Here is a 576,716-nt window from a genome sequence, read left to right on the forward strand (position 1 = left end):
TTCTCAGTGATCTTTTCCCTTGATTTGAATTCCTTTAGCATCAGGTTTACAGTCCGCAGGACACAGTGACGAAATGGATTCTCAAACATCTTGGAATGGTCCTCTTTTTCCCTTGACATCATTCTTGTAACAATAATAAGGGTTAACCTTTATTGAGTACTTACTCTGGCAGGCATTGTTTTGTCATTTATCATTGAAAAGTCTGCTTTTACAACCTCTCTACCATTTGCAAATCATCCTTTCCTCCCACTTTTATTGAGATATAACTGACGTACAACACTGTGAAAGTTGAAGGCACACAGCATGATGGTTTGACTCCGTGTATTTTGAAATGATTTCCTGGGGCGCCTGGGTGGCTCAGTCGGTTAAGCGTCTGACTTCAGCTCAGGTCACGATCTCGCAGTCCGTGGGTTGGAGCCCTGCATCGGGCTCTGTGCTGACGGCTCAGAGCCTGGAGCCTGCTTCCGATTCTGTGTCTCCCTCTCTCTCTGCCCCTCCCTGTTCATGCTCTCTCTCTGTCTCAAAAATAAATAAAAACGTTAAAAAAAAAAAAAAAGAAATGATTTCCACAATAGTGGAATAGTGGAATAATGGAATAGTTTGGTTAATATCCATCATCGCCTTAAAAAATGCCAAAAAAAAAAAAAAAGAAATAAAGAGAAAAATGTGGTTTTCCTTGTGATAGGAACTCTGGGGATCTACTCTCTTAACAACTTTCAAATACACCATACAGAAGTGTTAGCTATTGTCATATTAGACATTACGTTCCTAGTGCTTATTTATAACTATAAGTACCTTTTGACCACCCTCCTCCGATTCACCCTCCTCTAGCCCCCTTACCTCTGGTAACTATAAATCTGATCTCTTTTTCTATGAGATTAGTTTTTTTAGGTTGGTCGGATAACCATCCATTAGTTAAAAAACTAACCATTAGTTTTCTTGGTTGGTTGGTTGGTTTTTAGACTCCCCATTTAAGTGAGATCATACAGTATTTGTCTCTCTCTCTCTGTCTGACTTCATTCATTTAGCATAACGTCCTCAAGGCCCATCCATGTTGTCACAAATGGCAGGAATATCTTCCTTTTCACAGCTAAATGCATATGTATACCACAACGTCTTTATCCATTCATTCATCTATGGACACTCTGGTTGTTTCCATGTCTTGCTTATTGTAACTAATGCTGCTATGAACATGGGGGTGCAGATATCTCCCCCACATTGGGTTTTTGTTTCCTTCGGCTACATTCCCAGAAAAGGAGTTGCTGGATCCTGTGGTAATTCTATTTTCAATTTTTCGAGGAACCTCCATACTGTTTTCCATGGTGGCCGCACCAATTTACATTCCACCAACAGTGTGCGAGGGTTCTCTTTTCTCCACATCCTCGCGGACGCTTGTTATCTCTTGTCTTCTTGATAATAGCCATTGTAACAGGTGATAGCTCATTGTGGTTTTAGCTGATCACCTTTTTTGACAAAAAGAGAGCAAGGCTCAACTTTAGAGCCTTCAACACGCTAGTGAATCTAGCTAGAACTTAATAACATTGTTCGCGTTCATCTTTTTATTGGCCAGTGATATTGGTTATCTATTTATAGTACGGCTATAAAGTTTTCAAATAAATGTATTTAGTTTAAAAAACACTCAGTTGGGGGCGCCTGGGTGGCTCAGTCGGTTGAGCGTCTGACTTCGGCTCAGGTCACGATCTCGCGGTCCGTGGGTTCGAGCCCCGCGTCGGGCTCTGTGCTGACGGCTCAGAGCCTGGAGCCTGCTTCCGATTCTGTGTCTCCCTCTCTCTCTGCCCCTCCCCGTTCATGCTCTGTCTCTCTCTGTCTCAAAAATAAATAAATGTTAAAAAAAAAAAATTTTTTTTAATAAATAAAAAATAAAAAACACTCAGTTGATCTCACTGCATACACTATGTATATGGCTACTGCAAAATTTGTGAATGTGGCCAATTAATGAAAGATTGGGAAGCACAGCTACCAGCGTGTGAAGACAGACAGAAGTTAAGACAGGTTACCCAAGGAGCTATAGAGACTGGAGGAAGAGGTCATTACGAAAAACAGAGCACAAGCTTTGAGGGTCACCAAATGCCCTAGCCTCCCCGTAGTTGAAATTTGGGTTTCCGGATCTGAGCTCCTGGGACAAGCGATTGTGGGAGGGACAACCACAGAATGTGAGCATTGCCTGCAGCCCTTTGTGGAGACAAGCAGCCTTGGGTGCCCAGGGAGATAGCGAGGCAGTGGAGGAAAGAGGAAATATCTAGATAAGTATGAAGCCCTGAGGCTCAGTTTCCAATAAGCACTGTATGAAGGTCATAAACACATAGAGGAAAAGCCCTGGGGCACCATGGAGAGACCACTTAACTGGCAGCCAAGAGACCTCGTTTGAGTTTCAGCTATGCTGTCTAGATGTGTGGCCCAAGCCAAACACTTTCTTGCACCTCAGTATCCTCACCCGTGCAACCTTCCTCCCAGTGAACTCCATTCTTTGCCTCTACATCCTTTAACAAGTATATCACCAAAATTGCCAATTTGGTAACAGGGATGCAATTTACAAGAGACAATATATTCATTTCCAGCATGGTCTCTCGTCCTTAACCAACCTCGCCCCGATGCGCACACACAGTTGCATGTAGAGTTATAATCATTTGGCTGTTAATATAATCACTGGCAAATGTTGGTCATAAATACTCAGTGCTAACGGGGTCACATTCCCCGGTGGACACTGCGGAATGTGCCTGGTGGGTGGTGGAGGGGAACCACTTTTCCAGGGAAGTACCGGAGAATTAACTACCAATCTATGCCTCCGTGGCCCTTCAAACGGTACTAGCACTCTCCTCCCACCCAACCTGATAAGCCCCGCTTTCAACCCCAAGCAGAACTTGCCCGGCCTTTTGGCAAAAGTACTTCGACTCTTAATATCGGGAACTGCATATGGCACATAAAATCACAACTGTTCTCGCTTGGGAATTAAGAAAGCAGGAAGGCAAGCGTGGATTTTGTCTTGGTAAGTTGAGGTTCAGCAATTGCTGTCATGAGACTCACCCAGAGAAATTCTCCCTCCGTTTATTGCCCCCTAAAGGGCTATTGCACTGCCATAGGTGTTGAAATGGCAGACAGGAAAGAAAGCAGCACAAAAATACAATCCAACTGCCATTCGTATTTGCTGAGCGCCCACTGTCAGTTGCGCTCAGGAGGAGAGAATATGGTGGCCGGTCTCGAGATGCTTGTGATCAGGATACAGAGTAAAGGCTAAGACCCGCAGACAGTGAAAGAAAGCAAACCTCTGAATGCCGAGCACAAAATCAGGTGACCTCCATTTCAGCCAGCCTTCGCTTTCACTGCCTCAGCCCCCAACAGTCAGTTCCCCAACACTCAGGCAGAGATAGCTTTTATTTTTTTTTATTTATTTATTTATTTTTTTTCATTTTTTATAAGCAGCATTTCAAGTATACCTTTCTTTTTTTTTTTATTTTTTTATTTTTTAATATATGAAATTTACTGTCAAATTGGTTTCCATACAACACCCAGTGCTCATCCCAAAAGGTTCCCTCTTCAATACCCATCACCCACCCTGCCCTCCCTCCCACCCCCCATCAACCCTCAGTTTGTTCTCAGTTTTTAACAGTCCAGAGATAGCTTTTAAAGCACAAATCCAGTCGTGTCCCTTCCTTGTTTAAAGCGTTTCACGGCCCCGCCTCCGCATTCCTCACTTGGTTTTAAAAGCCATTCAGGATTGAGTCTCTGCTTACCTCTGGGCCTTGTTCCTCACCGCTCTCCTCCCTCCCTGGCCTCCACGTGTGGCCCGGAAGTTTGCCCTGTTCCCCAAATCCTTTCCCAGCATGCTGCTCTGCTCATGCTGCTCCAGGAGCGTTTCCGCACACCCAGTCACCTGGCTACTTGCCCATCCTTCAAGCCTCAGCTTAAACATCATTACCCATCGGGGCTGCTTTCCTTGGTCCATGGCCTCCCATGTCACAGGATTTCGCATACCAGATTGTACCTAATTTTCTAACTGGCTGTTGCCTCCATTCTCCTCCAAGATCCGACAGGCCAGGGAACCATGACTGTGTTAATCAACACAGTATTCCCTCCCTGTAACACAAAATGCACTTTTGAAATGCTCGCTCAATACGTTTGAGCGAATGCGTGTGTGCTGTAGATAGAGAAAATGAAGATTAATAAGGGCGGGAATGTAAAGAAAGGAGGCTTGCGTGGAGGAGGTGCTCTTTGACCTGGACCTTTAGGGTGAGCAGCGTTGCAAAAGGGGAGAGAGGAGATTAAACTATGGTCACTAGCATAGGGAAAATACTTTGAAGTATATCCAACACATGGAGGGTGTTCAACGATGTGTAAACCAATGAATAAACAGGTTAACGGATAAAAAATTAATAAGCGAACGGCTTTCTCGATGAAAGGAGTAACAACATGAATTAACATGAATTAAAGGTATTTTTCTAAAAACCTAACTAGCACCTTTTATCCACGATAGAGTACGTAAGTGGGGGCGGGGGGGTTATCGAAAGGTCACAAATAACCAGCATTTTCCATGTCTCGTGTCATTTCCGACACCCTCCAATCCTACCTTCCCCTGGATGTTTCGTTATTATTTTTAAGAGTCCGGGAATCTAGAAAAACGTCTCCCGGTTGCTTTTGTACTTGAATGAGTTTTTTTCCCCACAGTTCTCACCTTAAAACGAAAAGAAACGCAGCCTTTCTACTGCAAGTATATCCAGAACAGAGTAGACTGACAGTTATTTCAAAGCCAACCTCAAAAACATTTTTCAGACATGATAGGGTTCTGAGATTTCCCCTCTTCTCAAAGGCTGTGGATTATCCCAGAATTTTCTATCTGGTTTGCTATTCTCCCGACTAGAAGTCCTGATTAATAGGGGACACGGAGCCCTGCTTAGAAAAATTCAATACATTATTCTCTAGTCTAATATATCCTAAGCAACTCTTTTGTAAACCCACGTTGTAGCGCTCACGTTTACTTTGTCCTCTGGGGGTTTGAGAGGCCAGGAAAGGGAGAAGTGAAGAGAAAGAAACCAGCTTCTTGGCAGCTTCTCAACAATAGCCCCAGTTCCCCAGACCCTCCAAAAAAAAAAAAAAAATCTTTTACATAGTTGCTCTAACCAAGAAAATATGCATCGCTTCCTGACAGATTGGATAATGTGGAGATTTGAGAAAATTGTGGAATTCCCCTTATTTTCATTTCACCCCCAAATGCTTTGGGTGCAAACGTAACTTCCACCCACACATCCTAGTGGTTTCCTTTTCCTAAACTGAGGGATGGAAACGGGGAGCAGTAGGTGAGCAGAGGCGCTTGTTTAGGCCGGAGCCATCAAAATGGCGCCCAATCCCATTTGGGGCTGCCCCTTTGGGTCAGTGCTGGGCGGCAGTCCAATCCCTTTCAGCAGCAGGACCAGCTGACCCGGCTTCATTGAGATTAGATACTCACGGACAACACAAGGAAATCTTCCAACTTGTACGTTGGAGAATCTGAAGGAACCTGAATCCCAGCTTACAGTTGCCAAGAAACTCTATATGATGCAGGTGCAAATCATTTTTTCCCTCTTTTAAATTCAGACTCATTAAAATATGTATTTTGCAAGGGGATTAAATTCAAACATCTGGGAAAGGGGGAAGAAATATCCACAACTCTGAAATATTTTTTACCTCGGTTTCAGATTTTGATTGTTTCATTTCTTTTAGGCTGGGGGTAAGGGGCTGCTTGCTGCTGGGAGGACAGAAAGGGGCAAGGAGAGAGTTAGAAAATTGCTTCGAAGGGCCCCAGACTTCATCAGCAGCCATAATTGTGGGAAAGTAACGTGAAGATGCCAAACAACAGGAAATTACCAGAAGAATCTGTCAGCACAATCAGCTGCTATTTTCATTGTTCTTTGGCAAATTTATACACAGTCGGGAACACCTGGGCTGGCCTGAAGCCCAGGTTTGACTAATTGCCAGGGGAGAGGAGTCGTCATTTGTCTTCGAAGGGATTTCCTCCATTCGCTCCTCAAAACATGTGGTTTCACTTTTCCCCTCTCTCCGCAGGAAATGGCAGGACAGTGAGACGCAAAATAAATGAGTTCACTTCCAAGAGGTTGCCTCCTAAGAGGCCACTCCAAAAATAACTGTCTTGTGAGAGGTTGTTAATAACCAAGATTCTATATACTGTCCTCAGAAAACAACATTTCAAAGGCACAATGATTTCCACCGCCAGCCCCTTTCCAGGGTCCCTCCTCTCACTCCTGCGCAAAGCCCCTCTCCTTGGAGTATAACCTTACCTGAATCCCCTTCCCTGACAAGTGAAAGGTGAAACTCCAACAGTAAGAGATGTCAGAGCCTGGTCTCCCTTGCTCCTCCTTGCTGCCCATCACTGACCTCCCCCTGAAACCCAGCATTTCGACGTCCCCGTGGGGACCAAGGGCGATTCCTCGAAGGCATATAGACTGAGCCCTGATCATCTGCATCAGCCTGCGCCCAGCGTAGAGTTGGTGCCAGATCGGTATTGGTTATGTAAAGAACGCCCAGGGGTTTGCACGAATCACCTGCTTTGCGGCATGCTGCCCAGGAGTGGGTGTAGATATGTTTAAATTGCTTGAACTTCAAGAGATCACCTTTTTACGAGAACCACCTGCCAAAGTGACAGCCTTCTCCCCTAACCTCTCTCCATATTTTTAGAGGTTAACATACCACTACACGCGCGCACACACACCCTTCTACCTCATACCCCTCATTATTTAAACATAGCTCTGGCCAAGATATCCTACTTGGGTAGCAAAGTCATGTTTTATATTCCTTCTTGAAGCCAATAGAGCTTTCTAACTTAATTGCCTAGTATTTTAAATGTGCTGATTGGGAAATGTCACAGTGACAGTATGTTTCATATTGAAATGTACATCCGCCTTTGGTATATTTTCACCTGCGTTGTGTTCAACCTCTCCAGTGATTTAGGGGTTCTGGCATCACATCAGCAAAGAATCAACTGCTTTTCCTTTCTTTCCTTCTTTCTTTTTTAAAGCATTTAGAGCATGCGGCAGATCATTACTACCCTAGGTAAAGCCAGCAACATTTGGGTTTGATTTGGTTTCGGTCACAGACCCCTTTCTCAAAGTTGAACTGCACTGTAATTCTAAACTGACCCACTTTCCCCCTAGCAAAGGTGAAAAAATGTTATGGAGCGTTTTACAACCCACAGCCCATCATTTATGCCGAAACACCGGGAGAGTTCAGACTTGGCTTATTTTCGCTAACTCAGAGATGTTTTGACATGTTTATTTGTTTAATTTGTTTATTTTGACTAGCTCTGATTATAATTGGCAGGAGCGTGTAGAATTAACATTAGACAGTGTCTTAGACTTGTCTGTTACAATAATGCAAAAAGAATGTGAAGAGAAATCTACCCACTACATAACAATAGCAAGCAGGCAGGAAAACTACAAGAGATTTGTTTCACAGAAAAGAAATGCAACCCCAGTTTTAACTTTTATTTAAAAGTCTACACAACACGTGTACAAATTAGGATTGAGCACTCGTATTTCTTTTATTTCGCAAATCTGCCCCTCTACTAGTACACTCATACAAGAGTTACCAAAAGTGAAATTTAAAAAAAAAAAATCTAACCTCTGGCGTTTGTTTTTTGAGACTTCTTTCTTATTCTATCTATGAGCTCTTGAAACATAAATGCACAATAGCAATTGTTTGACACTGCAGTAATGTTGGAATGATCATACAGTATCTAATGCAGTGTATGGGTGAAAAAGTACTTTCTGAGTTCTTTGTCTAAAAATCCCCGAACAATGAGACTGACATCTCAAACATAGAAGTTAATCTGAATTAGGCAGCTTCGCCTGGATTTTTTCCATATTTGCCAAGACAATGGTCATATCATGCTAACTTTCTTCTTGGTGCTTGCAAGAGTCTACATAAAGCCTGTTTCACAGAGTTGATCTACACTCCATATAGAAAAAAAACCATACAATCCGGTTTTAGAGGGAAAACATTGTTCAGCCAGACCACACATAGAATTCCCTGTGTCCTGTACAAGCATTAGTCCTAAGCCAGCTGACAGTGGCCGCTTCCCCTGGCCTCATCCCTTGCCCTGGAGCTGAAGACTATTTTGCTCTTAGGCATGTCTGAGAGGGCATCTGGCCACAGCTCCGTAAAAGGGAAAAGAAGAAATCAGTTCATCTACATATTCTTCTGCCAATTATGCACAGAGCACAAACATGCTTTGCTCACATTTATTATCCCATAAATATTTTCCCCATGCACAGTATGGTATATTGCTGTGTGTGATCTTGACTTGGAACACCATATGCGCTCTGAGACGGGGGCCAAGTTCAGGTTGCCATATCTGCGCCAAGCAGCCCAGAGGTCTCTGCTGTGGAATATTTGCTCTAAGAAGCCTGGAGTCTCCAGACAACTGATCTCTCAGCTTCCATTTCCCTTCAGCTTAAATCAGACTACTTTGGGGCAAGAAAACTCACCCTGAGAATACAAGAGTGGTCACTTGCTTCCCGCAAGGAATTACCTGTCGGGCCGTGTTTGAGGCACCAGCTCACATTTTTTAAGGGAACTGGGGAGATAGATTTCTCTTAGGGGGCACTGGAGTGTTCCTTATAAGGGACTGATGATGTATTACTTCCCTCCCCCACCCCAAAATTCCATGATAAATATAGAAATTGTGCAGCTCCAGGGCACAGGGTATAAGATCAAGCATCCAAGGCAGTTTAAAAAATACAACATGGATATAAACATCAAACTTGCTTTGAGACTAGATCTTAACTATTCCCACTACAAAAAAGAAAGGATAATTGTGTGATGTGATAGAGGTATTAATTAATGCTACAATGGCATTATATTGCAATATACAAATGTATCAGATCAACACCGTTCTATGCCATAAACTTACACAATGTTGTATGTCAAATGTATTTCAATTGAAAGACATACAATACAGAGAAAGAATGAGCAATACAAAGTTCTACCTTTCCCAAAATGCATTCCGAGTTTTCCCAAGAAAGGTGCGAAGGGGAAACATACAAAGGTTGGGAAGCCCAGATCGGCAACTTGCAGTGCTCCTGGTACCCACGGACAGTCCCTACAACCTACGTACCTTTTCATGTCAAATTCATGTGAATTTAGGAGTCATTCAGCCAAGCCTCTGGAAGAACTGGACCAAGGGAAGAGAGAAGAGGGGTCGAGGGACAAGTAAATGTCAAACACACAGCGGTTCTCCAGGGTACGTCCAGAGATCAGAACATGGCCATTTCCCACTTCTCACATTTGATGTATCAGCAGTTCCGACAATGAAGAGCCACGGCCCAGATGGGGAGAACTCTGAGAGCCTGAATCATTGAAGACAGAGCCTCCAGATTTTAGAGGGACATATAACAAGCATTGAAACGAGAAGGGTTTACCAGGTAACATTCATTTAACTACTTGATTCAAAGAACTAAAATGCTCACTCCAAAGTCCTGGGTTAATTGGGACCTCACCATGCATAATGTTCTGTACTGTCTCTGCAAACACCTTAGCAGAACTAACCAGGACATAAAGATAAAGAAGTCAACCTCCCATCCAGAAGCAAAGGCAGGATTTAGAGACTTTTCCCTTTAGTCAAGAAAAAAATTAAGCTGCACAGATTTGTAACAAGGAACCACAACAGGATGTCAACTTCCACTTTTTAAAAAGTTCGCTGTCATCATACTTGTAACCAGGGTTAATGGAAGGGTGACAGGAGAGTCAGAAGTCCTGTCGACGATTTACACTCTGCCCCCATTTTGCTGGGTTACTTTAAACCAAGCACTCTCCTTATCTGTTCTTTATTTCCTCCAGCAGTTCAGCTGTTCAAATTACTTTGAGCTTCTTGAAAGAGAAACGTGTCATACAGACAAAGTGTTATGATTATTACCTATCTCCAAAGGGAGAGCTTAAATTTGTTAATATGAAATGGGTTGGCTTTCTTTTTTGGTTCAACTAAGTAATGAAGCATGGGCCATAAGTGTTTTTAAGCTCCTTAGATATAGAGGTTATATAAATACAAAGCAATATTATTGAAATGAAACTTCTTTAGGGCGTTTGCCAAGGGACCCGGTGTTAGGAATATCTTACAAGAGAAGATTAAATGAGGGTTAGTCTAATGAAGTCTTGCTGCTAGAGGTTCCATTAGGGCCAGTTTTAAATCCCACTGGATATCTGGGTGATTTAGAACAAGGAGAGCAACCAAAAAGTGGCTAGCTGGAGGAAGAGTTTTGAAACCATTTTGCTGCCTGTCAGTGTAGTTCAATGGCTTCAGAGATTTCCCAAACTCATTACATTGAAAATTATCAAGGCATACTCAAAGAATTCTTCAGGAGAATGACACCTGATACGGGTTCACCTTTAAAAAGTATTCCCCCTTCTAATCAGCGGGTAAAAGCCTCTGACTTCGAGCCATCGGATTCTTTTGCTTAAGCAGAAATTCTTTTCACTGACTGTCTCGTCCGTCATTCTGAGATGCACAAAAGCCGTGTCGAAGAAAAACGAAACAATTGTCACAGCAGGAGGAGAGCGGTAAATACCCGGCCAGGATTGCGCATATTAGGAGGCTTGCTCTGGACTGCGCATATTAGGAGGCTTGCTCTAGCACCGAGAAGAAGGAATCCGTCTACGGTTTTCCCATGGCCCGCCTCATGACAATTTTTCTGATGTCACATTTTCTGGGGTTACTTTATAGAATACAGAAAGTTAAGAATAACTCCGAAGCTAAAAAGTAGAATCAATGGGCGATGCCTAATAAAGCATCTTATAAACATAAAGCATTTATTTTTTTTATAAAATGTCAAGCTAAAAAGTAAGACGCTAGATTGGGAGACAGAAGACCTGACCTCTTCCCTACTCTTTCGGCATCTTGCAGGAGACCGGGGATAAGTTACTCAATTGTTTCTGGGCCCAAATAGCTGCACTTGGTGAATTAGGACCACCAGGAATGCCCTCCCTACCTCAGAACTCCTATATGGAGCAAAGCGGGTAGTGGGTATGACCAGGCTTCCCAACGTGTTAAGTCTTGCACAAATATGTAGTATTATTCTTCCTGAGGGTTGAAGCGAACAAAAATAATTCAGCGATCAAGTCAGGAATATCAAATGGTCTGAGGAACACATATTATGTCATCCCCTGACCTCAATACTACTAGTCATGCAATGAAGAAACGTTGGCCACCAAAACATTCAGAAAATCCAAAATGCTTCAAACATGATAAGTGGGTATCATTGGCGTGGAGACACAAAAATGATTTCTTATTTGGTCCAAAAGCAAGACCAAATTCTGTCATCTCTTACGAGCTCCCTCTCTTGTCTTTCAGTGTGTTCTTAGCCAAGAACACGCTTTCGTTTTGTTATATAAGGTTATATAAATACAAAGTAGTGTTATTTGATCCAACATGAGATTATATTCGGTTTGATTCAACAAATGTCCCCAGAGAAGTCCCTGCCTTGAAGAATCTGGGCTTCTCCACCCAAGAGCCTCCCGAATGTTCGCACCCCAGCATTCTCCTTTCTCCTGGTCTCTTGCTCATGTATGCCTCCTCAGCCAGGGGCCCTCCTGCCTGGCCCCCACCCTTCCCTTGGAGCTCCAGGCTAAAGGGACTGTCAGTGGCTGACACTACATGAGGTGGTTTCAGAATCCAGGGGAACATTCAGATTGGTTCCCAGCTAAGCAGACGCTTCTTTGGGGACATTTTCTGAGCTCGTACTCTGAGCCCCAGACCAGGGGATTCTGAGCTGTGCAGCCATCAGCCATTTGGATTCCCCCAGCCAGATCATGGCCACCTTGACTTCCCAGGGGTCAGAATCTGGCTCTTGGTGTGCCCTACCCAGAACCCGGGCAGAGGGCCAGGTGAGTGACCACTGATCCCACAGCTGAAGGCTATGCGGGTTCCAGCTAGGGTTGTCTTGAAAGCATCAGTGGGCAAGCAGCACTATGAGAACCTTCTATCACTCTTCCACTCAAAACTTTCTTCCTCTTTGTTTTGTCTTCTCTTTCTCCTTTAATTATCTTTTCCCTTCTCTCCCTTCCTAAATGATAGGCAAGCTAGTGGCACCAACACTTACCCCTCGTACACGGAACCAAAGGGCTTTCCACTTCAAATTGGCAACGTGGCTACAGGAAGCCCCAGTTTTTTCCTCTTTCCTCATCATGCTCCAGCTCCCTCTCAGCAATTTTTCTGTTTTTGGAACTACATCGTGAATTATATCCCAGGACGGCATCAACATCCACAGGGCTTGGTGTACCCTTTATACCTCAGGCTTTGTCTCCCTTGAGCTGGAAGGCACTTGAGCCTTCCAGCTCTTCTCCCACACTTCCCACAAAACCCCGAGTTGCCCTCTCAGGCATCAGACTAAGCCAGGGGGGAACAACGTTCCCAGGAGCCCCCTGGCCTAGAGTCTGATGGGAGCCAGGTCAAATTGTTGTCTGCGGGGAGTCGACAGACGATTTCATACCCAGCGAGGCTGGCTACTTGGTTCTTCTCAATTGAAAACGAACCACAAAAAAAGATTTTCAAAGAAGCACGAGGCCTCCTGTACAAAAGAGAAAGAGGAAAATGCTGCTTGGCAGTTTCTCCCGGAGGCTAAAACGTGAGTGCCAATACATACCCAGTATACGTTCCTAGTAATGAAAAATACAAATATGGCTACCGTCGCACGTGAAGATGTGGGACGAGGGCAAAGGGCGGGCAGTAGGGTCTAAACAGCCAAGAAGCAGACATTTCTTAAGCAAACTTCTTGGTATTATTCCATTCAATCAACAGAGGGGATTTTAAACTTCAGCAAGGTAAGAGGTGAAGTTATTCCAGAACGGGGACAAAGGCGTCCGTGGCTCTCTGTTGCCATCCAGTGGAGAAGGACTGTGTGATAGGGAGATTTCTTCACCGGAAGGATCCAGTCCGTCAGATTCAGTCGGCATGAAATCATGTTGTCTCCTCCAAAGAATTACTAAAGCTTCCAGAATGTCCTCTCTCCTTCCACCACCGCCCCCCCATTAGCTGCTTTTGTTTGTCTTTGAGATAACGGGGTCTTGGCTGGCCTCTCCTTGCTGACTGAAAAACTCAATACTCAGAATAGAACAACTTTTGTGGCACTTGAACAAAATCTGCCGTTTCCTTAATTGGCTTAAAAGACAGGCAAGAGGGCTGTGGAGGGAGAATAAACAAGAACGAGGGAGAGAGCGGGCGACTCTGGCTTCGTCTGAGTGCCAAATGGTAAATAAGCCCTTTTTATGGGCTCCTTTGGTCTCAGCGCTACAAAGGCTTCTCTAATTGAGGGAGGAAGCAGACAAAAAGACAGTTTTAAGTGACATTCGATTCTTCCTGAGGAATGCTAAGGTTTGTGGTTGATCTGGAGAGCAGATAATAGGGATTCTCCAGTCACTCTTCCAACCCAGTATGGAGTGTTTAGGAATTTTTTCTTGCAGCACACGCCTGGTGTTTCCCTCAGTGGGTTTTCCGTTCTGTAGGCAGCTGGTAGAAGCCCAGGAGCCAGGGTCTGAAACCGCATCTAGCTGCTCCTCATGCCTACACCAGACAGGTCCCCCCAGGTCAGCTGGGAATGGCCCCGGAGGTGTGAGAGCTTTACGATACATTGCAGGTTAGTTTCAAACCACGTACCCCTGAACCCTGAGTTGCGCTGGGGTCCCACAAATGTTGGATTCAAGGACCTTTAAAAACTATTTTTACCTTTAAAACAAGGGAAACACATGCTCAAATGTCTCCTATGTCAAATTTTAACAGATCAGAACGGCAACAAGTTAACTCGTGTGTCTGGACTTTTTAAACACCTCGGCCTGGGGCACCTGGGTGGCTCAGTCAATTGAGTGACCAACTTTTGGACTCAGCTCAGGTCATGATCTCATGGTTCATGAGATCGAGCCCCACGTCCGGCTCTGTGCTGACAGCACGGAGCCCGATTGAGATTCTCTCTCTCCTTCTCTCTCTGCCCTTCCCCTGCCCCTTCTCTCTCTCTCTCTCTCTCTCTCTATCTCTCTCTCTCTCTCTCTCTCTCGCTCAAAATAGATAAATATTTAAAAACCTACACCTATGAGTGTCTCCTCGACAAAACTCGTGATAACCTCACATTACAAATAGTTTTAGCGTTTTTTTAATGCATTCTGGATGCTTTTTATTTTAGTTCTCTCTCTGTGATAAATGATATTAACAGATGTTAAATATTGGTAGTAATTCAATTTAATTTTTGTTTTAAATCCAACTATTCCTCTTTTGGGCTTTGCATCAATTTATTTGAAGAGTATCTAGAGATTGCAATATGAGCTAATTTAAAAATGGTTACCATTTGCAAATACTTATCTGGATGAATTAGAATTTTCCCTATACTGTTTTAACCGAACAAAACAAATGCTATACTAATAAAGCCAGGGTAATGTTTATCAGCAGATTTCATTAACAAATACAATAGATTTCTATTGTCGGAAAAAGTATATACAAAACAGCGTAAGCTTTGGCGTCTCTTATGGGCTGAACTGTACCCCTCTCCCCCCCACCATTCATATGTTGAAGTTCTAACACGAGTAGCTTAGGATATAGCCATATTTGGAGATAAAGTTTTTAAAGAGGTCATTAAGTTCAAATCAGGCCGTAGGGGTGGGGTCCTAATCCAATCTGACTTTCATCCTTATAAGACGAGGGGATGTGGACACGCAAAGAGATACCAGAAATGTGTGCCCACAGAGGAGGGGCTGTGTATAAAGACACAAGGAGAAGCCAGCCATCTGCAAGCCAGGAGAAAGGCCACAGGAGAAACCAAACATACCAATACCTTGGTCTCAGACGGCTAACCTGCAGAACTGAGAATATAAATGTCTGTTGTCAAAGCCACTCACTCGGTGGCATTTTAGTCAGGCAGCCTGAGCTGACTAATACAGAGCTAAAAACAACGAAGTCTGAAATTTCCATTCCACTACATGGTCTTTTTTTTTTTTTTTTAATAGCTTATTGAGATATAATTTACAAACATAGATTGTATCTGTTTTAAGTTGTATAATCCAATGGTTTTTAGTGTATTTACAGAGTTGTGCAGCCCTCATCACTCTACCTTTGCAATCCTGAGGAAGACACTCAACTTCTCCAGGCCTTCATTTCTTCCTCTGTAAAATGGGGCTAATACTGCCTACATGGGTTTACTTGATAATTTAATGACATAACATGAAGCATGTGACACGTGTTCCTTCTTCCCTCGTTGTTGGTGAATTTCTACCCTAACCCAATCAAGTCTCAAATCCTTGATACTTAACGGCTCCAACTTTCCTATCAAAGCTCCTTGCACAACTTGGCATTGTAATGCTTTTCACTCCTGCTTACAACCTCCTATCCCAAGGGTGTAATAGTTAGCCATGGGTCCCCAAATACAGTCTTCTGTTGTGTGGTAGGCAGCCACTAAGGTGGCCACCAAAGTTTCTGCCTCCCGGTATGCATGTCCCTGCGTAATTCCCTTTCCTTGAGTTTTAGATGGACCTAGTGACTCACTCTTAATGAACAGAACACAGCAGAAATAATGGGATGTCCCTTCTGAGATTAGGTGACCAAAAGCCTGGGGCTTCCTTCTTGGGTATCCTCTCTGGCTCTCTCACTTACCCACTTACCCACAGCTACCATGTTTTGAGCTGCCCTGTGGAGAGCCCACGTGGCAAAAAAAACTTCTGTCTCTAACTAGCTGCCCATAGGGACCTACGCCCTGCCAACAGCCAGGTGCATGAGCTTGGATGATCCTTCCCCAGTCATGTCTTGAGATGATCACAGCCATGATCTATGCCTTCATTGGAGCCTGAGGAGAGACCCTGAGCCAGAAATCCCCAGCTAAGCTGCACCAGGATTCTTGACTCACAGAACCTGAGACAATAAATGTTTGCTTTTTTCAGTTACTTAAAGGAGTAAATTACGGGGTAACTTTTTACACAACAGTTCAGAACCAATACACCCACCTTCAGTGCTGTAGAAGGAAAAGGGTCCAAACCAGACTGACCCCTTTGGAAAAGATCCTACTCTGCTCAATGCCCAGCACACTGTCCGTGGTCAAATAACTACCAAGTAACATCAGCCCACACTTGGTCTTTACGGATTTGCTAACAGGGTATCTGGGTGGCTGGGCTGGTGAAGTGTCTGACTCTTGATCTCAGCTCAGGTCTTGGCCTCAGGGCCATGAGTTCAATCCCCATGTTAGGCTCCACGCTGGCTATGAAGCCTACTTAAAAGAGAGAGAGAGGGAGAGAATTTGCTGAAAATTTCAGTTGTTTATGGATGCTACCTCTTCATGTGTCCTCATGTCTCCCGGGGTTCATGTTCAGTTGGGTTGCTCTATGACCTCAGCTCTCTAATAAGCTCAAAAAAAGGCCATGATTTTATCAATTATCCAGCTTTTTCTCATTGTCAGGCCAGAAGCAATGTTCTCTGGGGCCATCTACATCTTAGGTAGAAGTGGGGCCCCAGACTGGGTTTGAGTTTTGATTTCTCCCTTCCTTTCCTTCTGCCCAGATACTGTGACCCAAAAAAGCCCACTTGACCAATAAGACAAGGAGGCCTGGATTCACTTTGAGTCTGAGGTCCATGACTGACTGGCCCCACATATTCCATTTACCTCTAAAAGCAGATGTGCCTACAGATCTGGAGGCAAGAAAAGGGAGTTGCCCTAGCCATGGGATTTAAAGACCATCAAGGCTGACCTTCAACTACTCTTAAATTCCCACCGTTGAGTCTGAGAACCAGTCTGTGGAAGGCAGGCCAACACAGGAAAAAATAACAAACCTGGATGTAGGAGCTTTGGGTTTTTGTCCAGTTATGCACTAATTGGGCAATGTGTCTGGGGCAATTCACTTCAATTATCGGTGAATTACTTTTCTTATCCATTAAAGAAGGACCTAAATGATAGTCCTTATGACAATATAACAATTAAATTCTGGGGTGCCTGGGTGGCTTAGTCAGTTGAGCACCTGATTCTTGATTTTTGGCTCAGATCATGATCCCAGGGTCGTGGGATCGAGTCCCACATCAGGCTCTATGCTGAGTGTAAAGCCTGCTTGAGATTCTCTCTCTTTCTGCCCCTCTCCCCGACTCTCTCTCTTATTAAAAAAAAATTATTCCAAATTTAGCAAAAAGGCTAAAGAGGCTTCTTTTCTCCTCTGATTTGCATTTGTATTACTCTGGGCTTCTTCGGAAGATTTTATTGTTTTCTTGGACAACAAGGTCAAGAACTGCAATAACTATTTTTGTTAGATATGCACAATTCCCATGTTTTTCCATTTTTTTAAAAAATAATTTCCCTGTTCCCCCCATCCCGCAGCACATACACACAATCCAAAGGAATGGACACGTGGCCTGGACCCAGCCAATCCTAGTACTTCAATCCCTCAGCAAACAATGTTTGGTCTAAGAAATGGGCATAGGGAGCCCTTCTCTTGGATTACCATAAAGATTCTGGAGAAGGTTTTTTTTTTTTTATTTGTTTGTTTATTCATTTTTGAAAGAGAGAGACAGAGCACAAGCAGGGGTGGGGCAGACAGAGGGGGGGGGGACACAGAATCTGAAGCAGGCTCCAGGCTCTGAGATGTCAGCACAGAGCCCAACGCAGGGCTCCAACTCACAACTGTGAGATCACGGCCTGAGCCGAAGGCGGATGCTTAACCAACTGAGCCACCCAGGCGCCCCTGGAGAAGGTGGTTTAAGGGCTGTGTTTGCTAACCCAGGAGAATGCGCATTTGGGGATGCTGGCTATCGCACAGAGGAAACCTTTCTCAGAAAGAAGCCAAGGTGAGAAAAGGAGAAAGAAAGAAAGTGAAAGTCTCTGGTAGGGTTGTATTGCAGTTCCGATTTCTAAGACTCCGATCTCTGCAGCTCTTCTTTAGATTCTGTGATAAACCTGGTATCTTTCCCAGGTATGTGAGTTGGTAAATAAAGATGGTTTGAGTTGAGTTTCAGTCACGCGCAAGTCAAACAATCCTGATAAATACAGAGATCGAGAAGGTGTGGGGGTAATTAAAGCCCCGGCTGGAAGGCTTCAGACCAAAGGGAGGGAACTCTGCAAGGCAGAGGATCCTGGGGCCCCAGGCAAAGCATCCAACTTGATTCCTTTCCAAATGTACATGGCTACAGATTGCCAACGACTTCTTGGAAGGTGGAGAAAGAACATAGGCTTATTTTATGCAAGATCCCAAACTCTCAGGTGGCAGGGTGACCTGGGTAGGGTTTCTTTCAAGCTGCATTTGTCTGTGAAAACCGATTGGTAAAGCAACCTGTAACCATTGAAGCGACTAGCTAACAGAGTAACCTGCGATGTCTCTAATTTGGGCAGCTCCTGCTTTTCAAGTGCAATGTGGCTCCGGAGACAATATCATTGATTAGATTGTCATGTTCCAAAATCCCAAGTGCGAGTGCGCTCAGCGGTGGCATTGTGTTAGAGGGGAAAACGTGGGGGTTGGAAAAGCATTAAAAACGGAGTCAGACATCATACTCTCTCACCCAATCCCCACTATGTGCAAGGGTGAAGGGTGTCACCTCAGTGTTCGAGCCATGAGACTCTAACAGCTCCTATGGGGATAGAGCCAATAGCCTTGGCCTTGGTCTCATTAGTACCAAGCTCTAGCCAGCTGAATTAATCATAGAAATGAACACTTGTCCATGTAAGACACGTTTTCCCAGGGCACTTAAGCTCTGGGTTTAAAGGGAAGTTACATGAATAGTTGCAATCCATATTTTGCTGAGTTTTTCTACTCTGCTTGCTCTAATGGAATATCCAACTTCCTAACAAGCTCCCCAGAATTATGTCTGGGGCCTCTTGAGGGGATTTTCCCATGCACAGAAATAAGCCCTGATGGCTCTAGTGTGGAGTTCACCTCCAAACTCTTTTTTCCATCCTCCTTCTCCATCACCAAAAGGATTGCCATTGTGTGCTTTGGACACCGGCAATGCCCCCAACACCATACTCCACAGACATAAAGAAAAATCTTCCTCTAATTCCTAACACCCCACTACAGGAACCACTAGTGCACCGTGTAAGCACATGCACACAACTTTGACCTTGTCAAAGTGATCCCACAGAAGTGCTGTGCTACACCCCAAATCTTAAAGGGACCCTTTATACAGAGTGCCATTTTCCGTTCCCATATAGAGTTCTTTTATTTCCCAAGGACCCAGGGGAATCCATGGGGTTCCACGGGGAACCAGGCTCCAAAACAGCTCCCACCCTCTCCTCCAGCCCCCTGCCTCCCCGCCTGAGCGTGCCCTTCACCTGCGAACACACCTCTCCCTGCGGTCATCCAAAGCATACTCCAGGGGGGTCCGTGATCAATCCGTAGTTAACCAGCTTTGGGCTTCACTTTGATGTTTTGGAGGCATGTGCGTAATTTCTACTTTTGCATAGCAGGACAGACAATACAGCAAATGCTCTTGAGCTCAGGAATGTTTGTGGAGGAAGACTCATTGCCTCAGCTCACCTTAAAGAAGGGGTCACAGTCCAGCATGCCTCACAGTAGAGTGGAGAAGACGAATATGATAGAGATCAACTTAGATGACAGGCTGGAATTTATTTATTTTTCTCTGTTCCTTGCCTGACATCTTACGGAGCTCTGTAGGAACCACTGACATAGAAAGGCTACCTGCAAAGCCGAAGAAACCAAATGGGTTGGGACTACATACAAGCCACTGTCTAGGGAGGTCAGTCTTTAACAGAGAGTGCTACAAGTTCTTGGACTACGTGGTAACTTTTCAGATTCAAATTCAAATCCAACTCTTCAGTACCGGGGCCCCCTTATTTTTCTAATCCTGTGTTAGGAACTTGCTTCTACATTGTCCCATTTAATCTCCATGATTAAACTGTGCTATAGCCATGATACTTGAAACAAACTATATTGCTTTGTCATTTGTCCTGTAAGTAATGCATGTTCACTCTAAAGCAAAAAAAACCAACCATCAAAAAGACAAAAGGAGACATTTTAAAATAATTTATCATTCCTGGGGCACCTGGCTGGCTCAGTCGGTTAAGTATCCGACTTTGGCTCAGGTCATGATCTCATGGTCCATGGGTTTGAACCCTGCATCAGGCTCTGTGCTGACAGCTCAGAGCCTGAAACCTGCTTCAGATTCTACGTGTCTCGCTCTCTCTGTCCCTCCCCAGCTCGCGTTCTGTCTCTCTCTCTCTCTCAAAAATAAATAAACATTACAAAAACTTTTAAATAAAAATAAAAATATCTATCATTCCTACGCCTAGAGAAAAGTGTTTTTAATACTTTGATATATATGATATATATTATTCTACCCCATCTTCCTATGCATATATAACATGTAACTTTATGATATAATTTTAAGCTACTTTTTTTGCAGAACAAGATAATAGTGAATATTTTTCCTTGACATTAAATATAATGTTTTTCTACCACATGCTAAAGTTACACGAAGTTCCATCATACACCCATACCATGATACATTTAACTGATTCCCCATTGTTGGAAACTTAAGCTGTGCCCAATTTTTAGTTATTATAAAGGTGCTTTGATCAACATTCTAAACGCAAAATCTTTGCACATAGGCTTGATTATTCCTTTCAGACTGATTCCTACAAGTAGAATTTATGGGTCACAGCACAGTGCAATTTCAAGGCTTTTCTTCTGCATTTCCAAATACCCCTCTGGAAAAGTTACAGCAATTTACATGGCCACAAGTGGTATTAAAAAAAAAAAAAAAAAAAAAAAAAAACTTATTTCCCTGCAACACTGCCAGCATTTTTATTTTTATCTTCGCCAATTTTTTGGAAGAAAAATTAACTTTCAGTTGTTTAAATGTGCAACTCTTGACATTTACCAGGGAGGTTAGATATGTTTTTCATGGGTTCACTGGCCATTTATTTACATTTCTTCTTATGTAAAGTGATGTTCATTTCTTCTATCTGTTTTCTATTAACTTGTTCCTCTTTTTCTTGTTGATTTCTAAATGCTTTATGAAATCTTCCATATGCATCATAAATATCTTGTGATTAACTCTTTCATAGGTACCAAAACTATGGCCTTCCCGTTTGCTTTTGAATATTATTTAGTATTTGGTATACATAAGTGATCATGATAAACTTTTACGGAATCAAATTATTCCGTATTTTTCTTTAGGGTTTTTGCACTTCCCAGCACACTTAGAAAGGCCTCCCAAGATCATTTTAAACATGACCTCACCATTTTTTAAAACTGTGATTTTTTTTTTTTTCACATTTTAAGCTTTACTTTGGGTGTGGTCTGAAGCAGAAACCTACCTTTATTAAATGGCTAGTCATGATCACAGAATCCATTCTCTTCCCACTGACCTGGAAGGTCAGTGTGATCCCATAAAAAAAATCCGGTTATACTGGGAGGCTCTTTCTATGCCATTTTGTTGATTTCACACTGAGTGTCTCTCATCATTCTCGAGAGTCCTGCCTTTTCCATTTATCCTGCGCGACCACTGGGAGCTGGACTCCTTTTCTACACAAAATGAAGACAAGTCACCTGCTTTGAGATCTCCTTGAAAAGCAAAGAGCGAACATAATGATTAACCGCGGGTATTTTTAAATCTAAGGGTGTCATTTCAAAGGAAACCATTCCTAAAGAAATGGACTTTAATCCCAGTGTTTTTGTTACTATTAGCCATTAGCAACTGAAAGGGGGTGGGGTGAAGTCCTGCTAAAACACTTGTCTCTCTCTCCGTTAACCCTTGAGTTACACGGAAATGCAGTTAAAGGAAGGTGGGAGTTGGCCAGAATAGCAATGCTGTACAAGTCACATATACGAAGCAGAGAGCAGTGACCTATCCATATGGCCATTTTCATCTGTTGCCGCTCCTTTCAAATGGCAGAGAAAGAAGCCACTTATGATATTGGGTAGTGTAAATAGGCCTTTGACCCTGCACCAAAGACCTCTATCACTCACTGTTTTGAATCTGTTTCTGGTCAACTCAGTTGGCCCAAATGCAGCTCTAATGAGCCTGAGGTCACGGGTTCAATACCAGTGTGGTCTAATTACCAATAAGTCAACTGTTTCAGGGTCTCCGTTTGTATTTCTAAACCAAGCCAGCCATTTTGCATATGCCCAGCTTTGGTCACTCAGGGGACAAGGTGAGAGAGCACAGATAAATCAGAACACATCTCCCACCGTACTGGGACGTGCTCTCGATGCCCTGCTGTTGGCAGTTCGGTAGCAGGATTTTGGATATGAGCGAGGAGAGCACATTTTTATACTGGAACGACAGCCATCAGTAATTGGAATATTCTCCGCCCCACCCTGCCGAGGATAACCCCCGTCTCAGAGGACTTATTATTCTTATTTAGAGGACAGAGATTGGGGGGTGGGGGGGGGGGGGTGGAATCCGGTGCTTTAACAGGAATGTTTCAGTAGCCACCGATACCTACGGGGAAAATCAAAAAATTAAATGGAGAGGCCACCCTCCTCTTTAATTTCATTATGAAGTAAATAAAACATGTTAAAGAGAACTTGGAAAACAAGCAAAGGAAGACAACATCCAATCTCAGCCACACAACACGTGCACGATGAGACATTCTAGACGTTACTTTTCGTGATCCTTTCAACGCCTTGCACAAATAGCACTTTCCAGGAGGAATAAACATTTTTCGAGAGAATGGGACTCACCTACCATCTCTAACAAAGCTATTATTTTCACTTTTCCCTGAAAGGCTTCCAGGCCTCACCCACAGAAGCACTGTGTTCTGAGTGACCCCTTCTAAATGCACAGGCCCTCAAGGGTGTCGACCCATCAACCCCGCAAAAGGCCCATAATCAAAATCTCCCAGGAAATAGAAGACGCCCCAGTATTCCCAAGGACGCTTACACTTCACACACTAAAGAAGTTTCTAATCACAAGTATTCAGCACGCTATCATTTGGAAGACATCAAGGGGGCGGGGGGGGGGGGGGAGGTTGTGGGGGAGGGGTAAGAAATAAGTCCTCCTGCCTCATGCGACTGCGCAGAATTGGCGTCTCCCCTTTAGAACGTACTGTAATTTCTCATGGAAACACTTTGTGGAAAGCCAGTCATATATCGTAGCCCCTAAGTATGAAACCACGGGTCCCTCCAACCACACGAAACAGCTGTGCCCTCAGAGGAAAGGTCATCTGCTGCAGTCGTGTTTCTTTTTACTTTTAAAGAAATGTCAGGCCATGTTTTATGCGGTCCTTATGACAGGGTGCTGTTTATTGTATCACTAAGCTGCCATAACTTCAGGACGAGGAAACTGCCTTTATTTGGAGAGTATATATCTTTCTGACTTGCAGGAAAGATGAAAATTAAGAACGGCCCTTTTTCGGAGTGGGTCTAAGTATTCTTTGACAGTCTCCTACAATATTTCAAACATCTTCGTCAGACCCATAAAACCTGATGCTGGCCTCACTCAGCCCAGCTGAAGCTAGGTCGGAGTTAGGACATTTATCGCAAGTGTGGTGTGAATGCTGCCACTGGGCAGATGTTTTTGGCCAAGGATTTTAAACCAGCTTGCTTGGTGACCCCAAGGACAATGAAGCGTACATAAAGAGATCAGCCGGCGTTAGGCGGTAATAATGATACCTAATGTTTAGCATGTGCCCAGCGCTGTGCCAAGCATTCCACGTGCGTGATCTCAATTTGTCCTCGCATCTGCGAGGACACCATTAATAGTCCTGTGATACGGATAAGAAAGCGAAGATAGAGAGAAACCAAGGGGTTCCTGGGTGGCTCAGTCCGTTGGGCGTCCGACTCTTTGTTTTCGGCTCAAGTCATGATCTCACGGGTCACGGGGACTGAGCCCCACGTTGGGCTGTGTCCTGACCGCGTGGAATCTGCTTGGGATACTCTCTCTCTCCCTCTCTCTCTCTCTGCCCCTCCCCCATTTGTGCCCACTCCCTCTTTCTCTCTTTCTCTGTCTCAGAATAAATAAATAAAACATTTTTTTAGAAAAAAGAAAGAAGAAAGAAAGAAAGAAAGAAAGAAAGAAAGAAAGAAAGAAAAGGAGGGAGAAAAAAAGAAAGAAAGAAAGAAAGAAAGAAAAGGAGGGAGAAAGAAAGAAAGAAAGAAAGAAAGAAAGAAAGAAAGAAAGAAATCAAGCAACTTGCCCAAGTTTACTGCTGGGTCAAGCAAGGGTGCCAGGACTCAAACTCAGGCCTCATCACTCTGAGCCACACATGTAATTAACGTATGTTGGTCACATGATGTTCCCCAGGCACTGTGGTCCCACATAACAATGACTGTCTCCAGGGTCCTGGCACCTTACTCTTATTATCGAAACTGTATCAGAGAACATAGGTCCCTTCCACATGGTAACTCAACCGTGTGACAGCTTGCATTTGGAATCAGTTGTGTGCGACCTCCAACTCCCTACTCTGATGTCAACGTTCTTGACGTGGAGAGCTTTCTAGAGGTGAGAAGGAAAGGGAAGTGGAAACGTTTTCAAGAACCCCCTTCAGAACTTGACTGTCTAAGGATCAGTTGGGGAGGGAACGTGACAAAGCCACTCGAGAGTTCTGTTTGAAATCCTTGCCAAATTCCGTTTCAGTGGGTTTTTAGTCTAGAGCAGGTGATTTTTCAGGAACGCCAAGCTGCTTCAGAAATCAGCTTGGGTCTGGACCAAGCTTATGATGGACAAGTGGTTGCTTAACTAGACGCAACCCGGTCGTGTAAGTTAGTCAGGCAGTACTTTGCCCGGGATCACTCAGCTGGGTGTGGTCTCCTGCCATTCAGGCAAGTCTCCTGCCACTCACAAGTCTCTTGGGGGATGGGGACCCCATGAGGTTCAGATCAAGTAGGTGAGGAGCCTGTGAAATCTTTTTCTGCTTAGATTAAAGCCACAAGGGAGGCCAACAGCTGACATACACATTTTACTTTCTCTCCCTCCCCTCAGGTTACCCCCCACCCCACATTCACCTACCTTGCTCCCTCTCTTCTCCCTCCTTCTTCAGCCACCCTGAGATGGTGGGAAATCACTGGATAGGTGGGCCGGCTTCCAGCCCTTGCTCTGATACTCACTAGCTTTGTAACTCTAGACACGCTGCTTAACCTATGTCTTTCGACCTCATTGCTTCATTTTTTTTTTTTCCAGCGGATTTGTATTAAATGCCAAATGAAATGCTCATATTTCATCAGCAACATGGGGAGTTACGCCCAGTGGACTCTTCAGTCCTTTCTAGGTTTAAAATGCTGTGACTCTCCCTCTGCTATGATGCTCCTTTCCTTTCCTTTATCATCTTCTTCCTTCCTTCTGTATACTTCCTTCCTCTGTAACCTTGTTCCAGTCCATCTCTGAGGCTCTCTCTGACACCGAAGCAAAGAGACAAAGATAGAGGAGAGAAATTCATAGATGGAGGGACTTTCCTTCCTTCTATCCTTCCTTCCTTCCTTCCTTCCTTCCTTCCTTCTTAAGGAAGGACCCCATGGCACTTTTCTTTGGCTTTGGGGGGCCTAAAGAAACCTCCCTTAATTCATTTGTTCATTCAGGCAAACTTTCTGAGAGTCTATAAGTACCAGCATTTTGTTAGGCATGGTAATGATAATAACCACCAATGGCATCTGGAAAATATTTGCTCACTCTGATATGCAAACCATGGTTCCTCGGGGGAATCCAAGGAGCCGATACTCATTATAATCACTTGCCAATACAGGGATGCCCAAACCAAGCACATGGACGGCCTTAAAAGTGACAGCCTCAGAAGCCCATTGGAATAAAGACTTCCCGAGGATGTGATTCCAATGGCCTGCCAGACCATCGGCAAGTGCCAGCTCTGTGTGTCTAATGCACCTAGCTTTCCTGCTTGAAAATTCCACAGGGTTTGAGGACTAGTTACACCAGTGCTGTCCAACAGAACTCGAGGATCACGGGAATGTTCTACATCTCTGCTGTCCGATAGCCACACGTAGCTAATGGCTACCACATGGGGCAGCACAGATACAGAACATTACAAGCTCATAAGAAAGGACGTAGGACACCCCCCCCCCCCGGACCTGATAAAGCAAATATGTGCAATGTATGTCAGATGATATTGTATCAGATGATGGGGAGTTACGAGTCATCAAACCCTGAATTGTGGGATTTTTAAGAAGAAAAGTGCCAAAACAAGAAGGGAGAAATTTTAGTCTTCAGCAGTTTCCGGTGACCCTGGCACATAGTAGGTCTCAGAAACTCCACTGGATGGATGAATGGTTGCTACTCATTCTGATTGGGCTGTTGTGGTTTTTAGAAAGCACAGACACCCATGCACATTAGCTTAAGCAAATGATGGCAGTAGTTGTAGAAAAGCTCTACTTGTTTTGCACAGGGGGTAGGAACTTTCAGACGTCCAAAATCAGCTAAAGAGAGCTAGGTCTCACAGCGATTGGGTGGCTCTGGAATATGCCTTCACAACTTTTTTTTTCTTTTTTTTTTTTTTTTAATTTTTTTTTTTTTAACGTTTATTTATTTTTGAGACAGAGAGAGAGACAGAGCATGAACGGGGGAGGGTCAGAGAGAGAGGGAGACACAGAATCGGAAGCAGGCTCCAGGCTCTGGGCCATCATCAGCCCAGAGCCCGACGTGGGGCTTGAACTCACGGACCGTGAGATCGTGACCTGAGCTGAAGTCGGACACTTAACCGACTGAGCCACCCAGGCACCCCCACAACTTTTTTTTTAAAGACCACGGGGGAGGTGCAGGGGGGAAAAAAGTTACAGAAAGGGACGGAGGCAAACCATAAGAGACTCTTAAATACTGAGAACAAACTGAGGGTTGATGCGAGTGGGGGAGGGGGGAAAGTGGGTGATGGGTATTGAGGAGGGTACCTGGTGGGATGGGCACTGGGTGTTGTATGGAAACCAATTTGACAATTAATTATATTTTTTAAAAAAGTACCAAGGAAGAATGATATAAAAGATAGCCCTGAGTTAAATGTTACATAATCAAGTCAATACAAAAACCATGCTATTGTTAAAAAAAAAAAAAAAAATTAATAACCTGATGTCAGACACCTATAAAAACTGTATAAGCACTTTTCTGGGTTTTAGCACTGATAAATGTCAATGATAAAATGATAAAAATGGCATTTAAAGGGTATATCAAAGGCAAGAAGAATAAGGAAATCTTCATACTTGGGGCAAAGGTTGATGCTAGTTGATCATGGATCCTGTTCATTTTTTTCCTCCTATTTTATCTCAAGGAGATTGATATTCATATAAGAGAATGCAAACATTTTAAGAGATAAGCCAAAGTTATTATAATCCACCTCATTGCCCTCAGCGAGTTCAAATGTCCAGGTCGACACAAGATTCTGCCACCAGAATCTTGTAGAAATAATGAAAGTTGAAATGTTATAGGTATTTTCTGAAAAACTGTGGAGAATGAGAGAGGTCTCAGTAGGCTGGAAAGGATTAAACATTTTCCCAGTTTTCAAGAAAGGGTAGAAAAAAGGCTCCATCAGCTGAAGACCAATAGGCTTGGTGACGATCTCTAGAGCAATTTCCAAGCGGGTTTAAATGGAAATGGTTTGTGGACACACTTCGAAAGGAAAGCAGTGATCACCAAGAGTCACAATGGGTTCACTAAGAATAAATCATGCCCGTCCACCCTCCATTCTGCCTTTGGCACAGAGAATTGCAAAAACACATACTAAATTGCACTTCAGCAAGGCACTTGACGGGGTCTCTCATTAGATCCTTTGGACAAGATTTGGAAATTTGAGCTAAATGCTGGTACCATTGGATAGATTAGTAAGCACTTGGATGGCTATCCTCAAAGAGTTGTGATTAATAGATGGCTGTCAACCTGAAGGGAGGCTTTTATATCATGCCATAGAACTATTTGTCCTTGGCCTGCTCTACTAAACATTTGCATGACTTAGATCATGACAGTGATGGTATGTTTATTAAATCAGCAGATGACAGGAAACTAGGAGGGATAGATAACGAATTTCAGGCCCAAAATTTTCTCAGTCTGAGCAAATGGGCCAACTTCAATAAATTTGCAGTGCAAGGGTCTGCCCTAGTCCGTGTTGACAGACACCCCCTTTGAAAGACCAGATGGGATTAAGCCAGGAAAACCTTGCTTGAGTGATTGAAAACCCAGATTCCGCCATTTTCCATGATCAGACCACCAAAAGCAATTTGGTTTCAATCTCTTGACTCTTTTGTTTTGTGGTGAGAATAACATCACAGTATTTTAACTTCATCCTCTGGCTCTTCATAGGACTGACCTCTGGAATGACTCCTCAGTCTCTTGTCTTCATGCCCTGCTCGCCAATAAGAAGTTTCCAGGTTTCCATCTACATTTAGAGCCCCTAGTACTTCATTCCCCTTTCTGGGGAGGAACTCATAAGGCCAATTCTTGCCATTTGCCTTGTGGGGAGGTTGAAGAGGGCTTCTCTCCTTGGTGAGCATCTTGGGTTTACTGTGTGAAGTTGCACTTATCCTCTGTCCAGCAGGCTCTGTTTGGTCACGGATGTCATCTAAAAGCCAACCCTTCTTTGCCCCTTAACACTTTGGGACTATGGCCCCTGTGAAATATGATAGGTTATTATAGTTGGTTGCATTCTAAAGCCAGTAAGGCAAGCCCTGGAGCAGCAGTAGCTTGTGTCCAGTTGACTGTGAACCGAAAAGCCAACGTGATCCTAAGATCTGCTATCAGAAATAATGAGTCTATCATAAAGAAAGTGATCCCCTTGTTCCCCTTTGTGCCGATGAGACCATGCTGGGTACCACACGGAGAAACACTATCAAATTGAAACTTCCTTGGAGAACAGCTAGCAGAGTTCAGATGCTTGAAACTAGAGCGCCTGGGTGGCTCAGTCGGTTGAGTGTCCGGCTCCTGATTTTGGGTCAGGTCATGATCCCATGGTCATGGGATCAAGCCCCATATCAGGCTCTGCACTGAGCCTGAAGCCTACTTGAGATTCTCTCTCTCTCTCTCTCTCTCTCTCTCTGTCCCTCTCTCTCTCTCTCTCTCTTTCTCTCTAACCTTCTGCCTCTCTCCCCTACTTGCGTGTGTGCGCTCTCTCTCTCTCTCTCAAATCAAAAAAAAAAAAAAAAGGCTTGAAACCAACAGAATAAAACGAACATTGAAAACTTTGGGTGTTTAGTTCTGAAAATAACTTAATAATTGCCCACAGAGTTTACGTCTGACATATAATGGGTTGGAGTTATTCTACCAGACAAAGGAAGCATCAGTAAGTGGAAACTACAGAAAATCAGATTTCTTGCAACAATCTCTAACAATTAGAGCTATCCGAGACTGGCCCAAGCTACGTTAGGATGTTCTGAATTCCCTGTTGCTAGAAGTGCTCAAAAAGAGACAATCTATTATCTATAATGTCGCAGTTGAAATGCATGAGCTGGCATGTAGTTAACTAGAAAATCTTTAGGGCCCTTTCCACTCTGGGTCTATGATTTTATAACTATATAACTGATTTAACTTGGGCTATTTTTTTCCTAATTCTTCTTGTCTCCTATTCCAAAAATATGTTCTAGAGAAGATATATGGCCTCTTTTTTTTAAGTTTGTAAGGCCAGGCAGAGGAAAATTGGGGAGACCAAGGTTAATCCTTTTTTGAAGATACAGCTGGTAAATATCTGCTAGGGTCTACAAAATTCTCTTCATCATTTGTAACAATCCTTGTCCCCATCCTAGCTCCCTTGGGTCCTCTGAAATATGGCTTCAGTTCTGTTGAATTCTGTTATCAGACTCTGAACAACAGGTCAGTTTTCCTCCCAAGCTTTCCTCTTCACAGATAGGAAGCAATCCAGGACAGTGTGGCCAAGCGTGGTGGAGGGGGCCTCGCTCACTCAGTCACTGTAACCCACACAACCACCTGATTGGCTCCTTCATATTCCAGACGAGAAGGGGAACAGAGAAAGGAGGGAGTCATAACATACAAGAGGCTGACGAGGCTCATCCCTCTTCCTGCATCAGTCCATGGCCATTCTGCTGTTGGGCTTCCTTCCATCCCTGGGCCTGTCTCTCCACTAAATAGCCTCAAGGTGACTCCCATCTCTCTCCCACGACTCTCGGCCATCCTTCCCAAGAAAACATTCTGTCTGCATCACTAGCAATTTCTGCCCAAAACCACACATCTTTCACCTTTCACACATCTTTCAAACAAGTGTCTCCAGCCAGGGAAGATATGATTATTTTCATTGTTATTGTTACCATCCCTACATCCTGAAAACTTACGATGTCAATGCTTTAAGTCACTTCCTTTAACAGATGAGGAAACAAGCCACGATAAAGAATACTGAATAATCGACGAGTGTCAGAGCATGCTCCAGAAAGAACTTAAAATATGTGGATGGAAGGTGAAACCAGGTAACAATAGAAGATCGTTTCAAATCTAAGGAAACAGAAAAAGAGAGAAAGAAAGAAGGAAAGGAAGAGAGAGAGAGAGGGAGGGAGGGAGGGGGAAGGAAGGAGGAAGGAAGGAGGGAAGGAAGGAGGAAGGAAGGAAGGAAGGAAGGAATGAAGGAAGGAAGGAAGGAAAAGGACGGAAGGAGGAAGGAAAGAAAAAGGGAGAGAAGGAGAGAGGGAGGGAGGGAGGAAGGAAAGAAGAAGAGAAGGAAGGAGGGAGAGGGAAGGGAAGGAAGGAGGGAAGGAAGGATGGAGGAAGGAAGGAAGGAAGAAGGGAGGGAGGGAAGGAGGGAGGGATGGGAGGGAAAGGAAGGAGGAGAGAAGGAAAGAAGGAGGGGGAAAGAAAAGTAGAATGGTGGTTGCCAGGGACCGGGGGAAGGAGCCCCTGGGAAGTCATTGCGTAAGGGTGCAGAGTTTCAGATTTAGCCGATGAAATGAGTTCTGCAGATGGATGGTGACGACGGGGGCGGAGCAATGTAAATGAAGTTTATACCACTAAACTGTATACTTACAAATGGTTAAGAGAGTAAATGTGATGTTAGGTGCAATTTTAGCACAATACAAAAAAATGGAAAAAGAAAAGATCTTTCCAAACCTAAATTTGGACTCTATGATTTTCAATTAGCACTTCGAAGAATCGGCACACAGTTAACATGCATGTCACGGGAATCTAAGACGTGATGTGAAAGTAGGTGCGGAAGCAAGGAAGCCATGCATCTCGGCAGGCAAGTCATAATCCTCGTGGACAAGAGAATCTCCTCACTCGGTGGTTACCCACACTCAACAGCCACCTTTCCCAGCCTTGGATTTCTGGAATCTCAGCCAACAATAGATTCAGAACAGCACCTCCTAAGAGAGTTGGATGCGGCAGGGAAAAGACGTTCGGGTAAGACACGGAGTCTAGAAAAGATATTGGATAATGATTAAAAGCATATCCCAAACTCATAAAAGTCAGCAGGCTGAGGCCATTTGTTGCTGGAGCAAAGGACTCCTCACAGCCCAGTAGGCCCTGTGGGCCTGGGACCATGACTGATGCACATAACCAAGTCATCAAAGCATCATTTAAAAAGTTAAATGATGTCCAAGGTCTTAGTTGATGAAAGGCGAGAGTATCAGATACCTTTTAGAACTATTCTCATAAGATGCTTCGAGTTTTTCTCTGGGTTTGCATGTCAAATGGAGTGTGTTCAGTTGTCTGGAAGGCTCACTGATACAGAAACTCTCGTTTTCGGGGCGCCTGGGTGGCTCAGTCAGTTAAGCGTTCGACTTCAGCTCAGGTCACGATCTCGCGGTCCGTGAGTTCGAGCCCCATGTAGGGCTCTGGGCTGATGGCTCAGAGCCTGGAGCCTGCTTCCGATTCTGTGTCTCCCTCTCTCTCTGCCCCTCCCCCATTCATGCTCTGTCTCTCTCTGTCTCAAAAATAAATAAAGGTTAAAAAATTAAAAAAAAAAAAAAAAAAAGAAAGAAAGAAACTCTCGTTTTCCAATGATGCCTGATAAATAAGTGGACCAGAGAGTTCCAGAAAGTTCAGTTCTTGTACTGCTTCCTTTCAAGGCGATGGAAGTAAGCTCCAAGGGGGCTTCTCCCACTACTTATGTTGCCTCACTCTTGTATGTGTGCTTTTAGTCAAGTTCACCCACATGGGCTGTTCAGAACCAGATATCAACGCGAACAACAGGCAGCACATCCTCTAGGCTTGATGAAGGGCAACCACCTCTGAGAAGCTGGTGGGTAAACAGTGCTCAGTGGGCGTCCTCTCAACTCAATGGAAACAGCCTGAGCCAACCACATCCTCCCTTTTGGAAAGAATAAATGCTATGAAATAAAGAGACGGTGAGCTGATTGAGCTCAGTGCCCTGTTCCAAAGCTGCTATATATCTGGATATGTCACTTAGAATGCTTACCAAGACCACCAGCAATTTTTAAGGAGACTTCAGTATCCACAGTCCTCAAGTGACATCATACGTTTCTTGAGCAAGGGATAGCCTGAGCTGCACCAGAAATGGGCACCTGACCCAAGGTCGGCCAATCCAGAGACTGATCCCAACCGGTGAGGTGACCTGGCATTAAATAGTCAACCCACGAGGTGATGAGCCACCTTACTGTCCCATCAGAATTTGAAAGGGAAATCATGGAGAGATTCAGCCAGTGTGCCGGGATACCTACCGAGTAAGAAATCCTTCCTCTCGGTCCTCATGGAGCTCCCAGAGGAGTGGCGTTGCAGGCAAGTAAACGCCGTTACCGTAATTGCCACGGAATTGTGTGATGCGTGCAAACTGGTGCCGCCACCATAGAAAACAGGGTGGAGGTTACTCAAGAGAATTAAAAACGGAAATACCACGTGATCCCAGAAATCTACTTCTTCATCTGAAGAAAACCACCACACTGAGTCGAAAAGACCTGGTGACATGTTTATGGCAACCTTATTCCCAACAGGCAAGAACACGGAGGCAGCCCGAGTGTCCATCAGTGGAGGTGTAGATAAAGAGAATGTGTATAAATGCAACGGGATATCACTCAGCCAGAAAAAAAGAAGGCAGCCTTGCCATTTGCAAGGACATGGATGGACCCTGGGGGTATTATGCTGAGTAAAATAAGTCATCCCAGAGAAAGACAAAATACCGTAGGATCTCACTCATATGGAGAATCTAAGCAAACAAACAAAAGCAAAAATGCACAAAAAAACGGAACTCGTAGATACAGAGAACAGATAGGAGGCTGCCAGAGGCAGGGGGTGGGGAGGAGGTGTGGACGAAACGAGTGGAGGAGGTCAAAAGGTGCAAACCTCTGGTTAGAAGATAAATAAGTCGTGGGATGTACACGTATAGCAGGATGACTATGTTTAACAACACCGCTTTACATATTTGAAAGTTACTAAGAAAGTACATTTTTTTTAATGTTTATTGATTTTTGAGAGAATGTAAGCGCGAGGATCAAAAGCAGGCTCTGCTCCAAGAGGGGGTTCTCGAACTCACTGAACCAGGAAATCATGACCTGAGCTGAAGTCAGAAGTCGGATACTTAACTGACTGAGTCACCCAGGCACCCCTAAGAAAATATATCTTAAAAGTCTTCATCACAAGAAAAAGAAATTGTAGGGGCGCCTGGGTGGCTCAGTCATTGGGCGTCCAGCTTCGGCTCAGGTCATGATCTCGCGGGCCGTGAGTTCGAGCCCCGCCTGGAACTCGGAGCCTGGAGCCTGTTTCGGATTCTGTGCCTCCCTCTCTCTCTGACCCTCCCCCGTTCATGCTCTGTCTCTCTCTGTCTCAAAAATCAATAAACGTTAAAAAAGAAATTTTTTTTTTTAAAGAAAAAGAAATTGTAGCTATGTGTGGTGATGGATGTCTCCTTGACTTACTGTGGTGAACACTTCACAATACGTACATATCTTAGATCATTATGTTGTACACCTGAAACTAACATAATATTAAATGTCAAACTATATCGCAATGAAAAAAAAAATTACACCACTCTCCTGCTCAAAACTTTTCTATGACTCCCTAAGGCAACTAGAAAAAAACACCCACACTTCTTCCTCTGGTCTACAAGGGCCCAGAAGACCCGGGCACACGTATTTCCCCACACTTCTACATGGCATTCAGATCTCAGCTCCAGTGCTGTCCAGAACCATCCAGGAGTCTGAGGCTAGACTCCTCTCTCTACATTTTCATGTATTTTTTGAGTGGTCAATGTTTTTCCAGCACATTAAAGTAGTTGGAAAAATGTCGAAAACTTAAAAAGTACATTAAGACTCACATTATTTTAAGTTTAAATATTGTATTTATACCAAGCTAGAATGTACTGGCTTCAACAGAAGCAAACTCACCAGGAATATGTTTAGATCTTGCTTCTCAGCTGATCTCATTTTCAAATGAGAGAACTGCCATGTTTGACATCTCTTGAGGGAGGATCTTAGATAATTTTGCAGTTTTTAATGTTTTGCCATCTCCTCAAGGAGACCTTCCCTGACCCTCTATCCAAGTAGGCTCCCAACCCTGCACCTGCCCAGTTACCTTGGCTACTGTTATTCTGAGTTCGTTTTAAACATAATTCTATTATTCCAGATCACCTTACTTAGCTTTTAAATTTTTTTAAGTTTTGCCTCCCCCCGCCCCCGACCCCAACCCAGGTAGAAAACCCATGCACTGTGTCCAGCTTAGTCTCTGCTCTACCCACGGCACCTATGACACCAGCTGACACGTGTCTGATGAAATAATATATGTGGGAATAATTTGATTTATAGACGGTCCTCGAAGCTGTGTGCTTCAAAGAATATGTGACATGAAAAGATAAGCTAGCCTAGGACAAAACTCTGGGAGACAACAATATTTGGAGGTGGGGGCGGGAGGGGTAGAGGAATCTAAAAGGTAATTGAAATATCAAATTTTGGTATGGATGTAGAACAGCAGGAACTCTCATTCACTGCTGGTGGGAGTGCAAAATGGAATAGCCACTTTGGAAGACTGTTTGGCGGGTTTTTTTTTTACAAAATTAAACATACTCTTATCAGCATATCCTTGCTACGAGCCAGCAGTCATGCTCCTTAGTACGTATCCAAAGCCATTGAAAATTTATGTCCATAGAAGAACTTGTACACAGATAAGTATAGCAGCTTTATTCGTGATTACCAACACTTGGAAGCGACCGAGATGCCCTTCAGAAGGTAAATGGATAAATAAATGGCGGTGCATCCAGACAATGGAAGAGTATTCAGTGGTTAAAAAAAAAAAAAAAGAGCCATCCAGTCATGAAAAAACATGGAGGAAACTTAAGACTGAAGAGGAAGCCAATCTGAAAGGGCTACATACATACATACTGTATGATTGCAACTCTACAGCAAAAAATTATGAAGCCAGAAAAAGATCAGCGGTTGCCAGGAGTGAGGGGAGGGAGGGATGAATAGGCAGAGCACAGAGGACTTTTAGGGCGATGAAACTCTTCTGGATGATACTGTGATGGTGGATACAAGCCATTATCCATTTGTCCAAACCCATAGAAGGCACAATACCAGGAGTAATCCCTCATATAAATTATATGGACTTTGGGTGATAATGTGTCAATGTAGTTTCATCGGTTGTCACACATATGCCCACGCTGGTGAGGACTATTGATAATGGGGGAGTGGGGGGCTAGGTATGTGCGGGAGCAGGGGGTAAATAGGAACTCTCTGTAGCTTCTGCTTGATTTTGCTGTGAGCCTACAAATGTTCCAAAAAATAAAGTCTATCGAAAAGGAGGGGGGGAAAAAAGGTATCTGAGAAAGTACGGAGAAGCAGAGAGAATCAGAAGAGCAGTTCTTGCAAAAAGGAACGGATGACAAGGAAAGGTGTGGCAGTCATTGCCTAATGCTCCCAAGAGTTCAATGAAGATAAGGACTACGGGGTGTCTCATGAATTTAGAAAGAGATCATCCTCTACTTTGGCAGGAGCAGATTCACTGGAGGCTTGTGAGTGAAAGCCAGACGGCAAAGGGTTGAGGAATGAATGGGTGGTACGAAAGGAGTAGAGACAACAATAATCACAATTCTAAATGTTTGGCAGTGAAGGGGAAGTGAATAGAGGAAGAGGACAAGGGTGAAGAGACTACTGATGTTTTTAGACAGGAAGAGACATGAACACGTGTAAATATTGATAGGGAAAAGCCAAGAAAAAGAGAGAGGTAAAGAAGGGCAATGTAGGAAGGAGCGTAATTTATATTCCATCTTCCTCAATAGGTGGCAGTAGGTAGAAACCAAAATGCTGGTGGAGGGATTTGCCTTCAACAGGAGGGGAAATTCCGATGCTCTGGTAAAAGGCAGGAAGGCAGGAAAACCATGAATAGGCGTGATGAAAGAAAAATAGATGGTGCCTTCTCTGATGCTTTCTAATTTTCCCTATGAAATTGGAAGCGAGATCTACTGAGGAAGTGACTGGGTAGGAGGTTTTATTTCCTCACTTAAATATTTATGGGGCACCTCCTCTGCCCAGGCACTGTCTTGGGTACTTGCAATACATTAATGACAAAAACAAAGATGTCAGGCATTGTGGAGTTCATACTCCAGCATGTGAAGACAGATAAAAAACAATGAACACAATAAATAAGCTATACAGTATGTTCGAAGCACTGTTCTAAGCACTGTAAGGAAAGAGAGAAGAGAAGGAGGTGAAGAGTGCTAACCAGGGCAGGTAGAGAGCAGCTTACAAATAAAAAGAGAGAGAAAGAGCAGCTTACAACATCAAATAGAAAGGTATAGGTAGGTTTCACCGAGAACAGGAAGTGTGAGAAAATATTTGAGTATGATGAAGGAATTACATGGATATTCTGGAGGAAGAGTATTTGATGAGGAAGAAAAAGTGCAGAAGTTCTAAGGTGGAAACATGTTGGACACTGTATAAGTTTCCCGTGGCTGCTGTAACAAATCATCATAAACTTTATGCCTTAAAACAACACAGAATTTGGGGTCACTTGGGTGGCTCAATCCGTTAAGCGTCCGTCCGACTCTTGGTTCCAGCTCAGGTCATGATCTCATGGTTCATGAGATAGAGCCCCACATCTTGCTCTGGCTGCCAGCTCAGAGCCTTCTTGGGAGTCTCTCTCCCTCTCTCTCCGCCCCTCCCCAGCTCACGCTCTCTCTCTCAAAATAAATAAATAAATAAACATTTTTAAAAAACACAGGGAATTTATTCTCTCACAATTCTGGAAACAGAAGTCTAAGATCAGTTTCACAGGGTTAAAGTCAAGGAGTCAGCAGGGCCAGTTCCTTCTGGAAGCTTTGGGAGAAATCTGCTTCCTTGCCTCTTCTAGCTTCTGCAGGCTGCCTGAGTTTCTTCTCACATGATCCCCTTCTTGCCTCACTCCAACCTCTTGCTTCCATCCTCACATCTACTTTCTCTTCTGTAGTCACATCTCCTTCTTCCTCCTCTTATAACAACACCTGTGATTACATTTAGTGGCCACCAAGATAATCCAGGATAATCTCCCTATCTCCAGATCCTCAACACATCTGCAAAGTCCCTTTGCCCTGTAAGGTACTACTCACAGGTTTGAGGGATTAGGATATATTTGGGGGCCATTCTCCCACCCAAATACTAACCAGGCCCGACCCTGCTTAGCTTCCGAGATCAGACGAGATCGGGCGCATGCAAGGTGGTGTGGCCGTAGACTATTTGGGCGCCAATCTTCAGCCTACCACAATCCATGTTCTAGCTCCCAAAGATTCACATCCATCCAGTATGCAAAATACATATACCCCCATTGTAACATACCTAAAAGTCTCAATCCATTAGAGCGTCAATTCAAAGCCTAAAATTTTATCTAGATATCATCAGCTCAAAGATCTCAAACATTGTCTAAGTCAGGTACAAATAGAACTCTAGATATGATTGATCATGATGCAAATGTTCTATCTGTGGACTTGTAAAACTAGAAAACAAGTTATCTGTTCCTAAATAAACTTCAATGGTGGGATAGTCATGGCCTGCCAGATACAGACACTCCCACTCAAAAAGGGAGAAAATGGATAGAAAAAAGGCATCACTGGTCCTGGACAATTCTGAAACCCAGCAGGGTAAACTCCATTTGTTTTCAAGGCCTGTAAACAAGATCCTGTGGCCTGAGACTCTGTGCTTTGGACCCAAGCTTCTGCTTTCCAAGCCATCCTTCCTTTTTCATGAAGGGTAGTGTGTGTTTGTAGCCAAATAGTTTGATCAGCCCGCTTCCTTTCTATAGAGTTTTGGGAGTTCTATAACCCTCTTTCATTTTGTCCTCTCAGTTCAAGCTGGTGGTGTTTCTGCTGGAGTGACATTCTCAGAAACTTTACGGGTCTCCTGTGTATGTCATGGGGATCCATTAGAAATCCATTAGACCACAGACCCCTCCACAGGCTTTTCCTGCTAATCTCTGCTATTCCTGGCTTCTGTGGACGTGGCTGAGTCATACACCTAATCTCTTCAAAGAGCCCTCTGTGTGACCCAATACTCTAAATTATGACCCCAGGCACAAACTAAATCCAGTCACACCCTTGGCTTTCTCTCTGGATCACAGCTTTCTTGACAGTAAATCTCCTAATTTTAGCATCTTTTGCCATCTAGTTAGTCTGAGAATTTCCCAAATCAACAAATCCTGCTCACTTTTCTTAACAGTTCTTGCTTAGCAAAAGGCTGTGCCTTCCACATCTCGCTTGGGAATCTTCTCAGCGAATATCTGCAATCATTGTTGAACATTTCTGCTTTGCACATCACTGTATGGCACAACTCTGTTAAGATTTCTGCCGCTTCATACCAAAGATCCTTTTATCTCCAGTTTCCAAAGACATGTTGCTCATTTCTTTCAGAGTCCACACTGGTAGCACCTTTAATGTCCATATTTCAGCCAACAATTTGTTTACGGTAATTTGTGTATTCTCCAAGACAACATGAACTTTCTTCACCAGTGAAGCATCCTCACTTCCTTCTGAACCTTCACAGGCATAGTTTTAACAGCCGTGTTTCTACTAACAATCTATTGAAGGCAATCTAGGCTTTTTCTCACATGACCTTCAAAACTCTTCCAGCTTCTGCCTACTGCCCAATTCCAAAACCACTTCCACATTTTTAGATATTAGGTATTAGTAGAGTGCTGGTCTACTTTCAGGGCAAGAAAATCCACACCAGGGTTCAACCAAAAAAACAGAACCAACAGAATCAGATATATGGTAAGAGATTTATACCAGGGAATTGGCTTATGTGACCGTGGAAGTTGGCTAGGCAAGTCCTAAATCTGTAGGGCAGGCTGTCAGAAAGGGAGGCCGGAACTTTCAGGTCTGAGCTAAAGCTGCAGCCAGAAAAGTTCTGCTCTTACAGCCTTCTGCTGTGAGATTTCGCTGAATCGAGTCCGACCAGAGTATCTAAGACAATTTCCCTTAGCTCAAGTCAGCTGATTATGAGTTTTAATCACATCTACGAAATACCATCACAGCAACACTTGGATTGGCGTTTGAGTGGATAACTGGGAATGATAGCTGAGTCAAGTTGACACATAAACCGACCAGCACGGACATGTTCAAGATTCAGCGAGGAATCATGTGGCTGGACAGGTCTAGGCAAGAGAGCAGTAGGAGGTGACAGCTTGAAACGTGGGGTGCTGTAGGTCACTGAGAAGGATGAAAAAGTTTTTTGTTTTTTTTTTAATTTTTTTTTTTAACGTTTATTTATTTTTGAGACAGAGAGAGACAGAGCATGAACAGGGGAGGGGCAGAGAGAGAGGGAGACACAGAATCTGAAGCAGGCTCCAGGCTCTGAGCCGTCAGCCCAGAGCCCGATGCGGGGCTCGAACTCACGGACCGTGAGATCGTGACCTGAGCTGAAGTCGGACACTTAACGGACTGAGCCACCCAGGCGCCCCAGGATGAAAAAGTTTTGAAATCATCAGTTCAATGAATCACAGGGCTGAAAAGCCTAGGTATAGAGTGTGCCAGCCTCTGTGATAATGCTATTTTCTTTAGCAATGTAGCAGTTCTGGTCTACGCAAGCTGAAGTCAGACACTTGAGTGATCCAGGGTTTTTTAGAGTGGGCATAACAGAAAAAAGAAAAGGGGGCAAGGAAGCTAACTGGCAAGAGAAATATGGAAAGAGTGAACCATTTAGTCTAAGCTGGGTGGGAAATGGAGTGACCAGTGGGTAGGGGAAGAGCTGGGCTTCAAGAGACTCAAGGAAGGACAATAACAGCAAGACCATATGATCAAGGAATGTGTGGAATAGGAGTAACTGCATGAGCTCGGTGTGAAATTAAGAGGCCTGGTCGACAGTGGAACGTCTACACTTATTCTTTCTGGGATGGAACAGTTGTGGGTTGCAACAGGGTACATGGTGTGCTTATGGAAAGGGTGGCTGATGAGAGATAGAGTAAAGGTCTCAGAGATGAGCCAGCCCTAGAGTGGAAATTAGGAAGATGAGTCTCACACCAGTGTTTTCACTGAACGAAGGTTTTTGTCCAGAGGACAGCTAGTGATATAACCAGAGGGGAGAGCCTTATGGCAAAGGCTGGAAGAAAGCAGGGCTTTTCTTTCCCCTAGGGGCATGTGTGGAGTCAGAAAATGAGAATTATCCATTTGAGACAGCTACCAAGAGAAGCAGTGTCCTTTGGGGAGAGCCTGGTCTCAGTTAAGGAATGGAAATAAAGGGAATCTTAAAGGTTGCAGATGCAGAGAACTTGCTTCCTATGGGACCATGGAAGGATTGGAAAGCAGAGCAGTGGGAAGGTGGGTTGGGAGTTGGAGCAGACAGCTATAAAGATGAGAGGAAGTTAAAGGATCTTGGATGGTAACCAAGAATAACAGAGAGGAGTGGCATGATGGATTTATTGGTCGTGAGTTTCTTACCAGACCAAGTCACAGAAGTCTCCTGGTGGATGAGGAGAGGGACACTCAGGCCTTGAGTCATCCAGGGCCTGGAGGGATTCCACTTGCAAGGGAGGCCTAATCTGCTGGATGAATGGATACTGGCTTCCCTGGAAGAAGACAGCAATAGTCAAGACTGACGACATGGGTTCTCTGTAGGCACCGTTAAACTGTCCTGTGGTGGAATTTAAGGAGATGTTGGACCCTATGTATACAAATGACTACTTCAAAATGATATTGTGAGTCCTTCGGGGGTGAAGGTCAATGGAAAGAAAAGTCCAGCAGAGAGTTAAGCCATGGGACAAAGAGTCACAGTTCTAGATACATACATTCAATTTTCTATTTACTTTTGAGTGCTATCAGTATTAGCATATAAATGAAAGTTGAAACTATGCATATAGAGAAGGAAAAGTGCCATCTAAAGATATCATTAGGAATAACAATAATAAATGACAGCAAAACTTATTGAGCACTTCCTCCATAGAGTAGCTGGCAAGCCACTACTCTAGCATATGATATGTATCAACTCAATTAATCATCTAAACCACCTTATGGGTAGCGTCGGTATTAATTTTCCCACTCTACAGATGATATCATAAAACATAATGATGGTACTAGGTTTAAAACCCAGAGCCTACGCTCTGAATCCCAATCTCAGTCTACCAAAAAAGCAGTAAAGACATAATCCTGGAGAACATGATTATGACAAAATAGACTGCAGAGAAAATATAGAAAGTATACATTGCTGAGATACAGGTAATGAATCCTAAGTATGGCCTTGAAAGTTGAATTTAAGGTAAGTTGCTGACATGCCTTTGACTCTTTTTTCTTGAAAGTGGAATGTGGGATAAAAATGAGTTTCAATTAATGAAAGTTTTGTGGTATCTGCTTAGTGGTTTAATAAAAGCAACTTTAGCACTGGGAAAATTTCCTCTAGTCTTCCCGCATTCCCAAAAGAAATTTTTATTTAAAAAATAATAATCACCATAATAGTAATCATAATTTTTCTTGTTTTCTAAAGTGGACTCCTTGGACCTCACTGGCTAGAGCAGTTACTGGGGAAGGATCAGGGGTTAATTTTAGTTCCCCTGGGTTGTGAACACTGACATGGGACTAGAGGAAAACCTTCATCCAATTTTTTTCCAAATTAAATCAAGAGCATTGATAATTAGTTTCTATCAAAGACATCTAGTGGGAAATGAAAGAATTGAAAAAGCCATAAGCTGCCTTTACTTCTTCATTAATATTTGCTCCCAAATGCAGGTCAAATAAACTACACTCACAGTTTTAAATGAGTTGCTTTAAAGTTGATGAATTATTTTTCTCCTTGGGTTTATACCACCCGTTGTGGCTAATTATTCCCACTACATTCCCCTCTCTTACTTGAGGTTTTAGTCAAACAAAGAAAACAAAGCTAGGCTCCATAGAAATTGAACTCCGTTTCGCTCTAAAAATTTCTTTCGCCGCATATGCAATCCCACTTTGAATACTGAGAGGTTTGTTCTCACAATCCAAGCTTCTGGATCTAACTGATAGTGGGTGAGGTCAGCTGATTTTATGGCTTTCAGAATCTCCAGAACAGAAACACAGTTTAGGAGACGAGCCGGTAGGAGCTGTGAGTGCGACTCCATCGCGACCACATACGAATTTCGCTGGTTCAAGCTTCTTTCGCTCCACCGGGAGTCAGCTTGTTCATCTGCAAGATAAGGATAAGAAACTGTGGTAGCAACAGCTAGCTGGCCACCCAAATTCGTGCCTCTCCCTCCTAGTGCAGAGTTGTTGCTGGGAAGCAATCTTTCAGCCGGAAACCAGATTTCCCCGCCCCTGTTGTATCCAAGTGGAGCCATAGGACTGGTTTTCACCAACAGAAACTTGATGGAGTTGTGTGGGCTTCGGCTTTTAGACAGTGGGTGTGCACTCGTGCTATTGGCTGAGATAGAGTAGCAGGGACTAGATTTACCCTCATGTCCGAAGCAACTAAAACACCAGACGATACAGATGAAGCAAAGGTTCACAAGACATAGGATGTAAGAAAACAAAGGGCCATGATATCTGAGTGGTGGGAAAGAAATGAGGTGAGCCAATCATTGCCCCAACTTCACTGCCCGGAGAAAGTTTCTGGCGGGCAGCACAGGGAGGGGGAATCCAAGGTGAGCCTGACAGTTTCCCTGATTTGAGAATATGGAGCTGGGAGCCTGGAGAAGTCGAAGCAGCTAGAGTCTGCAGGCCAGGGTACGGGAGGGTACTGCACAGAGAGAGAACTCTGGGGGTCTGTAGACAGTCTCCATTGAGTACTCAGTTGAGTATACAATGGAGTATAGGATACACACACACATATACACACACATGTATGAGTAAACTACCCAGGGCCAGGAAAAGAACCAGTCTAAAAGATTGGAGGGAACAATGCCTAGAGCACACACACGGCCAGGATCAGTACCTGTTCCAAATAGCCCAAGTGGGAAATCCCATAGCACATGAGGCATCAGAATACTAAAAAGAGTCTTGCCTCACAACTGAAGAAAGATTAATCCTAAATAAACCCTGTCTTGGTCTCACTTAAAAAGGCTTATCCAAAAGGATCAAATTATTTTTAAGCAACTTAACAGCATCCCAGAACAAAGCTCAAGGCTATCGGTTAGCATGCAAAAATATCCATCACCAAATAATTCATGATGGCTGGCATCCAGCAAAAATTGCCAAACAAAGATACTAAAGAAACATACAGCCCATAATGAGAAGGAAAAAAATCAATTGAAACTGACCCAGAAATGACTCAGAGGATAGCATCAGTAGAAAAGAACAATAAAAATTTTATAACTATATTCCACATATTCAAGATGCTAGAGGAAAGACAGAAAAGCTAAATAGAGACGTAGAAGATTTTTTATGAACCAAAGTAAGAAAGGTATTAGAACAAATACAAGAAAACTATTAGAACTAATAAGTGAATTTGGAAAGGTTTCAGGATGAAAAGCCGATATGCAAAAATCAATGATATATCCACATAGTAGCAAGGAACAATTAGAAAACGAAGTTTAAAACAATACCATTTATAATAACAACAACAAACATGAAATACACTTAACAAATGATATACACGACTTACACACTCAAAGCAACTCTCAGAACATACCCTATGGTGAACTCAGTCAACAGAAGGCACCTTGCCAGGACAAACTCAATGCCTCCATTGCCCCCTAATATAATTAGGTCTTTGCTCATCCCCACTCTCTACCTCTTGTCCACCAGCCTGAAATCTGTCCCTAGGTCCAACCTCCTTTGGAGTCCTCTCCACCACTGGAGATAGAGTGACTTCCAGCATCGCTCCTTTCCATGAAAACTCATGTCTTCAATGCTTCATCTCCTTTACACCACAATACCACCCCCATCTTCCTTCTCCACCCCTGGATCTGTCTCCTTGGTGGGTAACTGACCATAGGGATTTTCACCCTCAGGGAAAACTCAGCCCCCTGACCTCAAGATAGCTCACCCTCAATCCCTCCCATCTGGTGGAGCCCAGTAATCCGCTATCGGCATGCAGCTCAAGGCTGGATTATTTCGTTTGGAATCACATTCCCGTGGGCCTTTCGCATGGAAGGTTTTATGTACTCAGTCTGGTCTCCTCTCAGTCTCCCTCTATCAGCTCCTGATCTTCTGGCCGAGGAACGACTTTATCAGGAACCAATAATCACCTTCAGTGAGAGAGCTATCAAAATCCATATGGGGGGGGGGGACTTTTTCTTAAAAAAGAAAATAATCTGTGGAGATACGACTTACCCACAAAGACAACCTTCTACATTATTCTGCAGAACAGCTTATTCTTCTTAGAGACTCTAATTTGTTTGAAACTATCCTTTCCAAGAAAGAAAAGATCCTTGAGTTTGCAAAAGCGAGGTTCTACTAAGCTGGCTTTCCCGCAACCAAGAAATATTTGTCCTAAAATTCCTCAAGACCCCATCTTTTAAAAGTATATTTTCCCTAAAGTTTCCAAGATCCCAGGACTAATTCTTTGACAGGGCTCAAGTTCACAGTATCTGTTTTTGTCTTTCCCCTACAGACACCTTAGCAGCTCATGCAAAAAGGAAATATTTCTAAACCCGCAGCCTAAAATGGGAAGCTGGCCACCCACAGCAAACCCCAGGTATTCCAGCCAGTATCTGATGAGATACACACACACACACACACACACACACACACACACTATTATATCTACATATCTATATAGATATAAATTAATCTTATGTTACATATAACATATATCATATATGTCATTATATACACGTATTATAGATAATATATAACACGCTACATATGTCTGCTGACTTATAACAGCCCATGCCTATGCCTATGAATGGCTGCCCTTGCCTCCCCCTCGTACCCTCAAGACTTCCCTCCAGAGTCGCTGTTCCTAACAGTGGGACAAGGTCCCTCTACCTTACATTTATATTCACAGATAAAAGAAGAATTTAACAGCTATAGGGAAGAGTAAACCTATACCACTTGAATTAACGCATCTATAAACCTGTCAGCATTTTAATACTAGAGGAGTGGTAGTAATTATCTGCCTCCCACATTGCAAAATAGTTTCTGGAGGAAAATGCACTTTGTGTTCTAAACAAGTAACTTTGAACACAATCCTTTGTGACTTTATACATTCTTATAACGGACTATATCCTGCAGCAGCCTCCAAAAATAGGTTTTTTCTCTACATTTTCTTGTAGGTAAGTAGCAGGCAAAGTGGAAATGGATATGGAAAATTTGGAGGCAAGAGAGAAGATTAAAACAAATCAAAATCACCCGAGGTCCGGAGCAGATTTTCCTTCTGCTAGGCAGGGCTCCTTGCCCGCACAAATCAGTCTCCCCGATGCATAAGTGAAGAGCCAGAAAAAGAGAGAAAAAGAGAATGGACCTGGCCCAAAGGACAGCGCTCTCTCACCTGCAGTTCTAGGAGCTTAAATGTTTCAAAGTCTTCTGCTTTGGCCAATTGGAAACGCAGTTATTACGCTACCATAGAGGCATAAACAAAAAACCCAAAGGGATGTTTTGAGTGCGCTATGCTTCTATGGATCAACCCAGAACTTCCAAAGTGGAAACAAAGTATCCCAAACTCTAAATTTTCCATCCCGACTCCCAACCCTGCCAGCTCTAGTGAGAGGCCACCACGTTCTCTTGACTTGCTCCCTCAAGTGTTCTCTCCCTGGGCCACACCGAGCTGGAACCCCAGAAGAAACTGTTGGGTCCACTGCGTCCCATGTCATTCTTTCATGATCGTGCACCGCGGGCCAGTATTTACGTGGCTGTGCGGGCTATTTCCAAGCCCGGCTATTACCCGTGAGTGCGGTGACATTAATATGAGTAAATGCAGGAAAAGGGATGAAATAAAACATATCCTATTGAAGGAAATGAGAGCTCCTTAAGAAAGGAAAACACACATAGGAAAAGACGTGGGCATATCAGAATACAAATAGGGCACTTGGGAACAGTGGATTCCACAGGCATGATGTTATTGAAGTACTTGATACTGGAGTAAGCACCTGCAGATATGAATTACATCCTTGTTCAGCCCGCTAACATTAGAGTACTGACGTCTCAGGAAGCGCTTATGTTATATTTCAAATCCCCCTGCCCGCTGCACAAATATCCAATAAATCAATCGGTGATAAAGGACACCAACTAAAAGGCTTAAAATGCTGAACAAGCCACCTCTCCCTCCTCAGAGAGGTTGCCACCCTTAATTTATTGGGGATTCCCGAGTCACTCACACCTCAGCCTTGGGACACAGGGCGGGCGAGATGGGCTATTAACACCTTCAGTGCTGGATCAGGGGCGAAAGTAATAGGCCGGCTGTCTGGGGACATTTCCGAGGTAGGCATCAGCTTGGAGAAGGAGGATGGGATTCTGGGGTGTCTCTCAGGTATTCCTAACACCTCCCCCCACCCCACCTCTGCTCCCTTAATGTAGGTGTTGCTTCTCTCTCCTTAGGGTGAGACATGGGGTTGTGCATCACACTCATTTTATTTGGTTAGAGTTAACAGCGTCCTATATATTCAAAGCAGGTTTTCTTTTTTTAGATAATTTTTATAATTTTTTTTTTAATTTTTTTTTAACGTTTATTCATTTTTGAGACAGAGAGAGACAGAGCATGAATGGGGGAAGGTCAGAGAGAGAGGGAGACACAGAATCTGAAACAGGCTCCAGGCTCTGAGTTGTCAGCACAGTGCCCGACGCGGGGCTCGAACTCACGGACCGCGAGATCATGACCTGAGCCGAAGTCGGGCGCCCAACCGACTGAGCCACCCAGGTGCCCCTATAATGTTTTATTAAAATTTTTTTAATGTTTATTTATTTTTTAGAGAGAGTGTGGGAGGAGCAGAGAGAGAAGGAGAAAGAGAATCCTAAGCAGGCTCTCTGATGTCAGTGCAAAGCCCCATGTGGGGCTTGAACCCACAAACTGTGAAATCATGACCAGAGGTGACGTGGGACACTCAACCATCTGAGGCACCCAGGCACCCCTCAAAGCAGGTTTTCTCATAATAATTGTTGTATAAGTGAAAAAATCAGAGACATGGAAATTTTAGATACTTTCCTAAGTGAATAAGAAGAGACAATGTGAAATCTCTAGTCATATAGAACAAGTGATTAAAAAACTGATCTGTGGCACACTACAACAAAGAAAAAAGATTGAAAAGAAACATGTCAAAACTCTTAATAATGGTTATCTTTGGGTAGTGGGATTGGGGGAATTATTTTCCCCCTTCTTTCTTGCATTTCCCAAATAGTTTATTATACTGGTAAGATGGTTAATTTTACGTGTCATCTTGACTTGCTCAGCTATTGGTCAAACATCTGGGTATGTCTGTGAGGGTGTTTTTGGACGAGACTGATATCTGAATGGTAGACTAAGTAAAGCGGATTGCCCTCTCCAGTGTGGGTGGGCCGCATCCAATCAGTTGAAGACCTGAATAGAATAACAAGACTGGGTAAGAGGGAACCTGTCTGTCTGACTGTCTTTGAGCTGGGATATTGGCCTTCTCTACCTCCTGACACAGACAGACACTGAAACTACGTTATTGGTCTCCTGGGTCTCTAACTTGCCAACTGTAGATCTTGGGACTCTCAGTCTTCATAATTGCATGAGCCAATTTCTTATAATAAATCTCTTTATATATATATGTGTATATATATATACATATTTTCTGTTTCTCTGGAGAACTCTAAGCAATACAACTAGTTTTGCATTTATACTTTATTATCCACAAGATTATTTTTATCATTAGAAAATAACTTAAAATTTATCTATGCAAATTCAAAAACTACGTACTGTGCAAAGAGAGCATCACAGAATTAATCCCACTGAAAGCACTAGTATTTCATTTCAGGTTTAATTTTGATATTTATTCTTACCACATAAATCTTAAGGCACCTAGAGAATAATACAATATTATTTACCTAGCATTACTGAAGGCCTTCACTAGTTTTAAAAACATATTTTTTGCATTTAAAATTTTGCATTGGAAATGAAATGTTTTAATCACACACCAAGACTCTTCTTCAGTGATTCTAAACTCAGTAATAGCAAGTCTCAGCTTTGTTCCTAAAACACACGACATTCAACAGAAACCTGTTTAACTTGCACGGTGGTAGGTTCTGTGGGCAGTACAATGAACGAAAATGACCCTCTCTTTTAAGTTTACCAAGTGCTATATTAATTATTATCTTATTTAGTCTTCATAATAACCTTGTGTTTTAAAAGGATACACCGGGGGCACCTGGATGGCTCAGTTGGTTAACGATCTGACTCTTGATTTCCGGTCAGGTCATGATCACACAGTTTGTGAGTTCGAGCCCGGCGTGGGGCTCTGTGCTGCGAGCACGGAGCCTGCTTGGGATTCTCTCTCTCCCTCTCTCTCTCTCTCTCTCTCTGCCCTCCCCTGCTCGCATGTGCGCATTCTCTCAAAATAAATAAACATTAAAAAAATAAAAACTAAAAGGGCACAACAGCCCCATTTTATAGCAACGGAAAGTACAGATGGCGGGGGTGTAGCGACTCACCCACGGTCGCACAGGCTGGTAGGTTGCAAAGCTGGGCCTGGGACGCAGGGCCTCTACTTCTGAACCTTATGCTCTTTCCTGTGGACTGTGACACTGTCCCCCGGCTTGAAGAGCTGGCTGTCAAGATGAGATGGATACACAGGAAACGACATAAGAGTATACGATTAAGCATTAAATCTGAGTGGTATTTTCATCGACTTCCATCAATTACAGCAAGTCTCGCCTGACTTGTTCCATTTTAAAAACTGAAGTTCAAAGTTGGAAAATAATTCACCCACATAGTTAGTGGCAGCTCCAGAAAGAGAATCCTGGAATGATGGCTTATGTTCCAAATGAGGCATAAACAGAGACATAGCTACAGCCCAAGGAGCAGTGTTTTGAGGCCCCAGTGAAGGCAGCCCGCCCCTCTGCCCAGATGTTCAGGAACAACAGACTGTAATGATTCAGAGGGGAAAAAGCTTTTGTTTGATTGTTGACTTTTTATGAAGCCTTTACAAAATCGGTTCTCTTTAGGGTCCTCAAAATCACTGATTTCTTCTACATAGAATGCCAAGAACTTGATGTTCTTTAATAATTAACGTCTTCCTTCAGATCATCCAGAGTGGGGCTGGGGTAGGGGGAAGGAGAAAGGAGGGTGTGGGAAGGATAAAGGCGAGAACAGGGAAGGAGAAAGAAGGAGCGGAGAAAGGAAAAGAATATTAAAACTGGGGTTGGCCGCACTCAAGTTCATCGTTATTACCATTAGCCACCATTTCTGAGAATTTTCTAAGGGCCACTGTCTGTACGAGCTGTTTTGCTCACGTTAGCTCTCACAGGAACGCTGGAAAGAAAGACATCACCATCATGTTCGATGATGAATCTGAGATTAGCTTGCTCAGGGTCGCACGGCTAGGCAGTGGAACCAAATCTGAGCCCAGGTCAGTCTGACAATGGAGCCTGGGTTCTCAACCTCTAGAGAGCACTGCTTCCGCATTTCCAAGCTCTGAAGGCAGGGACCCCAAAGAGTCCCAGATTCTCTCTCTCATCTTGACCAAAACAATGCCTAACTGGTGGTTCCCAAACTCCTTGGAGTTCTCTATTAAACTGCATGGTCTGTGAATTACTATTCTTTCCCACCGCATTCGCAATGTCTAACGTGACCGGAAGCCAGGACCGCTGACTACAGCACAGAATTTTATTTGAAGTAAATTAACACTGTACCAAAAGGGTCCCGCCAGAACTCCTCAGTACTGAAAACCTCCAGAGGATGTGTCCCCCCGCCAGGGGATTGTGCTGTTACTGTTCTCCGCGTTGAGGCATGAGAGCACTGAGTCAGCCCAACCCACTACATGGAGCTGAGGACCAGAGCAAATCGACGGCCCTCGATTGTTCCTAGAGCCTAGCCAGAGCCAAAGGCATGCCAACAGATGACATCTCCGGTTTCTAACCACCAAAATGTTAACAATATCGTCAGCACTCCCTGAGAAAATAAACCTGACTAAAGGTATCTGAAGATGAAGTGTTGGTTTCCGGCCAGCAACAAAGCTGTGCAAAAGGATTACGATTACTTTGAAAGAGAGTTCTGGAGAGCTCATCAGCAGAATTTGTGAAAACAAAGCCCCTATAGCTCAGACCACAGAAGCACGTGACCGGTTGGCCAACATTAGCGAACACTGATCCAGGGGCCCCAGTAGAGTGGCTTCTTGTTTTTCTTCCCCCCGCCCCCATCCCATTTTTATAAGAGAATGTGGCCAGCAATCTAGAACAAGGAACACTTGAGTGTAGTTTTGGAAAGAACACAGGGCTTCGAGTCCTTAGAACTGGGTTCCAATCCCAGGTCTTCCACTTACTAAGTTCCTGCGGGTAATTTGCTAACGAATCTCTGTGGTTACCACGATCTGCACGATGCTGTTAATAACATCTGCTTCGTGGGCTGTTGCGATAATTTAGTGCACTATGTTCCGAAGCATCTGGCCTATGCTTGGCACGTAATACGTGTTCAGTAAAAGACGGCTGGATCCTGATCGGAATCTGAGTCAGAGAAATGCTGTGGAACCATGGAAGTTCCACATGAATTACGGCCCCTTCATATAATCATTGGGCCACGTTGTCTTGTGTTTTTAGGAGATATACCCTGAGGAACTTAGGGGTACAGAGGCATCATGCCTACAACCTTATTAAGCGGTTCAGAAAAATATATGTATTGATAGATAAATATGGATCTAGAGATAGATAAACAGATAGATACATAGATACATAGATACATAGATAGATATAGATATTATCGTCCCCACATCAGGGTATTTTGACTTTACAATAGTGCAAAGCTGATACGCATTCAACAGAGGCCACTTCAGATTTTCGATCTGGATCTTTTCCTGGACTGGTGCTAAATGGCATGATCCTGTCTCCTGATGTGGGGGCAGCCGCAGCTCCCAGTCAGCCACGCCACCATGAGGGTGAGCCATCGATATATACATCACCAACCCTGTACCCATACAACCAGTCTCTTCTCACTTTCAGGACGGTACTCAACAACTTTGTGTCCGATGATTTTGCCCAACTGTAGGCTAACGCAAGCGTTCTGAGCACGTCTCAGTTCGGCGAGGCCGAGCCGCGATGGTCAGTACGTCGGGTGCATTAAGGGCATCTTCCACTGGAGCGCCTGGGTGGCTCAGTCGGTTAAGCATCCGGCTTTCAGCTCAGGTCATGATCTCATGGTGAGTTCGAGCCCCATGTCGGGCTCTGTGCTGACAGCTTGGAGCCTGCTTCGGGTTCTGTGTCTCCCTCTCTGTCTGCCCCTCCCGTGCTTGCACTCTCCCTCTCTCTTTCAAGAATAGACATTAAAAAGAACAAAAACGAAATGCATCTTCCACTTAGGATATTTTCTGTTTAGGATGAGTTTATCGGGAGGTAACCCTGTCGTAAGTCAAAGATCTGCTTCTATACAGACATAGATCTATTTATCTATCTATATAAATATACCTATACATCTCTATCTAGAGAAAGCAGATATAGTAAAATACTAATGTTTGGGGAATGTTAGTGAAGGTTATTTGCGGTATTTCTGTCGACTGTTCTTTAAGTCTGAAATTTCTGTCTGAAATTACACTTTTAAAAAGGTAAAAATTAACGTTATCTTCTTCAATCCCTATCACATGCCACGCACTAAACACAGAACTTTACACATGATCACTACATAATTCAATCCTCAAATTACTGCAAGAGAAAATGTTATTACTAACCTCATTTTACAGATGCAGCAACCGAGAGGTTCCCAGGGGCTAAGTAATTAATTCAGCAAATAATACAGTAACTGGGCACGAGATTCAAACTCCGATCTCACTTTAAATCCCATGTACCTTTTTAAGTGTATTTATTTATTTTGAGAGAGAGAGAGCAAGTTGGGGAGGGGTAGAGAGAGAGAGAGAGAGAGAGAGAAAGAGAGAGAATCCCAAGCAGGCTCCACACTGTCAGCGTGGAGCCCGAGGCGGGGTTTGAACTCATGAAACCGTGGGATCATGACCTGAGCCGAAACCAAGAGTCGGACGCTTAATCGACTGAGCCACCCAGCCACCCCCAAATCCCATGCTCTTGACTCACAGAGGTCCCACTGGCAACCGGCATCAAAGGACTAAGCAAAGCTTACAAAACCATTAGGAAGCAGAGAGCTTAAAAAGCTTGAGATGAGTGTGTCTTGGGGTCCAAAGGCTGTTTGAAGCAGGTGGGTCAAAAGGGACACTGTCATCAGGTAAAATGCTGACCTTAAAATGGGACAAGATTGTTGTCACCTGCATTTTAAATAAGTTCCCTGACTTGTTTAAAGTGGACCACACTTTGAGAAACACTGGAATGATGGCAGGGGACTCCTTAGCCGGCCCCTCGCCTCTTACTCCCTCAACAAGCATCTATTATACATGTTCTGTGACCAGCAGTGAGCTTATTGCTGTGGTGAATATACAATAGACAGAAAGCCCAAGTGCCTGTCATTTCGAGAAGATTAGCAAATGGTTAGGTGAGGGCACCTGGGCAGCTCAGCCAGTTAAGCGTCCAACTTTATAGCTCAGGTCAGGATCTCACAGTCTGTGAGTTCAAGCCCGGCGTCGGGCTCTCTTCTGCTGCTTTTCGGAGCCAGCTTCGGATCCTCTGTTCCCAATGTCTGCCCCTTCCCAGCTTGCGCTCTCCCGCTCTCAAACATAAAATAAGCATTAAAAAACAAGAACGTTTTTAGGTGATAGGATATCCTACAACCCCCAAAAGAGAGGGAAAAGGCCTTATCCCAGCAAGTGGTAAGCAGGGGGCTCCAACTCCCTGACCATCGGTTTCCTCATAGATAGACGCAAAGTGAGAAGGTTGGAAAAATAGTCCCTATTTTGTTTTTCATCTCTCTCATTCTGTAATGTCCTATGTTTGTTTTATACAACTGTATATCTCAAGGCTTCCAAACAAGCATAAAATAATATATCTCGAAAAGTTTATAATTGACATTTTACGGTGTCAATTCCATGGCACACGTTACAGGTGAAATGGGGTCATCGTGAAATATAAAATTTAAAAAACATCCATTCCCAATGCCCTTTGCGGAAGCAGGGTAGCATCCCCCAGACGTGGATACTCCCATTCTTACCCTGAAATTTCTTGGAAACACTATCTGAACTGGAGAAATGAGTTGGAGGGACCCCGTAACTTTAGTCAGCCTCGCGGCTAAACTATATTTATGTTCTACTCACTGGTAATTAACGGCCGTTTAATGAACATTTCTTTTGGCACTTGCTACCCCAAGCCTTCCACATGGGACTTGTGCCCATTCCAAATCCTGGCCCTCTGGACAGAAATGGCAACAACCGCCCATAGCTCAGATAGGTTTCTTCCTGGGGATAAAGTGTGCCCAGCAGGATGGAAGAGTCTATGGAACTCAAACTATCCCCAGAACCTAATATAGGATGGACAAGACCCCCTTGATGGAAAGAAACTCTGTTCTTTGGCCAGACTCTGGGGGGAACCTCTAGAAGCTTCCTCCAGTTTTTGGCTAAAATGCACACCTGACCCCTTACTGTGAGGCCATAGGTGAATATGTTTTGGGTGATGAAAACATCCCTGTATCTGATTTCTATGGCTAAACACTAGGGAAAGGCTAAGAGTTTTGAATAAGGTGATATAAGACTTTAGCAACAGCCAGTGCATTCGGTACAGGATTACACAGCCCACAACCTTGCTGCTTACCGTGCCCGCCCTAACTCTCATTTGATACAGAAACATCTAAAGCAGGAGGGAGGAGTACAGGAGGGGGGTGCAGTGGTTGATCTCCTTTTGAGGACATGTCGGACGAGGCTATGGGCTGAGGACGTGAGAGCAAGACCGGAAGTGGGAAGATGCCCCCACATGGAGCAAACGGGGCCCTCGTGTCTGTGATCCTGAGGCAGAGGACAGCAGCTTTCCACCGGGGGCACTTCTGATAACATGAGCGAGTCTCGCACAGAGAAAATGCTCACCTGCAAATCATTGCTTATTTACAGCATTTTCATCGAAGGAGAATGGAATCGGCAGCACAACAAACTCCCAAGTCCAGCTCTGCCATTATAGCTGTGTGATCTTGAGCAAGTCGCAGGAGTCCCTTAAAGTCTCAGCTTCCTTAACCGTAATGTGGGCATAGTAATGAGACCACGTAAAACGAGGGCCCATGGGAAGACCCTACAGTGATAACACCGTGGATAAACACACGAGAAAGATGAGCTCCTGTAACAAGAAAAGTACAGAAGAATGACAAAAACAAAAACATCTGTATTAGTTGATTTTTGCAGCAGCCACATAAAGCAGGTACCACTGATATGCCCATTTTGCAGATGAGGTAACTAGTGGACACTTCTGTTACTATTCTAACCACTTTTTTTTTTTTTTTTAATTTTAAAGAGCGAGCATGAGCGAGGGAGAGGGGCAGAGAGAGAGAATCTTAAGCAGGCTCCACGCTCAGCGGGGAGGCGGAGGCGGGGCTCGATCCCCCGGTCCCAGGGTTCGTGACCTGAACCAAAATCAAGAACGGGAGGCTCAACCGATGGAGCCACCCAAGTGCCCCTGAGCACTTTACTTTCCTTAAACTTCTTACAGTTGACTCTTGAACAACACAGAGGTTAGGGGCCGTCAACAGCCCCCCTTCCAGTTACTTTTGACTGCCCCCAACCTCAACTACTAATAGCCTACTGTTGACTAGAAGCCTTACTGATCCCGTAAAGTCGATCGACACATATTTTGTATGCTATATGTATTATAGATTGTATTCTTATAATAAGGGAAGCTAGAGAAAAAAATGTTAAAATCATGACATACATTTATTGTACTGTATTTATTGTATAAGTACCGCGCGCTAACCGATGGCACGGCTGGAGCCCCAGTACCGTATTTACTGCAAAACCCGCACGTCAGTGCACTCACACAGTTGACGCCCATGTTGTTGTTCAAGGGTCAACTGTAATTATAGATTCACAGGAAGTTGCAAAAATACTAGAGGTCCGTGTACCCGTTGGCCAGTTTCCCCCCATGGTTGTGTCTGACTTAAATACAGAGGCTGCGACTTCCTCAGGTGCACGTCTGAGCAGTGGAACCGACCAAGCCCTCTGAGGCTGACAGTCGGGGGTGTGGTTGGGGCCACGGAGGGCCTTCACTGGGATAGAGGGATAAAGGAATAGATTTCAGTGCTTCGGGGAGCCCGCACTAATCCCCTGGTGGGAGACTTATGAGACAAGGCGGTAACTGAGGTTCGCTGACATGGTTAGAGCATTCCTGCTTCGGAAAAGGAACCTGGCCCTACCAACCCGGTCGTCAGCGCTCCCGCCGGGGGAGACCGCCAGCTCCCTACACGGTCCTCTAATCTGCTAACTAGGCTCTGGATGCTGACTGGCTCCCAGTCACCAGCTGGGCATGTGGTGATGAAAGGCGTGCTATTTTATCACCGGTCCCTCCGCTTCGTCTGCCCTCCATGCACTCTGCTTACCATTCCAAGTTAGCAGGATCCAAGGCCAGCAGACGTGCATGGCCAATTCTACCCCGCCTCTTCTCTCCTCCAAACTTGTGAACTTGGAAAAGAAAAGAGCTCCCGCATTTTTTACTGCACTATTTATTGGATGGGAGTTATTTCATCAATCATAAACATCCTTCTCGGAGAAGCGGTTCCCAGGAAAGGAGGAAACGCGATCCTTTTCTTCCACACAGATTGCTTGCAAGGCCACACTATCCACACGACCGAGGTGATGCCTCCTGAATTCTCGACGAGCGAGGCCCTCTTTCCTGTGGGCCATGATGCCCCAGAGGCCAAAAGCCCTTAAGGAAAATTAAGTAGATCTAATGGCTCCCTGCACCCCAGCTGGAGGCAAAGCCTGCTGGTTGAAGGGACCCCCTCTGGAGGCTGCTGTATCCCAGCCTGCCCCAGGGTCTGGTGCCATACCCTGTGGCTCCTGAAACTGAAGTCAGGTCTGGGTGATGGCAAAAACAAAGGATACTTGTATTCCTTAAAAAAATAGAGGAGGAATGTTCTCCCTGACCCCCGCTAAAACAAAAACCTTTACAGAAAAAAAGCACCCTGCTCAGCTGCGATAAGGTGAAAGGTTAAATGTGGACAGAGTAGTAATATATAAGCAGTTTCTTAGTTTTCTGGTGGGAATACTTAACAACCTAAGTATGTTTCCCCAGGAGGTAATCTATTATATTTTGTCCAATTTCTTCCTCCAAGAACTGAATCAATTCATGATGTAATGCCCAGGGGAGAACAATCTTCTGGAAACAGAGTATCTTTCTGGGGACAGGGTTGAGGAAAACATCTTAATATTGTTACAGCTTTCGCCCGGCCATAACAGCCCTTTGCTTGTGGACATGGCAGGGCACGAGCCAGGGAGGCAGTGAAATGTCAGAAGGACACATGCCTGGGAGGTGCTTGGGGTATGCCCAGGATTATTTTCCCCTCTTGGCTAAATACAGGATATAAATCCATGCAGACGTTTACAGGACAGCCGCAGGGCTCTGGGCAGATACTTCGGGGACTGGGTTGAGAGGGCTGCGTGTTCAAAGCGTTGGCATCTAAGTGCAGATGCAGTCCTGACCTCTGTCCGGCGTGAACACTGTTTCTTCTGGCTTCTTTCCTGCTCCCGAGCCCCTCTCTCCGCCCAAATATATTACAGAAGAAATGGGCAATCAACACTCATCATTCACTTAATTTGAGGAAGAGAGATGCAAGTTTTGGTTATCTGTGAGATTCCGGATGCCTTCAAAACCCCATGGCAGCTATTGCTTTCAAGGGCTCTTCTAACTAAATTTTTACAAGGACAGCCAACAAGTACCCGAATGGCCTGACCTCCTGAAGAGGCCAGGTGGAAGACGGGGGAGGCAGCTGAAGGCAAGTGAAATGGGCATCGGAAGGCCTCTGCTCTTTCCCAGGTCTGATTATTACTGGTCTCTGTCAGCGGAGAAAACCCCCTCACCTCTTGTTCATCTTATTTATAAGATGGCAACATCATAGGTCTTGCCATGTACTTCGAAATCTAGGAGGATACCTCAAGAGGCTGTTTTTTATGTTCTACTACAGTGTGGGTTTAAAACAAAAATGTCCCACAGGGTGTTAAAACCTCGATTAAGGGTTATGAGCGCAAGTCTGTGGGCCCAGATTACCTCTATCTAAAGGAACGCTGGGTTCTGAGAGGAAAGGGAGCCGCGGTACACATTAAGAGGTTCAGAGGTTCTGACTGAGAAATGTGTATTCTTGAAAACCTAAAAATAAGCTTATTTTTCTAAAATAAAATAAAATAAAAGAATCCTTCAGCCCTCATCAGATTGGGGGGGGGGGGGGAGTAGAACTTCGATAATCAGAGTGCCCAGTTACGCCTACACTACCCAATGAAAAGACTCTAGGCATCCACATTTAAGTTTGAATGCTTAAGTGGAAGAACTTAGAGCAACATTTAAAATAGAAAAGAGCCTTTTTTTTTTTTTTTTTTTTTTTACCAAGAAGCTTGCATTCCATCCCCCTGTCCCCTCCCCTCTTAAATCTTAACCTCACATTTGCTTCTCGACAGCCTGAGAGCCATGGACCTCGTGGTCCCACTTACCCAACACAGAGGTCTTCCCTTTTCCCACCATTTCAGACACACTGCAAAACACTGAACACCCACTCCTTAAAATGATTTATGTTCACAACATGCCAGTCAGGCTCGTTGATAGGAATATAGTTGGACGTTGCAGTGTTTGGGAAGTAGATATCTTTGCAGGAATGTGCAACGTTGGTAACTGGCATGCAAGAGGCAGGCAGCTTTTGTCTGTAGTGTTTACTATATGAAAAGTTAATGGCCAATGAAATTATCCAATGGCTTATTTCCATTCGCACAGATGTCTGATATTGTCCAACAGAACATTCGATGAAAGTTTGAATTTTATACAACAAAGGAAGAACCTAAAAGGTGGACTGAACGAAGTCTTTGCTACCATTTTTCGAGGCAGACTGCCTGGCTCAAAAATTTATGTTTCCAGTATTTCTTGGTTAAGGCACAAACCAAGAGCCTGTTGGTCATGGGTGACCATAAATTTAAAGTTATTATTCTAATAAAAAATATATTTTGCCAGGGTCATGAAGCACAATGGTGCATTACAAAATGAATTATCTTGACTGTGCGGAGTACTTTGTCCCCACAGATCCAAAGGGTGGGAATACTTAACAACCTAAGTGGGGGTTGAAGTCAGTAAACAGTGTTGGAGGCATCATCATAAAGGAGTCATTGATACTCACCAGAATGAATTCTTTGGGGGCCACAGAAGGCTACCATCAAGGGGGTTTTATTGCATAGTTGCTGGGTCTGATATTCCTAGAATTCTCAGATTCTTAGTGGTCTTTCTAAATGTTTAAATACTTAAATTCAAACATTTATCACTCTTCAGGGACCTCTACAGAATTTATTTACATTTGGAGTTACAATTATCGGAGAGAAGTTCATTTAAAAAATATCAGCAAGAAAAAGTAGTCTATTTAAAAGTATTACTACAAATGCAATTACTTAACACAAATACCAAACATTTAAGAAAATGCCACCTGCAAGCTGTAAATATGTGTATTAATTTTTCTCCACGATATTTGCTTTGGCTATGACCTATCCTAATATTCAGCTGAACAAGGGCTAAAAATTGTCAAACCAAATTCTTGTTTGAGAGCTGAGCTCTAACTATTGCCAGTTTGAGAGAAACACACATCCAGGTTTAGGGAATATGTTTTGTTTGTTTTGGCTATGACATAGGGCAGAACACTTTCCATCCCATTCGAATGCATTCAAGAGAGTTTGAAATATTGCACAATAAAAGTCATTCATTATATCTGTCTCCTTTCCCTTCCAAAAACAAAAATGGCTGCCCAGTTCCAAATCTACACAGGGGGCAGGAAGAAGGGAGTCACAGGGTCACTGGAAATCACCCAAGACTAACACCAGGTTTTTCAGGTTTGAGTTAGGGAATACTTCTGAAATCTTCATTCCCAACGTGTACTTAAAACAAGAAAAGACTGGTCGTTTTGGATGATTGGTTCTGTTCTGAACAATTAGAAAACAAACACATTGTCCGTTGTTCAAATGTTAGGCATAAAATCACACACTTTACATCCAAGTGCCTGGCATCTGAACTAAACTTACTTGATCCGAAAAATCCCTTTACTCTCTTTCTCTGTTAAAAGTTTCAACTGTTCGACTCTGATTTTACACTTAAAAAAAACAAAAACGATTTCACTGTTTGGGCCATGCATTTGGAAGAAACTATTTTTGCAAACACCTGATGCTACTTAGCAGTTGTGTGATATGCCTAAATAGAGAAAAAGTTGACATTTACTCCGTGTTTACCACATACCACAACACTGGAAAATGTAGTTTGCTTTTAACAGCAAAAATAAAAACGTCGTGAACAAATTACCACATTTAACTGCAAACAAGTGGAAGAATTTTTTTTTTAAAAAAGCAAATTTTAAGTGGGTAAATAAAGCCATGAGAATAAAAAAATTATTAGATGTAGTAAATCAATAGAACAGCTAGCTATCGGACATCTCAGAGCTTAAAAATTCACAAAAAAAAAAAAAATTCACAAATACACTTAGGAATTTGGAACTTAAAAAAAAAATATATATATATATATATATATATATATATATATATATTTGGAATTTTCTTAAATTATATCTAAAACCAAATGCCAGCTGTTTGCACCCCCACAGACCACTTTTATCACAGAGAATATAAATTAAACAAGTTATCAGACACTGTGTATGCTGTGGATAATTGAGAAAAGGAAGCCTTAAGAAAGGCTGCTTTACAACTGATTATTGGAAATTCTGGAAATCCCAACCTGCCCCTTAGAAAATGCAAACTTTTATTTTTCTTTAATGCACGTGCTCATTTATTTTCATGTAAGTGATATTTGTAATGCTCAAAATAGCAACACGTAGCAGTTCAGAAAACACTTGCTTCTCAACATCCTAAAATTTTCCCAAGTCCTAGTAAATCTTAACATTAAGGTCACCACCAGGCTAAGTATGACTTTGGTTGAAGATGTGGGACAAAAATACCTATCAGGAGAATGTCGGTAATTGCTCATCTTCTCAGCAAGGCTATTATGTTACTTGTAGTTTGTATCATGATTTAACAACAAAAAAGCGAAGCATCAAAGAATATACAAAAACGAACACACCAGTGCAACGGTAGGCAAACTGGAAATTGTTAGGCCACAGTCCACAGTCCATTCCAGGGCCAAGTTAAGGTTATGAAATTATCTCTAAATAAATTTAAGGCCAAAAACAAACAAACAAACAAAACACTTTTTTTTTTTTTTTTGGTATGTACAATTATTTATTATAACTTAATTTCACCTCAATTCTGTTCACTGGATCTAGGGCTCCAAGGCCAGAGTCAACCCTTTAGACACACTATAAATAAATCTGGTGATACAAAAGAAATGCATACGCATTTACGAGAAGTTTCTTTAAGACCGTTATGTACATTCACATTTTTTTTTTTTTAATTTTTTTAAATGTTTATTTATTTTTGACAGAGAGAGAGAGGGACAGGGCATGAGTGGGGGAGGGGCAGAGAGAGAGGGAGACACAGAATCTGAAACAGGCTCCAGGCTCTGAGCTGTCAGCACAGAGCCCGACGCTGGGCTCGAACTCACAGACTGCGAGATCACGACCTGAGCCGAAGTCGGACGCTCAACCGACTGAGCCACCCAGGTGCCCCATACATTCACAATTTCTACCCTAAGTGTCGAATCCACGCTTTGTCCAGATTTATTCATAGCTTAGAACATAACGGGAAGTTAAGAAAAATACTAAAACAAACACGTGTAGGAGATGAAGCCAACTTACATTGCCTCGTCTCAGCCAACAGTTACAAAAATCACAAAACAATGACAATAATTACATTTGAATACAATATGCCTTTTTGGATCCCCATTCCTCTAAAACTCCTGTTAGTGAATTTTGTTGAAGCATCTCTTCTTCCAGAAAGACAGCAAATGTACCTGATCTCAAGTTGGTGCCACTTCAGGGTTGAGAGGACCAGGACGTTCCTTCGTAATCAATCACCTTGGACCATACTTCAGCCCTAGAGAAAACTGAGCATCTTGAAGGCAGTGATCACACTAGAGATTAATGCCTGGCATACACATTACTGAATCCACAATCTGCCTACCTGGGGTGAGGTGCTGCAGGGAAATCTTCCCAAGTTACGAAATAATTCTCAAGTGTAAGGGTAGTGACAGTTTTTATACGAAAGCCAAACTTAGTAAAATCCTTATTTATGAGGAGAAATGAATCAGACGTATAATTTAGTAATTTTTAGCAAACGTTTTTGACCCTTATTTTAATTCCACTCTGTTTTCTGGCTGATTTTATACGGTGGTGTTCAAAAAGAATGCTTTCTCAATGACTAAGTCTCACAGTGGTTCAGGGTGGCCATCTTGAATCATGAACAGTAGCAAACTAGTTTGCAAGAACACTGGGATGAATGTATACGGACTCAAGGAAGTTGGTTTCATTTCTGATAGCTTATTATGGATTCTTTGCTCCAAATGGTATTGCAGGTCTGGGTATAATTGTAGGCTACAGGTAGAATTGGTAGGTCAATCTTTTGCTTCTACTGGCCTCCCTCACCAAAAGAACTTGAAACATAAACTATGACAAAAACAAAAACAAAACAAACCAAGAAACCCCACAAAAAAACATAGTTAAGAGACACAAACATAAAAAGCTTTCCACAGTAATCAAGATGTTGTGATGTTGGTTTTAGAACAGACGCACAGATCAATGGAACAGAGTAAGGTCCAGAAATAGATCTGCACATATAAGGTCAACCAATTTTAACAAAAGTGTCACTGAAGTACAACGAAGAATGCATAATCTTTTCAACAAATGGTTAATAATTTCCATTAAAAACAAAATGAAACAGGGGCGCCTGGGTGGCTCAGTCGGTTGGTTAAGCATCCGACTTCGGCTCAGGTCATGATCTTGTGGTTCATGAGTTCGAGCCCCGTGTCGGGCTCTGGGCTGACGGCTCAGAGCCTGGAGCCTGCTTTGGATTCTGTGTCTCCCTCTCTCTCTGCCCCTGCCCTGTTCATGCTCTGTCTCTCTCTCTCTCTCAAAAATAAATAAACATGAAAAAAAATTTAAAAAAAAAATGAAACAAAAAAACCCCTCACCTTACATGCTATACAAAAATTAAAGTGGATCTAATACCTGAGAGCTAAAACTGTAAAACTTCTAGAAAAAAATTAAAGAAAATCCCTGCGTTCTTAAATTAGGCGAAGATTTCTTACATAAAACGCAAAAAGCATGCGCCATTAAAGAAAAAAAAAAAAACAAAAAACTGCTAACTTAGATTACACCAAAGTTAAAAGGCACTGCTAAGAAAATAAAGACAAGCAAGACACGGAGAGGGGAAAAAAATATTTGCAAGACACATAGCCAATAAAGAATCTGTATCCAAATATACACAGAACTCTTTCACTCAATAGGAAAACATCAACAGCTACAAAAAAAAAAAAAGGTGGGCAAGAAATGTGAATGGATGCTTCACTAAAGAGGATATAAGGATGGCAAATAAGCCCAAAAAGGGATGTTCTACATGACTAGTCATTAGGGAAATATACATCAAGACCACAAGGAGCCACTACCGCGCAGATATCGGAAGGCCTTAAATGGAAACGGCAGGCGACATCAGGTGCTGGTGAAAATGCAGAGCACCGACCGTGCTACAGGTGAGAATACACAGAGGTGCAGCCGCTGTGGAAAAGCCTGGCGGTTTCTCAAAATGTTAAACATATCCCAACCATACATGCCAGGAATCCCCACTCCTAGGTATTTACCCAAGAGGAATGAAAACATGCCTATAAAAAAAAAAAAAAAAATCCACATGTGAATGTTTATAGCAGCTTTATTTGTAATAGTCTAAAACCAAACAATGCAAAAATACCCACTGACTGGTGAATGAGTAAAGAAACTCGGTACATCCATTAAACAATAGTACTTAGCAATAAACAGGAATCAAGTACTTGGGACATCAAACATGGATGAACATCTAAAGCATTCTGCTAAATTTCCAAAAGGACAGATCCAAAAGGAGAGAACTCTTCTATCCATTTATAGGACAGTGTGGAAAAAGAAAAACTAGACAAAGGACAGAAATCCGATAAGGGGTTGAGGGAGGAGGACTGACCACAAAGAGGTAAGAGGAAGTCTTTTTGGGTGATGGAAGCGTACCGTTACTTTGGTAGCGGTTATATGACAGCATGAATTTGCCAACATTCAAACTGTGCATTTAAAAAAGGTAAGCTTCACTGCAGGTTACTACAGTTACTTACACCTCAATAAACCTGGCTTCAAAAAAAATTCCTTCAGGGTGCCTGGGTAGCCCAGTTGGTTAAGCGTCTGACTTCGGCTCAGGTCATGATCTCACAGATCGTGGGTTGCAGCCCCGCGTCGGGCTCTGTGCTGATAGCTCAGAGCCTACAGCCTGCTTCAGATTCTGTGTCTCCTTCTCTCTCTCTCTCTTTCTCAAAAATAAAATAAACATCCAAAAAAAAAGTTCTTTCAATCTGAAGCATGAATGAGGCATTCCTCACGCTCAATGCCACAGCTTACGTGCCAGTGGGGGCAGCGAGAGAAAATGGAAGCAAAGTGGCAGGAGAAGAATCTAACAGAAGGTAAGGGTCGATGCCAAAATCCTTATAAAAGGACTTTATCAGGTATGAACTACAGGACGTAACTTGATGCCCATTTAGTTTTAATTTCAAGGAATTTACCTTACGGACGTTTTCACACAAGCCCACTGTGGCATTATTTTCAGTAACAATAAAGTGGAGACAACTAGCATCCTTTAGGAAGCAGACGGCTAACTAAATACTAGATATTCAGAAGATACAACTGAAGGAGAGCTAAGGATCTCCGTACTAACACCGAAGTGTACTGGGTATTTTGTTGAATACAAAATTCAGCTGCAGAATGGCACAGTACAGCGAGCCCATCGGAAAACAACAAAACCTATACTCGTGTTTACACAGGCAAAGATCTGGAAGACTTACGGGCCAGTTGTTAAGGGTGTTTACACAGAAAGCTGGGAAGAGGAAGGTGTGGCTGTAGGATGCTTGCACCAGGGGAATGAACAGTATTTAATTGTGTACAGTTCTCTACTTTCTTCACTAGACACATAGTACTCTCGTGATAAGAATGAGTGAAAATAACAGTTAAAGAGAAACACCCGCAACAACAATGAAGGGCTGCCTGGGCTTTAAAGGTAATGTATCCAGATGTCATGCTGCCATCTTCTGGAACAAACAAGGATCTACAGCAGCAGGGAAAGATTCACGGACTTTTTAAGCCAAAATGTCAAGGGTTACTGCAGTAAAAGATAAGGCAAGGACAAACTACTGAAGCCCTGTTTCTGATTTAGCCATTAATGAAAGAAATAGCTAAAAACAAGCAAGCAGGAACAAATACTTAATTTGAAATGATTAACTCCTCACAAAACGTAGGCTACAAATGAGACAGTGGATAAGATCATGTCCAAATTGCTTTGGTTTCTCAGACCTCTTCTTTTTTAGGAAAACTTCCTCTTTGTTATTTACAAATATCAACAAAACAGTTACGCTGAAACATTCTGAAACCAACAAAACTTGTAAAGTATGTACATTTTTAAATGGAGATGCTACAAAACGAGAATTTTACATTTGAAAACTCAAGCCAAAACCCGCCACAGATCATTAGCACATTTTGAGAAATAAAACAAAGCATGTGAAATTCTTCAAATTCAAATACAACAGAGATCATACCTACAGTAAAAAGGAGAAAATAACAATCAGTAGTTTTATAGCCTTCACATTCGACAAAGGAGAACAAGTTTTTAAAAACCCTTCACGTCGTATGGTTCTGAAAGTTTTTTTTTTTCTTTTTAAATTACCAAGACCGAAAAGCTTCATAAGTAGTAAGTAGATTTTTTGTTTTTGTTTTCGTATTTTTTGGTTTGTTTTCACTGGTAGAGATTTGCCAACCATACCGAACTGTAATGGGGGGGGGGGGGGGAGGGGGGAAAAGTCCATAAATAATTTATGTGTAAAGATAAAAGAATTTTTTAAACAATCCACCCTTTAGCAGAAGAAATTGGGGATCACTTTGAGTGTTAATGTAAAATACATTTAGTCTTTAGCAGCAGGAGTTCCAGACCTATTGGTGCCAAGAAGGTAACAAATAGTCTGTATCTAAGGCAGGGGAAATGGGCACTCAGCGGGAGCTTTCTTCCCTGTTGTGTTATTTATAGAGCGCTCTATTTGTTAACATGTTTCTGCTATCATGGAGAGGGAGAGTTTAATGATTTAGAGGATTTCAAAGACAATTGTTTAACGATACAATGATTTATGCGCACTCCCAAAGTCCAGATATATAGCAATTTAGATTTTCAAACTGCTGTCATCAAAACAGCGGAGGATACTGCTGAAATGTAACTGGAGAATCCGAGACCAGGGATGGTACTCGACATCGTGAAATGCAGAAAACTGCTGGCAAAACACCACGTTAAAAAAGAAATCGGCCACCTCCCACCATGCTTCATGTTAGTAAACAAATTTTGCAAGGCCCTTTCGTAGGAAATTTCTAGATTTAAAAAAAAAAAAAAAAAAAAAATTTTTTTTTAATGGAGAAGCATGAATTAAATACCAAATTACTAATTTGGGATTTCTTGGAATAAATCCTAAATGTGACTAATTGGAATGATCTGGAGGATGATTCAACTACACTGCTCTGTTTTCCCCAAAAACCAATCCTGCACCTCCCGCCCCACAGGGCATATAAGAATCTTGTTTGAAAGACAAAATATTTTCACCTTAGTTATTTATAGACTATATATACTCAGTTTATAATGTTTGACTTGTAATATTCTGGTTACTAAATGAATTTTCCAATTTTGATTTTAACCTATTAATATAAAAATATTCATTTGAGATAGATGAAGCAAGTCATTAAAGCTACTTAATTTTAAACCAACAAAAAAGTCTTATGATTTCCATCTTCCCTAATGGATAAAGATTTTTAACCAGCTTTTTCCGCAACATTTTAAAAACACATCTTTCTCATTTCCTGGCAGTTTTTAACCTTGTATCACCCTTCAATTTTCATAAAATTCCATTTATCCTATCAATCTGTTTTTTCAGGTCTTCTCATCTAGACACAATGAGTCAATTTCAAGAGACAAATTTTGTTTCCCAACAGACTCCAAAGCTTCAGTCAACACGTACTAGTGAGAAACCTTCAGCAAACATGTGCTATTTGGGGAGAGAAGAACAGATTTAAGAGAATGTTTTCTTTTTGAATGAAGAAATCCCACTTACTTCTACTTACAGAGAGGTTCAAGTCAAATGATTTTATTTGAAATTTTGAACAGGGGAGGAGAGGCGGGGTGAAAGAAATGTTCTGAGCATGGGGTGGCTGGGGGGGTTTACCTTCTCTGCGGCCCCGAACGTTCTTCAGGAAATGCCAGTTACCGCTTTAGTTCCCGACGTGCCCGACTCCTTGGATGTCCCTTAGAGAGCTCTCTCCGCTCTGGGGGAGAGAGCTTCTTCTCTTGCAGCATTTTGCCAGAATGGGACCTTTCACGTTCACGGGTGCGGACGTCCACAAGCTCTTCCTCCTCCTCCCAGGTAAACTGGCCGCACTGGCGGCCAAGCCCTCCCTGTCTTTACCCGACACGGGGGGTGCCGTGCTCGGGGTGTGTCCAGAAGACCTGGGGTCTTTACAGAGGGCCACGCTTTCAAGGCCTCTGCTGTCCACTGTGCATATTGTTCTCCTTTTCATTCTTTGGGAAGTGCAGGAAGCGGAAGGAAATGGAAGTGAGATCCAGACGAGCCCTTCCTCTTCCAGATCCTTCTGCAGCCTGGTGCTCCGTCTTACTTTTGTTTCCCTACTTGTTCTCTGAAAGGTCTGCTCTATGGAGTCGGATAAATCTTTATAGAGTTCAGAATTTTCTAAACCAATTTCTACAGGGCTGCTCACCAGGTAGGGAGGTTTGGAATTTCCGTTTTTTTCCGAATTGAAACTCTGGCCGCCAGAGTAACACATAGAGCGTCTTCTATGCTTCTTTCCTCCCCTGTTCGTACCAGTGCTTTCACTCTCTGCGCAGCTGCTTCCCGAACCCTCACTCGGATTTGTACTTTCTTTCATATTGTCAAGGAAGACGTCTTTTTGTAAGCCAGACATTACACGTGTGGTCGGCGGTTTCCCTTCTGGAGCTATAACAGAGTCATCCTGCTTTTCATACTTTATGTTCACATCTTCTGAAATTTTAAAGATCTGAAAAAGGTTTTCCACATTTTGGCCAGCGGCAGCCAATTCCCGGGACGGCAGGATAATACTGGATCCCGCATCATCGGATGCCGGGACCTTTGCGGTCACAGAATCACAGGAAACACGACTGCTCTCATTCTCAGAGCCAGCTTTCAGGTCATTTTCACTTTCTGACTTAATTTCCGCTCTTGGAAGAGTTTTATGTTTACTAGCTTCTACGGTATTTATATCTAAATCTTGCTCTAAAGTAGCGTTAATAAATGGCGAGGAACGTTTGGTGTGAGAGCTGCCGAGTGCAGACAGATCGTACTTATTAAAACCTTGACTCATCTGCAAATCCGGCTTCTGAGGCTTCCTTTGAGGAAGCTTTGCTTCTTGAAGTTCACCACTGGAGTCGAAATCATCTAGGGGCATGGAAATAAGTTTACATCTCAGGAAAAAGTAACAGTGGAAATAAATGTTGACAAATCAAACAGGTGCCATACCGTATTCTGTGTTTTAAGCTTTCAAAACTAGCAAGACCTACAAATGCGACACTGTACCTGCCCCCATCTGGCATCAAGCTCTCTCTCTTTCAGTTCTTCCCCAAGCCACAGGTTAAGAAAATATGTATTTAATACGTGAGTGAATAAAGTACATGACCTCAGACCATGAAAATGAGAAGTGTATCTCAAATCGCTTCCTCTATTCTAATGTGCTTTCCACACTACAAGGTCAATTAGCATGAGGCAGCCATGTTTCCCATTGCCCGAAAAATGAATTACTGAAAACGGGCACCGCCATGCTTCTGAAACTTTTCTAGTAATGTTTCCCTTGAAAGAGAGGGAAAAGAAAACTTGGAATTTGGGGAGCGTTGAGGACTTAGCTAGAAGGGTACTTTTAAAGACACTCAGGTCTTATGCCCTGTGTTAAAAAATTAATAAAAACTGCACCGTACTCTCAAATAGAGCTATGTTTGTTACAGTATTCTGCCTTCCACCTCAGTGCGACTAAAAGTCATCCTCCAGGAACATATCCCAAGTGGAGGGTGTCCTGCGTTTTTGGCGCATTGGGTTACACATCACACAGGTGGAAAAAACATCATCAAGGTTTTAAAGCTATGGAACACAACCGAAATAAATTCAGGCTTTCGGTGTTCTAAACTTCAGTACTATTGGATGCCATCTCTCTTGTTATCTCAGGGAGTAAGGGTTTTAATTGGCCAGCCAAATGAATGTTAAAAAATGTTTTAAACGAAACTCAAAACTGTTCGTATCTATAAAACGTCAGCCGAGCCAAAAAGCTAAAAGTATTTCAATTTGAAAAGGTATGTATCCAGGACATGGGTACTCAACATCAGGTCACAGAAGCTAGAGATTATCGTAGGGTCCACTCGGTAGCAACCAGATCATGTCAGTTGGGCTCTTTCTACAACTTTAAAAGTTGAGGTTGATGTATTTTTTCATGAAACTGACAGACTGGAGAAGAAAGGCGGGGGAGGGAGGAAGAGAGAGAAAGGGGCAGGGAAAAAGGGACAGGGAGGGAGGGAAGATTTGCTTTAAACCCTTTCAACACATGATACCACTGGTTATAGACAAAAAAAAAAAAAACATGCTTCAGGTATTTTTAAAAAGAAATGATCTGATAAGATTCTAGACAGAAAACCTATACTAACAGTCATTATTTAAACATCTTTGGGAAAACTCCTGTCAGGAACTGGAGATACAATGAAAATAAGACTTAGTTTTCCGTCTCAAGGAGACCGCAATTTGCAGGAGCGGGAGGCAGACAGAACATTATACGCTAGATGGTAAAGGTGTAATGCGAACAAAGAGCTTTCCTGGAAAAGCAGCCAGCACGGCTAAATCTTAAAGGATGAGCAGCATCAGGCCAGATTAAAAAGAGGTAGGGTTGCCAACCCCTGACCCAGGATGTACCACATCAAGGAGCTGGGGCTGGAGGTAGCTGTGTCCGTTTAACTTCTGTGCTTTCCTGAAGTTCTGAAGTAGGCAGAAGCCAACAGTCTTAGGGTGGCATATACCTTATTCATCCTTGAAGCTATTATAAATCCTACAGGTACGCTGCAAATGGAATGCAGGCTACACATATCTGATGACTGACAAAGACAGCGATTTTTAAAATCGCTGGGAAAGTTGCTATTTTTACTTGTATGCTCTTTACACAGTGAACGGGAAAAGGGGGACAAGGTGGTGGAGAGGATAAAACCTAAACAGGAAAAGAACAAGATACCTGAACGCATCGTTCCGGCGCCTGGGGCCGAAGGCGTCATCTCCGAGACCTCAGGCAGCTCGGGAATAGGACTTAGGAGCGGCTTCTTGGAAGCGATGTCTCTTTCCCCGTATAAAGACTTTTGAATACTTTTCTTTCCCTTTGCTTTCTTCTTTCTGCAACTTTTTAAAGCCTGTGAAGATGTATTAAGACGCAGTAATTGAGAAAGATGTCACGCCGTATACAATTTTGAGCCTTTAATTTGTACAGAAAAACTTGAGACCAGTTATTCCGTTGAAAATTTTAGAAATCTGAGTCAGGCATGGAGGGCTCGGTAGCTTACACAAAGTCAAATAAAATATAAAGAACTCAATTTACAAACTATATGATAACTAACGGTCTACGTTTCCATAAAACATTTGCCCAAGTAAATTCTGGATTAGATGCTCTAGAGTTGACAGACTTAAGACAGGACATAGGTGTAGCTAGGCTATCGTTAGGATGACTCAGGATTAGCCTAGAATGACTTATCTACTAGAACCTATGAGGGGCTGTTTTCTGCTCACACGTTTAGATGAAACAATAGTTATGTACATAAAGGTTACGTAAAAGTGAAAGATAACACAAAGCTGGCTGAGCTGCTTCAAACATTAATAATCAAGATTAAAATGAATAGGTCAAGGGGTGCCTGGGTGGCTCCATCGGTTTAAAGTCCTACTCTTGGTTTTGGCTCAGGTCACGAACTCACACTTCATGAGTTCGAGCCCCATGTTAGACTCTGCACTGACAGTGTGGAGCCTGCTTGGGATTCTGTCTCCTCCTCTCTCTGCCCCTCCCTGACTTCCTATCTCTCTCAAAATAAATAATAAAAAAAACATTAAAAAATGAATAGGTCAAAAATAAGATGGGTTTTAACAAGCATAAGTAGAAGAGGGACAAAGGAATGGTAATAACTGGTGGAAAACACGTGGGTTTCTATACAAATTAAAACTGTCCTAATAATATCCGGAATGTAGTACTGAATTCAATTTTGACTGCCATATTAGCAAGTGAGAATTAATGTTCTCTGTTAAAAAAAAAAAAAAGCTTCACATGGAGAAGACCTCAGGGAAACTCAAACACTGTGTTGAAATAATAGATTATTATGAGCAAACAGAAATACACTCAATGCGATCATATTGGAGAGAACCAGACTTTAGGTTAACATAAGGAATGTGTTTTTAGCCATTAAAGCTTCCAGAAAATGGAATCCATTGAAACATTTATTGAGAAACCACTCTGTGCAGGTAATGACTTGCTAGGTAGAAGATACAAAAACAGGATGTGGTCTTTAGGGGGCTCACCATCGAACAGCAAGTAACCATTATTGATACATATACACGATGTCAGACTCTATATGGACTGAGATGGGTCCCTGGCCTCCAGAAGGCTTAACACTGCTCCACAAAGCAGGCAAGGAGGCCCTTGTATGCAATGAGTAGGAGCCTGAAAACAATGAAGGCTAACTGCACAGTGACTCAGGGAGTGACAACATTCGATTTTACATTTAAAGAAAGATCATTTGGGTGAAAATATAGAAACTAATGATGTGATGGATGATATTCAAGAGTACAAAAATGGCACAGAACTGCATGTTCCTTGAGAGATCTATAGATATCCTGTAAAAACAAAACAAAACAAAACATTCCATGGAAAAATAATTTTAGAACTGTACAAGATAAATGTTCCTCTTGGTGATTTGCAATATATATTTACCATTAAATTCTCTGAGAAGTCCCTCAGTATAAATAATCTCTATACACATTAGGAAAATACCGGGTTAACTATTTTTCCACGAAAAATTTATTTCTATGGAACATCTGTTGACATTCCATGGGACAGTTGGGGAAATGAAAGCTTGGTCAGTGGATGTGGAAACCAGGAGAAAAATCTCGGGCTCCACAGAGGAACTGCAAAAGAGAGCAGATGGCCTTCGGTGCTGGATGCCTGACGTTGCCACCTACCTGCCCTATGATCTTAGGCAAGTCACCCCACCTCTCTGTACCTCATTCTCCTCTGCAAAACGGGAGCCACAGAAAGCTGTGGTGAGCGCTGAGTTAACATAAATGAAATGGTTAAAATAAGGCTTGATCCATACACAGAAAAGAGCTATGTGTCAGCCATTCTTGGTCTTTTAAATTCCTTTCTGATATGAAGAGAATTGACACGGGGGAAAATATTTTTAGTATCAAATTATGCTTGGTATTACAGTGTGACAGACACAGGCCCTACACAGTCAGTGAATACGCTGCAGTCAATGTCACCTGGTTATGACCTCTAGAACAGTTTCTGATTCATAGGTACAAAAAAATACCCTGTTGGCAGGATTTGGGCCATCTCTGTCTACATAAAACGTCTTCAGTCCCTGCAACGCTGCCTGACACGTAACGACTTCCCAACAAACAGGTATGAACAAATGGATGAATAAATGTAGAATGAAAAGGTATAGGTAAACTTCGTAAAATTTGCTACACGTGATGATAGCTTTCTCATGGTCACGGGCCAAGAGAGGTGCAGCGCCCAAAGATGGGACTAAAGGCTAAAGCACCTGTGCTCTGTCGGGGACACACGTCTAGCACTGCCTAGCTTACCTGCAGAGGCTGGAACCGTAACAAAATTCAATTTTACTCCAATACAAAAGCCTTGCTTATACGGTAACAGCGAAGTCACCTGTGGCTGGAATTTTAGGGAAGACATTAATGTGCAAACAGGATGGTTTATGACCTGAAGCAGAAAAAGGACAACTGAAGGTATGGACCCCCAAAGTGACTTCGTTTACTTTAGAATCACCAGTATTTCGTCTCAGATAGTAAAGGAGGTCTCGACACGGAAGCAGAAACTTACTATTTGCACAGGTACTTAAGTTGCTTCCTGTGAGTAGCTTTAAAATTATTTAAAAATAATTCATGGGCTACGACCCAGCAATAGCACTACTAGGAATTTATCCAAAGAATGCAAAAATGCTGATTCACAGGGGCAGACGCATCCCCACGTTTACAGCAGCGCTATCGACAACAGCCAAAGTATGGAAAGAGTCCAAATGTCCACTCACTGATGAACGGGTTAAGATGTGGTATATAGGGGCGTCTGGGTGGCTCAGTTCAGTTGAGCATCAGACTTTGGCCCAGGTCATGATCTAGCAGTTTGTGAGTTTGAGCCCCGCGTAGGGCTCTGTGCTGACAGCTTGGAGCCTGGAGCCTGCCTGAGATTCTGTCTCCCTCTCTCTCTGCCCCTCCCCCGCTCACGCTCTGTCTCCTTCAAAGCTAAACATTATTTGGAAAAAAAGATGTGGTATGTACATATATATAATGGAGTGCTACTTGGCAATGAAAAAAAAGGAAATCTTGCCATTTCCAACAACGTAGATGGAACTGGAGGGTATTATGCTAAGTGAAATAAGTCAGTCAGAGAAAGAAACACATGTTTCCAGTCATATGTGGAAATTGAGAAACTTAACAAAAGACCATGGGAGAAGAGAAAGAAAAAAATAGTTACAAACTGAGAGAGAGGCAAACCATAAGAGACTCTTAAATACAGAGAACAAATCGAGGGATAATGGGGTAGGGGGTTGGGGGGATGGGGAAAATGGGTGATGGGCATTGAGGAAGGCATGTGTTAGGAGGAACACTGGGTATTGTAGGTGATGAATCACAGGAAACTACTCCCAAAGCCAAGAGCACACTGTATACATTGTATGTTAGCTAACTTGACAATAAATGATATAAAAATGAATACATAAAAATTAAAAAATAATAACAATAATTCATGGGGCACCTGGGTGGCTCAGTCGGTTAAGCATCCAACTCTTGATTTCAGCTCAAGTCAGGATCCCATGGTTTGTGAGTTCGAGCCCCGCATTGGGCTCTGCACCAACAGCACACAGCCTGTTTTAGATATTCTCTCTCAAAAATAAACATTTAAAAAGTATATATAGGGTGCCCGAGTAGTAGCTCAGTCAGTTAAATGTCTGACTCTTGGTTTCCATTCAGGTCACGATCTCACAGTTTCGTGGGTTCGGGCTCCACACTGGGCTCTGCAATAACAGTGCTGTGAAGCCTGCTTGGGATTCTCTTCTCCCCCCCACCCTCTCTGCCCCTCCACCAGTTGCCTGTCTCTGTCTTTCTCTTCAAAACAAATAAGTAAACTTAAAACAATTTTTTTTAATCAAAAGTATACAGAATTCACGTACACGGCAACAAATCAAATTGTACAGGAAAGCTTATGATGAGAAGCACACACTTCCTTATCCCTGTTGTTTACTTATTGGTTCCATTTTTGGTTCTTACAGCTAGCTCCATCTTTCTAAATAAGAGGCTCCTGCTGTTTTTAACTTCCTATAATGGAAAATTTCAAACACACAACAGGTAGAGAGAACAGTATATTGAACCCCATGTACCCATCATCTAGCTTCAACAATTACTAACAGAAATCAGGATTCATTTATACTCCCCTTCCCTCAGATCCTTTTAAAGCAAATCCCACACATTACCTCATTTCATCTGAAAATCCTATAGTATCTGTAAGAGATAAGAGCTCCCTTTTTTTCCCCATAATAAAGTGAAGTCTTTGATTACCTAGCATTGTATTTTATTGTTGACATTTTCCTTTTACAATGCAATTTTACCACACCCCAACTTTTTAAGACATACCTGACACAAAACATGTAAGTTTAAGGTATACGATGTAATGACGATGTATGTATATATCGCAAAAGGATTACCTTTTTTTTAATAACAACTACCATTTGGCAATAAAGGGCTCATACACACAACAACCTGGACAAATCTCCAGAGAATTGTGCTGAGTGAAAAAACAAAGCCAGTCCCAAGAAGTTACATAGAGTGTGATTACATTTACATAACATTACCAAAGTGACAAACTAACAGACATGGAGAACAGATTAGCAATTGCCAGTCAAGATGGGGGAAGTAGACAGAACTACAAAATGGCAAGAAGAGATCCCTGTAGCGATGGAAATCCTCTGTATCTTGACTGGGTTGATATTTTCCTACGTGACACTGCACAAGTTATACATGTTGTCATTGGGGAAAACTGGGCATAAGGTACTTGGGAGATCTCTGTAATTCTCGTGACAACAGTATAAATATCTAAAATGATCTCAAAATAAACAGCTTAAACACAAAGAACAAAGACAACAATTTTCCCTAATATTTCATTTCCTCGGAGATCAAATTTCTCTAATTGGCCCATAAATGTCTTCTTACAACTGTTCAAATCAGGATCCCAAAAAGGTCTTCACACATTTGCTTTGTTGACAGAACTCTTTTACTCTATGGTTCTTTCTTTCTTCCCTTGCCATTTATTTGATGAATAAGCTGAGGCATCGGTCCGGTAGACTTGGCCAAACTCTGGATTTGGTTGACTGCAATCATGGTGTCTTGAGTTTCCTCTACCTCCTATACTTCCTAAAAAATTGGTCATTAGATAGATCTAGGCTTGATTAGATTCAGCTTTGTTTTTTTGTTGAAAAGAACATCTCATGGATACCTCTAGGCTTCCTCATTGCACTAGAAGGCCCATATTCTCTCCCCTGTGACACTGTGATTGACCAGTGGGCTCAGGTGTTCAGTCCAATGCACCCATTATGCCCCTCCATCAGCCTTCCATCTAATGATTAACAACTTTCACGAATGTGTTTTTATCTAATGGTAGAAATTCTCCTATAAATAACTTTACCTCATCAACTATTTGTTCACCTGAACTTATTTTCCAGTTTTCACAAAAAGGAGTGGGTGTCCTAGACAGCTTCCAAGGTGACTTTTGAGATTTTTTTAACTATTATGAAGCGTTTTTTTCAGATTTGAAGTCTGTGTTTCAATCCACCGCAATTTTTGTCTGATAGTCACATTGTCCCACTTTTGGTCAGTGGAGCCCCTTTGAGACAGTCTGATGTCCTTTCTCGTGGCCCCAGTGGTTTAAGCTTCCTTCGTTGGACACTGGTACAGACCCAGGCTCATTTCCTACAAGTGCTGTTTAGAAATCTGAAAGCAGCCATTTCACTGATCAATTTTAGCTGAAAATGGTATTAAGGAATGCCAATCTAGGGGGACACCTGGGTGGCTCAGTCGGTTAAGTGTCTGACTTCAGCTCAGGTCATGATCTCACGGTCCGTGAGTTCAAGCCCCGCGTCGGGCTCTGTGCTGACAGCTCAGAGCCTGGAACCTGCTTCAGATTCCGTGTCTCCCTCTCTCTCTGTCCTCCACCTCTCCCCCGCCCCCCACCAGCTCCCACCCTGTCTCTGTCTCTCACAAATGAATAAACATGAAGAAAAAAAAGGCAATCTAGGGGTGCCTGGGTGGCTCAGTGAGTTAAGCTTTCGACTGCTGATTTCAGCTCAGGTCATGATCTCAGGGTCATAGGATCAAGCCCTGAGTCCAGCTCTGGGCGGGGCATGGAGCCAGCTTAAAGATTCTCTCTCTCTCTGCCCCTTCCCCTGCTAAGAAGGAAGGAACTAAGGAAGGGAAAGAGAGAGAAAGGGAGGTTGAGACAGAGACAGAGACAGAGAAAGAGAGGAAGGAAGAGAAAAGAGATGAAAAGAAAGGGCAATCTAGGTGTCAGAGGTGCTCACTGCCAGGAAATCTTTTGAAAAGAAAAAAGACATGAGTCCAAACTGATACTTCCAATTCAAATTCTGCCTCACAAGGTTCTGAATTTGATTTTAACAGCCATAGTGCTTGCTACGGCCAGGCACTGTTCTAAGCATTTTACACGTATTAACTCATTAAACGCACACAAGAAGCTCACAAATGCTGTACCGTTCTTACCTTTATTTTAAAACCAACAGAGAAATCAAGAATCTTTCCCGCCATTCCACTGGTGGGAAGTGGTCAAGCCAGAATTTAGAACCCAGGTTGTCTGCTCCAGAACCTGCACGGTTAACCCCTCTACTGTAATGTTAATGCCCTCGTTTTCACCTTCTCTACCCACTTTCTCACCTTCTGCTAGTAGCTACATTTGGATCATCGTCTTGCATGACAATCAAGTTCTTAAAGCTTTGCCCTTAGTTGAAAACAAATAGCATTTACGTTATCACTGTGTAAACGTTTTTCATCGTTTTTCATCGCTCTGCCAAGGACAACGCTCGCATTCGTCTCCCGGGGCGCCTCCTGTAGAGGATTCCTAGCACTAGAAAACATACTTTTTTTTTTTTTAATATAATTTATTGTCAAATTGGCTCACAATAAATAAATAAATAAATAAACAAACTTGAACACAAAAATAAATAAATAAAAGGCCAACTGAGGGGCACTTGGCTCAGTGGGTTAAGCATCTGACTCCGGCTCAGGTTATACATGATCTCACGGTCTGTGAGTTTGAGCCCCGTGTCAGGCTGTGTGCTGACAGCTCGGAGCCTGGAGCCGGCTTCAGATCCTGTCTCTCTCTCTCTGCCCCTCCCCCATTCGTGCTCTGTTTCTCTCTCTCAAAAATAAATATTAAAAAAAAAAACACCATACTTTTCCTTAACACTACTTTATTGCTTGAAATCACACTAACGTTTGCTTTGTACTTACTCCAAAACGTTTATTTGAAATGGCACAGGGAAATAATTACCTTTCTTTTTGCTCCTGATACAACACACCTTCCACTTTCTCCATCATAGGTCTTTTTGCTTTTCTCTCCAGAGAACTTCTCCCTAGAGCACCCTTTCCTCTTGCTCCAACCTGGACTGGTCGCTCCTCTCTGCTGGCCGAACGACCGTGTTTAGAAACTTCTCTCGCACTGCTCTTCTGTACTATGAGAGCCATCATGTTCTGAACTCGACCTAAATAGTCCTTTTCTCCACTCTGCCAAACCCCCTTTCTTTTGACAATGTCTCCCCTTCTCTTCTCCTGTTCTGAGATACCTATGTAGTCTCCTAGATTCGGCTTTCATGTCTCTTCTTACTTGTTTCTCTTTCGCTCTACCTTCTTGGGAGACGTTCCTTAACTTCATTGTTTAGTCTTTAGCCAACAGCTAAATTTTACATATTTAAGGATACTTCTTCCTCTGCTCCTCTTTGACAGCATCCCCTTCTTAGTTTTATGCAGATACTTGATTAAATCTGAAGTGTATGGGAACATTTTTCTTTTTTGAGGAAGTTTCCTTCCATTCCCGGAATAACATCTCTTTCTGGGGTCAGGTTTTCAGCTTTTAAATATTAGGTCTTTTGTGCTCTTGTTTCTCCTCAGTTGTCTGATTTTACAGAAGAGACAGGATACATTGGCCTGAGTTTCTTCTGCTTTCCAGCTGTCTCTTTCCTGCATGGAAATTCTATTAGGAACCAGGGCGGGGCGGGGCGGGGTGGGGCGGGGCGGGGTGGGGCAGGGCAGAATGGGGAGTGTCAACCTTAGGCTTTGCTTTAGGGCAAAAGCAGGCTGTCAAGACTGTTGGACCTTATCTAAAGGCCAGAATGAGGGCTTTCACCTGCATGACTTCCGTACATTCTGAGATGGGAGAACAAGGAGGGAGAAGGCGGTGAGGTGCTAACTGGTGCAGACTGTCTCCATTACTGTTTCCCACTCTCGCCACCACTCTGTTTACGGGGCCCAGAGTCTTCTGGGATCCCTATGGGCAAGCTGGCTCCTAATGGCTCTCTGGCTCCCTCGGAGCACATTCTGGGCTGTAAATTTACCTCTTTCTTCTGTCAGTGTGCCATCATCCACTGTCTTCTAGAGATTCACTGAAGGCTGTCATCTGTTGGGTAATATCCCTCCTCACTTCCTTCCTCTTCTCACTGCTATTCTTAGTCTTTTGATTCTATCAATTATTTTGATTCTGTGGGGTCCCGAGAGGGGTTGAAACAAACTTTACTGCTCAACCCTCCTTGAACTTTCTGACTATTGATTTTATGTGAAGAAGTATGCGTACATTCTTTGTAACAGTGCTATGTAAAGAGTATGAAGAAAATCAATTTCTGATGCAATAATATAAGATGTACATGCATATTTATGAACTTAGGTTTATTTTTTTCAACCAGGGGATCTCTCAATGGAGTGTGACCTAAAAGAGGGACTGAGCCAGGAAAACTTCCAGTTTTTTCCTGGCTTTCCTAAATGGCAGATGTTTGGGCCATGTTTAAGCCAGTTTTTGTTGAATGGAACGGGATGGAAGTTTACTGACTGTTTTGCAGGGGGAGGGTGTTGGGGGAAAATTGGCAAGTTACTTTAGTTTTCAAAAAGTGGATACTGGAGGTGCTTACAGGATGGTTTAAGAAGAGAAGTCTAGTAGGCTGCTCAACATGTTTCTAGATCAGAAAGATTTGGGAGGCACCAACCATGCTGCCTAGGACATCACCCAGAAAATATACAATTTGGAAAGGCAAAGAGTAGAACTCTAGGGAATACAAACTAAGGGTGGGTGAAAGAAAATAAACCTTCAACAGGGACTGTAAAGGCCGCTCTCAATTATGTCAAACGCTGCTGAGGCGGCAGCTTGTACCGGATTTTACTTACTAAGCTACTCAATATCTTGGAAAAATACTTACAGGGAGGAGGTAGAAAATGATACACCAGACTTCAGGTAATACCTGGAACTATGACTCTACCTTAGGAGCACCTGTGTGAGTCTCTCCAGCAGCAGTGTTAGATGGGAGAGGGGATAATGGATTAATCCAGAGTTGAAATGGAATGAAAAGGGGCAGAGAACTGAGGTTACTGACAAGAGCTGGTGAAACAGCTCACGCGGTTTGGGGCGAACAGGAAACACAGGAGATGACGGGATGCCTGCCTGCTGGAGGGTACACAGAGGGGCCAGAAGACTGCTGGTACCGGACGAGGAACGTGAGTAAGGGAATGAGGAGGTGGGATGTGCCGGCAGCCGGGGGTCAGGGAACGGGACATAGAACATGTACTACTGGAAGTGGGACGGGTACCAGCAAGCTGCGGGCGGGGTGTGGCAGAGGAAGGTCCGGATCACCCAAGTCAAAGGGGTCTGGTGACTGGGTTAAGGTGCTGCACTCGCTATCCCTGACGAGACAGTGAAGTCACCTGAGCCAGCACAGGCCTTGAAGTGTTGAGAAAGACACAGAGTCAGTTTCTCAATTCTTCCTTAAACATGGGGAAGAGATTGAGCCAGCCACTGGCAGAAGCAAAGCCACACAAGCGGCAGGTGGTCCACTCACCTTTGTCTAAGAAATTGGAGGAATCCTCTCAAAGGCTGAGGTTGGATCAGATTCAAAGGGAAAAATCAACTTAACATTTGAGTGCCAACATTTTACTGGGCTAATATACGTAACACAACGACGAAGATACAAAAACGGTCCTCGGGTAATTATAACTGAGTACATAATTGCTTATGGTCCTTTCTATTCTGTGATGATTTTAATACTCTCGGTCCAATGTTAACTGGAAAAAAATTTCTTTCCATGCTTTCCTAACCATACAACAAAGAAACGTACCACTTCTATTCTTATTATGTTTTTCAACACACACTTACTTGGTTCTTTTTAGGACGCACTCTTTCTGTGTGTTTGCTTTCCTGAGATTTCCTCCTATTAATTTTCTTTTCTTTACAAGGCTGAGCTTCTGTATGAAGTAAGTTGCAAACCTCCTCTTCTGCAAAAGTGATCAATTGCTATAAAAAAATTTAAAGTAGGGATAACCATAAAGCAGTTACATTTTGATATGTTTTCCACATTTATTTTTCCTCCCACACTACTTCTACCGTTTTATATCCCAGTTCCTCTTAATTCACAAATTCCATCAGAAGTATTTTAACCAGCTTAAACTCGCATGGGGGAGAATAGGAATTACCAATTTCTGATCTTATTAAACACAGACCCAAAGAAGCATATGCATTCTGCCCATTAAGGAAGAAAAAAAAGTTTAAGATTAGTTGATTTACCTATTTACCAAATATGTATTAAGCATCTACAATTTAGCAGCTAACTGCTGTTGAGTTATGAGGGGAAAGATGCATTTAGATGATCTAAATTTGAATTCTGGCTTTATCACCCAACAGTATCAGCGAAAAGCCCTATAATGGTAATATTATATATTTACGAATTTAAATAAAAATCCAACTTTACCTAATTATATAATAAAATAGGAAAAGACACACATTCAATGGGAGTTATGCTCCTACTAGAAAGTGTTAAAACCCAGTGTTAAAAACCAAAATGAAATATTTTTGTAAAAAGGTATAATTATGCCATTTTCTGGCTCTGTTATTTACACGCTACTCTTCTCCACTGTGTACCTCAATAAAATTCATAAAACCACACAGATCCTAAAGAAACATTCCAAAAACATTACCTTCCACATAACACAAATTCTGATAGCATCTTGTTTTACCGTATTTTTCTTCTAATAAAATTAAAATCAAATCAGAAAAAGAGCATTACTGTGGTGATATGCTATGTAGGTATTAACTGTGAATGACTGCAATCAAATCAAGATTTTACCCATAGTAATTTGACCATAAAAACAAAAAATCTATAGTAAGATTTAAAAACAAATATACTTGCCAAATACAAACACTTACACTTCTTCGGTTAGAGGCCCGTGTGATTCTACCAACTTTATGGGAGGCTGTTTTCTCATGGTTATTTGAAGAACTAAAGGAATCAATGCCTGATGAGTAAGACACAAGCAAAATTAGGGTAGCTAAACAAAAAGTCGTAAGAGCCGTAATTTTCTGGATACACTGGGTACTCTTATGGATACCCACCTTTGCTTTTAGCATAACATAGTATCTAAGCATAAATAATTACCAAGAATAAATTTTGAGATTCAAAAACATGCTTTAAAATTTTAAGTTCCCTCAACACCCAGAAACCGTCACCACTTTCCACAGAGACAGCATATTACCCTAAGATAACAGATTAAATCATATTATAGGAAATACCATATTTTCACTGATGGCATCTATTTATCCCAAGCTACATTTTGTACAATAAAATTGCAATGAAGGGCATTAAGATGATCCTGAAAATAACTATTGTAGTTTACAAAATTCAAGTAATTTTTCATTTGACCACTTTTAATGGTGTAAATGAAAGGAAGTATAATGTGTGTTAAAGAGCACACAGTCTTTAGAATATGATAGACTACGCTTCCAAGCTTAGCTCTAAGTTCGCACTACAGGTCTTGGATTCTGCACCAATGAACCTGGTTCGTGTTGTCTAGCTAATGAGAAGCCACTAAAGGACTTTGATCAAGAGGGAGAGACACGAATAATGGTTCCCATCCTAAGTGCTTTTCCCATAACATTTGTCATCTAAGTCCCGGTTTGCCTTATCATGATCATAAAAAAGCCAGAGACCTTGAAAAGTGCATGTGTCCAAAAGGCCAAGTTAATGTTGGTGAACAGGTCTGGATACTGAAAAAAGACCCATACGATCCGGATCACTCAACAAAAGGAGCCTACTACTGATAATTAAGACTTGGGAGGGCAACTCCACTGCCTGCAGTGACTTGAAAAATGGCACTACCTATCTATGGAGGTTCAATGTGGGTGATTAAAAGGTATGAGACTTGGATGGGCAAGAGGCTTCTTATAAGCTTTTCTGTACTATTTATTTTTTTTATTTTTTTAATGTTTATTTATTTATTTTTTTGGAGAGACAGAGCACAAGCAGGGGAGGGGCAGAGAGAGAGGGAGACACAGAATCAGAAGCAGGCTCCAGGCCCTGAGCTGTCAGCACAGAGCCCAACATGGGGCTCGAACTCACAAACTGTGGGATCGTGACCTGAGCTGAAGTCAGATGCTTAACCGACTGAGCCACCCAGGTGCCCCAATACTATTTGGTTTTTTAAACCAAATATGCATTATTATAATAAAAATAAAAATTTTAAAAGGAATTAAGGAGATTTAGTTTCATATTGACACATACTGAAAATGACACTTGTATGATTCTAAGATTAAAAAAAAAGTTACTACCTGAAAGAGTCTCAGAGATTGAAGACTTATTAAGAGGACTCAGAACGGCAAATGACACCTGAAGAGGTTCTATGTTTTCCTGAACAAAGAAAAACAAGAGCAGAAATCAGACATCCTTAAATTCAGTGGACGTATGTGCCCAAAAGAAAATAAGGACTTATTTTTGTAGGTGGAATTGTAATAAGCATAAAGATGAGTAATCAATAAAAGAGAAAAAAAGTCAAAGCAAAGATATTGGATATAAACACATATTATATAATATTTATCAATCTTTAATGAAACTAAGTTTACTAACTACAATCCAACAAATAAAAATAAAACATTAAGTGAAAGTAGCCATAATGATCCACTAACAAGTTACTCTTTGGTTTATTTAAAATCACACATCCTAACTTTAAAATAAATAGGGCATTCCATTAATAAACACAACCTAACATTTCAATATTATTCAGGGGAAATTCAGAGAAAATGGCACTATAAATGCGGACCCACATTGCTAGTATGATGGTAGCTGTTGGTTTCTCATAGAAAAAAACTTGTGACTTTGAAGAAACTTGTCTTTAATCATCAGTTTGGCATAGAGGTTTTTTTTTGTTTTCCCCAGAAATGACCATATGGCTTTGCTTAGTTTAATATGGTGCATTACAGCTTGTTTTTCAAATATTAAACCAACTTTGCATCTCTGGGTTAAATCTCACTTGGTCATGATGTAGTATCTCTATGTATTATGTTCATGAGGATACTGGGTTATAGTGTTCTTAAAAATAAATGTCTGATTATGAAATAAATATTTAAAAGAAAAAAAAAGAATGGAATGTTTACATTTACTGAATACACATTTAATTCATGGAGTTGTGACTAGTGTTTTTAAATAGTTGTTCCTAAAAATTCTGAAAACTGAAAAAATCAAAAATAAAAAGATAATGTCTGACTACGGTGTCAGGTTAATGCTAACATTAATGAACTGGGAATTACTCCCACCTCCTCAATCTGTTTGAAAGAGTCTGCAAAATGAGGTCTTCCTTAAGTGTCTGGTAGAATTCAGTAGCAAAATCATCTGGACACGCAGTTTTCTACGTGGGAAGGTTCTGACTACAACTGCAATTTCTTCAGTTGATATAGGGAGGATGAGGTAAGGGATTTCTTCCCAAGTGAGACTGGGTAGTTTGTGTTTTTCAAGACATAGGTCTAGTTTATCTAAATTGTTGAATTTATTGGCAGTAAGTTTTTCATAATACTTCCTGATTATCCTTTTATCTGTATGAACCTTCTAATAATACCTGTTAGAATGTATAGTCACCGCTCATTCCTTATATTGGTAGTTGGAGTATCTTCCCTTTTCCCTGAACAGTCTGATTACAGGTTTACTCATTGTTTTAAGGCATAATCTTTTTATTTCAATGACTTTTCTCTATTGCTTTTCTTTTTTACTTCACTGAGTTCTGCATTTATCTTTATTAAGTCCTTCTGCTTACTTTGGCTTTAATTGCTTTTGTCAGTTTCTTAAAGTGGAAGTTGAGATCACCAATTTGTCTCTTTATGTTGAAATACAGGCTTTATTCCCCTCTAAGCCTGCTTTAGGTGCATCCCATACATTCTTGTTGTTGTTTTGTTTGTTGTTTAGGGTTTACAGCATTCATCTTTAACTTACACCACTTTGCGTACAGGTTAAAAACCCCTCCCAGCTTCCATACCATGTTACTTTTGTTGTATATTTCACTAACTAGGTTATAAACCAAACGATACACTAGTTATTCTTGCCTTAAACAATTTTTTATAGAGATTAAAGTGTGCTACATTCACCCACGTGTTTATAGCATTTTCAATGCTCTTCATTCCTTTGCTAGATTTCCATCTGGAACCGTTCTCTTCCTGATGAAGGGACTTCCCGTAACATTTCTTCTAATGCTACCCTGCTACAGTAATGAATTCTCTCGGCTTCCATATGTCTGAAAAAGCCTGTTCTTCACCTTTGTTTTCAAATATAGTTTCACTGGATATAGAATTCTAGGTGGACAAGTTTTTGTTGTTGCTGTTATTTGGTTTTTTGCTCCAAGTAATTAAGTACATCTTCAACAGATGCTGCTGTGTTGTCTTCTGGCTTGCACAGTTTCTAATGAGAGTTCTGCTGCCTCTCATATTGTTGTTTTTTATGTCATGTGTCTTTTTACTCTGGTTCCTTGCAGGCCATATATCACTGATTCTAAGCAATGATGTGTCTTTGCATACTATTCCATGTTTCCTGTGCTGGGAATTTGCTAGACTTCAGGATCTGTGAGTTTATCATTTTATCAAATTGGAAAATTTTCCATCATTATGTTTCAAACTTTTTTTTTTTCCCTGTTCTGTCTGATCTCTCTTCTCCTTTGGGACTCTAATTACATGTATATTATGCCACCTAAAATTGTCCCAGCTTACCAACTGCTCACTTTTGCTCATTTTTATTCTTTCATGCAAAATAATTTCTATTGTTGTATCTTTAAGTTTGGTAATCTTTTCTTTTGCAGTCTCTAATATGCTATTAATCTCATTCAACCTAATTTTCTTCCCAGAGATTATAATTTTCAGAGTTCAAGTTGGATCTTTTCTATATTTCATGTTCTTAACAAGTTCAATATTTCCTTCACCTCCTTGAACATAGGAAAGATAGATTAAAAAAACTTTCAAAGCCTCTGTCTATAAATTCTACCATATGTGTAATTTCTGGGTCTACTTTTATTGATTGATTTTCCTCTTTATTATGGGGGCACCTTTTCTTACACGTCTATTAGTTTTTAATTGAATGTCAGACATTTTGAATGTAACACTGTTTGACACTGGATAGTTTTGCTATTCTTGAGCTTTGTTAGACAATGCAGTCAAGTTACATGGAGAAAAGTGGTATCCTTTCAAAGCTTTTAAACTCTGCTAGGCTTTTAATCTAATTCTGTTCTACTAGTGAGGCAATGCTCTCCTGAGTGTCTGATGTGCTGTGAATTATAAGGTTTTTCTACCACTCAGGTTGGTGGGAACACTACTACTGCCCCTCTGTGAACCCTAGGGATTGTTCCCTCTGTTCCATCTGGGTAGTCATTTCCCTGGCCTCGGGCAGTTTACTTACAAGTTCATGGAGACCAGTGCTCAGCTACAGATTCAAGTGAGACCCTTTGCAGATCTCCAGGGCTCTCTGTGCAGCTCTCTCCTCTCTGGTACTCTGCCATAAGCTCTAGCCTCCTACACTTTCCCAGACCCTAACTCCCATCCCCTCAACTCACGGAGACCACCAGGCTCCGCCAAGGTAAGCCCTTCCTGTGCAGTGGCCTGGCAGTCCAGCCCAGGCAGTAAATTGGGGCTCTCGTACAGCTTGCCTCACTTGTTACCCACTCTCAGGGATTACTATCCTATGCTTCCTGATGTTCAATGTCTAAGAACCACTGTTTTGTGTGTTTTCTGGAGGGGGGGGGGTTCTTTTAGTTGTTTCTCATGAAAACATAAATTAGGTCCCTTTGACTCCATCTTGGCTGAGAGTGGAATATTCTTATTTCAAAGTGCAATAGGCCAGGGAGAGAACGAATGATGGTCCCAATATAAAAATAGGCAATTATCTAGAGAAGAAATTCAAATGGCTCACGAACGTATGAAAAATGTTCAAACCTCACTAGTAAAAACTAGAAGTTTTCAAGTCATCTTTTTCCATTAAGCTATTAAAAAAAAGTACAGTTAATACCCAGGGTTTACAAAGTATGGTAAAATAAAACCATTTATACTGCTATTGAGTCCAGACTGGTACACTTTCTGGATGTTCACCAATATGTATCAAAAAGGTGAAACACATTCCTCTTCTTTCATCCAGTAATTCTCCCTACAGAAATTCATCTTAAGGAAACAAGTGTATATTTACAGCATATCAGTTCTAAGACTGGTGCTCTTTCACACCTTTCCTCCTCTAAAATCTGAGCGCATTTTACAAATTCATGGGGTGTCAGAGCTTACGGTCTAGCCTTCTCTCCTGGTGATACATAAAGCAATGGTACATCCTACAGTCCACAGTATTTCAGCTCCACAAAACATTCTATGTACAAGGAACCCTGCAAGTAGGAGACAGCAGGGAATAACCCATGCACTTGTCGGGATGAGCACAGGATGGGGCGGGGCGGGGCAGGGCGGTGGGGGGGGGTGGGGGAACCTACCTATACAAGTGCATTAAATCATACCATGACACATCATCTAGTCCATTTCATGATTTCAAAGCATAATTACTGTTCACACAAAACAGGTGAGGTCTGATGAAAATATAAACAAGTTTGCTCCACGCTTTTCACACTTACAAGATTCTCCCCCTTGTCATCAAAATCTGGTTGTGATAACCGTGCAGGAACTGGCGATTGCTCGAGTGGCAGGGGACTGACATTACTCAAATCCTTTTTGCGAACAGGTGTTCCTCCTTTACGCAACGGAGTATTTGCTGGCAAAGACTCATCAAACACCTCAGGGCTTAGATCCTCTCCAAAAGTAACTCTCTTCCTCTTCCTGACATTTAGAAAGGCTGGCACTTTACAATTTTCTTGACCTTCTATAGATAATGAATGGGTAGATAAAAAATTAGGCTACATTTCTTATCTAAAGTACATATCCTAGAATCTTTTAGCAGCTGTTATTTGTATAACAGTAAATACTGTTTGTAGAGAAAAAAATTCAAAATGGAAAAGGTAAGCAGTATTTCTAATTACAATACAGTAATAGATTTTAAAGTAAATTTTGCATGAGTATCTTGGAAGTTAAAAAAATTGGAATATTAATTTCCTTTAAGTGTTACCATTAAGTACAAATGGGCAGATGAAACGAACAGACCAATTCTGAGATTCCAACCAACTGTTCATTCCCATGTAATTTGCAAAGCATCGAGGCATTTAGCAGATCATTGAAAATACCACATACTAGAACAGAGTTTTACAAGAAAATGGTATCCTCAGGCTTCCAAATAAGCGTGGATTTCTTACCTGTTGCCTGTTCTTTGCAATAGTTTGCAAGATTTGAGATTAAGCTCGGATGAGTCCCGTCATCACAGAGATTGTCACAGTGTTCCTAAACGAAACAAACATCAATGAATAATTTTACGCATATAAATGCACACTCACAGTCATTAGGAATGGTCACTTTGAACTTTCTTCTGCCGAAGGTAATACTATGTAGTGTCGCAGATTACATTTGCTTTCATAACTGTTCTGGCTTAGTGACATTAGCCACAAGAAAACCTGGACTCTCTCGATACTACTTTAGTAAATCGTATTTTAGGAGAAAATTAAAGAACAGAAATCCATAACACGGGCTGAATGCATTCCATCATTTTTAATCTAGCAAATGAAGTTAAGGAAAATATGAGTGGCTAGAGGTATGATGTACTGTGGATGGTGTCAGATCAGACTATCTATAGGCGTAAAAATTGCACAAAAACAAGAAAACAGGTAAATGGCATAATAGGGTGTTTTGTCTCTTAAGTATGGGAAACAGACTTTTTTTTAAGTGTGTAAATCTCCTGTCCCCATGACTATATTCCTGATTTAGGAGCAAGGAAAGAAGGTAGTATCTGTCCCTCTCTGCTTCCCCAAAAGATTATGGAGTTCGTGAGGAAGGGACAGCGCAAGTCCGGAATCGCCAAACAAGGCAAAGCTCAACACAGGGCCACTGGAGGGAAGCAGGGGAGCGCCAGGGCCGTGGGCTGCATGAGTCACCTCCAAACCATCATCTGCTTCCCAAACCCTGGACCAGTCCTTGTTCTCTAGAGCTGTTCATTTTCTCCAGTGCACCCATTCCAAAAGCCCCTCCTTCTCTAAGCAAATGCCCTGCCCCAAACAACCCTCCTTGAGCAACTGTCTCTCAAGTCCATTTCATTTTCCTGACCAGGAAAACGCCCATTATTTGTGAAATAAGTGAACTTAGAAAATAAAATTCTTGTGAGTTTTTACATTTGTTTATAATTAAAACAACCATGAAAATTAGCCAACAACTCAAAGTGTATACACCTACAAACTTTGGAGAGCTTAGTAAAAAGATCAATTATAAAAATCTTCATATAATTTCAGTGGTAGGACTGGATGTTTGCTACGTAACGTCGTTAATCAGTAAGAGTTATACGGATCATGAAGATGCTAAGCCTGTTTGAAAAGAAACCAAATACACAGGATACGAATAAGCAGCCCTGTGTAGAGACCCACATCAGCTCTTCAACCAGAAAAACTGTAAAACAGTTAAATAACCACTGACCATAACTACGTCTGTAAATAGAGGTACTACTTTACTTTGGCTTTAGAAATAGATGTGTAGGCAGGGCGCCTGGGGGGCTCAGTCGGTGAAGAGTCTGGCTCTTGATTTCGGCTCAGGTCACGATCTCACGGTTCTTGAGTTTGGGATTCTTGATCTCCTGTCTCCCTCTCTCTCTGCCCCTCCCCACTTGCGGGCACACACGCGCCCTCTCCCTCAAAAATAAATAAATAAACTTTAAAAGAGAAAACAGAAAAGAAAGAGATGTGTGGGCATGGCTATATATTTAAATGCGTACGGATTGGAAAAAAAAAATTACCTCTTGTTTGCCGGGCACTGGTGCTAACTTCCTATTATTATTCCACTTACTCTGCTCAAATTAGCCATCCTTGCAGAGATGAAGCCAAGGTACAAAAAGGTTACAGAATTTGCCCAGCTCTTAAACTTCAGAGTCAGAGTTTGAAACCGGGCACCTGGACTCCGGAGCCCAGCCATTCAAACTTCTCACAGCATTTACAGCTTGGATTTTTTTTTTTTTTTCAATGTTTTTTATTTATTTTTGGGACAGAGAGAGACAGAGCATGAACGGGGGAGGGGCAGAGAGAGAGGGAGACACAGAATCGGAAACAGGCTCCAGGCTCCGAGCCATCAGCCCAGAGCCTGACGCGGGGCACGAACTCACGGACCGCGAGATCGTGACCTGGCTGAAGTCGGACGCTTAACCGACTGCGCCACCCAGGCGCCCCCTTTTTTTTTTTAACATTTATTTATTTTTGAGAGACGGAGCGAGACAGAGCATGGGTGGGGGGAGGGGCAGAGAGAGGTGGGTACACAGAATCCCAAGCAGGCTCCAGGCTCTGAGCTGTCAGCACAGAGCCCGACGCGGGGATCAAACCCAAGAACCGTGAGATCATGACCTAAGCCGAAGTCGGACGCTCAGCCTGAGCCACCCAGGCGCCCGCAGCCTGGATTTTAACATCAGATTTCTCGTGCTGTTTTAAACCAAAATGAATTTTTATTCCATTCGCTTTAGGACAAGTAGCTCTCAACTTACCTGGAGGCTTTCTAGAAACAGGTTAACAGAGGGTTTCTTTAGCACCGAACGAAGTACGAAGGTCTCAGAGGATGCAACGTCCCTCTTGCAGAGTGGAGTGACCAGTGACCTGCCTTCAGGAGTGGTGTCTGTGCTCACTTCCATCAAGTTGTCAAGGGAAACAGCAACACTTGATCTTTCGCCATCTACACACTCAGCAACCTTGACTCCTTCCGAGTAAACACACAAACACGAGACGTAGAAGACATCTGAATCAGGTTGTTCCACACCAAAAACATTATGTATTTGCAAAGAGAATAACGTGCTACAAGTAATTCCACCCTAGGGGCACCTGGGTGGCTCAGTCGATTAAATGCCCGACTCCTGCTGTCAGCTCAGGTTGTGATCTAACGGTCAGGGGATCGACTGCGTGGGGCCGTTGGGCTCTGCAATGATGGCGTGGAGCCTGCTTGGGATTCTCTGTCTCCCCCTCTCTCTGCGCCTGCCCCGCACTCATTCTCTCTCAAAAATAAAGAAACTTAAAAAACAAAAACCAAAAAAAAGAAAGAAAGAGAGAAATTCGACCCTAATATATCCTGCTTGGGGAATGACATCTGGAATTTCATTTGGATATATAAAAAGAAGACAGAGAAGTGGCAATGGTCACAACTTGCTAACTACTGAGGTAAAGGTAAGCAAAGAGTTTTGGCTCCCACGAACCTAAGACGGTGCTCACAAACAGCGACTGACTGTTAGCCTGCCTCCACTCACAACACCCAAGACTTACACCATAAAACTAACCTGAGTTGAACAACGACTGAGGACCAATTTTACTGCTGGAGTCAGAGGTATCTCAGGATGCAAGGGTGGTGGGAGGGAGAAGATGGGATGAGAAGAGGAAAGATTATCAAATCAAAACATTTATATGTTGTGTGTGCCTGCAAACAAGGCAAAGCTTCCTCCTGCAAAGTTTTTTTCTCACGGGAGTATTTCTTTATGACCCACATTTAACAAACATGTTGGGCCCTTTTTTCTAGGTCCTAGACCTAGACATGACAGGCACTCCTTTCTAGGTGCTAGAGATACAACAATGAATAAAACACACAATGCCCCCGGGATACCTGGGTGGCTCAGTCGGTTAAACGTCCCAATTCTTGGTTTTGGCTCAGGTCATGACCGCACGGTTCATGGGTTCGAGCCCTGCCTCAGGCTCCATGCCTACAGTGTGGAGCCCGCTTGGGATTTTCTCTCTCTCTGCCCCGCCCCTGCTCACATGCACTCTCTCTCAAAATAAACCGAAAACGAAAACGAAAACGAAAACCAAAACCCACATAAAGCTCCCACACTTTGGGGAACAAATAGACAGTATAAAAGATCTGGGAGGGGTAGAAGGTGAGAGAAAGCTATGGCTATGAAAGGGGGAGCACAGCATGAGGGTTCCCTGTGCTGGAAAGGTTCTCTATCTTGACTGAAGGCAGTGTGGCCACATGAGTCTCCACGTGTTAAAATTACATGGAACTAAATATACACATAAATGAGTGCACGTCAGACTGGTGACATCTGAAGAAAAGTCAGTGGATTGTATCAGTGTTAATTTCCTGGTTGTGACACCATATTACTGCTACCCAAGATGTCACCACTGGGGGACACTGGGGAGGGTGGACACTGGATGTCTAAATTATTTCGTACAACTGCAAGCGACTCTACAGTCATCTCCAAATAAAGAGACAAGGTTAAAGAAATGTTTCGATAACGACAGGTAGTAATTTAGGCCTTTAAAGGAAATGATGTAGAAGTTAAGGGGATAAGGCAGGATATGGTGGGAGGGGGGAGCTGCTGTTTTGAGGTGTCTCAGGGATCCAGCAGGCATCTGGGTGAAGGGACGAAGTGAGCCACGCACACATCTACGGAAGAACATTACACGCATGAAGCCACGTGCGAAGATCCGAGATAAGAACGTACCTGACACACTAGAGGGACAACAAGGCTGGTGTGGCTGGAACAGCCTGAGCAAGGAGAAGAGAGGTAAGAAGCTCCAAGAGAAGGCTAAGGACTGACCAGGCCGGGTGTGGACTGGCTACTATTCTAGGTACAGCGGGAGGTCAATGAAAGATTTTGAGAAGGGGAATGATATAGTGTAACTGTCATTTTAAAAGGAGCACCCTGCCCACCGTGTAGAACATTCTGAAGAGGGAGGTGGACAGAGATGGAAGCAGGGAAATCACAGAGGAGACAAAACAATCCAGGCAAGAGAAGGCGGTAGCCTGGACCACAGTGATGATACTTAGGAGGTGGGAAATGGTTAGGCATTTGATATATTGTCAAGATAAAGCCAACAGCATTTGTTAACGGCACTCAAGTTTAACTTTTGAAAGGGAGGTGTCAAGGTAATGCCAAGGTTTTTGACACAAGCCAATTGGGTGAATGGTCAGTATTGTTTACAGAAATGGAAAAAAAAAACGAAACAAGCAAACAGATGAGCAGTCTTCGGAAAGAGAAACAGTTAAGACCCATTTGAGTATGTTAAGTCCGAGATGTTTATTAGACATCCATGTGGAGACCAGAAAAGGCAGCTGAGCACTTAGGTTTAGAGTTCAGGGAGGACACCAAGGACGGGTATTGAAATTTTGAAGTCAACAGCACAGAGACAGCATTCAAGGTTGTGGGAACGCCTACAATCACCTAGGGAAGTGAGTGTGGAGAGAAGTCGGGAGCACTGAACCCAGGGCATTCAAATGTTTAAAGGTCAGGATGGAAGAGAAGGAATAAAGGAAACAGACAAATAGGAAATGGCCAGGGAAATAGGGGGAAACAAGAGGGAATGAAGTCCCGATGCCCAGTGAAGAAATGGTTTCTCACAGGAGGACACTGTCCGCTCTGCCTGCCACGCTGAGACGCCAAGGAGAGGGTACATGGAGAGTGACTACTGGGATAGCAATGAAGAGGCTACTGGTTACCGAGGCCCACTTGGAGCTGCATCGAGACAGAATGGGAGGCGAGGGCACAGGCCCAGCCTGTTCTTTTAAGGGAGCTTTGGTACACTGGGGCGCCTGGGTGGCTCAGTTGGTTAAGCGCCGGCTTCGGCTCAGGTCATGATCTCGCAGTTTGTGAGTTCAAGCCCCCGCGTCGGGCTCTGTGCTGACAACGTGGAGCCTGGAGCCTGCTTCAGATTCTGTCTCTCTCTCTGCCTCTCCCCCACTCATGCTGTGTGTGTGTCTCTCAAAAATAAATAAACATTAAAATTTTTTTTTGTTTTAAAAAAGGGAGCTTTGCTGCAGAGGAAAACAAGGAAATGGGGTTCTGGCTGAAAGGAAACCCCGGGACAAAGGCCGGGTTAAGATGGGAGATACTACAGCGCGTTGCATGTGAATGGGAAAAATGAACAACTCAGAAAAGAGGGGACACTTCATGCAGAAGGTCCTCAAAGAGGGAAGGGACCATACTGAAGGGGTTGGCCTTAGATAAGAGCCCAGAGGATCTACCATAACAGGAGGAAAGGGGGGGGGGGGCATGCTCGTTCAGAGAGGCAGGAGGGTGGGGTGGTGAGTGGCCCAGGCCATTTGCTTCTGACATCTTTCCTTTTCCTGTCAATAGAAGCCACAGACGACGAAGGGGCACCAGGGAACTTTTATCTCAGTCATTTGTGAGTAGGGCTGCCAGATCTAGCAAATAAAACCGCAGGAGGCCCAGTTAAATTTCAAATGGTATCTAATTATTTACATGTACGTATGTTGATATAAAAGAAAAACAGCACAGAAAACACACTTATGCTGAAGAATTATTTTTTGTAAGAAATAAATTATAAATACCTTAAAAAAAAAAAAAGGAAGGGAAGGAGGGTTGGAAGCTTAAATGAAAAGAGAAGGTATGATTAAGGAACAGAAGGGACGGCCAGTGAGGCTATCAACGTCCATAAAATTCATCTCAGATATACGGAGGGCAGAACAGAGTAGGAAGGCAGATTCACGGGCTGCATCTCCGGCAAGGTGGGTAAAACAGGGTGGAGAAGGCAAGGAGATCATGGAGGTATCATGTGGGTTCTCCTCTGCGAGCTCTCCTCTAAGTATTTTCTATCCCCTTTTACAAAATCTAACACAGCTCTGTGCCTCATCCGTCATGTTATGATTCAAATTAAGTCAGAGAAGACATACATTACAAGAAATGCTGAAGGAAGTTCTTTTTCAGGTTGAAGGTAAATGATACCAGAGGGAAACTTAGATCCTCAGCAAGGAATGGAGAGCATCAGAAATGATAGCTATCAGGATAACCAGAGAAGATTCTGCTCCCAATATATAGGATTGGTGAAAGCAAAAATATTGTGGGATTTAAATACAGAGGGTATCTATAGTGTAGAGTACCATAAAAGACACAGGTGGGGAGATAGGAAATAGATCTATACAGTAGGTAAAGCTTCTATCTCCCCTAACACCAACTCTATTCGGGTTCCGGGACCCAATTCTAACATGGGGGGAAGGGAATCTCCCAGACAGACCACCAGCAAGCAATTCTCAGACACCAGTGGGCTGTCTAAGAATTCAACCCAATTCTGACACTATCCAGAGACAGCATCAGCTTCTGGAGGTGAAGGGCTCAGTTCTGCAAGCGCACCCCCCATCTCCCACTTAAGATGCCAGTCACAAGTCCTGGGCTGTCTCCTGTGCCTCTGACCCACCTGCTACAGACCAGAGGTTCCAACAACTTCCTCCTTAGACTTTGGATGCTAGTCACGAGTCCAGATTGTGACCTACACTTCTGACAGCGTGGCTATCAATCAAGAGGCTCTCGGGACCTACTCCTTATGTTCTCTGAATTTGCCAGAGCAGCTCAGAACTCAAGGAAACACTTATGTTTACCAGTTTATTGAAGGAAATGATGAAGGATACGAATCACCAGCCAGATGAAGAGAACATAGGGTGAGGTACCCACATCTCCACATGTTCACCAACCCGGAAGCTCTCTGAACCTTGTCTTTTTGAGTTTTTATGGAGGTTTCATTACATGGCCATGACTGATGAAGTCACTGGCTGATTCAACCTCCAGCCCTTATCCTCTCCTCAGAGATCAGGGGGCAGGGCTGAACCCTCCAATCACATGGCTGGTCTGCCCAGCAACCAGCTCCTGCCACTGGGTGGGGTCCAAAAGCCACCTTCATTAGTAATAAGACACCTATGTCACCTACATGGCTTTAAAGTGTTTTTAGGAACTGTGGATGAACACCAAATTTCAACATTTATTTATTTTTGAGACAGAGACAGAGCATGAACGGGGGAGGGTCAGAGAGAGGGAGACACAGAATCTGAAACAGGCTCCAGGCTCCGAGCTGTCAGCACAGAGCCCGACGTGGGGCTTGAACTCACGGACCGCAAGATCATGACCTGAGCTGAAGTCGGCCACTTAACCGACTGAGCCACCCAGGCGCCCCCCAAATTTATCTGAAGGATGTATATTTGGTCATCCAAATATTTACTCATTCAATGAATATTCATGTAGATAACCAATATGTATTTCTTCTTCATTTTTTTTTTTTTTGAGCAGCAGGCAAAAGTTTATTAGACCATAAGACTAGAAAGGAGGAATAGGAGGAAAGCTCTCCATTTGAAAGTGAATGTCCAAGGACTATAGGCCAGGGTCCTTTTCTTTTTTTTCTTTTTTAATACATATAATTTATTGTCAAATTGGCTAACATGCAGTGTGTAAAGTACTCTTGGTTTTGGGGGTAGATTCCCGTGGTTCATCGCTTACATACAACACCCAGCGCTCATCCCAACAATTGCCCTCAATGTCCATCGCCCATTTTCCCCTCCCCTGCCCCGCCATCAACCCTCAGTTTGTTCTCTGTATTTAAGAAGTCTCTTGGGGTTTGCCTCCCTCCCTCTGTTTGTAACTATTTTTCCCCCTCCCTTCCCCCACATTATTCTGTTAAGTTTCCCAAGATCCACATATGAATGAAAACATATGATATCTGTCTTTCTCTGGCTAATTTCACTCAGCATAATACCTCCTAGTTCTATCCACGTTGCTACAAATGGCATGATTTCATTCCTTCTCATTGCCAAGTAGTAATCCACTGTACCAATTTGTATTTCTTATAAATCATCATAATGTACTGTCTTTTACCTGAAGTTATCAGTATTAATTCTAAGTAGACTGTGAAAGGTTAAGGATGTATGTTACAATTGGAACTATGAACAAAAAAGATGCAACAAGGTGAGTTTAAAAGGTAATGGATAGGGGCGCCTGGCAGGCTCCGTAAAGCATACAACTCTTCATCTTGGGGTTGTGAGTTGAAGCCCCATGTTAGGACTAGAGATCACTTAATACATATATACGTATACATATATACACGTATACATATATACCTATATACGTGTATACATGTATACATGCATATACATATATAATAATATGTATGAAGTGTTTATATATAATACATATATATGCATATATGCATACTTGTATAATATGTATACATATAATATGTATATATGTATATGCAATATATACACTTATACGTATATTTTTTTTTAATTTTTTTAATATTGAAAACAGATAAAAGGTAATGAATAAATGGATTTCCAAAAAGGAGATTTCAAATATACTCAAGAAAGACAAAAGGGAAACAGAGGAACAAAAAGCAGAAGAGAATACGCGTGAAAAACTGGTATTTATTTACTTATTTAAACATTTTTTTTAAGTTTGAGAGAGAGACAGCATAAGTGGGGGAGGGCCAGAGAGAGAGACAGAATCCACACCGCCAGCACAGAGCCTAATGGGGGGCTCGAACCCAGGAAGCCGTGAGATCATGACCTGAGCCGGAACTGAGTTGGATGCTGAACTGACTGGGCCACCCAGGTGCCCCCCAAAAAAGGTAGATTTAAATCAAACCGTATCAATAATGACTTGAAAAGCTAATGGGCCAAACACTCCCATGGAAAAGAAGGGGTTTTTCAGAATAAATAAAAAAAGCAAGACCTAACTATATACGTACGAGTTTTACTTCAGGGGAGCCTGGGTGGCTTAGTCAGTTAAGCATCCAACTTCTGCTCAGGTCATGATCTCGTGGTTCATGAGTTCAAGCTCTGTGATGGGCTCTGTGCTGACAGCTCAGAGCCTGGAGCCTGCTTCAGATTTTGTGTCTCCCTCTCTCTCTGCCCCTCCCTTGCTCATGTTGTCCCTCTCCGTCTCTCAAAAATAAATAAATACTAAAAAAAAAAGATTTCAAGACACAGGTAGGCTGAAAGTAAACCTAATACCTTACAGTATTTGGGGGAAGGTATAGTGATTTGGGGGAAGTTTTGAATGCTGGTCCCTTTCCACAAACTTAAAAACCAAAAACAACATGTGCAGTGTTTTGTCTTACAAAATACATTAGTTACGTGTTCAGAGATTCTGTTTTTTATAATGGATTCTACCAGCTTGGAAATATTTCACTAATTCTTATTGGTGGCAGTTCAAAAAAAATAAAAGTCATCTCTCATATAACAAGAATTCTGAAACATTTGTACTAGACTGTGAGCTCCTCAAATGGAGGGCACCATTTCAGTTTTCCCAAATTTCAGCATATAGGTAAATGCTGAAACATAAATATCCACTGAACAATATGTTTCAATGGGTGAACTGGCATGTATTAAGGAAAGATTAAACACTTACCACTTGAAGCTTCTGTGAGATCTGAAAGTGAAACAGACTCTTCAACCAAATATCCAGACTGCGTTAAACCAGATTCAAAAGATTTCTTGGGAGGAAAAAAATTAAAGAAATATTAAATCTTACTACTTACAGGAGTACTGAGATCTTTGTAAAGATTTGAGTAAGCATTACAGATTATCTGGAAATCTGATGTTAAACCAATCAATCATTATCTACCTAATTGTTACAAAATACAGGAATGGAACTAAAAACATCTGCAGCCTAAACACCCTACCAAACAAATTTCAGCTCCCTAGTAAAAGTTTATGGGACACATTTTTGTTGCCTTATTGTTTGAAGTCTACAAAACCGTATTAACTGATTCTAAAGAGAAAATTCTCAAAATTAACGCAGGATGTTATATAATTATTAATCAAACAACAGGATATCAATAGCTAGGCTAGGAAAACCATCAATGGCTAGGACAGAAAACACACTCATATTAATGCGGAAACCATTTCTAAATCGTGGTGTATGTCCAAACAATCAAAGTTCTGATGAGAAACTACTGATTCTGTCAGACGATGATTTCATATCCGGGAGGAAAAAGCAGAGGGAGCAGAGATTGTAAGTGACTCCAAGATACAAATGAAACCTACTGGACCCTGAAGAATCTTTAATGACTATCAAACATTCATTATGCGGGTCCAGATAAGATCGATAGGAGATGCACTGAATCTATGTGACAGAGAAGGTGCCAGGAATGTTCCAGCTCTAATGGTGTCAGGTGTCTCCTCTCACTGAAGATATGGGAACCTGCTGTATCACAGCACAACTAAAGCAAGGAAAGCCAGTGATGAGCTAACTAGCTTCCTGTCTACGTGTGAGTGAAGGTCAAGGATCTTCAATAGTATTATTTCACACTGCTTACCATCTTTTGATAATCGACAGGTTTTTTTTTTTTTTTAATTTTTTTTTTTTTTTTTAACGTTTATTTATTTTTGAGACAGAGCATGAATGGGGGAGGGTCAGAGAGAGGGAGACACAGAATCTGAAACAGGCTCCAGGCTCTGAGCCGTCAGCACAGAGCCCGATGCGGGGCTCGAACCCACGGACAGTGAGATCGTGACCTGAGCCGAAGTCGGACGCTTAGCCGACTGAGCCACCCAGGTGCCCCGATCTTGACAGGTTTTAAGTAGTTATAAGCAACAAAAATCCCTCCAGCTACTTGGAAGAAGTAAGCAGAGCAAAGGGCAGCTCAACAGCAGCCTGCTTCCCAGCCGGTATTAAACCAGTTAGGTTTAATTGGAAATATTTCACTAATTCTTCACTAATTCTTATTGGTGGCAGTTCAACTTATTGGTGCCACTTATTGGTGGCAGTAAGACCCCCACACCTGAGCTGCACAGCCCATATATAATCCTCAACTCATTCACCAGTTACGTGTAAATAATATGCTCCTACGTCTGCCTCCTCCAGCAGTCGAAAAGCTGCTCAAGGGCAGGACTGTGATTTCTCACCGTGATACCACCAGTATCTAGAACAATTCCTCACAAGCAGAAGACCAGAAGGCTTAATACTTTCATAAAGTGTTTTTCTGTAACCAAAAGCAACATATTAATCAAAACTGTCTAATAACCATTAAGCCAACAACAACAAAAATTTAGCAAGTAGGAAATACACACACACACACACACACACACAGAGTGCAATTTAAAACTCAGCTGCGATATAGAAGTACAAGGTACCATAACTGAAAAAGGGTTCGGACAGTCTTAAAACCGCCTAGCCAGAAAACCAAAGCTTCATTTTCCTATGATTCTAGTAAGTGAATTACCTCAGAAAAATCTGCAAGAGAAGTTTCAACAGCACACATTGTGCCTGTATTAGGAGAAGTGGCTCTACGGGATATCTGGAGATCAACTGCGTCAGGGAGATTTTCATCAGAGTTGCTCTGAGAGGATATCCTTCGACGTTTGGAAGATAAATCTGCAGAGAACTCAAACTGTGGACACTGCCCAAGCCTTTCCTTTTTGGCTACGTATACAAAATAAAAACATTAACACAGGCATAAATATTTTTCTTTTCCAGTATTGTTTTAAAATTTCGTCGATAATGATTTTAGTAACATGTGACGCTTGAGCCTAAACACTTTGCCAGTGAGAAGGACATTTTTCTATTCAGGAGAGAAATCTAACTGTAAGGCAAGAGAACATCACTACTAAAAGGATAACAAACATTACTAGAGTTTTCTTCTAGACTTTAAAAAGGTACTAAAATACATTAATACACATTTCCATCTCTGTTATAGTATCTCACTCTATTTTAAAGTTTACGATGGACCCTTTCCTTTAGAGCATTTTAAAGGATGTGGTTATGTTCTGACCTGGTTCTGCTTTGACTACGTAAGATTTTATGAAAAGCCCAGACACAATGTGCCTCTGTTCTTCCTAGATACAAAAAGTGAACTGAATCGTCTGCAGAACTACAGCGATCATGGCCGTAAAATATTTGCAAATGCAGGTCATAAGAGAAAAATAGGTAAGTTACAAACTACAAATATAAACGAGTGCAGCAGAGTGGGTCAGGCAGATGAACTGGATGTGTCTTGCACATGAGGAGGTGCTGGAATGTACTCGAAGGTGGCTCGAGAAACCAAAACCAAATCATCTGGAACCTTAGAGTGCAAAGCACCGGAGGAATGGCTGTGATGATTACGCCAATGCCAAGATTTTGTCTAATTCTGATGTTTCAAATGCTCTGTGATTGGAAAATCAAAAGTGACAGGCAAAAATAACCAAATGAATTACAACCTAAAGTTATGGTAAAGAATGTGACAGGCTATTAAGATGTCAGATTAGATCTATCTGTTTATGATATCGGGGTTCGGTGCTTGGCATTCGCAGAAATGCTTGCCAAACTTAATAATAAGCCTCTAAAGATCACGGTTTGAACGCTCACATTTGCCACATGCCTTATTCTGAAGATGAAACGAGCTAACTGGCTCTGACATGTTAACACTTAAAACTTAATCGCGGCCATGTGGAGACGTAGGCTCAGGAATGCCTGATAGCAAGTTTTTTCCAAGACAAACCAGAAATCTAAATTTTTGTGTGAAATTTCCCAAATTTTAAGTGTTAGGCTCCATTTAAAAATACCGAGCTCTGCTCAGAAAAGACTGCCTTCACACTGTGGAACGCCATCTTTTTTATACCTCAGAGGCTCGTCTGAATCAATACGGAAGTCCAAACTGAATTCCTTCTACTCACTCAAGCCTGTTGTCGTGACTTCTCCTTCTGCCTCTGAGACTTCGGGAAAGTCAGTCATTTTTTCATTCTCCTTGATGCAGTGAAAAGCTGACTGGAAGGCGGACATTCGCTCTCTTAAAGAATTAACATTTCGATGCAGTACGGGACTGCCCTGTTAAAATAGAGATGCGGAGGGTATTACGGATGAAATCAAACAAGATTCTGTATTCTAGGCCTGTAACCAATGGATCCAGAACTCAATACATAAAGACTTTCTGAAGATCAGGAGGAATAAATTAGTGTGTGAGAGTCTCTTCTCCCCCTTGAATCACGTACTTTCAGTTTTGAGTATTTCGTGTGCAGCCATGATCCTAGCTCTTCCTCTGCTCCTTCCTTGGTTTTGAACCTGAGCAAAGAGGAACAGCTGTGTGGTATGTCTAGCCATGTTGTGACAGGCTGGTCAATACTGAGAGTTAGTCCATGCACATGACAAAAGTCCAGCGTAGGTGGGGAAGCGCTTTAAAAAGGCACCCGTGCAAAACACATGCCTTCTTATTTGAGGGCTAAACACCTATTTAGAAGGATTCTTTCTGGGGAGCTTAAGGCCTCTCTTTTATAATTTAGAGTCCATAACCTGAGACAGCCTCAGGAAACCAAATTGGAAAGAGAAAGAAGTTTAGGACAAAAATGTTGGAAAGGCGAGTGTAAGCAATTATATGGGGAATACAGGAAAACGCTGAGTCCTAGAGATGGGGCAAGGAAGAAGGGACAGAGGAACCTGCCAATTTGGAAACTTTACCAGACTTGCTAAAAAGAAAAAAAAAAACACCGAAAATCATCTGCAGGACACATGATGGTCTCAATGCACCTCGTTCAATCCGAGCTAGTCTGACTGCTCATTTCCATCTGCACACCTGCCCCCATGAAGGCCAGGACAAGACACAGATGAGCTGTCATAGCTCAGATACCCATCTTCACACTTATCCTCTCCCCAGCTAAATTCTCCTGATCTCTTGGGACCTTACTTCCTCAGAGCTGGAAGCCGGCCATTCACTAGAACTCCAAAGCCAAATGGTGTAAGCACGGGAGCTTTCTGGAAACTCTAACAGGGTTTCAGCCAAAGAGCCATCAAATGAAATTGACACTGGCAGCGACAGAAGTGCCAGATAAATCCAAGTAACGTATAATTTAGGAGTTCTGTTTACCTATAAATTATTAAGTTCTCTGTCCAGGTTTTTTTCCCCCCTTTACTATTTAGACTAACATATTTCCACCCATCCGGAGCTTGTAACAATTTAAAAATTACACCGACCGGCAAAAGTCAAGTAAAAAATTACCTCCCTTTAAGATATCATATGGAGAAGAATCAGTGAAAAGCTTGAAGCATGTTTGATGGTGAATCTGGTCACACACTTGATTCTATTCCCAGTTAAATACATTCACAAAGCCAACTGTTACACCGTAACGGAATATTTTACATCCCAATATGATTGATGATGTAAACCCTTTATGACATAAACAGCACATAACACTCATACAAAGCTGGTGACCAACCCTTATCTAGGAGATACGGAGAAAATAAAGGGGTTATCCCAAAGTCATACAGTTTGCCTCCAATGGGCTTTTTTTTTTTTTTTCTCACACTCATAAGTGAACACGGTAGGGGAAGGTTTAATGTCCTAGGAATTTAAAGCACTTTGAAATGCTGCCTAAACAAATGAAAGGTTCCCTAGTTGGAATCATTTTTCTCTATTTCCTGATGGAGAATGGGAATATACAAAGCAAACGAAACATTCAAAATGCACTGCTTCCTTTTTTCATGAATCTTGTCAGGAAACATTCCTCCTGTGTCCCAGATACTGTTCCCAGGGCTCAGGATACAGGGGAGAAATTATATTCTAGACTGAAATTCTGAAAACATATTAATGTAGTTTCAGGTACAAGAGGTGCTACGGAGAAGATAAAAAAGGAATGTGATGCAGGAAAAGTGCTGCTTTCGCTTGCATCAGAACGGCACTGTATCCCAAGCAGTATCTGAGCTGAAACCAAAACAATGAGAAAGTGCTGGTGGAGGGAAGATACTGGGGGAGAAAGGCATTCCGCAATAAGGAGGTAGCACAAGAACAAAGGCCTTGGGATGGAAGAAATAGGACGCAGCATAGAAAAACCCACCACGCCCGGGAAATGGAGGGAGATGGGGATCTGAGGCTAATGGTGGGCAAGGCTCAGATCAAGGAGGCTTCAAAGAAGGGGTCTGGGTTTAATTCAAGGCATAACAAAGCCATGGGAAGGTTTTAAGCAGCAGAATGAATGATCTGGTTTAATGTATCAGAACCACTCTGAGGGATGGTGGATGCATTAGGGGAAGGGGGAAGTAAGGAGACCAGTCAGGAAGTGGCACTTGGCAATCTAGGCAGGAATCACATTAGGGTTGTGGCAGGGGAGCTGTGGGACAGGTGGAATTACAGAAAGGTCTTTAATAGGCAACCAAAAGGTAGTGGTGGGCTGGATGTGGAAGAAAGGAACCAAGGCAGATTGACGGATAGTTGGCCTGAGCCACTGCATGACAGCTTATACTAGGACAGGGAAGTGGGCTGGAGAATCCGGTAGGGAGTGGAACCCTAGAATTTGGCTGTGGCCATGTAATACTTCAAATGCTTATTAAACAACTAAATGAGGATGCTGAATAGGCAAATGGACATCTAGGTCTGGAGTTCTGGGAAGCTCTGGGCCAAAGCTTGACATTTTGGAGCCAACAGCTGATGCTTGAAGCCATGGGAAGGGATTAGGTTATCTAAGGAAGGCAAAGAAAAGGGGGCAGGAGAAGGCCCTGGGGCACACAAGCATTTTTGAGAGGAAAATTGCAAGAAGGGGTGCAATCAGCACACGAAACACAGAGGGAATGACCAATGGCACAGGAAGAAAATTAGGTCTGTACAGAATCCCAGAAACCAAGCAAAGAAGTGTTTCGAGGAGGGAGCGGTCGAACACATCAAAAGCCGAGGAAAGGCTGAGGAAGACGCAAACTTAGATTTAATCTTTGTCTTGGCAAGGTGTGGGCCATTTGTGCTCAGTAGTGACGCAAGTCTTCTCGACTGAGTGGCAGAGACGAAAGTCCGACTGGAGCAGCCAGCAGTAGTGGAGAGGATGGGGCGGCAGGAAGGAGAGCAAGACAGGACAGACAACCTGGTCAAGGAGTTTTGCTGTGATGAAGAGGCACAGAAATGGGGTATTATGGAGGTCTAGGAAGAGTTCGAGAGAGAGATTAAGATTTGTTTGTACTAATGGCAAATGACCCAAAAGAAAAGGAGGGAAACGAAACCGGAGAAAAATAAGCTCAGAATGACCTATACGGTCATAGTAACGTAAACACTCCAATAGCTACATCACCCAACAATTAGGAAGTTGTAGAGGGCAGAAAGTACATATGTGCACGTATGATAAAAGGTGCAAGGAAGAAACAAGGCTGATTCTCCATCATCCACAGTGGGAAGTCAACAGTTAATGCCTTAGCACCGAAAGATTAAGTAGTAGCAATCAGGCAAGAAATTAAAGGCATCCGAATCGGAAACAGGGGTAAAACCGTCACCATGTGCAGACGGCATATTAAATACAGGAAACTAAAGACTCTACCAAAAAACGGTTAGACTAAATGATTTCAGTAAAGCTGCTTTAAGATACAAAACCAACATACAAAAATCTGTTGCGTGTCTATACGCTAATAATGAGCTAGCAGAAACCAAAATTAAGAAACAATTGCATCAGAAAGAATTAAACTAGGAGGAAGTTTAACCACAGGAGTGAAAGACCCATACAATGAAAACAGTAAGAAACTAATGAAAGAAACTGAAGACGCAAATGTGTGTAAAGATATTCTATGCTCATGGATTAGAAGAATTTATATCGTTAAAATGTCCATACTACTGGAAGCATGCAACAGATTCGATGCAATCCCTATCAACATTCCAATGGCATTTACCAAGACATACAACAAACAACCCTGAAATGTGTATGGAATCACAAAAGACCATAAACAGTCAAAGCAATCTTGAGAAGAACAGAGCTGGAAGCATCGTGGTCCAATTTCAAACCATATTACAAAGCAATTGTAATCAAAACAGACATGCAGATCAGTGGAACAGAACAGAGAGCCCAGAAATCTATGTATGTATGGTCAACTAAGAGAAGACAAAAGAGCCAAGAACATCCAATGGGGAAAGAACATCTCTTCAAAAAACAGTATGGGGAAAGCTGGACAGTCACAGGCAAAAACAATGAAACTGAACCGTTATCTTACACCAAACATAAAAATGGACAAAAGACTTAAAAGAGCTGAAACCACAAAAACCCTAGAAGAAAACAGGTGGTAAGCTCCTTGACAACAGTCTTGACAATGATTTTTTTGGATTTGACACAGAAAGCAAGACAACAAAGCAAAAATAAGTTAAGTGTTCCGCATCAATCTAAAAATGCTCTGCACAGCAAAGGAAACCCACCATGAAACAAAAAGGCAACCTACTGGAGAGAAAATATGTGCAAATCACATATCTGACAAAGGGCTAGCATAAAAAATTATATATAAAGAACTCACATAATTGAATAGCAAAAAACGTTTAAAAAAAGCAATTTTAAAAAGGGGCAGAAAATCTGAATAGACATTTTTCCCAAGAGAAGATACCGATGGTCCAGAGACACATGAAAAAATGCTCCCCATCACTAATCATCAGGGAAATGCAAATCAAAACCTAATGAACTATCACTTCGCACGTGTTACAATGGCTATTATCAAAAAGAAGTAAGAAGTGGTAGCAAGGATGTGAAGAAAAGGGATCGCTGTGCACTTTTGGTGGGAATGGAAATTGTCACAGCCACTATGGGTACAGTACGGAGGTTCCTTGAAAGATTAAAAGTGGAACTGCCATATGACCCACTAATGCCACTTTTGAGTACTTATCCAATGAAAATGAAAACACAAACTTGAGGTCACATATGCATCCCCGTGTTCATTGCAGCATGATGTACAATAGCCAAGATATGGACACAACCTAAGTATCCATCAACGAATGGATGAAGAAGACATGGTATGTACACGCAGGATTTTTCAGCCAGAAAAAAAAGAAAATCTTGTCACTTGTGACAACATAGATGGACCCTGAGACCATTATGCTAAGAGAAGTAAGTCAGAGAACGACAAATACTGTGTGGAATCTAAAAGTTTAAAAAGAAAGAAAAAAGGAGCTCATAGATACAGAGAAGAGATTGGTGTTACCAGAGGCTACTTGGGAGTAGGCAAAATGGGTGAAGGGAGTTAAAAAAGTACAAACTTCCAGGTATAAAATAAGTAAGTCATGGGGGGTGTAATGCAGAACATGGTGACTATAGTGAATAATACTCTATTATATACTCAAAGGTTGCTGAGAGTAGATTTTAAGTTCTCATCACGCACACATAAAAATTTGTAACTGTATGGTGATGGACATTAACCAGACTTATAATGGTGATCAATTTGGAACACAGTCGATTCTTGAACAACATGGTTTGTACTGCAAGGACTCTCTTGTATGTAGATTTTTTTTTTCAATACATACAATTCTGTAAGTGTATTTTCTCTTATTTTTTAATAACATTTTCTTTTCTCTAGTTCATAGTACACAGTGCATGTAACATACAAAATATGTGTTAATCCACTGTGTGATCAGTAAGGCTTCCCGTCAACAGTAGGCTATTAATAGTTACGATCTTCCACAGTTTTGGGATCAGTGCCTCCAACCTCCACATTGTTCAAGGGTCAGTTGTGCATAAAATTTAGAATCAGTACATTACACTTCAATTTAAAGGAATTGCAAGGGGGAAAATAAGCCTGTTATTAAGAAATATGAAGGAAAATACCGAGAGCAACAGCTACAAAAGTTGAAAATGAGAGCCTTGGGAACGGAAAAAACGGAAAAAGGCAACTGCATACTCTTTTTCTTATAAATAAATCCTAAAATCCTGAGTCTTTAAATAAACTATGTGCGTATGTAGTATTTTTACTTTTGTGAATTTTTAAAACTAAAAAAAAAAAAGTATCTGCAAGAAAACTTTCGAGTGTTAGGACACAGATCTAGATTGGGGAAGGATGAGCAGTAGACAGTACGGGTGTGATCAGATCAACAGTCTGGAGGCTTTAATAAGATGCGAGAAGTGTGAAGTAAACTGGAAAGATAAATGTGGGTCAGAGAGGGAGGTGGGCTGAAAGATCTTAAAGGTAATACACCAGCAAGGGACCACACGAGGGGATGGCTGACGTAGAGAAGATGGTCGCAGGAGCTATGGAAGTCAAGGATTGGAGACTGCCACGGTGTTGGATGATCATCCATGTGCTTGCTGAAATATTCAAGAATGAAAGCAAGAGTAGTGGAAGAAAGATGGAGCGCTATTTCCCCTCAGCTTGTAACTTTTCCTTTAAAGTGTTTTCTTTCTAAAACGGAAAGATGGAGAAAATAAGAGGTGAACTATCTAAGCACACAGGGCCTTACGCTTTACAAAAAGAAAAAAAGTCCTACTTGTACATTAAAAAGTCCTACTTGTACATTTGCAGGACATTTTGGTGAAGTAGAACAAGTAACTAATATTATTTAGGCAGTCGATAAATTTGGTGAACAAGGTGAGAACTCAAAGAGTAGAGTCACCAAAGTTATTTACTACAGAGGCAAACCTCAAAAGGTCAAAGGACAGCACTGATTGTCCATAAAACTGCTCTGGTGAAAAGCCCTTACTTTTAACAACACTAGATACTAAAACTATATATTCAAGGAAATCTCTTAAGACATACAATCAGATGATACGGGTATGAGGTGTTTTGCTAGATATGCATATGTATATGTGCATACCCATCAGGAAAAAAACAGAAATAAACAGCAGATATGGAATGTCAACAAACAATGTCCACTGACTTAGGCCAGAGAAAGCTGAAACTGACAGGGACTCTTTAGGTAGGGCATTTTGCAAACAGGAAAAAAGCAGACCTGCTTGGAGACCTCTAGAAAGGCTCAGGTATCTAAAAGCATCAGAGAATTTCTGAAACCAGGATCAAGGGCAGGACTCCAAACGGGAACACTGAAACTCTGTCAGTAGCGCTTGAACCCACAGATCTCCCCATAAATAACAAAGGACCCTTACATTTTGGAGGGAACACAGAAATTTAGGATTCCATGAGACTGAAGACTCCACAAACAGCTAAGGAGGGTTTGCACTGAAAACAGAGGCCATCCAAGTCTTCTCAGTGAACAGTTAGACTTCCAGTCATTTTCTGCACCTGACTTCCAGAGTTCTAGGGCTCAGGTTTATATCCCAAGGAATTCCTTCCAGAGAAAACAGATCTGCCAAAAGAGCCGGAGGATTCTGACGCTTGGGAGTTCCTCCAATGAAAAAGTGGCCATGTCTACACAGAAATTCACCAGCTAACAAATCCAGACCACGCACACTGAGCTCCCAGTCAGGTTTTAAAAGTGTGTCACTTTTATTTTATTTTTTTAATGTTTATTTATTTTTGAGAGAGAGTGAGAACGAGAGCACGCACGAGTGGTGGGTGAAGGGGCAGAGAAAGTGGGAGACACAGAATCCGAAGCAGGCTCCAGGCTCTGAGTTGTCAGCAGGGCCGGATGCGAGGCTTGAGCTCACGAGCTATGTGATCATGACCTGAGCCGAAGTCGGACTCTCAACCAACTGAGCCCCCCAGGTGCCCTAAAGTGTGTCACTTTTAAACATGAATGGAGTCTCAAGAATCATCAGACGTCTGAAAACCTGGGCATCAGACAGGAGACCGAACTAATCAGGGAGCAAAATGGAAGCTGGAGGAAAAGAGAGCCTGCAAGGGGAGGAAGAAAACATCAATAAAAACACCAAGTCCACAATGAAAGATATTCCATCTGAAAATTCTAATACCAAGAACAGATCTTCAAATGAAAAAGCAGGCCACACAAAAGACAGAAAATCACAATACGTGTGGAATGAGTAGATGAATAGGATTCTTCAACTCTGTAAGCTAACATACAGTGGAGCAATGCCTTCAAAATTTTCATGGAAGATACGGGTCACCTGGATTTCTCTACTAAGACAAAAACCATAATCCAAACACGCTGGTCGAATAAACTTAATTAGATATGCTGGGGCTCCAGAAAAATGAGACAGTAAACCAAGAAAGGAGAAAGATACAAGGTCAAGGAAAATCCCAACAGAAGAGGAAAAGGAAATCACTAAGGACGGTGAAAGCAAGTCACAAAGTGACAGCTGTCCAGCAGATCCAGATGGCAACCAAGCCCACAGGAGACAGAGGACACTGAGGAACACAGAAAAGAACCCATAGACTCTAAGGTTCACAGATTTGTCAAAGTTTGGGAATGAGATTATGTAATAACTTAAGAATAAACCAAAAAGTAACAAAAAGTACTTATTAACTAGGGGAAAAACAAAAATTGTGTAAGAAACAGAGCCATAACATGCTACATAGCAGTTTGTGAACTATGTCTACATGGCTAAATAATGCAAGTTAAAAGTCTAATTTCAACGTTTTGTTTTTTTTTTAATTTATTTTTGGGACAGAGAGAGACAGAGCATGAACGGGGGAGGGGCAGAGAGAGAGGGAGACACAGAATCGGAAACAGGCTCCAGGCTCCGAGCCATCAGCCCAGAGCCTGACGCGGGGCTCGAACTCACGGACCGCGAGATCGTGACCTGGCTGAAGTCGGACGCTTAACCGACTGCGCCACCCAGGCGCCCCAAAGTCTAATTTCAATAAAAATTACAGTTGTACTGGAAGGCTGGAGAAAGGGGACAGTGTTAGCTATGGCTAGGATGTGTAAGAGAGCAAAATCCTCATTTTTCACAGAACGAACTACAATGATAGTAAATCTAAAGCATGCCATGTTCCAGGCACAGTTCTAAGTACTTCATTATTAATTCACTCATCCTCATTAAAAACCTTACTATTATCACCCCCATTTTATGTGTGAGAAAACTGAGACAAAGTAAGTAACTTGGGGCACCTGGCTGGCTCAGTCAGGTAGAACATGTGGCTCTTGATCTCGGGTTGTGAGTTTGAGCCCCATATTGGGTGTAGAGATTACTTAAAAATAAAATCTTAAAGAAAAAAAAATTAGGTAACTTGCCAGTTACATAATTAATTATAATTAATAATAAAGCAAATAAAGCAAAATAATAAAGCAAATAAAGCAAATTAATAATAAAGCAAAGAATCAAACCTCAGCAAATAGCTCCATAGTCCATGTTGGTATCTACCCAAACAGTTCTCAGAACTCTCTTAAAAACTGAGAACACCGGGGCGCCTGGGTGGCTCAGTCGGTTAAGCGTCCGACTCCAGCTCAGGTCACGATCTCGCGGTCTGTGAGTTCGAGCCCCGTGTCAGGCTCTGGGCTGACGGCTCAGAGCCTGGAGCCTGCTTCTCATTCTGTGTCTCCCCCTCTCTCTGCCCCTCCCCTGTTCATGCTCCGTCTCTCTCTCTCTGTCTCAAAAATAAATATAAACGTTAAAAAAAAAAAAAAAATTAAAAAAACTGAGAACACCAAAGACTCTCAGTTCAAGTGCATATCAAAGATCGGGTATTTTAACAGCCTTTTCAGAATTGTGGCTATTCTTCCTTTAATGCAACACAAAACTCAACACAGATTTCCTAAAGGTTAGCTGCAATGTCAAATATGAAATCCTATCAATGAAATTTTCATAGTCTGGTTATGTTAAAATCTGTGAGTCTCTTGCAGTTTGAGGGTATATTCTGCATGCACTGGTCATGAGGAAAACACCGGTTCACTTAGTTATGCAGATCTTCCAAATGTTAACACCTTTTATTATTCAATATCAAAAAATCACATTCATTAATATCCCCACTGATCTTATCAGAAAAGTGTAGCTACTGGGAAGTTTTCAAGCTCCTGATGCTGAATGTAAGTTTTCCAAAATTCTCATTTTCTCCAGAAAACACTAGTTTTTCATCAGTAAGAAATATTTCAGCTTTTCCTTGAAGTGGCAGGTTTGCTGTTCATTTTTGAGAAAATGTTCACCTTCCGAAGTCTAACGAACCATGATGTCAGTCAGGCATTCTTTTCAAGCAAAGATCATAGACCATAAAAAAAGCAGTCTGAGTTCAGCTCCTAGCTCAAAACAGTTACATATACGAGCTTTTTCAAAACATCCACCAAACTTCTGTATGTCCTTTGGAAGTGCTTGATGCATTCTTCCCATTTCAGCACACAGAATACTCAAGGGTGGAGAATTAATGAAACTTGTAGTTTTTGGGGCACCTGGGTGGCTCAGTAGGGTAAGCATCCAACTTCGGCTCAGGTCATGATCTCACGATTTGTGGGTTTGAGCCCCTACGTCGGGCTATGTGCCAACAGCTCAGAGCCTGGAGCCTGCTTCACGTTCTGTCTCTGCTCTCTGCCCCTCCCCAGCTCACGCTCCCTTTCTCTCAAAAGTGATCATTAAAAAAATAAAAAATATGGCACAAAAATAGACACTCAGATCAATGGAACAGAATAGAGAACCCAGAAATGGACCCACAAACATATGGCCAACTAATCTCTGACAAAGCAGGAAAGAATATCCAATGGAATAAAGACTGTCTCTTCAGCAAGTGGTGCTGGGAAAACTGGATGGTGACATGCAGAAGAATGAACCTGGACCACTTTCTCACACCATACACAAAGATAAACTCAAAATGGATGAAAGACCTCAATGTAAGACAGGAAGTCATCAAAATCCTCGAGGAGAAAGCAGGCAAAAACCTCTCTGATCTTGGCCGCAGCAACTTCTTACTCAACATGTCGGCGGAAGCAAGGGAAATAAAAGCAAAAATGAACTATTGGGACCTCATCAAAATAAAAAGCTTCTGCACAGCCAAGGAAACAATCAGCAAAACTAAAAGGAAACCGACAGAATGGGAGAAGATATTTGCAAGCGACACATCAGATAAAGGGTTAGTATCCAAAATCTGTAGAGAACTTATCAAACTCAACACCCAAAAAACAAAGAATCCAGTGAAGAAATGGGCAAAAGACATGAATAGACACTTTTCCAAAGACATCCAGATGGCCGACACATGAAAAGATGCTCAACATCACCCATCATCAGGGAAATACAAATGAAAACCACCATGAGATACAACCTCACACCTGTCAGAATGACTAACATTAACAACTCAGGCAACAACAGATGTTGGCGAGGATGTGGAGAAAGGATCTCTTTTGCATTGTTGGTGGCAATGCCAACTGGTGCAGCCACTCTGGAAAACAGTATCGAGGGGCCTCAAAAAACTAAAAATAGAAGTACCCTACGACCCAGCAACTGCACTACTAGGTATTTATTCATGGGATACAGGTGTGCTGTTTCAAAGGGACACATGCACCACAATGTTTATAGCAGCACTATCAACAATAGCCAAAGTATGGAAAGAGCCCAAATGTCCATCAATGGATGAATGGATAAAAAAAGAAGTGGTCTATATATACAATGGAGTATTACTCGGCAATCAAAAAGAATGAAGTGTTGCCATTTGCAACTGCGTGGATGGAACTAGAGGATATTACGCTAAGCAAAATTAGTCAGAGAAAGACAAATATCATATGACTTCACTCATATGAGGACTTTAAGACACAGAACAGATGAAGATAAGGGAAGGGAAGCAAAAATAATATAAAAACAGGGAGGGGAACAAAACAGAAGAGACTCTTAAATCTGGAGAACAGAGGGTTGCTGGAGGGGTTGTGGGAGGGGGGATGGGCTAAATGGGTGAGGGGCGCTAAGGAATCTACTCCTGAAATCATTGTTGCACTATATGCTAATTCGGATGTAAATTAAAAAATAAACAAATAAAATAAAAAATAAACAAACATAACTTTCACTGCATCATCACGGACATTAAGCGAACCTGGCATTAACACCTCCTGTGAATGCTTAGCAGAATGGACTAAAATGACAGCTTGGTGCCATCAATTTGACCCACCGTTGCTCCTGCACTGTGAGCACAAACATCAACCTAGTGGAAAAAGGGCAAACACCTCACTGCTATCACAAAAATATGTTTTAACACCTTTGACCTCTTGAATAGGACTCAGGGATCCCCAGGGATCTGCAGATAATCTCTGAGAACCACCGGACTACATAGCCTCACGCATATATAGATAGTGTCCAAACACTGAAAAATGAACAAGTGGTAATGTAAGTACATTTTAAAAGCGGAAGGCCAGTACCAAAAGAGACAAGTAGTTGTCCTTCCAGAAGGGTAAACCTTAACAGTGTCTTTCACAGTACCTCTTGTATGTTATTTTACTTTTTAGAAATATACATTATTCTGCTAAAAATGTGCAGAAATATCTATATCCCTCCCCATCAGCAGACAAATAAATCTCTCCCTTTCACAAGGTTATCCCCAATATATTTTGTCCCGGGGGGGAACTCTTACCCCTACATGCCAATATGCAGTGATCAAAAAAAATTAGACACTTAGAAAGTATTAAATAAAAAAGCTTGAAAAATACTGCCTCACCTCATTACAGAGAAGAACATTAACTGGGGGGGGGGGGGGGGGATCTGCAAAATAAAACAGCTCACCTAGAAAACCATTTCTATCCGTTTCTAACCTAATTCTTGATGTGCCCATGTTCAACATCCCCATCAATGCTAACTGAATGATCTCTATAAGACACAGACAAAATATTATCTCCCCAACCCAAAAAAGATGAGATGCACAAGGTAGAAACACTGTGCAAAAGCTTTGTAACAGAGCAAAACATTCTCCCTGGAAGAATTCATGACAGAACTTGGAAGAATATCATACCAGAAAAGGGGAATTCTGTGTCAAAGATTTCTCCACGTTCTTTAAATTCCGCTGCTGAGCAATGAAACGAATAAGATGGTTTGTTTCAGGGGAGCCCCGAGCACCAATTGTAGAGCGTCGTCTCGATTTTTTCAGGGAGGATGGTGACCTTCCTATAAAGAAAACTCATTAAAATTGGAACAAAACAAGGCAATCGTCAGTAATCATGTACTGAATTCCCTGTGATATAGCAGCCTAAGATAGCAAGATAAACACATTACAAAAATCTAAATAGATAAGGATAGGCGAAATTCTTCACACTCGAGCAGTTGGATGGGGATCTTGTTTTGTCTACTGACTTATTCCACACTTCTCAAAGTGTCTGACACATAGAGAGCACTATTAGACAGCTCTGGAATGAATATGTGAACACATTTTAACAGTTGTCATTTTTGTTTCAGATTTCCTGCACACAGGGACGGGTGATGGCTTGCTCTGGACTAAGAACTTTTCATTTTCTGGAATTAGTCAGTCTTCTCCCCAAGAACTGAAAGGAAAGTTCTCCACTTAGGCCAACGTACTCTCACATTCCCAATTCTTCAAGAGGATTTATTTCTCGGAGACACCTATCTACCTTGTACACACTACTCTGAATTCTGGCCACATACTGAAGAGGACAAAATAAATCTAGTTTTGTTGTTGTTGTTTTTAAGGCCTATGAATAATGTTAAGAAAGGAATACAGAAAGGTATGTTACCGTGATCTTGTCTAAATCATGTATTACCTAGCTTAGTGCCCTGTGACTTTCCAGTCTTCTGCTACCTTCCATTTCTAAACGCTGTTTTCCAATCTAATCCCATTTCCGTATTTATTTCATTACGCAAAATTAGCCTCTACTGGTGAATTTCATTTCTACTCCTACAAGATTAGCCCGAGTCAATTTTCTGTCTGTGCTTTTGAAAGAGGCATTCCCCAATCTTTCTTAATTACTCTTCAACATTCTCTTATTTTTGCCATGCGTGAGCATGAAATTTATTACTATAGTCTATGTATTCCTATATCCCATGTGTCAGTCACATAGTGTTCACAGACATCTTTTCCAGTTTGAGCACAGAGCACACTTCTGAACATTATCAAGCTGGATGCCCTGGGACTCTGATATTCTAATATGCTAAATGCACTGTGCATATTCACAGAAATCTTCCTAATTGAACATTTGCAGAGTCAAAGTAATGACATAGAGAAGATGAACAAAACTAACTTATGTAAGTTATTTTTAAACTTTAAAAGCACTGCAGTAGAATGACAACTTCTCTTACCTGAAGGGTTCTTTACAAAGCTTTCAGGTGTAATTCCCAGTTGCTCTACTGTTACTGTGGAAAAGTCCAAGGGTGACTTAAAAGTATCTGGTGTGCAACCATTAGGAGTCCCTTCAGGCGCATGCTTGTGAGGAGTTACAAGCTTCCCATTTCCCAAAATTAAAGAGGTACTTTCTGAAACAGACAACATATTGTGAGGGCAAAATATGATGAAAACAAATACCTAAACCTTACGTTTCACAAGGAGGCAACAGATCACTACATACCAGCACCAGGAATAGCAGACTCGTTGATTTCAAGAGGCTCGCTGTCTTTTGAGTTGGTATCCATCTAAAAAAAAAAGAGAGAAGAGAAAAATAACCCCATCCCCAATATTAACGTAACTCAATCAAGATCCTCATTCAAGACTGAATTTTAATGCAACCTATACAGGCATGAAACTAGATGCCAAGAACGTATTTTGAGAGCTTTTAAAAAGAGCAAAGGAGGAAACTGCCGTTGGGGAGGAAACCAACAGATCCCACACTAGAAGCCATGGCTTTTCAACCTTGGCAAACATCTGCAACATCTGCGTACCCTGTTAAAAGACACAGCTTTGCAGATTCCCAGAAATTCTAATTAAGTAGGTCCGGCTGGGTTCCAGGAAATCTGAATTTTAGAAAGCACACGGGTGACCCGGCTCAGGTCACAGGAGTGGACACAGGACCACTATCTCCAGAGCAGAAGTACAACACGCTTCTGAAAAGCACGCCCCAAAAACAGCTCTGCTGCACCAGGCTCCTTGCCCTACCTCTCACTCCCGCAGCTCGGCTCTCCCAATGGGTTTATTTGAAACGCTCCACCGCAGGTGAGTGTCTTGCAGGTGTTGACGGTTCGCTCGAGACGGCAAGTACCGGCCACCAAGCGGGTCGCCGGGGGCCGACTTGTCCAGGGCGCCAGCACTCCGACGCCCAAGTGCGCACTCCCTACCCTCTCCACCGCCAGGCCGCACCCGCCGCCCGATTCAAACCGCTGGCCCCGCCTCCCGGCACTGGCGTTACTCCGCGAATCTCTACGCCGCCGCTGCCCGCACGTGTCCACGCGTACCTCGATCTGCCAGGCCTCTTCCTCGCCGTCCCAGGACCAAGAGTGGCTTCGTGAGCTGGAGAGAAGCCACCACTAGCCGTGGGTGACGCATCGACGAGAGACACCGGCGCCTAACCTGTATCCGCAGGGACTACATTGCGTGAGCGTCTCGCGGAGGAACCCCTCGGTTAGTGCTGGCTCCGCCCCCCATTTTCCAATTGGATACTGCAAACTTCGAAAAGAATCGTTGGACCAATCCTGGCAGAAGGACGGGCGGCCCTTACCCAATCACTCAGTCCCGACGCCAGCCGTTTCGCCCGTGGTTTGAGCGAGTTGAGGGGGGTGGTGCTACTTGTATGGGTCCCTGCTAGTGCTCCACCTCTTTCCTTCAAACCCCGCCTCCCTATGCAGATGAGCTCTACCTGGGGTTGGGTTTGCGCCTGCTCAGTAACGCTTTGAGCCGCCGTTCGGCTTCAGGTTCAGCTGATTGGCTGATAACCCTTCCCGTCTGCCAGACTGCAACCTCTCTTCCCTCCCTCCACCTGGGCTGGGTTAGTATGAGCCCACCCAATGAAGGGCGATGATTGGTTGAGTTCTGGCCGGCGCTGCCTCCTGATTGGTGGAGCTTAGAGTCAGTCTGGGAGAGGTGGGGGAAGGGTCCCAGGCTGACTGAGAAGCCCAGGGGCGGGGTGGGAAGGAGGACCGGCCAACCCTGGGGTGTGTGACCGAGAGTGCTTGCGAGTGTGTCTCCGTAAGAGAAGGAAGGTGGCGAAGGGAGGAGAGTCCGAGTGGGTGGAGGGAGGGGTAGGGCGGGAGAAGAAGAAGGTGGGAGGAGAGCCAGGTGGGAGGGTGGCGACTCACTCAGGACCCAGTGGGGGCAGCGCGATGAGGCGGGTGACCCTGTTCCTTAACGGCAGCCCCAAGAACGGAAAGGTAAGGGGGTCGGGAGGAGGCGGGCCGGCTGCGGGGGGCTAGGGCAGCGGAGCGCGGAGCGGGCTGGCAGGGCAGAGGGCTGAAGTTGGGGAGAGGGGCTGGGTGGTGGGCGTGCGCCGGGGGTGGGGGCGTCCAGGAGGTGAACGTAGGGTCCCCGCGGCCTCCTCCCAACCCGCGGGATTCCTAGCCCGAGCCTGCCCTTGGGCTTTCCGGCCGTCCTGGGGACCAGCGCAGGTCGGCTTGTGCTTTAGCGTTCCCACGTCCAGGTGTGGGTCCTGGAAAGAGGAGGACTCGGAGGGCGTGGGGAGGGCCGCTGTCACCTGAGCGCTGGGTGCTGATTGATGTTCCTCTTGCCGCCGCCTCCCCGAAGACCCCGCTGCCCCCCACCCCTGGCTATAGAAGGTGCTCGTGGCCACCTTCGTGCTGAGTAATGGTCTGCTCCAGAAAGTGGTGGTTAACAACTAAGGCGGGCACGGAAGCCTGATCAGGTAGAAAGAATAAAAAACAAAACAAAACAAAAACCAAAAAAACGGTTTATCGGTGGATAAATAAGATATTCTTCTAGGTCGGAGAGAAGATTGAAAATTAGGGACATTTTCTTGATGGTTCCTACCTTTCTCTTTTAGGCGCCCCCAAGCCCCGCCGCCGCCGAACTTACTCACTTTTTAATTTCGCCTTATTTTAGTTCCTTAGAGGACCGTCACAGTAGACCAAAATGGATTGATTTGACATCACAAGTTGCTGTGTTAGGCCTTTGTTGAGGGTGTGGTACTAAATATTTTTTTCCAAGGCTGGAGCAAGCCAAAATGAATCCTGTTCCTTCTCAAGCCTCTTGCCCCACCCATGAAAGTTGTTCGGCTTCTTTGGAAAATTTGACTGTTCAAGGCAGACATTTATGATGTGGCTAAGTGACATCTAGAAGTAACTATGCCTTAGAGTCTAAGACGAAGGTAAATTGGCCTCATTGTATTATTTGTCAGAATACAGTACTTTGTTTCCTGCATATTTTGGAAACAGTAAATTTTTAACTAGTGTATTTGTGCCCGGGTATGAAAAATGGCTTTCCAACTACTCCGAAATTTTAAAATAAATCTGCGCTAAAAATCTGAAGTACAGTCTAGTTTGTTGACTATAATTTTGCGTTATTCTGGCTTTAGAGATTTAACACATGAAAACAACTGGCATGTATTCAAGTTCTGGAGTTTTCATGAATGTTACTTGCAAATATATTTCACGAGAGTTCTGTTATTTCTGACCATTAACTTTTTATAAACCTGTTTCGTCTGCTGTTAGCTGCTAATAATCTAAAACTTGTTACTGGAAGACTTAGTATATCCAAACAATTGTAATATGTTCTCAAAAACAGACCTCTGATGGACCTTTTTTTCCAGCATCTCTGCTTTGTCCCTCCCTGAAAGACAAGATGTTTCAACTCAGCCATAAATATTTAACTATGCTGTAACTCTCCTCTGAAACCACTGAATTTTGTTTTTTCAAAGATCGTCTGTGTTAGTCTTGCCGTGTCTTTTGCAGCTATCTAGTTTTGACTAGGTTAGATTTTTGGATTTAAATTGTATTTATTTTTAAAATATTTTGATAGGGAATTTCAATAGGTTAGAAAAACCACATCTCGAGTAAATAAAGATAAATATGTTTATGTTGGGAAGATCAAACTAGAAAGTACTTGTATAAACTCAATATTAAAAACAAATCAAACCATAATCCTTACTACTTAATTGGAAAACATATCCTATGCCAAAGCTCTCCATGTTTCCTTCTCTCTCTCTCTAGCTAATTAAAAAAATACTATAAGTCCTCTTATTTGACAAAAGATAGCAGAATAACACGTAACAGCTGGCATGTTGATGTAAATCAAGCGACTATATTTAGCCAGGATTGGCGTGATCGTGACATGATGTTCGCGAAAAACATGCTGAAACAGAGCACCCCTGTTAGAGTTTGATTTCCCACCCAGCATTTGGAATATCTGTGTCACTTTCATTATCTCTGTACTTACCTAGCTTCTAGTTTTGCTTCCTGGCCATAGGACCAGTCTGTTTTTTCAAATAAGTTTCCCTTCTATAAAGCTTGTTCAGTGGTTGCCAGACTGGGCCGTAAAGCCCAGGGTTGGAGAGGCCAGGGAGTTACTGTGGGGAACCACGTCATATATGCTACTATGACTTTTCTGTATACTGAATCAACAGAAGTGTTAGCTGGTGAATGCTTTGATGTAGTTGTAGAGAGGACATTGCATTCTCTAAGTGCTTTCCAGAGTGAGATAGGACACCACAGAGGGTGTGCAAGAGGACCCGCCGGTATTTAAGAAGAAATGCTATGCTTTCTATTTGTACTTAAAAATATAAAGTCATATTAAAAGTTGGTTTTTCAATCTCTAAAGACACACGTGCTTTCAACCACCGAATATATCAGGTGGTCTCAAGTCTTCTGAGTGAGGAGAGTGGGTTCATACGTGAAAACTTCCTTCACTCGTTGGTTCGCTTAGGCATATTGTGATGTACTGAAGCACACATGTGCTGGGTTAAGATGTGTATTATCCAGGTTTCGACTAAATTAACCTTCACCAAAATGCCAAGTGGCTTTTTGTTTTTAAATGTTTACTTATTTGAGGGGCGCCTGGGTGGCTCTGTCGGTTAAGCGTCCGACTTCAGCTCAGGTCGTGATCTCACGGTTCGTGGGTTCGAGCCCCGCATCGGGCTCTGTGCTGACAGCTCAGAGCCTGGAGCCTGCTTTGGATTCTGTGTCTCGCTCTCTTTCTGCCCCTCTGCTGCTGGTACTCTGTCTCTCTCTGATTCCCAAAGTTAAATGAAAAAAAAAATGTTTTAATATAAAAAAAAAAAATGTTTATTTGAGAGAGAGTGAGAGTGTGTGAGCAGGGAAGAGGCAGAGAGAAGAGAGAGAGAATCCCAGCAGGCTATGCGCTGAAGGCACGGAGCCTCATGCAAGGCTCCATCTCAGGAACTATGAGATCAGGACCTGAGCCAAAAATCAAGAGTCAGTCGCTTAACCGGCTGAGCCACCCAGGCACCCCAAAATGCCAAGTGGCTTTAAAAGATTCCTTCAAAGAAGCAGCAGATTGAAGACTACTGGTTAATGTGGACACACGTAGCAATGAGAAAATGGTAGAGCAGATATCTCCCAATAGAAATTACGAGATTAAAAAAAAACAAAAACTGGATCTCTGGATCTGAGAAGTCAAAAAGTACCGAATTTTAAAGACTATTTTAAAGTCCCAAATGATAACTACTATTAACAATAAGCCACTCCCTAAGTGTGTATTGTTCGTGGAAACATTAGCCAATGATGAGGTCATCCCCATTAGCAAGATGTTTAAAAATACTTCCCAACGTACGAAGACAATTTCAGATGTTTTTCTTTTCCTTCTTCCTTCCTTGTTTGTTTTCATTGTTTAAAGTCAATTTTATATTTGCAGGGTTTCATTCAATTTAATGATAACTAGGGGATTTTTCCTGGCCGACTCCATACTCTATGTTGATTAAAAAATCCTCATTTGGGAAATCATATTTTTTCTGCGTGTGGCATAAGCTTTATAAAATAACTAAATAAACACATAAATGTTTGAGCACATGCCCAAAACTGTTTTACTGATGGGGTACATAGTCAAAAACATTTGAAGGCCATGATTCTAAAAAATTGGGATCTTTAAATTTTAGGGGTTTTTTTCAATTGCTCCAAAAGAATCAGTTGTGCTTGAACCCTTTCCTCCTTTCTCCATATGCCTCAGAATTTCCATTTTTCTCTTTTTAATATTCCCTGCAAATAGTTGGCATAAGGAATTCGAAATGAGGGCCCAAACACCTGAATGTAGTGAATGGCTTTGGAGCAACCTGGTGTCAGTTCAAAATTTCTGTACATTTTGAACATAAGTTGCTTATTTAAACTTCAGAATATTCAGTAATGGGCTGTGCAAGTTGTAAACCTTTTGTATACCTTATTCATTCATTCAGCCAACACTTCCTGAGTACCGTCTTCTATGAGAAACCATGTCAGTTCACTGCAGACATAGTGGGATATGAAATAGATCTTCTGTGCTGATGTTTACAGTCCTGGCCCAGGACGTAATCGTTTTCCTTCTGGCTTCGATATTAGGTCAGAAATGTGTTGTTGGTGTTGAGTATCCAAATTTGAATCCATTATATTAAGCGGAAGAAAGATGAAATCTAAACATTAGTAACAACTTTGCTCTTCAATTTTAAACATTTAAAAAATGTACTTGATACACATAAAGAATATCGATAATGCATAAAAAGTAAGAGGAAAATAATAAATAGGGTAAACCTCCCACACAACCCAGGAAAAAGCATATTACCAAAACTCAATTACTTGTCCACTGTTGTATCCCCTTGCTTCTCCAATTTCATGGGTGTGTATTTCTCTTTGCCGTATTTCTTAATTTTTTTTTTAATGTTTATTCATTTTTGAGACCCAGAGACAGAGTGCGAGTGGGGGAGGGGCAGAGAGAAGGAGACAAATGACGCCAGGCTCGAACTCACGAACTGCAAGATCGTGACCTGACTTAACGGACGGAGCCATTCAGGCGCCCCTGCTGTGTTTCTTTAATAGTTGAGCCATGTATGTCTGAGTAACTAAACTATATTTTGTTTTGTCATTTTGGCACATATCCTACAATGATATATGTAATCTTTTTGGATTTACGATATTTCTAAGATTATAACCTTAACATTCCACATAGTTACAGTTTAGTTATTTTCACTGCTTTGTAATAGTCCATTATATACAAATAACTATCACATTTTATTCATTCTCCTGTCACTGGGCCTTTGGGTTGTTTATTTCTTTACATTTTGCTATTAAATTGACAGTGCTACGATGAATGTTCCTGTATGTATATCCCGGTGAACACATGCAAGCATTTTCTAGGGCAGTGGTTTGCAAACTTTAGCATGCATTGGGATTAGCTGGATGAATTGAGAAACCACATTGCTGGGCCTCACTCCCAGACCTTCAGATTCAGTAGATCTGGGATGGGGCTGAAATTTGCATGTATAACATATTTCCAGTCTAGGGATGGCACTTTTGAGAACCACTGCTCTAGTGGATATATATATATAAGTTGTAATAACAGTTGACCCTTGAACTACATGGACTTGAACTGTACAAGTCCACTCATATGTATATATAAGTGCACTGTATATAGTACTGTGAATGTGGGGTGCCTGGGTTGTTCAGTCATTTGAGGGTCCAACTTCGGCTCAGATCATGATCTAATGGTTTGTGAGTTCGAATCCTGTGTCAGGCTCTGTGCTGACAGCTCAGAGCCTGGAGCCTGCCTTGGATTCTGTGTCTCCCTCTCTCTCTGCTCCTCCCCTGCTCACTCTCTGTCTCTCTCTCTCTTTCAAAAATAAATAAACATTAGGGGCGCTTGGGTGGCTCAGTCGGTTAAGTGTCCGACTTCAGCTCAGGTCATGATCTCGTGGTTCACTAGTTCAAGCCCCGCGTGGGGCTCTGTGCTGACAGCTCGGAGCCTGGAGCCTGCTTCGGATTCTGTGTCTCCCTCTCTCTCTGACCCTCCCCCCATTCATGCTCTGTCTCTCTCTGTCTCAAAAGTAAATAAACATTAAAAAATAAATAAATAAACATTAAAAATAATTTTAAAAATACAGTACTGTGAATGTATATTCCTTATGATTTTTTCTTTATTTTTTGAGAGAGAGAGAACACTTTGGGGGGTGGGAAGGATAGAGAGGGAGGGAAAAAGAGAGAGGAAGGAAGAGAAAGAGAATCTTAAAGTAGGCTCCACACCCAGTGTGAAGCCCAACTCGGGGCTCCATCTCACAACTGTAAAATCATGGTCTTGTGGTTCATGAGTTTGAGCCCCGCATCAGGCTCTGTACTGACAGCTCAGTGCCTGGAGCCTGCTTTGGATTCTGTGTCTCCCTCTCTCTCTGCTCCTCCCCCCTCCCTCAAAAATAAACAAATATTATGCCCTATATGCTATCTAATTTGGATGTAAGTTAAAAAAATGAAATTATGGGGCACCTGGGTGGCTCAGTCAGTTAAGCATCCGACTTCGACTTAGGTCATGATCTCGCAGTTTGTGAGCTTGAGCCCCGCATCAGGTTCTGTGCTAACAGCTCAGAGCCTGGAGCCTGTTTTGAATTCTGTGTCTCCTCCTCTCTCTGTCCCTCCCCTGCTCATGCTCTGTTTCTGTCTGTCTCTCAATAATAAACGTTAAAAGAATTTTTTTAATCAAATTAAAAAATAAAAAATAAAGTATTAAAAATAAATAAACATTTAAAAATATAAAAGTCAGACACTTAACTGACTGAGCCACCCAGGCGCTCCTTCCTTACGATCTTTTTAACATTTTCTTTTCTCTAGCACACTTCCTTATAACGGTAGAGTATATAACATAATGTATAAAATATGTATTAATCGACTTTATGTTCTTGGTAAGGCTTCCAGTCATCAGTGGGCTATGAGTAAAGTGGAGAGTCGAGAGCATTGTGTGGATTTTAGAGTACACGGGAGAGGGAGTTGGTGCCCCTAAACCCTGCATTGTTCAAAGGTCAACTGTATTTGGTGCTAGTGTATGTGAATGTTTAATTATTCCAAAGGCCAAATTGTTTTCCAGAAGTATTGCAGTATTTTAACATTTGCCTTCTTGACCTAGAGTTAGTTATGTCATCTTTTTTAGCAACGAAATAAGCGAAAAATCTGTGGAATTTAAGAAACAAAACAAATGAATAAAGGGGGGGGAGGCAAACCCAAAAACAGACCGTTAACTCTTAGAAAAGTGATGGTTACCAGAAGGGAGGTTGGGGGTGGTGGTGAGTTAAATAGATGATGGGGATTAAGGAGTGCACTTGGGATGAGCACCAGGTGTTGTATGAAAGTGCTGAATCGCTACATTGTACACCTGAAACTAATATTAAACTATGTTAACTGGAATTTAAATAAAAACTTAAAAGAAAATCAATTTTAAATGTATTCAACTAAAAGTGTAGGTAGAGTAAATTGGATTCCGTGTTTAATAATTGTGATCGGTAGTTTGGGTAAATGAGCCTGCGTAAATTCAATAAATATTTATTGATAGTGTATTAGGTAATAGTATGGGCATGTAAGAAAAAACACTTTAAGTACCTGTGCAGGTTTTAATTTTTACATTTGAGAAACATAGGTTGCAATTTGAAAATGGCGTTTAAAGGCAAATTAAAACTCCCCAAATTGATATGTCCTCCTAGGTACAGAATGACATTTACTTTCCCAGTGGGTTAGATGGCTTTCACTTGTCCTTTAGACAGGATTAAGTTCAGCAGTATAATATAGTGGTCATAAACTTGACTGCATGTGCTTCTCAATTTACTTCATAGAATGTTTCCATTCTTAGTGCCTAGTTTACTAAAGTGGATAATCACAGTGATGTGGACCCTCGGGGCCCACACTGGGGAGTACGCATAAAGTAAATAGCCATTCTTAGCACAATCGTTCTAGAACTGCTCGGCCCCTCTGAGGACAAAAGTAAGCTCAATATAAAACAATCAGAGTTCATATCCATGACATCTAAGATGTCCATTGCTGCTTTTTCCCAACCAAGTTGTTACATAAAGAAAGGTACGTGTGCCAGTCTATTAGAAACTTTCGTACCAACTTAAAATCTTTTCCAAATTTATCACATTTTTATGTTGGTAGAGATCTTTTAAATCTGATATTATGGTTGGTTTATAAGAAAGACAGATGTTGAATATTATGTTTGCAATATAATTCTAATCTTGTTTGTTAGTAAGCTCGAGGGAGTAAAGCTAAAGTGATCTAGTTAAAAACAAATGCCAAAAATGCCCTTCAAATGAAAAACGAGTATGGTGGCCCAACTTACTGGCAGTTTTCAAATTTACAGAACTGTAAGATTTTCCTCAATCATTTCACTACTATTTTCTCTAATTGATGGCCCTTTAGTTATTTCATGTAAAGGGTCAACTGCTAGAATAATTTTTATTTGTAAAATTAGAACGTAGAGCAATGGATATCTTCCAACTTTTTTCTACTTATTGCATAAATCATACAAATTCATTCTAACAAATCTGGGAAACAAAAACACATAAGAAAATAAGTCAACCATCATGTTATTACCCAAAGCTAGACACTTTCAGTAGTTTTACGACTGTCACTTTAGAATTGCATTTTAACTGTGTATTTTGTTTTTCAACTTAAGAATGTCATTGGAAAAAACTTAAATAAAAATAACTGACTCATACAAAAAAGATGTGTCCTAGTTCCACACTCTGAAAGCAATGAAAATTTCATCTAACATTCAAGACATACTTGTCACAGGCTTATTATAAACCCGTTAAAGTAACATTTAATTAACTAGAGCCTTCTTTTTAAACCAGCTGTGGTTGTTTTCTGGATGTCACGACTAAGGAAGTAGTCAGGGATGTACTCAAGTGCTGCTCATCAGAATTGCCAGGGGTTAACATTTTATCCATATTCACAGAATGAGTAACGATTTTTTACAGATTAAAACTTTCTCATTCAACCTGTACAGCCTAGATAGAAAGTTGGATTGGAAAATATTTGGTGAGATGTTAAATTGCATTTGATACTGTGTTATTAGGGCTGACTTAAGTGAAAATAAAATGAAGTTTAACTCAATTTTTACTTAGAATGTGTTCCTTAGTAGTTTTGCAACCTACAAAGAAACATCTGTTATGCTTTGATTGCCCTGAGAATTGCCAGGTTGTGTGTGTAGGGTTTTTGTTTGGTTTTGGTTTTGTTTTGTTTTTTGTTGTTGTTGGTTTTTGGTGTTGTTTTGTTTTGTTTTGTTTTTGTCTTATAAGTAAATTTGACATCCGTGGGGAAGAAAGAGAAGATGGCAACTACTCAACCCCCCATATAGATCTGCAAACAGGTTTTGAGTTAGACATTATCACTTTGTAACTGTGAGCTGCTGGGTCTTAGTCAAGACTAACAGTTAAAATAGATGTTTCTTTGTTTGTCATTTTGTTCTGCTCTTTGAAACAGGACTGTCCGGTAGAACTTTCCACGATGGTGGAAATATTTCACATCTGCAATGTTCAGTATGGGAACCGCTAGTAAGTGTGGCCACTGAGCCGGTGAAATACGGCTAGTGTAACAGATGAACTCAGTTTTAATCTTTTATTAATTTTAATACATTTAAAATCTAAATGGCTTCTTTTAGCTAGTGGCTTCCAAATTGGACAGCATGGCTTTAGAACATGGCGGGTGACCTTTATTTTTATTAGGAAACAAGTGACCTACGGAAAGAATCAAGTCAATCATATGGACATAGAAAATAATTTAATTTGATGTAGTTTTGAAAAATAAGTCATATAAATGTTATTTTCTAGGGACGCCTGGGTGGCTCAGTCGGTTAAGCCTCTGACTCTTGATTTCCACTCAGGTCATGGGATCGAGCCCCACATCAGGCTCTGTGCTAGGCTGGGCATGAAGCCTGCTTGCAATTCTCTCTCTCTTTGTCTGTCTCTCTCTCTCTCTCTCTCTCTCTCTCTCTCTCTCTCTCTCTCTCTGTCCCTCCCACCCCTTGCATGCACTCTCTCTCAAACTTTTAAAAAGATGTTATGTTCTAATATTTAAATGCAGGAGCGTAACACAGATACATTAAATTTTCATCCATTTTATGATATGGCCAGTTGAGTGAGAGAAATGAAAAATGCTGGGGAAGAAAGTTGATGTTCTGGCAAGGAGAGGACAACGTCAGGCCAACTAAAGCCATGTAAAAATATATAAGAAGCAAAGATCAGTTAGAAAATTATTAATATAATAGCAACTATGACAAGAATGCTGATGATGTTAGAAAGGATTTTCTTACCTTCCTCTGGCAGTTTCCAGACTGTAAAAGTTGATTTGCATTTGCTTTGGTCACTCTGTTGTGTTTTTACCTTTGTTGATTCTTTTGTTTCCTCTCCACACTCTCTCCCTTAGCAGGAGCAGGTATACTACATAATGCTTTATGTATTCTTTCTTTTCTCCCAGGAACATGTATCTGCACTAACAGAATTCCAGGCCCTTACAGAGGTGAAAAATGGTAGGAAATATAGGAGCCATATTTTATTCAGATTTCAATTATTTATGGCATGTCTGCAGTGTCAGAACACCGTGCCAAGTGCTTTGCATCATTTTTTTTTTCCATGGCAAGATATACATGACGAGATCGGGCGTGTTCAGGGTGGTATGGCCTTAGACATGGCAACATACACATGACAAAAGTTACCATTTTAGCCATTTTTTAAGCACACAATTCATTGGCATTGAGTACATTCACAGTGTAACCTCACCACTACTTCCAAAACCTTATCAAACCAAATAGAGACTACCCATTGGGGTGCTTGGGTAGCTCAGTCGGTTAAGCATCAGACTTTGGCTCAGGTCATAATCTCACGGTTTCTGAGTTCAAGCCCCACGTCAGGTCCTGCACTAACAGTGAGGAGCCTACTTGGGATTCTGTCTCTTTCCCTCTGTCTCTCCCCTTCAACCCGCCCCCCGCCCCTTTCTCTCTCAAAATAAACTTAAATTTTTTAAAAAAAGAAAGAAACTAGCCATTAAGCAGTAGCTTTCCAAACCAAGCCTCCACTCTGCTAATCTTTGTTGTACTGTCTGCCTCTATGAATTTGCCTATAAGTATGTCATAATTGGGATCACATAATATTTGCCCTTTTATGTGTCTGGCTTATTTTACTTAGCATGTGGTTTTAAGATCCATCTATGCTGTAGCATGTATGAGAATTTCATTCCTTCTAATAACACTGAGTAGTATTCCATTATATGTATATACCACATTTTGTTTATCCACCCATCCGTTTAAGGACACTTGGATTGTGTATATCTTTTAATCCACCCTCTTCCCTATAAATTATGCTTCCCTACAAATTATGCTTCCCTACAACCCTTCCCTAGAATTCCCCAGCTAACAATACTTCTCTGTCCTTTTATCCTTACGATCCAAGAGAAAACAGTTGGAATCTGTCATGAAAGATTGCACACTCTTATATTAGCCAACAATTCCCTCTATGCCCTGCTATTCATTTTATTTATTTAACTAAAAATTCAACATCTACTGAACTCCAGTCACTGGTAAACAAAGGATCAGCCTTGTTTCTTATTTCACATGGCACCTTTATCCAATATCCTGTGGGAAGTTGATTGGCTGTTCATTCTTCATGTTCAGCCCCTCATCTACATTTCATTCATAATTTTCAGAGATCCTGACTGATAATGGCACAACTGTACAACTCAGCCACTGGGAACCCATAGTTAAAATTATATTGCAGCAAAAACAAACAACTTACTACATGGAGGGATCTCAGCCCCCATCTAAGTATTTGCATTGCTTATACATATATCAGACTGTGCCTAATGTAAAGCTGGAGAGATCAGTTCACTGTAACCCAGCTGTTTGCTGTATTTAGAATGTTAGCTAAAATCTGGCTTTGATAACATTAGTAGTTATTGAAGAACGAAGTAAATGAAGTGGGAAGTTGTTACCTTGCGTATGGCGATTGGTGTAATAAATGTTATAAACAGTATATCATTCCTATTTTTAAAATAAACATTCCTATAACAAAGGAATAACATGAAAGCAACATTATAAAGACTTCATACGTCTCAGGCACTTTGCTAAGCAGGTACCATGCATTAACTCATTTCATTCTCGTGACCTGATTGTAGGTGAGACTTTTATTTAGTTCTGATTAAAGCAACAGAAGCATAAAGAGATTGATTTGTCTCAAGTTGACAGCTAGGAAATGTCAAAGCCTACATTCAGCTTTGGGTCTGTCTTCAGAACTGGAGCACTATGTAACGTACGTAAGATTGTAGATTTTTTCAGGCAGAGATGATTTCTTACATTCTAGTTTTGGATTTCAGCAATATTAGAAGTTAATAATCTCTCAAAATCTCCTTTTACTTGAAGTTTGATTTTTAGTCGTGTTTCTAGTGTGGTAGCTTCTAATTTGTAAGTAATGCAATTCATTACATTTAATCTGGTGTGTTCACAGGTGGTTGCTGTGTATGGAACTTTATCTGATTTGCTTTCTGTGGCCAGCAGTAAACTCGGCATAAAAGCTACCAGTGTGTATAATGGGAAAGGTGGACTGATTGATGATATTGCTTTGATCAGGTAACCTTCACTTTTTATAAGCTCTCTCCAGTGTTCCCTCAGTGCCTTGGTGCTCTGCTGGTTCCCTTAAGAAGACAGAATCTTGGCAAATGATTGCCTAAAATTTGCTCTTTGGAATTTAAATAATTTGGGCTTACAGCATAAGATACAAAGCCCTCTATTCCAATATTCTGACAGTCTTTCTGCAAAGTTCATATTGGCTATAAGGAATTTTTTCTTCATGTTATTAGAGATGGATCTAATAAGGCCTACAATAGGGGGGTCAGAATTTATTTTTGTTTTACAAAATTGACGTACATACATTAACTCATGATTTGATCGCCTCCGAACGTGTGTGTTTTTGTAAGATAAACTTAAAATATTGATTCTTCTCTACTTGTTATAAAACTAGTCCTCACAAAGAAGCAGGCCAGTTTGCAAAATGGCCAATTTACACAAAACCAGTTCACCAAAAATCATTTGGAAGATGACCGATCTGCCAAGTTTTTTCCAAGTGTTAATTTCACCACATCTTTTCTGCCTCTTTTCCCCACTGGCTTATCATTTGGGTTTGGCTAATCTCTTTTTGGCATGTTTCAGAATTCAGATGCCTAGAACTTCTGGAACTTCAGTCTCTGAAGACATGCATTTTTTAATGTTAGAAATCTGATCTCTTGAATTTTATATGCTACTGCTTGTTATTCAATTCGTTTCCTAGAATATTTTGAATTTTGTAAACCTTATCAAGAGCTACTTTGGGGGTACCTGGGTGGCTCAGTTGGTTAAGTGACAGACTCTTGATTTTGGCTCAGGTCATGATCTCACGGTTTCATGGGCTCAAGCCCTGAGTTGGTCTCTGAGCTGACAGCTCAAAGCCTGCTTGGGATTCTCTCTCTCCTTCTGTCTCAAAATAAAGACCTACTTTGGAAAAAACCTGCTAGATAAGAGAGAACTTTAAGTAGAGTGAACTCACCAGTGATCTGCCACAATAGTGGTTTTGTGTTTGTTGGGTTTTGTTCTTGTTTTTTAAATATCCTAGGCAGATTTATCTCTTTAGAACAAATGTTAGTTCACCTCATTCCATCCTCACCGGATCATAGAATTTTGAAGCAAGAAGAGGCATAAGAAGGAAGATAGGAATGGAACACGAAGTACTGACTCAATGCCACTTACGTTCTATTGACTCTTCTCAAGTTACTTCATTTAATTGGCGAAGAAAACACATGGGGTTTTTTAAAGTGATGGTACGAAGATAATGATGTGCTAAATTACAATAGTATACAAAGTTTAGTTTTCATTTAAACTCAGGTCAGTATGACATTTCAATATAATACACTGCCTTTGAAGGTAATCACCTCTAATCTCTTCATTCTATGAATGAGGAAACTAAACATCTGAGAACTTCCACGTCTTACCCAGGTCATACAGTTTAGTAGTTGATTTTTGTTAGAAGAAAACAAATTTTCATACTAGTCTTAAGAGTTAACTGGCATGGTGATGGAGCAGAAAAAAAGCACAGACTGAATTAGCTTTAAAATCCAAATCAGTGAGAATGTCTTAGTTTTTCAGCATCTGTCTCCCAGCTTCTTTCGGTTTCAGTGGATAATTGCGTCTCATTGTTGAATGATTTACATCAACCGAAGTTTCTCCTTAACACAGACTCTGCTTCTAGGAAACATTCAATATATTCTTATGATGTCTTATAGGAAATAAAAAATTTATACACATTGAGACCGGGACTGAAGCCTTGTAAAATATCTACCTGATTAAGAATTCGCGGCTCACAGTGCAATCTCTGATCATTTATTTACACTAATGCTGAGATATGTTGAGGCAGGGGAGGAGATACATACTGATAATCTAGAATTTTGGACTGTGTGCAGTTGTCTTACATTCAGGGGGCTGGTGGGTGAGTTTTTATAGCAGAGTTATACTTGCAATTATATTCTTCCTAAATGTTACGTGAAAATGTCTTTTCATTTTGAAAGCACAGAGCAGCTGATGATTTCGAAGAAAACTCCAATAATTTTTTTAGGGTTACAGAATTAAAGTAAAAAAAAGAAGAGTTGGCCTATGGCTTTAATCATACCAGATAAGAAAGCTGAATTCACAAAAGTTGCAAAGTGGCTTTTGGTCTTTTTGTGGGTTTTTTTGCATTTCATTTTATGTTATTTTTGAGAGCGCGTGCACACTCGTGCACAAGTGTGGGGGAGGGGCAGAGGGAGAGAGAAAGAGAATGTTAAGTAGGCTCCACACTCAGCTTGATCCCACAACCACGGTATCTTGACCTTAGCTGAAATCAAGAGTCGGATGCTCAGCCAACTGAGCTACCCAGGCACCCCAGTTTTTTCCATTTTAAAAGTTCTTCCATGTGTGGGATCTTATGTGAATTTAAATCCAAAGATAGTTCAAACGTTAAGCAAAGCACTGGAAACTTAACTCAACTTCTTCTTTGCAATATAGATTAATAGCAAAACCTGCCTTCTACATAATTCTAAGGTACAGTTCCTCTAATCAATTGATAATTAAGGTGATTTCTGGATTTTGATGGTGGTTTTTAAATTTTGCTTTCCCCAGGGATGATGATGTTTTGTTTGTGTGTGAAGGAGAACCATTTATTGGTAAGTGACTTCCTTAAAAGCCAATTTTGTCTGCCCAAATGAAAAAGACGAAATGGCAAACATTTTATATGCGCTTCCCAAGCCTAATATTAAAAAGGATCTTGTGGCAGTATTCAGATCGCCATACCTTTTCTGATCTAAATTGAGTGTCTGTGTTGAGCTAAATTTTTAATTTGAATTATGTTGTCATATTTTAGTGTGGATACCTCATCCTTTCCATGCCTTTAAAATGCTCTGAAAGTGCACAGACTCATCAAATATGACTCATCAAATAAGGTAGTTTCAGTTTTAGAAACTACAACTTTTGTTTTGAAATTGTCTCCTTGGCAATGTCGAAATTTCTGGGTTATGTTACAGATTTTTGAGTATGTATTGCTTGTATAAGTTAGTGTTTGGTAATCATTCGCCAGTGGTCAAATCAAATGGGTCAAAAATGACTTGGTATCAACCATACACACATGGACACATATTTCGAAGAAAGTCGTGCATCTCAAAAGAAAGAGCCTAAGGCTCAGATAGCTTAACTGTTCTTTGAGTGTTTGATATGTTCAGTTCCATACAGCCTGGTCCTGAATATTTAATAATTTGTTTAAGCCATCACGGTACTTGAATTTGGTGAATAGAGGTAGTTCTCAGGATCAGCACACCAGCAGCTGCCAACTTAGAAGTAAGTACATGCTTTTCTGTCTCTACCGTAAAACAGTGCGCACAGAGTTTTCCACACGTCTGATCCATTAGCTTAACAGAGTGGTTAGCAGGCAGTGGTCACTTAATTGGTTCATTGCACACATACAAACGAAACAAAAAGTAATCAATTTGTGTTTTTGTTTTATCGTTATGAACTCTTGGGTTTAAAAATATTTGATATGTTCTCATGCTCTGTGTTTATTGCTGCCTGGAGTATTTTACATGTGTCTGATGGAAGTCTCTTCAACCCCTTTTAATACAGCTCCGTTGGTCTTTAGAACTTCCTTCCTGTCTGGAATAACGGGGTGTACAGCTTAACCTTCCGTTGCAGACCCAGATCAATATTTTTTCCAAGAAGCCTTGGTTTCTTTTAGTAGGAAATGTCATTTCAAAACACAGTCTGGGTGCCAGACAGACTCACTTTTACTGGGTTTATCATTTTTACTAGGCTTTTTGATGGACAGAGTTAGAAATACATAGCTAGCTAGAGACGAAATGTATATGTAATATATATTATATGATCTAAAGTTTTATATGCTATATAAAAAGGAGAGAGTTCATGAGTTCATACTCATACTTTGGTTTGTAATCGGGATTTTAAGGTTTTTATTTAACTTTCTCTGTCTTACACCTGTGTCTCCTTTCTTTCGTTGGTTTTCAGGGACCTAGGGAATGATAGAATTATGTCACATAAGCACTCATTTACTTCATCCCACACGAAACACACATAAAAGTGTCAGTAACAGTTCCAATACTTTCAGTACCAATATGATTACTAAAGACAGTTAAACGTTTTTTGCATATGCTCATTCCTTTCTTCCCTTACTTAAAAAATTGCATAGCCATTGCATAGCCATTATATACTATACCCTCTCTCTTAAAACTGTCACTTAGCTTTACTCCTAAGTGTATTGGATGCTTCCCTTCAGTCCTTATGTTGATGCCTCCAGTGCTCATCTGAAACTTGTTCTCTAGTAGATTGTTTACAGAGAACTTCTGAGACGAACAGTATTCTCTGACATCTCACAAGTTAATAACAATTTGTGGCTTCTATACTTGAAAATCAGTTTGGCTGGTTATGTCAAAAATGATGTGTCAAAACTGAACAAATTGCAAACTTTAACGGTGTGTATTTTATTGTATATCAGTTATACCTCAAGGTGCCTAAAAAATCCTTGGTTCACATTTTCATTCTTTAAATATCTTAACTATGTTACTCTTACTCTGACATAAGATGTTGGTGTCCAAAACATCTGATCTTTCGTAATGATTATTTTTCCTAAGCCACTCCAAGGATTATTCTCTTTCTTTAAAAAGTAATTTTAGTAAACTCTTTAGTAAACTCTTTCTGGGTGTTCTGGGTTGATTTTGTGTGGTATGTGGTGATCCTGTCAATAGGTACTTTCAAATGTTCTTTTAATTTCAAGACAGTTTTCCTGAACTTTCAATTATGCGTTTATTTTGTCCCTGTGCTTTGATTTTCTTATTTCAGGACTCCTATTGTATGCATGTGGGATCTTCTGTGCTTGTCTTCTGTATTGGGAATCTTCTCTTAAATCCTTTTTATCTTTCTTCATTTCTTATTGATTTTTAAAGCTTTCCTCTTTTTCAGCTTTTATTTCCCTTAAGGTTTTGTCTCTTTATTCTCTCTTGGGTTTCTTCTCGTTTGATCTTCATCTCTGAATTGTTTTTTGTTCGTTTCCTTAGAGAGAGAGCACACACAAGCGGGGAAAGGGCAGAAGGAGAGGGAGAGAGAATCTTAAGCAGGCTCCACGCCCAGCGTGGAGCGTGACATGGGGCTCGATCTCATGACCGTGAGATCATGACCTGAACCAAAATCAAGACATGGACGCTTAACCACCTGAGCCACCAGGCACCCTGAATTGGTTTTTCATTATAGCTCTAATTCTCCCCTGAGTTCTTTCACCTCAATTCTGAGTTATATTGTTCTTTCATGTTTTGTATTACTTCTTCAGCATGTTTGGAATATTAGATTATAGTTTTTATCTATTTTGCGGGCATTTCTTTCTGGCACATTTTCATTGTCTAGAGATGTAATTCTTTTAAGATTTTTGTATGGGATTTTCTGTTGCTCACTTAACATAAAAGTTGTTTCCTTAACTTGAGAAAGGTGGGCTGCCTCAGGAAAGATTTTCTAATTTCATGGCTCTAGAGTTCCCTTTTCTATTGTTTTTGTGAAGTATTGAAATGTATGGCAGTCACCTTCTGATACATTCTGGTTCTGCTAGACCTTTCTGCCTTTTATCTGGACTCCTCTTTCTTGGGTCGCTGTTGTTTTTGTTCTGTTCAACTGCATTCTTTTTCCAACATCTTACCCTTGGTAGTGGGCTTTGTCCTAGAAGGGATTTTTGGTTGGTGGGTTTCGAGAGTTCATCTCCAGCCTGCTCAGTTCCCACTGCAAATGCCTGCATCCATTTCCACATCCAGATACGCCTTCCACTTTGAGTATGGTGTTCTCAGATCGACTTACTGAGCTTTGAAATGAGTATGGATTACTTGGGAATTCTTCGGTTCATCACATACCCTGTTGTTTCTCGCAGCTTCTTCCTTCAAAGATGCCAGTACCACATTGCTCTTCTACCTTTCAGTGTTGGTGGGAATACCTTATCACCTAGTGTTGTCTTAAATACTGTCTGTGGGTCTCTGGTAGCTCTGGTATGCTTTTATGTGTGTTTTTAGTGTAAAAAAAATTACGCTGTGGCCATCTTCCCCAGTTCCCCAATCTTAACTTTTTTATTGTAATTTCTAGATCCTCAGACAGATTCTAAACTACCTGAAGGGTTGTCGGGATCTCACACGGATTGGCTAACGTTAAACGTCGGAGGGCGTTACTTTACAACTACACGGTAGGCGCATGTGAATGTGTGCACATGTGTGTGTTGGACCGGGGCGGGGGGGCACTACGTAGTGTTTGTTCTTTCCTGCAATTTTGCTGATTTCCTTAGAAGACACTCCATTGCTGCTTAAAGTACTCTGTGATCTTAAACCATTTTTTAGAAAGTTTTTTCAAGAGTAGAAAAATGATTCCCAAGTCATTCCAAAGAAAGCATGAAAGGCATGAACATGCTTTTTAGATAGCAAATATTTCAGGCTTTTAGACCATGCTCTTTAGATGTCAGGTAATACGCATGCAACACAAGTAAAGATGAACAACATTGAAATCTGTAGCGACTACAGCTGCTTAGATTAAAGGGATAAGAAACGTGTTAAGTTTAGGTCAAGAATATTGTGATATGATAGCTTGCTAGAAGGATAGATGAGTGTTTTAAGTGAAAGGAAACCAAAACAATATTTGAGTCAAAGGAAGTGCCAGATTGGAAGGGATTTTGATAAATGGCAACTTACTGCACGTTTTTGTTCCCCAGCATCACTCCTACCAGGTTATAGCATGCATCTTTTTGAAAGAGCAGCTGGGATCGAGTATACTCTTGACTTAAAATATGTTTGTTTATAAAGACAAATGGAGAAATCAATTTTTTTCCCTGAATTCTTAGGAGCACTTTAGTGAATAAAGAACCTGACAGTATGCTGGCCCACATGTTTAAGGACAAAGGTGAGTGCAACACATGGTTTTCACATTTTGTGTGATCTGTTTGTAGCTATACTGACCTAACTCTTGTCCTTCTGTGCTTTTTTAATGGTATCAATACTTTTTACGGGGGTAAAAACTTACTAGTATGTAATATAATTTTTCTTCATAAATTTCTAACTTTGTTTCTTGTTTATGGGGGGTTTTCTTCGCTGAAATGGTGACACAGGTGTCTGGGGAAATAAGCAGGATCATAGAGGAGCTTTCTTAATTGACCGGAGTCCCGAGTACTTTGAACCCATTTTGAACTACTTGCGTCACGGACAGCTCATTGTAAATGATGGCATTAATTTATTGGGTGAGTTTTTAGTATGATTCCTCACATTTTTGTAACTTTAGGATATTTAATTTGTTTTCACTTGTTTAGTACTATAGTATATTTTCATAAAGTAGAAGTATATCTTTTCCACTTTTAAAACTAAATTATTTATACATATATGAGTGTATATAGATATAGAAACAGGCACAGATAGTCTTTGTGTCTATGGGTATATGTTTAGACAACCCATAAATTCTGATTTTAGATTCTAAATAGATTTAGATTTTATCACAAGGGACTCTAAAAGATTTTGTTGCTTTTAATTGAACTGGGACTGTGACTTGACTTCAAGTTATGGACCTTCCCATTATACTGAGATGTAGAGTCGTCAAAAGGGGAAATTCCGCTTCAGAATCATAAGAATGGATTAGAAACTCAGTACTACGACTTACAACTCAGTTCCCCAAGCTTAACTTGGGGAAAATCTGAGTGTGCTTTGAAAACTGAGTATTAAGAATCTACTTGTCTCTGACTACATCACAGGATATTCACACCGTGGAGATGATATAGACCAAAGCTCTTATAAAGCAGTAGATGCGTATTCAAAACTGATGGGCCTCGAAGTGGCTAAATTTGGTCTGACTTGGTGGAGAGCATGGTGATCTTGAGTGCGCATTCTCTCTCAGCTTCTACAGATTGTTGCCATGTGGGTGTGTGGACCTAGGGTGTCAGAGCCTTGATTTTTAAAGAAAAGCTGGAAATCTAAAACTTTATGTGGAATCTGATCTTGAAAATAGTACCATCAGAATCAGCCTGGGCGGAGCTAGCTTACAATCTCTGTAGAACAATAGATACAATAACTTTTATTATTGCTGTATTAAATTTTATACTGCCTTTGAGGCTTACCCATTGCAAAAAGTGACCTTATGTGACCCTTCATCTGGCTCCATACCTATTCATAACAAGTTCTTGTTGCTTTTTTATTTATTTTTTACCTTCTACCAACTGTTGCTTAAAACCATGTATAACCTATTTTTTTACCTTAGTCATTCTGCAGAAATTATCATTAGAACAATAAGCAATAGTACCCTCTCATACAGTCCTTCGCTTTTCAGCAGCTAGATCACTCTGCTGCTTATACTCTAGTGGCCACTTTTTTCTCCTGGGGACATTTAAATCTCACTGAGGATATCCTATGGGCTCTTTGATGCTTCCCAGTTTAATTTTTCTCTATGCTATCACTGATAGCATTTCATATCCTCCCCGCCTAGGAAATAACGTCAGAAATATACATCCATGCTATCTCAGACTTCAGCGATACAGGCTATTGACAAGCTATGCTTGGCTCCTTTTTCAAGTCTCTTGCTGGAAAGGCTCTTATTTATGCAGTTTTCAGCAGGCAGAGGTCTATACTGGATTCATTTTATAGAACATTACTTCTGATTAGTACAAAGTCCACCCAAACTCAGCTACAAGTTGCCCCCAAGTAGTTATATGCTTTATAATCATTGACACTGACTTATTTCTCTCCCCTCTGTTGACTTAAATGACCTTATCTTGCTCTTCCTAATTTGTGCTTTCATCAGTGAATATATTTGTTGCTTACTTTCATTATTTCTTTTGTTTTCTGCCTTGAATGACCTTCAGTTTTTCCAGTGAATCATGTCTTCCTTTTCTGTTTGCATTTGTCTTCAAAACCTTCTTTTTCTGATTTAAGTCATCGTTCCCTACCTCATTGCTAAATCTCACTTCAGGTATTCTCTAACTTGAGAACTTTTCTGGCATTTCAATATTTATTTCCCTGAAGTTGACATGAATTTTCTGAACTCCCGTTTGATATGATAAAAGGAGAATGGTCTTAAATGTCAGAAAACATACAATGTAATAATGATCATGGCGATCATTTATCAAGAACCTACAAGGTGCCAGGCATTATACCAGATAATATATATGCCTATCTCTTTTAATACATCTGTCAGCTTTGTGAGTAAAGTAATAATACCCCCATTTCACAAATGTGAATGGGAACTTTAAGAGAAAGGGTAAGGGGCGCCTGGGTGGCTCAGTCGGTTGAGCGTCCGACTTCAGCTCAGGTCACGATCTCACGGTCTGTGAGTCCGTGAGTTCGAGCCCCGCATCGGGCTCTGGGCTGATGGCTCAGAGCCTGGAGCCTGCTTCCGATTCTGTGTCTCCCTCTCTGCCCCTCCCCTGTTCATGCTCTATCTCTCTCTGTCTCAAAAATAAATAAACGTTAAAAAATTAAAAAAAAAAAAAAAAAAAAAAAAAGAGAAAGGGTAAGTAGCTTCTCTAAGACCAAAAAGGTAGTAAGTGGCAGAGCTGGGATTCAAATCTGATTCTTCCTGGTGCTGATAGAAAATGTGCTAAAGGGGCGCCTGGGTGGCTCAGTCGGTTAAGCGGCCGACTTCGGCTCAGGTCATGATCTCGCGGTCCGTGAGTTCGAGCCCCGCGTCGGGCTCTGTGCTGACAGCTCAGAGCCTGGAGCCTGTTTCAGATTCTGTGTCTCCCTCTCTCTGACCCTCCCCTGTTCATGCTCTGTCTCTCCCTGTCTCAAAAATAAATAAAACGTTAAAAAAAAAAAAATTTAAAAAAAAAAAAGAAAGAAAATGTGCTAAATATTCCTTCCTTTTCTCAACTGTCTCCCATAGATGCCTCTTGCATTTATAAGGCTTTTCCGGAAGTTTTTAAGGTTTGCTTCTGAACCTAGAAGTAGAAAAAAATCTTTACCGCATCCCTTGGCGGAAGTGGGAGGGGTAGGTTTCTGACTGACTCAGAAGATCTTGGCACACCGAGAGCGAGGCCCACGAGAACCCTTTCTGTGGTGGGTTTCTACCAGGGACAGTTAGGATATGTCGCTGCCCCTTCATGAGGGATCCAGAGAGGAAGCCCCTCTGGGGTGGACCAGAAAGTGTTGTGCCAGAGCCACAGCCTGAGTAGTGTGCTGTTCATCAGATGACCTTTGTTTTGCGACTGGAATATCAGAGGTGGAATTGGGCCTTTCCTGAGGAGATCGTAATCTTCCCAGATAACTGCTGTGGTTTTCCATATCTACATACAGTTAGCCTTATTAGCTTGCAACTATTTCAAGGGAGAGATTATGTCTCTTATTTTCTTTGTAATTTCTGAGTCCTTAGTAATTTTTTTAACAAGTAGACCCAGCTAACTGAATGACTGAGGTCATTTGAAGGAAAATGGATTCCAAATTTATTCCCAAATACTCTGATGGAGATGTTTAACAGATGTAAGAACATACAGATTACATAATAAGTCACCTAGAGAATGTGCAGATTTTTTTTTAACCAAGTTAAGGAAAGTGAATGATACAGTCTCTTCTGTCATTTAGAAATCTTTTTTTAAGGGGCTCCTGGGTGGCTCAGTCGGTTGAACGTCCGACTTCAGCTCAGGTCATGATCTCACGGCCCTCGTGGGTTCGAGCCCCGCGTCGGACTCTGTGCTGACAGCTCAGACCCTGGAGCCTGCTTCGGATTCTGTCTCCCTCTCTCTCTGCACCTCCCCCGCTCATGCTGTCTCTCTCTGTCTCTGAAAAACAAAACATTTAAAAAAAAATCTTTTTTTAAAAATTGATTCTCTTCTATGAGTGGTTTCTGAATCATTCTTTTGACTTTTATGTTGAAACTAATTTAGTTTTATTCATTTCTACATTTTTCTGATTAAGTAAAAAATATTTGTGACAAACTTATTCAGATCTGCTCCATTGATGAAGTCAGTGAAATGTTCGATTAGGTGAACTAATCACTTATTATTAGGTTCACAATCAAATCTGTAGCAATTATTTTAGGAACTTGAGATAGTAGGAGTTTTTGCTTGTAGCCTACTTAAAGTGATTTTTGGGGCACCTGGGTGGCTCAGTCAGTTGAGCGTCCATCTTCGGCTCAGGTCATGATCTCACGGCTCATAAGTTTGAGCCCCGTATCGGGCTCCGTGCTGACAGCTCAGAGCCTGGAGCCTGCTTCAGATTCTGTGTTTCCCTCTCTCTCTCTCTGCCCCTCTCCCACTCGTTCTCCCTCTCAAAAATAAATACAAACACTTAAGAAAAATTTTTTAAGTGATTTTCAGAAAATTTTGAAATCTGGAAGGCTTTCATTCTAATTCATTAGTTTTCTGTGTTTTTCTTTGGCTGAATGTAAACTATTTAGAAAAACTTTGTTTCACGAATATTTTTAAAATATCCTTTATGCATGTTCTTTTTTTAAATTTTTTAAATTTTTTTTTTTTAACATTTATTTATTTTTGAGACAGAGAGAGACAGAGCATGAACAGGGGAGGGGCAGAAAGAGCGGGAGACACAGAATCTCAAACAGGCTCCGGGCTCTGAGCTGTCAGCACAGAGCCCGATGCAGGGCTCGAACTCACGGACCATGAGATCATGACCTGAGCCGAAGTCGGCCGCTCAACCGACTGAGCCACCCAGGCGCCCCTCTTTATGCATGTTCTAAACATTAGTTACTTTTCTGATTGATAACCTACTTGTTGAATTTCACTTGTATGGTGAGGATTTAACAAATAATTCCATAAATACTAAAATGAATAGTTTTCTATTAAAAGTCAAATCGATTTTATTGTGATAGGTGTGTTGGAAGAAGCCAGATTTTTTGGTATTGACTCATTGATTGAACACCTGGAAGTGGCAATAAAGGTAAAGCTCTTTTTACATTAGCCAGTATTACATTTATTGTAGCTGTCTCCCAAAATACTCCACTGATTTCTTAATATCTTTTTCAAGAATTCTCAACCACCAGAGGATCATTCGCCAATATCAAGAAAGGAATTTGTTCGATTTCTTCTAGCCACTCCAACCAAATCAGAATTGCGTTGCCAGGTAATTAAAGCAGACTTTTACATGAGTTATTGGTGTCAGCAAAGCCGTAAGTAAAGTTTTACATTCTTCTAGGATTTTTTTTTTTTTTTGCCTTATGTTCCTATTTCACGCAAGATAGAATTTAATTATGGGTTATAACATTGATTTAATCCCAAAATGGTTAGCAAAAAAAGAGGTGTAATAGCATTTTTTATTATCTAATATGCCTCACGTAGCAGTTTTTGAGTAGGGCATAGAAATTGCAGCTATTAAAACACAGAGTCAATTTTTTGTACAGTTGTTATGTATGGCCAGGCAGTGGCAGATACTTCTTATGTATTATAGCATGAAAGGTTTTAAAAACCACAATACTTACATTTTAAGAATACTACTACCTTGGGGTTGCCTGGGTAGCTCAGGCAGTTGAGTGTCCAGCTTCGGCTCAGGTCACGATTGTGCAGATCATGAGTTCAAGTCCCGCGTTGGGGTCTGTGCTGACAGCTCGGAGTCTGGACTCTGCTTCGGATTCTGTGTCTCCCTCTCTCTCTCTCTCTCTCTCTCTCTGTCCCTCCCCCGCTCACGCTCTGTCTCTCTCAAAAATAAATCCAAAAAAAAAAATTAAAACTACCTTGAATTATTGAATACTTATAAGACCTATATAAATAATACCTACAACATGTACATGGCCAACAAATCACTCCTTAGAAATTTCTGCACATAAATGAGGTATACCTAGGCTGCATTCTATTATTACATTTAGAGTCTCTTTTACTAAGAACCCATTAAGGACACTCATGTTATATCCAAGTTCCATCTGATCATGTATTCTTGTAAACTCCAAATGACTGAACTGCCAATTGCTTCTAAAAAACTTGATGGTTAGCTATAGTAATTAAATGTGATATAGCAGATGGTTTAAATTTTGTGACAATTTGTGTTTTTTAATTTTAGGGTTTAAACTTCAGTGGTGCTGATCTTTCCCGTTTGGACCTTCGATACATTAACTTCAAAATGGCCAATTTAAGCCGCTGCAATCTTGCACATGCTAATCTCTGCTGTGCAAATCTTGAACGAGCTGATCTCTCCGGATCAGTGCTTGACGTAAGAATCCTCTTTAGTTACAAGAGAAAACTAAATGTTTAGTCTGTTGAACAGTCTTAAAGAGCAGAAATGATCTCTCTCTCTTACTAGAGATTTTACTTGAAAATGGATGATAAAACCCAAGACCCTGAAAGTGAAATGTGTCGGTTTTGCAACTTTGATATCCTTCAATAAGTGAGGATCTGAAAGAGTTAGCAACTAATAAGAAATTAAATCTGGAAATTAGATCTTGATCTCCTCAATATAGTATACTTTATCAGGACTTCTATTTTCAGTGAAATTAGTAGGGCAAAGCTGAAAAGGACTTTTGAAATCTTCTATTCAACTGCATTTGTGGAATGAGGAAAAAAAATTGCTCCAGAGGTATTTGGCAGAGATATTTTGAAATAAACATGAAGGGTGCCAGTCTGTGTAAGTTAGCATCTCCGTGGCTCTCCTCTCTTTATCTACATACGTGTGTGGTGTGTGTGTGTGTGTGTATGTGTGTGTGTTTACATATATGTATGTATATACACTTGACCTTTGCACCACGGGATTTAAGGGCACTGACCTCTGTGCAGTTGAAAATCCGCATATAATTTTACTCCCCCAAAATGTCACTACTAACTGCTGTTGACCAGAAGCCTTACTGATAACATAAACAGTCGATTAGCACATATTTTGTATGTTATATGTATTATATACTGTATTCTTACAATAAAGTAAGAGAAAAGAAAATGGGTAAGAAAATCATCAGGAAGAGAAGATACATTAACAGTCCTGTACTGTATTGATTTTTAAAAAGCTACATATGGGGCGCCTGTATGGCTCAGTGAGTTAAGCATCTGACTCTATTTCTGCTCGGGTCATGAGCTCACAGTTGGTGAGATCAAATGCTGCATCAGGCTCTGTGCTGAGAGCACGGAACCGCTTGGGATTCTCTCTCCCTCTCTCTGCCCCTCCCCTACTCACCCGCACACATGCACACGCTTTCTCTCAATAAATAAATAAACTTTAAAAACATAAAAATAAAGTATCCACATATAAGTGGACCCATGCAGTTCAAACCCATGTTGTTCAAGCGTCAAATGTGTATGTAGGTGTATAGGTGTATGTGTGTCTGTACATATGTATATGGATGTGTTTCTCTAAAAATTACCTATGTTAATTTGGGGTTAGAGGATACATGCAGAGCCAGCAGTGAAATGTACTCACTTCTAACAACTTCAGGTTCCTTAATACCAAGGCCCATGTCTATATGTCTTTTGAATTAACAACACCTAATATAGTACATTGCTTTAAGTAGTCATTGAATAGATGTTTATTGAATTTTATAATTTTAGTTGTATTCCTTACTTGCAACCTATTTTTCCATGAAGTTTATAATAGCAGATCTATAACAAAATCTGTCAATATACATTTCCATTGTTTTCACTCTACTTGTTCCATCTTATGAGGAAGGACCACATTGCTAGCAAAATGAGTGAAAAGACTAACAGCACAAAGAAAAAAGTTTGAAGGACCTAGTCCTTATTATTATTTTTTAATGTTTGCTTATTTTGAGAGAGAGAGAGAGAGAGAGAGAGCGTGTGTATGCACGCACGGGGGAGAGGCAGAGAGAGAATCTTAAGCAGGCTCCATGCCCAGCAGACACGGGGCTTGATCTCATGATCGTGAAATCACGCCCTGAGCCGAAATCAAGAGTAGAAAGCTTAACTGACTGAGTCACCCAGGCGCTCTGAAGGACCTAGTCTTTAAATAGTGAAATGATGAGAGATCACTTGTTTGGCTTTTGTTAAGGATAAAACAAACAAACAAAAATAAAAATACAGTCTGGGTCATTCAGTAGAGCTGGTTTTGAGTTCTGTTTAATTATAGTAATGCTAACTCTGAACCTGCACCATAATTTTCTTAACTGTAAATACTTGTTCTATCCATCCGGTACAGTTGATAAACTGAAGTGCTATAGAATTATAAATTTAATTACTAACGTTAGAAGTGGCTCCTGTTGAAGAGTCATTCATTGCCCAGGGTATATAGGCTGTGAAGTCAAAACTAATTGCTAATTGTCCTTGGCATTTGAAGATGAATGCTAATGAATAGCCATCATATCTACCAAACATGATGTGTGCTAAGCAGTCTGCTGATACACCTAATGGCTCCACTTTCTTTTTTTAAGTTTTTTTTTTTTTTAACATTTATTCATTTTTGAAAGACAGAGACAGAGCACAAGCAGGGGTGGGGCGGAGAGAGAGGGGGACACAGAATCTGAAGCAGCCTCCAGGCTCTGAGCTGTCAGCACAGAGACCAACGTGGGGCTCGAACTCACGAACCGTGAGATCATGACCTGAGCCAAAGATGGACACTCATGCGACTGGGCCACCCAGGTGCCCCTCCACTATTTTTTAAAAATGTTTGTTTATTTTTGAGAGAGCGAGAGAGACAGAGTGTGAGCGGGGGAAGGGCGGAGAAAGAGGGAGACACAGATTCCAAAGCAGATTCCAGGCTCCGAGCTGTCAGCACAGCGCCCAATGCGGGGCTTGGACCCACAAACCGCGAGATCATGACCTGAGCCAAAGTCGGACGCTTAACTGACTGAGCCACCCAGGTACCCCTCCACTACTCTTTCTTAATTTCTCACCCCATTTATCCTTCACGGGCTGTGAGACCTTTCCATAGGAACCATGTGATTCTGCTGTCAACCAGGGTGATCTCGGCTGCTATCTCTGTTGAGCAGAACATGTCTGTGCCACGTTATTCTGTCAGCCTGCTTTAAGAATGTTTCTTCTGCACACTCTTTTTGCCATCAGTGACTTCAGCATGCTGCATAGAAGCTGATGTAATAACTCAGCTATTACATATCTGTTGCATATTCAAGACTTAGAATGGTGAGAGCTGACGGGGACCTTGATGGTCATCACGTATGACCCTGTTGTTAGACTGAGAAACTGAAACCTAGAGACTTGCCTGGGCCCAAAGAGGCTAATGTGTTAGCACAGTTGGAGCTAGACAGACTCTACAACATGCGTTTTCTTTTCCTTATTTCTTTTTTTAATGACTTTTTCATGTGCAAAATGTCAAGCATATACAAAAATAGAATACTATAATGAATCCTCCTTGTTACATCTGTTAACTCAGCTGTAACTTCAGAAGGTATCATCGACATATAAACAATCTTGTCTATACCTCTTTATAGATTATTTTGAAGTAACTATTTCACCTGTAAATATTTTGTTTATCCCTTAAAGACCATTTAAAAAATATCTTAATACCATTATCATACATTAGAAATCATGGTAATAACTGCTTTCATCAAAGCCCTATGCCCCTTGATACAGTTAAGGTAGCAAAACTCTGAACAGCTGGTTTACTAAGCAGCTGAGTTCTGAACCCTCCATGTTGGTGACTATTGGTGACCTGCTTGTACCATTTGATGAGTTGGAGGGTGAATGACATGCTTTCTGTGGTTGAAGATGGAAAACTTCACTGAATTTCTTATAAATTTGTGGGTTTTTTTGTGAGATTCCATAAGGGTCAGGTTTGAGGACAGAGCCGTACCTTAGGACTTTTAATCTATGTGTGTCATTAGGTCTGAAATGAGTCTCTTGTAGGCGGCATATAGGTGGTTCTTGCTTTTTTATCATTCAGTCAGTCAATACCTTTTGATGGGAGCATTTAGTACATTTACATTCAAAGTCATTATTGATACGGATGTACTTCTTGCCGTTTTGTTAACTGGTTTTACAGTTATTTGGGTAGTTCTTTGTTACTTTCTTCTCTTCCTATCTTTCCTTGTGGTTTGATGGCTTCCTTTAGTGATTTTGCTTGGATTCCTTTCTCTTTGTTTTTTGCATATCCGTTACGGGTTTTTGATTTGTGGTTACCGTTAGGTTCATATATAACATCTCTGTATCTGTATAAAGTTGATGGTTGCTTAAGTTTTTTTTTTTTTTTTTTTGAGAACATGAGCAGAGGAGGAGCAGAGAGAGAGGGAGACAGATATGAAACAGGCTCCAGGTTCTGAGCTGTCAGCACAGAGTCCAACACGGCTCCAACCCACGAATGCGAGGTCATGACATGAGCTGAAGTCGGACGCTCAACCGAGGCACCCAAGTGCCCCTTAGTTGCTTAAGGTTGAACCCATTCTAGGTGGACTAAATTTTTACTCCCCTCCCAGCACATTTTATGTATATAGTGTCATCCTTTACATCCTTTTATTTTGTGAATCCCTTGACTTATTTTTATAGGTATAATTGACTTTATTGTTTTTGTGCTGTAACCTCCCTCCTGGTTTTATAAGTGATTCATTAATTACTTTTATTATATTTCCATTTACCTGTGAAATGTTCTCCATTCCTAATTTTCTTACTCCTGATTATGTCCTTTTCTTTCCACTCAAAAAATCGCCTTTAACATTTCTTGTAAGACTGGTTTAATGGCGATGAATTGCTTCATCTTTTGTTTTGGGAAATGCTTTACCTCTCTTTCTATTATGAATGGTAGCCTTGCTGGGTAGAGTATAACTGATCTCAGGTTTTTTCCTTTCGTGTCCTACACTCTCTTCATTCCTGCAGTTTCTGCTGAAAAATCAGCATATTGCCATATGGGATTTCCCTTGTATGTAACTGTTTTCTTTTCTCTTGCTGCTTTTAATTTCTCTCTTTATCACTGCTTTTTGCCATTTTAATTATTATGTCTCTTGGTGTGGACCTCCTTAAGTTGATTCCATTGAGGTCTCTTTTCCTCCTGGATCTGGATTTGTTTCCTTCCCCAGATTCGGTAAGTTTTCAGCTATTATTTCTGCCCCTTTTCTTTCTCTTATGTTTCTGAGATCCCTGTAATGCATATGTTACTATACTTGATGTCACTGAGTTTTTTCTTTTTGCTATTCATCTTGGGTGCTTTCCATTATTCTGTCCTCCAGCTCACTGATCCGTTCTTCTGCTTCCTCTAGTCTACTATCTATTCCCTCTAGTGTAGTTTTAATTTCACTTAAGTTCTTCATCTCTGATTGGTTCTTTTTTATATTTCCCATCTGTTAAGGGTCTCACTGAGATCCTCCACCCTTCTCAAATCCAGTATCTTTATGACCATTACTTTGAATTATCTATCAGGCATATAGCTTATCGCCATTTCATTTAGTTCTTTTGCTTTGATTTTATCCTCCTCTTTCATTTGGGATATATTCCTGTTTCCTCATTTTGTGTAACTCTCTGTGTCTGTTTCTGCGTATTAGGAAAGTCAGCTATGTCTCCTGCTCTTAAAAGTAATGGCCTTATGAAGAAGAGGTCCTGTAGTGCCCTGTAGTTCCATGTCCCTTACTTTCCCCAGAACCAGGCAGTTCAGGCATAGGTGTCTCCCATGTGCGTTGCGTGGGCCCTTCTATCGTCGCTGAGCTGCTTTAGCTTTCAGTCAGCTGCAATGGCCCCATTTGCCTGTTGTGGGCAGGGTTTGGTCCCTGTGCTGTCAAGGGCCGGTCTGGGGCCACCTTGGGCTTATAGTTGGGTCAGCCGAGCCACCTGCCCGCAGGCTGTTTGCCGGGGCTACAGTCACACCTACCTACTCGCAGGGTGCTTTCCCTGGGTTGTCGCCTTGGGAACTTAGATAATAGCTACAGTCTGTTTCACCTGGGTGCACGGCACGGAGAACCAGAGACATTTATTTTTATATTATCAGCTTCCTGTCTTATTAATGTTTCTGTGTATTTAGAACACTGTCATCTTTTAGTTATTTTGGTCCTTCTGCATCCTCATTTTCTTACCTCTCAGGCTGAGCTTCTGTATTGCCTGTGTGCCGTAGCACCTGTACTACCTCTGCAGAGGCAGACGTGGGAATGCGTGTGCGTTTGTCAGCTTTCTGTGATCTGAAATGATCTGCAGCTTATCTCCCTTTCAGCAGAATTGACGGTATGGTGAATGGAATTGCACTCATAAAACAGGATTTTTCCTATTAGGTGTGGCAATAAGGTAACGTGATCAGCCTTAGGATTTTTAGATTCTTCACTGTTGTAGTTATAATGACAACTACAATTATTTATATAGTGCCTTACGATTTTTAAGACACTTTTACATTCATCATCTACTTTGATGGTCACAGTGTGGGAAGTCCTAATGTTAACGTCAACTTTATGGCTTCCTGCCTTATCTGCTAGTTGTTGGAGTTCAGATCTGATGGCACTGAATCCTCAGAGGTAAATTAACATAATGTAAAATTCTAACATATATTTTCTAGTTTTTTACTCTTTGTATTTTGTGCTATAATTTGGGCGTTCAAGGTTGACAATGTTGTGTAGCAGTGATTGGTACATGAAGATCTGACAAACAATTTGTAGGGTTTTGTAGCTAGATGATACCTTTAACTGCTGGCCTTAGTATTCTGACCTATGAAATGAAGGTAGTAATAGCATGATTGAACATCAAGAATTTTATTGATTCCTGCAGTAAGAAAGAAGAGAAATCCCTACTCCTGATAAGATTATGTGTTCCTTACCCATACATCTTAGCTCTCATAGTGTCCTACCCAGGACTGTTTATAAACATAGAAATAGGGATGTTACAGTTCTAACCCCCCAACTTTTTAAATAATTTTTTTTAATGTTTATTTAGTTTTGAAAGAGAGAGACCGAGCGTAAACGGGGGAGGGACAGAGAGAGAGGGAGACAGAATGTGAAGCCATCTCCAGGCTCTGAGCTGTCAATACAGAGCCCAACGGTGGGGTTCAAACCCATGGGCCAGACCAGGAGATCATGAGCTGAGCCGAAGTCAGTCACTCAACCAGCTGAGCCACCCAGGTGCCCCTAACCCCCCAATTTTTTTTATCTAAACCATTATCTGTGTAAAATGGACATGCTGTTGTTAATTAGGTTGTTGTTTCTTTGAAAATGGTTCTTTCAAAAGAACTGTTTCTTCAAAGTGGTTCTCAGCTCTTGGTTGATTCGTTAGAAAAGTCTTCATTATAAACAGAAAATAATTGATTGTGAGTGTATGGAATTGAGCTTCCTCCCCTTCTCTATTTTTTTCTTTTATTGTTTGAGCCCATTTTTTTCTTTTCCACACAAAATTCTGAATGTTAAAACGTGGACTTTTCTCTTTTTCTTGCCAGTGTGCAAATCTCCAGGGAGTCAAGATGCTCTGTTCTAATGCAGAAGGGGCATCCCTGAAACTGTGTAATTTTGAAGATCCTTCTGGTCTTAAAGCCAATTTAGAAGGTGAGATTCTATCTATAATTACATTTTCTAAGGTGAGAACATATCACAAAGTAAAAAGCCCAACAAAATAATTGTTATGGAAAAATCATGACCACTACGGAGGGGTAGATTTCTTCTGCCATCATACTTGGTCTCAGTCATGTGCTAGGCAAGAAGTTAGGGGAAATCCAGCCTCTACTATTGAATAAGGCTTCAGTTGGAGAATTAAATGTCAACATCTCGAACTTTGAAATTAAACAGTATACGCTTACAGTGACTAAAATGAATTTCAGTTTGCACAAAGCTAGGCAGTTTCTGTCACTTTTAGATTAATGTTTTATTTACAAATTTCTTATTCCTCTGTTGTGTCAGTGAACTGGTCACTTCATTTATCTGTATGTTTAGAATACAGGGGACTTACCTTCCTTATCGTAAACTTACAGAAGCATATTATAAAAGTGCTAATTATCTTAAGACCGAATTGAATTCTTCCCTCAAAAATATAGACTAAAACATTCTTAATTCATAGAACAAGCAAACAGATTGTTAACAATGAACACTTTATATGTGTAAGTTGGTTGAGAGACTGAGATTTATGGTTCACGGAGTCCTTTCCAAAAGTTAAAGAGCCTGTCATTCACCTCCATTAAGTAAACTAAACCTGCGGTTTTTTGAAGGGAGAGGACTATAAATATTTTGAAGTTCAACTGCTATCAAAATATATTCACTGTAGGTGCTAATCTGAAAGGTGTGGATATGGAAGGAAGTCAAATGACAGGAATTAACCTGAGAGTTGCTACCTTAAAAAATGCGAAGTTGAAGAACTGTAACCTCCGAGGCGCAACTCTGGCAGGAACGGATTTAGAGGTGAGTCACCAATGTCTGAAGAGCGTTACAGTTACTGAGCCTGTCCTGCAAAATGTATCGAGGTCGCCAACAAAGTCATTGGCTGGTAAAAACTGCCAGGGAGCACGCCCGCACAGCTGGAGCGGTGTTCTCCTGTCGATTGCTTGTTTCAGCAGACGTGCCTCCCAGAGCAGGATTCAGTCACACGGGCCATGGGTCCCAGTTTCAGATTGAAAGATTCATCTGACAGTCAGTCGAAGCCGATTTCATTTGTCCTCTGTTCCTTGGGTCTCCTTCAAGTAGATGAGTTTGATGACTGCTTTACTAATGGAATTTATTGTGTTTTTCTTCAGTTTTAAGTCCAGACAGAATTAAATGGGGCCAGATTATCTTTTTAACTGTTCGAGAAATGTAAAAGATATCCAGGTTTGAAATCAGGTTAAGAGAGAGCCTATTCTAAATTGGAATCGTGTTCTTTTTGAATCACGATTTGAACTTTTAACTTTGCGGGTCTTTTTCATCAGAATTATATATGTTGTCTTGATTCGCAAATGTAGCTGGCAGGCTCAAAGGCTGTTGATAGGTCTCTTGGTGCTGTCCCCATAGCACTTTTTGCAATGCTGGATGCGTTCTAAATCTGTTCGGGACAGTAGCCACCAGGCGCTATGGCTGTTGAGCACTTGAAATATGGCCAGTGTAACTGAGAAACAGATTTTTAAATTTTACTTAATTTTAATTCATTTAAATGTAAGTAGCCACATGTGGCTGTTGCCATCATATTGAACAGCACAGCCTTATCCGGGAAAACCTGGCATAGATCGGATTGGAGAGAAGAGTGGGTCAAAATTTGGCTTGTCATTGATTTTTCCCTTTTAATGTTTCTGCTTTGTTCTCTTGACAGATCTTAGCAGTAGAGTGGCAGGCCCCATTAAACTTAAAGGCAAAAAGAACCTGCCCAAGGCCAAAAATAGAAGCCTATTATAAGCACAGTTCCTTAATTTTTTATTCTTTGGTACTGTCACCAAAAATGATGATTTTTTTTCCCCTTGGTTTTAGTTACCATGTAGGTAAACACCAGAAGTCTTCCTGATGGCAACTGAATGCAGACTAGTCAGGTTGACTGTTTGAAGGGCAGCTGGTGACATTCTGTCCTAAAAGGTTATGTGCAGTCACCCACCATCCCCAAGGACTTACCCACGATCTGTCTCATCTGCCACTCTGTGATCTCAAGAGAAATTTAAAAGCAGCTTCCAACTGTGGTGGTAGTTACACTGTTGTATATACATTTGTTAAAACTCATTGAATTGTGCACATAATTTGGGGTTTAAAAAAAAAAAAAAAGCAGTTCCCTGCTATAAAAATGTTCGAGTTGGGGAATGGAAAAATCTATTATAATGTAATTAGTAAGTAAGATCTCTTTCTCTCAGTTGTTCTCTTTTTAAATTTTTTAAACATCTATTTATTTTTGAGAGACAGAGACAGAGCAGGAGCAGGGGAGAGGCAGAGAGAGCGAGAGACACAGAATCTGAAGCAGGTTCCAGGCACTGAGCTGTCAGCATGGAGCCCAACACGGGGTTCAAACCCACGAACCGTGAGATCATGACCCAAGCTGAAGTCGGACGCTTAACTGACTGAGCCACCCAGGTGCCCCTCAGGTTTTTGGGTTTTTTTTTTTTTTAATAGTGCTTACCTGCCCTGCCTTTTGTTGTCCTCGGATTGTGGTAAATTTGCATAGATAATATTTATTACGTTGGAGTCCATTCTGGGTTTTAAATGACCAATTCTAAAATATGGGAACAGAAGAGACACACTTCCTCTTTAACCTCTGTTTGTCAGTATTTGTGACTGTCAGCCTGACCACTCACCTAGAGAAAACAACTCCACATATAGAAGAAAATCTGACTTTTTTCTAACACGGCAGTCTTCCAGAAATAACAGGGTTTCATGACGTTGGAACATTTTCCTCACGTGCCCCAGGAATCTTAGTTTCATGAATATTGTTTTTGTCTTGCAGAATTGCGACCTGTCTGGGTGCGATCTTCAAGAAGCCAACCTGAGAGGTTCCAACGTGAAGGGAGCTATATTTGAAGAGATGTTGACCCCACTACATATGTCACAGAGTGTCAGATGAGAATTTCAGGGCCGGAGGAAGATGCCCAAGATGAAAAATGTTGTCCTTCTCACTTTTTTTTTTTCTCCACCCATTCAGTTGTCTAGAAGAAGTAACACTGTAAGGGAATAAAAAACAAACAAAAACCCATTTAGAGGATTATGCTTGTTCTCAACGGTGCATAAAGGAAAAAAGTGACTTTTTTCCACATTCTGATTTTAACAGAGAAGCACTCATTTAATAGATGTAGAGAAGCTAGAGTAGCTCGCTGCCTTTTGAGCGGAGTCAGGGGGATTTGGCTGGTTTTATGACCAGAAATAGGATCTATTATATTTGCTTTTAAATAGGCATGATGTGGAAATACCATCTTGGTTTGAAATGTATTCGAGGATTTTAATTTATGAAAAGCACAACATATGCAATTATATTTATTGAATCTCTAGATACAGTATGGATATTTAAATTGTTAAACTTTACGAAAATTTCGAAAAGGTTCAGGTTTATTAATAGCTTTAGTGATGCCTCCCCTACTCTACATACCTGTCATGCCATAGGAATATGGTGAGATCAGATTCCCCAAGGCTCTCTTTTCAGGTTCTTGGAACGTTTATTTTTTAGAATGAAACAGTAGCTAAATTAAATCCTCGGCTCTTACTGATTGAGACTGAGTGAAAGAAAAGACCTCAATGTCAGCTCAAGGTGGAACTTTCCAGATGGACAAAGAATTTACCTATCGCTACAACTTTTAAATGAGCATCCTTAGAATTTCATTCTAAGCAAGTTCCACTCAACGCCAAACCAGGCAATTTTATCAATTTACACTACTCGCCTTGTTTTCTCCTGTACAGTCAAAAGAAGCATAGGAAGTATATGTCAGAACCAAAAAAGCAAGGTGCATTATCAATAGTAATTTAATTCAAATGCCAAATAGTTTCAACAGGGCCAGCTTAGAAATAGGCATTAAATCCCAGTCCACTGTCATCTTTTGGAAATCAACATAATGCCGTTAAAACCCTACAAGGGGAAGGGAAGCGATTTTAAATTGGCAATTTGATGACAGCCACCAAAAAACTTCAACAAAAATAAAGGCGTTGGATGGGTCCGAGATGTAATACCAGTCAGCACCTGTGGTTCTTCTTTCTGATTTAGTTCAAATTCTAGCCTGCTTTTCTTGAGTCCTTCTCTCTGCAATAGCAGAGACAGGACCTGTACTTCCTTACCAATAACCCGTTGTCCTTATGTCTACCCCAAGAGCAGGGATATAAGCTGTGTCCAAATAGGTTCTGAATTCTACAGACTCATCGGTTTGAAGCAATGAATCAATGAAAACGACTTTGTTTGTCTCCTTTGGGAGAATGACGCGTGTTCAATATTTACGTAGCTTATTCTTCTATATATACATATGCAAAGCTTTCCTTAACGGTAAAGGGTGCACATGCGTAGTGAGAGCTCGCACCTTTACAGGTGAGGGAAAGCAATTTCAGAAATGAATTATTTTCTTTGCTTTATTATTTTTACCAAGACAGAGAAGTATTGTATTGAGAGATATCTATTTTCATAATCAATATGTGCCTAAATTATATTTAAATCATTTCACTCTGTACTATATTTTCAATAATTATAGAATGTGTTTGTTCATCCACTTAAGGGTACCTCTGTAGACACAAACCTAAAAATGCAGAAGAATCTGAAAGGTCTAAACATTGGTATGCTTAGAAACTGCAGATTTTGGATCTAATGTATACTGCATTAATAAACGATGTGAAATGTTGAAAAGGAGTTTCTAGTCGTACTTTTGAAAATCGACTCTTGTCCATATTTCGCTTACGTTTCTTCAGCATTAAGTTGATGACCAGCCCCGAGGGTCTGGGTGGAGAAGGAAATCCAACACAACGCTTATAATGGATTAGTCTGAAAGGGCCATTAATGCAAATTTACCCCTTTAAGCATGGTTTTTTTATGACCCTGTTTTTAAAATCTGCCGTGCTAACAACACAGGTTCAATTACAAGACTTCCAATGGTTCATTTGTGTTACTCTTTTTAGCTGATGAACATTACAAGTTAGATTTATTAGGTCGGTTGAGTACATTGTCCCCAAAACATTCTCACCTGACTCGTAGGAGAGGGAATTTTGAGGCAGGAGTTTCAAAAGAGTACAACTTCTATTAAACCTAGTGATGGAACTTGTCTGTACACAGGTAAAAATACAATTGAGGGTGGGGGACTAGAAAATCTAAATCAGATTGTGCATACTGATAAAATTCAGTACTCCTGTAATTAGAGCCATATGTATTTATTATGCTGTAATATCTAATTCAACTACGGTTTCAAAGAAATTTTAGTAGGAAATAGTGTAAATTCACTTATGACAGTGATTTACTATCAAATCAAGGCATGGAATATTTTCTCCAGTTGCTCATTTTATGAACGGGTGGTTTATACTATAAATCTACCCCCATGTCAACTTCAAATCATGTTTAATGAAAAGCCCTAGAATTTTATTAAATTTCCAAGGAGGTATTATCTTTAAAATTAAAAAGGTCCACCTCTACAAAGAAAAGTGGTTATTTTCTGCATAAAGCACCTTATGCAAGGATTAATTCTCTGAAAGCCTTTCACAACCTTTAAATATGTCAGCAGGAGTTCACCACGGACCCTTCCTGCTGAGATATTACATTAGGGCAAAAAGAGGCTTGCGTCTGTCACTCATCAAGATTGCTAAGTCATTACTGTGGCATTTCAATAATTTTTAGGTGTTTCTTTTAAGGTTGAAAATGAAACCATTTTCCCTCTAAAGCCATATACTCTTTTTTTTAAACATTTATTTACTTTTGAGACAGAGACAGAGCATGAACAGGGGAAGGTCAGAGAGAGAGGGAGACACGATTTGAAACAGGCTCCAGGCTCTGAGCTGTCAGCACAGAGCCCGACGCAGGACTCGAACTCACGGACCACGAGATCATGACCTAAGCTGAAGTCGGACACTCAACCGACTGAGCCACCCAGGCGCCCCTAAAGCCATATCCTTTAAGATCTAGAAGTTTCTAAATTGAGAAAAAATTTCTGACAACTATGAAATCCAATACTTAAACCCAGTTTATTAAATTAAGCTTCATGATAAATGGATCTATCCTTGGAACTATGAAAAGATTCAAGGGACGCCTGGGTGGCTCAGTTGGTTAAGCCTCTGACTAGCTCAGGTCATGATCTCGCGGTATGTGAGTTCAAGCCCCACGTCGGGCTCTGTGCTGACAGCTCAGAGCCTGGAGCCTGCTTCAGATTCTGTGTCTCCCTCTCTCTCTGCCTCCTCACCCCCACCCCCCCACACTCTGTCTCTTTCTCCTTCAAAAATAAATTTAAAAAAAAAGAAAAGAAAAGATTCAAAGTGTGTCCCTAAACATCAAAATTCCATTAACTGCATACTCAATCTCTTCCTTGGTACTGCAGAAAATAAATTTGGCCTTTGCCCTTCAGATCTATGTGATCTAAGGAGATGCAGATTTGGCATCGCGCATATTTAGTAAAGTCATAGACCATGCCACTGTGTTCATCTAAAAATTTCAAAACCTGTTTCCAAAAATACCGACTGATAGAAATAACGTACAAGAAAGCCACTGATGCTTAACCAAAGCTAAGTGATTAACGTGACCCTAAAGGCCAGGAGTCTTCACTCCCGTTTCCTTGGTCCTGCCCCAAGACCACATCTGCTGGCGCAACACTGTGAGAAGGACACTTCTTTTAGCAAATTGTCAACTGGGCAATTTAAGTGCCGTTCAAACATAATGAGCTCTTGTTGAAAAAGAGCCTCTCATTACCTTTGCATTTTAGTGAGATGAGATTACGCTCTCATGTCAGAATGGCACTTAAGTTACTCAGTGTCTAATGAAATAATGAAAATAAGTTAAATCACATTATTATTATTTTTTTTTTTTGAGATTGTTCACTGTTTGCAATTGTACTTAAAAGCTTATTTCCTTCTCTAGCCTATCATGAGACTCTGACAACCTCCACAGAAATGGCTGGGTAAAGAGTTTCTCTGGGCAGGACAGCACTGCTCTTTATACTGACATCCTTGCAAATGTGATTCTTCTGGAAGAGTATCATGAATACATGATTGTCTTCCCCTGATTTACCCTTGGGCGATGACTGATTGGTTTCGCATCCTACCAGAGGAGAAAACTGCCAATCCCGGCTCTAAAATGAACAAATATCTAGTTATTCTTAACCATTTTACTGTTTAGCTAATGTAATAGGCCTTACAGACAATTGTATATGAAGGTTTAATTCTGTGTCAGATAAAACGTATCTTTGATGCAGAAAAAGAGGAAGCGTTAAGCCCAATCGTGTTTAAGGCCCTTACTTTAAAAAATAAATAAACAAATAAATAAATAAATAAATAAATAAAAAATAAAGGCCCTTACTTTTTAGTCATTCATTCAAATTTATCAAAGGCCGACTAATGCTAGGGATTTAACAGAAGTTTAGACGAGATGGGATCCTTGACCATTATGAGTTACAACCCAAGGGGTACATTAGGGGAAGACAATCATGTATTCAAATAAAAGTAATAAAGAGTAATGGTTCTCTCTTTGCTTTTGTAAATGCTTATACTGTGTAAATAAAACATCCCCAGGGTCCCCCCACCCCCACCCCCGGCTTGGAACACCTATCTGTAAAGTTTGGATAATGATATCCATCTGCTGGGACTGTTGTCATAGGGGAGGCTGGTCTTACGCATGTATGTTTACGCATGTACGTTTACGTATGTTTCTCACCTTTGTGTTCCCACTGCCTTTAGCACAGTGACTTGCCTATTTTAACTCAGTATCTACTAAAATGAGTCACACTGTGGACCCAAGTAGGTTCTAGGTGGTTTTAGGCTTAGTATATTCTAACGACAGTGTTTCTCAACTTTCTGATGCTATCAGCAGGCTTTCAAGATAAGTCAAGGAAGGAACCTGGTGGGTAGGAGACTGGGAAATTTTCAAACCCCCATTATCTTCTTCAGGATCGTATATGGGTATAGGTAGGGTGCCAATAATCCCTTCTTATTATTTATAAATCAGCTCCTCTTACAAATGAAGAACCAAAGAGCGGAGACCAGCTCCCAGGCATCCTGACTAAACTCCTTTCTAAAATGATTACATGGCTTCCTTTGTGAAAGCTTTTATGTGAGCCTTTAACATCACTTAAGGTACAGCAGCTGTTTTCCTGGAACTCTGGATAGGTCTGTTTCCTCAAGAGAATCCAACCTAGCTTGATTTTAATCTGTGAATTGTGGCCTCAGTATAAAAGTCCTGGCTGAGGTTTTAATGGCCAAGATTTAAGTAAATTTAACAGACACCCCAGTGGGTGTTCCAATTACATACACTATTAAAGGGCCTTCTGTGAGGATTAAAACAAAAATCACTATTAAAAAAAAACAACAACCCATAGTCCATGTGCGGTATAATTTGCCAGCAGGAAAGATTTCAGTCCTGGAAAAGTTTCATATAAAAAGGAAGCTAAGACAATGACAAATCACAGAACTCCACTAACTCGAAGAGAAGCTCGGGATTCTTTTGGCTCTTGGTCCTCAAACAGGTAAGACGCTTTGTATTTCTAGCATGTGTTTTAGACTGCACACTTTTGTCTCTCTATAGGGCATTTTGTACCCAACGGGCAAAGTCCAGGTGCATAGCATCCAAAGAAGCCTTGACCTTCATGGTCCTTGTCACCCCTGGCCACAGAGATGCAGCCTTTGGGGAATTAATAACAACTCATGGACCCGTATTCGATTTCGTCTTTAGCCTTTTTCCCATCAGATGAACATTAACGTGAAGGCTTTGTGAGAATTCGTCATGTCATTAGCTAATTCGAGCCCGCCTTGGCCACGGAGGCATCTGGTCTGGGACTCGGTGCTTTGAAAGGTGTTGAGCTCTCTCCCGCGCTCACAGATGGTCCAGCCCACACTTGAGTGTGGAGGATACTCAGCAAAATGTAATTAGTGCCACAGCGTAACCACTGAATGTCATACAACTTTATATTAGCCAGAGATTCCTAGCAGAAGCTACCTTTCCAAGCAGATGGCCCAGTTCTCTTTATCTCAGGAACTGGTAACAGTTAGCTGGAAACTAATCAGTTGAGCGGGGGCAGGGAATCTTAAAGCAAAAAGGTGAACTTGATAAGGGAAGGAATCGGGGGTTTGGATAACCAAATAAATACTAAAAATAAAAAGAGACTAGCTTTGTACTGAAAAGTGCGGAGCATGTAAGTTCAAAGTCCTGCCTTTATCGCAGGTGGCTAGGAAATCCTGAAGGCAAGCAAGGGGGGGTGGCGGGTGTGTTTGTCAGTGTCCTTGGGTGAAAACGACAGCTATTTCTATCTTCCGCGGGGTTAGCATACAAACATCAGACTGCTCACCAAAGAGGTCTTTACTTTTTGCTCAACCCAGTCTGGGGCTCCTCTGACTGTTCCATCGTGTTCCTCAGAATGGAGGCGATTCCAAAACTTGTCGCTGGATTTCTTCTGCTGACCTTATGCGTGGTTGGCTGCTCCAGCCAACACTGGTCCTACGGCCTGCGCCCTGGGGGGAAGAGAAGTACTGAGAATCTGATTGATGCTTTCCAAGAGGTAAGTCGCTTTCATCTTCAAAACTGAGACGTGTGCCCCCACAGGGCTAGCCTGGGCTCCACCTGCCCTAGGCGTCCCCGGGGGGATGAGGCACTGCAAACTGCCAGGCCCATTCCCGCTCGCAGTTCAGACAGGGACCAAGGAAACAGAGAGGGGAAACGACTCCAAGAGAACACGGCAACACCTATGAAGGAGCGTGCCGCGTTCAGAGCGTCCAGAATGGCCAAAGGAATTCAAAACAATGCGACGGGTCCATGGTCTCTAGAGCAAGAGGATTCCTTGGGATTTGGAAAGAAAATCTTAGAACCTCTGCTTTTTTTTAAATGTCATCTTGAAAAAAATAAATAAACAAAATGTCATCTTTTTAAAGTATCTATGATACGAGGTCAGTGGTACGTTTAAAAAAAATTTTTTTTTTTTTTTTTTTTTAGGGGCGCCTGGGCGGCTCAGTCGGTTAAGCGTCCGACTTCGGCTCAGGTCATGATCTCGCGGTCTGTGGGTTCGAGCCCCCGCGTCGGGCTCTGTGCTGACAGCTCAGAGCCTGGAGCCTGCTTCCGATTCTGTGTCTCCCTCTCTCTCTGCCCCTCCCCTGTTCATGCTCTGTCTCTCTCTGTCTCAAAAACAAATAAAACATTTAAAAAAAAAAATTTATAAAAAAAAAAATTTTCTAATGTTTATTTTTGAGACAGAGAGAGACAGAGCATGAATGGGGGAGGGTCAGAGAGAGAGGGAGACACAGAATCGGAAGCAGGCTCCAGGCTCTGAGCTGTCAGCACAGAGCCCGACGCGGGGGCTCGAACCCTCAGACCGTGAGATCATGACCTGAGCCGAAGTCGGACGCTAAAGCAACTGAGCCGCCCAGGCGCCCCAGTGGTACATCTTTGTAACGTGCAAATCAGTATCCTCACCAAGCGTGCGCGCCCTATCATTTCTTTTTACTGAAATGGGCACTTAAGCAAAGAACTTGGAGGCTGCTGGATAGAGGGGAGCGGTTAGCAAGCTCGGGGACACAAAATATATACTGGAGAATATGCTGGATTTGATTTCATGTAAATTAGATGTCAGTGTTAGTACCAGCACTAACATAGGGCACTTGGTTTTTTATCTATGAAATGAGACTTCCTGGGGTCATGGTCACATGAGAGAGGCCTTAGATGTTAGTTGACTAAGCCCCAAAATGAAAGTGGGCTAATAAAAGAAAGTCGCTATTATTTCTTTTATTTTTATTTCTTTTTTTAATGTGTAGAAGACACAGACATGTTATTTATTTATTTTCTTAATGTTGTATTTATTTTTGAGATAGAGAGACAGAGCACAAGTGGGGGAGGGGCAGAGAGAGAGGGAGACACAGAATCCGAAGCGGGCTCCAGGCTCCGAGCGGTCAGCACAGAGCCTGATGGGGGCTCAAAATCACAGGCCGTGAGATCAGGACCTGAGCCGAAGTCGGACGCTTAACCAACTGAGCCACACAGGTGCCCCTCTATTTTTGTCTTTTAAGTTTATGTATTTATTTTGAGGGGGGTGGGGAGAGAAAGAGAGAGTGGGGGAAGGGCAGAGAGAGAGAGAGAGAGAGAGAGAGAGAGAGAATCCCAAGCAGGCTCCACACTGTCAGCATGGAGCCCAAGGTGGGGCTCAGACTCAGAAGCCTCAGCATCATGACCGGAGCTGAAATCAAGAGCAAGATGCTTAACCAGTGCCAGTTAAACCACGCGGGTGCCCCAGATATTGTTTCTTAAATTAACGGGAAAACAGGCCTAAGGGATGAGCAATTCGGGGCTGGGACACTTACGACAGTGCAATCTGAAGTCTCCTCTCCACAGGTTGTATGTGAAGTAAATCTTATTTAACTGTGACATATTTAGTTAAAACTAGAAACTAAAAATCACCCTAGTCACATCTCGAAGCTCCTAGACTTTTTGTATACCATCCCCTCAGGAGGTTCGAAGTACTTCATTCTCATCATCTCTCAGGAGAAAATATTCTCTCCTCATTACCGCCATTACCTCCAGAACCACCCCCCTCGACCCCATCCATTCAAATTCCTGATGGAGGATCTATCTTCTTAGATAATCCCCTTGGCCTCACTTTCCACGCACGATCTTTGGTAGAAGTGGGAAGCACCATTCCATTTCTTTATCTCCATCAGCAAGAATCTCCTTCTTTTTCCTCAGATAGCCAAAGAGGTTGCTCAACCCGCAGAACGTCCGCGCTTCGAATGCACCATCCACCAGCCCCGTTCTCCCCTCGAGGACCTGCGAGGAGTTCTGGTGAGTTACAGTGGTGATGACATGGGGCCTTAGAGGTGAACGACTCCTTGGTACCGCCTCTCAGGCTGTCCACACAGGACAACCAGCTCTCAGCCTCCATGGGGCCTACCTTCCTGTGTGAATTCCTCCCGGGGTAGGGTCTCACCATTTTGTGACGCCATCTTTCAGTACCAATGGCTAGAACCTTTTTTTACCCCTTACACTGTAACCTTGATCTCATCTTGGTTCTGGCCTTTGGGATGACTGACAAATTTCTTCCCACTGTTATATGTCGGTTCTTCAAGTATTATTCATCAGTCCCCCTTCCCCAGACTATTCTAATCTAGGCCAATCCACACCTCTCCACCAGATTCCTTAATTCTTCACCAATGTTCTTGGTATGAGATAGTTTTGCTCTGGAAAAATGAGGAAATCAAAAATGGTGCTCTAGTTGATTTTTTTCCCTTTGGAATAAAAAAAATTCCAAACTAGTAAATTTATAATTCAGAACCACATATTTGATTTCCAATTGGTTTTGTGTGTGTGTATGTGTGTGTGTGTGTGTGTGTGTGTGTGTGTTTTACTTTCGAGAGCGAGCGAGAGCAAGCATGAGTCCAGGAGGGGGCAGAGGGAGAAAGAGAGTGAAAATCTTAAGCAGGCTCCACAGTGAGCCACAGAGCCTGACTCAGGGCTCGATCCCAGACCCTGGAATCATGACCCGAGCCGAAATCAAGAGTCGAACGCTCAACTGACTGAATCACCCCGGCACCCTTGCTTTCTAGTTTTCTGACTGGATTATAACAATGTCCACATTCCCACCAAAAATGGGAATCTACTAACTTAATGCAGGTTTTTCATAACCAAACACAAGTATACAGAGAACTGAATATAGAAATTGAACCTTGAACTCACTGTTGGTGATCTCTGAGCTCCGCAGTCCGTGTATCTGCAGCACTTAGGGGCATTCCAATTAGTTACCACTTATGCCCAGGAGCAGGGAAAGCCTGAATAAATCATATATGAAGAAAGCTATAGTTTTCTTTTTCTCCATTGACCTCAACTTCCACACCCACAGTTCAAAGAAAAAAAATGCAGACAGACATCTTTATTTGCTTTTTCTTTCTACTCCGACCTACCACACAAAATAGTAAGCAGTGATATTTCCCAAGCACGACGTTAGAAGGAATTGAGACAAAAGCTAGGTTAATAACAAACGGAGATCAGATCTTTCTTTCATCTCTTTCACATCCTATCCTTCAACTATTAATGTAGATTTTAGGTTTATTAAAAAACTTAAAAATACACGATCTGTTATCTCTCTAGTGCACAAAAATAAATGGGTCTCGGGGCGCCAGGGTGGCTCAGTCAGTTAAGCGTCCAACTTTGGCTCAGGTCATGATCTCACAGTTTGTGGGTTCAAGCCCCCCGTCGGGCTCCGTGCTGACAGCCCAGAGCCTGGAGCCTGCTTCGGATTCTGTGTCTCCCTCTCTCTCTGACCCTCCTCGGCTCACACTCTGTCTCCGTCTCTCTCTCTCTCTCTCTCTGAAAAATAAACAAACATTAAAAAAAATTTTTTTTAAATAAATAAACGGGTCTCTTCTTTGTATATCGGTATTTTAGAAATTAAAATGTCAAAAGCATAATGGAATTCAGCTAGTAAAATCAACCTCGGTATATTGGTTGCTCACATATTTTTCAGGAAAGTCTGACTGAAGAGGAAACTGGGCAGAAGAAGATTTAAACCCACTGAGTCAAAAGGATTGTCAACACAAGTATAATTCTGACATTGCAATTTGTGACCCATTTAACGTCTATCAATTGTGTGAATTTCAGATACGCTTATGCTAAATTTGCATGTTTCACCAGGAAGTGCTGTGTTATGAATAAAGTGGCATAAATGTTACGTCTAGTGCAGAACTCTGGTGGGGGAGGGACCCTGTAGGCCCATAAAGGGGAGAACTCTTGAGTCTGGGGCAGAGGAGACACGAGGTAACACCAAGTCGACATTACTGTCGACTAAAGAAAGCCCATGGCTCTCCTCCGCCACCACCCTGCCCCAAGAGCAGTCACCTATGGGCCCGGGCCCCCACATCCGACTCAGCAACAATCTTCTCTGGTATTGTAGCTTTATTTTTGACCATACTCTGTGGAAGTGAGGCCCCGACCAAGGCTTCCTCCCACGTGGAAAGCAGCTCCCTTCCCCGGCTGTCTCCAATCCCTTTGAAAGTCATGTGGAACGGGAGAGAGGCTTAGAGAGAAAGGAGGCCCTGCTGGGCTCCTGGTCCCGGGCTCCTTCTGGCTGCACGTGGCCTCCATGTGTCCACCACAGCGAGTGGTGCAGGCCCAGGCTTGGGACCCAGGCCTAAAAATAATCGTGTTCATCTGCCGTAATTGGACTTGAGAGCTAGCCCCTCTTTTGTTAATTGGTTATTTTGTTAATTGGAGCTGAAACAGGATCCTGGGGCTCATGTATCTACTTAGTTTACTGGGGACCAGTTTTCCAGGAGCCCCAGACACTGGTACCAGTTCTCAATTATCCTCGTAACTTCCAAGTGATTATGAGACCATTTGAAAACCTTCAATTTCCGATAAACCACCTGGTGGCCCAGCAGCAAACTGTGCCCACATTCACATGGCCACGATCAAGGTCCTTTCCTTCTTTCAATCAAGGTGCCTTTCCCCTCCTCTCCCTGCCTCCCCCCACCCCACCTCAAAAAAGGGCCTGTGTTAAGGAATTTGAACTGGAGTCAGAAACAGTCCATGAGGGAAAAAACCCACCCTTCTTTTAAAAAAAAATTTTTTTTTAAATGTTTTATTTACTTTAGAGAGAGACAGAGAGACAGAGCACGAGCAGGGGAGAGGCAGAGAGAGAGGGAGACACAGAATGTGGAGCACGCTCCAGGCTCTGAGCTGTCAGCACAGAGCCTGACATGGGGCTCGAACTCACTGCGAGATCACAACCTGAGCCGAAGTCAGAGGCTCAACCGACTGAGCCACCCAGGGGCCCCGAAAACCCTCCCTTCTTAATACAGATCTGCCCAATGCCAGGTTGCCCAAATATCTCCATGTGAGGAATCTCTAAATCTGGATCAGAGAACCTCCTTCCTCCCACTTTAATAAAATCAGGCAGAGATGTGGGTCCACAACCTACTTTACCGCACAAAAGTCAAAACTGCATCATTTGACTCATCGATACATACAAGGCAGGATGAGAAGCTTCCGTCTGCCAATCACTCAGTGACTGGCACACAGTCATTTTTTTTCATCGCCATTTTTGTTACATTATTATTTTTGTTAACAGTAAAATCATTATTTTTGTTAATAAAAGCAATACCATTTGCAATCTTTAGTTAACACGCTGGGAAAAAAAAAAACAAAAAACAGGGCAACGTGGTCACTTTGGGGGAGGGGGAGGGGCAGCCGGAAGGAGAAAGAGACTCTTAAGCAGGCTCTGCCCTGTCAGCTGGGAGCCTGGAAATCACGACCCGAGGCGAAATTAAGAGCCAGACACTTCACCGACTGTGCCACCCAGGCGCCCTGCCCCTTCGTTTTTTACGTCCTGTTTGGAGTCTCAGCTTTTCTTTGCCAAGGCTTGTCTTTGGGCAATTTCTTTGCGGGCAGCTGTGGGCTTCCCTGAATGGGTTACAGAGATGCTCATGAGCTCGGTGGCTTGTGACTCCCCTGAACACGTTGGGTATTTGGTTCTCAAATGGCCCAATGCCTAGGGACGAGGAGAGCAAAGATGACCTCTTTATGAACATTTTAAACATCTTCCTGGATCTGAACAACCCACGACCTCATCAATGCTGCTTCCAAAAGAAGCTTTCCCAAATGAAGAGTGGGGAACCATACCAAACACTCTCTTTAACAAGAGAAGTTCTCAAATAGATACGGCTTTAAGTGTTTACCAAAAGGAGCGGCTTGAAGATTAGCCATTTTCGCCAAGGGTTTAGTCTTCCGACAATAACTGGGGAAAAGCCAGCAATCACCGCATGAGACAAGGGCATTTATAATTTTTTAAAAGTGTTTATCTTCGAGAGAGAGAGCATGAGCAGGGAAGGGGCAGAGGGAGAGGGAGACACAGAATTCAAAGCAGGCTCCAGGCTCTGAGCTGTCAGCACAAAGCCCGACCTGGGGCTCGAACTCATAAACCGCAGTGGCCTCCATGAGCTCAAGTTGGATGCTCAACCACTGAGCCACCCAGGCACCCCTATAAATTTTGACAGTGGACAATGCTCTAAAGATTTTTTTGTTTGTTTTGAGAGAGAGAGCAAGCCTGGGAGCAGGGAGGGGCAGAGAGAGAGGGAGAGAGTGAGAGAGAGAGAATCCCAAACATTCTCCATGCTGTCAGCACAGAGTCCGCCGATGAAGGGGCTCGATCCCACAAACCACGCAATCATGACCTGTGCTGGAACGAAGAGTCGGACGTCTGACGGAGCCACCCAGGTGCCCCTAAAGTAGTATTTCTCTCTGGAGACCCTACACCCAAAAAGATTTCCCAGGCTTGGTGATTCAGTCTTGGGGGGCCCAAACCATTTGCATATTGAACATGCCATGGCTGCTTATGTACAGAGTGGAGCGTTATTGCTCTAAAACGCACTAGATGGCAAATGGTTAAAAGTACTGAGACATTTTCTTAAAAGAAAAAAAAACTTAGGCATAAGCCCAGGACTTAAAATAGGGTGGCTATTCTTTTTTTTTTTTTTTTTAACGTTTATTTATTATTTTTGAGACAGAGAGAGACAGAGCATGAACGGGGGAGGGGCAGAGAGAGAGGGAGACACAGAATCGGAAGCAGGCTCCAGGCTCTGAGCCGTCAGCACAGAGCCCGACGCGGGGCTCGAACTCACGGACCGTGAGATCGTGACCCGAGCCGAAGTCGGCCGCTTAACCGACTGAGCCACCCAGGCACCCCCAGGGTGGCTATTCTAACTGAAGTGTGGCTGCCCCCTCTCTCCAATGTGACCCACCACCAGCAGGGAGTCGAAGCAATGAACATCCATTTTTGGACACCGATTTTTTTTCAAGTTGTTGTTTTCTCTAAGGTAGTGGTGTTCAGCCTTGACCTAATGCTGGAATACCATGGGGGAGATTTTATTGATTTATTTTTTAAAGTTTAGTTATTTTGAGAGGGAGACAGAGCACAAGCAGGGGAGGAGGAAAGAGGGAGGCAGAGAATCGCAAGCAGGTGCTGTGCTCTCAGCACAGAGCCCAGTGAGGGCCTCGAACTCACAAACCAGGAGATCATGACCTGAGCTGAAATCAGGAGTCGGACGTTTAACCTACTGAGCTCCCCAGGCGCCCCAGCAGGGGGAGATTTTAAAAGAATATGGTGCCTGGGTCATACTCCCCTCTCTTGGAAATTGATTTAATTGCTCTGCGGTACAGCCTCTTCTTAGGTGATACTAACGTTCAATCCAGTTTCAGAATTGGGTCCTATCCTTCCCAAGTAAGATATTAGCTACTCCTTTTACTTCCCTTCAACTCTGCAAGCGAATGAATGAAGAAACAGAACCCATCTTATAAACGAATTGTTGTCAGAAGCCATCAGCTCCAATGGCAAAGGGATGGATGGAGGGGGGAGAACCAAATGGTCTGAAGGTTTTATTGCTTCCAGGCAAAGATGACTCCATGACCCCACAGCACGAGTCTAAACAGGACTCGTAACAAAAGGCGCCCACAGGGACTGGGTGTGATGTGTCGCGAAGGAGGTGTCAATAAAGAAAAGCCCAGGAATAATTTTGTTTCTTTAACATAAAGGCAATAACAAACACAATAAACTTCAAAATACATTTCCGTTTTTAATTTAAAAAATAAATAACAGCAAATCTGAACAAAATTTTGCTACTTCAATGCACATCTCCCTAACGGGCCATGTTTGAAAACCAACTAGTTTATAAAATCCTGGCAACAGAGCCTTTGACAAAGTTTGCATGAACAACTCACAAAACTGGACTAATAGAGGAGTTTAGGCAGCATGTGTGGGAGACCGGCTTTGGCTGGACTGTAAGAATCAGCCTGAAATCATCAACTTAAAAGGAAAACTATCTTTTTCCTTTTGTAGATTAAAACTGGTAGTTCCACTCTCAACCCACCCCAAGAGGAACTTACCTTTTCCAACCAATTTTCAAATCCCACTTGGTCAATGGTGCACGGACCTAAAAGCTGTTGTACAGAAACGTCGTTTCCTTTAGGTTCTCTCTCTTTCTCGTTCACTTAGAATCAAAGAAAGCTAGAGCCGAAAGGATTCTAAAAATCACGAAGCCTCAAATAAGTATCTTTGTTTTACATGAAGAAATTGGGGCCCAGGAACTGACTACAAATTGACTTGCCGAAAGATACATGGTCTTTTCTGTCCTGTTTTGTGTTGATGGGGGGCAGTTTCCCTGCTTTTTTCATTCTATCCGAGAAGCGAGAGGAAGGAAGGGACAAATGTCAAAGGCCTTCCAGATGCCTTTTGCAGGACAGCATGGACACGAGGGGACATTCTGGGGTGCTGGATGTGGTCTGGTGACACGGTATACACCTATGTAAAGTTTCATCCATCTGTACCCCTGAGATCTGTGCATGTGACCATACGTACGTTAAGTCATGTCTCAATTTTAAAGGAAGAAATCACCCCATAATCTGGGCGCCGGCGGAAGGGGAAGCTTCCCGAAGCTTGGAAAACGTTAACAAAGGTAGACTGCTACCTCGGATCCTGCTTTATCTCATTTGTCTTAGGGATGTGCGGGGTGGTGGCATTTTTCATGGGTCTCCCTGATGGGAAAAAATGACACCAATTCTGGAATCCAGGTGTGAAGGCAGAGGAGGGAGGGGCCCGTGACCCAGCAGCCTTATTTAAGGTTTCGCTTTCCTCTCATCCCACCGTCTTGCCAACCCCACGGTACGACACAGTCTGTATACCAGGCTGTCCCCATTGAACACAGCGAACTGCCACTGCCCGAGGGTTTCGTATGGCGTCAGGCATTCAGTGAAAGATTAATAAATGTTGAACAATAGTTTTCAATTCTTGAAAGAGAAAAACAAACTCAAAGGAAGACAAGTCACCGGAACCGAGAGAAAAGAAGGGATTGAAAAAACCCCCATAAACTAATACCCACAAAGGTTGTGACGGTTTGGGGAGGAGGGGGGCTACTTCCAATGTCGTTCAATACTGCAGAGTTCTTATCAAGGAAAATAAAGGCCAGCTCTTCCCCCTTTTATTCCCAGCCCCTCATCTCTCCTATATGTAAGGTAATCGTACGGCATTTCTTTTGTAGGACAGGTATTATTTATGATCTTTTGTCCGACGTGACTTTTTCTGACCCAATGGTTTCCCAAAGGAAATAAAACTTCCAATGTTCCCTGTAATCTGTGATTCACTTCATTACCTAGAATCCTTCCTATTCAGGCAGCAGAGACCCAGTATTTCCATTAATGTGGAAGGGGAATCGTATGGAAAGCCAGACTATTGAAAAAGGGCACTGGGTGTGTCGGATTTCCCCAGCCTCTCATCAAAAACCACACCGCAGAACTCACTTGCGCTACTCTGAAGGGACCTGCTTGAGGCTTGGTATTTTTTTGTGACTCACTTTACATCTTTCTCTTTTTAAAGGCAGCTTGAAAAATACGGTGAGTGAGGCCTACAGGTCCCCTTTAGCCAGTCTGCGAGGCAACGTCTCAGAAGCTGCTCTGGGCTCCACAGAAGCCCAGTATAACCTTTCCATTCCTTCTCTTTGTTCTCCTGCGTTCTTTCCACTAATATCCTTTCCGGTTATTACCGCTTCTTCTTTGGTCATAAATAATTACTCCAAAAGGTGCCATCTTTGCAAAAGGGGCCGTATGTGCACAGCTAATTTGCACTCACGTTCCCAATTATGTTGGGGGAAAAAAATATACGTGCTGTTCGCTGGTGGCGAATTCCAGATCTTACTCGGGGCCAGGAGAGACAAGAAAGGGCCATTTCGCACCTACTGCGTCACAGAGTCGACCTCTCGGGAACCTCACCTGTGTGGTATTATCCCTGTTTCGACAGGTAAAAGAAACGAAGGCTCAGAGGATTTCAGACACTTTGAGGGAGTCTCCAAGTTAATGGACGACATAGTTGGGATGGTCTGAAATGAGATGGTTTCCTTCCAAAGCCCAGGTTCTATTTGACCCCCGTATAGGCTCTCCTGAGTAGGGGTGAAGCACGACCTTTTCCTCACCTCTTTTAAATGCACTCTTACACTAGTTTGCCTGAGTGATGCTGGCCACGTCGCAGAAGGTTTATCCGTTCCTGACTCTGTGAAGAATTAGTATGTCTCTCCTCAAAGGGGTGGCGTGGGAAACAGGCCCACCAAGAGGCAGGCAAGCAAATCCCGGGGGTGAAATCTCTCTCTCCTCTCTCTACCGCGGCGGGGAAGGGGATTGGGCCTGGTTGTGGAAGGGGGTCTGGTGAGTTTCCCTATAGGCTGACCTCGGGGATCCACAAGTTTTCCACTTTGTCATCAACACCCAAGTAGGATAGAAATATCTGGGACATTTCCACTGTTGTTCCGACTAGGGATAGCTATCATCATGGAGTTTGTCAGGGCCGTCTTCTCGATCCAGGCGCTATCTGGGGAGAGAGCCTCAATCAGCAAGCTGGGTTATTAGTGAGCATGTGTAGTCAGACTTTCTGTGTTGAGCCTCAATTTCCTTTTCGACAACACGAGGGGGTTGTCTGTATGACCCTGAAGGCCCTTCTAGCTCAAAACGCCTTTAGCCTTGTGTGGTTGTTGATGTGTGTGTGTATGGAATATTTGACCATCGAAATCACCCCATTTTCTTCTTCGGAAAGGAGCACTGACATTAGTACCATAGGCATGTAATCGAATTAATTCCACAATCACGAGGAATAAATAATCAAAGGGAGATATTGCACTGTATTCTCCAGGGTAAAATCAGGTTGCAGAGAGGGGCTGCTGAGCCGTCCAAATGGGATCTGGAAGGGAAGCTGTTGAACCTGGGGCTTCTAAGGCCCTTCTGTCCCGTGATTTGAGCTCAAAGGAGATAACAGGACAAGAAACTGTGCAAAAGAAAGAGCTTCAAGTGAGTCTGTAGCGGGAAGGAGTTACTGCCTTGTGCCGAGGGCCGTTAGTCGGGAGCATGAGGGGCTCCTGGGAGGGGGTGGGGGCAGCTTTCCCGTGCCACACGTGGCGGGGACGGGGGGTTGGTGCTGCAGGAGCTCAGACCTCACGGTGGAGTCCATGTTTTTTCAACAATGATAACTATCCACACGTGAAGGTAGCCAATCTTCATGACAAAGACATTCTTTTCCTCAAAGGAGACACAGCAGACATCAGAAAGATAGGATTATTTCGGCTACTGAAGTACTTGAGGTGGGTCGCTTCCAATGTCACTCGGGACACGATGTGCCCACGTGAGAAAACGAAGTCTCAAGCATAGTTTCTCAGAAGCGACGCAAGAAATCCTTCCAAAGAGTAGGTTCCTGGGGTGCTCCGCCATCACCCCAGAAGAACTTATCCAGGCTTCTGTAGGCCTTAGTGGCTCTGCACTGGAGGCTGAGTTTAATAGTGGTGAGGGAGATCTCTCTTTTGAGAGACACACAGGACACGGCCAATTTTAGAATTCCACGTGGAATGGAGGAGAGGCGGCGTGGCCTTAGGCTTCTATCAAAGAGAAGCCTTTCGAAGACCAACCCGTTCGGAGCTGGTGAACCTGACCCCGGATCAGGAAAGGTGGTCGGCAAGGGGCCCCAGGGAGTGAGGACAGTTTCACCTCTCAGGCGTCAGGTGTTCAAGGTGTTCAGGAGTTCCAGAGAGAGAGAGGGGACAAGATCCTTATTGGGATCCAGGCTCAGAAGAAAGCAAGCCAGATTTCCGAGTTTTTGGAGGTGGTGGGGGTGGGACTTTGGCTTCTCTTCTGATGGGCAGTGGGGGAGCAATCTGAGGGAACAGACACAACAAGAACCAAATGAGTCTTCCCTTTTTTCCTAACCTGCCTTCTCCGCCACTTTTCTGACATTGTGCTTTAGCTTCTAACTGATCTGAGTTTGTCTACACAGGCAAGAAGGGAAAGAAGACTGATTTATCCTCCCTTGTCCTCTCTGAGTTATCAGATATTCACCAAAATGTTATGTCCCCAACACTAGGGCTCTTGGCACATCTACGGTAGGTACTCAATAAATATTTGTTGAATGAACAAAGGAAACTCATCAGAGGTCATTGCGTTCACTCAGAAGGAGTAAACTCTTCAAATGTGAGCCAGAACTCACGTCTTAGGTCACTCGCCTGTGCCCACGGTGACGTACAGAGAACACCTCTGCCTTCAGTCTGATGAAAAAGTCTACTTGGGTTTCATTACTTCCCACTGCAAACTCCCCTGTTTTTATGGTTTCAGGAATGAATCAAGAGTTGATGAGAGTGACACATCTCCGGGAAACCTGCCCAGTAAAAAGCTTGGAAAACCGACCCTCCATTCCCACGAGTGGTGTTCTCTGACCCCAGGGCCGGCCGGTGTTCCCTACCTCTGTGGAGTTCCTCTGGCCGCTCTCATAGGGCTTGCTTTTGGGGGGAGGGGGAGGCGGGACACCAGTAGTCATCAGCCCATCTGTCTGCAAAGATGGCGAGCCTAGAAATGTTACAAGTAGATGAAGGCAGAGAGAAGAATTCATCAAGGCATCTTATAGAACCTCTGCTTGCCATTTTACCACCTCAACCTGGTCAATCGAAAGGCTAAGATCATAGGCTATGGTTTCTGTGGCCAGAATGGAAAAGATCTCTTGCCCCATACATGACACACGTAGTGCCGTTTACTCACCAGAAGGCTTCACACGAAGTTCTGAAGTAAAAATCCCATTTTTTGTTCAGGGTTTTTACTATTATGCTGGAGATAAAGACATTTTCTAGAACTTATGGTGTTGCTCTATTCTCTGATATTTCCCAAGGGCTCAGGAAAAAATGTCACAAAGTAACTGGTCGGTAAGTATTGGTTAAATTGGACTGAACTGTCTTAGTTTTATCATTTGAACGGTGCCATATCCATTTCCTCCAGGAAACCTTAACCTAATTATCTCTAACTCTTGATTGACTATTATGTCCCATGTGGCACAATGATTTACTCCTCCATTCTTTTTACCAAGGATACCTTGTCATTCTTCTCAGGTACTGTGTTATTGCTGATTCCCCAGGCCTGACTGTAAATGGTATAGAGAACAGGTCTATTTCTTGTCCTTTTTGGGGATCCTTTCCTATACAAAGTACAGGGGTATCGACCCAATGGTTTGTAAGTTACTTGCTTCCTGTCTGGTCCCCATCTGACTCTATCTCATTTATACCTTCACAACTGGAAATGGAGTAGTGAGACCCTCTGGGTCACTATACAGAGAAGGTTAATGAGTCCCAACAACCCAAACACTTCTTCTCAAACTCTTGATTGTCCTATACCACCCACCACGGAATGAATCAACTTTATAATAATCTCATATACAGAACAGTGGCTGTTCTGGCTAAAAATTGCCCAGATCCATAAACATACTCTATTTCCTACTAAAACAGATATAAAGGATACAGCTACATCTCTCTATCTATCTCTATATGAAACTTACTTAGGGTCCTGGTAGCTTTAGGAGTGAGTGGAGGCGGGCTCAAGGGTGTTGACTGAGGAGGTGAAGAACCATGAAATGGCGTCAGCCGATTGTCCGACAACTGGAGACTCTTTGGCCTTTGTGCTTTTCTGGCTGGGCTCTAGTGGGGGTGGGGGAGGGGACACAGCAAAGCATTCTCATGGTGAAAAAGGCCGAGCTCATCAACGCTCTGAACAATCTTGCCTGTTAGAGGGAACAATTCCAGGAGCCATTCTTGAGCTTGCCGCCCTGCCATGTGGTGACCGTGGCAAAGACAAGCACAGGGAATCACTGAATCATGCTTTATTTTCTGGCCAGCCATGAGCCTGATTTTGACCACAGTTGGATTATGTTATTTAGGTTGGAAATGAGCCATCTTGATTCTCAGGGAAGGCTGGTCTTGCCTTCCTTGATGTGGCTCATGAAGAAAAAAAGCACCTTTTTTTTTTTTTTCTTTTTTTTTTAAAGTTAAGAGAAGAGAAAGGACTGTGTTTGGACCAACTCATGGAACATGGTGGTGAGAACCACAACTCCAAGCATCAACCCACATGTTTACATTGTGGGTACAAGGTCTTGCACCACTACTGATTTAGATGCCCAGATTCTCCATATGTGCTTTCCCTCACCCAGTCTAAGATCTGACATTGCCACAGGCTGCTGGGTCCTGAGGAGGCGCAGCCGGGCTGCCCCCTGGTGACTCCCAGCTGTGACGTGAATGGCGATGTGCCCGGCTACGGGGGAAAGCACTAGCAAACCTCTGTTGCTTGTTTGCTTGCCCCACCCCCTGTTTTTGTTCGTTCATTCATTTGTTTTTTTACCATCAGATCAGGTTCTGATGCTTTCTCTGCAATGACCTGGGACTTGCTCAGGCTCCAGTCTTTTCTCTTGAACTTGCTGATCCGGTTCTCCGTGTCCTCTTTGAGGGGGAGATCTTCAACTCTGGCACCTGACGAAGCTCTGCGCTCCAAGAGTGGCTCCAGGATTGACCTATCGGCCAAGCACAGGGGCAAAATCACAAAACACTGACCACCCGACAGTCAAAATGTGCTCCAGAAAGACCAGGGGTTATGCCTCCTCAATCTAACCTTGACCTGTGACTTCCTTCTCGGGCTCTAAATGTGCATTTCGAATTGCCAATTAAACATCCCAATACGTGTACAGAAATGAAACCGTCACAGTACAGGAGGAAAACATCTCTGAATATTCATCTTATCCCAGGAAGAGAAAGTCTTATTATATTTACAAGCAAAGACAGAATTCATGCAGTAAAAGATGAGTAAGTAGCCCTCTGCAGTGGATAATAGCACATGCCCCAGGGACAGCCAGCTGTGCTGAAATCCTACCTATACTTACTTCTTGAGTGATCTTGGGCAGATAATCTTTCCATGCCTCAGTTTCCTTATCTATTAAACGGGGACATTAACAGTACCTACCTCACGAGGCTACTGCAAAATGCTTAGAATAAGTGCCTAGTATATATGTGTCCTCCTGAAATGGTTTTATTACAGTGACAGATTTTTCAAGAACCATAGTGACAACTAATTCATTCAAGAATCCCGATTGAATGCTACGGAGAGAGAGCAAGAGTTTGACAAGAAACGGGACAGTCTCACAATATTTCCCCATACGTTACTTATTAACTACAAAGGGGAGAAAAATAGTAACCGTACACAGCAAAGAAAATGGTCAAAACCTTCATCACGTACACAGTCAATTAACATCAACTGTGCTTCTGGATATGATACCTAAAAAGGAAACGACATCATACAAAAATGTATAACCCGAACCCTAAGCACAAGGGAAAATAAGACAAACCCAGTCTCCCAAATGAAGGGAAATCCTATAAAATAACTGGCCCGTCCGTAATCTTTAAAAATGTCAACGGTGTGAAAGCCAAGATAAGGAGGGGCTAATCTGCTTCAGATTAAAGAAGAAAAAAATTCAACATGGGATCCTTATTGGATCCTGTACCAGATGTTGCTAAGTATAAAAGACATTGGTGGGACCACTGACAGAAGAGGAATATGGGTTAGAGCTTAAAGTATTGTATCGATGAGAGATTTCCTGAACGTATGGGCTGGACTTCTGGAAGACGATATGATTGTTCTTAAAACAGCACGTATGCAACCTACTCTCCCACAGTGGAGTTGGCGTTGGGGGGAGACAGGGACAGAGGGAATGACTATGGGATAATGTAAAAACAAGCAGGGTTAAAAAAGATATTTTACCTTTTATGATGGGTATTGCTTCTGGCTTCTGAATGGGTATTTAGTAAGCCTTGGTTTGATTAAAAATTGATAGATTTTGCTCCATAAAAATAGAAAGTTTGGAGGGATGAACAGGCAGAGCACAGAGGATTTTTAGAGCAGTGACATCATTCTGTCTGATATTACGATGGTGAACGCATGTTATTACACATGATACATCTGTCCAAACCCACAGAACTACAACACCAAGAGGGAACTCTAAGGTAAACTATGGACTTTGGATGATTATGATGTGTCAGTGTGCATTCCTCAGTGGTAACAAATATACCACTCTGGTGGGGGATGTTGATGATATTGGGGGCTGGGCCAGTGTGGGAGGACACTTTACTGGGAAATCTCTGCTTTCTTCTTAATCTTGCTGTGAATTTACAACGGCTCTAAGGGGCGCCTGGGTGGCTCAGTTGGTTGAGTCCCACTCTTGATTTCAGCTCAGGTCATGATCTCATGATCCTGGGATGGAGCCCTGCCTTAGGCTCTGTGCTAAGTGTGGAGCCTGCTTTAAGATTCTCTCTCTCTCTCTCCCCCTGATTTCCTCCCTCCCCCTCCCCCACTTATGTACTGTCTCTCACTCTAAAAAATAAAATAAATCATAAAAAAAAAAAAGCTCCAAAAAAATAAAGTCCATAAAACACACACACACAAAAGCTGTGGTATGAAATAAGACAACACAGAAACAGCTACGAGCTATTAGTATTAAAAAAAATAATAATGGGGATGCCTGAGTGGCTCAGTCGGTTAAGCGTCTGACTTCAGCTCAGGTCACGATCTCACAGTCTGTGAGTTCGAGCCCCGCGTCGGGCTCTGTGCTGACAGCTCAGAGCCTGGAGCCTGCTTCAGATTCTGTGTCTCCCTCTCTCTCTTACCCTCCCTTGTTCATGCTCTGTCTCTCTCTGTCTCAAAAAATAAATAAATAAATAAATAAATAAAATAAAATAAAATAAAATAAAATAAAATAAAATAAAATAAAATCATTAAAAAAAATAATAATAAAGGCTTTCATTTGGCAGAAAGCATCATCAGTCAACTAAAACTATTTGCTGGACATATTTTAGGTGCCAAATATCTTTAATATATAAGAAACTTCTATAAACCAAAAAGAAAAATATGAGTTCAATTTTTTAAACTTTTCATATTTTTTTTATTGTTTATTTTTATTGTTGAGAGAGAAAGACACAGAGTGTGAGTGGGGGAAGGGCAGAGAGAGAGGGAGATGCAGAATTCGAAGCAGGCTCCAGGCTCTGAGTTGTCAACACAGAGCCTGACGTGGGGCTCGAACTCACAAGCTGTGAGATCATGACCTGAGCCGAAGTCGGACACTCAACTGACCGAGCCACCCAGGCGCCCCAATTTTTAAAAATTTTCAAAGGATATAAATAGGTATTTCATGAAAACAGAAACCCAAATAATGTTAAAAAGTTAGTGTCACTAGCTATTAAATATATAAATATTAAGACAAGGTATTTGGAGGGGGCAAAGACTTGTTCACATTTTATTACAGAAAATTTCAAACTTATAAAAAAGAGAAGAGAATATATAATAAATTCCCATGTATATATCACTCAGTGTCAATAATGATAACTCATGGCCAATCTAGTTTCTTACGCCCACCTAAGTCACATTCTGAGCCCCTCACTGGATCATTTGGAAACGATTCTTAGATGGCGTATCATTCCATCTGTAAGTATTTTAGTATATACCTCAGTCAGGCAAGGACTTACTGCATAACATAAGTACACTCCCATCATCAGGGCTACAAAATGAAATAATTCCTTAATTTCATCAAGTATCCATTGTTTACATTTCTCATAAATTTTTGTTAGTGGTTTGCTTGAATCAAGATCCCCAACAGGATTCACGCTGTTTGGTTGATATGCTTCTTAAATCATTTAAAAATTTTTAATAAGAATTTTATTTATTTATTTTTTAGAGAGAGAGAGTGTGCAGAGGGCGGGCAGAGGGCAGAGGGAGAAAGCGCACGCGCGCATGCGAGAGAGAGAGAGAGAGAGAGAGAGAGAGGGAGAGAGACAGAGAGAGAATGAATCCCAAGTAGGTCAACATGGGGCTCAATCCCATGACCCTGGGATCATGACCTGAGTCGAAATCAAGAGTCGGAAGCTCAACTAAGTCACCCTGGTGCCCCTCATTTAAAAATTTTGATATATGTAGTCCACCTTTCTGCAAAGTATGTTTGCCTTGCTCTGTGAATGTAAAGGGTGAGAAAGTTCCAGGGAAGTCTGAGTAAGGAGTCACTGGGAAATGCCTGTTGACTGCAGTTTCTTTTTCTGATTTCAAATTATTCTCTCCTTTTCTATTATTATTATTTTTTTAAGACAGCATACATGGGTTTGTAATTTTTTGGTATTGTTTCAACTGCTCATATATTTAAGGGGAAGCCACTCATTATTACTTATCTTGAATCTGTACTAAATAAATATCATAGAACTAAATTCCAAAAAATACTCTTACTGTTCATTTTTCTTTTAAAGATTTTATTTTATTTTTTTAAAGTAATCTCTACCCCCATGGGGCTCAAACTCATGACACTGAGATCAAGAGTTGTACGCTCTTGGACTGAGCCAGCCAGGCACCCCAGGACTCTAATTATTCTTAAAACCGACTAAGCCAAATCAAACAAAGAAACAAAATCACCTCAAACAGTAATTGGTCAGGGAGAAAGAAAACAACCACCCCAGATTCTATGGAATCAATTATGACTTCACCTGAGAGACTGACACTGAAGGCTGAGGGTCACTAGACCAACAGTCAAAGATGTGAGTTTTCACTAGGGCCTCATTAGGAACCACACTAAACCATAAAATAACTACTGTGGGGTCCCCCAGGGTCTGTGTTATTTTTTTGCTTATAATGGTTACTTCAGTGATTTTTCTGAAATATCAAAGATTAAATTTTTTCTAAACAATTTTGTTCTGGGGCCCTGACTCGGCTGGTGCTCTAAGCAGGTAGCACGTAGTTGGCCTTCTGTGTAAATCTTCTGGCTTCCCCTTAACACGAGCTGGGTTCCCAAAAGTCATTCTCTTTCTGTGCCTAAGCCTCCCATATGCCAAACAGGATGGATACAGTCTACCTTCTTACCAACAAAGAACTGGCTCTTTATAGACATCACATCCAATAATCCCCATGAAAGTGTTAATGAATACTGTGACGTAACATTGGTAATGGGGAGAGTCGGGGTCATTAGCTGAGGATCAGTTGGAGGTGCTTTAAAGACACATCCTAAATAAGTGTCAGACAACAGTACAGTGACTTCTTACTCACTGGGGAAATCTGGGCAAGATCAATAATCCACCTTAAAACTGGGTCATGGCAAGAAAAGGACCCCGCTCACCTGTTCTCTGTTTACTGCCCTAGGGTATCAGCAACCTTGGGGTCTTTGACTTTCAACAGCTGTTTCAAACCTTTTCTTTTTTGAATGAGACAGTTTATTTAAGAAAAGAATCTTACTGAACAGAACTTCTATGCTTTCCACGAAGTAGTTACTGTCTCTTTACGGTGTGAAAAGAAAAAACCATAGAAGAGACAAAGTCAATGAATCAAGGATTATTTAATATTTAGTGATGCTAAGGATTAGCAATAGTGCAAATACCTAGTACTCTATTGTGTCTGACATTACATATTGGTACTTGTTTGACATCAGAATTGTAATGAATTGCATCCTCTGACTAGGTAATGTATACTTCTAGAAATGCATCCTACACATGATCTTAACCAAAAGGCCAAGAAGTGATAGGAGACTGTATCCTAAATAACCAGAAAGCTGTAAGTACACGTGTTTGGTACAATTCTTAATAATCGAAATGCACTTTATATTGATATAAGCTAAATGTTTTCATATTAAATTTATGATGAACTTTGATGATTACCTGTTTAGAAATAACGATACAGCTTAAATATTCTATAGTAGGGGGAGGATTAATTAGGGCACATTCATGGGATGCAATGGTTAATAGCCATCGAAGATGATAATAAAATAACACAGCAACATGGAAAATGCTTATAATAAAATAATAAAGGAGAAAAAGCAATTTACCAAACTATATCTGTGCTATAGCTGCAACTATGTAACAATATCTGTCAGTGGAAAAGGACTGATAGATAATTTAGGAAATATTAAACACGTGATTTCCAGGGAGGGGCCGTTCAGACAGGGTATTTTTGTGGTATAATTATTACAATACAGAATTACAAATTTAAGATGAAACGTTGAGTCAACTGGACTTACATTTAACTCTAAAATACATAATGTTGTTAAAGACTCATCATGTACATTAAATTAAGCAGCACGTCACATAATGGTATGCACAAGGCTTTTCCAATTGTATCAAATGTACATATGCTTTTTTAAATTTTATATAGGTAACCGTTAACGGTGGTTACTTCTGAGTGATGACATAATAAGCATTTTTCTCTTAAGTTCCTAGTACTTTGAAAAATTTCTACGTGTATATATACGAGTTATATAATTAGTAAAATATTTTTAAATAGTATTTTTAAACAGAAAGAATGCAATTATAAATTCATCCCTATAAAATATTTTAAATTTGAACGTATGGAAGGGCACTTCCATGATTTTGGCAAGAAAGGCTCAGTGTCAAAAGCCATCAATCCTCCCAAAGTTAGTCCAGAAATTTAACATGATCTCAGTAAAAATAGCCATGGGATTCTAGACAAGTTAATGCAAAAGCGAGCATGAGTAAAACTAGCTAGATAGATTCTGAAAAGGACTATTCAAAAGTAAAAGCCTTTTAAATCTACAGTAATTAAAGCTACCTAGTACTAGTTCATAAACATATAGGGAGATCAAAGAAATGGGGGGAAAAGTCTACAAGTAGACTAAAGAACATCTAGGAATTTCATTTTTTAATTAGGTTGACATTTCAAATCAGTAGAGGAAAAAATGTTATAGGGAGAAAAGGGTTGCGGTACAGCCAAAAAAAGAGTTAACTTCATACCTCACACTTTATACTAGAATAAATTTCAAAGAATCACAGATTTAGTGGTGAACAGTGAAACTTAAAAAAATTTTTTTGTAGCCTGAGAATGGGGAAGGCCTTTAATTATGATATACAACCCAGAAGTCATAAAATCAAACATTAATTTGGTTTTTTTATTAAAAATTTTTTTAATTGTTTGTTTTTATTAAAAAATGTCAGCACAACTAAATGAGAAATTAGAAACAAAGTCAAAAGAGAAAGGAGAAATTGGAAGATGTATTTCAACTCTCAGAACAAAGAAAACACAACAGAAAAGTGTACCCCAAATACTTGACTATAGTTCACAGAAAATAAAATATAGCTACTAAAAAATGAAAAAACTCAGCTTCGTACAAAACAAGAGAAATAAAACCAAACCAAAATCCTATACCAGGAAAACACTCTCCACTTATCAAACTGGCAAAAAATTAAAACGCCTGATAATACACAATCTGGAGGCCAGGTGGGGGTGACAGGGCGCCCTTATATGTTGCTGGGGGGGCCTGCAAATTGGTCTATGTCTACGGAAGTCAGTTCAGGAATAATTTTGAAAATTGCAACTATATATGTTCGACAAAGCGAGTTCACTTCTGGAATTTCTCTCACACGGATATACTTGTGTATTTGCGAAATAAATTATTTTTTAAAATTTTTTTTTTTTTCAACGTTTTTTATTTATTTTTGGGACAGAGAGAGACAGAGCATGAACGGGGGAGGGGCAGAGAGAGAGGGAGACACAGAATCGGAAACAGGCTCCAGGCTCCGAGCCATCAGCCCAGAGCCTGACGCGGGGCTCAAACTCACGGACCGCGAGATCGTGACCTGGCTGAAGTCGGACGCTTAACCGACTGCGCCACCCAGGTGCCCCACGAAATAAATTATTTTTAAGGTGAGTCATTGACCCACTGCTGCGACAGTAAAAGACTGGGGTCAACTAAGCATCCATCAATAGACACCCGTGGAATGTATCCTGATGCAGACATACCATGGGATGCCTGCAGCTCAGAGAAAAGACGAGGCTCTTTATGTTCTGAAACAGAAGGATTTTCAAGACACAGTAAGTGAAAAGAGCAAGGTAAAGAAAGAATTCTATGTTTCCATTGAATATAAGCAGAAAGTGCAGGGAAGAACATATATTTAGGTATTGCTCGTGTGTGTCCAAAGAGCTTGGAAAGGCACCAGGGTCCTGCAGGCCAACACCACTTGCCTCAGGAGAGCGGTACTGGTAGGACAGGAGTTAAGGACTGATGGGTGATGCCTCCCGACATATCCCTCTAGTGCCTTGGAGTTTCGTACCATGTCATTATATTGCCGATGTATAACATAAATGTAAATTTTAAGATGACTTTTGAAAACGGATTCAGGTGGAAAGACACTCAAACAATGACTATAAGTTAATATGAACAAAATATAAATCAGAATGTGATACGGTGGCTGATAGGATGTGATAGGATTATAGGTGATGATCATCCCTTTTTTTCTTAACTATTATTGTTATGTAAATAATATGGAAAGTATGTAAATAATGATCCTCCTCATGAGGAAGGCGACGAGAATGGTATACAGGATTCTAACCACATACTCCAGATTATTTCCCTCATAAGGATGACGCATCTACATTGACCAAGTCTCCCTTTGGTGACAAAAGGCAAAGGTTAGTAAGGAGATAATCCCCCCTCGCCTCCCCTGGCAATTAAAAATCAAACTCTTACCCATCAGATCCCGGTCTGGAAGAAGCATTATCGGATGAGTTAGAAGAGGTGGAAATCACAGAGGAAGTCACCGAGGTGATGGACAATCTCCGCAGCGTAGACGACATGATGTAGGGTAGTACAATGGATCCCGTGCGGCTTTGTTTCCGCTCAGTCAAGTTGGGTGGCTGAGGAACGCAGAACATCTCGTGGTTAGCAGACCTGGAATTCAGCCCATAGGAACTGGTGCAGCTCCCCATCTGTTTGTGACAAGTGCCATTTGTATCGGCTGGCACCCACTGCTGCCTCAGCTGTTAAATACTGCAAATACTTATATTCTTTTTGTTTTTTTTTAAGTTTATTTATTGAGAGAGAGAGAGATAGAGACAGGGGCTGGTGGGGGCGCGGGGGTACGGAATGAGCGCTGATCAGGGGAGGGGCAGAGAATGAGAGGGAGGGAGAGGATCCGAAGCAGGCTCCGTGCTGTCAGTGCAGAAGCAGGCACGGGGCTCGAACTCACAAAACACGAGATCATGACCTGTGCGGAAATCCAGAGTTGGATGCTTAACCGACGGAGCCACCGGGCACCCTGCAAATACTTATATTCTTAATTATGAGCACAATTAGGTTAAATCTACCCTGTTTCTAAGACTTAGAGGAGAATTCCCCATAATTTGTTGTCAGCCATGTGAGAAGAAAAACCGAGCTGTTCATTACCCCCCCCCAAGAATAGCAAAACCCTCTGTCTGCTTCTCCGGTTCCTCCAGTTTATCTTCTTTCAGCTGCTAAAAAGGTAAAATACTGGCCTAATAGAAACTTTCAGATGATACTGTAGACCTGACACTTATGACAGAATGAGGAAAAAAAATGGTGAATCTTTCTTAAGTAAAGGAGCATCAATTTACTATCATTAAGAGATGTCTTCAGTAGGACTGATCGCCCCAATTGGCCACCATATCAAATTTGCATGCCAATATTGGCCTGGATCTAATAAAAACAACTTAAATAGGTGTAAGTCACATCCTTCCCCTTGGAACTTACATAAAAGACAAATGTTCCGAGAAGAAAGCTCTTAAGTGGTGGTAGGCTAGGAAGTTAGGCACAACCGAACCCCTGGATGACTGAAAGCAACGATTACAAAGACGCTCAGGAGAAAAAAGGTAGCGGCGGTGGAGGTGTGGGAACGGCAGACAGGACTACACGGAAAGAAATGCAGAGCTTTGATTCAAGGAAAGAGAATTGGAAAATCGGAGTTCAAGAGTAAGACAGTTAAAGAGAGCAAGGTGAACGAACTCTCATTAAAAAGAGCAGAAAAAATGAAGCTGGATCCAGGCATGCAATCGATTGTTGCAGAGAAAAATTAGGTATTATTTATTTTTTATTAAGTAATCTTTATGCCCAGTGTGGGGCTTGAACTCATGATCCCAAGACCAAGAGTCGCACGCTCTCCCGACTGAATCAGCCACGTGCCCCAGGGAGAAAAGCTTATTGAGCGCGTGCATCAATCCACCCAACTTCTCGGGCACAAAAACACTGTGGGGAGAGATGTGTCAGAACTGTCGGAACAAATGACGAAATCACTATCTGCATTGCAAAATGAACTTCACGATTCTTTCTCCCCTTCAGGGGTGCGAACAATGTCAACTTTTCGTCAAAATAAAAAAGGAACAAAGGCTAGGAAAAACACTAAGAATTGGGCTAAACGGGACAGTAATAACCAGCATCTGGGACCAGCCATGCTCCCAAATGCTAGTAGAGTGCCCCGGGACACTATGTCCCAGACCAGCAGGATCAGCACCCACTGGGAGCACGTTAGAAATGCAAACCCTCGGGGTGCCTGGGTGGCTCAGTAGGTTAAGCGTCCGACTTCGGCGCAGGTCATGGTCTTGCGGTTTGTGAGTCTAGCACCCCACGTCTGGCTCTGGGCTGACAGCTCAGAGCCCGGAGCCTGCTGCGGATTCTGTCTCTCCTCCTCTCTCTGCCCCTCCCCTGCTCATGCTCTATCTCTGTCTCTCAATAACAAATAAACGTTAAAAAAAAAATTAAAAAAAAAAAAAAAAAAGAAAGAAAGAAAGAAATGCAAACCCTTGGGCACCCCACCCTAGACCTCTTGAATCAGAAGCCCTGGAGATGTGGCCCAGCAATTTGTGTTTTCGTAAGCCTTCCAGGTGGTTCGGACGGTCACTCAAGTCCGAGAACCCCTATCTAGTATGTCAACTGCGGAAGGTCACCAACAGCACATCACGTCTTCTCCAGACCCGTCCCCCGTGTTTTCCTGCCACACCTCTGCTATTTGGACTCATCTGGCAACTGAAAACCTGATCAACATCATAACCGGTAAAGAGGCTGAGAAAGTCAACGGGCTCCTTAGACAAAGCCTACCAGTGTTATAACGCCATAGAGCTTTTCCACTTTTTCCTTGAGCTCCCGGAAACAAGATGACAACCGGTCATGCAGTGGCTTTAGCTGCTCTGTCAGCTTCTCCCCGTGGATGCGGATCCCCTCCGTCAGCAGGGGCATCTGGGAAGAAGGGGCATGAAAGGAAGGAGACACGGTTTAGGAAAGGGGATTTTTTTCAGATTGGGAGGCTGGGGAGGGATGGGGGTGAAGGTGGACAGGTAAACTCGTAGACACAGCACGTATCGAATGAGAAAGCTACGTGTCAGTGTAGGGCTTGGGCACCGGCCACCCTGGGGTCAAGGGCTCAGAGAAATACACAAGGATACAGGCAGGCCTGCGACTGGGGAAGGGCTGACAGAAAAGGCAAACCCTCCCGAGCTGGGGAGCACGTCTGTGGATAAGCCACTGCTAGACTGGGTGGGATGGCTGCATTTTCTCTCACTGGTCACTAAAGTAGAGACAGAGACAGAGACAGAGAGAGCGAGCGAGCGAGCGCTGTCTGGCCATACATGTCGTTAGGAGCACACCTGTAATGCTATCAGTCGCTTCAGCAGCTCAATCTTCTCCTGGTCTTCTGGATGCTCCTGCAAGTACTTCTCCGTAAAAAAAGCCTAAAAACGGGGCACAGGAGAGTATTAAAAAATTTTTTTTTAAACATTTATTTATTTTTGAGACAGAGAGACAGAGCATAAATGGGGGAGGGGCAGAGAGAGAGGGAGACACAGAATCGGAAGCAGGCTCCAGGCTCTGAGCCATCAGCCCAGAGCCCGACGCGGGGCTCGAACTCACGGACCGCGAGATCGTGACCTGAGCCGAAGTCGGACGCTCAACCGACTGAGCCACCCAGGCGCCCATGGAGAGTATTAATTAGAACACGTTCCCATCTGTGTATTTGACCCTAGAGGGAGGGGAGGGGAGCCTGGAAGGGGGACAAATGTCTTGTTCTAGCTGACAAACCAGAAATGACTAAGGCAATCCTCCTTCCTTACCTGGGACAGCCCTTCTGCCACCGTGGACGGTTCTAAAGGTATGTGCTCTTTTGCGGTCTTTCTGAAATTGGGCAATGCCTAATCCAAGCACCTTCTCAACAATCACCAGACACACACAAGGGCACAAACTAAATAATCAGCAGCACAGCAGACTGGCATTCATTGAAAGAACTTGCCCCAAGGACCAATGCCAATGCCAATATCTGAAGGCTGTTCAGTAGATTAAGTGCACGGATATTATAAAGGAAAAAGCAAAAAACTAACAGGCTGGATATGCCTGATAGTTTTCCTGCTGCTATAAGCTGTATCACATTTTCCCCCCTATACTGAGGGAAGATAAATATCCACACCTTCTTAGTTCTCATCGATCCAGAAGGCTCTTTTGAGGACAATGTTTCGTAAATATTAAATGCACACAAAAATGTCTCGTAAATATTAAATGCAGTTTGCGTTGCGTCTTATTGTATGTCAAAACTATGTCACATGTAACACTGTCAATCAACATTCGTGGTCCCAAGGGCAAAGTCCCTCTAATAGTGAAACAAAACCCAAACTCAAACTATAATCGTAGATGTTACAGAACAGACCATTTTCAAAGACAAAATTGGGGTGCCTGGGTGGCTCGGTTGGTTAGGCGTCTGACTTGGGCTCAGGTCATGATCTTGCGGTTCATGGGTTCGAGCCCCACATCTGGCTCTGCGCTCACAGTGCAGAGTCTGCTTCGAAACTTCTGTCCCCCTCTCCCTGGGCCCGTCCCCTGCTCGCACTTTCTCTCTCTCTTTCAAATAAATAAAGGAAGAAAACACTAAGAAATAAAATAAAACAAGACAGAATGAGGAAAAAAAATTAAAAAGCCTGTGGTGAACATTTCTAACAAAGTCAAAACAGGAAAACTTTTTTTTTCCTTGTACCATAGCCATCATTTCTGAGAGTGCTTTCAAAGACCAACCCTCAAAGTTCCCCTCACTCTTCTGTTCCAATACTATGGAAGTCACCTCAACCTGTAGGTAGACTCAAGAGCTCCTGAAACTACAGGATACAGTTTAAAAAAAAAAAAAAACAGCAAAAAAAAGTGATCAGCGACCAGCCCATTTGGTATGGAACATAGAGCATGTTCAAATTCAACCTTGCGTGAAGATGTTACGGGTTGAACACTGGCTTCCTCCCCGCCCCAATTCCTATGTTGAAGTCCTAGCCCTGGTACCTCAGAATGTGACCTTAGTTAGAAACAGGATTATTGCAGATGTAGTTATGGTCACCATGGAGTGTCAGAGTGGAGTCACAGTGGAGTAGGACGAACCATCGATTCCACGTATCTGATGCCCTTATAGAAAGGGGAAGGTTGGGGGCGCCTGGGTGGCGCAGTCGGTTGGGCGTCCGACTTCAGCCAGGTCACGATCTCGCGGTCCGTGAGTTCGAGCCCCGCGTCAGGCTCTGGGCTGATGGCTCGGAGCCTGGAGCCTGTTTCCGATTCTGTGTCTCCCTCTCTCTCTGCCCCTCCCCCGTTCATGCTCTGTCTCTCTCTGTCCCAAAAATAAATAAATAAACGTTGAAAAAAAAAAAAATTAAAAAAAAAAAAAAAGAAAGGGGAAGGTTGGACACTGGGAGAACGCTGTGTGAAGAGGGATAAGGGGTGCCAAAGGTTGCCAGCAACCCCTCAGAAGCTAGGAGAGAGGCTGGGGCGCCTGGGTGGCTCAGTCGGTTGAGTGTCCATCTTCGGCTCAGGTCATGATCTCACGGTTCTTGAGTTCGAGCCCCGCGTTGGGCTCTGTGCTGACAGCTCAGAGCCTGGAGCCTGCTTCCGATTCTGTGTCTCCTTCTCTCTCTGCCCCTGCCCCACTTCTCGCTCTCTCTCAAAAATAATAAATAAAACATTTAAAATTTTTTTTAAAAAAAGAAGCTAGGAGAGAGGCAGGGAACAGATCTTTGCTCACAGCCCTCAGAAGGCACCAACCCTGCTGATGCCGGATTTCAGGTTACTGGGCTCTGGGACTGTGTTTTAAGTCACCCTGTTTGTGCCTTTGTCCCAGCGGCCCTAGCAAACTAACACCACAAGGGCTATAAATATATGCGGGCTGAGTATCACAAACAGGAAGCAGGACAGCACATCTGGAGAACACACGCTGTAGCCGGATTCATAGTTAGGGAGAAATGAATGAAAAAGTAGTATGGCTTTAATCTTCATCCACTTTCACCCTCCAAACAGAAGCAGTTTGAATCTTCAAAAGTTAAAGACGATTTTTTGATGTAAGATAAAAGGCACTGAGATTCCCAGAACATTGGTTGAGTCAAGGACCACTGGAGCAGAGTGCCCTGAAATTCAGTTTTTTTCGAAGAGTCCTGCCTTGCGAGAGAAAAGGGCCGATGAATTACGACAGTGACTAATGGGCTGCTTTAAGATAGGTCACCTGTATTGGTAGGCGATGATAGATTCCCCAATTAATTGCCGTGGGGGTCACGGCGATCAAGGAATTTACCTTTTTTCTTACGCTTCAAAATATACAAACGCATACCATATTAATTAAAAGTGCAATTTAGTATTTTTAAGAGTCTTGAAATCTATCTGTGTACGTAACCAACTTCCCCTTTAAAATTTTTTTTAAATTAGAAGTCTCTGACATTGGAAAAAACTTCATATGAAATTACGTACTATTCACAGATTACTGGCATATACGAATTTGAATTCGAACAGGGCCATTCTGTAAAAAAAACAACACTTGCAAAAGCACATCGAAATTAGTACTAGATAGTTTACAGGACACAAAAACCCACCACAATCCTTACAACGTTATAAAAAAAAAAGGATTATATTCTGGATCCTAGTTTTGTATTGAATTCCATGATAACACTGGAGGTTATTATCAACACTAAGCATGGGCAAACACGAACTGATCTCTGGTGTTGCGTCTTTCCCAGCTGCTAAGTGTAGTGATTCTGAAGGCTGAAAGGTTGAAGGGAAAGGAGAAAAAAGAAGATTGTTATAGCAACAGCCGCAGAGCACTGCCCGTTCAGATCACCTTTGCCTCCAAGCAGACAGGAGAGAGGAAGAAGTCAACACCGATCAAGCCTCAACTATAAGGCAAGTGTTCTGCGATGTTCCTTATATACAAGATAAGCGTCCAGCCGCTTCTGCGTGGTAGGCATTTTCCTCATTTTTTCAGGTACGAAGCTTGGGGCTCAAAGAGGTGACGTATCTCACCCGAGGGCACACGGTGGCCAATGGGAAGCCGGGATTGGGTCACAGGAGTGACTGATTCTAAAGCCCCTGGTCTTCTCAGGACTTTGTGTATAAATGGAAATAACAGAATCAGCCCACCTAATAACCACTCGCCCTTCTGGTTCATCTCCTTTTCTTTCCACTCACTCTCCCGGCTACTCCGCAGGAGTGTAGTAGCCAAATGTTTGTTTATATTCAGCAAGAGGACTCCAAAATTACTTAGCCACTGGAAACATAGTGAATAATTAAAAATCTTGCCTCCATTAATTGCATGTTTTTTTACGTGTTGGATACATTAACTCCGGTAAACAAAAATTTTTTTAATGTTTATTTTAGAGAGAGAGAGACAGAGACAGAGACAGAGTGTGGGTGGGGGAGAGGCAGAGAGGGAGACACAGAATCCAAAGCAGGCTCCAGGGTCTGAGCTGTCAGCACAGTTCCTGAGGCAGGGCTCCAACCCATGAGCTGCGAGATCATGACCTGAGCCGAAGTCGGACGCTTAACCGACTGAGCCACCCAGGTGCCCCTAGAAGCCAATTTTAGATAGAGCACAGTTCTGCCTTTCGCACGGGTGCTTCTTCAGTTCTAGAGCATCTTTACCTCTGGGGCCGCCTGTAAGCTTTCTACTTCTCGGTGGAGAAAGGGAGAGGGAACAACAGGTAAATCAACCAGAGATGGTGTATTAGACTGATCTGTCAGTGACTCTTTATCAGGCAGTGGCCCAACCCTGCCTGAGCTGCTGAGGATCTCTAGGAGGTGTGAGGTCAGGGATCAGCTTTTCATTAATTTCATTTGCTCATTCGTAAAAAGGGCACAGTGAAAAACTCTCTCAGCCAAGTCGTAAGAAACTAATGCACCAGCCGCACAGAGCCACAGGGCGAGAGGCACGGAATGACATGGGATTCAGTGGGGATTCCAGGGCCCAGCCCACCTTTTCATAGTTGGAGTATCCCCCCATGACAGCCGGGTCTACGATGCCACTGAGCAGCATGGAGAGAGGATGCACAGAGAGGGCCCGGTCCCAGGCATGTTGTTGAACACAGTTGCTGATCTTCTCATTGGTGAGTTCCATGGTTTCTATGGCATTCTCCAGGGGACTGATTTCCTCCTGCGATAGTGGACAAGGGAGTGAAAGGGCATTTTGTGAATTCACAGCAAGTTTTGAAAAAATCCTAAGTGTTCCTCTCATTTTATTTTTAAAAATATTTATTTATTTATTTTGAGAGGCTGGGGACAGAGAGAGGGAGAGAGAATCCCAAGCAGGCTCCGTGTGCTCAGTGCAGAGCCTGATGTGGGACTCGAACTCACGAACTGTGAGATCATGTCTTGAGCCGGAATGAAGAGTCAGACGCTTAACTCAGGCACCCCCTAAGTGTTCCTTTTAAAAGGTTTAAAATTCGGGGCGCCTGGGTGGCTCAGTCGGTTGAGCATCCGACTTCGGCTCAGGTCATGATCTCGCGGTCCGTGAGTTCGAGCCCCGCGTCGGGCTCTGTGCTGACAGCTCAGAGCCTGGAGCCTGCTTCAGATTCTGTGTCTCCCTCTCTCTCTGCCCCTCCCCTGTTCATGCTCTGTCTCTCTCTGTCTCAAAAACAAATAAAACATTTAAAAAAAAAAGTTCTAAAAAAAATAAAAAGTTTAAAATTCTCACCAGGCTATAAAACAGTAAAGTTGTGCTTGTCAAGGTTATGTCTATTTGGATCCCACACTTACTTGAAATGGTCTTGCTAAGTTGTGAAGTAAACTACTTAAAATGTCCTTAGAAAGTACAAGGATGACCTAAAAATTAGAGCTATAGTAGTGATAATTTCTCGGGGCAAAAGGTCTACCAGAAATCTGGGGGAAAAAAAAAGGCAGATGTAATAATGATGGCAAAGCTACTTTTAGGCAAAGCTTCCTCAGATATTTCTGAGAAGATAAGTGACAAGAGAGTAGCAGGATATCTGATCCAAGATACTTCTGCAACGTCCCAAAAGTTCACTGGCAAGGGGCTCGATGTTTCTGCCACAAGCAAAGGTAAGTTTTGGAAGCCATGCATTCAAACCATACCTAAGTCACCTTAGTATGGGTTCTGCGGTCAGAAGCAGCCAGAAATAACGGGATGTATTAGAATATCCAAGCTGGGGTCACCTGGGTGGCTCCGTTAAGCGTCTGATTCTTGATTTTGGCTCAGGTCACGATCTCATGGTTTGTGAGATCGAGCCCTGCCCCCGGGCTCCGTGCTAATCGTGCAAAGCCCATTTGGGGTTCTCTCTCTCTCTCCCTCTCTCTGCCCCTCCTGCTCACACGTGCTCTTTCTGTCTCAAAATAAACATTAAAATTAAAAAAGAGTATCCAAGCTGAATCTGGGACGAAAATGAAATAAGATTCAATATAGGTTCAAGCAATTCCTGTGGGCAAGTGTTCAAAGCCAGGTTTCAAGAAAACCCACGTTCTTCATTTTAGCCACTGCCAGACAAATGACCTCCTACCACAGCCTGATTCCAAAAGTCTCTGCCCAAAAATCATATTCACACTTGAGGGATAGCGATATTATTACTAGTGGCATGGAAGACATCGGATTTCCGTTCAGATTTGTTCAGGATATATTTCCTCAAAGTGTATTTCATGCCAAGTACCGGGCTATGCTCTACAGTCACAAAAGTGATTAAGACAGAATTCATGGCGGGGAGGAGCCTACGGTTTTAGTGGCATCTCAAGACATGTAAGCATGGTAGTAACTTGTTAGAAATAAACTCGGGTTGGGGCGCCTGGGTGGCTCAGTCGGTTAAGCGTCCGACTTTGGCTCAGGTCATGATCTCGTGGTTTGTGAGTTCGAGCCCCGCGTCGGGCTCTGTGCTGACAGCTCAGAGCCTGGACCCTGCTTCAGAGTCTGTGTCTTCCTCTCTCTCTGCCCCTCCCGTGCTCATGCTCTGTCTCTCAATAATAAATAAATGTTAAAAAAAAAAAATGTAAAGAAATAAACCCGGGTTGCAACGGGGCACAGAGAAAGGGCATCTAATCCCAATTGGGAGTTTCAGAGATGGCTTCCTGGCGAAGCAGGTACCTAACTGAATTTCAGTGGGAGTTAGTTAGGTTGAGAAGTAGCACTATGGGCAGGGAAAACGCTGCATCATCAAGGAGGGCTGAAATAGCATGGAATGAGCAGTTTAGTTCCAGAAGATTCCTGAAGAGATGAGGTGGCAGAACCGAGTCACAAAGATTCTGCACGTGTGTCCTAAGGAGCAGGGACTTTATGCTCTAGGCACTGGGGAGCCACGGCAAGGTTTTGAGCATGAGAATGATATGGTCAGCTTTCCACTGTGGAAACTCACACCCTGAGACAGTGTGGAAAACAAGCCTGTGAAGGCCCAAGCAGGAGGCCAATGAGGGGGCTTTTTCCACCAGAGATGAACGAGGGACTAAAACAGGGTACAGTAGTAGGAGAGCTGGAAAAAACAAACAAACAGATTTAATAAATATTAAGAAGGTAAAAGGGTCAGCTTTGGGAGTGCTGGAGAAGGGAGAGCGTGGGGGGACTGGTAGATGTGATCAGCCACGAATGAAAGAAGAGGAAATGTTTTGGGAGAGAAGAATCTGATTGGCAGGAAACTCCAAGGAGACGTTCTGAAAATGGTTTGGGGCGCTTGGTGGGATTATGAGGAGACAAGACTCATTTGGTCATAAAAGAGTCATTCACTGTGAGTGACCTTTAGGGTTGGTTTGTAACATCAGTTTTACAGAGGAGTTTTATTACACAAGCATGCCTTTTATTTCTCTTTTGGAAAACAAAGTTGGCCAGAGGAGGCTGGCCAGCCTAGTGAGAACCAGAGGGGCACTTAACAAAGGCCCTTATTATATTTGGAGACACAAAAGAATTTTCTGAATTCCGATTCCAAGTGACTCACCGTTGAAATCTGTTTGACTTCAAACCACTTGAGGATGCCAGGAAAGGTATACGCAGTCGTATACGTGGTCCTTTCGATCCACATGGTCTGGTGGAAGGGAAGACAATAGGAAGTGTCAGTTCCCAGGCCAAAATGGCCAGGGTTGAGGTCAGTGAGATTCTGTTCTCAAATGCTTCCTTAGTGAATGGGCATCAAAATGTTTAAAGCTGCAAAGGCTCATCTACTTGGGCCCTCTCACGTTCTAGAGGGGAAATGTGAGGTCCAAAGAGGCGTGGCTTGCTCAAATCATACTCAACGCAACATTGGAGCCCCACAGTAGAGCCCTTTTTTTTGGATGGGTGCCAGTCTAGAGCTTTCCACTGAGCTGGCCTGCTGTCTATGCAGTAAGCACGTAGAACCTCTACCCCTCGGGCTGCCATCGTTTCTGCTGTCTGTGTCGGTCAGGTGGAAAGCCTCCATTTGGATGGCAACTTGACCTTGTTTTAGAGGGCAAAGTGGGTGGACTCACAGCAAATTCATTATCTGGATCCTTTTCTCCTTTCCGGAATGGCCGGGAATATTGGAATTGTTGTACTTCATTGGCTCTGTAGTAGCTGGGGAGAGAGAGACATCGCCACAACGCTGGAGTTTCTCTTAGAACAAGCGCTCCTTGAGCAAACTTCAATAAGCCCTGGGCCGCGTCTTCCACAGACCGAGTCTTATCCCCTAAGCGATCTCAAAACAGACACAGTCTTCATAAGGAAGGCGGGAGGGGGTGCACATTTTATTGCACATCTTAATTTTCTTATTTACGAATCCATTCACAGCTCGCCATTTAAAAAGGCGTATCGGGGCGCCTGGGTGGCTCAGTCGGTTGAGCGCCGACTTCAGCTCAGGTCACGATCTCGCGGTCCGTGAGTTTGAGCCCCGCATCGGGCCCCTGTGCTGACAGCTCAGAGCCCGGAGCCTGTTTCAGATTCTGTGTCTCCCTCTCTCTGACCCTCCCCCGTTCATGCTCTGTCTCAAAAATAAATAAACGTTTAAAAAAAATAAAATAAAATAAAAAAATAAAAAAAATAAAAAGGCGTATGTACTTATATCCATATTTGTGATTGCATTTGTAATAGTTTTATCACAGTTCTAGCAATCCTTCTAATATCTTAGCTTCTGAGGAAAAAGACCGGGACCTGTGATCACTGGGGAACCCACCAGGCAAGGTGAGGTCAGCCACTCCTAAGTGAGTGCTTCCGGGTGGAATTGAGATCCAGGAGATCCAAAACCTAACAGTGAAATTCCTGATCTCCCTCTGCCTAAAAAAACCCCAACCCCCACCCCACCTGCCCCAAATCCCTTTGAGTTACCAAGCTCATAGTTTATACTGAAAATGAAGAGTTGCTGTGGTCTGAACACTTGGGTTCCCCCCAAGTGCATATGTTGAAATCCTAACACCCCCCCCCACCCCCCCACAATGTGATGGTATTAGGAAGTAGCCTCCGTGGTAAGTGCTTATGTTCTACCCTCTTGAATGGGATCAGTGCCCTTGTAAGAGACCCGAGAGATCCATCACCCTTGCTGCCACGTGAGGACACAGCAAGAAGTCGATGTCTGTGAACCAGGAAGCAGGTCCTCACCAGACACCAAAGCTGCTGGAGCCTTGACCTTGGACTTCCCAGCCTCCAGAACTGTGAGCAATGAATGTCTGTTGTTTATAAGCCACCCAGTCTGTGGTATATCCTGTTAGAGCAGCTCCAGAGGTTTAAGACAACAGAAGGTTTTCCAAACTGTAATGAGTTCAAGGCTTTGGTGTTGAGGTACTTCTAGATCAAGTGTGTCAGAGAAAAAAAATGCTTCTAAAAACAAACCAAAAGAGCCCCTCCTTACTTTAAGATCTGCTCTGGAACTGGTTTGTCCTTGTAGCTGGGAGGCAGGCTCATCACTGGCTTTACGGTGAAACACTGCATGTCTGATGAGCTCATTAAGGAAAAGGGGCTGGGCCATGAAGCTGTCACAGGCAGAAAGGACTGCTTGTTCCCCCCCCCCCCCCCCCCCCCCCCCGCCGGCTTTACAGATGGGACATCATGGTACCTGCATTAATTATTCTTTTTCACTGAATGCCAGGACTGCATGGAAAACAGGGTTTCCTTATGTATTACCAAAATGCCTTATTAAGCCATAATCCTAGGACATTTTTTGGTCAGACACCTGGCAAAACAACCTTGCCATAGGAAAATAGGCATCAATGAAATATCGGGGGGGGGGGGATTAGACACAGTTTTAAATAATTTCTTTTGGACAAGCATGCCTCTGAAATAGCCAGACTCTAGAGCCTGTGCAATAGGAATTTCTGGGATCTTTGGATGGCACTTGCTGGGGACTGATGTAGATTTTCTGTCTTTCCTTTTTTTTTTCCTTCCTTCCTTCCTTGTGAGGGAGGGGGAAAGGGGGAGAGGCAGAGAGAGAGGGACAGGAAGACAGAATCCCAAGCAGGCTCCGTGCTGTCAGTGCCGGGCCTGACGCAGGGCTCAGTCTCACAAACCATGAGATCATGACCTGAACTGAAATCAAGAGTAGGACTTAAGTGACTGAGCCGCCCAGGCGCCCCTGAAGTAGGCTTTCCATACGTTACCTCTAATAAAACACAACTAACAGGTGGATGTGATAAATCTTTTACAGATGAGGAATCTGAGGCTCCGAGCTGAGCCAGAGCACGTAACTGGTAAATGGTAAAGCCAGGCTTCAAAGCCAGCTTGGGGGTAAGACCTGAGTCTCTGACTTGATAGTCTGAATTAGTAATAACCTTTTATTTCTGGCCCTTGCCAGTGCAGATCTACCGTTTCAAAATCTGCAGCATTTAAACTGGAGTTTCAGGCCATGCGTCCGGACAGAACAGTGACTTCCAGGATTTCTGGGTGAAGTCTCTAGACCTGGCACCAGGACAGGTACTCAATACAGAATTAGAATTCACAGCTGCTGGGGCGCCTGGGTGGCTCAGTCGGTTAAGCGTCCGACTTCAGCTCAGGTCACCATCTCGCGGTCCGTGAGTTCGAGCCCCGCGTCGGGCTCTGGGCTGATGGCTCAGAGCCTGGAGCCTGCTTCCGATTCTGTGTCTCCCTCTCTCTCTGCCCCTCCCCCGTTCATGCTCTGTCTCTCTGTGTCTCAAAAATAAATAAACGTTAATTAAAAAAAAATAAAAAATAAGAATTCACAGCTGCTGAGGGGCGCCTGAGTGGCTCCGGGCGTTGAGTATCCAACTTTGACTCGGGTCATGATCTCATAGCTCGTGAGTTCAAGCCCTACATTGGGCTCACCACCATCAGTGCAGCAGAGCCTGGCTTCGGATTCACGGTCCCCCACTTACACACGCACGCTCTCTCTCTCAAAGATAAATAAGCAGTAAAAAAAAAAAAAAAAAGAAAAGAATAAAGAATTCACAACTGCTCAGTGAGAATCTCTCCGTGGCGATCCTCATGCATGAGAAAATCTGAGCACCACCGGGCTGGGCCTCATACCGGTCTAGCTGACAGAGCGTTTTAATGATCTCCTTTCTATCTGGATCCTCACAGAAGTGCTACTAGGTATTGAGGGAAAACAGACTCACACCTCGTATATGAGAAAGCAAGACCTGGAGGAACGAAGAAGTTTCGACAAGGTCTGGTGGATACGCAGGAAGGGCCGGGGGCCAAGCGACAGGAATTCAGTTCTTGGAAGACCTCTTTTCATTCCCACACCACAGAGGCAGCTCGGTGGTTTTCTGAACCCTCATAACCCAAACAAGGATTTATCCTCAAAGACTAGTCTTTTTCCAAGCACCTACTGTGCGTTAACGGGTCGTTGTTCTCTTAAAGGTCTATTGGTCTGTTATTATCGTGAATCTTTCTACACCGGTACCTATGATAATAGGCAATATCTATTGAATTTGTATTAATACCAGGCATTGTTACTAATCTTTGACATATATTTGCTCCATCTTTACAAAAATTCCATGAGAAAGAATGAACACCATCCCCATTTTATAGATGGGAAAACTAAGGAGCATAGACATTAAGGACCTTGCCCTTAAGAGACATAGTACATGATAGAGCTGAGACTCGAACCCAGGCACTGAGGCTCCAGAGACCGTTTTTTTATCTACCATGCCACACCGGCTCTGTCTTACCTACCTCTCTTTATTCCAAATACTGTTCAATTTTAGAACATCTTTATTTTAGTACAAAACACGTGAAAAGGCTTCAAAAATAATTTTGTCATGGAGCTCGCTTATTTACTTATTTATAAGAAAGCATGTAATAGGGGTGCCTGGGTGGCTCCTCGTGGTTCGTGGGTTCAAGTCCTGTGTCGGGCTCTGTGCTGACAGCTCAGAGCCTGGAGCCTGCTTCGGATTCTGTGTCTTCCTCTCTGTGCCCCTCCCCCAGTTACACTCTGTCTCTCTCTCTCTCTCAAAAATAAAAACATCTTAAAAAAAAAAAAAGAAAGCATGTAATTAATTTTTCAATAAGTCATTGCATGTTACAAAAGAAGAGCCAGACATCTTTACCCAGGATCCATGATTCTGAACAGGAACGCTCTGTCCTCAAGCTCTCCATTTGGCTCTAAAACATCCTTTCCTATTCAAGATCTGCTTACCGTCTCTCTCCTCTACTTCATAACCATGAGCTAAGGACATAGGGCCCCAAAGCTTTGACACAGAATGGGAGGCTGAGTCAGAATGGTTAAACGAGTGGTCGGGGGACCGAACCATTAGCTTCTGTGGCCGGGCCAGGCCGTGTCTCCCCAAGGCAAGGATACACTGTTTTGGGGACGACTTGATTTCCTCTCCCGGGGGCGTGGTGCTGGTCATCTTCTCGGCATTGGGGAACTGCGTCAGCAATCTCAGGCTGAAGTCTTCTCGCCTCTCGTACTCCTTCCCCCGATAGATAAAGATTTTGTTCTGCAGGTCAGAGACAGCAAGGCGGGTAGTTAAATATGAAGCCTGAAGGAGCCCTGGAGAGCCCGGTGCTGAGGAAGCCATGCCCTCCCAGCCAAAGCGCCATCAAGTTCTCACTGGATACTCACTGCGCATCCTGCACCAACCACCCTATCCGGCAAGAGCTCATGGGTGATTTGGGCATTAAGGTCAAGGGCATAAAGCTGCTTCTGCAGTGCTTCTCGTAGTGTGGCCCAACGACCACAGACCAGAGGAGTGCTCTGCACTCATCCACAAGGCAATGAGGGGCTTGTGCCCTGATATGGATCTGTGATGTCACCGGGCACAGTGTTGAATTTAGAGGATTTTTTTTTTTTCCCCCATAGCAAGACATTCTCAGCGGTTTCTTCCCAGGCAATCCCTCCTCCCATCAAGATCCAGTAACGGTCTGTGGACCAGCGCTTGGAGTGGCACTGACATACAGGACGGAATGCGTGAAGAGAGTCAACACAACAAACTTTCACTTGGGAAGAACAGGAATGCTTTAGAGCAGTCCCTAGATTATCCCGAAAACCACCGTGGAGGGCAATGTCAACGTCTCAAGGAAAATAACTGCACCAAATACTGTTCTCTCCATTCTAACCTACATTCTTCTTCTGTTTAACAAAATTAATAAAATTGGGCTTTTTTTTTTTTTTTTTTAAGAAAGAAGTTTCCTAAGTCTCAGGCTTAGGAGTAATCTGATTCACGGCTGATGTCGCCCAAGTTAAGTTCTAACGCAGCCACGGTTTGAAGGTTTCTGCTCACCAGCTCATCACAGATGAGTACTTAGCATTGGCAGCCCAGACATGAGCCATTTTTTTTTTTTTTAACATTTATTTATTTTTGAGACAAAGAGAGACAGAGCATGAACGGGGGAGGGTCAGAGAGAGAGGGAGACACAGAATCTGAAACAGGCTCCAGGCTCTGAGCAGTCAGCACAGAGCCCGACGCGGGGCTCGAACTCACATACCGCGAGATCGTGACCTGAGCCGAAGTCGGACGCTTAACCGACTGAGCCACCCAGGCGCCCCAGACATGAGCCATTTTTAACTAAAACTGGGGCCCATACTGTCCGGGAAAATCGCTTTTAGAATTTACTTGTCCGTTCACATAACCAACACGCATTGGACAAACACAGTGGACACGCTAAGACACGAGGGGTAGGATGATGCCCCCACTCTCACAAAACTCAGCTTCTGGCAGAAACAGAAAACAAGTAAATATGACAGTTGATACAAGTAACTTGAAGGCAACGTATCTCGTAGGATAAATGCTGATGGCAGTCGAAATTGCCAGATCTTTGGGAAGGGATGACCAAAGTTTTCCCAAGCCGGGAAAGATTTATGTGACTAATTCCTGCCTCGTGAAATGCCATCGTTCAGGCACAGCGGCGGCAGGCAAGGAACCTGAGCACAGGGTGGCACTACGTGTGGGACGTGGGCAACAAGGTGAACGGGAGCAGACAAGCACAAGGTCAGCACGGACCAGCCCGGATTGCAAGGGAGGGCTTCAGGGACGACGTTGAGATTGACCGGGCCCAGGTGGACAGATAGGGTAAGGAGAGGAAAAGAGAAGGGCTGGACCACCAAAACAGACACGGTAAGTGAACAGAAGGATAAGGCCACGGGGCAGACAGGATGGAACTGAGGTAGAAGAAATAAGCTTGGATGAGCCAGACCAGTGAAAGGCAGGGCACAAGTTCCGAAGGCCCAGGGAACGTACTGGAGGTTCTGCAAGGAGGGAGTGATAGGATGACAGAAGCAGTCCGGACAGGCTCATCTGAACAGTGGAGTGCACGTTCAGCTGCAGGAATCCTAGGCAGGACTGAGTGGGGGAAGGAGAAGCTACGAGATCTGGTGTTTGACTCTGGTGTTTGGTGAAGGGCCAGCAGATGGGGAGAATCAAGGGGGATTCGGGGATGCCTGGCCCGGGAGCAGGAAGAGCACGTGCCGCTGACAGAAACGGGGACGAAGGGGACCGGGCTGGGCTTGAGGGGAAGCGGACAACACAATGTCAGATAGTCTGAGTTTGGGGAAATAGTCCGTAAGACAGAAGGGCACGTAGGTCAGATCACTGAGGAGGCATTTATATTTTCCAGCACCTTTGATAACACAGAGCATCCACAAACCACTTGACGGCGTGTAAAGCACTCCTACGTGCTACTTATTTCCTTCTGAAAACGGCCCTGTGGAGTGGGCAGTATTTCTCCAATTTACACATCAGAAAAGGCGGAGGTCATAGGATTTGGCCGACGTCACAGAGTCACCCCGCCGATGATCTGGACCCCGATGTCTCAACTGGAAAGTCTAGTCTCTTGGCTGGCCCACCGACCCACGTCCGTTATGTCACGTGACACAGCAGTCACACACAAGTATGGCAGGCACCACTGCCTCACCAGGACTCGAGTGCCGAGACTGAGGGCCGATTTAAGACTAGAACCTACTGCAAGGCTCCTTCCTAGACCCTCTCCCCTTGGTGCCCCATTCTCTTTCCCTACGCTACCTCATCCAGGTGCAAATAACCCACCAACTTTATCTCCAGCCGGGAACTTTCCGTTGAGTTCTGGATCCATACATCAGATTGTTGACTTGCATCTTTCGGATGTTCCAAATGTACCTCACACGGAGTATGGCCGAAACCAGACTTTCACAAAGAACGTATAAAGATGGGACAGGCCCTCTGCCTCTGGTACCCAGAGCCATCTGCCCCCATTCTCTACTTGTCCTCTTGGCCATGCGCTTCCAGGCTCAAGGCTTCCGGACCTGCTGTCCTCACTGCCTGGTACCCCATCTCATCTCTTGACGGTTGCCTGCCTTATTCCCTCTCTTCTTTCAGGTTTTTGCTCAAGTGTCATTTCCTTACTGACACCTTTCCTATTCACTCCATTTAAAACTGTAGCTCCACCCCCATCACCTGCCTCTCTATTCACCTTCCCTGACGTCTTCTCCTTGGTACTTACGGAGCGTCTACACGGCGTGAGGCATTGTTCTAGGCCGTCTGACATACTAAATGTCTCACTTACATTTTGTGTGTGTGTCCAAGCTAGTATATAAGCTCCATTATTTCAAGGATTTGGGTTGCTTTGGACCGTGCCCCCATGCCTATAATATAACAAGGCACAAAGTAAGAGTTCAATAAATATTTATTCAATGAACGGATTGACTCTATCCTTTTCCTTTACTGCTCTTAGTGGATGGCTCCACAGCCCCCCTAGTACACAGGCCAGAGACCTACTCCCCTCCTTCCTCATGCACATGGCCCAACAATAATCACCAAGTACGAAATCCCTCCATTTTTCCTACAGCTACTTCCCTAGGCCATCCCGACATCCCTTCTCTCAAAATCTGCGATAGTTTCTAGTGGCTTATCTATACACATCCGACCACTGCCCATACCAGCCAGACGATGACCTTGCCAACACCTAGAATCCACAATGGCTCCCTCCTGCTCTTGGGATGCTGACAACACAGCTGGGGCAACCCCACGGCCCTGCCCGGTGTGATCTCCCCCACACTTTGTGCCTCAACTCCCTGCTCACCTCACTCTCTCTGTGACCACCGTGCTGGTCTTTCATTCCCAGGCACAGCCATGCCCTCGCCTGCCACTTCCTCTGCCTGGAATGTTTCTTCCTATCACCCTGATCTCCATAACACCAAGCTCACATTGCAGTCAGAACAGCAATTTCCCAGGAAGTCTTTCTCGACTCTTACAGAACGCAGGCGTGATTCGCATAGAGTAAAATCGACCCTGTTTGCTGTAAAATTCTGCCAGTTTTGGCAAACATAACCATGACCACAATCAAGATACAGAACAGTTTCACTACCACTCAAAATTTCCTGATACTTGTGAAGCCCAACCCTCCCCAACAGCTACCAGATGACGGCTCATCTGTTTTCCATCTCTACGCTAAGCGTAACAGATGCCATATAAAGAAAATCAGAGACGGGCGCCTGGGTGGCTCAGTCCATTAAGCGTCCGACTCTTGGTTTTGGCTTAGGTCATGATCTCACGATTGGTGAGATTGAGCCCCGCATCAGGCTCTGCTGACAGTGTGGAACCTGCTCATATTCTCTCTCTCTCCCTGGCTCTCTGCCCGTCCTCCACTTGTGTGCTCTCTTTCTCTCTCAAAATAAAAAATAAACATTAAAGAAGAAGAAAGAAAATCAGAGAGTACGTAGACCTTATGCTCTAAGTTCTTTTACTTATTAGCACAATGCACCGGGATTCACCCACATGCTTGTATGTATCAGAACTTCATTCCTTTAAAAAAAATGTTTTTTAAGTTCATTTATTCATCTTGGGAGAGACAGAGGCAGCACAAGTCGGGGAGGGGCAGAGAGACAGGTGGGGAGAGAGAGAATCCCAAGCAGTCTCCATGCTGCCAATGCAGAGCCTGACTTGGGCTCGAACTCACGAAACCTTGAGATCATGACTTGAGCCAAAATCAAGAGTTGGATCCTTAAGCGACTGAGCCACCCAGACGCCCCAGTACTTTATTCCTTTTAATTACTGAGTAATATTCCATTGCATGGCTCTTTCACATTTTTTTTAATCCCCTCATCAGCTAAGGGACACCTGAGTTGTATCCAGTCTTCGGTGATTATAAATAATGGTGCTATAAACAATCATGTGAATTTTTTTTTCATGTGAACATTAAGTTTTTATTTTACTTGGGTTAATATTTCAGTAAATACTCCCTGGTTAACCAACGCTTACAGCACAGGATACCCATTTTGGTCAGTTTCAATTACCATTTGTTTGCATGATTATTCAATTAACATCATACCCATTAGGCTGTAAACGCCATGAGAGTAAGGGCCATATCTGATTATAATCTGCCTAGTATGTGCCTGGTACACAGCGGGCACTCAGCAGATGTTACAGAATGAATGAATGAGTTACCTCCTCCTTGGGAATGATGCAGCATGCAGAGTACTTCCTTTCTACATTTTCTTAAATTAGGGGAAGGAAAATGGATCATACATCCAAACACGGCTACCTCTAAAGAGGCTTCCATTTGTGCAGGAAAAAATATGATTTTGTTTGTTTTTTAGATTTTAGAATCAGTATCCCGTTATAGAAAATTTTGAGAAGGAAAAACACGGTCCTTTTCACTATTACAACGCCTGTTTTTACTTTTGTGAAACTTTCGCAGTCCCGGCCTTGGGATATTTGCTTTCAAACTGGCCCTGGCTGGAAACAAAATAAACAAGGAAACACATCAATCCACACTTTCCCCCAGCCTGATCTGTAGCAGCAGACCAGTGGAGGGGAGGGTTCTGTTTTTCCCCTTTTCATTCCACCTGGGAAAAGTCATTTTACAATCGAGCTGCCAGAATACCAGAGGCTGGGGGCGTGGGGTGAGGACGCCGGCCACGCAGGAAGTGGTTTCCCTCCCCGACCTCCCACAGTGAGAACATGGGCCTCCAGCTGCTAACACACTAGGCCCATCTGGAACAGAGATGAATACCTTCCCTCCTTCAGATGGCATGGCTTAATGGCTTAGAGGACCACCCTGAGGATTCTTACCCGTAGGAAAGAAGGAAAGCCCTGTCCGTAGTATCCAACGGCAAAGTACTCAGGCTGAGGCCTCATTGCCTTAATGATGTTCTCATAAAACGAGGCTCTTTTTTTCTGGAAAACAAAACAAGGCATTCCACAGGGAGGTTACAAGGGCACCACTGAGGGGCGGGGAAGATCAGAGTATTGTTCGCTTTGTTGTTTCTCATGGATCAACAGATAAATGAAAAGTCTTTGGAAAATATCTCGTGGGCCAAGACGTTATCCTTTTCTTGGATCGAAGGGTTGGGACGTGGGTCCGTGAATGAGCCTTGGAGGGTCTAGCAATCTCTGAAGCTGCATGCAGAAAGATGCACACGTGTGCATATGCCTCTATGGAGGGGGGCTGTGTTTAGTGATGGACAGTTTCCTGAAGAGGGTTCAGGACCCCTAAAAGGTTCGAAAGCTCTTTCTGAGATTCACGGAGGGTGGCTGCACTGAAACAGAGACCCGTGAGGAAAGATCAGGAATCTTCTGGTTCTCACAGGTGGTTTGGATTAAAGTCCTTGGTTCAGCCACAAGTGCCCAGAAGGTGGTGGTGATGTTCTGTTTTTCAAGATCTGGTACCAGCCCTAATTTCAATCCTTCCCACGGGAATAGGTTTCCCGGCCAGGGCTGAGAGTCAGACTTAAAGAAAGCAAAACAGGTCGCCAGACCTGGGGTCTTTGAGGCATGTCCCGGCCCCTCCCACAATGGTCCCATGACTGCATTACTACTCTATTGAGGTGAAGGTTTCTAACACAGCGTTTGCTTCGAAGGGTAACACGTTACATCACGAACAGCTCGGTTTAGTTCAGGAAATGAGTAAGTGATCTTTGTGTGTGACAGTAGAAACTGGCACAGCACGCGGGCAAGCTCTTTTCCAAGTGACCTTGACAACTATCCCCTCAAATAAAATACACTTGACCCTTGAACAGTATGCGTTTAAAATGTTTGAGTCCACTTACAGGCAGATTTTTTTTTTTTGATAAAGACAGTGTAGGACTGGAAATATTTTCTCTTCCTTTCAATCTTCTTAATGTCTTTCCCCAGCTTACTTTATTGTAAGAATATAGAATACACGTACAAAATACGTGTCGATCAACTGTTTATGTTATCAGGCAGGCTTCTGGTCAGCAATAGGCTATTAGTAGTTCAGTTTTGAGGGAATCAAAAGCTATGTGCGGTTTTTCAGCTGTGTGGGGGGTTGGCGCCCCTCACCTCCCCACCCCGCGTTGTTCAAGGGTCAACTGTATTATTACCTAACAATGGGTGGCCTGACCTCTTGTGATTCCTCTACTAACAATTATCAAATGGAACGCTGTGTTGGCCTACCACTGGACCTTTAGAGGGTTATTTTTGTTTTGCTATATTAAATAGCTGATCTGTGCCACCAGCAGGCCCCTGAGGATGTGGGCCACAGAACAAGTAATTTTGATGAACAGAAGATGTCAGGAAATATCTGAAATATGGGGCGTGTTCACGGAAGGCAGAGTTACTGCGAGGGGAGAGGGGAGATGGGTCAGGAATACGGAGGGTCCTTAGAGAGACAAAAGGCACAGACAGGGGCAAGAGGTCTGTAGGCAAGGATCTCGAGCTCTTTATCAGAGATAATCTGGAAGTTAACGCGAACGTTTTTTTGGACCTCATCTTTTTTTCATTTTTCTTTTGAGCACGGTTTACTTTTCCATGGTAAAGGAGGCTGTTTATCTCGACTTTCTCAAATGTTCTAAAACATGTGCATGAATGCTGATTTTCACACTCCTTCTGGAGGCCTGATATATTCTGACCGGGACTCACCAGCAGGTTGCCAAGGCCCTCGTAGTCGAATACTTTGCTCTCGTACGTCTCAGCCAACTCTTTGCTCAGTTTGATGGCCTTCTCCCACATCTTCAGAAAAAGAAAGGCAGGGTTACAAGCGGAGAACAAAGCAGTCGGTGATCCCTCTGTGAAAGTCACGGGAGAGTCGCTGACAGTGACTAAGGAGTCAGGTGGGTTGAGTTTCTGCAGACATTCTCACCACGCCTCACCTCCTGGATCAACCAAACCTTTGTCTTTTTCTGACATGATGACGCTACTATATCTTGGCTGCTTTCCAGGGCACACCTTCTATAACTCTATTTGCAAGAACATGAAGAATACCGTGCGTCCTAAACAACGCAATACGGCATTGAAAGGGCAAAGCACGAAAGACCACGGAGAGTTGAGAGGAACCAGTTCCCAAACCTGGGTTTTGAAAGCATGGAAGTCTTGTCAGAGGGGAAAGGAAGTTGGTGTGAGCTCTGGTTCTGATTCTGGGGTGCGTGTATGTGTGTGTGTGTGTGTGTGCGCTTTGAATAAGGATGTTTGGGAGGAAAAGAAAATGGAAGAAAGGCTAACCATACTGTTGCGTGCAATTTGGGAAGCTGTTTCTCTAATTTAGAGCACTGATTCCCTATTTTTTTTTTTTTATTTTTTAATGCTTTTTATTCATTTTTGAGAGAAAGAGACAGAGCGCCATCAGGGGAGGGGCGGAGAGAGAGGGAGACACAGAATCCGAGGCAGGCTCCAGGCTCTGAGCTGTTAGCACAGAACCCGACGCGGGGCTCGAACCCATGGACCGCGAGATCATGACTGGAGCCGAAGTCGGACGCTTAACCGACTGAGCCCCCCAGGTGCCCCTGATTCCCTATTCCTAACCAAACTATCTACTTAGCCAACGGGAGTTTTAAGAAAAATGCCTTTTTAAACCATTTATGACTGTCTCAGTTACAGCCTACTGCACATACGTGGTGCCCGAGGCTGACATCCCAGATTGAGCCCTCGGTTCATTTTGATAGCTCATGAAACGCCTCTTAGATGGACACTATAAATAACACAGCAGCTGGTAATTTCCTACTTGATCCTTATTAACCAGGTGCTGTGTTCCATTGTTTCTGGGTGCTGAAGGAATGTAGGGACAGTTCACATACGGTTATAACACCTTTTAAAATTAAGTCTTCTGAAAATCATTTGCCAAATTTGGCCCCTCTGAAACTTCAGTGCCTGGAACCCTGCAAAGGCTCTGCAATCTGCCATATGGAACCCATTCCAGATCAGGTGAATCTGGAGCTGGAAGCCAGTCAACAGTATCAGAGAAGTTCTCTCCAAATGCTAAGTTATGTAAGAGGCAGGGAGATGGCCGAGCACGGCGCTTCTCACAGTGTGGTCCCTGGTCTCCACGAGTCCCCAAGAACCTATCAGGGGAACCAGAAGGCAACGTTATCTCCTTAGTAACAATAATGCTATTTGCCTTTCCCAAGCCCCATCCTTTTATACAACGGGGTTTCCCACGGACGACAACAGGTGTAATACCGCGAGAGACTGAACACAGAAGCAGACAGGAGAATCCTGCTGTCTCCTGTTCAGCCAGATGCTGAAGAGATTTGCAAACGTGTCAAACGATGCTACTCAAATCACTATTTTTATGGAATGTATAGTTATTTTTTTTAACATTTTTAATTTATTTTTGAGAGACAGAGAGAGACAGAGCACCAGCGGGGGTAGGGGCAGAGAGAGAGGGAGACACGGGATCGGAAGCAGGCTCCAGGCTCCGAGCTGTCAGCACAGAGCCCAACGCGGGGCTCGAACTCACAGACCGTGAGATCGTGACCTGAGCCGAAGTCGGACGCTTAACCGACTGAGTCACCCAGGTGCCCCTGGAATATATACTTATTTTTAATACATATGATTTATATTAATAGTAAAAATGGCCTTAAGAGAACAAATAAGCAAATATTTTTGAAGATTTTCTGTTTCAATTTCTAAGAGTAGAAGTATCAATTAATATAATCCAGGGGGAAGAAAGCTCTTTGGGATCCTCAATGATGTTTAAGAGGGCAAAGGGGTGCAGAGAGCAAAGTGTTTGAGCAAATATACTTGCTCTCTGGGCCTCAAGTTTGTCACCTGTAAAAAAGATACAATATCGACCTAATAGGGTTTTAAGGAGAATTAAATTAGAAAGGGAAGTCTGGAAATCACCAAAAAGAGTAACCAGTACTAAATGGATGGTAGCTATTTTATTAAGGTGATTATCTGGCTTTTATAAATTAATTTGTTTGCTTATAGTTTTTATTTAAATTCCAGTTAGCTAACATATAGTGTAATATTTGTCTCAGGAATAGAATTTAGTGATTCATCACTCCCATACAACACCCAGTGCTCATCCCAACAAGTGCCCCCCTTAATACCCATCACCCATTTATCCCACCCCCCACCCACTTCCCCCCCCCCATCAATCCTCAATTTGTTCCCCATAGTTAAGGGTCTGTTTTATGGTTTGTCTATGTTTTCCCCCTATGTTCATCTATTTTGCTTCTTAAATTCCACACACGAGTGAAATAATATGGTATTTGTCTTTCTCTGACTGATTTATTTTGCTCAGCATAATACACTCTAGCTCCCTCCACAATGTTGCAAGATTTCACTCTTTTTTGATGGCTGAGTAATATTCCATTGTATATATATATGCTATGCCTTCTTTATCCATTCATCAGCCAATGGACATTTGTGCTCTTTCCATAATTTGGCTATTGTTGATAGTGCTGCTATAAACATCAGGGTGCATGTGTCCCTCGGAATCAGTATTTTTGTATCCACTGGGGAAATATCCAGTAGTGAAATTGCTGGGTCATGGGGTAGTTCTATTTTTAACTTTTTGAGGAACCTCCATACTGTTTTCCAAAGTGGCTTCACCAGTTTGCATTCCCACCAACAGGGTAAGGAGGGTTCCCCTTTCTCTGCATCTTCGCCAACCTCTGTTGTTTCTTGTGTTGATTTGAGCCATTTTGACAGATGTGAAGTGCTATCTCATCGTAGTTTTGATATAAATTTCCCTGATGATGAATGATGTTGAGCTTCTTTTCATGTGTCTGTTAGCCACCTGGATGTCTTCTTTGGAAAAGTCGTCTATTCATGTCTTGGGCCCATTTCTTAACCAGATTGTCTTTCAGGTGTTGAGTTTGGTAAGTTCTTTCTAGATTTTGGATACTAGCCCTTTAACCGATATGTCATTTGCAAACATCTTCTCCCATTCTGAAGGATGCGTTGGCTTGTTCATTTGTCTATTTTTAACCAACAAGTTGCACTGATCAATCAGGAACAGTGGCCAGAAGTGGCAGTCCGTAAGAAATACCCGGACCTCTGAAACGTGTCAACTCTAGGATGTTTTGTTTGGATAGCACACCGTTTTTTCCTTTTCCCCCCATTATCCCTTCTATACTATTTTCTCCATTGTAAAAGCCTTTCAGCTAGGGGTGCCTGGGTGGCTCAGTCGGTGAAGCGCCCGACTTCGGCTCAGGTCATGATCTCACGACTGGTGGGTTCGAGCCCTGCATCGGGCTCTGTGCTGACAGCTCGGAGCCTGGAGCCTGCTTCGGATTCTGTATCTCCCTGTCTCTCTGCCCCTCCCCTGCTCGCACTCTGTCTCTTAAAAATAAATAAACGTTGGGGCACCTGTGTGGCTCCGTCGGTTGAGCATCCAACTTCGGCTCAGGTCATGATCTCACGGTTCGTGGGTTCGAGCCCCGCATCGGGCTCTGTGCTGACAGCTCGGAGCCTGGAGCCTGCTTCGGATTCTGTGACTCCCTCTCTCCCTGCCCCTCCCCTGCTCACACTGTCTCTGTCTCTCTCAAAAATAAATAAAACGTTAAAAAAAAAATTTTTTTTTAAAGCCTTTCAGCTGAACATGCTTCCTCCCGTTCACCAGAGACTCCGCAATTTCCTGCCCAGTTCACATGTTTATTTTACCTTCCTGAGAGCCCCTGGAGCAATCAGGTTGCTTATTACCTGTGCAGTCTGGCAAGTAGCCACCCAGGCATGCCATGTGCCTACAATCTCTAGAGAATGCACTCAAAATGATGGTGCTAGCTCTTGGCACTCAGCAATGCCTAAGTGATGAAATTAGGGTCATGGAGAGCCGGGCCCTGGGCCGCCCGGTACGTTCTCCATGGCGTTACGCGTCTTCAAGATAACTGATGTCTACTGACTTCTTCAATTTATCTCTCCATTTCCTCTCCCATGAAAAATACCAGAATTCCAAGAGACACATGGGAATAAGAAAAGAGTGAGTCATGAGTCACTGTTCGAAAATAATTCGTGCAGTCTCTGTCCCGAGTTCCTAAGAGGGGACTTCTAAACTCTTGGAATGTCCCCAGTGATGAGAGTGTCTCTGTTGTTTCTGGCGGGACCCTCAGACCACACCTGAAGTTCTACTAATGAGGTGACACACACTGGGCCTGTGGTCTGTCTCAGAATGGGCACTGGCCTTGCCAGAACCACAGCCCATGGGATTAGAGGGCTGGGGCCTTGAACTACATGGTATCAGCTTGACCTCCAGGGAGGAGAGGGCTGCTGGGCACTGAGTTCGCTCGTGTGGCCACTGAGTCAGTTAATGAAGCCTTCAACCCCAGCAAAGACTCTATGCACGGGAGGAGCTCAGGCCAGATTCCGAATGGTGAACACATCGCGTTGCTAGGAGAGTGATGTGACCTGAATCCACAGGGAGAGGACACAGAAGCCCTGCATTGGGGACGCTCCTAGACCGTGTCCTGTGTGTTTCTTCATTTGGCTGGTTCTGATTTGGGCCCTTTGAGATAAAACTCGTAATCGTAAGCACGGCACTTTACCAAGTTGTGTTAGTTGTTCTGGCATATTATCAAATTTGAGGGACCCTCAAATTTGAGGGACCTATCAAATTCGATAGGACCCTCTCCACTCAAATTTATTGTCAGCTGGTCATACGTGTGGGTGGTCCAGAGTCCCCCAAACTGTGGCTGGTTGTCTAAAGAGAGGGCTGTTTTACTGGTGACTATCTCCTTCACCCGAGGGGTCTGTGCTAACCGTGGGTAGTTAGCATCAGAACGGCATTGCAATATTGCAGCCAATTTCTTCCCTCCCCTACTACAAAAAAAAAAACAAAAACAAAAACAAAAACCAAACTCACTTTGCCTTTGTCAAAGTATGAAATGATCTCTTGATACAGCTTTTCTTTGAGCTCTTGCTGGGTATAGACATAGTAACTGTCTCTCTGAAGCAAATGGGGTACACAGGGCTTGTCAGACCACTGAAAAACAAACAAAAGGAACAAAAGAAATTAACATAACGCGGTGATTAACTAAGTCAATTAATCAAAGGAGATCGATGTAACAAGTATTCAGCTAGTAAAAGTCAAATTTGTGTATATTTTCAACTTGGCCGTATTGCAGTGTTTAGATTATTTATTAAGCACATAAATTACCCCCCTCCCCCCAAAAGGCACATGCCAGCTTCAAAACAAGTGTCACGCTGAACGTGAAAAGTTAAAAAAAAGGCGAAGTTGCTGACCAGCAAAGCTGCCGTTCAGTGAAAGTGTCACTCAGACAATTGGATGAAAGAAAAAAATTAGAAGTATAACAGTGGGCAGGAGGGGGTACACCTATCACTGTGTATAGACCAAGACTCTATTCTTCATAATCCATCCCTTCATAAAGCATGTCACCTGAAAAACTACCCCCGACAGTGACAGAATTAAGTAGCGGCACAAAAATTAACAAACTCAGAAATAATTTAGAGACGAATTTCCTATAAATAGATGACCACTCTGAAAAATAGAAGACCCCAACAGAAAAAACGCAAAATGCGAAGATAATCCAGGCACCACAACGTGAATGTGCTTTTTTTTTTAATAAAAATGTTTAAATGTTTATTTTTGAGAGAGAGAGAGAGAGAGAGAGAGCAAGCACAAGCAGGGCAGGGGCAGAGAGAGAAGGAGCCACAGAATCTGAAGCAGGCTCCAGGCTCTGAGTTGTCAGCACGGATCCCAATGCAGGGCTCGAACTTACCAACCGTAAGATCATGATCTGAGCCGAAGTCGGAGGCTCAACTGACTGAGCCACCCAGGCACCCCCACAATGTGAATGTACATAAAGAAACTGAATGGTACACTTAAAAATGGTTTAAATAGGGATGCCTGGTGGCTCAGTCAGTTAAGCATCGACTTCGGCTCAGGTCATGATCTCATGGTTCGTGAGTTCGAGCCCCCATCACGGCTCACTGCTGTTAGCACAGAGCTTACTTCGGATCCTCTGTCCCCCTCACTCTCTGCCCCTCCCCTGCTCATGCTGTCTCTCTCAAAAATAAACAAACATTAAAAACAAAAAGTTTATAGAAAGGTTTAAAAATGGTTTAAACAATACATTTTATGTTATGTGCATTTTGCCGTAATTAAACTAAAGAGAAAAGGTATTTAGGAATCACCATAACAAGGAATATGCAAGACTTCCATCCGAAAACGTTTAACACATTCATAAAAGCAGACAAATGGAAACAAATGGAAAGTCCTATCATGCTTTTGGATGAGAAAACAGCTACTCCATAAGCATGGAAATTCTCCCTAGATCTCTGGTTAAATTTCATGATTCCAAAGTCCTTATGGAAAAACAAACCAAGAGGAATAGGGTGGAAAACTCGGAAAAAAGAACAGCCATGAAGAGTAACTACCAGGTAGTAAAACATACTATGGGGCAGTGTGGTGCTGGTGCATGGATGGAGTACTCATTCAGACCATGCAAAAGTTGAGCAAATCTACAAAAGCGACTTGCCCTGTATAGCCCTTTACTACGTGATAAAGATGGACTATCATCCCAGTGAGGAAAATTACGGACCGTACTTCGTAAACGGCACCCTAAATCCAGTAGCTACCTGGGCGGGGCGTAGCTGCATCCACCCCGCATACCTTATGCCAGGGTAGGGTGTTTAACTTTCTGAGCAGCACAAATGAAAAGACCTATGGTCACCGACACAAGGGAGTCTCTTTGTGATCATTCCACAGTCAACCAGCCCTCCCCCACCCCCCCCCCAAACAATAAGCTTTTTAGCGCCCTGAACTTGAATATGGATTGTGAATGGTTGCCCTGGGGACGTGGTGAGGCAGAGGAGTCCTGTGTTTAATCACAGAGCTAAGAACAACGTACCTGTGTTCTTTTAGTATAAAATAAAAATTAAGTTATACAAGAAAATTAATTGCTGGGGCAAGAACAGAGACAAAGAGGTACGATAGGAGGCTATCATGGTGCTCTAGGGGAGAGACAATGGACCAGGACAACAGCAATGGAGATTTAAAAAAAAAAAAAAGTGGATAGAAAAGGGGTGCCTGGGTGGCTCAGTCGGTGAAGTGTCCGACTTCGGCTCAGGTCATGATCTCGCGGTTTGTGGGTTCGAGCCCCGCGTCGGGCTCTGTGCTGACAGCTCGGAGCCTGGAGCCGGCTTCGGATTCTGTGTCTCCCTCTCGCTCTCCTCCTCCCCCACTCACGCTCTGTCTCTCTCTCTCAAAAATAAACATTAAAATAAATAAATAAATAAATAAAAGTGGATGGAAAGGACATGACATCAGGATCTCTAAAAGATCTCTAGGCTCCTGCGTTCACTGCACCATGATTCACAATAGCCAAGACAAGGAAACAACCTAAGCGTCTAGCAATGGATACACGGATAAAGAAGCTGCGGAAGATATTTGCAATCGGGTAGCATTCAGCCACGAGAAAGAAGGAAATCCTGCCTTTCCCGGCAACATGGATGGACCCTGAGGGCATTATGCTAAGTGAAACAAGCCAGACCGAGAAAGGCAAATACTATATGAATGCTATGTGGTATCTCTTATGTGCGGAACCTAACAAAGCCAAACACATGCAAACAGAAGGCACCAAGGCGTCAAGAAGATGTTCTTGAAGGGTACCAGTACAGCCAGAGAATAAATAAATCCTGGACATCTAACGCATAATGATTACAGACAACAATACTGTACTACAGACTTCAAATTTTCTAAGAGACTAAATCTTAACTGCTTCCCCCCACCGCCGCCCCCCACAACCCCCCCACAAAGTCTGTGCCCTGACAGAGGTGTTCACTAACTCTACAGGCCCATGATTCTTGCTCAGCCACGACAGGGGGGCGGTGAAAAAAAGATTACAACAGGTATTTGCCGGAGCCCCTGGGTAGACCGAGGTGCGCTTTGGTAAAATGGGCAGAAAGGAGAAGGTAGGAACGGATCATCCCCCACCCACAGTGGGAAATAACAGTTACTGCCGGGTGAAGCGTGAGCTGTCTATTGGTCACTCCGACACTGCGATGTTGAAAGAAGCGGTTCATACGAGAATCCAAAGTTAGAGGACTGGTCGGGACCGGGAATAATTACACACCATGATGTACAGATGTGCTTATATCCATGGCACGCTTTTACCCAGTAAGAGAGTATAAATAGGAAAGTACTGCTATGTTCATTTGCAACTTAGTTCTTGACATTTGCACAATTTTTTTTTTTACATCTATTAATATGCTGCGTATATTAATCAATGTGTTTGGTTTCTTCGGTTAGACTGTCCATTACTAGAGACCTGTGAGCTGTGCTCTGCTTCCAAAGGAGTTTTAAATAAATGATAACCGACATTTTCCCAACACTGGTCAGGAAATTCGCTGTGCTTGTTTCAGATGGTATTCGACTAACTCTTGGGTTACAGGGGTCTCCCTTGGACAAGGCTCTTTCCCGTCAGAATCAGGAAGCCTGCGGCATTTGGTCCCAAAGGGCTGGCCAGTTGGCTCCCGCCCAGTGGAAAAAAGCCTCCCCCACTGACTTACCTGCAGAAGCTCAGCATGTAGGAGAAGTGTGTAGGCGGCTTCTGTGTAGTTCTCTGAGTCTCGGTGCAAATCCCGCAGCTTGTACAAGTACCTGGTAAGAAGGGGACACAGGAGGTGCTCTGGGGCTCAGGGTCACCTCATTAGGCAACCAGACCATGGCCTCTTCCCCATTTTTTCTCCCCTCCTCCTTCTCACCAAGGAACCTATTACTTCCCGTCTTCGCATCCACTTAACCCACTGTGCCGCTTCCTGCCTGTGTATCTTTCCCATTCCATCTACTCTACTGTACTTTTTGTTTAACACAGGCATGCTTAATTTTTTTCTTTTTTTAGCGTCATGGGGCGCCTGGGTGGCTCGGTCGGTTAAGCGTCCGACTTCAGCTCAGGTCATGATGTCACGGTTCGTGGGTTGGAGTCCCGCATACGACTCTGTGCTGACAGCTCGGAGCCTGGAGCCTGCTTCGGATTCTGTGTCTCTCTCTCTCTCTCTGCCCCTCCCCTGCTTGCGTTCTCTCTGTCTCAAACATAAATAAACATTAAAAAAAAAGTTGTCACGGACCCCCCCCCCCCCCCGAGAAGCTAATAAGAACTATGGAATCTCTCCCTAAGAAAATACATACAGTTTAAATCCAAGTTCGTTTTGTGGTCAGGACTTCAGCGGTCCTGGACAGGAAGGCACATGGCCATGCCTCTGCTGACTGCTTCCCGACTGCTCTGGCCAGTCTTCTATCTTTTCCTGGAATCGCGACACCAGTCTCCCTATGTACTGTGCTTACATATCTGTCTAGAGAGTTTACCCTTTTGGGGGGGCCCGGGGCAGATGACACACTTTTTGGTGTCTCTCAAAGCAGCAAGCGTGGTGTTGGGACTTAGTATTTGTTAACTGAAGAAATAAATAATAAAGCCATGGCATAAATGGCAAAAGCAGAAATCTCCTTCAGCTTACCTTATGTATATGTCCTCTCTCTTCTTTTCTTTGTAAAAATTCTACGGAGAAAAGGGAGTCAAAAATACCCATGTGAACCAAAGGTTATCAAAAATGGCCAAACCACGACTTTTGCTTTTTAACAGAGTCACTTTTCCAGACTTAATTTTGCCTTTTAACAAATACCCCTACAAAGAAAGGAAGTGATCATTTATAAAGAAGACAAACTGAAGAACGTTTTTAGGACCGTTTGTCTAAAAAACATGAGGGAAATCCTCTAAGTGAACAAATAGCCAACTGATACTCAAGTCAACTGATGGTCTCTTCTTTCTCAGGCAGTCAGTGGTGTCAGGTTCTTCCTGTCTATTAAGCAGAGGAATTCATGGCAGCCTATGCGTCTGAGGTCGGTGGTCCCAGTTACATATATCTGGGAAAGGCAAGACCACAGAGCTCTGGCACCATGAGGATTCCATGACTTTCCCCTCATGGTACAGGGTTTCTGATGCATATTCACCTATGCCCAATATTTCCAAACAATAAAGCAACCAGATATAAATAAGACACAGAAACAGGTGAAAGGTGGCCTTCAAGTAAGAGCTGAGTTAAGAGCTAATGTGGCATTTTCTATCCCTGTGTCCACTTTTATTTCTCCAGGTCTGTGTGGCAGCTGATATCCGAGTCCAAAGCTGAGTCAGCTGCTCCCATTAGACTCAGCAGGACCCAGACTCTGTAAAGGTGGCCTCAGGGCACATCTGTGCCTGTGAGATCGACTCAGAGCTGAGCTGTGCTTGTGGGGCTGGCCCTGCAATGCCCTCTCGCCAACCCAGGGTCTCGGGACCTACCAGCACGTTAACGGTACAGCTCATGCGGTTCTCCTTGCTCTCGTCATGCATGATAATGGTTCTGTAGTCCAAGAGGTTCTCCAACAGGCTGCTGACCAGGAGCGCAAACACTTCTCCAGAGCTGGAGAGGTATTTATGTTTCCGGCAATGTTCTAGGAGCCTGGAAGGGTGGAAGTAGAGACAAATGCCCGCGTTCCGTACTCTGTCATTCCAGCACCGTTAATGAGCACTGTCCAAGGTCCTAGCAGCAGGGGGCCCCAGGCTAGGAGAAACACACCCTTGAAGCAATCCCAGCCTCTCTCTCGGGCGCCTTCTCTTACGCTGTACCTCCTGGTGGCTCAAGTTCTATGTTGTCTTCAGGGCCGTGGCTCAAATCCCACTGTCACTTAGAACCCCAGCCCACAATGCCCATCTTTCAGCTTCTATCTGTATTCTTTGTCTTTTGTCGACACCACAGAAATGGAAACCTTTGCCCCAAAGGTGTGTGTATGCTATCTGATCACTCTAACTGAAGTTGAAAGAGACCATCTTTTCTATGTCTTTATTCTCCGTAAGGCCTAGCACTTCGGGGTATCCTGTGGACATTTTGGAAAGCCTTGGATCAATGCCCAGTCTAGAGGAAACAAGGAATCTAGTGCACATCCAGACATGTGGCTCTTTGGACAAAAGTGCTATTTAACTGCCACCGCCACAAAACTACAAAATTGTAAATAAATAAACTGAGGCTTGGTATAAATCCTGTTTTGTTGGACTCAAACAGAGAAAAGCTTCTATAGGGGCTTCTTAGATTTGACAACTGGAAAAAACACTCAGAGAACAAGAGGAAAAAAGAGAAAGAAACGGATTCAAAGAATTAGCCCAGACTTTAGGATTATTCTTGAGCACTGGAGATTTGTATAGTCATATTGTTCTGAGACTCAGAAAGAATGAAACAAACAAACAAAACATCATATAGTGAAAAGTCAGCTTGGGATTTTAAAAAATGGGTAGTTTATCGTTTGTAAACTGTGTACGTGTATATGTATATAATTTCTCCATTTAATCCCCTTATGAGATCTGAATTACAAAAGTGATTATGTGGCAGGTAGGTAACTCAAACAGGTGGACTTAATGGAAATGGGATGAAAAGATCAACAAATGGGTCTTGTCATCCACTAAAAACCAAACAAGAAAGACTTTTGGTTCTTGAAAATATAGCTGAGGGGCACCTGAATGGCTCAGTCGGTTAGACGTCCGACTTTGGCTCAGGTCATGATCTCGTGGTTTCTGAGTTCGAGCCCTGTGTCGGGCTCTGTGCTGACAGCTTGAAGCCTGGAGCCTGCTTCAGATTCTGTGTCTCCCTCTGTCCCTCTGTCCCTCTCTCTGTCCCTCACCCACTCACGCTCTGTCTCTTGAAACATAAACATTAAAAAAAAAAAAAAGAAAAGAAAATACAGCTGAGTTATCAATTCAGCTCCATTCCTGAGCACCCAGTGTTCTGGCTTTTTAAATCTTAAAAAAAACAAAGAAGAAAACGACCTTGGGAGTACCCATCCTCAAGCACGGTCTAGTACGCGCCACACCCACAAAAGAGGTGGCCAACGAAGCGACCGGGGCACATACCCAATCAACAGGTGACACAGCTGGTCAAAATCACAAAGGCTCAGAGGACACAAGAAATGACTAGTCTAGGGTAGTGAGCGCCGTGGACGATGGAGGACTTGAGGATGACAGCAGTGATCGGCACAAACCCAGAGCAGTGACGCTCAGTCAGCATGGGCTCTGTAATAGACACTATTCTGATGCATCGCCTCATTTACACCTCAACCCTTACCAAAGTGTACATGCTGTTAGTGTAGATGAAAAAAAAGAGGGCCATCGGAGAGATTAGAACACTTGTCCAAAGGCACGTTTCTAGAATATGGAGAAAACGGGATTTGAAGGTTTCTTTAACTCCAAATTCCAAGTGTTTTGAACCACACTTTTACACTGTAATTCCATTTGAGCAAAGGAGAATTCAGAGAGCAGGAGGGGTGTGTGGGGTAGGTGTGGGGGGGTAGGGAGTAACCACAGAGAGAGAATAAAAATGTTGGATGTGGGGGAGGTGCGTAGGGCAGTGCAACGACCAGCCTGGCTGGAGATGTAACAGGTGTTCTTAGAGGCCCTCTATAGGGCATAAGGTATGTTTAAAGGTAAAGTGGACTTTGAAATGTTTTTTCCTTCCTCCTTTAAATGGTGCTTTGAAGCTATAATTAGAGGCGATAGCACTTTTGGTGAAGTTCAGCAATTCAAACACTGGGCAAAATGCCATCGCTCTGTATATCCCCCGCCCCCCTCCACCTTCCATCTGCTCTGCTCTCGAGGGGCCGGGCTGGCCAGGAAAACACGGACATTTGACTCACATCAGACAAACAAATGTCAACAGTGGATGGTGTAAACTCCATTAAACACCACCCCCCCCCCCCCCCCCCCCGCCCGGGACCATTTGTGGCGGTGACCCCAGAGCTTCCTGGGACTCCTCGACTAGGCTGTCTGTGCAGCAGAAGCCTGCTTCTCTCCCTCACTACATGACGCGTCAACTTTGAGGCTTTGTTTCTGTAATACTCACAGTTTTTCCAGAAGGACCTTGTATTGTTCATCTCCTCTGCCCCCTTCTACCTCTTGGTCCAGCTTTGTGATCAGCTCATTCTCAAACTGAAAGCAGAGTTAGAATTTCCCAGGAGAACGCCAGATACCCTTCGAAGAAGCCACGAAAGACGCCCTGCCAACCTTTCTAGATTTGACACAGCCCCTTTATTGAACTGTGAACACTTTCCAATATATTATAGGGAAGATCATAATTCATGTCATCCATTAATCAGGTACCAGAGCCCCATCAAAACTCTCTAGACGAGTCTCATGTTACTTTGTCCTTTGCTTTACATTTGGAAAAAAAAAAAAAATTCCCCCAATATTATTTTCCTGTTTTGACTAATCCTAATGATTCTAATTATCTATTTTATTTTTTTTCTTGGCTAAGTCTTGGCAATGGAATTTGCTTTTGCAGAACTTCACAGCTACAAGACCTCTTCAGTTCCAAAGCACTCTATAGATAAGGAAACTGAGGCATGGGAAAGACATGCAAATTGAGAGAGATCTCAAAACCAGAGAGGCCTCAGCATCTTTTCCCCAACCCACTGCATTATGTTCTCAGCTACACTGCAACCGGCAGGATTAAAACCCATGATGTCAAATTTGAATTACCCAGAGATAGTTAAACACATGCAGTGAAAAGGGTTTCTAGGCCACGTGGAGGAATATCTGATTCTCCCTCTAACTGCTTTACGGCGTGAAAAGTAAATAAAGTTTTTAAAGCAACTTCGATTTGTATAATTCAGGCTACGGCTTCTCGGTGGAGAAAGAAACTAAGCAAGAGTCAACTATCTGCACATTAGTAAGATTCAAGTTCTGCCACTCCTTACCATATGGAAATTGCCGTTTCCGCTGAAGTTGAACTCACACTGCATCATGTCAAAGAAAATGGGGATGGTGGCTTTCCGGAGCTCTACTTCGGGGGTCAGTGTGACCTCCAGAATGGGACCCACCATGGAGGGGATAAATTTGATTTTGTGGGGACCTGAAATGAAAGTAAGCGGGGATATTAAAAAGTGATTTCAGTGGCAGTAAAGTGTTCCCACCTTCCTCTACGGAAAAGGAAAAGGTCATGTGGGTAAATCCACTCAAATTCAGAAGTGAGTGACTAAACAACATCGTCTTCTGATAACATATGGATGTTATAATGAAAGACCGACAAGTCAACTTTCCCTTCTAGACACACAGACAAATAAATGTCAGGGTTACTGGGAGTTAAAATAGAAAAGAACCCATCGTGGGATGCTTATTACACGGGAGTTGTGCGGTTCAAGGTCATACACTCACCCAGGTTATACCACATGTCCCGGATTCTAAAGCCGATTTCCTTTCTCATGTCCCCATATCTAGGAAGAAGATCATAAACAAGAGAAAGATCTGAGGTGGAAATGAAAACGATGAGGCCTGTGAAAACAGCCTGTGCCTCTCTAGGGCCACCTTTAAGACAGGTTCCAGGCAAGGCCACAGTCAATACCGAAATGAGCCCCCAAAGAGAACAAGGCCACATGGAGAAGGGACTTAACTAGCAGGAGGGGGCCAAATGCAAATGCGGAAAAATAACTGAGAAACGAAACTGTCAAACTTACTGAAGAGAGAAGGGTGAGGGATATTCTGGCTGCTGTCAAGCAGAGAAACAAAAGAAAATGTAACAAGCACTAGTGCAAAGAGAGAGAAATGGGGTATGATTTATACGGTAATGTGACTGATGTCTAACAAATATGCTGACTTTATACATTTTTATTTGAAAAACTCACATCCATACCAGTATGTTCTACAAAGGACTCACGTTGAGAAGCTCTAGATGGTCCCCAGAGGGGTGAAAGTTGGTCCTTGGGGGCAAAGAAGGCTTACTATTCTTATGGACAGAGTACAAATATACATATAGTACCTAATCAGATATGCAGCGTATCTGTGGTATTAATGTTTCATGGGGGGGGGGGGGGGAGTGGGATTAGAAAAATAATTTCTGAGAAGTTTCCTTACAGGAATCAATAACGAAAAAGATAAAAGAAAGAGAGAAACCATGGATCTCTTCAGTGGTTCGTGGCTGGGGACGGATGAATCAAAATCCCCTGGGTATCTCTTACAGAAAACACAGGCCTGAGGCTACCCCACATCACACACCTTAGACGCTGGGGGCTTGGAAAAAACAGAAATAGGGTGGGCCAAGGGTAGATGTGGCCAACGTTCCCAGGGAACTCTAATATGGACCCATGGCCCATGCTGTGGCCACGATTCTCCATTTTATACCCATTGCACCAAACATTGTTTTCAAATTCCACCTTTGTAAATGCCTGCAGAAACCAGTATAAAAACCTTTAAAAACTTTTTGTTTAAAACAACAACAGCAACAAAACAAATTTCTCTTACGATTCCATTTTCACAAAAATACCTCATTTTATTATTTACATTGGGTAAGCGTATGTTAGTTAATGTCTGGCACATAATAAAGAATAAATGACAACTATTCCTATTGTTTGTCAATACTGCTATTGATGCTAATTCTACTGAAAACAAGAGAAATCCCGAGGAAAAAAACAATTCGTGTTGGTATAACATTAATAAAAATGTTTTCCCAAGGTACATCTTTGCCCATATGCATATATATTTTACATAGACTTCCCTTTGATCAAAACCCTTAGGCTATTAAGCCTAACTAGCCACTTTATTTATCAGACTTGGTGCCACCTAACTTCACTTTTGATTGTTTGACCAATATCAAATCCATCTTTGAAAGAAGTTATGTCATTTAAGATAATCTAAAGAATGAGACGCAGGTATTATCATCTTGAAACTCAATTCTTTTTCCATACCTGCTGCAGGGAAATCTACAAAACATGATTTAGTCTTATCTTTGAGATTGAAATCTCAGTCTCTTAGCCAACAATCTCAGTGTTTTCGGGAGAACCCAGAGGTAGATAATTTGCCTAGAATCCCAGACATCCCAGCAAGGGATCAGAACTCAAATTTCACAGCCTTTCAATGGTAAATTTCTCAAGTTGTATTAAACCACACAGCCTTGAGTTTCCAGGCTCCCTGTGAACTCTGAAACAGACTGGAAAGGAAAGCAATGAAAAGCTTCCTTAAATCTCTCATCACTCTTGCACATATGTCCCTGTTGAATCCCCAGCCAGGAATGTGGAGGACCTTTTTAGGTGATGTGTTAGTTTTGGCTCCTCTGCTGAAGTGACTGAGAGGTAAAACAGTGGGGCCAGAGGACCTTGCTTTGTGATGCCTGAGTGGGAGGGGCATTGTGCCTGCAATTTGGGTAAGCTGCCAGCAGGTGGGCAGCTGTTCCTGGAGACTGGAGTCCTGGCAAGCCTTGGTGCCTCTCCAAGTATGGATTCCAGTTAAAAAAAAAAAAAAAAAATGCAACGGTTGATGGGAAAATGAAGGGGGCCTTGAGAAAAGAGATGTGAATCAGAGGAAATTTAAAGCCTATAAAATAATTACATTAAGACCTATCTCACGGGGCACCTGGGTGGCTCAGTCAGTTAAGCGTCCCACTTCGGCTCAGGTCACGATCTTGGGGTTCACGAGTTTGAGGCCCACATCAGGCTCTGTGTCTCCCTCTCTCCCTGTCCTTCCCCTGTCACACTTGATCTCTCTCTCTCTCTCTCTCAAAAATAGATAAAAACATTTTTGAAATTAAAAAAAAAAATTAAAAAAAAAAAACCTATCTCGCTAACACCTTGCGGGGGTGGGGGGCCGGGGAGGGACTCTATCCAGTTAATTTCTGGGATACCAAAAGTCTTGCTCTGAATACAAATGGAAGAGTCATCCTCCCAACCTTAAGCAAGTTTTAAGGGGACACTTACTTTTTGACAATTTTGTTGCGCTTGGCTTGAGAGAAGGTTTCAAGTTGAAGGGACTCGTGGGTGAGAAACGCTACCGCCAAATGGAAGTAATTGTTCCAGAGCTGCTCAAATTTAATGGTGTGGGTGAAAAGAAATGGAAAGTAACATTAATAAGGGTCAGGGTAAGATCGCGCCACATGGTAGAAATTCACTCGCAGAAACTCATGAGAAAAACAAAATAAAATCCACAAGGCTCCTTTTTCTTTCTCGGGTTTCATTTATTCAACCCTGAAAAGTTTTAACACTTAATATTAATATTAAGTTTTTTAAAAAAAATCCAGACTATTATATTGGTCTTTACTCCTGAGATAAAGGAAAACTGCTGCCAGTAAATGCACCTATTTATAGTAAGCAGTTTGGCAACGTGTATCAAAAGCCTTAAAATTCTGCCAAACTTCTGAAATAGTAAATACTTTAGGACTTTATCCTGGCAAAATAATGACGGGTATTTAAAAATATTTAAAGCAAGGAAGGCCCTCACTGTTTTATTTAAATAGCAGAAGATGGAAGCAATCTAAATGTTCCTAAGAAGAATCTGGTTAAATAAATCATGGCCCGGCCATGCAACGGACTGTATTCAGCCATTAAAAATATGGTGGAAGTGTTTAATATCATTGAAAAGACGAGAGAAAAATAATTACATTAACAGGTTGCCAAAGAACTGCATAGCTTGATTCCGTTTTGGTGTGTATATATATATATATATATATATATACACACATATATATGTATATATATATATACACATATATATGTATATACACATATAACTTTCTCTTCTTATGAGTCTCCACTTTTAAAGTCTCGCAGTTATAAACGAAGCCCCATGACACAGCAAAAGCATATCACCAACAAAACGTTTGCTGGAATGAGAGCAGGGAACTTGTCTGGCTTCATCAGGGCCTAAAATGGCACCCTGTGCCGTCTAACATTTGTTGGACGAATGAATGAATGAATAAATGAATGAAGATGAAGCTCGCGGGCACCTGCTTTGCTATCATTTTGGATTTTCAAACAAGCACATATAGAAACCTCTCCTTAGAAACCAAATCACTCGTAGGCAGAGAAATATCTGTGTGCCTAGCTGAAAGCCTGAGTATGCATGTATTTGTGTTAACAACGGAAGGTAGGGCTATTTGTCTTTCAATGTTCTTCTTTTTGCTTTGCTATGTTTTCTGCCGTTACTTTTTTTTTTTTTTTCTTTTTTTAACCTGTATTACTTTTACGGAAAGAAGAAAAAAAACTCGACTTGACTGTCTGAAGGACGGAGTGACAGGAATGTGCACTTTAGGGAAAGGAGAGAAAAACAAGAAAACTGTTTGCATCTGGAAATGATAGGGGCGCCTGGGTGGCTCAGTCGGTTAAGTGTCCCACTTCAGCTCCGGGCATGATCTCACAGTTCAAGAGTTCGAGCCCCGTGTCGGGCTCTGTGCTGACAGCTCAGAGCCTGGAGCCTGCTTCAGATTCTGTGTCTCTCTCTCTCTCTGCCCCTCACTGACTTGTGTTCTGTCTCTCCCTCTTTCTCTCTCAGAAATAAATATTTTAAAAAGTAAAAAAATATATAAGATCTTTAAAAAAAAAAACAGTAATAAAATGATAAAATTTGAAGTGACGTTTTCCAAAATGCAACAGTTCTCTTGCTGTGGCTGAGAATTTGAGGAATAATGATGTGAGTAGCCATGCTTACCTGAAGTTCAAAGCTTGTTTGATCCATGAAGAACTTTGTGAGAACCTCAGTAAACTGATTTATAGCACGAAGGAAAACCCTGAGGGAGAAAACACCAGATAAAGAAAGCACCTTTCTGTCTTTAAAACATTTCCCATCTATGTTAAAAACCAAAGCAAACCAAACTTGGGCTCTGCAGCATAAGACATTTACATCTATTGAGGTCATCAGAAACCAACGACAGAGCAGTCTGGAGACGGCACTGTTCAGTTTCTAGAATGGTCTACGAGATCCACTGGGGGCTGCTCCACAATGTAGCCACTTAGGGGTAGAGCTGAGATGATTAACCAGATCTCCTGAGCCTCAGACAGGGCTCTTGCACTCTACTGTGACACCTGTCTTTCCAAGTCTGGTGATACTGATGCAATTTTTTTTTCTTTAATCTGTACATAGCTAGGAAGGGTTTTTCTAAGAGTTAACAGCTCTTAGAATGATTTACTTTATTTAGTTCTTTTAAAAAATTATGAAATCTTAACATTATATGTATAATATATAATTCTGAAATCTTATTATATATATATATATATAAATAAAATTCTGAAACTATGGAAAAAATATATATATATGCAGTTTTTTTGCTTCCATTCCATTGTGGTCCAACAACTGGAAAGCACTGGCTTAAGGTCTGCCTTGAAAGAGAGGGTTTCTTGTCTTAAGAAGTTTGCCACTTGGCGGGGGTCACCTGAGACCTGTGAACAGAACCATGACCCAACAAAGAACACGGAAAATTCTGTGGAGGGGGTGTCAAAGAGTTACGGGGAAATCAAAAGGAAGAGGACGCGACATCCAGGTTGGAAAGGTTTCCTTGGGAGATGGCATTTGAGAAGGACCTTGAGGAACGGGTGGCAGGTTGACAGCCAAAGGTTATGCGGAAGGCACTGGAGGTGGAAGCAGCCGCCCAACGGAAAGCACAGCACATGTTTGGGGACCAGAGAGAGGCCAGTTCGGTTGGAGCGCAGGTTGTGCTACCGAGGGAAATCGTGGACGACAAGGCTAGAAAAGCAGGAAGACATTCAGGCTGCAGAGGCCCTGAATGTCATGATGATGAGAGTGGTGCAGAGCCACCAAGGGGCACCGGGGGAGAGCCAAGGATGACAGGAGTTGGGCAATGAGGGGACCACACCTGAGCAGAGAGCCTCAGGTGAGAAGTGAGCAAAGAATCAGCAATCCAGAAACAGGAGAATTCTTGCTCTACAGAGCATGGATGGGCCGCAGAGATTTAATAGCACTCTATGGGAGGGCCCATACCTGGTCAAGAAAGCCAAGTAATTCAGAGTCAAATGACTCATGCCCTGCCCTGGGGCTGTCTTACCTGCTCTGTGTCATATTCATGACCATCCAGTCTTTGGCGTAGACATTCTTTCCAATCAGATCCTTGAACATGATAAAAGTTTCCATGAGGAAATCCTGCAGAGAACAAAGGAGCAGTTGTGGAAAAAGCGACCGGAGGGAGTTCCCCATCAGAACACAATGGCCCCAGCCCGAAATTACAGCCTACCTTTTTCATAAGGTTTTTAGGGATCTGACAAGGACAAAACAGTTGTCCACATTTTATAACTGATAAAACTGAGGCCTGTGAAAAAAGTGAAAGACTTAAGGCCGTAGAAACTAGGAAGTGGGAGAGCGGGGAAGACAGCTTGGGGTTTTGGGCCCCAACTTTAGATCCATAATGCCTTAGTCCTCTCCTGCCAAGCGTCGATGGAACAGATCTACCGCACTTAGAATGAATTTACCAACAAGGGTGAGACTGCTGATAACTCTTGAGTCCAATCCTCCTTCATTATTATTAGAACAGAACAAAACCGCTATAAATAAAAAGCAAAGTCAGGATTCTTCCTATTCCAGGAATGTTCCCATGGGTAGCTTGGGGGGAAGGGTCCTAAAGGGCCCTTAAAAAGAGATGGCAGCCGCGCCCTGCAATGATGGTAATAACTAATAACGAAAGAACACAGAGCACGATGTCTGAAAAAGAGCTCTTCTACTCAAAGGGCGGGGGGGTGGGGCTGGGAGCAAAATTCAGCTTAGGAATAGAACGACTCGAGCTAAAATTCAAAGCTAAAAAGTTTTGCAAGCTTTGTATTTATTAGTTGGTTAAATTTAGATATTTTCCACTCGGATTCCTGAGATGAGAATCCGGGCCAATTCCTCCGGCACCAACGGCACAGTTGTATCTTTTGAGTTAACATCACGCAGCAGGAGGCTCGCAGTGGTGGGGAAGCAGGCGGCCTGGGCTCCATTTGTAAGGATGTTCCTCCGGGACGGGGGGGGGGTGGGGGGGGGGTGGGCAGGGTGGCTAACTTCCGGCCACACAGCACAGGAGGGGGAACGGTTCTGGCTCTGAGGTCTGGGCTACCCTTGAACCTTCCTTTGGCTCAACGGAGAGTCAAACTTTTCTATCCTCGGTTCTCAAATCATAGACACATTTCCTGAGTTTTAAAATTCGTCATACATTTAAAAAAATTTTTTTTTAATGTTCATTTATTTTGAGAGACAAAGAGAGAGAGACAGAGTGTGAGTGGGCGAGGTGTGGAGAGAGACAGAGAGGGAGATACAGAATCCGAAGCAGGCTCCAGGCTCTGAGCGGTCAGCACAGAGCCCGACGTGGGGCTCGAACTCATGAACTGTGAGATCATGACACTCAACCGACTGAGCCGAAGTCGGACACTCAACCGACTGAGCCACCCAGGTGCCCCTCTTCATCATACATTTTAAGCGTGCCCACAACGCATTAACTAGTCTATTAACTCCTTCTCTCAAATCAGTATGAATTCATGGTGTGTGAAGAAAGGATTAAGTTTAAATGCCAGTCATCCACTTATAAATCAAAAATTTTTTAGGGGTACTTGGGTGGCTCAGTCGGTTGAGTATTCAACTTCGGCTCAGGTCACGATCTCATAGTTTGTGAGTTTGAGCCCCACACTGGGCTTGCCGCTGTCAGCGTAGCTTTGGATCTTCTCTCCCCCACCCCGCCCCCTGCCCCTGCCCACCTCTCTGTGCCTCTTCCCCACTTGTGCTCTTTCAAAAATAAATAAATCTTAAAAAAAATTTTTTTCATTTTAATTTTTCATTTCAGAGAGAGAGAGAGAGAGAGCACACAGGGGAGGTGGGGCAGAGGGAAGGAGGGCGAGAAGGAGGGGGAGGAAGGGAGGGAGAAGGAGAGAGAGAGAAAGAGAAACAGAGACAGAGAATTTTAAGGAGGCTCCACACTCAGCGTGGAGCTGGATGTGGGGCTCGATCTTGTGACTGAAAGATCATTGTATGCTCAACCAACTGAGCCACCCAAGATGTCCCCAGTTATCCACTTCCGATGCTGATTCCACATTCAACTCTTGGTAATCTAAATTAATTGTAAACAGTGACAGTATAATATAATAAAGACAACTCATAGATTATTCTAGATCTCACTTTATCTCCCATTTCCCAAAGTCTTCCAAGTGATTTCCTCAGAAGGTAGCAGGAGGAAGGGAAAGGAGAGTCCCTTGGACATCAAAAGGCGTAGCTGTCCCTTGCAGGCTTACCCCTGATGACTATAGTTCTCTCATGGGGATAAGAATCCTCCTTTAGTTAAACAACACAGAGGGAAGAGCTTACCATTGTTCTAGAAAACACAAGTCAAACCTGTTCTTTCGCCTACTTAATAGAACCAAATTGTCAAGAGCCTGAATTTACTAGAACTTCCCTTGTTCTACCTGCTTTCTGAGGGAAATTTTTAGCGTCACTAAACTATTTTTATGTCAACTTTATCTTACATGACAATAATAATAATAAAGTCACTATTATAGCGAGTCCTCATAGTCATTAACTACATGCCAAGCACAAAGCTAGGTAATTCCCAGGTGTGGACTCAATCAGTGCTCCTTTACATTAACCCTCGACATAGGTACTAGCTTTACAGATGAAGAAACCGAGCTTTAGTGACATTTAATAGCTGGCCCAAAATTTCATAGAAGGAAGTAAAATAGCCAGAATTCAAACCCAGATTTGGATGCTCTAAAGCCTGTGTTGTTTTTCGTTTTTGTTTTTTTTCATGTTTGTTTATTTTTGAGAGATGGAGAGACCGAGCGTGAGCGGGAGAGGGGCAGAGAGAGAGAGGGAGACACAGAATCCGGGGCAGGCTCCGGGCTCCGAGCTGTCGGCACAGAGCCCGACGTGGGGCTCGAACTCACGAACCGTGGGATCATGACCTGAGCCGAAGTTGGACATTTGACCGACTGAGTCACCCAGACGCCCCTAAAGCCTGTGTTCTTAAACCCACTACACCATCTGCCTCCATCATTCCCCTGCCTTCCTCTCGTCCTAACTCCCTCTGCAGCCACACCTGCCTAACGCTATGGGCCTCTGTATGCTATGGGCCGCCTGGCAGAGTACGGCCTAAGAGGAGGCTCATGGCAGCCTCCAGATGAAGTGACATAGTTTATCCCTGAATCTACTACTCCTGCCACTGCACCGCACTTTCTGTGCAGTTCCTTGTGTGGTTTTCCATCGTGCGGGCCTCACAGAAAGGAAGTCGATTGGCCGAGAAAGAGCTAGATATCGTTGGGTGCACGAACCACAGACTACGAGTATAACAGAGACAGAGAGTAGACAATGTAGAGCCTAGACTACAGCACTGATCGTGAGAGACTGTCCGCCGCAAGGACGTGGGCAACGGGACACTGGGTTACTGACCCCGCCGTGTCCAGCCCACCGCTTTACAAGATTAAGGCGACACGTTCAGGGATGTTTGAACGGCCACTGACAGTTGCCTCCAGGGAAGGATCCTGGGGAAGCAGCAACCTTCGGTGGCCTGCTAAACAGTAATCGCGAGAACAATTTTCTCTCTCGCTGAAAACAAAAGACAATGGAATGTTTTCAGCTTAGGATACCTTGTCGACGTTCTAAGGGGCAAGTATTCCCCTTCTTGTCTCCCTTTCCAGGAAGTACTGGAAATGATGGCAGCAGGCACATCACAGACACAGTGCTATGCACGTCTTTGCCTCCTAGAATCCTTCCCAGGGCGTGATCCCTGAAGATGAGGTACTCCTCTCTTCTGAGAGCAAAAAGGATCTTTTACATGTTTCTAGATAAGGGTTCTCTCCAAATCCAAGAGACTTGGGAGGCTGAGTGAGGGCTTCCTGGGACATGTTTTGTAGTCTCCAGAACCTATCACAGACAGAAAGTGAGAATCCACCCTTTCCTTTCTGTCATCGCCGTGGACAGACATGCAGCACTGGAGGTAGGTGGGAAGGGAATCAGTGTGGGTTATCGTCTGGGTGTGCGTGCGCCGAATATAAGAAGTCTTAAAGTTACCAGGCCCCGATGAAGACAACTTACAATGATGTCTTGTCTGGTTTTGAAAGTGCTGATATAGTGGCTGTAGTGGCTGTCGTCCATTTGCTGCAGAATCGCAATCATACAGGCCACAAAACCCCCCTGGAAGGAGAGAAGAAACACAAATCCAGAAGCCTTAGGCCACCGAGTTACCAAAACTTTGGTTTTCGCCACCCAGTTACCGGAAAACAGGGACCCTACCAAACTGGCAACATTCCGCGCCCCGACGGTCTACAAGGCACACGCTTTGCTGTTGCTGCTGAAAATGATCTCCTTCCAGGTTTCGGTTAAGGAATGTGGAGGGCTTCACTCATCCCTTTACTAGTATGGCTTGTAGAGAGACCTGTAGGTCGACGGACACTGACTCTAAGATCTCAGCTAGATGACTAGTTACAATACAAACAACCTGGGGACCCTGGGTTGCTTTTTGAGACAGAGAGAGTTGTAGTCCATTCAGAAATGTGTGAAATGGCACAAATCTGACTGTGGAGGGATGCAAGGAGGAAAAAGAGATCGTAAAACTGAGAGTGGATGAGCAGAGAGGGAAATGAATGCTCCCGGTCTTTCCAGCTCCAGAATCTTTCAGTTACTTCTGGCATGTTATGCACGTGTGATTATGGACGTGCTAGGGAGAAAGGGACTGAATAGCTTAATATTTTTGTCAATTTATATGTATATTTAAATTTTTTTTTAACATTTGTTTATTTTTGAAGGACAGAGACAGAGCACTAGTAGGGGAGGGGCAGAGAGAGAGAGGGAGACACAGACTCTGAAGCAGACTCCAGGCTTGAGCTGTCAGCACAGAGCCCGACGTGGGGCTCGAACTCACCAGCCGTGAGATCATGACTTGAGCCGAAGTCGGAGACTCAACCGACTGAGCCACCCAGGTGCCCCATACTATAATTTTTTAAAGTATACACTAATTTATGTTTTCTTCTAGCTGCTTTAGTGTTTACTTTTTTTTACGCTGACCTTTCATTCCATCTGATGTTGATTTTGGTTATAGCATGAAATAAAGTCAAATTTTTTTCCACGTTGTTCATAGATTTTCCAAGTAACATTTATTAAAAATCTCCACTTTCCTAGAAATGGGAACCCTCTTGCACTGTTGGTGGGAATGCAAATTGGTGCAGCCACTCTGGAAAACACTGTGGAGGTTCCTCAAAAAAATTAAAAATAGATCTACCCTATGACCCAGTAATAACACTGCTAAGAATTTACCCAAGGGATACAGGAGTGCTGATGCATAGGGGCACTTGTACCCCAATGTTTATAGCAGCACTCTCAACGATAGCCAAATTATGGAAAGAGCCTAAATGTCCATCAACCGATAAATGGATAAAGAAATTGTGGTTTATATACACAATGGAGTACTACGTGGCAATGAGAAAGAACGAAATATGGCCCTTTGCAGCAACGTGGATGGAACAGGAGAGTGTGATGCTAAGTGAAATAAGCCATACTGAGAAAGACAGATACCATATGGTTTCACTCTTATGTGGATCCTGAGAAACGTAACAGAAACCCATGGGGGAGGGGAAGGAAAAAAAAAAAAAAGAGGTTAGAGTGGGAGAGAGCCAAAGCATAAGAGACTCTTAAAAACTGAGAACAAACTGAGGGTTGATGGGGGGGGGGTGAGAGGGAGGGGAGGGTGGGTGATGGGTATTGAGGAGGGCACCTTTTGGGATGAGCCCTGGGTGTTGTATGGAAACCGATTTGACAATAAATTTCATATATTGAGAAAATAAATAAATAAATAATTTAAAAAATTTAAAAAAATAAATAAAAAATAAAAAACTTTGAATTCATGGTCAAAAAAAAAATCTCCCCTTTCCTTATTAAAATAATAGAATTGTCATATAATCTGAAGTCTCCTTTTAAATGCTCTCAGTTTTGTTCTGTTGATGTATGTACTCTATTCTATGAGTCCAACACTATTTTTATTGTAGCATTATGTTTTCAAATCTGACAGCACAGTCCCCTCCACTCTTACTTCTATGTGGCTCTTCATTTACGTGTGTCTTGTATTTATTTACTTCTTAAAAAGTTTTTACTTATTTGTTCATATAACGTGGGGCTCAAACTCATGGCCCCGAGATGCAGAGTTGTATACTCTTCTGACTGAGCCAGCCAGGCGCCCCGTCTGGTTTTATTTTCACTCTCATATTTTTGCGACTAAATTAAATGAGATTTTTTTCCTTTATAATCCCTCAATAGGTACCGTTGTTATAAGAAAGGCCGCTGAATATTATCTGTTTATTCTGAAACCGGTTAGTTTAAGAAGTTGTTTGTGACTTCTGTTAAAACTTTGTGAAGGTTCCCGGGTTTCCTAGGAATAGCAAGAGCAGAAGAGAACTATCTCACTGCTAAAGAAGGCTGAAGAGCTACATTTAAATTACGACATCTTAAGTATTACCTGAAAACCAATATATCATTTCCTGAACAACTGCCTTTCTTTATATGTTCTTCACATATGTGGCAGCAATGGCGTGGCAAGAACAATTAATTACCAATTAATACCTTAGTGCAAGCCCTGGATCCTTAATTAATTACCGATTAATACCTTAGTGCAAGACCTTAGTGCAAGACGTGGATCCTGTTTCGGATCGCCTTGAGTCTTAATCTTAGCAGGCACGTCTCTGTATCCCTATCTGGACCAGCTCTGTCGCCAAAGCTGAAGCTTACAAGGGACATCTTAAGGTTTCTGCCTTGGCCACTGCTTCTGCCTGAAAGGCCCCTCCCCACACCTTCACACTCCCCCCCCCGCCCCCAACCTTCTCCAAGTCTTTGTTCAAATTTTCCCTTCTCAGGAAAATCTTATACGTTTTTTAAGTTTATTGATTTTGAAAGAGACAGAGACAGGGCAAGCGGGGGAGGGGCAGAGAGTGAGGGGGAGAGAGACAGAATCCCAGCAGTGTCCGCACTGCCAGTGAAGAACCCGGGGCAGGGCTCAAACTCATGAAACCGAGAGATCATGACCTGAGCCTATATCCAGGGCTGGACATTCAACCGACTGAGCCACCCAGGAGCTCCTCAGGCAGGTTTCTTAAGCTCTCTCTGCAATGCTTCCTGATTTGAAAAATGGAGCTAATGACAGAACCACCCTGTAGGAGGTGTGTGAGGTTTCAGTGACATGTAAAGTGCTTAAAATAACTTCTGGCAGGTAAAAAAAAAAAAAAAAAACAAAAAACAAAACTATCTGAAGTGGCACCTGGGTGGCTCTGTCGGTGAAGCGTGTGACTTCAGCTCAGGTCGTGATCTCACTGGTCGTGGGTTCGAGCCCCGTGTTCGGCTCTGTGCTGACAGCTCGGAGCCTGGAGCCTGCTTCGGATTCTGTGCCTCCCCCTCTCTCTCTGCCCCTCCCCCACTCACTCGGTCTCTCAAAAATAAATAAATGTTAAAAACTTGAAAAAAAAAAAAACAGCTAATGACCACTTCTATTAATTATCACTACAGCGGGAAGTACTAAATAGTTTTACTATTATCACCCCAATAAGGGTCGATCCAGACGGCGCATGCACATCACATACTGAGACTTAGAACACAACTACTTGCAATAATAGAGGAAGCACTGAACGCAGCCACCAAAACCCTTCATCGTCTGCTCACCAAGGTTTAGGTTTTCCTTAAATGAAATATTAAACAAATATTCAAAGAGTATGAGCTCAAATGGGGGCTGAGTTTGCCTACCCAGGGTGCTCACTGATTCAGTATCTGCTGGAACGTATTGCAACAGGCTCTGTCTCATCGCTGATATGAGCATCGTTCCTCTAGAACGGACCTGCACTGTCGGGTTTACAGGGTTGCCAACAATGCTCCCCCATTGCCCTCCCTCCTCCCCCACTCCTGCTGGATCATCTTCCCTCAAGAGAAAAGTCAGTGTTGGAATCAAGATCCGCTGGCAGTTAGAACAAGGTCACCCTTGTGTGACCTTGTGAGGTTCTAGAGCCCCCCCAGTTTCCTCAGGGCACACGGCGTGCAGGCACAGCCTGTGACCCGTGAGAGGGATCTGTGGGAATCTGGCCCCAAGACACTGGTCCGGAAGACCCCCAAAGGGCAGGTGGGACACTGAGAAGCGGCAGCGGTGGCGGGTCCCCTGTAGCGGCACTCACGATCTGCGGAGACTGGCGGCTCATCCCGATCACGGTCCTGTTGATCCTTCTCAGCAGCCGTTCCATGATCAGCTGGACGTGCATCGCCGTGGGGCCCTGAGGGGGAAACACAGGAATCGACACCAACTTCTTCCGACTCAGCTTCACTTCTCCTGCAAAGAACCTTGGACAAGTGAGTTTTCTCTTTAAATCTCATTCCGGCTCTTCCCTGCAAAGTAATCTCTTGTTCAAAAAGGGAAAAAGAATCTCACAGAATGATAGACACTGCTACTCAGGAATCCGATGAAAATGATCGGGTGTAACATTTCAAAGATGAGCCTCGGGAGGCCAGGGAAGGACGCCCCCCCAACAGCCCAGATCGTCCACGCACTCTAAGATCAAGGGGGCCACCAACTCCACGTAGTTCTGGGAGGAAAACCCCTGGCATGAGATCTCAGTCCTGACACTGAGCACATCGGGTAGCCCAGGACAACGAGGCACATGCATGGGAAGTAAAAGGCAAAAATTCAAAGTTCTTGCCACCTTCTGTGTAGGAGGAAAAACACTAAGAAATTCAAGTCAAGGAGACTGCTATTGACTGAATGTTTGTGTTCAGAAGTCATACGCTAGGGTTGGGGCGCCTGGCTGGCTCAGCTGATTAAGTGTCTGACTCTCGATTTTAGCTCAGGTCGTGATCTACAGTTTGTGAGTTCAAGCCCTGCATCAGGCTCTGCGCTGACAGTGCGGAGGCTGCTTGGGATTCTCTCTCTTCCTCTCTCTGTCCTTTCTCTCCCCCCCAAATAAATAAATACTTTATTAAAACGAAACAAAACAAAAAAGCCATATGCTGGGGGTGCCTGGCGGGCTCAGTCAATAGAGCATGTGACTCTTGATCTCAGGGTCGTGAGTTCAAGCCTCATGTTGGGCACAGAGATTACTTAAAAAAAATTTTTGTTTGTTTGTTTTAATTAAAACAACCCACAAAAGTCATGTGCTGGTGCTCTAAACCCTCATGTGATGGTACATAGACATGGGCTTTGGGGAGGCAAGTATGACCGGAAGGCATGGCCCTGATCTTGTAAGGAGAGACACCAGACAGATTGTTTTTTCTCTCTCCACACACACACTGAGGAAAGGCCGTGTGAGGACAGAGAGCAAGGAGCTGTTTTCATGCCAGGAGTGGGGGGTCCTCCCCAGGAATCCTACCGCACCGGCCCCCTGACTTTGGACTTGCCATCTCCAGAACCATGAGAAATAAATGTCTGTTGGTCGAGCCCCCGTCTGTGGTGTTTTGGCAGAAGGAGTAGACCCACCCAGGGACTCAATACTTTGATTCTGTCACATGTGACTCTGGGCAATCATTTACCTTTACTGAACTTCCGTGTTCCCGCATGGAAGAAAAAAAAGAACAGATTCCCTACAGGCGTTAGGTGGGCTGGTGGGCACAGCAAACAGCACCTCACAGACACGTGTTCTTACTTTTCCTTTCTTCTTTTTTTGTGATTTGATGTTCTACTCATTCGGCTCTACCTTAGCAATATTCAGCTTGTCTTTACAGAGCCTTTATCCTCGTGATAGATATTCCGAAACCCCCGGCTATTGCTTCAAATAGCCAAATCACTGCAATATATAGTTTTATTAAAATACCAAGTATTCCTAGCGTCCCTTTCATACCTCCCTTCTCTCCTTCTTTGTTTGTATTATATATTCACTTGCTTCCCATTTCTTTGAATGAAAACGATCCGGAAAACCTCCCTCTCTCTTGAAACCGCTTTCTCCTCTATTTATGTAACGAGACCACACCGCAGACCGAGCTTGGTGCGTTGAATCCCGTGCCAGCCGCGGGTGGAGGTCGGAAAAGGAATCGGACGTTCTCTGATCAGGAGGGCTGGGGCTTAAAGATAAATGAGCAAAACGTACGGATCCTCGTAGAAGGTCCGCTCTGCTCAACTGCCGATCACATGGAAACCTTGTAAAATAACACAAATAAATAAACACGTAGGAGGTCAACTCCGCGAGGGCCGGCTACTCGCTTCTCTCGTTCACTGCTACACGCTTACTTACATCCATCACAGTGCCCGGAGCACGGGAGCTGTTTAAGACGTGCCTGTGACCTGAATCACAACTGCAGGGCTTTACACAAGATGTAAGGAGGGCATGAAGGGATGTAGCGGAGTGGGGGACTCTGGGCAGGGCTGCCCTGGGAAAACCGCATGGGGTGTTACTACAGCTGGACTTTGAAGCATATGGACAGTTTGCAGATCTAGCTTCGGGACAAGAGGAATCCTGGATGACTAAAAAAAAAAAGGCAGAGGAATACATGTCAGTAATTAGAGCCTGGAATTAACTGAGGAGATGAGAAGGTGTGGGAAGACAGATACAGTTAGTTTGTACACGTTTGTACATTTACGTACAAAGGTGTATAAACGATGGTGGGCGATAAAACCATATCATCGTCACCAAAAAAAAACAAAAGATTGAATTTACTACTTTAGCAGAGCTCTAAGATCAATAATTGTGAACACTTTTCCTCATTACAGGGAACCTTATCAGGAAGACCAAAAAAAAAAAAAACAAAATTTTTTTTCAAGTCAATTAAATCAGCACAAGATGTTAATATATTCAAGTCATTTCCAAAGAGTCCTTCTACATGATAAGAAGGTAGGTAAAGATACTGTATTAAAAAAACAAAACAAGGGGGACCTGGGTCGCTCACTTGGTTAAGCAACCGACTCTTGATTTCAGCTCAGTTCATGATCTGAAGGGGATTGAGCCCCGCACACAGAGTGTGGAGGCTGCTTGAGATTCTCTCTCTCCCTCTCCTTCTGCCCCTCTCCCGCTTGCTCTCTCTCTCTCTCTCTCTCTCAAAGTAAATAAATAAACTCTAAAAAACAAACAAACAAAAAAACCCCAAAAAACCCCAAAACAACAAAAACAAACAAACAAAAAAACTGGGTTAGAAGTGGAAGAGATCAAGAGGTCTAAGAGGTCATCTGGAACCATCCCGACATGTTATGGAACAGAAAACTGACGTGCCTGCAGATTTGCCTAAAGATAAAGAGTTACACGTGTGGGGCACCTGGGTGGTTCAGTTGGTTAAGTGTCAGCCAGACTTCAGCTCAGGTCATGATCTCACAGTTCATGAGTTCAAGCCCCGCATTGGGTTCTGTGCTGACAGCTCAGAACTTGGAGCCTGCTTCGGATTCTGTCTCCCCCTCTTTCTCTGCTCCTCCCCGGCTCATACTCTGTCTCTCTCTCTCTCACACACAAATAAACATTAAAAAAAAAAAAGAAAGGGGCGCCTGGGTGGCTTGGTCGGTTAAGCATCCAACTTCGGCTCAGGTCATGATCTCACGGTCCGTGAGTTCGAGCCCCGCGTCGGGCTCTGTGCTGACAGCTCAGAGCCTGGAGCCTGTTTCAGATTCTGTGTCTCCCTCTCTCTGACCCTCCCCTGTTCATGCTGTCTCTCTCTGTCTCAAAAATAAATAAAGGTTAAAAAAAAAAAAATTAAAAAAAGAAAGAAAGAAAGAAAGAAAGAAAGAAAGAAAGAAAGAAATAAAAGAACTACATGTGCTGACGCTGAAACCAGAAAAGAAGCCAGAAAAGAAGCAGCCTGATTCCCATGTTTCCAATCAACTCTGGATCATATAGATACACTTCTAGAACACCGGAGCTCTGCCTAAACCAAAGCCCCCAGTACACTCACTGTCGCCAACTACAGCTTTGAGCTTCATTTTAGTATTTTGATGACTGAGTCATAAAAGTTACTTTTTGAACATATTATTATCACGATACGGTTGGTCACATTATTTATGTGTTGTAAAATACCTGGTTAGGAATCCAATCACAAAATTCCTTGGGGAAACCTATTGTGTTTTATGTGGTTTCTAGAAACCCATTTAAGAACAAAGGAGCAGGGGCGTGACCTATAATTAGTATCAGATAAATAGTACAAACAGTGAGGTGGGTTGAGGGTGGGGTTAGGTAGAGAAGGCAAGGGCGTCGTCCGGGACCTCTGTGGCTGAGGCGTGAATTAGCAGAAATGCAGGCGTGCCCGTGGCCATCCTGGGGTTGACTTTGAAAGGCGAGCTAAGAATTCTGCTACGGGAAAAGGGACAGAGTGTTCTTCAATTCCTTTAGCAGAACCTAACCTAAAGATATTGGTAAGAGGACGGGCTTCGGCAAAGCCAAGAGCGTTTTCCCTGCTCTATAGGAACACTGGCGCCACGTAGCCATCGCGGGGGGTGGGGAGTAAGGTTTGTGCTCAACCGAACACACTCTGCTAACTTCTGCGGCCTCTTTAGAGGAGGCCATGGCTGGGCTAAGGGCTGTGCTATCTCTAGAACGTGGTAAATCCAGGCAGATGCAGCCCCAGGGTTTCGGGGAGTAGGGATGCCTAGGTCACAGAGGAGATGCGAGAGAAGAAAGTGCACTGTGGCCACTAGGCCCCAAAAAGGAAGGATCAGTGTGAGGACATTAAACTGAGAATGGCTCAGAAGCTCAGGAACGTCTACAATACGCCTGGCGGGCCGAGGTTTCTGCTGAAAACATCTAAACAGGGCTCTGGTTCTTCGAAGTCCCCTCAGGGATCTCCACCGGCGACAAGCCTGGAGAAGCAGTGGCAGCTGGCGCGAGCAGTAAGCGGACTCTCCTGGACCTCGATGTGCGGAGAAGGCTCTAGCGAGCAGCAGCCTCTCCGATCACCCCCAAACCAGCCGCAGCCTGCCCCAGTAGCCAGGCTTCTAAGCCCCCTGGGTGGGGCCCTCAGATAGGGAAGGCCGTGAAGTCCTTCTTGCCCTAGGCGAAGGGACCAGCCTGTGCTGTGGCGTGCATCGGGTGACAGCGACGATTCAACTCACCACATCCTTCCGGTCCAGCACTTCCAGGATGTTGCTCAGAAGCTGCGAGCTGGCCTCATGGTCGGGCTTGCTGGAGTTGTCATCTAACTGGCCGCTGAGCTGGTCGATCAGCAGTGGCAGCAGGACATCTCTGCACTCTGGGGGGGAAGATGCACGCGGCTCACGGGCTGCGGCGGCACCCCCTGAACTGCCCAGCTTCTTGCCTACAACTCCCTGACCCCGCCCCCTCCCCCCACTGCAGCCGCAGCTGACCTCTTGGCTCCGCCCAGTGGGGCTTGATTCCCTGCAGGCAGCAGCCTGAAACTTCAGTCCCGTAACTTGATTTTTATTTGTTGATGTTTTTATTTTTTATTTGCTCTGAGGAGGGGGAGGGGCAGGGAGAGAGGGAGAGAGAGAGAGAGAATCCCAGGCAGGCTCCGCGTTCGGCACAGAGCCTGGCGCAGGACTCCATCCCACAACCGTGAGATCATGACCTGGGCCGAAATCAAGAGCCGGGACGCCTAAGCGACTGAGCCACTTAGGCTCCGCAAGTCCCGTGACTTGATTTTAAAAGCCAAGAAAATTACACCTGTCACGGGTACCTGTGCGAAAACGTTTGAAGTATTCAACAATTTCTTTAGCTTTAATAAAAAAAACGCCAGCTTGTTCGTTGAATGCTGAGTCGTATGAAATGAAAAACTTAAGCAAGTTATACTTAATGTTTGAAAGCTTCCACCTAATGGAGAGAATCTGCTCTAAGATTCATATAAATACTGAGTGAGCTTGACTAGTACCTCTCAATGTGTTTTGAGGACATTCGGATCATGTTTTTGCAGGCGCATGCACTTCACAAAATAAGGGCTTATCTTTCTATGATGTCTTTCTTCTGGGATCTTCACTACTATAAAACATTTTTATGGTGAGGCCAGAGATCCTGGCCACAAACGGAAATAACTGTTAACAGTGAGATTACTTCCTCTAACTAGAACCACGCGGTGCATGCTTGCAAAACACCCCATCCTTCTCACATCTCATTTATCCGTTCTGCACGCTTAGCGGCACGGGCGGCGCGGCATGTTAAGATGTTTCACGACATCACATTTTCTACTTAAGAGCATTCACCAGCTTTGCGCACACTTCCAACGGTGTCCTTGCGACAGCTGGAACCTCTGAGCAGAAATCCACAGGGTTGGGAAGTGTCACAGCCGAAAGGGGCTGCTGATATGATATAGCATGGTATGCTATATGATATAGCTGATATATCATAGGTATATGATATAGCTGATATGATATAGCATCTTCCTTCCATGGAGATGGATGCTGACTCACAGGAGGCTCCTCGTGTGGCCGAAGTTACATAACTAGCCCCGGGGCGAGGTCAGGAGGCCTTCCACCGATAACCCACTCCCCTTTCCCTGTTTCTGAGGAGTTCTGCGGGTCCTCAGACCCTCCAGGCAACACATGCAACATGGGCTCACCCTCTGGGAGCCCCTGACCTGGGAGTAGTTCCCACAGCTGTCCCTGTTTTGCAAGTCTTGGGTTTTGGGAAAGACCAGCTACTGGACCTCTTCCTCCTCTCAGCTTTGGGACAGGAGCACAGTGATTTAAACTCGGTGGCTGCACTGCCTTCCCTCTACTCACCAAATGAAGAGTATTTCATCCATGTGAGAGTTTTCTCTCCTCCGTGCCCTCTGCCTTTCCAGTCGTATGCTGGTGATCTGGCTCCCCAACTAACAGCCCTCCCCACCGCACCCCACCCCACCCCCAAACCTGTAACTCACAGTGCTTGCCAATTTCTGTGGTATAAATACTTCTACCGTGGTCCATTTTCAGCTCCTCACGTGACATGACAGCACGGAGTTGAGAGAGACCACCTAATATGCTCTCCTGAGCTGGGACAGATGGCCCCAGCACACCCCTGCACTACCGACCCGTGGCTTTCCAGAATACACAGTAAGTACAGGTCGAAGAAGACATATTTGTTTAAAAAGACTGTCTTTCTACTTGCCTGCTACTTTCTGGGGGGTCCATTTTTAGGACAAAGCGCTCTAATTAACAAAATACTGGATTGTTCTCATTAAAAAATGCATGATTCTGGGGGGCGCCTGGGTGCCTCAGTGGGTGAAGCATTAGGTCACAGTCTCGTGGCTTGAGTTCGAGCCCTGCTTCGGGAGAGCTCCAGCCCCACCTTGGGGGAGATTGAACCCTGCTTCTCTCTCTCCCTCTGCCTCTCACTCACGTGCGTGCACCCTCTCTGTCTCAAAAAAAAAAAAAAATTAAATTAAATTAAAAATGCATGATTCTGTTCTTTAAGATACTCTTGGAAATACTGAACTGACTTCGTCTTCTTAAAACCGGTCTCTACAGAGGTCCCTAAGTCCTAAAATTCTACTGGCAAGGACATCATTGACATTGAAAAAAAAAAAAAAAAATTGGCTGAAGCAGCAGCAAGCCTGGAGTTTCGGTAAGCAGTAGTTGTTGGTGAAGACGTACCCGACTGCCGAAAAAGATTGCTCTCCACTATCTTGGTCATGCAGTTAAGTTTCTGGCGAACTAACTGGTTGTCAGGAATGCTCTGAATGAACTTGCAGAAGAGCATGCTGCAAAAGAAACCCCAGAGGTTGGTATTTGCCCTCCGTCACGCTCAAGGTATCATTACACGATTCCCCTCTACTCTGAGATTTGGGCATGGAGAGTTTGACCTGGAAATCTCTCCCAGACACCCTGAGAGTCTGTCCCTTGGAAGTAAAGGCGAGACTGCATTCCGTGAGTGCTACAGCGCTCAGCCTCGGGGCTGCCTCCGTGTGAACTGTCAGAGGGCGGTCACATCTATCCTGGCTTTGCGGACGTGCCTTAACACTCCTGCACAATCCTTTTCTGGCTGACTTCGCTCCGGTGTCGCTCACCATCTGACTTAGCCGGGATACTTAGGTATGGGGCTGGAAGCGTATCATTATGTGCTTTCTTCTGTAGTTAATTTCATGTCTGCGCGTCTTGATTCCCCCAGAGAAAGTGCAAATCTCTCTCAGGGGCAGGCTTTGTGTCTCCTTTTAGATCTTCCACAGCAACGGAGCGCAAAAAGGGGTCAGAAGAATACGAGAACGCGTAAGCAGCCCAGGCCCCAGCCAAGCGGGGAGCTGCTTCTCTGGTAAAGTCCACAAACAAATGTGTTTTGCTATTTACCTGAGCTCAACAGGATCGAACACAAGTTTGACGTCATTAATTATGCTGGGAAGGTACTTCAGAGCTGCTCCCTGTAAGAAAAAGATACAAAAAGGCAAATTCAGTTGCCAAGCAGAATGAATACAGGATGATGTACTAGTTAACCCCAGGAAGAAAAGGCTTGGCTCAACATAGGGAACTGGAAACGGATGATCTTGCACTGGAGAAGAGAGCTCAATGTTGCTAGATGTGATCTCCTAAAATCTTTTTCCTTAAAAGTCAGGTGGCATGGCTTTTTTTTTTTTTTTCCTTCTTCATTACCAACAGGCACTATTTGGAATTCATTTTTCTATCTAAGGAGGTAGTTAAAATCTTGACGTCTCCCTCACAAAGTGGCCATAGACAACAAAGAAGAAATAATAAAGCTCAGATCTGGCTCGAACCCATGAAACCATGAGATCATGACCTGAGCCGAAACTGAGAGTCGGACGCTTAACCGACTGAGCCACCCAGGAGCTCCTCAAAGGATGGTCTGTCTTTGGCAAACTGCCATTTGAGAATATATTTGAGAACACAAATGTACATAAAAGTTAACACACAGGCTTTTCCCTTAACAGCTTTCTTTAGTCATACTAAAATTCACCAGCTTTCCACGAATTATGATTCACTTTGTTTCTCTCCCACCATGGCCCAGTCTGTGTTGTCACCGAGCATCCTCAGCAACAGCACTGAAAGGGGCACCCGTGCTACACCACGCTGACCTTGATCTTGACAGCTTCCTCCAGAGGCCTGTCCATTAGCGTATTGAAAGCGAAAAACAACTGGCGGATTGAATTATTGAATTCGTCTCCATCTTCGCTTTGGCCATAAAATCTTAACAAGGGAAAGAGAAAAGCAGTCAGGTTTCCGTCTTTAAAAAGACATGTTCAAAAAGATCTGTTGCCTCAGCAACGCTGGCGGTCCATGCGTCTTCCCCCTTGATAATCCACTTTCCACCTAGGAGATGAGAGGATCCCTGGAAACGTAAGCCAGATTTTACTGCTTCTCCGACTGAAACCCTTCGACGGTTTCCCATTCCACTTGGGAGGAAATCCAAGCTCCTGACCACGGCTTACCTGGCCCTTCCTCGTTTGTCCTTAGCCTGCCACTCCCCGTTTTCATTCCCATTTTAGTTCCCCTTGCCCCAGCAACACTGGCCTCTCCTGACTTCTTACGCAGGCCCCACAGGACCCTGGCCTTAGCAGTTCCCGCTCCTGCACGCCTCTTCCTGCCCAGGCCGCCTCTCCCGGTTCAGTCTCAACCCAAACACCAACCCCTGGAGAGATCTCCCTCCCTCCCTCCCAGGTTATCATCTCACCAGCCCCTCCCCTGTCAGCCCTTACCTATCCGAATTTATCTTACGCTTTCTTCACTCTGCCTCCTTGGCTTCCGCACAACCCACAAGCACTGTCAGAGCGGGAGCCTTGTTTCATCCCCTGCTAGATCTCCAACACCCAGAGCAACATTTGGCACCCTATGTGCCAGCACTTAAAAAAAGGGGGGCTAATACAAGACCGAGGGATGAAGATGGAGTTCTCAGTGCCCTACGGTGGGCAATTTACCATTTTAATTCTACCCCCATGGAGGTAAACTTCAGCCCGGAAGTGAGCTCAGAAGAGGAACGTAAGCTCTGATGAGGGCAAACAGGGTGGGAGGTGGGGGTGTGGTGACATTTCTTTTGCAGCTCCTGGACAGGGCCAGTAAACTGATGTGTCTATCAGATCTAAGCAGCCAGAGAATGTAGATTTCTAGGCTCTCTTTCTCAGATCAAGTTCTTCCTTAATGAGAAAAAGTCAGGGGGGTGGAGGGGAACAACTATAAACAGGTGCTCAGGGACTAAGTTCAACACAGCAACTCCCTTAGTTAATTTCATGGGTTACTTAACCACACTAATCTTGGCTTTTCCACTGTTCTCTTCCTACATGATGTTGAAAAGGATGGTTTAGATGTGCTGCAACACTGTCAGTCAGGGGTGGCACCCTAGTGAATCATCAGTGGAAAAAATTTCTCAATTTCATAAATTACGGTTTTCTTTCTGTGGTTTTATGATGATTTTCGTTGCTGGACATCAGAGTTCACTGTACAAACTTTCCGATAAGGGAATGCTCCCTCAGTGGGACACTCCAGGCCCTAACTGAATTTGTGGAAATTTAACATAATTGCAAAACACAAGGAACTAGCTATAAAGGAAGCCTGTCTGATGAGAGAGAGAGAGACTAAAGAGATTGTGTATAATCCTGGGTTTGGGTAAACCCTGCTCTCTTCTGCTAGGGAAGGAGGAACTGTCTCTCACCCAGCTGAACTTTTAAGTCATTAAACGTTTTTAAAAAGTATAAGAATGTACAAAACCAATGTAGAAACTTTAAAAAGGCAGAGAGAATAAAAACAGCCTGCTTAAAACCCTCTTACCTACAATTTTATTCCTACTAAAATTTTAGTTTCCGAACCTATTATATTTTTGAAATGGGATCATATTGTACTTATGTCTTATGCCTTAGTTTTATTATTTAAGAACACCGTTATCTTTCCTCATTAACATTTTTTTAAAGGGCTGAATATACATATCTTATCATTCATCTTTGTTCACTAGCTGATGGATTTCTTTCCATCAGATAAATTCTTAGATGGGCTACTAGTAACCAACGTAGTATTTTCTTTTGCTTTTTGTGGTTTTTGTTTTGTTTTTGCTTTTCATTCATGGTGCCACATTTCTGCCCTTAATAAATTTACATTCCTATCAGCATTAAAATGCAGGACCGATTTTTGTCCAACTTCATCAAAGGATAAAGATTTTTAATCTTTATCAATTGTATAGATAAGAATAGTGTGTGTGTATAGACAGCATTTTGATATTGTGACTATTTTTTAAGAAATTTAATTTACCATTTGAATTTGCCTCTTGTAAATTATCTGCTTTTGTTTTCTATTATTCAAGGGCATTGATCATTCTTTTGTTGACTGGTAAGAGCCTTTCATTAGTAAAGCTAATTAAACGTTTTGATCTATACAGTATGTCACAAGCTTTTTAAATGGTAATTGTCTTTAGTTTCATGATTTTTTAAACATACCATGTTAAAAACAACAAAAATGCTCAAATCTAAACTTGAAACCCTCTCACCTACAGTGTTATTCCAAATAACATTTTAGCATGCTATCTGTCCAGTTTCCAAACCTGTCTTAACAATATATTTTAACAGTTTGGAAATCCCGCAATTACTGAAAGGCAGCAATGGCACGGAGCTGTGGGCATTCCCCGAGAAGTTACTTTCTCATTCTTCGTCTTGGCTATTTTTGACGGAGCTGTTATTCTAGAAATTCAAGGTGTGAGTTATCCTATCTCTGCGGCTTAGTTTCATCACCTAGCTAAGCATGACGTCAGTAAAGAAACACACACCTGAGGAAACATCTCCCCCAGACAACTGCCGTCGTTCACCATCCACCACCAACAAGAGCTCACGATCCTAGATTTGTACACCCGGTATCATCACGAAGTCCTTTACTGTGCTAAAGGTAGTCTTGCCACAGCAACCTTGTTTCCTAGAGCTGTCATCGCCAACCAAGGTTTTCACCAAGCCGCACACTGTAGTCACCCGCATCCCCAAGTCCTGTTGTCATTACTGCCCTAGAAATTCTGACTCGGAAGGACTTTGCGCAGGCCTTCTCTAGGGGTTTAAGGGTCTATACCTCCATCTTCAGCCTTGAAGTTCTGAAATGTGGCAATTCCATGAGCCAACCATGACTCGCAGAGCTGAACATGAGCGTGAGAATTAAGGACAAGTCCATGAAGAGACAATAGACAGCATAGACATCTTATTACAGCTACCATTACCTCAAGTAGAGTACTCTCGATTGGATGATGAACCTAAACAAGTACTTTAGGGCTTTCAGAGCAGCAAAAAGCAATTCTGTCTTGCTGGAGTCATCTGCATTAGCCACATAGAAGTTCAGTACCTTGGAGAGTTTCCTTAAAAAGGTGAGAAAGAAAAAAATGTCAATGGGGCCAAGTGGTACTCAGGTTTGGGGGATGCTATCTAGGAAGGGAACCTGGCATACTGAGGAAGCAGAGGTCACAGCTACTATTATCTCTTCTAGAAAAGGCCCTGAGCAGGGAAATAAAATTCACCTGTGGCTTTGTTTCCTCACTGCTGCTGGGTTTGGAGCTTCCCTTATGCATAGAAATAGGGGATGGTTTCTTTCGCTTTGTAGGATTTTTTAACAGGATCAAGAAATGAAAGTGAAGGCATTTGAAATCATGAAGGTATTTTAATCTCCAGGGTGTCCTACAGACATCTTCAGTCATTCCTGTAAGGAAAGGACTATCTGCCTAACGTAGTCACCCTGCAAGAAGTCTGATTCTCTCCAGTGTGCCTCAACTCTTTGGGATCCCCAAAATGGGGTGAGAGCGACATTCCAGTGACTGCGGGAGAAGCTCAATCGGACTCGGGCTCAGTTTGACGAGAATACCCATGGTTTCTGAGCATCCCAACAGACAGAAGCATGCCCAGATGTCAGACTGCTCTTTGTCCGAGGCGAGGCATTTTCTTACATCTTTTTCTATCTCCCACGTTTGAGGACACAGGTATTTTGGCCCCTCTGTAAATCTCTGGGTTTTTGTAGTACCAGGAAAAATCCACAGCACACATGTAGAGCTGACGAAGCCTTGTAAAAATCAAACCCAGATTTCTACATCCAGGAGTGCTGCATTTGGCTCTGGGTAATGAAGATCCAGCGGTAGGATTTCCTCCCTTGCAGGTACTACCCGCTTGGAAAGGGAGGCTACCGGATGGAAAGAAACCGATCACGAGCCCATCTGCGGCTTTTCCCCATCCAGTGGGCACGATGTCCGTTGTGTTGGTTGGTGAATCTGCCACATAACGCCTCTTTTCTGTCATTTATGTTTTATAACATTTCTGGACCTCCGTGCCAATAAAACCAAGAACCTTCTTGTTTAGCTCAGAAAGGACATAAGGGATCTATGATCTGACCTGGCAAATCAGGTCAGCAGTCAGACCGATAGATCGGCAACAGTAGTTGGCATGTCCTGGCATAAGCCACTGTCAAAGAGATCTCTGACGATCTTAGTGACATGCTTGTCACTCTTTACCACATCTCCTGGCACGATAACTGGAATGTGAGGGGGTGGGGGTGAAGGCCACATACAATGCCATGGTGAGCTGAATGGCAGTTGCTTTCCTTAGTCAAGAGGCCATAAACCAAAGACAGAAAGGAGGCAAACACCATTTTCCTTTGTATAAAAGAAAAATGCTATCTTCTCATATCCTGTAAGTAATGAATTCTACAAAGCACTTGTGATGCAGGGGTGAGGGCATCATCCTCAGTTCTCCCAGACTTAGTCTTGCTTAATCCACTGTTTGATCCCCTTGGGGTTTCATGCTAAACCCAATGCCACCCAAGTCTCCTAAGATCCTGAGTATGATCTCTGTTCTTGACTGTGTTCCCAGTGGCTTCAACTCCTCATCTACGTATGTTCTGGATTCTTCAAGAAACATAGCCTTATCTCTTCTGGAACTTGCCAGAAGGCAGGGACTGAATTTAATACCTTTACCAGGGTTGGAATACTTAGATGGTTTCCTCTTTCCACCTGCAAGTTTATTTATTTATTTATTTATTTATTTTTAACATTTATTTATTTTTGAGACAGAGAGAGACAGAGCATGAATGGGGGAGGGTCAGAGAGAGGGAGACACAGAATCTGAAACAGGCTCCGGGCTCTGAGCTGTCAGCACAGAGCCCGATGCGGGGCTCGAACTCACGGACTGCGAGATCGTGACCTGAGCCGAAGTCGGCGCTCAACCGACTGAGCCACCCAGGCGCCCCACCACCTGCAAGTTTAGAACAAGGTTCTGCACTTAGGGGCACATTTACTTAGCTTATATCCCTCTCATGTCTTAACAACCCAGCCCTAAGAGTGCAAACCCAATAATCCAGGTGGTTCCAACTGAATAGTCAGGTATTTCCCCTGAATACTTACACGTATGCCAAAGTGGCACTGAAGTGCTTGTAAATGTAGGTTTCAAGGACAGGATTAAAATGCTGGAACTTGATGTCTCCAATCAGTGAAATAATAAATACCTGCCAAAGGCAAAAAATATGAATAGCAGCATTGTACGGCCCCAGGCATTCTGTCAATAAGCTGGTTGTTAACAACCTGGTGCCTTCTTTTCTTTCTTGACCATTTTTGTAGCGTTCCCACTCTACTCTTCCAAAGCTGAAGTGAAGTCTTGGAGTTTCTTTTGATTTAACGTCAATAGAGGAACGATCACGTGTCAGGCACTGAGCTAAATGCTCTGAGGAACCTAATAAGAGCCAGCGTCCCTGGCCTCAGAGAGCTCACTGTCTTAAAGAAAGGCCAGTGCACAAGCAACATGAGTCGGGGAAAAAAAAATGGGAGAGTCAGAAGATGCAGAAAGGGGAATCCTGTGGAAAAAATAAACTCTAACCCAAGGATACAGCTACTGAAATATTCTATGACCTAGTTGTCCTGACTGCAGCACAAGTGCCCTCAATAACTGAACTTCATCAGAGGTGCCTCTCAATTTCCCCTTCTTCTGTCACCGTTATCGCTATCAGGCATGTAATCTACAAATAACCACATTGCACCTACCGAACACAGAAGAATGCAAACCACGGGGGATGCCTGCATATAACTGCTGCCAGCTGCTCTGTCCCAAGAGAACCTCAGACCTCGTCCCCTAGAACCCACAACCATTCTTTCCCATAAATCTGGCCAGGTATGAACTTCGCTGTAGCTTTTATTCTCTTTAACATCTTACATCTTTAACACCCTGATCATTTCTTGAATATATCAATTTCTCCAAGCTGGTGCAATACCTATTATTCCTTTGCTGCAACATCCAGGTAAATCTACATAGAATTTTCACCTCAACAATGAGAAAACAATGCTTGGTTTGGATGTGTCTGCTTCCTCCACTCCAGTACGATTTGCGCCCTTCCAAGATTTTAACATCAACTCTCATTGTCTAGATCTCAGGGTTTGGAATGCGCTGTATGTTTAAGTACTTGGTGTGGCCTATTTAATTGTCTGCTGTGCTATGTGTTGTGCATAATGAGACTGATATTCATTTCTGATGTAAGAATTCAGTCTCCCTTGTGCGAACACACAACACGGCCACGATCATCCTGGTATCTCCTGGCTTATAAATAGGTAATTAAAAAAAATTTTTTTTTAATGTTTATTCATTTCTTGAGAGACAGAGAGAGAGTGAGACGGAGGGAGGGAGGGGTAGAGAGAGGGAGACACAGAATCCGAAGCAGGCTCCAGGTTCTGAGCTGTCAGCACAGAGCGCGATGCAGGGCTCCAACCCATGAACCACAAGACTATGACCTGAGTCAAAAATCAGGGCTTAACTCACTGAGCCACCCAGGCGCCCCAAAGGTGCCTTTGGTTTTGAGAGAGAGATCGAGCAGGGGAAGAGAAGAGAGAGAGGGGATAGAGGATCTAAAGCAGGCTCCACACTGACAGCAGAGAGCCCAATACGGGGCTCAAACTCATGAACTGTGAGAACATGACCTGAGCTGGAGTCAGACAGTCAACCAACCGAGCCATCCTGGCACCCCTATAATTAGGCAATTAAAAAAAAAATTTTTTTTAACTTTACTCAGTTTTGAGAGACAGAGACAGACACAGCATGAGCAGGGAAGGGGCAGAGAGAGAGGGAGACACAGAATCTGAAGCAGGCTCTAGGCTCTGAGCTGTCAGCACAGAGCCCGACGCGGGGCTCGAACTCACGGACCGCGAGATCATGACCTGAGCCGAAGTCAGACGCTCAACCGACTGAGCCACCCAGGCGCCCTGGCAATTTTAAAGTAAGCTGTTTCTAATTTAAATTCTAGGAATTTAGGCTAAAGAAACAATCAGAGAGATGTATACAAGTATTTATGCAGGAGAATATTCGTTGCAGTCATTTATAATAGTGAGATACTGGAAACCACCCAGTTGCAAGAATAAAACTGCTTACCAGTGCATCAAACACAAGGAAGTCATAGGTTTCGTTGTCCGACATTTCCATCATTATGTTAAAAAGTGCATCTAGCGTATCTTGCAAAAACTGAAGATAAAAAAAAAAAAGGCTATGTCATACTTTACGTTCAGTTCTATACTGCAGAAATTCAGGGAAAATTGGGTTTCAATAGGAAAGGTTTAAAAATAGCATTTCTTTTTTTTTTTAATTTTTTTTACCGTTTTTTTAATTTTTTTTATTTTTGAGACAGAGAGAGACAGAGCATGAACGAGGGAGGGTCAGAGAGAGGGAGACACAGAATCTGAAACAGGCTCCAGGCTCTGAGCTGTCAGCACAGAGCCCGACGCGGGGCTCGAACTCACGGACCGCGAGATCATGACCTGAGCCGAAGTTGGATGCTTAACCGACCGAGCCACCCAGGCACCCCTAAAAATAGCATTTCTTAAAAATCAGCACTTCTACTTCCTGATGTAGATAACAAGTTTACATATACATATGATATGTATAAATATATATATCAGTACATAAAATACTATATTATTATATATAACAGTATTATTATATATTACCAACACATTAATAACAACGTTAATATTATATTATATTTATATATATTTTTTTTTCTTTTTTTTTTTTTTTTTTGTCTGGAGAGAGTGCCTGCATACATGTGAGAGAGAAGAGCAGAGGGAGGGAGAGAAAGAGAGAGAGAGAGTCCCAAGCAGGCTTAGAGCTGTCACCTCAGAGCCCGATGTAGAACTTGATCCCACAACCCTAGAATCATGACGTAAGACAAAATCAAGAGTCCCCCAGGTGCCCCACAAGTCGTATACTTCTAATCACTGATTTAATGTGAAATGTTGAACTAGGGATACAGTGACTGTGTTTCTAAGCATGAACATACCTTAACAATCTCACTGCCATCCACCTCCATTAACTTCTTCAAGTTGTGTTTAATGTTCTGGGAGTTCGAACGCCAATTTAACAAGCCCAACAGGTCAACTGGGAAGAACGAACACCAAACATAAAATCAGACACTGATTACAAGAAGCAACCCACGCCATTTCAGGATACAACTCCAGAACTCTCTAGAAAAGATAACTGCTCTTGACAGTGACTAATTCCTTACGTATTCTTCAAAAATTTTATTGTCTCCTATCTAGATCAGAAAAACCTTATAGTCTTTCGTTCATCAGAGAAAAAAATTAACCAATAATATGGAAAGAACATAAAACTGAATTCCTGAATGGCATTCACATTTCTGAAATAATGACATCATAGTCATACAGATGAAAAACTGAAAAACAATCTTAAGTAAACTCCCTACCTTTGATTTGGGAAATGCTATAAATGCAATTTAATTATAGATTTATCTGATTCCAAAAAACCATGACCTTGCTGCTCTACCATGCTGCCTTCCCAGAGTTCTTCAAAGGAACAGACAAGCAAATGAGATAGGTTGGCATTTCAAAGGAAGGCAGAACAGACTCACATGGTCCTTCGGGTAAGACTGGGACAGAAATCTTGAAGTGTATTTGGACTTAAAGTGCGGAATTATGGATCTTTAAGCCATTTATAGCTTGAATTAACGTTGAGTTAACAAAAGTGTGACAGAAATAGAACAGGCATCTGGGCTGTTACTATTTTATCATTTTGTTTAGTTTATCAAGTTACTTTTCTAATTTACAGAGCATTACCTAAGTAGCAATACATTCTGTTTAATCAATGGACTTGTATAATTATATAGAAGTTGTTGAAAACACATACTCTTCATTAGAATAGCCAATCTCCTTCATGAGTGTTTTTTTTTTCTTTTTTTCATTTTACTTATTACAGAGAGAGAGTGAGCGAGCTGGGGAGAGAGGCACAGGGAGAGAGAATCTCAAGCAGCCTCCCTGCTCAGCATGGAACCCGACTCAGGGCTCGATCCCATGACCATGAGATCAGGACCTGACGGGAAATCAAGAGTAGGATGCTCAACCGACTGAGCCACCCAGGTGCCTCCATGAGTGTTTGTTTTCTTAGCTTGTGTATTGTTTAGTCCCTGGGAAACCTCCAAAAGCCAGACTCCCCAATGCCAACAGAATAAAGTCCCAAAACCACTCACAGCAGGTGGTAAGGCCCCACCTGTGCCTTCCTGTCACTCCACCGCCCCCACCATTTAAGATCCACCTCAAACTTTATTCCCTCTGGGAAGACTTAGCCAATCATTCTGTGCTATTTGCGCTCCTTTCTGCATATGCGCGCGTGCGCGCGCGCGCACACACACACACACACACACACACACACTTATAACCAATAATAAAGACACACTTGGTACTTCTTTGGCTCTTCCCATAGATGTGAGCCACTTGAGGGCAGAAACCATAGTGCATTCATTGTCACACACCCTTATATCGCTAGGCGCCTAGTAGGTGTTCAACACATGTTGGAGGAAAGAATAAATGGGTGGATGGAAAGGGAACTGGTAGCCCTGAGGAAGCTGCTAGTGTGCTCAACACAATTCTTAAATGTATTCATTTGTTCAGTTAGCATTCAGTAATAGATGCTGTGCTGGGCTTATCCACTAGGCACGGTCTACTTCCATCGTCCCATCTCCTATTTCCACCAGAGGCCAGTCAATGGTACCGCTCCATTTGTTACTTCATCCCACCAGATGCCGCCTGAGGGCAAGAATTTTAGGTATTTCATTGGCGTGAAGAGTCACCCAGCAGCTTTAAGCATCTGCAGACAACCCTTTGATCAGCCCTCAGGTTTACACCCTAGAAATATTTCCGTGCCACATCACTGCCCATGTTAGGAATATAGTTGGCGTCTGGTGAATCATAAGGTCCTTGGGCTAGAAGACGGGCAGCAGTTTTAGAGTGAAACTCCCTAGACTTCCTGCACTCCTGAGATTCACGTGGGTCGAGGCATATGCCTGTAGTTAATTCATGTCAATTGCTGCACAGTATCTCTCCTATTGTGCAGACGTACCACAATGTGTTTGTCCATTCCACTGTTGATAAACATTGGAGCTGTCTGCAGTTTTGTGTTTTTTTTAACATGTTTTAAAGTTTTATTTTGGGAGAGGGAGAGGGGGAGGGGGAGGGGGAGGGGAGGGGGAGGGGGAGGGGGAGGGGAGGGGGGGAGGGGAGGGGGAGGGGGAGGGGGAGGGGGAGGGGGAGGGGAGGGGGAGGGGGAGAGAGGAATCCCAAGCAGGTTCTACGCTGTCAGCAAGGAGCCCAATGTGGGGCTCAAACTCACGAACTGCGAGATCATGACCTAAGCCGAAATCAAGAGTTGGATGCTAAACCGCCCGAGCCACCCAGGCGCCCCTGTTTGCAGTTTTTCTATTTATCACAAACAATTCTCTGCCGTGAACATTCTCATGCATCTTCTGGTATCCAGGTACAGCAGCTTCTCTGGGGAATAAAACTAGAATGGAATTTCAGGATCATCAGGAATGACCATCCAAATGTTATCCAAAGTCTTCTCAATCTATGTCCCTCCCCAAAGTATTTGAGAATTCAGGATACTCTGAATGACAATCCCCAAATTAAGGCTAGTGACCATTTTAGGGAAAGGATTAGAGGCCTTAACACTTAAAAAAGGAAAGAAAAATAAAGAAAAACCGTAAGTTTTGGAGTTACAAATATCTATTTTCAGACATGAACTTAGGCAAAATATTTTAGCACTTTTAATTCAATTTTCTGAGCAGTAAACAGGATAATAATAGCAACACTGATGTCTTCATGTGCTAGTGTGTTGGAGGGTAAAAGAAATAACCAGGAATCGCCCAGCCCAGGGCCCCACCTGCAGGGACTTGAACTCCCCTCTCCCTTTTTTGGAGACACAAATCTACTGTCACCCTCCATAAGGAGCCAGCAACAAATGATCCCATATAAATAGAGCCTGATCTGGTTTTGAAAAAAACTAATACATGAAGAGTTTACAAGCTCTGTTTGTAACAAAGGCCAGTGGCTTTTAACCTTTTGAGTCTGAACAGTCCTCATAAGGCTAAGGAGAAATGCCCTTGGTCATGGTCTCTGTTTGAAAGAACGCTACCCTCTTTATCAGTAAATGCCCTCTTAGAGTTGATGGTTTTGTACTGTTTTACAGCTTTTTCTTTCTCAGAATTCATTGAATTGGTTCCTTATGATTTCCATCAAATTAGAAGAAGGCAAATACATGAGCAGCCCACGATCCTTATTATTATTTGTCCCTTGGAATACCCTGTTTCCTCTGACGCTCAGGATGTCCTGCTGTCCCCTTAACTTCTCCCACATCTGTCCTCTCCCTCCATGGTCACGGTGACAGCACATCACTCCTCCCTGGTTCTGATGAATTTGCCTCTTTAAACCTTCTTTGGGATGGGATTTTATATAAGACTTTAGGTTTTGGGGTTTGTTTTTTTTTTTTTTCAGTATGTTAAGATGGGTTTTTTTTTTTGAGACCTAAACTCTAAGAATGGGGAAGACAACAAAACAGAGGGCAATTCCATTTGATGGAACTTTCTTGGTTGACGGAGAATCTGTGTATCTGCCGCCCCACACAAAAGCCCCCAGCAGCACGAATCCAACAGGACATCAGAAAGGGGACTGGCGGACACCGAGGTACTGAATTCATACCTTCCTCTGATACTAACAATTTCACAAGCTCCGCATGTCTTGCGGCCGCCACAGTGGGACAGCACGGGTTTAGAACATCTACAAGATAAGCAGCGTAGGTATCAGCAGATCAAGTGTTTGAGTACGGTTGTCAGTAAGCTTCTATATTTTTTGACTGGAGATAATGAGCAATTGAACAATCCGGTTATCTCTGATGGAAATTCCCTTTGCTATTTGTTCGAAGTTAATTTTACCTACATTTATCCCTTGCTTTATTTGAAGTCTAATCCCTGGAGGGCATTACCTACCAGGTAAATGCTATCTCTCTTGATTATCCCTGAATAGTCCTCAAAGTGCATTAATGCCTCGTGTCTGCTGCCATACTTTCAACAAGTAACATTTTAACATGTCATAGTTAAAAGTTTGGAAAGTAACAGAAAGAATACAGAAAATAAGAACCGTCCCAAGTGTCTAGTGGGTTAGACACTTATCTTGCTTTTACTGACTTTAATTTACTTCATTCTTTGAAATATATACTAGTCTCACTCCCATGTTTTTAAATATAATTTATTGTCAAATTGGCTAACAATGTGTAAAGTATGGTTTTGGGGGTAGATTCCTGTGGTTCATCGCTTACCCCATTTAAGTGTATTTATTTATTTGAGAGAGAGAGAGAGAGCGAGAGAGACAGAGAGAGTGAGCAGGAGGGGCAGAGAGGGAGACAGAGAATCTCCAGCAGGCTCTGTGCTGTCAGAGCAGACCCCGACACGGACCTTGGACCCATGAATTGTTAGATCATGACCTGAGCCGAGATCGAGAGTCAGGCGCTTGACCGACTGAGCCAACCCGGGCACCCCAGTCTTGCTCCCATTGTAAAGATGAGGAAACCAAGTCACAAAGAGATCACGTGACTTGCCTGAGATAAAACAGCTAGTGTCAGAGCTGGGACTTGCATCCAGGCAACTGGCCCCAAATAGTCAACGTGGATCTGAACAAAACTAGGATTATTCCCCTCATGCTGTTAAAATTTTCCCACGCCTTTGATTACATTTGGAAATACACTTGGCGGCTGCCCATATTTTATTTAATTACGTGATAATGCGCCCATTTACTAGACACGTGGATTGTTTCCACCATTCCCCTCTTAGGAATATCAGGAAGACATCTTCACTCGTGAATCTTTGTGCGTATCTTTCATTGTTTCTTTAGGCTTAACTTCTAGGGGTGAGACGGTTGGGTCAAAGGGTCTGAACACATTTCCGATCTTTGATCCACCTTCTAAATCATCTTCCCTAACTGCTGTACCATTTTAACCTTGTTCCAGCCATTGATTGCATTTACTTTTTTCCCTAAGAAGGATCGTGCCACTGATGTAATACTGTCCTATCGTCTCTGAAGCTAGGAATGTTTTCTGGCTTGCTTGCTGTTTCTTTTTCTCAATAAAAAGACTTTGCTTTCCCGAGCGGCTTTAGGGTCACTGAAAAATTAAGTACAAACTACAGACAGTTCCCCCATCCCCTTTCAGTGCTCCCCGACTTCCCCTACTAGCATCCTGTATTTTTTTTTTTAATTTTTTTTAACGTTTATTTATTTTTGAGACAGAGAGAGACAGAGCATGAACGGGGGAGGGTCAGAGAGAGAGAGGGAGACACAGAATCTGAAACAGGCTCCAGGCTCTGAGCTGTCAGCACAGAGCCCGACGCGGGGCTCGAACTCACACACCGCGAGATCATGACCTGAGCTGAAGTCGGACGCCCAACCGACTGAGCCACCCAGGCGCCCCTAGCATTCTGTATTATTGTGGTATGCTCGGTATAATTAATGACCCCATATGAATACAGTATATTAACTAAAGCCCACAGTTAACATTTAGGGTTTACTCTGTGTAGTACCTTCTGTGGGTTTTGACACGCATCTACGTAGCCATCACGGTATCATATAGCCTGGTTTCACCGCCCCCAAAACCCCCTGTGCTCTGCCTGTTCCTCCCTCCTTCTCTCCTCGGGGCCTTTGCCACCGTGAAGCTTTTCACTGTCTCTGCAGTTCTGCCTTTTTTTTCTGGCTTAATTCTTGGTGAGTGTGTTTTCACTTTCCCATATGTCCCGGCTCTGCACTTCACTCTGTTGAGTCTGGCCACTCGTCCAAGTTGAAATCCTATCTATATTCTCTAGCCAACCACGCTTCATCAAAACAAACACTACTGACCCTCTCTTTCTAAGGACCGGCCAACATCTGATCCCTGAGTGTACCTTATGTCTAAACTGTTTTGTCTACCCCTGAGCACTTCTGTAAGGCAGAGCCCTGGCCGTGTTCCTCTCCCAAATCTTCTAAGAGGCCAAAGGGACTAATCCTCTATACTTCACAGGGGCTATAGGATTTCTACGGCACGTTTCCGGAGTTCCTAATTCTCGCCTAACTCTGCTCAGCAGAACTCCTTACACATAACCTAAGTTAAGCGAATGAGAAATGCCATCATATACAGAGACGTTAAAACTGATACCAGAGGTTTCAAAAAGGAATAAAGTGAATTTGAACCATCCGGCCTACTTAATGATAAGTCCCTCACTGCTTGGGAAAAAAAGTGGGAAAGAGGAGGCTCTATGGGGGGAGGCGGGGTGGGGGGGGGGGCGGATGGAATTCTGACAGGAAACCCTCCCTGCCCTTGGCCATACCTGTTTGGGTAGGAGACTGGTTCTTCTTCTCTGCCAGTATCCTCCCCCCCTTATTACCAACATTTGTTGTTTCATCTATTATACAGAGTACCTTAGTAGAGTTCTTTGCTGCCCTGAAGGAAGGAAAAGTAAGACTTCTACAATTTTTCAGCCTCTGTCGATGAACACACTTAGGGGTTTTATGATATTAAAAACTACCAAGGGGCGCCTGGGGGGCTCGGTCGGTTGAGCGCCCGAATTCGGCTCAAGTCATGAATGATCTCACGGTTTGCGGGTTCGAGCGCCGCATCGGGCTCTGTGCTGACAGCTCAGAGCCTGGAGCCTGCTTCCGATCCTGTGTCGCCCTCGCTCTCTGCCCCTCCCCCACTCTCACTTTGTCTCACTCTGTCTCTCAAAAATAAATAAATGTAAAAAAAAAAAACAAAAAAACAAAAAAAACCCAACCCTACCAAGATACTTTTCATCCTATTTGAATGATAGGCAAGATAACCTCAGAAAGAGCATTAGCTATGTGACCAGTAGTACCCACAACACCAAGTGAAGAACAAAGAGAGGAATCCAAAGCACCTCCCACTCCACCTCAGAAGACGCAGCCCCATGTGGTTTAGCCCCCTGGGTCTAACAAAGAGCCCAGGCGGCCAAACAGACAACTCACTGTGGTGTCCCTATGGTAACCGCACCTACCGTTCTGGGTGAGCTTTGTGGAGCAAATGAGGGTGGCAATCTGAAAGCTGTCTTTCGTGCTATCCTTGGTTGGGGCCAAGTTGGCCAGGGTTTTGGATGCTTGGAGCTCTTTTTCTTCCATCTCTACCTTGGTTCCAGGCAGGGTCAGGTAGAGTTTAGCATCTTCCATTTTCTTGTTGTCACCCTGAAAAGGAAGCATGATAGGAACACCAAATGTTGGGCAAAATCTTGTAGATGCGAATAAAAATAGTTTCCACCATGAGCATGATGCATCTCCAGGGTGCGGAACAAGGCTTTATCGAATTATACGTACATTCCCTCCAACTCTAAGACAACTGTGATATTCTTCCAGGGTTTGAGCCCAGAAATAATTTCAACACTGAATAAAAATGGAGTGAGTCGTGAAATACAAACTGAGAACATCCTAGGTCTCTGCTATAAATAAATATTAAAGAATGAGGTTGGATTTCATTTTCTTGAACCTGTAACTGGTCACAATTCTACCTCACTGGGTTGATGGGTTGACTGGATTCACTGGGAAGAAATAGTTTGCCATGCCTTCCAAAACCATCTGTGAACTAAGGAGCTCTTTAAAAGAAAAAAACAAAACAAAACAAAACGAAACAAAACAAAACCAAAAACAAAACAACCAGGCAGGGGCGCCTGGGTGGCTTAGTCACATCCCACTCTTGATTTCTGCTCAGGTCATGATCTCACGGTTTGTGAGTTCAAGTCCCACTGGCAGTGCAGAGCCTGCTTGGGATTTTCTCCTCCTCCCTCTCTCTCTGCCCCTCCCCTACTCTCTCTCTCTCTCTCTCTTTCAAAAATAAATAAATAAACTTAAAAAAACAAACAACCCAGGCAGATGCATCTCAAAGAAGGTACCAACTCTGTGATATTGTTAGATAGATGAGACCTTCCCACATCTGCTTCCGAGTGTAAAATCTCAGTAGAAGGGATAATTCTGTAGCAGTTAAAGAATGAGGACCACGCTGCTGGGGAAGGAAGCAAGGTCCCCTCGCAGAGAAATGGTGCTTGGCTCTCGGTGATATGGAAACCACATCCTCCCATGCCCACCATACTCTAACCAAAGCCCAACAGTGCAACTGTTCCACACGGGACGATGCAGGGGAGAGGCGGGAGGCAGCCCTCAACTGTTCACGGCCACAGAACACCATCTGCAGGACAGGGAGAGGTGTCCTCTAGAGGACTTACAATAATACGATACACTCCTTCCAGAAAGGGGATGGGAGAGACCACGCAGCTGGAGTGACCAGAGTCACTGGTTTTTCTAGACTTGAAGGGACACACACTTCTCCCTCTAGAGAAGTTTCCGATGTTTATATGCATAATTCTGAACCAACTTCAGAGGGGGTGAATACTTCCTAAGTAGTTTTCTGAGCCTTGTTCTATTAGCCCCACCTTATAAACCACCAGATCGTGCCTCCCATCCTGCAGCGTGGTGCCATCCGGGTTCATCAGTTTCACGAAGGCCACCCCAAAGGCTCGCTCTGATTTATCTCTGGCTGAAAAGACAAAAATAAACATGTCTGAGCAGTCCAGCAAGATACCAGGAAGTGATGTCTATGATGGATGGTTTCACATTTTGCTCCAGGGGGGTGATATCCAATCATGCTATAATCGACACTGCTCAGCAAGCTACAATAAGTCACAGGTACTCTGCGTGGCACAGGCTCCTCAAAGGAAATATTCCCCAAAGTGAAAGCTTCTGGTACCTCCACGGAAGTTTTTTTTTTTTTCCTACATTTGCAAATGAATGAGATCAGCAACTAGCCAATCGTCTAAATCAGAAACGTGGATGTCGACATTGAGTCCACCCCAGTGTCAACTCCCAGTTCTGAATACCTCTGAAACCTGCACCTTTTCTCTCCATCCCTTCTGTTCCCACCCTGGTTCTGTTCAACTCTTCCCTAGATTTCTTTTTTTTTAAATGTTTATTTATTTTTGAGAGTGTGAGGGGGGGGGGGGGGAGAGAGAGAGAGCATGAGTTGGGGAGGGGCAGAGAAAGAGGGAGACACAGAATCTGAAGCAGGCTCCGGGCTCCGAGCCATCAGCACAGAGCCCGATGCGGGGCCCGAACCCACAAACCGTGAGATCATGACCTGAGCTGAAGTCAGACGCTCAACTGACTGAGCCACCCAGGCACTCCAACTCTTCCCTATATATTTCTAGAGGATCTTTCCAAGCAGTCCTTTTCCACTCAACACCTTATCTACCCTGCCGTCAGAGAGACTCCCTGCTCCAAAACACCTTCATGAGATATCTCACTTCTGTTGCTTTAAGACAGACTCAGTGAAGTATTAATCACACTCCAAGGTTTTATGATGCCACTTCTTACTTCTAAGATACTAATCCAGGTGCCAGGAGGGTCCAGTCTCCCCAAGAAAGCAGAGCACCTCCCTCCAGATCTTTAGGTGCTGGCCTCTGAGCTCACGGTGCCCCCTAGTTAGGTGCCCTGGGGCAACCTTTGGCCTGTTCTCATCAAGGGCACAACTCTGAGGTGTGCTGGGGCTATGTGCCCCTAGATTGAGTGAGCCGTAATCCACTATATGACTACATTTGCAAATTTGTTTATCCATTCTCCTGGTGGGAGCCATGAGGCAAATTTACAACATGCCCAATTTGGGGAGATTATGAATAAAGTTGTTATAAACATGTATCAAACCACAAAAACCTTTTAATGGCACCTCCGTAATATGGGTCAACATAACCTTCAACCCGCACGATGTGGCTCCAGCCGGCTTGAATTCGGGTTGCTGAGGTTGTCTGTTAAGCTGGGCTCTCTCACTTCCTAGCCCTGTGATCCTGGGCAAGTATCTAATTTCTCTGTACTCACCTTCTTTTCTGTATACATGTGGATAAAAGCAGTATGTATCTTATCAGTTTACTGGGGACACTAAACAGTATGCAAATAGATTCATTTAGTGTCTTGTAGAAACTAAGGGCTTGATAAATCCTAGCTCAGTATTATGTAGAGCTGTATGAAATTGCTGATACTTGACTATTTGACACTGACCTACAAAAAAACAGCAACTTCATGGGGTTCGACCCAATTTTATGACCGCTCCCCCTGTTCTGACTTCAGCCTGCTGCGTTCACTTTGTGGGTTTCAAACACATTTCTCTATCATCACTCTTGAGTGGGCTGACTTCGATTCCTACACCTTCAAGCCTCGGCGAGGAGGTAGAAATCTTACGCGCAAATCCCAGACGGCGTTGGATACTATGCGACGTGCTCCCTCACAACTCTTTGCTAGGGGAGCATTTACCACAATGTTCTGACCTTAATCGTCTGTTTGATTGTTCATCGTCCTACCCGGGCCAACAGAGACTTCAGAGCACTACCCATGACCTATCATGGATGCAGGGCCTGGCCTGCAGCCTGGTTTGTGGAGGGTGTTCAGGAATTTCAGTCTGGAATGAAGAATTGCATGTTTATGTGGTGCTGGATGAGAATAAGACATTTCCAGAAATTTTATGATCAGTCTGAAAATAATCAATTTTGTTCTCTGTTTACACTTTCGAGCAGTCATCTCATGAGCTATGATCTAAAGCTTGAAACAGTTTTTCCATGAAAAGAGTTTATCTGGGGGGACAACAGATCAACAGGTTTCCTTGCTGCGGGACTTCTCAGCAATATGGCAACATACACTGTGAACGTCTAAGGCAGAGATAGAATATACAGCATTTCCTGTTCCCATTTGACTGGGAAACCCTTTTTGCCATAGAGCATCTATTAGCATGATACAGAACCTCAGTATTCACAGAACACATTTCGGGGACCTTCTTATATAGAACGATAAACACACATCTTGGAAGCCCAGAAAAGTCCATTTTTCTGATTTCCTTAGCACAAGTGAATCCTGACTGAAGTAATGATGCTAAGTATCTAGTTTCCAAGGACTTCGCTCACCAGAACCACAAAAGTGTTGTCAAGCAATAGTAGATATACGTATACGTATACACATATATGTAAATATACGTATACGTATACGTATATCTACTATTGTAAATTGTATATTGTAAATAGTAGATATACGTATACGTATATATATGTAAATATACGTATGCGTATACGTATATCTACTATTGTAAATTGTATATTGTAAATAGTAAATATACGTGTACGTATACGTATATATATGTAAATATACGTATGCGTACACGTATATTTACTATTGTAAATTGTATATTGTAAATAGTAAATGTACGTATATGTATATATATGTAAATATACGTATACGTATACGTATATTTACTATTGTAAATTGTATATTGTAAATAGTAAATATACGTATACGTATACATATATATGTGTAAATATATATATACGTATACGTATATTTCAACAGAAATACATTTCTTACACACACACACACACACACACACACGTATACTATATGTATATTTCAACAGAAACACATTTTAGAGCTTCTGATACTTACATTCCTGAGATGATCTGTGTCGGAAGGTAAATCTTATATGGCAGCGAGTAACCTCTTCTATAGCAATGGATACCTGCATAATAATAAAAAAAACTACCAGTTTACATGTACATAATGTGTTGCACTCATGCCTCGTTTTTAAAAATCAGGCTCATTTTTAGTGTCTGATTGCAGCACTAATTCCTATAGAGTAAGATTTGGAGAAAGCCTCCGTTCAACGCAGATTTAGTTATATTCAAAACTTAGAAAAATTTCAAGAGAAACCATCTTCGCTGCCTATTGTGGGTTCTGAGAATGGGGATATTACAAGTTTCTTGAACTTTCTCAAGTATGAAAGAGGAAATACTTCAGAGGAAAAAGATCAGTACTTGGGGTCTATACAGGAACTTCCAGCCTGCAAGGTGTATACTGATATGGTAAAAATTAGGGCCTGTAACAGAAGGAAAAGGTAAAATGCTGGGGACAAGGAGTCTTTTGCTGTTTACATATATAGAGGGGACAGGGGGAAAGAGAAGTACACGGCCATAAAAAGAGCAGAGAATTTATGGCAAATAGTTAAATAAATTATGGCATGATTATATAATGGAACATTACGTAAGTATCTAGAAATCCATTTCTAAAGAACTTTCAATGCCTCGAGATAAGTAGTTTTTTTTTTTTTAAGTTTATTTATTTTGAGAGAGAGGGCAAGCACGCAAGTGGGGGAGGGGTGGAGAGAGGAGAGAATCTCAATCTCAGTGTGGAGCCCAAGGCAGGGCTCGAACCCACGAACCATGAGATCATGACCTGAGCCGAAACCAAGAGTCAGACGTTTAACCTACTCAGTCACCCGGGTGCCCCTTGAGATAAGTAGTTTTAAAAAGCACAGTATAGGAGCGCCTGGGTGGCTCAGTCAGTTGAGTGTCCGACTTCAGCTCAGGTCATGATCTCGCGGCTCGTGGGTTTGAGCCCCACGCCGGGCTCTGTGCTGACAGCTCAGAGCCTGGAGCCTGCTTCTGATTCTGTGTCTCCCTCTCTCTCTGCCCCTTCCCCATTCATGCTCTGTCCCTCCCTCCCTCTTAAATAAATAAACATTAAAAAAATTTTTTTAAATAAAAAGCACACTATAAACCTGTTATAAACACCACAACCCAAAACAAATGAATTATATAAAACTGTGGAAAATGGTTACTTCTGAATTGAGATGTTAGTGCAGTTTTTTTTCCTTTTGAGTTTTCTATGGAGACCTCATAAGACTTTGACAATCCGAAAGACCTGATGGAGCCTGGGATTCAAAAGAAGTGGGCTCCAATTTAGGTTTGGACACTAAGCAGTTACAGGATCTTGGAAAGTCACCTGGCATTTTTGAGTCTAATCAGAAAGGGTGTTGCAACACTGCTTGTTTCAGCCAGAGGGCTATTAGGCGACTCACAGGAGATGACTTATCTGAAAAGCACTTGGGAATTTGTAATACACATATTTAAATTGAGAAGAGGCCCAGAAAACTTGGTCAGAGGCCAAGAAGAAAAAAGATGTTAGGCAACGGCTTACAGAGAGTGAAAATTTCCATTTGGTGTTGGACCATCTTGGCAGCCTGTTACATCATTACAACTACAAGCTTCCCCAGTCAAATTCCTACCCATTTATCAGTAAGAATGTTATTTAAGAATCCAGGGTTACAGATACTCTCGTACAGAATCGCATCGATTCATTTCTCATAGGACACCGCAGGCAACCTATCTAAAACTTTAGGATACAGAAGACCTGATTTATGGGTAAAAAGAAGAAAGGGACCTAAAGAAGGTCTCATGTATGCTAGAGATTGCAAATGGCGCGTCTCACCTTGACGGTCTCATACCAAGAGGGCTGCTTGACTTGGTAATAGACCACTGATTTGTACTCTGAAATGCCTTCATATCCAGCACCAGGATGAATGGCTTTCTTTGGATGGAACGAAAAAAATGAAAAGGGGAGAATGTTTTCATTTTAATTCCGGCAGAGTTAACATGGTGTTCTATTAGTTTCAGGTGCACAGCACAGTGATTCAACACTTCTACACAATAATGCGCATGATACGTCTACTCTTAATCCCCATCACCTACGTCATCCATCCCCCACCCGTATCCCTGCCGGTTTGTTCTCTATGGTTAAGAAGGTGTTTCCTGGTTTGTCACTCTCCTTTTTTCCCCCTTGGCTCGTTTGTTTTGTTTCCTAAATTCCACACATGAGTGAAATCATATGGTATTTGTCTTTCTCTCACTGACTTATTTTGCTTCGCCTTATACTCTCTAGCTCCATCCATGTGCTTGCAAATGGCCAAGATCTCATTCTTTTTAACGGCTGAATGATACTCCGTCGTATATATATGCCGTATCTTCTTCACCCATTCGTCAGTCAGCGGACACTTGGGACGTTTCTTTAATTTGGCTATTGTAAATAATGCTGCCATGAACACAGGGGTGCATACATCCCTTTGGATCCATGTTTTTGTATTTTGGGGGGAAATACTAAAGGGGGATAATTTTATCTAGGAAACGAACCATGCGTGAGCCCTCTATCCTCCATGTGGCCAGCACACGCCTTATGTAGGCACATATCAGCCGATGACATCTGGGGGCTGAAGGCTAGGGCAAGAATGAGTTTCTACCACTTTCTTTGAGGGTCTAGGTATATAACTGTGGTCGTCACTAAGGGACCCAACACCACCCTAACACTGCTCTTTGCTGCAACGTTTATTGCCTTCTCCTCTGCAGCCATACCTTCTCCTTCCCTCCGCTCCCCTCCCAGAGAGCAGAGGCACAGCGAGAGTGACCAAGAGCTACGGCACGGGTGCAGACACGCCGGTGTGTGAGGTCCTGTCTACGCTCTGCTTTAAGGACCTGCTGTGCAGGTACAGCGTGTTCACTAAAACTCAGGGCTCTCTGTCTCCTAGTAATGAGCCACTCGGTTCAGTAGAGCCAGGCCTCAAAGGGGGCACTTTCTGAGCTGGTTAGCAAAGCTGTGAAGTGAGCAGTCAGGAGAAGCTGTGCACCTGAAGTCATGGGGCTCAAGGGCCCCATCAACAGCACACATAAGTCATCCCTGTACCAGGGCCCCACCGCACTGTTAGCCCCTCTAACACAGTACTCTCTACTCCATAGAGGAATGTGTCCTTCAGGGCCTTCTGGGCCTTCGCTCAAGCCCCACAGGAACCTACCGGGCTTGAAAGTGGCCGTATACCTTGGAAACGATATAGAACTTCTGGAGCAAAGGCATACACCTGAAACCATTAGCGGCTTGAGGCACTTCTTAGAACAGGAGAAACAACGAAAAGCAGAGTCTACGTGGGTTTATCAGTAAAGTCGGCCATTGCTAATCACAAATTTAACAGGTTTCCTATTTTTTCCTTATGAAAAGCCAAATGCACGTTCCTGTGGAGAACAAGCCACGTCAGGTCGAAGCCCGCCGTTGTTGTAAAGATGTGTGTGATGGGAGCAGGATTTCGGCGCAGTCCCCCATACCTCTAAGAGTTTGCCCTCCTCGTCGTACACAGACATGGTCACCTCCACGTTCTTCGGCGTCTTCTTTTTCCCTTTGTCAAACTCGCCGTGGATCAGGGTGACATAAATATCATTCCGTACATCGCCTGCAATGGCACAACCCATCCTATGAGCGGTGCTGACAGAAGTCACTTGTAACTTTCAGGATGTAAGGAGATATAAAATACAAATAAACTATGAAGCTTTCTGACTTTATAGAGAGCCATTCATATCGCAGAAGTTTTTACGTGTATTGCCCTATTCAGCTTCCCTCATCCCACCTTTCCATACCTACCAAAGTGGCTTTGAAATGCCGTGTTTGAAAATGAACTCTTTTTGGGGGGCTAAATGGGTGAGGGGCATTAAAGAGGGCACGGGTTGGGATGAGCACTGGGTGTTGTATGTAAGGGATGAATCACTAAATTCTACTCCTGAAACCATTATTACACTATGTTAACTGATTTGGATTTAAATTTTTTTTAATTAATTAATTAAAAATTCTTTTTTTTAAATTCATTTTCTTTTAATGAACTCTTTTTAATGGCCATCCTTTGTTCTCTTTCTTAACCACTGCTGTCTAATAATAAGCACACAATGTATTTTGAGGTTACAGCGGGGTACTTTTTTCAATAATGCCTTGAAATTTGTTATTTTAACACATCTGATCATCAGGAAGGCTAGTATTTATTGGCTGCTCACTATGTCCCTGGGCACTGTTCAGAGTGTCTTCTAGGCAATCATTTATTTAATCCATATAATACTCTTGATGAGATAGACACTATTCCTAAAAGCCTGTAGAATACACTTATTTAAATCATTAGTTAATAAGTGTCATTATTTTTAAGTGTCATTATTCAATAAGTGTCACTATTTTTACACTATCAGAAAAATTCCTGCTTGGCGTCTTCTTGGTTACCCAGCACAACATTTTTAAAAAATTAGTTAATTAGCAAGTGAAGAGCCCCCACAGCGAAAACAAATTAAATATTCTTGAGATGCTTGAACAAAACCTAGAATGAATGAAAGGTGTATCAAGTTTCTGACCGGGAAGACTAGGTGTTGCTCAATCAGTCTAAAATCTATACTAATATTAAACTGCCTTCCAGTATAAAAAAATGAAACCTTCCAGCCCTAGAAGAAAATGGGGGGGTGCACATTTGGAGCACTTTTCATTTTCATCTCTTATCTGCTTAGAAGAAAGGAAGGTATTGCCCACAGTTGGTTAAGGTGAAGGAATGGGGGCTAATTCATCCTTCACACTTTGAAATCTTCATGGTGCACACCGTGTCGGTAGAGAAACTGACAATTTGTGTTAAAAGCCTGAACTGACAAAGCAAGCTCACTGGTAATGTTTATCCCGAAGTATTGAGAATGTGAGCAAACAAATCTTAGAAATCTGTAAGGATCTTCACTGTGGTGTTGTTTCCAAAAGTGAAAACCTGGAAAACCCTCAATTTCCAACAATCGACAGCTGGCTGAATAAATTACGGTATCATCGGACGAGATGCTATTCATTTATTCATTTGAAAAACCGACCGGGCACCTGCTCCGTGGCAAGCGCTGTGCTAAGCGTTTGGGAGACGGTGGTGAGCCATGCGCCAGCCTCGCTCTCACACAGCCTCCAGTCTAGTGGGGGAGAGAAGCATGATCAGATAACCACATGATGAAATGCATCACTACAAAGGAAAGAAAAGGCCAGGCTCTATGAAGGTATAACACTAAGTCCCAACTGTGTCTGGAAGGTGTGGAAATCGTTCCTCTGAACGGATGTTGGAGGGAGGAGAGTAAAAGGGAAGAGCAAGTAACATGTGCAAAGGTCCGGAGGCAGTGGACATAGGATTGTTATCCAAACATATGGTGGCCCAGGGAACTGATGGCAGTAGCTACAACTAAGGAAGTGGCAATGGAGACAGGGAGAAGGGGGTGGATTTGAGAGGCCTTTCAAAGGTAAGACTGGAAAGTCTTGGCCACTAATTTTGCGTGAGGTATAAAGGAAAAGGGAGGTTCAAGAGAGTCTCAGGCTTCTCGTTGGCGCAACTGGGTGGATGAGGGTGCCATTCTCTTGGATAAAACACAACAGAAGAGCCAGTCTACATGCAAACGATTGCAAGGCCCAAGTGGGGACTGTGAGGAAGAACTAGCCAGTTAAAGAGCGGAGAGTGATCCAGCCGGGTAGGAGCAGTGTCTACGGAAGTCCTGAGGCAGGAAGTAGTTGGGTCTATGGGGCCGGAGTTCAAAGAAGCAGTCTTGAGGCCAGAGGTACGAATTCGGAGGCAACGAATCCACAGAGGCAAAACGAGTGGATGAGATCACATGGGAAGAAAATGGAGGTATGAGAAGGAAAAGATACCTGTCACGGACTGAACTGCTCCCCCCCAACTCATATGCCGAAGCCCTCGCCTCTAGCACCTCCGAATGTGACTGTATTTGGAGTCAGCCCCTTAAAGAGGTGATTAAGGTAAAAGGAGGTCACATGGTGGGCACTAATCCAACAGGACTTGTGTCCTTATGAGATCAGCACACAACACAGAGCCCCCAGGGGTGACCATGTGGGGACACAGTGAGAAGACGGTCATCTCCAAGCCAAGCAGGGAGGCCTCAGGGTTGAAACCCACCCTGCTGACCCCTTGATCTCGGACGTGCAGCCTCCAGAGCTGTGAGACAGTACACGTCTGAGGCTTTCGCCACCCAGCCTGTGGTACTTCATTATGGCGGCCCAAGCAAACTAATCCGGGACATAAGGACCAAATACTGAGGAGCTCTTGACATTGAAAGGCAAAACAGAACATGACAAGGCAGCAAAGGGGAATGGAGAAAAAGAGGAGAGTGCGGGTCTCTGACGAGAAGGGTGGAACATCTCAACAGGGAGCGGCGGACAATGTCACATGCTGCTAAGAACACCAGAGACAATCAGTAGGCTAAAAACATATCCACGGGGTTTAGTGACACTGCAATCTTTGGTGACTCTAATGACAGCCACTCTGGACAGGACGGGGGGTGCCGGGGAAGGGTGACCGGCAGACGCAGAACCAGAGACAGAGAGTACGTAACCGCTTCCAAGAACCTGGCTGGGAAGATGAGGGCAGAGAGGGGCGCCATAGCTGGAGGGGAGAGTCGGGTTGTCCAAAAGGAGATGAGGAGACGCAAGGTGGGGGACTTGGGTCTAGACCTCTGTTTCTCAACCCTGGCCGGTCACCAGGCTCACCTGGGGAGCCCGGGCCTTACAAACTGAATCAGAGTCTGGAAAATGCTGGGAACCTGTAGCAGGTGATCCTGACGAGCTTGATCCAAAGACCAGCGTCTGGTGGCCATTATCCTGGATGGTTTTTTGAAGTCTATTATAGCCCTGGCAGTCAGGAACCAATCCCACTGGTTAGAAAGAGGAGACAAGTGGGGCGCCTGGGTGGCTCAGTCGGTTGAGCGGCCGGCTTCGGCTCAGGTCACGATCTCACGGTCTGTGAGTTCGAGCCCCGCATCAGGCTCCATGCTGACAGTTCAGAGCCTGGATCCTGTTTCGGATTCTGTGTCTCCCTCTCCCTCTGACCCTCCCCCGTTCATGCTCTGTCTCTCTCTGTCTCAAAAATAAATAAACGTTAAAAAAAAAACTAAAAAAAAAAAAAGAAAGAGGAGACAAGAATCTTCCCAGCCAGATTTCAAAGACAAATTCATCTTGTCCCCCAAATAAACTCCATTGCATTGTTTCAGACTTTGCTCTTGCTGTAGGAGTAACAGGGCGTTCAGTGAGAGGAGTATTACCAAAACTGTTTTTTTTTTTTAAAACAAGAAGACAAAACACTTTTGCAGAATGGAGATGAGCATGCAGAGAATACCTATACGGATATATATATAAAGATCTTATATTAAGGTCCTTGCGCTGATTTCCCCTTATGACTGTAAAGATTCAGAAATAAATGGCTTCAGTCAGTGAATTCAAGAGAACACATATGTAGATCTCACCCATATGTGGTGTCAAAAAAGACGAAACTCAAGTAAGAAAACCGCAGAATGTTTACATTCTTGTCACCACAAGTACGGGGAGAGCCAAGCACACAGTTGGAGCTTAAGCAAATGGGGCAAAGGGCCTCGCGGAGTCGGGGCTGAGCAGGTACCTTGCTGCTGTTCCCTGGCAAGCAGCCCACAAGGCTGAACGTCATCCTGAGAAAGGTCCACGCGATGAAGCCGATCACGCTGGGGGCGCAGGACCTATGCTTTCATTAGCTCTCCTTAACGGGGAAGTCAGGGAGAATTTCAGAGGGGCTTATGTGGAACATAAAGGATGAGAGGGAACAGAAAATTCCGAGTTACGTTTCGAAGCATTATCTCGGGCTTGTGCACTGGGTAGGTTGGTACAAGGCACTGCAACCCTACATGTATTTCCCACCGTCTCGACGCCGTTGGATGCAGTAACGAAATGTCACGCGGGATCTTATGTTGCCTTCGCCGTCCTGTTAGAAGTAACAGAGGAGGCATCACAGGTGAATCAAGCCAAAGCTTTTTACCTGGAAGTATTATTTCGGGAAAGCCCATTTTTCGGGCGATTGCAGTTGATCTATCCACCAGATGTGAAAAATTCTTCTGAACCTGTGTGAGGTCACCTGGCAACAGCTTCAAAGATATCCAAAGCCCTTGAAAGAAATAAAGCATAAACTTTGGTGCCCTTTATGATCTGTACCATAAACCCACATAGAAAAGCTGAGAAAAATACACGTGTCGTAGGAATGTACAGATACTTTCTTAGAAAAATGTAAATTCTCCCCCAGTTAACTTATAATGTTAACGACACTCCCATCAAAATCACATGACTTCCTCGAGAATTGGACAGAGGTGTGAACAGATGTTTACTCTGGGGGAAGAAGCACGGGTAAAGATATCCCCAATCAGATACCAAAATACAGATAGAGCTGTAGTAAAGTGTGGTATTAATGGCAGAAAAGGTATTTAAGTCACTGGAAACAATTAGATAAAGTACTAAAATATACAGTATATAGTGTATATATATACATAGTAGATAGTAGTTGTATATATAGTAGATGCATATGTAGTAAAGATGCATAAAAATCCTGGGGCGCCTGGGTGGCTCAGTCGGTTAAGCGTCCGGCTTCAGCTCAGGTCACGATCTCACTGTCCGTGAGTTCGAGCCCCGCATCAGGCTCTGTGCTGACTGCTCAGAGCCTGGAGCCTGTTTCAGATTCTGTGTCTCCCTCTCTCTCTCTGACCCTCCCCCATTCATGCTCTGTCTCTCTCTGTCTCAAAAATAAACAAACGTTAAAAAAAAATTAAAAAAAAAAAAAGATGCATAAAAATCCTGAAAAAAAGAAGCAACGATTTTATAAATATGCTGGAATAATTCACTTCCACTTAAAAGAGAATCAAACAAATCTGTCACCTCCCATTTTCATTAAACTAAATTCCTAATATAATAAGGAAGTAAAATGAACCTCTTTTCTTTTCTTTTTTTTTTTTTTTGAACCTCTTTTCTAAGAATAGAGACAAATGAAGAAATCATACAGAACAAAACAATCTATATAGAAATGGAAAGTTTTGGTATTTATAAAGAAGCGAGGGGTGCCTGGGTGGCTCAGGCAGTTAAGCCCCCAACTCTTTTTTTTTTTTTTTAATTTTTTAAGGTTTATTTATTTATTTCAAGAGAGGGGGAAGTGAAGGGGCAGAGAGAGAGAGAGAGACAGACAGAGAAAATCCCAAGCTGACTCTGCATTGTCAGCGCAGAGCCTGATGCAGGGCCTGAACCCGTGAACCATGGGATCATGACCTAAACCAAAATCAAGAGTTGGATGCTTAACTGACTAAGCCACCCAGGTGCCCCAAGCGCCCACCTCTTGATTTCGGCCCAGGTCATGATCTCACGGTTTGTGGGTTCGAGCCCCGCGTCGGGGTCTGGGCTGACAGCTCAGAGCCTGGAGCCTGCTTGGGATTCTATGTCTCCCTCTCTCTCTGCCCCTCCCCTGCTCACACTCTGTCTCTCTCTCTGTCCCTCAAAAATAAATAAAATGTTAAAAAAAAATAAAAGAGAGACATTGTTATCTTCATAAAAACAAAGAAGGAAAACTCAAAAAAACGTAGAGAAGCCTATGTAATTCACTTTTAATTTTTTTTTTTTTTTTTTAATTTTAGAGAAAGAGAGTATGACTGGGAGAGAGGGGCAGAGGGAGAGAGAAAGTATCCCAGGCACGTTCTGTGCTGTTAGCGCAGAGTCCGACCCAGGGCTCGATCTCACAACTGCAAGATCATGACCTGAGTCGAAATCCAGAGTTGGATGCCTAACCAACTAAGCCGTCCAGGTGCCCCAAGTAATTTTTTGTTTAAATGCAAGGGAACTACGAAGTTTACTTTTCACCTTTCAAACAGGTACCGATTTTTAAATATCGGGTCACACAGCAGGCACTGTGCTAATTAACAGCCACTGATGAGTTCCAAAACAACAGAAATATATTTTATTACTTGTTTTCAGATTCCTTAATGATTCCTCACATGTCTTTCCCACCCAGAACAACTGTGAATACATGGAAAACTAAATATGCTGAAAATAATGATTAGTGTGTTTCCTGACTGCCTCCGTTTCGGAAGACAGTCACAGGGTGGTTAAAAAAAAAAAAAAAAAGGACCCCATCTTCAAAATTATCCCCAAATCGTCTCCATCTCGGTATTTGAAATTTGAAATTTTAACTAGTTTTTCTCATTATTTGAATTTAAAATGCAGTTTCCAGGAGAATTTCTTAGCTAAAACTGTGTCAACAAGAATGATAAATGGAAGCTCTAAAAACAATCAAATGTTTGGCTAGCTGGCCCGTTATTCCATATTATTATCTGTTCATTTGTATTACTTTGGTCTCTTCCCTCTTACTTTTTAGGTCACGTAACGGGGTGAACATTCACAGGGTGGAACATAACTTTCCCCAAACCTCCTTCACTTTGTGCATTTACCTTAGAGTCAGCACTGGGATTGTGGGGCAGACAAAACTGAGCAAAGACTCACGGGATAAAAATCTGTTTCACACAATTTACAAAATATAGCTGTGATCCGATTCGGCGCTGGATGCATCCTCTGTGCTCTTCAGCATTAAAAGCCTTTACCAGGAAGCTGAGGTGAGCGATCCCCACCCAGCAGGGGCTGTTTTGTATCAGAGAAAGATATCGCAAAAGGGCAGGAGTCCAAGGGCTCAACTCGAATGCCCACTCCCAGCTTAGTACGTAGGGCTGCTGTACCTTGTCCTTTGTGATTCACTTCCTTCGCTGCTATCACTTTATTCAAGACTGAAGTGAGTGGCTCATTCTCCCCAATCACATGGGATGTTATCAGGGGCGACATGATTAGCTGCCTCTGCCGGATATAGGTTTCCATCGCAATTCTGGGAAAGTCAGAAATGAGAGGGTAGGTAAAAAGCGGAAGTTTCTGTAGCAACAGCTTCAGATACGGTGGGTCCTATGGGAACAATCTGCAACTATAAACACTGGACATACCTAACTTGAAGACTCTTTCCTGTATTTTTCCTTTGGGTGCCCAGCCTGGTCATTTCCAAGATGACGTTGGTGCCTAAGACAGGCCCCCAGTGGAAAAAGGAAAAACAAATCCCCCAAGAACAACAAAAACAACAAAACCAAACTGATGGGCAAATGTTAACAAAATCAGAGGCAATGCCGAATGCTCTTTCTGAGCTGGGAGAGGCTGATGTAATGGAATGGAAGAAGAAACGGGGACAAGGCAGGAGACCTGGCCTCCAGGTCTGGTTCCATCTAACTGGGCCTCAGTCTCCTCATCTGTGAGGAGATGGGCCAAGATCATATGCCTCCCGAGGCCTCCCTCTGGTGCCAACACTTAACATACAGGAGCAGTATGCACGCAGCAGCTTTTGGAGAATGTTCTCAGATTCTCATGTGATGACAAACTATATTTGGAGTTACAGTGGCACAGCCAGCAGTAAACAAGTTTCAGTTTAATGATCCCATCGGGCTGCGGCTCGTACAGGGTGATCCAAGAGCCAAAACCAGCCCGTCCTGACACCCCGGGCACTCTCAGGAACTACAGGTCAGCCCGGTACAGTACAAGAGTCTCTCTCTCTCTGCTGTGGTTTTCTTCTCTTGCCCACACGCAGGCCAGCGTTCTCTGCGGGGCTCTGTTCTGGACCCTGATAGCTGCAGGGAAACATACAGCAGTATCTCACTGAAAAGCGAGGTGGCTATGATCTGCGTGGGTGCTTTCAAAGGGCTTTCTCTTTGATGAACTGGCAGGAGACATATAGGAGACTCCCCTAATATAACATGCTATAAAGCTTTTGAGATAAGTTATGAAAGCATTTGCCATAAATCTTAGGAGTTCAAGCACCGGAGACTGTGATTTGCATCACGGAATGCTTTACAGTGGCTGCTGACTGCACAATGAGTGGTAATCAAATTAGGTCTGGGTTCCTCAGAAACTCAAAGCGCATATTATTATACAGTGAAGGCCATTTCAGGGCTCGCTGTTTCAACGTGGCTCCCGGATGGGAGCTGGCTCAGAAATGAGGCAGGGAGGCACATAACCAGAGGAAGAAACCCACCTCAGAAGTGAAACAAACATACAGAATAACTTTCACGTGCATACATGCTGCCATTATGTAATGTATATACTCATATATAACACGCACATAAGACATAATGCAAATATAATAGTGATTCGCGGTAACCTTGGTAAATACGTCATATCTACATATGGGTGGATATAACAGGAACATCTGTGGACATGCGAGCTGTTTATATTTATCACACGTAAAATACATGTTTTAATATATTCAAATATATATTCATATTTTTTCTATATATCATTTAACATTTACTCATTAATGTTTAAGGTATATTCATATATTTGATTATACATACATATATACATACATATATACATATATATATACATACATATATATACATACATATATTAATACACTTAATGTATTAATAAAAATTATATTTGATATATTTATTACATTTAATGTATTATTTAATATACTCTAACACGTATGTATATAATTATCGTGGGATCAGCATTCATGAATTTGAAAGTTAGCTCATAATTCATATTAGCATGAAGCTACATAAAGTATTCACCTCACCACATTCTTGGAGCGTCAGTATATATGTGGTAAGGTACTAGATAAGTGCATGTTTTAAAAAGTATTAATAGCAGCCTCTGGATGAAGGAAGTGCTACTTAGCATGAGCTATTGGTACTGTTATATTTAGAAACTGGTCCAAAGTGGTGGGCCTTAAACTGAAAGATAAAGATTTTTATACTTTAAATAAAATTACATACAATACGTAATTTTTGTGGGAAAAAATAGAAGCACAGAGTTAAACACAAATGGGACAAAATCACCTTTGGTTAACTCAACAGAAATAACCACTGTTAATTATGGAGTATATTCTTTGAAATACCTAAATTTTGAGGCTTTGGCTTTTAATGCACTGTAACAATTTCTATTCTTTTTTTTTTTTTAATTTTTTTTAACGTTTATTTATTTTTGAGACAGGGAGAGACAGAGCATGAACGGGGGAGGGTCAGAGAGAGGGAGACACAGAATCTGAAGCAGGCTCCAGGCTCTGAGCTGTCAGCACAGAGCCCGACGCGGGGCTAGAACTCACGGACCGCGAGATCATGACCTGAGCCGAAGTCGGCTGCCTAACCGACTGAGCCACCCAGGCGCCCCTGTAACAATTTATATTCTTATAAGTACTGCATATCTCCTTACACCCAAACTCTGGATATTATATATATTGTTAAAACTCAATCAAACCCAGTACCAAACTTCCTTGTTTATTTTGCATTTCATTGATTCTCCAGGAATTTATAAGTCGTTTCTTTCTGTGTATCTATGTGTACATATTTGTGTGTCTATATATACACACTTACATTCTTTTCTGTTGATATCCTTATGAATTACTACTAATAATTCTTTATATATTAACAATACTCATTCTTTTTCATACACATTGCAAAGATTTTACTAAATGTTATTCTGTATATAAGTTATTTAAAATTTGGGGGTGGTTTAACCTATAAAAAAATTTTGGTCAAATCTCTGGAGTCTGATTCATAAAAGGCACTAGTACATAAAACTTCTATTTCTCTGTAGTATTTTGAGATTTGAGTTCTTACACTTATAAGTTTAATCATCCGGCACAAGATGTGAGACAAGGTTCTGACTTCAGCTTAATAAATGGTGAGCTAATTTTGTCAAACAATTCCTTTCTGCGTAGTTCATACTTCTCCACGGATCTGCACTGTTATTTTTTTTTTTTAAATCATATATTAACTCAAACGCCTTTGGGCCGGTTTCCAGAATTCTCAGTTGTTCCGCTGACCTGCTCTGGCAGCTGTAGGCTGGCTGAGACAGTCACCTTCCCTCACTGACACGACTGCCCTGTTAGGGGTCAGTGCCAGCATCGTCCGTGGCCTCATTCAGGCCACCACTGCCCGCACCTGGGGCAAGGCAGCCATGACTGCTAGAGCCAGGAATGGTGTCCGCACGTATACTTCTTCGGAGTCATGGATGGGGGTTGACCTTTGCTGACCAACAGCTCCCCAGTGGCCCACCCAGGGCTCCAGCTCCTGAAGCTCGCTCTGGAGGCCTCAGTGGAGCTCTCCAGGGAATCCTTCCATGTACTCCCAGGCTGGCTCTCCCTCGCCAGCAGGAGCCCAGGCGGTGGTCAGCCTTTCACCCTCCTGGTCTCCAGCCTGGTAGAAGCATCCGGAAGCTTGTCAGATGCAGCCTCCACACCTACCAGACCATGCTCTGCACTCTGACAAGACCTCAAGAGAAGCCCTGTGCTGTCCTACATGATGCCTTATATTCCATGACACTTGTCCCACACGACAAAGTACAAATATACTTCGGCCTTCCTGACGCTTAAATGGCACCATTCTCAGGTTTCTAGTGCAGATAGAGATTTGCCCCTTATATTCCAAAGGTCTTGTCTGTAGAATCGGGAAAGTTAGGTTTACCCTCTTACGTGTGACCCCAACATAAAGGACCTTGAATAAAGTCTTCTGTCAGCTTCTATCTCGCAACCTCCCAGCTTGAGACTTTTGCTTTTGTAACTGAGCAATGGTTCCTAGCACCTGCTTGTGTGTTAACAGATCATTCAAAGAACTATTCCAGGTCTCAAGTCACCCGGGATAAATGCCACAGTACTTACTGCTGAAAGGGGATAAAATGCTGCTTTTCTTCATCATCCACCTTCCCATGTATAATATCAGTAATATCCATCACTAGGAAAAAGATAAAACTTAATTAAAGAACTTAATTGCTTCAGGCTTCAGTACGTTACAATGGAAAATTACAGTATCTGCAAACATAGGCCACAAGAGAGAGAGAGAGAAAGAGAGAGAGAGAGAGAGAGAGAGATACAGAGCAGGGACACTTCTGTCTTTGCCAACGATCATTCCCAGCACCCACCCTGCAGAACAATTCATTCATCAGGAGCTCGTGCAGGCGTTTAGATTTGCTCCGCTCAATCCTGCAGATTACCCGCTTTTGAAATTTCTATGAGACCCAGCGCTCAGTTCTGGAGAAATTTAAACCGGTGGATTACTTGTTGGTAAGCCTGCATTCCCAGGCACGGGGAGCACAGATTGTCGTCGGGAGTGTCAACAGAATGAAGACCTGAGAAACTCATGACTTGAAGTGGTCACCTGTCTCTTGGCCTTGACGTGGTCGCACCTGGTTTCCATGTAAACAAAGGGAAGCCGAGGGCACCAGCAGCATAGAACAGAAGATCATATGGTGATTTGCTTCTTTGTGCACAAGAAGAGTAACTGATAAAGCACTGTTCTAAGCCTATTGTATATATTTTCTTATTTATGCAGATACTTTATGCCCCTCCTTTAAGAGATGAGGAAACCGAGCACAGGAAAGGTACGTAACTTGCCCTAGGTCGGAAGTCGTAAGTGGTAAAGCCAGGGTATGAACCCAACTGCGATTACTACCTGGCCAAATCACTTAAGCTAACAAAGCCTTGCTGCCCGGAGAACTGATGAGCGGACCACTCTACAGCTGCTCAAACCAGGCAGGACCCGCAGCCAAGAGGCGATCCCTTGGTTAATGGATTACAATCTGGCCATAAAGCACACGCTCACAATCCACTCCCCAGATAACCTGTTTGGAGATTAAAAGAAGTACTGAGACACGAGACCTTTCTCATTTGAAAAACGAGGGATAAGGAAGGAAACGCCTTCTCAAAGCAACCTGGATGACAATGTGTTAGGCTTGGGAAGTAACAGTATTGGTGAAAGGCTGCGGTAAAAGCGGGCCATGCCATCAACTTGCTGTCAGTCCTTAACAGACCCCTGCAAACACTGTACACAAAAACAAAATACTGAAAAATCTGTGTCTGGCACACCCCCTTCCAGAGGCAGTTCTTTGTCAAGGCCATCACATAGTTATCCCAAACCTCTTGGCATCGAGTCTCAGAGTAAATTACTACTGTTCTCGCCTTACATTTACGCGCATGCGTGCATACACACACACACACACGCACACGCACACGCACACGCACACGCACACACCCTGAAACAGAAAAGCAAGCACAAGCCTCAAGCTTGATTTTCAAATCTCTGTGGCCCATTTGGAACGACAATGACCTCGAACATGCCTTAAATCCTTAGTTCGGTAGATTGTCATCTAGATGGCTAAATAGTGCTAGGCCAGGGCTCCTTGCCTTTTCTCAGATTTCACTTTAACTCTCTATCAGGAGTAATGCTGTGCCCTCTTCACAGACCAGCAGACCCTGACAGCAGGTGCAGCACAAGGCTGGTCAAGAGATGACGACATCCAGTCTCATGGGATACAGAGGCTGCCTCGTTATCCATAAACCCACCAGGTCAATCCTGGTGGCATTTTCTGGACATCTGTTCCAGGAGAATTACGGCATTTCATCGACAGCTTTCAAAACGTCTCAGGGAGCAAAACGTCCGCGTATGACCAGGAATGTATTTCCTTCATTTAACAAACTACAGAAGAAAACGCAGGGCCTCTTGGAAGGTTGCAGGGTTTGATTTAAGCCAAGGACCCTCTTTGAAAGCAGTCAGCAACACAATGTTGCCTTTGATGAGTGAGTCTCCCACACAGGCAAACCACTTTCCAGGGAGAGTTTTACTGGACCAAAATCAATACGTAGCCCACAGGCAGGGCAACACCGGTGGTCACAATTGAGGCTTTCCTAAGGTCCTACTGTGTGCAAGGCATGGTGCTGGGCACTGAAGAAGAAACAAAGGAGGCGGGGTCTAGGTCTAGGTCTAGGTGACCACACAGGACCCAAGAAAAGATAATTGGTAGCCGAGGGAGTGAATGCTGTGTGTCCAATACTAACATTGACAACCAAATTCATCTTGCACGGTCCCTGGGGTTCCCCACCCTCCTATCTTTAACTGTGCGTGTGTGGTGGGGGTAAAATATGCATAACGTCATATCTGCTGTTTTAACTACCCTTCAAAGCCCAGTTTAGCGGCGGGAAGCACATTCACACTCGTGTGGTGCTGACAACGCCGTCCATCTCCAGAGTTTTTTCATGTTCCCCACCTGAAACTCGGTCCCCAGTACACACCAACTCCCCCCCAATCTCCCCTCCCTCCCCCACAGCCCCTGGCAACCCCCATTCTATTTTATGTTTCTACGATTCTGACCTACTTCACATGAGTAGGATCATACAGTATTTCTCTTTTTGTGTGATGGGCTTATTTCACTTTATACGACATCCCTATGGTTCATCCATGTTGTAGCCTGGGTCAGAATTTCCTTCCTTTGTAAGGCTGAGCACTATTCCACTCTATGTACGTACCACATTTTGTTTACCCATTTATCCATCCATGAGCGCTGGGGTTGCTTCCACCTTTTGGCTTATTGTGAATAATGTTGCTCTAAACCCACGTGTACAAATGTCTTGAGGCCCTCCGCTTCCAATTCCTTCGGGTAGACACCCAGAAGCGGGATTCCTGGATCATAAGTGCTATGCTTAATTGTTGGAGGCCCTGCCGTGCCGTTTTTTCACAGTGGCTGCACCCTTTACAGGTCTCTGGGACTTTCTGTACCTGCTACTCCAAAAGGTCTTCGGAGCCCACAGGTATGCTTTTTGCCCTCCTTCAGCTCCATGTGGCCCACCCGGACAATCTGGCACACGAGGCTGATGCGGGGCCGGATGAGGTCTGTGCTACTGAGGTCCTAAAGGGGCAGAGACCAAGCAAGAGGAGATCAGGCGGCATCACCCGTCGTCACCTTTGTTTCTCTTTTCACTCTACAACAGAACACCATTCAGAGCCTATTTCCTAATCCTGGAAAAGGAGAACGAGCCTTCCCTTCTCCATACCCACTCAAGAACTACCAGGGCATCGGAGCCCGTATTCCAAAAAGGAAGGGATGTTTTTTTTTTTTTTTTGATTTCTCAGTTCCTACTTCATATCGAGAAAAAAAAAGATCACATTCAGTCTAAAGTCTCTAGTTTATCAATTTAAGCAGGGTGCTTAAAAATCGGGACACCTGTCATTGCTACTTTATATTCTGCCAGGACAGAGCTGAGCACAGGCTGCACTTCAGTGTCAGATGAAATGAAAGCTTGCGTGACGCTGACATTTACTGGGTATCTACACGTGCCGGTGTTATTTCATTTCATCTTCCAAATAATCCTGCGAGGCGGCTATAACACAGAAATTTACATGTGCTGGTTTCTGTAATCATTCATCTGCTTTTTGAGAGGTATTCACGGAGAGCTTCTTGGTGTATGGTGATCAATGGAAGATGTGTGGATGTCTCTGTTTTTTTGCGGCTCGTGTTCTATACTTGTTTGTATTCTCAAGGATGGGTGAGTAAATCCGTGAATGAGCCCACATAGCTCATTCTCTTTAACATCAGAGATATTTTAATTGCAGCTCAAATTCTTTTCATGAAACAGCTGTCCAAGGCCTCTTTACTGAATCAAGAATTACTTTCTAAATAATCATTCCGAATCCATCCTCTGTAATTGAGTTAACTGAGGTCTCCAAAATAGGGATATATACCAATGATGGCATCAACCCTGAATTTCTATTCTAAGTTTTGTGAGGCTTCTGTTAATAGAAAGATAAAGACTCCAGGTGACTAGTTACATAAATTGGGGCACACTGCAATTATTTAATGATGTGCAATCCTTTGTAAAAGAAGTTTTGGAAGACTGTTTAATGATCAAGGACGTGGTCACCACATTTTATTTCACTGAAAAAGCTGGACATGAAATTTACATCCAAGAAGATCGTAATCGGGAGGGGTGTGGGAGAAACAGGATAAAATGCAGCTTTTCTAAAATGTCATTGATTAGAAGATGGACCAAAAGCTCAATAATTCCTTTTTTTTTCCTCGATGTTTTTTCAATGTACCCATTGACCGATAAACGCTTTTTGATTTTAGGCGAAAATCCACATATCTTAGAATTGAGGAAGGGAGGTTTCGGGAAGAGTTTAAGCTCTTCTTCCGTCTTTGATTACCAGATGGTAAAGATATAGGTGGGTCGGCTCACGAGCAGTCATCGCACCGTGCTCGTCGTGAAAATGAGATGTTAACAGAAGGAATAAATACTAATAAGAAGGAATGAATGAATGAATGACTAGACTGTACTGGGTCCACTGCTCCTTCCTATTGCTTCCTTTGGCACTTTACCTTAGACTCTATTTTCCCTGCCATAGAGTGGTAAGAGAACAGGGAGAAAAACATATATGTGCATGGGCTTAAGGAAAGAAGGCAGGAAAGGAGAGCGTATCCCCTTTAGGCCTAGTGGGAGCTGGAGAAGCCTGCCCACCAACACCTCTCAGAGCAGGTGGCAGCGGCTCCGGGGCATTTCAAGCACTGATGTCATAAAAAAGTGAGAGAACCCCAAGAAAGTTCTAACCCAGGAGAAAGAGTCACCATGTCTCAGCTCTATGACCCGATAAATTTTCTTGCTCTTGACCCAGAGAGAGCACTGCTCCTCCTACCTTGGAGAAGAGGAGAAATACAGGGGAAAGGCCATTGAAAGAGGAACAAACCAAAAAATAGAGATTGCGCCTTTGCTGGAGCTGTAACCCCGGTCTGCAAAGCTCTTCATCAGTATTGCTCACTCTCGTCGACTTCATGTTCTTGCTCAAATGGCCCCTTTTCAGGAAGGTCTGCCCTGGCCCGCCTATTTAAAAAGGATCACTTCCCCAGGCCCAAAGCTCCCAACAACCACCCCCCCCGAAAAATACTTATGACCCCTAACATTCTATACAATTTACTCATGTGTTTGATCACTGTTTCTTACTGTCTTCCCCTTTTGGACAAAAGCTCCTTGAGGCCAGAGATGCTTTTTCTTTTTTTTCTTTTTCTAAAGTGTATTTATTTTTGAGAGAGAGAGAGAGAGAGAGAGCAAGCAAGCGAACACAGGCAGGGAGGGACAGAGGGGAGAGGGAGAGAGACGGCGGGGGGGGGGGGGGGAGACAGAGAGAGAGAGAGAGAGAGAGAGAGAGAGAGAGAGAGAGAGAATATCTCAAGAAGGCTCTACTCCACGCAGAGCCTGACACAGAGTTGGATCTCACAACCGCAAGATCACAACCTGAGATGAAATCAAGAGTCGGAAGCTTAATTGACTGAGCCACCCAGGCGCCCCAGGGATGTTTTTTCTGATGTGTTTACTGCTATATGTCCAGTGGCCAGATCAGTGCCTGGCATCTAATAGGTGCTCGATAAATATCTCCGAAATAAATGAGCGGTTATTCCTGCTAGGGGGATCATGATGATTTTTCTTGCCTTCTTTTCATTTCTGATGTTTTCCATATACTTACCATGTGCATCTGCTAACATCGTAAGCACAGAAAATTATTAAACTTAAGGTCGCACTTACAGTAAAAACTGCTTGAAGGTTATTAAGCTTCTCTATTTCCTTGGGCATCCCATTACTGCCCCAACGAATTAGGTAATTCTCACTGGGGAAGGAAAAAAAAATATCCTTAACGAAGAGCTAACTGGGGATGGGGCTACCCTCGGTATAGACTTAACAGGGTGAAAGGAAGGCCCAAACAAGCTCTGTTGAATTTATCGGGCAAGTGTGAAAATAGCGCACAGGTGGCCACTCCCTGGTCCCCTGGCTTTGGACAAGGGCGGGTGCCACAGCCCAGCGCTCAGAGGCACACCCAGGGTGGACCCGAGACAGACGCTGCTCAGGACGGGCACAGACAGACAGCACGTTCTCCCAGACGCTGTCTGGGGTCTTTCTTCCAACTCAAATTCTTCGTATGACGGTTTCCGCTTTGCGGAATCAGGAATATAATTTCAAAATAATCATTCCCGATCCATCCCCTGGAACTCACGCCACCCCACTCAGATAAAATTTCTACTGCAGAAATGAACGATTTGTCAGTAACTACTTTTAACCATCTAGTCAAAAACTAAATCGGTTTTCTTAGCCGCTCAGCCAAGTAGCGGTGTGACTGTAGGGTCAAACAGAGCCTATTATTCTCTACAGTCTTTTTAAAAAGCGCTTTTTTTTTTTCTTTAAACAGACTTCATTTTTTAGAGGAGCTTTAGGTTGACAACGAAGTTGAGTGGAAGGCACAGAGTTCCCATATAGCCCTGCCCCCACCCATGCACAGCCTCGCCCACTATCAGCATCCCCCAGCACAGTGGCACATCGGTCACAATTGATGGACCGATACCGATAGGCCATTACCACGCAGAGTCCCTAGTTTACCTTAGGGTTCACTCTTGGTGCTGTGCGTTCTACGGATTTGGACACATGTATGATAACACGCATTCACCATTACAGTGTCATGTGAAATAGTTTCACTGCCCTAAAATCCTCTGTGCTCTGCCGATGCATTCCTCCCTTATCCTGTCCCTGTCTCCATGTTCTGATGAGTTTCCTGTGATTCTCAGGAACACACACACTCGGCACACACACTGTGCCAGCAGCCATACGGAAAGGCTCAGGAGCCCAAAGGATGTTACTTTCTATCACCTAGAGACCCTCCCTTCTTCTCTATCTCCCCCTCCCAAACCTAGCAAAGAGCTCCTTCCTTAGGTGGGTGGCACGTAAGAGTGGGTCTTTTTGCAAGGTCAACCGCAGATGACCTGGGACTCGGCTACCTGATGAAGGTGGACTGGTCCGGGTCATAGAGGGCCATGAACAACTCGGCGTCCTCCCCAATGTTGCAGACGAAGTTCTTGAAGTTCACGTAGAGGCCGTAGGTATGGACAGCACTGAAGACAGACTGGCCCCGCAAGTCTAGGTTCTGAAGAACCGACTGGACACGGAGGGAAAGAGAGAAAAGCATCTTGGTTTCAGCAAATGACAAACAATGGCAAAGACACGGGCTGACAAATGCGGGACGAATACAATTACCCCCCGGGGGAGAAGCACTGATGGAGAAGAAAGCGTGTGCACGTGGCTAAACGGTCGAGTGAGCAAAGCACCATCACTATTCTTTGAATGATCAAGACTGTCCTGTCGGGGGCCTTAAGCCCACCCCATTCATTAAGTGCCGTCTAAAGACGATTTGTGGCTTGGAAGCTTCAAGAACTTCTCATCTCTCAAATGGCGGCTGAACGAACCTCACAGGCACAAAAATCATGATTCATTATCCCTCTTTTTGGGAAGAGCTCTCATTGCAAACAAGAGATTCCTCTGGAAAGGCTTCACCCTCAGGCTTGGTGAGCCACTGGAGCCAGGAACACAATTAAATATTATGACAACTGTGCTAAGTCAGGAGACAAAACTACCAACCAAGTAAAGAGAAGCCTTCCCTCCACAGAACAGAAAGACTGGAAGAATATATATCAAAATATCAATATGGTTGGGTCTGTGCTGTCATACTATGAGGGATTTTTTTTTTTTCTTGTTCTCTTTCTCTGTACCTTTCCAATTTGTGTTTAAGGTCCAATTGTTACTTTCAAATGCTTTCTTTTTGAACATGATTTTATTTAGTTTGGGAATTGTATTATATACACCAAGTACGAAAGGTTACGTGGTACAAAGGCTCCCTCCCACCCAGTTCTCCTTCCTAGAGGCAACCATTAATTATCAACTTCTTGTCTATCGTTTCAGAGTCAGTCAATGCATGTGCAAACGCTGTGGTATGTGTATCCCTTTTTGAAACACAAAGATTAGTATATTATACACCTTGTTCTCCATCTTGCTCTTTGTCTGTTAATGTAGATCTTTGTGATCTTTCCATATCAGAAGGTATACCCCGGACTCATTCTTTTTGTCCTCTTTTGCTTTTCAAACGCGGCAATGGATGAGTTTCTAAACGTTTCTACCTCTTGTTGTCAATGACTCCCTTTCATCAAAAACAAAAGCAAAAATGAAACCTCATCTGCACGTTGGAGGAAGTGTACCTTTTCTTCTTGGATCTTTTCCTCGATCCTTTTTGAGGCCACTTCATGGGCCCTGAAGAGGGCAATGGTGCTGGTTTCATCTGGGTCCAAGATGTTCCCGTTGTCATCTCTCACCACCAGATCTAATCCCAGCATTCTAGAAAGAAAGGAGTGATCAGTGGGTTCTCCTCATTTAGAACAGACTCGTTCCTGAAGAGCCCAGGAAAGAACCCAGAGGATTGATAGTTAGAAAGTTTGGGTGGTACCAAGTCAAGAACTGCTCCCTTGGCTTTTCGCCCTTCAATTTCTGCCTCCTCTCCACATAACAAGAGATAGAACGCTTATGGTAATGTCGACCAAACTCATAGAATGATATGCAAAGTAATCTGTTCCACGGAACCTCAAAAGGAAAAGCAACAGTGGCACTGATTTTGACCAGATCCCTCTGACCAATGTCTCTTTCCCTAATCTCCTATTGTTTGGCACAGGAACAATGATGGACCGATGCACAAATATCTGGGGGCTTTGCCGGATTTCCCTAAAAGTTTAGTGTTGAGGGGCGCCTGGGGGGGCTCCGTCGGTTAAGCATCCGACTTCAGCTCAGGCCATGATCTCCCAGTTCGTGGGTTTGAGCCCTGCATAGGGCTTTGTGCTGGCTGTTCAGAGCCTGGAGTCTGCTTCCAATTGTGTCTCCTCCTCCCTCTCTGCCCCTCCCCCGCTCAAGCTCTGTCGCTCTCTCTCTTAAAAATAAAACATTAAAAAAAAAAAAAAGTTCAGTGTTGAGGACAATCCTTAATTCAAGACTTGTCTTGGGGTGCCTGGGTGGCTCAGTCGGGTTAAATGTCCGACTTTGGCTCAGGTCATCATCTCACAGTTCACGAGTTCAAGCCTCACTCACATCGGGCTCTGTGCTGACAGCTCAGAGCCTGGATCCTGCTTCACATTCTGTGTCTCCTTCTCTCTCTGTTCCTCCCCTGCTTGCGCTCTCTCTTTCTCTCTCTCTCCAAAATAAAGATTAAAAAAAAAAAAAAAAAAAAAAAAGACTGTCTTAAAGGAGATCAATGAAGTAGGTCTCGACTGCTGGAATTTCATAACCTATCTCTGAGCACGGGCTCCGACGTCACTTAGATCAGGATTGGAGTCTCAGCTTTAACAGATGACTCCAGGTAACTTACTTTTGTGAAGCCCTGCCTTCCTCATCTGTAAATACTGCCCACCCTTCAGTATCGTTGGGGAGAATTTAATGAGATAACATGGAAAGCACATTAACACGGTATGTCTAGTTACATACCAGATACACTTCTGGCAAACTCTGGTGCACTTCTGGCAAACAGCAACGCTTCTACAGCAATTGCCACAAAAACACGCCTGGCTATGTTAAGTTGTAGCTCTGCGTGTTATACAGGCAACGTTAAGAGCCGTGCGGTCTGCGCACGGCACAATCCCTACCAAGGCTCTTATGCCCGATGGGCACACAGGAGTAGGAAACATTTTGCTCAGCTCCAAGACGCTGGGGACTGTGGTGGAAACAAGATCCTGCTTTCCGAATGCCCGGCGAACATTCCAGGCACCAGCAATTTGGGAGAAGGGATGTTCAAAGAGCAAGAGAGCTGAGGGATCACCGTGAGATGTGCCAAGTGTTTGGGAAGAAAGCAAACATGTCTAATTACCCTCCTCCCTGTTTTACAGCATCTCCATCAACTGATTGAATCTGGCAGGTTCCTTTCCACGGCAGCCAGACCCACAGGCCACCCAGATGCATAAGCCATGGGTCTTGGTAGCTGCTCAGAGACTGAGCACTGAGGCACTGACGAAACGGCTTGATCTCTTGAACTGCTACTCAAGGCTGGAATGGGAAGGCAGGCGTGTTCAACTGTTTGTGGGACATTAACATTCTACGCTGATGATCAGAGTCCTCTAGGCCCAAGTCACACAAGACTCAAAAATACAGAGGCAGCAGAGGCGCAAGGAGGGACCCGACTTATCCCACCATAGCTGTTTTTGAAAAAATGCCCCCAGCACATGACTAGCAATACAACCCCTGTGGTTACAGTCCTGCGAATGGACAAGTGACGAGACAGCAGTGCGTTCTTAACCCTAAGAAGGGAGCTTTAGGGGCGCCTGGGTGGCTTGGTCGGTTAAGCATCCGACTTCGGCTCAGGTCATGATCTCACGGTCCGTGAGTTCGAGCCCCGCGTCGGGCTCTGTGCTGACAGCTCAGAGCCTGGAGCCTGTTTCGGATTCTGTGTCTCCCTCTCTCTCTCTGCCCCTCCCCTGTTCATGCTCTGTCTCTCTCTGTCTCAAAAATAAATAAACGTTAAAAAAAAAAAAAATTAAAAAAAAAAAAAAGAAGAAGGGAGCTTTAAACATGGAATTGTGGGGCGCCTGGGTGGCTCAGTCGGCTAAGTGTCCGACTTCAGCTCAGGTCATGATCTCGCCGTCCGTGAGTTCGAGCCCCGTGTCGGGCTCTGTGCTGACCGCTCAGAGCCTGGAGCCTGTTTCGGATTCTGTGTCTCCCTCTCTCTCTGACCCTCCCCCGTTCATGCTCTGTCTCTCTCTGTCTCAAAAATAAATAAACATTAAAAAAAATTTTTTAAAACATGGAATCGTGTGTTTGGGGCTCAAATTTAGCCTTTCCCACTTATGACCCATGTAACTTGGAAGTAAATCACTTAAGCTCACTTGGTCTATTTTTTTTTTTTTTTTAACCATAAAATGGGCTAGAATCAAGTAATACATGTGAAGGGTACACAGGAGATTTCAAATAATGATTGAACCTGAATCCTGTATGCTTTGTTGACCCCAGCTATTTCTGAATACAGTTGTCTGAGCCTATAACAGTTAAGTAAATAGGATAATGAGCTGTATTTTAACAGGTCTCAGAAGTAGATCCAAGAGTCCTGAGGTTGGAGAAGTAGGGTAATAGGGGAGGGGAGAAAAATCATGTATGCACAAACTGAAGAAATGTAGAAAATGAAAAGAGATCATCAACGAAACTAATGAAGGAACCACCCCTGTCTTGTAAAAGGAGCTGGTCAGGAGAACGAACCCCAGACCACATAAACTCATGAATTGGCGGCTTTCTCACTTTCTTAAGGTCAGTAATGTCTGGAAACTATGTATCTGCCTGAGCTAATCGGAAGATTAATGAAGTGATAAACTCTTTGGAGGTTACTGGAGACCTAATCAACAGGCTAAAAATATGGTTTACTCTTCTTGTAAATTTGGTTTTCATACACTGCAAACAACAGTCCCAGTTAGGGAGCATGGGGAGAAAGAAAATGAGTCTGATGCGGATTTAAAATCCACTGTTCGAATAAAAATTGATACGGTCCCAGGCCTCAGAAAATGTGACTTCCGATGTGCTGTCTCTTTCCGTCTGTTTGGCAGGGAAGTCTCCTCTTCCCTGATCATCTGTCATCTCCCTGACACACATCCAAGCGCAGGGTCTGGCCTAAGAAGGGACTGCCAAATTTTTCCAACAAAATTAAATGCCTTCCAACGCGAAAAAGAGGGCAGGAAGCATTATTCTTCGACAACTCCAAGATCAAAAGCTGATGGCAAGGTATGGCCTTAGCATGAATGCGCCCATCTCTTTCCAAGTCCTCAGCGAACTCATCCCTCGTTTACCTGTTCCCGTGATCAATTTTGGCTGTGACCTTCTTCTTGAGCTCTGCCAGTTCATCCTTGGGGAGCGTTCCAGACAGGATCTGGGACCGCCACTCAATCAGGCTATAGGTCATCTGCTGCAGCTGGCGGAAAAGTGTGACCTTGTTGTTCTAGGATGGGAAAGTGAGGTGGAGGAAAGAACAAAAATACGAAGGTGTGATGGAGGATGGAAATATCTCTTGACTCGGCTCTGACTTTATAAGGTGTTACTGAAGCCATTCGTTTTGCCATGAAGTTGTGAACTTCAAAGGGATCTTTTAAAAATAGGGATGGCTTTGCTCTAGGCCACGCCCACTCCCTACCCTATTTCAACTTTCGAATCAGAGAAGCCAGTGTAGAATGGATGACTATTCTTAACGCATAAGTATATCAAATCATCCATGTACCCTAAGTTCAGCCATGTCCCACCTCTGTTTTCAACCCTCCAGGGATTTCTTCTGTCTTCCAGACACAGCAATCACACTGTAAACTCCTTCCTATCTTGGGTCCTGCCCACATTCCCAGCTACATTTCGCACCAATCTCTACCTCAAAAATCTACACTCCTCCCATTAAAAGCTATGCCGATTTCTCTGGAGTGCTCCAGACCCTCTCAATATGGTACTTCCCCTACCTGGAACCCCTTTTCCCTCTTCCCCCTCAAACTTCCCCCCGCATTTCACACCTCCTCACAAGCTATGAGCTCCGTCAATTGCTAATTCTTACTTCTTTGGCCTCAACTTAGAAGTCTCTTGCTTGAAACCCTAACTGTGGGCTGGCTATCCCTACCATTGCTCCTGGGATTGACTCTCATCACGTCACTCAGAACCTGGACCATCCTGGCCCATTTGACTCTCTTCGTAAGACAGTCAGCTTCTACAGGACAAGGAGCTTGTTCATTTTTTATCCCTAGGAGCTGGTGTAGGGTGGGCGTTCTATAAAATGTGCCACATAAGTAAATTATGGATGGAGAAAGAACTGTTATATCAGAGATAAAGGATAATGGAAAGTAAAATGGAAAATATTATTTAAAGTTCCCATAAAACTGTTAGACCATCCCCAAAATTGTTAGACCTACAATAATTAAACCGTTATTCTGGGCTTTGGTAAGAACTTCTATACCCGAACCAAACGAACTTATGACTAACTAATTATATGTACCTCTATCATTTTAAGAGGCAAGTATCTGATGTCCAAGCCATTAAGACCTTGATTTTATCTAAATGATTAATATATGATTATATATGTAAATAATATATATCAATTATTTATACAATATTATTTACATGAATAATGAACATATAATATTTATATACACACGAGATAATTTTAAATTATGAAAAGTGCCAGAAGAAAAATGGTTGAAATATGATAGGGTGTACATGGGAGAAGGAAGACATTTGAGATACAGTCATCAAACAAAACCGTTCTGTGGATCGCTTTTCAAATGTTTATTTAAAATAAAAACTTGCACAATTCCAATCACCCCATAAATACTACAAAATCACTTCTTTTTTATTTACAGGTGAAAAGTCATAATATATTTATGTAACTATACATTTTTAAATTATAGGAACTATTTTTATCTGTTGTAAAGACAACGCAACTCCCCCCCCCCACACACACACACACATACACAAAGAAAATTGTCAATGGCTGTACGGCATGTTCTTTTGTGATGTTCTTCTACAACAATCCCTGGGGCAGATTCCTGGGCAAGTTAGCAAGTACAATCAAGATACTTAAAACACCCAAGGTACTCCCGAACAAAGAGCAAACGCAGAGCGAAGAGCCCTCGGTGCAGAAGTCGGGCCATGACAGGGGGAGACAGCAGTGAGATTAGCAGAGTGTGATAAAAGCCCTAAAAGAAGTTCAATGTCCTGTGAGAACACCAAGGAGAGACTCGAAGAACTGGCTTATATGCTCCATTAACACTATGGATCCAAAAAATACACAACACGAAACCTACTTAACATTTTGCAATTAGCTACATCTCATGCTTTTGGCATTTTCTGAATTGCCTTTCTCATCAGTCAGTCTTTTGAAAAGCATAAAGATGAGACTTTAAAAAGCTTCATTTTTAATAAGCAAAGGTAAAAACCCTGGTTTTATTCCCCACGTAATTCTATATAAAATATTGCCATCCCGTTGTCTTTCAACTTCACAAAAGGAGAAATTGAGGCTGTAAAATTTTGCCTTTCAAAGCTGCTGGGCAAGAAAGGGATCCTTTTTTTCTTTTTTTCTTTCTTGCAACCTATTTGTCTACTCTTACTTAGCTGTTTTGGTGGGTTTTTAAAAATTCTAATGAAGATATTATTTCTCGTATTATGATAAAAAATAAAGGGCTCAGACTCAGGGGATCCCTTCTGAGAGACAGTGCTTTATGGCACATGCTCACAAGTTCTTGGTCTCAATGATATCAGACACTATCCGGGGCGATTTAATTATTGCCTGTCCATATCAGCCTTCTTTGCCAAGTTCCACCCCCCCCAAAAAAAAAGAAGGATGAAGACAGCCATTCTTCTGTGATTCACTGTACCCAATTAATTCTGAATAGACAAGCTGGAACACACCAAAGGAAGCCACTTCCCCATTTACTTTACGGACGTGAATTTCCTCGCCACATTTCTGAAATTGTTCGAAGTTGGATGCTCTGGGCAACAGCTGGACCCTGACACTTTATGGGTTCCTGGGGAAGCCCATGAGGCCAAGTGAGGAGAAAACCGAACCCTCAGCACAGAGCCGGACGTGGGGCTCGAATTCGTGAGGCGTGAGATCATGACCTGAGCTGAAGTCGGACGATTAAGTGAGCCACCCAGGCACCCCAGCCTTTTTTTGCACTAGCCGCCGCTGTCACATAATTTAAGAGAGCAGGGAATTTATTTAACAATCTCTCTGATCCTCTCTGCAAAAATCAGCACAATCCTGGGACAGGGGTGACTCAAGAAGGAATTTTGACAGCTCAGATGTAAAATAACACTCTGATTCCAATTTCAGGTACAGCTGCGTGAAATAGAGAACTCGAAATAGTCTCCGACCAGACAATATAGGCATTCCTGCCCTTGCTTAGAAGTTCTCCCTCTTTTTCGCGTGGAGATCTCGAAGGTCTCACTTTTTACATTTCTATTATGAATGGTTTTCTCGCGCATGCTCTTTCTCTCTCTCTCTCTCTAAGAATTTCTAGAGATAAAAACAAAGTCGCAAGAAAAAACAGCTTTGCCTTCAATAATGGCAGGGATAGAGAAGCCCCCCATTGACTATTTTAGAAATCCTAGGGGCCACTGAGACAATGACACCACCTCCCTGGGTATCAGAAAACCTGGCTTCTAGTCACTTTCCCAAAGAATGCAGAAGACAAAGACTTTTCTCTGGTCCTCCACCTCTCCATCGGCAAAGGAATAGTTCCTCTGTCCACCAACCTTTCCCTCCTTCTGTGCCGATTTTGATTCCGAGGCCGAAGCACTGGACAGAAAGTATGGGGACTTGGTCACGACTTCTAATTCTGTCACTGGCTCGCGAAATGACTTTGGGCAAATCACTCCCTCTGAGATACACGCCCATCTGTAAAACAAAGGGACTGGGTCTGGGATCCATTCCCGGGGATGAGCGTCTGTGAGTCTGTGAGTCTACGCCGAGATGTTAAACTTAATTACTCTTCTAAGCAACTTCCTGATTGACGGTATCCGACTCTGACCATCTCACTCCTGATGGGCTCACAGGCTCTATCGAATTCCACCCGGGTAGATCTCTCTGCCGTGACTCTCCTGGCTTTGCCCAGTGTCTATAACTCCTGGGGTCTGGAGTGGCGTCTTGGCTCCTGGGCGTCCTCATGCTGCACGGACTCTGCTCTCTGGGCGAACGGGAACCCACAGGGCCCCGGATACTCTTTCTCTCCATGCTAGCGAGGCCTCTTCTCTTTCCCAGAAAAAGGCTCTGCCTGACTAGCAAAGGCTTCATTTTTCAAGACCAGGTTCCGGCAAGGCAATTTTGTGCCGCAGGACGTAGCGCGAGAAATCCTGAAAGGCAGGCGACCCAGACAGAGTAAAACAAACCCGGGAAAACACCCAAAGCTCACCCCCTGCCCGGCCCCAGTCACTGCCACATCCCATCTTGTCTCCCACGAGAGCCACGCCCCCGCAGGGCTTGCAGATGAAATGTCCTGAAAACGAGACACAGTTTTCTATGGGAATTTTCTGTCCTTGGTAATAAGCAATCAGACGCTGGCTTCCAACCATGGGACCAAGCTTAATTACACTTCAGAGCATGTGCCCCGGCAGCCAGTAATAACCACCAGTTCAGAAAGATTAGACTTGAGTAGCTTTAATCTTCGTGGATATGCAACGATGGGAAGAAAGGCGATCCATTGTGTCTGGCAAGTTCCCCGTGCCCACCTCAGCTCTGGGCACTTGCTCCGCTCCAGATTTTTACAGAACTACATACAGACCAGCTCAAGGTTTTATCGTACTGGCGAATTTTAAATGAGAGATCAGTCCCTTCTACGAACTACATTTTAGCAATTATGTTCACGTGATTCTACATCACGCACTAACCACCTTCTACCCACCACCAGGCTTGTCTCCTATTTCTTTTCTGAAGGGTTAGGTTCAGCCTCCCAAAATTATATGGGCCAATCAGGCCGGCTGACCAACACTCACTGAACCATTTCTCCAACCGGAAGCTGGGGAGCAGCACATAGCTAAATCTCGGGAGGGGAGAAGTTCCAGAGTATGTTCACCATCACTAAATATCTCAGCATTTCCAGGACAGTACCTCTTTCAAAAATTTCCATCCATCTGTCCCCACAAATACATCCTAAGCTGTCAGTTTTCAAGTCCTGATTATTGGTTGAGAAAATGGATTAGAACGTGGGGTGTAGATCCACACGGATTCAAGAAGTGTTGCTGGGTTGTTACTGAAAAAGGGACACCTGGGTATTACCATAGTCCCATGATGTTTAAATCAATGCACAGGCGTCCGCCCTTGCAGCTGGAGGAACTCGAGTGGAAGATGTGTTGCTAGAAAGGAAAGAAGTTCAGCTCACTGGATGTACTTTCCCAGGCTGGGGAGAACGCATGATCCTGAGATGCAGCAGAGAAGAATGGACAGAATACGTGTGAAACCACTGACCAAGGGTGTTTAAATTCTCACCCTCGGTGAGGTCAGCCGGCCTGATTGGCCCATATAATTTTAGGAGGCTGAACCTAACCCTTCAGAAAAGAAATAGGAGACAAGGGAGCTGGAAGGGAGCCCACTCATCAGCCCCAAGTTGGAGAGCACCCTGAAACGACTTGGGGGCAGAAGTCCACAGAAGCAGTGCTGTAAGGGGATAGTTGGGGGCCGCCACATTTTGATGACAAAGTGCCAGGCAGTGTCCTGGGAGTTTTATACAGATTATCCTACGGAATCCTTACAGCAAGCGTGCAAGGGGTATGTAATATGCAATTACCATTTTAGGTAAGAGAAATAAAACCTAGGGGTCAAAGGACTTGTCTCAGCCTGCAGAATCAGCTTACTGGCATACCCTGGACCCAAATCCCTGCCTTCAGGATCTGAGTTCTTTCTGTTTCAGTTTGTTTGTTTGCGGTAACAATTACTGGGTTTGCTGTTTTTTGTTTTTGTTTTTTTTTTTTTTCCTGAATATAAAAGTACATACCAAGTAAGGGTGCAAACCACAACGTAAGAACTGGTCACCTATGTGACCCCAGCGTCCACCATCTTGCCATTTCACGAGGCGACCACCTCCTCATTCACAATGTTTCCCCCTCTCCTGACTCACCACTGAAAACACACCCACTTAGACAGGCTCCAGGGGAGAAACAGCGGCGTAGACAAAGCCAGAAACTGTGGGGAATTGGCACTCTGCATTTGGCACGCTTCCCTTTTCATTTCTGGAGTGATCCATGCCTCCCAGACTTGAGTCTACACGAAAGAGGCTCACTATCTGCCGTGAGGAACAGCCTGGTTACTGAGTGCTCAAGGCCGCTCGGCCTAAGATGATAACACAAGGCAAAGGAAGTGGCCTTGGATGGAGAGGGGGCTCAGGGGGCACACACAAGGGAGCTTCAGAGACTCTGAGTTGGGTCAGAGGGATGCCAAGTCAAGGCTGCCCAGAGGGAGGACGTCCAGAGAGGCTACTATTTCAAGCTAGGACAGCAGCAAGAATGATATCTGCAAAGTCCCGGATGTTCAGTCTGCCCCATGATTTCACAGCTGCCATGTCTTTTCCTGCCCTCACAACTGCATGGAGTCAGCAAGGCAGATTTTACGTCACTTTCACAGAGGGGCAGAATCCAGATGACGCTTGGAGACATCAAGTGACTCGCCTAAGAGCCAGGCAGGGCAGGGCCAAGCTTCCCGATTTCTAGCCCAGGGTTTGTCTCCCACAGCCTGCTTTCTCCCCAAAGCATAAAACCGCCGTCACCAGGAAAGACAATTAAATGGGAAAGACTGGTGCTAATATTAACAAAGAGGAAAAGAAGGCACATGTGGGTTGTCATCGTTTTTTTCTCTGTGCTTTGGACGAGTGGGTTCCCCTCTCTTCAATGAAACCTTTAAAACATATTTATGGTTATATTTCACAAGGGTACAGTGTGACTGCTAAAAATAAATCACAGCTATCCAAATGTCTTCCCTGTCTGGAATAATTACCTGTGTCTACACGGCTGGGCTTATACTGGTTACTGGATGGCACCTTCCCCTCATACAAGACTCTGGATCTACTCCATAAATTTCTCATGAGCACAGACTGAGAAGGAGAGAACCAGTAAATGTGCTGTAGAGAAATATGGATGTTGTAAGACTCCCCAAGTATCTTTACAGATATCAAACAGAACACCCGGTCTCAAAGTCTGAAGGAGGAAATGCACAAGAAAAGTATAAGTATTGATGCGGATTAGTAAAATCCATATTTATCTTTACACAAATTGAAAGACTTTACAGAATCAGAAAAATCAAAAACACTCATAAAACTATGGGTGGGGTGGGGTGGGGTGGGGAGGGGTGAAAACTACGGATTTGGGGTCCTTTTACCGTTTTCCCAGTAAAGAGTAATATTTGAGGTTTGGTACTTTGACGCACAAATTTTTAAGAAAGGAATTCAGAAATTCTGCCTGAAGCGAACTGTCAATATTTTAGGAAGGAACAGGAAGAAAAGAAAGTCATGATTAATAATGAACCCATTTTAAGTGGCTTATTTTCTTTTAACTTTTTTTTTTTTAAGTTTATTTATCTTGAGAGAGAGAGAGAGAGAGAGAAAGAGAAAAGGAGAGAGAATTCTAAGCAGGCCCCACACTGTCAATGCAGAGCCCGATGTAGGGCTCGAACTCACTGACCGTGAGATCATAACCTGAGCTGAAAGCAAGGGTCAGATGCTTAGCCGACTGAGCTACCCAGGCACCCCTAAGTGGATTATATTTTAATGAACAAGCAAATATCAAAAGCAGAAGCAGATTGCTGAACCCTATCAATTGATTAAGATTCCCACAATGAATGTGTTTTAGTCACCTATAGCAGCTATAAGACATTTTTAAATATTCACAATTAGCAAAATGATTACCTTATTAGCTGTCAATATTAAGAGAGGAAAAGTTAATATTGTCCTCTGAGAGAAGACAGAAGTTATTTTCTTTGCCTGCCTTCCTTCCTTCCCTCCCTCCTTCCTTCTCTTTTCTTTCTCTCTTTCTTTCTCCTCTCTCTCTCTCTTTCTTTCTGCTATTAAATAGTGAAACGCCCTCATAGGAAATCTTCACCCTGGGCTTACCACCATTTAAGCAGTACGGGTTTCTGGAAGCCCAAATACACGAATCAGACTTCTTCCTCCCTAGTTCCCTTATTTCTCATTTCTACCAACAATCAACATGGTAAATTCACCCGTAAACATGTGGAAGACACAGATAATGAAGTGAGCACAAGCGTTGTGTCTCAACAAGAAAGTCGACCTCGTCCATGTTCTCCACTCTCTGACATTACGACGTTAAAGCTCTCATTTCCCAGTACTAATTATCCGATACGTGTCACCACTCACCAATTTCCAGAAAGAATGCATTAAGGAAGTAACCCGTGTATATGCAATTCTCATCTATCAAACTTGTTGCGCATCCAACACTAACTGATCAATTAACCAGAACCAGAGAGTGCTTTCAACAGACATATCGAATGATTGATGTCGGCCAATGGGCTTAAAAAAGGGCAGGTCTGTCCTCCCGGAGTTCCTGATTTAAGAACCTACAGGTAGCTCACCCCTCAATTACACATAAAGAGATCAAAAGATCACTGGCATTACAATGCCGTATGCCCTAAGGGCCGGATGATGGCCTCAGTAAGTGCTCCAGCGGTCCAAAAGGAAACATTATGGATTGGTGTGGTTAGAAGCCACACGATAAGGAAGAACGAACTTGAACTAGGCCTTGAAAGATGGGCAGGCAGAGAAAAATCCTGTGCTTGTCCACAGAAGGGGTTGGTGATTTCTGCTGCTGTGATCCATCATGGGTAACACCAGCCCAGGATGGAAATGGAATCATACATTAACTCTTAGAAGTTATGCTAGAATGAGCTTCTGATTACTGTTTTTAATATTAAGGGTTTAGAGGGAGGTGTTCTCCATCAGTTATTAAGATTGGCTTTTGAGAGTTCAAATGAAGAGTCAACACATGACTGAACAAAACCCTAAATAAACAAAGTCACATAAAGGAAAGAGAATGGCTTCCAGGACATCGGGTCCAGTCTCCTCCCTCACTGCACTCATTCATGCATCGAATGAGAGAATAAGCTTTCACCGTGAGAATTCCCGGTCAGCCGGGAAAGATACTAATGGAGGCAGGACCTAGTGATGCTCACTTACCTCCGGGTCTCCAAGAAAGAGGGAACGTCAGAAAAGGATATTTGTGCATTCCGATGTCAAGGAAAGAGCTTCCTGGTGTGGGACACAGATGCAAACTTGCTGCCCGGGGACTTTGAGCATTCCTGGCCTCTTGCAAGACAGCTGCCCCCGGGTGTTCTCAGCCCGATAATATTAAAGGTCACATCTACCTCGTCCTGATTGCAAACCTACACACAACTTGTGATTATGGTTTATCGTGGAGACGATGGGCTGGTTCCTGTGTAATTTCCCATTGAACTAGTGTATCTTACTAGCACTATGAGGTCAAACCACTGTCGAGAGAAATAGTCCTTCGAGTTGGCCTCAAAGAGAAGACTTAAGACCGTGACTTAATACCACTTAACTTGCGGGGTCGGTAAGGTACGCTGGCTGCCGTGTGCCACCCTTGCGGGAGTCCTCACGCGGCTGGGCGGTGAAACACTGACAAATTCCTATCCACTGGGTTACACATCAAAAGGCTAAGAGCGTTTCTACTGTTCCTTCCACCATCTCGTGTCATCAATGACCCTACCCCAGGACAATGAGAATATGATGATTATCAACCACTGTATGGTCTATTACACGGACCTTTTTCTTTTTCTCTCACCAATTTTATTCAGCATTGTAGGAGAGGTTCCAGCCAGTGCAAAAGACCAAGAAAAAGAAATAAAAGGCATAAATTTTGGGAAAAGAAGCAAACAAGATCCTGTATTTATAACACCCTATGGTTCTTAGGATACCAAAAGCACAAACAACAGAACCAAAAAATAGGAAAATCAGACTTCTTCAAAATTAACAAGTTTCGTGCGTCGAAGAGTACCATCAAGAAAGGGAAAAAACAACCCACAGAGTGAGTTTTCAAATCATATCTCTGACAAGAGACAAAATGTCCTTATAAGTCAATCATAAAAAGGTAAATATCACAATTTTAAGATGGGCAAAATACGTGAACGAACATTCCTACAAAGAAGATATCCAAATGACCAAAAGGCACATGAAAAGATGCTCACTGTCATCAGCCACCAAATCAAAACCAAAGTTAGATACACTTTACACACACTAGCATATAATAAAAAAGGGCACTTGGGGGGCTTGGTCGGTTGAGCCTAAGTCTTGATTTGGCTCAGGTCATGATTCCAGGGTCATGGGATAGAGCCCTCCACTCTCAGTGCGGAGCCTGCTTGAGATTTTCTCTCTCCCTCTCTCTCTGTCTATCTATCTTTCTCCTCCTCTCTGCCCTTCTCCCCCGCTCATGCTCTCACTCTCTCACTCTCTTTTTATGGACTCCATCAGTGTGTTCCCCATCCTCTGGCTTCTGGCTGAGGTACGGGGGGTTCCATACAATGGAACACACAATGGTTGCACCCTACTCCATGCAGCTGACACCTTGCAGCAGAACAGACAGGACCAGAAAATAACGCCACCAGCTTCAAGACCCGGGGAAAGCTCACCACATAGAGCTTGCGCCAGATGACAGCCCATTCTCGCAGGGTCGACGTGAGCTCCTGCACCAGTGGGAGCTCACCAGGGATCACGGTCTCGTGCTGCCTAAAGAGAACCAGACAGAGGCTCGTGTTACACTGGGTCGATCATCCCTGCTTTTCTTGACAGAGGTCATATTCCCCACAGTTCAAAGACGGGAGTGGGGCTGGTTAGGCTGGAGACAAGACAAAACTCACCCGTTGTGGGGAAATTTGTTTGGAAGACTTTATTACCCCTAGGCATCTGAGGGAAAGAGAGGGACCTTACCACTACAGCTCTCAAAAGGAATCATTTCTGCAATGAGATGGACCCGTGGCCCAGCCTGGACTGCCCCATTTCGGATCATTACAGGAGCAATGGTTATCAGCCACTGCTGGCTTCGGTGATTCCTAGGGATGGAAGCCCCAAAGCCAGTATTTTAGCTCGTTCTGCCAAGCAACCGTTTCATTAGGGAGAGAGGGTGAAGTGTTCATGGCACAGGGGTCGTGGGGCTTGTAACCTCAACCAGGACCTGCTGCTAGGGACCGAGGCAGTGCTCTCTTATGAAGTGATGCTCAGTATTCTTATCTGCTGCCTTGCTGCACTGAAAACGCATACAAACCAAACTCCTCACTCGCTTACAGGAGACTTACAACAAAGCGAGCCCCGTATCTATTCACATCAATCCTCTGCTATTTTTATGATGAGCAAAAGGAGAAAAGGAGAGTAAGGGCAAGTGAACAAATGGCAAATAGTGGTAGGATTGTCGGACTTAAGACTACAAGACACCCGGTTAAGTTTGGATTTCAGACAGATTAAAATAACCTATAATCTATAATCTGTATTATATTATATATGTAATATATATGACATATAATATATATAACATATAATTATATAATTATAATATTTACTATATATAAGTTATATGATATATATCATCTATGTAAGTTATATGTTATATGATATATATTATATATAATTTATATATATGTTATATATGTTATATGATGTTATATATATAAGTTAAATGATATATATTAGTTATATATATATGTTATATGATATATTATATATAATTATAATATTCATATATAGTATATATAATTATGTTTTATATATTATATATATTATTATATATTGATATTTATTAATATTAATATATTATTATATATCATGTTATATTATATAATATATATTATAGACCATATATTATATATGTTGTATATACAATATATAATATATATAATATACTCTAATTTTTTTAATATAAGTGTGATCATATTTACTGTAAACAAGTACTTGGTGTTATCTGATTTTCACCTAGGCACCCTGCATTTTTACCTGTCAGCCCTAGTTAACGGGATCATGCCTCCCTGCGTGCCCTTTCGCCAGCGTGACAATGGAGGCCTCCCCAGGGATGGCCCACTGGAAGGAAGCTTCTCCGGAAGGGCAGGACACCTGGTTTTCAGCCTTGGTTCTGCTACTGAAAAGTAGCCGTGTGAACTGGGGCATGTCTCCACCTCTCGTCTATAAAACACGGATGCGGAACTTACGACCGAGACTGTCCTTTGATGCCTTGAGCCTGCGTGACTCTGATCCGTTCCACTCTCTATGAGCCCTGGGATGCCAGGCTCTCCTTCCCTCCTTAACTCTCCAGCCCCTGGGCTCACCAACCACACCGTGTCTCTCTCTTCCACTTCAGGCCAAGCGTCTTACTCCTCTTAGTGGCCACAGAGGAAGTACTTTCCAGGACACACGGCAGGTGGATGAAAAATAAGAACATCCAAAACTTGATGGATATTATCTGCAGGCCACGTTCAGACACGTTGTTTCATAATTTTACATTAAGCTCAACCAACGTAGGGCCAGATTTATCGCCCCCAATTTGCCCTGGAAAAGTCCAAGGTGCAGTGAGGCTACCTGACTTGTCTAAGCTTTAGTGCTGGTTACTGTAGGGATGCAGCTTGCCCATCTCTGTCCCAAGGGTGACAAATTGGGGGCTCTCAGATCTTACCAGCAAAAGAGTGCCAAAGCTTCACGTATGTGCACACATGAGCACACAAACACTCAGTGAGCAGACAGCACAAAAGGAAGGTAAGGGCCCTTCATTCATTCATTGTCCGTCTTTAGGATTCTAGGGAAGGATGCCAGGAAGGAACAATTGTAACAGAAAGAACCACGTCAGGAAAAGGTTTTTATTCACTTCCCTCTTATATGAGAAGAGAGAAATCCTGCGCAAAAGAAACTCTTTAATGATAATTTGAAATCTTCACCAACTTCTAGGAGTCTTCCTGGAATTGGAACTTACCCTCGGTCTTCCACAGTTGCCTCCTTCAAATGGATATACGTTTCAGGGAAAATCCCCTACAGAGAGAAGAACTTTGGTTACACGGTTATACGAATCTCAGCGTAAAGAGCACAGAGGGCATCAGGAATGGATGAGGAAGAAACAGGATGCCTGGACAGTGGCTAGAGTTTGCGGCCAGGCTTGTGGGGGCCGACCATCCTGACTGACACCTAAACGAAAGCATGGCTGAAAAGACAGAAATTAAGAGCTGGGTTCCCAGAGCCTAGGAGAGATGCTTCCCAAGTGGACAGGCAAACATGTCCGGGTCAGCTCAGGGCCACAGTAATGTCAAGGACTTTCACAGTGAGATCCTAAAACCCTCCAGATCGTACCATGAAATGCTTCCCTTTAAATGGTTTCACATAATTAGTGACATGGAGGGCTATGTACTTAGTGGCCCATCAAATTACAGTGATTTTCTAAAACAATCCCTGTCAGCACTTTTACTTAAACCAAATGTGCCCCAAATCAATTAGTTCTAATTATCCAGTCTCAAATGGCTCTCCATTCTATATTCCTAAGAAGCGATTCTCCATCGCTATTGTGACATTGCTCATGGGAGAACCAAGGCCCAGAAGGACCCAAGAGAAAGACTGGAAACCAATCAGTAGAAACTGAAGAAGCGAAGATCAGATCTCACCACCAGAAAGCAGGTCATGGATCTGAGTTTTCCTAAATGCCAACGGCTTCTATTGTTTAACTGGGTGATACATTCATCAAGAAATGGCGAAAGTGCCATCTGGAAAAGGCATTGCTGCTCTTTGTTTTAAGGGCAGTGTGCATGCCAGACCAGTAGAAGTAGGAAAAGAGCACATTTAATGGGCACCACTGGCCCAACTGCTCCCAGCCCAGCACCTGCAAAGGTCAGTGCGACCCTGTAGACATTCTGTGTCGGGAGTGGCTGACCGCAAAGGTGGGAGAGGAATATCCTCCTACCTGGGGGACCGGGTCAAAGATGTGTATGTACCCAGCGATCCTTAATGCACTCAGTGACCGACCACTGGGGTCAGTGTGGTGTCCGGTTTCGTGTCCTATGTTTGCCTGAATAATACTCTTCTTTCTCCATTTTAGCCCTTTGTCAACAAAACAGGAAACAGCAAGAAAATCTGAGATGGAGCTGTTCCCACAAGTGGTGATGGCAGGAGAGATCCTGCCACTGCTTGAGTCAAAGGCAAAATGGCCATCCTTTCCTGCCAGGCAGGAAGAACCCCAAAACAAGTACATTACCTTCCCCTCCTCACTTTGAGGAAGGGATAGGCATAGGGTGTCTAAGTAAGAAAGTACCATGCCAGTCTGTTATTGAGCAGCCCCAGAACACACACAGGAGCAAGGGGACACTGACCTCTTTCATTACAGAGGAAGGACTCAAAGTCATGTTGGGAAACCGATCAAATGGTTAAAAACAAACAAAAACGGGGAGTGGGAAGTTAGCAAGTGATGAATCACTTAAAGCAATAGTTACGTGGAGCCATATTTGTAGGTTAAAATGCAATGTAACACTGCTAATCCCAAGGAATATCCTCACAGCAGATTTTTCTCATCAAGAAGGGTAACGGACCAGCTAAAATTTTTGGGCATTCATAATCTGATGACTGGTCTCCTCCCAATAACTGGGAGAAGTCCAAATCAAAGACAGAAGCATGTGAAATAAAAACAGTGACTTATTTTGTAACATCTAAGCAGACTACCAGCAGATGATTTATGCTAAATTTACAGACCTGACAGTTTTCCTGTTAACAGAATATTTATTTCGTTGCATTACCACTCTGTTCTCTGTAGGCATCCTCCCTCCATGAGAGCATATGCCCACCTACAGCCATTTAATTGCTCTGGTAAATCTGAGCCTTGTAGAACTTTTCCTATGCCCATCTGATACACAGAAAGGCAGGATGGGGCCCTTATGAGGCTCAGTCAGCTAAGCGTCCGACTCTTAATTTCAGCTCAAGTTATGACCTCACGGTTCATGAGTTTGAGCCCCACATTGGGCTCCTCGCTGACAGCTCGGAGCCTTCTTGGGATTCCTTCTCTTTCTTTCCCTCCCCGCTTTCTCTCTCTCTCTCTCTCAAAATAAATAAACTTAAAAAAAAAAAAAAAAGGCAGGATAAACTTGGGGGATAGGTTACTGATTTAAAGCCTATCTTTTTTTTTTTTTTTTTTATTTTTTTTTATTTTTGGGACAGAGAGAGACAGAGCATGAACGGGGGAGGGGCAGAGAGAGAGGGAGACACAGAATCGGAAACAGGCTCCAGGCTCCGAGCCATCAGCCCAGAGCCTGACGCGGGGCTCGAACTCATAGACCGCGAGATCGTGACCTGGCTGAAGTCGGACGCTTAACCGACTGCGCCACCCAGGCGCCCCAAGCCTATCTCATTTTTGACTTTCCTTTCTCAATGCAACTTAACTCACTTCAGTAAAAAAAAATAAACTAATGACGTTCTAGATATTGCCCTTATCCACACTTCCACAATCATGCGGGGGATCAATAATCAGTTTCTGCAAAGCTCTTGGCTTCTTCAATTTGTAAAACCACAAGCTCATTTTATCACTGCTCTAAATGGCTAGGTTGGCTGATAAATGACACCCAAAATTTCCATTAAAATAATAGGCCTTTCAAAGAGTTCCTCCCCTAAAGACCGTCAAAGGCAGGAAAACAGCATTAGAAGGGCGTTTCAAATAGGCTGGATCTCTTAATGAAAGGGAGTCAAAAGCTCAACATAATTCATGATGACTATCTGAATTCCCTAGATTCTTCCTGGAGTTCTCCACCAAGAAGATACTTCAACTTAAAAATCAACAAGTAAATGCCAGGTCCTTGTTTGTCCTCCCATTTCATTGAAATGCAACGTTGAATTATCACCGACTTAAAAGAAGCTCTTCCTGAAATCATTCTTCATAAGGCTGAGATTTAAAGTTTAAGGATTTTAAGAAAATGAAGACAAAAAAAAAAATTGAAAAACACACCCGGAACTTGTCATTTAGATCCTAGCAAAGCACTCCATTCACTCTTCAAAGACGACAACAAGGGCACTAGTTAAGATGGATTTTGATCTATTAGGACATCACAGGATGCCTTAGAAACCGCGGTCGTCTATGCGCAAAAAGGATCCTCACATTCTGTAACTCTCTGAAAGGCGAGAGTGTGGTCTGGGAGCTTGTTTCAACATGATTCACAATCACCAGTTAAAAATCAAGAATTGTGTTTGTTCTTTAAGTTCATATGACCTTACCTGAGAATGGGTTTTGGTTCATTTTTTTTTTAAGTTAGCATTTTTTTTTTTTAAAGATTGGGGGTTAAGTGGCATAAATATTCTTGCTCTTTAATAAACTCAGAACTTTAAAACTGTTAACTCCAATCATGTTTTGAAATAACTATCGTTTCTCTAATTGTGAATAAAATAAACACTGATAGGGCTGACCCCATACCAAGCGGCAGGAGTGTCTATAAACTGAGTACAAAGATCCTAAAAGGACGGAAGGTCTTGGATTTAGTCTTATGATGCTTTCATTCACACAAGAACATCCCTGTCGTACATCCCTATTTGAAGGTCTGGAGAAATTAAAGTCAGCAAGAGATTAAATGAAAATAGTTAAGCTGGAAATGAAAACATGTGGCACAAGAATCAAACTATGGGCAGAAAAATTCAGCATCAGGATTTGGGGCGGGATAAAAAGAACCAAAATTGTGGGAGTTGATACTCGTGTTATGAGCAAATACTCCTTTATTTTGGAAGATTATGAAACTGTCAAAGTTAACAAAATGCGTGTGTGTGTGTGTGTGTGTGTGTGTGTGAAAATACTGCGTATGACATAAAAGCCAAATATACAAAAAGCCTGACCAAAACAGTGGTTCCTAATGCCCTACACTTCGTAGAAAGGGGCTTCTCTACGCGCTGAGCTCTCTTGAGAGTTATGTGCCCAGATTACTTGTATCTCATGCTGTGTTTGAAAAATAAGAACTGTGGGTTTGGGGTTGTTGTTGTTTTGTTTTGTTTTGTTCACTTCCATGATAAAATCTGAAATGTTTCTCTTACCCCTTTCCTAATGAGCTATTTTGCATGTGAACTAACTGGGAAATACTATGGCCCGATCAACTCTGCTCTTTCAAAACAAAGTGCTGACTCCATATTTTCCAGAGGGTGCTGCGTCAAAGGAAAAGCACTGACCAGACCTAAAATTAACTGAGGGGGGTATTAACATAACTAATAGATTTTCTTTAGCTTGCTGATGAGTAGTTTTGGCACTGGGTACAGGAACCTGCTAGGGTCAGTATTTTTCAAACTCTCTGCCCATGATGAGATACATTCTCATGGCAACCCGGTACTTAACTATACATAAAATATAATTTAAAATACAGAAGATACATAAACGTATGAGCCGCAAACAAAAGTTGCATGAAACAGGATTTGTCACAGTGTTCCATTTTCTTTTCTACTTTTCAGAGTTTTGGTTTTTGGAAAATGATGGTTAATAACCCACTAAGTTGATTTCATGACGTATTAACCGGGGTTCCCGGTTTCGAAACGACGACGCTGGCTTATCCATTTTGTGATAAAGGATAGAATCAAGCAGAAATGGGGGGACGCTTTGGTTCTGGGATGTAAGCATTGCAGCCCAAGGATTAAGAAGAAGCACGGGTCCCCCTGAAAGAGACAGCCAACAATAACAATGTCACTGTATCACCACCCTTTTTAGCTTGAGGGACAGAAAGCTAAATGCCCGACACAGTGTGTGAATTCACCTCTGGCCTCTATCCTTGAGGTGGCAGGTAGGAATACAGCCAATGGGACTTGTGCCATTTTACCTAAACATTGAGGTCAGAGAATGTGTTTTCAGGTCTAAAGAAGAACCATCACAGAGAACACAAACTAGGTCTAGAGACAGCAATGAGCAGAAAATGAGGAACACAAAACTAGCAGACAGATTCAAATTAAAAATGGAATGATAAACCATACCTTTTTCGATTTATTTTGGAGAGTATATCCTCTGTACCAACCTGTCAGGGCATAAGAAAACATAGTCTTTTAAGTTATCTGAGATAATATAAAGATATCAGCAATATACATCCTCCCATTCTATCAGAACATTGGCCTGGAATCCAGGGGGCAATTAGCAGACTATTTAGAATATGTGCAGTTTGGGTTTATTACACGGTCAAAATTTAGATCTATATGAGAGCTTTATTTTCTCCATAGGTAAAGGATTTAGAATTCAAATAGAATCATGACTCATCTCCGCTCCTTTAGAGAAAGGATAGAACAACAACAACAACAACAACAACAAAACAAGACGGAAGGCAGGTCAACCTCATAATATCTTAATACCTTAGCCATTCATTGTTTTTGCATGAATGAATAAGACTTTCATCGATATGTATAAATTCAAAAGTCACCCTACACTACTAAATAAAGTAAATATTTTAATCATTTATATAGTCTTTCTCTTATCTAAATTCTCAGGTGAAGAACCACTATTCTACAACAATTAAAAAAATTTTTTTTAATGTTTATTCATTTATGAGACAGAGAGAGACAGAGCATGAGTGGGGGAGGGGCAGAGAGAGAGGGAGACACAGAATCCGAAGCAGGCTCCAGGCTCCGAGCCATCAGCACGGAGCCCGACGCGGGGCTCGAACTCACGGACCGTGAGATCATGACCTGAGCCGAAGTCGGACGCTCAACCGACTGAGCCACCCAGGCGCCCCTCTACAACAATTTTAAATGGCAATAGCACATCTCACATACACAAACATTTGCACCTAAAAAAGTTGAAACAAACAAATAGTAAAACAATGTTTTAAACAATTCTTGGCAATGCTATATACACCCCCAACAATAGAAAAAAACAATTGTTTGCTTGATGAGGCTTTGAATAAAGGCTTTCACTTCTTTATACAAATTTCAATAAATACACATACACCAATGGATGCTTCTCTACCCTCTATCTGGTAGAGGGAATACACAATTTAATCTGTCCATCAACAGATAACTTACATTAAATATTTATTGGACACCTACTAGAGGTAATTTACTGTAATGATTTTCCTCATTCCCCACGTCCATCAGGCATCAAGCTGGTCATCTTGCCTAAGTAACCCCGGCTGGAAGTAGAATATATGTGTAAAGCAGCCATATACATACGGTGAGTAGATGCAAACCGTACTTAAAGCGTCAGGCATCTGCCAACAGGGTTCTAGAACCCTCTTGTAATTTGTTCCATGCGAAATCGCCCAGAAAACAGACGCACAATCTGTTCCGGGTGTACTGCAAGAAGAAAGCTGAATTTGAGCACAGGCTTAACGACATTTTCACAAGTTTCTAAGCTGTCAGCATTCAAACCTTTAAAAGGATTCGGCTATATTTTTTTACGGGAAAGAATAGGGTCCTATGTTGTGAAAGCGTTCCAGGTTCTCATCAAGGCCCAAGGTGAGGAAAAAGATATCTGAACAGGAAACCCTGCTCCCAATTTAGGATGCCAAAGGGCACAAGAGAGCCAGCTGCTAGAACACCAAGCCAGACATCACTGGCTGGTTTTTCTGCCACAGGACAATGCCTTCGCCTCAATCAATGGCTTCAGCCTCATCCTGGCGTGGGGGAGGGGCAGGCAAGCTGAGAAACAATAGTCTCTTCCAAGCACTTTTCGTCGCCCTGTGTCCTACCAAACCGAGATGGAACCGTTTGGACTTTGCTCCGCTGTCAGAGAGGAATTTCTCTGTACTTCTGTAAACAGTATTTTTGTGCAGCCATTCATCACAGAATTATGCTTTCTAAACCCGTCATTTTTGAAAGCTTTTTTTTTTTTAAACCTCCTAAATCTTCTCTAGAATTGTGGTTTGCGTCCAGCCCCCAACTAAAGGCCCGAAATTATCACACTGAATTTGTAGCACGTTCATTTTGCTTGGTATTAGGCGGCGGCACAGTACCCTCTCTCTGCAGTTTTCGTGTTACTGTCAGGACTCCGTAAGTTCACCTGCTAATACCTGCAAGGGATATAAATAAGCAAGAACACCGTTTTCCAACTGATCCCAATATTTAAGACAAGAGAAGCATAGGTAAATATGGTGTGCTTTTAGGCTTCCAAATGCATCGCAATGCAAAGAGACAGCGAAGGCTACATCAAACGAGCAGCTATGATTCAGGAGTAAACTGGTGAGAATCTCGGATGCTTTTTAAAATTACTTTTTAAGGGGCGCCTGGGTGGCTCAGTCGGTTAAGCGTCTGACTTCAGCTCAGGTCATGATCTCGCGGTCCGTGAGTTCGAGCCCCGCGTCGGGCTCTGGGCTGATGGCTCAGAGCCTGGAGCCTGCTTCCGATTCTGTCTCCCTCTCTCTCTGCCCCTCCCCCATTCATGCTCTGTCTCTCTCTGTCTCAAAAATAAATAAACATTAAAATTACTTTTTAAAAAAAAATTACTTTTTTTTTTTTAACGTTTATTTATTATTGAGAGATAGACACAGAGCATGAGCAGGGGAGGGGTAGAGAGAGGGGGAGACACAGAACCCGAAGCAGGCTCCAGGCTCCGAGCTGTCAGCACAGAGCCAGAAGCGGGGCTCGAACCCACAAACCGCGAGGACATAACCTGAGCTGAAGTTGGTCGCCTAACCAACTGAGCCACCCAGGCACCCCTAAAATCCGGACATTATCAGGGCACCTGGGTGGCTCATTCAGTTCAGCGTCTGACTTCAGCTCAGGTCATGATCTTGCGGTTTGTGAGTTCAAGCCCCGCATCGGGCTCTGTGTTGACAGCTCAGAGCCTGGAGCCTGCTTCGGTTTCTATGTCTCCCTCCCTCTCTCTCCCTGAATACACAGAACAGATTGGTGGTTGCCCGGACACCGGGGGTGGACGGGAGGGCGAAATGCGTGAAGGGAGTCGAAAGGTACAAACTTCTAGTTATAAAATAATGAAGTCATGGGGATGTCATGTGCAGCAGGGCAACCGTCGTTAATGATACTGTGTTGAGTATTTGAAACTTGCTGAGAGAGTAAGTCTTGAAGCTTCTCATCACAAGGGAAAAGGGTTTCGCAACTACTATGCTAATGGATGTTAACAACACTTACTGTGATGAACAGTTTGCAATAAACACAGATATGGAATCGTTATGTTGTACACCTGGAGAAAAATGTTGTGCTTCAATCACACCTCAAGAAAACAAAAGCAGGGCGGGGCGGGGGGGGTGGGGGGAGAGCTTCTGACAACCATGGTGAACATCAAAAGCGATTCCAGGCAAAGCGTGCTTCTTCCATTCGGGCACCCGGTCATTTCTGTTTTCCTGGGACTGCCCCAATCCAGGATAAAAATCCGTCCCCTCCGAAACGAACACGCCTGTGAGTTCCTAATTCCACGGGCAAAGTTGCTTCTTTTATCCCGTAGATGTATACATCATCTACGCTGATACAAAAAGTAAAAATACAGGGGCGCCTGGGTGGCTCAGTCGGTTGAGCGACTGACTTCAGCTCAGGTCATGATCTCGCGGTCCGTGAGTTCGAGCCCCGCGTCGGGCTCTGTGCTGACAGCTCAGAGCCTGGAGCCTGTTTCGGATTCTGTGTCTCCCTCTCTCTCTGACCCTCCCTCGTTCATGCTCTGTCTCCCTCTGTCTCAAAAATAAATAAACATTAAAAAAAAAAAGTAAAAAAAAAAAAAGTAAAAATACAGAAATAAGATGATCTCATATAATGGCAGTACTGATAAGCGTTCAAGGAGAGGAACATGGTGGGATGACTAGTAACATGGTACATTACTTTAGATAAGGTGATCAAGCTTTCCTTGAGAGAATCGGAATGGAACCAGTCATAAAATGGGAGAAGGCAATTAGAAGGTAGTCCGAGGGAGGCATGATTCTCAACCCTGGCTGCCCATTAGGTTTACCAGAGAAGTTTTTAAAATGCCAATGCCTGAACCACATCCCAAATATTCTGATTTAATTGGACGCAGGTGGGACCCAAGCCGAGCGCTTCTAAAAAGATCCTCGGGTGATGCTGATGGGCAGCCAGGATCGATTGTCAGAACTATCACACGCCATGGGGGAACTTCGTTTGTTTTCTAAGCACAATGGGAAGCCATCGGAAGGTTCTAAATGACATCATCATGCCTTATGCTTTTAAAACATTATGCTGGCTCTTACATAAGAATGGACTGTGGGAGGTGAGACATAGTGGAAAGAGGAACATCAGGGAGGAGACTAGTAGGTAAAGTGAAAATGGGGAGAGATGAAAAGATGCTGGACCCATTTTGAATCAACAGGTGTTGCTCATGATTTCGCTGGGAACAGCCATGACCCAAGGGATGAAAGGCAAATATTCACGGGCATTCAAATGCTGGGTTTAAGCAACGGAGTGGCTACAATTAATTCTTGGGGATAGGGAGATTGAAAGGAGCAAAGCACTGGGGAATGGGAGGCAGATTCAGGACATGTATCTTGGCCCCTCTGCTTCCCTTCCTGAACAAGTAAACCCTGAGCCATTTCGTAGGACAGGGCAATTTAGGCATTTGCAAGGGGGGTGGGGGAGGCCATCCGCACAGGGACCAGACTGGCAGGGCATGTCAGAGCCCAGGCAGAACAAAGTACGCATCCATGGGGACTGGGGGATCTGCAAGAAGGTGAAGAGAAGGGCGTCCATGCCCAGGCCGTGGGGATGGGGAATGGTGAAATGATACGAGTTATCAGAGAGAGGATAGGCTGAGGAGAATGTCTATGCGGGAGAAGGTGTGGTAATCGAGACAGATTATTTCCATACCGCGGAACTGATGAAATCGGTAACTATAATAATTTACTGGAATATTAATACTGGAAGCCAGGTCTCTTACTCTCATGGAAGGGAGTTACACGAAAGGGAAAAAACTAGAGTGAACCCTGAGATGCCGGACTGTTACTGAAGGCGCCCATGTGTACGCGTGCCTTCAAAAACAGGCAGAGAGGTCAAAATCAATGGCTGTGTTAACCTGTATTTATACACTCACGCCCATTATCCCTAGCTCTGCTGATACCTACTAGCTCTTACGTTTCTAACCCTGATACAGATGATCGCGAGCTCAGAAACGAAGCTATGGAACTGGACTGGAGAGCAACCAGTCCAGGATGAAGCAGGAAGGCAGAAGCAAATCCAGGAAAATGAGTGGAGCTGCAGAATCATCTCATTTGTCTGGACATACGAGGAGGAGCTAATTACTTCTGTCAGGACGTCTGGATCTGAAAAAGAAGTAGGTCCACAGGGCACCACGTACAGAAGACACTTCTAGAGAAACATTATTCAAGACAGGAAATGCAATCAAAGGACATTCCACAGCATCCGCTGTTTCTCCTACATAGACCCTATCATCTAGATGATAACTTTTTAAAAGAAATTATATTGCATTTATACTGGGAGATCTCTATTCGGCACAGACAGGTATATGGGTGGTTGGTGGGGAGTGTAAGAGAGTTAAATCCTTATCTTCCATAAGAAGCAGTTACGAAACAAAAATGCAAATGGAAATATCAAGTCACAGAAGCATGGTTCTTTGGAAATGAAAAAGCATATATACTACAAAAACTGGCTGAAAGAGTTGAAAGCAGAACCAGAAACCAAGAGGAGGTGTGACGGGACTGCTGTGTATCATTATAAACTTGCTAGAAACGGCCTGGCCTTTAAGATTATATGCATTTCTGACAAGGATAAAATTGAAAATTAAGGGTAAAGAGTAAAGCTGATAAGCCCTGGTCAGCCAGGACCAGGCAAAGGCAAAATTATAGGGAAAGAAAACAGAACAAGGCTGAGGGTCGTGTTGATACAGAGGGACGCTGGCGAATTTGGGGGGACGGGGGGAGGGGTGCAGATAGGACTGTTCTGTGTCTTGTGCCGGCATTTCCTGAGTGCATGCATTTGTCAAAATCTGTACTCGGGGCACCTGGGTGGCTCAGTCGGTGAAGCGTCCGACTTCGGCTCAGGTCATGATCTCACGGTCCGTGAGTTCGAGCCCCGCGTCGGGCTCTGTGCTGACAGCTCAGAGCCTGGAGCCTGTTTCAGATTCTGTGTCTCCCTCTCTCTCTGCCCCTCCCCCGTTCATGCTCTGTCTCTCTCTGTCTCAAAAATAAATAAACATTAAAAAAAAAAAATCTGTACTCCAAACAGGATGAATTCAACTCAGTACAAATGACGTATTTTTTAAAAATGAGAAATGACTCTACGCCCACTAGGATGGTTAAAGTTAAAAAGACTGTACCAGGTGCTGGTACAGATACGGGCAATTAGAATTCTCTCACATTGCGGGTAGTTTCACATCAGATTAAACATACACATGACCTATGACCTAGCAGTATCTCTACTTGGAAGTATTCACCCAAGATCAGTATATGTAAGTGACGGATCACTAAATTCCACTCCTCAAGCTAGTATTACACTGTATTAGTGTTATACTAAGACACGCATAATCCCATTTATATACAGTTGAAGAGCCGGAAAACTTACACATGGTGACCTACTTTGGAGCGGCAGTTGCTTTTTGGAGCGGGAATTGTGTGGAAGAAGGCAACAGGGTGCTCTTTGGGGCAAGGGAAACGTTCTACATCTTGACTGGGAGGATTAGGTACATGGAGTGCATTTGTTCATCAAGATTCATTGAACTGGGGGGCGCCTGGGTGGCGCAGTCGGTTAAGCGTCCGACTTCAGCCAGGTCACGATCTCGCGGTCCGTGAGTTCGAGCCCCGCGTCAGGCTCTGGGCTGATGGCTCGGAGCCTGGAGCCTGTTTCCGATTCTGTGTCTCCCTCTCTGTCTGCCCCTCCCCCGTTCATGCTCTGTCTCTCTCTGTCCCAAAAACAAATAAAAAATGTTGAAAAAAAAATTAAAAAAAAAAAAAAAAGATTCATTGAACTGAATACCTAAGATGAGTATATTTTACTGTATATGAATTTTACTGCGATTTTTAAAAGCCATGCAAAACTTCACACTATCAAATGAGCATTACAAAGTGAGCACCTCAATGGGGCACCTGGGTGGCTCAGTCAGTTGAGTGTCTGACTCTGGATTTGGGGTCAGGTCATGATCTCACAGTTCATGAGTTCAGGTCCCGCACTGGGCTCTGTGCTGACAGTGTGGAGCCTGCTTGGAACTCTCTCTTTCTTCCTCTCTCTGTGCCCCACCCCAGCTCTCTCTCTCTCTTTCTCTCAAAATAAATAAACTTTATAGGAAGAAACAAACCAAAACAAAGTAAGCACCTCAAGGTGATCTAGAATTCCATGATAATGACATTGCTCCCAAATATTACTGAATATTTTTGTCCGAAAATGCCTCCGAAAGCAGTGAGGCATGTATGAAAAAAATCACAGGACCATTTTTCCACCGTTTTTATTTTAACTGTGCCTCCTTAAAACACCATTGATCTTCACTGCTCATTCTGTGCTCCAAGGCGAATCTGAACGAGTTTTGCTATTTCCAAAAGTTCAGCCATAGATCGGAGATTCATTCGCTCATTCAACAGAGAGATGCCAAGAGAGCGAGACGTACGACATCTCCGCCCTTCCGAGTCTTGCTTTATGATGGGAAGAAAAACACAAGTATCCATAAGCCCCAGCAAATAACCAAGTAACTGCACATGGGGCTAAATGGTATTAAGGAAGGAGAGTAATGTTGGGGAGTGATGAGTGGGGGTGGGGCTGCCTTAGAAAGTGTGGTTCCAAACTCTCTTGGAGGAGCGACTGGAGCCAAGGATTTACATCACCAACGTGGCCATTCATTTATTATACATAAAAACACTGAGGGCTCCTGGGTGGCTCAGTTGCTTAAGCGTGGGACTTCGGCTCAGGCCATGGTCTCGCGGTCTGTGAGTTCGCGCCCCGCGTCGCGCTCTGCGCTGACAGCTCAGACCCCGAAGCCTGCTTCCGATTCTGTGTCTCCCTCTCTCTCTGTCCCTCCCCTGCTCATGCTCTGTCTCTCTGTCTCTTAATAACAAATAAACGTTTAAAAGAAAAAAAAAAACACTCACTGAATGCCAGCAGCCCAGACGTCTTCAAGGAGGAAGGAAATAGATCCATAAACAAATCATTAAATACAAAGGGCTTCTAATGGGAAGGCTGGAAGACACTGGCACACAGAGGGAGAATTATGAATGTCCTGAAGACTCCAAAGGCAATTGCTGAGGGGGACTCAGGACTTCCTGCACCATAAAAGCATTATTTAGATGTGTAACTCATGGAGTTTTGTAAAATCTCTCATTTTGCAATCCCACAATGAATTAGCCACCGCGCCCCCCCCCCCCACAAGACCAGTAAAGAGTTTTTGTGCTGTAAAATATACATAAAATTTACTCTTTTAGCCATTTTGAGGTATTCGGTTCAGTGGCGCTAAGTACATTCACGATGTTGCGATAATGTTGAGATCCCCGGAATTAAAGGCAAAAAACCAGACAGGGAGCCCTTGTTTATACGCACCATGACATGGGGGAGGGGAAGGGCCAGAGATGATCCCCAGAGGGAGAGCATGTGATAAATCCTGTTCTTTTTAAGTGTCCCCTGGGTCTGGGAGTTTGCTGGGTATATGGCACGGTTAATCAGGCCAAGGTCAAAGGTCCATCCCCTGTGGGCCAGGGAAACCTGTCCGGGTTCGCTGGCTGGTTTCCGTGGCCAAAGCCTGCCCTCCCATCCCCGAGCCAATGCTCCTCAAAGAGATGGCTGAGGTCCCTCCGGGGAAGCTGGTGAGCTGGAACAGCTGGGTGCAAACTCCTCAGAGGACAGACAGATACAGCTCACTGTCGGATCCTGGTTCCTAGGCGGCACTCTCACTGCCGGCCAGAGCCTCCAACCGTAGGATGCGTGCTTCCCAAAGGCAATGGGCAGCTCACCAGTGCTTTTGGAAATGAGGTCAAAGGCAGAAATGAAAAGGATGCAAAGGCAGTCAAAGGTGATTCAAGCCCGTTATACCTGTTTGGGAGACAAATCAGGCTTCCCAGTGAAATATCTTCGCTCACTTTTGTGCCTTTACGATACACAGATAGATGTTGTTAAGTCTGAACTCCAAAGGAACTCAGAGTGCCCTGAAATTTAACACCCTTACTTAAAAAAGAGGAAACACAAGCAAGGAATGGGAAAGGTTGTACAGAGTCAACCAGCGACTTAGAATCTAAGCTGAGAATGCAAACACAGGTCTCCTGCCGCCCGGGTCATCACTGCCTCCGTGGCCATGCAGCGGATGAACGGGACGCTTGCTCAAGGCACTGCCTCCCACGGGAAGGAAGCCTGGCCATGGAATCCAACCGGTAGAAAACCCATGCACACTAGCATGCCAAGTCAGTGGAAAAGAAAGAGATGTGGTTTCCGTCTTTCACTTTATTTCTTGAGTGAACAGGAAAGAGCCCCGTCTTTGCAGTACCTGGCACATCGCGGGCAATCCGTAACGCTTAAATGGCTGTATCAGAGAAGGTCTTGTGAGCGAGCCAGTGGTCATGGACAGAACAGATGAATGCAAGGCCAGACCCGTGCAATAAAATCTGCACCTCTAAAACCAGACCCCAAAGCGAGGTCTGAGCAAGGCGTGGGGTCCCATGCCCAACGGGCCAGAGCTGGGCAGACCCTAAGCACCAGCCTGGAGGCCAGAATGTCCAGAAAAGAGGAGGCGTGGCTCCTTATGAAGACTCATCTGAAATGAAAAAGCCCGGTTCTGTGCTCACCAGGTCTGCGGGACTCCGTTTCTTCAGCTGTGAAAGTAATTAGGCTTTCGTGTCTTAAATTTCCTTCCACAAAAACATTCAACTTTTTTCCCCCAGTGTGTTAGCTCATAAAATCCGAGTCCATAGCTAAAAATGCCCAAGTTTCTCCTCGTTGCCTACTAGAGATAGTAATGCCAGAGACTTCTTTCAACCAGCCAACGCCTCCTGAGACAGGCAGAGGGGCCGGTCCAGGGTGGGGGTGGGGGCAGACCCAAGCCACAGCCGGCACGACGGAGACACGAGTATCCAAACGCCCACCGCAAAAGGAGGAGACCTCCCTTGGCTTCACAGACGCCCCGAAGCTCGGCGACACCAGGGGAATTCAATTTCCCCTAGTCTGATCAACATCGTCGCTCTGGTTTGCCAACTCCCTCTTTCCTGGATGTCGCCTTTTCCTTCTTTCTTGTTTCAGGCAAAGCAGTGCGGCCAGCAGTCAGCTGTCTTGCCAGGGGCTCTAACTGCCGTCATCCGTGATGTGGGTCTCTAGCTTCTCCAACTAGTTCAAGGAAGCTGAAACGACGGGATGTGGCGCAACTCACCGCGGCGCCGGGATCAGCATCAGCGCCGATTTGCGAGAGGGACGAGAGAGGGATGCAGGTTTGGGAGTGAGGAATCCACGAGAATCCAGCAAGATGTATTTAAGGAGGCCCATTTCCATAAAGACCTATGTCTGGCTCCACGGGGCTCCGAGGGGTTGGGAGACTGTGCACCCCAAACCCCGCTCTCAAAGGCTCTCTAATCTCGTCGCTGGTGGAACAGAGACACGGGTGAGGGGAAGGCACGCTTGCGTGGCCAGTTTGCCGAGGATTTCTGGAAACGCAGCGCAGGCTGCTCTTTTCAGGTAACCGTCTGAGCCTACTGAGGAGGCCACCGAGGTAAAGGGCACGCATAAACGCGGCCTTACTCTCCCAGGGGAGAATGGAGGCCCCAGAAAAATAGGAAACTCCTCCCGGGCAGAGTACCGGAAACACTGGTGTTTTAGCTTAGAGCACGAGTCGGGTGAAGGGGGCAATGCCCCCTTGCCGATGACCCAGCAAGGTCATCGCCAATGACCCAGCGCCGTCCAGAGAGCCCCACCAGTCTGGGACACTTAGCACTAACTTGCTCCCAGTTCCTCGGCGCGATGCATCCTAAAAACGAAAGGGCAGAGCTGTACTTACAGACTCTTCAAGTGAACCGCTGGGCTCCGCCTTGAGAACCCAGACAGAGCTCAGGACGTGCCGCCAGGGGTGTGATGACATCGACAGTGGCAGAAGCCGAGGCGGGGCCCAGCAGCGCTGACGGCACCGAGAGTCTCGGTAGCGGAAGATCAGCGGCAAGGCCACGAACGGGAACCACACGAAACCTGCCGAGAGCGTCCGAGCCAACGACCGCTGCGTTCGATTCCGATGCCCTCTTTACTAACACAAGCAGGAGGGTGCCATCGGGGACGCCAGTCATCCGTTCGGTGGCAGACACATACAGGGAGGGAGACTGCTTCAGGCTGACCACTCTGCTTCTCTTGCCCCCACACCTGAGGGGGTTGGACACACTATCAGTGACAGCAGTCTAGCCCCTCCATAATTCTGACCTTGTGTGTGTGGACGGGGGGGGACAGGAACCCGTATCTCTGGGAGGAGATGACTGTGCTATGCTCCCCTGGAATAGACATGCCTACCTGCTCAGAGAAAGCCAGCTCCTGAAAACAGGCGGGGGGGGGGGGGGTGGGAAGGAGTTGGGGGAGCGGCCGAGACACGTGGGCACTGGGGGTGCAGCGGGCCCAAACACACTCTGGGCTTTGAGAGCAGGGAGGGGACCACCTGGCCAGAGCAGCAGACAAGTGTGGCAGGGCCGTGGAGGGGAGGACGTTCAGGAAGGGTTCAGGGGCGCCTGGGTGGCTCAGTCAGTTAAGCGTCTGACTTCGGCTCAGGTCATAATCTCACGGTTCGTGGGTTCGAGCCCCACGTCGGGCTCTGTGCTGACGGCTCGGAGCCTGGAGCCTGCTTGGGATTCTGTGCCTCCTTCTGTCTCTGCCCCTTCCCCACTCATGCTAGGTCTCTCTCTCTCTCTCAAAAGTAAATAAACGTGAAAAAATAATAATAAAATAAAAATTAAATTAAGAAAAAAAGAAAGAGCTCACCCCAATGCAGACACATTTGGGGTGGTGGTAAGCTGGTCTGCCAGCTACTTAAAAAGCAAAAAAGAACCTCACCCTCTTCGAAAAACTGTATGTCACGTCCAAAATAGAAGAGTCATTTCCTCAAAGGCCTCGCAATGAAGAAAGAACATTCTACTTGGAATCCACAGGGCCAGGGTGACAGTCACAGCTTACCACTTCCTAGCCGTGTAAAGTTCCAAGCTTCTTAACCTGACTTTCACATTTATTAAACGAGCATCAGTAACTCTGCTCTCCCTGGATTGAAAGAACTAATATTCAGTACATGAAAGCCCTTAGCTCAATGCCTGGCACAGGCAGGAGATGGAAGATGCCAGACAAATCTGGCACCAAGGGTACCAGTGACATCATCCAGGGGCTATCTCCTACCTCCAGGGCCATCGTCTGGTTCCTGTGTTGATGACGCTAGACTATTTAAAGTTCTCTTTTCTTTGTTTTCTGAGGAATGTGTCTGTGCTCCCTGGAAGAAGAACTTCTCTAAATCATTCTTAAGTTCCTGACGACGAACTGAGCCGAAGCAGACGTAAGGCAGCTGGAAGCTTCACTCCAGACCCGGAGCACCTGATAGGATACGCTTGTAGTTTCCAAGACGGTAAGTTCCGTGGCCCCAAGGAAATCATGGAAAAGAGGACTTTAAGGGAAAAGTAACCAGAAAAAGTTACCGAAACAGCGCGGGTGACAGGAAAACCATATGACAATGGCTGGAATAATGGAGAAAATGGTGCTAAACAACTCAGGGTCTGAGCAGATACTGAACGCAGCCAAAAAAGAACTCAGAAGTTACCAAAATAGGGTATTTGGAGGCCTGACTTGACATTTGGTGGGCAATGAACGTGACGGGAAGACTAACAAAACAAAAAGCTCTCCTCCAACCCCCTCCCAGTCTTTCAACTCCAACTCTAGTAACAGACTCTTCAATCTGTATCGCTGGACACTAAACAAGTATTCAAGGTTAGAAATTTAGTGTCAGTTACTTTTGCCACCTAGAAGATGGACTACCTTGCCAGGTACAGTTGTTTAAAATCTTAGATTCCTACCGGCAAAGTTGAGTGCAGACGTATTTAATACTGATCAGACGACAAACGCTGGGGACACATACACAGAACATAAGGGTCGGACTGAAAATCTTTCTGTAACAAGAATCCTGCCTATCTTACTCTGTGCACAGTTCTTTGTAGCCTGAGTTCTACAAGGCAGCGAGGCAAGGAAAAGAACCAAAGTTCCCACCTGCTTCTAAGACTGGTTCGCGGGATTCAGGTTTTTCAGGCAGCATGTTTTCTATGACACTTTCTATTGGAGGACTCCCCTCTACGCGTTGAATAAAATGGGGCACTCCAGCACAGAGTGGGTATTTGTGATGCCCAAGTCCCCTTGTGTGCTTTTTGAGATCATAAATTGCCCTTATATTACCATGAGCAAAGTAGAGGCATACGTCAACCCGAATTCTCTCTCCAGATATAAGCAAGAGAAGAAATATGGTTCTCGTATGTGCCCTCAATCGATCTTAAATTTGCCTCTAGGACTTTCTCTTTACGCTAATCGTTCACAGAGTCTTACCTATGCCACAATGCTTTGATGTGCTACGTTTCACAATGGAGAAGAGACACCTAAGGCATTTTTGGTAAAAGTTACACACCAAATAATGTGAATGGCCCAGCACTCAGAAGTGCGAAGAGAGCCATGCGTGGTTACATGTATGTGTGGGATGGAAGGAGCTTGCTCACTACTTTGCCACCTTCTCGACCCCTTGATCCCAGCAAGATCCCTTGGAGATGGAAATTAATGGGACACCAAAAGCTCAGGAGACCATTCCTCCAGAGCATTCCCCAAAACACTTTTGCTTTCAGGCTGGGCTTGCCTCTTCAGCTGCATCACGACAACATAACTGAACGAAGGCACCGCTCGGAAAAAAGTCCTGACCCCTATGCTAGAAGGTGCCGCGTCCTACCTCCTAATATACCAGTAACCTAAATTTTAAGGATGGCATTTTACAAGCACATCCAAATATGCTTCCGAAAGAAGAAAAGGCACTCTCCGTTTGCTAAGATTAAATCTGAAACTTCTCACCGGTTCTGCTCTTAATTAGTTTTTCTTGTAAACACACTCCCGCCACCACATCCATCTTTTGGGAAAACACGTCTCAGGAACACATGTCCCCAGGAGTAGTAGCTGACAGGCAGGACTGAAGGTAAAGGTCAGACAGATGTGGGAAATGACCGGCACACTCAACAAGGCCTAATTTGCTTCCCAGGCTGATGCCAAAATGTTAGCACGCAGTCCTTATCATAAAATCCAAGCCGTTGGGCTCGCTGCCAGTGATGTGTGTGAAAGGCAGTGGTTTTTAACCCTAGAACATGGTGAGGCCACGGATTCTGAGTTACAGTATACTTTCAATGATCTTGCCCCGCCGGGTGACAAAAGCAAATGAAAGTTACAAACACATCAGACACCTTATTTCAGCTTCTACCCAGTAGCATTTTCTACATGCTGGTAAGAATTGAGTTTTTACGAATTAATCTCGGTTTGCTTTTGTCTCTTACTCGTCTGTGATCATCGTGCAAAGCTGACCACATGGGGAAGAAAACACGAAGAGGTACAACAGGGGCATGTCAAGGCTACCGGGCTGTACAGGACAGGAAGGTGTGACAATCCCTCTTCCTGAATCAGACATTCTGAAAGAGCTCAGTAAGACCTTACGGTATCAGATGGTCCAATACGGGTCCACTTAGCACATCTCAGAAAGGTGCTTATTAAGCTTCTGCTGGAAAAAAGTTCTTTCTGATGCTCCTGTTAGAGTTTTGTCAGCCACGGAACCAAAATTCAGTGCCATGGAACTCTACCTATCTGCCAGGATATTGCCCGCTATACTCACTCACAAAAAAAATCCTGCTTTAGGGGCGCCTGGGTGGCTCAGTCAGTGAAGCATCCGACTCTTGATTTTGGCTCAGGTCGTGATCTCACAAGTGTGAGATCAAGCCCCGTGTCAGGCTCCACACTCGGCAATGGAGCCTGCTTGGGATTCTCTCTCTCTCTCTCTCTCTCTCTCTCTCTTTCTCTCTCTCTCCCCCCCTCCCTCCCTCCCTCCCTCCCTCTTTCTCTGCCCCTCCCCTGCTCATTCCCTCTCTTTCAGGATAAATAAATAAACTTTAGAAAAAGCCTGCTTTATAAAGATAAGATTCAAGATACGTACAGCTGAAGTCATAATCCATACGAATTCCTTCTATCATAAGGGAATGGATTTCTTGATAAAGGTGCATTTCAAAACCGGCCTCATTCTATACAGAAGAAATAACATGGGTATATTGGGACTGCCTATATATACACAAATGCTTCTTTTTATTTCAACTTCTCAAGATTGCCTGTTTCCTCGGGTTCCAACGCAATCATTTGTGCTATGCTTTGGGCCGCTACAGGTTACACTAAAACTGTACAAAGCTTTGTGCTGTACTTGCTTCCGTAGCGCTTGGAACACCTTTGAGACATTATCTCATTTTGTTATGGCCAGTTGTGTTATGCTTACCCTCAGAAATCACTGTTAACACCAGCCACCCTCTCTCCTGAGCTCGTGAGTGGTTTATGGGGCTGAAAACGAATCCATCAATGCACATGAATCAAATGCAGGAAACCAGTACTCATTGTTGGAACAACAGACCCTGGGCATTAAGTCACTTATGACTGGAATTTGGTTGATCACAGGAGAGGAGAGCTTAATGGTAACAAGAATGCTGTAACCTGATTTTTCAAAGCACTTTCATTTAATCACTTTCAATTCAAGGAGTGACCCGATTTTAGATGCAATGACCGTGACACAAAAAGAGAGTTTAAGTGTCCTGTCCAGGATGGTCAACCTAGAGAGGGACAAAATCATCTGAGCTAAAGCAGTACTTTCTGCCTTCTCCCCTCTCCCTCGCCATCACCCAAGTCCACTTCTGGTCCCGGTAATATCATCCTTTTTCCCTCACAGCACTTCGAAGTATCTGAATTGTTTTGTTTACTCACCCTGTTCTCTTGTTTTTGTCTATCCCTCGAATGAAAACCCTGTGAGCACAGGAACCTTGCTGTTTTGTCACTCAGGTGACCTCAGTGCCTAGGGCATCTCTTGTGTTCAATAAACGTACCTAGCACAGAATAAGAGCATCACCCCTTGCTCAGCAAGTTCTTTTGAGTGAATAAATGACCACAACTGGAATCTCCAGAGAGCAGCGATTTTCCAGCCACGCCCACGGATCTGGGGTGGGAAAGAACACTCGAGAGAGGGAACAGCCACCTCGCTACCAAATGCCTGGCCTGGTTAAAGAAGCGAAGATATGGCAATGACTACAGGCCGGGCTGATTCCAAAGATGAAGAGAGGCGAGGCCACTGGCTTCAGTCCTTGAGGGATCTCGTTCCCTGAAAAAGTCTCTGAAGGAACATAATTCTCGGGGGCCGCTACAACACGAGCAGTACACACAGCTTCTCGGCCAGTTCTCCGTCCCTGCCCCCATTTTTTTTTTTTTTTTAAACGTTTATTTATTTTTGAGACAGAGAGAGATAGAGCATGAACGGGGTGGGTCAGAGAGAGAGGGAGACACAGAATCCGAAACAGGCTCCAGGCTCTGAGCTGTCAGCACAGAGCCCAACACGGGGCTTGAACTCACTGGCCGCGAGATCGTGACCTGAGCTGAAGTCGGACACTTAGCCGACTGAGCCACCCAGGCGCCCCCCCCCCCCCCCCCCCCCCCCCCCCCCGGTGCTCATTTTTAGTAGCAAATGAAGTTCAGGAGCAAGGTGACAGAAAGCAGTGAGTGATAAGCGATAGCAGGTCACTCATTTGGGCTGTGGCCTGGGGGCAAAACTCAAGTAATCAGACTGGCACTTCCCCAAAAGGAAAAGTTATTATATGACCCAGCAATTCCACTCCTAGGAACATACCTAGGAACATACCTAGGAACAAGAGAACTAAAAACATACGTCCACACGGAAACCTACACATAAAGGGTTATAGCAACATTACTCATAATAGGTGAAAAGTGTAAACAACTTAAATGTCCATCAACGGATGAATGGATAGATGAAATGTGATGTAGGCATACAATGAATATTATTCAGTCATAAAAAGGAAGTACCGATACCCGCTGCAACAATGACGAGCCTTAAAAACCATTGCACTAAGCTAGTCACAAAGGGCCCCATGTTACGTGAACGGTCTAGACGGGGCAAATCTCCTGAGACAGACACGAGGTTGGTGGTTGCTCGGAGCTGGGGGATAATGGCCACCAAACGGGTACAGGGATTCTTTCTGGGTTCATGAAAACGTTCTGCAAGTAGACAGTGATAACGATTGCCCTTTAAAGGACAAGGATTGCCCTTTTAAGGATTGTATCCTTTAAATGGGTAAATGGTACGGTATTTGAAATAGATCTCCACGCAGCGGTTATTAAAAACAAAGACAACAAAACTCATGCAATAACCAAATCCTTCTGCAGTCTGCTGCGGATGGGGGCAATGTTGGAGCCTCCCATCCTTCCCTCATAAAAGGAGAACAACTCTGCCTATGATACCTGGGGTTTTGTGGAGGTGACTGCCACCCTCTCTTACTCTCCACGCTAGCTTGCCTTGCTCCGTCAGGCTTGCTTTGGTCCTGTCTTTTGTCTTCATTCCTTTAACGGACTTCTGCAGAACACCTACTACGTGCCAGGTGCTGTGCAAGGCGCCGGCCCTACAGACGCAAGTCGAGCTGGCTTTGCCTTCAAGAAGCTACCACTTTCATAATTATTCATGCGACCACGGGCCAGGAAACAGCAAAAGGAAGAGTCGTGAGTGGTTTTCGGTGATGGGTTGTGGGCAGAAAAGAATTTTCCGTAGCTGGGCTCCAGAAAGGTAGACTCATGTCCATACCGGAAAAAGCACACACAGGTCTGGTGTGTGAATATCTCAAAGGCAGGGTGGGGCGGAGTGTGCAGGAGGAGGGGGAGCCCCAGGAGCCAAATCAGACAGGAAGCTGGAAGACACAAAACCCCTCAGGCCATGAAATAGTGCCAGCATTAGCCTTAAATTCCATCTGGCAGTACTCTGGGTGTTTCCATTTTGTTTATTTATTTTAATTTTTTTTAAAGGAAAGAGGAGATGGGGGAGGAGGGAGAGAACTTAAGTTATTACTCAGCATTTCCACCCTGTTTAATGTTTGCAAAGTACTCCTGCACTCACTTAGTCCTGAACTGCCTGAAATAATAAAGGAATTTGAGAACCCAGCCAAGAACTCGAAGTACTTAGGAGACATAAGAACCTATCACTGCATCTGGCAAGGTGGGCACTATTAAAAAAAAAAAAAACTAATCCCAGGGGCCCCTGGGTGGCTCAGTCGGTTAAGCAAGCGTCTGACTTCGGCGCAGGTCACGATCTCGAGGTTGGTGAGTTCGAGCCCCGCCTCGGGCTCTGTGCCGACAGCTCCGAGCCTGGAGCCTGCTTCGGATTCTGTGTCTCCCTCTCTCTCTGCCCCTCCCCTGCTCGTGCTCTGTCGCTCTCTGTCTCAAAAATAGATAAAACATTTTTAAAAATTAAAAAAAAAAAATTAATCCCCTAAAATGAGCACTATATAAAGACATAATCCAATACAATAATCTCCGTAAAACCGACAGGCCTCTTGATGGTGGTAAAGGAACTCCGTAAGCTCATGTTCTAAGTCTGCCCGTTCATACCTTGACACACACCAGGTTTCAAATGGGCACGGACATCCTTTTTTGACATGAAAGAGTCCTGCGGCACCCCAAATATTTTATGGTGGCAGTTAACAAGAACACCAGCTTCCTGAGGTCAGGACTGGAGCACCGGGACCATCATACTCAAGACGCAGCATCGATGAAGTGACAGGTATTTGTGTGACTGCCTATCAGCTGGGCCAGGGCCAGCGCCAGCGAGCTGCAAAACACCAGGAGCACTGTGGCTTTTGGCCTCAAGCTCCAGAAGGTACTTGAAATGGAGGTGCTTGTGGATCTGGATTACGTTTCAATCCAACCAAGCTCAGTGACCTCCTCGGCTGGCTCCAGAGGAGTACTACCTTGAGGAATGTCCATGGGTCAACTGGGAAACCACTCGGTAAAGACAGAGCACAAATTTAAAAGGACCATTATAGGAGTCCTAGGAGGACAGAGCGCTTCAGTGAGCGATTCCAAAAAACTATGTTCGGGTCACGTAACGATGAAAAGAGAGCGTTGCAAATGTATTCAAAAGACATCACCTACTTTATTTCCAGTCAACTCTCCGCTCTTCCCTCTTACGCTCCACAGGACACTTGGAAAAACTTGACAAAACCCACCACATGCACACATACTGCAACTCTACTATGGTCAAGCGGGAATTACCAGGTCTAGATCTCAAAGAGATCAAACCTTAGAGAGACGAGGCCAGCGTGTGAGGCTCCTCTCTTCTTGGGGCAACTGCTGAATTAAGAAAAGTTTCCTGAATGGCCGAGCAGCGTTTCTGATGGCCTGGTGGGTCCAGGAGAGCAAAAATGGGGAGTCCTAGACCGCCAATGAGTTGGCTGTAATTTCAGACAAACTAGACTAAGGAAAAAAGCAATACTACAGACAAAACTAACGGTAAAAAGATTTAATAAACAGGAATTAAAAGGTCAAATTGTTTAGAGGCGCCTGGGTCGCTCAGTCAGTTGAGCGTCCAGCTCTTGATTTCAGCTCAGGTCATGATCCCAGGGTCGTGGGATTGAGCCCTGCATCAGCCTCCACACTGAGGGTAGAGCCTGTTTAAGATTCATTCTCTCTCTCTCTCTCTCTCTCATTTCCCTCCACCCCCTGTTCTCAGCCCCTCTCCCCTGCTTGCACTCTCTCTCTCTCTAAAAAAATTTAAAAGTGCAAATTGTTTCAGTATAACAATTCTAAAATTGTACGTACCTAAAAATAGGTCTGAAAATATATAAGGCAAAAAACTGGCATCACTGTAAATCATCATCATTGACATAAACTGTAAGCATGGTGAAAGACTGAACACTGTTCTCTGATGGAAAACGGAGGAAAACAAGGATGTACAGCAAATTTGAAAAAAAAAAATGATAAAGAAATAAGAATCTAACCGCCATCCACAGAACTCTCACCCCATGGTCCTAACATACATTCTTTTCAAGCCTATACAGAAGTTTCCAAAACCAAATATATGCCTTCTGCCTGTACAATGCAAAAATGTGTAACACAGATACTAGCTAGAATGGATAAATCTGGCCCCTGACAAAGAAGTATGACCTAGTAAGGCCTGAGGGAACTGTGGTTTCAACAAGCAAAGCAGTCTTGAGATCAGACAGTAAGTAGATTGTCCCTTGTGTCTTGGTGATTTAGGGACAACATGGAACCGATGTTGGGCTGGACCTGAGATGGCGAGGATGAAAAGAGCAAAGAGAGGGGGGTGTGGGGAGAGTCCGCACGGCCCTCTCCCCCTTCTCCCTGCCCCTGGGAGCTGCATGGCTGTGCTTTGAGTTGTGTGGAAGGGAGAGGAAACCCTGGCCCCCTGCCTAAACATACGGGGAGGCAGCAGGGATAATAGAGTCTTCTATGCAATCAGGCAGAATGACTTAGCTTTTCTATGGCCAAACCCTGCTTCCTTTTCCCCTGGCTTCCCAGCTTTTCTCCCCCATTCTAGGCAAGTGCATTAGATTCCTATTGGCCACCTTTGCTATTCCGCCATCGCAAGCATTTACATGGGTGAGGGCAAGTGTGGATCCTGAAAATCTAGAGATCCTGATTCTAAGAAGCTTCACCCTATGAGAAAAGTCTTCCTTGCTGTCCACCTTCTTCCTGCCTTACTCTTCAGAGGGAATAAACGGGCCCCGAAAATTGGTCTTTGCTTTGATCCTCAACTTCGGTGGCCTGGACGCATGTTGGTGGTACTCTGGGATTTGAATTAGAAATGTGGATACGTGGAGGGGTCCTGCTGGGATTCAAGCTCCACTGAGATGGAGCTACAAGCCTCGGGTGGGGTGGGATGCGGGGGGGAGTGGGCACGACCTGTGCTTTTCAGACAAACCAGGCGTGCTGAGTTACTTCCCTACAGCCCACTGACAGGTTAACTGGACCACCTCCCTAGCCTGACCTAATTGCAGGAAATATACTAGGGGGCTTTCTGGACCTGCTGTAGCCCTGACCTAGTTCTGTGAAAGAATCTCAGCAGCACCAGTAAGTCTCTCCCTCATTTCTCCCCCAATCTGGCAACATTTAGTGCTGAGTAGAAAGAGCCACTTAATCGGCAGTGTTTCCTTTGCGCGGCAGCCAATCCAGGGTCCCACGTGGCTCCTCCCGGGCCAGCACTGTGTCGGATCCTTCTGCATCCGCGGCTTGGGGTTCAGCTATTCATATGCTCTGACGTTCTGGGGTCCGAGCACGGTGGCACTCATGTATTTGGCTGGCTGTGTTGGAAATCACTCTCGGCACAAAGTTGTAGAGCCTAAGGACTTCCTGGGTTTTTTTTACTAGCACCATTTCAGGAAGTAAGGCACGTTGATGTTTGCTCGAAGTGCCTTATTAATAAGTAACTTCCACTGTGCTTCCCTTTCCCCGTCTGGCAGGAGGCCATCCAGACTTACCCTCATACATCTCCAGGATGTGAACCGTGTCTCCGATCTCCAAGGAGAGCTCCACATCTTGAGAGGCATTGTAGTTATAGATCGCTGGAAATGAGAAAGACACGGGGGAAATGGCATCAGTGGCGGTTAAAGTACAAGTCACTGCACAGCACAGTCAGTGGTTAATGAATTACTTATGGAACGAACAGCCCTCTATTTAATGATTTTGTGTGAATCACCCACTGTAAAGCAGAGGACATCCTCCTAAACCCCCGTTACTGGTAACGTACACTCATTCTTCCATCCGGCAAAAATTGGTTGGCTGTCTACGACACGTTGTGTTCGAGGCCGGGGACAGAGACAAAACCCACAGGTGGGGTCCCTGCCCCAGGGATTTTTAATAGTCCAGTAGAGGGAAGAAGATATTAAATGTATTATATTACAGAAACAACTACTTCATTTCAATTGTGGGAAGTTATGAAAGAAAACACCAGGCTACAATGAGAATGCAGTGTGGGTTTCTGTAGGTGGGTCCCTTGTCCATCAGACAACAGCCAGCCTACATCACCACTGAGCTCAAGATCTCTAAGACACAGAATGAGCCATCTCCCGGCTTCGCTGGCACGGTAATTGGGAGTCAAAAGGCCACTTTGAGTCCCATCTACCCTGTAGGAGCAGACGAACGCACAGTGCAATGTGGAGACGGCCATCTTTTCCCAGGTCTGGGCGTCCTGGGAAAATGGATCGCCCAGCACCTCCGCATCAAGGTGACCTCAATCACCACATCCTCAGGACTGGCAGTGACTGGGCCAGATTATGGAAAATAGGCTAAGTCTTATGATTCAAAAAGACGACAACCCCGTCTTAAGATGGGTAAGGGCTCCGAAGAGACATTTTACCAAGAATCATATATGCTGGCTAAGAAACACACGAAAGGGTGCTCATCGTCATTAGTCATCAAGGAAATGCAAATTCACCCAGACAAGACACCACTTCACACCCACTAGAATGGCTATGGGTTTGTTTGTTTGTTAGGTTTATTTATTTGAGAGAGAGAGGCAGAGAGAACGCGAGCCGGGGAGGGGCAGAGAGAGGGAGAGACAGAATCCCCAGCATGCTCCGAGCTGTCAGCACAGAGTCTGACACGGGGCTCGAACTCACAAACTGTGAGACCATGAGCTGAGCTGACATCAAGAGCAGGACACTGAACTGACGGAGCTACCCAGACGCCCCGGCTAGAGTTTTAAAAAGGTAGACAACTGGCAAGAATGTGGAGAAACTGGAACCCTCACTCATGGCCGGCAGGAACGGAAGACGACACAGCCTCTTCGGAAAACAGTTTGACAGTTTCTTAAGCCACACATAAATTTCCAGTACATTCCCAGCAATTACATTCCCCGCTCACTCTGAAGAGAAATGAAAACACATCTGCGCGGCAACTTTCTGTGACTACTCCCAGCTGCTATGGTAGGCAGAAAAATAGCCTCCCAAAAGATAGTCACATCAGATTTCTGGAAACTGTGAATGCTACCTTACGCAGCAAAACATTTAGGCGCGCCTGGGTGGCTCAGGTGGGTAAGCGTCTGACTTTGGCTTAGGTTGTGATCTGGCAGTTCATGGGTTTGAGTCCCGTGTCCGGCTCTGTGCGGACAGCTCGGAGCCTAGAGCCCGGAGCCCGCTTTGGATTCTCCCTCTCTCTCTTGCTTCTCCCCTGCTTGCTCGAGCTCTCTCTCTCTCTCTCTCAAAAATAAATAAACATTAAAAAAAAGAATTGGGGTAAGTTAAGGATCTTGAGAGGAAGAGCATTTTCTGGATCATCAGCGTGGGTCCTAAAGGCAATCACAGGTGTCCTGGTAAGAAAGGGCCAGAGGGAGTTTTGGGAGATGCACGGGAGAGAAGGAAATGTGAAGGCGGTGGCAAAGACTGAACCACTGTGACCTCCAGTCAGGGACAGACACAACCACCAGAGGAGGTGGCAAGAAATGGAATCTCCTCGAGAGCCTCTAGAAGGAGCACTGGCTATCAACACCTTCACCTTACACTTCTGGTCTTCAGAGCTGTGAACATAAACTTCTGTTGTTTTAAGCCACTGAGTTCCTAGTAATTTGTCACAACAGGTCACAGGAAACCAAAGTAGCAGCATTATTTACAACAGCCCCAAAGTGGAAATTACCCATCCACTGATGAACAAATGGATACGTAAAACAGGATGGATCTATACGATGGAACACTACTCAGCAGTAAAAAGGGATGAAATAAGGACACAGGCTACAACACAGGTGAACTTCAAAAAATTTATGCCAAGGGAGGGGGTGCCTGGGTGGCTCCGTCGGTTAACTGGCTGACTTCGGCTCAGGTCATGATCTCACGGCTCATGAGTTCGAGCCCTGCATCAGGGTCTGTGCTGGTAGCTCAGATCCTGGAGCCTGCTTCCATTTCTGTGTCTCCCTCTCTTTCTGCCCCTCCCCTGCTCACACGCTCTCTCAGAAATAAACATTAAAAAAAATTTTTTTTTAATTATGCGAGGGGTGCCAGGGTGGCACAGTCGGTTAAGCATCTGACTGTTAATCTTGGCTGAGGGAATGATCTCACAGCTCATGAGTTCGAGCCCCGCATCAGGCTCTGTGCTGATGGTGCAACAACCCGCTTGGGATTCTGTCTCTCCTTCTCTCTACCCGCTCCCCGACGTGTGTGTGCATGCTCTCTCTCAAAAATAAATCAACTTAAAAACATTTAAAAACCATGCTATATGAAAGTCCCATACCAAAAAATCCCATATTTTAGACCTCTATTTATTTGCGATGCCTAGAATAGGCAAATCTACTGGAAATCGTGTAGCAAGCAGTAATCACTTGTTGCCTGAGCAGGGGAGAGGACGAACAGCAACTGAGCACAAACAGGCACCAAGGGAGCTTTTCAGGGAGATGGAAACATCCCCAAACTAGATTTTGGTGGTGGGTACACAACTCTGTAAATTTACTAAAAGTCATCCAGCTTGAAAGGGACGGATTTTACAGTATATAAGTCAGAGTTCAATAAAGCTGCTTTTGTCTGTTTGTTTGTTTCAGCAGGTTTGTTTCTTGCCCTCGTTCTCTTGGTAAGCGATGTGCGTGGTTCTAGGAAAAAAGAATCACCTTTAGAGATTCTGTTCTTGCCATTTACCTGACGATCCAAGGAACCAAGATGTTCCCCATCCCTGCAGCTCTAACAAGCACATGAGGATGGTCGCTAACTCATCTGCCAGATCCCACAAAGGTCATTGCCAACTGTGGGTACTTCCTGCTCTTTCTTTTTTTTTTTTAAAAATTTTTTTTAACGTTTATTTATTTTTGAGACAGAGAGAGACAGAGCATGAACGGGGTGGGTCAGAGAGAGAGGGAGACACAAAATCTGAAACAGGCTCCAGGCTCTGAGCCATCAGCACAGAGCCTGACGCAGGGCTGGAACTCACGAACCGTGAGATCATGACCTGAGCCGAAGTTGGACACAACCGACTGAGCCATCCAGGCGCCCCTTCCTGCTCTTTCTTGAACCTGCAACACATTCTGTGTCTGCAGCTGGCCCGCAGGCTTCTCCCTACATCACAGGCTGTCAGCGATGGAGTCCACACCTCTAGCCACATCTTTTCCAAGCGGTCTCTCTATTTGAAGGGACTCACCCAAAGAGTGTTCTTCTGTAGTCTTGGCACAGAAACCTGGACAAGTTATGTTGAAATGAATTTACTATTGAGCTTTTGGACTAGACAATGAATTCCGAACACGGCTTGGCTAATGAAGTGGGTTAGGAGAAACTGCACAGGATGTAAACATAGCAGTTGAGTTCCTGATGGATTCCTCGACCCACTGAAGTTCACTTCCTTCGTGCGAGAGCCAGGGGACTCAACTGTGTTGCCCACTAAGTAAATGTCTGGTTTACTATAGAAAACGTAGATCTCATAGCCTTGACTCCCCCTAGTCCCCGTTCACTGGGGACTAGTTCCTTCCAGCGGCCCCCCTCTCAGATGGAAACAGGAAGTAATGAGAGTGACGTGTCACAACGTGTTGGGTAATGACCAAGCTCTATCTCTTCCTCGTTCTTAGTTATCAGAAAGTAGGCAGAAACTCTCAAAGGCAGCATCCAGCAAAGAGCTACCAAGAATTGTTATAAACACACATACACACACACACACACACACACACACACACACACACACCATATAGACCAATATGTTTCCTTAACTCCTAGATTCCTAAATTTTCCAAAATTATCCTGGCCTTACTCATCCACGTTAGTCTCCATCATCTGCCAAATGCTACCCTCTGCTCCAGTCAAGACTCCTACGGTCTCCCTAAAGTCTGTGTTCACTCACGGTTTATCCCTCTTTGGAACAACAGCTCATTTTTTGGATACACACACATAACAATCTGAAACTCCCATTCACAATGCTATTCAACAAGTGACTGTGGGGTCCCTGGTAGCCTACAGGAATCTCTTTCTTCTGACATCTGACATCTTTTCCTTCCGACGCAGTTTGGGTTATTAATCGCAGATAACTTTGCTTATCATCCGCCACCAATCGAAAGGAAAACTCCTCACAAACGAGGACCCCGTTGCATCTTATTTTTGTCTCTTTCACATTTCCAGACCCTGGATTAGACGCAAAGAAGGTGCTCAAGGCACAAGAGTGACTTTTACAGAAGCTACCAATCGATTCGGTTACTCACTGCTTCTTCCCCAAACTTTAAGATGCTTCTGTCTTCCTGAGAAATGACAGCTGTGGTTCTGCACCGCTCAAGAGAGGGATATCAAAATCACCGCGCCTGCTGCTTTTTGCTTATTACACAAGAGAGAATCCGCCTGCCCAACCCAAGCTTGCGAAAGATTCCCAAGGGAAGCACATCCCTCCCAAAATGCCTTTCGCTGCAGTAAAGTCGTCAGTTAGAGGACGTTCATCTGTTTCACATCTTCGGGCAGAAATGCCAACGAGCTTCCCGACCACTCAGGGCTGTCCTGTATTCGTTCCAAAGGTGCACTTTTGAACCACGCCCTCCCTCTCCCGCTCCTTATTACACCTCATTTCCATTGTATTGTGTACGATTTTACTTCCATACGCAATACGGTAACTACAAGAAATGCACGCCATGTACCGCAATGACTTAATGAGGAAACAGATTCAGAAGAGGCAGACACTTTGCCCCAAGTAACCCAGCTTTATAAGCAGCAAAGCTGGTAAGGGACGCAGCCCTGTGATGATGCCTTCCTCACATTTTACAAGGCTGCTCCAGAATGGTGCCTGGAAACCAAGAGTAGAGGCTCACAGATTCTCAACGTGATGCCTGCCTTAGATTTCTCTCGTACCATGGGAACCCAACGTCCAAAAACAAGCTTGATTATACGAATCGATGACTGGTAATCCTGTCATCTGCTAGGCTGGTGCTGTTTTTCAAAACAGGCATACAGCTAGCGCTCAGCAGATTGTGCCTTCTCCCCTGGAATGTGAGTAATTCTTATGGAGAAAGACAGATAAAGGGGAAATGAAGGAAACTCTGAGGGTTAAACAAAACACAATTGAAGACTCAACTATGCCTCTTAGACATGCATGACCTTGAATGAGTTCCTCAGTGGGAGCCTCGGTTCCCTGTCTGTAAACTAGGCATCAGATCAGATGACTCTAAGGGTCCCTGTGGCTCCAAAATCCCCTGATTCATGAGGTGATGAAAAGAAGCAGGAGAAACAAGTTGTGCTGTTTTGAACTGGCGGGGCCCACCGCAATCTCTTGTTTTGTCTGAGGAAATTAAACAAGAACAGGGAGTTGCTGAATATAAATTGCCTGGCTGGCTGCTATGCGCAAGGTTGGGAGAGACGAATTGCGAATTGTGGGGATTTCCCCCTAAGCAGCTTACTGTTTAGATCATCAGAGTATGATTTTGCACAGCCACGTAGGTAAGACAGTATGTCTACAGATGTCAAACAGCTTGCATTTTATCAAATCTTTGATTTGGCCTTTCCTTTTAAACCAGGCTTGTAGGAGGGAGGAAAAAAGAACTTTGAGGTCTTCAGACTCTGCGACAAGAGAACAACAAAATAACACGAACAGGACCCAAAATGAGGATGGGTTTTGACAATGAAAAGTCTATGTGTTACTAGTGGTTAATCTGTCTAATGAATTAGGTTCATTCACGAATCTTCAAATTACAAGCCCTTGAAGAATAACACAGCATGACATTTTCTATTTAGTCGTTTGGTAGAATCTACAAAAGGAAGATCCAGCAAGCCCAGAATAAGGTCCCAATCTGAGCTACTCTTCAGAAAATTGAAAAGATGACCAAACTTCATCTTCTTCATTATTATCTTGACCTACCTACTCTCAGCCATCAGAACTACAAAAACTTAAAAAAGGCACATCTCACGTTTGATCTTTGCCCTGGAGTTAACACGGGGATGTCCTGAATGGCCAGGTGGACTTTTCTCTTTTGCTCTTTAATTCCAGTCTCCTGTAAGGACCAGAGGATCAGATTCAACAGCAGGTCTGACCCCAAGTAAAAAAATCTATGGTTTTACACTGAGCATTCCATTTAGGTTCCCAACTAATCTTTTCAGGATGAGACGCTCATCCTGCTCTACTCAGAACTCTCCACGCCAGGTGCCATCGAATGAAGACAGCAGCTTATGCTTCTCCCTAACAGCAGAAGCAGTAGAACAGTAGAACCTCCTCTCTCCACAGGAGCAGGTTCTTAAGGGCTTCTTAATTCACTCTCTAGACTACTGAGGAGGAGAGGATGTATTGACCAATTCATCGGTAATTCTTTAGAAATCTCTATTTTAAGAATTATATCTACTTGTAGGTGGAGTCGATAATTACACTTAAACTGGAGAGAGGTTTCACAGATCTAAGTTCAACTGATTTACTGATTGGCTCGCTGTTGCCAAGCGGTTACTATGCGCCGTCTCATTTAAACTAATATGAAATTAAATGTACACAGGATGTTTAAAGGAGCAAAGCTGAAACAAGATTGTTCAGAAGTATGGGGGGTGGAAATCTATGATCTACAAACATGCTGAGCTTTTCCCCATAGCTTCCCCATCGAAAAAGTGAAGGCAACAGTACGTTCTTTATATGATTTTGTGAAGCCCAGAGAGGAGGAGGTATGCAGAATCCCCAGGACCGTGACTAATACCTGGCGGGCACTGAAAAAATGGCAGCCACCTTCCCTTTTACCCCTTCCCTTTTTTGCCCTGTCCAGCTTCCCACTTTGAGCACGATGGCAACCACATCCTCAAAGATGGATGGACACTATCACCCTCACCAATAAGCCACCAATAAGCCAGTGGAAGTCACTCAATGAAAACTGGGAATCAGGAAGACCTACAGAGAAACAAAACAAACTAGCCCCGATAGGCCTTCCAAGGTTAAGGTTGCTGGACAATGAGGTACAGGTGTCCCTAAGGATGGCAAAGCCGTTTTCCTACAGGAAGCTAAGAACAGAGTTGCCCTAAGAAGCAGCAGGAGAGCCAGGCACTATTTGAATATTTTAACCATTCTCCTGCTGTCCCTTCCAGCATTTCTACAGTGATTTAACTGAGGAACCAGGGTGTCAATACCCCAGATGCCTCAATCACTTGCTCACTGTAGTACCCTCAATCTGGACACAACATTGCAACGCATTCTAACATTACTCATGCCTACGGTTCTAGCAGCTTCTCTTCTTTTCCACTGATCTCTTTCTTGTTAAGAAAAAGTAAAAGAGAAGAAAACACGAGGGCAAGTAAGGAAGGGTTTTAATGACAAAGTAAGAAAAATCTGACTAATGAGCCCAGAACACTTTCCCCCAACCAAATAAGGTATTAGTCAGGTTCTTCTTGGTATCTCTTCTTATTAAATACAAATTAAATAGATCTGAGATAAAAACGGTCAGATCTAAGATTGGGTCAAGTTTACTGCCTCTAACTTATGGACAGAAATCATAACTCAGGAATAGAGAATCTGAAGATAAAAGCCACAGATTATTGTGGAATCTAGAACAAGCATCTTAAAATGACAGGCAAAAACGTCAGTGACTCTTTTCTCCATAGAGACCTGAATTTGAGACAAAACACAGCTCACGGAGAAAAGGAATGATCCCTAACCAGGCTGCAAAACCCATTAATTTGAAAGCATCAAGCTGAAAATAAGAAAACAACCATAGAAGGTTGGGACCTGGGCATACATCTTGGCAGGGCCTGTCCCAGGGCAAACTTGGCTGGTCCCCCTTCCAGGGCCCACATCCAGGAGGGCCCGATTACATACACCACAGTCACGTCATACTGTGAGCACAGTGAGAAGACAGAGTGTGTGTATACACGGCCAGGAGGGAAGGCAGGGATGAAAAGAGTAAACAGCTAGGGAAAGGTCAGAGACCAAAGAAATCTGGGAAACCATTTGGTCAAATCTCCCTTGTTTCATAAAGGAGGAAATGGAAGCCGTGGGGTGGGTGTGTGTATGTGTGTGTGTGTGTGTGTGTGTGTGTGTGTGTGTGTGTGTGTGTGTTAGTTGAAAAGTGATAGATGAAGATAAAACCAAATTGCAGTCAGGCCACCGAAGGTCCTTCCCACAGTCTGGCCAAAAAACTACCACCCTGGACTCATACAAGTCATCTAATCTTTTCAGGCTTCAATGTCCTCATCAATAAAGTGACATTTGTGAACTGGTATTTTACCTGCCTCTTAGGGTTACTGTAAGAAATGAAAGGAAACATAAAAATGAGTAATTTTTAGTCATGTCTTTGGAACCGTGATATTTCAGCATAAAAGACAAGTACAAATTTTAAAAAAAGGATAAATAAATCTAGGCTAATCTATTTGAATTAGAAATATCAGTACGGGGGCACGTGGGTGGCTCAGTAGGTTAGATGTCTGATTCTGGATTTCAGCTCAGGTCATGATCTCCTGATTCATGGGTTTGAGCACCACATCGGTGCTTGATATTCTCTCTCTCCCTCTCTCTCTGCCCCTCCTCTGCTCATAAGCTCTCTCGCGCACGCAAAAAATAAATAAATAAAAATAAAAGTATCAGTATGAATTTGGAAGTTTTTCCTCCTAAAAATAATAAATATATATGTATATATGTGCATATAATAAATGTATCTGTATATAAGTACATATATACGTAAATACACACACACACATAGATGAATTTCATTTTCACTTGTGGCCATAGTGGGTCAGAGAACACATCAGGGGTCAAGTGAACTCTCTCGTCTGAAAGATCTAAACAAATAGGCAAAATATGACTCGTGGTTTTCAGGCACCCAACAGCACGTAGTGCAGAGGGATGCCCGACAGAAGAGAAACAGATGAGGTTAATCTACAGCTGCCTCTGGTGACTGCTTGAAAAGAGTCTCCAGGCAAATGTACAGGGAGAAGAAACACAAACAGACCCTGGTAGTCACCCTAAGACGAGGAAACAGAGTTGAGAATTCAGGGTCAAGGTGGCTAAGATATGCAGGACAGAGAATCAGAGGGGAGTTTCCCTCGAGTCTATCGACAATGACTGGTCGACCCGTGTATGCGAAGCAAATACCCGAGGCCAAGGAAAAGAAGCAACGAGAAAAGAACGGAAGAAGCAATTCCCATTCCTCACACAGGGCTAGGAACAGCCCTGGAAAACTCACGTTTTCCACAACCAGAGTGGAGAACTTTGTGATACGTGGCGCCTACTCTGAGTACCAGAAGGGTAGAGCCTAAGAGCAGGGTAGGCAGTGCAACCAGATTGGCCCTAAGGTAAAGGCTGTGTGGGTCCTGCCTAACTGAGACCAAATGCAAATGTGAAAAGAATAAAAATCTTCCTCATAGCTGCATCCCAGAACAAGGCTCACACTCCCAAAGAGATAAAATTTACAATGTCCCAATACCAGTTCAAGATAACCAGGCATGAAAGGATGAAAAGTCAGGAGATACACGAATCAACAGAAAAAGACCTAGAAATGGCATAGATCAGGCAACGGAGCGTGTTCCAGTTAACTAAAGGATTCGAACCATGCAAAGCATATTCTTCAACTACAATGGAATTAAACTTACGGTCAATAACAGACATTAAAAAAAAAAATCCCAGAATATTTGAAACTAAACAACCTACCTCTTAACAGTCCCTGGAACATTCATTCGGCCATGTAATCTACCACATTAAGATGAAAAAAAAGAAAAAGAAAAAGATCATCTCTACCGATGCAGAAAAGGCATTTGATAAAATCTGATATCCAGGCACGATAGAAACTGTCAGCACTATGCTACATCTACTGCTAACATCATATCAAATTGTCAAATATTAAGTGTGTTTCTGGGGCGAGGCAAGGATGTCTGCTCTCATCACTTCCACTCCACATTTTAATGGTGATTCTAGTGTTTAAATAAGCGTTTAATCTAGTGTTTTTAAATAAGGCAAGAAAAAGAAATAAAAAGCTTACAAATTGGAAAGGATACACAAAGCTGTGTTTGTTAGAAAATAACGTGATCATCTAACACAGAAAATCTTAAAGGCACTTACAAAAGAGTTACCAGAACAACCCAGTCTGTACCAATATAAAAAAATTTATTGTATTTTTCTTTAAAAAAATTTTTTAAATGTTTATTTATTGTTGAGAGAGACAGAGACAGAATGCGAGTGGATTAAGGGCAGAGAGAGAGAATCTGAAGCCGGCTCCAGGCTCTGAGCTGTCAGCACAGAGCCCGACGCGGGGCTCGAACTCACGAGCCGCAAGATCATGAGCTGAGCCGAAGTCGGACGCTCAACCGACTGAGCCACCCAGGCGCCCCTATTTATTGTATTTTTCTATATTACAACAAGCAAGCTAATAGTGGGTTGTGAGGTAAAGAGCATCTCTTCCTACAGATTCCCAGTGAAACAGCTTGGAAACCAGCGCCCCAGAGAAACTCCTGCACAAGTGTACTGAAAAATAGATACAAGAATGTTCACAGTAGCAGTGCTGGTAGCAGCAAAACCTGGAATCAGCTCAGTGTCCATTGAAAGGAAAATGGAGAAATAAATTGTGATATATTCGAACACAGAATACACTAGGAAAAACGAATGCATGCAAATTTATACACATACTGCTAACAAAATGTTGAGCAAATTAAAAAAAATCACTAGAGAAATATACACAAGATGATGCTTTTAGAGAAAATCCAAAATCCTGCGAAGCTAAATGAATTCGGTTTTTAAAATACGCACGCATATACGGTATAACCATCGGAAAAAAAACCCCTGGAAATAAAACACACCAATTTCAGAATATTTTTATATCCAAGCTGGGGCTGGAGTGTTAAGACTATTAGGGGGAAGCATGGACATGTGGCTCATATCCAGAGAATCTTTTTGCAATTCATTGGATTGGGATACACAGGAGGGTTTATTACTGTTTCTCTTTATACGCTTCTCAAGTGTTGCGAATATTCTTTTATGTATGTAATACTCAATTCAAACAATGAAAACCAGTTAGATAGACAGATCTACATGTATATACACATGGGGGGGTATTTATAATGACAAAATAAACACCTCTTTTACATAAATAATTACATGTTACCATATACCTTCATTTGTATTATTCCTGTGATCTACAAATGTTAGCACGCATCAAAATCACCTGGAGCCCTTGGTAAAACACAGATTGCTGGGCCCCGCATCTAGTTTCCAATTCAGCAGGTTAGAAAAGAGGCTCGAGAATTTCCATTTTAACAGGTTTCCAGGTAGCACTGAGGCTGCCCGTTCAAGTCAAGACTTCAGGACCCTCTACGTTACTAGACGAGAGCCTCATAAAAACCAGCAAAGAAGAGCTAACACAGGCCTCATTTGGCAGATAAAGAAAAGTAACCTCTGAGAGATTAAGAGATCTGCGGCGTATGTTATTATGAATCATACCAGCCCTGGACTTGTCCAAACCCCAGTTCTGTACGTATTGATTCTTGGAAGCAACTTAACCTCTCGGGGCCAACAGTTCTATACCTGTAAATTTCACTTATACCATTCTTATGAGGCATAAGGGATCATAAAGCGCTTGAATCTGTCCCTGGTATGTAGTAAACCCTGGGGACAGTCAACTAACTTTACTGCCACTAAGTTCGTAAGCGGTGGAGATGAGATTCAAATCAAGCTCTTCATTTTCAATCAGTGTCAACACAGATGCCTTTTGGTGCCATAAGACAGCATTGAGGAGTGCCACAGAGTCCCACAAATCCTTTTTTTTTTTTTTTTTAAGGCCGTTTTAGAAACCAGGGCGCCTGGGTGGCTCAGTTGGTTCGGCGTCCAACTTTGGCTCAGGTCATGATCTCGCGGTTTGTGAGTTCGAGCCCCGTGAGGGGCTCTGCACCGATAGCTCAGAGCCTGGAGCCTGCTTGAGATGCTGTCTCCCTCTTTCTCTCTCTGCCCCTTCGCCACTTGTGCTCTGTCTCTCTCTCTCACAAAAATAAACTTAAAAAAAAAAAAAGACAGTTTTAGAAACCTGTAAAACCAGAAGACTTTAATATAAATTCTAAAATCCAACTGCTCTTTGCACTTACAAGAAAACTAAGAACCAGAATGAAGTGGCTTAAGATCATACAGCTACTTAGGGGAAGTCTGAGATGTGTAAGTGGAAATAATTTTTTTTTCAAGTGATACATAAATGGTCTTTATAACCTAAGCAAGTAAGCAAGCATGAGGTCTATAAAGATGAAAATCTAAAACTTTCTGATTTACTTACCTTTTTCACACACGCGCGCGCGCGTGCGCGCGCACACACACACACACACACACACACACACAAAAGCGACCAAATGAAATTTTCTTTCCAAGATACAATTAGTTCGAGTCACTTCAATGCAAAGATATGAAAATTCTATCTCATTTCTTCCTGTAATCTAAAGAAAGGCGAATATATTATTTCTCTAATTTTAGGACAAAAGAAAAATGTAAATTTTGGACTGTATTTCACTATAATCATTTTACATTTTTTTTTTAAATTTTTTTTTCAACGTTTTTTATTTATTTTTGGGACAGAGAGAGACAGAGCATGAACGGGGGAGGGGCAGAGAGAGAGAGGGAGACACAGAATCGGAAACAGGCTCCAGGCTCCGAGCCATCAGCCCAGAGCCTGACGCGGGGCTCGAACTCACGGACCACGAGATCGTGACCTGGCTGAAGTCGGACGCTTAACCGACTGCGCCACCCAGGCGCCCCCATTTTACATTTTTAAAAATTCACCCAAGGAGCACCTGGGTGGCTCAGTCGGCTGAGTGTTCGACTTCGGCTCAAGTCATGACCTCGCGGTCTGTGAGTTCGAGCCTCGCATCAGGCTCTGTGCTGACGGCTCGGAGCCTGGAGCCTGCTTGGGATTCTGGGTCTCCCTCTCTCTCTGCCCCTCCCCTGCACACACTCTGTCTCTCTCTCTCTCTCTCTCTCTCTCTCTCTCTCTCGCTCTCTCTCAAAAATAAACATTAGAAAAATAAAATAAAATAAAAATTCATCCGAGTTCCACTTTCTTTTCACATAGATTTGAAAATAATCAAAAGCAGGGGTGCCTGGGTGGCTCAGACAGTTAAGCGTCTGACTCTCGATCTCAGCTCAGGTTTTGATCTCATGGACGGGAGTTCCAGCTCTGCACAGGGCTGGAAGCAGGCATGAAGACAACTGAAAAAAAATCATCATCATCATCAAAAGCAGAGTTTAGGTAAGTTTTGCTGACTCAACATGCCTCTCAAGTTATCCCCAAAGCATTAAAATATTTTAGGCATGAGTGTTCATAAATAAATGTCGGTTCATAAAATACAACCACCTAACCTATGACCCAATCTAAATGTTAATAGCAAAGTAACATTTTCCAACCCGAAGTCTAGGCTTCTTTGTTTTCTGGCATTTAAAAATAGAAATCACTCTAAAGCAAGTGGGAAAATATATTTCCTGGTCTTCCACGTTAGCATGTTATATTTTATTTCAATACAACGAATTAGTCAAGAAGCGGTGACCTATAATAATTTCATTGGTTCCACAGCATAGTGTTACAGTTCCAACTTCTGCTTCTGTGCTGTGAACCCCGAAGAGAGGACAAAATCATGTACCACCAAAAGGGTAACGCATTTTATGTGCTGCATATATGACATAATCACAGACACTTCACTCCCCACTCACATCCCCACCCCACCACCCTGCCTCTGAAGAAATTTTTTTATGGTATCAGGGCACAGTATACATAAGGAGAAAAAATGAAAATGGGTCTATTTCCGTTAGATGACTGGCGACACGTCATTGAGTCATGCGGGCTTGACCCCTGCAGAGTCATCTTAGACCTGCTGTTCTCCCCATTCCCGTTCTTGCTGTGTTTGTCTTTGCTAGTCATCTAGAACTCAGGTTACGACTCTTGGATCTCTGCTGATCGCCCTGCTCCCAGTGTCTCCTCATGTATAAAACAAGACAAATGATAACTACATGGCAGGGCTGTTGTGGAGATTAAGTAATATCCCTACAACACGTACCATGGGAAGAAGTAGCTATTTCCGGCATTATAACACCATTCGGCATAATGGTGCCACTCTAACATTTTTCTGACAATACGCGCAAAAATCTTCGGACAGTTCTCTATTTTCTACTCATGCATATGATTTAAGAATTTTCAAAGCTCATTCCTTCCTGAACCTTCTTTGGTAACCCCTTTGCTTGAACAGCCCTCTCTACTTTTCCCCATTTGATTAAATCCTAGCCAGAAAGCGAACGTACAAAAGCCCAACTCAACTACAAACTAGCTAGCGTTATCCCAGCCTCTGCTGGTTTTACCACTAGAGGGATTACAGCGTTCTGCCTTTTCCACTGTTCAGAATTTAATCAACCAATCTGCTGTGTGACTTACCTGCCCACGTGCCTCCTGGGGCTCTGTGCAAAGGGGAGGCTCACGTCAGTCACGGTCCCATGTGTCCATGGGCTTCTTGACACCTGCCTTCTTGAAGGGGGCTGCTCGACAGTGACAAAAGAGGCCCAATGTAGATCTGTCTCTACTTACCTAAATTACAACACTTCCTTCCCCCCATAGAATCTCCTCAAAAGAGAACCAGGAGTGTTCCTGATAGCGCCCTTTAAAAGTTCCTCTGGGGGCAGGGGGATGGGTTGGGGATGTAAGTGTGGGGTGAGGTGTGTGTGAATATGTGACACGTGAAAATGTGCCAAGTATAGGGATAGGGATTAGCATAGCTCCCTTCACAAATAGGGTTGATTCCAGCTTTTCTCTATCTTGATAGTTCCTTGGACCTTTCAAGAAATTTCAGAAAGAGTAAAGTCGGTTGTCTAAGTTTAGAGCCACATTTCCCCTCTCAATTCTGTCACTTAATAGAAAGTTAAAAAAAATATTTTTTATTATTTTTTTCTTAACGTTTATTTATTTTTGAGACAGAGAGAGACAGAGCATGAACGGGGGAAGGGCAGAGAGAGAGGGAGACACAGAATATCAGAAGCAGGTTCCAGGCTCTGAGCCGTCAGCCCAGAGCCCGACGCGGTGCTTGAACTCACGGATCGCGAGATCGTGACGTGAGCTGAAGTCGGCCGCTTAACCGACGGAGCCACCCAGGCGCCCCCCAAAAATATTTTTTAATGTTTACTTATTTTTGAGAGAGACAGAGTGAGAGGCGGGGAGGGGCAGTGAGAGAGAGGGAGACACAGAATCCAAAGCAGGTTCCAGGCTCTGAGCTGTCAGCACAGAGCCTGACACGGGGCTCAAACTCACGAACTGTGAGATCATGACCTGAGCTAAACCGATGGAGCCACCCAGGCGCCCCTGGGAAGTTTAATAATATTATTTTTGTTACAAACATGTGAATCTCATCTTTGTCATCCCACGCTTTCTATTTTCTGTAAGTTCTTGTTTTTGTTTTGTTTTTTTCATCTCTTGATCTGTGGACTTTGGTTTCCTTTTCCCTTTCTGGTAATATAAGGTAATTCTCTGTCTAGAGTTTATTCGTATTGGTCAAAAATTGGAAACAACCCAAATGGTCCTTCAATAAGAGAATGAGTACACAAGGTGTGGTACATTCACATACTGGAATTCTACTCCGCAAAAAAAAGGAACCACTGACACAATATGAATGAATTTCCAGTGCATGACGTTAAGTGAAAGAAGCCAGACTGAACAGGAGACATACATACTGTCTGATTCCATTTATATACCATTCTAGAAAAGATAAAACTATAGAGGAGTGAGACAGGCCAGTAGTGGCTAAAGGGACGGGAGGGACCAGAAAGGGGCATGGGAAGAAACTGGTAGGTGACGGAAGTATTCCACATTTTTATTGTGGTAATGGCACAAATGAATGATCTCAAAATTCACAGATCTCTGTGCCACAGAAAGGGATGTGTACTGTTAGTAAATTATACCTCGCTTTTTAAAAATTTTAACAAGATGGGGCGCCTGGATGTCTCAGTCGGTGAAGCGTCCGACTTCGGCCCGGGTCACGATCTCACGGTTCGTGGGTTCGAGCCCCGCGTCGGGCTCTGGGCTGACAGCTCGGAGCCTGCAGCCTGCTTCGGATCCTGTGCCTCCCTTCCCTCCTCCCTCGCTCACTCTCTGGCTCTCCAAAATAGAAAGTTAAAAAATTTTAACAAGAATGCACAAAAAAGTTTATTCTACTCATGACTGCCCTGCCACTTTAAAAAAAAAAAAAAAAAAGGAAAACCTCTGGAACGGATGTTAATTATCAATATCTTCAATTAGACATTAATCAACCGATGGAAGAAACAACACTTTAAGATCCTCACAGCCCTCCTCACACCACTTCCCAGTACTTCTTCTCCTGATCTGGCAGTTTCATTGCATAATATTCTAGTTAATCGCTTGTTTTCGTATAATTTACATGCTTTTACAAAAATTCCTCTTCCATGCTATTTTGTATCTATAATTAAACTAATGAGTTGTAAAAAAAAAAAAAAAAAAAAAAAAAGTTAGACAGGGAGGGAGCCAAAGCATAAGAGACTCTTAAAAACTGAGAACAAACTGAGGGTTGATGGGGGGTGGGAGGGAGGGGGGGATGGGAGGGAGGGGAGGGTGGGTGACGGGCATTGAGGAGGGCACCTGTCGGGATGAGCACTGGGTATTGTATGGAAACCAATTTGACAATAAATTTCATATATTGAAAAAAATAATAATAAAATAAAATTATTTTATTAAAAAAATAAACTAATGAGTTGTAAGTAGTCTTATGTCTAATTGATTTCTGATTTACGACTAACATTTTCACAGTATTACTTCCTCATTTTTGCATTACTCAGATTAACCTTTAGGTTGCCTAGAGTAAATCTCTACTATTGTTTGAATACTCATATCTGTGCCATCCCCCCCCCCCCACCTCCAAATTCATATGTTAAGATCCCAACCCCCAAGGTGAAAGTATGGGCAGGCAGAGCCTTTGGAAGTGATTAGGTCATGAGGGTGAAGCCCCCACGAAGAGGATCGGTATCCTGTAAATGAGATCCCGCAGAGTCCTAGCCAATTCCAGGATATGAGGACACAACAAGCAGTCTGTGAGCAGAGTGTGGGCCCATATCTGCCATGCTGGTACTCTAATCTCAGACTTCCAGCTTCCAGAACTGTGAGTAGGAAATTTCTGCTGCTGAGTGGGATGCACGGGTGGCTCAGTCAGTTCAGCATCCAATTCTTGATCTCAGCTCAGGTCTTGGTGTCAGGGTCGAGTTCAAGCCCTGTGTTAGGCTCTGTGTTGGGCATGAAATCTACTTTAAAAAAAAAAAAGTTCTGCTGTTTATTACCTACCCAGTGTGTGGTACTTTGTTATAGCTGCCCAAATGGACTAAGACAAACCCCCAATAGTAGTAATTCATTTAATTTGAGCATACATGTGGCACTCTTTCTTGGCTCTTGCATCTGTGAATCGCTGTTGTCTTCAAGTTCAACTGAGTTTAGAATTTTTGGGTGAAATGGGGGCATCTGGGTGGCTCAATCGGTTAAGCGTCCGACTTCGGCACAGGTCATGATCTCACTGTCAGTGAGTTTGAGCCCCACGTTGGGTTCTGTGCTGACAGCTCAGAGCCTGAAGCCTGTTTCAGATTCTGTGTCTCCCTTTCCCTCTGCCCCTTCCCTGCCCACACTGTCTCTCTCTCTCTCAAAAATAAAATTAGAAAGAAAGAAAGAAAGAAAGAAAGAAAGAAAGAAAGAAAGAAAGGAAAGAAAGAAAGAAAGAAAGAAAGAAAGAAAGAAAGAAAGAAAGAAAGAAAGAAAGAAAGAAAGAAAGAATGAATTAATTCTTGGGTCAATAAACCTTTTGCTCAAAAGATTCAAGTAGACAAAGAAGACCAAGAAATAGAAACATATCAAGTTCCTGTAAGATAAAATATTAGTTCTCAGTAAAGATCTCAATGCTCTAAATAAAAAGTTTACTAAATTAAATTCCAATTAAGACCGCAATGGAGTCTTTTTTTTTTTTTTTTAATTTTTAACGTTTATGTATTTTTGAGACAGAGAGAGACAGAGCATGAACGGGGGAAGGTCAGAGAGAGGGAGACACAGAAGTCTGAAACAGGCTCCAGGCTCTGAGCGGTCAGCACAGAGCCCGACGCGGGGCTCGAACTCACGGACCGCGAGATCATGACCTGAGCCGAAGTCGGCCGCTTAACCGACTGAGCCACCCAGGCGCCCCAAGACTGCAATGGAGTCTTAAAGATTTGATACATAAATCATAATGAAGTTTACCTGGAAGAATAAATGTATGAAAAAAATTAAAAGTATTTTGAAAATGAAGAATTAACAAAAGGAGACTTGCCCTCAACAGATTTTTTTTGAAGCTACAATAATGAAACCAAGGTGATTATTTAGAATAGATCAGCTGAACAGAATTTTAAAAATCCAGAAATAGGCCCAAGTATAGTAAAGTGGTAAATTATAAAATGGGCAATCTGAGTAAGATAGAGTAGAAATCATTTAATAGATGTTGCCAAAATATTTGTCTTACTGGGTAGAGAAAAAATAAGTTTGAGGTGCCCTCACACCATATATGAAAACAAATTTGAGATGGATTAGGGATTTAATAAAATAAAAATCATAAAAACACTAAAAGAAAAATATAGAGCAATATATAACTGGAAAAAAAGAAAGCCTTTCTTAGCTGATAGCCAGGTCAAATAGCAAAAAGGACTGCAGATCTGGTCAGAAAAAAATTTAAACTCCTATAGAACAAAAGGCCATAAAATGACATGAAAAATGAATCACAAATGGAAAAATTATAACACACTGGTATGATCATATTAATAATGCAGAAAAAGCTTTGATAAAATCCAGTAACCATTCGTGAAACTGTGATTTATAAGTAAGAAATATATATTTAGTCTTCGTCCTGTTTGTAACACAGAGTCCCTAAAACTTTGGAATTTCCTAGGTGATAAGAGTATTAGGAGCATCTTTTGTTCTATTACTGGTCTTTGACCTTGATTTCTGACACAGTGCTCCTGAAACCCTTGTAATTTCCTGGGTGATAGAAGGGCTTTCTGTTCTAATGAGGTAACTCAGGGTGGGCTCCTGGATGAGGGCTGGTCACTGGAAAGACCAAGTCATGATTAGAAGCTTGGAATTTTCAGTCCCACTCCCCATTCTCTTGAGAAGGGAGACGGGCTAAAAATGGAGTTAATGATAGATCAGGGCTACTTGATGAATCCTCCATAAAATCCCTCAGTACAGAGTTTGGAGAGCTTCCAGGTTGGTAAACACATGAACACACCCTTCCTACATACCTTGCTTCATGTATCTCTTCCATCTGGCTGTTCCTGAGTTATATCCTTTTATAATAAATTGGTAATGTAGTAAGTCCCCAGAGTTCCATGAGCCATTCTAGCAAATTAAACCCAAAGAGGTTGTGGGAACCTCTGATTTACAGCCAGTCAGAAGGACAGGTAACAACCTGGACTCGCAATCGGCATTCTGAATTGGAGGAGATCATTAGATTCTTTGATTTGTAGTAGGACCTCAAGAAATACAGGTAACAACCTAGGCATGAAACTGCGTCTGAAGGTTTGGGGGGGACCTTCAGGTTAGGTTCCCATTTTACATTCCCATCAGCAGTGAAAGAAAGTTCCTGTTGTCCCACGCTCTTACCAACATTTGGTGTTGTCAGAGTGTGGAACAGTTAGGTTGAGGACCGACCCCTTAACCTATAGAATTTGAGACTATCTCCAGACATATAGTGTCAGAACTGAGTTGAATTGTATTGATATCCAAAACATTGCTTGTTGGGGTATGGGGGGAAACACCCCCTCATACACACATACACACACACACACACACACACTCACATTGGAAGTGGTACCAGAACCAACTTACCATTCATGACAAAAACTCTCAGTAATCTAGGAATACAGGGGAATTTCTTCAACTTGATAAGAAATATCTACAAATAACCTGAGTTAGCATGATACTCAATGGTAGGAAACTAGAAGCTTCCACATTAAGATCAAGAACAAGTCAAGATGTCCCCTCTCACCACACCTTTTCAACATCATACTGGAATTCCTAGATAATGCAGTAAGATAAGAAAAGGACATAAATGGTGTATAAATTGGGAAGAAATAAAATTATCATTGTTTACAGATGATGTTTGCAGATGTGACCATCTACACAGAAAATCTCAAAGAAACTTAAAAAAAAAAAAGCAAGCAATTAGAGCAAGGCTGTAGGATACAAGATTAATGTCCAAAATCCAATCACTTTCCTAGATACCTACAACCAACATTTGGAATTTGACATTTAAAATAATACCATACACATTAGCTTCCCCCAAAATGAAATATTAGGTATAAATCTAACAAACTACGTACAAGATTTATATGAGGAAAACCATAAAGCTCTGACAAATTAAATAGGAGAAATAAATAAGTGGAGAGATAGTCCATGTTCATGGATAGAAAGACTCAATATTATCAAGTTGTCAATTCAACTTGATTCATCTACAGTCAATACAATCCCAATCAAAATCTCAGCAAGGTATTTCGTGTATATTGACAAATTAATTCTAGAGATCGTACGGAGAGGCAAAAGACTCAGAATAGCCAACACCATACTGAAGGAAAAGAACACAATTGGAAGGCTAATACTACCCAACCTCAAGACTTACCATAAAGCTACAGTCATCAAGACAGTGTGGTATTAGCAAAATAATAAAGAAATAGATGGACAGAACAAAGCCCACAGACATGCACATGCATCTTTGTCAAAATATATCTTTATCTCTGACAAAGGTACAAAGGCAACACATGGAGAAAGCATAGTTTTTTCACAAATGGTGCTGGAACAACTGAACAACCACATGCAAAAAAAAAAAAGTGAATTTAGACAGAGACCTCATACTCCTCACAAAATTAATTCAAAATGGATTTTAGACCTACATGTAAAATGCAAAACTATAAAACACCTAAAGGATAACATAGGAAGAAATCTAGATTGCCATGGGTTTGGTTATAACATTTTATATACAACACTAAAAGCACAATCTGTGAAAGAAATAACTGAAAAGCTGGACTTCATTAAAATTAAAACTTTTGGGGCGCCTGGGTGGCTCAGTCGATTAAGCGTCCGACTTCAGCTCAGGTCACGATCTCGCGGTCTGTGAGTTCGAGCCCCGCGTTGGGCTCTGGGCTGATGGCTCAGAGCCTGGAGCCTGCTTCCGGTTCTGTGTCTCCCTCTCTCTCTGCCCCTCCCCTGTTCATGCTCTGTCTCTCTCTGTCTCAAAAATAAATAAAAACGTTAAAAAAAATTTTTTTTTAAATAAATAAAAAAAATAAATAAAATTAAAACTTTTGCTCTACAAAAGACACTCTCAAGAGAGTGAGAAGATAAGCCACAAACTGGGAGAAATTATTGGCAAAAGATATATTTGATAAAGGACTATTATCTAAAATATACAAAGAACTTAAAAGTCAGCAACAAGAAAAACAAACAACCCAATTAAAAAGGGGGTTAAAGATTTTTACGAATACCTCACCAGAAAAAGATATACGTATATAGTCGACAAATTGGCATATGAGAAGATATTCAACATCGTATGTCATTAGGGGACTGCAAACTAAGTCAACAATGAGATACCACCACAGACCTATTAGAATAACCAGAATCCAACCAACACTGACAACACCAAATGTTGGTAAGAGTGTGGGACAACAGGAACTTTCTTTCACTGCTGATGGGAATGTAAAATGGTACAGTCAGCTTGGAAGAGAGTTTGGCAGTTTGTTTAACAGTTGAAAATATTCTTATCATATGATCTAGCAATTGCACCCCTTGGTATCTACTCAAATGAATTGAAAACTTGTATCCACACAAAACACTTACAGGGATGTTTACAGAAACTACTCATAATTGCCAAAACTTGGAAGCTACCAAGATGTCCTTCAGTAGGTGAATGGATGAATAAAATGGAACCTTCAGACAACAGAATATTATTCAATGCTAAACAGGAATGAGCTATCAAGCCATGGAAAGCCATGGAGGGACCTCAAATGCATGTTACTAAGTGAAAGAAGCCAATCTGAAAAAGCTACATACTGCGTGATTCCAACTATATGACATTCTGGAAAAGGCAAAACTATGAGGACAGTAAAAAGAGCAGTGGTTGCCAGGGGTTAGGGAGTGGTAGGAGCTGTGAAGAGATTAATAGGTAGAGCACAGAGTATTTTTAGATGATTTATTTTTGGAGATTCTAAAAATGAAACTATTTTGTATGATACCATACTGACAGAAACACATCATTATACGTTTGTCCAAACCCACAGAATATACAACACCAAGAGTGAGCCCTACTGTAAACTATGGACTTTGGGCAATTATGATGTGTCAATGTAGGTTCATCAATTGTAACAAATGTCCCACTCTGGTGGGGGATGTTGATAGCAGGGGAGTATACACATGTGTGTGGGCAAGGGGTATATGGGAAATCTTTGTACCTTCCTTTCAATTTTGCTGTGAACCTACAAATGCTCTTTAATAAAGAGTCTTTAAAAAATTTACCGGGGCGCCTGGGTGGCTCAGTCGGCTGAGCGGCCGACTTCGGCCCAGGTCATGATCTCGCGGTCCGTGAGTTCGAGCCCCGCGTCGGGCTCTGTGCTGACAGCTCAGAGCCTGGAGCCTGTTTCGCATTCTGTGTCTCCCTCTCTCTGACCCTCCCCCATTCATGCTTTGTCTCTCTCTGTCTCAAAAATAAATAAACGTTAAAAAAAAAATTAAAAACAAAATTTACAACATATATGACAAAGACAGAAAAATGCATGCATTTCATGATGAAAAATGAAGGTTTTTACTTGAGAGAAAAACGAGCAAAGAACACACATCAATTACAAAAGAAATGTAACTGTCCAATAAATGCACAGTATGTCCATTAAAAATAATAACATGGAAAAAGTAGCAATCAATTTTTTTTCCCTATCAGATTAGGAGACATTTTAAAACACAGCCATTCTCAAGGTTGGAAGAGTGTGGGAGACAGGTACTCTTAAACACTGTAAGAATAACAGTGAGACATTTTTTGGAGGACATTTAAGAAATACTAAGGTTTTTTTTAATGTTTATTCTTGAGAGAGAGAAACAGAGCATGAGCAGGAGAGAGAGAGGGAGACAGAATCTGAAGCAGGCTCCAGGCTCCGTGCTGTCAGCACAGAGCCTGACACAGGGCTCAAACTCACAAACCACAAAATCATGGCCTGAGCCGAAGTCAGACCCTTAACCGCCTGACCCGCTCAGGAGCCCTACACATTATATTTTAAAAGACCTTTTTACTGAAGTAAAATAGACACATAATCACAGGCATACAATTTGACTAGTGATTAAACAATGAACGTATGTACGTGACCACCACCCAGGTGAAGAAATAGAACATTTAGGAGGACCCCAGAGGCTCCCTTCATGACCCTTCCCAATTTCCTCCTCGAATATAACCACTCTCCTGACGCTATTTGGGTTCCCCTTGTCTGTGGTTAAACAGTACATATACCTGAATCATACAATGCACATATGCAATTCATGCACGGTATCACCTTTACAAAGTAGTTTGCTCATATTCAATGCTACACAGTATTCCATTTTATGAATCTACAATTTATTGATCGATGCTGCTGCTCCTGGACACATGGGTTATTTCCAATTTGGGGCCCGTGTGCTATATGCTTCTGTGAAAGAAACATCCTGACACACGTGTTTCAGTATGCATAGGTAGTCAGTTCCATTGGGTATTTACATAGGAATGAAACTACTGAATCACGTGGTATATGTAAGTTCAGTCTTCGTAAATATCACCAAACAATCTTCAATAGTGGTTGTATCAAATGACACACCCAACCCAACACTGGGTAAGAGTTCCATGTGGCTCCACATCCCACGCAGCACCTGATTTTAGGAAAGAAAAACCAGGGGCGCCTGGGTGGCTCAGTCAGTCGGGCATCTGACTTCAGCTCAGGTTATGATCTCACGGTTTGTGAGCTCGAGCCCCGGGTCAGGCTCCGTGCTGACAGCTCAGAGCCTGGAGCCTGCTTCGGGTTCTGTCTCCCTCTCTCGCTGCACCTCCCCAAATCACTCTCTCTGTCTCTCAAAAAAAATGAAGAAACGTTAAAAAAAATAAAAAATAAAAATTTAAAAAATCAATAATTAAGTCATCTGCATCATGAAGCTTGTTTAAAAAAAAAAAAAATAGCAAATTAAAGCCAAAGTAGAAGGAAGGAAATAATAGAAAGAACAGAAATTAAATAAAACAGAAAATACACATTTAAGTAAAACACTGACAAAACCAAAAGCTGTTAGATATTAAAAACCAGTGTCAATAAATTCAAAAACTTAGATGAAATGCAGAAATTCTTGAGAAAAATACGACAACAAAATTGACACCAGAAGAGTTAGAAAATCTGAGAGTTCTATTAAAGAAATTCAATTGTTAATACTTTTCCCCAAACAAATCTCAAAACACGCATGGCTTCACTGATGAGTTCTACATAACCTTTAAAGGAGAAATATTACCAATCTTACACAGAGAGAAGAAAAAAATTCACAACTCTTTTTATGCATGAACATTGGAAATGCACATAAATTCTGACATAGCAGTCCTGCCTAGAGGAATTTATTCTATGAGGTATTCATTTAAATGCACAAAGATTCATATACAGGAATAATCACTGTGGTATTATGTGTGTTAATGGCTGAACTGTGTCCTCCTGTCCCCAAATTCATATGTTTACATTTTTTTTAATGTTTGTTTTTTTTTTTTTTTTTTGAGAGAGAGAGAGAGAGAGAGAGAGAGAGCGTGAGCGAGGGAGGGGCAGACAGGGAGACACAGAATCTGAAGCAGGCTCCAGGACCTGAGCTGTCAGCACAGAGCCCAATGCGGGGCTTGAACTCATGAACCGTGAGATCATGACCTGAGCCGGAGTCGGAGGCTCAACCAACTGAACCACCCAGGCGCCGTTTCCTTAATCATAAAAAACAACTGGAGGTGTACAAATACATACACATACACCAGATTATATGTAATAAATGTAAAGATGATCAGAATCACAACCGGCCTTTTAAAAAAATAACTGAACAAAATGGTTTAAAAGTTTATAAGAATGAAAAAACAGCTGACAACCGATAAAATTTGGAAAAGGGATTTTCCTTTCAACACCTTAAAACTTTCTGTAAAGTTTCGAAATACTCAAACCAGTTTAGCACGGATACAAAAATAGAAAAATAAATCAATGCTATCAAATAGTCTAGAAAAATATGCAAATAACATCTGATAATACCATTTTAAGTTAGTGAGGAAAAATGATTGAATGAACAGCTCTGGCTATTCATCTGAAAGAAAATAAAATCAGGCTATCTTACCCCAGATACAAATAAATATAAAGATCTGGTACGTTTTTAAGATACTCAACTTCACATCTCCAGGTTTGAAAAATAATAACAAACCATCATCCACCCGCTGATTGCAGTATCTGGGAGCAGGAGAGGGTCAGTAAACTGACAGGTCATAAGGTACCGGGGTATGAATGTAAACAACTATAATTCTTTTGTAAAATAATCTGACAATATTTTTGACCTAGCCATTATTTTTGGAAATCAGCAGAAATAAGAGCATCCGCATACAAGGAAATACAAATAGAGGTGTTTATCACAGCAATGTTTGTCGTGGTAACCAAACTGGAAATAACCAGAAGGTTCAGAAAAAGGAAACATTAAATCAATCATCATACACCTACCCTATGAATAATTAGTCATCTTTGAAAGGTACGTGAATCATACCTATCTATAGTCACTGACCTGGACATTTGTCCATAATGTGCTGTTAAATGAATTAAAAAGGAAGAAAAAAGTAAGCAAGTTGCTGAGTAATGCATGTAATATGATCACCCCCTACTTTTTTTTTTTTTTCTTTTTAAAGCAAACAGGAAGCAAAAAGTAGCCTCTTACCACATTTGGCTTGTATGAGCAGGTGTTAATGATACAGACACCTTATTTTTTTATTTTACTTTTCAAAAACTGTTTAACGGCAGTAAAATACACATAACATTAAATTGCCCATTTTAACGTTTAAGTGTACAGTTCAGGAATGTTAAGTATATTCCTATTGCTATGCAACCAACCTCCTGAATTTTTTTCACCTTGCAAAACTGAAACTTGGTAGTCATTAAATAATAACTCCCCATTTCCCCTTACCTGCTAGCCCCTGTAACCACCAATGTACTTTCTGTTTCTATGAATCTGACTACTCTAAGTACCTCATATAAAGGGAATAAAACAGCATTTGTCTTTTTGTGACTGGCTTACTCCATTTAGCATAATGTCCTTAGGTTTACACATGTTGTAACTATGAGTCAGAATTTCACTCTTTTTCAAGGCTGAGCAATGGGTATATACCCATTGGGGGTATATACCATAATTATGTTTACCCATTCATCTATCAATGATTATCTTGGCTACTGTGAATAATGCTGCTATGAACACGAGTGTGTAAATATCTCCTAGCAACCCTGCTTTTAATTCTTTGGGGTACTTACCCGGAAGGGGAATTGCTGGATCATACGGTAATGGAGTTTTGAGGGACCGCCATACTGTTTTTATAGTGGCGGTACCATTTTACATTCTCACAACAGCACGCAAGGGTACCGATTTTTCCATATCCCAGCCAATCTTGCTATTTTGGTGGGGTTTTTTTTATAGCAGCTATCTTAATCAGTGTGATGTGATATGTCATTGTGGTTTTGACATGCATTTCCCTAATGATTAGTGCTGTTGAACATCTTTTCATGGGCTTGTTGGCCAACTGTACATCTTCTTTGGAGAAGTGTCTATTCAAATCCTTTGTCAATTTTTAAATTGGAATATTTGGGGTTTTCTTCACTGTTAAGTCGGAGGACTACATTTTTAAATGTTTTTTATTTATTTTTGAGAGAGAGAGAGAGAGAGAAAGAGATAGCACACACATGCACGCACACACTCACAGGGGAGGGGCAGAAAGACAGGAAGACAGAGGATCTGAAGCAGGCTCCACACTGTTAGCATGGAGCCCGATGTGGGGCTTGAACTCACGAACCATGAGATCATGACCTGAGCCAAAATCAGATGCTCAATCGACTGAGCCACCCAGGCACCCCAGAGAACTACCTTTTTTTAACATCAATCACCTGGTGCAGGGTGGCCCAGGGTGGGGGTGGAGGCAATGAAGCCAGTAACTTTTTCTTTATTCATCTCTGTATTATTTGGCACATAGATGCCTTTCAGCTTATTTTTATATCTAATGAATTATAGGAGAATAAGATGAATCTGTGTCCTCTTGCCAAGAGGGGCCGTATGCCAACCCCTGCAAGTTCTTGCCCATCTTCCCTCAGCCTAACTCTTTTAAGTGAGTTTCTTTCTCCTACTTGAAGATAGATTTATTCTCAGTTCATTTCTACTCTTTCCAACTGGAAGGGAATGAGATTCAGAGTGGCATACTTGTGTGGTTTTTTTTCTTGTGGGCATAAAAAATACCAACAATATTTATCATAGGTAAAAAAAAGATACATTTGTTAATATGTAAATATTATTAAAAAATAAGAACTCAAGAAGATTATATAAATGTAGTAAGTGTAAAAAAATGCTAAAGATAAAAATGCCTCATTCATCCAACATATGTTGAGTACAACTTGGTCTTATTCTAGTCGTTGAAGACACAGCAGGAAACAAAACAGAAAAAGTCAGAAGGTGATAAGTGCCATAAAAGCAATAGTGTTGGTAAGCAAGGGTGGGGTAATATTCAGATAGTATTATCGGGGAAACTCTCTCTTATGTTGAGTCTCAGGCTATGAATGTCCACACTTCATCCCTGAGGCAGAGGGTCTCTCTATTTAAGAGAAATTTAATTCTGTTAAAAGATTTTGAGAAATCTCAATAATCATCCACCAAAAAGGGCCTAAATCCAACTTCACGTGTAAGTGTGCATTTATAAGATTTTTTAAAAAGAAGTTACTTGTCACGGAAGGAATATTGGTGCCCCTCCCAAAATTCATATATACTGAAGCCCTAATCATTCAATGAGATGGTATTTGGAGGTGGAGCTCTGGGGGGTAATCAGGTTTAGATGAAATCATGAGGATGGGGCCCCATAGCTCTCACTCTCTCTCTTAGCCATGCGAGAACACAGAGAGGTGGCCGTCTGCAAGCCAGGAAGAGGGCCCTCACCAGAATCCAACCATGCTGGTACGCTGATCTCAGGCTTTCCAACTTCCAGAACTGTGAAAAACAAACGGCTATTGTTTAATCCACCCAGTCGATGGTGTTTTGTTATAAAAGCCCAAGCAGACAAAGACATTACTTCCCTCTCTTTTTTTTTTTTTAAAGTTTATTTATTTTGAGAGAGAGTAAGCATGGGGAGGTGGCAGAGAGAGGAAGAGAGAGAAAATCCCAAGTAGGCTCCGGGCCGTCATTGCAGAGCCTGATGTGGGGCTCCCACAAACTGTGAAATCATAACCTGAGCTGAAATCAAGAGTCAGACGCCCAACTAACCGAGTAACTCGGGCACCCTGATGTTACTTGACAATAGCAATCCATTCCTACCCCTCATTATTATTTCATTGTGTATGTTTCATTAAAAGCGCTGCATATATTCACTTTTGGGGGATCAAAAAATATTTCTGCACATGGACCCTGTTTAGAGTGCTAAGACCCAGCGTGCAGCTTCCGAATCTTGACCCACGGGGAAACTACTGAGTCCTTGCAAAGAATTAGCGACTCAGTTGACCCGAGCAGGAGTCTGTGTGAGCGATACTCTTAATGGGGTGACAGGAAACCAGGGAATGAGGTGACACGGCATATCGTTTGCTGGGAAGGCAGTTGTTAGTGGAACCCAGGGTGGAAGACATTTTTTGGCAAACTTCCTCAAACACTTCATCCTTCCTGCAGATGGGGAGTCTGCTTATAGTAAAGGAAATGCTGGTGGCCCACGGCCTTTATAAAAGTTCGTCTTTAGCTGACTGGGTGATGTGTTGGCTAAAAATAAGCCAGAGCATCCTGGGTTTTCACCAGGAGCCTCTGCTGAAAGGTAGGAACAGGTGGAACAAAAAGAGATTAGATAGAAAGGAATGAATTCTAATGATTTCTACCTCGCTGTGGCAACGTGGCAATAATTACGAATCCTGGTCTCCATTCTATCTGATTAGAGTGGGGAAAAAAACGAATTTACAGAGATCTTCTTACTTATTCTCATAGAACTTCTGTGAAACAGTTAGAGGTAGGACATATCATTCTTTTAGTTATATTTGAGAAAATAAAGGACTGTCTGAGTCAGGGGGAGAGTCAGGCCGCCGGTCTCCTGAGAGTTATCGTATCCACCCATCCCAAAGTGAACATGATATGACCAACTGAATTATATTTCCATTTATTTTAGAGGTGAGGTTTGGGAACTATTCGTAAGTGATAAGGCAGAGGTCCTCAGGGGTACGGTCTGCCTCTCAGATCCCCTTTGAAATAATATCAGGATTATTACAAGAAAGGAAAATCTACATCCAGCCTAGAAACCAAGCTAAAGCATTACCCTCATGCCAGGGCCTTAGAGAGAGTCTTCCTACACTGAGTGCAGGGCGGGGAGGGAGCATGAAGAAAGCGAGAAGGCCAACTCATTATTGTTCCGTCAGAGAAAAGAGTGTCCCCCCCAGACAGCAAAGACCCCTAACCAAAGCCAAGAGTCCTTGCTAACTTGAAGGAATGGGGGCCCTCCTTCCCCCTCAAATGCCCTGGACATGAGCTTAGGTAAACGTGAGCACAGGGTAGCCCCGGGGATGATGAGCTGATAGGATCAGCACGAGGATCAGCATAAGTATGCGGCCAGGCGGCTCTGGATATGAATCCCAGTTCCACCACATACTAGTTATCAAACTTCCCTAAGCCTCTGTTTTCTCCTCTACCAAACTGGCTAATAACTGTGACTTTTGCACAGGCCTGCTGTAAGGATTAAATGAGATGAGCATGTAAAATGCCTAGAAGGGTCCCCGCAAGTGGTCACCTAGAGATACGATGATGATCGTGGTGGTGGTGGAACTGGGTTTTAAGATCTGGCCAAATCCAGCTAAAGCTTTGGAAAAGCTTCCTTTACTTGATACAATCTCACTCTTTGATACAGGATATTTCACGGGGCAGAAATATTCTTCTGGAAATACAAAGAAACAGACAAGAGAACGAAAACATGCAATTTTGTTACATTTGGAAAAACAGCAAACCAACTAAATGTGGAACTAAATATAGTGGGGATTTTGGAAAAGGACCTATATTGAAAAAGCAATATGGATAGATTGGCCCTGATTATAGACAGACTAGAGAAGCAGGCTGTCGAGACGGGGAAATTTGAGAGGCTGGATAAATGAATGACAACCCACCCCCATACACTTCCAGAGAGCAATCCCTTCTCCTCCCCACAGGAGACAGGAAGTTTATCCTCTATAAAAACTGAATGACAGATGTTCCAAACTCAGGGACACCAGGCAAGGGAGAGGGCTAGCGTGAAACAGGACAAGGAGGGTTACATGTTAAGTTGTGCTGATGACCTCAGCCCTCTTCTCCCACTCACGTCCAAGAGCAACATCTTTTCTGGGAGAATCTGAACTGCCCTGCCCAGAGAAAAATCTACAGATACAGGCCTTTGAAGGTCTTCAAAAAAAAAAAAAAAAAAAAGGGAAAAGAAAAGAGCCAGTTCAGAGGTTCTCGTTTGTATATATGAACATGAACAGTCAAGGATCAGCAAACATTTGGGGGAGATTCTCCAACATGAAGAGTATTACACAGAAAAGAAAAAGACAAAAGTAAGAGAAAGCAGAAGAAAAGAAAAAGAATCTAGCAGAAAGAGAAGTAATGCACGTATCAAATGTACAGTCTTACGACACAAAGAAGTGGAAAGACATTCCATGCTCATGGACTGGAAGAACAAATATTGTTAAAATGTCAATATCACCCAAAGCAATCTACACAATTAATGCAATCCCTATCAAAATACCAATAGCACTTTTCACAGAACCAGAACAAGCTATCCTAAATTTATATGGAACCACAAAAGACCCCACATAGCCAAAGGAATCTTGGAAAGAAAATAAAAACAGAAACAAAACCTGGAGGTATCACAATTCCAGACTTCAAGTTACTTTCCGAAGCTGTAGTAACCAAAGCAGTATGGTACTGGCATAAAAACAGACATACAGATCAATGGAACAGGATAGAAAATCCAGAAATAAATCCACAATTATATGGTCGATTAATATTCTACAAACTAGGAAAGAATTTGCAATGGGGAAAAAAAAACAGTCCCTTCAACAAATGATGTTGGGAAAATCAGAGAGCAACATGCAAAAGAATGAGACTGGACCACTTTCTTACACCATACACAAAAATAAGTTCAAAAGGGATTAGAGATCTAAATGTGAGACCTGAAACCATAAAAATCCTAGAAGAGAGCATAGGCAGTAATTTCTCGAACATCAACTGTGGCAACATTTTTCTCAGTATGTCTCCTGAGCCAAGGGAAATAAAGGCAAACATAAACTATTGGGATTACATCAAGATAAAAAGCTTCTCCACAGCAGAGGAAACAATAAAACTAAAAGACAACCTACTGAATAGGAGAAGATTATTTCCAAGTGACATATCCAATGAAGGGTCAGTATCCAAAATATATGAAGAACTTATACAACTCAACACTCAAAAAACAAATAATCCAAGTAAAAAATGGGCAGAAGACATGAGCAGACATTTCTCCTAAGAAGCCATCCAGAGGGCCAACAGATACATGAAAAGATGTTCAACACCATTCACCATCAGGGACATGCAAATCAAAACGACAATGAGATATCATCTTGCCCCTGTCAGAATGGCTAAAGTCAACACCACAAGAAACAACAAGTGTTGGCAAGGATGTAAGAAAAAAGAACCCTCTTGTATTACTGGTGAGAATGCAAATTGGTTCAACCGCTGTGGAAAACAGTATGAAAGTTCCTCAGAAAGTTAAAAATAGAACTACCCTACAATCCAGTAATCGCACCTATTGGGTATTTACCCCAAAAATAACAAACACACTAATTCAAGTGGATACCCGCACCCCTATGTTTACAGCAGCATTATTTACAACAATCAAATTATGTAAGCAACCCAAGTGTCCACTGACAGATGAATGGATAAAGATGTGATATATATATGTGTACATACACACACATATAACACACACACACACACACACACACACATATACACAACGGAGTATTATTCAGCCATAAAAAAAGAATGAAATCTTGCCATTTGCAATGACATGGGTGCAGCAAGAGAGTATAACGCTAAGTGAAATACGTCAGAGAAAGACAAATACCATATGATTTCCCTCATATGGGGAATTTAAGAACAAAACAAATGAGCAAAGGAAAAACAGAAAGAGAGGGAGAGAGACCAACCAAGAAACAGATTCTTAAGTATAGAGAACAAACTGATGGTTACCAGAAGGGAGAGGGGTGGAGGTGGGGGTGGGTGAAGTAGGTGCTGGGGATTAAGAATGCACTTGTTTCGATGAACACCGGGAGTTGTATAGAATTGCTGAATCACTACATTGTATGCCTGAAACTAGTATGACACTGTATGTTAACCATACTGGAATTAAAACAAATAAATAAAACTTTGTATTAAAAAAATATATACAGGGGCGCCTGGGTGGCTCAGTCGGTTAAGCGTCCGACTTCAGCTCAGGTCACGATCTCCCGGTCCGTGAGTTCGAGCCCCGCGTCGGGCTCTGGGCCGATGGCTCAGAGCCTGGAGCCTGCTTCCGATTCTATGTCTCCCTCTCTCTCTGCCCCTCCCCCGTTCATGCTCTGTCTCTCTCTGTCTCAAAAATAAATAAACGTTAAAAAAAAAAATTAAAAAAAAAATACATACAGTCTTAGTAGCTTCAGTAGCCTACAAGATTGATATTGCAATGGTTGAGAGGTATTACTAACACGTTACACCAAAACTTATTTGGTGAAACCAGAGATATTGAAAGAAATTTTAAAAGGAGCAGTTTTCTCACTCTATGATTCAATGTTAAATTAATGCCATGTAATGGGCCATCTAGAAATATCTTATGGCTCTCTGAAATCATAGACATGGCTCCCTTCTTGCAAGTGCTGGCCTGGGCAATAATATTCCCTCATGGCCAACCCTGAGCCATTGTCCTCCACCAACATATCCCACCCAAGAGCTCAAGCTTGATTTCTGTGTTCTGGGTAACTGGAATGAAAGGTACTAGAATGACATGCCTGACATCTGGCAGATTCAATGCTGATATCAGCTGGCATAGAAAGGAGAAACCAAAGCTCTCAAATAAGCTGATCCCACTGATCGGGCTAGTCCCACAGGTAGTTCAGAAAACTGATGGGTGATGCAAACAGCTTGCTTGCTTTCTTTCTTTCAGAGGCAAGGGGAGGAGAGGGGACAGGGAGAGAAAGAGAGAGAGACAAAGAATCTTAGCAGGCTCCTCGTTCAGCATGGAGACCGATGTGAGGCTCAATCCCACGACCCTGGGATCATGACCTGAGCTGAAATCAACAGTTGGATGCTCAACTGACCGAGCCATCCAGGTGCCCCACAAACAGCTAATTTCAATTGCTACTTTTTAAGAAGCCCATTATCCAGAGATTAGGAAGCCCATTGTCCAGAGACCATCAATATAATGACTTGTTTAAATGCAAAATAGTTCTTTAAATCTGCTCCCAATTATTACATGAAACGTGTGTGTGCACGCGCATGCACGCGTGGTACAGTGTTTCCAGGGTTTCAAAAGATTACGAAAAAACTGAGATTTGTTATTTCAAATTAATTAATGTAGAAATTACATAAACGTACTCTCTCCAAGTTGAGGGATGCGATATCAAAGTTAATAAGGGTTATTTTCTGTTAGTAAATTCTTCAGTAATAAAACATTGTTTTAATGGTCTTTAAGGTTTAAAAGAAAAAAATTATGTGTTCCAATGATACTGTAGTCGGAAACACTGCCCGAAACGGAAATAACATAAAGCCCGAGACATTGAGTAGATTGCAAATTAGTCCTCTGCCCCGCAAGCACTTTGACTCCGTTTTGTTCAAAGGTGCTCTATTCCCACAGAATACGCTGCCATGTCACTCTGGCTTATCCATGTTTTAAAGCTGAACTCAAACTGGTCACCCAGTTCCTGCCTGCTTTTCAAACAGACGCAAAGAGCCAGTGGAACCACTGTCAGGGCGTTCCCCGGTCTGAAGAACCATGTCCCAGTGGCGGACAGAATGGCTCCTTCCCAGAAACAGAGCCCGGGATGTCCCTGGCTCGATGATGCGCGGGTCATCCCAAACCCCCACTCGCAGACCATGCCACTCCCGTTCAAGGGTCGTCTGGTGATGCCTGGCAGAAATACGTCCAGCCTCAATTACAGGATGGCTTTCGTTGTACTCACCAGCGTGTTGTTGCTGACGGCAAATGTGGAGGTGGCCGGTGGGGGGACAAAAAGAAAGCGGGGTAGGAACGCTGATTCGGGGCATCCCATTCTGGTCCTCTGTGCCGCGCCACTACCTCACAGCAGATGGCCTGTGACAGATGAGGGCCCTCTCGTAAGTCACAACCCAGTGTCCTGTTCGTCTCTCTCCCCCTCACACGGCACAGCTTGCGGAAGGATAGCCACCAGCCAGCATCCACTGAACTGATGTCACCCACTTCCACGCAAGGGAAGAGGAGCGAGGGACCGGCCTTTGAGGCAGGCTGTCAGACCACAGCGAGCCTCCTCAGCCACGTGGCCCTGAGACCAACAGAACAGGTGAGTCCTTGGGGCAGGGGCAGGGGGCGGTGTCAGAACTGCAGAGAGGGCTTTCCTTAGCACCCCTACAGCAAGAGAGGTCAACAGTGACGGTCATACACACTGAGGCTGAAGAGACAAACAGGAGGCTGAAATCAAGAAGTACTCGATCAGACGGAACCTAAGTTCAGGTGTGAAAAGGCCACTTCTCCTTTATCAGAGGTGCTCAGAAACGGTCTGCCCCACTTGCGCCCCCAGATTACTTAACCCTAAACCACTTCCCACTCGCAGGCCAGATACGCTGTCCTATCATCCTGCTATGGCCTGCCGTGCACCAAACTCGCTGGGAGCGTGAGCCGCGTCGCCAAGGTGAAAATCAAAAGCGGAACAAGCCGAGGGAAGGGGAGCCTTAGTTCTCTAAAAGCAGAGGGGCAGGTGGGGGAGCAAACAGAACCTGCTGGCAGGTTTGCTGTCAAAGCAGCAGGCCGCCCTCCTCTCTGCGCCTCCCGAAGGGGGCCACGGTAAGAAGCGGGACACTTCCAAGCTCCACTGCAGTCGCTTTCAAGAATGAACGTGTTGACGACGTCAGGATTAGAATGAGTGCAATCCTCGATATGCATTTCATTCGTGTTGCTACTTCTCCTTGGGGTGTGGGCAGGTATTCACAAAGAAAGTTTATTCCTCCCGGAAGGCTACTCGGCAGCCGGTTCTAATTAAGCCCTGATGTAGCAGGAGGAAAACCCAAAATACAGTAAAAAGAGCTCTGCCTCCCAGGTCTCCAGGGCCTCCCGTCCTGAAAGCCTTCAGAAGAGAGGCTCGCCACAGGCACCATACAGAGCAAAAGCTCCAAGTGTGTTCCCAGCCAGAAAGGGGGAGAAACCTAGAGATTATCAGCTTTGTTTCGCGACAATCACGCGTTTTTTTCAGGCGGCTCCAGGCTTCTGTGTGAAACAGACAACGGCGTCTAGGTGAGCAGAGCTCTGTGAACACGAGAGTCACCCCAGGGAAGCGGCTGTAACACACACGGCCTGCCCATAGTGCCGTTTCATTTCAGGCCGGAAACACAGAGGCCTCCTCCACCTCTTGGGTCTGGGCCTGATCCACAGGAAACTTCTCTCCTGATTAGACTCCCACCGAGCCCGGGGTTCAACTTTCCGTCTCTCATTCCAACCCACATAGCCCGCCACTCCACCAAGAGCAGGGTCAGGGGGCCCTTTTCAAACAAACTCGCCCACCCACAGCCACGGTGGGCAAGCTACAAAGGCTCCTGCTAAGAATTCACCGTGCCTTTTTCTTGGAATTGAGAAACTGGCCTCGGACCCGCAAGGGAATATTCTCTAAAAAGCAGATTAGTCCTCATGGAGTTTTGGCGGTCAAAATCCAGGGGTCGATTAAACAGAGCCAAAACCCAGTGCCTTACTCTGTTTCCTGAGCATTTATACACGATGCCTGAAGAGGTATAGGATTCTGTCAGCCCCATCGAGATAGCGCTGGAAATCACACTAGCCTTGGAGAGCCTTCCTTTTCCAAGGCCGTCCGCAGTCCCGCACAAAAGGGGTTTCAACCCTATCACTTACAAGCACCAACACAAGCAAAATGATTCAGACGCTCTCTAGCTACTTTGAATGAACTGGTCACGGTCACATGACACATCTGGATATTTCCTTTTAAAACAGACTTTCCAACTGAAATGGGATCCAGATGTTGTAAGCAGATGTATATTTAGTTCCCTTTCTAGGTGGTACCTACATAATGAAGACTCAACTTATTTTTTTCAACGTTTTTTTTTTTTTTTTTTTTTTTTTTTTTGGGACAGAGAGAGACAGAGCATGAACGGGGGAGGGGCAGAGAGAGAGGGAGACACAGAATCGGAAATAGGCTCCAGGCTCCGAGCCATCAGCCCAGAGCCCGACGCGGGGCTCGAACTCACGGACCGCGAGATCGTGACCTGGCTGAAGTCGGACGCTTAACCGACTGCGCCACCCAGGCGCCCCAAGACTCAACTTATTTTGACTCTTACGTGTACTTCTTACGTCCCCTACCAGAATGCAAGCTTCTCCAGCCCTCGGACACAGCATTCTTGCCCACTGCGCTGAGCACAGAGCTTGGACCACAGCTGGTCCTTCAAAGCTTGTCCAATAAATGAGGCAACACGACAATACAATGGAGGTTCCAATTAATTGGATTAAGTACGAATCAAAGTCAGGAACAAAATGTTTCCTGTACAAGGTGATACAGATGGATTTGGATTTGGAAAATCTTGATTCCCTTAGTAAGTACGACTGTTCATCAAGCTAACGGCTGGATTTTTGAATTTTTCATACGAGCTGGCGATTTCCATTTGAATGGATCTTGACACGGAAGCTTCGCAGGACACTTCTTCTGAGATGCTAACCTGCAGAAAGTGCTAACCACTCTTTAAGACCCAACTCCAATGATGGGTCACGTTTACTGAGCACTTACTATGTGCCAGATCCTGTTTGGAAAGCTCGCAGGCACTCCTTCGCTTTGTCTTTGCAACTCTCTGGTGTGGGTTCTGATACCATTGCCATCGCATGGGTGAGGAAACTGACTTGGCTGTTTGTCGGCCTCCATGACTTCCGTCCAATGGAAAGCATCCACCTCTCCTGAGACCCTAGTTGGCACATTTTTTGCCTCTCTTATGAGACATACAGCACTCTCCCATGCACATGCAATAATTCAAGCATCGTCCCATGCCCTCTGGTCCACTGCAAGCTCCCTGAAGATGGCAGGGGGGGTGCTATCTTATTCCAGTCGTACTGCAAGGCAGGCCCAGCACCTGCGTATCGGGGTCACCTGGGCAGTTTTTCTAACAAAACACAGCAGATGCCTGGGCCTCACAGCCTGGAGATTCTGGGTGTTGGTTGGTGCTCTGGAACCTTTAGCTTCAGAAAGCTGTCTAGGTGCTGTGTGGACACACCCCAGGTTTGAGGGCCACTGTCTTCTTCAACTGGCTCATTGCTTTGCACATTGTGTGTAATGGACAAAACTAATCAAATGAATGGATGGTTTAATGAATAACCATCAGGGGTGCCTGGGTGGCTCAGTCGGTTAAGCGGCCGACTTCGGCTCAGGTCATGATCTCGCGGTCCGTGAGTTCGAGCCCCGCGTCGGGCTCTGTGCTGACCGCTCAGAGCCTGGAGCCTGTTTCAGATTCTGTGTCTCCCTCTCGCTGACCCTCCCCTGTTCATGCTCTGTCTCTCTCTGTCTCAAAAATAAATTAAAAAAAAACGTTAAAAAAAAATTTAAAAAAAAAATGAATAACCATCATTCCAAGATGACGTTCCAGATACAATCATTTTTCAAGCGGACACAGAACTACCCCCCACCCAAACTCTGCCAACCCCTCGACCTACCTCTTACCATTCCCTCTCTGCCCCCTCCCCTCACTCAGCTCCAGCCACACTGGCTCCCCTACTGCTCCTCCACTGTGCCAGGCTCTCTGCCTAGAACATTCCTACCCTAGATGTGCATGCCTCGATCCTTCTTTTATTCGGATCTCTCCCCAAATGCCAGCTCCTTGGAGAAGTGATCTCTGATGGCCCTAACACAACTATGGAACCCACCCAATCACTCACGATAAGGTTACAGTCCTTTAGGGGCTCCTGGGTGGCTCAGTCGGTTAAGTGTATGACTTCAGCTCAGGTCAATTTGAGGAAAACAGACAAGCCTCTCCTGATGTTGAAACCTTCTGTCTGAAGGGTTTCAAAGGAGTCTTGCTTCTCGTTGTGACAGAAAGAAGGGCTTAGCTGACTTTCTGAGTTCTTGCCAGGATCCCATGTCTTAGAAAACTGAAATTCTATGGACAGAAAAAGGCTCCAACATCATCCAATGCAGGGGTTCTCCTTAATCTGGGGTCCATGAGTCCCTGAAGATTTATAAACTTTCTAAAACTGTACGTGAAATGCTGTCTGTGTTGCATAGGCACAATTTTCTGCGGAAAGAATCCACAGCTCTTGTTAGGGTCTCAAAGGAGTTTTATTTCGCCAATGGAAAATTACAATTCTCTGGGCAAAATCCTTGATGATGGGTGAGGAAACAGAGGCACCCACCGATGCAACTTAGGAACGGCCAAGCAGCTGGTTAGTGACGCGGCTGGAAGCAAAGTACACATTTGTTGATCCCCAGGCAGTCTCTTTACCTGCTGTCCCCCACGTCCCTTGGAAAGAGAGGATCCTTCCCTGGCGACAATGCCGGATTGCCACCCTGGACCCCGGACGCCGTAGCGTATAACCAAGCCTTGGGCAAAAATAGCGCAGCATGCCTTCCCCCTCCCTCACAATGTCATTATTCACAAATTTGTGTGTAAAGAGAACATCAGAGTGGGGAAAGACTCAAATTTGCCCTAAACCTCTTTCAAACAGCATTTCATGCCCAGGCAGCACAGGGCATCTTCACATACCCTCGCTCACCAGATGCCCTCGGCAAATAAAGGACTCCTTTTTTCCCCCCACCTACAGCAAAATGACTGCAACTTTCTCACGATTTCCTCTAACGGTTAAGTGCCAACAAAATATCACCCGACCACACGTCCTACTGGCTATCCTTTCTACGTCGTGGATTCCAAACCAGCCCTGCTGGAAGGAAAAAAAAAACATAATATTCACAAGCCATCGGGAGGCATGCAGAGGGGGATACTGGAACTCCTATCAGAAGCACACGGTCTGGCCTCTACTCTGTGTTTCTGCATTTCCAGAAAGCTCTCTGAGGGGCCAAATAAACTCAGTCAGGCTGTCACAGTGGAAGGAAGAGAGACCCACTCAAGTTACTTCGGGGAAAAGGGATGTTTTGGATCTGGAATTTGAAAGCCACTGAGGAGGAGAGCTCCAGGGCCTAGATGCACCCCCCCTCCCCCCCCCCCCCCACCAGAGGCCATGGGGTTTCTCGCCACAGCTGCTCCCTTCTCCCTATCACTTGGCCTCCTCGGTTTCCATATGGTTTTCCTTTTTTCAGTTTTTCTTTCAAGTCAAGCTGACACACAACGTTAACATTAGTTTCAGGTGTACAACAGAGTGACTGGACAAATTTATACATCACGCTGTGCTTCTCACAAGTGTAACAGCCATCTGTCCCATTACATCGCTATTATAATATCATTGACTACATTCCCTATGCTGTGCCTTTTATTCCCCGTGACTTATTCGTTCCATAACTAGAAGCCTGTATCTCTGACCCCCCTCACCCCCCCTCCCCTCTGGCAACTACCACTTTGTTCTCTGTATCCATGGGTCTGATTCTGTTGTTTGTTTACTCATTTGTGTCTTTTTGGATTTCACATGAGGGAAGTCTTGCGGCGTTTTCTTTCTCAGTCTGATTTACTTCACTTAGCAGTGCGCTAGGTGAAGGTCCATCCTCCATATGCTTTTTTCACGCAGAACATTGGCCACCGTGTGACTTCAGTTCGCCAAGGACCCAGCTCTCTCAAATGGCATCCTTTTAGCTCGTGCCTCTGGGGCAAAATGTATCTTGGGATCCTTTCATTCAAGCTCCCAAGACGGGGAATCTGATTGGCTCTACGTATTTCTTTGTGCCAAGCAATGTCATCGTCCAGACTATGAACAGCCTCCGTGGGGTGGTATGCCCACCCATACACCCATCGGCAATGGCCAAAAGAGTCACATATGGTGTAGAGCGTGGCTGGTTACCTGGGCCTTCTCGAAGTCTTCTACAGTGGCCACAGCCAGACAGGTCCAGGGACTAAATCAGGCTGTTCAGCAGTATGTGGTAGCAGGTTTCTACCAGCGTGTGAGAGCCAACTGTTAAGCGTTCAGGAGTTTTTGTGAGCTATTTGTTAATCCACTAGTAGTTTGAAATTGGCCGCAGTGGGAGTATTTATACCACGGACATTGGCAAATGCTACAAATTAGGACTTTTTTTTTTTTTTTTTTTTTTTTTTTTGTGGCACACGAGTTTGCCAGCACACCACTGTAGCGTGAATGGTCAAAGAGGGAGGAAAAAAAAAATCAGGGTAAAGAGGGCTCCCCGACAATCTGACATCTGACAATCTAGGTCATTTCTCTCTTGCCTTCATCCAGCCTTTGCTGCAGCCAGGATGGACAGCTTCCTCCTTCTTCACTTGCCCTAAGTACCTGCGCTTCAGCCAGGGCTTATGCTGAGCCAAATCCCCCGCCTTCCCAAACCTCAATGCCCATCTCCATAAAGGGCAACTTCTTCCCTGAAGACTACCTAATTCCCTCCATTAAAATAACCTCTGCTTCTCTAAACTCCTGGGACCCAAAGGAGACATCTCTGCGCCCCCTTTTCATGTTGAGCCTTCCACTTCAGTTATTCTGGGCGCCATAACTTAGGGTCCTCTAATCCATTACAAACTTCCCATGAACAAGATCTATGTCCATTTCTCCTCTGGATCCTTCCAAGTGCTGAATATACGCTCCTCAAGTTAGGTACCTGGAAGTACATGGTGAATGAATGCAGAACAATTATTTCCACAAGCTGGCCAATAACACGTCTCTCCTTTGCCTTCAGGCTCCTACCGTTCCAGACCTGCTAGCTCATGAGTTCCTCGACAGAGATGAGCCTTGGCAACAGAATAGGATTCAGGTTTAGAAGGCATCTAAAGCCACATATCTGGTCTGTGTGTGTGTGAATCACGTTCACTAGATCCAAAGGCCTGTAAAGGAAGGGAAAAGTCAAGGATATAAAACATAGAGTGTAAACTCTGACCTTTTGCAACAGCAGAGTCATAACTTCAAACCACCTATTAAACTCGATCAACTCCTTATTAAAACCGATCTCCCTTTAAGACTTTGACGAAGATGACTCGGAGTGTTAGGGGAAAACCTCAGAATTAGGAACCAGATGAACAAGATCACAAGGTCACTGTCAAGAGAAAATTAGTTCTTCGTGTTATGAATCACTTAACCAGCCTGAAGAGTATATAAAAGCCACCAAGTAGTTAAAAGGATTACAACTGGCATGTGAAGAAAAGAGTCCGGAAGAAATGGGCTTCTTTGCCCCAAAGCTTTTCCTAGGCAATACCTCCTGAGAAAGGCTTCAGGCAGAAAGTTCAAAGGCGTATCAACTTTAGATCTTGAAATTCTTCGTCAATGTATGCGGACTGACCGGCATTGCTCAACTAATTTGCAGAAATTTTCAAAAATTGAAAATTCTTCACACTCTGAGAATCTGGAAGGTAGAAAATAGTATCTCTAATTTACAGATGGAAAATGGAGTGAAAGAGCCAAGCCACTTGATTGTGTCTGTAACAGAGATTGAAATACAAGCCTGGCTTCCTAATCCTGGTGTCAACACTTCTCTGTGGGTTTCATTCCACCCATCACCCCCTCCAAACCGTAAGTGCCCCAGAATATAAGAAACAAGTGACCTTTATGAGACAGATAATTCCCGAAGCTTATTCCAAACGCACGGTGTTAAAAACTAGTTAAAAAACAAAACAAAACCTAAGCACTAAGGCAGACAAAAGAACATGGTAGAGTGACTATTTCAGCGAGAAAACAAGCCTCTAATCTTCCTAAAGTATAAAACCCTGTTACCCAGGGCTACCGATAAATGCAAGAAGATAAAGACGTATTACAGGGAACACATGTTTCATTGTAGATATCACTTATGTTTCCTTCATCTGTCATTTCTTGATAGGAGCAGTTTTAGGAAGATAGGACCACAGAAGGGCTGTACTCTCCCTAAGGTTTTATAACCATTAGCTAAAGCCTCCTCAGCATGAAATTCAGCCCCCCTGGAATCTAAAAGGGATCAAACCAAAAAGTAAAGAAGGGGAAAAACAAAACAAATGAAAGCAAAACTCCACACGTCCACGTGTCCACCCCAACACCCCCGATCGGGTCCTTAAAAACGGAGTCCTTTGGGCGACAAATAAGGGGCTGTTTTCCCCGGTCCCAAATCTGCCCTAAGGTCACTGCATTAAATCAGAATCAAAAATGCCACCAAAGCAAAGTTGATGGGATTATGGTTTGCTTCACAGAGTGAGCCATTCGCGTCCGAAAAAAGTTCTGCTGTCGAATCTGAACTGAGCAGGCAGGCTCATATCTAATACAGGAAAAAAAAAATATATAAGAGGCAGATTCAAAATTTCCAAAGCTGTTGGCTTAGATCAGAGCTCAAACATGAAGAGAATTCTTCTACAGAGTCAAACCATTTCTGAATCTGTGAGCTTACAAAAAGACCTCCCTGAAGCTGTCGAGCCATTTGACAAAGAGCCGGAGTTGGAATCCTGACACTGCCAAAGGTGAGCTGGGCGCCAGCTCTTCCACAACGTTCCACAGTATTCTATATGCGGCCAATAATTTGACTCAGGTGGGCATCGGTCTTCTTTAAGAAAGGCTTACAGGCCCGCAAGGCAATCATTCAGGAGTCTGTCCTCAATGGATTCCTATTTCCAGATTCTGGGATGGTCTGTGTGATAGGACCTGAAATGGCTGGCCAAGGGCTACTGGTCACAAATGTCTCCGAGTCCATGATGAGATGAGGCTGGAGATAATGTATTTTGTGACATTCGATCAAGCCAAAGGGAAGGAAAGAGGCCTTTCTGAAGCCCTCCCTACTCTTCCTATGTATTTCCCAGACGTTCCTTATCTTCTATAATCCTCACGAACACTCCATAAACCACTGGTACACAGCAGGTACTCTGAGAATGTGTACTTCCTCGGAGCAGTAAGTTAGTCACAGTGGGTAGGGATTCAAATCCCAGTTGGCCTGACTCAAAACATCCATGTTAGTCAGTTCTGTGTGAATTTGTCACTTATTTATACCTCTTAAAATCCCAGACGGATCTCAGCCAGTGAGTCAGTGTTACCCCAAAGCGCAGGAACAGAGAACAGAAGTCCCATCACCCAGACACGCCCAGGGAATTCAAATTATTTTCCTTGACAATTTTTGCAAGACCTGGCCATTTCCAGCCATGAGAGCTTTGACACTGGAAATATACTGGAGACTAGTCTGGACCTTCGAGGATGGGTTCAGAGCTAACCAACGTTAACTACTTAACAATCAACCCTGCTCTGCAAACAATAAACCCTGCCCTGCTACTCTCAGGCAGGCTCCCACCTAGCAAAATTTCAGATAATGATTGCATTCTGCCTACAATACCAGGAAGTGTGCTAAGCATATTCCTACCTTCTCACTTGGCTTAGGGCCTCGTATGACTTCTTAAAGGCAAAGAGATATAAATTGGTAGAAGCGAACTTCCAAATTCCAAGGTACAAGAAGCTACCCTCCCAAACTTCACTCCACAGCAAACGGCTCTTGTGTCTACCCTGACAATTGTGATTGTAAGCATGGCTTGGCCACAGGGCATGAACTATAGTCTGCACGACTAAACGTAGCAACCACGGTTCTGATGTCAGCTTACCATGTGTCGCTGAGCAAATCAACGTCTGCGCCACGATCTTCGCTCACTCAGACCATGATTTATTTCAAGTTTATTTATTTATTCTGATAGAGAGTGAGAGACAATCCCGAGCATGCTCCGTGCAGCGCAGAGCCTGACACGGGGCTCAATCTCTCAAACCGTGAGATCGTGACCTGAGTGAAATCAAGAGTTGGATGTTTAACCAACCGATCGACCCAGAAGCCCCAGAACATGATTGACTTTTTTAAAAGGCATACCACATTAGTAAAGCTGTTCAACTATAGAAATAATTGTATATAAACATTCTGTTTTGTTAGTGAATATTTTATTTTATGTAATGCGAGACCAAGTTTTGTGTATGCCACGGGACTGTCGATTGCCTTATCAAAAAAGACGGTGACATCACACCTCACTGTCTTTGAACAGACAGAGGAGTCAAAGCTGGAGACTAATGGTTTATCACCATAAAACAGCCATTGAGATCCTTAGGACAATCGACAGATTGAAATGAATGAGAGGTGATTCTACGAATTTTTAATTTTAGGATTATAAAGAGAGGAGGCTAGCGTAAACACAAAAATGCCACCTTGCCCTAAACAGAAACACAGTTTTAGGATTGGTTTTTGACTGTAAACAAGGAGACGGAGTGTGTTATAAGTAATTCACTGAATGGTAGAAAGCAAAGTATACTAAATTACAGATGGCCATCAGGAATATAGTAACAGCGGGGTGCCCGGGTGTCACAGTCGGCTCAGTGTCTGACCCCGGCTCAGGTCATTGTATCATGGTTCACGGGTTCGAGCCCCACACCGGGCTCTGTGCTGTCAGCAGAGAGCCCACTTTGGATCCTCTGTCCCCCCACCCCACCCCACCCCACCCCCCCCCCGCTCTCTCTGCCCCTCCCCTGTATGCTCTCTCTCTCAACACTAAACACTTATATATAGTGACATATAAAGTTAGATCTTTGCTAGAATATGCAAGAGTCGGCATAGTTTGAGAGACAGGGCCAAAGACCTCATTGCCAAAACCAGCCCAGACATCCTGTGTGATTTGGGGCAAACCACCAAAATAGCCTGCTTCTTTTGCTAGATCTCTAAAACAAAGGTGACAACAGTTGCTGTCTTTAGGTCACAAATGACATGAATAATCATAGAATCGTTAAGTCCAATGTATATATTATTTCAAACTAATAATCATTCCACATTGCACAAACTTTGCAAGGTGCAAAAATATTTAATAAAAGCCCACTACTTCTGACACCCAGACCACCATCTCCTTCCAAGAAACAACTGATGGACAATCTCCTACACACACTTTCAGAAGTGGTCTAGCATTTACAAGTACACACACGTTTGTCTACTGCATTCAGTGCCTTAAACAGTGCCTGACACATAGCGGGTCCTGCGTAAATATTTGCTTCATGAAATCAATACTATGTATACTTTTTGTTTCATGCCCTCTGACTCAAATCTATCTTGGAAACAGCCCGTATCAATCTCTTCTTTCTAAAATGTTTATTTCAGTTTAGTACACGGGACATGCACGTGCCATACAAGTGTATTGCACTAAACTCGCGTCAACTGAGACCCACCAAGATCAAGAAACAGACATTATCAAAAACCTACACGCCCTGCTCATTCTCCTTTCCAGCGCACCTGTCACCCTGTGACACCTAGGGGGACCACGACCCTGACTTCTAGAAACAAATTAGTTTTGCCTGAAGTGGTATTTATAGAAATTCAGTAACACAATATATGTACTCTTTTGCGTTTGCCTTCTTTCACGCAGCCTTTTGTGAGGTTTAGCCGTATCTTTGTGAGTGCATGTAAATCGTTCATTCTCAATTGCCCTTTAGTATTGATTTCATCGGGTGGGGACACAATTTGTACACACTCAACTGCTGATGGGCATGCGTGGGTTTTCCAATTTGGGGCTATTTTAAATAGTGTGCTACGAGGACTCTACACAAGTCTTTTTGAAGAAACTTATCATCCCCCCAACAGTGAAACTGCACAGAGGAGGTCTACACCTAACTTTAATAGAAACTCCTGAACTGCTTTCCAAAATGGCTGTCCCGACGTACACTCCCACCCACTCCCACCCACTCCCACCCGTACATGGACCTCCTGTTGCCCCACCCACGCCCTCACCAAGAGCTGGAACGACTCCATGGTTTGGTTGGATTTGGTTTTCTTTTGCTCACTGGGTGGGGCTGCAGTGGTCTGCCATTGTGTTTACATCTCCGTTGATGACAAATGGAAATCAGACCCCCTTCCAAATGTTTACTGGACATGTGGATATCATGTTTTATGAAGTGTCTATTCACATCTTTCGCCCATTTTTCTATTGGGTTATTCTTCTACCGATTTCTAGTTCTTTACGTGTTTGCAATATGATCTCTTGGTCAGAGCTGTGTGCTGGGAATGTCTTCTTCCACTCCATGCAGTGTCTTTTTAATCTCTTAAGGGTGTCTTTCTGTGAGCAGAAGTTTTCTGAATTTTAAGAGACTTGGTATAATTTTTTTTAAGTTACTGTGTTTTGTGTCCCTTTGAGAATCTCTGCCTGCTCCAAGGTCAAGATGTTCTCTTATCCTTCCTTCTGAAAGTCTTTACCTTTCAAACATTTGGAATCATTTTTATATGGCATGAAGTAGGGGTCCAGTGATCAATTTTTTTTTTTGGCATAAAATAGGGGGCCGGTGCATTTTTTTTTCAGTAGAGACTGCCAACTGACCCAGCACCATTTCTTAAAGAGATTGTCCTTTAACCACCAAATGCTAGCATTATCTTTGCCATTGAGCCTGATTCTTTTTAATGGTATAGTATTCCACTGTATGCGTGTGCTATAAATTACTAAACCCATCCCCAACTGATTCACACTTGTTTTCATGTTTCTGTTATGAACAATGCCCTAATGAATAATCTCGTCCATGTATCACTCCCCACGTGTATCAGTATATCGGTAAGACAAACTCACAGAAAAGGAATTGTAACTCAAAGGGCATACGCAGTTTTTATTTTAACCAATATGTTTGTTTGTCTGCTTGCTTGTTTGTTTGATTTTTGAGAGAGAAACAGAGGGCAAGTGGGGAAGGGGCAGAGAGAGAGACACGGATTCCTTTTTTAAAGACAATAAATGAGTAACTGTGCTCCTGGTATCCACTGATTGAGAAAACATATACGGCCATGTAAGTTCACAGCCACTGTGCCTCAGAATCCTGGGAGATGGAATAACTAAACCAAATCATGCTATCATGATGTGAGGGGCAGGCCTTCTCTGTTTATTTGCTCCTGTTCAGAAAGAAGCTCAAAGCCTGGCTGGAGTGCCCCAGACACCAGGTAGACAGACTCCACCGCTGTTCCAGAAGGAGTGTGCTCCAACAGGCAGTCAATAGCAGCTCTCTGCCTCAGAAGAGGCTGCTTCCCCTCCCCAGTACCAAGCTGTCCTTTCCCATCAGAACAGTGTAAGAGGACTTGAATCCACCAGGACAGCAAGGAGCCTCACTCACATTTCTCCTAGGTCACGTCTTTTTGTTCAAAATACAAGTCTAAAAAATGCCAATGTTCTCTCACTTCCAGGTCAATATTATAATCCTTTATGATCAATACATGACTCTTCCTTCACCCATCAACACTTGGGAAACCCCAGTAGCATTCATTCTCAAACATGCCTGCCATGTTGTGAGAATGGCACACAACTTTTTAGTTTTGCAATTGACATTACGTCAAAACCATGGTGCTGAGGACCAAAGACCACCGGGCCCATCGCTGGCCTAAAACGTGACCACCATGGAACCCACAGCGTGACTTCTACTTTGCAGGCCCAAACCTCCAAAACACACTTCCTTCCCAGAACTTGTAAAAAGGGGAAGGTGAACAGCAAAGAAAACCATCAACAAAATGAGAAGGCAACCTACCCAAATGGGAGAAAATAATTGTGAATCACCTATCTGTTAATAGGTTATGCAACATATTAAGAACTCATAAACTCAGCAGCCAAAAAAAAAAAAAAAAAGAAGAAGAAAAGAAAATTAAAAAATTGAAAGAAGAGCTGAATTCTTTTCAAAGAAGATTCCAAGAGACACGGGAAAAGATGCTCAACATCACTAATCATCAGGGAAATGCCAATCAGAACCACGATGAGATATCATCTCACATCTTTTAGAATGTTATTATCAAAAAGACAAGGAGTAAATACTGGTGAGGAGGTGGGGAAAGGAGAAGTCTTGCGTACTGCTGGTGGGAATGTGCATTAGCACAGCTAGCATGGAAAACAGAATGGAGGTTCCTCAAAAATTAAAAATAGAAGTACCATATAATCCAGCTTCTGGGTACTCATTCAAAGGAACACTAGCCTGAAAAGATTATCTGTACCTCCATATTTCATGCAGTATTTACAATAGCCAAGATCTGGAAACAACCTAAGTGTCCACTGATAGATGAATGGATAAAGAAAATCTGACACACACACAGGAATATCATCCAGCTATTAAAAACAAAAAAGAAAGAAGAAGAAGGAAATTCTACCATTTGCGGCAACACAGGTGGACTTTGAGGGCATTCTGCTAAGTGAAGTAAGTCCGACGGAGAAAGAGAAATACTGTATGATCTCACCTGGATGTGGAACCTAAAACAAAACAAAACAAAACAAAAGGAACTCATACATACAGAGAAGAACCTGGTAGCTGCCAGAGGTGGGGGATGGGTGGTGATTGAAAGGCACAAACTTCTGATTCTAAAATAAGACTTGGGGATATCATGTACAGCATAATGACTACAGTTAAGAATACTGTATTGTCTGGGAGCCTGGGTGGCTCAGTCGGCGAAGCATCCGACACTTGATTTTGGCTCAGGTCATGATCTCACGTTTCGTGGGATGGAGGCCCACATCAGGTTCTGCACGGACAGCACACAGTCTGCTTGAGATGCTCTCTCCCCTCCCGCCTGCCCCTCTACAGCTCGTACTCTCTCTCAACACTTTTTTTTTTTTTTTGAGAGAGAGAGAGAGAGACAGAGAGACAGAGAGACAGAGCATGAGCGGGGGAGAAGCAGAGAGAGAGGGAGACGCAGAATCCAAAGCAGGCTCCAGGCTCCAAGCTTCCAGCACAGAGCTTGATGCGGGGCTCAAACTCACAAACTGTGAGATCATGACCTGGGCCAAAGTCAGACGCTTAACCGACTGAGCCACCCAGACACCCCCAAAATAAACATTTTCCTAAAATAACACAAAATTTTTTTAAAAAACGCTGTATTATATATCTGAAAGTTGAGAGTAGATCTTAAAAGCCCTCATCACAAGGAAAAACTTGTAACGCTGCGTTACAGTTGGATGGATGTTAACGAGACTTACTGTGGTGATCCTTCCGCGATATATACACTTTACGTGGTACACGCGAAACAACCATCATGTTATGTATCAATTATATCTCAGTAAAAGGGGGGAGAAGATGATTTCATAGGTAGATCTTATTTACACCAAAACCTCCACCTAGAAAAACCACAGGGAAGACAGGCATTTTCCCTTTCGGACTGAGCAGGATACAACGACTTGTCAGATCCCTAAGCAGACATATAAAGACATGTGCGCTATCCAGTTATAAAGAGAAAGGAAGCAGCCGGAAGACAGCAGGCTGAAACACACATTGGCTAGTAGCGGTGTGATTCCGGTTACTCACTTTATACCTCCGGGGCATATTTTTCCAATGAAATGAGGGTGTTAGCCAAGAGGTGATGGATGCATAGAGAATCCAGCCCTTAATATTTTATGATTCTACAGACAAAAGGGCAAAGCTGTCAGATTTTTATAACTGTGTTATGACTTATAACCGATCTCCAGCAGGAAAGTCTGAGGAGCGAGAACCCTATTGCTTCAGGCTCACACAAAGTATATAGCACATCCTGCCCCAGGTATGTAGGTAACAAACCAGTCAGCGGGATGCACTCTTACTCACCTTGGCTGAGTCAGCAAAGAGCTATTTTCAAGAGGGAATTTATCTCTGCTATGATTTCTTTTCCTCAAGTTATTATAAAACATAGAACAGTTACCTGGGATTCTTAGGGCACCTGGGGGGCCCAAATATGGCATCTGACATGAACAGTCCCAGAGTTTAATGGGGTGTGGAAAAGCAGGAGCAAATGGCACAATCTGGAAAGGTGGATCCATGAATATCAAGCCATTGGAACAATAGCAGCTTTGCGATGGCATAGAGCTTTGTGGAGGACAAAGACCACTCTTGTCTCTTGCTTGGGAGCTGGTTGCCAGCAATTCAGACAATCGGTGGAGTCCCGGCTGCCAGCCCAGGCTCCCAGAGGACGTGACCTGGCCACCACTTGCAAAAAATAAAATTAACACAGCCATCCTCTGCTTTCCCTTGCTCACCCAAATCTCTACTTCAAACTCATTTCTTAGCTTGATCTCAAAAGCACTTTTTTAAACTTAAAAAGAAAAGACCGTTACTCCTAAAGTATGTGGGGGTGACTTATAAACCAATGTCAAAGGGCTCCCAAAGGATTTGTTACACCCTTTAACACCCACAGACAGGAGACATTTCATGAGTGGTTTAACCTACTTGATGAGGGCGAAAACTACTTTGCCCTCCTTTCAAACACTTAGTGAAGAACAAACTATGTGACCTCGGTCAATTTCCTGAAGTACAAACTACCCGACCTTCGTCAATTTCCTGGGCCACAGATACAGGTCAAATTCTATTACAATTCCATGATTTCTTCTCAATTTAAATGAGTGGTAATAGAAGTGATCTGTGTTCCTTTTTTTTTTTTTTTTTTTTTTTTTTTTTACTCTTTTGACAGTACTAAAATATTTGGTATGTGTAGAGTTGTAATTGTTGTTACACTGAATATTGCTGGGAATGAACTAGAAGTTAGGAAATTTTCCGTTCATGGAAAACTTCATTGCAATGAGATCTGAGTCCTTTCCCCCAAACTTCACTGGGCTGTCTCTTAATTTTTAGATGAGGAGAGACCACGAGTTCATTTAAGTTGAAAGGTATGACTACCACAAAAAGCATTCTGTAAACCTGGACAAACTAAATCCTGAGTAACTACTCCCTTTGCTGCAAAGCCCTGAGCCCATACTCTAAATTGCTTCTTCCTCACCACATTACTAGGGATCTCGTATCTTTTTCTTTTAATACCCTGTGTACAATATATACTGTCCTTATTGTAACGGACCTCAACTCCTTTTTAGTAATAGAAGGAACAAATGAGTTTAAAAGCGTTCTTTCACTAGATTCCATGTCGTTTTCTCCCTCGACTCATGTGCTCATGAAAGCGCTAATCCAATGACTCAGAACCTCCTAAACCCTATTCACCACAGCGGTCAAGCTTTTTCTTTCCACTTAGCCAATTCTACAATGCACCTTCCTCCTGGAAGCCTCCACAAATAATGAAGAAGAAGAAGAAGAAGAAGAAGAAGGAGGAGGAGGAGGAGGAGGAGGAGGAGGAGGAGGAGAAATGGGGGGGAGGACTATTTCCATTTTCCCTTCCTATCTAACAAGGCATCATTTAGGATTTCAATTCCTCTCCCACACCACAATGTTCACACAACCCTCTGCTTAAGCAATTTATTAAATCTATTTTATCTATTATTTAAATGTTCCTTTTCCCACCATTTTTTATTACATCTCACTGGAAGGATGCATATGGCACTATATTCTGTAGCCTGAAGAAAACTCCCTCTTACAGCAGACAAGACCAATTTAGGTAGATGATGGATTCAGCATTCATATATCACTTCATTTATTTATTGAGTGTTGGCCATGTGCCGGCACTGGAGTTCACTGATGAAAAAGACAAAGTTCCTGTCCGCATAACCTCACATTCTAGTATGAGAGACAGGCAGTAAACACATTCAAATAAATAGGACAGGGGCGACTGGGTGGCTCAGTTAGATGAGCTCCCAACTCTGGGTTTCAGCTCAGGTCATGATCTCATGGTTTGTGGGATCGAGCCCTGTGTCGGGCTCTGTTTGGGACTCCGTGTCTGTCTCTGTCTGTCTGTCTGTCTGTCTCTCTCTCTCTCTGCCCCTCCCCTGCTCGTGCATGCTCTCTCTCTCAAAATACGTAAAACATTTTTAAAATACAAATAAATACGACAATTATATGAAGTAAAGAGAACTGTCAATAGACATTGAGAGGTGTGGACAGGCAAGGCGTGGGCAAAGACAGTATGTAGTACCTTAAACTAAGGTTCTCAGAAGCATCTAAGGAGGGATTATTCTAACTGATTCCATTTTTAATTCTCTATTTTATCTAACTACAGTTGATGCTTGTTATTTGCAGATTCTGTATTTCTGCATCTTCCTACTTACTAAAATGTATATGTAGCACCAAATGAATACTCCTGGCACATCCACGGTCACTCTCAGATGTGTGCAGAGGGGCAAAACGTAACCCACAAGTTCCCATTTGAGGTCGAACGAGGTGACCGCTGGCCTTTTTGTTTCAGTCCTCGTACGGTAAACAAGTTTCTTTTTTGCAGTTTTTAAATGTGCAGTTTTAAATTTAGTGCCATTTTTTTTTTTCACTTTGTGCTTTTTGTTAATGATTTCACTATTATAAAACGGACCCCAAGCACTGTGCTGGAGTGCTGTGTAGTGTTCGTAAGTGCAAAAAGGCTGTGATTTGTCTACTGGAGAAAATACATGGTTAGATAAGCTTCACTGAGGCTTGTTGATAGAGTGCTGATGGCCATGAGTTCAATCTTAGTAATCAACCATGTAGAGTAAATAAGGTCTTTAAATCTTTTTTCTTAATTTTTAAAAAACTTTTTTTTTTTTAACGTTTTTATTTATTTTTGAGACAGAGAGAGACAGAGCATGAACGGGGGAGGGTCAGAGAGAGGGAGACACAGAATCCAGAGCAGGCTCCAGGCTCTGAGCTGTCAGCACAGAGCCCGATGCGGGGCTCGAACTCACAGACCGCGAGATCATGACCTGTGCCGAAGTCGGCGGCTTAACCGACTGAGCCACCCAGGCGCCCCAAAAAACTTTTTAAATTTACATCCAAGTTAGTTAGGTATGTGCAATAATGATTTCAGGAGTAGAATCCAGTGATTCGTCCCCTACGTATAACACCCAGGGCTCATCCCAACAAGTGTCCTCCTTAATGCCCCTTGACCATTTAGCCCATCCCCCCACCCACAACCCCTCCGGCACCCTTCAGTTTGTTCTCTGTATTTAAGAGTCTCATGTGTTGTCCCCCTCCCTGGTTTTATATTATTTTTGCTTCCCTTCCCTTATGTTCATCTGTTTTGTAGATTAAATTTCTCATATGGGTGAAATCATAGGCTATTTGTCTTTCTCGGACTAATTTCACTTAGCATAATACACTCTAGTTCCGTGACGTTGTTACAAATGGCAATATTTCATTCTTTTGGATTGGCAAGTAATATTCCATTGTGTGTGTATACACACGCACACACGCACGCACACACACACCACATCTTTATCCATTCATCCATCGATGGACATTTGGGCTCTTTCCCTACTTTGGCTATTGTTGATAGTGCTGCTATAAACATGGGGGTGCATGTGCCCCTTCGAAACATCATACCTGTATCCCTTGGATAAATACCTAGTAGTGCAACTGCTGGGTCATATGGTAGTTCTATTTCTAATTTTTTGAGGAACCTCAATGTTGTTTTCCAGAGTGACTGCACCAGCTTGCATTCCCATAAGGTCTTTAAATCTTAAACAGAAACACACATAAAATAAGGTATGTACTGACCAGATGATGAAAATGTGACCAGAGGCTCACAGGAACCTGACCTTGAATTTTCCCTAAGAGCAATGGTTCAGTATTCGCCGAGTCAGTGTTCCCGGCCGCTTTATAAAACATCAACTACTACAAATCATAAGAATCTACATCACGTCGTGGAGAAAATTTCAGCTGGGCATCAGCCTCCTCCCTCCTTGACAGTATCTTGCCAGACGCCCAATACACTGCTGTTTTATTTTTGTTGACTTTATTTTTACAGTTGCTTTTTTCTATGGCACGTGCTGCCGGTCCTCCTTGAATGGTAGCAACGTCTGATTTTCTTTTCCAATAATTGTTTTAAGTAAAAATGAAAAAAAAAAAAAAAAGGCAGCAACATACAGAAAAGATGAAGTGGAAAACAGATGAGGCAAATGTGTGTGGATGGCATCAGACATGAAACTGCTTCACCGGGGGACCTGGGCACGCAGAGATCATGGTAACAATGACCGACTAAAGTTTGGGGAAACATATGGAGTAGATTACACGGCCATAGATGAAAAATTCATCCTCCATGAACCTCAGTTTTCTTATCGGGAAAAGGGGACAAAACAGGAGAATCACAGCATTATCTCGATTGAGGGGAATAACAGGCAAAAAAGCAGAGCTGAGACTTTTTGGTCTTGGAACCCCTTTTCACTCTTAGAAGTTACTGAGAACCCCAAAGAGCTTTTGTTTATGTGGGTTACATCTATCAGTATTGACCATATTAGAAAGTAAAACAGACATTTTACACTTGTTTAATTTAAAATAATCATAATAAACCTGATGCATGTTAGCAAAAATACCTCCTTTTTTTATGAAGATGTATTTTTTCCAAATAACAACACTTTTCTAAACAAAAACACTTAGGAGCGGCAATGCTTTGCATCTTTGTAAATAAATCCTTAAACGTCTGCCTTCACGAAAGGAGCTGGATTCTCCCACTGCCTTCAGCATTCAATCTACTGTGGTATCACACTTCATGTAGTCTCTGGGAAGCTGTACTGTATCCTCGTGAGAGGGTACAGTGAAACAGGCCAATAACAGGCTCAATATTACTGTCAAAAAAGTTCTAGTCTCATGAACCCACTGCAAATATCTCCAAGACCCCCACGTGTACCTGGAACATTCTGAAGTAAAGGGTTTAGAGCAGTCGCAAAGTAAACTCATCATAAATATTAATTCTCTAGGGCGCCCGGGTGGCTCAGTCGGTTAAGCGGCCGACTTCGGCTCAGGTTATGATCTCGCGGTCCGTGAGTTCGAGCCCCGCATCGGGCTCTGTGCTGACAGCTCGGAGCCTGGAGCCTGTTTCAGATTCTGTGTCTCCCTGTCTCTGACCCTCCCCAGTTCATGCTCTGTCTCTCCCTGTCTCAAAAATAAATAAACGTTAAAAAAAAAAATTGAAAAAAAAATATTAATTCTCTATTCCTTTCATTCTTAGCCTCAATGTTAGAACACAAACACCTTAGGGCAAAGACTTCTTCAGCTGTGTATCTAGCAGCATCATACCTCCTCTAGACACATGACCAACAAGTGTTACTGTTGTTGCTTATTCTGGTTGCGTAACTAATTAGCTGTGTGATCTTCAGCCAAGGATTCTTCATCTGTGTTCAAATTCAGAAATCCACGGACTTGAAAAGGGGAAAAAACGCAGCTCTATTTTCTGACACTCAGCCATCACTGTAATGATGACCGTACACAATAGACCCCCACGGGCACCAACTGAAACCGGAGGTGTTTTCAGATCGTATCATGGTTTACGGCAGATATGTGGAAACACCATATATGCTCATCACTAATTCAAAAGTATAGTAGTTATTAGACCTGCAACTAGGTCTTGTTATTTAGTGGATTAATAATAAGCACATATATTACAACATCACAAATTTGGAAAAATATCTTGACAGCTGTATTTCAATACAACTGAGTTTCATTTTCAATCCTTCATAGGTGACTTTATTCTAAGAAAACGATCCACTGGCTTAACCAGATGGCCTAAGAAGTTTATGCAATCAAAAGGCTGCCCGGTGTTAAGCAATTCACTTTACCTCTTTAGACACCAAGTTCTTCTCTTTAAAAGGAAACTGGACTGTTTATTCTCTGAGACCCTCCCCTCAAGAGCAGGACGGGAACCCACAGCACACCTGAATGCATTAACAAACAGCTGCAAGAATCTGTTTTCAATTTTTACACCAGGATCTGAGAGTCTACTCGACTGAGCTGAATGCTTTTAGATTAATGGAGCCAGGCTGCACCAAACAGATGAAGAGCTAATGGTGAAAGCAAAGATTCTCCCACAGTATCTTTTATCACATTATAACGATATAGATCACAAATAAACAAACAATAATGAGTCTGCAAAAAAAAAAAAAAATCCACGATCAATACAATTTGGGACTGTTATTGATATAAATGGCTTGTTTGGAATAGATTTAAACACAAATCGGGGGCACCTGGGTGGCTTAGTCGGTTGAACGTCCGACTTCGGCTCAGGTCACGATCTCACGGTCTGTGGGTTTGAGCCCCGAGCCCTGCGTCAGGCTCTGTGCTGACAGCTCAGAGCCTGGAGCCTGCTTTGGGTAGATCCCGTGGAACCCCCACTCTCACTTTTGTCTCACTCTGTCTCTCAAAAATTATAAATAAATATAAAAAAATTAATAAATAAAAGATTTAAACACAAATCTTTCCATAATCAGAAGAGTGAACCTGGGTATATATCACTAATGTTTGCCTTAAATCTAAAAAGTGGGGCTCCTGGGTGGCTCAGTCAGTTAAACGTCTGACTATTTGATTTGGCTCAGGTCATGATCTCACAGTTCCTGAGTTTGAGCCGTGCGTCGGGCTCCCACTGTCAGTGAGAGGCCTGCTTGGAATTCTCTCCCTCTCCCTCTCTCTCTCTGCCCTGCTCCCCACCCCACCCCCCCCCCCCCCACACACAGGCTCTATCTCAAAACAAATACACACTTAAAAAAAAAAAAACTAAATCTAAATAAAAGGGTTTGTACCCCCATATCGTCAAACAGAAAACATTCGAGAAAGAAAGAGAAAAAAAAAAAGAATAAAGGAAAAGAAAGCAAGAAAGAAAAGTACGGAAGAAAAGAGAATTTTCTAAGGCTATGGGGAAAAGCACCCTGTTTCTAAGCACTTGGCACAGAGCACTTCGCACTGGGATACTAATGGACTAGAACTTTAAAGAAGAAGTCTACTTGTCCTCTCACTTGATGACACAGATAACACACATGGGTCATTCAGGCCCTCCTAATGCTAGAGACTGAGCCAATAGAGCTATGTTTAAGAACTAAGAAAGCCCAGACAGATTGCATTTCAGTCCCCATAGAAAAATCTAGGCTATGTCAGGAGCAGCGAACAGTGGCACCTTCAAGATAATATAAGAGTGGAGACTGCTAACTTCACTGAGCAAAATCCAAATGAAGATCAAAGTAGCTGTGAGTCATTAAAATGCTTCAAAATGGCTATCATATGGTTTCCTTCACCCAGAAACGCAACCCGACCAGCAGACATTTGTAAGTGATGACTATCCCCAGAAAAGTCCAACAAGCCAATTTTCCTAATTATATTTAAATGAGTCTGTCTACTCTATGCTTCCTTATTTATTCAACAGCACATTTTTTCACTTGCAAAGATAAAGATGGACGGAAGGCTGTCACTTCGCACGTTTAACTGAACAAAAAAACCCTCATATTGTGGTGGATTGGCGGGGGTGGGGGAGGGGGTTGAGAAACTGCATTACATCATCACAGAAAGCAGGTTAGGGCTTCATAACGTCACCTCAACACCAAGGACAAGCCGTTATGACTACATGCTCCATACCTGGTATTGGGACTGGGATACAAAGCCATATAACCTTCTGATTCATTGAACCCAAGGATAAAAGGATACTTAAAATATGGTGCAATGTAACGACTATAAGGAGAGGCCTGAAGGTTTGGGAAGGTCTGGAGGATGCCAACCCTGGAGGAGGCAGTGGTAATGGACTTGAGCCCTGAGGAAAAGTTGGATTAGGGATGGTGCACAAGTGGGCGGGCCCTCTGGACGGAAGGGGAGGCATGAGGGAGGGAGCAAAGTCCCAAAGGAGAGATTCTCCGCTGCATATTGCACAAGAGCAAAGAAGGGCAGTGTCTGCAGTGTTGAGTTAATGAAAGAAGCCATGAGAGATAAGGTTGGTGGAGACAGGTTGAACCAGATTATCACAACCTTGAAAGTTGGGCTCAATTTAGACTTTACCCTGTAGGCCAAGGAAGGCTTCTAAGCAGGGAGGGAGGTGTTAGGAACAACAGGGGGTTTTAGGAATAAACAATAGTGATTTATCTTCTCGGCTAATCTGCCTAACAGTGGGTCCTTTTGTCAAGCCAAGATTAATCAGAATCTATTATGTCTAGTAAAATAAGTGTGCCAAATTATATCCTGGGGTAATTTTGCTACCCCTTTTGCCCTGGAAATGCAATTCACATACTTTTCTTGACTGATGATAAATAACTGGGTAACCTGACGCCACAACAGGAAGAAACATACATTAAAAAGAAAACATATCACAGTTGCTCCTATGACTATGGCAATTAAAACATCTGGGGGGTGCTTGGGTGGCTCAGCCGGTTACATGTCCGACTCTTGGTTTCAGCTCAGGTCATGATCTCCAAGTTTCGTGGGTTCGAGCCCTTTGACGGAGGGCCCCACCGTCCATGTGAAGCCTGCTTGGGATTCTCTGTCTCCCTCTCTCTCTGCCCCTCCCCCACTCTCACTATATCTGTTTCTCTCAAAATGAATAAACTTTAAAAAACGAAAAAAAAAAATGTACGGGGTGTGGATGCATTCATTACATGAAAGTCATGATAGTTGGGGTTCCTCTTATACAAAATTAGAAGTGATAACTTTGTAAGAACTGATAATTACTCATTGCTGAATATGCTTTAATTTAGTAGTACTCTGTAACACTCAAAAATAAAGACATTGATTCCATCTATTTCAATCATTTCACTCCCATAACTACTGGTTACTTAACTAACTGGCACCTGTCTGAACCTCATGACCAAATTAGGACCAGGTAGTGTCGGGCAGAAGAAACACCCACTCATTTCTGAGTTGCCACGGGAGAGTGCAATGATTCTAAATAAAATTTAAGAGGGAGAAAAGTTTTTTTGTAATAGAGGCAACTATACACACACACACACACACACACACAGAGTATATATTATATATGCAGGGACATACACACATAAAAGGTCACAATTAAGAACACTGTATAGTGAATGTTAGAGGGCGTGTTTGTTGTTTTTGTAACTGACTCGTGGTTACAGAGTTGCAAAGCACCCAGAGGCTGCTAAGCTTATCTCGAAAAGGACTTCACTGTCAGAAAGCACAGAATAGCACAGAAGCACAGACTAGGTTCGGGGACCACTCCCTACTAACTGAGGCGAGGGAAACACGGCGGCAGGGAAGGGACTCAGGTGTAAGATTAAATTACAAATAGGCCAAATGAATGAAGCTGCGAGGAAGTGATAAAATCCTCAACACGCACCACTGTGTCTATTGTAGGGAATCGCCCCGCGAAGGGCAGCGTTTCCAGGAGACCTCAGCAACCTCACTGCGGGATAAACACTGCAAGGACCACGGTTTTTCATCTGGCTCAAAACCAGGCACAGCCAGTGTTTCGTGTCCAAAACGACACGACAGCAACCCCTCCGCGGGTGGTGGGGGGCTCTCCAGCACCGCCGTTTAGGAATGCCGAGTGCCTAGCCAGGACCTGTCAAAGTTTTCTTACTAAAATATCCTCATCTCCTCCCACGATGACACCCGGGGCTCGGAAGGCAGTCTTCCACCCGCTCGGGGCACGCTCCGTTGAGGACGGGCGTCTGCACGATCAGCCCCCGGGGGCAGGCACCCCCGATCCCTGGTCACACACTTCCTGTCTCTTCCCTCACGTCCCCCCCCCCCCCCCACAACTTCGGTCTCCCATTCAGTTTCCAACTGTTACCAAGGTCCTAATCCCTGGAGGAAAGGGGGGCAGGCGGCTTTCTAATCCCCAACTCCTCACTCTGGGGCATCCGAGAGAGCCCAGGGAGGGAGAAGGCAGAAAGCCCTGGGTCCGCGAGCGGCACCCGCGTTCTGCCGACGGCGGCGGGTTAGAAACTACTCAATGAAACCCCAAGGCTGGGGAGGAGAGACGCGAGCGCCCAGCCCGGTGCCCCAAACCGACAGCAGGCGAGCGCTCGTTTTGTTTTTTCCTTTTTCTTTCTTTCTTTCTTTTTTTTTTTTTTCTGACGTCTCGCCCGTGCCCAGCGCTGGCGCTTTGGACTCGGGAGCCGGATTTCCAGTCCCGGAGCCCGAGTGCACTTCCAGCCACTCCGATCCCCAGACCCGGAGCGACGTCCCCCTCGGGGAACGGCCGCCGCGGGAGCCGAGCCCCGCCCGCGCCCGCGAGGGCAGCGGGGACCCGACCCCGCTCCCGGGCAGCGCGCGTACCCAGCCGCCCAACTTTGCGCCGGGCAGGGCCGCCCCCGCGAACTCCGCGGCGGCCGGGGTGGGGCAAGCACTCACCGACCCCGTACTTCTGCCTCTTGGTCGGGATCCAGCGGGCCATGGCGGCGACCTCGCCCCGCGGCGGCGGCTGCGGCGGCTACAGCTCCCGGGGCCCCGGCCGCCGCCGCGCCGCGCTCCCGCGCGCCCCGGGCTCCTCCGCCATGTTCCGGCAAACTTCGCCGACCCCGCGAGCCGTCTCCCCGCCGCGCCGCGCCGCCCCGCGCGGGATTCGCTCCGGCTCGGCCCCGGCCCGCGGTCACCTGCTGGGCCGGGCGGCCGCGCCGCCGTGCGCGCCCCTCCCGGCGCCGCCCCGGCCCCTCCCGCCGGCCGCGCCCTCCGCCCGCCCGGGGCCGCCTCCGCGCCCCGACCCGCGGGCGCCCGGCCTCTCCCGCCCGCCCCGGGGCTCCGCGCTCCCCCGGCTCCGCCTCGCGCACTTCCCGGGAGCGGCTTCCCGGGGCCCACTGGGCTCAGAGGGTTGTTTTTTTTTGTTTTGTTTTGTTTTTTCCTCTCGGTGTTTGGCGCTTTTCCCCGCCTTCCTCACCCGGATTCAACCCTCGAGGCTGGATCCCGGGGGGCGTCGGGAGGGCCGGCGGCGGGTGGGCGCGGAGTGCGGGGTCGCTGCCACTGCGCGCGCCGCGCCTCGGGGGGAACTAGAATGCGTTCGGGAGCTGCCTGCCGGGCCCCGGGCACCCCGAGTGCCTGGCACTCAGCGGGCGCTCAATAAATATTTGTTGAATGAATGAGCAGTTGACTACCGCGTTCACCCCCTGGAGCTTTAACTGACACCGAGAGGACCGGAAGCCGGGCTCCAGGGCGGACGCGACCTCCCGGGGCCACCGTTGATAGCTTTCAAAGCGGGCGTATTTGTCTCCGGGTAAGTGGAGACCTGATGCGAGGGAGCCGGGCTCCTGAGACGTGTCAGCTTCCAAGGGGAGCTTCGGTGGGAAAATTCTTTACAGAGTCTTAACTTGGAAATCCTGTACCCCGCCCCCCCCCCCAAACACCGGGACGCCTCCCCAGCTGAAGGCATTCAGACCCTTGTGCTCAAGGGAAAAGATCGCCCCAAGACCTCCCTTTTCCAAGACAGCTGCAGCCCAGAGAGCATCCTTGTGGAGGGGGGACCAGGGCACATCCGAGAGACTCTTCTCCATCGGCCGTAGCGTTTTGACCAACAGCGGGACGCACGGACAGTTCAAATGCACTGCCGCAGGCTCCACTTGGAACTCACTTCCTCCTGGAGAGACCTCGGGAATGAAGGGGGGGGGGGGGTGGGTGGATCGGAGGCACCTGGCTTGGGGGGAGGGGAGGCGCTCGGCTACCTTACACCGAGAAGTAAAATCTCAGAGTAAATGAGCAGCCGATTTATGCTCCCGGTCTGAGAAAATACCTATTGAAAGAAACTGTTTTGTCTTTGCAGTCTGTGAAATTTTTCTGGCCTTTCTGGAACATGAAAGAAAGATAACGTAGTGAAATAGAGTGAAACTTGATTGAAAAATTAGTGCATTTTAATTTTGGTAATGTGTGCAAAACCATATCCGAAATAAAAAAAAAGGGGGGGGTCCTGTTCTAGGTGGGTAATTCCTAGGGCTTATCCTCTTCTCCATCAACAAGTAGGCATTTATTTGCAAAGTGTAATGATAATTTAAGAATCCGTCACTTTATTTTTTCTTAATTTTTTTTAAGTTTATTTATTTTTGACAGAGACAGTGCGAGCATGAGCTGGGGAGGGGCAGAGAGAGAGGGAAACACAGAATCTGAAGCAGGCTTCAAGCTGTCAGCACACAGCCTCACGCGGGGCTGGAACCCCCCGGAACTGTGAGACCCTGACCTGGGCCAAAGTCGGAGGCTTAACCTACTGAGCCCCCTGGGCGCCCCAAGAATCTGTCACTTTAGACTTAACATCCAGGAGGCACTCCACCATATCCATGAAATAATTTTTCTTAGCCAGTGACATCACGATTAACCTAATGTCATCTTCTTTCTACCCATGTTTATTAAGGGCCTGTTAGATGTCATGGGGCCCAGCAATGAATAAAGGAAAATCCCTACCCTCATAGAGCCTACAGTCTGGAAGACAGAGGAAAACAAAACAAATAAATGTGTGCCAAATGAGACTAAGCATGTAGAAAACCCAAAACTAGGAGGATAGGATGTGCTGCTGTTTTATGCTGAGTAGTCTGCAAAGGTGCAGACATTGAAGAATCAACCGGAGGGAAGTATGCAAAGGCCTAGAGGCATCTTTGGCAGGTTCCCAAAACAGCAAGGAATCCTCCTTTGTAAGAAAGGAGTAAGTAGCTGTGTGGAAGGCAACTTGGTCCAAGAGGCACAGAGTGGCGGGATAAAGCAGGACCCTGAAAAGTATAGTAAGGGGCTTACATAGAACATTAGATGAGATTGGAGTTTTTGAGCCAACCCTCCAATACGATCTAATTTGCTTGCCTATGGGATGAACGGACTATAAAGGCACAAGGGAAGACAGGAATATTTTAGTAGTTCAAGCACCAAATGAAAGTAGTTGGGGCCAGGATAGTAGGGGAGAGATGGAAAAGAGGTTGGATTCTTAACATAAAGTTAAGAATATAGTGGGGCTCCTGGGTGGCTCAGTCGGTTAAGCGTCTGACTTTGGCTCAGGTCATGATCTCGCAGCCCGTGAATTCAAGCGCCACATCAGGTTCTGTGCTAACAGCTCAGAGCCTGGAGCCTGCTTCGGATTCTGTGTCTCCCTCTCTCTCTGCCCCTCCCCTGCTTGCACTCTCTCTCTCTCTCTTTCTCAAAAATAAATAAACATAAAAAAATTTTTTTAAAAAGTTAAGAATACAGTGTGCACGGAGGAGAATTCACTGTGAGGCCTCTGGGTCCTTTCATTAGCTTGTTTTTGGAAAGCCCGCAAAGAAAAAAAATGTTTTGTGTTTTGTTTTGTTTTGTTTTCCTTAAGAGCCCCACTGTATATGCTTCAGGCCCCAGAGACCTTGGATCCTGTCCCTGGGTGTGATAGACAAGGTGGGTCAAGGATGACTCTAAGTTTGGGGGCTTGAGTAACTGGTAAATATATCCACGTTGTTCTGTATTGAAGTTTTCCTTTGTTATTTCTTTAGGACTTAATCACCTTTAGGACTTCCTCAGTGATTCCTCCACGTGGACCCCTAGGAGCTGAAGCATTTGCATTATAGAATGGGGACTTCACAAAGGTATTTCAGTTGTCTCTGTTCAAGGAAATTGCTTAACCAAATGTTCTCTAACTACTGGTGTACTTTGAATTTAATACACATCAGGGTGTTCCGTGCGCGTCCAGTGGAACCGGATTTCTACCAAAATGATTTCAGCTGCCTTTTCTGGAATGTTTTCAGCGCCACCCCCTACCACTCGCACTGAAAGCTCTTTGCAGAACTTGAGGTTTGAATCTGGGCGCTGGATATTTCAAGTTTGACAATAATTGCGTTAAGAGGGTTGGAGGCAAACGGAAAATTTTAATTACAGCCTTCAGTACGTTTATTCTTTTTCCTCTGAAGACTGAGGTCCACCCACTTTGTTATATCCAATGGTTAAATCCCAATTTGAAAGTCCATTTAAATCATAAAAGCAGAGCTATTCAACGTCTTTTATTAAAATTAGGCTTAAAATTAGAGAGTCAACTAGACGGGTAGGTGGAATAAGAGCATGATTCCCAGAAATATCAATTTCTTTTTCCTCTGATGTCTTTTCAGAAGAAACATTAGGCATATTCCAGAAGCACTGATACTCAGACTGCGAAACCCACACAAATATAAACACATTTATGCACGCACAAGCACTAGCATACTCTGCTTGAAGGTGCCTTGGAGAAAGAAATGAGGACAAATGAATTTGAATTTGGAGGCTAGTTTGACATGAACATTGTGACCATCCCTCACAACGCCTGAATAGATGGATGTGAAGACAATTGGCAAGGGCTTGCTTCCCCCATTGATTGCAAGGTTTATTTCGCCAAATCTGGCTGACTTGATTGCTTCTCTGAAAAAAGCTATGGATTCTATTAAAGAGCATCTCTCTCTCTCTCTCTCTCTCTTTCTTTCTTTCTTTTTTTTTTTTTTTTTTTCTGGATGAGCCTACATATGAGTGAGTGTAGTTGCTAGAATAACCAAAAAAAAAAGGCGGAAAAATGTAATTGGCTCTAATATCACTTTGAGGTCTTCTGAGGGCAAATGCTCTAGCTTAGGACAGGGTGGTTCTATGTAAGTCAGGCGCAGGGTGAGGCATTGTCATTTGGGACCCATGAGCTAAACTGGACAAAGGAACTCACCCCTGCAGCCCTAGAAGTACTTTTTTTTTTCATAGACCCTAGAAACTCACATTGCTGTCTACTCTCTGCCGCCCAGATGATTTATCTGGTGAGCATCTTTGGGTCTGTTCTTGGCTCTGCCACGGGCCGTGGTAGGTCCACTTTCTCTGATGACTGGGAGATGATGGTCACTTCTCCAGTGCTAGTCATACCCTCACCCCCATCGCCGTGAGATGGGTGCTCGGTAAGCTTAGCTTTCACCCTCTTTGCAAACACAGCAAAAAGCTTTTAGTTTTGCTTCTGGAATGCTCTTTGCTGCAGACATCTAAATGTGCTTCAAGTTCACCTTTGAAAGAAGTTGATGACATGAGCAACTCAAAGTTATTATTAGCTTGATGACAGTTGGATCAATATTCAATGCGAGAAGCGAGGAACACCACTTGAATTTTCAAAACTGTATTTACGTAACGTGTCTTGAAAAGTTCCTCTATGTGTTGAAAATCTATCTTCAGGGGCGCTTGGGTGGCTTGGTCGGTTAAGCCTCCGACTTCGGCTCAGGTCATGATCTCACAGTCCGTGAGTTCGAGCCCCGCGTCGGGCTCTGTGCTGACAGCTCAGAGCCTGGAGCCTGTTTCAGATTCTGTGTCTCCCTCTCTCTCTGCCCCTCCCCTGTTCATGCTCTGTCTCTCTCTGTCTCAAAAATAAATAAACGTTAAAAAAAAAAAAAAGAAAATCTATCTTCATTACACTTTGTAAAACAAGAGGTGATAAAAACTAAGAAGCAAGGTGGAAAAATTATAATGTAAGCTTAAGGTACAATAATTAAACTATATATGCCGTAATATACTTATAACTATATAAAATTATATTTTGCATGGAAAATGACTGTAGAGGAACATTAAAAATGGAAATTTTTAACCTTCTTCAAAAGAAAACTACTTGGTTGCTGAGATTCCTGGACCATGTACAAAAGCAGAAAGTTAAGTGCTTAAATTTGACCTTTATTTGGGATAAGAGTGAAGTTTCATTCTGAAGCCCCTTGGTAACTGTGACATTGTGACTATGTTGTTTAGATGACTGTCATAGCAGATTTTTCTTCCTGTTACTTCATGGTCAGTTAAGAAACAAACATTTGATCTAGAAATTTTATTTAATACCAGACAGATTCTCCATGGTCACTAGCTGTAGCGTAACAATAATAATTACTATTCATGGCCTGTGCCTGGCACTAAGCTAAATCAGCTTGTCTGATCCTCACATAACCTAATGAGGTAAATAGAACATTATTGTCATTCCCCCCCCCCAACTTACAAATGTGGAAAGTGTGTCCCAGAACATGTTACGATATTGCCCGCGTAATTACGTAGTGGCAGAACTAAATTCAAACCCTGAGCAGATTGGTGCCAGGGTCCATGCTCTAAGCCAGGAGTTAGTGAACTGTGTGTGTGTGTGTGTGTATATATATATATATATATATATATATATATATAGGCCCTGTATATATATACACACACAGTTCACTAACTCCTGGCTTAGAGCATGGACCCTGGCACCAATCTGCTCAGGGTTTGAATCATATATATATATATATATATATATATATATATATATACACACACACACACACATATGTATATGAATGTATACATATATGAATGTATACATATGTATATGTATATATGAATCATATATATACATATATACATATGTATATATACATACACATATGTATACATATGGGTATGTATATATATGAATCATATATATACATATATACATATGTATGTATACATATATATGTATATACATATATGTGTATGTATATATATGTATGTGTATATATATATATATGATTTTGTAGGCCGTGTGATCTCTCTTGCAACCACTCAAGTCTGTAATTGTAGGAGGAAAATAGCAACAGACAACATGCAAACAAATGAGTGTGGCTGTATTCCAATGAAACTTTATTTGTAGACATGAAATTTGAATTTCATGTAATTTTCATATATCATGAAATACTCTTTTTGATTTTTTTTTAAATCATTTAAAAATGTAGAAAATTGGGGTGCCTGGGTGGCTCAGTCGGTTAAGCGTCCGACTTCAGCTCAGGTCATGATCTCACAGTCTGTGAGTTCGAGCCCCGCGTCGGGCTCTGTGCTGACAGTTCAGAGCCTGGAGCCTGTTTCAGATTCTGCGTCTCCTTCTCTCTGACCCTCCCCCGTTCATGCTCTGTCTCTCTCTGTCTCAAAAATAAATAAACGTTAAAAAAAAAAAAATTAAAAAAAAAATGTAGAAAACATTATTTTAAAATTTTATTTTTGAGCAATCTCTACACCCAACATGGGGCTCCAACTTACAAACTCGAGATCAAGAGTTGCGTGCTCTACTGACTGAGCCAGCCAGGCACCCCTAAACATGCAGAAAACATTCTCAACTTGAAGCCCGTACAAAAACAGGTCATGTGTCGGATTTGGCCTACAATTCCTGGTCTAAACCATGACTGTCACTTTTTGAAGTGAGTGGAAAGGCTAGGGGGGCCTCCAGGAGAGGGGCCATGGTAACAACGGAGACATCAGTGTAGGACCTTCGCAGCAGAAGTTTGCTGTGTAAGAGTTTGAGAAAAGCTCCTAGAAGACAAGTTGTTGAAAGAGAGGGAATCCAAATAGAGGATGGGGCACTTCTAAAAATAGTATCTGTTTGAGGGAATTGTCTCCTGGCCTAACCCCTCTGAACTCTATTCTGAATAATAGAAGCTATAAATAAAAAACATATCTCAACCTCTGGAAGACAGTGGCACACAAGCAACTGTTTTGGCACCCACCAAACAAGTAGACTTCTTTTTTTTTAATGATTATTTATTTTTGAGAGAGCGAGAGCACGCACGTGCACAAGCAAGGGAGGGGCAGAAAGAGAGGGAGACACAGAACCTGAAGCAGGCTCCAAGCCGTCAGCACAGAGCCTGACACGGGGCTTGAGCTCATGAACCGTGAGATCACCACCTACGCCAAAGTCACACCCTTAATTGGCTGAGTCACCCAGGCGCCCCTGAACAAGTAGGCTTGTAAAGATGGAGGGGGGAGGCATATTTATGGCAGCATTATTTACAACAGTCAAAATATGGAAACGACTAAGTGTCCATCCGCAGATGAATGGATAAAGAAGATGTGGGATGTACATACAATAGAATACTATTCAGCCGTGAGAAAGACAGACATTTGCTATAGCATGGGTGGACCTTGAGGGTTTTATGCTAAGTGACATAAATACTGTGTGATCTCAGCTATCCGTGGAATCTAAAAAAAGCCAAACTCCTAGAGAGGATAATGGCGGTTGTCAGGATCTGGGGGTGTGGGAAGTAAGGAGATCTGGTGCCCCAAAGGAGATATGACAACTGCTGTGAAAAAAGTTTGCATGGCCAGGTAGATACCAATGACACCACCTGGCAAAGGTCAGAGCTGAAGTGAAAGGAATATGGGCAGATTGGTGTGAATTCTGAGACACAGACTCCAGACTTCTCCAGAAATACTTGGAGGGGGACTTGGCAGGGAAATGAAGGTGTTGAAACTATAGAACCAGAGACAGATTGGAATTGTTTTAGTTGTGCTGAAATATGGTGACATATAAAATTGCATACATGTAAGGCGAACAATGTGATGGGTTTGATACACCAATATATTCAGAGGTAATGACCACAGTAAGGTCCACCTCCGTTATTTCACATGATTACGATTTTCGTGTGTGTGGTAAAAACAGTTAAGTTTTACGAACCTTCGGGGGGCGCCTGGGTGGCTCAGTTGGTTAAGCGGCTGACTTCAGCTCAGGTCATGATCTCACAGTCCGTGAGTTCAAGCCGCGTGTCGGGCTCTGTGCTGACAGCTCGGAGCCTGGAACCTGCTTCGGATTCTGTGTCTCCCTCTCTCTCTGCCCCTTCCCCGCTCATGCTCTGTGTCTCTCAATCTCAAAAATGAATAAACGTTGGGGCGCCTGGTGGCTCAGTCGGTTAAGCGGCTGACTTCAGCTCAGGTCACGATCTCACCGTCCGTGAGTTCGAGCCCCGCATCGGGCTCTGGGCTGATGGCTCAGAGCCTGGAGCCTGCTTCCAATTCTGTGTCTCCCTCTCTCTCTGCCCCTCCCCCGTTCATGCTCTGTCTCTCTCTGTCTCAAAAATAAATAAACGTTAAAAAAAAAAAAATTAAAAAAAAATGAATAAATGTTAAAAAAAAAAAAGATTTACGAACCTTCGGGGCACCTGGGTGGCTCAGTCGGTTAAGCATCGGACTTCGGTTCAGGTCACGATCTCTTGGTTTGAGCCCCGCGTGGGGCTCTATGCTGACAGCTCAGCGCCTGGAAGCTGCTTTGGATTCTAGTCTCCCACTCTGCCTGTCTCTTTCCTGCTCACACTCTGTCTCTCTCTTTCAAAAAAAAAAAAAAATTAAAATTAAAAAAAAGATTTACAAACTTTCAAGAACATAATACGGCATCATTAACTATAATCACCATGCTGTGCTTATAGGTTCCTAGAACCTATCCACCTTATAACTGTAAGTTTGCACCCTTTGAGCAACATCTCATTTTCCCCTCCCTCCTAGACCCTAGTGACCACCAATCTACTCTATTTCTGTAGAAATATAGTTTGAATTTTTAAAAATACCACACTATATTTCACAATATAAGTGAAATCTTATAGTGTTTGTCTTTCTCTGATTCATTTCACTTAGCATAATGCTAGGTGAATGCCCTCAAGTTTCATCCATGTTCTTGCAAATGGCAGAATTTCCTTCTATTTCCATGGCTGAATGATATTCCACTGTACATAAATACACTCCATTCTCTTTTTCCATCTATTCATTGACAGGTTTCTTCCATGTCTTGACTATTGTGAATAATACTGCAGTGAACATGGGAGTACAGATATCTCTTCAATATCCTGTTCTCCTATCCTTCGGATATATAGATAAGCAACATTCTGAAATGCTTTCGTGTTCCTCAGCTCGTTAAAATTGAGACAGCTATTTGCTGCCTTTAATGGTCCTTGGACTCAGAATTCATGTGTTTGAATGTCAGTCTTTTTAGTCTCGGAGAACCTACACATTAGCATAGAGTTGTTATCGCCACAATAAAAGTGACTCAAAGTTTTAAGGATGGTTCATTGGATAGCAAGATTTTAAAGTTGGATATTTGAAAGCTATCCTTTGACTCAAGCAAATGTGTGATTGCACAGCCCATTAATGGTAGCTTAACCAACCTTCAGCCTTAAAACGTAGACAATGTTTTAAAGTAACAGCCTTCAGGCTCAGCAGCTGGCTTCATCCCTAGATCATTTGGCCTTGCATTTGGATAAGACTCCTGAGCTCACATCTTTCAAGATGAGGAAGTATCTCAACATACTTTGCAATAGTCACCTGGCTCAGCTGCTTCAGGAGGACGGTGCCTGGGGGTTTTTACTCACATAGTTTCTTAGTCATGTTCCTGTGACATAATGTTCTTATTTATTTAAACAAGCCTTTCCCTCCCATAAAATTCAGCCTCAGGGTTTGTTTCTCCGAACCACTCATACCACTTACCCAAAAAAGTCTTTTAGGAGGAGAAGTAAACTCACTTACGTTCTTTGTGAAGGTGAACTCCATTTAGCAATGATCTGACTGTTAATGTTCGTCCTTGTTCACTGGGCTTGGCCCACACTTCAAGTGCCAGGCAAGCGCTGGCCCCGGGGAGCTGTGTTTTGATTTCCCCCGTGATTTGCCAAAAAGGCCTCTCTTGACTTCAGTCTTCCTATTTGTAAAACTGTTGTTGCAATTCATTGTCTGGGTACAAATGTTAGAATTCTTCGGAGAAGGATGTTATCTGAAGACAGGAAACTACCGTTCACGGAGAATGTGAGCAACAGGAAAATTCCACTGGCCATGGATTTTACTTAATGTTCTGTAAGCTGTTTGGAGTGGAAGCATCCCAGTAAAATGAAGAGACCTGTAGTAGATCCATCCAAGAAAGGTAAAATGGAAATATGCACAATGAGGAATACAAAGGGAGGTAGGACCACAGAGTTAGGGAAACCAATTTACATGAGATTATGCTGTACGGTTCTCACTTCATAAAATGTAAAAATCACAATGAAAGATGGAATTCAATGTACATGACCAACACTGAGTCAAGAAGTAGATAGCCTCAGGTGTCCAAATAGCAGAGAAGACGTAGAAAATGTGGTCAAAATAGTACATCTAAAAAACATGGCAGGCTTAGATATAAAGGCAAATACTTTTGTGTATTCCAAGAGGAGATCAGCTGAGAATTTACTATAAACTATTCCGTAGGAAAAGATGGGATGCTTCCTCATGTCTTTTATTGAAACAACATAACCCTGGCAGAAAAGCCTGTTAAAATGTGGGAGGGAAAAAAAATGCAAATTGATATTTGTGCAGATACAATACAAATACAGCTGGAAATAGAGATCCAAAATGAAATATTAGTGCATTTCATCAAACACTCCGTGAAAAGAACAATACAAAATGACTTCAGTTTTATTCTCAAAATAGAAGAGTAGTTAGGTAATAGGAAATTAACAGCAGAATTCATCTCATCAAAAGGCCTCTCGGGGCGCCTAGGTGGCTCAGTTGGTTAAGTGACTGACTTCGGCTCAGGTCATGATCTTATGGTTTGTGAGCTCAAGTGTCACATCCACGGAGCCAGCTTGGGTCCTCTGCCCCGCCTCCCCCCCCCCCCCCATCCCTGCATGCTCTGTCTCTCACGCTTCTCAAAATAAATAAACTTTTTTAAAAATGTAAAAAAAAAAAGTCTCAGAGAAAAACCAAATGATCATCTGGATAGATACTCAACAGGCATTGGATTAAAATTAACATTCATTCTTTTTTTTTTTTTTAACGTTTATTTATTTTTGAGACAGAGAGAGAGCATGAATGGGGAAGGGTCAGAGAGAGAGGGAGACACAGAATCTGAAACAGGCTCCAGGCTCTGAGCCGTCAGCACAGAGCCTGACGCGGGGCTCGATCCCATGGACCGCGAGATCATGACCTGAGCTGAAGCCTGCCGCTTAACCGACTGAGCCACCCAGTCGCCCCTTAACATTCATTCTTGATCCAAACTCTTAGTAAACTAAGAATGACATAACATCCTCAACTTGATGCAGAGTGTATCTTGGAAACAAGCAGACAGCATCACACTTAAGGGCCAAATGTCACGTATTTCCACTCACCAGAAATAAGAAGCGAAGTCCTGTAACACCACCGTTAGAGCAGAATTCAGGATTGCTCTATCCAGCACAAGAAAGTGGGAGACATGATTTGGAGACCAAATTGTTATTGTTTGCTGATTATATAAACTGGCTCACGGAATCAACAATGAGTATTTTCACGCCTGAATTTCATCGTATCATCTAGTTAACCCTTTTCTCTTGTTTTGATATATACATAAGGGGACTTCACAGGCCAAAGAAACCCACTGGCCTGTTTCACCAAATTTACTACCACATGGTAACACATGATATTTCAGTTTCTGCAAAGTTCAGTTCCCTCCCCCACCCCCAGACTTCCCCATCTTTACACACAGAAAAGAATTTAGTTTCAAAATTATTTCACTTGCCACAGAGAAGCTTAAACAGGTCAGCCCGATTGCTATTGTTTTGTCAGTAGTGTGCCCTCTTAAGTGGAATGGGCCTCTCAGTGGGCTGTAAGATGTCACTCTGAATTCTCCTGCAAGGCTCTTGCGGCTGCTTCCCGAAGAGGCATTAGCGGGACCCTCCGAGTTCACCTCCCCGGCCAGTGTGAACTTCCAGCCCTGCCCCTGTTGTTGATCTCACAAACCACCCTTTGTGCTCAGACCACAGAACTCTAGTTGCAAACAAGACTTTGGGGTGTGGTTGCACAAAGACGTTTTGCACTGAGCCCGTGTTGGCTCTGAGTGAGCCTCCTTACCCTTAGGGACTGAGTTAACTCTTAGGGAATCTCTAAACCCTGTGATGCAAGAGAGCCCTGAACCTTCTCAGCTGGGCGAGAGAATCACCTGCACTTAGTTGCGATGGCAACAGCATAGGAAATAAAATTCACGAATAACACGAATCGAATTGGAAAATATAATTATCATCACGGCTGAATTAACCATGAGGATATCCATCAAGCAATTTAGGAATGATTTCAGAAGCATTGGTAGTTTTCTTCTTGCCATGCTCAAAGTCTTTTCTTCAAACATTCCTTCTGATAAATACATCCTATGATATCCTAGAAAAAAGGGGCTTGAAACTCTCTTGGGTTTAAAGATGTCCACAGATGTAAAATATTCTTGTTTCAATGCCCAACGTAGAATGATACAGTCAAGTTTAGGGAATGCATTAGAAAGAGGGCAAAACTTCAAAATAAAATTTCACGAAATCAGCCCATGACAATTTGTGTCTGCATTTTAAAATAGAAATACAGTAAAAACCTTGGTTCGTGAGCATAATTTGTTCCAGAAACACTAATCCAAAGCAAAACACTAATCCAATGCTTTGTATGTCAAAGCAAATTTCAAGAACCATTGGCTCAGTTGGGATCACATGACATTTGCCATGATGTGCTACTCGTATTGCAAGACACTGTTTGTTTATCAAGTTAAAATTTATCAGAAATGTTTGCTCATCTTGCAGAACTCGTATTGCAAGACATCACTCGTTCATCAAGTTAAAATTTATCAGAAATGTTTGCTCATCTTGCAGAACACTTGCAGACCAAGTTACTTGCAACCCAAGGTTTCAGTGTAATTTACTATGCTATGCAACCGAAAATAGCCGATGAAACTAGGAAGGCTTAACACAAATTAAAAGATCAAGGGGAAGGGGTGCCTGGGTGGCTCAGTCAGTTGAGCATCTGACTCTTGGTTTCAGCCCAGGTCATGATTTCACAGTTTGTGAGTTTGAGCCCTGCATCGGGATCTGCATGGACAGTGTGGATGGAGCCTGCTTGGCATATCTCTCTCCCTCTTTCTCCCTGCCCTTCCCTGGCTTGCTCTCTCTCCCTCTCTGTCAAAAAGGAAATAAATAAACATTTAAAAAGAAAAACTTAAAAAAAAAGATCAAGGGGAAAATACTGCTTGCTATTCCTGGAAAAGAAAGCTGAGCGGGAACGTGGTAAAAAAAAAAAAAAAAAAAAAAAATCAAATCAGGGGCAACCTAGTGCTACATAGATATGGTACCAGTGCCACCTACTGTCGTGAGTATAAATTGCAGCTGTGCAATAGTCAATTCTCAGAATTCTTTTAAAACCTGCCCTCTCATGGCAGGAACAGGTGTTCTATATTGCTTTCACTATTTCCACTTACCTAAATCTTACTCTGTGTTAAGAATTACCGTGCTAAGAGCTTTACATTGATCTTCTTTACATCGATTTGTCACGACAGCTCTTATCAGGCAGGTGGTATTTTTATCCCCATTACGTAGATGAACAGAAACAGGGCTCGAGAGTCACTAAAGAGCTTACCCAAGGTCATATAGGTGGCAAGTGGCAGAGCCCAGGGTAGAACTTGGGCTCTCTGATCAGAAATCAACCTCAAGGCTGCTCTTCTGCCTTTGGAAGCTACATTGCTGTGTCTTGAGATCTCTCTTGTCGGGGGGGGTCTTACAGAATATGTTTCTATCACTTCAGCCTCAGTTTATCATCGTCGGAAAAACTCATGCAGAGGAATGAATATGCTATCATGATAAATAATATATTTATTATAAAACATTATTATAAAACATTATCAGGGCAAAGAAGAGGGTCTGCAGAGGGTTTGCATGGCCTTTCCTATTTTATTCATAAAGTATTTTTATGTTTATTATTTTTATTTTGGGGGGGATACAAGTGGAGGAGGGGCAGGGAGAGAGAGAGAGAGAGGGAGGGAGAGGGAGAGAGAGAGAGAGAGAGGGAGAGAGAAGAGAGAAAGAGAGAATCTTGAGCAGGCTCCATAGACAGTGCAGAGCCCGGCACGGGGCTTGATCTCACAACTGTGAGATTGCGACCTGAGCCGAAATCAAGAGTCGGTCATCCAGCCGACTGAGCTACCCACGCACCCTGGTCTTTCCTATTTTAATAAAAAAATGTGAATCAAGTTTCAGGCCTTTATGTGCCTTTGTGCTAATTTGCGTGCCTGACACTGATAACTTGTATTTGCATATTTTCAGATTACCACAATTTGAAAATAGGAAATCTGAAAATAGGAAGATAGATCAGATTTTCCCTGAAAGTCACCCCCTCTGAGACTAAGGATTCCACAGCCATTGTAGTTCTACGGTTCTAAGAATGGCTTATTGGTCCTTATTTTGCATAGAAGGCTCGTTATCAGACCTTCATTGGCTGTTGTATGCAGATGCTAAACGCTCCTCGCACTGTGTTCTAATGAATCCCAGGGTTTGTGCTAAGTGTAATGCATTTTGGGTCCAAGCTTTGAAAACATAAAACCAGGGATGGAGCAAGAGGAAAAGTATAGAATAGATGGAGTTCACTAGGGCAGAGGGGAAAAGTAGAGGGAGCCAGCAAATCTAATCTGGAGGAAGAGACAAAATCAGGAGGGTGGACCCAGGATCCAGTTCCAGGGAAAAGCAGAAGCTGGAGAGCCAGTCCCAGCTCCCACCCATGAGCCACACAAACAGCCCGAGTGTCGTGGAGTCAAGATCAGTTGGAGGCCCGTGACGGGAAACTCATGACTGTGTGTTCTTAGGAGACCACCTTTGAAATCAAGAGTCAACACCAGATACCATTAGGAGTCCAATCAATTCAACTGTAAAAATATTTATGTGGTACCTTTGGCGTGAAAAGCACTCTGCCTTCACGCACCTCCTCTCCTTGTCTTCTCTGTAGATTTGCACTGGCAGCATTTAATGCAATCCAGCTGCAAAGACTTAAAAACCTCGGTGGCTGAGTTCCAGTCTGATTCAGCATGGTGCACCCCAAAGCTATGGCTTAGTTGCCTAGTTACGGCCTCGACTGGCATCTCTGAACTGTGCAGTGATTCCTGGGTCAGCATCCTACTTCTCGCCTAGAGAAACCTACTTCGTACAGTATTACTTGCAAATTTTTTCTCTTTTTAAAAATTGTGGTTAAAACAGCACCTAACATTAAATTTCTCATCTGAATCATTTTTCCGTGTGCAGCTCAGTCGTGTGAAGTAGATTTCCCTTGCTGTGCAACATATCTCTAGATCTCTAGAACTTTCTCATCTTGCAAAACTGGAGCTCTATACCCATTAAAACTAATCCCTCTTCCCTCCTCTCTCCATCCCTTGGGCACAGCCTTTCTATTTTCTGTTCCTATGACATTGATTACTTTGGATACTTCATACGAGTTGAATCACGCAGTCTGTGTCCTTTGGCGACTGTTTTATTTCGCTTAGTATAACATCCTCAAGGTTCATCCGTGTCATAGCGTGTGACAGAATTTTTTTTCTTTTTTTAAGGCTGTGTAATATGCTATTGCACATATATGCTACATTTTCTTTATCCATTCATCCATTAATTATACCTCTTGGCTGTTGTGAATGCAATGAACATGGGCGTGGTACTTCTTATTTTTTTTAAAAACACAGAACTTCCCGCCACCTGAAGGTCTAACAGTGTAAGGAGTGCGTATAAAAACTGAGGCAGAAAGATGGTCAGTAGCAGGCTAACAGTCTCAGGAAGCAGAGCATGTGGGAGAATTTGTGATTGCCAGGCATCACTGCCTGCACATTTCACTTAGAAAAAAGTGTAGCTTTTGGCAAGACCCCTTGGGTTTACAGAAAGACAAATTTGCAACAAAGGGCTAGATCTTTTTTTCAATGACTCAACCACGCCACGTAGCTCAGATCTCCAGTGTCACCCAGGGATTTTGTGGGAGTCATCATCATCTGCTGCTAACATGGAGACAGGAGGGCTTTGTCAAACTCCACAAACTCCTGCCTACAGGGTTAGGAATAGCATAGATTCTGAGCTCTGAGGACACTATTGTTAGTCCATTGTTTTTAAACTTGGGAGAATCATTTAAATTCTTTAAATGTCAGCCTTCTATTTCTCAAAAGAGGGTGGTAATACAGACTCCTAATTTTGGGTGAGGATTTAATGAGAGTAATTGTAAATTCTAAAAAAAAAAGTGTTATATAAACATTGACTACATTAGTTTTAGTGAATATCAGTATAATAGCATTTGTAGCAAACTTCTGTTTCAACTTGTCGTTTAGCTGCTTGATTTCTTTTTATAATTCAGAGGAGAGCACAGTTTGTTGATCACATCTGCTTCGGGGTTCTGAAAAATAAGTTCTCTCCTCTCAAATCCAAGTCGAAAAATGGCTGCCTTCCCTGGGGCTTGTAGCTGCTTTGAGTGCAGAAATAGTTACTCGAGATTTATCAACCCGTACAAATGTTTGTGGGGAGTGCCAGAAATTGCTGTTTTTTCTGGATGTCCATTCCCTCTATTCCTTCTTTAATAACGGAACTCCTGTTTTGTAGCCAAACACATAGTTGCCTAGAATAAAGATTAGTATTTCTTGGTCCCTTCTATAGCTAGCTGTGGTTAGGTACAGAGTTTTGGCCAATTGGAATTGTGTCTGTGAGCGCCAGGGTGGCTCATTCGGTTGAGCGTCCGACTTTGACTCAGATCATGATCTCACAGTTGGTGAGTTCGAGCCCCGCATCGGGCTCTGTGCTGTTAGCAAGCTTTGGATCCTTTGTCCCTCTCTCCGTCTCTGTCCTTCCCCTGCTCAACGCAGTCTCTTTATCAAAAATAAATTTTAAAAAACATTTAAAAATAAATACAATAAATTATGTCTGCTTACACGTTTTTTAAGCCAAAACAAAAAATTAATACAGGCAATTAGTGCCTTTCAAAATAATTGGAAGTGTGGGTGGCGGGAGGCTGCCGTCTGAACTACTGAGTTCTGGAACATTTTGTTATTGCTGTAGTCCATCTTGGAGCGTGAAGTGGAAGCCAAGTGACCTTCCTGCGTGCCTGATGGAGACAGAATTATCAAATCAGGCCCTTGGTCACTTATTTCTAGGCTCGGTTTATGTGCACGAGAAAGTTCTTTCTTGTTCCCCGCCACCGTTGCGTTGGATTTTCCGTCCCTCAGAATGGAACCAAACCCCCACTGACACAAGTTTGATCACAGTCATGATTGTTACTCACGTGGTATTTTTAGATATGCTACTTCAACAAAATTCACACCACATATTGTTATCTGGGCCTAGCACATCCAGAAACGTGGACAGTGCTCTCGTGTGGATGCGGCAGACACGGTCGGCCTAAGTAGGAGGCAGAAACGACCAGAACGTTTCAACAGAGAGGCGCCAGTGCAGTGCAGGGGGTCGGAGACCTAGAGGGTAGAGGAGCCAAGCGGAGGACAGGGAGGTGATTTAGAGATTATCAACAGCTGCTACCACCGCTGGGCCAAAGGGACAGAGGGAATTGGTACAGGTTGTATCATTGTTCCCATTTACTCACTACCCTCCCAGGCTTATATGTCCTGCCTCATTGATATGCAGCTTGCTTTGGCTAAGAAAATGTGAACAGAAGTGATACACACTTACAGACAGCTGGCATCACGAAGTCTCCGTGACAGCTAGGCAGCTTGATAAGCAGGCAGCACTGGGCTTGGAGTCAGGACATCTGCATTCAATTCCTGCCTTGGCCACTTACCACCTAATAGATCTCGGGCCAATCCCCGGGCTTCGCTTGGAAGCCATTTCTTCACTGGGGGGACGGCCTCAATGATGGATTTAAACTGATCGCTCAGCGTCCCTTCAGCCTTCCGTTTATACGTTGGATCAACCACACAATAACTGTCCCTTAAAGGAGACATTCTTGTCCCTAGATTGAGTACTTTACTTTATTTTCCCTGTGCTTTGATTAAACATTGTCTTTGTCCTGGGACGCATTCACCAATTGAGTGGTTGTTTCCCCTCCTCCTCCTCCTCCTCCTCCTCCTCCTCCTCCTCCTCCTCCTTCTTCTTCTTCTTCTTCTTCTTCCATGAAACAATGCAGTGCAAAGTCTACTCATTCCAATTGTTTTTTGTTAACTCATTCCAGGTTTTTATTTTCTTTAAAAAAATTTTTTTTAACGTTTTTATTTTAGTTTTGAGAGAGACAGACAGAGTGTGAGCAGGGGAGGGGCAGAGAGAGAGGGAGACACAGAATCCGAAGCAGGCTCCAGGCTCCGAGCTGTCAGCACAGAGCCCGACGCGGGGCTCGAACTCACGGACCGTGAGATCATGACCTGAGCCAAAGGCCGACGCTCAACGGACTGTCATTCTAATTTTTAATAGAATGATTCCATTGGCTGCAAGAAAGAATGTCAGTTTTAGGAGTGACTTGGCAGGTGCAGGAGAAACATCAACACTTGAGGGCCTCAGAGAAATGCAGATCCTTTCAAGCCGTGTTGAGTGTTACGATAAAGAAGTTTTTAAAAGGAGCTGTAATGCAATCTTTTAGTCCCCCCACCGCCCCCCAGCTACACTTCCATACTCCCAGTTGGGCTTGTCACCTGCCCTGTCACCACTTTCCTTTCCTCTTTTTCAGTGGGAGAAAGATCACATTTCACTGGAGTTACACCAGCAAGATTTCCTGAACTACCAAGGACATCTCTGGTGGTTTTAAACCCTGCACAGAGTTGTGATTAAAGGGGGGGGGGGGGGGGAGGGGTGAAGAGTGCCTTTTTCGATGGTCACAGTAAGACCAAGAGTACTTTCCAAATCTCTATATCAGAATACATCAGTGATGTGCTTAGGAGTCATCCTGCTAGGTTCTTCTCAAGTGCCAAGTGCTGGCATGGGGGTAAGAAGTCACCCGGAGGAATAGTAGAGGGGAGATGGCTTAAGAGAAAGGAGGTCTCCTACCTGCCTGGCTGTAACCGAGCTACACCCATCTCTCCTAGGCACTGTCCTGGGATCTCTTGCCAATCCTTCTGACCGATGGCCACCTTGATTTCTAAATCAATGGGCATGAGGGAGGCCATCACCCTCTCATAGGGCCTCGATTCCTCAGAGCTATCCATATGCACAGGCATTAGCTTGGTCCTTGGGCAGTGGACCCTCGGTCTACCAGGTTGGAAGTCTTTCAAAACAGAACCATGTCTAATAATCCAGCATTTGGGTTTCTATGACAGCGGATCTTCCTGGAATTTTTTAAACTAACATATGCAAAATAAAAACATGGCCTTTCCTGCCTTCACCAAGAAAAGACGGTGAGATTTCATTCCATTTCCCACCTTTCCTCCACCAACAGGCTTGCGTCTGTTTGTTTCTATTTCTTTAAAATTTTTAAAGCGTTTTTTTAAATGTTTATTTTTTTTTTTGGAATTATTTATCTTGAGAGAGAGAAAATGAGAGGCGGGGAGAGGGAGAGAGAGAATCCCGAGCAGACTCGGTGCTGTCCGCGCAGCTCCTCATGCGGGGCTCCATTGGACAAATTGTGAGATCATGACCTGAGCTGAGATCACGAGTCAGACGTTCAACTGACTGAGCTACCCAGATGCTCCTCTTTTAAACCTTTAAAAAAGTAGTATAAATAACACATTCAGAGTATATTAGTTTCCTGTTGCCGCTGGAATAAATGACCGCAAACTTAGTGGCCTCAAAGAACACAAATTTATTATCTTCCAGGGCTACAGGTCGGAAGTTCAAAATGAACCTTAGGGGCTAAAATCAAGGTGTCAGCAAATCTGTGTTCCTCTGGGAGACCGTAAGGGAGAATTCTTTTCGCTGTGTTTTCCAGCTTCTAGAAGCTTCCTTGGCTCTTGGCCCCTTCCTTCCCCTTCACTCCACTCTCTGCTGCTGCTGTCACACCTCCTCTCTGACTCTTGCCCTCTGCCTCCTTAAGGCCCCATGTGGTTATACTGAGTTCATTACGATTATCAAGGATGATTTTCCCACCTCAAGATCTGTAGCTTAATTACATTGGCAAAGTCTCTTTTGCCATGTAAGGTAACAGTCACAGGTTCCAAGGATTAAGAAAGAGACATCTTGGGGCACCTGGGTGGCTCAGTTGGTTAAGCTTCTACCTCTTGATCTCGGCTCAGGTCACGATCTCACGATTTGTGGGATGGAACCCCACATCTGGCTCTGCGCAAACAACACAGAGCCTGCTTGGGATTCTCTCTCTGCCCCTCTCTCTCTGCCTTTCATTTTCTCTCTCAAAACAAATAATAAAAAAATAAACATTTTTTTTTTTAAATGCTTTAGGGGCGCCTGGGTGGCGCAGTCGGTTAAGCGTCCGACTTCAGCCAGGTCACGATCTCGCGGTCCGTGAGTTCGAGCCCCGCGTCAGGCTCCGGGCTGATGGCTCGGAGCCTGGAGCCTGTTTCCGATTCTGTGTCTACCTCTCTCTCTGCCCCTCCCCCGTTCATGCTCTGTCTCTCTCTGTCCCAAAAATAAATAAAAAAACATTGAAAAAAAAAAAATTTTTAAATGCTTTAAAATTTTTTACACTTGATCTTCACCAAAAGGCCGAGAAGCGATTGTGCTTTAAAATTTTTTAAAGAAATAGAGACAAACGGAATTAAGCCTGTCGGTAGAAGAAAGGCAGAGGAAATCCCTGCTTCGGATTCTGTCTCTCCCTCTCTCTGCCCCTTCCTCGCTTGCACTCTCTCTCTCAAAATAAATTTACTAAATAAGTTTTTAGTTACTAAATTGATTTACTAAATAAATAAATTTACTAAAAACAAAAAAAGAAAAGAAATAGACACCTTTGGGGATCATTGTTCTGTCTACAGCTGTAATGCAATCTTTACATTATTATCTATTATCTATTACATTATTAATTCTTTCTGCTTGTTTACTACCAAACTCTAAATAGCATGCTTATATATTTCTATTTATTGATTTGTAAACTTTAAAATATCTGTTGACTCCCTGAATTTAACACACTCGCCTCCCTCTTCACCCCCCAACATTCCCTTACTTCTCTAATTTAGGTAGTTGTATGTTAACTAATTTTGACACTGACTTTTGACATTGTTTACCGGTTGCCCATAAGTAAAACACAAAAGTTGCTGTATTTACAATTTCCCCCCATGTTTCCTTTTACTCGTCTGTGCTTGGCTTAAGTGACATCCTTAGTTCTTTATTGTCAAGGATTATTTTTCTCTAATTGTCATTAAGCCTTCTATGTTCTTTGTCTACATGTCCGTAGACTAATTTTCAAATTAAGCATAATGAGTCCAATATAATGATTCTGAAGGTATTAATCACTAAAGAAAAAATTAGGGTGATCAGACCTACAGAAAAGGAAATGCAATCCTATATCCTTGAATCTGTACCTCTTGAAGGAAAAAATTCCAAGCATCAAGGTCAATGGAATTTTCCCCCCCAGCAACTACTCGAAAATGGCTCACATTTTAATTTGCCTTATATATTCTGTGACTTTCTTTGACAGCTTTTGTTTTACTTGGGGCTGTATTGTTTTTATTACTTTCATGACTACAGAAGAGTGAAATCTTAATTGCATATTCAAAATATATATTGAATGAACATCATGTTTTTTTTTAAGAGACTTCTGACTTCCTGATTAAATTAGAGCCACTTTTTTTCAAGACAAGCTGCCTACAGTCATCCCAAGAATCTCTTTTTTGCATTCTCTTGAATGCATTATACTATTTTTTAAATATTTTTAAAAAAAGCTTTTAATGTGTATTTTATTTTTGAGACAGAGCACAAGTTGGGGAGGGGCAGGGAGAGAGGGAGACAGAAGATCTGAAGCAGGCTCTGTGCTGACAGCAGAGAGCTCTACGTAGCGCTTGAACTCATGAACCGTGAGATCATAACCTGAGCCAAATTCGGACGCTTTATCGACTGAACCATCCAGGCACTTCTGCATTGTACTATTTTTTAGATTATATATGTTCTTGCTTGGAATTCCTTTTGATTTTGCTAAAATAACTCCTCAAGTAATTTTTTTCCAGAGATGGTGCAATGAAGGTTAGCTTCCCTGGTCCTTAGTTGTTTGGAAGCATTGGTAATCATTTCTTATATTCAGTTGAAATTTGGGCCAGGTCTAGAATACTCATTGCCAAACTTTATCTCAAAATCTTGAAGTTAACCTTTCACTTGCTTGTGGCATTCATTGTTGCTGATCTGACACCAGTAGGTTGTTATTTCTTCATAGGAACTTTTTTTCTCTTTTTTGGGAAATTTTGGGTATTCTCTTTCCTTTCTTTGAAGTGCTTTAATTTTACTGGGATGTGTCTAGTTTTACATCTTTTACTCTCATTCATCTTCCTTAATTTTTCGTGCTCCTTTTAAACTGGAAGACCCACGTCTCTTCAGTTTTCCCCAGATCAGGGCATTTTTCTTCTATTATTTCTTTGATTATTTCCTCCATTCATTTTCTGTGTTCTCTGTTCTGGAACATCTCCCATATGGGAGCTGGACCATCCGGAGTCATCTTATATGTCTCATATCTTGCTTATTACTTTTGCTTTAATTGCTGTAAGATTTTTCTAATATTAGCTCTTAGGACTCTAATTTGGATCTTATCTCTATTTTATGAGTTAGCTTATCTATTGAATGTTTTATTTTGATATTTATGTCTTTAATTTGTGAGAAATCTTTCTTGGTTCTTTTCTTGTGTGCCCTCTCTATTTTTGTTTCATAGGGACCTGTTCTTGTTTTATGGATGCAATAGCTTTTTGGATTTCCATCAGGAGACTAATTAGATCTTAAGTATTTCTCTTCTGTTTCCTAAGCAACCTATTCTCCCTGGTCACTACTTGTTCATGTGATCCTGTTTATTCATGCACAGAGAAGGGAACAGTGTGCTAATATGTTGAGAACAAAAGAGAGAGGGAGGGAAAAATCAGGTTGAGTGGCATCCAGTGACCAGTTAACATGTGACATGATAAGCATGTTGGATTTATTCCATGTGTGATAGGAGCCACTGGAACTTTGAAGTCAGGAAGCAATACGATTTGGTATCACTCTGGAACGGTCACTCTGACCAGTGAGTGGAGAAAAGACTGTGAGGATTTGAGTTGATGAGAAATTAGGAGTCACAGGGCCCATCTGTATCTGAGAAGGGGAACGGCACTTGCATGGTGTGGTATGTTGTCACGGTCCCCATTTCCTCAGGGACAGAGGTTCCTGAAAGAGCAGGTCTGTGGACACTAGTGGAGACAAGAGGCAGGAGCCGGGGGCGCGGCGGTTGAGATCAGTCTGGTTGGATGGGATGGCAGAGGTGGGGGGAGCAGGGAGGTCACGGCCATGGGCTCTGCCCCTTATTCTACTTGTTCCATTTTCTACCAATTCAATTTCTGAAAATTCAGCTCTGGACTTGCTGAGATGATAAGGAGGGACGAGGTGGGAGTGAGTGAGCTGAGAAAGAAGGAGACAAAAGAAGGCAACCTCATGCCGTGATTTGAGGGGAGAATACCATTCCTGCTTCCTGGGGGTCACTGGGGCTTACTGGATCAGGGCAACTGCCACTTTGAGGGTGGCACAGTGTTGAAAACTTTTTGAGTTCCTCAACATTGTCCCAGGTCAGAGGGGAGCTGTGGAGTAAACTGGAAGGAGACAACCATAACGAGTTTGAATACCAGCTCTTACTTGTTATTCTGTGTAGCCTTGCATTTAACTTCTCCAACTTCCCAGTTTTTTTTCATTGTTAAACAGCTCACGGGGTGCCTGGGTGGCTCAGTCGGCGAAGCAGCCAACTCGTGATTTCAGCTCAGGTCATGATCTCACAGTTCGTGGACTGGAGACCCATGTCAGGCTTTGCACTGACAGCATGGAGCCTGCTTGGGATCCTTGTTCTCCCTCTCTCTCTGCCTCTCCCCCAACTCATGCTTTCTCTCTCTCTCTCTCAAAATGATATAAACATTAAAAAAATACACAAGAAACAGAACTCATAAAACCGACCTCACACGACTGATATAAAATTGTAGATGAGATAGTGTAGGTAAAGTATGCATACAGTAAATGCAAAACTTAGCATTTTATTAAGATTTACTCATTTTTCCCCATTCATCCAGTCATGTGTCACCACACAAGCCTGATGATGATGTTAATCAAAAGAACAGTCACGAGCATTAGCTAGTGATAACTACGTGTCAGATGCTGTCGTAAATGCTCTAATGAACTAAGTCTGTTAATTCTCACAACAACCCTAGGAGGGAGAAAGTGCTATCTCTCCGTCAGTGTTGACTAGGTAGGGCTGTGGTAACAAGCAAACCCAAATTTCAGTGCTTTCAACAGCAAAGATTCATTTCTCACTCCTTTTTGATGTTGGCCTTAGGCCAGCTGTTGCTCGGCCGCTCGGTGTCAAGGTCAAGGGGAAAGCCCCTGTTTTGGTCTCATCGCAGAGGGAGAAGAGATGGCTGACCCGTGTGACAGTTCCGAAAACTTCTGCCCAGACACGTTGCCCATTACTTCCTCTCTCATTCCCTCGGACAGCTGGCATGGCCAAACCTGACACGAAGTGGGCAGGCGTCCTCACCTCTAGGAGGAGTACAAAAATGGAAATTGGAAGGGATCTTTGTTTTTGTAGGCGACGAAACTGACGCGTAAAGTGGTTAAGCAACTTGCCCAAGGTGACACAGCTTGAACGTGGCAGGACTGAACCCCAGGGATCACATAAACAGTAGTAACAAACACTTCCCTGTCATAGGCCCTGTGCCTCCTTCAAAATCCTTTTAAATTATTTCTTGAAGTTTTTAAAAATTGTTTTATTTATTTATTTTTGTTTATTTATTAAATACTTATTTATTTTTGAGAAAGAGAGAGCACAAGGCGGGGAGGGCCAGAGAGAGAGGGAGACACAGAATCCAAAGTAGGCTTGAGGCTCTGAGCTGTTAGCACAGAGCCTGATGCAGGGATTGAACTCATGAACTGTGAGATCATGACCTGAGCTGAAGTCTGACACTTCACCGACTGAGCCACTTAGGCACCTCTATTTTTTTTTTTTTTTTTACGTATTTTTTGAAAGAGAGACAGCACATGAGCATGCACAAGCAGGGGAGGGGCAAAGAGAGAGAGAGAGAGAGAGGGAGAATCCCAAGCAGACTCCATGCTCAGCATGGAGCCCAATGTGGGGCTTGATCCTATGACCCTGGGATCGTGACCTGAGCCAAGATCAAGAGTTGGGTGCTCAACCGAGTCACTCAGGTGCCCCTATTTTTGGAAATTAAAAAAAAATTTTTTTTAACGTTTTATTTTATTTTTTGAGAGACAGAGAGAGACAGAGCATGAGCAGGGGAGGGGCAGAGAGAGAGGGAGACACAGAATCTGGAGCAGGCTCCAGGCTCTGACCCCACAAATGCAAGATCATGACCTGAGCCGAAGTCAGACACTCAACCGACTGAGCCACCCAGGCGCCCCATATGGAAATTTTTAGGGAGCATCTCACGTGTGTTCACAAACAGATCCTCTCAGCCTTGACCAGTTGGTGAGGTCTCTGCAATGTAAAAAAAGCCACATAAAGGTACCTCCTCGTTATCTCTTTTTGATGTTGAATCGCTACCTACCTTAGACTCTCTTGCTACTGACTAACTGGTCCTGAAGCTGCTGGGGCCCATCAGAACTCTGAAGTTTCAGCATCGAGTTCGGAATTCAGCTGTGGGTGTTTGTTCTGTCGGCACTGCTTTGGCCCCATGCCATCGAAGTGTGTGTTTGGGCATAGGGGTTGACACCCCTGAGGTCATGCTATGCCATCCTGTCACCCTGGACCCAAAATACAGTTGCCGTTTGCTCTCAGTGTATCATAGTGATTTTGTTGAATTAGTTTTTTGTGTTCTGAAAAAGTGAAATGTTCATATTATAACAAATAACATATAGTAACAACGTAAGAAAGCATATAATCTTGTTTCCATTCTCGCCTATTTCTGCCTCACTCCCCACTTTCCAGGATAAAATCTTATATTAGTTTCTGATATTATTATTATACTATATGTACCAGATTTTTCTGGAACGTCTTTTTTTTAATGTTTATTTTTGAGAGAGAGAAAGAGACAGAGCATGAGCCAGGGCAGGCAGAGAGAGGGAGACACAGAATCCGAAGTAGCCTCCAGGATCTGAGCTGTCAGGATAGAGCCCGACGTGGGGCTTGAACCCATGAACGCGAGATCATGACCTGAGCCGAAGTGGATGCTTAACTGACTGAGCCACCCAGGCCCCCCTAGGACTTCTGAATCAATGCTAGCAGTATATTTTTGTCTCCTTTTCTTTTTTTCTTCAAGTTTATTTGTTTTCACAGAGAGAGAAAGAGAGAGTACAAGTGGGGGGGGGGGCTGCAGAGAAAGAATTCCAAGCAGGCTCCACACTGTCTGCTCAGAACCCAGCATAGGGCACCAAATCAAGAGCCGGTCTCTTAACCGACCTAGCCACCCAGGTGCCCCTTTTGTCACCTTTTCTTACACAAAAGGCAGCTTCCTATGTATTATTCTGGATAATTATGGGTTGAATTGTATCCCCGCCCAAAATATAAGTTGAAATCCTAAGCTCCAGTGCCCGTGAATATGGCCTAATTTGGAAATAGGATGTTTGTAGATGTAATCAACTTAAAATGCGGTCATTAGGGTAAACCCTGATCCAGTATGATTGGTGTCCTTATGAAAAGAGAAATTCGGACACAGGCATGCAGGGAGAATGGTGTGTGATGACCGAGGTGGGGGCTGGGGTCATGCACCTGCAAAGCCAAGGAAGGCCAAGGATTGCCCGCCGAGAACAGAAGCTGAAAGAGGCAAGAAAGGACCCTTCTTTAGAGGCTTTAGGGCCCGGTGACCCTGCCAACACCTTGTCTTTGGACTCCCAGCCTTCAGAACTATAAGACAATACATTTCTGTTGTTTTAGGCCACCTAGTTTGTGGTGCTTTGATAGGGTCGACCTGGTGAACTAGGACATGCCCTTTCCTTTTTTTCACTTAATAGAGCAGAGATTTTCTGAAGCAGTACAAAAAAAACTTCCCTGTTGTGAAAAATGCCACATGATATTCCATGATGGATTACCATAATTTATTTACCTTGCTCTACCGATGGATACTTGAGTTATTTTCAGTTTTTTACTGTTACAATCTCATAATGAATAATCTGGTGCATATGTCACTTCATCAGGGTAGAGTCATGGAGCAAAGAGTATCGTTATAGAGCACATTTCCAGATATGGAAATGCCAGGGCAAAAGGTGAATGCATTTGTGATTGAGATATTCCTGATTGCTGAGCCGGTTTGCATTTCTACTGGCAGTTTGTGGGAATACTGGTTGTCCTACATACTTGCCAAAAGAACGTGTTGTCAAAGTCATAGACTGAAAATGGTATTCAGTGTTGTTTAAATTCCTATCCCCCTTGTTTAAGTGAGATTAAACCTATTTTATAGGTGAAGGGCCATTCATATTTCTACAAAGTAATTGTATCCATTTTTATATCGGGCTATTAGTCTTTTCTTATTGGTTTCTACATGCCTTTTTAAAAAAAATTTTTTTAACGTTTATTTTTATTTTTGAGACAGAGAGAGACAGAGCATGAACGGGGGAGGGTCAGAGAGAGAGGGGGACACAGAATCTGAATCAGGCTCCAGGCTCTGAGCCGTCAGCACAGAGCCCGACGCGGGGCTCGAACTCACGGACCGCGAGATCATGACCTGAGCCGAAGTCGGACGCTTAACCGACTGAGCCACCCAGGCGCCCCTACATGCTTTTTATATATTTGGGAAATGTTATAATTTACATTATAATGTACACTTATAATGTATAATTTCCATGATAAACATTATTTACATTAAATTAATATTTAAAAATTTGCCCCCCAATCCCATTTTTCTTTTTACTTTGATTTTTACATTTGCAGTTGAGGAGTTTAAAATTTTTTTATGTAGTCAATTTATCAATTTTTTCTTCTATGGTTTCTGATTTGGAAGTTTCCAGGAAAAAATCTTCCCTGCTCTAAAATTTTAAAGGAATTCACCCATGTTTTCTTTTAGTGGTTTCATATTTTCATCATCTTACATGTAAATATTTGATCTATTTTGAATTTAGCCTGGTGTAGAGTGAGAACATTGTTTGAAACTTTTCTCTTTCCAAATCTCTTCTCAGTTGTCCGAATACCATTTGTTGATATGAGATTTACTTTCATCCCACCTATATTTTGGCTAATGTCTGGACTTTTTATCCTGCTCTACTTTTCTGTTTATTTGCGTCCCAATATCAAAATATTTTAATTGTTGTGTTTTAATAACATGTGTTTTTAGGAGGACAATTCTATATTCACTACTTTTTTGTTTTGTTTTGTTTTTCCAAAAATGTTCTGGCTCTTGCTTTCTTATTTACGTATATTGGCTTTAGAATCCTCTTTTCCAGAGGTCTAGTATATAAACAGAGTTTCCATTTTTATTCATTACATTCTCTTTCTTTAGGTTTTAGACAATTTAATGTGATCTTTCCCTCCGATGACTGAGAGATCATCACCGGCCCAAACTTTACACACCTCTCTTTCTTTCCTAGGATGAGTACATCCTGACAGACTTTTGAACTCTCACATGCCCCCTTCCTGCTGGGGACCCTGCATCCAACAGGCTGAATCCTACCACTGTCACAATTCAGCAATTCAGGCTCGAGCAGGATTTTTTTTTTTCCTTTTATGTTTATTTGTTTTCGAGAGAGAGAGAGAGAGAGAAAGAGAACGAGCAGGGGAGGGACAGAGAGGGGAAGACAGAGGATTCGAAGTAGGCTCTGTGCTGACAGCAGAGAACCCGACATGGGGCTCGAACTCAAGAACTGCGAGATCATGACCTGAGCAGAAGTCAGATGCTTAGCCGACTGAGCCACCCAGGCGCCCCTCGAGCAGAACCTTGAGGACACATTCATTCATGCTACCAGCAATTTGTTAGCACCTTCTTGAATATCCAGGAATAATACAAATCTAATAAGAAATGAATAGCCCTATTGGGGATCTGGGTGGCTCAGCTGGTTAAGCATCTGACTCTTGATTTTAGCACAGATTTGTGAGTTCAAGCCTTGCATTGGGCTCTGTGCTGACAGTGCGGAGCCTGCTGGGGATTCTCTCTCTCTCAAAATAAATAAATAAGCTTTAAAAAAAATAAAAAGAAATGAATAGCCCTATTAGAAGAAAATTATGAAACTTTTCTGAAGGACATATACAAAGACATATAAATAAAAAGACATATTCTGTTCCTGGAAGGGACCATTTAATGATATTTTTCTCTAAATCAATTAATTATTTGATGCATTCCAATAAATATATAAGTGTGATTCTCTTCTCACTTGAAATGATATTTTAGTTAATAAAAAAAATTTTTTTTAGTTTATTTATTTAGAGAGAGAAAGAAAGAGAGAGACAGGAAGCACGAGCAGGGGATGGTCAGAGAGAGAAGGAGAGAGAACTCAAAGCAGGCCCTGCACTGTCAGTGCGGAGCCCCATGCGGGGCTTGAACTTGCAAACTGTGAGATCATGACCTGAGCTGAAGCCAAGAGTCAGACGCCCAACCGACTGGGCCACCCAGGTGCCCCGGAAACAGTATTCTAAAAGTTCTGAGAGAGGGGCGCCTGGGTGGCTCAGTCGGTTAAGCGGCCGACTTCGGCTCAGGTCATGATCTCGCGGTCCGTGAGACCGTGAGGTCTGTGCTGACCGCTCAGAGCCTGGAGCCTGTTTCAGATTCTGTGTCTCCCTCTCTCTCTGACCCTCCCCCGTTCATGCTCTGTCTCTCTCTGTCTCAAAAATAAATACACGTTAAAAAAATAAATAAATAAAAATAAATAAAAGTTCTGAGAGAAAACGGGAGAGCTTTACAAATATTCTGTAATGAAGAGTACTGAGTAAAACATCTTTTACCATGATAGTAATCAAAACAGTGTGGTACCAGTGAGGGCCAATGGAATAAAATATTGGACCTGGAAAAAGGCGAATTATATGAGAACTTGGTTTATGATAACATGACATTTCAAATTGGATGAGGAAGTATAAAGTGTTCAAAAAATGGTAATTTTGAGATACAGGTTGAGACACTTCAATAAAACACCAGAAATACAGCTTTGAGTACTGCTCCTCAAGGTGTGGTCCACACACTGTGTGTTTGTGGTCATGAAGAGGGAGGTCCTGAAACTGAGTGCGAGCATTTAGAAACTTTTATAGTGATTTGACATTGCCGTGACCTTCAAACGTATGATCGCCCTCCCGAACAGAGTATATTGCATTATGGAGGTTGAGAATGCATGGTATGTGGTGAAGGTCATGGGCAGTGGGATTTAAAACATTTTTGAAATTTTGGTAACTAGTAATTATTAATAGATTTACTGATTGTTTTAAGAAGTATTAATAATTCTTTTATTTCTTAGCCAAGGTGGTTTTAATCTCATCGTTGAACATTATTAGCTTAATGAAGTACATGGTTATTATTTATTTTCTAGCTTTAGAACAGTAATAACCCCAGAAAAGGCATAAGAGTCATACAAGGCACTCCTATATTCTCCTATCCAGATTGCCCCATGGTTACCATTCTATCACATTTGCCTTATCACTCTTTCCCTCTCTCAAGGTGCGGACACGGCAGATAATACTTTCCGAAATGGCTAGAGCAACATGTCATTGTTCCACATGCTCTTCTAGAACTCAACAAAAAGTGCGGTCTGTGTTCTCTGTTCTTGACCTCCTTGGATGTGTGACTACTGTAAACAATGGCATACAGCATAAGCGAGCTTATGTGACTTCTCAGATTAGGTCATAAAAAGGCTACACCTTCTGCCTGCTTATCTCTCTTGAGACACCCTAGGAACCAACTGCCATTTTGTGAGAAAGCCCAGAACATACGGCTAGGCCACATATAGATTTTCCAGTCAACAGCAATCAGCATCAGCTTGGCTGACAGCCAATGTCAACCACCAGACAAGGGAGTGATGATTTAGCTCCAGCCTTCCAATCTCCCAGCTGAGGTCACAGACAGACATCACGGGGCATAGACAAGCCCCCCTATGCCGTGTGCTGTCTGAATTTCTGACCCACAGAATCCATGAGCATAATAACTGATTGTTCTCTGCCACTCACCTATAATAACTAGAACAACACTTTCATGATCTTTTCTTCTGAGTCATTAGAGAACAAATTACAGGTAGGAAGCCATTACCTGTAAATGTTTCCTAAAAGCAAGGACAGCCTCCTGCATAACCACAGAGCTGCCATTAAGTCAGGAAATTAACATTGAGACAATACTAACTTCTAACCCCCAGATCCCATTCGCATTTCACTGACTGTCCCAAAAATGTCCCGTACAGATTTAGGATTCAGTCCAAGATCACCCGTTGCATTTGGTTGTTTTATTTAGTTGCTTTCCATCTGGGACCACTGCTCAGCCTTCATTTGGATTATCTGACTTTGACAATTTTGAAAAGTGTGTGGGCAGCTTACTTTGTAGAATGTTTCTTGGTTTTGGTTTGTCTGATATTTCCTCCTGATTACATTCAGGTTATATAATATTTTCAGGAATATCACAGAAGCGACTCCGTTGTTTTCTAAGATATAGGAGACACACATTTTTAAAATTTATCACTAGGTTAAAATTGTGCCTGCCCTGTTTCTCCATTGTAAAGTTAATGAATGTTTTGTACTTGGTATTTTGTGTCAATTTCCTGTTCTTCATCAAAGTTTACCCCACTAGTTCAAGCGTCCATTAGTGATTCTTTGCTTCTTCCGGTTACTACTATTGCGGCTGCTAAATGTTGATTTCCTAATTCCATTATTTCTTCTGCATTTATTAGTTGACTTTCTATTACAAATGAGAGTTTTCTCCTTTCTCGTGTATGTATGTCTGACTCATGATTCCTATTCAGTGCATTAATCTGTAACTTAATCATTATTTTATACTCAGATTGTCCCAGATTGGGTCCAGGAGATAGTTTTCTTCATTCTTTGGGCACTTCCTTCCTCTCTGGCACAAAAAGATGCTCTAGACCTCCAGCTTACTGGCTGCTTTTGTAAATACAGGTTAAGTGTTGTCTATAGCTACCTTCACACTCTTGCAGGCGCATTGTATAGTAGGTGTGTATTTATTAAAGTTGTTGTACCACTTTACACTCTCACCAGCAGTGTGCGAGAGTTTCAGTGGCTCTACATCGTTGCCAATGCTTGGAATTGTTAATTGTTAAAAAAAAAAAATATTTCCTTACGTAAATAATCGCTACCCCCAACTTGGGGCTGAGCTCACAACCTCTAGATCAAGAGTCACATGCTCCACTGACTGAGCCAGCCAGGCACCCTGGGATTGTTAATCTTTTTAATTTTTAACCATTCTAATGAGTCTGCAGATGTATTTCACTGCGGTTTTACTTTGCATTTCCCTGATGACTGGTTATGTTGAGCATATTTTCCTGTATTTTGCAACCATTTGCATACCTATTCAAGCCTTTTTTAAAAAAATGGAGTTATTGATCTTTTTGTTATTGAGTTGTAAGAGTTCTTCCTTTTATCGTAGTTGACATTGAATGTTATATTAGTAATGGTTTCAGGCGTCCAACAGGGATTTGACAATTCTGTACCCCATACAAAATGTGGATTTATAGAGAAGACTTCTCTTTGCCCACTGAATTCCTTTGGCATGTTTGGGGAGAAAGAATTTACCAAATATAAGTGGGTCTATTCCTGGAGTTATTTTACTGTTTCAGGGAGCCTTACGTCTCTCCTTTTACCAAACCCTTATTTTTTTGTGTCTTAATTATTATAACTGTATAGTAAGTCATGAAATCAGATAGTGTTATACCAACTTTCTTCTTTTTAAAAACTATTTGTGCTCTTCGAGGTCTGTAGGAATTTTCATCACAATTTTTTTTTTTTAATTTTTTTTTTTCCAACGTTTTTTATTTATTTTTGGGACAGAGAGAGACAGAGCATGAACGGGGGAGGAGCAGAGAGAGAGGGAGACACAGAATCGGAAACAGGCTCCAGGCTCCGAGCCATCAGCCCAGAGCCTGACGCGGGGCCCGAACTCACGGACCGCGAGATCGTGACCTGGCTGAAGTCGGACGCTTAACCGACTGCGCCACCCAGGCGCCCCTCATCACAAATTTTTTGATTGACTTGCCAATTGCCGGTCAAATCGCCTGCAGAGGGAGAGATGAGGATTATGCTGATTCTATAAATCAATCTGGAGAGGATTAACAATACTGACATTTCTGATCCATGGACATACCATATTGTTCCACTTAGGTCTTCTTCTTTTTTTTTTTTAATTTTTTGATGTTTATTTATTTTTGAGAGAGAGAGAGAGAGAGCACGAGTGGAGGAGGGTCAGAGAGAGAGGGAGACACAGAATCCGAAGCAGGCTCCAGGCTCCGAGCTGTCAGCACAGAGCCCAACGCAGGGCTCGAACTCACGAACTGCGAGATCGTGACCTGAGCCGAAGTCAGTCACTGAACCAACTGAGCCGCTCAGGTGCCCCTCCAATTAAGTTTTCTTTAATATCGCAGAGAAATATTCCTTTTCTTTTCTTCAGTGAAGAGGCCTTGCATATCTTTTGTTAACTTTATATGCCAGGTTTTTACAATTTTTGTGTCATTTGTGATTATTGCACTTTTTGAAATATACTTTTATTAGTAAAGAATAGTAAGAAAGTATTGGGGGCCTGTCTTTGTTTTTCACTTCATGTTTTCTAGAGATTTAATCTTATACAATTTTTCAAAAGACTCAGGCTACAAGAGACTGTCCTTCACCACGGGGAGTTAGAAATGCACACTTGTCTAGAGATACAAGGCTGAGGTCTGGGCAGCTCTTTCAGTTTTCATCATCTGCCAAGCATTCCTGGAAAGGGGGCAAACCAAGCTAGGGCAGTGCATGCCCAACTGGTTTGGAAAAATGGTCTGGAAGGGCACACATCCATCCTGCTCATCTCCCATGGCAATTCCTTGCTGAAAGGGAGGCCGGGAAACGTAGCTTTAGCTTGCTGACGTGGGCCCAGTTAGAGCCACTACTATGGGAGAAGGGGAATATGGACACTGATAGAGTGGTGGGACAAATGGCACTCTGTCACTGTCGATCTTTCTGGACGCCTAAGTGTCAATGCACTCCTGCCTTCCAACGCAGCATACATACTCACACCTCTTCAGATGAGACATCGTAAAAGGCTCGCTCGGGTTAATGGCTAGGATCTCAAGCTGCTATGCATTCTCCTCCCTCAAGTCTATAGGTGGCTTCTCATGATCTGATGACCTTCTGTGGACCAGAGAACCATGTACCCGTGACAGATCCCAGGGAAGGGCTCCAGCTCCATGGAGGACAGCAAGGGTCATCGCTTGCTGTCCATCGCTTGCTGAATAGAAGGTCCAAACACATCTGCCTATTGCATTTTGGTATCAAAGCGGCCACGGAAGACAGCACCGAAGAAAACAATGTTTTACTTACATAGAAGGGGGACAGAGCAAGATTAGGTTCAATAGCGTGCCAGCAGCTCTCTCCCGGCAGTGACACAGGGCAGTTGGGCTATGCTCACCCCTCCTGTGCTGCAGTTGAGCAAACTCTGTTCCTTTCTCGTGGAGGACAGATATAACAATGGGGTTGGCCAGGAGCCATTTGACACACAAGCTTTAAGCAGAGACAAAAGAGTACTTATTGAATCTGAAACAAGAGAAGATATTCTCACACAGGGTGATAAGCCTGCCCAGACCATGTGGGCTCTTTATCTCTTGGTGTTCCAGGCCCAAGGCCTGTTCCTATGCAACAGATGGGGGGGTAGAAAGACTGCACGCACGAGGCTGCCTTCCCCAACACTAATAACACAAAGAACACAGGCTTGTATACCCTCCTAAAGATGCACATTGAAATGGTAGACTAGGTCAAGGACAACTGCAATAAAATCCTTGTTTGGAAAAGAAACGAATTGTAAACGCCAGCCAACGGTGCTCCATAGCATTGATTAATTCTTGCAGGGCCAATTGTGAAGGCTCCTGGCCTTAGCAGTAGAGTGACTTTTAGTGCAGACCTCTGGGACGAACTCTCTCTCCATCCCCTACTTTTATAGTGAAGTAGATACCCAGACAGTCTGGCACAGACCCTTAAAGTCTGGGTCACATGGACAGCCTGTTTCTTGCCGGTGCAGGACATGCTGGGCCCCTCTTCAAGGGAAACAGACGAAAGTCTAATTGAATCATTCCATCTGGGTCAAAGCCCAGGGCCTTGCATTGATACACAGTCTTTTCCACGGTGTGTCGGAGGCTTTCTCATGTGGCTAGGAAGTAGCACCTGCCATTCCTCTCCCATCTCAGTGGCTAGAACTTTCCGTGTGGACACAACTGGCTGCAAGAGAACAGGATATGTAGACCTGAGCTAAGTAGCTCTGTCCTCACCTAAAACTTAGGAGTTCTTTTTTTTTTTTTTTTATTAAAAGAAATGTTTTTTTAACGTTTATTTATTTTTTGAGACAGAGAGAGACAGAGCATGAACGGGGGAGGGTCAGAGAGAGGGAGACACAGAATCTGAAACAGGCTCCAGGCTCTGAGCTGTCAGCACAGAGCCCGACGCGGGGCTCGAACTCACGGACCACGAGATCATGACCTGAGCCGAAGTCGGCCGCTTAACCGACTGAGCCACCCAGGCGCCCCTAAAACTTAGGAGTTCTGTTACTAAAGAACTAAAGAACGTAAATGAAGGATACTTGTGAGCAATTCGTCTATCTCGGCCACACGCATGATGTCTCTCTTCCACACCACACTGGTCCAGTCGTGGAACTCAGCTTCTATGGCGCGCGCGCACACACACACACACACACACACACACGCGCGCACACTTCTAGAAAGCTTTCGTTGGTGATAACAGACTACTCAGTTTGGGAGGAGAGATGGTGTCTATGTCACAAATGATGAAAATTATAATAAACACACCTTCTTATTCTTTAAAGAGCCTCATCCCTTTCACTCTGTTCCTCAGCCCCGCCTTCTGCTTTTCTTTACTTTGCCTGCTCTGTACTTCAGATTTGCTCCTCAGCCTTATTGCTGGGTACTTTAGATTCCTTTCTGTGTACTTGGCTATTCTAATTGCCCTGACAGTCTCATTTCCACCCAAATGACAGTGCTAAGGGATTTTGCTAAAGAAAGACAGTTCTTAAAAAAAAACAAAAAAAAAGAAAAACAGTTCTTTAAAAGGAATTCAAGGGCCCAGCGTTAAAATTATGATTTTGTGTAGGGTAGAGAAGAGAGTGGAAAGAAAAAAGAAAAATGTAAAGTATGTAAAATACATATAATTGCATAGTGAGACTATGGAAATTTTATTTTTCTGTTATTTTATGAATATTATTATAGAAAAGATTTGTAATGTAAAACATGGATTATGTTAAATAGTTATATTAAAGAATCAATAATGTTTTCCTGAAAATTGGTAAACATGTTGCATAATTTTTTTTTTTGAGAGAGGGCACAAGTAAGTGAGGAGCAGAGAGAGAGAGAAAGAATCGTGTGAGGGGCAGAGAGCACAGAGAGGGAGAGAGAGAGAGAGAGAGAGAGAGAGAGAGAGAGAGAGAGAAGCAGGGCTCACCCAATGTGGGACTCAAACTGACAAACCTGAGATCCTGACCTGAGCGGAAGTCAAATGCTTAATTAACAACTGAGCCACGCAGGTGCCCTGTTGCATAAATTATATTCAGCCCAGCCTCCTATTTGCATTTCTATAGGTAAAAAAAAAAAAAGAGGAGAGATTGCATAATAATAGCTACCATTTATTGAGTGCTTACGATGTTGGTAGGCAATTTACTACACACTGTATATGAATTAACCAATTGAATACTTATTACAACCCTATAAAGTAAGTACTATTTTCATTATTTCCATTTAATAGATAAAAAAGCACAGAGAGGTTAAGTTACTTGTGCAAGCCCACACAATAATATTCCGAACACTTGGAGTGCTTATTATATGCACTGTTCTATGAACTATACACATATTCATACTATCTAATTCTCACCTGGACCCTATGCGACAGGCATCACGATCTTCATTCACAGATGAGTAAACTGAGGGCCAGAAAGTTTTTGTAACTTTGCCCAAGGTTACACAACTAATAGGTGGCAAAGAGTTTGAATCTGGACAGTCTGGGTCCAGGTCCACGCTCCTAAACTTTGCACCCTTAAACATTAATATTCAGGGGCGCCTGGGTGGCTCGGTCGGTTGAGCGTCTGACTTCGGCTCAGGTCATGATCTCACTGTTTCAGATTCTGCGTCTCCCTCTCTCTCTGCCCCTCCCCTGTTCATGCTCTGTCTCTCTCTGTCTCAAAAATAAATACACGTTACCAAAAAAAAAAATAACAAACAAAAAAACATTAATATTCACCACGTAAGCTTGTATCGTAAAGCTAACGAGTTTACCCTCTCAAACAAAAGGGTCCTTGCAGAGATTGCCTTTAGAATACCGAAGTCGGGGATGTAAAGCCTGGCGAAGCGTCTGACTGCTGGGTCACCTTGTGGGTTAGTAAGGTCTGTGCAATACTGCGGAATCTAGTTGGGTGCTTCCATTCACAGCAGGGCGAGAAGACTCCTACGAAGGCAGGGTTTGAATTACAGCAACCTAAAAACGAAGTGAGACCCTCGCCTGGAAAGTAAACATCAGAATGCTTATTCAAAAAGCAAAGCCTGGATTTGTTAGGCTCTCTCGAGAGATGCCATCATTATTAAAGGCCTTATACCAGCTGGCTTCCTGTGCTCGGCAAAGCCTAATGATGCTGACAGGTCACATAAGCTTGCACTAATGGGCTTGTGTTTTATTTATTCAGGTGCCGATTTGACATTTCCCAGCCCCGATGAATCTATGGATTTGGAAATAACCGGGTCCTCTCCATATATACTGTGATGTTATCTCCCCCAATGAAGGAAATGGGAAACAGGAAAGGCCTAGATTCCCTGCAGATAGCTCTTATGGTTTACAATGAGAATTCCAATACTACGAAAAGCACTAGGCAAAATCTAAAACACAAATCATTGGTGTTTAACGTGATATATTGCGGAGAAATTTCTGGCACTGGAAGTCTTTCTTTAAGCAACACTTCCACACAGCGCCAACTAAATAATGGAACAACATCTGGACGCCTTCTAAATCGAGTATGAAATTATGTATTTCTCCCATGACACAGATGAGCCCAAAAGGCAACATTTCCTAAAATAAAAAAATGGAGGGCAAATTAAGTAGTGGCTAAGGGAGACTCTTGTGCTTTTTTCCTTTTATATTTTAAAATAACTTTTATTAGTGAAGTAAAACGAATATACAGAAGAGTGAGCAAATCGTGGATGTTTATCTTGGCACATTTTTACACGCACCTATGCAGCCACCACTTGGACCCAAAAAGTGAATGCCACCATGGTCTCAGAGTCCTTGTGTCCTCTTTAAAACCCCTGCCTTCCAAATTAATCACCATCTTGACTTATTTTTTAATTTAAATTTAATTTAAATTATTTTATTTAAAAAAATTTATTTTATTTTATTATTTATTTATTTTGAGAGAGAGAGAGAGATTGAGCATGCATGCGAGCAGGGAAGGGGCAGAGACAGAGGGAGAGAGAGAATCCCAGGCAGGCTCCACACTCACAACTGTGAGATCACGACCTGAGCCGATATCAAGAGTTGGATGCTTAACTGACTGAGCCACCCAGGTGCCCCTAGTTTTTATTTTACATTCTAGCACAGGCACATAAACCATATAAAATATATGTAAAATATAAAAAAAATAATCATAAGGCGAAACTTGTAATTATCACACCCGTCAAGGGATAAAAGTTGACCAGCCACACGGTATCCTACCACATGCCCCGTCCCTCTAGCAGGAAGACAGATGCTTATTCAGGTAATATAAAAATCATTTCCTGGTGCTATAGTTTTCCTAACCCATTGTGTATCCTTAAACAAATAAAGTTTAGTTCTGTTTTTTTTTTTTTTTTAATATGATATTTAAGGGGTGGCTATCTAGCTTAGTCAGTAGAGTATGCAACTCTTGATCTTGAGGTTGTAAGTTCAAGCCCCACACTGGGTGTAGAGATTACTTAAAAATAATATCATTTTTTAAATCTTTATTGATTTTTGAGAGGGAAAGAGAGAGAGAGAGAGAGAACTAGGGAGGGGCAGAGAGAAAGGGAGACACAATCTGAGGCAGGCTCCAGGCTCTGAGCTGTCAGCACAGAGCCTGATTTGGGGATTGAACTCAAGAACCCTGAGATCATGACCTGAGTCTAAGTTGGACGCTTAACCCACAGCCACCCAGGCACCCCTAAAAATAATATCTTTAAAAAATGTTATTTTTAATCTGAATGTAATTTTTAATCTGAAGTTCCCGCTGTATCATCATATTTTATTTGTGCATTGTATTTGTTGAAGAAACCGGGTCTTTATCCTGATAGTGTTTCCCATTATCAGGTAATAATGACCCCAAATTTCAAACCTGATCATTTCAAATATGACCAAACCCATAACTCCAAATGGCAATTTATAGGCAATACAAAAGGTGTAGTGACTTCTTTTTTTTTTTTTTTTTTAACGTTTATTTATTTTTGAGACAGAGAGAGACAGAGCATGAATGGGGGAGGGTCAGAGAGAGAGGGAGACACAGAATCGGAAGCAGGCTCCAGGCTCTGAGCTGTCAGCACAGAGCCCGACGCGGGGCTCGAACTCACGGACCGTGAGATCATGACCTGAGCCGAAGTCAGACGCTTAACCGACCAAGCCACCCAGGCGCCCCTATAGTGACTTCTTAAAATACTTGCGTAGATGCGCTCAACATATCCAGTATAGCTTCCACAGGAAATCAGGAGAAATGTTTGATTTTTTTTCCTTTAAAAAAAAAAACAGTTAAAAAAAATGAGTTAATTCCCTATCATCCTTCAGAGGTAGCCAAATTCTTAAAACATTATTACAAACTCATGTATTTAACTTGCACTTTCTACTAGGGTGACAGTAATTACTTTGGAATCCGAGAAACCATACTGACATATTTAAAAATATAAACTATGGTTTTCATTGTTTTTCTTTAGTGAATTTTTTTCAGAGAGATAAATTTTCTTATTCATGGACCATTTAAAATATTTTACTCTTTTTATCCTTACTGCTGTTCACCCTGTCCACCTTTGGCACGTGGAAGCTTCTTCAAGTTGCATTTGTGTCTTTTTGATAATACTCCAGTACTCTCTGATAGCCTACTCACTATGAGAAGATACACTACGCTTGTTTGTATATTTCTTGCCCAAGTCCTGGAATTAACAATTTCTTCAAGAACCTTTGGCTTCCTTTAATGGAAAATGATATTTCAAGATCACACCCTGTAGGCTAAGGGTGTGCATTGAGAATGGACTATAGATATAAAATATAAAACAGAGGAGACAACATTGTCATATGTGATAAGAGATTAATATCCAAAATATGGAAGGAACTCTACAATTAAAATACAACAACAAAAACAAATAGCCAGATTAAAAAAATGGACAAAGGACTTGAGTAGACATTTCTCCAAAGAAGACATACAAATTGTTAATAATCATATGAAAAGATGCTCAATGTCATTGATAATTAGAAAAATACAGATCAAAACTACATTGAGATATTACCTCATATCCATCAGAATGGCCACTATCAAAAGAATAGAAAACAAAAAATGTTGGTAAGGATGTGAAGAAATTGGAACACTTGTGCACTGTTGATAGGACTATAAAGTGATGTGGCCACATGGAAAACAGTATGGAAAGTCCTCAGAAAATTAAAAATAGAATTGCCATAAGATCCAGCAGTCCACCTTCTGAGCATATACTCAAAAGAATCTAACACAGACTTTCAACAAGGGATCTGCACACTTGGGTTCACCGCAGCCTTATTCACAATAGTCAATAGGGAGAAGCAACCAAAATGTCCACCAACAAATGAATGGATGAAGAAAATGTGGTACACACAATGGAATATTAGGCAGTTTTTAAAAATATGGAAATCCTGTCACATGCTACAGCATGGATGAAACTCTAGACTAGGCCAAGTGAAATAAGCCAGTTGCAAAAGGACAAATACTGTATGATTTCACTCATCCTAAGTATCTAAAATAGTTAAAAATTACAGAAACAGAAAGTATAAGGGTGACTGACAGGGCCTGGGGAAAGGTGAAGGGTTTATTAGTGTTTAGTAGGTATAGAGTTTCAGTGTTGCAAGATGTAAAAGTTCTAGAGATCTGTTGCACAACCTGTAAATATACATAACATTACTGAACTGTAGACTTAAAAATGGTTAAGATAGTAAATGCAATGTTATGTGTTCTTATCACAATACATTTTTTTTACAAGATCTTAAATCAATAAGCTAATGTTCTATTTTAAGAAACCTGAAAACAAGAGCAAACTAAATTCAAAGTAGGCACATGGAAAGACATAATAAAAGAGTATAAATAAATGAAATAGAGAATAGAAAGATCGAGGTGTCTGGATGGCTCAGTCGGTAGAGCATGTGACTTACCATCTCAGTGTTGTGAGTTCAAGCTCCACATTGTGTTGGAGCCTACTAAAAAAACGAGAGAGAGAATAGAAGGACAATGAAGAAAGGCAATGAAACAAAGGCTGTTTTTCCTGTCTTTAAAAAATATTTTTAACGTTTATTTATTTTGAGAGAGCGAGAGAGCGCGCGCGCGCGCACACACACACACACACACACACACACACACACACGCACACAAGTGGGGGAGGGGCAGAGAGACAGAATCCCAAGCAGGCCCCACACCATCAACACAGAGCCCAACGTGGGGCTCGAACTAACGAACTGTGAGATCATGACCCGAGCCAAAATCAAGTCAGACGCTTAACTGACTGAGCCACCCAGGCCACAACAGGGGCATCGGGGTGGCTCAGTCAGTTGAGCCACCGACTTGATTTTGACTCAGGTCATGATCCCAGGGTCATGGGATCAAGCCCTGTCTCGGGCTCCAGGCTCTGCGTGGAGCCTGCCTAAGATTCTCTCTTTCTCCCTTTCTCTGCCCCACTCCCCTGCTCGTGCTCCCTCTTTCTCTAACAAAAAAGAACAACAAAAATAAATAAATAAAAGAAAAACAAAGTTGATGACCTTTTTAGCTATACTGAGCAAGAAAAAAAGAGAAAAGAGTCAAATATTAATTTCAGAAATGAAAGAAGGGTCATTACTATTGAGTTTATAGGAATAAAAAGGAATACGAATGAATTCCAAGAACAAAAGTATGATAATGAATTAGATCATCTAAGTGAAAGGAAAACTCCCAGAAAGACACAAACTACTAAAACTGACCCAAAAGGATATACAAAATCTGAATAGAACTCTAACAAGTAGAGCAATTCAATTAGTAAAGGCCAGGTCAAGATGGTTTCACCAGCAAAACTACCAGATGTATAAAGAAAAGCTAACACTAATACTTGACAAATTTTCTCCCAAAACGAAGAGGTAATACCTCTCAACTCCTTTTGTGATGTCGGTATTACTTGACACCAAAAGACATCATAAGCAAAGAGAACTCCACACCAATATCCTTTATGAATATATATGCAAAAATCCTCAACAAAATACTAGCAAACTTGAATCCAACAACATAAAAATGATTATACATCGTGATTAAATAGGATTTATCTCAGGACTGCAAGGTTGGCTCAACATATGAAAATGAATCTGTATCATAATTCAAATTGACAGCATAAAACACAAAATGGCATGATAGTCTCAACAGATGCAGAAAAAGTCTTCAACGATATCTAACATCCTTCGTGATATAAACAATCAATGAACTAGGAATATAAGAGTGTATCCTCAACTTGATGAAAGACTTCTATGAATAGACCACGGCTAACATCGTAATGTTGAAGAACTGACTAATTTCTCCCTAAGATCAGGGACACGATGAGAATGTCTACTCTATTTTTTTCCAACATTGTAATGAAGGTTCTAGCCAGGATAATTAGACAGGAAAAAGAAATAAAAGGCTTATCCCCCCCCCCCCCGCCAACCCATTTTTGCTGAAAAGTAATTGACATACATCACTGTATTAGTTTAAGGCATACAGCATGATAGTCTGATTTACATATACTGTGAAATAATTACTACAGTAGGTTCATCTAAAATCTATCTTCTCGGATAGATACAATAAAAGGGAAAAAAAAAGAAGAAAAATGAAAAAAAAAATCTCCTCATAATGAGAACTCTTAGAATTTATTCTTTTAACAGCTTTTCTATACATCACACAGCAGTGTTAGCTGTCGTCATCATGTTGTACATTACATCCCTAGTACTCATTTATCTTATCACTGGAAATTATATCTTCTGACCAACTTCTTCTATTTCCTTCTCTTCTCACCCTCTGCCTCTGGTAATCACAAGTCTGATCTTTTTCTATGAGTTGTTTTTTTCCTTATAAAAGACATCTTGATTAGAAAGGAAGAAGTATAATGATCTCTATTTCCAGATTGTTACATGGAAACTCCTAAAGAATCCACAAAACTCTATTAAAAGCAATAAGTGAATTCAACAGGGTTTCGGGACACAAGATCAATACACAAAAATCAACTGTATTTCTACATACTAGCAATGAACAATCCAAACATAAAAATAAGAAAACAATTCTATTTATAATAACATCAATATAATAAAATATTTAGAAATAAACTTATAAAAAGAAGTACAAAGCTTTTCCTAAAAACTAAAAACCACTGTTGAAAGATGTTAAGGACATAAATAAATGATAAGATATTCCACGTTCATGAATCAGAAGACTTAAAACTGTTAAATGGCAATACCACTCAAACTGATCTACAGATTCAATCCGATCACTATTCAAATGCCAATTGCCCTGTTTACAGAAATTGAAAAACTGATCCTAAAACTCATATAGAAATGCAACAGATCCAGAATAGTCAACAATCTCAGAAAAGAAGAAAAAAGTTGGAAGACTCATGTTTCCTGATTTGAACACTTATTACAAAGCTAGAGTAAATAAGACAGCATAATCCTGATATAAGAATAGACTTACAGATGGGCGCCTGGGTGGCTCAGTCGGTTGAGCGTCTGACTTCGGCCCAGGTCAGGATCTCACAGTTCATGAGTTCCAACCCCGCATTGGGCGCTGTGCTGACAACTGCTGACAGCCTGGAGGCTGTTTCAGGTTTGTGTGTCTCCCTCTCTCTGCCTCTTCCCCACTCATGCTCTGTCTTTATTTCTCAGAAATGAATAAACACTAAAAAAAAAAAAAAAAAGAATAGACTTATAGCTCAGTGGAACAGAATCAAGAATCCAGAAATAAAACCTAATATTTACAGTGGGGGCGCCTAGGTGGCTCAGTCGGTTAAGTGTCCGACTTCAGCTCAGGTCATGATCTCACCGTCCGTGAGTTCGGGCCCTGCATCGGCTCCATGCTGACAGCTCAGAGCCTGGGGCCTGTTTCTGATTCTGTGTCTCCCTCTCTCTCTGCCCCTCCCCCGCTCACGCTCTGTCTCTGTCTCTGAAAAATGAATAGACCTTAAAAAAAATTGAAAAAAATAAATTTAATATTCACGGTCAATTGATTTTCAACAAGAGTGTCAAGAAACTACACTGGGGGAAAGAATAGCCTTTACAACATATGGTGCTGGGACAACCAGATAGACAGCATGAAAAAGAATGAAGTTAGACTCCTATCTTATACCATATACAAAATTAGCTCAAAATGGATCCTAAAACAAAATGTGAAAGCTAAAATATAAAACTCTTAAGAGAAAGCATGGGAGTAAGTATTCGTGACTGTGTCAGGCAGCGGTTTGTTAGATAAGACTCTAAAACCACGAGTGGTAGCATAAAAAGTAGATAAATTGAACTTTATCAAAAATAAAAAATTTGTGCATCAAAGGACACTATCAACAAAGCAAAAGGCAACTCTGTGCTTTGAGATGATCTCCAATGGTAACCTCCTCGAAAAGATATAGACCTTAGTGGGGAGATGCCTGCGAATTCTCCTTCCTACCCTTCCCTGTTACTCAAATGTAGCCTCAACACTTTCCATTTTGTGCACTTTCTCTCCAACATGGGACATGTTTCTTTCCAACAGGAAATGTCCCTCCTGGCACCGAGGGACAAAAATCACCAACCGTGGAAAACCTGATTCTTGATCAGTGAAACTTTCAAGGACAGATCTTGATCAAAAGGGAGAAATGTGAAAATAAGTCAAGGAAACCTCATTTATCATGAAGTTGGGGAGCCCTGAAGGGGCAGTTCTCACGCATACACATTTGTCGCAGTCTAATAGCCAGCAGGAAGAAGGAAGATCCCTCCCTGTCCCAGAAACAATGCACTAACCACAACTTACAGCCAATAAGAAATCACCAGGACTCACGTTCTTTTCGGTGAATTTTTGTTCAAAACAACTCTCCTCAATTTCCTCTTAAAACCTAATAAAAGTTGACTTTCCCTTTGTCTCTTCAGACTCCTCTATGTTTTCCCCATAGTTTGATTTTCTCAAATTGTGCTTTCTCAGCTATTCTCAAATAAACTCATTTTGCTAATAAAATAACTGGCTAATTTGTCTTTTTTAAAGTTTATTTATTTATATGTAGAGAGAGAGAGAGAGAGCAGAAGAGGGACAGAAAGAGAGGGAGAGAGAGAGTCCCAAGCAAGCTCCATGCTATCAGCAAAGAACCAAATGTGGGGCTCAGTCCCACCGACCATGAGATCATGACCTGAGCTGAGATCAAGACGCTTATCTGACTGAGGCACCCTGTGACCCACTAATTTGTATTTTCAGGTTGACGGTTTAATTTCTTGATTCTATAGGTTTAAGTCTTTTGCCAAATTTTGATAAGTTTCATCTATTATTTCTCTGAGCACCTTTCTACCTTTGCCTTCTTTCTCCTCTCATTCAGGAAGTCTAATGACATAAATGTTAGATTTTTTTTTTAAAGTTTACTAATTTTTGAGAAAAAGAGAGATAGAGTACATGTAAGCAGGGGAGGGGCAGAGAGAGAGGGAGAGAGAGAGTATCCCAAGTAGGCTCCATGCTGTCAACCCAATGTGGGGCTCGATCTCACCAACCATGAGATCATGACCTGAGCTGAAATCAAGAGTCAGACGTTTAACTGACTGAGCCACCCAGGCGCTCCCTAAATGTTAGATTTTTGTTTTATTCCCACAGGTCCCTTCGGCTCTGTTCTTTTCCATTCTGTTTCTCTCTGTTATTTTAACTTGGTTAATTTCTATTTTTTCTAAGATCTCATTCACTATTTCCTCTGTCTCCTCCAATCCCTTGAGTCCATCCAGTGAATTCTTTATTTTGGTTGTTCTGAAATTTCCATTTGATTCTTTATTTATTTCTTTGGCACAAATTTCCATTTTTTTTCCAGTTGTTTTGAGTCTGTTGTTCATAATTGCTCATTTAGGTGTTTTTTTTTTTTTAATCATATGTGCTTTAAAATCTTCACTGGATAATTCTATTACCTTTGTCATCTCAGTATTGGTATCTGTTGATTGTCTTTTTTTCATTTACTTTGAGATCTTTCTGACCTTACGTATAAGAAGTGATTTTTCAATTAAAACACGGATATTTTAGGTATTATGTTATGAGATTCTGGATCTTATTAAACCTTCTGTTTTAGTAGGCTTCTTCTGGCACCTGTCTGGCTAGGGAGGGAGGAAGGGAGATGTCAACTTGTTACTACCAGATGGTAGAAGCCAAGATTCCTCACTTAGCCTGAATAGATGTTGAATAGTGGACATCCTTGCTTTATTCCTTGTCTTACTGGGCAAGGATCTACTCTTTCATCATTAAGCATATGTTAGCGGTAGGTTTTCATAGATGTCTTTCATCAAGGACCAGTTGAAGAAGTTCCCTTCTATTCTTAATTTGCTGAGGGTTCTAAATAAGGAATAAATGTATCTTGCTGAGCGTTTTTCTGCGTCCATTAAGAAAACAATCCAATTTTCTTTTGCAGTTTGTTAGTATGGTGAATCACATGGATTGATTTTGTCATCGATTAATTTTTAAATGTAAAACCAACTTTGCATTCCTGGAATAAATCCCACCTGGTTGTGTTATAGTCTACTTTTATAAGGCTGTTCAGTTTGATTTGCTAAAGTTTTATTAGGAATGTTTGCATTTTTGTTCATGAGAGATATTTGTCTCTAAGGGTTTTTTTTTTTTTTTTTGGTTTGTTTTAATGTCATTGGTTTTGGTTAGTGCTGGTCTCATAGAATGAACTGGGAAGTAGTTGACCCGCTTCAATTTTTGAGAAGTATTTTTGTAGAATTAGCATTTACTCTTCAGATATTGGTAGAATTCATCATTAAAGCCATCTGGTCTTACAGTTTTCTTTGCGGGTATGTTTTTTAATGTACAAATTCATTTTCTCCAATAGATATACAGCGACTCAGTAATCTATTTCCTCTTGAGTGAGCTTTGGTAATTTATGTTTTTCAATAAATTTATCAACTGTGCCTAATTTTCAAATTTATCTGTGTACAGTTATCCATAACATTGGCTTGTCGGAATTTTAATATACGTAAAATCTATAATGATGTCATCTTTCATATCTGATATTGATCATTTCTCTCTCTTTTTCTACTAAGCCTCAGACTCAACATTATTGACATTTTGAACTGGATAATTTTGCTGTGGGGGCTTTCCTGTAGGGTGTTTAGCAGCATTCCTGGCCTTTACCTTTTAGATACCAGCAACACACTGAGTTGTGGAACTCTGTAATATCTTTAGACATTTCGAATGTCCCCTGGTGCGCAAAATCACCTCCAAAGGAGAATTGCTGGATTAGAAGTCTATTGCTTTTACTGATCTTTGAGAAATACTAGTTTCTTTTTATTTTTTTCAACGTTTTTTATTTATTTTTGGGACAGAGAGAGACAGAGCATGAACGGGGGAGGGGCAGAGAGAGAGGGAGACACAGAATCGGAAACAGGCTCCAGGCTCTGAGCCATCAGCCCAGAGCCCGACGCGGGGCTCGAACTCACGGACCGCGAGACCGTGACCTGGCTGAAGTCGGACGCTTAACCGACTGCGCCACCCAGGCGCCCCTAGTTTCTTTTTAATGTTTATTTATTTTTAAGAGAGAGACAGCGACAGAGAGAGAGACAGAGACAGAGAGACAGAGGAGATGCTCAGAGAGAGCTGGAGACATAGGATGAAGCAGACTCCAGGCTCTGAGCTGTCAGCACAGAGCCCACAGCAGAGCTCGAACCCACAGACTGCAAGACCATGACCTGAGCTTAACCGACTGAGCCACCCAGGTGCCCCTGGGAAATAAATACTAGTTTTTTACTTCATTGATTCACATCATTTTTTATCTTCTACGTCTCTACTTAATATGTTCACTCTCTAACCTTCTGAACGTACAGAATGCAATTATAATAAACTGTTCTCATGTCCTTGTCAGCTAATTCCGACATCTGTATAAATTCTGTGTTGACTTTAGTTGATTGATTTTCCCCCTCACTATGGGTCATATTTTCCTGTTTCTTTGCCTACTTAGTAAATTTTGATTGGATACCAAACATTGTGAATTTTTAGCTTCTCTTAGGCTTGGATACACAGTAAAACCTTGGATAGTGCGTAAACTTGTTCTGTGAGTACTTCGCAAGACAAGCAAACATTTCCAATAAATTTTAATTCGATACATGAGCGATGTCTTGCAATGTGAGTAGGACGTGACGCCGAATGTCACATGATCACAACTGAGCCAATGGTTCTTCTCTCTCCCTCTCGCTGCGGGATTCTGGGTGATTGTTTCAGTGCTTGGATGCTCAGTCTCAGTCCGTGGTGTTTGGCAGGACATTGGAAGGTGCTCACAAAAGGCACTAGTGTATTTTTTGTCACTTCATAGCACCTATGGACGGTCCTTTGCTTTTCCATACAAGAGTAAGCTTGGGAATGCTTTGCTTCATTCTAGATCATTGGATAGGTTCCTTGTTAAAGTTGCACGAAAAGAAAAAGATTCCATTGAGCCAATAGATAGCAGGGATGCCATTAGTAATGGTGAAAGTCATCCTACACTATAACCCCCCTCTCTCGTCTCCCTCACACCAGCCACGAAGGTTTTCAAAGGTAAGTGCGGGTTAATTTGTTTATTTTTCTTGATATTTTGTATTTTTTTTATTATTTCATATTGTATTACAGTATTGTTAGCATTTTGGGGTTGGATATTTGAATATTGAATATTTCGGGGTGGTGGAATGAATCTTCTGAGTTTCCATGATTTCTTACTGGGAAATTTGCTGTGATATACAAATTTGCTTTGGATTACATGCATGTTTCCAAAACGAATTATGCTCACAAGCCAAGGTTTTACTGTATTTGCATTTCTATACAAATTCTTGGGTTTTGGTCTGGTATACAGTTATGTATGTTCCACGGACACAGTTTGATTCTTTTGGTTCTTGCTTATTGGGTAGGACCAGCGCAGGGTTTAATCTGGAGCTAGTCATTTTCCACTATGAGAGCAAGATTCTTATGAATGCGCCGCCTAAAGCCTCATGAATTATGAGGTGTTCCTGACTGGCTGTTAGTCCTATGCACCACTCTGAATGCTGTGAGGACTGTTCCCTTTAATCATCTCATGCCATTCTTTCCTCAGCCTGGGTAGTTTTCTCACATATGTATACTGATTTTCACCCTGCCTACGGGTCCTCTGGGACTACTCCATCATCTCTGGTACTCTGCCTGTGAACTTGAATCACTGTGAGCTCAGCTCTATCTTCCAACCTCTCCTCCATGCCCCACCTGGGACTTCCCACCCCGTGCTGTGGCCTGGAAACTCTTCAGGGGCACAAACCAGTCAGTTATAGTGTTCATCTTACTTTCCACCTCTCGGGGGTACTGTTCTGTGTTGCCTGTTGTCCAATGTGTTCAAAACTTTGTGTATATATTTTTCCAACAACCAACAGTTGTTTTGGTTAGGAGGTAAATCTGATCTTTCCATTGTATTCAGAAATATAAGGCTATGTAAATATACTTTAAAACTCTGAAAAAAAATGTGTATGTTCTCAGCAAAATATAGTTTACCAAATTCAATGTAGCAACTAGAAAATGTGAAGAAACATAAAGCTACGGAATAAATTAAAACACAAATCTGTGCCTAAAGTAACATCAGGATCGGATAGCTTTACAGGCAATGTTTATAAATTATTCAAGGAGCAGATAATTCTAGTCTTATACAAAATGTTCCAGAGGATTAAAAAATGAAGGAATGTTCTCTATTCATTTTATTATGCTAATGTAACTTTGACACCAAAACCATTCAAGGACAAAATGAGAAAGGAAACTTTTAGGCCAACCTTGTTATGAATTCAGATGCATAAATTCTAAATCTATCGACTGTGGTTGATTCACAATAAAGTTTCAACAAATATGCATTGAATTAATGGATACCAGACCTTTCAAACATTTGATTTGAGGTTAAATATTTTCATGTGATATTTTCCCTCTCATTAAATGAACACATATTTTGGGATAAGTCAGTTAAGTGGATGATTTAATTTTGACTTACTGTGAGCTCTCATAATGAGAATTAAATAAGATAATCCCTTCTTTGTAATTTTTTTAATGTTTATTTATTTTTGTTTATTTAATTTATTTTTAAAATTTACATCCATGTTAGTTAGCATATAATGCAACAATGATTTCAGGAGTAGATTCCTTAATGCCCCTTACCCATTTAGCCCATCCCCCCTCTTTTTAATTTTTTATAAAATTTTCCAAACCTATACAAAATGGAGAGAATAATAAACCACAAATGTATATTCATTATATATATTCAGCAATTATTGTAATTTTTCCCCATTGGATGAATCAATTTCCTCTTTTCTTGAAGTCATTTAAGTATAACTAAATATATGTCACTCCTTCCTCCATATTTCAATACGGGCCTAAAAATATGGATACATTCTTACTTAACTACAATGACATTATTCATATCCAGAAAAATTAATAGTAAATAATAATAATCCTTTGGTGATTTCTGATAACCAGACCAAAATCATACTTCTTCATTTATCTCAAAAGTATTTTTGTATTTGGTTCATCTGAATCAGGATCCAATAAGAGATCTACACATTATATTCTGTTGTCTAGCATTATCAAGTTAAAAAAAATCCAGAACAATCTCCCATCATGTTTTTGCATGCTATTTACTTATTTCAGAATCTGGCTGGTTGTCTTATAGAATGTCTCATTTTCTGGATTTGTGTGGTTTTCCTGGTAGTGTCATTTCACCTGCTTCTGTTCCTCTATTTCTCATACTTCCTGTAAATGGAAGTTAGCTCTAGACCTTGATTAGATTCCTGTCTACTTTCTGGGCCAGAATACTTCATGCTATGTGCTTTGTATTGCATAACAACAAGAAGCACAAAAATGTTTGGTCTAGCTGTTAGTGATAGTAAGATTGACTACTTGTTTTAATGGGCGATAGCAGGATTGTGGGCTTTGTTAAGTTTCCCAACAATTTCTTTTCTGTTTCACTCACTGATGATGTTTGACTGGATCAAGTATTTCACTACGGCTTCCAAAATGATGCATCGTAGGGGCCCCTGGGTGACTCAGTCGGTTGAGCATCCAACTTCGGCTCAGGTCATGATGTCACAGCTCGTGGGTTCCAGCCCCGTGTCAGGCTCTGTGCTGACAGCTCAGAGCCCGGAGCCTGCTTTGGATTCTGTGTCTCCCTCTCTCTCTGCCCCTCCTCCACTCGCTCGCTCTCTCTCAAAAAAATAAATAAATAAAAATGGTGGCTTGTATAAATTATTATATTTCTTCACTCATTAGCTGAATGTTTTTTGAAAAAAAGAACATTTCCTTACTGACTAAAGCAATTTGGTTACCCTGAAATTAGGATAAGTGACAAATCCTATCTTAATTGCCAGTCTCCTGCATAAAAAGTTGGCGCCTTGGTTTTTCTGCTTGTGTCCCCAGGGGCAGGTTTTGGTTTTAGTTTCTGACGTTGCCCACATTTGAGTTTTTCTTTTTATCATGAAGAACTGTGGGTATTTGAGAAACGTCAATGTGTTTATTTATGTATTCATCCAAACAAACTTTATTATAAAGAAACAAGAACAGAACATGCACAAATAAGACAACAGTATCAACAGCAACAAAAAGTACAGTCTCTAAAAACACACACTACTAACATTCCACTATTGTTATAGTTCTTGTAACACACATGCCGGGTAAGCAGCTGGGGGTGATTTCTGATCACCTGGTGGTTCTTGATGCAAAAATAAAGACTAGAAAAACCTACGCAGATCAACTGTACAGCTTACGGAGCACAACATTCTCATGTTAAGATGTAAAACTGATCCCAGAGGACATTATTACTCCTGCAAGACAAGTGAGAGCCCCGAAGTTCCGAGAGGTTGAGGGACTGGCCCAAGGTTAGTCTATCAGTTCATGGCCATGGCAGGGCTCTGACTTGGGTTAGGGGCAATAGTAAACTTCAGTGTGTTTAAATCAATTGTTTTCCCTAACGTTTTTGAGGCACAAATTGTCCCATCTTGACCAAAAGGAGTCACAATGCTGGTTATGGTATCCTTTGATGATGACCCTTTTGTCTTAGAGATTTTATCTTTGAAAGCTTCCTTGGTTTTTCTCTTGAAAATCATTCTAGGGGCGCCTGGGTGGCGCAGTCGGTTAAGCGTCCGACTTCAGCCAGGTCACGATCTCGTGGTCCGTGAGTTCGAGCCCCGCGTCGGGCTCTGGGCTGATGGCTCGGAGCCTGGAGCCTGTTTCCGATTCTGTGTCTCCCTCTCTCTCTGCTCCTCCCCCGTTCATGCTCTGTCTCTCTCTGTCCCAAAAATAAAAAAATAAAAAACGTTGAAAAAAAAAAAAAAGAAAATCATTCTAAACTTGAGGAATGTTTGGATTGTAGATTTTTTATGAAGTTTCTTCCAAGTACACACGGAAATTTGGACTCTCTGTGAATTAAATGTTGCCAAGAAGATGTCCCTCTGGATTTCTTGTAATGACTCATTTGCACATTAGCAGTAAATGGATTAATATTTTTCCATCTTTTTTTCTTCTATGTGTTCAGTGCTTCATTCGGCAAATATTTATTGAATGCTGAATATATTTTAGGCATTATTCTGCTTGCTGAATAAACAGCAATAACCAAGCAAATCAATGCTCCCGCTAAAATAAAATTTACATTATAGTAGGGGAGCTAGGAAATAAACAAGATAAATAAATGAGTATAGTGTATATTATAGTGACAAGTGCTAAAAAAAAAGTGGATAAGAGAGATAGAAAGTATGTATATGTGTATGAGGGTTAGTGGAGGGGTGTTAAAATTTTAGATAGGGTGACCAGAGCGGGCTTCATTGGGAAAGTGATATTTGAGTAAAGATCTGAAGGGAGTGAAGGACACAGCATGTGGGTATCTGGGAGAAGAGCATTTCAGCATGGTCACCTGAGCAAAGGCTGTAAGTGGAAATATGCTTAGTGCTTGTTCAAGGATTGGCAAGGTCAATATGCCTGGAACACATGATGCAAGGGATCAACAGGGGGTCAAGAGGCAATGGTGGGGGCACATCATGTAAGGCCTTTGGGGTGTCAGTGAGAATATGTCTTATTGACCTTCAACTACACAGAGTGTAATTGACCAAGGGCCCCAGCTGCTGCGCTCTGAAACCCACTGATGCTTTCTGGGGCTGCTTCCTTCCACACTAAAGCAGGCTCATTTCTGCGAGAAAACAGGTAATGGGTGACTTTGACCAATGGACTTGCCAAACATTCCTTAGATTGATTGGAGGTCTAGGATGCTTCCACTCAGTCTTCCTTCCCTGTCTCCTTTCCTCATAGTCAGACTTGCTTTGTGGTCTAATAATGATCTCACTTTCTCCCAGTTCCCTCCTCATTCTCCCTCACAGACATTACTCCTAATAAAATCTTTGCACTTTGTCTTTCCCAGATAATGTTTTATTGTGAAAAAGGATACAAATCACAAAAGTTACCATTTTAGCCAGTTTTAATTGTACAGCTCAGTGGCATTAAATATATTCACATAGTTGTGTAACCGTCATCACTGTCCATCCTGAGAACTATTTCATCTTTCCAAAATGAAATTTCATACACATTAAACAATATTGCCCTATTCTTTCCTCACCCCCACCCCCACCCCCAGTCACTGACAACCACGATTCTCCTTCCTGCCTCCATAAGTTTGACTACTCTAGGTATCTTACATAAGTGGAATTATAAAGTATTTGTCCTTTTGTGACTGGCTAATTTCACTTAACATAATGTCTTCAAGGTTCATCCATGTTGTATTCTGCCTCAGAATTCCATTCTTTTTTTTAAGGGTTGAATAATATTCCATTTTATGGATATGCCACGTTTTGTTTATCCACTCACCCACTGATGGACACTTGGGTTGCTTCCATTTTTTGGCTGTTGTGAAAACTGTTGTTGTCTATATGGGTGTGCTATCTTTTTGAGTGAATCTCTGTGCAAATTCCTGCTTTCCGTTCTCTTGAGTATATACCCAGAAGAGGAATGGCTGGATCACAAGGTAAATCTATTTTATGTTTGGAGGAACAACCCTGCTGTTTTCCAGAAGCTTTGCACCCCCAGCAATACATAAGGGTTCTAATTTCTCAACATCTTCGCCAACACCTGTTATTTTTTGTTTTGTTTTTTATTGATTTATTTTTTAAAGATCTTATTTTTAAGCAATCTCCACACCCAATGTGGGGCTCAAGCTCAGGACACTGAGATCAAGGGTCACACGCTCTATAAATTGAGCCAGCTAAGCACCGCCTGTTTTATTTTTTGATAATAGTCCTCTCAATGTTACAATTAATGTCGTTGTTATTTTGATTTCTAGAGATGTCGAGAATCTCATTCAGTGCTCTTTGGCAATCTGTACATGCTTTTTGGAGAAATGCTTATTTAAGTCCTTTGTCCATTTTTAAATATGTTGAATACAAGTGGTGAGAGTGGGCATCCTTGTCTTGATCATTATCTTAGGGAGAAACTTACAGTCTTTCACCATTGCATATGATTTCTGTGGGTTTTTCCATATATGGCCTTTGTTATGTTGAGGTAGTTTCCTTTCATTCCCAGTTTGTTAAAGTGTTTTTATTATGAAAAGACCTTAAATTTTTGGTATCAGTTGAGATAATCATGAGGTTTCCCCCTTAATTCTATTGACATGGTATGTGATGTTAATTATCGTATGTGGAACCATCCGTGCATTTCGGGAATATATCTCATTTGGTCATGGTAAGCCCTTGGGCTATTTTCACTTTTCTTCTTTTTTTTCTTTTTGTTCCTCAGACTCAATAATTTCAAATGACCTATGTTCAAATCCATTCATTCTTTCTTCTGCCTGTTTGAGTCTGCTGTGAACCCCTCTAGTGAATTTTTCAATTCAGCTATTGTATTTTTCAGCTCCAGAATTTCCATTTAGTTCTTTTTTCATTCATATTTTGTTTTCCTGATTTCTCATAGTTTTTATTTGTGTTTTTCTTAAGCTCTTGGAGCACATTTAGGGTAGTTTTTAAAATCTTTGTCAAGTAAGCCTCGGGGAAAGTTTCTGGAGATTTATTTTGTTCTTTTGAATGGGTAATTATTTTCTCATTTCTGTATATGCTTTGTGATTATTTGTTGAAAACTGGGCTTTTGAAGGAAGAGTCACCTCTCCCAGTCTTTGCAGAACTGACTATTAGGGGAGGACCTTCACTCATCAGCCTATTGTGAAGCTTTATTATTGTCAGAACTTTTCTGTCCATGTGTGTCTTCCTTGGGCTGGTGCTACCCAACCCCCACCTCCATTCTTCTGTATATAGAGTTGCCTTGAAACATCTTAATTTCCCTAAGAGTTTTCCCCCTGCTTCTCCTGGGGGTCTTTGTTGTTCTAGTGTATTCCCCAAGCAGTGATCTTTGCTCTGGGTTATCTGTAGGTCTGTCTGCTGCACTCTTGTAATTTTCATGAGCCTGCAGCTTCTAGCAGCTTATTCTAGCCAGAGATCCAAGCCACTTTTTGCTGTTTGAACTCTGAGTTAGACAATACTGAGACCAATCCCACAGGCAGCACACAGGTTAAAAAGTCATAAAAAAAAAAAAAAAGAGGGAGAGGCAGTGTGCAAATATCAGAAGCTCAATGTTGACATAATTTTGAGATGGTCATGAGACTTATAAGTGGGAGTGGATAAGTGCTTAAAGTCCAAGGGAATGTCTGGGCTCGTGAGATAGATTCTGGATACTAAAATGTGGTAATTAAAGCTATGAAATTGGATATAAGACCCAGAGGATGAGTATGGACAGAAAATACAATTGGTCCAAGGAAAGAGCATGGGATACTTCAGCATTTAGAATTCAGGGAAAGGAGGAGGAACCAGCAAAGAATGTTAATGAAGATGATCATGTTGAAGACATTCACAAAAGTCTTATTTATGTGACTGATTTCTTTGAGAAAACTGATCTAGAGTAAGTTCAATAATTCGGCAAATTCTGTAAAGTTTTTAGTACATTCATGTAGCTAATTTATAATCATTCTAGTGGTTATAGGATTAAAACATGTCAAGTGAAGAAATTACAAAACCCAGTTCCTGTATTTGAAAGATCTAGTGTCTAAGTCATCACAATGATTTGGAATTTTATACTGATGTAAATTCAATATATAATATCAATAATATTATTGATATATATATATATTGATGTATCAATATTGATCAATCAATATATTGATATATCAATATATATATTGAAATTTTATATATATATATATATATATATATATATATATATATATATAGTAAATGATCTTTTGGTGGGCTGTGGTAGGCAAAACTTTTTTTAAGCAGGACACTAAGAGCTTTAACCACAAAGATAAAGGGGTGGTAAGTTGGACTTCATTAAAGTTAAAAACTTCTGTTCATCTAAAGGCATCATTTCACAAAAGGGCAATACCCAAAGAGTCAGTAAGCATATGAAATATGGTCAGCGTCATTACTCTCTATTACATAGAATCAGATCACGTGATTATGGAGTCTGGAAAGTCCCAAGATCAGTGGTTGGGTGCTGGAGACCCAGAAGGAGCTAAAGGTTATAGCTCCAATCTGAAGTGTGAAGGCCCAGCAACCTGGAGAACGGATGGTAATTCCAGTTCAAAAGCTGGCAGGCTTGAGACCCAGAACAAGCCAGTGCTTCAGTTTGAGTCTGAAGGCACAAAACAAAAATTGATGTCCTAGCTCAAAGGCAGTCAGGTAGGAGTTTCTTATTTTTCAGACTTTTTGTTCTAGTCAGGCCTTCAACTGATTGGGTGAGGACCACCCACATGAAGGAAGGCAATCTACTCCACTCAGTCTGATTCCAAAGTTAATCTCATCCAGAAGCACCATTATAGACACATCCAGAATAATGTGTGACCAGTTATCTGGGCCTCCGGGGACCCACTCAAGTGGATACAGAAAATTCGCCATCACATTAACAGTGTGTGTGTGTGTGTGTGTGTGTGTCTTACAATTAATGTAAGTGCCATATGGAATAATTTTATAGAACGCATGACTTTCTCTGAAAGAGAGGACTTACAATCTGAATCAGATTTACATAGCTGAATGCCTCCATGCATTGGGACGTAGAAAAATAAGGATGAACATATTCGCGAGACGTAACCTCCAGGGTTAACGTCTTACTTAATTGTTCTGTATCGAAAGATCAGATTAATCACAGATTGTGGATTTCTAAATAATCTAACTTCCATTGCAAACATGTTTTCACACAATGACTTTTTACATAATGGCTTCTCCTGTGATGTGACTTGTAAAGGGCTTTACGCATGAAATAAACTGTAGTATTCGGGGATCCGGGCTCATGCCCCACTGTGGATCTTTTGCAGGAGTTTGGTTCAGTTCAGTTTGGTTCAGTGACAGCCAAGTGGAAAACTGCAGCAAAGCCCTCACCTAGAAATGATTTTTCCCATTTAATAGAGGAGAGATCCAAGTTGTGTGAATGTACCTAAGGATATTCTGCAAGTTAACGACAGAGGCAAAGATAGGATTTAGCAGGCTGGACAAACATTCCACTGTAATTTATATACTTCCCTGGCTCTGATTTAATGACTTTGACCTCATGTCCAGTGAAAAATCCTGGCTTAGCAAATAATCCCTGCAGAGACTATTTCGTGATGCCAATTAAGAAGTTTTTTCTGGATGACTCTTTGTCCTTCCTCTCTTAATACAACTTCTACATCAATTGCCTTGAAGAGCCTCATTCAGGTGGTATGTGACTGCTCCAGGTGTTAGCCAGCTGTCAAAACGAATAAGCTACACATTCTCTGGAGTGTAGCGTGCTTGTCCCTCTGCTGAGAAACAGCTAGAACCGACATGCCTGCATTAGGTATTTTGTTATTAACATTTTTCCCTGATTATAAAAGGGATATGTGCTCATTACAGAAAATTAGAAAAGCACACAGAAGAGACTAAAAATTGCTTATAATCCCCCAGATACCACTCTTAAACTTTTCCAGTCTTTTTTTCTATGCTTATTTTGAACATGTATTGACACGAGTGTATACACACACACACACACACACACACGCACACACACACACTTTAATAATACACTGTATCTATGTATTCATTGTTCTGTTTTATTTTTTGCTGTGGACTTACTCATTTATTAAATAAATCTGAATAGATATTCAGGGAGCATGGCAGATACTTGAATAATTACTGTAACTTACCAAAATGTTTCATATTTCTTGGTAAGGTAGCCCGTATTTCATATAACTTTTGGGTTTTGACAGAAAACAGACTTATCTTTATTAGTTTTTTAATGTTTATTTATTTTGGAGAGAGAGAGAATGTGTGCCTGTGCTAGAGAGGGGGAGGAGGGGCGGAGAAGGAGGGAGACAGAGGATCCTAAGTGGCACTTGCTCGGGCAGCAGGGAGCCCCATGTAGGGCTCGAACTCACAAATTGTGAGATCATGACCCGAATGAGTGGAAGTTGGGCGCTTAACAGACTGAGCCACCCAGGTGCCCCCAGACTTAGCTTTTATTTATTTATTTTTAAGTTTATCTATTTATTTTGAGAGAGCAAGAAAGCACAAGCAGGTGAGGGGCAGAGAGGAGAGACAGAATGCCAAGCAGGCTCTGCACCATCAGTGTGGAGCCCCACACTGGCCTTGAACTCATAAACCGTGAGATCGTGACCTGAGCCGAGATCAAGAGTCAGACGCTTAACCAACTGAGCCACCCATGTGCTCCCCGCACCCCCAGACTTATCTTTATTATCTGCAGAACAATAGATTGTATACCGTGACAATCATGCCTTCACTCACTCATTCAAAACCTCTTTATTGTGACCAGATGTGTACAAGATTGCAATGTTCTTTAGCAATCAAGTAACTTTTTTGACACTCAGTACCAATGACCTTTGTTTTCCTAAGTAACACATTTTAACTTAAAGTCATGTGTAATCCAAATTTGGACATTGTTATTAGGTATAGTTGATATATAACAACATTGTATTAATTTGAGGTGTACAACATAAAGATAAGATCTATGTGTATATTGCAAAATGATCACAAGAAGTCTAGTTAATATCCATCACCACACAGTGACATTTTGTGTGTGTGTGTGTGATGAGAACTTTTAAGATCTACTCTCTTCACATCTTGCAAATAAGCCACCCAGCATTAGTAAGTATAACCATCATGCTGCGCATTGCATTCCCAAGACTTTTTAATCTTATACCTGGAAGTTTGTGCCTTTTGACCTCTGGCAACCATCTGTCCGCTGTATCAATGAGTTCAATTTTTTTTTTTTTCAGATTCCACATATGAGTGAAATCAGACATGTACTTATTGTTTAACAAACTCCACACCAGCGCGTACACTGTTTGGATACAGAGACATTTTCTATTTTAGCCACTATTATTCTCTGGCATTTGGTAGATGCCCAATAAGTATTTGCTGAATGCACAAATTAATGAATAAAACTTGTTTTTACTGAGTATGATGTTAACATTTCCCTACAATGCTCAATATTCTTTTATAGCATCTTTTAATATTTTAAGGTACAATTTACATACATAAAATTGTATGTATTTTATTAAAAACATGTTTTTAATGTTGATTTATGTTTGAAGGAGAGACAGAGTGTGAGCAGGGGAGGGGCAGAGAGAGAGGGAGACACAGAGTCCTTAGCAGGCTCCAGGCTCTGAGCGGTCAGCCCAGAGCCCTACGTGGGGCTCAAAACCATGAACCGCAAGATCATGAGCTGAGCCGAAGTTGGACACTGAGCCACCCAGGCGTCCTTGGTACCTCTATTCTGAGCTTTACCACTCACACACAAATAGATTATTTTTATCTGTTCTTGAACTTTGCATAAATGGAATACGGTTTTTAAAAAGTATTCTTCTGGATCCACCTTTTTTCATTCAACATAATTTTATTAAAGATTCATTCATCTTGTTGCATATACTAATGGCTTTTTCTTTTTCCTCATTGCTATATTCCTATACTATATGCTCTAGTATTCTATAGCATAGAATAGTATTCTACTATATAAATACACCCTAATTTGTTTATTCATTCTTTTGTTGACAAATATTTGGGTTATTTCCATTGTGTAGCTCTTGTGCATAGAGTGGCCATGAACATTCTTATATAAGTGCTTTGCACTTGATCTTAGCCAAAAGGCCGAGAAGCGATTTTATAGAAGTCCTTTGGAGGACATACGCTTTTGTTTCTCTTGGGAACCTAGAAACAGGCCAAAGTGTAGGTATGTTTAGTTTTAGTGGTCCAATCGTTTTTCCAAACGGGTCAAAGCAATTGATCCTCCCTCCAGGGATGAATGAAAGCTCCACTTCTTCCGCATCCTTGCTAACATTTGGCATTTGGGGTCTTTTTAATTGTAGCCATTTTGGTAGGTATTTGCGACAATCGCTGTGGTTTTAGTGTGTACATACAGTGATGAGTAAGGATTTCAGTGTCTTTTGTAGCTTACCAGCTGTGTGGGCATTGTGAAGTGCCATTTGTGTGAAGTGATACTTTCTGATGAGCAGAAGTTTTTAACTTTAACAAAGTCGGACTATCAATTCTTTTTCTTTTGTGGTTACAACTTTCGGTGTCCTGCTTCAGAAAATTTTGCCTCCCACAAGGTCATGAAGCCATTTGTCTATGTTTTCTTCTAGAAGCTTGATAGTTTTTACCTTTTACATTTAGGTCTACGATCGACCACAAACTAATTTTGGTTTACAGTGTAAGCTGAAGAGCCAAGTTCATTTTTCCAAACAAATATTCAGTTGCTCTAATCCCATTCACTGAAAGGTTCATCCTTTCTCCCACTAAATTATTTTTATTTTATTTTACTTTACTTTATTATACTTTATTTTATTTTTATTTTAATTTTTCCCCCTGATTTACATCCAAGTTAGCCAGCTTACAGTGCAACAATGTTTTCAGAAGTAGATTCCTTAGTGCCCCTTACCCATTTAGCCCATCCCCCCTCCCACAACCCCTCCAGCCACCCTCAGTTTGTTCTCCATATTTAGGAGTCTCTTCTGTTTTGTCCCCCTTCCTGTTTTTATATTCTTTTTGTTTCCCTTCCTTTATGTTCATCTGTTTTGTCTCTTAAAATCCTCATATGAGTGAAGTCATATGATTTTTGTCTTTCTCTGCCTAATTTCACTTAGCATAATACCCTCCAGCTCCATCCACGTAGTTGCAATTGGCAAGATTTCATCCTTTTGATTGCCGAGTAATACTCCATTGTATATATATACCACATCTTTATCCATTCATCCACCGATGGACATTTTCTCCCACTAAATTTCACTGATGCCTTTGCTGTAAATCAAGGGGCTGTGTGTGTATGCATCTATTCCTGGACACTATTTTCTGTTCTGCTGGTCTATTTGTTTACATCTTTGTGACATTGATGAGGGAAACAAAGGCAAGAGACATGTAGCTTAAATTAAATCTCTTTGCAGCTTGCAGCCCACTGATAGATACCTGAAACATACAGAGAGTGACCTTCCTCAAGCAACTCATGGTTGCCTTGCTTCCTTCATACTTTTGTTTTAGTAAAGACTCAAAGTAACCTTATCTTAACAGTGGCTAGCCTCTCAAGGTCCTGAAAGCCTTGCTTTCAAATTCCTTAGAGACTTACACTATCCCTCACACCCACTCACTTGAAAGTATATAATCAGTCACTCTTCACAACCCCAGGGCAGCTCTTTCTGCCCAGGGGTCCTGTCCCCGTGCTTTAATAAAATCACCCTTTTGCACCAAAGAAGGTCTCAAGAATTCTCTTTTAGCCATTTCCTCAAGAACTCCATTAACATTACAGCACCATTTTTAATGGTTGCAAAGTTTTGTTTTCCCGTTGTTGGATATTTAGTTTGTTACCAAACTTTCTCTATTATAAGCATGAATATCCCTACAAAGAAGGCTTTATGCAAACTGGTGACTTTTCTCATAGAGTAAATTACCGAATTGGAATTGGTGACTCTGAAAAATGCACATATTTTAAGTGTTTCCTATATATTTTTGAAGTGCTGTCCAGAAATAAATCAAATTACTTAATCTGATACTAACTGAATTCTGCTGCCAGCACTGAATGAGAGTGCACCTTTATACCAACGCTTAGACATGTCTTATATTATCTGCCAGTTTATGGTTGTGATAGGAATGGAATGTTTCTCAGGTCTTGTTGTTGTTGTGGTTGTTGTTACGTTTGAGGTTTTTTAGTTACCAGTGAGCCAAAGAGGAGTTAAAAAAAAATCCAATGGCCATTTTCTTTCTACTCCTGTGAATCATATATTCAAATATCTTTTCTATTTTCCACTGGGATGTGTATCTATTTTATCTATTAGAAAGAATTCTTTGAACATTTAATATATTAACAATTGTCTCTCATATTTGTTGAAACACTTTCTAATTTCCTAAAAATTTAAAACATTTTTGAATTAATATTTTAACTTACAGGGTATGTTTTAGTTTTATATGTTTCAATTTGATTCTCTTTCCTTATGAATTTGTTTCTAGTATCATGATTATAAAATCCTTTCTCAGGGTGCCCGGGTGGCTCGGTCAGTTAAATGTACAACTTCAGCTCAGGTCGTGATCTCATGGTTCCTGAGTTTGAGCCCTGCTTCAGATACTCTGTCCCCTTCTCTCACTGCCCCTCCCCCCCCTCAAAAAATAAAAATTAAAAAAAAATCCTTTCTTATATATATGCACATGTTCAGTACAAGAAAGGATTTTTCTGGCACAAACATTTCAGATTATTGTTTTCTATTTTATTTTATTATGATTATTATATTTTTTAAATTTTTTTTTAACGTTTATTTATTTTTGAGACAGGGAGAGACAGCATGAACGGGGGAGGGTCAGAGAGAGAGGGAGACACAGAATCAGAAACAGGCTCCAGGCTCTGAGCGGTCAGCACAGAGCCTGATGCAGGGCTCGAACTCACGGACCACGAGATCATGACCTGAGCCGAAGTCGGACGCTTAACCGACTGCGCCACCCAGGCGCCCCTCAATTTAGCCTTTTCAAAGAGCCGGTTTTCCTTATATATTTTTTGTTGCCTCTTTATTTTTTTTTTTTTGCCTTATCTTTATTATTATTTTTCCTTCTATTTCCTTAGCATCTACACTGATACCCTTTTTCAAAATTGGATGCCTCGCTCATAGTTTCAATGCTTTTTCTTTCTAAAATGTGGATTTGAGTGTGTATATTTGCCTCTGATACTTTGCAAGCTTTTATCCTACAAGTTTTATATGTACTGTTCTTTTTTTTAACTGTTTATTTCTTTTTGAGAAAGAGAGAGAGAGAGAGAGAGCACGCATGAGTGGGGGAGGGGCAGAGAAAGATGGAGACACAGAATCCTAAACAGGCTCCAGGCTCTGAGGCGGCAGCACAGAACCCGACGCGGGGCTCGAACTCATGAACCGCAAGATCATGACCTGAGCCGAAGTTGGGTGCTCAACCGACTGAGCCACCTCGGCACCCCATGTACTGTTATTTTCTAATTTCCATGATTATTTTTGCAATTGCCCATGAGTTATTTGGAAAAGAGTGTTTTGATTTCTAAGTATAAGCATTTGGGGGTCATCTTTTATCCATTTCTTCTTCCTCAAGGTATTGTGGTCAGAGAATGTTGTTGCTAGAATATTTGCGTTGTGTATCATCAAATTGGTAAACATTGTACAGATCTTTAGAAAGATTTTTAAAATTTCCAGTTGTTAGTCTCAGGAGTTCATTCATACGACTTTGGGAAAACTTGTCCCCTGTGTTGTTCAACCCCCGTGTTTAGTAATCAGTGGTCTGCCTGATATAGCAATTACTGAGAGACTTGTATGAAACATCTTACCATAGCAGCACACTTATTATTTGTTTTATAATTCTGAAAAGTTTTATTTCCTATATTTGGAGTATATACACTTAAGTACATATACATATATTTAATTTGTATTTAAATTCTAGTTAGTTAACTCAGTACAGTGTAATATTGATTCAGAAGTAGAATTCAGTGATTCGCTGACATGCAACACCCAGGGCTCATCACAAATGCCCTCCTAATATGCATCACCCATCGAGCCCATCCCCCACCCACCTTCCTCCCATCAACTGTTTGTTCTCTATTGTTTTTTTTTTTTAATTTTTAATGTTTATTTATTTTTGAAGGAGACAGAGAGAGAGTGTAAGCAGGGGAGGGGCAGAGAGAGAGGGAGACACAATCGGAAGCAGGCTCCAAGCTCTGAGCTGTCAGCACAGAGCCCCACTGGGGGCTCCAACTCACGAACTGCGAGATCGTGACCTGAGCCATAATGACCTGAACCGAAGTCAGACGCTCGACTGACTGAGCCACCCAGGTGCCCCTGTTCTGAACTGTTAACAGTCTCTTATGGGGGCGCCTGAGTGGCTCAGTCGGTTGAGCATCCACCTCTTGATTTTGGCTCAGGTCATGATCCCAGGGTTGTGGGATAGAGCCCCATGTGCTGAGCGTGGATCCTGCTGAGATTCTCTTTCTCTCTCTCTCTCTCTCTCTCTTCCCCCCTCCCCACTCTCATGTTCTCCTTCTCTCTCAAAAAAAAAAAAAAAAGTCTCCTATGGTTTCCTGGTCAGTACATATATGTTTAAAATTGTTGGGGCGCCTGGATGGCTCAGTTGGTTAAGTGTCCGACTTCGGCTCAGGTCACGATCTCATGGTCCATGAGTTCAAGCCCTGCATCGGGCTCTGTGCTGACAGCTCAGAGCCTGAAGCCTGCTTCGGATTCTGTGTCTCCCTCTCTCTCTCTGCTCCTCCCCCATTCATGCTCTGTCTCTCTCTGTCTCAAAAATAAATATTTTTTTAAAAAGTATTAAAATTGCTAAATCTTCATGGTAAATTGTTCTTTTGTATTATTGAGTAGTGATTAACTTTACTACTAATAATGTTGTGTGTGTATGTGTGTGTGTGTGTGTGTTTCCTCAGCAAAGTCTATCTTATTTGGAATTGTAGAAGCAACATCAGCTTTCTCTTGGCTATATTTGCCTGGTGTGTGAGGTGTGTGTGTGCGTGCATATGTGTGTTTTCAGTCTATTTTCTTCCAACTTTTACCTGCCGTTATGTATTAATCCTGTCTCTTGTAAACAGCACAGAGCTAGTGCGCATGGAAACGTTTAGAATATATCCATTTCATAAAAGTTTCTTGCCTTTTTCCATACTTCATTTGAAATTTTAAACTTGGGCCTGGCTTGTTTTCCCGTGCTTCCTAATAGCGTCAAGCATTTGGCTTTGAAATTATGCATACGTCAAACATCTGTTAAAAGAAGTCCCAGATTCGGGCAATAGATTATCTGTTAGCCTTAGATTTGGGCGATTTTTTTCCCCCTAGTATCTCAAGTTATTTTAGAACGAGAGGCTGCATTAGGCGACACTAATCAGATGGCTTTTGAAACAGGGCTCATGTTTCAGACTCTTAAATTAAGAGTGTGTGTAGGAAGTTATGTGACCTCTTCAGCTTCTCGAAATTTTGGGATTTTCTTCAGTTTAATGCAGTGCTGTTGACACACGATGCTACATGGGTCGCAAGTGCACAGCATAGTGATTCCACAACTCTGGACCTCATGCTACACTCACCACAAATGCAGCTAATCGTCTGTCACCACACAACATAATTATAACAGTACTGGGCATATTCTCTCTGCTGTACCTTTCATCCCCGAGTGATTCATCCATAACCGGAAGCCTGTAACTCCCAATCCTCTTCACCCTTTTTGTCTATCCCCCCGCCCAACTTTGGCAACTGCCAGTTTGTTCTCTGTATTTATAGATCTGTTTCTGCTGTGTGTTCATTGGTTTTGTTTTGTTTTGTTTTGTTTTGTTTTTAGATTCCACATATAAGTGAAACAAGGATTGGTCTTTCTCTGTCTGACTAATTTCACTTAGCATCATACCCTCTAGGTCCATCCATGCCGTTGCAAATGCAAGATCTCAGTCAATTGTGTGGCTGCGTAATATTCCATTGTGTCTATGTAAATCACATCTTTTTTTTCCCCTTTATTTTTATTTCTTTATTTTCACTATTTTTTTTATTTTTTTCAGGGAAATATACCTTTTTTTGTTAATTTGTTTAATTTATTTTTTAAATTGACATCCAAGTTAGTTAGCATATAGTGCGACAATGATTTCAGGAGTAGATTTCTTAATGCCCCTTACCCATTTAGCCCATCCCCCCTCCCTCAACCCCTCCAGCAACCCTCTGTTTGTTCTCCAGATTTAAGTGTCTCTTACGTTTTTGTCCCCCTCCCTGTTTTTATATTATTTTAGCTTCCCTTCCCTTATGTTCATCTCTTTTGTGTCTTAAAGTCCTCATATGAGTGAAGTCATATGATATTTGTGTTTCTCTGACTAATTTCGCTTAGCATAATACCCTCCGGTTCCATCCACGTCGTTGCAAATGGCAAGATTTCATTCTTTTTGATTGCCGAGCAATACTCCACTGAATATATATACCACATCTTCTTTATCCATTCACCCATTGATGGACATTTGGGCTCTTTCCACACTTTGGCTGTTGTGGATAGTGCTGCTATAAACATGGGGGTGCATGTGCCCCTTCAAAACAGCATACCTGTATCCCTTGGATACATACCTATAGGGCAATTGCTGGGTCATAGGGTAGTTCTATTTTTAATTTTTTGACACATCTTTCTTTATCCCTTCATCTATCAATGAACCCTTGGGTTGCTTCCACATTTGGCTATTGTAAATAAAGCTGCAATAAGCATAGGGGTGCTTATATCTTTTCAAATTAATGTTTTTGTTTTCTTTGGGTAAATACCAGTCCTGGGGTTATTGGATTGTACAGGTATTTCTATTTTTAGTGTGTTGAGGAACCTCCATATTATTTTCCACAGTGACTGCACCAACTTACATTCCTGCCAACTGTGCTCAAGAGTCCCTTTTTCTCCACGTTCTAACACTTGTTATTTCTTGTCTTTTTGATTGTAACCATTCTGACAGGTGTAAGGTGATATCTCACTGGGTTTTGACTTGCATTTCCCTGACAGTGAGTGATATTTTTTTCATGTGTCTGTTGGCCATCTCTATGCCTTCTTTGGAAGAATATCTATTTGGGTCCTGTGGCCATTTTTTTTTAAGTTTATTTGTTTATTGGGGGGGAGGGGCAGAGAGAGAATCTGAAGCAGTCTCCATACTGTCAGTGCAGAGCCTGATTTCTTAATGCTTGAACTTGCGAACCATGAGATCGTGACCCGAGCTTAAATCAAGAGCAGGATGCTTAACCGACTTACCCACGCAGGCACCCCTTCTGCCCATCTTTTAATTGGATTGTTTGTTTTTCTGGTGTTGAGTTGTACAAGTTCTATGTATATTTCAGATATTAACCCCTTATCAGATATATCATTTGAAAATATCTTCTCCCATTGAGTCAGTTGCCTTTTCATTTGAATGATGGTTTCCTTCACTGTACAAAAGGTTTTCATTTTGGTGTGGTCCCAATAGTTTATTTTTGCTTTTGTTTCCTTATCTGAGGAGACATATTGAGAAAATTTGGGGGAAGTTCAATGTCAGAGATTACTGCCTATGTTTTCTCCTAGGTGTTTTATGGATGGGGCCTCAAATAAGGTCTTTAACCCACTTTGAGTTTATTTTTGTGTATGGTGTAAGGAAATGATCCAGTTTTATTCTTTTGCATGTGGCTGCCCAGTTTTCTCAGCACCATTTATTAAAGAATGTCTTTATCTCATTGTATGTGCTTGCCTCTTTTTTTTTTTTTAATTTTTTCTTTTTTCAACGTTTTTTATTTATTTTTGGGACAGACAGAGACAGAGCATGAACGGGGGAGGGGCAGAGAGAGAGGGAGACACAGAATCGGAAACAGGCTCCAGGCTCCGAGCCATCAGCCCAGAGCCTGACGCGGGGCTCGAACTCACGGACCACGAGATCGTGACCTGGCTGAAGTCGGACGCTTAACCGACTGCGCCACCCAGGCGCCCCTGTGCTTGCCTCTTTTATCATAGATTAATTGACCATATAAGCATGAGTTTATTTCTGGGCTCTGTATTCTGTTCCATTGATCTATGTGTCTACTAAAACTTTGAAATTTTTATACATTTATAATTCAAAGATAATTGATTAAGCAATAAGTCAAGTATTATTCTACATAGGTTATTGTTTTACTGATATTTATGAATAATTATCTATTTATTAAAGCATCTTGGCTACATGTATTAAGTCTCTTAGGACTGCTGCAACAAATTACATCACTAAGGGGCTTAAAATAACAGACTTTTCTTCTTTCAGATTTCAAGAGGTTAGAAGTGTGAAGTCAAGGTACGAAAGGGCTGTGCTCCCTTTGAAGGCTCTAAGGAGAATCTTTTTCTTTGTTTCTTCTTCAAAGCCCTGGCAGATTTGGTGTCTGGAGAGGATTCACTTCCTGGTTCATAGACTCTTTGTCTTGCCGAATCCTCGTGTGGTAGAAGAGGTGAGGGAGATCTCTGGAGAGTCTTCTCTAAGGGCACTAATCCCATTCATGAGAGCCCCCCACTTCATGACTGTATCATCTAATCTCATGACCTTCATGGCCATCTTCATGGCCCCATCTCCTAAAATTATCACATTGGGAGTTAAGATTTTTTTTTTTTAATGTTTTATTTTTTTTTAATTTTTTTTAATGTTTTTTATTTATTTTTGAGACAGAGAGAGACAGAGCATGAACGGGGGAGGGGCAGAGAGAGAGAGAGAGACACAGAATCGGAAGCAGGCTCCAGGCTCTGAGCCATCAGCCCAGAGCCCGACGCGGGGCTCGAACTCACGGACCGCGAGATTGTGACCTGAGCCGAAGTCGGATGCTTAACCGACTGAGCCACCCAGGCGCCCCTAATGTTTTATTTTTGAGAGAGAGAGAGAGAGAGAGCAAGAGAGAGAGAGAGGACAAGTTGGGGAGGGACAGAGGATCCGAACTGGGCTCTGTGTTGATGTGGGGCCCCAACCCACAAACTGCGAGATCATAACCTAAGCTGAAGTCAGACACTCAACTGACCGAGCTACCCAGGCACCCCAGGATTTAGCATTTCAACACAAGAATCTGGGGAGGATACAAATATTCAGTCCATAGTAGTGTGTTGGTCTCAACACTCTCTTACCCTACCTCTTCTTATAAACATACGTGACTGCATTTAGAGCTCACCCAGATAACCAGAATAAGCTTCTTTTCTCAATATTCTTCATTAACCACATCTTTTGTCATATATACTAATATTCACTCTTTTGCTGGATAAGGTAACAGTCACAGGCTCTGGAGATTAGGATGTGGACATACCTCTTTGGGAGCCACCATTCAGCCCACTAAGCACCTGACACGTTGCTAGACTACTTTGAGTTCTGGGCCTCAAAATCTCTAAAATCAATCTTAAAAATTTTCAAATTATAGATTAAAATATCGGGGAACCTGGGTGGCTAAGTTGGTTAAACATCTGACTCCTGATTCTGGCTCAGATTATGATCTCACAGTCCGTGAGTCGAGCCCCACATTGGACTCTGTGCTAACAGCTTAGGATTCTCTTCTCTCCCTCTCTCTCTCTCTGCCCCTCCTCACCTGCGTGCACGTGTGCTCTCTCAAAATAAATAAACTTAAAAAGGGGTTAAAACAGCAAAGCTACCTGCTCTCTTCAAGTTGTAACTATTTTTTTTTTTTTAATGTTTATTTTTGAGACAGAGAGAGACAGAGCATGAACGGGGGAGGGTCAGAGAGAAGGAGACACAGAATCTGAAACAGGCTCCAGGCTCTGAGCCGTCAGCACAGAGCCCGACGCGGGGCTCGAACTCACGGACCGCGAGATCGTGACCCGAGCCGAAGTCAGCCGCTTAACCGACTGAGCCACCCAGGCGCCCCCAAGTTGTAACTATTTTTTAGGGATAATTTGGTGAGGTATAGATAGTTCCTGTTCTGTGCACTCCTCACCTGCAGCTACTTCTGCTCCTGCCAACCATTGCTCAGGGCGATGAATTACTACCTTTAACGTGTGTCCTAATCCTCAATAATGGAAGTACCTGTGGTACACAATGAGCACCTCTTAACACTTCCCAGCACCGTTAATGTAGAAAATGTTTACAGCTTCCTCTTTGTTGTACATATAATTTACAGGCGCTGCTGGGGGCAGCTTCCTGTAGAGTGTAGACAGTGTGGGGCGGGATTGTTAGTGGTTGAAGCCACCTGAGTTTTTGTCATTGCCAATCTTTTCAGCTGGGACACTGCAGCACGAAGGTCCAGAAAGGCAAGTGACCTGACCTGGTGGTGGAGTTGGAAGATGAGCTCACTCTTCTCAACCTCAGCACAGATGATTCCCACTGCACTCGCCCCGACCCTCTTTATTACCACGTCCCACTGTGCGGCCAATAGGACGATGTGATTTCAGGGGTCTTAGAACTGTTGCAGGGGAACCAAAGTCGAAATGTTTGCCTCGAACACTCCGCCTCAGGAGTGCTTTTGATGACTCAGTCCCTGTGATATTGTGATTTATAGTAAGAAATACATACGTGGTCTCTGTCCCCTTTTCTGGCACAGAGCTTCTAAAACCCTTGAGATTTCCTAAGTGATGAGGGCAGTCAAGGTGTCTTTGGTTAAGTTAATGAGGTGACTTTTGGAAAGCACCTGAAGATGGGGGCTGGTTGCCAAGAGAACCGACCGTGTGGTGAGAGTGTTGCAACTTTCAGTCTGTCTACTCCCCCCGCCCCCATCTCTGGAGGAGGGGCTGGAGACCCAGTTCAGTTGCCAATGGGCAATCATTTGATCAACCACGGCTACGTAATAAAGTCTCAGTAAAAATACAAAGGATGGGGTTCAGAGAACTTCCTCATTAGCAAAACGAAGGAGACGTGGCAAGAGTGTTACACTTGGAGAGGGCACGAAGCTCTGTGCCCCTTCCCCTTCCCTTGCCCTATGCATCTTTTCCATGGGCTATTCCTGAGTTACATCCTCTGAAAGAAACTGGTAACAATACCAGTTTATTCTTATTACCAGTAAGTAAAATGTTCCTCGGAGTCTCGTGAGCTGCTCTAGCAAACTAATTGAACGCAAAATGGGGTTTGTGGGGGTCTCCGATTTATGACCAGTCAGAAGCACAGGAAATAACCTGGACTTGTGATTGGCTCAGAAATGGGGGGGGGGCACTCTTGTAGAACTGGACCCTTCAAATGCAGAGTCTGATGCTCTCTCTAAGTAGATAGTGTCAGAATTGAGTTGAATGGTAGGCCACCCCACCGGTGTCTGAGAATTGCTTGGTATGGAGGGAAAAAAAAACCCTTATACCTTGGAATTAGTGACATCGGGGTTCAGAAAAGCTTATGCCAAAATATGCCACTTTGGTATATTGATTATTTTAAATTAAAGGTACTTGAGAAACAGCTGGTCCAAGAAACACTGTCTGAAAATAGGAACTACATTTGCCATGTGAAAGGTACCCTCCCTGTGGCGGAAGCGTGGAAGGCATCCTTATCACTAGACACAGGGAATTTAGGGCTGAGGAAGGCTGTATAAACAAATCTCATTACTTCTTCACCATTTTACTACCCTTAGCTCAAACCCCTTTGTCTTGTCAATTCTTTTTTTTTTTTTTTTTTTTAATTTATTTTTTTGTCTTGTCAATTCTTTACGGACTCACTGTTTCTTTGTCTAAAAGGCATAAAAGCTTCTTGTTCTGGTCCCTTCTTTGAGTCTCATATCTTTGTGGGGCTCCTGGATGTGCATGTGTAATTAAATTCGTTTTGCTCCTGTTGGTCTATCTTTCTATGACAGGGGTGGTCTCAGCCAAGAGCCTAGAAGGGTAGAGGGAACATTATTTTTCCTCCCCTGCAGTGATCAGAACCTCTAGTCCCCAAATGGAAATCGCTCCTGGAATCATCTGGTGGTCACTTTACTTCTTTAGACTGGTAATGACATGTGTGGATATGCTTTTGAATGATAAGGAGCATGAGGCTCACAGGACTACATGGTTTGAGGGAAAGAAATACCAGAACCCAAGTCTGCTGACATTTGCTCCTCTCACCTGTGATTGGAGCCCGTCTGCTCTTGCCACGAAAGCAAATGGGCCCTTTTGCAAAAACAAGAAATTAGCGTAGGCCTGGAAAAAACCTGGAGATAAAAGCAAATTGTTACGCTTCTGGCTTTTTCTCTTTTTGGGGGTGGGGAGTAGGGATAAGGATCTTTGCAGGTGGAAAGACTGTGATGGCTTCATTTAGATGTCATGTTCTCAGAGTTCTGAAGGTGACATCAGCCTGGGCCAAAAGTAAGGAGCACGACCTCCTTCGTGCCAACACTGTCCTTCATAATGCTTCCTTCATCTGCTGGCTGATGGCTGAAAGGGAGCCTGTAAATACCCTGGGATAGGTACCTCTGATATAAATGTGTGCTGTAGGATAAATAATAGATATCGTCTCCTTTGCTTGGAACAGGCTGTCACATAAAAGAGGCCAGAAAGAGGCGACGGTCCCAGTGAGGGGCTAAGTTTAGAAGAAATAAGCGTACATTTTCTTGGGTTCTCATTTTGCTTAACACTAGCATTGGGAGGAAGGGAAGCTTTCCAAGAGCACAGGAAGAGAAACTGGGCCTCGGCCAATCTTTTGGGCCAAACAGAATTCAGAGAGCGTGATGTGTTTTCGAAAATGCTTGGCAAGCTAGTTATTTCAGATCCCTTGGGCCTTCGTGGCTCGGAAGCCTGCTTAGATCTGACTAGTCAAGCCAACGGAGATGTCTCATGACGACTCGCACTTCCACAAGCGACTGTCTGAACAGTGTTACTATTCCCCGAAAGATTTGTGAGGCTCTTTCTGCTGATGCCATAGGACCTGCGTCAACTCAGATTGTCGATGCCAGGCCAAGTTTGCATATACATAGACAAAATCTTAAAAAGTATCTTCCTGCCTGTAAGAAAAATGACTTCCGACACGTTTCCAAGAAAACTGAAGTGTGTTTGTTTGCTTTCCTAGGACTTAGAATTCAAGGTTTTTTCCTCCCCCGGTGCAGCTGATTGATGGCACTAATGGAATTTGAATCAGTCAGTTGGCATGGTTTGGCTAAGTTAAGCAAAATCTGACTTCCTTGTCCTCGGGAAGGACAGCATTGAGGACATCTGGGGATCTCCGTAGCAGAAACGATCCAACGCTCCCTTTTGGGTGAATAGTGGAAGAGCCTGTAACCCCGGTTTCCGTACGTATGTCATCCATTCAGGACCCGTTGTGCGGGAAGAGAGGTTCTGCAGCTGTGGAGACCCCGAGCCCACCTCTTGATGACAGGGATAGCAGGACCGTTAGAAATAGGGAAGGGGTAGTTCCCTAAAAAAAGAAGGGATGCTAAGTGGAGAGTGACAACGCCTGGCTCCCTTTTCTGGACCCCTTGGAGGAGACAGCATGTTTTACTAGAAGTGAAGGAGCCGGTGGTGAAGGGAGACGTAGGGCATCCAGATCCACCATGGCCAACTCTCTGCGACATCCTGGGAGCACGGCGGACCCTGGGACTTTTTACGTTCTGCCCACCTGCCGAGCCGCCCTGAGATTCAGAGGAAAGAATGGATGGGAGAGGGTTTTGCAGACTGCAACGCACGTGTGGATGCTGTGAACCACACCAGGCACCTTCCGAAAGCCCGGAGTGGGTTTCAGAACCCGCTAGGGAAACCCCTAGAGAAGCAGACACAGCAACATCGAAAGCCTGACTCGAGGGAGACAGAGTCACACGTCCGAGTCCACAGGGAGCAGTGTTGTGCAGCCAGGATGGATGAAGAAGGCCACTACCTAAAGTTCCCCTGGAGATGTTTTATCTGGTTCTGACCAGAGGCCGAGTATGTCCCTTGCTGGGTTCAGGCCATGTTTTGGCTTCCCAGGAATCTCTCACCCTCCCACCCCCACCCCGGGGACTCTTCAGAACTGAATGCTGCTGCATTTTCCTTCGGACTGACGCCTTGTTTGATCTCCGATGCAAAGAACGTGACTTGTCCCGAATGCAATTTCCCTTCCTCTGTCTCTCTGCCTTCCGAAGGGGGTCGCGCTTTCCAGATTGCTGCTCAGCATTTTATTTTGCACAGAATGCTTCTCAAACCTTCTGGAGTGATCTCTTTGGACAGTGATATGAAGTGTGTCATTAGGAATTTCCGAGTACCTCACCCTTGAAGAAACTCAGCCACAGGGCAAGCTAGGGCTGTGCCTCCGGACAGACGTGCAAAGAAGGAGCTGTTCGGGGGGAACCAGGGCTTTACTGCGGGGCTGCTGAGGCACCCACTTTCTCTTCCCTCAACCCCCCTTGTCAGACCGATGGCAATCATCGCACAGAGCATTCAAGAGACACGTTTTTTACAGTAATATTTTCACTTAGTTGTTGAAAATTCAGATACACTCCGGGGGGGATGATTGGGTGGGGAGCCTAGTGTTAAACGTCAGCCAAAAATATCACTTCGATGATACAGTACAGCTAGCTTCACGCAACCCGTTGAGACCCAGCTTTGGCATGAGTTACATATCATCACAGCCCCGTCCACGGGGATCCAATGACCTCTAGGGCCTTGTCATCATGTGACTCCGCAGAGCTCTGACCCCAGGATACGGCAGAACGCTTGGTCACTGAGGAGCGCGTAGTTATCTTTCGGAAGAGGTGTCCGAATCACTTGCTGTGACGGGACCATCAGAACGGCACGAGCGGCTAGAATCTGAGAAGGAGAAATGTCCTGAGCAAGGAGGAAAGGAAGCCACAGGCAGATTTCAGAGGTCAGGGACTGGGGAGCTGGCAGGTGGGAAAGAGGAGGACGCGGACACTGAGAAGTCCCAGCAGGCATTCGGCCAGAACGATAGCCGCGAAGCCAGAGGAGTGAGGCAAACAAAGTAAGACTCGAAAGGCGCAGCATTGTCACCCCTCAGTGAGATCTAGCTCATTCCAACCTGTTTTCCTCTGCTCTGGCTGCTGTCACAGAAAGCCACCGACTGGGGGGCTTAAATAACAAGACGTTTATTTCTCAAAGCTCTAGAGGCTGGAAGTCCAAGATCAGGTGCCAGCAGGTTCCATGCGTCTGGTAGAGCTCCTTTCCGAGCAGATAGGCAGCTGTCATCTTGCTGTGTCCTCATACAGCAGAGAGAGAGAGAGAGCGAGAGAGAGAGAGAGAGAGAGAGAGAGATCGTCTCTTGCGTCTCTTCTGGTAAGGTCACTAATCCCATCACGATGGTACCACCCTCGTGCCTAATCACCTCCCAAAGGCCCCACCTCTTAACACCATTACACCGGGGGATTAGGGCTTCAACACATGAATTGGGGGTCGGGGACACAAATATTCAGTCCATAGCATACGGTTCTAGATGCACTGGAGGTCTGGAATCGCTTCTGTCGTTCTTCTTGGTTGCTCATCGCTTGAGTCCCCTCTCGGTGTCTCCAGTGTGACGAGTTCTCTGCTGTATGAATCTCTGTGGGCGTCAGAGTGCACCTGCCATCGTGGCCAAAGGAATCGCCTTTCTTGCAGGGAGGCGAGACCTAGGCTTTGCCAACCTCACACACAGCCCTTGGGTTTGAAGGGGCCCAGAAGCAGGGACTTCAGAGGATTCTCTGCAGTGCACGACAGTGTCCCCGGCGTGGTGGCAGCTGCGGTGAGGCAGCAAGACGGAGGTCCCATGGCAGCTGGGGCGGCAGTGCATCCTGGGTCTGCTGCTTGGGGCCACTGCTGACCGGGACCTGGGAGCCAGTTCTGCTGGGGGATGTGCGGGTTTCTGGACTCGCTCCCCAGATCTTTTAGTGATTCCTTGAGGTACATCATTTCCTTTGAATAAATTACTCTTTCTGCTTAGGTCAGCCAGAGTCGATTGGTGTTGCTAACGATCCTACCTAATGAATTGCTGTGTTCCAGACAGCAAACAGACAAACATCAAAGGACCCCAAAGGCCTTGTGTCAGGAATGTCCGTCTATAACAGTAGCTCTTGCTTGTTGAGGATGTATTTTTGCCTGCTGTTCTAAGTTGTAAGGCGACAGTCTCTGTAAAGCGGTCGTGTTTCAGATCCACCTTGCCAGACCGTCCCTAAGCCTGGTAGGACTGGGTGCCCGGGGTGGTGAGTCTTCCCCAAGGACCTGGGCCGTGCTGACTCATGAATGGAGTCCTGCCTTGCACCGTATCTAAGAATAGAGGCCAGCGTTCTTCTTGGTCTCTTCTAGAGTCATTTCCAAGGGCCTAGCTTTGCTTCTTTTCTCCTGACTTGCAAGAGTGTTACAATGACCTCTGCGATGCCTAATGTTCTCCCAATTTCGGCTTTTCACTTCCAAAGCTGACACCTTCCTCTGGACCCTTCCCACTCCAAATTTCTCAGGTGCTGGCCTGGACTCAGGACCTGCTCACTGGTTCTCTATTCTCTCCTCAAGACACCCCTGCTTCTGCCCCTGTTCCCCTCCCCGCATCTGTGTCCCATGAAAGCTCTCCTCCCTGGGTTCCCAGTGAGGTTGCCACCTTGCAGCATACCCCAGCTTTCAGCAGGGGTCAAAGGGGTGCATATTAACAGGCACCAAGGAGTCCTTGCTTCTGAGGCATAGTCCCATCCTGGCCAGAATCTCCTTATGTGTTCCTGCTGTGACACATGCTTACCCTGGAGGCAGAAAACAGAACAAGGTCAAAATCAAGGGCCTAGGTTGACAACTGTAGTTTCCTCAGGTTACCTAGAATGAGCAGGAATGAGAAATTGCATTTCAGGAATTAGAAAAAGAAGATGAAGAAAGTAGAGCCTTAAGGCAGAGAGGGAGAGAGAGAGAGAGCGCAACATCAAGCCCAAATCTGATATATCAGACACTTAATGTTAGATACCAAGATGAAATACCCTAAAAGCTATTTGATGAGGTTTTTGGGGTGATAGTGGGGTTCATGGGGTCCGGAGCCAATGACCTAGAAAGAATTCTTGAAGACGTCTTTGGTGCATAAAGGTGATTTTATTAAAGCACGGACAGGGGCGCCTGGGTGGCTCAGTCGGTTGGGCGTCCGACTTCGGCTCAGGTCATGATCTCGCGGTCCATGGGTTCGAGCCCCGCGTCGGGCTCAGTGCTGACAGCTCAGAGCCTGGAGCCTGTTTCAGATTCTGTGTCTCCCTCTTTCTCTGACCCTCCCCTGTTCATGCTTTCTCTCTCTCTCTGTCTCAAAAATAAATAAATGTTAAAAAAAAAAAATTAAAGCACGGAGACAGGACCCGTGGGCAGGAAGAGCTGTCCCGGGACCATTAAGGAGAGACTGGGTATTATCCTATGGGGTTGAGGGAGGTAAAGTCCAGGGGAAGTTTCCAGTGAGATTTTCATATGCTAAAGAAGACTCTCAGGATACTGGAGGCCTAGCTATTGTCAAGCTAAGGTTGTTTTTCCCTCTAGCAAAGCATTAACATTAAGACCCGGGGAGTTCCTGGGGAAACTGCCAGCCTCACGTCAGAAGGTTAGAAGGAAATTTAGTTCTGCCATTTCCTTCTGCCTTTGTTTCCCACAGCACTATGGAGGGGTGATGAAGAATTTTAGGTCCTTCAGGTCTATGATTTCTATCAGTTAACCATTTCTTTTTCCCCTTTTCTTCGTTCTTGGACAGCCAGGAGTGTCCGAGGAATATCACACGTATCCCACCTGGGGGTGGGGGTGTTTGTGGCCTGTCCCCTTGCCTTCTGCTCCCTCATCACTGCTGACATCCAGAAATCCTTGTGAGGAGCTTGGTAATTTAAAATGATTACTATGCAAGATAAATGAAAAGGAAAACCTTAGTTTCTTAAGGTTGGGAACAGAACTCCAGTGTAATCATTTATGCTTCTGGTCAACGTACTCAGCCTCCACTTATCCACCGTGATCAACTCACTGGCTGCAAAGCAATTGTTTTTACATTTACCTTTGGATCTAAGCCCTTAATCTACTCAGCGGTCAAGACAGGTAGGAAACACATGTCTTTTCTAGTTAAAGAGAGGCCCGTCTACTAAGTTAGAAATCACAGTAGACTTGCAGCCCGTATTATTTTAATCGTGTCGGCTGTAAGAGTCTCTGCGTGTTTAGCTCTGATGAAATCGGTCCAATGAGGTAAGGCTCAAGTAGTTTTAATTAGTTTGTGCGAAAATGTAGACGTTTCACGCTGTTTTGTGTGGGCTCATCTCTGAGAAAAAGAGCAATCCATCTTTTTCTCGCCGCCCCCCCCCCCCCCCATTTCCTGATTATCCAGCTCTCAGTAGAACATTATCGCTTACCTACTTACCAATTTGGTAAGAGAAAGTTGGATGGCTTTACCAGCAGGTGTTGTAAAACTCTAAAATTAGGATCATTGAAATGCGATATAGCAGCAAATTAGGCCCTGTAGTGCCAGAAAGTTTTGAATGTTCCCTAAAATCGTTCCCCAAATGTCTTTGTTTTCTGGAATGCACCGAAGCCCATTTGTTCCTGACACACTGGATATGAAAGAGGCCCCTGGGCTTCCACTTGATGGAACACATCAGGCTGTGAATAAATTACTTCTCAAAACTTGGCTAAGTTTTGCACTCTAGGAGCAATCTGTAAGAGTTTTCAAGTTGAGTGGCCTTTGTGAGATACTGCAGAGAGCTGGCTTTAAGAATTAGCCAAGAAAAAAAAACATAAGTATGCCTTTCTTAATCAAGTAGATTCAGATTCCGGGTATTTTAAGTCTGTCTCTGAAGGACTGTTGAAAAGTCTCCATGACCTTCGAGAAGCCTCGGGGCAAAAGAAAAAAAAATTGCTTGGGGGTTATTTTGTATTTATATTTCAATTGGTTCCAAATCAAGCTCGCGCCCAGCTTTCTTACTCAATGATTGCTGTTAGGTTAGATTTAAAAAAATGTTTTTTAAATGTTCATTCATTTTTGGGGCGCCTGGGTGGCTCAGTCGGTTAAGCGTCCGACTTCAGCTCAGGTCACGATCTCACAGTCCGTGAGTTCGAGCCCCGTGTCGGGCTCTGGCCTGATGGCTCAGAGCCTGGAGCCTGCTTCCGATTCTGTGTCTCTCTCTCTCTCTCTGCCCCTCCCCTGTTCATGCTCTGTCTCTCTCTGTCTCAAAGATAAATAAACGTTAAAAAAATTTTTTTTTATAAAAAAAAAAATGTTCATTTATTTTTGAGAGAGACAGGGAGACAGAGTGCAAGCAGGGGAGGGGCAGAGAGAGAGGGAGACAGAACCCGAAGCAGGCTCCCAGGCTCTGAGCTGTCAGCACAGAGCCCAACATGGGGCTCCAACTCATGGACCTCGAGAGCATGACCTGAGCTGAAGTTGGAAGCTTAACTGGCTGAGCCAACCCGGGTGCCCCTACATTGCATTGTTGATCATTCTTCTGGCTTAGAATTCCATATCCAGTTTGAGTATCAGAACCTGAGTTAGTGGGCTATTCAGGCTTCTTAGTTTGCAAACGGAGACCACCTCTGGTTAGTTTAGGCAGAAATGGAATTTATTAAATGGCTATCAGAGAGCTCAGAAGGGACAGGGAGGCTGGAGAAAAATAGAAATGAAGCAATAGAGAAAGACCAGAGGGTCAGAGCCCCAGAGCATGCCCATGGAGAGGCTGGCTGGGGCCACTCTACGGCACCAGGGGAAGCTAGGTGCCCTTTGCAGACCACAGCTGACACCACCATCAGGGGAGACTTCTTTGCAGGGGGTCCCCTGATTCCGTGCATCACTTCCTCTAGAGTAAAATCCAGGGGGATCACCCAGTTGTCTAAGGCCTAGTCCCACCCCCAAGCCGCAGCTATCGGGGCCAGGGGAAGACAACTGTCCACATTTGAATTTGAGACTTCTGTGGTGAGATGGCGTTTTACCAACTACCAAGAGTCACATGATGAATGGCGGATTCCAGAACCACAGGAAGGGTGTTCTGATGATGAGAAGCCAGAAAAGAAAAGAAAAGAAAAGAAAAGAAAAGGAAAGAAAAGAAAGAAAAGGAAAGGAAAGAAAAGAAAACAAAAGAAAAGAAAGAAAAGGAAAGGAAGGAAAAAAGAAAAGGAAAGGAAAGAAAAGAAAAGAAAGAAAAGGAAAGGAAAGAAAAGAAAAGAAAAAAGAAAAGGAAAGGAAAGGAAAGGAAGAAAGGGAAAGGAAAGGAAAGAAAAGAAAAGAAAGAAAAGGAAAGGAAAGAAAAGGAAAGGAAAGAAAAGGAAAGAAAAGAAAACAAAAGAAAAGAAAGAAAAGGAAAGGAAAGAAAAAAAGAAAAAAGAAAAGGAAAGAAAAGAAAGAAAAGGAAAGGAAAGAAAAGAAAAGAAAACAAAAGAAAAGAAAGAAAAGGAAAGGAAAGAAAAAAAGAAAAGAAAAAAAAGAAAAGAAAGAAAAGGAAAGAATAGAAAGGAAAGGAAAGAAAAGAAAAAAAAAGGAAAGAAAAAGAAAAAGAAAGGAAAGCAAGCAGGCAAGCCCGGCAAATGCCTGCTCTGTGGCTGATGGGGACGTGGAGGCTGGAGGAACTGGGTGGCTCAGAATATTAACCTTGTAAATTACTTCCAAAATGGACTTGTGTTTCGGAATATGACAGAAAGAGTGCCAGAGAGCCACGAAGTTGGAAGTAGGCTGAGGGTCCCTCACTGAGGTGAGGGGTATCGCTGCCCGGTTTAGTGGCCCAGGGGACAGCAGCCACGAGGTCGAGGCCCAGGACTCCACAGTGGTTGCCAAACCTGCCAGGGCCCAGCGGTGGTGGATGACGGTGGGTGTTTCAGCCTCACCGCTCGCTCCTGCTGAGTTTTTTTTTCTCTTTATCAACCAGGTGCGAAGCTTGAACTAAGTTACTCCGTAATTTCTTCTGTTTGACGTCGGTGTGCTGCTGATCTTTCTCAGATTCTGATGTTTGTTCTGACCTTCATTCGCTCACCTGGGCATCACTTTTAGCGGATCCTGTTGCGAGAGAGAGAGAGAGAGAGAGAGAGAGAGAGAGCGAGCAGGGGAGGGGCAGAGAGAGAGGGAGACACAGAATCTGAAGCAGGCTCCAGGCTCTGAGCTGTCAGTGCAGAGCCCGACCCAGGGCTCCAACCCACGACCCATGAGATCATGACCTGAGCTGAAGTCGGACACTCAACCGACTGAGCCACCCAGGCACCCCCCGAGCCTCCTTGACTCAGTGAAAATGAGTGCTCAAAAGGAAGGGGTTATGGGGCACCTGGGTGGCTGAGTCAGTGAAGCGTCCAACTCTGGATTTCGGCTCAGGTCATGATCTCATGGTTTGTGGGTTCGAGCCCCAAGTCAGGCTCTGTGCTAACAGTGTGGAGCTTCTTGGGATGCTCTGTCTCCCTCTCTCTCTGTCCCTCCCCCACTCCTCTCTCTCAATATAAATAAATAAATACATTTTTAAAAAAAGGAGGGGTTATGGAGCACATGTTTGAGACCCTCCAATTCATATATTGAAGCCTGAAACCCCACCATGACCATATTCGGAGATGGGGCCTGTGAGGCTTAATGTTAAATATCAAATGAGGTCATGAGGGTGAGGCCCTAACCTGATGGGGCTGGTGCCCTTGCAGGAAGAGAAAAAAGACACCAGGGTTCACTCTGTCCCCGTGCATTTAGAGGAAAGGCCATGTGAGAACAAAGTGGTCTGCAAGCCAGGAAGAGGGCTCTCCCCAGAAACTGAAGCCTGTGGGAATCGCGATATTGGACTTCCCAGCCTTTAGAACTGTGAGAAAAGCAATTTCCGGTATTTAAGTCACAAAGCCAGTGGTATTCTGTTATGATCACCCAAACAGACTAATACAGAAGAACATAAGCCATCACCACCAAATATTTACTTTTAGGAAGTGCTTATCCTCTGCTGGCCTGATGGTTTCCTTGCAGTCACTTGACTTGGTGAGAAATTATTCCACTGCCATCTTTGATTACATTCCGGGACTCATTTAACAATAATAAAACACTTTTCCAAGTTTGCGAGCCTTTCTTCACAGTGAATCTTCTGCAGTATAACCGGATGTGAGACCATCATTGGGAAACTCATCTTGGAGAAACATCTCATTCAAATGAATTGGTAAGTGAGTGATAAAAACAAAATGCTGGGGAAGATTGTTGAAAGTTTTTCCAACCTTAAAGGCACGGCTAAAGTACGTGGTCTATAAAACACTGTGACCGGTTCTTTAGCAAAATAGCAGAATCTGAACATTCCAATGACTTTTTTTCCTTTCAGGGCAGGAACATTGGAAAGCAAGGCTTAGATTATATCCAAGATGCAAAATACCTTGGGACACTTATCTTGGAGTTGTTTTCGTAAAGAAGCCCATTCTTAGGAGCATTCTCAATAGATAAATAATGTTTGTCTTTTAAGATAGCTGTTAAAAATGGGAACTGAAATCTGGTAACGCGCTGAGCTATGCCAATGCCCTTCGGTCACAAAACAAAAACAAAAACAACAAAAAACAAACCAAGGGTTGAGAAGAAAGTTATTAAACTGGCTTTTTCTGAAAGTCACGTGTCTTAAAGTGGCTCGAAAAGATTCAGAATGGCTGTCGAAACACTTGCAAATGGCCTTGTCACCAAAATAGTCACATTCTCTCCCACTGTGATGGTTTTAAAGGACAGCATGCATTTGCATTGTCATTTTGCTCCTTTTGAGCTCTCTCTAACCATTCTAGGATTTTCTTCCTTTTATATACTCCTTTCCCTGAGTAACAGCGGTCAAGGAGGCTTTTAAAATGCACGGTCAGGATGGCTGTTAACATTGGTTTCCAAAAAAAGGTGCCATGGTTTATGTAAGGTCTTTCCGCTGAGCAAAATGAGTGAACTTTTCTTTATACCATGACCTCTCGGTGTGTAGGAACTAAGTGCAAATTTCTGAACCACTTTATTTAAACACATTACTGTGCTCAGAAGAGCTGGATGGATTTGGGCCCCGAGACATCTCATTTCTCCTCAAGTCCAGAGAATCGTGGAGCCGTGAGATCTGAAATGTTAAGAATGAATTAACTTTTTTTCCTCATGGAACTGAAATAAGAACAGTTTTGAGAGGCACCATTTGGTGAAACAAAACAAAAGAAGTGGGCTTGGGGCTCCAGGACTCGGGCTTTTTCTTTTTCCAACTCTGGCAAATATTTACCATCTGCTTTTCATTTTTTTTATTTTTATTTTTTATTTTTTAGTCACAGACATGAGCTCTTTGGAAAGAACCAATGTGGCTTTATTATGGGTTTTTATGTGCTTGAAATCTTTGCATCAGAGTGGTCTTTGAAACAAAGGGTGGCTACAGAAAGCTTTGCACGTTTATAAAACAAAGGCTTGGGCCAGAAATAGCATGATGTCTGATATTACAATCACTGAAATTACATGTTTTCCCTGAATATATTCAGTGGTGCAAAAATTGCCAATTTAGTTTCCTAGCCTGAAATCATTTTGCATGATCATCGTTAATAAGGGCATAAGAAGGGTGAGTTCAGACACAGGTTTAGATCCAAATTGGCTCCCACTTTAGGTTAAAAAAAAAAAAAATCATAATGCCAAAACTGAAAACGAAGGCAGGGAGACCTACATCTAGATATCAAGAAGCGTGTTGGCCACCATCCGTTGTGATTCTTGCCTTCCAATAGTAATGGTATGACTCTTCAAATCCATCACCGTGAGTTGAGCCTCGATGTATATGATGACTCCGTTGGGTATTCGTGCAGCATGAAGTGTTTGTGCTGACCGTTCGCTTGTGGTCTCTTGGTCCCAAGTCCACCCTGCAGTGCGTGGCTGTCTGACGTTAGGGCTGAGACCCTGTAAGTTAGATGCCCTCCCCTCTGGTCCGTTCTGGCATCCTGACGCAAGGTGACCTGTCACCAAGTAGAGCGCCAGTGGGAGATGGGGCGGGGGGCGGATTTCCCTCCTGTTTCGAGTCCCTGTTTGCCTCCGTCTCCAGGAGCGCAAGCCGGCCCCTCAGCTTCTTTTGGTACTTTTGGAACCTGTTGTGTCACGCCCACCCTTCAGAGGTCTGAAGCAGCCTGTAGTATCCTGCTCAGAAATCTGAGCTCCAGCCAAGCTAACAAGAAACATGGCCAACCGTTCTCTGAGTTCCTCGGTTTTGGTATCATTCTTCACTTTTGTGCTAGAGGTGGTTGCTGCTTCTTGTCATTATGAATGCCCCAGTCTTTTAATACCTGTGCAACCAAGCCCCTGTATTAAATCCCCTCAATTTGAAAAGCCTAGTGTGGTTTCTGGTTTTCTGATTGGACTCTGACTAATATAGTACAATTATAACCAAGCATAGGTTTACTTAACATTAGCATAATTATGGGGCGCCTGGGTGGCTCAGTCGGTTAAGTGTCTGACTCTTGGTTTTGGTTCAGGTTATGATCTCACAGTTCCCGAGTTTGTGAGTTTGAGCTCCACATTGCTTGGGATTCTCTTTCTTTCTCGCTCTCTCTCCCTCTGTCTGAAAAGAAATAAACTTTAAAAAATAAGTCACACAATGATGATTTCAGTAAACATTTATAAACAATAAAGGAGAGAAATTTCTCCTGCGCTAATTGATAAATTAGGAGATTAAGATGTAAGTACAGCAATATCCACAGACTTTCTACCAGTAACTGGAAATTAGGCTTCTAGAATACTCTGGCCCTGTGGGCAGTGAAGCCTAGGTTTTAATTTTTTTAATGCTTATTTATTTTTGAGAGAGAGAGAGAATGTACTTGCACAAGCAGGGAAGGGGCAGAGAGTGAGGGGGGCAGAGGATCCAAAGCAGGCTCTGTGCTGACAGCTTGATCTCAGCTCAGACCTTGATCTCAGGGTCGTGAGTTCAAGTCCGATGTTGGATTCTGCACTGGGCGTGAAGCCTACTTAAAAAAAAAAAAAAAGGGGGGGGGGGGTTTCCCTATGTCCCAGCCACTGTGCCAGCACTTTGGATACAATCATAGATTCAGGGCCATGAAAAGGCTCATAGTCTAGTGGGGGGCGGGGGGGGGGGGGAGCGGGGAGACAGAAATGCACACAAATGACTGCAATATAATATGGTCATATAGCTACTGGTAGAAAGCTACAGCTGGGCTGAAGACAGCTATGGAGGTAGCTTCTTGGATGAGGAGGAGAGCATGTGCGGAACACCCAGGAGGAAAGGAGAGGGGACGTTTCAGGTCAAGGAATGGCCATCTTTGCAGGAGCACTAGGAGCGTATACGCAGGCATGTGTGCGATCTACTGTCTCTGCAGGATAATACCAGAGGGGCAGGTAGGCGCCAGAAAATGAACGCCTCTGTCCTGGGGCCAGTCTGGGTTTCATCCTGTGGATAAGAGGTTGCTGTAGCTGGGGTTTAAGCTGGCAATGTCAGGGCGAGCGTTGTATCTAACTGGATCGCTCTTCAGCGATGTGGAGGACGTAGGGAGATCCAAACAGTGGCAGGGGTGTGAGAGCTGACAGGCTCCGAGGAGGCGGGCCCAGAGAGCCAAGTGCTGGGGTCTGAGGTTGACGAGTAGAGCTTTGCCGCTGCCGGGGTGAAGCACGGGGCCTAGAGTGGCAGATGCACAGATCTCCAGACCTGTGCACGCCCACAAGGGATGACACCGTAACCGAAGAGTCAGATGCATCCGCAAGTTCAAGATAAATGCCGGGAAGTGCCATAGATGCTCGAACTGACACGGTGTAGAAATTCAGAAGAAAAGGACGGGCATCAGCCTTTCTGGAGGTCGTGTCATCTGAGGAGACCCTTTAAGAATGGAGGGGAATCTGAGGTTAGTCTAGGCAAAATCTGGGCTCTAAGACAAAAGGGCCTCATGGACAAATAATTTCGGTTAACGTTGCGTATCACATCTTTATTTTATTACAAAGCCTTGTCACATTAAAGGCTCTGAGAATTCCTGTAGTCAGGAAGTCTATTTGTGTTTATCTTGTCTCCTAAATCTGCACGTCTACAAAAGCACCCCCTTGTTCCCAGCGGCCTTTGGTCTCCCCCGCATAACCCATTATTTCCCTGTAGAACCAAGTTCCACAGGACGGCGTTTGAGGAAGCACTGGTCTACTTCTGCTCCCCCGTCCGACAGAGAAGGAAACCGAGGCCAGAGGAATTGCGTCTGTGAGCTGGAGAGAGTCGCAGCTAGGGGCCTGTGGTCTATGATTTTAGTTCAGTGCTCTACCCCTGCGTCATTCTCGTCAACCAGAGTGTGGAGCACCGAGCAAGGCATTATGGAGAACGTGGTCCACAGACAGTTTCTGTAAGCTTCAGACTAAAACACGCGTTGCACAAATCACGCGAACATATGGAGACTGAAGGGTCTCTTCGCGTTTTGGGCAGGGGACGTTAGTAAAATGTTAGCAGGAATTTGGGGAGAGACATGTAGCCCCCAGGACGGGCCAGCCCTCTCAGAGAGAGCCCAGGCAGGGGCAGGGAGAACATGGTTCATTTCCAGAGCCTGGCTGGGAAGAGAAGGGTCTGGTCTGGGGCAACCGGGAAAGACCATGGCCTCAGAAATACACAGCAAGAACGGTCTGGCTTTGATTCTTAAGTCAGAGGCAGTCACTCGGAAAACTAGGAAGGAAAGAGTGGAAATCATGCCCACTCTCTGGGATGTGGGGCCGGGATCGCTGGAACCAGTAGGTTCCAGTTAACAGGCGAGGGCAGGTAGAGGATTCCCTGTTACATGACAAGATCTTGTCTTGGAGGTGTGTGTGTGTGTGTGTGTGTGTGTGTGTGCATGCGTGTGTACATGTGCACGCTCGCTCAGGTGTGCGTATGTGTGGGTGTGGTCTGTAAGGAACATATGTTGGGGGGGGAACCCCCGGACACTTCCGTCACATAACAGGCAGAACAGAGAGGTCCTTGCCCTTACAGAGCTCTCTGGGGAAGTGCATGGAGGATGGTGACCCAGTGACCCTCCGCGAGTCCCGCCACTAGAGCCCTCGGAAAAATGCCTCAGACTGATGTTGCCACTCACCCAGACACAGCGACAGCAATCACAGTTATAAACATTGACAATTAGAACGAAGTAATAAGGTCCGGTCTGATCCAGTTTGTTGCAAATATTTTCCTTACCTGAGCAACGGTAGTAACTAATTAGATGTGGCCTCCCCGCTGTTTTAATAACGCGGTGTCACTCATTTACAAAGAGCATTAAACCTCTGCTTCCAGTCCCTCTCTCTTCACATTATTCTCAATTAGCTGCTGTCAGAACTAAGCAGAGCTCTGATCATATCCCTTGCCTACTCAAAAATGTCTGTGATGAATGCTCGCCCCCCTCTTAATGAATAAAAAAGCCAAACTTCACGGTGTGGCATTTGAGGACACCGGCGAGATGGCTCTAGGTCACCTCCCCGAAGCCTGCCATCGGTCCCTCTCGCAATCTCATATTCAGACATGATGTTCGAAACGTGTAAGGCCAGTAGAGTCTGGGCACCAATCGGCCCAAATTGACAAGGCCACGGCACTGGAGGAGGGCCTTGCAGGGGCCTCGCCGGGGCAGGGAGGTCCAGGCAGCTCAGGCGGCAGCTGGGATGGCACTCAGGGGCTGGGATTGGTGGCTCTTTTCAACTAGTCCAGAGGTATGTCATTGTTTCAGCGGCGTGCGTATCCTTCCCGTATTTGCCGGCCGGACGTCAGCCCCACCCTTCCATTTTCACTCTCTGGTCCTTGCATGGAACGTATTTTCTACCTTCTCGCTTCTGTGCACAGATGCTCACCAAAGCTTTTTCCTGTTCCCCCTGGACAAAGAGCCAGACTGTATCTCCCCGTCTTCACTAAGGCCTGGCCATGTGACTGGGTTCTAGGCAATACAATGGGACCAGAAATGACATGTGCCCGACCGGAGTCTCGCTCATAGAACCCTGCCGTGCAATCCTCCAGTCTTTTTGCCAGAATGCCAGCCGGGTGCTAAGGATCCAGTGAGGGGCCAAGAGGCTGCAGGAAATGGTGGGGCCATGAGAAGGCAGAACCCGAATCCCTAAATCACCATATAGGAAGCTGTCGACTGAGCACCTGCTTTGAATTGTTAAAAGACTGAGAATTCCTCTGTTATTGCATGCTGCTCGTTATTTTCACATTTATATTATCATGGCTTATGTAGCTGTCTTCTTTCTCAGTTGCAGACTTCTTAAATGTAGACTTCGTATTGACTCAGCCTTTCTTAAGTGGAATATTTTAAACATATGTAAAAAGTATAAAGAATAAAACAGAAGACATGCATTCATCATACTGAACAAATGCTACAACTCACCTATATCTGCCTCGGGTCACTTTTAAGCAACGAAATTACAAAGTCCTCACTCCTCCATTTTCAAAAAGCTCATTGCTTTGCAGGTAGCGGGTGTTCAAGAAATGCCTTATATGACCTCGACACTGATGTGGAGAACAAAGGCCAAAGAAGTATAGAGAATAGGAAATTTCCTTTGTGCCCCACTGACAAATACTTGAGACAGGCAGAGTGAACTTCCTCAAGGAGCTCACCTGCCTCCATGTTAATATTTTGCTAGAGGCAAAGGCAACCTTAGCTTGACATTAGCCCAGCGTCCAGGACCCTGTAAAAATCCCTTTCGAATCTTCCTTTATCTCTACCTGTCCACCAAGATATATGTTAGCAATCATCCTCCAAGCATAAAGCCCGCTGATACCATCTGAAGGGTCTCATGACTAAGGATTTTTTAAAAATTTTTTTTAAAGTTTATTTTTGACAGAGAGAGAGAGAGAGTGAGGGAGGGGCAGAGGAAGAGAGGGAGACACAGAATGTGAAGCAGCCTCCAGGCTCTGAGCTGTCAGCACAGAGCCCGTTGTTGGGCTCGAACTCACAAACCATGAGATCATGACCCGAGCCGAAGTTGGACATGTAATCGACTGACCCACCGAGGCACCCCTGAGGTTTTACTAGATACTAGTAAATGACCTTTTCTTAACAACTAGCCACTCAAAGTGCTAGAAACCTTGCTTCCAAATTCCTTAGAGACTGACGCCATCCCTAAGCCCCTCCCAGCTGAAATGCATATAATCAGTCATTCCCTGCAAATCCAGTGTGGCTCTTTCTGCCCACGGGACCTGTCCCTCTGCTTTAATAAAACCACCCTTTTTGCACTGAAGACGTCCCAAGAATTCTTTCTTGACGGTTCGCTCCCGAACCCCAACATTTCACATCAGACACCAGTGAGTTGTTTTCTTGCTGATGATAATCGATTTAAACTCAATGTCCTTTGTGACCAAATGTCTGCAGTTTCTGGCTCTTTGTTAACATCTATATCACAATTTGCCTCCATAAAATGCAGTGAAGCTAAATAACTCAGGCTCAAAGGGATCAACATTTCCTCCTCAGGGCGCCTTGGTGGCTCAGTTGGTTAAGCATCAGACTTCCGCTCAAGTCAGGATCTCGCGTTCACAAGTTCGAGTCCCACATCGGGCTCTGTGCTAACAGTTCAGAGCCTGGAGCCTGCTTTGGATTCTGTGTCTCCCTCTCTTTCTGCCCCTCTCACGCTCACGCTGTGTCTTTCCCTCTCTCTCTCAAAAATAAACATTATAAAAACAAACAAACAAAAAAGACTTTCTGCTCTACCTGGCCACAGCCCGATTTTATAGATGATGGCACTTGGTTTTCTTCAAAATACATGAGTTTCCAGACAGTCTCTGGAAACGAAATCTATTTTTCACTGTAGGGTCGGGAAGGATGCCCTTTCTCTGCTCCATGGTCCCTCTAGCTGGGGTTAGAATCAGACTGGCATGAAACAGATTAACAAGAGAAAATCAAATTTAATGGGCTACCTATGGGGAATCCACACAGACCTGGAATTCTGAAGACAATGAGGCAACAGGAAGCTTCTGTGAGCTAAGGAGAGGGGTCGGAGGACACACAGGAGAGGAGGCTCGTTAGCAAGAAGGTGGAAGGAGATGTTTGGAAAAACAAGGTTGCCCTATTATGCAAATGAGCCCTTTGTCTCTTAATATTTCTCTTCCTGTTTCAGGCTCTCCTTTCCATGTAAATTTAGGCAGTTACGGGGGAGACAAAGAGTGGTTCCTTCATCTGCTGGGCTTTGATTAGTGTTAATTCCAAATACTCCTTATGCCAAAGTGGCGCATTTTGGGGGTCTCATCCTTCGGTTATACTAGTATAGTTCCGATTAACTTTATTTGACTGTCACTCTTCATAAACTCTGGGATTAGACGTCTCTCCATATGTCTATCATATATGAAAATATCCTAGTAGTAGACATATAATATGTAAAATAGAATCTAATGCTCATGTATACAAAATAATCGAATACTACTTTGTTAATAGACAGTGTTCTAGTATCTATTATTTTAATAAATGTTCTACTTACATTGTACTTCTGTATTTTTATTTCTTCACTTGTCTTAGACACACTGATATCATTACCCCTAACACGAAGCCCTCATTAATGTTGAATCACCAACGTGTGATGATGGAGGCTCTCTTTCTCTGTACTCTTTGGATAGAAGGATGTGACACCAAGTGACTTGGCTGTACATTGGAACCACCTGGGGGAAGTTCAAGACCCCCCGCCCCCATTCCAGCCTGCACCTCACACCCATTAAATCAGAATCTCTGGGGATAGGACTTGGGCTTTCAGTGTATTTTAAAACTTTCCAGATGATAGCAACATACAGCCAAGTTTGAGGAACACAGTGTTAGAATGTTCAGTTTCCAGATATGCGTTGTATGTTTTCCCAGAAAGTGCATGGACGATGAGAATGAAGTTGCTTCCTTTAGATCAGATAATCATTGCTTCCATAAATTTCAAATGAGTCAGAACATTATGCTGTTCTGACCGGTCCTTCACCATGGCAACGCATTGTATCATTTGTACGTAAATGGGATTTTACAATCCTCAGCCCACGCTATGGTAAATTGCTTAGTAACCTTCTCACTGCATAATAAGACTGCAAATAAAATCTTTATTATTACTATATCAGAAATTATACATTATAACACTGGTTATTTTCTTTCCAGTTGGTGTTAAGAAATTAAAGTCATTTAAAATCTAATAACCGGACTACTTGCTATTCATTTAATTTCCTTCTAGGAGGAAAGGTTCTCATTAATAATTTATTTTCGGGAGCCCCATCTTGCCATTCTCATTAAATGACACTTCGGTGAATGGAAAAATATCATCCTTCTATGCATAGAGGCAGGAATGGCTAAATTAGGGAAAGTAAGGCTTTCTCTTTGCCACTGAAAGAATTTTTAAAGCAGATATCCCCTAAGAGTAAAGGATTACTAAAGGATGCCTAGGGTTGGGGGATGATTTCCAGAACTGAGCAAAGAAGTTGCTCGAGGAAGCAAAGAAGTTGCTCGAAGTTGCCTGAAGTTAAAATGGTGCCTTTCCTACCCAAAGATGGTGTTGTAGTGAAGGATATGCTATTATTCCTGGTTCTCTGAGCAGTCAGGATGGGTTTTTGCCAACCGGCGTGATAGGGAAAAATCTGTTACAAGATGACGGATAGGACTGATAGGGAAAGTCCAGCCCCCCACCGAAGACTCCCCTTCTCGGTTCTTCTTCCTACCCCTCTTGCTGCACTGACCAAATTACTACTAATGCGGAATGCGGAAGTCACAGACTACACATTGTTCCCTCTGCTTACGCTGGGGGCTCAGACCTCTGGAGAGTGATCTCCTCTGAGCCCACCGGTGTGAAATAAACCTCCTGCCTTCCAAGATCCCCGAGTGCCGCCTGGTTCTTCCGCTGGGTGACCCGGACCCCGTTCCGCAACAGGTGTATATCCCCATCAAGCTGCAATGCTGCACTGCTCCAAGGAATGCCACTCACATTGAGGTCTTGCGACAAATGTGCGTCGCGTAAGGCACAAGGAAAGTGATTTTTGCAGAGGGGGCCCTGATCTATCACCCCTGGGCAGTGTCACACATTTGTGAAGCAAGTCCAGAAGTTCGCTCAATATGGGCCACCTGGGTGGCTCAGTTGGTTGAGCCGCTGGCCCGCGCGCAGGTCAAGATCTCACGTTCTTGTGAGTTTACCTGGGCTCCTGAGTTCGAGCCCCAAATCGGGCTTTGCGCTGACAGCGCTCGCTGCCCCTCCCCCGCTCGTGATCTTGCACACGCTCTCAAAACTAAATAAACATTAAAAAAAAAAGTTCACTCAATATGAATGGTTCATCTGGTCTTCAGCTCTCTAACGATGACAACCCATTGTGATTGGGTCAATTTGGATTCTTGTAGAGAAATATGATTTTAGAATCAAGAAGGAAGGCTTGGTAGTGAGTGAATTTGAAAGGAATTTGCCAACTTTCTTTTTCACTGGCCTGGTTTTTCCCCCCTAAACATTTAATCCAGTCTCATGCATCATGTTCTAGAAGACTGCAAAAAGTAAGCCATGCTCTGGACTTCCCCTCTTCCCATCTCTTGCCATGCTGTCTCCATTTCCTCCTGACTACCTAGAAATGCTCTGGTTGTCATCCTAGCCCGAGGTGCTTGGATTTGTAGTGCTCTCTCTCTTTTTCTGTGTGTGAAAGGGGTGATTGAACCATGCCAATTCGTCTCCTAACAGAAGAGGAATTTCAATGATAATTAGCAAGAGTGATGCTTAGTATTCCCTTCAAAATGTCTAATGTGTCCTATCAAAAATATTTAAAAATCATTTAAAAATTATTATTATTATTGATGAAGTTTTGGGGGTGATGATGGGATGGCCCAGAGCCGACGACCGAGAAAGAATTTTTGAAGACGTCTTTGGTGCAAAAAGGTGATTTTATTAAAGCACGGGGACAGGACCCGTGGGCAGGAAGAGCTACACTGGGGTCGTGACAGGTAACTCAGTATATGCCCCCAGGTGGGGAGAGGGTCAGGGATAGAGTAAGTCTTTACGGAATTTTGGAAGCAAGGTTTCCAGGACCTTGAGAGGCTAGCTGTTGCCAGGGAAACACCATTTATTACCAATGAATAAAACCTTAGTCATGAGACCCTTTAGATGTTTATTGGGGGCCATAAACTTGGAGTATGATAGCCAGCGTATATCTTGGGGGAGTTGAGATAAAGGAAGTAGACTTACAGGATCCTCAAGGTTAGGATGATGTTAAGCTAAAGTTCTCTTTTGCCTCCAGCAAAGTGTCATTATCAAGGCAGCTGGGAGGGAGGGAGATTACTCTGCTGGTATCCAGGACTTGTCAATGGGCTGTAGGCAGTAAGGGAATTTGATTTTTCATTTGCCTTAGTTTCCCACATTACCATGGCAAGCACTTAAACCCTTTTCCTTTGTTCTTGGGTAGCCAGAAATGTCCGAGGACTGTCACACACCTTCTACCACATGGGGGAAGGGTGTGCCAGCCTGTATTTTGCCCTCAGCTTGCCCCACACTCCCTCATCATCATCACTATTTGTTTAAGAGAGAGAGAGAGAGAGAGAGTACGTGTGCATGAGCAGAAGCAGGGGAAGGGCAGAGGGAGAGAGAATCTTAAGCAGGCTCTATACTCAGTGTAGAGTCCTACGTGGGGCTCGATTCCATGACCCTGAGATTATGACCTGAGAGACTCAACCAACTGAGCCATCCAGCACCCCTAGATTATGATTTTATTATTGTTATTTCCTTTATTATTATTTTATTCATTTATCATTTATTTTTTTTAATATTTTTTTAATGTTTATTTTTGAGAGAGAGAGAGAGAGCATGAGCGAGGGAGGGACAGAGAGAGAGGGAGACGCAGAATCCAAAGCAGGCTCCAGGCTCTGAGCTGTCAGCACAGAGCCCGACGCAGGGCTCGAACTCACGAACCGCGAGATCGTGACCTGAGCCGAAGTTGGTCGCCGAACCGACTGAGCCACCCAGGTGTCCCTGTTTATCACTTATTTTATTTATGACACATAAAACTTATCATTTTAATCATTTAATTAATTAATTTCTTAAGGTAAGTTTCGCACCCAGCAGGGAGCCCAGATCAGGGCTCGGAACCATGGCCCTGACATCAAGACCTGGGCTGAGATCAAGAGTCAGATACTTAAACAGCTGAGCCACTCAGGTGGCATTATATACATTCACACTGTTGTGCAGCTGTCACCACCAGCCACACCAGAAAATTTTCTTCTTCCCAAGCTGATGAAACCATACCCATTAAACAGTAACTCCCAATTTTCTCCTCCCCACCAGCTCCCCACAACGGGCATCCATGCTGCCTTCTGTTTTCTAAATTTTTTTTTTTTTTAACGTTCATTTATTTTTGAGACAGAGAGAGACAGAGTATGAACGGGGGAGGGTCAGAGAGAGAGGGAGACACAGAATCTGAAACAGGCTCCAGGCTCTGAGCGGTCAGCCCAGAGCCCGACACGGGGCTCGAACTCACAGACCGTGAGATCATGACCTGAGCTGAAGTCGGACGCTTAACCGACTGAGCCACCCAGGCACCCCTGCCTTCTGTTTTCTATAAGGTGCCTCATGTAAGAGGAGTCCTACGGTATTTGTCTTTTTGTGCCTGGCTTATTTCACTGCCTTCAAGATTCATCCATGTTGTAACGTGTGTCAGAATTTCATCCCTTTTTAGGGTCGGATGGCGTTCCACTGTATGTAGGTCCCAGCCATTTATCGGCAGAAAAACTGAGCCATGGAAACATCCTAGTAATAGAAATAAAACACTGGAATGCGGTTACTGGGTCCCTTGACTTCATGGCTACTGTAATTTGTCAGTCTGTTCCCCTAGTGTGGAGTAACTAAAGGGCCAGGGCTGAATTTTCCCGACATTTGCACTCATGGTGCCCACATTTCATTTATTATTTTTTTTAAATGTTGATTTATTGTTTTTGAGAGATAGAGCGTGAGTGGGGGCAGGGCAGTGAGGGAGGGAGGGACACACAGAATTTGAAGCAGGCTCCAGGCTCTGAGCTGTCAGCACAGAGCCTGACATCGGGATCAAGCTTAAGACCATCAGATCATGACCTGAACCGAAGTCCAATGCTTAACCGACTGAACCACCCAGGCACCCCGTCACGGTGCCCACATTTTAAATCTTGTTTAAATAGCATTTAGTTTAAACTGATTTAAAGCAAGAGATTGCAATAGTTTTGGGGAAGGAGGAAAGTGGTTGAATGAGTGGCAACTGATTCAGCCGAGCAGAGCTTAAAGAGCTCATCTGTTTCAGGGAATCCCAGAGAGGTTCACAAAAGGGGTGAGGGGTGATGAAAACATGGCTGAAAGTCAGAGCAGAGTGGTAGGACAGTCAGGTCTTCTATCTCATGCTTACAGTCATCTGGTTACACCATCAAGAAAGAAAGAGGAGGTTTCGACTCTACAGAAATCTGCTGTAGATACTTGGGAATCAGAAACACAGGGATGGCAGAAGGAGCAGTTAAAAACAGGTGAATTAAGTAAAAATCTGCTAACAAAGGTGAGATGTCCTCCCCAAATTCCTTTCCTTGCTTCACTTCAAGAATTCAGGAAGATGGGAATATATGGGTTCCTCTTCGGAGGAAATGAACAGCCCCAGAGAGCAGACATTAACATTTGGAGATGAGATGAAATGGCTAGTTCTTCTCCAAATCATCTGATAACAGAACCCAGGAGTCCACAAGCCCTGCCCAGTCAGTTTCCAGTCTGTTTTCAGTGTCTCACTATAAAGGGATAGCTGCGGGTCGCCTCCAAGATGAAAAAGTAGAGATCAAAAGAAATGGAGAAAGGGATTCTTTCTTTCTTTCTTTCTTTCTTTTCCTTCCTTCCTTCCTTCCTTCCTTCCTTCTTTCTTTCGAGGGAGGGAGAAAGAGTGTGACTGGGGAAGGGGCAGAAAGAGAGAGAATTCCAAGCAGGCTCTGAGTGCTTACCATGGACCCCAATGCAGGGCTTGATTTCAAGAACCCTGAGATCATGACCTGAGCTGAAACCAAGAGCCTGACACTTAACTGACTGAGCCACCCAGGTGCCCCAAAGAAAGGGATTCTAAGTGATCAGATACAATGCAGAGAATCAGAAAGGATCAAGGGCTTATAATTAATATTCTCAAAGGAAAAAAAAAAACCATATGCTATGAAAAAAATGGAATTAGGCACTGTCACAATTTAAAAATATGCTACTGCAATAAAAAATTAATAGTAAGGAACAAAGACAAGAAACTTGAAAGTAATAGAGAAGGGGTGACTGGCTGCTTAGTTGGTGGAGCATGTGACTCTTGACCTTGGTGTTGTGAGTTCAAGCCCCACATCGGGCATAGAGCTAACTTAAAAAAGAAAGTATTAGGCAGTCCTAGACCGTCTAGTTTCGGGGCGGGGGAAAGTATTAGAGAAATATTAACTTAGAGGATCCATCTAGAAGATCTGATTTCCGACTAATGGAAATTTCAGAAAGAAAAACTGGAGAAAACAAAGGGAATAAGTAATACCAGAAAAACAGAAAGATCCATTCATTCATTGCATAAATATTTGTTGAGTGCCAGACATTCTCTTAAGTACAGGGGAATTAAGGTGTAAAACAAATAGATGAAAAAATCTCTGCCCTTATGAATTTATGGAATTATATTCCCATGCAAGAGATGGATAATAAAACTAAATAGGTAGAATACAGAATATACTAGTGATAAATGCTAATGAAAAATATTTATCATGGAGAAAGCAAGGAAGTGTCAGGAGAGTGCAACTTTGGATAGGGCAGCTAGTGAGTGTCTCACTGAGAAGGTGACAGTTGAGTAAGTCCTGAGAGAAATAAAGGCGAAGCCATGAGAACGTCGGCGAGAGGCTTTCAAGTGTAAGCAGCCAAAGGTAGCAGTGTGCCCGCCATTGATGTAGCCCTGGAACCCATAGATGAATAAGCTAGAGAGAAAGTACTAGGAGATAAGGTCAAGTGTGGAGTGGGGCTGGAGATTTATTTGTCTTTTTAGGGATTTTGAATGCTACTCTGAGTCCAAATTAGTTCATAAAAATTCATTCTTTTTTTTTTTTTTTTTAAATTACTGGAGATTATACCATTGTATGATTATATTTTTTCAACCAGTCTCCTATTTGGACATTTGGATGGTTTCCACTATCTTGCCATTAGAAATAATACAGCGTGCTTATGTCAATTGAGTATTCTTAGAATTCTCAGAAATATAGAAAATAATCCAAATGTTTTTTTTAAGTTCACGTGATCTAGGATGATTTTTTGATGTTGAGTACTTTTTTGTTGTGTCTTTAAAATTTTTATTTAGTTAATTTTTATATTTTTGAGCAATGAGTTCAATGACTTCTGTGGATACAGCACTTGGTTGCTCACAGCCCTCAGAGCCTGTGAGGGTCCTGTGTGGATCCCACTTCTGACACCATGAAATGTCAAAAGTTTATAAATAGCAGAAATAAAACCAATGAATCACTGAAGTAGTAATTAGTAAAAGTTTATTGTGCACACACCAAAAGGACAGTTTGAAAACTTGGAGCACTCAAACCAAAACATGGAATGTGGCTCAGGAGTATATTGTTAAAAAGCAGTTTATATAGTTAGAAGGCAGTGACTATTCTTTGCAGTGATTGGTTTTATTAGAATTTTCTTAAGTGGTTAAGAATTAGTGAGCAGTTACCTCATATCAATTTTGGGCAACAGTTTAAGCTTTGTGTGTGATTTTTAGAGGCACCGTAAAAAAAACAAATAATGCAGAGAGAGTAAACTAGTGCATATATTATTTAGAATTATGGAAATATACCTTCAGGGTAGATTCCTAGAAGTTGGATTGTTGCATTAAAGGATAGGAATGTATGTAGTTTTTATCTATTCTAAATTCCTTTCCATACCACTGTGCATACCTAGGGCATACTATTATGCACCCCAACCAGAAAGGTATGAGAGTGTCTGTTTCCCCATCTTCTCACCAAATGTGTTGTCAAGCTTTTGAAATTTTCTAGTCTAGCAAGTGTGAGATTGTCACTTGGTGTAGTTTTTTATGTTTTATTATTTAATTATTTTTAAAGTAAGCTCTATGCCCAATGCGAGCCTTGAACTCATGACCCTGAGATCAAGAGTCATATGCTCTACTGATTGAGCCAGCCACGTTCCCCTCATCTGTTGGTTTTCATTTTTATATCTCTTTATATGAGAGGAGTTTCTCTTCATATGCTTAAGGAACAGTTGACCTGTGAATTATCTGCTTTGTCTTTACCCATCTTTCTCAATGGTTTTTCTCTTTTATTTTTTAAAGGGCTTTTAAGAAGATTAAATGTTAAACATTTTTATCAGTTTGTCATTCATTTTTTTACTTCGTTTATGGGATTGTCCCATGTAGAAAAAATTTGGTTTAATATTATATGGCCAAATTTGCCAATCTTTTCTTAGTTGCTAGGTTTTGGGTCATTTATAGAAAGGCTGTCTCTACACTCATAAAGGAATTCATCCAGATTTCTCATTGTTCCTGACTTTTCATTTTGAAAACATTTAGATCTCTGACTCATTTGCAGTTTATCCTGGGTCAATGCCTAAAGTATCGCACAATTCTACCTTTTCCAAATGCTTAAACTGATGTCCCAACAGTTTACTTTTAGTAGAAAGTCCATCTTTTCTTCAGTGACTTAAGATGCCACCGTCGTAATAAAAAAACTTCTACATGTACTTCGGACTGTTTCTAGATTTTTGATTCTGTTCCATTGGATTGTCTGGCTATTTGTGTAACGAGCACCACATTGTCTTAATTATAGAGGCTTTCTACTGAATTTCATTATTTTGTCGGGCAAGCTTCCATCACTGCTTTTCTTTTTCAACCTGTTCCTTCTTCTATTACTTGTCAATCTTTTCAGAGGCACTTTAGAATCAATTTGTCTAGCTCTAGGAAAAAATATTGTCTTATTGGGATCATTGTAAATTCATGCATTAACTGGTGGCAAATTGAAAGTTTTCTTCCTATAGCTTTCACAAATTTTTTGTTCATTTCTTTCTTTTTAAAAAAAAATTTTAATGATTATTTTTGAAAGAGAGAGAGAGAGAGAGAGAATGGGGGGGGGGCAAAGAGAGAGGGAGACACAGAATCTGAAGCAGGTTCTGGGCTCTGGGCTGTCAGCACAGAGCCTGATGCAGGGCTCGAACCCATGAACTGTGAGATCAGGACCTGAGCCAAAGTCAGATGATTAAATGACTGAGCCACCCAGACACCCCTGTTCAGCTTATTTCTAAGAGTTTTATTTCTATTTTGTTTCTACTAAAATGATGTTTTCTTTTTCATTACACCTGCTAATTGGTTGTAGATTGTATACATGAAAGCCATTGATTTTTGTTGTTTTTTTTTTATTTTTTTTTTTAACGTTTATTTATTTTTCAGACAGAGAGAGACACAGCATGAACGGGGGAGGGGCAGAGAGAGAGGGAGACACAGAATCGGAAGCAGGCTCCAGGCTCTGAGCCATCAGCCCAGAGCCCCACGCGGGGCTCGAACCCGCGGACCGCGAGATCATGACCTGAGCCGAAGTCAGACGCTTAACCGACTGAGCCACCCAGGCGCCCCGCCATTGATTTTTGTAATGTTTATTTTATTCAAGCTACCCTACTGAGTTCTCTTATTGTTCATACTGGTTTTGCCATTGATTTTCTTGGCTTTCCCCATGGACATCAAATCATCTGTGTCTCCTCTTTCCCCTGCAGCAGCACCCATCTAACTCTTTTCTTTTATCCAGTAGCTATCTCTGTTGGTTTTGGATATTTATTTCCCCCCACACTTGAAAATTTTAATGTACTTTGTCTCCTAGTTTTGCTGAAGGCATTGATTATGGGTGGTTTTATCTGTGTATGTGTGTGTGTGTGTGTGTGTGTGTGTGTGCATTCTCATGGGTTTTAGAGAGTGTGGGAAGAAATTTCAATTAGGGGACCCCTATTTTCCTATAGGAACCTAGAATTCCAGATTAAAAAAAAAATGTGAACTACTTCAAAACTGCAGAAAACTAGAGAGAATAACATTATAAACAACATCATCCCCAAATACAAAGCTTTGTCAAATCTTAATCTCTTTTTACTGTATTCGCTTCAGATTATTTTTAAATTTTTATTTCTTTATTTTGAGTGGGAAGGGGCAGAGAGAGGGAGAGAGAGAATCCCAAGCAGGCTCTGCATTGTCAGCGCAAGCCCAATGTTGGGCTTGATCTCAAGAACCATGGGATCATGACTTGACGTGAAATTAAGAGGTGTATGCTTTCTTTTTAATGTTTATTTATTTTTGAGAGAGAGAAACAGACAGAGCACAAGTAGGGAAGGGCTAGAGAGAGAGAGGGAAACACAGAATCCAAAACAGGCTCCAGGCTCTGAGCTGTCAGCACAGAGCTCAACATGGGGCTCAAACCCACACACCATGATCATGACCTGAGCTGAAGGTGAATGCTTAATCTTAACTGATTGAGCCAGCCAGGTGCTCCAAGAGTTGTTCACTTAACCAACTGAGCCACCTAGGTGCCCAGATCATTTTTCTTTTAATAGGAAAAGAACCGGGGCACCTGGCTGGCTCAGTCAGAGGAGCATGCAACTCTTGATCTGAGGGTTGTGAGTTCGAGCCCCACACTGGGTGTAGAGACTACTAAAAAATAAACTTTAAAAAGGAAAAGAAAAAGAATATTATAAGGGCACTTGGCTGGCTCAGTCAATAGAGCATGCGACTCTGATCTCGGGGTTGTGAGTTTGAGCCCCATGTTGGCTATAAAGATTATTTAAAAATAAAATCTTTAAAAAAAAAAAAGAAAAAGAGCATTACAGATACACTTGAACCCCCACCACTACCACCACCGTATAGCCTTCACCAACCGGTCTCCCCCTGGAATGTATGTTTTTATACTTTATTTAACCAAGTATTTAATTTTCCTTAAGCAATATATTATTTCCTTGAATATTTATAAATTCTTCATAAATATACTTTACAAAGTAGCATTTTACGGTACATATCCTCGCGCAACTTGCTTTTCCTGTGTGTTGTTGTGTTTTTATTATTTTAACCTCTGAATAATATACTCTTGTTTATCTACAACTCGATTTATTTATTCATTCTTCCACTAATGGACAATGGTTATTTTCAGGGTTTTGTTTGGTTTTTTTCCCAGTTTCTAATAAGAAACTGCTTCAGTCAGGACTCCCATATAGGTCTCCTTGTTGCCTGAAATGAGCGTTCCTAGAAGATCTATACCTCGGGGTGGAAGGGCTGGGTCATGTTGCTGGATAGCTTTCCATCGTGATTGTTCTTCATTCTACTGTCAACCCGGTGTTAGAAAGTCACCACATCGTTACATGGCCGCCAGCACCTGCTTCCTCAGAGTTGTACTTTTTTGGTACTCTGACGGGTTTTTGAAGTGCTCTTTCTGCGGAGACTTGATGAGGACAGCACGGAATTATTTTTAAATACTGACTCCATACTCTTCAGGAGAATTATATCATTTACAACAGATCTATATATAATATAATATAATATATATATATATATATATACATATACACACACACATATATATATATATATATCCACATTTTCCATTACTAAGGAAACTGTTCACAAGCCTTAGTTAGAATATAAGTGATAATACAGAAGAACAACTAATCAGTATTATTATGTGATATCTTACACTCATATATTTATATATTATATCAATAGTAATAATTTATTGGGTATTTTCTAAAAACCTTACATAAACAATCTGACTTAGCCTTTATAGGAGCCAGTGGAGCAGAACTGGTAAATACACTAGATGGGGAAGCCTGCTTTGGGAGTCCTCCAGGAATCTCCCAAGTTACAGAGCCATCCAGTGGTAACGGCAGATTTGAAATCGGTCTTGGGGGTCGTGCAGTCTGGTCCTCCCTGTGGACGTCACACTGCGCTCATCTTGTGTCTCCAGGCACGAGTTAAGCCTCTTCTTCTGTGATCCTCCCTGTTCTTTCAATTTATGTGCTATCACCCACATTGCAGTGAGTATCCGGTCAGTCTCCATTTTTGATGTTACTAACGGGTCCACCCTTCCTTTGAATATTCCCTGCAGGCCGTTGGGTCCAGTCAATAAATAGGATGGGCTGTACTACAGCCACCTGGCCTCTCTCGCCCACACTGTCTCGGCCTTAGTACCTTCTGGTTGTACTAATTCCCCTTGCAGATTCAGTGCTCTCCTCCCAAATGTGTAACAAAACTTTGCAGAGATTTAGCTAAAGGGCATGGCTGAGCTCAAAAAACCAACACCAAATAAAAAAAAAAAAACAAACCCAAATAACCTTAAATGGACAGCGTTGCTGATGGAGTTCTCAGGCTATGTTTGTCCTCTGGGGTTTCTCCTGGCCAGACGTATCCTCAGCTCTTGGCCAGGCACCATGCGCTGTGACCGGCTCCCTTCCCCCAAAGGATTGCCTTGATGGCGTCTACCTCTTTGGGCTCATTTTCTTTCCACGGCCTAAAGGGAGGGAAATCAGCACTCCCCATGTCAGGGCCTCCTCCCGACCAGCCTGATGATAATTTGCAGAAATGCAGTTGTCCACACGTGAAAATGGGGTGTTTCCCCAGACTCTATCTTCCCGAGCGAGAACTAGGCTTCACTTCTTCCACTTCTTCCTCTTAGCCAGAAAGCCCTCCAAACTGACTTCCCAACTGTTCCCCAAACTAAAGGGCAGAAAAACTGCTTCCAGTTGTAAATTTGCATGTTTCAGAAAAAGCTTGATCTGTCAGGGCACCTTATCACAATTTGAGGAGTAGAATTGTGTAGGTTAAAATAACACAGTACTGAGATATGTAGTCAAATCCTTTTCTTAATGTATTGAATCGAATAATTTTTCCTCTAGGCAAATATTCCCTTGACCATTGATGTCTCCTAGGAGATTTTCCAGGAGGAGGTAAAAGTCTTAGACAAGGGCATGTTATCAAATGAGTGTTGCTTCCTTGTGTTAATCTGGAGAGAAAGTTCTGGCAGGCCATTGTCACCCACCCCTCCCAGGACAGCCACTTGTTGGGGAAGGGCACTCCACGTGGCCCGGCATTTTACGTGGGTTTGGTGATTCAAGTGACTTCATTTTTTTAAAGTTTTATTTGTTTATTTATTTAGAGCATGAGTCGGGGGAGGGGCAGAGAAAGAGGAAGAGGGAGAATCCCAAGTAGGTTCCATGTTGGAACAGTGTGCAGCCCAGTGTGGGGCTCGATCTCAGGAACTGTGAGTTCATCACCTGAGCTGAAATCAAGAGTAGGGTGCTTAACCAACCAGGCCACCCAGGCACCCCTCGAGGGATTTCATTTTTACCAGTTTAGCTGTGGGTGGGGGCAGGAGTATATCCAACTCAGAAATGTATTCGTGCTAATTACAGTTCTAAGAAATTGGTAAACCCAGAACATTAATTTACTGATGAAAGATAATGTGTGTCTAGATCCTTTACCTGCAATCTGTAATTCCCAAATTTTTAAAATCCAATTTTTGGGGGCTCCCGGGGAGCTCAATTGGTTAAGTGTCCTACTCTTGATTTCGGCTCAGGTCATGATATCACAGTCCACGAGTTCAAGCCCCATGTTGGGCTCAGTGCTGACAGTGAGGGATCCCTTCTTGGGATTCTCTCTTTCCCTCTCTCTCTGTCCCTCATCCACTCATGTGCACATGCACTCATGCTCTCTCTCTCTCTCTCAATAAATAAACTTAAAAAAAATATAAAAGCCAATTTTTGTACTTATTAGAGAGCAAAGTGTTCATGAACCACGTGAGGCTACCCCAAGTCTCCTTGGATCTTCTTTCAAGTGAATATTCATAAATTGCACCGCAGAATGTGCATTTAGTTGCATGGGTCTGCCCCAGACTCTGCTGGAAGTATTACATACTGAATATATAATATAAACACTGTGTTTTCTTTCTAAAATTAGAAAATGTCTGTGTTCTGAGGCACATCTGGCCTGAACGGAGCACCAGGGTGTGGAGGCCTTCCACCCAACACTTGGGTCAACCCCTCACTGGTGTCAAAGTGCCGGGGAAATGGTTAGGACCCTGCCCAAGGCCCGCAGGGAAGCATGGCACCTGATCAGATGGCACCTGATCCAGAAGCTGGACATGTTCCTTGCTTGTGAAGAAACTGAGGGAATCATTCTTGCTCGTATGAACACAGCACCATTTGTAACCAGACCACTCAATCTGTCAGTCTAGTTGTCCCATACAAAGACCCAGATAAACGCTAAAAGTGTCCTTCTACCAAATTAGTATACGTCCATATTTCCTACCAGTGCCCAACACCTTCTATCGTTGAAGAATTGCTCCAAACTATGTAGACATTGGATTGTAACTTATTTACAAGAATATGCCTCTCTATGGGGCACCTGGGGGGCTCAGTTGGTTGAGCATCTAACGCTTGATTGTGGCTCAGGTCATGATCTCACAGTTGTGAGAACAAGCCCCACATCAGTCAGTGTGGAGCCTGCCTGCTTGGGATTCTGTCTCTCTCTCTCTCACTCTCTCTCTCAAAAAACAAAAATACACATACATAAAAAACCCACCTTAGAACATGTCTACCTAGCTTTTCTCTCTTTAATATTTTTTTTTTGTGAGACCCGAAACCATAAAAATTCTACAAGAAAATGTAGGCAGTGATTTCTTTGATATCAACCATAGAAACACTTTTCTAGATATGTCTCCTCAGGCAAGGGAAACAAAAGAAAAATTAAAGTATTGGGACTATACCAAAAATAAAAAACCTTTGCACAGTATAGCAAAAGAAACTATCAACAAAACAAGAAGACAACCTACTGAATGGGACATGTTCACAAATGATATATCTGATAAGAGGTTGATATCCAAAATATGTGAAGAATTTATACAACTCAGTGCCGAAAACCCCCGTATAATCCGATTGAAAATAGGCAGAGGATCTGAATAAAAACATTTTTCCAAAGAAGACATATAGATGGCCAACAGACACGTGGAAAAATGTTCAACATCACTCATCATCAGGGAAATGCAAATCGAAACCACAGTGGTATATCACCTTATACCTCAGAATGACTAAAATCAAAAACATAAGAAACAATAAGTGTTTATAAGGATGTGGAGAAAAAGGAACCCTCATGCACTGTGGGTAGGAATGCACATTTGTATAGCCGCTGTGGAAATCAGTATGGAGGCCCTCAAATATTATAGGTAGAATTACCATATGATTTAGTAATTCCACTACTAGGTATTTACCCAAAGAATACAAAAACATTAGTTGAAAATGATGTATGCACCCCTATGTTTATTTCAGCATTATTTACAATAGCTAAGGTATAGAAGTAACCCAACTGTCTATCCATAGATGAATTGACAAAGAAAATGTGGTATATGTGTGTATACATATACATGTATAATATATATAATATACATTATATATGTATATATATAATAGAATATTCCTCAGCCATAAAATAGAATGGGATCTTGCCATTTGCAACAACATGGATGGACCATAATGCCCAGTCAGAGGGGGTACCTGGGTGGCTCAGTTGGTTAAGTGTCTGACTTTGACTTAAGTCATGATCTCACTGTGAGTTGAGCTCCACATGGGGCTCTGTGCTGACAACTCAGAGCCTGGAGCCTCCTTCAGATTCTATTTTTCCCTCTCTCTGCCTTCCCGCACTTGCGCTCTGTCTCTCTCTCTCAAAAATAAATAAACATGAAAAAAAAAATTAATCAGGAAAAAAAAATGCCACATGATTTCCCTCATATGTGAAATTTAAGAAACAAATGAATAAACACAGAAAAAAGGAAACAGACAAAAAATCAGATTCTTAAATACAGAGAACAAACTGGCAGTTACCAAAACAGGGGTGGGTGGGGAGAGGAGTGAAATAGATAAAAGGGATCAAGAGTACCCTTAAAAAAAAAAATATATATATATATATATATATTTTTTTTTTAAAGTTTATTTATTTTGAGAGAAAGAAGTGGAGGAGGGGCAGAGAGAGAAGGAGAGAGAGAGAAAGAGAGAGAGAATCCCAAGCCGGCTCCCCACTCTCAGTGCAGAGCCCGATGTTGGGCTTGAACCTACAAACCACAAGATCATGACCTGAGCTGAAGTCGGACACTTTAACCAACTGAGCCCCAAGAAGACACGTTTTGTGATGAGTACTGAATCATTCAGAATTATTGAATCACTGTATTGTACACCTGGAACTAATACAACACTGCATGTTAATTGTAATGAAATAAATGATACTTTATTCAATTATAATTATAAATTATAATCAAATAAATTCTACTTCAATAAAAAAAGGTACACAAATACATTTTTTTTAAGGTACTGAAAAGAACATGCATCGTAAGCATATAACTCAATGGTTTTTCTCAACTTGAATCCATTTGGATAACTTTCACCCCCCACACAAAAACAGAACGTTACTAGCACCCTCTAAGCTCTCCTCTTGACTTCTTCCAGTCACTACCCATGCTGTGTCTTATCTGTGTCTTCTTGACAAGACTTGGGGCAGGCACCCTTGGTATTTTGGAGATCTGTGGGAGGCACATCCGTTACCCTATCTACATTTGCAAAATGTCACCTAATGGGGCCGACACACTGGAAATATTCACACAAATGGCCAATTCCATTCCTCTGTATGAATTCCTATTATGCCTCTAAGACTGACCTGTCCTGACCTTGTCATCCAGTTTGGGGAGGCATCTTATTTGGTCTGCAGTTACTGTGCACTACTGTGACTACAACCGTTTCCCAAAGATTGCAGAAAGGTCAAGAGCTTCGGGGCAGTGTATGTGAATTTGAAAGAAAGGGGAAAAAACATGTTTCTCTCTTCTGGTAAAATCTAAAGTATGAGAACAAGACGTTACAGCGTATAGTGGGTAACTGTTGTTTTGGCCACCTAAAGCTACGTTCCGACTAACGTCGCAGTTCACCTCATTCCACTCCCAGCCTCTCCTTTGCACTGGGGGTTTCTCAGTCTTTGGTCCACGCAGTTGGGGGGACCTGCTCCCCACTCTGGGAATGGTCCTAAGTTGATTAGTCCATTGCAGTACCACCTGGGTAGAGGTGTATACTTGTAAGGGAGTCTGGTTCCGCTGGCTGTGTGAGGGTGATGAGGTAGGGATCTCTCACTGGTTGTATCCAGCCACACGGAGTCTCATCCAAGTATAGACTCCGGGAGTTTCCCTTCCATAACACATCTGCCTTCCCTGAGTGTCCAGGCGTGACCCTCTATCTTGGGGGGTTTAAAATGATTCTGAAATGGGCATTGTTCCCAAAGTAAGCTGGCCCAAACCTGAAGCTCTACACGGTGCCACTTCTGTTAGACAATCGGCAGGTCTTGTACAGGCTGCCGTTGTCAGGATGCTTCTCCAACCGATGGAAGAAGGATAGCCCTGCTAATATTGCCCCACACAGGTACCATGCCTGGGACTGGCTTTGGTCTCTGACACAGCTTCCCTGAGTCTCCCAGTGCTACAGACTGAAGGTGTCCACCTGTCTGAGTTTGGCCGTCCTTGATGTTGACTCCAGACCTCTCCACATGATGCTCACAGTTCAGGAGGCTCTAGTCTCCTCCCTCCTCTTTCTCTTTTTGTCTCCCTGCCTTCCCGACCAGGGAAATCTTCATCTTTTCCCACATGGCAGGGTGGGGTGACTCTATGAATTTCTGTATTCAGTCGAGTGTAGTGAATTAAGTGTGAGCCCTTGCTCCTTTCAAGCTTAGCCTTTGAGGGAAAAAAGCCTTATTCTTTTCTTCTACGGTGCTTGGCTCATGCAAAATCAAAGCTTCAGTTTCCACAACTGTGATCCGTGGGTTCCATGAGCCTCTTTTGGAGACCAGAAACTGGAGTGCTGACTTTCCTTACAGAGTCGGCTGGGAGGTCACCAAGAAGGGAGTACAAACGAAAAACAAAAAGAAAGAACCTTAATTTAAATGTAAAGTATTATTTCATGATGCCTATGGTCTCGGCCCTTTCATCAGAGTGAATCTCAGGACGAGCTAGAATGAGGCTGTGAACCAGGAAGTATGTAGCCCAGGATCTTTGGCAGCCATCTTGATGCCAGAGGGGAGACCCCTATCTGGGAATAAGGTGAATGCTGACAACGCATTGGCCAAATGGCCAATTTGCTAAATGCATTCGTTTGCTAGGGTGCTAGGGCTACCATAATTAAGTACCACAGACCGGGTGGATTAAACAACAGAAATTTACTTTTTGGAGGCTGGAAGTCTGAGGTCAAGGCATCCACAGGGTTGGTTTCTTCCGAGGCCTCTCTCCTTGGCTTGGAGAAGGTTGTCTTTTCTCTGTGTCTTCACGTGGTCTTCTGTCTGAGTGTGTCTGTCTCCTAATGTCCTCTTCTTTTTTTTCTTTAAGGTTATTTATTAAAAAAATTTTTTAAATTAGTTTTTGAGAGAGACAGAGACAGTGTGAATTGGGGGAGAGACAGAAAGAGAGAGAGAGAGAGAGAGAGAGAGAGAGAGAGAATCCCAAGCAGGCTCCACACTGTCAGTGCAGAGCCTGAGGCGGGGCTCGAACTCATGAAACCATGAGATCATGACCTGAGCTGAAACCAGGAGTCAGATGCTTAACTGACTGAGCCACCCAGCTGCCCCTGTTTATTTATTTTTTGAGAGAAAGAACATGAGTAGAGGAGGGACAGAGAGAGAGAGAGAGGGCAAGAGAGAATCCCAAGCAGTTTCTATGCTGCCATTGCAGACGTGGAGTTCAAACTCACGAACTTGAGACCATGACCTGAGTGGAAATCAAGAGCCTGAGCCATCCAGGACCTCTTCTTATAAGGACACCAGCCCTATTGGATTAGGGCCCATCCTAGTGACTTCATTTTAACCTTAACCACCTCTGTAAAGGCCGCATCTCCAAATAGAGTCGCATTCTGAGGTCCTAAGTGTTTTGTTTTCCACACATAAAGTTTCAGGGGACACAAATTAGCCATGGCATTAATCATTTTCCCAGATTGACTTACTTCTTCCAACTGTTTAATTGTAGCTTACTTGTTTTCATTTCGTATTCAAAAGAGCACCTTAAAGAAAGTTCAACTGTCGGCTTCCTGGCTGCCCGAAGCAAGTAAGAGGAAATTGGCTTTTGGTAAATTGGTCCATTTTCAGTTAAGACTGAAGCAGCAAAGGTGGAGAGAAACCAGATCTTGAGCCTGTACCGAGCTGTGCCGCAGGTGACTCTTTATTTCCCTGAGCCGATAAAAGTCCTCTGCTCAAGCCAGCTCGTCCTGGGGCTACAGTCACTCCCCACCGAAGAGTGCTGATGGACACAGTAGCATTCTTTTTGTCCCCTGGAGTTATTTTTATTAAGTTTTGCTAGGATAAAAACAATTGCTTTGAAATACCTGAATAATTGAAGTTATTGGTATAAACACATATGTTAACACTTTATTGAGGAATAATTTAGAAACAATAACTTAGACCCAGTTAAAGTGCATAATTTGAGTTTTGATATGTATACACATCCACGGGGCACAATCAAGATACATCACCCCCAGAAGTCATTCTTATTTTTTGCATATTATTTACATTATTTTTCAATTTTCTGAGACCAAAAGAGATTGTACCTTTTTAGTTTGAGAGAGAAAAAGAGAGAGAGAGAGAGAGAGAGAGAGAGAGAGAGAATCTAAAGTAGGCACCAGGCTCTGAGCTGTCAGCACAGAGTCCAATGCAGGGCTCGAACTCATGAACCACGAGACCATGACCTGAGCCAAAGTCAGACCCGACTGGCCACCCAGGCACCCCATTTTTTAAGGTTTAGATTTCCTTTTCCCTTTCTCTTGCATGCGAATCCTATGCTTGCACTAGTGCTATGGAAGAACACTTTGATTTAAGGTACAGCTTGAATCAAAGATAAAGCTGGGGAATCTGAGCAGGTAAGCTTTTCAGGTTCATTTTTATATTTTAATGTGCTATCACTTATTGAGTGCAGACTAAGTGTTTGGCACTGTGTTAAGTCATGAATAATCTTATTTAATCTCTAAAATGAACACTTGAGGGGCGCCTGGGTGGCTCAGTCGGTTGAGCATCCGACTTCAGCTCAGGTCATGATCTCACAGTTCTTGAGTTCGAGCCCTGAATTGGGGTCTGTGCTGACAGCTCGGAGCCTGCTTCGGATTCTATGTCTCCCTCTCTCTCTGCCCTTCCCCTGTTTGTGCTCTCTCTCTCTCTTTGAAAAATAAATAAACATTAAAAAAAGTAAAATAAAATGATCAGTCGAGGTGCTATGGTTTAAGCCACCCAGTCAGTGGTTTTTTGTTATGGTGCCCTCAGCAAACTAATACAGATGACAAAAGGGACTTTGCAGAAGCGATTACATTAGAGATCTTGCTATGGGGACATTATCCTGCATTATATGGGTAGGCAAGGTGTAATCACAGGATCCTTATAAGTAAAAGAGGGGGGCAGGAGGGCCAGAGTCAGAGAAGGGAATGTGACCCAGCATGAAACAGACTCAACTGACTGTTCCTCGTCTTGAAGACAGGAGCCCTATGCCGAGGATTGCAGCCACCTCTAGGAAGCTGGAAAAGGCAAGGATGTGGATTCTTCCTTAGATACTCTAGAAGGAACACAACCCTACAGACACCTTGATTTTAGCCCAGTGAACCCCAGTTTCAGACTTCTGGTCTCCAGAGCTGGAAGATAGTGCATTCGTGTTGTTTTAAGCTGTCAAATTGGTGGTAAGTTTTTACATCAGCAATTGGAAATTAATACATATGGAATTTTTTTTTCACTTCAAAGAAGACATAACATTACTAAATTTGAGAACCTCTGCGTATTGAAGGAGATCTATAGTTAATCAAAAGTTTATGTTGAGAAGGAATTTAAGATTTAAGTGTTACAAAGGGTAATCTACATTGGAGAATAAATTGGATAAGGTGGAGATTAAGGCCAAAGAGATTGAAAGGAAGCTACTGTCAGAGTTGAAGGAAAAGATGATGGGTACCTGAACTTGGGTTTCCAGATAAGGGGGTGTGTCTGAGAGGGTTAGTGGGAAGAATGAACAGTACTTGTTAAAGGCTGGGGTATGGTGTTGGATGACATTCAAGTTCATGGCTAAGGGAATTGGGGGGACCATTCTTGTTTGATGACTGAGTTGAAATGTATGACATCACTCAAAAGCAAAAGGTAAAATGAGGAAACAAATGGGGTCAGAACTCGGGTTATCCATTTTACCTTGGTTACCTCCCAAATTGTTTTATAGATACAGTAAATATTCACTCAGATTAACCATTCTGTAGTGACTAGGTCATTTAATGACTCAACACATCTCCAAAACCAGAAATGAGTCAGGGCCCATGTGATCTGACTTTTGAAAATACTGCTTTTGGCACATCGAGAGAGAGAGAGAGAGAGAGAGAGAGAGAGAGAGAGAGAGACTGTGAGAGAGAGCCCATGTCTTAGTGCAAGGATCATGCAAACATTCTGAGTCCTTAGTAGGTGTCAAGTGGGTCATCAGTATTTAAATTACTGTCTTTATCTAATGAGTTCGCAACCTGGGTGGCTATTTATTTAAAACTTTTTTTTGAGAGGCAAGAGTACCAGTTGGAAATAGGTACCAATGTGAAATATCAGCACCTAGGAGAAAAATTTTTGCAAACTTGTTATATGTTGTGTGTTAGTCATTGCTCTCCAACCAGGTCACATGAGTTTGAAAGCAGAAGTTGTGTCTTTAACAATCTATTGATTTTCAAGCTATATAGAGAGACTATTTTTTAACATAGGCTTAGATATTTCATCACGCATTAATGGGGACATTCCCCAATTCCTGGAAGACTTTAACCAATCAATAGAGTTTTTGCAAGTTTTTCCTCTTAAATTTTTACTGAAAGCTTTTGTACCTACAACCCTTGTGGGATGAAATGAGTGGAAAAGCAACGCTGTGCGCGCACACACACACACACACACTCAGCAAGAGACTCAAAACCACCCAATCATTCTTGGGCTAACGGCTTATTTTATTGTGGAACACAAGATCTTCTAGTTGTGACTTTTAAAGTATTATAATTTAGCAGTCATACTGCCTGCTACTAAAGTTGCTTCTAGTTCGGAGGGTGACATTAAATCTGTCTTCCAGGGGCGCCTGGGTGGCTCGGTCGGTTGAGCGTCCGACTTCGGCTCAGGTCACGATCTCACGGTCCGTGAGTTCAAGCCCCGCGTCGGGCTCTGTGCTGACAGCTCGGAACCTGGAGCCTGTTTCAGATTCTGTGTCTCCCTCTCTCTCTGCCCCTCCCCTGTTCATGCTCTGTCTCTCTCTGTCTCAAAAATAAATAAACGTTAAAAAAAAAAATCTGTCTTCCAATGTGTATTTTGCAGCACGCTCATTCTGTGGGATTTTTGGCTCACGCAAAAACGTTGTCAGCCAAATTAAATTTGGGCAATACTAGATTAAATACAGTTAGGCTGTTTTCTCAAAGTCGATCAAGTAAGAATGTAGCCACACATCCCTGGGAAAGGATAGAGTTACGGTATTGACCCCAGCTCCATACTCGTTGACAACTTATTTGGTGGGACTAATATTCCATGAAGGACAATTCTGGAGACACTGGTATTGAGCAACTTATCTTCATGTTTGGGCCATGATTCCCAGCTGCTTCACCTCCTAAAGCAATTTGAGAATCGCTGTTCTATGCGTGCAGAAAAAGCTAGATTATCTAAGAGTAGACGTACTATGAACAAGAGTGCCAATTCCTCGGTAACGATTCTCACTGTTTCCTTTGATAGTACTCCCGAATTTTAACTGGGCACAGAGCCGCCCAGAATAGTCTGCTTTTCAAACCTCCTTTGTACGAGGTGAGAATGTTAACTGCGTTCCCGAGGCACGGCTGTGAAAAATCTCTGCGTCATGTCCTCAAAGGAAAGGGGCATATTTTCAATCTCCTCTTCTGAGTGGAGGATGGCAGAGAAATAGGATAGGAATATTCTCATGGGACTCTCATGGGACTCTCATGGGCTACTTTACCTGCCGTGGAGCGCCTCCCTGGTGTTCTACCTCAGGGAGAAATAAATAATCTCTTTCAAGCCATATTTTATTGTGGAGTCTTTGTTATAGCGTCTGAATTTATATCCTAATTACTGAATATATGGATAAGGAGGAATAAGGGACATTAGAGAACATGCCAATCCTGGGTGCTGAACACACTTGGGACAACTCTCGTTTGTTGATGAAGGAGGTGAAGGGGATGGTTTTTTTCTTTTCTGATTATTTATGATTCTTTCTTACTGCCATACTCTCTGTGAACAGTACACACATCAACGGTGACTTATCTTCCTCCTGAGGCTGTTGGTAAGCCTATTGACATAATTCATTTCCATCATTTTCTTTTGCAGCCTGTTTCTTCGGAATTCAAGGTGGAAAACCTGACACACACACACACACACACACACACGCACACACACAGCAACAAATGGATTCTTCCTTTTCTCAAGCCAATTTTCCGAAGAAATAGAGAACACTCAGGAAGTGTTGACAAACCTGAACTATCATTCTCGTTTCCATGTAGGCTCTTGATAGAAATTCAATTAACCAGGCATCTATAAACCCAGTTTTGTGCCAAATGCTCTGGTTAAAACAGAAGACAAAGTAGGGGTTTGGTTTTTTTTGTTTTTTGTTGTTTTTTTTTTGCACAGATATGCTCTATGGGGTTCTCCTTTACAGGTACAATGTTTCCAATTTGGGACTTACCAATCAACAAGTACTGAACACCTTTTTTCTTTCTTTCTTTCAAAAACTTTTAATGTTTATTTTTGAGAGAGAGAGAGAGAGAGAGAGGGACAAAGCACAAGCAGGAGAGGGCAGAGAGAAAGGGAGACAGACTCTGAAGCAGGCTCCAGGCTCTGAGCTGTCAGCACAGAGCCCGATGCGGGGCTCAAACCCACGGACTGTGAGATCCTGATCTGAGCCGAAGTCAGACACCCAACTGACTGAGCTACCCAGGCGTCCCTTATCTTTTTTTTTTTTTTTTTTTTTTTTTTAAGTAGACTCCAAGCCCAGTGTGAAGCCCACCTGGGGCTTGAACTCATGACCCTGAGATCAAGACCTGAGCTGAGATCAAGAGTCTGATGCTCAATCTACTAAGGCACCCAGGCACCCAAGTACTGAACACCTTTTATGTATCTAGTGTTGCTGTAGGTATTGCGGATGCTATACGATAACAGAAAAAAAAAAAAAAAAAAGATCCTTTGAGATGAATGAACGGATCACATGTAGCAATTAGCAAACAATAGAATCCAGTATATCAAGAACTGATACTGATTTTGTAGCTCTAGGCATCCACGAGATCAGTTTTAGCCCAATGAATGACTGATTTCTAGTAATCTTGCTGGCCAAAATTTCTGTAGTTCTCTGCCAGAGAAGTAATTTCGTTACACAGGGAAAAGTCAGGAGGAGGCATTGGGTGTGAGAGAAGATTAGGTTATGCGGTGGTGAAGTGACACGGAAAGCGTTTCCTCCCGGTTTGTGCCCTCGAAAGCCCCAGTTCTGATACGGCCCATTTGCCATTTGCATTGCTTTCCAGGTTTGCAAAATGACTTGCAGTGTCAGAGAACGTGTTCCGATTGTCAGCAAAGAAAACGAGGCAGGTAACTTGGATGGAGACAAATAAACCCTTTTTCCAAGTAACGCCTGTGCCTGCAGGTGCCTTCATGATTGACTGAAATGTGTGCCCCCAGGGCCAAACCCGCATTTTCTAGATGAGGAAAGCTCATTTTGATACTGACTGCATTATCTGGAGGCAGAAATACTCACAGATTCTTGCTCCATAGTCATTTACACATCTCAGTGTTTTCTAGCCCCGAGGCATCTCAGGGACTCACGGCAATTTTTCTTTGACCCTCGTTATTCACAGGATCAATACAGTGCCAGTATTCCGACGGCACAAGAACGGAGGTGATGCAGCAGAATTTTTGGAGGATGAACTTGAGCCTCAAAAACTACGTTTTCTGTACAGAAATGTTACAGGTGCCCCAAAAGTACGCACCGTGACTTTTCTCTCCCGGGTGCTCTTGAGGAGAAAATTACTCTGCCGCTTGTTAAAACAAGAAGGCAGATTTTATTTAGGGCTATCACGATAGGTGTAGGAACCACCGCAGCGGGGTTTTGCAGCAGAGGAGAGAGATCGGACTCAATTCTGAACACAACAAGATAAAATGGGCATTTATGGACAAGGAATAGGGGTGGTAGGTGGTAGAGAATTATTACTAAGAGGGTCGGGTACTTCTTTGCGGGAGTGACCTAACAGGATTCTTCCTGATGAGGCAAGCTGAGGGCCAAGTACAAGCCAGCACCCCCCCGACCCCCCACTGAGGTGGGATATGTGTGATATTCTTCAGGCGCTCCTGGCTGCCCAAGAACAAAGGAAAGGACAGAACACAAAAGGTTCAACTGATCATCTCCATGCAAATGTCACAGTAATATTACAAAGAAAAACCGCAATCTTCTCAATAGCCCAATCTCCAGGAACTCCCTAATGTTAATGCTTTGCTAGAGGGACAAACAACCCTAGCTGGACAATAGGAGAGAAAAGCAGAAATTCACATCAAATTATTCGGGATTTAGGGGAGAAAATGTGCCATTTGTTGCGCACTGATGTTGTGGACTAGAATTCACATAGCACACAGGTAACGTGACCCAACCCTAGTCGTTACGAGTATTAGCCTGATGTTGGTGCCATGATCAGGGAACATCTGGTCTTTGCCTTGTCAACTCTAGATGTCACTCTAAGATCGTGAGTTAGGTGCATCCAAATCGACTGCAGAGGCCCTGACTTCCCTGAATTCCTCTTAGCTGACTCATGGTGCAGTTTTCGGTTTCAGTTCTTGTAATTACCACAGATGGTGGGATCTATTTGCTCAACCTAATGACGGGCACATTCTGCTTCTATCCAGGACGAAATGCAAACACAGGATAGCGATGGAGACGAGTGACGATTCCTGAGATTTCTGGTTTCAGGGCACGAGTTCTCTGCCACTCAGGGTCTGTTTGCACGCAAGTGTGTGGGCACCGGTACCAGGGAAAAGGAACCGGTCTGTTCCCTTCCTCATCCTGTTTTTTTCAGAGCCATATGAGTGTTTGGAATGCGGGAGGCAAAGGATTCCTCTTCCTTACTCTCCGTGGTGATTTAAAATTCTCTCTTGCCACTTTTTTTTTTTTTTTTTTTTGCACTGAATGTTTGGTTTGAGAAGAATTGCCACAGACTGCAAAAAAAATGTTGTTCTTTTGATTCACAAATGGGGTGTTTTGAAGTTAGCACTGCAAATGTGTTCAAACAGTATGCAAATTGAAACCTCAATGATTGAATAGCTGAAAACAATCAGCCTGGGATTTAGCTTATATTATAGAGCACATTATTGGCAATCGGTCTAAGCTGGACCATGTCGGCCGGGAATTCGGGGAAAGAGGGCACTGTGAAGGGAGACAAGGAATTTAAACAAATGCTTGAGCAACGCCAACTCTATGGCTCCAAAGACCACCACCAGTCTCCTCCTGACTAGATTGGCTGGTGAGTCATTATTTTTGAAACTCAAAACCGTCTACACCACACAAGTTGTCTGCATGAACATGACTGTACCATTGGGCTGTCATCGTTAACATGACTTTACTCTTCCACTGTCTTCGTGAATGAGCTTCACTAGTCTGCAAACTCTCGCCCAGTAGAGGGAAGTCGCAAGTAACTCTATTATTCATTCCGGGAACTTCCCGAAAAACCCAACTTAATGGACATCAGACTATTGAGTTTTTCGACAGACAGCATCAGATAAGCATTTTCTGCACAGGCTTCTTTGAAACCCTCACCTTTCGGTGTCCACCAATTCGAAAATCTCATATCATGATTCCTACCTATCCTAATGAGACCCAGCACTGAAAGAGCTTTCACCAACCCCAAATCTCATATATATTCTAACTTGACCCTACCCCTCTAAGATTAAGTAGGGTTCTTTCTTACCAATTAACTCAGCTTTGTGTCATCACCAGGTTGTTTGGGGGGTGTTTTCTTGTAGCCAGCAATGCCGTCGATCTCTCAAATGCATCTGCTTATTGGTTGTTTTTTCCATCCCCAAACGCTAGCGGCCCTTGGATCCTATACTATCCTGGTCCCTCCCTATCCAGAAGGCATCTCGTTTTCACGATTCCCCATGGACTCCTTTATACAGATGACTGTAAAATTATACCTTCAGCAAGAATCATTTCTGCTTTCTCCCCAAAATGAAAGGTTCCTCTTGAATATTTCTTTGTCATTGCAAATTCAGCAGGTTCCTGACGCCCTCTCCTTCTTTCCCCGTTTCTGATAAATAGCACTACAAGACAGGTGAATTTGAATGATCTCTGATTCATTTCTTTCCTTTATTGCCTATAAACAACAGGTCTGTAAGTCCTGTCAATTTACTCCCAAAAACATTGGTATTGATCATCTTCTTTGTATTTCTGCCACTGTCCTATCAGTCCAGGCTTTTATCTTGTGGTCCATAAACTTTATTGTGTGCGTAGACTCCTTGGAGATTTCATTGGAATTTGTGAATCATTCCCCGCCCGCCCCCCCCAAAATGTAATTGTGCGCATGCATGCATGCGAGATTTTGAGTATAATATCAGAAGGTTCACAGAACCCCTGAAGTCAAAAATTCTTGTCCTAGCAGTACTCTCTGTCTCTAATATCTTTCTCATTCCATCCCTGTGGCACTCACATTAATCTTGATAATATCACCCTTTATAAATGACCGATAATGGCTTCTTATAAACTTGAGAACAAAATCTGAGGCTCATTTGGGCATTTCAAAAGCCTTTCTCAATCCTGTGAATGGGACTCAGACTACCCTTTCCATTTTATACCCTAAAATATAGAAATAAAATACACCACCCTCCCCATTAAATGGGCACATATTGAACACTCATCACATACAAGGGACCTCTGTACTGGCTACAGAGGTACCAGCAACCCCCTCACCCTAAGCCCCTGTCCTCTTCCCTCCACCCTTGCTCTGGCACATTTTCTCCTCTGTGTCAGACACAAGAGAACTGTGTGGGCTTTGGAGTTCAGGCAGACCTGGGGTTTTTGTTTTTAAATTTCAATCTGTGTCTTAATCTCTTTTTTTAATTTTGTTTTTTATTTTTTATTTTTCAAAATTTACATCCAAATTAGTTACATATAGTGCCACAATGATTTCAGGAGTAGATTCCTTAATGCCCCTTACCCATTTGGCCCATCCCCCCTCCCACAACCCCTTCAGCAACCCTCTGTTTGTTCTCCATATTTATGAGTCTCTTCTGTTTTGTCCCCCTCCCTGTTTTTATATTATTTTTGTTTCCCTTCCCTTATGCTCATCTGTTTTGTCTCTTAAAGTCCTCATATGAGCGAAGTCATATGATATTTGTGTTTCTCTGACTAATTTCACTTAGCATAATACCCTCTAGTTCCATCCACGTAGTAGCAAATGGCAAGATTTCATTCTTTTTGATTGCCGAGTAATACTCCATTGTATATATAGACCACATCTTCTTTATCCATTCATCCATTGATGGACATTTGGGCTCTTTCCATACTTTGGCTATTGTTGATGATGCTGCTATAAACATGGGGGTGCATGTGTCCCTTTGAAACAGCACACCCATATCCCTTGGATAAATGCCTAGTAGTGCAATTGCTGGGTCGTAGGGTAGTTCTATGTTTAGTTTTTTGAGGAACCTCCATACTGTTTTCCAGAGTGGCTGCACCAGCTTGCATTGCCACCAACAATGCAACAGAGATCCTCTTTCTCCGCATCCTCGCCAACATCTGTTGTTGCCTGAGTTGTTAATGTTAGCCATTCTGACTGGAGTGAGGTGGTACCTCATTGTGGTTTTGATTTGTATTTCCCTGATGATGAGTAACGTTGAGCATTTTTTCATGTGTAGGTTGGCCATCTGGATGTCTTCCATGGAGAAGGGTCTCATGTCTTTTGCCCATTTCTTCACTGGATTATTTGTTTTTTGGGTGTTGAGTTTGATAAGTTCTTTATAGATTTTGGATACTAACCCTTTATGTGATATGTCATTTGCAAATATCTTCTCCCATTCTGTCGGTTGCCTTTTAGTTTTGCTGATTGTTTCCTTTGCTGTGCAGAAGCTTTTTATTTTGGTGAGGTCCCGGTAGTTCATTTTTGCATTTGTTTCCCTTGCCTCCGGAGACATGTTGAGTAAGAAGTTGTTGCAGCCAAGATCAAAGAGGTTTTTGTCTGCTTTCTCTTTGAAGATTTTGATGGCTTCCTGTCTTACGTTTAGGTCTTTCATCCATTTTGAATTTATTTTTGTGTATGGTGCAAGAAAGTGGCCCAGGTTAATTTTTCTGCATGTCACTGTCCAGTTTTCCCAGCACCACTTGCTGAAGAGACTGTCTTTATTCCATTGGATATTCTTTCCTGCTTTGTCAAAGATTAGTTGGCCATATGTTTGTGGGTCCATTTCTGGGTTCTCTATTCTGTTCCATTGATCTGAGTGTCTGTTCTTGTGCCAGTACCATACTGTCTTGATGATTACAGCTTTGTAGTATAGCTTGAAGTCTGGGATTGTGATGCCTCCTGCTTTGGTTTTCTTTTTCGAGATCGCTTTGGCTATTCGGGGTCTTTTCTGGTTCCAGACAAATTTTAGGATTATTTGTTCTAGCTCTTGAAGAATGCTGGTGTTACTTTGATAGGGATTGCATTGAATATGCAGATTGCTTTGGGTAGTATCAACATTTTAACAATATTTGTTCTTCCTATCCAGGAGCATGGAATCTTTTTCCATTTTTTTTTTTTTGTGTCTTCTTCAATTTCTTTCATAAGCTTTCTATAGTTTTCAGTGTATAGATTTTTCACCTCTTTGGTTAGATTTATTCCTAGGTATTTTATGGTTTTTTTGTGCAACTGTAGATGGGATTGATTCCTTGATTTCTCTTTCTGTTGCTTCATTGTTGGTGTATAGGAATGCAACTGATTTCTTTTTTAAAAAAATTTGTTTTTAATGTTTATTTATTTTTGAGAGAGACAGAGACAGAGTGTGAACAGGGGAGGGGAAGAGAGAGGGAGACACAGAATCCGAAACAAACTCCAGGCTCTGGGCTATCAGCCCAGAGCCTGACACGGGGCTGGAACTCACAAGCCATGAAATCATGACCTGAGCCAAAGTTGGACGCTTAACCGACTCGAGCCACCCGGGGACCCCTAAGAATGCAACCGATTTCTGTGCATTGATTTTATATCCTGCAACTTTGGTGCCTAGCAGTTTTTTGGTGGAATCTTTTGGGTTTTCCATCTGCGAAAGTGGATTTCATCTGCGCAGAGTGAAAGTTTGACCTCCTCCTGGCCGATTTGGATGCCTTTTATTTCTTTGTGTTGTCTGATTGCAGAGGCTAAGACTTCCAATACTATGTTGAATAACAGTGGCGAGAGTGGACATCCCTGTCTTGTCCCTGACCTTAGGGGGAAAGCTCTCAGTTTTTCCCCATTGAGGATGATATTAGCCTTGGGTCATTCTTATATGGCTTTTATGATCTCGAGGTATGCTCCTTCTATCCCTACTTTCTTGAGGGTTTTTATCAAGAAAGGATGCTGTATTTTGTCAAATTCTTTCTCTTAGGCAGACCTGGGTTTTAAATGATGAATAGCAGAGTATGTCACCCCAAAATATGACTCTTTGGCATTAGGATTATTTGAGTTGATTATTCTGGGAAACAGTAGTCATAGGAGAAGCTCCGAAAATAAAATAGAAGTCACCCTTTTGTAAGGGAAATTTATATTTATAAGGAGATCTCTATTGGCAAGGGTACCTCCTTCTCTGTATCAGGAAGAGAAGGGTGACTAAATCACAAAAGAATCTTGTCAATGGAAAAGGCTCTGGACTGAAATCTGCTTAACAACCCTTACCTTTGTGTACCATGTTTTTTCCAATAAAAACCCTTTCTTCTTTATTTGCAGTTGAAGATGGTATTTAAGGCAGAGATCTAAGCCAATTATTTGAGTTATTCATATTTCTTTGGGTATCTCCTATCTATATCTGAGGTATACATATTAATAAACTTCTGTTCGTTTTTCTTTTGTTACTCTGCCTTTTATTATAGGGGTCTCAGCAAATAGTTCAGAAGGGTAGAGAAAATAATTATTATTTTTTCCTCTATGGAAACATCAATCTCTATTCTACCAATCTGACTTCTGAGTCTCCCCATTTCTCCTAGAGATAGAAATAATAGTAACTATTCACAGGCTTGAGATGAAGGTTACAGAGGACAACACAAAATGCCCAGAACAAAGCTTGTCACCCAGAAGCTAGCTCTTTCCAAGATCAATATATAATTTGAATGCCTTCTGAGCTAATGAATAATTGCTAAGGTTACTTATCCGGTGAACCTCTCAGCAGCAGATATGTCTCTCACAACTGGCCTGCCCAAGTCAGCAAATCCTGAACGTGTACGAGCTTCTCAGCAAACTCTGTACTGTGTCATCTGCCAGGGTGTGGGGTAAGCAGTGATTCCATGAATGAGCCCTCAACCGTTTCAGCATGTGACCTCTTCCAACTTTGAGCACAGAATAACCTCAGCTCCTTTGGCAGAAAAGCTCTAGACAAAGTCTACAAACTCAGAGAGCACTAGCCGAAAAATCCTAACACGTAACCAGAGACAACCTCGTAACTTAGCACAGATTTCTCAATGATAAAACCCTCGTGATGTTTTTATTCATATTCACTTATTTAATTAAGGGGTGAAGTTTTATTTTCCCCCACCAGGAGAGGATAAGAGATGGCTAGTGAGAATATTAAGTATTTTAAGTTACATTTTAAAAAAAATTTTTTTTAATGTTTTTATTTATTTTTGAGACAGAGAGAGGCAGAGCATGAGCAGGGGAGGGGCAGAGAGAGAGGGAGACACAGAATCAGAAGCAGGCTCCAGGCTCTGAGCTGTCAGCCCAGAGCCCGACATGGGGCTCGAACTCACAGACTGTGAGATCATGACCTGAGCTGAAGCCGGATGCTCAACCAACTGAGCCACCCAGGCGCCCCTAAGTTACATTTTTTTAATGTATGAGTTTACATCCCATGAAGGAGAAACATGCCTTTATTGAGCACATATATAAGCACTATACTATGCTTGGGGAGAGAGTTTTGGAGGAGTCCTGGGAAGAGGAGTTTTAGGAAAATAAAAAAGGCAGTTGCTGATCTAAAATGACTTATAGTCTTAGTAGGAAGGCAGAAGTTATTTCTGAAGTCATTAGACCACAATTATATTCTAAACCAAAGAATCTTAGAACTGATTTTCAATATCATTGGCTTCCTATTATTTTATGGGATTGAGAACATTATTATGAGATGGGCTTCACCAGAATGCTGAGAGAGAGAGAGAGAGAGAGAGAGAGAGAGGTTAGAACTGGGCTGTGACTTATGTGTGCACTTTAGTATGGGTTCAGGAAGGGCTGGTCTCTTGGGGAGTGCTTTCTTTCCATTCCTAGGCATGTACGTGGGACGGGGGGAAGTCCCACTTTCCCCTCCTTTAAAATCTAGGACCTCATTGTATTAGAGTCAGATCCTTCCATCTACCAGGCTGAGACCCAAACACCGTGGGGGTTGTTACCAGAAACAGCAACATCTAATGGGGGTGGGGGGAACCCTGCCTCCCCCTTCCTCTCTCGAACCTGAGAAGCTTGATTCAATCTTAGCCCCTTTCAGCCCTGCAGGCAAAGCTGCAGTGAAGGAGCACGGTGTGAGCTCCTTCTCTGTGGCTCTCATGCTGTGGCACAGCGTGAGCAGTGGCCTCCCTGGGTGAGCGAGATGGACAGGTCTCCCCTGCCTCAGTTAGAGGTAGCAGCTGAGGCTGGGGACCACTCTCCTCGCAGGAGTAAGTAAGGAGAGGAAGGGACGGGAACCTGACCTTGGCAATGGCCAAGGATTCTTGAGTTTGAAGGGTGGTCTCCCACGTCTGCCCATCTCCTCCGTCATGCTCAGGGAAGAAAGAAAGAAAAAAAAAGCTCTAGCTGTCTGTAATCACTGCAGACTTGGAAGCAGCTTTCCCTCCTGTCAGCAGGAGAATGCATTTCCTTATCCATCACAACCTTCAGATAACCCGGTTTATGCCCTACAACAGTGTCGTCCTGTCTGGCGACAAACAGATTTCAATTGTCACTTGCCCGAGCTGCCTTTTAAAATAAATTCAAAGGACGGTGGAGGCGGATGTCTTGCCCGTCTCCCCCAACAGGCCGCAGTGAATGCCAAGGGCACCGCACGTATGCCTCCCCTTCTGGGTAGTTTTGCATTTCTGAGTTCACGTTTGTGCTCCTTCCGTGGGCTGTGGGTGTCTATTTTGATCAGATAAAGTAAGTGGTGTGGGGGAATATGACCTCTTGAAGGCTCTGGAGCTGTGGGGGGTGCGGGGAGGGTGGGGGAAGAGGCCTTAGCTGGGCTACTCTGGCTACTGACCATCAACCAGACTTAACTCCTGAGATGTCAAGGAATATTCAGAGCAAAGCGTTCCCACCTGCTGTGACAGTCCTGGGTGTCGCCGCCGTGTCTCAAGGGCTGGTGAAGTCCAAGTCCCTTTCTAACTTCCATCTAAAGGGTTCTTCATCCCAAAGCCAGAGCTGGGGTCCGCTCTCACCAGGTTCAGAGGAGGTATTAGCCAACCCGTGGTATCCTCTGTGCCCCTTCCTAGGCACATCTGATCAGCCTGTGAAATTCTTATTCATATATATACCTTGGAGAGGTGAGTTGCTTTTATTGCGTGCGTGTGTGCGTGTGTGTGTGTGTGTTGTACTTTTGAACATTTATGAGCCAGGTGCTTTTTAACTCCTCATATTGAATGAGTAATACATATTGAGTCTGACCATTATACAACAGCTAAAATCCCATAATTACATAGTTCCCCACCTTCAAGTCTGAAGTTCAAATCCCGGACGTACACTCGCTAGATATTTAACCAATTGAATCACACAACTACTTTGAGTCTCCATTTCCCCTCTGTCGTCAAATGCTCTACCCCTGAACTATATACCCCCACCTTGCATTTCCCCTCTGTAACAACGAGGACATGGTCTCTCTCTTATCAGGGTTTTGGGATGCGAAAAGAGAAGATGTACCTGAAAACATCCACCCGGGGGCCAGCATACAGAAGGTGCTCAGCTATGAGTTCCTTTCCTACCTGCCAGTTTACAACCCCATCATAAATCCATGGTAATTTGCGAGAGAAGGTGTAGAAAAGAAGGTTATTTGCACCACACTGTATTTCTGATTCAGGAGACATATAAAAAAACAACAACAAAGAATCAAAACAATCTTAGTTCCAAAGATGATAGACAATACATAGGACAACGTTTACTTTTGGTACTTGTTACTTTTACTGCCAAAATTTGATTATATTCAGTATGGATATAGTTTTTATGATACGTTGTAATAATCATTATTGATCCCATGAAATTGTAGGCAATCACATGTATGATGGTATGATCGTCTCCAAGTTAAAATAGAGCATGACCTTGGGGTGCCTCGGTGGCTCAGTCGGTTATGTGTCCGACTCTTGATTTCGGCTCAGGTCATGATCTCACGGTTCATAGGTTTGAGCCCCACGTTGCGCTCTGAGCTGACAGTTCAGAGCCTGGTTGGGATTCTCTCTCTCCCACTCTCAAAATAAATAAATAAACTTAAAAAAATGGAGCATAACCTGGGTAAGCTATGTCTATGATATCTTCGTACCTTGCATGATCTTAATGTCTTTGTTCTTTTCCTTGCACATTCCTCTGTGTGTAATATGCAGCACATGAATATACGAGCCTCCCGATATACTCTTTCCAACCCTGTTTAAAGAAAGAGTAGACGTTATCTTGATTTGCACTCTCTTTCTCTTAAGTATGTGAACTGAGAGTGTTTAAACTTCTCAACATCTGGTTAATGGCAAAGATAAAACCTGAATCTAATTTTCCTGATGATCTGAGCACTCTTTCTACTTTTTTTTTTTTTTTATTATAAAGTACTGAGGAATCAGTAGTCTCTTCTCAACAGACTTGGCAAAACATCCTCAAACGTACTTTCTCAAAGCATTTGGCATGTGAACACAGTGTCAAAATCGCAATAGTTTTGGTCCGAGAGAGAAGTCCACCAGGCTTTAGGACAGCCCGCTCCCTGCTTTGTGCGTTGTCATGGTGTGATTTGACCATAAGGTGGCAGGAGCCTCCAAATAGTAAATCTAAGTGAAAAAAGCACTGACAACGGTTTGTGCAAATATTGCATATGTTCGATACGTACATATGTGCAAACATCTTAAGCCCCTTGTTCTTTTGCCTCTATTTTAAGGGCGCTCTACCTAGCCTCTTGTGGGATGAATCGTCTGAAGATAAATCCTCCAGTAAAGCTCGTGTCTGCGGGACCCTCCCCTTTCCCCTCTCTGCCTAATGTTCTGTTTCTGTCACAGAGGGGCAAGTAGGAGGGAAATATATGTCAGAGCATCCCAAAATGGACTGGAACACTTAGCTCTTCTGTGATGATTGCTCTACTAGCTAACTTATGAGCCAGTGGGAACAGGGACATATTAATATCGTTGTTTCCTTTTTTGGCCATTTCTCTCAGGGTGTAATATGCAGTAAAGTGATATATAACAGCCTACATGGGGCTATCGTAGAGACCTATTTTAAATTGCTTAATTGGGCTTGTCATCTTAGAGCTGGGAGGTGTGGGAAGTTTACAGAAGGGAGGAAAGACACTTAATTGGTGCTGTGTTCCATATATCTTTATGTAACAGCAGGCTCTTGAGAGGGGGGATATCTTGTATAAAGAATGTGAGCAAGACCAATCAAGTGAGGATCCAGGCAAAGCCTCCAAGGGCACACAGGTTGTGCTGGAACCACAGCTAGCATGGCAGTGACAGCGTGATTAAGAACCTGTTTCTAGAAGTTTCCTGCATCTTCCAATCTTGAAAAGAGTCAGATTCTTTAAACGAGTGAAGTTTTTGCTATAAAAAGGCTCAGTCAACCCTCACAAAGCAGCCACAAGCAGAGAAGAAAATCTTCCCAAAGTGTGAAAAAAAAAAAAAAATCAATGAAGCATCCCATTTGAATTCAGGGCTCAGGCTTGCAAAATACTGTCAAGGCACGATGCTCTGCAGATCTGAAAGTAGCTGTGACCTAAGCTTTAGAAATCACTTGTTCCCCGTTGGAACTTGGCCTGTAATTAATGGTTTAATGGCTGGAGCCTTGTTTAGGGAAAGCAGGGATTGCCCTATACCCCGCCCATGTGTTCATCTGTAGTCCCGAGGAGCCTGTGGGACAGCCAGTGCCTACGTGGCTCAGGGTGGCCCTGCTGGTGCTGGCTGTCAGGGGTGTCCCCTCCGGGCACTGGGCCCTCCCTGTCCGCAGCTCACTGCAGTAGACTGCGGCAAACTACAGGCACGCCCCGTTAAAGGCACAGCACTGTATTCCCTCCAGCCAGGCTCCATCTTTGGCCTCACCTAGAAGAGTCTGGCACCATCAGGCAGGGAGCAGGTTTTCAGCAGAGGCTCCGGGAGCCACTCGTCTCCAGGGCCGCCGTCTGTGGAGGGCCGAAAAGTGGTATTTTTAGGTTACATTTCTTCTTAGGTGTCTTAGAGCTGGCCTGACGGATCTGATAAAAACCCAGTTTTCCTTAGAGGGGGCGATGCTTCCTGTGCATTCATTCATTCATGTAATATTTTTGAGGCTTTTATTATATGCCAAGGATGCTGCTGAACTGGACGTTAGCAATGCAAGCATAGCGCTTCCCTTCATCCTTCTCTGTGACCAAAGGTAAATACTTTAAATGCTCCCTTCCGACGTGATAAGCATTCATCTGAGTGCTAACTGCCCAGACTTAGTAAGGAGGCCTTCAAGGTTGAGAAGGAGAAAGAAGAAAGTTGAATTTAGATGAGCAAAGGGAAGGCCAAAAAAGCATCCCTGGTGTGGGTGAGTGAGGTCTTAATTGTCCCAAGGGAAGACAGGGTGACATCACCCCCGGTGGGGGGGGAGGGCTCTCTGAACGCTGAGGAGCCGGGACAGCGATGTTGATTTTGTTTTCTACTGCAGTCATCTGGAGTGAGTGTGTGGCTCTGCCTTTATTCACTGACAAGCCAGAAGCCCCTGTGTGCCTCAGTTGCCTCATCTGTAAAATGGGGCTGCTAAGAGCACACGAGCTTAGAGCACTGTTCGGGGAGCCACATGAGAAAATACACACGGAGTGCCCTGCCTGGTGCCTGGCTCGTGCTGCAGAGAGGTCAGAGGGGGGCTTTCTTGAAGCAAGAAGTGGAGGATGCTGAGGCACACCTTCCTCCTCACCCAGGACTTCCTGTCGCGGGATCGGGTCTGGCTGTACGGATAACCGCGGTGCGCACCCGTAAGAGGCTGTGAGGTGCGGCAGGCACCCTGGGCTTCTGAACCCCCACCCTGCTGTGGAACTTGAGCCGGGCCCCTAACGTCTCTGCACCCCAGCCCCCTCGCTTTCAAAAACAGGAATAACGATATCCCCCGCAGATTCACTGTAGGGAGTAAATGAGATAACACGTGCCGAGGTTCTAGCTCTGTACCAGGCACCCCGGAAGAACCCAGTGCACACCAGTCCTCGTCTTTCCCTACTCCGGTCTGGGCCATACAGAGGCTGGAAGAAATCGGTCGGCATGGAATCTTCTTCCTGGGAGCAGGGCGGGGTTGCCGCAGCAGTCAAGGGAGATCCGGGAAGGCACGCTCAGCCCTGGGGCGGTCAGGATGGGTGACAGCAATTTCAGACACTCTCCCTGTGGGAGAACGGTTTGGGGGAGGGGAGGGGGGCAGTGGGGGAACCCAGAAAAGCACTGGGATGAGTGTGGGGACCGAGGGCGGCTGTAGTCACTGTAGTTTCCTGCAAGAGGAGGCCTCAGCAGAGAGCAGAGGCAGGGCTGGCTCGCCAAGGGTGAAACCTGGCCGGTGACTGGGGCCAGAGAGGGGGTCCCAGGCCCCCACTGGTAGCATCGGAAGGCCTTCCTTAGGAGGATAAGGGAAAGAGCCAGCCCGCATGCAGCTGGCAGAGGGACGCCCCCTGAAGAGGGTGCAAGAGGCCTGAGGAAGCAGACAATATCTACACTGTGATAAAAATCCTTTGAGATTCAGGTTCCCAGCTACGTGACCTTGACAATGCCCTTTACTGCTCCAGGTATGCAGGAAACGCTCACAGCCAGTGCCCCGAGTCTCAGGCTTTTGAGAGGATGAAGTCGATCACCGATGCTCAAGCTTCTCTGACAGAAGCTAGGGCATGTGGCGCCTCGGGGGCACCCCGGAAACGCAAACGCGAGGGCCATGAGATGCAGTTATCTGTGCTGGATGACACATTCAGTGCTAGTTAGAATACCTCTCTCTTCTACCCCTCTCTGCCTCTCTCAGCCTGCGGAATCTCACAAGGCAGGAAGGATGTGTTACAGAGGCACAAAGTAGATGTCGTAAGTGTTGAATGAAAGAAGACCTTTGATTCACAAAAAGCATGGTAAATTATAGGCAGAATATACATTTTAGAACTTCCTACCACACCTGTGCCAGCCAGCGGCGTGGCTCTTGCCTTCAGGTAGCTCGTCACCTTGTTGGCGGTGAGATGACCGCATATGAATTACCTTTCCACGCATGAGTCAAGGAAGGGGCTAGACCCGCCATGGTCCTTCATCCTTATTAATGAATCGAATACATATAAGTGTATCAAATATACACTACAGAGTATGTGCACATTCTATGTGTGCGTGAGGCTCCTGGAGGGAAGTGAGTCGAGAGATAAAGCTTGGCTAGAACTGGCTGTGAAAGTTTGCGAGGGGCGTGGAAGAGGAAAGCTAAGGGTTGGATCCATCAATGAGGGTGGGGGGACGGACGTGAGGGGGTGCGGTGGGGTGGAGAAAAGGCTGGTTTGGAGGCAAGACTCTGTTGTCACTAGGTCACAGAGGACTGAAGGTCAGAGGGAGCGTTTCAATTCTTTACTGATATACGTCCTTAAGCCAAAAGGGTGACATAATAAAAATGATGCTTTTAGACGATTAATCTGGCACTGTAGTTCAGGCGTGATTAAGGAGGGAAAGAACCCCAATCAGTTAGGAAATTAATGCGGCCGTCTAGACATGAGATACGTGAGTCCTAAAATACGACTGTGCTACGTTCAATGTCAAGCCGCTTTCTGAGCGCCTACTGTGTCCCAGAACAACATTAGGTGATTTTACAGAATTATCTTTTTATTTGTTGTTGTTTATTTATTTTGGGGGGGTGGGAATAGGTGGTGGAGAGGCAGAGAAAGAGGGAGAGAGAGAGAGAGAGAGAGGGAATCCCAAGCAGGCTCCGTGCTGTCAGCGCAGAACCCAATGAGGGGCTCTATCCCGTGAATCACGACATTACAACCTGAGCTGAAATCAGGAGTCAGAGGCTTAACCAACTGAGCCGCACAGGCGCTGCTTACAGAATAATCTTTTTAAACTTAACAGCCTGCAAGGGTGACTCTTTGCCCCTCTTTTACAGGTGAAGAAATTCAGGCTCAGAGAGGTTACGTTACTTGTGAAAGTTCTTGTGGCTTCCAAATGGCAGATGGGAGATGGAATGCTGGGTTTCCTTCTTTTAAAAAAAAAATTTAACATTTATTCATTTTTGAGAGACAGAGAGAGACAGAACATGAGTGGGGAAGGGGCAGAGAGAGGGAGACACAGAATCCGAAGCAGGCTCCAGGCTCTGAGCTGTCAGCACAGAGCCCAACACGGACTTGAACCCATAAATTGTGAGACCATGACCTGAGCCAAAGTTGGACACTCAACCGACTGAGCCACCCAGGCCCCCCTGGAATGCTGGGTTTCTAACTCTGACTCGGTGTTTCCTGTTATACAGGTGGTGACTTTTCTATTCTAGAAGGTCTGTTACAAGTGAGGCCGGGACTTATTAAAAAAAAAAAAGTATATAATCATTTTGGGGATAAGGAGAGGGCATTAGGAACTCAATGTCCATACCAAGCTGGGAGAGGCAAACTTGTCCCCGGTAGCCTCTAGGCCAGAAAGTGGGTTCAAAAGATATTTTGAACCAAATACAAATGACCTAGAAGATGGATGGGAAAAGGACCTTTTGCTTTGGAGCATCCATGAAAAGAAAGAGAAATACTTGAGAAAGAATTGGGGACTCTACTGAGGTAACCCATTGAAATTGGGTATTTAAAGAGAACGAGAGAAGATAAGAGCTAAATCTGAAACGTGTTTGAATAATAGTATCATGAGAAAGTAAGTTTAAACATTTTAAAGAAATTTAAAGTGCACTGATATGCCACTCTCGAAAGATGTTTCTAATAAAAAGATTCCATGAGAGGAAATGAGAGGCTGTGAAGCCGTGGGGAAGAAAAGTGATATAAAACTTAAGGATATTATGACCATATCTTTTTTTAGCATGTATTTTTAAAAAAAAATTTTTTTTAACGTTTATTTATTTTTGAGACAGAGAGAGACAGAGCATGAACGGGGGAGGGGCAGAGAGAGAGGGAGACACAGAATCCGAAGCAGGCTCCCGGCTGTCAGCACAGAGCCCGACGCGGGGCTTGAACTCACGAACCGCGAGATCATGACCTGAGCCGAAGTCAAACGCTCAACCGACTGAGCCACCCAGGCGCCCCATGGAGAGAGAATCTGAAGCAGGCCCCACATCCAGTGTAGAGCCCGACAAGGGGCTCTATTCTCCAACCCTGGGATCACGACCTGAGCCAAAATCAAGAGTCGGACGCTCAACTGACTGAACCACCCAGACGCCCCATCATGACAATATCTTGACTAGTTTCTTTCTCAGGAAAAAAGAAATGTAAGCACAAATACTTACTTGCCATTTAAAGCCTCCAGTTGTGGACCGCGATCGTGCTCGAAGTCACTTCTGTGGTATGAAATACAAACAACTTTCCACTGTGGCTTCTTCGGAATTTAAATGGGCTACCGCTAATTCCTATTTCGGGCTCAAAGCCCTCATACAAGAAAGATCGGGGATGAGCAACTGAAACGTCCTTTCTCTTCAGACACAGAGGATCTTGTGTCAAAGGAAGGTAATGAATACGCTCAGTCAAATCTGAAAGCTGAGGTACTGACTTTCGGTGTTCCCTAATGTCAACGAAAAACAGAATTGCCGCAGATTTGTGAACTCACGTAAAGAACCTCTTTATCCCTGAAATTTAATTCATTGAACCAGTAAATACTTATTCAATCTCTCAAAAAGCATGTTGTTAGGCTTGCGCCACTCTTCCAAGATTGGCAATTAGTGTGAAAGCCCCAAAGGGCGAGGGAATCTCCCGTGACAGGGAGAGAGAGGCCCTGAGGCCTAGGCCCCACCCACACACCACATAGGTTCCTCTTCATTTGTCATCCAGAGGACCAAGATTTGACTTTCATTAAGGAAGATGGAAATTACCAAGGGTGTCTACCTACTATTAACTAATACGATCGCGATGTTTAACAAAACCAACACTACACCCCTCCCCCCCATCCCCAACCAGGTTAGTGTTCTGGTGTTCCCAGGCTCTCTCGAGGTGTGTTTTCCTCTTTTCTTTTTTTTGACTGAAAGGCACTGGTTCCACTGGCCCAGGCTGGCAGGGGAGAATCGAGGCCCAGCTCGCAGCGACAGATCTGGGGTTCGGTGCAGCCATCTGGTCCCCAGTAACACCCTTCCACTGCACCATGATGCATTTTCATGTTAGTGAAACTTCTGAGGCACATTTCCCCATTGATTTTGCGTCTAAGAATTAGGCTCAACCTTCAAGGAACCAGAGCATTATTGGTTCAGAGAAAGTTGCAGGATAAGTGCGGCAGTTATAACACAGAGCCCAGCATCCTAAATGAATTTAGAGAAGAATCATCACCACCATTCACTAAGAGCCTGTCATGCTTCAGACACTTTGGGGGCTCTTTTACATGGGCATTCTTATTTAACCCTAACAACTATCCTATAAGATAAGAATGATCATTCCCATTTTACAGCGGAGGAAACTGAGGCACATTGGAGTTAAGTAACTTGCTCAAGGTCTCCAGTCAGTGACTGAATTGGGGTTAGAACTCTGGGCTATCTGGCTCCAAGGATTGGGTGACTTCTTTTTTTTTTTTTTTTTTTAATTTATTTATTTTTTAATTTACATCCAAGTTAGCATCTAGTGCAACAATGATTTCAAGAGTAGATTCCTTACCCATTTAGCCCATCCCCCCAACCCCCTCCAGCAACCCTCTGTTTGTTTTCCATATTTAAGAGTCTCTTCTGTTTTGTTCCCCTCCCTGTTTTTATATGATTTTTGCTTCCCTTCTCTTGTGTTCATCTGTTCTGTGTCTTAAAGTCCTCATATGAGCAAAGTCATATGATATTTGTCTTTCTCTGACTAATTTCGCTTAGCATAATACCCTCTGGTTCCATCCACGTAGTTGCGAATGGCAAGACTTCATTCTTTTTGATTGCCGAGTAATACTCCACTGAATATATATACCACATCTTCTTTATCCGTTCACCCATCGATGGGCATCTGGGCTCTTTCCATACTTTGGCTATTGCTGATGGTGCTGCTAGAAACATGGGGGTGCATGTGAGAATTGGACAACTTCTAACACAGCGACGCGTCATCACACTAAAACCACATATCTGACCGTTGGTTTTGACTGAAGGACACCATTCAACTCAACCCGACAAATAATCACTGAGACCCAATGACAGTGGATTGGACATTAGAAAATATGAAGATCAACCTGCCTTCAGGGAGGTCACAATACGGTGATATTACAGGGCCTGACATATCATGGGTGTCAATAAATATTTGTTGGATCCAAAAACAGATGATGAGTGGATGTTATAGCAGACGATGGTAGAAGAAATTCTATTCGAAAATTGAAGGCTGGGGTTTAGGAGAAGAAATGCACTGAAGCTCTAAGCCAATGTATCTAGAAGGGATATTAGAGATCATATAATGCCAAGGTCACACAGTCTGCTAACAGCAGAACGTGGACTGAAAAAGTCTGCTGCCTAATTCAAGGCTCTATGATTGTGTTTTTCCCTTTACCACCTTTCACAAGGCTGGAATCCTACTTCTGTCGTCTCTCTGCATATAATCATGAAAGAGCTATTGTTACGTCCTTCTTCAGAGAGAACCTCTTTATCTTCCCAGACCGTGGGGAAATGTATGCATTAGCTGACAGAAATTGACTACCTATCAGTCACAAAGAGAAGGTTCTTTTGGAAGAAGTGAGTCACTTCTGAGGATTGAACTTCTAATGCATAGAGCCCATTGATTTGCTATTAGGATTCTCCTGATACCTCCATATTCACATGTGCACACGCGTGCACACACACACACACACTCACACAGACTACCTAACGGTGCATCTGTAGCGAGTTCAGCTGTACTGAAGGTCAGGGATATGAGAGATACAGGATTATATTGCAACAGCATCAATGAGAATGCTCAAACAGCTGACTCATTCAAGGAATCATTAGAACTCATTGTCTCCTCTTTCCTTCCTCTCTGATTGCCCCTCCTGCTTGATTACCCTCGTGGGGATGGGCTCTCTCCACCTCAATCACTTCCCATCCACCCTGATTAAGATTCCTTTATGGGAGGTGCTAGGCGTAGCATTTCACTGACCTCACAACCTCCAGTATTTTTTTTACTTCCGCCAGCTGACAGCACTGAGACAGCAGAATATTACTTTCACTAAGGACCCGCACTAAATCTTTTCTTCAAGGAAACTGCTGGTGCTTTTAGTGACGTCCCCCCTGTGTATCATATGATCTCTAAAATTGCTTCCTGTGATGAAAAGCCTCAGGACCAAGTACAGTCGGGCCATTTATTAAAATAGGTTGGACATTTCAGGCGAGAGAGCTGTAATAAGCCATGCAGAGGAGCCAAAGCTGGGAGGCGCAGGGTTATGAACGAATCACGTTTTTGTTCTAATTCCCCGGCAGTCAGCACTTTTCAAAAAGAGTAGTTTCCTAGATTATGCATACATGTCATTCAGCATACATTTATTTATAGGCTGTTTTGTGTTTTTGTCTTCATGGACCTTACGGTCTAATTAAGAGAAGGCCCATAAACAAATACTTTCAATATCATGGGATAGCATCTTGGATACCAATATACACATGTTTATCTAGGCAGCCGGTAGGGGATTTACAGAGCTGTGGTTCCTCCATGGAAAATGTCCCCTTCCAGCACTATTTAGCTTACAGAGTACCGGAAGCAAGGTTCTTGCTTCCACCCTTCAGGAGGGAGCTGGTATTGCCCATTCACTACACCGGGGGGCAGAGGACGCTGGCCTTAGCTCTGCTGGGTCACTTTCCTCACTCAGAACCCAGGACAATAATCTTTGTTCTACCTTCATAAGAATAAAATGAGTTCCTACCACAGCATTCAGGAAAAAGGTAACAACAAAATTTGCCTCCATCAGGTGAGATCCTCTAGACTTGGTTTTTCTTCTTGGCTTCATACAGGATCAATTCACACGATGCCAGGCAGGTAAGCTTAGATTATTTTGAACTGCCTGGGCAAGAAGACTGTAACTCCTCTCACAAAGGTGGGAGGCAGCACCGTGTGGGGACCAGCACCGGCCCTGAAGTCAGAGACCCAGCTTCCAGCTCTGTTCCCTTGAGCAAACTTTTTAATCTCTCTGGGCTGGTTTTCATTTCTGTGAAATAAAGGATCGAGAGTGGATGATCAAAAGTTCTCTTCTAAAAAAAAATTGTCAAGTAAAGGTATAAAATTGCAAAAAAAAAAAAAGTTTTCTTCTAACCCTTGCCATCTATTGATTCTAAGGATGTCATGGACCCAGAGGGAGAGAAATTGTACGTCACAGGATTCCGTAGGGAAGTGATATAAAAAGAAATCCGAGTCAGGATGAAAAAAGAACTCAGAAGTCAAAAAACGTGAGTTCTCAAAGGAGTCGAAAGCTTATGGCCACACAAGAACCTGCACGTGAGTGTTTACACCAGCATTATTCATAATTGCCCAAACTCGGAAGAAACCAAGAATGTCCTTCAGGAGGTGAATGGATAACTAAGCTGGTATATTCAGATCAGACAATGGAATATCATTCAGTGCTGAAAAGAAATGGGGTATCGAGCCATGAAAAGACATAGAGGAAGCTCAATGCATATTACTAAGTGAAGAAAGCCCATCTGGAAAGGTTACATACTGTAACGAGTCCAACTACACGGCGTTCTGGGAAAGGCAGCGCTATGGAAACAGTAAAAAGACCAGTGGTTGCTAGGGGTTAGAGGGAGGGAGGACTGAATAGGTGGAGCACGGAGGATGTTGAGCGCAGCAAGAATATTTTGTGCAATGGCAGATACGTGTCATTGTACATCTGTCCAAAGCCACAGAATGTAAACACCAAGAATGAACCCTAATGTAAACGATGGACTTTGGGTGATTAGGGTGTGTCAGTGTAGGTCCATCAATTGCAACAAACATACCACTCTGATGAGGGATGTTATGCACCCGTGGGGACAGGGGGTATATGGGAAATCTTTTTACCGTCTCAATTGTGCTGTGAGCCTACAACTCCTCTAAAACGTAGTCTGTTAAAAAAAGAAAAAAAAAAAAAAATTCCAGGTTCTAGTCCTTGGTTCTGCCATTAGTCTTTGATTCACTGGTTCATCTGAAGCCCAGCCAACTGTGATTCTAGGCTGCTACGTGATTGAGGTGGAGAGAGCCCATCCATGAGAGGGTAATCAAGCGGGAAGGGCGATCAGAGAGGAAGGAAAGGAGGAGACAATGAGTTCTTTGGCTCAGTCGGTTGAGCGTCAGACTTCGGCTCTCACGGTCCATGAGTTCGAGCCCCATGTAGGGCTCTGGGCTGATGGCTCAGAGCCTGGAGCCCGCTTCCGATTCTGTGTCTCCCTCTCTCTCTGCCCCTCCCCCGTTCATGCTCTGTCTCTGTCTCAAAAATAAATAAACGTTAAAAAAAAAAGAAAAGAAAATCAAGCTGTCCAGAGCAAGGCAGGCATTAGCTCATCCCATTCGGGGCTGCCATTTACCATGTTCCAAACAAAAAGGCTTTTGACTGTCTGGGTGAGAGGACAACTTGACAGGCTTTTACAGAAGCCTCCCTACCTCCATGGCCTCAAATGCTTTCAGGCCACAGTACGTCTTCTCCAGAGAGCCCTACAAATCCATCAGGCTCTGTCTTCTTCCTTTTGTCCTTTACAAAGAAATAATCTAATAACCAATCTTCCCGTTAGGCCCACAGTTAATCAAATGTGAGGAGGTGACCAGCAGACCCAGAGTAACATAATTAATCTTTAAATCATACATATTCAAAAGGCTCTAAGAAGCATCTGGGTATCTTCTTAAAAATTGTTAGTGAGATGATCAAATGAATACTAGTATAATCAATTGGATCTACATCTGCTTATTTTAAGAAAGGGCCATACTCCTTAAAAAACATGCACGATGCTCGTAAGACAGTAAATCCCGTTAGGCCTAAGAAAAAACCCCAACATCCTTTGGTGGAATTAAGTGTCAACAATGGCATATTTGCTGGAGATTAGAGGCCCCTGCTGGGGTTTCCAGATTCAGCTGAGTGCAGAGAGAAACATTTTGAAGGGCTTTTCTGCAGTATCACTGGAGCCCATGAATAAACCATAGGCTGCCATCTCTAAATGTTCAGTTTCCCAAGAAATTCAGGAGACTGCGTCTTTTAGACTGATTCAGTGATACTAATAAAGTTACCCATTTTCACTTAACTTCTAAGCCGCTTAGACCCAGGCTTATCAACATCAAAGGCTCTTTTATCAATTCTGTTTTCGAAGTACTGACAATAAAAGGGAGTTTATTTCTCATAAAGCTTAAGCTTGTAAGAACCCAAAGCAAAAGACCTAGATTACACTCTCGTGTCTTATGAACTTTATATCCTTTCATCCGTCCTTGTACCCACAGAGTTTGATTCAGAGGGCAACCAGGAATATGTCCGTGAACCTTTACCCTAGTTTTCATTCCTTATTATCTGCCAAGAACAAGGCATTGGGTGATACATGCTATTAGCTAATAGCTCCCGTGATCCATCACCTTCTTCCAGCCGAAGTCAATTCCTCTTAACGAATTGGAATTTCAAAGTGGCCACGGCTGCAAGTGGGACCCAGACTGCAGGCAGATTGCAGCAGGGCGTGGTTAGGGGGCAGCAGAGATAGGCTGCTCTGAGACAGAGGCTTTTGTTCGGAATGCAGTTCAGAGGAGCCCCGCCCTGGAAGAGAACTCATCTGTACGTTAAAGTAGTTTGTTTCTGTATTAAATGGCGCTTTCTCTGAATTGCTATTTGCAGAGGTTTCTTAAGTCTGAGCGAAATGGTTTAACAGAGCGGAGTCCCCGTCCTCTTTTTTTTTTTTTTAATGTTTTACTTATTTTTAAGAGCGAGAGAGAGAGAGAGAGAGAGAGAGCATGAGTGGGGGAGGAGCAGAGAGAGAGGGAGACACGGAATCCGAAACAGGCTCCAGGCTCTGAGCTGTCAGCACAGAGCCCGACGCGGGGCTCGAACTCGCGGACCGTGAGATCATGCATGACCTGAGCTGAAGCCAGACACTAAACTGACTGAGCCACCCAGGTGCCCCCCAGTCCTTTTTTTATACATGGCACCTGTGTGTTTTAAGTATGTTGTGTATAGATGCTGAGTTATCAGTCCTGTACTACCTGGTCGATGGGACTTTTTTTTTTAATTTTTTTTAATGCTGTATGTATTTTTTTTTAACGTTTGCTTATTTTTGAGAGAGAAAGAGCATAAGCAGAGGAGGGGCAGAGAGAAACAGAGAGAGAGGGAGGGAGACACAGAATCTGAAGCAGGCTCCAGGCTCTGAGCTGTCAGCACGGAGCGGAGCTTGAACCCACAGCCTGCGAGAGCATGACCTGAGCCGAAGTTAGACGTCCAACCGCGTGAGCCCCCCAGGCGCCCCTGGTCAGTGGGACTTTTAAACAGACTAGTCTTGAGTGTGGGGGTCTACAACCCCGAGAGCTAGCGGAAACCTTAGAGTTCACCCACTGGAATTGTAGAGAGGAGGGAACTAAGGTCAGCGTGGGTAAATGATTGACTTCGAGTTACACAGCAGACTGTCCCCAACGTTCCAGCCAACCAGCAAGCAGTGCAGGGTTTCATCTTCTTCACCAGGAAGGAAAGCACTGTCGCATCTGTCTGGAGCCAGCTGGTTGAGCGTGACACGTGCAGACACACGCACAAATAAAACGAGTTACACCAAACGGGGTATTGTCTCCAGGTGGAAGCGATTTTTTAACCTTTTATTGCGCTATTGTGTATCCAAGCTTTTGATAAGGAAGGTATTTTGGGAACGGAAAAGAAAAGAATAAATCACGTTACTATCAAGATTCAGTCCAGAGTATCATTAAGCCATCAAAGAAGGATAATATTGCCATTTGTGACAACGTGGCTGGATCTCGAGGGCATTGTGCGAAGTGCGATAAGTCCGAGAAAGACAGATACGTTATGATCTCACTTAAATGTGGTATCTTACAAAAACCAGAAGACAAAACCCAAGCTCACAGATACAGAGAACAAACTGAAGGTTGTCAGGGGCTGGGGGTGGGTGGTGGGCAAAATGAGTGAAGGAGATCAAAAAGTACAAACTTCCAGTGATAAAAAAAGTAAATCAAGGGAATGGAATGTACCGCATCGTATAGTTAGTAATACTGTAATGTCTATTTGAAAGTTGCTAAGAGAATACCTCTTACAAGTTCTCATCACACGGGAGAAAAATTTTATAACTATGTGTGGTGACAGATGTTAACTATTGTGGTGATTATCTGATAATATATGCAAATATCAAACAATTATGCTGTACACCTGCAACTAATACAATGGTGTATGTCAATCACACTTTAATTAAAAAAACCATCCCGGGGACGCCTGGGTGGCTCAGTCGATTAAGCGTCCAACTTCGGCTCAGGTCATGATCTCACAGTTCGTGGGTTCCAGCCCCGCATTGGGCTCTGTGCTGACAACTCAGAGCCTGGAGTCGGCTTCGGATTCTGTGTCTCCCTCTTTGTCCCTCCCCTGCTTGTGCTCTCTTTCTTTCTCTCTCTCTCTCTCTCGAAGATTAATAAACATTTTTTTTTTTATAAATTTTTTTTTTCAACGTTTTTTATTTATTTTTGGGACAGAGAGAGACAGAGCATGAACAGGGGAGGGGCAGAGAGAGAGGGAGACAAAGAATCGGAAACAGGCTCCAGGCTCCGAGCCATCAGCCCAGAGCCTGATGCGGGGCTCGAACTCACGGACCGCGAGATCGTGACCTGGCTGAAGTCGGAGGCTTAACCGACTGCGCCACCCAGGCGCCCCTAAACATTTTTTTTTTTAGAAAGGTATCCCTGGAAACTTTCCACTGGGGGGTCCTCCATGGTCTCTCAGCTGGGTCAGCCCCATAGGTTCATAGAAGGCAGGGGCCATATCTCAAGCTTTTTTGCATCCTCCTGGGAGTATCTAATGCATAAGAAGCCAATACAGGAGGTTGCTGGATGAGTCAGGGGAAGGACTCTCCCATATGTCTCATCGGACAAATAAATGAATGTCATTGCTTGGCACTTCCGGAGAGAATAAAGACCAGGCTCCTTGAAGTGAAGAAGATGGTTCTTAATAGCATAAGAAAAGCCTGTCTTTGGAAGCTGTTTTCACCCACTCTCTGCTTCCTGGAAGGGATATATGTCCTTGGACTCCTATTAGGCTACGGTGGACCCTTTGTCTTGCCCTACCTTTAGCTGGGGACATTCCTAAGGCACCCTGGTCATCCCTAAGAGGACCCTAAATGAATCCAGTTTCGGGATCTCAGAAAACGTTTTTTATTCTAGCCCAGAATGAGGTTCTCATATGCAAATAAACCAGACCCAGTCATCCACGATAAAGACTTCCTGTCTCCTGAAATCTGCTGGACATTTTTATCCCATTGTGTTCTTTTCCTCTCATTTGGCCTGGTGGATAACAGGGGGATAAGAGGGCTAAATCCTATGGATGTGAGGATTTGCATGTGAGGCAAAGCTGCCCATGAAATGCGAGAGGCTCCATTTGGGAAGGAGCCTCACCCTGGGATCATTACCTTGTTCTGATGCCACTCAGGGCATCATTTCGTTTCTTGCAGCAACGGAAGAGTTAAGCTGCCAGATAATTAGGACGCCTATTCCTGGATTGTGGTCTGGTCATTTTCAAAGGAAATACCGAGGTGGGTAGGCCAATTTGTGGTTTCAAATGAAGTACTAAAGAATATCTACCTTTCTGTCTCACCCCGTCTATGCCGATGCTTTTGAATCTCCGCACAGCTTTACAAAGAAAACTGCTGATTCATCCTATTCTCCTTCTGTCTCCAGGATGAGAGGGTATAAATAATTTACATTAAGATACCGAGAAAAGCAGTGGTTTTGAGTTTGTTGCGTTTGTGAGGCTGATTTAAACCAAAAAGGCCACTGATGGCTATCGTGAGCTTATAGCTTGGTCAAAACTAGTCCATGTGCTGCAGAGTCCTAGTCTTGAAGGTTAAATAAATATTTCATAGTGCCTCTAATTGGGGGTGGGGAGCACAGACATTTTCAAGGACCAAGACTGGAATTGAAGTGGAGATTCTGGACCGGTTTTGAATAAAGAGCCCAGGTCTGCATACGGGGACCACACATATGGTTAAATTGCTGGCTTCTCTGTTACCCATGAAAGGTACACGTTTTAGACATTGATGATTCAAGCAGATTTTAGTCACTGGCCAGAGGAATTCTTTGGGCAGCTGTCCTGTGGCTCTGATATCCTCTGAGATTTGGGGACTTCTTACCAATCACTGAAGGATGGATGGCACATTTGGCAGATTGGACCCCAGGCTGCCAAATCGAGATGGAGAACAAAGAGGAAATAAGAGAAGAGTTGGGGAAGAGAAAGGTGGGAAGAAAAGCAACTCCCACTGCTTCCCTTTCTTTTCTTTCTCTCTTTCTTTCACTTAATGTTTATTTTTGAGAGACAGCATGGGGGGTGGGGGGCAGAGAGAGGGAGGCAGAGGATCCATAGCTCAAACTCACCAACTGTGAGGTCAGGATCTGAGCCGAAGTCGGACACTCAACCAACTGAGCCACCCAGGTACCCCTGTTTCCCTTTCTGTTTCTGCTTCTTTCTGTTGATCTGCTTGTGCCCTTGCTCACGGTCCTGCTTCCCTCTCTCTGCCCCGGCCTCATTTACTCTTGGTGCATTCCCCAGTTTCCCTTCCGGACTTCTACTTATTCATTTGTGGGTCTCGATCATGAGTCTATGTTGCGTTTGCAACCCAAGTTTTTGCCTCGACCAAACGTGTAGAAAAGATAAAGAGCGAACTCTACAGGGTCATCATTCTCACAAAGCTACTGTGAGCGATAGTTACTTAGCAGGAGACGGAAGATGGGGAAACATCAATGCTACCACATCCCCCTGTAACACCAGGTCAAGAGTCGCTAACCCAAAGGCACCCTTTCCTGACAAGCCTCCATTTTCTTAACCCAGTGCAGCTCAGCGGCCACAACCAGCTCATCAGGGTTGACGCATGAGTTGAAGCCAATCTGTTAACCTTAATTTGAGAATTTCGCTGAAACCGCACGGGTTGATTTCGAGAGTCAGCCTTCGAGCCACACAGAGGCATCACCGCGTGCTTTAATCAAGGTAGCGGCAGCACATAAAACAAACAATCAATTGCACCAGTTAAGCCGGGACTCATACTGTGATTTGCTAATTGTCCTGACTGCTGGATCTTCTATTGAACTTGTTTCATGGAGACGGTTATGTTTACTTCCTGGAGTTCTCAAATTATCTTCGAAATGGCTGAGCAGGGCGTGTTCGGTTTTTATAGTTCTGGTTACTGGCTTTGCTTGTCTTCCTCCTCTCTGGAGGAATCCCTCGTGTTTAGACTCTTGGTTCCTAGCCGTTTAGGTTATTACCACATCTACCAGTCCCAGATGGAAAGGACTCCTGGCAGGGGCGATGGCCAGTGATGTGTTCCGATCTCCCCAAAGTCCCAAAGGAGGGGGGCCCTCTAAGTTCCCATCCTCAACCTACCTGAATGCCAAGGCTCTTTCCCTGTCTCATTCTTGGCCTCGGCCTCTGGGTTCCATTTCTGTTACTCTAGGAAAGCAGCTCTTTTGGAGGACATCAGTGGTGCTTTAGAAGTCGAATGATCTATTCTTAGCTCTTCGTTATCTTGGACTCACCAGCGAATTTGATAGTATGGATTCCTTCTCCTTTCCCACATCCCACCCACACCTCTGGCCACGCCCTCCCTCTGTGAAACTCAAGCCTTCTTCGGCTGCCCTTACAATTCACTCTCCTGGATCTCCTACCACTATCCAGACTGCCTCTCAGTCTCCTGAAATGATTCTTCTCTCTTCTTTCTTTGGCCGAGGGAGCTCATTCCCTTCTCACGACTTTAGTTGACGTTGCTACTCCATTGATCCTAAAATACATAAATTGTGTGTGAAATGTACATCTACATTCTATTCCATCAAAAAGTAATGCATTGAATACCTGCCTGCAGAAGGTCCTATTTGAAAGGCTTATATCTCCAGGTCAGTTTTCTTACCCAAAGCCCAGTGCTTGACTCCAAGAGTCTATGAATTATTCCATTTGGAATATTCAGTTGTACCCCAGTCACATCAGACTGCACTCACTGCCTTCTTCTCCCAAACAGACCCAATCTCTCCATTACGCACTGTCAGTGGTAACGCCCATTTTCCAGTTACTCAGATCTAATGATTTAAAGCTGCCAATGACGTAATCCTTTTTTTCCTTCCAAATATCTCATCTCCCCTCCACTCCCGCCTCGTCCTTCAGGCTTCCTTACCATTTGCTCAGATGGCTGTAATTTCCTGTGCTGCACGTGTCTTATCTGGACACACACACGTGTTTCACGACGTCGCTTCCCCGGAAAGGAATTTTCCGGAGGTCGCTATATACTTTGGCTTCACTGCTTCACAGCAGAGCTTTTCAGTCTGATGTTGAAAGTCACTGCCAACATTTGCAACGATGTTTTCCATTCTTCCTCAACCTGCGTCTTCCTACTTAGTCAAGGGGTCTCGCTGTCCCACCGACTCTCCATACTCAGTTCCACTTCAAGGCTGTGTGATACCATTGTCCTCACCTAGAAGGTCCTTCCTCTGCTGTCCACCTAGCCAAACTGTAGCTGTCACCTAAGATTCTATCTGCGTACAGCCTCTTCCGCAAAACCTTTACTCCTTATCATCTAGAAAATCTGATTACTCCCACCCAACTTCACACTGCTGCCACCGTGAGAATCAGGTAACCGTTCTCTGCCTCCCGTTAGGTAGTCGTATCTCTCACACGAATTGCAGATTTCTCGTCAGAGGGATCCTTTTACCGAGTTTTTGCATTCTCCTTGGAACGTGGCATCGTTTTGGCAAATAACAGCTATTCAATAAATGCTCCATTGATTTTCTCTTCCTTAACTTAACAAATACTTATTTGAATAAATGGGTAGGCAAATAAATTAAAGCCGGACTGACTGATTGATTGTGTTTATCGATTTGGCTTAGTACTCTGCTCGGTTCTCCGTGCTCTAATTCAAGCGGTGAGGGACACCTAATATTTTACTCCTTTCCACCTCCAGACATGTCCTGGAAGAGACTCCCATAAATAAACTGTTGGGATCAAGACGCGTCTCCAATCATTTTCAGGTGCAATTATGGTGAACAGAACTTTAGTATCGGAATGTTAATGACAAAGGGAACCCTCGCCAGATGATTTTTGCGTTGAAACATCAAAGAAGCAATATAAATCTCATTGAAAAGGTAAATTAAATTCTGGTTCTGCTCTTAGAAGTGACACATTAAAAACCAGATCATTTTTTCTCTTTAAATGAAGAGAAAAATGATATCTCAAAACTTAGAACAAGAGATACTTACAATCTGGGTCCTATTTAGTGCAAAGTGTTTTTGGGATTAAGGGAAACGTAGTAACACTGCTGTTCTTACTCTGCCTTGAAGAATTCTAAGCACTAACAAGTGCTAGAATCTTCTAAAACTCACTCTCATTCGATTAAATCGACACTTTGCTAATATTTTTCACCTTATTATTGAATCAGTCATGCTGTAATACAAGCATTGCTATGGACTGAATTGTGTGCCCCCCATTGGGTGCCCGGGTGGCTCAGTTGGTTAAGCATCCAACTCAGGTCATGATCCCATGGTTGGTTCATGAATTGAGCCTCGAGTCAGGCTCCGTGGTCACAGTGCAGAGCCTGCTTGGGATTCTCTCTCCCTGTCTCTCTGCCCCTCCCCTACGTGTGCTCTCTCTCTCTGTCTCTCTGTGTGTCTCTCTCTCTCAAAAATAAAGGAATAAACTTAAAAAAAAAAAAAGAATAGGATGAATCGTGTCCTTACCCTTCCAAATTCATGTATTGAAGCCTTAGGCCACCAGCGGATTTCAGAATGTGACTGTATTTGGAGATAGCGCCTTTGAAGAGTTGATTAAATTAGAACGGGCCTGTTAGGGTGAATCCTAATCCAATCTGACTGGTGTCCTCATAAGAAGAGGAACTTCGGACACTTGGGAGAGACACCAGGGGCAGGGGCACATGTGCACAGAGGGACAAGCATATGAAGAAGCAGCAAAGGAGCCAAAAGGCAAAAGAAGAGGTCAAGGACAGGCCTCAGAGGAGGCTAACCCTGGCGGCACCTTGATCTTGGCTTTCTAGCCTCCAGACCTGTGAGAAATGAATGTTGTCTAAGCCGCCCAGTGTGTGGTTTTTGTTACAGGGGCCCAGACAAACTCACAAGAACATATAACAACTGTCTGTCCTCTAGACTGTGAATTCCTTGAAAGCAGGGATTGTATTTCATTCACGTTTGTGATGCTTTACACAAAATGGATAATAAATGAGCTTGCTCCGTGTCATGGAAATGAATTTGTAGCCTGTTTGACTAATTAAGACGTTCCTTCTTAGAATCCATATTGCCTGAATATCTACCGTGTGCTTAGTGCTATTCTGGACACTCAGGTTGGTCCTAAGATGAGTGAAACACAGACTATCTCCAATGAAAGCACTGGACCATTGGCTTCAATGGACCATTATGAAAAGATTGCTGTCACCCAAAGACATGCCGTCATCACTATACACACTGAGATGTGCAAACGTTGCAAAATCGGTAAATGATCAGTGGTGTGCCCCACTCAGACCGTTCCATCCAAGGGTTGTGTCTGGCTTACTCACTGCTGTATCCCCATATCTTTTTACAGAGACACAGAACAGGTGACCAGTAAATGTACGATGAGCGAAGAAACTAATAAGAGAGTTATTTTGACAACTAGTATCAGCCAGTATTTTCGTTTCGGAAAACCTTGGGCTCTGCTACTGAAAGAAACGAAAAACACGAATTTTTATTAAAGCCAATAAAAAAATGGCCAGGCTTTCTTAATTTTCTTACCAAGGATTAGACTTAAAGGCACTAAGATAGAATAAGCTTTTAAAAATTCGCTAGTGTCGTTAAATCATGGCCGTTAGCAGTTATTGATACATTTCATCGGAGGCTGGTCCTCAAGGTATACAGAATAGTTCTAACATAATTGGATTTCTAGGTTATATGTGGGAAGAAAGTACTTTTAGACAGACTCACCCAATGAGACAAAGATTAAATCAATGTAGTAAGCATACGTGCCTCCCTCACTCTTGCTCCCAAATCTCATGAAATCACCGAAAAGACGCATTTATCTGCCTAGCTGTGTGTCTGCCCTTACTTCCACAGGAAAACAGAAATAGTCTAATCAATGGACCAGAAATTCTGAAGAATTCTTGAAATATGGGAAGAGATGGAACCAGAGTTGCAACAAATAAAAATGTTGAAAATAACAGTACAGAACATTGCAGAGATAAGAGCAGTTTGGGGGAACTTTCAGCTTAGAGTAAACAAGTAGAGGGCCTGATACCTAAGAAAGTACAATAAATGGAAGAGAAAGAAGCGTATGACAGTGTAGTTTTTAATTCATATTTTTAGATAGAATGGGAAACATGCTGCACCCATGATACGACTCAGCTTTTGTAACTCAGGAAGTTACAAAAGAATATTTCGATCCTTTAATTAAAAATGTAAACAGGGGCATCTGGGTGGCTCAGTCGGTTAAGCATCCGCCTCTTTGTTTCAGCTCAGATCATAATCTCACGGTTTGTGGGATTGAGCCCCGCGATGGGCTCTGTGCTGACAGCATGGAGCCTGCTTGGGATTCTTTCCCTCTCTTTCTCTGCCCGCCCCCCTAAAATAAATAAACATCGAAAAAAATCTTTAAAGAAATGTAAACAATTTTCTGGCTCCAAAGCTGTCGATTTTTACTGTATTGCGTCATATAAAAGAAAGTTAATTTCTCCCATGTTTATAAAAACCCGCTCTGGCACACTGGACCCAGATCGGCTCTGATTGTACCATGCCGTCAATGGTTGTTAAATACTTTGCTTCTCGCCCTGACTATACCTACGTGTACTCACGTAAGAGTTCCCCGAGGCATATCCGTCAGTGGGAAAAGAAGAAAAAGCAACCCACGAAACAGATACTTAAGAGAGCAAAGAAATACAAGTACATTTACACAAGTGTTTATACTGAAAGGGAGCTAAAAGGATGAGTACTTCTCATTAATAGTGATGGCCTCTGGAGAGAGAAGGAACAAGTAGGAAAGGGGTTGGATTACATTTTTGTTGCTTTTTTTCATATTTCACTGCATGATGTTTCTTCAAATTCCGCCATTCTTAGAAATATACGTCACTGTCTCTGCCCTTAGCCATAGTGTCGTCATTGTATCTCTGTCTTTCGCACATACCCTGAGCCCCTTCAGTATAGGAAATGTGTTTGGCATTCAATATCACTCCCCCCCATCCCCCGTCATTTGCCTGGAGTTTGAGAATTATGGGTTTTAGTACAAGTGAATCCATGAACAGTCTAGTTTTAATATACACATTTCTTGTAATTTGGATTATCATCAGGCAGAGCTCCGGAGCTCCATAGCCTCTAGGAGTGATAACCATCAAATCCGCCTCGGGGAGATCGAGCCCACTTTCCACGCTGACCTGTAAGAGATGGCCCTGAAGCCAGAACCTTTCATGATCCAGCAGTTTCCTTCTCTAACCACTAGTTTGAACTGGTGGCACTAACGAAAGGTGAAGCTTTGGATTCGACTTCTAGCATCTTCATCATCTAGGAAAGTCTGGTGGAACCTCCAGTTCCAGAGGAACTGAAAAAGAAATATCATGTGGAATAAGTAATCCCTAACCCATCTCTGCTCCCGTGGGATGGGGTCAGAAGATTGCTGTCTTCATGCCAAGAATTGAGTTAGTGACTAGGGTATGGGATGCATAATCCAACCTTCAGCTGGAGAAGGACCAAGGACCTCCTTGGGTTCAAGGCAGAAGACTTTCAGTCTACATTAGAATTTGGAGGCTATGTGGAGAAACAAGCCAAAACTCAGGGGAAAGTGGGCAAGACTTAGCAGGTGGGTTGAGAACACAGGCGCATAGGGTGGGGGGCATGTGAGCTCACTGAAGGCAGAATGGGAACCACCTTCAAGCTGGTGGACCCAGACTGTTAGCAAATGCCTGGCCTGTCTTGTCCATCTCAGGAACGAGAAGATCTAAGTGTGCACAACCCAGTTTAGGGACCCAAGCGCCAAAAGCTTAGATAATGGCATCAGAAGTCTAAAAAGTCGGAGAATTGCGTATAGAAAGCACAACTCTGGCAGGAAAGAGTGGGCAACTAACGTAGGATGAAGTTTCCAAACCCCAGAAAGTAGAAAATCAGCAAATGTGTCACCGATGGGCAGTGGCAGCGAAGTTTGATGCTAAAGTCAGAGTCTTTTCTTAAAAATTAATTAATTAATTAATTCGGTTTTTAATTTACAGCCAAGTTAGCATACAGTGCAACAATGATTTCAGGAGGAGATTCTAGTGACCCATCCCCTGTGTATAACACCCAGGGCTCATCACTGATGTCAGAGTCTTTATAGCTGCCTGGTAGTGTTCCATGGTCTAGCCAGGCTTTCTAGTCCTGTGTAAGGATAATACATCTCTGGCTAATTTTGACCAAGATATTACTCGATCAGAGACTGAGGCTAGCCAGAAAGGGTGGGATACGAGGTGTCTGAAGTAAAAAGTAATAGAAATGATCAAGCGATTAGAGAAATCGGTGGAAGCGGCCTCTTTTGATCTGATAATGATAATAATGATAATCATAATAGTGACAGCTACTGCTTATCTATTCCTCTGTGCCAAAGCATTGTGCAAAGTGTGTTACATATATGTTAATCCCTTAAACAAATATGAGCAGTAGGTATTATTATCCTGTTTTCCAGATGAAGAAATTAAGGTATGGAGAGATTATCTTGGTCAAAATCATGAAGCTAATAAGAGGTAGAATTAACCTTATGATTTATTATAAGTAAATTTGTGCCATATCTGACCTGATACCTGTATTTTATTTTATTTTATTTTAATTTTTTAAATGTTTATTTATTTTTGAGACAGAGACAGAGCGTGAACGGGGGAGGGTCAGAGAGAGGGAGACACAGAATCCAGAGCAGGCTCCAGGCTCCGAGCTGTCAGCACAGAGCCCGACACGGGGCTCGAACTCACCGACTGTGAGATCGTGACCTGAGCCGAAGTTGGATGCTTAACCAACTGAGCCACTCAGGCGCCCCTGACACCTGTATTTTAAGAATAAAGTTTTATTGGGATACAGCCACAGCCATTAGTTTATGCATTGTCCATGGCTGCTCTCACTCTACTATGGCAGAGCTATGAAAGAGAGCACGCAGTCCATGAACGCTTAAATATTTATAACTGCCCAAACAGAAGTTTGCTGTTCTCTGATTTAGACCATCAAAAGCCCATGCCCTTGACAATGTTGACTATAGACTTCCGCTACCCGACATGTTGGTGCAGTCATTGACTATGTTCCATGGCTTTTCTGGCCACCATCCCAGACTATAAGCTTTCCATTTCTACTCCCACCCCAGAAAGAGGCCTTCTTATGACTCTAAGTCTGGGGCTAGACCAAGGCTCAGATATCAGTGGCTACTACTGTTGATGCTGATTGAAGGTGGGGTGGTATATAAGACAGCTGATTTGGAGGATGAAGTGGTCTTGCGAGGCTGACGCCGGTAGGTAGGAAGGTGTAAGCTAATGTGGGAGCTGGTATGTAAGACTTGGAGGGAAACTGAGTCTCCCAGATGTGATTCACCGAAAAGAGCAGAAAAACAGGAAATGGGTTCTGGGAAACATATCAGAATATTCTTCCCTGACCACACCATCCTTTTTTGTACATGGATCAGATCTATTTTCATTCCCTACAAATTGAAAGATTGTTCCAGAGTTCTTGGCCTCTGGGGACCCACTGGGTGGGGGTCAGGGGAGGAAGCTTGGCCTCTTCTTTCCTTTCCTTTCCTTTCCTTTCCTTTCCTTTCCTTTCCTTTCTTTCCTTTTCTTTTTTTTCCTTCAAAATTGTATTGCAAAAACCTATGAATCTACTCTTTGGGGAGTATATTTCCCCTTCCGTTGTCCTTTTCAGTAAATTATTCCCAACAGAAACAGCAAGGTCAAGGTTACCTCGTAAAGGAAGCAGAACTCTGCAAACCAAATAAACGAAAGCAAATATTTCTTGCAGCCTACCCAGCGTAAGACTAGGAGCTACGAGACACGCTTTTGTTTAGGCTATACTGCATGCATGTTAGATCCTTTCCAAATATTTAAAACTCAGGGATGAAGATATTAATAAATAATATATTTCATATAAATAGCATCTGAGTCAATGATGTAGGATGGTGACTCTGTGAGTCTCTAGCTCCAGAAAGTGCCCACGACCGGGGTGCAATCAACAGTCCCACATGGTGTGTGAGATAGCACTTCTCTAACGCAAGCAGAACAGGAGCTCCACTAGAAAGGCTATGCGAAGTCCTCAGTACTCTTACTGAAAGCAGAAAAAAAGCCCCAGGAGTGTGGCTTAGAGAGTGAGGGTATTTATAATGTGATTGCATCTACACTGATTACGAGTCACCGTGGATGTTCCGTGTGGCTAAAATATCACTGAGGCACTGAGGTTAATGACATGAATTTCCAGTGCTCCCAGGGAAATGCAAAAAACAAACAAACAAACAAACAAACAAAACCCTGGCATCCAGATCTCAGGGTAGGACGCCGGTCCTTTGGAAGGAGGACACTGAAGTGAAAACCAACCCGGATCACGGGTTTGAATGTCGTACACTGAGCTGCTTCAACCTCCTTTTCTTTGAGTGCAAACCTTAACTGAACATCAAGAAGAGATGCAAAATCTGACTAGTTCTATGTCTGTTAAAGACAATAATGTGATTGGGTGGTTCAGTTGGTTAAGCGTCAGACGTAGGCTTGGATCATGATCTCCACGTTTGAATTTGAGCCCCAGGACTCTCTGATGGCAGCACAGAACCCATTCCCATCAAGGATCCGCTGTCCCGCACTCTCTCTGCCCCTCCCCCGTTTGTGCATGCAAGGACACCATCTCTCTCTCTCTCAAAAAAAAAAAAAAAAAAAAAAAAAAAAAAAAAAAATATATATATAAAGAATGTAATCAACAACTTCACAGATAAATTCTAAGCTTTACTGTTTTTTACTGTAAACATAAATGTACTATCTTTAGAGAGTCTTTACTGATGTCTTTACTGATGTCTTATAAAAAAATGTCTTTACTGACATCTTATAAAAAAATGATAAAATACTATCAATCTTACCCACATCATTTCAGAGGATAGAGGAAGATGGAATATTTCTCAATGCATTTTATGAGATCAGCACAATCCTGATATCAGAACCTGAGAAAGACATTATAAGAAAATTCTAGACCAATAGCGCTTGTGGATATAGATTAAAAAAAGTTATCACCCATTATAAGCAAATCAAGTCCACCCATAATACAAAGATAATATATACTGGTCAGATAAGGTTTATCTCAGGAATATAAATTGCTTGCCATTTGTAAATCAATCAAAGTAATTTGCTAAATCAGCAGAATGAAAGATATATGATCATCTTTAAAAAAATTTTTTTTAATGTTTCTTTTGAGAGAGAGAGACAGACAGACAGACCACAAGTGGGGAGGGAGCAGAGAGAGAGAGAGGGAGACAGGGAATCCGAAACAGGCTCCAGGCTCTGAGCTGTCAGCACAGAGCCCGATGTGGGGGTTCCAGCCTATGAACCCTGAGATCATGACCTGAGCTGAAGTCGGAGTCGCCCACCCAGGCATCTCCATATGATCATCTTAATATGAGCAAAAGAAGCACTTAATAAAACTCAACAGATGTTGATCATTAAAATTCTTACCAAACAGAAAATAGAAGGAAGCTTCGTCAATCTGATAAAGAATATCTATGAAAAACCTACAGTTAACATGTTAATGGCAAACTATTGAATGTTTTTCCTCTAAGAGCTAGAAAAAAGATATCATATCTACTGTCACTATTTCTATTCAGCATTGTATTGAAAGACCTAGCCAGTGGAAAAGAACAAAAAGAAATTTAAGAATCAATGGTGGAAAAGGAAGATGGAAACATATCTCAGTTCAGACCTAACATGACTGTATGCTAGGAAATCTCAAGGAATCTACAAACTACTTGAACTAATACATAAATTCAGCAACACTGGGGGAGACACATCTAAAAATCCATTATTTCTCTACACTGGTAACAAAAAATTGAAACATGAAATTTAGAAAACAGTATCACTTACAAAATCATCAAAAACTCCCCCCAATATCTGGGAATAAACTTAACAAAAGGTAGGCAAGACCTCTCTACTGAAAAGTATAAAACATTGTTGAGAAATATTAAGGAAGATGTCATAAATGGAGAGATTTAATCGCTGACTAGAAAACTCAGATTATTAAGATGTTAATTCTTTTTTTTTTTTAATTTTTTTTTCAACGTTTTTTTTTTTTGTTTTTTTGTTTTTTTTTTGGGGACAGAGAGACAGAGTATGAACGGGGGAGGGTCAGAGAGAGAGGGAGACACAGAATCGGAAACAGGCTCCAGGCTCAGAGCCATCAGCCCAGAGCCTGACGCGGGGCTCGAACTCACGGACCGCGAGATCGTGACCTGGCTGAAGTCGGACGCTTAACTGACTACGCCACCCAGGCGCCCCTAAGATGTTAATTCTTATCAAATTGATTTATAGACACATGCTATTCCAGTTAAAATCCCAGCAGTCTTTTGTTTTCGTAGACATTGCTGAGCTGATTCCAAGATGCAGATTGAAATGCAAAGGACATAAAATATCCAGGACAATCTTTTTTTTTTTTTTTTTCAAGTTTATTTATTTATTTTGAGAGAGAGCGAGAGAAAGAGAGAGCACGAGTGGGGGAGGGGCAGAGAGAGAAGAAGACAGAGAATCCCAAGCAGGCTCCGCACCATCAGCGCAGAGCCCGACGCAGGGCTCGAACTCATGAACTGTGAGATCATGACCCAAGCTGAAGTCGGATGCTTAAATGACTGAGCCACCCGGGTGCCCAATATCTGGGACAATCTTGAAGAACAGAGTTAGAGGTATGAAAATGAGTGTCACATGTGTCCTAGATCTAGAAGTGAAAGTCAAATTTATAAAGCTTTTAGAAAAGAACTCAGAAGAGTATCTTCATGTTCTTCGGGTGGCAAAGATTACTTAGGACACAAAAAGTACTAACCATAAAAAAAAAAAAAAACAATGAACTACACTCTACCAGTCTACGAAAACTCCTGCTTATCAAATATCAAAAAACAATGTCAGGAAAGTCAAATGGCAAGCCACAGACTGGTAGAAAATACTGAAATGCATATATTTGACAAAGGACTTATATTGAGAGCATATAAAGAATTCCTACAAGTCCAAAGATAAACAATTCAATCTGAAAATGAGCGAAACACTCGAAGAAAAATGCTCAACAAGTGAAGTCACCTGAAGGCGTACTAAGCATATGAACAGGTGTTGGCATTTGACATCAAGTAAATCTAAACGAAAACCACAGTGATGTACCTCACTTTCAGAACAGCTGAAATTAAAGGGGAGGAAAATATAAAAGTTGATGAGGACGATGAGCGAATGCAATACTTAAATTATCCTGGTGGGAGCACAAGTCGGTACAGCCAGTTTGGAAAGCTCTTTGATAGCGTCTAATAAGATTCATTACCCATCTATGCATACATACCTATGGCCCAGCAATTCTCCACCAAAATATTTATGCAGGGGGGTATAGGTGTGTGTCCACAAAATGACTTGCACGAAAATACTCAGTTTGGAAATTGGCGACAATTAGTGGGGAAATAAACAAATTGCGGCCTATTTCTACCACCGGATATTACACCAAAAGAGGAAGCTGTTGATGCATACAACAACATGGATGAATCTCAAAAAGATTACTGTGAGTGAGAGAAGCCAAACACAAAAGAGTACATACACTGTATGATTTCATGCCAATACATCTGTTCTATGGACTTAAGAATAGTCTAAATGGGGGCGCCCCACTGGCTCATTCGGTGGAGCGTGAGACTCCTGATCTTAGGGTTGTGAGTTTGAGCTCCATGTTGGGCGTAGAGATGACTGAAAAAAGATCTTTAGGGGCACCTGGGTGGCTCAGTCCATTAAGCATCCAACTCTCAATTTTGGCTCAGGTCATGGTCCTGGGGTCATGGGATCGACCCCTGCGTTGGGCTCTTCACTGAGCATGAAGCCTGCTTGAGATTCTCTCTCTCCTTCCTTCTGTGCCTCCCCCCACTCATGCTCTCCCTCTCGAAAACAAGTAAATAAACAAAAATCTTTAAAAAAAAAATAGTCAAAATAATTCTACCGTGGTTGGCATCAGAAAAGTGGCTGCCTGCAGTGGGGAAAGGATTCGACTGGGAAGGGGCAGGAGGGAGTTTACTGAGGCGATATCACTGTTCATGTTGATCAAAATCATGATAACACGGTTGTCAAAATGCACCAAATTAAGGGTTGTGGTGGGTGGTTTCACCTAGACCAACCCCTGCACAAAGCTGCTAGTAATTCCAAATCCCCGGTGCGCACACCAGCGCTGTGGCTCTTGATGAGTCAGAATCACCAGCGTGTGCTTCAGTAGAAGCTCTCTTTTTTGGCGACTCACTGACAGATGGCAAGATGGCTAGAGTGCACTAAAAACTCCAGGCCAGTCCAATGGCTTCGGCGCTTGCAACAGCCCTAGTCAACATTTCGTGAAGTTCTGAGCTTATTTTGAAATTCTCTCTCTATGAGTTGGGCAAACTGGAAATAACTCCAAAGCTTTTTGGAAGCAGATGAACTATGAAAAGGGAAAAGGAAACATTCCTCTCGAGTGTTAATTTTCTCATTTTAAAAAGTGAGATTTGCCATCATCTCTTAGGCCTCTTGTACTTCCAAGAACAGTAAATTGAAGTTATGATTTGCTAACCGATCTAATCACATTCTGATACAGAAGGTCGTTTGTAATATGATCCCAAGACGCTTTACCATTGAAATCCTGCCGGGTCCTCAAATAACCATGTCCTTACTCAGACCTCGGTCCCTCCAAGCCCTCCTATGTACTATGTCCTCCCATCAGGAATGTGTTTCTATCCGGAATGCTCCGTGTAGCAATCTCAACAGACGTTTCTTTACTAGGCTGGCCCACTCCTCTGTACTCCTACAGTTTAGGGAATTATTATCATTTATTTAGCAAGCATCATCTTTTGTCTTGTGTCATCACTCACCTTTTAAAGCATATGTGTTTTCTTTCTTTCTTTCTTTCTTTCTTTCTTTCTTTCTTTCTTTCTTTCTTTCTTTCTTCTTTTTTTGAAAGAGAGCACAAGCTGGAGAGGAGCAGAGAGAGAGTGGGGGACAGAGAATCCAAAGCAGGCTCTTTGCTGGCAGCAACAAGCCTCACGTGGGGCTTGAACCCATGAACCGCGAGATCATAACCTGAGCTGAAGTCAGACGCTCAACCGACTGAGCCACCCAGGTGCCCCAGCGCATGTGTGTTTTCTACCTCGGCTAAATGTAAGCAGAATTAAGGTAAAACTTACCACGTATATCTCCCCTCACCAATTTCCCATGGCATCTAGATGTATTATTTCTTTTTAAAAAAAATTTTTTTTAACCTTTATTTATTTTTGAGACAGAGAGAGACAGAGCATGAATGGGGGAGGGTCAGAGAGAGGGAGACACAGGATCTGAAACAGGCTCCAGGCTCTGAGCTGTCAGCCCAGAGCCCGACGCGGGGCTCGAACCCACAGACAGCGAGATCACGATCTGAGCTGAAGTCCGACGCTTAACCGACCGAGTCACCCATTATTTCTAATGGATGTTCAACAGCTACTAGATGGTTAATCCAGGTTAAGAAAGATCCCTCAGATACTACCCACATTTGGGGATCCTATGACTTTGAAAAAACAGGCATCAAACATGCACAGATGTAAGTCCCCAGAGGAGGGCACGTTTGCCTGGAAGGGAATGTTCTCGCGGGAAGTCAGGGAAGCAGAGGCAGCCATGGTCTCAGACCCAGAGATCTCAGATTTACAATGATGTTGATGGATTGGAAGACGTTATCGGCAAAGGCAGACCGGCTAAATCACGCACCGAGAAGCATAATAAACTGTGGCATCTAATATGCTTTGCTAAATTAAAGTTTAAAAAGGAAGACATGAATAAATAAAATAGCGAGTTGAAGGCCAGCTTATTAAATGAAAATGAATCCATGAAAGCTCCAGAACACACTAGAAGCCACTCTGGATGCCACTTAATCACGGAACTAAAAATATCCCTCAAGCTCTCAGCTCACTTGCGAGTCTGCTGAGCACGAATTAGGCAGCAGAAGAGGAGAGAATTAGCACCTAGCTGCAAAGAAAAGTTGAAGCTCTTTGGAAAATTTAATCTGTGAACAGCTCACCGTTACCTATGTGGGTGGAGGCCACGTAATTTTCGGCCCTCGGGTGATGCCAATACCCTGCTTATGACAGTTGAATAATTTTCCAGGGCCCTTCGTATAAAATTCAAACTCCTTCACACTCCGCATAGCCCCGTACGTTAGTAAGGCTTCTGTCTATCTCTGCAGTCTCAGCCTGGCCAGTTTGGGCTGCTGACACAAAATCCCACAGACTAGGTCACTTATAAACAACAGAAATTCATTGCTCACAGTTCTGGAAGCTGGGAAGTCCAAGATCAAGGCATTCGTGTGGTCGGATGAGGACCCTCTTTCTGCCTCGTAGCTGGTACCTTCTTGCTGTCTCCACACGGGGTGAAAGGCTTGGGAGCTCTCTGGAGCCTCTTATAGAAGAGCACTAATTCCATTCATAAGAGCTCCGCCCCCACTTTTTTAAGCACCTCCCAAAGGCCCCACCTACTAATACTAGTACCTTTACAGGTTAGGATTTCAACATGTAAATTCTGGGGCAACACAAACGTTCAGACCATAGCAAGTCTCTTCTAACAGTTTCCCTCTTTCTGTGTGCTCCAGCCCCCTGGGTTTTTGGTTCCCCAAACACTGCATGTTACTTTCTGCCTCAGGGCCTTAGCACATGCATTTCCCTTCTGCTTGGAGCACTCTCCCCTTTTTTGCCTACGTACTTTATATGCATTTATTTTGCTTCTTTGAGAAATCTTGGAATTTTTTCCTATTACACCCTCCAATAGGCCCTCGTGTTGCTACTGCATGGCACAAATGAAAATCACAATAAATTCAGTGCACACATAATTTCTTTTTTTTGTTTAATGTGTGTCATCCACACTAGATTTTGCTCAGGGGGGACTATCTTTCCCTCCGGCCTCATGTTTTTGTGAAGTGCTTGAACTGGAGTCATCGCCATGCCTCTCTTAACTTTTCCTTCTTACATAGTGACTTGTCAGCTTGGAGAGTTCGGGAGGGGGGAACTGGGCATGTGGGGCTTCGCTCTTTGTTTTCCTGGTTTGCAGGAAGGGCATCCTGGACGGCTTTGCGCCCAGGGTAAGAGGCACATCCCTGAAGGGACAAGGGAAGGCCTGCATTTGCCCAGTGGGGCCAGTGACCAGGCGGCGGGAGATCCATTGTGACTTATCAATAATATTGCTGCCATTTTGATCTTTATTTCTCTGTTTGATCTTTACTTCTCTCTCTTTAACTCATATAGTACAAAACTCAAAAGGGGAAGGAAAAGATGCTAAAAATCCCATTAGATCCTATGCTTGTCTTATTCATCAAGTGTAACCCCCGCACGCAGCCCAGTTCCCGCCAATAGTGAATGTTTCATAACTATTTATCAAATGTATGAATTATTTAGCCTCTCTGAGCCAGTTTTTCCAAATGTAAAATGACAATAAAACCCACCAATCTGGCGACATTCCATGAATATTCAAGATACTGTGTAAAAGCAATCAGTATAGTACCTGGAGCGTGGTTAAGTGGATAAAGATGCTGTCGCCATTATTATCTGGCTGCTGCAACTGAGAATAATTCCTATTTAGAGCTACACGTTTCAACCAGGCGTCAGGGTAATAACCGCCGTGTCACGGAGTCTATCTGATTGGTTCTGATATCTTTCTTAAAGATAGTATGAAGTTGTTTTTTAACCCAATACGATGTATATCTAAAAGATAATCTACCGTATCGAATGAAATAAAAATTACCTATGCAACGTATACGGATAGACTCAAAGAAAATCACCCACAAAGTGCAACCGGGTTCAATTATACCGATTCTGCTGTTCCTTCCAGAGCTTCCCGTACCGAATTATTAAGAAAGCACTTTCAAAATCATAGGGCAATGCACCTCCAGGACCTGGTTTAAATCTTCTCGTGTTAATCCTGTGTGAACTGCAATGCCCACAGCATTCTGACCCGGTCCATACCGCACCAGCCGTTCCTGGGAAGTCAGCAACGTTGACGGGCTAGCTGTGTCCAGCCGCCAGTTTCTGGGTGTACGATTTCCGAGACCCAGTGCCCGCATCCGGACTCTTTGCGTCACTTCTGCATTTCAGCCATAAATGCAGTCAGGTAATAGGTAGTGCCTCGGGATATAGATCACGAGACTGGAAAAGATGCATTATTATGGACAGCCGGCGGGGAGGGGTGGGGGTGGGGGGGTGGGGAGAGAAAAAGACTCCTCATATCGGGATATCTGCTAGCAGTCACATTCTGATACATGTGGACTGTCTCCAATTTCCTACATGACTTGGTCTCTTTTTTTAATGTTTATTTTTATTTTTGAGAGACAGAGAGAGACAGCACACGTGAGACAGAGCGCAAGCGGGGTAGAGGCAGAGAGAGAGGGAGACACAGAATCCCAAGCAGGTGCTCCAGGCTCCGAGCTGTCAGCACAGAGCCCGATGCGGGGCTCGGACTCACAAACCGCAATATCATGACCTGAGCCGAAGTCGGACGCTGAACCGACTGAGCCACCCAGGTGCCCCTAATTTTGTCTCGTTGTATTAAAGACCTAAGTGACATCTGCTTCCAGTTAGAATGAGGAAGAATGTGAAAGACCTTTGCTCCCAAGGTAACTATAAGAAAAAAAAAAACAGACCAAAAAAAAAAAATGATAGTTTTTTATGAAACTAGGGGAGGGCAATGGACACAAGCAAGAAAATCTTGATGAACTGATGTGCAGAGAAAGTCTACTCCCTCATCAGTGAGAAGAGAGTTGTGGGACATCCATTCTTAGGGGTGGATGCCTGGTCCAGCAGGGGCGAAAACAGTCAGCCGTGGATGGGAAGAAAACACCAAAGTCTTGAATGATAGTGAGAGCTCCCTGGACGAGTTGGACTTTGAAAGACCCCCAAATACAAAATCAAATCACTCGGTCCAAAAATCTCCCCCCGTCCCCCGCACATGCTAACATGGTTTCACCCTGAATTTTGGAGAGAAAGCAATAATGATGAACGGATAGCAGCACGTTTTCAAAATTTTGTTTATTTTCTGGGGCCCTAGGGAGCTGGAATTGGAAGATCAACCAAAATTTTCTAACATTGAAGTCCAACCTACTCCCAGTTCAAATACTGATAAGATCCCAAAAGATCATCCCTTGGGCATTAGGTGTGGCACTGGGGGTTGGGCTAATGGATCTCTTAAACATTTGGTCCCCCTCCAGCTCAGTTAGGTTCTAGGAGAAATCTGAATGATCAGTTCACGTCTCCTCTATCCTTACCAGAAGAGGAAAAGGATTTTCACTCTTTGGGAAATAAAACAAAAATATAATATGCTCTTTTTTTGCTTGTTTGTTTACATACAACAGGAGTACAATAAAATGTTGATTCACACTTCTTGAAGAAGCTGGAAAATGTGACCTTTCATGAAGAGAAGAGTAGTCACTGGAAGCAAATCCAGTTAGAATTAGCAGACGATGACTTTAAACAACGTTAAACATTAAATCATATGTTAAAGAATTTCGATGGGGCGCCTGGGTGGCTCAGTCGGTTGAGCGGCCGACTTGGGCTCGGGTCATGATCTCGCGGTCCGTGAGTTCGAGCCCCGCGTCGGGCTCTGTGCTGACAGCTCAGAGCCTGGAGCCTGTTTCCGATTCTGTGTCTCCCTCTCTCTCTGCCCCTCCCCCGTTCATGCTCTGTCTCTCTCTGTCTCAAAAATAAATAAACGTTAAAAAAAAAATTAAAAAAAAATTTCGAGGAAGAGATAGATAGAACAGGGAAAGAGATGGGGGGGGGGCATTTTAGGAGAGAAGTTGAAACTTAAAAAAAAGAACCAAATGGAAATTGTAGAGTTGAAAAACACAAAATCTGAAATTAAAAAAAAAAATCATTGGATGGGTTTAAGAACAGACTGTGTGCTACAGCAGAACAAATCGGTGATTGGAGAAAGGTCAATGTAAATTACCCAAACTGAAGTAGAAGAAGAAAAAAAAGAGTGAAAAAAAAGAACGTGTGTTAGTGACCTGTGGAATAATATAATGTAGTCTACGTGTAACTTGGAATCCTGGAAGGAGAAACAAACAAACAAACAAAAATGTCATCAGAAAAATCATTTGAAGAAATAAGGGTCAACATTTTTCCAAATTTGATGAAAAATATTAGCCCACAAGTTCAAGAAGCTCAGCAAACCCTAAGCAAAATAAATACAAAGATACCCACACCTGGGTATGTTCAAACTACGATCTAGCCCAGCTCAGCGTGGCTCTAGAGGGCATCTCATGGTTGGCAGAGATCATATCTAGTTATATTCCAGGTTTTTAAATGGCTGAAAATCAATGACAGTATCTTAAAATAGCCGGGGGGGGGGAAACAACCAGGAGAATTGTTATTCTGGACCTAAATCCAACAAAAATCTTTTTTTTTTTTTTTTTGGTAATGTAGATGTGATGGAAAGTTTGAGCAAACATGTTTATACAATTTTGGAGTCCATGAGAAAGAGAAAATCTGGTGTGAGTCTATCGTTTTTAGAAGGTAGCATTGCAAATTGAAGGCAAGCATGATTGTACGGAAAAGGAGGGAACACGCAACGCTCTCACACAAATGCAGTTATGAATGGGCACTTGTGAGAAGTTTCCAAGAGGAAGGGCGTGTTTTTAAGAGACCAGAAGCCCACAATAGGTGAGAGAGCACCCCATGACATTATACGAGTGTAAATCTTTTTTGCCAAAAAGCGTTATTTCCCAGAGCACTGAGATAGCTTGCAAACAGACTTGCCAAATTGTCTCTTGCAAGAATGCATGTGCCCTTCCGGTGTTTTTTGATTAGCCTTGGAATCAGAAGAGAATAGGAAAAAGGATATTAGAGATGGACAAAATCGGTTCTGATTTTCAAAAGGGTAAAGAGGGTGCGTTCTTGAAATGTTAGGCGAGTAGTCTTGACTTGGACCCTCCATGATTCTGAAAGGTAGTATCGCTTCATGAATAATTGGTTCTCACCCGGAAGTGAAGTGCTTAACTAAAAACATACAATGCCAGCTTAACATTCCTTCTTGGAGCACGCAGTGCATCTGGGAGTTAACGAAGCATTTGGTAGAGTTTTTCATGAGGTTTCTGTCGAAAAGGTAGAGAAATATAGCACGTGTGCAAGAATGAATAGATAGGTTCATAGCTGGTTAGAGAGGCATTCTCCGAATGGGCCGATCTATGGACGCGTGTTAATCCGCATACAAAAATCTCTATACCATTCCGCATCTGCAACCCTCAATGCCACTTTCGCCCGCCGTGACCCAGATCCTGCCCACATTTCTCAGTGGAACAAGGCTTACTGAGTCCCCCAGTGACTGAGTAGTTTCTAAACTCATGAACGTTTTATTTCATTTGCCTTCTCTGGGGCGTTTGTCACGCTGAACGCATAATTTCTTTGGAAATCCTCCTAACTTGACTTTGAAGTCATCACGCGTGCTTGGTGCTCATCCTGTAGTTTTGCCCACCTCAATCTCACAGGGTGCTGACACCCACAAGCCCTTAAAGGCTGGTGCCCTCCTGGTTTCTGTGCTAGACTCACTGCTTTGTTTCTTTTAATCATTTCCCTTGGGTTTTCTGATGTGTTCGCATGGATTCGCCTTCTGTGCTCCCTGACAGTGCTCAGGTTTGTCTCCAGACCAGATCTGTCTGCCGAGGGCCAAACACATTCATCAGCACTTGGATGTTCCACAGATGGCTGACGCTCAGTGTGTTCCAGACTGAACTTGTTGCTATTTCCATCAATATCAGTCATTGCCCCTCTTCCTATGTTCTCTGTATCAGTGAACAACACCCTGTCCACCTCCGTGCCCAGGCCAGCTCCTCCTTGCCATATTCTATGGATCCAACACACCCCCGCCCCGCCTCCCCTAATACATATGTTGGAGCCTCAAGCCCCAATGTGACTGTATTTGGAGATAGGGCTTTGAGGAGGTAATTAAGGTTAAATGAGTTGAAGGGTAGAGTCTTAATCTGATAGCATTTTTGGCCTCATAGGAAGAGAGAGAGAGAGAGAGAGGCTGTGTGAACACACAGGGAGAAGGTAGTTGTCTATAAGCCGGTAAGAGGGCTCTCACCAGAATGCCGCTGTGCCGGCACCCTGATCTCAGACTTCCGGCCTCCAGAACTGTGAGACAATACATTGTTGTTGTTTAAGCCCCTCTGTGTGTGGTATTCTGTTATGCCAGCCCCATCGGACAAACACACCATCAAAAAAGTCAAAGTCCTACCCATTTCACCTCTTTAACGTATGTAGAATGCTTTTCCCCCTCAGTATTCTCAGTCCCGCTGACTTACTATAGAAACTCATCATTTCTTGCCTTAATGATCTCCATGTGCTCTCCTTGTCTTTACTTTGCACCGAACTCATAATTAATTCCTCCCCTTCATGTCAGACCCATTCTTCTAAAAATATGAACATGGGGGCGGTGCCTGGGTGGCTCTGTTGGTTAAGCGTCTGATTCTTGATCTCAGCTCAGGGCTTGATCTCAAGGCGGTGAGTTCAAGCCCTGTGCTGGGTTTGTCCTTGGGCGTGAGGCCTACTTAAAATAAGTAAATAGGTAAATCAAAATAAAAATATGAACATGGCCATGTCACTCCCCTGCTTAAAATGTGCCATTTGATCTCAATTATTTTCAAGATCGAATCCAAATTTCTTAGCAGCACGGGTAGAGTCCTTCCTGTTCTGATCTGATTCTTGTTTTCTTCTTCATCCTTACCGCCACATTATTGCCCCCTTCAGAACTTATGTTCCAATAAAATCAAAAAATTTACATTTTTCCTATACTTGAATTTAATATTTGACATTGAGCATATTTTTCCACGCTTTACTGTCCCTGGTGCCCCTGTCTCTTTGCTGCCATTATAGGTTCACATTGAGGCCTTTGCTACATGAGTTAGACAAGCTTCCTTTCCTCTAATGAGTAAGACAGACAACCGATGACAACAATGCAATATGATCGTGTCCACAGTAGAGATTTGTTCAAAGGGTCATGGAGCACGAAGGAAGAAAATAAAGCAAAATGAAATATTATACGCGGTCCTCTGCCTGAGGCTGAAGAGGCAGACGTTCTGTAAAGAGGAGCTGTTCATTTTGCACGATAGAGATTTACCAGAATTTTCAAGGACGAGTAGGATTCTGCCCTTAGAATAGTGCTGGCTCGCGGTGGCTGCCTCTATACGAGCTGCTTGACCTTCTTCCTAAAACATTCGGATCTACCTTCACACAGCAAGGCCCTAGAACGTCAGTCCTGAGCATCTTTCCTTTTGGCTAATGAACCATTTTATTTTATGGAAAAAAAAAATTGTGGGTGTGCCACCATATAATAGTGTCATTACAGTTCTGGTCAATAAAACAGCAGGGTCGGGAAGGGAACTCGTATTCACACAACGCACTTTAAAATGACTGATTGTGGGGCGCCTGGGTGTCTCAGTCGGTTGAGCGTCCGACTTCAGCTCAGGTCACGATCTCATGGTTCGTGAGTTCGAGCCCCGTGTCAGGCTCTGGGCTGATGGCTCAGAGCCTGGAGCCTGCTTCTGATTCTGTGTCTCCCTCTCTCTCTCTCTGCCCCTCCCCCATTCATGCTCTGTCTCTCTCTGTCTCAAAAATAAATAAACATTAAAAAAAAAAAAATGATTGCTGCACTTAGGCAAATGTCCTGAGAGGCCTATGCTGTGATTTCTCAGTATCAGTGTGGGGCCACCGCAGAGGCCAGGGACCATATCTGCTCAGGGGTATTTGGAGGAAGAGGGTCAGTCTTTATCCGCGTGGTAATCTGTCTATGTCCACCTGCCGTGAGGGTTTTAAGGAAAGGTTCTTTATGGTAACGGCTACTTTGATGATGTTGATGGCAATCCTCTGGAAGAGAGACCGCACAAGGCTCCACATGGGGTCTTGATCAATGCTTCATGATAATGGTAAAGTCATTTTCATGTGAGTATCCTATTCATGTAATAGAGAGCCATGTTATATTTTGGCATAGAAAATCTACTCTAAATGTGAGAACTAGTTTGGGGGTACATATAGGATATAGGATACACGTCCAGGCCATTTTCGCTACTTTCCCACAGTGGAAAAAAATACACAACTAGCATGATATCACCCCTTTCTTTTCAAAACAGAAAAAAAAAAAATAAAGGAAGGGAAGTTAGACAGGAGGAAAGGAACAAATATTGACCACCTGAGTCAGCTATTTTTTACACAAATTATTTCGTGTGATCTTTTCGATGATTCTAGACTCGTGGAAATCGAGACTCAGAAAGAGACCTGTCCAGTCGCAAACAGAATTTAGCTTGGCCGTGACACCCTGTGGGTGTGCACGCACCTAAGCCTGGGTGCATCCGTTCCGCGGGCGTGACCACCTAACGGCAGGGCCATCGGAGAGGTTAGAATCAGGCCACCTCCCTTCCGCTAGCCTCTGCTAGTCGCCAGGGGTAGGATCTGGAACAAATATTCACATTCACACGCTCTTTCTGGGCCTCCTTCTTCTCAGCAGCAAAATGAGGAAATTGATTCGAGATTTGCATCAACCCTAACACTCGGCGATTAGCAAATGCCCGGTTTAGTTGCCGGTCCTCCGAGAGTAAATTACCTTAACAATGAAACATTTACATAATCGGGGAGGTGGCCGGCTCCTGCAGAGCTAATGGCTTGTTCGATGGCCCGTGGACCTTACGACCAGCTGCGAGCGGGCTCCTCGCTTCCGGGAACCGCGGCGGACGCTCTGCAGTGAGGACAGGCCGCCCGCCGCGGAGACACCTGACTCCCAGCGGTCAGGGTTGGAGCCTTCTGGCCTCGGGGAGACAAAGCCGCCTCCAAGCCCGGCTGCACGGAGACGCCCACTCTCTCTGTGGCTCTGATCCCAAAATAAACCAGATCCTGTTTCTCCTATTCATAGAAAGCCAGGCAGGGCGCCTTTTATCCTTCCTTGCGCTTTTTTTCTTGTTCGGTGTGGGAAAGAGAAACATAACCCACCAGCAGCATAAATGGGAGAGAACGTTTGACCTTTGTAGAACCACATTGGGCGGCGGTTGAAAGTGATTCTCCACTAATTCCCTTAGGTACAGAGGGGAAGGCCCAGCACGAAGAGTCCCCCAGCCGAGACTAGATGCCAGCCGGATGCCTCCTTTGCAAAGCATGGGAAACAGCACTTGGACACACTCCCCAGCTGCACCACACCACGGGCCATCGACCCCCCAACCTACCAAAGAAAGCTTACATACATGTAGTGAGGACAGGGCTTGGAAAATAAAAATCGGAAAATCAAGACTCTGGACGTTTATTATTATTATTATTGATTATTATTATTTTGCTTAGAAACTAAAGTTTTTAGAATTCTTTTTTTTTTGTGTGTGTGTGAAACAATATTGAATTTTTACCATCAGTGAAAAGGAAAACTGAACGTGAACAGGGCGCTGCACCTCCTACAAACTAAAAAAATAGGGGCGCCTGGGTGGCTCAGTCGGTTCAGCGTCCGACTCCGGCTCAGGTCATGATCTCACGGTTTGTGGGTTCGAGCCCCGCGTCGGGCTCTATGCTGACAGCTCAGAGCTTGGAGCCCGCTTTGGATTCTGTGTCTCCCTCTCTTTCTCTGCCCCTCCCCTGCTCATGCTCTCTCTCTGTCTCCAAAATAAATAGAAACATTAAAAAATAAATAAATGAAAAAACAAAACAAAAAACCCCACAACCTTTGGCCTCTTCTCCAAATTTCCTTTTAATCAGTTTGCAAACCGAAAAGGAGGCTGGACCACCGAGCATTCTTGGCTCTAAGGACTATTACATTCCCCCCTGTATTACAAACAGTAGTTGTGTGTACAAGGTCTGCCTTTAATGGAATTGCCGTGTCGGAGTGGGAGCTATCTGCCTATTAATGTCTAATTCTGCTTTTCTCAGAAACACAATTAGGCTTTTCATCTGGAATTTTCACCCAAGTTCTGGTAAATGCGTGTTTGCTTTTAAGATTCTTTCTAGGAAGAACCAGGGATTGTCAAAGGATCCTGGTCCCCTTCATAAAGCCCTGATAGAAAGTCACAGTCATTGCCCAAAGGAGCAGTGGAAGAATTTAATGTTCTGCTTTCCTTGCTCACTCGATGGCTCTGAACGGGAAGACGGGGGTGGGGAATAGCCCATAGGAGTCTTTACACAACAGCTCCGCGCTTACGAAAAGTATTAAATGGAAATCAACGGCAAGGAACAGTCACCTGTTACCTGGTAAGTGGATTCCCTGCCTCAACTTCATGAAGTGCCTTTTCATTTTTGTGTGGCTCCTGAAGAGCCTTTTAAGGAGAAAAGAGCTGTGAGAGCTTGCAAAGGGACCAAGAAGTCGTTGACCCTCTTTTCCTTGCCGAGGAAGGCTTTGTCCACCTTTGCCCTCCAGCTCATGGGACGAGGTGAGAACAACGCTGGCCTCTCAAGCAGTGACCTTGGTTTCGGGCTGGGGTCCAGCGTTTCCTTTCGGTCAGGTTGGTGTCATCCCGGCAGCTATGAGTTCTTGGACTCAGCATCTGGGACGCCCTAACCTCGGGGCCCTCTGGAGCTGCAGGACTTCTGCCGTCACTCCTCCCCGGATGTAACCCTCTGAGCAGCCTTTTGCTGTTCCACCTTCCTAACTTGATGGCCCGTGTCTGCTACCCCGAACACCTCTCACCTTAGCCCAGTGGGTCTCAACAGGAGGCAGCATTTGGAAATACGCTTTGGTGGGAGGGGACATTTTTGTTTGTCACAAGGACCGAAGGCACTTAGAGGGTGGAGGGCAGGGCTGCTAAACAATTTGTCCTGCCCGAAATGCGGGTGGCACTAAGGGTGAGGAGCCGCTCTTGCCCCGAGAGGATATGTGCCTGCCGGGCACTACCAAAGGTGTGGCAAGATTCCCAGTCCCACCTGGAAACTTCTACTCAGTCTTTCATTTCTTTGTTTATTTTTGAAACGTCTATTGATTTATTTTGAGGAGAGGGGAAGGGCAGAGGGAGAGGAAAGAGAGAGAATCAATCCCAAGCAGGATCTTCACTGTCAGCGCAGAGCCCGACGTGAGACTTGATCCCATGAACCATGAGATCACGACCTGAGCCGGAATCAAGAGTCAGACGCTTAATCGACTGAGCCACCCAGGTACCCCAACTTCTACTCAGTCTTCTCTCTCCACGTGGGTCTTCTCTTCTCCCAACTTGGTTTTGTGAATTGGAACTACAGTCAACTCCTTTGTTCCTTCCTGGATGATCAGCCTGTCCAAGACTTAGGACTTAGAAAGGTCCAAATGTTCCTATCCGTGCCCATGTAGCATATTTCTCTGACCCCTTATATTAGCCTAAAGCGTATTAGTTTTCCAGTTGTTAATTTTGACTCTACCCTCTACTGGAATTCTGTTTGCTCTCTTTTGTTATATTTCCCTTTTTTTTAATTTTTAAATTTTATTTAAATCCAAGTTAGTTAACATATAGTGTAATAGTGGTTTCAGGAGTAGAATTTAGTAATTCATCACTTACATATAACACCCAGTGCTCATCCCAACAAGTGTCCTCCTTAATGCCCATCACCCATCTAGCCCATTCCCCACTCATGTCCCTCCATCAACCCTCAGTTTGTTTTCTGTATTTAAAAGTCTCTTCTGGTTTGCCTCCCTCTGTCTGTCTTATTTTTGCTTCCCTTCCCCTGTGTTCATCTCTTTTGTTTCTCAAATTCCACATATGAGTGAAATCATATGATATCTGTCTATTTCGCTTAGCATAATACCCTCCAGTTCCATCCACATTGTTGCAGATGGCAAGATTTCATTCTTTTTGATTGCCGAGTAATATTCCATTATACACACACACACACACACACACACACACACACACATATATACATATATATATATATATATATATATATATATATATATATATATATATCTCACATCTTCTTTATCCATTTGTCCGTCGATGGACATTGGGGTCTTTCCATACTTTGGCTGCTATGAACATTGAGGTATATGTGCCCCCTTTGCATCAGCATTTATGTATCCTTTGGATAAATACCCAGTCGTGTAATCACTGGGTTGTAAGGTAGTTCTATTTTTAATTTTTTGAGGAAAGTCCATACTGTTTTCCAGAGTGGCTGCACCAGTGTGCATTCCCTGTTATCAGCTATTTCTTAAGCCCAGGCAGGGGGAATCTTACAGGTATGTAATACCAACTCTAGAAACTCGTCTGTCTTGTATTGTTCCTTCCTCGGAGATCTGACCTCAGAGGTCTCCCACGGTAGTCAAGGGAAAAAGACAACAAACAAGCATTCATTAGCTTGCTTCAGCTGCCTTAACAAAGTGCCACACACTGGGTGGCTTGAACAACAGGCATATGATGTCTAGCAATTATGGAGGCCAGAAGGCTGAGAACAAGGTGTGGGTGCGGTTAGTTCTTTCTGAGGGCTCCGAGAGAAGGATCTGTTCCACACTTCTCTCCTAGCCTTGGGTGGCTTACTGCCAATCTTTGGAGTTCCTTGGCCTGTAAGTAAGAGCATCACCCTGATCTCTGCCTTCATTCCCATGTGCATTTTCCTTGTACACATGTCTGTGTCCAAGTTTCCCCTTTTTATAAGGACACTAGTCACATTGGATTAGGGACCCACCCTGCCCCAATATGACTTCATCTTAACTATTTATACTTACAATGACTCTATTCCAAATAAGGTCATATTCTGACATAGTTGGGGTTAGGACTTCAACATATGAATTTGGAAGGGAACATAAGTCAACTCATAACAGTATAGTAGATCGTAAGTACTAAGGAGAAGAGGAAAGCAGGGGAAGGGGTTTGGGGAGCACAGAAGTTGGGGGGCATGTTGTTTCTAAGGAGTAGTCAGGTGGTCCCTGATAAGGTGGTATTTGAGCTGATTTAAAGGCAATGGAAGAACCAGTCATGTGACTATCGAAGAGAAGAAAATTCTAGGCAGAAGGAATGGCATATGCAAAAGTCTTGGGGTGGGAGTGAGTGGGCATGTTTGAGTGCCCGATGCGGGCAAGGTGCCCGATGTGGTTGGATTGGAGAGTGATAGGATGGATGGGAGGAATGGGGTCAGAGGCAGGTAGGGGAGCCAGAGCATGTGGACCTTTGATGGCTTAGTAAGGCTCTAAAAGCCACTTGGTCCTCAACTCTCTGGACCACTTGTCCAGATAGTTTGGGTTGAATAAAATACCAATAGCTACCCGTTACTGAACATCTGCAAGTTACTATCCCCATGATGTGCTCATTTTAATTTGTTGGCATATGTTTCCTCATTTCATCTTATTTTATAGAAGAGAACACGAAGGCTTAGAGCAATTCAGTGATTTGTCCTGTGTCACATGCTCAGGTACCTGAGGCAGTTTGGACCTCTTGGCTGTTTGACTTGAAAGCCCATGTGCTTAACTTTCATGCTGAATGGATGTTATGGGTTGAATTGTGTCCTCCCAAATTCATATGTTGAAGTCTTAACCCCCTAGAACCTCAAAATATGGCCTTATTTAGAAATAGGGTCATTGCAGATGGAATTACTTAAGATGTGATCGAGCTGGTATAGGACGGGCTCCCAATCCAATATGGCTGTTGTCCTTATAAAGAGAGGATATTTGGACAAATCTGAACACAGACACACATGCAGGGAGAATGCCATGGGAAGATGAATGCAGAGATTGGAGCGATGTTTCTACAAGTCAAGGAAAGCTAAACATCCCCAACGAGAAGCTAGGGTAGAGGCATGGAACAGATTCTCCCTCACATCCCTCACAAGAAACCAACCCCGCTGACACCTTGACCTTGGACTTCTGGCCTCCAAAACTGTGAGATGATACATTTCTGTTGCTTAAGCCACTTAGTTTGGGGGGCTTTGTTATGGCAACCCCAGTGGAAGAATGCAATCGATGCCTATGGTTATCTATATTTATTCATTTCCGTGATTTATAGCTTAAGGCCTTTTCCACCTTCCACAGGACATATGTTTCTACCATATGTCATCATAGGTTTATGAATCGAAATCCCATAGCTGTAGATTTATGAGATTATAGATGTAGTGAGATCTTGGAAATAATCTTCTTGAAGATACAGAGTTGAGGCCAGGATATGAAAGGGCTTTCTCAAGGTCACACAGGAAATTCCATTTGCTTGTTTTCTGGTGTTACTTGACTTTGGATTCTCTTCCAGGCCACCCTGACTTTTCTCCCTTTTGGCCTGTTTAGAGAAGGGTCTACCTGTGGTGCGCCTATCTCTCGAGGAGGCAGGAGGTGTCGACCTTGTGTGGGGACAAGCCCCTGCTCCTTTCTTCACCAGAGTTTGCTGGAACTCCCTGAGATCAATAGACAACACAGATCTCCTCATTCTAGCACCAACTACAGTAGGCCTTTGGAGATCACTGATCACATGTCCAAACACTGTCCTCCTTTGTTGCTCTAGGAGAAAAGTCTCGTAATTTCTATGCCCTAGACCTTGGGATCCGAAGGACTTTTCGATCGATATGCTATGAGGTACACACTGCTTTACTCATAATGTAGCAGTCTTGGGGGCAGCACATGGAACTTCTTTGTCCAAGCATAACCTGCGAGCGTCTGATGATTTGCCTCCCTTCACCTTGTGGAGAATCTCAGAGCAGAACTACTAAGGGTTCGGTTGTCTCCATCCTGCGGTATGAATATCCCTGCTGTGCCCTGTCTGTTGAATGCATCCAGGGGACCAGACTGTGGAAGTCGGTGAGGGGAGGTCCTAGAAGGAAGATCAATCAAATCCAAGATTGACAACTCACTGTTCCCTCAATCCTCAGGAAGCCTTGTTGGCTGGCCCACACTCCATACCTGGTTACCTCACATGACGGTCACATTACCAATAAATGGTTTATACCAAAGGAAGAGGTGTCTCCTCACAAGAGCTTATATAATGCTTTTTGTCCTACTCTACATCCTTTAGGGATAGCCTAGGGGACTCCGTATTTGAAGTCCTATGTGTCATGCTTATTGAGTGAGCTATGAATTGAGTGCGAGATTTGAAAATTTTTAATGGGGGGAGGGTGCCTGGGTGGCTCAGTCGGTTAAGTGTCTGACTCTTGATTTCGGCTCAGGTCATGATCTTACAGTACAGTCGCGAGATCAAGCCCCACGTCGGACTCTCTGGTAGGTGTGGAGTCTGCTTAAGAATCTCTCTCTCTCTCTCTCTGCCCTTCCCTTGCTTGCTTTCTCTCTCTAAGAATAAAATAAAATAAAATAGTTAATAGGGCAAGATGCACTAAAATACTGGCCTTGGAACAACAACAAAAAAACCCCCATGAATTTCAGTTTATTTTTGAGACCTGGGAAAAAGCTTTTAGTCTGTTCCACTACAAGAAGGAACAGAAGAGTCTTGCTCCAAATCGTTGCCTGAGTGTCGAAATGTCGCCATTATTTTTTCATCCGTGCACGCACATTTACCTGGGGGAAATGTTACTCTCAGGGACTGCATCCTAACGTGATTATGGGATCTGAGGGAACGAAGGCTCTTCTCGGCTGGAGCCCAGCTAAGCCAGGCTGCTGCTAGGCCCATGCATTCTGTTTAGTACTCCTACATTCATCATTGATTTGGCAGTAAGAGGTGACACTGATGAAAGGGAGGCTGGAGGGTCAAAGATAAATATTTCCGATGCCACAACTTTACCATAGCCTGATGCAAAGTGAGAGGCAGGTGGGAGATCTGGATCATCTCCCATCTCCAATTGTCCCTCAAGCTTGGGGCCAAAGGGACGGTGGGTACTGGAAGGAAGTTCTAAGGACTATGTTCAGTTAGCCATTGCATGCACATTAAAGTCGACAACGCACAGAACTTTACTACGCACTATTGGTAGAAAAATCAATGTCCGATATATGGTTTCTTCTCATGAAGCACTTATACTCTGGTTAGGGCAACAGAATTTCTGGAGAACCTCTCTGTCAAGAGGTCTTCATGAAGCCGAGTGGTTCTTAGATGCCTGAGAATACATAAATGTCTGGAAAGCATAAGAGCGGTCTCTACAATATCCCAAGGTCTTTTCCAAGCATAGGAAACTCTGAGATCTGTACAGTGTTATCAGCACCTGAAGGGGTAGCTTTATCTTCAGACTTGGTCAACTAGCTGGGTCACTGGCCACCAAGGGGCTCCAACTTTTTTTTTCCAGATCACCCAAACACATTCCTTCACTGGCCCATCCACAAACCTAAAATGACCACATAATTTCTTCCCCCATTTTTTTTTTTTCTTTTGAGAGCATGATGGCTTGAAAATCAAGTCAGTTTGCTCCTGGTATATTTGGGGAATTTTCTGCCCTTCTCAGATTTCAGGTTCCACCCAAAAGGGAAGAGACTCAGGCTTCCTCCCTATGGCCTGGACACAGGTTGGAAGTTTGAGACATAGGAGCAGGCTTCTGGCGAGAGCGGAGACAATGAGATTTCATGATGGCAAGGAGAACATCGGACAGGGGAAGAAAGGTGACGTTTTACCGCTTTCTCAACGGGGCTCAAGATCAGATCAAGACACGTCCGATGTTAGGCAGGCTGTCCACACTGTATTTCTTTGGCGTCATTTTTTCCCTTGTAACCAACTAATTACAACAGACCGGGAACTCAGCAATTAAGAATGATTTATGTTCCCTTCCCGAGGGAGAAACGATCAAATATCCCAGGCAGAATCCCTTTATCATTCTGCTAACTACAGAAGACACAGAGAGCTCCTTTCATCCAAACGACCTTAAATATTGCAGGGCCTGCTGTACAGCCTGAGGCAGTCAAGACCTTGCATTTTGCACCAGATACTGTTTGGAGCTCTCATTCTCTAATTTGAAAACAAAAGAAAGACAGAAAGAAATGGAATAGTGGCAGGAACAGACTGTGCTGCCCTCCCTTGTCATCAAATTATGCCTTTCATCCTGGCATTAAACAAGAGCTGGCAATAAAGAAAACCCCAGGAGCACAATATTCTTGGGATTGTATCAGGGCGGAAGATTAAACTCCTAAACCATTCAAGATGTCTCGGCTTTGTCCCTCCACCAAGAGGCTCTTATTACTATCCCCTCTGTTTCCTAGTGAAATACGTTTCTGCAGTGTTAGGGAGAATTTACGAGTAGCTCAAGGCTTCCTGTTTGAAGACACTTTCTTTCAGAAAGAGGCAAAGGAGAAAGGGGGGGAAAAATCCAGCCCTGAAAAATCAAAATACACTTGGCTTTGTGTGATTATATTTAAGAAAATTCGATACCTGTGCAAAATCTTCAGTTGCCTATGTTGGTGCCCGAATCAGAACAAAGAGCACTCTTCTATGAAATTTCTTTTTTTTTTTTTATTAAAATTTTTTTTAATGTTTATTTATTTTTGAGAGACAGAGTGTGAGTGGAGGAGGGGCAGATAGAGAGGGAGACACAGAATCCGAAGCAGGTTCCAGGCTCTGAGCTGTCAGCACAGAGCCCGACGCGGGGCTCGAACTCGTGAACCACAAGATCATGACCTGAGCCGAAGTCGGACGCTTAACCGACGGAGCCACTCAGGCGCCCCTCTTCTATAAGACTTCTAATGAAGCAAAACTTCCATGGAATCAAAATGTAGTCTTTCTCCCTGAAGTGATGAGTCACTGAGATTTGGGCGTTATGATTCACTCCTGAGTGTGTAACCCGAAAGTTTGAACAATTATCAAATACTCCAGCCTCGTTTTCAGGACAAAAGTCAGTCCCAATCAATCCGTTCCCAGCTCAAAATAACTTGTCAGGTTTGGTAAAGAAATCTTCAAGTCTGTTTCTATTTGCTTAATTTAAAGAGAAAGGCTTTCAGGTTTTAGATGAAGACATTCTTGAAAGCTGGAAGGTAGATGAACACACAGCGCTCCCCGGAACAGGGGAGGTTTGGAATTGGAGTGGTAGATGGGGGCTGCCGTGGGCGGGAGGAAGGAAGGGCGACAGCAATAAATATATAAGCTTTTTAGAAGCTCCAGGAGCGAGGGACCACAGTCCTCCAGAAGGTGGCCCGAGTGGAAGGAAGAAGGCAAGGTGAGAACATTTTATTTTCTACGCAGATATTATTCATGTACACGCACCAGGAAACTACCATAGCTGATGTTTCCCAAATCAGGAGACATGGTTCCCTGCTGGAGACTTTCGGTGCCACGATTCCAGAATCTGTGAGCGCAGCTGGCGTGGGTGTGCCGGAAACATCAAAGACCTTTCTGTCCCCTGTCTCCCCCCACTGCTGACCTTGGCACCCTCCCTGTGGTGTTGAAATTGTCTGCATCTGAATTCCTTGCAGGTAATCAAAAACAAGAAAAAAGAACTCAAGGCAGACAGTGTCTCACTGTGAGGCCAATGGGAAGAGTTGTTGACGATGCTCAACCCCCTACAGTAAGGGTTTGGAGTGTTTAGGCTGTTACAAACCCCTTCGGAAAGCCCTATGCAAACTTTGCCCCCCTTTTCCCCAGAAAAATGTATAAATGCACGGAAGTTTGTAAGCAAACTTAGATGGCCCACAAATCTCCAGAAGACCACCCATGAAGCCTACCCATCTCTCTGCCTCTCAACTCAGAATGTCCTCTCCTGCACTCATTCTCCACTTGGGTTCTATCTCTTACACTGTCTCCTTCGTGAAGTCTTTCGTGGTTTTCATCTGAACACCTGCACGGCTCCTTTGCGTTGTCTTAGAAAGTGTATCTTCATTCACGGATGTCTTGTCTGCCTGAATGGCCATAGGCTCCTTAGGAGCTGGCACGTTGTGTCCTTCAATTTTGCATCTCCAGAGCACGGGTAGGAAAGAGGCCTCTTTCCCAACACGTGACTTCCCCAACCTGCCCCTCCCCCATGATATATTTCTGATACATGTAACATTTTCCCTTAACATTAGAAAGCGGCACTGATACGTGTCCTCCCCACCCCCCATGGTCCTCCAACTTCCCGACCTCCACCTCTGCTCTGGACAGAAGATTCCAAACAGAGGAGAACGTGGTACCCTCGTCAGCAGACGGAAGCCAACCCTTTCCCACTAATCAGTAAGAGAAGTGTCTGTGGAAAGTCTGCACTGGGAATTTTGGTACCATAACTCACGGTTCGGATAGCTGGTGTTATAAACGACCAGAGGTTCCGACAAGGAGACTCTTCTAACTTGAACTCTGTAGGCTCTTGGGGCAATTTCAGTGGGATTCTTTCCCTTCACGCAGGCCCCAGTGGATTTAGCCTAAAGTCCTTTCAAAGTTAGAGCTGCTACTATACATTTATGGGGCCATCTCCTTTTTTTAAAAAAAAAATTTTTTTTAACGTTTATTTTTGAGACAGAGAGAGACCGAGCATGAACGGGGGAGGGGCAGAGAGAAGGAGACGCAGAATCTGAAACAGGCTCCAGGCTCTGAGCGGTCAGCAAGCCCGACGCGGGGCTCGAACTCACGGACCGCGAGATCATGACCTGAGCCGAAGTCGGACGCTCAACCGACTGAGCCACCCAGGCGCCCCATGGGGGCCATCTCTTTCTAAAATAAGAAGATATTGTCGTTACTTCCTTATCATACATTAGCAGTAAACTTTTATTGTTAGTATTAAAAGACAATACGTGTTAGGAATAAATAACACAAGTAATGCAAATAACTTTTAGAAATCTAAAAACCGCTTATTTTTTCCTAGGATGATTTTATAATTTCGTGGTTCTATACTTTGGAATCAGACTCACTTGGATTTTAATATTACCAGAAGTATGACCATGAGGCTTTTACTTAATTTCTCAAAACCTCAGTTTCTTCATCTATAAAGTGGGAATAATGATACCAACTTCTCCTCAACGAATAAGTAATTCATCATTGATTCTAGGTCTTTTGCTAGATAATATCTAGATGACATCCAGAAGCTTTCTAGATCATGCTGACACTGCTCAGTCTTTTTAAAAAATTTTTTTTTAATGCTTATTTATTTTTGAGAGACAGAGAGAGACAGAACATGAGCAGCGGAGGGGCAGAGAGAGAGGGAGACCCAGAATACGAAGCAGGCTCCAGGCTCCGAGCTGTCAGCAGAGAGCCCAACGCGGGGCTCGAACTCACGAGATCATGACCTGAGCCGAAGTTGGATGCTCAACCGACTGAGCCACCCTGGCACCCCTCAAGTTGGTTACTAGTGACTGTGATTTTTCTTGGCTATAAATTACATTTGAGATTTTTTTTGTGTGTGATTTTTTTTTTTTTTTACACAACCCTGGATATTTTGAACTATATGTTGCAAAGATTCCGAGTTCTGTTATCTTCCTCTGAAGAGTGCTATTTCCTGTTTTAGCAGGTGGTTCAGTTGCCAGCTGATCACCTTGAACTTGCGTAAGCTTAGTTTGGTGCTTTGTTGTAGGATCTGTGGAAAGTCCAAGGTATTTCTGAAGCCCTTCTACCTTGATGCGGTTCAGTGTTCAAATCCTGCCTTGGTGCCTTAGCCAGTGCCCCAGGGGTGTTTCTAAAATGTCACTGAGACCTCTGGACTCCTGGGGGCCTCGACGTCCAAAGTCTTTGGACACTGGTCTTCTTCCAGAATTGCTACCATCTATCTGTTCATTATCAACTCCTTCGTAGCTGTGAGCTGTGGTCCCTTCCTGTTCATTTGCAGCCCAGGTCTCCGGCATGGTGTCATGGTGGACCCCCATCTGGATTACAGGGGAACCCTCTCTGCACAGTTCCCCCCTTGCCAATGCCCTACGCTGCAGACTCCAGCTATCTCAGCTCTGCTGCTCTCTGTTCTCCGTCTCTCTACCTTAACTTCCACCCTGCTTGGACTTCAGCGCTCTAGTGAGAGAACTGTCCCCGGCCGACAGCTACCTGGATGACTGTGGGTGGACCTTCACGTTTTTCTCTCTCAGGGAAGCAGTCTTGGGCTGCGTGTTGTGTTATCCACCGCCTGCAGGCGGTTGCCTGAAGCATTTTTCCCCAGTTTTATGGCTGTTTGCAGCGGGGGGGGGACTAGTCCCTTCTAGCTGGGAGTATAAACCTCTCCAGTTCTTCAAGCCTCATCCTCCTCTTGGCAGATGGTATGTTTCATAGTCTGGGGCTCAATTTCTCATTCCTCCCCTAACCCCCGGCTTCATAAATCTTCCCCTCTTCCAAAAGGAGCCAGGTTCTCCTTGGGATCTGCTGCTAAGTTTCTGTTTTCTCTCTCAGGGACATCTGCAGTTCACAGCCCATTTGCAAAATGAACCAACTCAGGCTTCCCAGTGCGACAGGAGGGCTACTGCCTTTGGGACTCTGGTAACTAGCCCCACCCACTCCCTTTTGTTCTTTAGGATGATTCGGAACAAACTGCCGCTCCTCCCCAGCCCCCCTTCATGGTTATGGGGTCTTAGAGTTGTACTTTACGACATCACTTTGTGTTAACATTAATACAAGTGCACATTTCCAGGCATGGGAGAAGAGTGGGTGACCACAGGCTCCTGTACAGAATAATCAATAAGATACCCCAGTGAATTCTCATCAGGACAAAGGAAAGAGGGAAAGCAAGGCTTTATCTATTGAGAGCCGGTGAGGAGTCAGGCACTCTGCTGAGCACTTTCATGTATATAATATCATTTACATCTTAACTGCACCTTAAAGAGGTGGTATTATTATCCCCACTTTGAATAAATGAAAAGCGGGAGGCTTCGAGAGATAAGTAATTGGTGCCAGCTCACAGCAGACCGTGGTGAAGTCCGGAAGGAAGCCGGGTGTCCGTGACTTTGGAATGCTTTCGCAGATACCAGACAATCTCACCAAAGAACAGACCTTGCCCCTCCCTTTCTAACTACACAATTCCTACGGCTCCGTGTTTTGTGACTTACTATGGTAAATCTGTCCTCGGTTTAAGCCGCTTCTCCTTGCCTACAAACGTTGAGGGAAGGGAAATAATGCACCGTATGATTTTCCCTAGACTGAAGTTAGCCTATCTGCCTCCAAGAGGACAAGCCAGGGATGGAAAGAGCAGAAGTGTTGTTGGTTTGGGAGGCCACATTTTCATTCACCCTTCTTTAACCTCAATAGTAAAATTTTTTTAAGTTTGTTTATGTATTTTGAGAGAGACAGAGACAGTGCGATTGGGGGGAGGGGGAGAGAGAGAGAGAGAGAGAGAGAGAGAGAGAGAGAGAGAACCTCAAGCAGGCTCTGCACTGATGCTGGGCTTGAACTCATGAAAGCGTGAGACTATGACCTGGGCTAAAACCAAGAATTGGACTTTTTTTTTTTTTTTTTTTTTCAGTGAGAGAGAGTGCAAATGAGCGAGAGGCTGAGGGGGGGCTGGGAGAAAGAGAGAGAGAGAGAGAGAGAGAGAAAGCAGGACTCACCAGAAGTGGGACTTGAGCTCACCCGATGCAGGGCTCAAACTCATGAACCCGCGAGATCATGACCTGAGACAAGTCAGTGCTTAACCGACTGAGCCACCCAGGCGCCCCCAAGAGTCAGACTCTTAACAGACCTAGCCACTAACCTTAATACTTATAAGAACTAACATCAATTAAGCACCTTCTGTCTGCCCTTGCACTAAACATTGCAAACACCTCTCATGTAATCCTCTCAGTGAACCTGTAAGGTGTGTATTTTTTCTATGCTTCATCTTTAGATCAAAGCAATAGAGTCTGAAGAAGTTAAGTAGTTTGTAGTGGGTAGTAAATCAGCAGAATCAGACGCTGACCTAGACGATAAGATTTCAGTCTATGCTTCTTTAAAAAAAATTTTTTAACGTTTATTTATTTTTGAGAGAGAGAGAGACAGAGCATGAACAGGGGAAGGGCAGAGAGAGAGGGAGACGCAGAATCAGAAGCAGGCTCCAGGCTCGGAGCCATCAGCACAGAGCCCGACGCGGGGCTCGAACTCGCGGACCGTGAGATTGTGACCTGAGTTGAAGTCGGACGCCTAACCGACTGAGCCACCCAGGCGCCCCTCAGTCTCTGCTTCTAAACCACGACCCTGTAACTCTTTCTAACCGCCTCTATCCTAAACACTCTGATTCCCTAATCTAGAAATCCTGGAATTATAAATAATTCCTAACGGTCTTGATCGCTTAGCCTCCGTGCCCAAGTATGCTTTTCCTAGATCACAGAAAGATTTTCAAATAGGTTTGGGCCAAATCCAGACCTTGGGACCCTCTGTAAAACTGAGGAAGAGGAGTCCCCTTCTGCCAGAGCTATAAGGGTCCAGAGCCCGTGAGCGCTGAGCAGGTGGTCAAATGTTCATTACTTGTAAGATTACAGTAAGAAGCAAGCGCCCTGAAGATACAAGTATGAGCCTCTATTTAATTTTATCTGCCGGGGCTGGCAAGGACAAGTGACACTGTCACAAATAAAACCTTCATGTATTATGGAATAAGGCCGCCTCGTCTCTCAAAAACAAAGATAAGGCAAACAACTACACACAGCTAAGTGAGTAGCCTTCCCTCCACAACGCCAAAGTAAATAATGTAATCTGCCTGGGGTGGGGGGGGGGTGCAGGACACTCACAGGAAAAATCTGAAGTCAATCGTGGAGGTTTGATAAGGGAAGCAGAAAAATAACCTGATTTCTGGGAACAGACAGCAGGCCTTTCAACAGCTAGAGTGTGGCTCTTACTGCAAAGAGCTGCGAGGAGAGCGATTAACCGACCCGCACGAACTGCTGTGAGGGCTGGGGAGCCTGGAAGACAGGACCAATGTGGATCGACCTGAAAACGTGGAGAACTGAGGTTGGGGGGGGGGCTGCAGGCTCCATCTGTCCCCTCCCCCTAACGCCCCCCTCCCGCTGGGGCAGCTCACACTCTCTTTCCTGTGGGCACCGCCCCTAGGTGCAAAATATTCCGACTAATGTGGAGGGGCTTAAAGGCAGTTTAAGATGCAATAAGAAAGGCACGCAGGGCCTGTGGATACCCAAGGAGAGGGTTCTTACCCTTACCCCGCTCAGAAAGCACAGTCATCCGGATCCTCAGGCCTGGCGCCAGACGTTTGCGTCCTTAGTAAGGAGGGGCTGTGATATATGCAATACAAGATCCTCTAGGACGGGCTTCTTCCTCCCACCCGCAGCCGTCATCTCGCCTTTCTGCCTTGAGAAACTGCCAACCGGAAGGGTAGAAACTTCACAAAGTTCCTTAAAAGCCTAAGCACTAAGCGGTCCAAGAACGTGTGTGTAAGTGGGTGCAGACCAGGAAAATTCTGGGCTAGTTAGCACACATTTCCCAGGATGTTGATGGTGCCTGTGGCCGTAACCAAGGGCCTGAACAGGGTGGCGAAGGGGGGGAAAGTGCCCTGAAAAAAAGAGAGGAACTGGAAAGGGGCAAAAGAACTCTCTCTGGGGAAACTGCAGACAACTTTAAATGGGACTCCTGCAAAGCACGGAGGGTAGTAATTTGATGGGGAGAGAGACAGAAGCCCAGAGACAGACAACTCCAAGGTAAAGCGCAACAGCTACAGCAAGGTTGGCGTAAGGCGCACGGGAGACCCCAGCCGTGGGGAAGCCCTTTCCCTCTCGGGGCATCACGTCCCCGACCGTAAAACAAAGGGATTGCCGCCGAGCTGCAAGTCTGAGCCCCCTTTTGAGTCTAGACTGCCTTTCAATTGCAGTGAAAGTTCGGTATTCTTGTCCCCAGAAAAACGCGCCTGTGCTCAAAAATACATCAAGTGGGGTGCACTTTCAGGGTGTGCCTGCACACTCCCACCCAGCCGGCCGATGGTGCAGAGGCCGGGCCCCAGCCCCTAGCTGGGCCACCTTCGCTCTCCCAGCCGGAAGAGGACAGGGCGCCGGCTCTGCGGAGGGGAAGGAGTGACTCAGCATCGGATGCAGGGAATGGGGGAGGGGGACAGGCGCCGCCCCGAGCCCGAGCTCCCTGCGCTTCCGTTTGGGGACGTCGCCCCCAACCCCCAAGCTTCCTCTGACCAAGGAGCGTCCCTTCTTTCTTTGACCCGGCACGCCGCTGGCCCTGCGTGCGGTTCCCTCGCCACGCTCGCCGCGCCCCTGCGTCGGGGCAGGTGGCACCCCGACCCCGCAGCAGCCCGCGCTCCCTGGTCCCTGGGGGGCAGGAAGTCCACTTGCTCCTGCTGTCCACGGGATGGCCCATCACCCCTCTGCAGTACACTGGCCTGCTCTCCCTCCCACCCGCTGGCTCTCAGCGTTTTCGTTCCTTCCTGGCAAGTTGCGGCAGTACTGAACTTGTGCGCGGAGGGACGCGGCCGCGGCAACTTCCCCGAGCCCGCGCAGGGGGAGGGCGCTTGGGTGCCGGCGCGTGACGCCCACCCCTGGGCAGGGGAGCGAGGGGCGATCAGGGAAACCAAAGACTGCCCGCACGTGTTCTGCAGCGAACAGCGCGGTTGCGGGGACGCCCACCTCTCTGCAAGAACTGCAGGCGACGCCCTGTCGCGGCCGTGCTCCGTCTCACCGGCGGGGGCGCTGTCGGAGCGGGCAAATGCTGCACCTGCAGTGGGCTGCGGGTGGTAGCGGAGGCGCCTGCTTCCAAACGGAGGCGTTTGGCTTTTTAGAAAGGCGGCCGTGCCCAGCACAGAACGTTCTCTGCACAGCTGCGCGGGTTCATGGAAGAGGGAGCCCCAAAAGCGTTTCCAAAGAAAGACTTGTGAACTCCCGGTTTCTCTCCCGTTTGTTGTCGGGCCGAAGCTCTGATAGCCTAGTTTACAGAAACAACAAGTAAGCAATAACTGCTTTCCTTCCTTTGAAATTACACCACTTTCTAGCCCAACCCACTCTCTAGCAGCCACTAAATTTAGCCCCGGGGCCCACTCTTGGTGCAGCCAGGGATCAAGAATTTATGGGAAACGTCTACGTCCCTCTTTTTCCATCCAGATCCAGGTTCCCACTGACTCCTCTGACTTCCTGTGTTCTCTCAAGGTGGGATTCGGGGCCTCATGCCCCCTTCCCCGCTTCCGGGACTTTGTATTGCCTGCTTCATCCTATGCCTCGCCAAGAAAGGGTGATTCATTCATTCATTCTTACAAGCCGCAAGCAATCCCTTTGCAGCTCAGACCCTCAGTCTGCTTCTATATTAATAGAAGTTTGGACCTTTTCCTTTTCTGTCCCTCACTTGCACATTTGGAAGTTCGATGATTCTTTTAATTCCTTTCTTTCTTGAACTGGTTAATCGCAGACTGTCCTTTCCTGCCTTGCCCTGAAAAGGTTGCCTAATGACATAGCAGAACTATAAACTAAATGGGTGTGCGTGACAAAGCAGAATTTCAGTGCCTGGGAGACTCTTAATGAGACATAACTTCGGCCTCTGGCGAGACCTGCCGATGAGATAATGTCTCTGGCAGAAAAGATGAACTTGGGCTGTAACCTGTTAATGACCAGACCAACCTCAGCCCTCTTTGTGGACTCTCCCCAGCACCTCCCTGAGGCCCACGGGTGCCTGCTTTCTCCTGCTGCACTTCTGACCCCAAACGGGTGCCGTTTGAGGACAGCACCGTCAGGTTGCAAATCTGACCCACCCAAGTATATACAGTTCAAGGGAGACCGGCCTCTGTGTTAAAGGCAGGCATGTAAGTCATTTTCTAGTGCTACCCAGTAGAGACAAAGGCATTGCAGAAAGCACTCTGTGCTTCAGGCACCCTTCCGATTAGCCTGAAACACGCCCAAAGACCCCGGAGGACTGATCCAGCCGTGTCCTTTCCCTATCAGGAGGTCAAAAGTCTTGCTAACTTTAGACCCAAGGCTGCATTCTCTGTGCTGGGTCTTCTCTACTATTCAGTTCTTTCTTTTGCAACTGAGACCCTGTCATCGCACATACACACTAATGCACACCCGCACACGCGCGCGGGAATGATATACTCGTGCATTGGGGGGAATGATACACTTGTGCGTTAATATCTTGTAATACTGTCAACAGTACAAGAATGCGCATTCTTTCCGCGTGACAGGTGAGCAAATTGATGTCTTGAAGGAAGAAAAGAGTTGCATGGAGAACTGGGCAGTGGAAAGATTGCCGCAGTGGGGTCTCCTGGGCATGCTGTTGCCATAGGGAGGCAGCGGGGGACGCGGGGATGCTGAGAGGCAGGAAGGCAGGAGGAAATGGAAAGAAACGTCCTGCCTAATGTACAGTCTGGCCGGAAGAGGGACATGGCAGTCTTCGTTCCGGCCTGGGTGCCGCTCAGACAATTGCTTTAGACACACCAAGATGTATTGTTTATGATCCTTGAGTCACTTCGTCTCTCTCCTTGCCGCTGAGGAGTCGAGTGGGGGAGTGGGGCGATATTATGCAGCACGAAGCTGCACACTTAGGTAAACACCCTTGGCTCTCAATTTAAACCGTCCGAGTGTCTGACATTTTAATCCATCTGAAAGCTTTCTTCCTAAATGAGCCGGGTGCAGGCGGTCACTTGTCAGCTCTAAGGAGGTGAGCTAAGCTAAGAGGCGCCTGCCCCCATAAATGTAGTTGCATCTAGATCTGGGCAGCTGCAGGGGGCTGACGAGGAAAATGGCATATGGGCTCCAAATTCTCTGTGTTCATGCCGACTCTTTCCTCGCAATTTACCTAGTCCTTTGTGTGCTCTTACGGTGTCTCTTTGCATCGGAATTTTATGGGCAATAATGCTACGCTTCTGTCAGCCACACGGCTTTATGGAATCAGAGGGACTAAGAGAGGCACGAACATAATTTAAGAAATATGGGCGTTCTGACCACCACTTACTTTTTCTTTCTTTTAAGATAATAAGCAGAAAGACGGTGCGCCGATAATTCAAAGATATTTATCCCATAGCCACCGCTTTTGCAGGCCCCTTGGGTCTTGTAATGTCACCCTTCTGGCTAAAAGAATACATTTGCCCCTAAACGATGTCTTAAATTTTACCGTAATTCCATGCTTTATGCATAGATTATATTATGGGAGTAGGAGAGAAACAGATACCCACGTTTAATGTATAATATGATCATTAAGGTTGTTCAGATTGAGTTTTGGCCAGAAGTGTGGTTAAATGTAAAGACCATTTGATGATTTTGTGTTTTCATAGAGTGAGAGTCTCAGTATACGTAGTCATGACATTTTCCAGAAAGAACATTAAAGAATAAAAACTATGTGTTATCAGAAACAGCATAAAGAAGGAGTATTCGAGTAACAAAATCCTCTATTTCCATCTTCATAAAAACGCCACGTTTAAGAAATGAAAGCTTTTATTAATGAGTTTAATTAAAGAGTCTGGATATCCTATTTTTTTAAATGTTTATTTATTTTTGAAAGAGAGAGAGAGAGAGAACAGGGGAGGGGCAGAGAGCGAGGGAGACACAGAATCTGAAGCAGGCTCCAGGCTCCGAGCTGTCATCACAGAGCCCGACTCGGGGCTAGAACTCACGAACTATGAGATCATGACCTGAGCTGAAGTCAGACGCTGAACCAACTGAGTCACCCAGGCACCCCTGGATATCCTATTAATTGAGAGGAAAAATAAAAGCCATTCTATTAAGGTAGAAATAGATTTTTCTCTTCCTTATTTATTTTCATTTATCTTTATTTTTTTAGAGAGAGAACATGAGTGGGGGGGAGGGACAGGGAGAGAGAAGAGAAAGATTCTAAAGCAGACTCCGTACTCAGCATGAAGCCCAACGAGGGGCTCGATCCAATGGCTTGAGCTGAAATCAAAGGTCAGATGTTCAACCAACTGAGCCACTCAGGGACCCCTTCTCTTCCTTATTAATTCTTTCACAGCAAATTGCCAATTTGGTTCTAATACATTAAAAAAAAATAATACGTCCTATTCAGGGCAATTGAAAGCAAGCCCGTGGAATATTCAAAGTTTTTTGGGGAGGGGCTCCGCCAATCTGCCTTCCCCTGCCCTTTACTCTCTCACACTCTCTTCCCCTCACCCCGTCAAATCCTTTCTCAGGAAAGAATCTCATTCCAGTCACTTGCACCTTCCATACATCAAAATCGAAACTACCAGGGGCAGTGGGATCTTAAGACATATCTGAATTTGGGGCGCCTGGGTGGCTCAGTCGGTTGAGCGTCTGACTTGGGCTCAGGTCCTCGCAGTCTGTGAGTTCGAGCCCCGCGTCAGACCCTGTGCTGGCAGCTCAGAGCCTGGAGCCTGCTTCGGATTCTGTGTCTCCCTCTCTCTCTGTCCCTCCCCTGTTCCTGCTGTCTCTTTCTCAAAAATAAGTAAACATTAAAAACACTTAAAAAAAACCCTTAAAAACGAAAAGAAAAGAAAATAATTGCTTGAATCAACACAACCAATAGAACAGAAGGTTTAAAGGAAATCACTGTGGGGCGCCTGGGTAGCTCAGTCGGTTGAGCGTCAGACTTTGGCTCATGTCATGATCTCAAGGTCCGTGAGTTCGAGCCCCGCATCGGGCCCTGTGCCGGCAGCTCGGAGCCTGGAGCCTGCTTTGGATTCTGTGTCTCCCTCTTTCCCTGCCCCTCCCCCGCTCATGCTCTGTCTCTCTCTGTCAAAAATAAATAAACATTAAAAAAAAAAAATGAAAAAAAAAAAAAGACATATCTGAGTTTGAAATGAAAAGGTTTGGATTCCAGAGCATCAAATGTCCTGAATCACAGGAGGACGTGGAGAAGGTATTTGGGAGGCAGAAATTCCTTCTGGAACATCTTGGAAAAAATTCTGCCAAGGATCGGCTCGCGGACTGCCGGGCTACTTCCAGAGGTGAGGTCTCGCCTGATGAGGGCTGGTTGTGGCTCACCTAGGTGCACGGCTGTATTTGTGAAGCTGTGAGGAGTCTGGATACCGGCGTCAGACCCGCACAGAGTCCCCCGACGACACTCACCAGTTGTTTGAATTTGGGCAGGACGCCATCTTCCGATCTGGAAGACCGTGTTCACACCTGTGCTATCTCCAAACAAGCTGGACAGAGAGAATGACAAATGGCCTGTGCACAGTGTCTGCCACATGGTTCCCCTCAATACATCTTAACAGTGTCACTTTTCTGGGGCGCCTGTGTAGCTCCGTCCGTTAAGTGTCCTACTCTCGATTTCGGCTCGGGTCATGATCTCACAGTTCGTGGGTTTGAGCCCCCCAGGGGGCTCAGCGCTGGACGCAGAGCCTACTTGAGATTCTCTCTCTCTCTCTCTCTCTCTCTCTCTCTCGCCCCCTCCCTTTGCCCCTCCCCTACTCTCACTCTCTCAAAATAAATAGGTAAACATGACCCAAATGATCATGTTTCGGTTGACAAAGGAACATGAGCCCGGGAAGCCAGGCTTGCCGTTTATATGTTGATTTTGCCTGGTTTTTATTTCCCTAAGAATTTTCTCTTCCAAAGTTTTCAAACCATTTGGCAAATATATCATTCTAGTGTCCCCAGATCTTGGGCTGGTACTGTAGCAAATTATACTCTAGGGAAGGACCTTCAAATTCGGGAAAGGGCCTTAATCCTGCCAGATTGGAATTTAAAGCTTTGTAGCTGTCACTTTCATTCGCCGTCCCTTAAATTCAAATTCAGCACACATTTATTTGCCTCGCTTTTCTGAGGCCCTGTGCTGGGAACATGATCTTGTGTAACCATCACGGCAGCAACGTAAAGGCGGGTTCTTTGTCTAGACTTTATACATCAGGAAGCCGAAGCTTAAGGACGGGACACCCTTGTTTGGTTGAGAGAATTCAGGCATACTTTTCTTTTGAGATTCAAATCTGGGTACTAATTTTTTAGGGTTCTTTTGAAGACCAGTTCCGAGTATAGGATAATTGGGTTTTCTTCTACCTCTCAGTTCTCAAAAGAACAAAAGTGATCTCTCCTTGTGTCACATCTCAACCGGGCACAGGAAGAATAGGTGGCAGAATGCAGCATGGGATTAAGTTGGCCCCAGATGGTTTAATGGAATAAACACACCTGCTGACCGCACGTAGGCGCACTCGGGTGGCTCAACTAAGCCTCAGATGTAAAGAAAGACGTTTATCACGGCTCTCTTCAGGATGCGGAAACAGAGCCTTCCCTTATTTGAAAGCAACTTCTAGAAGTTACGGAGCGAAGCAGAAATGAATACAAAAGGATTGGATTCATTGGGTTCTGCATGCGTGTATTTCTTTCAATAGAGATGTTTCTTATCTCCACGCATACGAGGCAAGGCTTCCTGTGTGTGAAACCATAAAACGAATGGCACCGTGGAAATCCTTGTCCATTTGTAAGTTAGTTGCTTGCCACAAATATAAGAGAAACAGTTGATTAGAGATTGATAAGATGAAGACAATCCAAAAGAGAGGGAAAGATACTACAAGTTAAAGCACTGATAATATGTGCTTTGCCTACCAAGACTTAAATAATGATTATTTTCAATGTCAGGATTTGAAGAATTGGACGTTTTCATGCTCTGCTGGAGGGAGCGTGAGCTTAAAAGTTGTCCATATACACCAAAGAAAATAAAGTATAGGGATAGACCCTGAGGAAAGAGGACAATATGGAACAGAAATTTATGAGTAAGGATATTTAAATTGCCACATTATTAATATTCATGAGAAACCTGGAATCTATTTGTGTGTCCAACCAGAAGAGATAAGTTAAACATCATTAAGATTCATACATGTGAGAGAATATTAAGAAGTCTTTCACAATGAGTCATGGAATACTTAATGACCTGAAAATATTCTTTAAAAGTATATTAGATTAAAAAAAAAAAAAACAACCAGCATATAATATTACACAGAGCAGGATCTCAGTTAAAGTAAAATGTCAAATAAACATGGATGCCTGCATTGAAAAGTCCGGAAGGGAATAGGCTGAGATATTAGCCGTGATATTCGTTAGGCAGGAAGACTTTTATTTCGAGATATTTTGAATTTTCGACAGCAGGCACGGAGGACTCTTCAGCCACCTCCCCCCCTCCCCCACCCAGTGTGTGCACTGGAGACAGTCTAGGAGGGTCATTATTGGTCATTCACTTAGTCATCATTAGGCATGCGTATGTGTGTAACACGGAAACCAACACAGGCTCCAGGCCCTGATTTGTTAGGCAGCTGGCTGCCTGTTTGGTCGTTGTTGTTGGTGTTAGTTTTGTGCCTCAGTGGGGGCATTTCTGCGGTCCAGGTTTTTAAGATGGAGCTTTCTAGACAAGCACCTGATGAAGTCCGTTTAGTGGCCTGGTCTGGAAGCTATGAATTTCTCTTGTCCTGAGTCTCTGCTGAGAGGAAGTAAATGGCATCTCGAAGCCTTGACTACCACGATCCTGTGATGGGATGTGCTGTGGTTTTCTTGCTTTAGCCCCGTTTGTTCTGGGGACACTTGGCTGCATTGGTCGTGGCTTTAAAGAAAGGCCTGTGATATCCTAGAGTGTCAGAAACTGAGGCAAAGTACACGTGATGGGACGGAATCTCTGCAAAACGTATCTATAGGAAAGAAATAAAAATCTCCAATTATATCCTTTCCTGAGGATCACCCTCAGCCATCTCTTTGATGGAAAATGGGAATATAATATTTATCTCTTCCTCCTTCCCTCTCCCTCACTTTCGGTATCATTTGGATGGATGGAAGCAGCAGGGGCTCAAATATAATTACTTTATAAATAATTAACAAGGTACTATTATTATTACTTAAAAAAGGCCCATTGTGGAATGAGTCTCTTGAGAGTGGCTGAAGTTTAATTTAGCCAAATAACTGTTCTGCATTAGCTAATGTGGCCCATTATTTTTAGGCTCAGAAGATATTTCCAGATGTACCGAGACAGTGGTGATCTATCACTCTTTCCGGGGGCCACTTTGTTGGCATGCCAGTGACCTATCTGGCTTTATTACTTCCCGATGGTGGTAGTGGTGAAATCAAGTGAGTACTGTGTGATCCAAGGATCCGTGATCGAGCGCAACTAATTCAATTCAAATGCTATCTGGTCTTCGTGGAACTCAAGTTCTAAATACACTGCTTTTTCATACTTGTGATATGAAGTCAAGTGAAAAATACCCCACACGGATAGTCATATAGACTGAGCGATGTAAATATCTCTAGTTGATTGTAACGTGCATGCCCTTAAAGGAACGCTACCCGAATGAACTGTGATCGTTTGGGTGAAAATTTACTAAAAACATATTTACTTTCTTCCGTATACGTTTGTATATGTCCGTATACGTTTGTATATGTCCGTATATGTTTGTAGCGCCTACAACAGGCATATATAGTTTTTAGAACCCGGAAAAAAATGAGTTGGTTAAAAAAAATGTGTCTCCTTGAG

The 576,716-nt window shown here is 43.3% G+C and overlaps 5 protein-coding genes, 1 long non-coding RNA gene and 1 other non-coding gene across 12 annotated transcripts; 4 read left to right on the forward strand and 3 right to left on the reverse strand.

The window, feature by feature from the left end:
* Nucleotides 1–1,651: 1,651 nt before the first annotated feature.
* TRNAR-UCG (transfer RNA arginine (anticodon UCG)) lies at nt 1,652–1,736 on the forward strand. Its single transcript has one exon. It is a non-coding gene; the product is annotated as a tRNA-Arg (tRNA).
* A 16,105-nt stretch (nt 1,737–17,841) lies between these two features.
* LOC109277406 (uncharacterized) lies at nt 17,842–21,400 on the reverse strand. Its single transcript, XR_008421471.1, has 3 exons — nt 21,284–21,400; nt 19,486–19,643; nt 17,842–18,259 (listed from the first exon to the last, which is right to left on the reverse strand). It is a non-coding gene; the product is annotated as an uncharacterized LOC109277406 (long non-coding RNA).
* A 45,240-nt stretch (nt 21,401–66,640) lies between these two features.
* Nucleotides 66,641–116,624, reverse strand: CDCA2 (cell division cycle associated 2). Of its 3 annotated transcripts, none has more exons than XM_053900949.1 (15): nt 116,068–116,624; nt 115,248–115,311; nt 114,982–115,155; nt 113,684–113,835; nt 100,873–101,023; nt 99,441–99,640; nt 97,625–97,709; nt 89,996–90,204; nt 87,681–87,765; nt 87,009–87,253; nt 82,702–82,780; nt 81,304–81,392; nt 80,257–80,394; nt 69,805–69,976; nt 66,641–67,979 (listed from the first exon to the last, which is right to left on the reverse strand). In XM_053900949.1, the coding sequence occupies exons 2-15, from the start codon at nt 115,309–115,311 to the stop codon at nt 66,781–66,783; spliced, it is 3,042 nt and encodes a 1,013-aa protein (XP_053756924.1). In that variant the 5' UTR covers nt 116,068–116,624; the 3' UTR covers nt 66,641–66,780. The 3 variants fall into 3 exon arrangements, with proteins under 3 accessions (XP_053756924.1, XP_019322451.2, XP_053756925.1); XM_019466906.2 differs by lacking the exon at nt 116,068–116,624 and adding an exon at nt 115,772–115,977; XM_053900950.1 differs by lacking the exons at nt 113,684–113,835; nt 114,982–115,155; nt 115,248–115,311; nt 116,068–116,624 and adding an exon at nt 102,189–102,330.
* Nucleotides 116,625–116,871: 247 nt separating this feature from the next.
* Nucleotides 116,872–152,501, forward strand: KCTD9 (potassium channel tetramerization domain containing 9). Its single transcript, XM_019466909.2, has 12 exons — nt 116,872–116,979; nt 129,015–129,136; nt 131,693–131,736; nt 135,194–135,290; nt 135,939–135,997; nt 136,203–136,331; nt 140,900–140,967; nt 141,055–141,150; nt 142,081–142,230; nt 149,311–149,416; nt 150,129–150,262; nt 152,256–152,501. The coding sequence occupies exons 1-12, from the start codon at nt 116,932–116,934 to the stop codon at nt 152,370–152,372; spliced, it is 1,170 nt and encodes a 389-aa protein (XP_019322454.1). The 5' UTR covers nt 116,872–116,931; the 3' UTR covers nt 152,373–152,501.
* A 6,322-nt stretch (nt 152,502–158,823) lies between these two features.
* Nucleotides 158,824–163,113, forward strand: GNRH1 (gonadotropin releasing hormone 1). The gene is made up of 3 exons (XM_019466910.2): nt 158,824–158,964; nt 161,136–161,231; nt 162,910–163,113. Exons 1-3 carry the CDS (start codon nt 158,824–158,826, stop codon nt 162,949–162,951), a joined length of 279 nt encoding a protein of 92 aa, XP_019322455.1. The 3' UTR covers nt 162,952–163,113.
* Nucleotides 163,114–166,991: 3,878 nt separating this feature from the next.
* DOCK5 (dedicator of cytokinesis 5) lies at nt 166,992–387,695 on the reverse strand. Of its 2 annotated transcripts, XM_019466911.2 has the most exons (52): nt 387,580–387,695; nt 326,689–326,772; nt 305,246–305,286; nt 300,255–300,310; nt 297,934–298,030; nt 287,609–287,757; nt 284,000–284,135; nt 282,749–282,906; nt 281,508–281,589; nt 278,713–278,842; nt 275,823–275,895; nt 271,861–272,003; nt 269,136–269,261; nt 264,619–264,743; nt 262,961–263,059; nt 261,140–261,212; nt 258,097–258,200; nt 256,675–256,858; nt 249,634–249,731; nt 248,730–248,819; nt 246,722–246,822; nt 244,559–244,693; nt 241,452–241,563; nt 240,712–240,782; nt 240,022–240,128; nt 237,550–237,686; nt 232,712–232,807; nt 228,603–228,701; nt 224,602–224,696; nt 223,251–223,329; nt 221,525–221,625; nt 218,994–219,052; nt 218,537–218,691; nt 217,684–217,769; nt 215,097–215,256; nt 214,276–214,316; nt 213,331–213,421; nt 209,663–209,782; nt 204,502–204,591; nt 202,693–202,797; nt 197,004–197,145; nt 194,100–194,181; nt 192,748–192,832; nt 192,240–192,326; nt 189,287–189,463; nt 184,677–184,760; nt 184,132–184,269; nt 181,771–181,937; nt 173,619–173,787; nt 172,783–172,921; nt 171,703–171,806; nt 166,992–171,121 (listed from the first exon to the last, which is right to left on the reverse strand). In XM_019466911.2, exons 1-52 carry the CDS (start codon nt 387,620–387,622, stop codon nt 171,017–171,019), a joined length of 5,610 nt encoding a protein of 1,869 aa, XP_019322456.1. In that variant the 5' UTR covers nt 387,623–387,695; the 3' UTR covers nt 166,992–171,016. The 2 variants fall into 2 exon arrangements, with proteins under 2 accessions (XP_019322456.1, XP_019322457.1); XM_019466912.2 differs by lacking the exons at nt 166,992–171,121; nt 171,703–171,806; nt 172,783–172,921; nt 173,619–173,787 and adding an exon at nt 180,961–181,088.
* Nucleotides 387,621–425,911, forward strand: LOC109277385 (basic proline-rich protein-like). 3 transcript variants are annotated; one of them, XM_053900953.1, is made up of 4 exons: nt 387,621–388,435; nt 390,497–390,561; nt 390,657–390,749; nt 421,915–422,021. In XM_053900953.1, exon 1 carries the CDS (start codon nt 387,621–387,623, stop codon nt 388,302–388,304), a length of 684 nt encoding a protein of 227 aa, XP_053756928.1. In that variant the 3' UTR covers nt 388,305–388,435; nt 390,497–390,561; nt 390,657–390,749; nt 421,915–422,021. The 3 variants fall into 3 exon arrangements, with proteins under 3 accessions (XP_053756928.1, XP_053756927.1, XP_053756926.1); XM_053900952.1 differs by lacking the exons at nt 390,497–390,561; nt 421,915–422,021 and adding an exon at nt 425,492–425,911; XM_053900951.1 differs by lacking the exon at nt 390,497–390,561.
* The last annotated feature ends 150,805 nt before the right edge of the window (nt 425,912–576,716 follow it).

Source organism: Panthera pardus, unplaced genomic scaffold, assembly GCF_024362965.1.
Source record: "Panthera pardus isolate Hobbes unplaced genomic scaffold, ASM2436296v1 HiC_scaffold_13, whole genome shotgun sequence".
Lineage (NCBI taxonomy): Eukaryota > Metazoa > Chordata > Mammalia > Carnivora > Felidae > Panthera > Panthera pardus.

Bases quoted from the DNA above. Each gene is read 5' to 3' on its own strand.
- CDCA2 (XM_053900949.1), bottom strand. From the start codon at position 115,311: ATGGATACCAACTCAAAAGACAGCGAGCCTCTTGAAATCAACGAGTCT. The intron at 101,024-113,683 runs GTATGATATTCT...CTATTTTAACAG, and splicing joins CACAGAATTCCCCTTTTCTG to GGCAGTCCCGTACTGCATCG. The intron at 99,641-100,872 runs GTGAGTAGAAGG...TTGTATACGTAG, and splicing joins AGTCACGACAACAGGCTTGA to CCAAAAAGGAAAGGCTTGGG.
- KCTD9 (XM_019466909.2), top strand. From the start codon at position 116,932: ATGAGGCGGGTGACCCTGTTCCTTAACGGCAGCCCCAAGAACGGAAAG. The intron at 129,137-131,692 runs GTAACCTTCACT...TGCTTTCCCCAG, and splicing joins GATGATATTGCTTTGATCAG to GGATGATGATGTTTTGTTTG. The intron at 136,332-140,899 runs GTGAGTTTTTAG...TTATTGTGATAG, and splicing joins TGATGGCATTAATTTATTGG to GTGTGTTGGAAGAAGCCAGA.
- GNRH1 (XM_019466910.2), top strand. From the start codon at position 158,824: ATGGAGGCGATTCCAAAACTTGTCGCTGGATTTCTTCTGCTGACCTTA. The intron at 158,965-161,135 runs GTAAGTCGCTTT...CTTTTTCCTCAG, and splicing joins TGATTGATGCTTTCCAAGAG to ATAGCCAAAGAGGTTGCTCA. The intron at 161,232-162,909 runs GTGAGTTACAGT...CATATTTTTCAG, and splicing joins AGGACCTGCGAGGAGTTCTG to GAAAGTCTGACTGAAGAGGA.
- LOC109277385 (XM_053900952.1), top strand. From the start codon at position 387,621: ATGGCGGCGACCTCGCCCCGCGGCGGCGGCTGCGGCGGCTACAGCTCC.
- DOCK5 (XM_019466911.2), bottom strand. From the start codon at position 387,622: ATGGCCCGCTGGATCCCGACCAAGAGGCAGAAGTACGGGGTCG. The intron at 300,311-305,245 runs GTATGGTTTATC...TTCTCTCTGTAG, and splicing joins TCCAAAATAAATCGAAAAAG to GGGATTTTCCCTGAAACGTA. The intron at 172,922-173,618 runs GTAAAAAAACAA...CACCCCCACTAG, and splicing joins CATCAGAACCTGATCTGATG to AGCCCAGCCAGAAAAGCACA.